The sequence below is a fragment of the Mustela lutreola genome, chromosome 1, assembly GCF_030435805.1.
Source record: "Mustela lutreola isolate mMusLut2 chromosome 1, mMusLut2.pri, whole genome shotgun sequence".
Taxonomy (NCBI): Eukaryota; Metazoa; Chordata; class Mammalia; order Carnivora; family Mustelidae; genus Mustela; species Mustela lutreola.
This window is the reverse complement of record NC_081290.1, coordinates 143,580,377-144,157,092: the sequence shown is the minus strand read 5'-3', so window position 1 is coordinate 144,157,092 and position 576,716 is coordinate 143,580,377. Positions and strand designations below refer to the sequence as shown.

Sequence of the window (576,716 nt, the reverse complement as noted above, 5' to 3'; positions counted from 1 at the left end):
CAGAAAATAATGAGCTCTAAGCTTCCTTCTGTTATCATGAGGGGAATCTTTGGAAGAGAGTTAAGTCAATAGTAGGTCTTTGATAGATTTAAATGCCCAGGTAGTCTTTAGAAGTCAAATGTATTAGAAAATATAAACATAGGGTTCTCTGGGTGGTTCAGCCGGCTGAGCATCTGACTCTTGGTTTTGATGCAGGTGATGATCTCAGGTTCCTGGGGTTGAGTTCTGAGTCAGGCTCTGGGCTCAGCAGGGAATCTGCTTAAAGGTTCTCTCTCTCTCTCTCTCTCTCTCTCTCTCTCCATCCCTCCCCCTTCTCATACATGTGCACGCTCTCTCTCTCTCCCTCTCAATAAATAAATAAATATTAGAAAAAGAAAATACAAATATAAACTAACTGTTGCCCATGTTTAAAATCATAAGTATTAGGTAGCCTTCATCAAATACCACATTCTACATTTTTAGTGAGAGATAAGTAGTGATAGGATAAACCCCAAGAATTTGTAGATATGATTAAATTGACAAAATGTAAAACAGAGACAATAATAAAGAATGAACTCTGAGTAGAAAAGCCAGTAATTATCTAGTAATATCAAGTCTGTCATAGCTTATCTTTGTACAAAATGGTAGCTCAAGAAAACTTTTCCAAGAAAAAATTTTAAAAATGAATTTGCGATGACATGCTTTGGAGTTGGACCTGGGATGGGCCCTGTCCTTTCTTTTTTTTTTTTTTTCAACTTATAATGTATTATTTGCCCCAGGGGTACAGCTCTGTGAATCAGCAGTCTCGCACAATTCACAGCACTCACCATAGCACATACCCTCCCCAGTGTCCATCACCCAGCCACCCTATCCCTTCCCAAACCAGCCACTCTATCCGTCCCACCACCTCCAGCAGCCCTCAGTTTGTTTCCTGAGATTAAGAGTCTCTTATGAACCCTGTTTCTAATACTCATTAGTGTGTAATCATGGACAAATCATTTAAACAAGTCCCTGTATTTTCTCTGGAGACACTATGTATTACCTACCTTTTAGAACTGAGAGGAAAGAATGTGATAATATAATTTGTGAAAAGTAGCTGGTTCATATATGTATGTGGTGTGTATGTGTGTGTGCATGTGTGTGTACACACATTTTGCACATATTTTCTCCCCCTTATGCATATAAAAATTGAGACCTTGACTCATGAATTTACATCTCTAGGAACACATGGAGTTTTCAACAGCAGAATAAACTTTGAATCTAAGACAAATCTTTTAAAGTTCCCCATGGTTAATGTGATCTTCAACAAAGGTCAGTAAGTCCGTAGAGCACCCTAATTCTCTTTTCTGAAAACCCTCAGGATGCTCTAATTGATTATTTCAATATCTGATTAAGTATGATCATAAACCTGTCCCCCCCCCCAAAAAAAATGTGAGTTCACATTCAAGTGAAATAAACCACAAACCAGCATGACAGAAAACTGAGGAAGTCTTCAAGATGTTAAAACTGGAAGAAAACCAATTAACTTGGAAAGCAGGTTAAACGTAAGTACAGCAGACAACTGCTGGTCTTTATTTAGTATTGGTGAGTGGGAGAGAAATGTCTGTTCCATTCATAATATAAACCAGACCTTGCAATAGACATCAACATATTAGCATACCCAAAACTTTGATTTGCCACTCCAGATTTGACTTTCCTCTCACCCATCTTTTACTTTAGCTTACATTTTTTGCCAGGCAGTAATAATGATAAAAATGTCTCTTTCTGAAATTCTTCCAAGCATTATTTGAGGCTAGCAGTCTCCCTTCAGAATTGGTAGCAATGCAAATGTGGTGCCACTAATAATAACACACGCACACGCAGTGTCTCTCCTAGTCCATGTGAGGGATAGTAATTATAAGATGCAATCTTTGATTTCAAGATGTTTGCAAGATAGTTTGGGAAAATATTACTTAGGGTTAGGTTACCTTATGAATGACAAATATTCGAAATATAGCAGCTTAAACAAGTGTATTTGTTCCTAGTACTGCTGTATGAAGCTATCACAAACTGAGTTACTAACAAACAGAAATGTATTCTCATAGCCCTGGAGGGCACAGGTCCAAAATCAAGGTGTTAGCTAGGGCCATGCTCCCTCTAGAGGCTCTAATGGAGAGTCTTTCCTTACCTTTTCTACCTTCGGTGGCTTCCCACATTCCTTGTTGCTAGATCACACTCATTTCTGCATCTTGTCTTCACATCTTTTTCTCTTCTGTGTGTCTGATCCTTCTCTTCTATGTGTCTCCCCTTGCCGTGTCTGCTATAAGAACACTTGTAATTGAATATGGGGCCCACCTGGATAATTCAGGATGATCTCATCTTGAGATCCTTAACTTAATTACATTTGTAAAGACTTTATCCAAATAAGGTTACATTCACAGGGTTCTAGGGATTAGGATGTGGACAGATCTTTTGGGAGGCCATAATTCAACCCTTTACAACACAGTAGAAGTTTATTTCTCTCTTATAAAATCTAGGCAGAGAGCCAAAGGCTGATTGTGTCAGCAACTCAGACTCTTGTATCTGGTTGCCCTGCTAAAACCGACTTCCTTTCTTAGGACTGGTTTACAATCCAAGATGGCTGATTCTGCCATCACATGTGATTTTGAACCAGTAGAAGGAAAAATAGGGTTCATGAGAGAGTTCTAAATGAATTGCAGGGCTGTTTCTCCTGGTGTCTCAGACTCCACGTTATAGAAGAAATAAAAACTCCATCTTTCAGTACTTGATAAGTTAAACCAGCTTTTCTATTACTTACAGCAAACATGTTCTTAAGCAAAATACAGGCCATAAAATACATACACATATTAAAGGCTATAAAGCCATGCAAAGCAGCATATCATAGGGGTCTGTGATAGAGTCCAAAAGAGGGAAAAATTGTATGGTTCAAATGATCCAGAAAGAGCTTTTTCCTGACCATTATCAGGATTACCAAGATTTGGCAATGTGGGAAAAATTAACTTCTAGATGACGTTGAGAACTAATTGATTCTTCTTGACCATAAAATCCAACAACTTGGATTTTTGTAATTATTTGTTATCTATACTGCCTTAGATTGTATGCTAGGAACAAAAAAAATATCATTCTAAAAGGAATCTATGTCGTACCCTTCACCTCTTAGGTTGTGTAGTGCCGAGAGAACTTAGCCAGGAAAGTGAAACCAGAAGAAACCTAAGATTTATCTAAGATAGCAGGGCACTATCTGAGGAACAACAATTAAAAAAAAAAAAAAAAAGAGAGAGATCTGGAAGATAAAAAGAGAGGTAGGAGGGTCTGAGTTGTGAAGAGAACAGAAAAGACTTTGGGGGAGCTGCTGCTATTAAAAGAAAATGCTCCCTACAATCTGCTGGTCCCACATTTGCTGCTACTCACAAGTGAATTCACAACAGACTTCTACTATTACTGGAGGTTTTTGGAGTAGCGTTATAGACTTTATAGACTTAACACAAGGACAGGAAAGCACTGGGGAAAATATTTGCTTCTCTGTGATTAAAGCAATAGCAACAACAAAATTTAACAAACTCTACATCATACAAATCTCAATTATGATCACTCAGGATTACCTTGAAGGTGGATAACTACTTTCACTGAAGGTAGAGATGACTTAGAAGCAGGGCACTGAGCTAACCACAAAAAACATTTATGTCCTTAAAATCACAGAAAAATATAGGTGTAGAAAACACAAATATGGTATAAGATATTGGTTGTTTGCATGTTAATTTCAATGGAATTCTATCTTTATTGCTTTTTAAAAACGTCATGCGCAGTATGTAAACACCCATCTTGCGTATTTTTCCACAAATTATTTGTCCCTGTTGCTGAAAGGAGCCCAGAGATTACCTACCAGTGACCAGGCACTGGTATTTGCTTGCTACACAGCGCCATCTGGTGGCAAATGCTGAGAATTTCAGACACAGGGTCCCTGGGTTCTAGAGAGTCGCCAGGACGTAACCTTGATGTGTAAACCCGATGGAAAACAAATAAATACACTATCTTTAGGAACATTTGTCAAAGTTGAAGATCAAGTTATTTGTCAATTATTCTCCTAATTAGTACTCCTAATATATAGTTAATGTATTTCCAATAAAAATGAACTTCTTTATCAACAAATTGGTTCTTAATAGTAACAATTCTCAGTCTGCATAACACTGTAGTTTTTAAAGTCCTATTCTTATTTATTAAAGCACAAGATGGCGACGGGTTTTATGCCTTTCTCACAAGTGCGAAATGAAGCTCCGGTAGGTTAGAGAAATTGCTCAAGCTCACAAAACTTAAAATAATGGTAGTGCTGAAGCCCAAAAACTCCCTGTTACTAATCCGTGTGTCTTCTTCACAATAATCCTGTTTCCCTCTGCTTAAAATGAAATGAAGCAGCTTCAGATGAAGCTAGATTGAAGCTTTAGCTTTAACAGAAAAGGTGGCACTTCATAAAGTAACAGTCCCAAACCTCTCCTGGTAGAATCTGGAGGACTCAACAAACTTGGTGGAGACAGCTGTGCATTCTTAAAAATCAGTATACTATTTTTTTTTCTTGTTTCCTCCCCAGGTCCTGTATTTATGTATATGAAACAACATCTCTCTGTCTTTGTGTTTTGCTCAGCTACCCCATCTTGGGATTTACTTTTTATAACTGCTTTTTTATCAGAAGCAACACCTACTTTTTAGTAGACCTTTAAGTGGCCCCTCAGTCCTCTTGGTAGATGTATTTCTTTCAGAGTTAATCAAAGAATGATATTTAAGGTGGCATCTTTTATTAGGCATCTAGATGACTTATGCCATTCATATCAATGAGACCTTTTCAACCCTAATTTCTGTTCCAGTGATTTATGGAGTACAGCCTTGAAATTTAATTATGGTGATGTTTCAGAAGCTGATGGACAGCTTTAAGCATCTTGCTTTAACATCATTAGGCAGTCCCAAGTTTCAGGACTATAAAAGATTGGAGATCAGTCTACTGCATGTCTTACCTTCATTATGATCTATAGGTATAAGCGTACATTTCTCAGACTCTGTCAAAAGGTTTTTTATCTTGTAAGAAATTACTGAAATTTAACTGCAATTTTGTTTCAAACCCCTATTTAAACCTTATGGTTTTAAAAGCCCCTATTTACACCAAAATACTTACTGAAAACATCAGGACCATACCTTATGGGTTCCTGTATGGTTGTGTACATTCTTAGATTTGAATAAAGAGTTCTAAACCATTCCAGGAACAAAACTGGGACTTACTAATGTATTCATTAAAAATAACCTCCTGAGAAAAATGATAAATATGTATTATGATGTTTTATCTTTATTAGTCCATCATAATCCTTTGAAAATAGATTTCAAAATTTATCTCAAAATGCAGAACACTTTATTTCCTACAGCTACTAGACCACAGAAAACCCCAAATTTCCCTTTTTCTTTATGCCATTTATCATGAGCAGCAATAAAGATTTTGGAATTAGAACTTAGGTAGCAATTTTCGGATGATGTATTAGCCCTTCTTCAGCTATGTTTGCTCTAGAGAGGTGATTAATATAAATGTCAGTTTATTTGTAAACTAGGAATATGTCACACAGAAAAGAAGACACAGAGAAGAACTGATATTGCCATTTCCAGAACCTTGTTTCAGACCCTAAATGAACTTTAGTTGGGTAATGGCCATTACTGATAAACCCTAGAAGTAATATTGCCTAAAGAGACAGAAAATACAGTGGCATCCATCTCTTTTCAAGGTGAAGATGTTGTTTACTCTGTTTCAGCATATAAATACAGTTTACAAGGAACTTTAAACTGATCACTAAAACCTCTGTATATTCCACTGTTAAAAGGAAGCGTGTGATGTTGATCAAGCCTAATAATCACCGTTTAATATCACTGGGGAGATAGCGGCATGATGAAAAGGATACAGATAATATAAATCAACTGAAGAAATTTTGAGCCAAAGACCTTCATTTTTAAAAGGCAGAGATTAAAATCACCAAGCTAATAAGATCTGCTCAGGGACCTAGAAATGTCAGCCAAAAATATAGAAAATGTATCCCCCAAGATACCTTTACTAGGTTGGTATATAAATAATAGTTATCTGCTAAAAACAGACCATTAAGCTTGCTTTTTAGCTTAAAGGTAGTGTTTAGTTGGAATTCTATATATGGGATGTCTTATTCATATATTAATGTTCATGTCTAATGGATAGGAAAAGAAATAAATACTACAAATGGATTCTGCATTAGTTTCCTAGCTCTTTTCTGACATCTGGCAATCACTTTCTGCTCTAAATAATACTGCTTTGCAAATTTCTCCTCCCACCCAAGACCCTCAAAAAGTATTTTTGTCAATGGGGTAGTCCCCTTGTACTACTCTTGAGGGGTAGCCCTCAAGTACTACTTTGGCTACCTAAGATATTGATAAGATCTATTGATTCGTCATTCAGACTCCATGGATTAGAGGTTAAAGAACAGAATGGTGTCTTAATAATTTTATCTCCAAGGCCTACCTCTGTTCCAGGCAAACAGCAAGTACTTAGTAAAAAATTGTTAATCCTTATTAGCTTTCTTTCTATCATTCATACCTGCAGCCCAGCTGATAAACTTCTGATCCCCAGACACTGAAAAGTCCTTCCTCTGTGGCTTGGCCTCTACTGTGCTTCCTTTTGGAAGGCTCTGATTGCTCGTGACTTTTTAACTCTTTCCATTTTTGTAAGTTACAGTCTATGAAACATCCCAGAAAACACAAACTTTTCTCTCCTTTCTCGTCCTACAGCATTTACTATTTTTCCAAATTCTCATAGCTCATATTAATACATGTTATTTTGTGTCATAGCTTGTGTTTTTAATTTGCAACCAAAATTCCTAAACAAGGTGGAGTCTTTTCAAGGACAGGAGTCCTACAGTGGATTTGGTTGCACAACAGTTACTTCGAGTGCTGTGTTAGCATGCTCAGGTGCTCAGCAGATCTGAGTTTAGAGAATGCTGGTTTGATGTTCACCTAATGATAACATAGCATAGTGAAAATGAAGCCCAGTGCTCGGCAGGCAACACAAGTATATACTAGGAACAATATCTTGATAAATTATGTGAAAGTTCAGCCTGAAAACATGTAATGCAAAAGGATTTGATAAAATTAATTTTTAAAGATAATTTGAATCATTACAGTGAAAACGTTATGCAAAGTTCTACTCATCATTCATTATGTTAAAAAAAGAAAAAAAATCCACTTTTTCTCAAAAGAGTCCCTTATCCATTTCCCTCCCCTCCCCAGCCGAATTAGAAGCAAAGGTTTCCTAAGAGAAATACTCAGAACATAGCATTTATTTCTCAAGTATTTGTTTTTTCTCCACCTTATCTGAGGTATCATCTCCACTTTGGAATGTACTTAATTGAACATAATGTGTTTTGTCCTCTCCTAAGCCATAAGGTATTGGAGCGAAAGAAATCAAGCTTAATTTGTTTTTGAAGCAATTCCAACACTTAGAGCATACCTTACCTATAGAACGTCCCAGACGTATGTCTGCAAGTCTGCATGAATGCGTAAGGGTCTATACTATTACTATAGGGTCTATTTACGTTAAAATTCTGTACCTGGAGATTAAAGACCTGGAGATTCTGGATTCCTAGAAGTACAGTTTTTAATTTCAGTGTTTCCAAAATCACCGTACCTCTGATATTTGATGTATACATTTAATGTTGTTATTGTTGGTGCATGTGTGCGTGCGTGTGTGTGAAAAGAGTTATTATTGATGGCACATCTTAGAATAAATATTGCCTTTGAATTGAAAAAACATAATACAGGTCAAAACTTCTAACTTAAACATCAGCTATTGGTTTTACATGTGTCTGCAAGAAAGAGTGCATGGTTGAATGTGAGGAAAAGAATCTTCATCTTCCCAAAAGGGAGCAGAGTTCTTTGTCTGATACATAGCACCCCTGAATCGAAATGATTATTGCCTCTGACTAGAACACATATTCATCTCTAAAAAACTGCAAGAATTGTTTAAAAGAGAGCTAGCCAACTGCCCACTCTTCTTCCTGCCTTCCTTTGTTCTCAGATGTTAATCTGTTTTCTCCCGTGCCCCCTTATCACTGCGATTCATGGTCATCTTTAAATATAGATGGATCACTTAGTTCCGCCTTCATTCATGTTTTGCCTGAACCTTCTCATTCATGATAAAGACTAGTTCCTTTTGATTTGTAAAATCTTGGATTCATAGCCAAACAACAGTTGGCCAGTTTGCAAATTAAATCCTTGGTTATAAAGAGTTCCAGGAAAGAACAGAAAATGCAGATCACATAGTGTACCTAGAATTCTACTTCTAGAAACACATTTTCTGGCACTAGATGTGTTGACGGTATGATGTGAGCATAATCTTAATCACAAAGAACAACAGGTTAAGCTATCTACTTTGTGGGCAATAAATAATCAAGAATAGAGGACATTTTCTGATCCCCGTCACCTATTTAGGGTTATCCATAAGGTTTATAAAAGCAAACAGAAGAGAAAAGTCACACAATATATTAATTTTGGATAATAGCCAGGACAGCCAGTTAAGTATATATGTTTAGGAAGCGTCTGATAAAACAAGAAGAGATTTTTATTGCTTAGGCATATGTATGGGAATGCTGTTGTTTATTTTTCCTTTTCCAGAGCATAGCAGTCTAACCACTTCATGTGTGTATGCATGTACCTGGGTAGGGATGAGTAGGTAAATGATAAAAAAGCATGTATTGAACCAAATCATAGTTTGAAGTTTGATCATTACTATAAAAGACTGCAATTGTCCTTGTGAGTCTAAAGAGTTAATTTTTTTCTAGCATGAGTTCATTTTACATCCCAAAGAATCAGATTACTCCCAGAAAAATGCCACTTAAATGGGAAAAATAAAAGGAGGCAAGAAAGGGATAGACAAAAAAGCAGGCTTGAATGCATAATGAATGCTTTGCAACTCATTGATAGACAACCCTTAAAACAAAGCATTGTTGTGTAAAATGTTCTAGAGAAAAGAATTCAAGAGTTTATCAAATGAGTTATTGGAGAAGAATTTTTTTTAAATCTGCCAGAAATGTACCAGGCCATTATTGCATCTTATAAATTATTTATTATTCTTAGATATGTCATGAAGCCCAATACAAATAAAGAAAAAATGCTGACAAGACAGAAACATCACTGTGAATATAGAGATAGTTTCCTGATGCCTTGCAAAAACGTCGCCCAAATCTCTACACCCTGCCCGTCTCACCACTTACATATCTTGCTTCTTTGTACTTGAGGATGCCAGTTCTTTCCTTTCCCAACAAGACCACCCATTCCCATTTCTCTTTGCGTGACTAAGCTAATAGACCACAAACTATTTTTGCTGTGTGTGTGTTGTAAGAGAGAGAAAGAAAAAGAGAATTAACCATGAGAAATTTTAAAAAATGTGATAGCAACAAGAAATCTAATTTTAAAAACATCTATTAATATGAATGCCTTGTTTATATATGATCCTGAAAGAGTCTGCATTTCTCCCACTGCCTTAGCTGTTCTTGAGTCTTACCTAATAAAGCAGTGAAGTCTCCCCAGTCATTCATTCTTATGAAGCAGGCTAATGAAATATCATAGAAATGGTTTCATCTTAACACGGGGAAGATGTTAAGTATCTGACTGTAAAATATTTTTCTCCTTATTCACTTTTAAGGATCTTATAAAATGAGTATGGTTTTAAGTAAAAGCAGTAATTTCCAAGTTGCTTAGTCACATGAAGACATACTGTCTTCCTTCTCTCCTTATTCTTTGCCTATTAGTAACTTCCAATTTTGGAAGCACATTTTTCTCCCTTGTGGCCTTTCTCTTGAATGGCTAGAACTAGATCCCAAATTCTCTTAGGACAGACGTTCTGTCTCATGTACCTTACTGTCCTCTGTAGCACTTCACCAAATGTTTTGCACGTCACAAGTGTTCCATAAATATTTGTTGATTTGAATGAGTACATGTGTGGAGTGGGTTGCTTAGAGTTTTTCACCTCCTACTAGTGTGCACTTAGAAAACTCTAGGGCACTAAATATCACTCCACTTTATCGGACCTTCTCCAGGGCTGTTGTATGGGAGGTCACAACTCTATGCTTTTTCGTATCTGAGAAATCATACTAGATAATAACATTATTTGGTATTTAACTCCTGTTTGTAAGCCCAAAAAACCTAAGAAGGTAACTTCTTTATTCTTAATTCTTAAGCAAGTGGCCCCAAATTTTCCTACTTTCATTTTCTTAATCTTACATCTAACTAAATGTACTTTAATTCTGTTTTTTTTTTTTTCCAGAATAATTCCTCCATAAGTTGTTAAAGGGTTGCTCTGGCAATATTCAGATGAAATAAAAGGTATTAACAGTCCGATACTTAAGAGTAAGTTGAAAATCTGAGGCATTGTAGGAAGAAGTGTAGTGGGAACTGGGACATAGTGAGGGATGCCTGAGAAGGCCGAAGTTGCCTGTGAAAGGTGTGGCAAAAGGGGAATTATTTCAATTTTCTACTCTTCTTTTCACCACATTCAGAACCTTGGACAAAGCAGGACTTGGGTTACTGATTGGGCTCTATGACTTTCACATAAATATGGACAGTAAGACTGTGCAAGTAGCAAGCAGCTCGTGTGGAGGAAGCCTTACTTCTAACAAGCTAGGACATTCTGGGTATTTCTCCCCTTGACTGCAGCTTTTTCTATTGTCAAGTGAAGGTATTAGGCTGGATTATTTCATTTTTCAATCATTATTTGGTGTTCTATGGAATCAATCTTTAATATGTGCTTTCTACAGAACCTCCATAATCTATCACTCCACAAGGACTCCTGAGAATGTCTCTCCCTCTGTTTTGGCCACTCTTTTCAGGCCCTTTTTAGTGCTTTCCCTGCTTTTGTCTTTACTGGACTCTCTACATTTAGCCTGTGCTAACTATGACTTAAACTGCATCATTTCCAGCTCCAGCATCTTCCAAGAGGCCCCATGATTGGAAAACATGATTCCCTACCTTAGTTCAGGTCTCACCTTAGCCAGAGTGACATCTGTTTTTTGTTTGTTTGTTTGTTTTGTTTTTCTTTTTGTTTTTTCGTTTTGGTTTTTTTTTTTTTTAATTCATTCTTTACTAAGAAGTTAACTGATTTCCTAAACCTTATATTGAATTAATAGCTATACAGAAATAGCTGGATTTCTTGATTTCAAACCTAACCCTTGCTGGTGCAATTTTAAGGCCACTTTCTTTTCTAGATAACTCTACTGTACAACAATCTCTTTCCCTCCTAAATCTCTATGGTACTGTTTCCTCCACCCATTTATTCCTTACCATTTATTGCCTCAGGTATCTGAATCTCCCAGTTATTACTTTTGTGGCCTTAGGTCAATGACAACTGCTTAAGTCTTCTGTTGCTTTATCTGTTAAATGTGAACCGCAGCTGTATATACCCACAGGCAGTTTTGAATCCCTTCACATAGTACATGCAAAGCACTTTGTAAGGTGTTCAGGTCCTAAAAGTGATTAATACTGTTACCTAGAAAACATGTATATTGTCCTTTTTCATTATAAAGTATTTACTCTTAATTACAACAGAGCAAAAGACAAGGAAAAATAAAAGTAACCTAGAGGTCTGAGAAGAATGCCATGTGTATACAAAAACGTGACTGCTCTTTGGTCGAGGATAGAAATGACCAAGAGTATGTAAAAATGGGAGGTGTAAGGAATCTGTGGCAGAAAAAGACGTGGGGAATATATCACCTTCATCATGGAATTTTCAAGATTTTTCCGATAGAAATAATGGCAATAAAACCACATTGAGAAGAGACACCAGAGACATATCTCAACTCACTCCCCTATGAGATAAGGGTAGCCTTTTGAGATCCAAGCAGAGGAGCTAAAGGACTCCATAAACACCATCTAGTTTGAAAAGCAGAGTACTAGAAGCAAAGGTGAGCTACAGGGCAGAAGGGGTTTTCCTTTGGCAGTTGTGGATTGAGGACATTTGAGAGACACAAAGAAGGTATACAGAGGGTCACGGGTGCTTACACTAGCAGGCTTTTCCTCCAAGCAGCCAGTGTATTCTTGAAAAGGCAGTGGGTGAGCAAGAAGCAACCTCTCCCAGGTGACACTGGTGCCATTAACTGCTACAAAAAGACAGTGCTGAGACTATGTTCCCCTTTTGGAGATTGTCTATTACTTACAAAAGGGAAAAAAAAAAGGTAAATGGCCATTGGGCCAAGCTTTAAACTCAGTATCATTTGACTTCAAAACACTAAAATAATAAGATATTTAAAGAACAGGAAAGTCATAATATAATGACTGAAGGTGGGCATCAAATCCATATTAAATGTCTGAATAATTGTTATACATACAATGCAATTGTGAAAGTGGTAATTTTACTTTTGAAAAATAAAATATGCAATATTGTGAAAATTTTAAAAACTGAAACTATGAATTAAATTTTATGAACATTAACTGGGATTTGAGTGAGAAGGTAAAATATGGCAATGTTTTCATCTTGCATCATGGAAAGCCAGTGAATACTGTTTTGTTCTTGATATTGATAAAACACTTGGAAATTAAATACTCTTCTAAATAAACTGTACACTATTAAATACACTGAAACTGAATTTATCAAATACATAGGGAGTATAATGACAACACTGAATATTAAAACCCTTGGAACCCAGCCAAAGATGAAATTAAAAGCAAATTTACATCATGAAATACTTTGATTAGAATAAGGAGAAATGAATGCATGCAATTTGAAGAAACAACAAGAATTCACAGAATTTCTCAAATATTGGGTGTGCAGACACCTCAAAATAAATTTGAGAAATTCTGTGGGTCTACTCAAAGAAATGTTTTAATATTTCTGTATAGCTAAAACTAAGGATGAATTTTTTACCTAATCCTGAGGAAAACTGAGCTGTTCTGCTGTCAAATAAACACTAGGAGAGAAACATAAACTTCACCTATTGAGCTCATGGGAGTAACTATAAAAGAAGGTCATACTCTTACAAATACCTGTAGCTAAGGCAAAATCAATACTTCACAGATAAAATAGGAGAGATAAGCCAAGTGTATTAAGACATATTAGAGAACGAAATAGACACATCAATGAAAGTATAAAAAAGTCAGCAGCTAGCACTATGAAGAGCATGAGATTCTACTTATCCTGCTTTCAAATTAACACATTGTCCCACTACAATTTCATAAAGCTGGCAGAAGACACAAAACCCAAGGGTCAGAGACAAAAAAAAACAAAAACAAAAATAAAAACAAAATAAACAAGCAAAAAAACAACAACAGAAAAACCTCAATGAGTATCTTATTTCTATTAATTCCTCTTGCACCCAAGTTTTAGGGGGGTTGATATGGAGTGGCCCAGGTGGTTGTTGGGCACCAGTGGGTCTGCATCACAGCTAAGGAGTCTTGAGCTAAAACCCAGATTTTTGTAATGGACTGTAGGCAGACCTACCAGACCTTTATGGCAAAGCAAGATATTATCTCTATTATGCTAAGCAGTAAACAGATCTGCCCTCTGCTCCAGAGGGAGACAATATCATTATCTTCCTAACTGTTTGCTATACAACATATTTGAAAATATATTCTAGGACAAAGGCCACCATGTCTCTCCTCACAATATGTTCAGAAATGAGGAAAACCCATGGAGAATTATCTCTGAACACACACAGATGCTCCAAGTTGCAGATTTTAATTTACAATTGCTCTGAATCTTACTTATACAACTCTGTGTAACAGGCTGTAGAGTAGGTAGGATCTAGGATTTATTTAGCAACAATTAATAATTTTTACAAGCAACTCATAGTTCAGCCAGTAATGTATAAATCCAAGGGTTAATTAGTTGAAATTATTTTTTAAAGGAAAAAATAATAGCTGGACAACCTTGATGAAAGAAATCAGTTGCTTTCTTATACACTGATAATAAACATACAAAGGAAAATTAGAGAATCGATTCCCTTTACTAAGCCCCAAGAAGCATAAGATACCTGGAAATAAAAAACCTAATCAAAGACGTAAAGAATCTGTACTTGAAGAACTACAGAATACTCATAAAAGAAATTGAATAAGACACAAAAAGATGGAAGAGCATTCCATGCTCATGGATTGGAAGGATAAACATTGTTAAAATGTTTATATTGCCTAGAGCCATCTACACTTTCAATACCATCCCAATCAAAATTCCATCAGCATTTTCCAAAGAGCTGGACAATCAATCCTAAAATTTGTATGGAACCAGAAAAGACTCCAAATTGCTAAGGAAATGTTGAAAAAGAAAAGTTAAACTGGGGCATCACATTGCCTGACTTCAAGCTTTACTTCAAAGCTGTGATCACCAAGACAGCATGGTACTGGCACAAAAACAGACATATAGACCAGTGGAAGAGAGTGGAGTGCTGGGATATGGACCCTCAACGCTATGGTCAAATAATCTTTGATGAAGCAGGAAAAATATCCAGTGGAAAAAAGTCTCTTCAATAAATGGTGCTGGGAAAAATGGACAGCTACGTGTAGAAGGATGAAACTAAACCATTCTCTGACACCATACACAAAGATAAACTCAAATTGAATAGAAGACTTCAAGGTGAGGCAAGAAACTATCAAAATCCTAGAGGAGGACATAGCTGATCACCTCTTTGACATAGGCCACAGGAACTTCTTTCAAGATATGCCTCCAAAGGCAAAGGAAACAAAAACAAAAATAAACTTTTGGGACTTCATCAAGATCAAAAACTTCTGCACGGCAAAGAAAACAGTCATCAAAACAAAGAAGCAAACCACGGAATGGGAGAAGATATTTGTAAATGACAGTATAGACAAAGGGCTGATATCCAAGATCTATAAAGAAGTCGTCAAACTCAACACACACAAAATAGATAATCATGTCAAAAAATGGGCAGAAGATATGAACAGACACTTCTCCAAAGAAGACATACAAATGGCTAATAGACCCATGAAAAAATGTTCATCATCATTAGGCATGAGGGAGATTAAAATAAAAACCACATTGATATACCATCTTACACCAGTTAGAATGGCCAAAATAAACAAGACGGTAAACAACATGTGTTGGAGAGGATGTGGAGAAAGGGGAACCCTCTTCCACTGTTGGTGGGAATGCAAGTTGGTGCAGCCACTTTGGAAAACAGTGTGGAGATTCCTTAAGAAATTAAAAATAGAGCTACCCTATGACCCTGCAATTGCACTACTGGGTATTTTCCCCAAAGATACAGATGTAGTGAAAAGAAGGGCCATCTGTACCCCAATGTTCATAGCAGAAATGGCCACAGTTACCAAACTGTGGAAAGAACCAAGATGGCCTTCAATGGACAAATGGATAAAGAAGATATGGTTCACATATAAAATGGAGCATTATGCCTCCATCAGAAAGGATGAATACCCAACTTTTGTATCAACATGGACGGGACTGGAAGAGATTATGCTGAGTGAAATAAGTCAAGCAGAGATCATCAATTATCATATGGTTTCATTTACTGGTGGAGCATAAGGAATAACATAGAGGACACTGGGAGATGGAGAAAAGTGACTTGGGAAAAATCGGAGGGGGAGACAAACCATGAGAGACTGTGGACTCTGAAAGACAAATTAGGGTTGTGGAGGGGATTGGGGAGTTGGGTGAGCCTGGTGGTGGGTATTGTGGATGGCACATATTGCATGGAGCACTGGGTTTGATGCATAAACAATACATTTTGGAACACTGAAAACAATAAAATTTTTTAAAAAAGAAAGAAAATTTAAACGTTCAAAAAACATAGAAATTAGGGAAAGTATGTTATACAAAGATGTCACAAAGGATCATAGGAAAATTCTATATTTAACTAAATGATAAATATATGATTTTCTAGCAAACAGAATTATCTAATTTTTTAGCATTAAACTCTAATCCTTCTGCAATAAACTTTGATACATGATGGAAGCATTGAATCTTTAAACATTAATTTACCAAATATCCCCAATATTTGATATCTCAAATATCAGGCATGTAAATTAATCTTTAATCTACTGACTTATATAAAGAATATACTAAAATAAAATAGCATAACACTAGAGATAGTAAAAAATGGTCAATAGATTTATCATTTTATTACTGTCCATTCTGTCCTACGAAGTTGTGTAGGGCAACATTTATGAGTTTAGATCCAAGACAATGCCTTCCTCAGTAAGGAAACTCACCCACCTCTAAATAGCTGAATGATTTGGGACATATTACGTTACCTCTTAGCTTTTCTACATCTTAGTTTCTTCCACTATAAAATGAAGAATAATGATGGTACTTGCCTCTTGTCTAGATTAATGAGTTAATAATTATAAATGGTTAATACAGTACCCGGAACAAAGAAACCACACAGAAAGCGTTATTATTATTTTTTACCATTTTTAATTTAGCCACAGCAAAATATGGCAAATATAGTTGATAACAATTATAACATATCTGAGATTCAGACTGATAGGTTTAATTTGTGAGAAACTTATAAATCTTCAAGAAAAAACAAAGACCCAGGGGCACGTGGACGACTTATTTAGTTAAGCATCTAACTTCAGCTCAGGTCATGATCTCAGGGTCCTAGGATTGAGCCCAGAGTCGGGCTCTGTGTTGAGAGGAGAATCTGCTTGTTTCCCTCCCTCTGCCCCTCCTCCCTGAACTCTCCCTCTCAATAAGTAAATAATAAACTTAAAAAAAAAAAATAACAGAAACCTTAATGGAAAAATTGCTAAGACTCATAAGCAGGAAATAGACACACACAAAGGAAAAATAGTGTTAAAATATTTAATATTACTAACACTAAAAAATGAAAAGAGAAGCAATGAACTTTTTCTATCATATTGCAAAGAAATGAATAGAAAAGAATAGAAAAGAAAAAATATGCTCCTGGATGGCTCAGTGGGTTGAAGCCTCTGCCTTCAGCTCAGGTCATGATCTCAGGGTCCTGGGATTGAGCCCCATATCGGGCTCTCTGCTCAGCAGGGAGCCTGCTTTCCCCTCTCTCTCTGCCTACTGCTCTGCCTACTTGTGACTTCTCTCTCTGTCAAATAAATAAATAAAATCTTAAAAAAAAAAAAAAAAAAAAAAAAAAAAAAAAAACTCCCAAATACTGCTGAAAGAATCAGTGTAGAAGCATATCAATTTCCTGGAGGAAATATGTCAATATAGATCAAATCCTTAAACCTTTTAAGAAGAAAACCCACCTGGGGCGCCTGGGTGGCTCAGCGGGTTAAATCCTCTGCCTTCGGCTCAGGTCATGATCCCAGAGTTCTGGGATCGAGCCCCGCATCGGGCTCTCTGCTCAGCGGGGAGCCTGCTTCCTGCTCTCTCTCTCTCTCTCTGCCTGCCTCTCCACCTACTTGTGATTTCTGTCAAATAAATAAATAAAATATTTAAAAAAAAGAAGAAAACCCACCATTCTAAATGTATTCCAAAGATAAAATCAAATGTCTATAATGTTACATATACACATCAGAGTATTATTTTTAACAGCAAAACATTAACAAGAACCTAAATGTCCCACCGGAGAGTAGTACTTATATCCATTACAGTGCATCTGGAAGATACCAGGCACAAGACTGGGTCAAGGGTGAGGCAAGACTGGTGCTCTGGGTACGTGATTTAAGAAATTGCCCATTCTCATGGCTAAGTGCCAATGCTGCACTTGCAAGCTCCCAAGAGTGAGCACCTCCTTAAGTCTTGCTACCAAGGGACTTTTTGACCTCATCCACAGCCAGATCTTAAATATAAAAATCATATGTAAAACCATTTATAAAAGATTATCTAAGATTTGAATTTATATTTTTGTATATCTCTCACACAAAATTCAGATTTGACAGAAAGGCAGAAATAATATTAGGATAACTTTAGTCTAAGTCTTGTCTTCTTAATTATCCAACATTTAATTTCTTGCTATTTTTTTTTTTACTATTTTGAGTAGTGTTATAATGACCCCCCTTATGTTTAGTTCTTTCTATATATATTATTTGATTTTATTTATTTCTTGGAATTGGGATTGTTAGTCAAAAAGAATGAACTTTTTTTTAATGTTAGTTATGTTATGTTAGTCAACAAACAGTACATTATTAGTACATTATTAGTTTTTGATGTAGTGTTCCATGATTCATTGTTTGTGTATGACACCCAGGGCTCCAAGCGATATGTGCCCTCCTTAATATCCATTACAGGGTTTACCCCCCGCAAAACCCCTCAGTGTGACTCCCAGAATCCATAGTCTGTCATGATTCATCTTCCCCTCTGACTTCCCCCCTTTCATTTTCCCCTTCCTTCTCCTAATATCCTCCATGCTATTCCTTATGTTCCAAAAATAATTGAAACCAGATGATAATTGACTTTCTCTGTTTGACTTATTTCACTTAGCATAATCCCCTCCAGTTCCATCCAGGTTGATGCAAATGGTAGGTATTCATCCTTTCTGATGGCTAAATAATATCCCATTGTATATATGAACCACAACTTCTTTTTCCATTCATCCATTCATTGAAGGGTATCTCTTCTCTTCCACAGTTTGGCTATTGTGGACATTCCTGCTATGAACATTGGGGTACATATGGCCCTTCTTTTCACTACATCTGTATCTTTGGAGTAAATATCCAGTACTGCAATTGCTGTGTCACAATGTAGCTCTATTTTTAACTTTTGAGGAACCTCCACCCTGTTTTCCAAAGTGGCTGTACCAACTTGCATTCCCACCACCAGTGTAAGGTCAACTAATCTTCGAAAAAGCAGGAAAAAGTATGAACATTTTTAAGAGCCTTTCTAAAAGTTGATGATCACTTTCTGGAAAGACTATATTCTTACACCTCCAAGTGGGCAATGTAACTCTCTAAGGCCGCCAGATGCATCTCTCCCCTTCTACTGAAGCTCAAATGCATGATAAATTTGGATTATTTCTCTAACTCACCAACTACAGAAACTTCTGTCACGACAAAGACTTGACTGTATACATTTTAGTTCTTCTTTCTGTGCTGTGCATTTTTTTTTTAATTTTATTTTTATTTTTTTGACACAGAGAGAGAGATCACAAGTAGGCAGAGAGGCAGGCAGAGAGAAAGGAAGGGAAGCAGGCTCCCTGCTGAGCAGAGAGCCCAATGCGGGACTTGATCCCAGAGGAGTGGAAGGCAGAGGCTTTAACTCACTGAGCCACACAGTCGCCCCGTGCTTTGCATTTTTAACCCCCATTAAAAGCTTACTAGGCACTAGTTGACTGCTAATATCTCAGATATATTTTTTCTGCCACAATTTTAGGCACTTCTTAAACCTATGAGATCCTTTTCTTTTCTTTCCTTTTTTTTTTTTTTTTTAAATCTTCTGGTCGCAGCAATATGAATAGAGGCTGGCCAGAAGTCAAGGGAAGACAAAGGAGCCAGCTGGCTTCAGCAGCTCCTATAATTCTGTACAAATCACAGTGTGGAGAATGCTGGAAAATGGCGAATTAATGTAGACGGCCTTTCAGGAGAACTTCTCCCTCCACAGACTGCTATCCTGGATTGCACTGAGCTGGGATGACATACAAACCACTGCACAGGTACTATTGAGAATTACTACGTTAAACTTGGAGTGACAAGACATTAAAATCCATTTGAAGAAGAAAAGAAAGAAAATAGTTCTGACTCTTGTTTCCATTGTGAAGGCATTCCAGAAAAAGAGGGAACTATCTGAAATGTTTGCCTGAGAATAGCACCAGTGTCCAAGGCGCCATGTTTGTATTCTCGGACCACATCTAAATTGGCCAAGGGATCCTCTATTAATCTTTTTATTTGCAGGCTTATATTAATGGGAATTTCCACCTAATGCATGATACCAGTGATCCAAGTCTCTGTGTAGGGCAGGTGTGAGAACAGAAGCAATGATGTCACAGCCCAGACTTTCTTAGTGAAAGGGACATGAACTAAGAGCCCACATTAAGTACTTTCAGGCTTCCTGAGGGTGCTGGGTTGGCAACAGATGACAGTGAATTGCAGGAATATGGAGTGAGGGACAAACTGAACACACAAAAAATAGCATCATATTGTCATCTCAAATGCCTAGAAAGGGAAATCTGTTGTAAGGCTTTGATATTTGTTTTATTTCTCTGTTGTTTCCTCTACCTCTTTCTGTCTCTCACATTTAAACATTTTTAAGGAAACTTTTAATTAATCCAAGAGAAGATGCCTGGGCTTTTAAAATGACAGGAAGTCACCAATCTTATTCTCTAATGAAGACTTAATAGCAGGCATATTTGCAATGGGACTCAGGTTTTATTGGTGAATTCTGTGATTTTTTTTTTGAAAGTCTGATATTTATCTAAGCAGTTGCCCCAGAGATTTACTTATGACTTTTCTATCAGTTAACATGACATGATATCTATAGTTATCAGTTTTGAAATTTAAGCTGCCAGCACCAAATAACTTATCATAGAATGTTCATCCCTCTGTTACCAGTTATACTATTGAAAAAAAAGTTAGGTTTTAAAATCCAAAAAAATAATTCCAATAACAGAAACAAAATGAAGCAATCTTAAGTGTTTTCTCCCTTTAGTACCTCAAGATCCAATGGGTCAGGCTTCCTAGGCACCTGCTATCCCCAGCTGTGGTGGCTACAGTCTGGCTATGGGATAATAGACTCATCAGAATTGTGCACCACCAGCTGTTCTGTGTTTCCATGTCTTGTCCTCAGGGTCCCCCTCTGATTTCAATTGACCCAGCTAGTTGTAGTGCAAGTGCTCTGAGCATGAATTATGAATGGCATGTTTTGCCCATCCATCAGCTGGATTCTGCAGGCCACCTATACATGTCAGAAGCAGGCCAGTTGATCCTTGTTCAAACAGGTAGAAAATAACAGATCCAAAAGGAGGGCATTCTCTGCCTTTATTTTTTTCAGTCCAGTTCTGGGCCTTCCATTTGCCCACTTCCAGTCTAGATAGCTTCCCTTTCTTTCTAGCCAGTGAGGAAGTTTTGTAGTCAGAAATCTAACAAACATAAAATGCAATGAGAGGAAAGAGTCAGAAGAAGTCTTGAGTCTGAGTTCTACTTGAGGATGTGAGCACATTTATGCAATCTGGACCTGCATATTCATCTAATGAATTCAGTTTAGAAATTTGGCTTCTACAGCTACTTCCTAAAAGAGATGGAGTGCCAAGAGGGTAGCAGCTGAGAGGGGAGGGACAGAAGGCTGGAGAGTGGGCGAGACTAATTGGTCTTGTCACATAACACAGATTAGGTTATGTCTGCCTAAAACTAGGAGGGGGAAGGGATGTTTAATCACTGTTTATACCAAAAAGATAAAAAGCCAAGCAGCCTCATAGAACCAGATGCAGGGATAGAAGCACAAGCTTCTTGACAAGGAAAAACAGGAAAAACTAAGTGCAAGAAAAAATAATTTAAAGGGACAACATTTGGCTCAACTAGATAAGGTAATTGAGAACCAGAATAGCAAAGTATAATCTGAGGAGAATTATGGTAATTTTTGATAATTTCCTAAGACCAGAACAGAAGTTTACCTTGCCAACTTAGTCAATATTTTTTTTTTTTAAGAGAATGAGAGAGTACTGAAGTTGTAAGGAATATCCTAGCTACAAAGATCAACTTTTCAAGGAAGCAGGAGTAAATATTTTAATACAAATAACTAATATAATTAGTTATATATAATAATAATAATAAATATATTTAATACAAATAACTAATAACTAATATGGTTAACTGCTAATGATTCTTATCTGTCAATAGCATAAGGTATCTTAGAATCTCTGTCCCAGAATTACTATTATAATTCAAGTTCCTATGTGTTCTACAATGTAAAGCCACATTTTTAAAGACAGTACTCTGCAGCTCAAACTTAGAGAACGCAGGCTGAGCACTCTCTCATTTGTTCTCATTACTTAAGGGACTCCTGCATATTGGCTAAATGAACAAAATTCCTAAAAGAAGAAAGCTGATGCATTTTTTGGTCTACCCTTTCTTATCTGTTTTCCTGCCCCATTCCTTCCCTTCAATGTCTCTGACTTTCTTCCTTCCTCGGATAGTTTGTGCCTTCTAGCAAATTCCAATTATTTTAATAAGAAAACATGAGGTGGAAAGAGAACATATTGACTTGTGACTATAAATTTTCTTCAGATTAATGTAGGTTCTTATGGCATAACCTTTTCCCTGGATTCTGGGACTCTGAATGAAACAGATATTCCCAACAGATCATTCTCTCTGTTGCCTCTGGCCTTGGACCACAGTTAAATCAGCCCCCTTGGTTTGTCTTACAGACCACAGCAGATATCCCAGACACCCCTCTTTATCAAACCCAGCTGTGAGCTAATAGCACCAAAACAGATTCCTGTCTCCTTTTTACTGTTGGGAAAATACATCAGAATCATAGCTCCTATAAATGATGAGCCTGTTCTGCCACTTTAGTATATAATTTGTGGCTTTATCATGGGAGGTTTTTACTTAATTGGTGGACCTGGTTTGTCATATTGCATTGTGTCAAAGAACTTAAAGCTTTTTTCTATTTTTTAAAAAGGTTTTGGAGTCTTTTTGTTCTACTCAATAAATCCTTTCCAATCTTTTCTTTCTTTTTAACTCACGGTTGCTGGGTATTCATTTCCTGTGAAATTATAATTAGTGATATTTCTAGAAAGAATAATATTGAGTTTTGTATTGCAACTTTCACACTCGAGTTCTCTGCAGATGTTTTTAGCAAGATGAATGATAAGGTAATATAATGACTGTAAAAGTAAAAATGCATCAACTTGTAAATGCTCAGAAATGGCTCACCTATGAGCTCAAACTGGAGCACGTCTCTCTGAAAGGATATTGTCCAGGAAGCTTCAGCAAGGAAGATTATTATGTTTGCTTTTAGAAATAAAAGAAAGTAACTCTAGCTTCTAGCCGTACATTTATCTGGATCAGGGGATGAGAGGGAACATATAGAGAAAGGAAAGGATTCTGATGCTAATGTGGGAGAATACTGTGGGAGGGTATTGGGCCTTTCTATTAGTTACTGGAAAATCCTAGGTTATGTCACAATAAAAAAAAAAAAAAAAAAAAAAAAACTTAAAAAATGTAGCAAAGTATTGGAATTATTTTTTTTTGCAGACACTATGACCAGACACTGATTTTAAAGGCATCAGAGTTTTCTCAGAGATCTGAGATCAGGAGAAGTAAGCTTCCGTTTCCTTGTGGCCTTGTTGTCTGCTAAGTTTGGGGGGGGGCAGTATTTGAATCAGTTGCATTCACAGTGCCAGGTGAGTGCAACACCAACAGTACTGAAAGCTTGTGACCTGTGCGGTCTATCAGACCTACAGTCATCTCTGGCATTAATCATGTAGAATTGTTTGTTTCATTTGCTGTTCTATTTGCAGCCCAAATGACATCTTTAGATTCCATTAAAATAAGCAAACAATGGGCTATGTCTTTTGATATTTATAAACAACAATGATTGTTGCTAATGTTATTGGCCCCTTGTAATTGTGACAGTGAGGACTCTATCTACCTACCTAACCATTTTCTATGTATGTATCCATCTATCACCTCATTTCATCCTCATAATAATTTTATGAAAGTAGATATTATATCTACAATAGTGAGAAAACTTATATTCAAGGGTTGAAAACTTACCCCACTCATAAAACAAGTAAAAGATAAACCAAGATTTGAACCCTCATCCTCATTATTTTTTACTATAAAGTCCATACAACTATATTGCGATCCTGCTATTTGAACTGGTTTTTGTGTTATTACATTGTTGTGATTTGGGTCTACTAGGCAAAAGAAGCAGAAGTTACTAGAGATATTGGAATGAAATGAGCTGTCCTTCATTTTACTGTTATTCACTTGCCATTTCTCCATTTCCCGTCACTCATTTGTGAATAGATCCTTATCCAGGTAATTAAACCAGATAAATTACCAATTGGGTCATGGGATTTTGCTTTGGTACATTCTGTTTGCCTAGCATTTGCATTATTCTCAGAGAAAATTTTATGAGTGCTCTGAGATCATCTTCCACAGCTGTATTTTGTACAACTGAGTTCCTGTTTTTATTTGTTTGAATAGAGAAAATTTTGGTTATGATAAAACTCGTAAGAGTAGCTAGGAATATTTCTCAAAGCAACAACCCAAATGATTGAGCCCAAGGCCTCCAAATCACGATTTTGTGATGATACGGTATTGCATATTTTTTCAACATTGAATTTATCTAAAACTTATTCTTTATAAAATTGCTTAAAGCAACTTATACATCTGCCACAGCAACTTCTTTAAAGACATGTCTCCAAAGGCAAAGGAAACAAAAGCAAAAATGAACTTTTGGGACTTCATCAAGATCAAAAGCTTCTGCACAGCAAAGGAAACAGTCAACAAAACAAGGACGCAACCCGCGGAATGGGAGAAGATATTCGTAAATGACACTACAGACAAAGGGCTGATATCCAAGATCTATAAAGAAGTCCTCAAACTCAACACACACAAAACAGATAATCACATCAAAAAATGGGCAGAAGACATGAACAGACATTTCTCCAAAGAAGACATATAAATGGCTAATAGACCCATGAAAAAATGTTCATCATCATTAGGCATGAAGGAGATTAAAATAAAAACCACATTGAGATACCACCGTACACTAGTTAGAATGGCCAAAATCAACAAGACAGTAAACAACAAGTGTTGGAGAGGATGTGGAGAAAGGAAACCCTCTTCCACTGTTGGTGGGAATGCAAGTTGGTGCAGCCACTTTGGAAAACAGTGTGGAGATTCCTTAAGAAATTAAAAATAGAGCTACCCTATGACCCTGCAATTGCACTACTGGGTATTTACCCCAAAGATACAGATGTAGTGAAAAGAAGGGCCATCTGTACCCCCAATGTTCATAGCAGAAATGTCCACAGTTACCAAACTGTGGAAAGAACTAAGATGCCCTTCAACGGACGAATGGATAAAGAAGATATGGTCCACATATACAATGGAGTGTTATGCCTCCATCAGAAAGGATGAATACCCAACTTTTGTATCAACATGGATGGGACTGGAGGAGATTATGCTGAGTGAAATAAGTCAAGCAGAAAGAGTCAATTATCATATGGTTTCACTTACTTGTGGTTCATAAGGAATAACATGGAGGACATTGGGAGATGGACAGAAGTGAGATGGAAATCAGAGGGGGAGATAAAACATGAGAGACTCTGGACTATGGGAAACAAACTGACAGTTTTGGAAGGGAGGGGATGGGCGGTTAGGAGGGCCTGGTGGTGGGTATTATGGAGGGCTCATATTGCATGGAGCACTGGGTGTGGTGCATAAACAATGAATTTTGGAACACTGAAAAGAAATAAAATAAAATGGAAAAAAAAGAAGAAGAAGAAAAATTAATTCACCTACAAAGCAGAGAATATAGGAAGATCTAAGCCGAGATATTATTAGCGGTTTTTGTTCAGTAACTGGATTACATTTTTTGTTGATCTGGAATTCTGAATTTTTATACAATGAACATGTATGGCTTTAAAGTTTTTCAAAAGAGCAACAAAAATTTGTAAGAACTTAACATGCAGTAAATTTGTCCTTGATGCACCAGCTTACAGAAAAGAAAAAAAAAAAAAAAGCATCTTATAGAACAGACAAATTAACAAACATAATAATGGGGGGGGCAAATCAGTAAATAAGATATAAGGAAACAAGAAGAACACAGGTAGTTTAAATGGCAAGGTTAACTTCAAGTTTGCCTCTGAGATTCCTGGGCACCACCAGAATGTGGAAGCATAATGAATGACATTGTTATCTTTGGAAAGCTTGTTTTAGGTGACACAATTGAGTGTATGTCAGCCCTATTATGAACTCCTCTTTATTTTCACATTTTTATTATGTTCATATTAATTTCTCTTAAAAAAACTTAGGTGTGGCTCCAACTTTTATAATCAATCCCATATATTCCTGGAATTTGCAGTAACTGGGGAGTTGTTATACAATAAACATTCATTCTAGAATAAATAAATGAATTTAAGGTATGAAGCTATATAATTCTGTTGGACCATGAATAATACTAAACCCACTAAATAAATAGTTGGAGATTATGAAAAAAGAAATATAACCATCTATAAAATAGTGCAAATGAGCTGATGAGGAAAATTTCACTTACACTGAGAAATGGAATCAATCTATATCACTTCATATCTCAAAATCTGGCCATGTTCAGCTCTGCTTCTGTATACATAGGGTTCAAGTCTATGTATAGAATCATCTTCAACATGTAATGGCACTGAGAATTCTTGAAGAAGTGACAGGATTAACATATTGAAGAAACTTTGCACCAATTGTTTTGTTTTCTTTTCCTTATTGACCAAATTTTTGCTTCCTCTTGGAGCAATATACCACAATATCAAACTTCGCAGTTATCAAAAAATTATTTATAGTTCTGAAAATGTCTCCATCCTGAACTAGGTATCTCAGCTAGCCACTACAGAGAACATGAAATATATTTAAAGAGACCGCCTTTTGGCTATTTCCTACAGCTTTGGGGTTTTTTGTTTGTTTGTTTGTTTGTTTTTAAAGTCAGAATTTTACTTGACATTGAGTTGTTACCAATCCAGATTCTAGCTGGCATTTTGGTAACCCTTGAACCATGAAATAAATCATAGTCTTGCTACATTAGAATCTAACACTTCAACGAAATGGTTTCTAGATTTTCTTGGTACACACTATTTTTTTACATTTAATAACAACAACAAAATCTGTAACAATTTTCCATTTATTTATATCATTTTATAACACTTCTGAAATTAAAATATGTATTAACTTGTTTTTAATTTTTATTATGGATGTTTTCTGCAGAAAAAAATACTACTTGTTTATGGTTGAGAAGAAAATGACAGACAACAGGTGTCCATGAAAAATCCAAAAAACACAGATATTAACTGAGATTCCGGGGATTAGATAAATCAGTTTCCTGAAAGTAAGTCAATAATTTTCTGTGCAACAATTTTAATAAACTTGTCTCCTAATTTCAAAATAACTGACTTTAAATTGTGTGTAATTGTATTTCATGTCTACTTCCTTTTAAGGGCTATCATAAATTCATTGTCTTTTGACACATGAAAAGATGTTCAACGTCACTCATCATCAGCTAAATATAAATCAAAACTACAATGCAGTATCACATCATACATGTCAGAATGGCTAGAATTAACAACACAGGAAACAACAGATGTTGGTGTGGATGCGGAGAAAGGGGAACCCTTTAACCTATTGGGAATGTGGATGGGTGCAGGCATTCTGGAAAACAAAAATTAAAAATAACGCTCCTGGGTGAGTCAGTTAAGGTCTGCCTTTGGCTCAGGTCATGATCCCAGGGTCCTGGGATTGAGCCTTGCATGAGGCTCCCTGCAGGGAGACTGTTTCTCTCTCTCCTCTGCCATTTCCTACCTCCACCCCCTCACTTGTGTTCTCTGACTCTTGCTATCTCTCTGTCAAATAAATAAATAAAATCTTTTAAATAATTAAAAATAGAACTTCTCTATGACCTAGCAATTGCACTATGAGGTATTTCCCCAAAGGATACAAAAATACTGATTTGAAGGGATACGCGGACCTGATGTTTATAGATAGCAGTATTATCAACAGTAGCTAAATAATGAAACAAACAAACAAATGTCCATTGACTGATGATTGGATAAAAAAGTGTGGTATACATACACAACAGAATATTACTCAGCCATAAAAAAAGAATGAAATCTTGCCATTTACAACAACATGGATGTAGCTACTGTGTATTATGCTGATATGCGAATTATGCTAATAATGTGTATGATGCTAATAATAAGTCAGTTAGAGAAAAACAAATACCATATGATTTTGTTCACATGTGGAATTTAGGAAACAAAACAGGTGAACATAGGGGAAGGAAGAAAAAAAAAATAGAGGGTGGTAAATGATAAAATAGATTCTTAACTATAGAAAACAAACTGAGGGTTGCTGGAGGACAAATGGCAAGCAGGGTGGGTTAGATGGTGATGGGTATTAAGGATGGTACTTGTTGGGAGGAGCACTGGATGGTATATCTAAGTGATGAATCACTACATTCTACTCCTGAAACCAATAGGACACTATATGCTAACTACTAGAATGTAAATAAAAACTTGGGAAAAAAGAAATTAAACAAAAATTATTAATACACTTAAATATATCAACTGAACATGTGAATACAATCTTGGTTAATTTGGTGTCATACAAATAGGTGACGATTCAGTAGAAAACATGAAGCAATGGGGTGTATTCTTTGGAGTCAGAGTTGTTTCAGCATTCCCTTTGCACATAAGAAAACCAAGATTGTGGGTGGATATGTTGGACATTTCATTCCATTCTTGGAGAAATCCACTTACATACATGGTTTAATGGGAGAGAAATCCGGATGCTGCTTACTACTTAATTCCTCTTTTATTTATAGTTTCTCAAAACTCCCCACTTTTCTTCTCTTTAAAATAAGGATAAAAACATCATCCTCAGATTTAAAAAATAATTTATAGGTATTTGATATACATATGACATATATGATATTTATTGCCTCATAAATTTATTAAATATATTCAACTCTGTTATCTTTCTCTATATATTGAGTGAAAACTTTATCTTCCACTTCATCATTCCAAATATGTTCTTTGGAACTACATTAAATAAGCCTTATTGAAAAAAAACCTGTCAAAAGTTTATTCCCTATACAGTAAACAGAAATACAACTGTATTGGAACATGTCCCTCAAGTTCTGAAACTAAAAGAGTTTTTCCTTCATTGTCAATGATAATGCTCTATGTCTGCTCCAGGCAAATATACCAGAAAAGTAGGCATATTTACTTGACATTTGTAGATGATGCAAAAATTGTATCACAAGCACACATATCTGTGACTTAAAATGCATTTTTAGCATCATTTCTTGATCATAAATAAAGGGGTAAATGTTTAAATGGGCAAAAAAAGATTCTAAGAAAGTCTGAATTTTTTTGTTGTTGTCCAGACACACTATCATGTATAAGAGATGCCAGATTTGATTTATTTTGCCCAGTGAAATAGATTTAGGATAAATAAGGGGCTATTAGGAAGTGACAGCTTTCAACTATCTGCAAAAATTTCTTCATATTGACAGCTTCATGAGGGCAGGGTGTTTTTTTTTTTTTCTTTCTTTCTTTCTTTCTTTCTTTCTTTCTTTCTTTCTTTCTTTCTTTCTTTCTTTTTAACGGTGTATCCTAAGCATTTAGCAGAATGCCTGGAAAAAATAATAGTTAACTTACTAATAATAATTAAATAAATCAAAGAAAGATTTTAGAAGGAGAAGATAACTTACCATTACTCCTTTTTCTCTGCAAAAGATATGCTGCTATTCAGAGACAGGTCAGGCTTGAAGATCAGCGGAAAGGTGCCTTCTAGGGAATTCCAAGATGACCATAATGATCTGTACCATACCATTCAGAATAACAGTTGTCAAACTTTTCCTGTAAAGGCCAGATAGTAAGTATTCCAGGTGCTGATGGCCAGACAACTATAGACTACTATACCACTCTGCTGGTACTGTACAAAAGCAGCCATAGATAATAAGTAAACCATTTGGTATGACCGGATTTGACTCATGGGCAGGCACATCATAGTTTGCCAACCTATGATCTGGTTATGTATTATTCTCTCCCTACTTCCTTCATTTAGCAGTGTACTTTCTTAATTAAAATTATCTTATTTTATTTTGTGATCACGTATAATTACAAAAAATTTACCTTTTGAGCCATTTTTAAGTATACATCATAGTGGCATTACGTACATTGACATTTTTGTATTACTATTGCTATCCATCTCCAGACCTTTTATACCATCTCATACTGAAACTCGATATCCATTTAACAATTCCCCTTCTCCTTCCCCCTCCAGTCCCTGTAACAACTGCTCTACTTTCTGTCTCTATGAATTGGACTACTGCAGGTGCTTCATAGAAGTAGAATCATACAGTATTAGCCCCTTTGTGTCTGGCTTATTTCACTTAGCATAATGTCTTCAAGTTTCATCCATGTTGTAACATATGTCAGAATTTCATTCCTTTTTTAGGCTTTATTTTTTAAAGCAGTTTTATGTTCACAGTGAAACTGAGAGGGAGGTACAGAAATTTCCTATATATTCTTACCTCCTCATGTGCGTAACCTCCCTTATTGCCAAAATCCCCTGTCAGAGTGGCACATTTGTTACATCTGATGAACCGACTTTCAACATACAATAATCATCTCAAGGCCATTAGGGTTAAGTCTTGGTATTATACACCTAATGTGTTTGATGAATGTTTGGATGACATATCTATCATTTTAGTATTATATAGAGTATTTTTTACTGCCCTAAAAATCCTCTATGTCATACCTGCTCATTCCTCCCTCTCTCATTCCCCTCTGGCTACTGATCTTTTTGCTCTATCCTTAGTTTTGCCTTTTCTAGAATGTCATATAGTTGGAATCATACATTATGTAGCCTTTGGGATTGGCTTTTTCACTTAGTAATATGCATGTAAGGTTACGTCATGGCTTTACATAGCTTGATAGTTCATTTTATTTTAATGTTAATAACACTTTATCGACTGGATATATCATATTTTATTTACCCAGTCATCTACTGAAAAACATCTTGCTTGCTTCCAAGTTTGGGCGATTATAAATCAAGAGTATATAAACATCTGTGTGCAGGTGTTTTATGCAGACATTCATTTTCAACTCTTTGGCCAGATTGTACGGTTAGAATATGTATAGTTTTATAAGAAACTGACAAACTGTCTTCCAAAGTGGCTGTGCCATTTCTCATTTCTCCCAGAAACAAATGAAAGCTCCTCTGGTTTCATATCCTCACTAATATTTGTTCTCATCAGTGTTTAGATTCATCTTATATTATATTCTAATAGGTGTCTAGTGGTATCTCACTGTTGTTTTAATTTGCATTTCCCTGATGACCTGTGTTGTGGATCATCATTTCATATGATTGCTTGCCTGACATCTATAAATATTCCTTGGAAAGGTGTCTGTTAAGGCTTTTGGTCCATTTTTTAATCAGTTTGTTTCTTATTGTTGAGTTTTAAGAATTCTTTGTGTATTCTGGATACAGTATTTTATCAGTTGTCTCTTTCGCAGGTGTTTTCTCGTCTGTGCTTTGTCTTCTCATTCTCTTTACCATGCATTTTTAATACAATTTTATTTAAACGTTCCAATTATATCTCAAGGGTACTGTAAGAAATTGAGGGAAGAAAGCCCTCTGGTTAAGACTAGCTCCTCATGAGCAAGTATGGAGATATCAGTGATAACAAGTAAAAGATCACAAATGGAAATAGAAGTCACAGGAGTAAATTGAGGCTATAAAGTCCAAGCATCACATTTTCCTAATACTAACTCTGAAGATTTTTCTTAGGTACTTCAGTACTTTTACATGACTGCAAAAAGTTTATTGGGGTTCTGTTGCCTGGCAAGATGGAACAAGCACATTCTGCCACTGAACACATAACAAAACATGGACAGAATGCATGTGCAACTATTTGAAAATTCTGAAAAGTAAACAGTAACAGGCAGATTGGGGTGGCAAGGTGCATAAATCACCAGTGAACTTACCTTCCCCCGACCCCAGTATCTCCAGACCTGGTTGCAATGTCATCTGAAACCCAGAAGTGGGTATTCTCACAGAAAGAAAGAGTTCCAAGCGAAGCTGCCAACATGTAGGCTTGCAAGATGAGAAAGAGATCTAACAGTCAAAGGTAGTGGTGGTATAAAACCCCCTGTGTTATTGTGGTTTTCTTTTCTCCTTTCTTTCTTCTCTCAGTCCTCAAGCAATCCAGTGCAACTGGTGATGGCAGTGGAAGCAACAGCATCCATGATGTCTAAGAGAGGCACAGTGAGGAAGTAGAAGCTTCCTTACAAATCAGAGGAGATTAAACCCCATGAGAGTCGGGCAAGCATGTGCTGCTTTTTTTTTTTTTTTTTCTTCTTGCAGCATCTCAGCTCAGGAAATGATTACAATTGCAGGAAGTACATAACAGAACTGGGAAAACAAAGCCCCATTTTTCTGGCTGAACTTAAAAGAAGAGCCCCAGAGATCCCAGAAGGTTCTAGGGAGGTCACATTAAAAAAAAAAAAAAAATGTTCGGACATTGACCAGAAAAAGTAGCTTATGCAGTTCTGGGAACACTCCCAAGATGCACATGTCTAGCTTTGCCACATAACAACATACCATCAACTTTGAGAACTGAACTGCCAAGTAGATCAGCACTCAGGACTCAGAATGTCTACAGGGTGGAAAACATAGAAAATAGATCCAAGTAATACTACAAAGGCACTGACAAGGGAAATGACATTAAGACTCCAACTCCCATAAGGCAGAACTTGCAACTTGAAACCAACCTGATCACTTGTGTGCTGAAAGTTGTCAACATTCTTCAGAAGATGTAAGCAAGACCCAGAGAATCGTAGCATAATATTCAAAACGTCTAAGATGTAATCCAAATTTGCACAGCATGTGAAGGACCAAGAAAACATCAATTTGTGTGAAAAGGCAATAAATAGATGCAAAATTCAGATGACACAGATGTTGGAATTACCTAACAAAGACTTTAAAGCAAATATCAAAAAAGTTTTCTAAGAAGTAAGGTCAGACAGACAGTATTAAAATGAACGAAAAGAGATAAGTCTCACCAGAGAAACGAAAGTTATAAATAAGAACCAGAGAATTGTAGAGAAGAAAAATTAAGTTTGGAACTCACTGGATGTATAGGACACTGGATAAAAAGACACTGGATGGAAAAGACAAAACAAAGAGTGAACTTGAAGACAGATGAATAAAAATTACCCAATATGAATGATGAAGAGGAAAAAGATTTTAAAATTAATGGCCAGAGTCTCATGGACTTCTGTACGATGACAGAAACTTTAAAATATGTGTCATTGAAGACACAAAGGGAGAGGAAAAAGAGCATTATTCTGGCTAATATTTAGAGAAATTATAGCAAAAACTCCCCAAATTTGGAGAAAGACGTAATCTATGGATTGAAGATGTGTAGTCCACACAGAGGTGTTTTATAATTAAACTTTTCAAAACTGAAGGAAAAAAGTCTTTAAAAAAAGGGGAAAATATGCTAATATTTATAATGCAACAATTTGAATGCCTACATTCTTAAGAAAAAAAGGGGGGGGACACTGTAAAGAAGTAGGACAACAGATTTAAAATATTGGGACGAAAAAAAGAATTTTATCTCATGCAAAAATATCCTCCATAAATGAAAGTGAAATAAAGAAATTAATAGATAAGGGAAAACTAAAAGAATTCATTGCCACCAAACCAAGATTAAAGTAATTTTCAAAGGAAGTTCATCAGAGAAAAGGAAATGATACAAGAGGGAAACAGATGGTAAAGAATAAAAGAATCACAACAGAATGTAAATAACTGAAGTAAATACAACATACCGCTCTTCTCTTGAATTCTTTAAAATATGTTTGACACCAGAAAGCAAAAATTATAATATTGTCAGATATGGTTTCAGTGTAAGTAGATGCAATACATAACATTATTAATATAATAGACTAGGAGGAATTTAAAGGGACCTAAGTGGTGGTAAGTTTCTACATTCTCCTTGAAGTAGTAAACTACTGATTATAAGTTGACAGAGAAAATTTAAGTATATATTTAGTCACTAAAGCAACCACTGAAACCCCATACAAAGAAATAGAGTGAAAAATACAATAAAGTAAAACAGTGGTCAAATAACCCAAAAGAAGGCAAGAAAGGAGATGCAGAAGAACAAATAAGAGAAGGAAGAAACAAAACCAAATACATGGTAGACCCAAGCCCCAACATATCAAGAATTACATCCAACAAAAATGGTCTTAAAAAGCTAACTAAAAGAAATTATTAGAATGTATTTAAGAAGAGATGATCCAACTCTATGTGTGTACAAAAAGCCTCTGCAAATGTAATTATATAGGTAGGATGAAAATAAAAGGATAGGAAAAAGTGTACTATACAAATATCAATGTAAAGAAAGTTGTAATGGCTATGTTGCTATCAAACAAAATAGACTTCAGAGCATATAAAACTATTAGAGGGGAAAAGGGAACATTATGTAATGATTAAGTAAATTTAGTAAGAACACATAACAATCCTAAATATTTATGCATCAGAACTGAACTTCAAAATTCATGAAATAAAAAGTAACAGAACTGAAGGGAGAATTAGATAAACTCACAGTTGTAGTTGGCAATTTCATCACTCCCATCTCAGTAAGTGCTAAAAAACTTATCAAAGATAGAGAAAAACTGAAAAACATTATCAGTCAAGTAGACCTTTTTGATAGTTACAAAACCCACAGCCAACAATACCATAATACACATTTTTTTCAAAGGCACATGAAATATTGACCAACATAGACAATATCCTGGGTGATAAAATAAATCTTAACAAATATGAAATGATTGATACCATAAGAAGTATGTTCTCTAATCATAGAATTAGGTTAGAAGTAGGTAACAGAAAACTAACAAAAACATTTTTAAAAATTTGGATATTAAGTAAAATATTTCTAAAAAATCCATGGGTCAAAGAGCAAATTTAAGGCCATATATATATATATATATATATATATATATATATATATATACACACACACATACATAGGGAGAGAGAGAGAGATTTGAACTTATCAAGAAATACATTTATACAATTCAGTGCTTACATTGAAAAGAAAGCCTTCAACTTAATGATAAACTTCTACTTTAAAAAAAAGAGCAAAATATATCAAGCAGAAAGAATAAAATAAAGAAGAAAATCAATGAAATTGAAAACAATAAGCAATAGAGAAAAAAATCAATGAAATGACAGCAGTTTCTTTGAAAAAAATCAATAAAGTTGATATACCTCTAGTAAAACTAACAAAGCGTAAGAGAAAAATTACCAATAAAGAAATAAAAGAAGTTATATCACTATAGACTGTGAAAACATTAAGAAGACCATGAAAGAATACCATAAAAATCTAGGCACATAACTTTGAGAACTTAAATACAAATCCTTGAAAACTACTAACTCCCAAAACTTTCCAAGTAGAAAGAGATAAGCAGACTCACCCTATAAATACTGAAGAAATTAAATTTGTTATTTTAAAACCTTCCAAAAAGGAAATCTCTGGGCTCAGTTTCCCTGGAGAATTTTACCATACATTTAAAGAAAAAGTAAAACCAATGCTACACAATCTCTAAAAGAAAATAGAAAAGGATAAAACCCTCCTCAACCCAATTTAAGAAGCCAGCACCTCCCTGGGATAATTAGATGAAGACCAACAGGAAGAGATAATTACAGACTAATATTCCTCATTAACAGATACAAAGATCCTCAACAAAATATAAGCAATTCCAATCCAGCCATGTTTAAGAAAGAATAAACACCACAACCTATTGAAATTTATCCTGGAATAGCAAGACAATTTCAATATTCAAAAACCAACTGCTGTAATCTACCATGTTACAGTCTAAGAAGAAAAGCAACATGATTATTAATTGATGAAGAAAAAACACTTGACAAAATTCCAAATTCATTCATGGTAAGAACTTTCAGTGAACTAGGAATAAATGGGACCTTTTCAACTTGATGAAGAGCATCTATAAAAAACCTACAGCTAATTTTGTACTTAGTGGTAAAAGACTGCTTTCCCACTAAGACTGAGCAGAAGGAAGGCCTTTCTACTCTCACCAGTCATAATCAATATTAAACTGGAAATCCTAATTCATTCAGTAAGGCAAGAAAAAAATTTAAAGCCATACAAATTTAAAAAGAAGAAATAAAACTGCCTTTATTCTCAGACATTATGACTGTATAGGTAGAAAACCCCAAGAAATTTTTTTAACCTCCTAAAAGTCATGAATTTAACAAAAACATAAGCTAGATGGCAAACACAAAGATCAATAATATTTCTGTATCTAGTGAGCAATTAAACAATTAAAAAATAATGTAGTAGAATATAGCTGCAATATATGGAATACTTAAATGTAAATCTACTGAAGCTGTAGTGTATCTATCTATATACTATAAACTACAAAACACTGAATGACAGAAAACAAAGACCTAAATTAACAGAGAGACATTCTGCGGTCATTTGGTCATTGATAAGAAGAATGACATAGGAGCACCTGGCTGGCTCAGAAGGAGGAGCATGAGCATGCCACTCTTGATCTCAGGGTCATGAGTTTGAGCCCACACTGGGTATAGAGGTTACTTAAATGATCTTTTTTAATTTTTATTTTTAAAATTTTTTTAAAGATTTTATTTATTTATTTGATAGAGAGAGATCACAAGTAGGCAGAGAGGCAGACAGAGAGAGAGAGGAGGAAGCAGACTCTCTGCTGTGCAGAGAGCCCAATGCGGGGCTTGATCCCAGGACCCTGGGATCATGACCTGAGCCGAAGGCAGAGGCTCAACCCACTGAGCCACACAGGTGCCCCTAGAATTTCTTTATTCTAGATCTCTGTCCAATAAATCACCTTCAAGTAAATTCATTGTTGAGTTTTCTGTTCCAAATCTATTAAATGGGTATAATAATACCTGACCCAACTTACTGGAAAGTGTGGGTCTCAACTTTTTTTGGTCTCAGTTCCCATTAAGAACTTAAGAACTTAAGAAGTGTTAAGAATGTCAAAAAATTTTCATTTATATGAGTTATGTTTAATCTTTATAATTTTAGAAATTAAAATGAAGAACACATAGCAATATCTGTTAACTCATTTTAAAATAACAATGACGTGAGTGCTGTGAAGTGTGTAAACCTGGCGATTCACAGACCTGTACCCCTGGGGCTAATTAAGACATTATATGTTTATTAAAAAAATTTAAAAATTAAAAAAAAATTTAAAAAATAACGACAAACTCATGACATAGTAACACAAATAATATCTTAATAAAAACTATTTTCTAGGGCACCTTGGTGGCTCAGTCAGTTAAAGGGCTGCTTTTGGCTCCATGATCCTAGGGTCCTGGGATCAAGTCCTGCATCGGGCTCCTACTCGGCAGAGAGCCTGCTTCTCCCTCTCCCTCTGCCTGCCTCTCTGCCTGTTCATGCTCTCTGACTGTCAAATGAATAAATAAAATCTTTATTTAAAAAACTGTTTTCCAAATAAAAAAAAGTAGAAGAATAGAATTGTTTAATATTTCCAAATTTCTTAATGTACAGCTTAATGGAAGACAGCTACATTCTTACCATAGCTTCTTATCTCTGGGGTCTCTGGGATCTCAGACTATGCTTTAGGAGCACTGCTTTACAGAAGAGGAGGAAAAAATAACCAACGGATTTTTATATACAAATTAAAATGTTTTAAACTGGTGTGTGTTGTAGATTCATAAACAGAACTGAAATACATTCATTTCTATATGAATGAGAACACATGAAAATTATCTTCGCCCAAAAAACTAAAGTTTTCTCTGACCCCAAATCCCATATGCTTTCATTATGCCACATTGCCTCTCAAATGCCTTGCTAAGTATATTACAAATTTTGCTTATTTTGCCACCCTTTAGACTGTATTGAAAGATATATTCAACACTTCTAGAATCATTAGATAATTTTTACAGGCTAAAAAAATGCTATTCTTTTTTTTTTGTTGTGTTATGTTAGTCACTGAAAAATATATCATTAGTTTTCAATGCAGTGTTCTAAGATTCATTGTTTATGTACACCCAGTGCTCCATGCAATATGTGCCTGCCTTAATACTCACCACCAAGCTCACCCATCCCCCTTCTCCCCCTTCCTTCTAAAATCCTATTTGTTTCTTGGAGTCCACAGTCTTATTTAGCTTGTTGTTTTCTCATTTTCCTCTTATTTTTTCCCCTAAATTAATGTCTTCCCAAATATTGTCTGAATTTTTCTGAATAACAACAGCTGTTCATTCTCAGGTTGGCTATGACCCCAAAGTAGCAATGGCACCAAGCCAATGTTCTCTCCTTGACAGCATCAAGAAAATTAACATTTTCTGGATTTTGCTTACTGCTAGATCTTCTTTGTATTTGAAATCACAGAAAATGTTAGAAGAGTGAAGTTAAATGAAAATAGTACACCTTCTGGACTTTTTGCTTTGGCATATTTAAAATATTGGAATGTTCCAAAGGCCATTAATAAAGAATATATCTGAAAAAATAATATGTCAGAAGGTTAATATATATTATAAATTTAAAGTATTTGAAATGTCTTTGAGCAACAATTTTATTTATTCTTTATATTCTTTATATGGTAACATGTTGATGTGAGGATTGTATGGAATTGTTGCAAATATTTCTCATCAAAGGAAAGGGAGATTCCACACACTTCTTAAGTAGCCCACTGTAATACTTTTTGCTATATAACCCAGCACCTCAAGATGTATTTATTTAGCTTATGACTCCGTGGGCCAACAATTTAGGCTAAGCTCAAATGACTGGTTCTTCTGGGCTCAGCTGGCCTTACGCATCTCCAGTCAGCTAGGTAACTCATTTCCGCAACACAAGGTATTATCCCCAAGCATGGTAGCCCACACACTGGATAGTCAGAATTTTGAAATAACAACAAAACAGAAAATTGAGATTCTCTTGAAGCCTGGACTTAGAATTTGTACACTGTCTCTTATGTCCCAGTCTCTTGGCCAGAGCTAGTCTCTTGGCCAGAGCAATCTTCAGTCAAGAATGAAAGTGTAGAGGAGTAAAATCCATCTCTTGATGGGGGAAAAAAAAATAATAAACTACTGCTAATTAACATGATAAGGGTATGTTTATAGTAAAAACCATAATATAGCCAGTTTTTCAAGCAGTCTGCCATACCCATTTTATGAGATCCAGAAAGCTACTCTGTGTCAATTTTCAGCACAAAAAAGAGATCATAACGATCTGGAGGCAAAAATAAGAAAATGTAGGGAAAATATCTAAATATACAAGGAGAGACACTTCTGCTGGTGGTGACAGAAAGAGATGGAAGAAGCTAAGTGTTAAGGAAAATAAACAGCACTTTGATCTCCATTGTGTAGTTACATAGGGTATAACTAGGAGTAATGGAGAGTGAAATTGAGAAAAAGAAAACTTGGGCAGAATTCTATGTAAGTTCTAAGAGTAAACATTATTATTCTACAGAATAATCTTGCAGACTAAGCAATGTATTGTGCATTGCATACATACTTGGAGAAAGTTTGTAAAACCACACTTTTTAATTCCACAAGGAAGAAATTTTCTCTATATACTGTGTGTGTTTCACCTTCTCCCATTCTATACATATCTGTTGATGTCACCAGTTTTCACAGTATGTTACCCATTCCCCCTCCATTTCACAGTCTGTGGACAGACCCTTATCAAATCATACCTGGTATGCATCCCAGTTGGCCACCTTGCTTCTGTCGTTTCTCTTTCCTACAGCAACACTGAGAACTGAATTCTAAAAATATCATCTTGGAATTATACTCTTCTGAACAATTTAGTGTTTTGTTTAAAATTACCATTGTCAGACAATGATCATTAATTCAGCTCCTGTCATGTGCTAGGTGCTAGATGAAAATTAGTTTGTCGTATAAAATATCATCAATTTCTAATTGAATAGTGTCTTTTTAGCCATGCCAAAGAAGTCTCTCATCTGTTACTGAATTGAATCTCTGGGATTGGCTAAGGAGTTGTTGTTCTCTCCTTTCTATACCTGTGGAAACTAAAGCACTGTACAGTAAATGGAAGTGGCTATAGCCAGTTATGGGTCTAATCCCCCAAATTAGAAATGCAAACAACCACCAAAAATATTAAACAAAAATATTAAAACTGTAAGGTCCGGGGAAGAGATGTAAAGTCTGTCTTATCCTATTTGTTCTGCTTGAGCTGGTCAAAATTGGATCTTCTAAATCACCCCTCACTTAAAAAATAATTATGAACTGGAGTGCCTGGGTGGCTCAGTTGGTTAAGTGTCCAACTCTTGGCGTCAGCTCAGGTCCTGATCTGAGGGTCCTGGGCTTGAGCCCCTTGGATCCCCAGGAAGGAGTCTGCTTGAGATTCTCTCCCTTTCCCTCTTCCTCCCCCACTGCTTCTCCTACTACTCATGCTCTTTCTCTAATAAATATGTAAATGAAATCTTAAAAAAAAATACTTATGAACATGGACCATCCTCCCTTGGAAAATGTGTCCTTCCTTCTGAAGCTTTTTCTTCTCTTCAAAATGGTCTTTCACATGCACCTCCACCAAGGAATTTTCTAGAGAATCCTTGGTTATAAAATATTTCACATTTATAGATTGCATTAAGAAAAAAATACTATAGATTTTATTTGAACTTCACATGATGGTTCATGTGAGTGGTCATGTTTATTCCACTCTTCTGATAGATGAAGTTAAGGGACTCCCAAGGATCCTAGCTAGCTAGTATTATCATTGGAGAAACCAGGGAATTTCCTTCTATAGGTCATTGGCTCTAATCAGTCATTATAGTTTCCCCTTAGTGCCCATGAATGTTGCTGTACATCATGGCACATTCCTTCTGTTTATAGACCTTTTATTGGAGCATGCTCTCTCATCCCCTGTTATGGGCTGAATTGTGTTCTCACTCTTCATATGTCAAAGTCCTAACCCTCAGTACCTCAATGTGACCATATTTAGAGATAATCTCTTTAAAGAGATGATCAGGTTAAAATGAGGTCCTTAGGGTGGAACCCTAATCTGATATGACTGATGTCCTTATAGGAAGAGGGGAAGACATCAGGGATGTGCATGTTCGGAGGACACAGGGAGAAGGCCACCATCGTCAAGCCAAGAAGTAAAATCTTAAGAGAAACCAAACCTGCCCACACCTTCATCTTGGGCTTCTGGACTCCAGAACTGTAAAGAAATACATTTCTGTTATTTAAGGCATCTAGTCAATGGTAGTTTGTTATGGCAGCCTGAATAGACTCATACACCACCTTAAACCTTATGCTGTGGTGATGTATCCCACTCCTTAAATATGATTATCTACTCTTACAAGAGGACTTTTCTCATTTCCTGAAGATTTCATCTCAGCATAAAAGTTTGAGGGCTTTCCAGGATCTTCAGAAAAAAGAAAGAAAATATATATAAGCCTTTGCTACAATATTCTTTCTTCAAGATAAATCCATCAATTGATCTCTGCACTAAATAGATCAACTGTTAGAGGTTTTCCAATAAGGAAAGGGAAAAAAATAAAAAGGAAATTGATCAAAACAATGTTATTTTATATGCCTTTCCTGTGGCTCAAGGCTCTCAGATCACCAGAGATAAAATCTTAGGTGTCTTTTCAATATTTAAATGCTTATTGGGATCTGGGAAAGCGTTGGTGAAGAGGACTGCATCTGCTATGTGACCACAGTAACGAAGTGTATTACTGAAATAGAATTTGTTCCTTCCTGCCTGTGCATCTTTTCTCCTTCATCCTGGAAGCACACAGCCCCGCCAGCAGGTTAGTCTCCAAATTAAGGACAGAATATGTATGGCGAAATGCTAAGCCATGCCAGATAAAGCCTCTTTGGTTCTCCTGTTTTCTACCAGTATCTTTATTGTTTCCCGATCATGTTTGAAATGCAATATTGACTTCTTTTTCTAGTCTTGGAAGGACTTGGTCATTCTCCTGGAAGAAAGAGTTTTAGAAATACAGGGAACAGATGAGACATGGTGTAATGGCTCTTACAGTATCAGAGCTCTGGCAAGGGATTATAGGGGAAATAACTCAAACCAATGCCATTCACACCTGCCAGATTTTTGGTCAAGTAATGTGCCAAATGTTTGACAGAATAATGATGAATGAACAATGAGAATGTTTAGAAATATTAAAAAATGTTTTATTTTGGGAACTGTTTAGTGAACAGACAAAACATAACTTGAGAGATTAGAGCTATAGTTCAGGAAAAAAAATCATTTAGCTACTGCTCCTCAGGCAAATATCAGTAGCACAATAGATAGAAGACGGGTACATTCTCTCTTGGGAACCTATGGAATTCTGGGCCTGTCTGGAATGCATTTCTAGTCTGATGTGATACTCAGTTCCTTTTTAGAAATGTGTAGGAACAAAAATTACTTCAGAGGACTGAATCCGTATGAGTGCTCTTTCGATCAAACTCCGCAGGAACTGGCCAAAGTAAATCCTGTATTTTCTTCTTGCAATACACAGATTCCTCTCATGTGACCTTAGAATTGAAATGAACTTCTGGACTGAGTAGGAATCAGGACCAGAGACAGCCCTCTTCACAACTTAGAATCAAATCCCAGATTTCCCCAAGAACCAAACAAGCCTCTAAGGCTGGTGAATAGAGGTGGGTTGGAGTTAAAGCACATCCTTCAACCTATGCCAAAGCTGGAAAAAATCCTTAATCAAGAATTCCTCCTACAAATACCTATACATTTACTTTTCTATGCTGTATTACTCCTAAGCCCCAGAATGGCTCAACATTTGTCAGCTGAATTCACTTCTTTGCCCTTCATGGTTATCTTGTGGAAGGTAACAGATAAGAAGGCATACCACACCTCCCATCTGAAATCTAACATTCTTTCCGCTCTCTGCACCTCATCAATATGGAGAAGACCAAGGTGTCAGAGGGAGGATTATGATCTGAAGGGGAGGAAAATATGGAGCTTGCCCTCTCTGCCTTAAAGCTTCAAAGTGCATATAAATAATTCAAAACATAGATTATTAACTTGTTCATAAAGTTAACTTTTACTAGAAATCCAGTGTGCCAGTATAAATGAAAGAACTTTTTCTCAAAGAGAATCAGGAAACATGGAAAACATAGAGTTATATTTTCAGATTTATTTTCAGCAAAGAACTTTTAAATCTTTGTAGTTGTTTTTTATTTTAAAAGGAAGCTATGGTCCCTATATAAAACAACATTGGAGAAAATACAGAAGAATATACAAAACATGTGCTTTTCTCCCTTTCCTCTGCTCTCTTCCTTTGAATTCAATTCTCTAAAGATAAGAACTTTCAACGATCTGTTGTATAGCCTTATGCAAATGTTTGTGAGTTTACAAATACATATCCATACACACTCAAATTACAATAGTTAGATTATACAACAGAGAACATCCTATTACCCTTTCTCTTAGTAATTTACCATGGACCTTTTCTAAAACAGAATATGTAGATCTACTTTATTATTTTAACCACTGCATAATATTTCAGTACATGGATGGTAACAAAACTTATCTAACCAATCCCTAAAAATGAAAATTTAGTTTTTTCCAAATTTATGCAGTTAAAAGAACATAAATACTGTGCCTATGCATGCGAACATTCATTCCATGCTGTTTTCTCCTACAGTGCTTATTCCTAAAATTGGAATCCATAGTTAAAGGGGCACTACAATTATTGACAAAATATTGACATATGTCGACAAATTGCTCCCAAAAAGTTTGCACTGAACTCATTTACAATCCAAAGAATACTGTATAAAAGTACTCATTGCTTTCATTGTTACCCACACAGGATAGTAACAGTCATTTTGTCTTTTGTTAGTCAGATAGTCACTTTGATTTGCATTAGTCACTTTGATTTTGTTAGTCACTTTGATTTGTGTTTGTTCCACAAATAATTGAACATATTTTATTTGATATTGTGCCTTTATATCTCCAGTTCTGGGATTTGTCTGTGAATGCCCTTTGGCCATTTAGAAAAACTGCTTTTTCTTTATCCCATTAAAATGTAAGAGAGAGCTCCTTTTATTTGAAGGATGTTAGGTTATTTTATGTGCTATAGTTGTGAATATATTTTGTTAATACTTTGGGGGTCTTTCTGTTCATGTAGAAGTTTTAAACTAGCATGTATTAAATTTGAGACAGTTTTCTTCATTGTGACTTCCAGATTTTATGTCAGGTTTAGGAAATTCTTCGAAGATTGTAATAATATTCAGTTACATCTCATCCCAATATTTCTATGATTTCATTTTTAAAAAGACATTTGATAATTTAACTCATCCGGAATTCATTCAAGTGTTAAGCTTTGAGGTAGGGATCCAATTTTTTTTTTACTAGCTATGTCACTGTTCAAAACATCAGTGATTGAGAATAATCATTTCCCAGGAATTTGCAATGCCGTCTTTCTCACAAGTGAATTCCAATAAAGGTCTTAACCTATTTATTCGTTAGTCTATACCACTGGATTATCTATTCTTTTACTGGTACCATATCATTTTAATTATAAGAACTTTATAAGAACTTTAAAATCCAATATGAATATTTCCTCCTGACCAGTCTGTCTTTCCAGAATCTCTCATCTAAGTTAAGATATTTGTACATCTAGATGAAATTTATGAAGTTTAAAGAAAACTGTTATGATTCACACTGGGATTTCTTTTACCTTATTGATTAAGATGAATTTATATTCTTAAATTTTCCTATGAAAGAATAAAGACTGTCTCCATTTTTAAAAGACATTATTTCTCACACTTGTAGTTCATCTTTTTTTTTTCTTTTAAAAAGAGGTACTGCAAATGTTGAAAATAGAACTGCCCTATGACCCAGCAATTGCACTATTGGGTATTTACCCTAAAGATACAAATGTAGTGATCCAAAGGGACACATGCACCCGAATGTTTATAGCAGCAATGTCCACAATAGCCAAACTATGGAAAGAACCTAGATGTCCATCAACAGATGAATGGATCAAGAAGATGTGGTATATATACACAATGGAATACTATGCAGCCATCAAAAGAAATGAAATCTTGCCATTTGCAACAACATGGATGGAACTAGAGCGTATCATGCTTAGCGAAATAAGTCAAGCAGAGAAAGACAACTATCATATGATCTCCCTGATATGAGGAAGTGGTGATGCAACATGGAGGCTTAAGTGGGTAGAAGAATAAATGAAACAAGATGGGATTGGGAGGGAGACAAACCATAAGTGACTCTTAATCTCACAAAACAAACTGAGGGTTGCCGGGGGGAGGGGGTTGGGGAGAAGGGGGTGGGATTATGGACATTGGGGAGGGTATGTGATTTGGTGAGTGCTGTGAAGTGTGTAAACCTGGTGATTCACAGACCTGGGGATAAAAATATATGTATATATAAAAAGAGGTACTGCATATTTTTTTCTATTTTTCTAGGGGGTTTTGTTTTTGTTATTTCTTTAACTGGAATATATTTATTCCATCATCTTTGCTACCTGCTCATTGACATTTGTAAAGTAATTTTTAAATAGTTCTCAACAAAACTTTTAATATGCAGTCAATACTGGGTTTTTGCCTCCTCCAGGCATGCAGTCATAATATAATTTGCAAAAAATCTACCTTCCTTGAATGTAAAGTCCAAGAGTGCAGCACATCCATCTTTCCATGGCAGAATATCCTAAGAGCCATATTATATGGCTGACACCTAATAGGCTTTCAATCAATATTTGTGGAATAGAATGGATGAAATAATGTATTCCCCTTCGTGGCAATATTTTACATGTTTCTTCATTAATCTTAAACACTACCAATTATAGTGGGTATCGCTGTTATATTTCTGACTTTAATTGTAATTTTTCAGCTGCTTCATTCTTTATCATGACACTTTTAGTTGGCATACATATTTTTTCATGTGAAGGAAATTTCTATTTATTTCTATTTCTCTAAGAGTTTTTCTTCTTGAAACAGGAATGGGTAATGAAATTTTTCAAATGTCATATCAGCATATTTTGAAACCATCATTTGTTTTTTTTCTCCTTTGACTTATTAATGTGCTGAATATTAGTAATGCATTTTTAAATATTGAATCAGTTTGCATTTCTGGACTTAATCCCAATTGGCCACGGTGAATTATGCTTTTAATGTACTGCTGGATTCTATTTGCTAATATTTTATTTAGGAATTGTATCAATATTTCTAAGTAAGATTGGTCTTTAGTTTTCTTTTTTTCTTTCTTTCTTTCTTTTTTTTTTTAGATCAGCATTATGGGCTTATAATAGAAATCAGAAAGGAATCAGTTTGCTTTCTTTGTGCTATAGAACATTTCAAATTGTAGCCAATCAATTCTGATTTGAAGGTCTCTTCCCCCAATTCTGTTAGTCTGAAGAAATGTTGACTTTGATCCCTCTAGTAGAAATCCTCCCTTTCCAGGTTTGAGGTTCATTCTATTCTCTGGACTTTCCAAGTTTGTCAGTTTTTTTGTAGCCCCTACCTACCCTCAACCAGAAAGCTTCTAGAATTACTGTGTGTGTGTGTCCTAGATAGATACGTACTGAGTACTTGAGAATCTTGTCCGTCCTTGTTTAGAACAAATTTGAATTTCATCATGTGATTCTCCTTTCTGTGTGCCACATGTTTATTTTTATCACTCTTGTAGGTATAAACACTATTAAAGGTATTGATTAAACACTATGCTTTTGCTATCACTAAACATTTAAAGAGATATCCATTGGCTAAGATTATCATTCAGCTTCAATACTTTTACTTGAATAATTTTGAAGCACTATCATTTGCGAGAGAAGTGCAAGATAAAATCAGAGTGGGGGGTCCAAAAGGTTACCTCTATTAGGTTGCTCAAAATCTGACATCATTACAATTTCTAGAGACACTGTTAAATAGAACAGAATGTTTAAATCTATGGTTTGGGACAAACTCCTCTATATAGCATCCAACAGTTAGGGTGAAGCTGGCTTCTGGTATTTCATTATGCCAGAAAGCATAATGATGTGTTACTAAGTATCAAAATAGCAGTGTTTTTGTTGCTATAATACTATTTTGATTTTTTTTTTTTGCAAATCCAAAATCTAGATCATTTCTGCTTTAAAATACCTCTTTTTTTAAATTTTTTCAATTTATTTATTTTCAGAAAAACAATATTCATTATTTTTTCACCACACCCAGTGCTCCATGCAATCCGTGCCCTCTATAATACCCACCACCTGGTACCCCAACCTCCACCCCCCCGCCACTTCAAACCCCTCAGATTGTTTTTCAGAGTCCATAGTCTCTCGTGATTCACCTCCCCTTCCAATTTACCCCAAATCCCTTCTCCTCTCTAACACCCCTTGTCCTCCATGATATTTGTTATGCTCCACAAATAAGTGAAACCATATGATAAAATACCTCTTGATAATTATATGTTACATTAAGTTTTCAACTGGAAATAAAAGTATATTCCTTCAAAACATCCTTCATTGTTTAAAACACTTCCAGAGCATCTTACTGTTTTTATTCCAAGTAACTTGTATTATCAATGAAGTTGAACATATTATACGTATTGTCTCTTTCTGTATTTTTGTGAGACCGTTTTGGAAGTTTTCTATATTTGGAAGATCCCAAAGGGTTTTAAGGAGGATGGGAGAAGCCCCTGGAAGGAAGATTGGAAAGAACAATGTGGAGAAGACATGAGAGGAGGGCTCCAGGACCCTAATCAAGTCATGCCCCTGAGGCTCGATCATCTCTTTCCCCTAAAACTACATTCTTTCTGCTACTCTCATTTTTTTTCCCTAGGACCAGATCTAATTTCTAGGTTTTCCCCTTGCAATGATAATTTATTTTCACCAGGGATTTCTTTTTAGTCCCTGAGTTGTACTCAGGCATGAAAGACAGAAGAGATTTAGCCCTGGACCCTGTTTTTTCTTAGAGTAAATTGCTTCTGAGGAAGAAGTATAGAAGATTATCACAATATAATCTCACTTTTTAAAGTACTAAAAGAGTAATATATTTTGTTCTCATATTAAATTCACTAAACACTTTGAGAGATAAGGCTAAGTACTGAGTCTTTTAAAAATTTATCTTTCTCATGTTCTCCAAACAATATATATGCATAGGTAGAATCTTAGGATGATCACAGTGAACCTGAGAGCACTTTAGGAGGGTCTACAATATTATAGGCAAATGTAAGCACAAAAAAAGCAAAGGCCATGACATAATATCAGACGAATGTGTACTTAGCAAAAGAAACACTCTCTCCTGCAACTTCATGCATGGATGGTGTGATCTAAGTAGAAGGTATAACTGTTGTGCAACTTTAATAAATTCTCAAATTAAACAAATTAAATTAGAAGAATTGGACATTTAAAGTGTAAGTAAGAGTGTTGTCAGAACTGGGGACCATGGTAGGAAAAGAGAGAATAAAGAAGGAGAAGCTGCAATGATTTGAATGAGACACAGGGCATCAGTGGATGGGAAATTTCACTAGTCTAGTGAACAGGGCCGGCAGTATGTTGAAACCTCCCAGGATTCTAGCTGAATTTTATCTGGAGAAGAATGCAACTGTTTGCTCATGTGTGTAATGAGTAAAGATAGTTGACCTGAGTATGAAAAGGAATAATAGCTAGAAGAGGAGTAATATACAACTGTTAACGAGAGTGGAAGGGCAATGGGGCAATGGTTTGCAAGCGGCAAAGAGGAACAATAGGAAATGAAACCCCATCTCTGTGAGCAAAGGATATGGACAGGGAGAGAATAAAGTGCTATCACCTGAGATGCCAACTACAGAAACTAGGTCCTCAGGGCCAACGCAGGTTTTGGTGAGGCATAAGGAGAAGAAAACACACAGAGAAATGATTGAGGTATGAAGAAAAGCTGATAAATCCAGTGGGTTCAGGAGACACAGAAGAGGCATGCAAGACCTGGAGAGATTTGGGACCAGATACATAAAGCCTTATGGGAATCAGAGGGTAACAGCTAATGTCTTAGGAGTCAACTGACATAATGACCCATAGGAAGCATCTGTCAATTTCGTCTCATTTTGAGGAGGGTAGAAACTCTCTGATGCCCAGAGGCCTTGGCATTTAAAGTATTCCAGTGTCTGTCATATGCAAAATCAGTATTCAATATTAGTGACTTAAAACTATAGTTATATAGAAAGCTAATTCCCTTTCACCTAATTGACCCATTTGGTTTATAAAAGGTATTGTGATATCGTAGAAAGATATGTGGTCTCTGTCCCCTGTTCCTTTGTTCCCAAATCCTAAAATTCTTGGAATCTTCTGAATGATAAGGCTAATAGAATTGTCTCATGCTATAATGAGTCTGCCCTTGTCAGGCCTCTAGACAGCTACAGCATGGGTGCTAGTTACCAAAAGACTAATCCTTGATTAGAAACTTGGTACCTTATTCCCCGGCCTCGTCAAACAGGAGAGGGACTGGAGATTCAGATAATCATCAATGGCCAATGATTTAATCAACCATGCTTACCTAATGAAATTTCCATAAAAATGCCTATGTAACAGGGTTTGGAGGGCTTTGAGGTTGGTGAATACATCCATGTGCGGGACTGGTGGTACACCCCCGTTCTACAAAGTCCTATGCTCTAGAGTCTTCCAGACATGACTTTTGGTACCTCTGCCTCTGGTTTATTAATATTCTTTATAATTATTTATTAGCTGGCAAATGTAAGCAAAGTGCCTTCCTGAGCTCTGTAAGCTGTTTTGTCAAGTTATTAAACCTAAGCCAGTCCAGTCAGAAGTGGCCCAAGACTTGTGACTGGTATCTGAAGTAGGAGCAGTCTTGAAGGACTGAGACCTTGGGTTATGGGGTCTAATTCCATGTAATTAACCACTTTATTTTTTTTAAGATTTTATTTATTTCTTTGGCAGAGACAGATCACAAGTAGGCAGAGAGGCAGGCAGAGAGAGGAGGAAGCAGGCTCCCTGCCAAGCAGAGAGCCCGATGCGGGGCTCCATCCCAGGATCCTGAGATCATGACCTGAGCCGAAGGTAGAGGCTTTAACCCACTGAGCCACCTAGGTGCCCCTAATTCCATGTAATTAGTGTCAGAATCGAACTGACTTATTGGACACCTAGTTGGCATTAGAGATTTAAAGAAGTGGTATTGACAAAACAGCACATATTTGATGTCAGAAGGAACAAAAATCTCTCTCAGATACTCTTTCATTATTGGCCTAAACAACACAGAATGAAGTTTGAGTAGAATTCCAACCATACTGAGATGAACTCTAGTACCACCTACACTGAAAGTCAGTTATAGACTGTAATTCCAAAGTCATATAGTTGTAAGCACAACTGAAATCTAAATTTATGTGTGCCTAGTCCTAGATTGTGCTGTAATACTCGAAAGTATTATGTGAGGAAAAAAGTTTAGGGTATGTGTCTACTGCATAAGCCCCACACAAAATAAAGGTGTCACTGATTTTTAGTGCAATTATGGTATGAATTTCATCTGATCAACAAGGATAGCTGTTTAAGACCTTAAATATCATTTTGGTATGAAATTTAAAGGAGTGAATCTCCTCTTTATAGTCAAAAATATGACAATACAGAAATTGAAATAGTTTTTCCCTCAGAATTTTTCTTTGTAGATTATGCTATTGTCTTCAATTGACATATACAAATGTTAGAAGTAAATAAATATCTCATCTTTGTTCTGTTTGAATTCAAATAAATATTCTGAACCAAGCATGATTCTCAGATACTTGAAAGAGTTCTGAAGCATTCATCCATTCTTCTATCTCCCTTGAAAGTAAATAACCTGATTGTTTTAGTCTACCTTGTTGATGTGAGATATTTTCCTCAATAAGTTTCCTACAGAATAAATTTGGAAACAGAGGAAAATTTTAAACTTGGTATCTTCAAGTTGACAAGTTTATTAAATACAGCACATAAATGGCAATATGAATCTCTTATGTTTAAAAGATGATTTTAAAGGACATCAAAAAATTAAATCTATTAGAATCCTATCTAATCAATGTGATAACAAAAAGTTTCCCTGTGGCAAGCTGATTATATATTTGAATATAGAAATCTTTAGCATGTATATCTTTAAATTGTCAAAATAACATAGACTGAATTATCTGAGCATTGTTAAGAATTAGTGGATGTATCTTAGAAGAAAAAAATTATGCTCATTAGAGATGGTTTTATATTGAAGAAAGGGAGCTGAGGTGCTGATATAACTTCCTTAGTAAATTATAAGATACCTCTCCAATCTCTGTCACCCAACTATTTCTTCTCCCCTATTACATACTGAATTACAATTGGTAACATATGCACATTAAATGTGATGCCAGGGATATGTGAATATGTGAATAAGTGAGCAGGTGTTGCTGTTAAAATTAGAAAAAGAAAATGGAAAAAAAAAAGAAAGAGTTTATCAGATCTCAATTTACATTAGCATAAAAAACACAATGACATTTATGTTTTGTTTGAGGTGGAATGAATGGTCATATGGAAATTTGATCTATGACTACATTGTTCACACCTATATGAATTAGTAAAATTTAAAGTTTAATGAATATCAGTGGACACATATCAATTTCACCGTGAAAAAGGAAAAGGTATTTTGAAAGACACATACCAAAAAAAAGAACAGCAACAGAAAAGAAAAAGCTAACATCGCAGCGCTGCTTAAAACAGTAATTATCTCTCATTAGCAGTTGATATTATATTACATCAGGAAGTGAATTAGAAGCTCTCTGAAGCTCTCCAAAAATATTAACTTACCAAATTCAAGGTAATCCACAAACTGGATATATGCCCGGGCGCTTTTGGAGGGCAGTAGAACTCTGAATGCAAGAACAATGTAGTCATGGTAATATAAAAAGCTGCAGGTGATAAGAATTTAAAATCATATACAAATTCAAAATCAAACTAAAACTTTTTAAAACACCACAATGTGAAACCTTTTATTTATTTTTTTGCCAGCATATTGACATTTACTTTTTCATATAAAATCATTCTCTATAGTATGTTACTCTAAACAGCTTTTAGGATAAAGTGATCTCATTTGAAAATACCCCATGTGGGCCCACAGAAATTCTACATTTCCATTCGTTTGCAGGAAGAAAATTAATATAATAAGTTCAATATACAAAAGGATACTGTTGCTTTTCTCAGAGCATCTGAGACAATTGGACAAAATTATCAAGGTAATCAGGATGATCCAACTCAATGGAAGATGGTTGTGTTTTCTTTTAATATACAGTAACTCCACTGATACCAGATCTGGCAGCTTTTCAGAAATGCATGGAAAACTCAACAAATGTAAATCAGGTTTTCATGTAGATCACCATCAAGCTTGGATCATGTCCAGAATTCAATCTAGTGTTAATGAAAGAACTATACTGTATCTAACAGCAGACAATCTTGCTCATTCAAGCTTGCTGAATTTTTGCCTTATGCAAAACGTCAAAAATATACCTTTCCAATATGTGCCCACTTTATTAAATGACTGGTTCAGGAGGACTGATTCCTCTCAGCCATTCCAATCCCCAATATCCAAGTCTTAAGATTTTATCCATCACGTTGAAATATTTTTGTTCAGTATTATTTTAGAACTCTTCCAAAAAGTCATTTGTACTTCTTTCTTTTGGAGAGAGAAAGACCAGGATGCACAGCATGGTGAAGAATAGCGAACAAACTTGCATTACCATATTCTATCAAATTTTATTAATATCTCCGTGACAAGACACAAAATAATAGATACTTTCAAAAAGTGGCATTTCCCTCCAGATAACCCCAATTTAAAACAGGATACCCTGGTCTTCCAATTGCCTGAAAGGAACTCTATTTGGATAAAATAGACCATATGTTTTCCAGGATGCAAAACAAAGACATGAGGATTTGGTGAGAAGTTATTAGACATTCCTTGCAAGGATGAAGGAAAGCAGCAGAAGCGTCTTTGAGCTGCACTCTGAAGGAGCGTGTCATAACAGATTTAGGAAATGATAATCCAAGCCACAGAGAAATATTTAGCTAGTGGGAGGGAGAATACATTTTCTAACCATGAAGCTATTTAACATTTAGTTCTGTGGAGCGAAAAGTTTACAGGGGAAATTCTTTGGCTTCCCCACTAAGATAATTCCCTGAGGATGCCTCTTCAATTCTTATCTTAAAATACACCACTGAATCTTGGAATGGTAATGATTTCCATTACTTTTATAGGGATTTGTCAATTTTTTCAAGTTTGAGTATGTGAATTATTTATTACCCCAAAATAACTAGGGGAATATTCACAGATACTATTTAATAAGTATTCCTTCATTCTAAATTCATTTAGAAATAACATTTGCTTGGTACTATTGCATATGTAATTATGAAGAGAGATAACATTAGTAAACTGAAAATGACTTATACATCCTGAGCATAAACACGATTGTGCTAGTGATTCTCATTAGGTATTTTCATCTGGTATCGATAATGTGCTTGTTGTTATTACTAAGCAATATCATAAGATCTCCATTTCTTAAGTTAACTAACAGTTAGCGAATGCCTCTACTTACCAAGCACTGTGCTAGGCACTGAAGAAACAGAGATGACCAAGTAAAATATCTGTGAAGTACAGTATGTTTTAAAAAGCTAAAAGTAATAAATAATCTGTCTATAGGCAGACATTTATTAAGAACTTAATATATACTAGAAATTAGGGTTAGTTGTTGAAAATTTAAAAGTGCTAAGAAAGAAACGACTGTTGCTCCCAAAGATCATACGGTATAGCTTAAGAGGAAATCAGTTTAAAATAATTGCAATGAAATAGAATAAATTCTGACAAGGAGGTGAAAATTACTAGTAGAAGCATATCACTGGGCAAGCAATCTACTCAAGGCAACCAAGGAGTAAAGATCTCCAGGAGGAAATGTCTAAGTTGGGACCTAAAGAATTATAAGCAATTACAAGGTTAAGGAAAAGTGGAGAGTGGAAAAGGAGTATTACAGGCAGAGAAGCCAGGTGTGAAGATCCAGGAGAAGAGGAAGGATCTGAAGAAAGATTAACATGTTGGAGTCTAGCCTTTAAGAATGGAAGTGACAAGAATTGAGGATAAGGAGAAGCAGGGGCCAGGTATAAAAGACCTGTAATATTACCCTTGGAAATATTACAGGGACTGCATTGTGGAGAATGGACCGAGGGGAAAGCAGAGATCAGTTAGGCTTTTGTTAACAGTAATTCAGGTAAGAATAATGATGGTCTGCACTAAGGCAGTGTAGGTGGAGGGAAAAGACAAATATAAAAGATGTTTAGAAGACACAATCGCATTTCTGAGGGGTGAATGTGGAGAGAGAGAAAGTGAAAGGGGCAAGGGTAGACTAACCCGGATTTTCTGATTTAGGCAACCAGTAGGAAGGTACCAATCATATATTCAGGGAATCCAGAAAGAGAAACCATTTTAGAAGGTGGGAATGTGGGAGTTGGTCTTGAATATGCTGAATTTCAGATACATGTGAGCCCTCTGAGTAATAATTTCTAGCAGTCAAAGAAAGGGTCTAAGGAGCATGAGAGAAGTCTAAGTTAGAAGAATAAACTTGAAAGTCAGTAGTATCTCAAGCCAGTAGAGTGTGTGATCACAGAAGCCGAGACATGGACTGCCTCAATAATAGTAATTATTAGAGACCTGTAACTCTCTCCCTGAGAGGTTCCTCGAACTCTGGCCCTGGGCCTATATGCAGGCAACTCCAAGGTGTCAAAGAGGTAACATACACCCCAAAAGTCTGTCATCTGATGATATATAAGAAACTGATGGATAAATTCCCCAGTCAGCTTGTGCCTTTTTCGCTGTCTGAGGTGAGTTCTACACACTGTCCCAGAGTTCCCCAGTGGAATTAAGGTCTGGCCATCCGTGGTAACATACTCGCTAACTCATCCTTCACTGTTTCCCTCTCTGCTTCACTTCATCCCTCCTCCACTTGCGTTTTCTGAAATCACCTGAAAAATTAACTCCTTGCACTCAATTCTTTGCTCAAGGTCTGCTTCTGAAGGAACTAAAACTAAGATAGCTGGTAAGAGAATTTGTCTCAGAAAGCCATCTTTCAACGTGGCTCAGTCATTTATTAATCAGATGGTAATTAAGGATACCCTTGCTGATCATGACATGGGTATAATTCCTCATATTGTTGTCATTCCTTAATCACTGGGCTCTCATGTGAGTTAAATAGGGATGGATACAGACAGAAGGGAAGGCACTGGCTTATGCAATGCCTCTAATCTTAACAGATAGGGAGTCCTTGGTAATTATAAGAAGTTTAAAGCAGGTGGACTGGGTGCCTGGGTGGCTCAGTTGGTTAAGCCACTGCCTTCAGTTCAGGGGATGACCCCAGAGCCCTGGGATCAAGTCCAGCATTGGGCTCCCAGCTCCATGGGGAACCTTCTCCCCTCTCATGCTCTTTCTCACTCTCTCTCACTCTCAAATAAATAAATAAAATCTTTAAAAAATTTTAAAAAATAAAGTAGGTGGACTGTTACTAAGTACAATAGATTGAAACCCCAGCCCTGACCAGTTTCCCATATCAAAGTCAGAGCTAGAGTTCCTGGTAAGGTTGTTGAAATCAGAACATTTGAATGAGTATGTCTGAGAAGCATGAACCTGCAGACTCTTAAGTCACTATACTGGCAGAAAAGGACCCCATCCCCTTGCTAGAGAACACCCATCTCCTTTCCTTAGAAAACATGTAAATGTCTTACCTGATGGAGTTGCCTCACAAGATGATGTCTGCCCCCCTGAAAATCTACCCCCCTCTCCTCAGTACTTCTGGACCAATAACTAGAATTAAGGCTCACCATGACCAAGATGTGGTGGGGCAGTGGAGGTTGGGGGGCAAGGATCCTTGCTGTGGGAGGAAAAGGATTATTACCAAAATAGCTTTGGGATCTGGCCAAAACATACTGGGAAAAAAAACAAAAAAACAAAACAAACAACAACAACAACAACAAAAAAAAAACAGGAGACTATGTCTGAGAACAGATATTGTGAGTGAAAGCCCAGTGGTTCAGAATAAAAGTTGAATAAGAGAGAGTTCCTGTTGTGGGGCACTCCGTCATGACTCAAGATTTAATGATCAGGCAAGGTCACTTATGGCCAATTCTAATAGACTGATGGGTTGATTCGTCCAAGCACAGAACATATGATGTTACCAGAACTGCTCTGCCAGAGTACAGAGGAAGGGGCCAAAAGTCTCAAAGAGGAATATAGCTAGAGTGGACTTATCCTATAAGACAGAGATGACTGTTTTCTGTAGGAGAGCCAAAGTATATATCCCTTGAATCAAATGATAAGGAATGGGTTGAAGTGGGGGGCATGAGTACCATTAAGAAATCCAATGGAAGTTTGGTTTGTAGGACAGCTAAGTAACTTGCCCTTAAGGTGCCCATTATCACAGGACCCTGGGATAATGGAGGTCAAGTAATATTATTTAATTTTTTGAGACAAAGTAGATATAGTTACCATAATGCAGAGGAATACCTATAGTTCTGGCAAATAGACCATGATGTTTTGGAGGTAAGAGACCTCTAACAAAGATATTTCTTAACCTTCAAATCCAAAATGGATCAAGAACAGGTGAGGAAATTCTCTGTCAGCCAATAGTAGAGAAAAACCATCTTACCAGCCACCAGACATGAATCAGACCCAACGAACTTTGACTGAAGAGGAGGCAGAGTCTCCTTCAGGAATGATGCTGCAATGCCAGAATGAATATATGCAATGCCTGTTCTTTAGTACTCCTCCACCCCCCCAAAAGACATACAGACATTCACCAGAGGAATTATATTATATATTGCAAGGATTGTTGAATAAAGTGTATGAGCTAACACTGGTACAAGAGGATTCAAAAGATCCTCAGGACTCCTTATTAGAGCTGGGTATAAGACGCCTGGTGAAAAATGGAGTCCATGAACCTGCTCAGGGGTTATTTGCCTGGCATCTAAGTGCATAATCAGGATGGATATAATTAACAGCTTTCAAAACCCTCACACTTGTTCCCTAATCTGTAAATTAAGAACCGTAGCATCAGCTAGAAAAGCAGCCAGGTGAAAATCCCAGAAACAGCCTCAGACCCAGGTGAAATTGAAAATGAAAAGCAAAACACATCTTCCATGAAGTGTCAGAGATCACTGCCTCCTTCAAAGACTTTAAATAATGCAGAAGTAGTGGTCCATATCATATCCCCATTGAATTCAACAGTTTAGTGCTTTGAAAAACCAGGTAGATCATGGCAAATATCCAACGGCTAAAAACATAACTAAATGGTAGTCACCAATGTAGTTGCTGTGCAGGATGTGGTTTTGAATATAGCTCATAAAATACTTGGGACTTGGGAATGTTGCCCTGACCCATTTTCAAGTGATTTGGAAACTTGATAATCTGTGTGGGGCCCATAGCAAAAGAAGGTTCTGTAGCAGATACAGACTGCAATACACACAGCCCTTCTCCTTGGCCACAAGACACAGAAGATTCCACATTATTAAAGGGAGTATCCATGGTGGATAAGGAAGCCATGTGGATCTGCTAGCAAGCCTGATAGCAAAGTCACAATGCAACCCTCAACATTTCTGGAGCAAATCCATATTGCTTATACAGAAGAACCACTCAATGCTTACATGTATTATGCCTTAGTAGAATGCCTATGGAATTGGACCCTCCCAAAAAAACCAGACCTATCAGGTTGATGGGCCCAGCAGCAACATGCCATGCAATGGAAACATCATATTTGGGATTGGATTTAAGCACAGAGGGAAGATAAAATTCAGTTATGTGAACAGGTGCGCACTCTATCATGTCACCTAACTCATTTGCACCTAACTCTCTTTCTCTTATCTCACACTCACAGCCTTGTTGAGGATTCCTTACAACCAGCTGATGGAAGAGAAGGGGGAAAAAAAAAACAGTTTGTTTCACAGATGGTTTGGCTTACTATGCCTATGAGAACCAAAATTGGACCATAAATGCACTACATATAGCCCTACTCAGCAGTGGTCCTGAATAACAATGGTGAGAGACAGTATTCCAGTGGGCAGAGCTTCAAGAAGTACACCCGGTCATCAGCTTTGTGAGTCGTGGATATGCTTGGGTTACAGCAAATGCCTTGGTTGGTGCTTCATCAGAAGGCCTGTGAGGAGAAAGATTGGGAAATTAGAGACAAAGAACTTTAAGGAAGAAGTGTGCAAATGAACCTAGGAGTTCATACATACATACATATATATACACAGAATCTCCAGATCTTTTCATTTTACAACAACGCCTGCCAAACTTTTCTGAAGAAAAGGCAGTAAGCAACCAGGTGGGCAGACTGACTTTTCCTATCAAAGTCAGCCAGTCTCTGCTGTTGGCCATTTCAGTGTTTGCTCAATGGATCTATGAGTAGAGTAGCAATAGTGGCTGAACTGGATGCTATGAATAGACCCAGTAGCATGGACTGTTCTTCGCTGAAGCTAACCTAGCTACTGAGCAGCTGAATACCCCATCTGTCAGTGACCTTCAATATGCTATATCCCTCAAAGAAACCAAAGAATCACTTGGTAGAAAGTTGACTACTTTGAACAACTTCCTTCTTAGAAGGGATGGAGATTAAGATTAAAGTTAACTTAGTTTCTGAGTATGAGGTTGTCTTTCTTACCTCTACTGTCTTTGCCAGCTCTACAAGTTTTCAGGAGATATCTGATTTATCATCAAAGAAAACTGTGCAACATTTTCTTATACCAGTTTTGTGGGAAAGAATATGTAATAGTGGAAGATGACTGTGGGATGCTTTATTCCTACCATGATCACATCATCCTAAAACAACCAAATACAAAAACATTGAAATCATCTCTTAAAGGCACAGCTAAAATGCCAGCCTACAGATAACATCCTGGAAAGTTGGGGTCCTGTCATTCAATATGTGGCCTCTGTTTTATGTAGCCAATTTATGGTGCTGTGTCTTTGAAAGACATAGCATATGGTCTGGGAAACAGAGCAACTCTTGTCATCGCCAGTCTCCATGACCCACTAGCAGAGAGTAGTCTCATTCTTAGAAGGAGGATATTTCCACAGGTGACACCTTAATATTAAATCAATATTAAATCAATATTAAATCATTTTGGGCTTCTCATGCCAATAGACTGACTAAGCTAGTGAAGAAGGAAATTACTGGACTGCCAGTGGCATCCATTCTAATTACCATGTAAGGTAGCACTGCTAAAATATAATGTATCCGGAAAGTGGTATATCTGGGAAGTATATCTACAGCCTGGGAAATCCATTCACTGTGACCCTTTAAATACTTTTAGTACTCTTGTGCCCACCCACCCCCCATTCCCATAGAATTGAAGCATTCCTGACCCCCGAAGCTTTAATCATGAGCTCAGAACCCCTAAAGATTTTGCTTATTCTATTAGGCAAATCAGATAGAATATCAGAAAAGCTAGTCATGGATAAGAGAAAATAAAATGGGTGGTGAGGGAGAAAAATGATAAATACAAATATCAGTTAGTCTCAGGACCAACAGCAGTAGGACAGAATGTAGCTTGTTCCACCAATCATTCACTGGAAGTCCTTTTATTAGTAACTGTGATGAGCCATCACCTAAGGGAATCAGTGACAAAACTTGGTAGCCTTATATTTAAGCCCAATATTTTAGATGGAGAGAAAAGGAGGCCCAAAGAAGTTTAAAAAATTTGCCCCAAATCATTTGGCTGGTTAATGACACAGCTGAGCAGTGTGTCCAGTGGACATTAAATGTTTGTTTACTTACTCCCCACCCCATACACCCCCCTAAATAAAAGGTGTCATTTCATGTTTTATAATTAGTTATATTGTCATTTTTCATTAGTTCATGTTTTCACAAAATTATAATCTCCCACTATATTATCTTTCATAGAGCAATGCAGTTCTCATGAATAAGTCTATTAGAATCTGATGACTTTGTCCACTCCATACTACTACTGTAGCCTCTCATCTGAAAGATGCAGCAGTTTCCTACCTTATCTCACTGCCTCTGCCCTTATCTCGCTAAAGTCCATGGTCCTTGGGCGCCTGGGTGGCTCAGTGTCAGCTCAGGTCATGATCCCAGGGTCCTGGGATCAAGCCCTACATCGGGTTCTCTGCTCAACAGGGAGCCTGCTCCCCTCCCCCCCCCAACTCTCTCTGCCTGCTTCTTTGCCTACTTGTGATCTCTGTTTGTCAAATAAATAAAAAAAAATATTTAAAAATAATAATAAAGTTCATCTCCACACAACTCCCACAGTGATCCCCTTAAAATGTGATTCATGTCATGTCACTATTCTGTTCAATGTCTTATAATGGCTTCACTTTCACTAAGAAGAAAGGGTTGAAGTCTCATTGACCCTTCCATGATTCTGCCTCCATCTCCCATCACCTACTGTTCCCTCTCTCATTCCAATCAAAACCTGCAGGCCTCCTCAACATACCCACCTATGGTATCATGCTCCTGGCCTCAAGTCTTTGAATTATCTGTTCCTTCTACCTAAATAGCTGCAGAAACGTCTTACCTTTTTAAACCTTTTTCAGTTATGTTTAATGTCACCTTCTAAATGAGGCCTATGTGATCACCCAAGTGAACCCTAGCCCCACCACAATCTACCTTATGGGCTTCATTTGGTCTTTAGTACATGCTACTTTTTAACACCCTAAAGTTCACTTTTAGGTGTAGTTTTACATTATGTGTTTCCACTTATTGTAACAAAAGCTCTACAATAATAAGGAGCACTGTCTTTGTCTTACTTGTGCATTTCAGATGCCTAAAACTGTGGATGGCACATTCACATGTTTAATTGCTTAATAACTATGTGCTAAATTGAGCTTAATCTTTCCAATAAGAGACTACTCAGTCCACTTACACCACACATTTTTAGTTCCACAAAGAGTTGCATTTATATTAATTACAATGATAAAGTTATAGTAATAATTTCAGATTGGACAAAGTAGTTATAGAAAAATGTGAAATTGGGTAGACTCCACAGATTTTATATCTTATGCCATTCTAAATTTCCTATTTTCAGTATACAAGCTTTTCCTGAATGTAAGCTAGTCATCTTTAAAGGATACATTAATACTTTCAGATGACTAAGATGCTATTTAAAACACCAAACAATAGGTAAACATTTTTCCAAAGAAGACATACAGATAAGCAACAGAGATATGAAATGATGCTCAACATCACTCATCATGAGGGAAATGCAAATCAAAAACACAGTGAGATATTACCTCCACCTGTCAAAATGACTAAAATAAAAACTCAGGAAACAAGTCGTGGTGAGGATGTGGAAAAAAAAGGAACCTTCTTGCACTGTTGGCAGAAATGCGAACTGGTGCAGCCACTGTGGAAAACAGTATGGAGGTTCCTTGAAAACTTAAAAATAGAGCTACCCTGTGATCCAGGAGCCGAACTATTGGATATTTACCCAAAAAATACAAAAGCACTAATTCAAAGGGAAATATGCAACCCAATGTTTATTGCAGCATTATTTAAAATAGGTTAATTATGGGGGCGCCTGGGTGGCTCAGTGGGTTAAAGCCTCTGCCTTCAGTTCAGGTCATGATCTCAGGGTCCTGGGATCAAGCCCTGCATCGGGCTCCCTGCTCAGCAGAGAGCCTTTTTCAGAGGCAGAGAGCTTCCCTCTCTCTCTCTGCCCGCTTCTCTGCCTACTCGTGATCTCTGTCTGTCAGCTAAATAAATAAAATCTTTAAAACAAAAAATAAAAATAGGTAGGGGGAGGAGTCAAGATGGCAGAGAAGTAGCAGGCTGAGATGACATCAGGTAGCAGAAGATCAGCTAAATAGCTTATCAAACCATTGCAAACACCTACAAATCCAACAGGAGACTGAAGATAAGAAGAACAGCAATTCTAGAAATAGAAAATCGACCACTTTCTGAAAGGTAGGACTGGCAGAGAACTGAATCCAAAGGGACGGGAAGATCGACCACAGGGGGAAAGGCTGGCTCCTGGGAAGCGGTGGAGAGACGGAGCACAAAATTGGGACTTTTAAAAGTCTGTTCCACTGAGGGACATCACTCCAGAGGCTAAACCGGGGTGAAGCCCATGAATGGTCAGTGTGGCCCCAGGTCCCACGGGGTCACAGAAGGATCGGGGGTGTCTGAATGTCACAGAACTTGCAGGTATTAGACTGGGGAAGCCGGCTATGGAGACAGAGCTGAGGAGTGAGATCTCAGCTCAGGGTTACCTTAAACTGGTAGCAGGCTGGGTGAGCTCGGAGCACAGCCAGAGACCAGGGAGACGGGTGTGATTGGGCTCTTTTCTCTGAGGGCACACTGAGGAGTGGGGCCCTCAGCTCTTGGCAACTCTGTGCCAGAAACTGGGAGGCCGCCATTTTCACTCCCATCCTCCAGAACTCTACGGAAAGCATTCAGGGGACAAAAGCTCCCCAAAGCGAACTGGAGCAAATTACTTAGCCTGGCCCCTGATAAGGGCAGTGCAATTCCGCCTTGGGCAAAGACACTTGAGAATCATTACAACAGGCCCCTCCCACAGAAGATCAACAAGAAATCCAACCAGGACCAAGTTCACCTACCAAGGAGAGCAGCAGAATTCCAGAGGAGGAGAAAGCAAAGCGTAGAACTCATGGCTTTCTCCCCATGATTCTTTAGTCTTGTGGTTAATTTAATTTATTTTTAATTTTTTTTCCTAATGCTAAATTTTTATAACTTTTACCCTTTTCTTTTTTAAACATTTTAAACTAGTTTATCTAATATGTATGTTTTTCTTTTTTATATTTTTTCTTTATTTGTTTTTTTTATTATTATTATTTTTTATTTTCTGAACTTCTTTTTATCTCCCCCCCCCCCATGATTTGGGGTCTCTTCTTATTTGGTTAAAGTGCCTTTTCCAGGGGTCTTTGCCACCCTTTTAGTATTTTATTTGTTCCTTCATATACTCTTATCTGGACAAAATGACAAGGCGGAAAAATTCACCACAAAAGAAAGAACAAGAGGCAGTCCCGAAGACTAGGGACCTAATCAATACATACCTTGGTAATATGTCAGATCTAGAGTTCAGAATGATAATTCTCAAGGTTCTAGCCGGGCTCAAAAAAGGCATGGACAATATTAGAGAAACCCTCTTGGGAGATATAAAAGCCCTTTCTGAAGAAATAAAAGAACTAAAATCTAACCAGGTTGAAATCAAAAAAGCTGTTAATGAGGTGCAATCAAAAATGGAGACTCTGACTGCTAGGATAATGAGGCAGAAGAAAGAATTAGAGATGTAGAAGACCAAATAACAGAGAATAAAGAGCTGAGCAAAAGAGGGACAAACAGCTACTGGACTACGAAGTGAGAATTCGAGAGATAAGTGACACCATAAGATGAAACAACATTAGAATAATTGGGATTCTAGAAGAAGAAAAAAGAGAGAGGGGAGTAGAAGTTATATTGGAGAGAATTATTAGAGAGGATTTCACGAATATGGCGAAGGGAACAAGCATTCAAATCCAGGAGGTGCAGATAACCCCCCTCAACATCAGCAAGAATAGGTCCGCACCCCCTCACCTAATAGTAAAATTTACAAGCATTAGAGACAAAGAGAAAATCCTGAAAGCAGCCCAGGAAAAGAAGTCTGTTACATACAATGGTAAAAATATTAGACTGGCAGCAGACTTATCCACAGAGACCTGGCAGGCCAGAAAGAACTGGAATGATATATTCAGAGCACTAAAGGAGAAAAACATGCAGCCAAGAATATTACATCCAGCTAGGCTATCATTGAAAATAGAAGGAGAGATAAAAAGTTTCAGGACAAACAAAAGCTGAAAGAATTTGAAAACACCAAACCAGCTCTGCAGGAAATATTGAAAGGGGTCCTCTAAGCAAAGAGAGAGCCTAAAAGTAGATCAGAAAGGAACAGAGACAATATACAGTAACAGTCACCTTACAGGCAATACAATGGCACTAAATTCATATCTCTCAATAGATAAGCTGAATGTTAATGAGCTAAATGCCCCCAGTCAAAAGACACAGGGTATCAGAATGGATAAAAAACCAAAACCCATCAATTTGTTGACTACAAGAAATTCACTTTAGACCCTAAGACACCTCCAGATTTAAAGTGAGGGGGTGGAAAACAATTTACCATGCTAATGGACATCAGAAGAAAGATGAGGTGGCAATCCTTATATCAGATCAATTAGTCTTTAAGCCAAACACTATAATAAGAGATGACGAAGGACACTATATCATACTCAAAGGGTCTGTCCAACAAAAAGATCTAACAATTTTAAATATCTATGCCCCTAATGTGGGAGCAGCCAACTATATAAACCAATTAATAACAAAATCAAAGAAACACATCAACAATAATACAATAATACTAGGGGACTTTAACACTCCTCTCACTGAAATGGACAGATAATCCAAGCAAAAGATCAACAAGGAAATAAAGACCTTAAGTGACACACTGGACCAGATGGACATCACAGATATATTTAGAACATTTCGTCCGAAAGCAACAGAATACACATTCTGTAGTGCACATGGAACATTCTCCAGAATAGATCACATCCTGGGTCATAAATCAGGTCTCAACCGGTATCAAAAGATTGGGATCATTCCTTGCATACTTTCAGACCACAATGCTCTGAAGCTAGAACTCAATCACAAGAGGAAATTTGGAAAGAACCCAAATACATGGAGACTAAACAGCATCCTTCTAAAGAATGAATGGGTCAACCAGGAAATTAAAGAAGAATTGAAAAAATTCATGGAAACAAATGATAATGAAAACACAACGGTTCAAAATCTGTGGGACACAGCAAAGGCAGTCCTGAGAGGAAAATATGTAGCAGTACAAGCCTTTATCAAGAAACAAGAAAGGTCTCAAATACACAACCTACACCTAAAGGAGCTGGAGAAAGAACAAGAAAGAAAGCCTAAACCCAGAAGGAGAAGAGAAATAATAAAGATCAGAGCAGAAATCAATGAAATAGAAACCAAAAAAACAATAGAACAAATCAACGAAACTAGGAGCTGGTTCTTTGAAAGAATTAATAAAATTGATAAACCCCTGGCCTGACTTATCAAAAATAAAAGAGAAAGGACCCAAATAAATAAAATCATGAATGAAAGACGAGAGATCACAACTAACACCAAAGAAATACAAACTATTATAAGAACATACTATGAGCAACTCTACGGCAATAAATTTGACAATCTGGAAGAAATGGATGCATTCCTAGAAACATATAAACTACCACAACTGAACCAGGAAGAAATAGAAAGCCTGAACAGACCCATAACCAGTAAGGAGATTGAAACAGTCATTAAAAATCTCCAAACAAACAAAAGCCCAGGGCCAGACAGCTTCCCGGGGGAATTCTACCAAACATTTAAAGAAGAACTAATTCCTGTTCTCCTGAAACTGTTCCAAAAAATAGAAATGGAAGGAAAACTTCCAAACTCATTTTATGAGGCCAGCATCACCTTGATCCCAAAACCAGACAAGGATCCCACCAAAAAAGAGAGCTATAACCAATATCCTTGATGAACACAGATGCGAAAATACTCACCAAAATACTAGCCAATAGGATTCAACAGTACATTAAAAGGATTATTCACCACGACCAAGTGGGATTTATTCCAGGGCTGCAAGGTTGGTTCAACATCCGCAAATCAGTCAATGTGATACAACACATCAATAAAAGAAAGAACAAGAACCATATGATACTCTCAATAGATGCTGAAAAAGCATTTGACAAAGTACAGCATCCCTTCCTGATCAAAACTCCTCAAAGTGTAGGGATAGAGGGCACATACCTCAATATCATCAAAGCCATCTATGAAAAACCCACCATAAATATCATTCTCAATGGAGAAAAACTGAAAGCTTTCCCGCTAAGGTCAGGAACATGGCAGAGATGTCCATTATCACCACTGCTATTCAAAATAGTACAAGAAGTCCTAGCCTCAGCAATCAGACAACAAAAAGAAATTAAAGGCATCCAAATCAGCAAAGAAGAAGTCAAACTATCACTCTTCACAAATGATATGATACTATATGTGGAAAACCCAAAAGACTCCACTCCAAAACTGCTAGAACTTGTACAGGAATTTAATAAAGTGTCAGGATATAAAATCAATGCACAGAAATCAGGTGCATTTCTCTACACCCACAACAAGACAGAAAAAAGAGAAATTAAGTAGTCAATTCCATTTACAATTGCACCCAAAACTATAAGATACCTAGGAATAAACCTAACCAAAGAGGCTAAGAATCTATACTCAGAAAACTATAAAGTTCTCATGAAAGAAATTGAGGAAGACACAAAGAAATGGAAAAATGTTTCATGCTCCGGGATTGGAAAAACAAATATTGTGAAATGCAATCCCTATCAAAATCCCACCCATTTTTTTTTCCAAAGAAATGGAACAAATAATCCTAATATTTATATGGAACCAGAAAGGACCTCCAATAGCCAAACGAATATTGAAAAAGAAAGCCAAAGTTGGTGGCATCACAATTCTGGACTTCAAGCTCTATTACAAAGCTGTCGTCATCAAGACAGCATGGTACTGGCACAAAAGCAGACACATAGATCAATGGAAAAGAATAAAGAACCCAGAAGTAGAATCTCAATTCTATGGTCAACTAATTTTCAACAAAGCAGGAAAGAATGTCCAATGGAAAAAAGACAGCCTCTTCAATAAATGGTGTTGGGAAAATTGGATGGCCACATGCAGAAAAATGAAACTGGACCATTTCCTTACACCACAAACAAAAATAGACTCAAAATGGATGAAGGACCTTGATGTGAGAAAGGAATCCATCAAAATCCTGAGGAGAACACAGGCAGCAACCTCTTCTTAGAAACATCGCCAAAGACAAGGGAAGCAAGGGCAAAAATGAACTATTGTAATTCCATCAAGATCAAAAGCTTTTGCACAGCAAAGGAAAGAGTTAACAAAACCAAAAGACAACTGACAGAATGGGAGAAGATATTTGCAACCGACATATCAGATAAAGGGCTAGTGTCCAAAATTTATAAAGAACTTAGCAAACTCAACACCCAAAGAACAAATAATCCAATCAAGGAATGGGCAGAAGACATGAACAGACACTTCTGCAAAGAAGACAACCAGATGGCCAACAGACACATGAGAAAGTGCTCCACATCACTCCGCATCAGGGAAATACAAATCAAAACCACAATGAGATATCACCTCACACCAGTCAGAATGGCTAAAATTAACAAGTCAGGAAATGACAGATGCTGGCAAGGATGCAGAGAAAGGGGAACCCTCCTACACTGTTGGTGGGATGCAAGCTGGTGCAGCCACTCTGGAAAACAGCATGGAGGTTCCTCAAAAAGTTGAAAATAGATCCAGCAATTTCATTACTGGGTATTTACCCTAAAGATACAAACGTAGTGATCTGAAGGGGCAGGTGCACCCAAATGTTTATAGAAGCAATGTCTACAATAGCCAAACTATGGAAAGAACCTAGATGCCCATCCACAGATGAATGGATAAAGAAGATGTGGTATATATACACAATGGAATACTATGCAACCATTAAAAGAAATGAAATCTTGCCATTTGCGATATGTGGATGGAACTGGAGGGTATCATGCTTAGTGAAATAAGTCAATCTGAGAAAGACAGCTATCACATGATCTCCCTGATATGAGGAACTGGAGATGCAACTTGTGGGGTTTGGGGGGTAGGAGAAGAATAAATGTAACAAGATGGAATCGGGAGGGAGACAAACCATAAGTGACTCTTAATCTCACAAAACAAACTGAGGGTTGCTGGGGGGAGGGGAGGAGGAGGAGGGGGTGGTATTATGGATATTGGGGAGGGTATGTGCTATGGTGAGTGCTGTGATGTGTGTAAACCTGGCGATTCACAGACCTGTACCCCTGGGGATAAAAATACATTATATGTTTATTTTAAAATAATAATTAATTAATTAATTAATTAATTTTTTAAAAAATAAAAAATAATAAAAATAGGTAAATTATGGATGCAGTCCAAGTGCCTATCTATCCATTAATGATATGAAGATTTGTAAACACACACACACACACATACACACACACACACAATATAATATTATTTAACCATAAAAAAGAATAAAATCTTGACATTTGCAACAACATGGGTAGACCTAGGGAGGATAATGCTAGGTGAAATAAGCCAATCAGAGAAAGACAAATACTATAATTTCACTCATATGTGAAATACAATAAATAAAATAAAACAACAAAGGAGGAAAGAGAGAGAGAGAAACCAAGAAATAGACTCTTAACACTAGAAAACAAACTGAGGTTCACTAAATTAGAGGTGAGTGGCGAGACGGGCTAAATGGAGGATGGTGATTAAGGAGGGCACCTGTTGTGATGAACACTGGGTGTTATATATAATTGATGAACCACTAAGTTCTGTTCATGAAACTAATGTTACACTATGTGTTAATTAACTGGAAATTAAATAAAAGCTTGAAACTAAAAAAAAAAAAAAAAAAAAAAAAAAGAGTATACTTACCCTGATGAGCATTGAGTAATATATGAAATTGTTGGGTCACTATATTATACACCTGAAACTAATGTAACACTTTATGTTAACCACACTGGAATTAATTTTTTTTTTTTTAAAGCAAATGGAAGAAACAGTTTAAAATCTGAAAGTGGTTGCCTCTGGGAAGCTGGAACCAGGAATGCAGTGGGAGTAGTCCCAAGGACTAATCAGTCTGTAGTTCTATGTAAAATAATATATATATATTGTTTTGAAAAATATTATTTTGAAATTGCTGATATTTATCAGTTTTGGCCTATGAAAATTGCAATTACACATGGTTCAACTTAAAAATTAAAATAGAAAAAAAATTTAAATAAGTAAATAAAACACTGAACATATAATATAGTTTAGAAAATAGTCTAAAAAACACTGCTTTAATCTATATTATTTGTACCTTAAAAGTCATAAAAAAATAGTTTTGTTTTAATTTAATCTATATTGTGCCCTTGTATAAAAACCTCATTTATAAGATTTGACCTAATTTTGTCATTTAAATTCAGGTAGAAACAGATTTGATCAAATACCAACAGAAATATACAATTCCTTTTCATTCTAGTTGAATTTTCCTTAGTCCAGTTATAAATAAATCATTTTCTTTTATTTAATCACCATTATACTTTCTGATAACTTTACATTAGAAAATATCTGTTGTGGGGTGCCTGGGTGGCTCAGTGGGTTAAAACCTCTGCCTTTAGCTCAGGTTATGATCCCAGGGTCCTCTGCTCAGCAGGGAGCCTGTTTCCTTCTCTCTCTCTGCCTGCCTCTCTGCCTATTTGTGATCTCTGTCTGTCAAATAAATAAATAAAATCTTAAAAAAAAAAGAAAGAAAATATCTGTTGAGTAAAAAGCATTGCTTAAAGAAATCTGCAAATGATTTTGTTTCCTCACAGTAAGAGTTAATTGTAAGATCAAAGTTTTTAAATATTTCTTTTTTATAAATATAAACATTTGTTAATTGAAGCAGAGAATCTGTTGAGCCTTTGTTAGCCCCAGTAGAAAAGCTGAAAATGCATGAGTTAATATACTGTGACTATGGAGCTTAGATACTATTAACAAGGGGCAAGATGAATATTATTCTAGGCCACTATCCATTTTTAGTAACTATATTTCTAGCTATTATTTTCCCTATTGAAAATGTACATTAGGATTTGATGTGCTGGCTATGGTGTACAGAATGCTAATACTTCCTAATTATAGACTGTTTCCTGAAAACCATGTAGATGCTGCAAATAATGTCCAACAATCTGTACCTGCAGTGTACCTATTAATTCAATAATGCTGAGAAGGCAACTGGTCAGTGGAAGGTATTACTCCACATGGCTCTTTTATCTTACTTTTGATTTCCTTTTCAGTATATTCCTCTGAGTGAACACTTTCAATTATTTTGTCCTCAAATTTCCTCAGATTCAGGCTCAAAGACCTTTTTGAAAATTTAAGTATTAGAATCTTAGACTTTCTCCCAGGATATGAAAATCTCAATGGATATTCATAAGAAGCAAGAGTAAGGAAGTAAATCAGATTAGATAAGGCTGTGGATAGGCAAATTATTATGAGAAATGCACACAGTGGAAAAAGCAAAGGATTTGGAGCCAGCCCATCAATTCAAATCCTGCTTTGGGTACTTTAAATTAAGCTACAATTGCCTCATCTCTTGTAATATGATTATAGTAACAACCCAAACCATGAAAATTTTTGTGAGGAATAACAGTATCATTTCCAGTACATCTTTGCACCTAGTAAGTTCTCAATGAATAGTAGAAATTATGTAAAATCCTGTTAAGTTTACTTATGCTTTTCTTTTAGATAACTTGTGTTTTTCATCCTAAAATCAATAATCCCCTGGGACAAGAACATTAAATTTGCACACAACAAACTTATTGTCGTAGTGGTAAAAGTTATTCTTTCTTAAATAAAACAAACAAAATTCTGAATCTTCTGTTGATATTTTTACTGACCAAAACTTTTTCAATGAGGTTTTACAAAATGTTGCAAGTACCCTATGGCTACACTGGAAAAGTAGTTTTAGCCTTAAGGTTAAGCTGGATTTGCACTGCCAAAGAAAATGGGAGGCAGGTTGTCCCACAAAGGCTTTATGGGGAGAGATTCATTACCTCTGTTTCTCCACCAGGCAAGGAATGACTAGCTAACTTTCATCCTCGGACATATACTTGTTATGGATAAAATGTTTGGGAGTTACAATTTCTGAGATATAATTATGGTAAGTAGTAGGGCTTTTTTTTTTCTTTGAGAATTGTTTTTACAATACTGCAGAACAAGTAGAGATGACTCTAATATTCCATAACTCACGTAGCTGTCTTGCTGTATCTTTGAAGGTTTCAACACAGTTCTAAAAGAACTCTGCAAAATTAGACATATCCACATTCTTGTCTCCAAATTGCTATGCGTATGATAGAAACATGATTTTATCCACCTTTAAAGGACAGAATCATATTAAGCAGTTCATGTATAAAATTGGAATGCTGATTTATTAATTTATAATGAATGATCTCTTATTAATTTATATTCAAAACCCTTGCATGTAGAGCCACATTCAAGCTAAATACATGTTAGAAGTTTTCTTGGAGAACAGAAATCAGACCAAGTGTAGTTAAAATAGAGGAAATAATACCATATGAATCCAGTCCTTAACAATATCCTTGACTGTATATCTCCATCTACCTATTGCCCCAATGGCTCTACTCCCTGCTTCCTCAAAGTCTTCAGAGGAGTTTCTAAATTGTCACAGCTTACTCTGTCCCCATCTTCTCATTCTTTCTGGAACCCACTCCAGTTAGGCTTCCATGTTGCCAAATCCAGTGGTCAATTCCCAGTCTAACTTGATCTTGCAAAGGTGTAACACCATGTAAAACAGAATGATGATATCCTCCTCCTGGAAGCATTCCTGCACCGTTTTCCCAGCCATAACATTTCTGGTTCCATACTCCCTTAGTTTTCCAACACCATGTTGATTCTCAAGGACTTTTTAAACTTTTATTTTGAAATAGTTTTATATTTACAGAAAAGTTATAGGGATAGTACAAAGAATTTCCATACGCCCTTCAAGCAGATTCACTAACTTTCAACATTTTGCCACACTTTATTATATCTCTCTCATTAATTTTTACCTCTGAACCATTTGAGAATAGATCAGAGACCACAGGTCCATTAGCTTCTTTACTTCTCTGGGTAATTCCTCAGAACTAGGATATATTTTAATATAATTATAGTATAATAATCAAAATCAGGTATTATAATATTGATACAATATTATTCTGTATTCTACATTAGAATTAATCAAATTTCAGCCGTTTTCCCAATAATACCTTTTATAGTATTTTTTTTTCTGGTCTGGGATCCAATCCAGGACTATGACTGCATTTACCTGTTTTACCTCTTTTAATCTGGAACTCTTTGTTAGCCTATATTTGTCTTTGATGACATTGACTTTTTTAAAACATTATCATTTCAGTCCTTTTATTTTTTTTTAATTTTTTATTATGTTCAGTTAGCCAAAATATTGGTTTTTGATGTGGTGTTTAACAATTCATCAGTTGCATATAACACCCAGTGCTCGTCACAACATGCACACTCCTTAATACCCATCACCCACCTAGCCCATCTACCCACACCCCTGCCTTCTGTAACTCTCAGTTTGGTTCCTAGAGTCCAGAGCCTCCCATGGTTTGTCTCCCTCTCTGATTTCTTCTCATTCAGTTTTCCCCCCTTCCCATATAGTCCTTCCTGCTATTCCTTATGTTCCACATGTGAGTGAAACCATATGATATTTGTCTTTCTCTACTTGACTTATTTCACTTTAGCGTAACCGACATTTATTTTATGAAGAATACAGGCAAATTGATTTAGTGATTTTTCCTCATGATTACATTTAAGTTTGCATGTTTTGTAGGAATATTACAGAAACGGAACTGTGTCATCTTCAGCACATCTCATTAGGAGACACACAGTATTGGCTTGTTCTGTTATTGATTACATTCTCTCTGATCATTTGGCTAGACTGATCTCCTCCAAGTTTCCCCCTGTAGAGTTACTACTTTTCCCTTTACAGTTAATAAGTAACTCATAAGGAGTTACTTTGAGAATCTGCATATAGTCTGCTTTTCATTAACTTTCAACTCTTAGCCTTAGTATTTGTTGGTTCTTGCCTTAATAAATTATTTCTATCCTGGTTGCAAAATGGTGACTTTTTATCTTCAACTACCTTTATTAGTTGACATGCTACTTGCTTTCAGGCTTAACTTTCTATTTTCTCCCATCTATTTCATAATTATTTTATATCAGTATGGTATCATGAATTTATACTGTATTCAATGAGTTCATTCAATGGGTTTAATCAACCCACTGTTTTCATAATTTGTTTTGCTGCTGAAGTTGTTCCATTTTTTAGTTCCTTTTGGCCAGATACTTTTTTCTAGTGTCCTGGTCTATCAATATTATAATAATTTAGGATTAGTTTATAGCTCTGGTCTCTTTTCTATATACTTATTCTGGGTAATCCCATCTGATCCAATAGTTTAAACATCATCTTTACAATGAAGACCTTAAATTTGTATCCCTAGCCCAAACCCTCCCCCTGAATTCTAGATTTGCATTTCCAATATCCTACTTCACATTTTTATTTCAAGTATTCCACTTGGATGCACTTCTTCAAAGAGGGCATTGCTGATAACTCACCAAAACACACTCTTCTTTCTATTCCTTTACTTTTCCCTTAGCACATTTCACCACATGATATATTTATTTGCTCTTTTTTCCCCGAATGTCTATCTTTCACACTAGAATGTAAATTATGAAAGCAGAGACTTATTTTTAATTTTCAATGTTATTTTTTTTGTCTATTGAAGAGTGTCTGACACATATTAAGAACTAAATATTTGTTGAATTGATGAAATACGTTGAATGGAATTATGCTAAGATAAACTTATACAACCCTCTCTAGAGAGAGTCTTGCTAATAAATCCAAAATTCCTGCTGTGTGCTGGTGCCTATCTGCAGGACAGACGTAGGTGGCACTACCAAAATGATTTTCCTTCTGTGTTTCTTGTGGCCCCCAAATTCCCACCACACTTCCTGAATGCATGACACTTTATTTCTCTAGACTGGCTGATATATTCAGTCTGGTTATATTTTTGTCTTTCTGTTATGATGGTCATTTGGTCTAGAAAATGATTTTGCCCAACTATGATCTGTGGTCTTACACTTTAACTCTCAAAAGCTCACCTTGATGCCCATTTTTCAAATTCTTGGTGACACCACCTTATTGCTTCTTGTTCTCAAACTTGTAAATTGTTCCTTGTGAACTCTGCTCACAGAATCATTTGTTACATAGAAGATCTAGGCCAATTTTTCTTATATACAATAGCAACTCTGGTTTGAATTTTGTTAGTTGGGTTGTGTTAGCATACTTTCTAATGGGAATATCAGTATTCATCTTTGGAATCAGGACATACAGAAGAAAGTTTATATATGTTCTTGATTATTCATCATTTTTTAACCATAGATGGAACAAACCTTACCAATTATTTTGGCATCACTTATGACAGTTGTTATAATGCGCTGTAATCTATATCATATACACACATGTTTACATGTAAGCCTCCAAAAACCTTGTGGAAAGAGTGAAAATTTCCACTGTTATAGATGAAAAAATGGAATCTTGGCAGGTCTAAGTAATTTTTCCCAAGACCATTCAAATAAGACTTTAAAAAAAAAAAAAACACTTACATATATTCAAGCTTACTTTATCAAACTCCAAAACCTGTTCTTTTACTACTAAAACATATTATTTCTCTCAACATACTGAGTAAAGAGCCTGGCTCTTTATAATTGTGACCTCTCTAACCAACCTACCAAATATTCTTGGTGCAAAGTTGCTTTTTTTTGAATGCCTATAACAAGTGCCTGTGGATTCTTGTTAGATATGACTGAAGAACTTTACATTCTAAGCCAAGCAGAGTGTATAATAGATGCAAGCCTCAAACCTGCCAATAATTCTGGGCAGGTTTAATCTTTGTCTTCTTCTGCTCTTTTCTTGCAATGGATTGATGCAGGACAGCATTTCTCAGCTGGGGGCAATTTAGCTTCCCAAGGGATATTTAGCAATATTTGGGAACATTTTTGCTTGTTACAACTATGAAGTTACTACTGGCACCTATGAGGTAAAAGACAAAGATGTAAAAACACAGAACACAGAAACAACCTGTAAAACACAGAACAACCTTCCACAATATAGAATTATATGCCCCAAAATATGAAAAGTATTCAGGTGAGAAACTTTAATCTAGGACTACTATGATAACTCAAAAAGCCCAGATGTTAATGACAGGATTTGAAGTTCAGACTCTTTCATTTACTAGCTTTCCTAAACATTACTTGTATATCCACAAAATGAGAATAATAATACTTACCTGGAATACTATGAGGTTTAAATTAGATCATGTCACATAAACAGCTAAGAACATTGTCTGACACATGGCAAACACTCCATATATATTCATTATTGTTATTACTACTAGGTGTTCTTTTTACCTCTGTGCCAGACAAAGGAGTGATTCTCAGTTTTTCCTTGAGAGATACATTGTAGCCCTGCCTCCCCCAAAAGAACTGCTTCCTTGATCTAGGGAAAAACCAGATTTTGATGGTTAGTAGAACTTCTTCCTTTAAACCACACCATGTCTACTCCAAAAATTGAGCATCTGTGATCACTTTACACTTTTTCCGATCCTTTCTGTGAACTAGCAGATTGATTTTTAAGCTTATCCTGTTGACATTTTCAGTTCCTAGGAAATGAGACATTTGTTTTTCTCTAAGCTTTGTCCCTGTGGATAACTCTCCCTGATGGCACCCATCTTTTAGGAATTTCAACAATCCCCCAAATAAACCTAAGCCCATCTGCTAAAGGGCCTAAAAAGAGTCAGCAGTGTGATTAAAGGAAATTGAAGCTTTTGGTCTCACCTCTGCCTCTGGATTTTCTTTTTGTTTGGTTTTCTTGAAATTTCAAATTTACCAGGGAACAAAAACTGCTTCCTTCATGTTAATGCATGTGTTCTCAATAATATGAGAAATAGGGGGGCAAAGTGTTGAATAGAAAAAGTTATTACTGGAAAATATGGGAAGATTAGCTATAGTGAAGGAGTAAAGACACTTCAGCCTAAATAATTTTTAATTAATTTAATTTTATTTCTTGTGTTCCAAAATTCATTGTTTCTGCATCTCACCCAGTGCTCCATGCTCCATGCCCTCCTTAATACCCACCACCAGGCTCACCCAAGCCCCATTCCCCTCCCCTTCAAAACCCTCAGTTTGTTTCTCAGAGTCCATAGGCTCTAATGGTTTTTCTCCCCTTCTAATTTCCCCCAACTCACTTCTCCTCTCTTCACTCTTATGCAGTAATGTGTGAGGAATCCCATTTTCCATGTGGGAAGATAACTTGACAGAAATTTAGGCACAGATTAGGCTCAGATTTAGGAAATCCTCCACTGGCTCAGCCTGGACTGATTATATGGTCTGGGCCTCAGTTGGTTTCTTCACAATATCATGAGGATAATAATGTATTCATAGGGTAATTTTGAGAAATAAGAACACCTATCTACAAGGATCTAATACATAGTAAGTACTCAACATTACTATTATTTTATCTTTTCGATATTCCTCTTTGTTCAGTCTCTAATCTTTGGGAAGAGGAATGTCTGATATACCCCAACATAGAAACTATATCAAAAAGTTCTAATTACCTAAACTCTGATTTGTCAAGTTTTTTTTTTTTGTTTTGTTTTGTTTTGTTCTTGTTTAGTGGTTATTCTTTCTTTTCTCAGTTTTCTGATATAGAACAAGATACAAGATTTCTGTTGTTATTTTTCAAACTCAATCTTCTTACATGCAAATATTTTAAAGAGAAAATGTTTCCATTATAGAAATAAATCTTAACCATTCATTTGTGTGTTGGAGTCCAGATAGCACTGCAAGTCCATATTATTAACTACCCCATCTAATCAAACCACACAGAAATGATAGAATATGTGAAAAACAGATTAACATTTCCCTGTACCAACAACTGAATACCAACTCAGAAAAATAAAGGACTGAAGTTATAGGCTTGCTGGGCTCTAAGCCCTGAAGCACACAGAGGTCACTAAAAATTGACTCTTGAGGGGTAGAGGAGCTGGAGTAGGGTCATCAAACTTGTAATGAGACTGAAAAGCTTCAGGAGTCGCCTGAGGCTATAGGTTGTATACAGCTGCATACAGTGTTGGAGGAAGAGACACAAACATATCCAATAACCTGTGCTAGAGCTAACCAAGCATCAGGTAAACAGCTGAATCTGTGATAGCTCCAGGATCATTTATATTTGCCATCACTGTTAGTCCAAATTCTGTCCCTGTGAAATGGGGGTCAGGGTGGGCAACCAGAAAATAACCAATTAAGTAAGAATGACTAAAGAAAGAGGGAGAAAAAGAAAAAGGAATGATAAATAGTTAGAAACAATTCTTACTAAGGGTCTGCAGGACACAATATACAGGAATGTATAGAAAACTAATACTATGTAACAATCCACAAACTCGGTAATAAGGAGGTGGTTTAACTAGTAGTAAAAAGTTTTTAATGATTGTAAGTGAGATAAAAAGAAAAAAGAGTAAACATTTTTTAAAATACATTATGAAACAAATCATGAATTATGAATAAATGGGGGAAAAGAGTAAATTCTTTTTCTTTTATATATTTAGTAGTATATAAGATATATTATTTTATGTATTATTTATATATTTAGTAATATATAAAATATATAAAAGAACTAGTTGTGGAAATTTGCAATTAAAATATGTTTATTAACATTTCTTAAAAATTCCATGGACAAAATAATACTCTAGAATGGAGGGACAATTAAAAAGAGAATTACTGGTGTGCCTGGGTGTCTCAGTGGGTTGAGTGCCTGACTTCACCTCAGGTCATGATCTCAAAGTCCTGTGATCAAGCCCCACCTTGGGATCTCTGCAGGGAATCTGCAGGGAATCTGCTTGTCCCTCTCCCTCTGCCTCCGCCCTGTCCCGGACTTGTGCTCGCACTCTCTCTCTCTCAAGTAAATAAAACCTTTGAAAGAGAGAGAGAGAAAAACAAGGAAAGAAAGAGAAAGAAAGAAGGATGGAGGGAGAAAAGAGTCAAGGGAGGGAGAGAGAGAGGAAGAAAGTAGGAGAAAAAGAAGGAAAAGAAAGAAAGACTAAATTGGAATCTAAATCTGAGGAATTCTTTTAGAATACAACCTCGGGAGATTTAAAAAAAAAAAAAAAAAAAACCAGTATAAGCACAACAGAGAAAGAAATGGACATGAAAGATACAATAAGACATCGATAAATTGAGGTCTCCTAATTTTCCCAAAGTTGAGAATAGACAAGATGACAGAGAGACAGTATCTATTTAATGTGGCTGAGACTATTTCCACCTTTGAAGAAAGATGAAAAATGTACATATAAGACCAAGCCAGAATAATGAAAATAATTACTCCAAGAACACATGCTAGTGAAGTTGAAAAATACCAAGAACAAATAGAGAATCTTATAAGCCTTTGAAAAAAATAGTAATATTACCTACAAAGGAATGACAGACCTAGAACAGTGATCTCATCAGAAAGAATAAAAGATAGAAGACAGAATAAAATCTTCTAAGTACTGAAGAAAAATAACTTCCAATTTCACATTCTAGATTAAGCTGAAATACCACTCAAAGGAAATAGAAGTGAAGATATTTTCAGATATTCAACACATAACAGAATTTACTACCCATAGGACCTTATTGGAGAAACTATTAATGGGTACAATTTAGCAAGAATAAAAGTTAATCCAGAAAGAAAAATGCCACAAACATTAACAAAATATTTGCCATAAAATTATTATTTTTTAGGTCAAAATATGTGCAAATCTAGAATTCTAAAAGTAAATTCTAGAAAATGAAGAGTTAAACTTACTAAATGTTATTTCTCATGCAGGGGAATAGAAGTAATGAAAACTTTAGACTCTGATAGAAAAATCTATTTTAGTATATATGTTAATATTTGTAAAGGCAATAAGCCAGTAATAAAACAAATTGATCAATCTAACAGACGGCAGATAGGAGAAAAATCAGTAAAGGAAAAGCGTAATAAATGGAAAACACAAAATGTTAGAGATAATTCCAAATTCGTCTAAAATGTGATGTGAGTTTTTAAAAATCATATCATAGCTTTGAATTACTGTAATAATCTAAATTTATTAAGTTAAAGATTAAAAATTAAAATTACAAAATGTTTACAATGAATACCATAGAAATATTACATCTCAAACCCAATAGATAGAGCTAAAGTATTGGTTAGATAGAAATTTTAGACAAATGCAATTATTCTAAAAACAAGAGGTATTAAAAACAAATTAGCTACAGAAGCTATTAAAAGAAAAACAGATTATATGTAAGAAGGCAAAAATAAGGAAATAAAAGAGACAAGGGCAGACAATAATGAAATTAAAAAATATATATAATCACAAAAGTAATAGAATGTTTCTTAAAAAGACTAATAACCTCTAGCAAGGTTGATGTGGACACTTTGCATTACTTTAATTTGTTTAATCTTCATAGGAATCCTATGTGGCAGGTATTATTAAGAGTTGGTACAGGGACGCCTGGGTGGCTCAGTTGGTTGGGCAGCTGCCTTCGGCTCAGGTCATGATCCCAGCGTCCTGGGATCGAGTCCCACATCAGGCTCCTTGCTCAGCAGGGAGCCTGCTTCTCCCTCTGCCTCTGCCTGCCATTCTGTCTGCCTGTGCTCACTCTCTCCCCCTCTCTCTCTCTGATAAATAAATAAAAATCTAAAAAAAAAAAAAAAGAGTTGGCACAAATAAACATTAATATAGAAAGGAAAAGAAGAATATGGCCATAAATGCAACAGTATTTTACAAATAGTAACAAATTCTGAAGACAACTTTTTGCCAGGACTTTGCAAATTTGTCAATGTCAATTACCAAAAGTAACATACAAAAAAAAAAAAAAAAAAAACCCACCCAATACCTATTTTAAAACATGGAATGGGAAGTCTACAATTTCTCCCTCAAAAAAGCTATTAATAAGCTGAGGCTATTTTATTTTATTATTTTATTTTATTTTATTGAGTGAGAGAGACAGAGAGAGCACAGCAGGAGGGGAGGGCAGAGGGAGAAGGAAAAGCAGGTTCCCTACTGAGCAGAGAGCCAGATGCCGGTAGGAATCCTAGGACCCCCAACATCATGACCCAAGCCAAAGGTAGGTGCCCCTTGAGGCAATTTTATAGAATCATTTTATTAATTTCAAATCCTATCTCATATAAAAAGTTTCACATAATAGAATTAGGGGGTGGTTAACAAATTAATGTCAGGAAGCTAATGTAACTTTGAAAATAAGACCTGATGGAGAATTCAAGAAAATCCAAAATTACAAATCGTCACATGTGGTAACATAGATGAAAATTTCCTAAATACAATTTTTATAAATCAAATTCAGTAGTGTTTAATAAATACCTTATAACCAAGGAGGATTTCTCGTAGGAACTCAAGAATGATTTAACATGAAAAACTAATGCAGAGGTGCCTGGGTTGCTCCGTCTGTTGAATGCCCCATTCTTGATTTCTACTCAGGTGATAATCTCAGGGTCATGAGATTTAGCTCTATGTCATGCTCTGCATTGGGCATGGAGCCTGCTTGGGATCCTCTCTCACTCTCCCTCTGCCCCTTCCCCCTCTTGTGTACACGCATGATCTCTGTCTAAAAAAAAGGGAAAAAGGAAATACAGCAATGTAATTCACATAGCAACATTAACATGACAAATGAAAAACTACTTAAGGAAAAAAATACATATGTAGAGTAAATTTTAAGAAATGTGCTTATTCATCATGAATAAAGTAGTGTGGTCCACTCTCAGTCATCATTCATCATCATTCATCATTGTCCCTAGCCAAGGAAAGGTTGGCAGAAAAATAAATAAATACATAAAGACTGGTAAAGAATAAATAAAACAAGGACGCCTGGGTGGCTCAGTCAGTTAAGCATCTGCCTTCAGCTCAGGTCATGATCCCAGGAGTCCTGCACTGAGCTCCTTGCTCAGTTAGGAGTCTTCTCTCTCTCCCTCTGCCTGCCACTTCCCCTGCTTGTGCTCTCTCTCTCTCTCTGGCAAATAAATAAATAAAACCTTAAAAACAATAACAGAAAGAATAAATAAAACAATTATTTGTATAGAGCACATTTATCAATAAAAAGGGATTGTATGATAATTTCTAAACAGACATTTAGAGCTCACAATAAGGTTCAGCAAGGTTGTTAGATAGGTTAATATATAAAAAATCAAAAAGAATGTGCATGTTTTACTATATTCAATATATAAAGTAAATACAAATAACCAATGAAATGATACTGATTATAATAGCAACAAAACTATAAGGTGCCTAGGAAAACACCTAACAAAAATATATAGGCTCGTATAATTTCCTACAGCCACCTTAACAAAGTAACATAAACTACGTGGCTCAAAATAACAGAAACTAAGTATCTGGACCCTAGAGGTCTGAAATCATGATATTGGCAGGGCCATACATACTCTCTTTAAACTCTCAAAGGGAGGATTCTTTGCTTCTTCCAACTTCTGGTGGCCTGGGATGTTCTGTGTTTGTGCTGCACACCTCCAATCTCTGCCTCCACATGGTGCTTCCCCTACATATCTGTGTCTTCACATGGCTGTCTTCTTATAAGAACAATCATACTGAATTACTGCCCCACTCTATTCCTTTAGGACTTTAACTAATTGCATCTGTAATGACCCTATTTCCAGGTAAGATCACATTTTGGGTGCTTTGAAAATAAGAAGTTAAGGGATGTCTGATTGGCTCAGTTGGTTAAGCATCTGACTCTTGATTTCAACCTGGGTCATGAACTTCTGGGTTGTGGGATTGAGCCCCACATTGGGCTTGTTGCTTAGCAGAGGGTCTGCTTAAAGATTCACTCTCTCTGACCCCCCACCCCCCTCAAATAAATAAATGTATCTTTTTAAAAAAGAAAATAAGAAGTTAAAATTAAGGAGGTTAAGATTTCAACAAATATTTGCAGGGGACACAATTCAACTCATAACAATCCCCAAATTCAAACTATTTTTTTAAAAATTTATTTACTTGAGAGAGAGAGAGAGTGATGGGAGGGGCAGAAGGAGAGGGAGAGACAGTATCTTCGAGCACATTCCCACTGAGCAGGGAGCCCAATGTGGGGCTGGATCCCAGGATCCTGAGATCATTACCTGAGCCGAAATCAAGAGTCAACTGCTTAACTGACTGAGCCATTCAGGCGCCTCTCAAGCCATTTTTTAAGGACGAAGAAGACCTACATCTAAGAAACAAATACAAATGCCATTAGAACTACTTGGCTTCAAACGGACTGTCCATTTTCCTGATTACTTAGTTCAGCAAGTAAAACTGAATGCCATGGGGAGCAGTAAGAAGAGGATGTAATTTGGGGCTTTTGACAGGATTTAGGCTTATGTTGGTGGTTTGGGAGAGAGCTTAAGGACCTGAGGGTTCGGTCTGGACTGGATGATGTCAGAAAGTAGAGCTAATTACTTGGGGATTGTGGGTTACTGGAGATCTTAACTGTATCTAAGAGATATGAGAAAGAAAGAAATAATTTTATAACCATCAAATAAGCAACATTCACAGGTTATCTGGGAAGGGTATGTTCGGTCATCTTTATGGTTTGTATGGCATCCTTATTTTTGTCTGTGTCATTAGGTAATTGCCTTGTTTTAGTCTTGCTCCATCACAAGCTCAGTGACTTCATGTGATGAGGTTCTGTGACATATTTACCACACCACCATCCGGCTGCCACAAGGCAGTCACCAGCTGACAGTTATTTTAAGGGTCTTTCCTCCATCTCACCTGAACTAGTACCATGATTATGAATGAGAATATTATAAAGATGTCAATTCTACTCAAATAATTGATGTAATCACTTTGTAGAGTAAATAGACACAGTAAAGAGGACTGTGGCAAATTGAAAAGTGCATGCTCTTGGCTAAAAGCATTAGCATTTTTCAAAAGGACAAACAATTCATCCTTGGAACTGATTCAGTCTCCATTTTATAATTAAGATGACCACACATTCTAGTTTGCTCAAAACAGTGCTGACTGACACCTATTGTTTCAGCTTCCAATTCAGTTAGCATTTTCCCCAGATTTTTCATTTTTTACTGAAGTATTCATTTTAATAATCACATTAAAAATAAACCAGAATTAGTGTGGTAAAGCTCCCCTGTGCACTTTCAACTTCTGTCATAGTAATCATCTAGCAGTATGTGATGTTTATGAATAGTCTTATTCACTATGAAGTTAATTCAGGAAATCAGTCTTCAATGACCCATCTCTCTTTTCCAAACCTTTTTCATAAATAATACAATTTACATCTTCCCTTCAAGGACAAAATGCAGAGTATTCCCTGATAAAGCAAAGTGTGTGCTAACAATAGCAGCAAGAGACAACAATTACTTTTGGTATGCAGTTACAGTAGAGAAAGAGATTTTTTTTTTTTTTTTGGTGGGGGAGGGGGGTTGAGTATATTTTTATTACTAAGAATGCTCATAAGGGTGGAAGCTGTTACCATTGGTCTTGGAAATAGAAATGTAAATTAAACTCACTTGATTAGTTTTAGCAATATCCTGGCTTCTAGTAGTATTTTCCCAGCCTTATTAAGGTATAATTGACAACTAGAATTGTAATGTATTTAGAGTGTACAAAATGATTTGATATACAAACACATTGTGAAAGGTTTCCTGCAATTGGGTGGGGGATGTATTTGATGCCACTGCCCCAGCTGGTTACATGGTATACCAGACAGCTGTACTCTAGCCCCCATCGGGGTTTCCAAGATGCACTGAATTTCCAGACCTTGAGTCGGTGGAGTCAGGAAGAAATATGGCAAATTATAGGTTAGTGTATGTGAAATGCATATAGGAAATGAAGACTGAGCAGTCAACAATAAAGAGCAAAGAGTGGCTTTATAGTTTATGCTTTTTTTGGTAGCATATGTTTTCTTCCATTTATTTATTCAATCATTTATGTATTATTATGGACTCACAGAGTTTTGGGTTTTTTTTAACCTTAGGGTTAAAATTCAATATTATTATTAGAGCTTGCTCTAGAATTTAGAATTTTTTTATTCTAAAACATTACCCTTTGCTTATTTGTAACTTCTCAGAAAGTGGGAAACTTAACTCATTATCTACAATGTATTTACTTCTTTGTTCATGCCTCCTATACCTGTAAAGTAGTTGTTAACCCATATCTTATATGGTAACATTTTGCAACAAATATTTTTTAATAGCCATCAGCTCAAGAAATCTTTAAAATCCCATTAAAAGTTAAGGACTGAGGGACACCTGGGTGGCTCAGTCAGTCAGGCATCTGTATTCAGCTCAGGTCATGATCCCAACGTCCTGGGATCAAGTCATGAATCTGGCTTCTTGCTTAGTAGGGAGCCTGCTTCTCCCTCTCCGTCTGCACTCCCCTTGCTTGTGCTCTCTCTCTCACTATCTTTCTCTCACTCTCCCTCTCTCTGTCTGTCAAATAGATGACCCCAAAGACAAAGGAAATGAAAGCAAAAATGAACTCTTGGGGCTTCATCAAGATCAAAAGCTTCTGCACAGCAAAGGAAACAGTCAACAAAACAGACACAACCCACAGAATGAGAGAAGATGTTTGCAAATGACACTACAGACAAAAGGCTGATATCCAAGATCTATAAAGAAGTCCTCAAACTAAACACACACAAAACAGATAATTGCATCAAAAAATGGACAGAAGACATGAACAGACACTTCTCCAAAGAAGATATGTAAATGGCTAATAGACCCATGAAAAAATGTTCATCATCATTAGGCATGAGGGAGATTAAAATCAAAACCACTTTGAGATACCACTGTATACCAGTTAGAATGGCCAAAATTAACAAGACAGTAAACAACAAGTGTTGGAGGGGATGTGAAGAAAGGGGAACCCTCTTCCACTGTTGGTGGGAATACATGTTGGTGCAGCCACTTTGGAAAACAGTGTGGAGATTCCTTAAGTTATTAAAAATAGAGCTTCCCTATGACCCTGCAATTGCATTACTGGGTATTTACCCCATAGATACAGATGTAGTGAAAAGAAGGGCCATCTGTACCCCAATGTTCATAGCAGCAATGGCCGCAGTTGCCAAACTGTGGAAAGAACCAAGATGCCCTTCAAAGGACGAAAGGATAAAGAAGATATGGTCCATATAAATGATGGATTATTCTGCCTCCATCAGAAAGGATGAATACACAAATTTGTATCAACATGGATGGGACTCCAAAAGATTATGCTGAGTGAAATAAGTCAAGCAGAGAGAGTCAACTATCATATGGTTTCACTTAGCATAAGGAATAATATGGAGGATAGTGGGAGATGGAGCGGAGAAGTGAGTTGCGGGAAATCGGAGGGGGAGACAAACCATGAGAGACTGTGGACTCTGAGAGACAAACTGAGGGTTTTGGAGGGGAGAGGATGGGGGGTTGGGTAAGCCTGGTGGTGGGTATTATGGAGGGCATGTATTGCATGGAACGCTGGGTGTGGTGGATAAACAATGAATTTTGGAACACTGAAAAGAAATAAAATAAAATGAAAAAAAATTAGGGATGGAGTTTCTCAAAAATTTTTCCAGTAGTTATTTTAAGAAGACTGTGCCCAAAGATGATGACTTAACATGTACAGAACATGTACAGACTCAGATGATGCCTTTAACCATAACACCATGAAGTAGGACATACATTTAGATTCATTACGAAATGGAATTTTGCTTACTTTCAAATCCAAGTTTTCTTTTACATGATCTCAAAGTTAAATTATATGTATTAATGTGTTAACTCTATTAGCAGAAAGAGACTATATACAAAGTATATTATGTTAATATCATCAGATCTTATAAAGGGAAATATCAGGTAAGATAATTGCAAAAAAATAGTATGATTTTTTATATGTTTCATAGAATTAAACCTTTTTTGGTATTTCATTCTCTCAAAAGTGAGGCATTTGTTATTTTTTTAAGTGCTTTTGTAAATTAAGTTAAAAAATTCAACATTGAAAATAGAGCTTTGCTTTTGCAGGGATAATATCAATATGCCTTTTGTGAAGAATGGGATAATGGTAAAAAAAAAATGCCCTTACAAAATTAAGAAATATTTGGGGCAGAAGTATTCTTGGAATTGGTTGTAGTACACACATAATTCAAACTGTAAGCACAGAAGCTGCAGTATTCTGAAATAGAAGCTGTAGTTGTAGAATTTCACACACACACACAAACACACACACACACACACTGGTGACCTTAGTTAGAATAACCACATTACAAAGTTTGTGGGATGAAGATGAGATTGAAACTGAAGCCATATTTCAGTGTAGCCCTGTGTATTTTCTCTCACTGCTGCCCATCATCAACCTGATTTCAGAAATGTTTTGTTTTTAAAGAACCACTTTGTAAATCAACGCTTGTGAGTCCTCTAGATTTTCTTCATTTACTTCAAAATCAATATGAAATCTTTACTAAAAATATTCAACAAAGGGGGTTGTCAAAAATACTATCTTTGAAAGATTTTATTGATTTGCACTCTATCAGAAAACAGGAAGACACTGACATTTATTCATATAAAAGCAAGAGTAACTTAAATGATATATAAGATTTAATTCTGAAATTGTAGAGTTTTGCTTTGAAATATCTCGACTGGTAGGAACACCATGTTATTGGAGTTCTAAAATTTAATTGAATAAGTTATGCTCTGGTATTCAATGAAACTGACAAAATGCCTATAATTTTATACCATCTAAAATTGATAAAACATTCAAAAAATCATCTTAACATATTTGATACGCTTTTTCATGTAAAAATATTAAAGAATGGACTCTAACTGGAGGCTAACTATGAATATCTGTGAAAATATTGGGGGTTGAAATATTTATATATGCTAATACAAAAAATTTTAAGCTTGAGAATGTTCTCCATTTAGCAGAATTTGCTGAGCTTACCAGATACCTTGGCATTTTTAGTGCTCTTTCAATTAAAAATAAGGAAGGGGAGATGAACCGTGAGAGACTGTGGACTCTGAGGAACTAAATGAGGGTTTTGGAGGGGAGGGTGGTGGGAGGTTGGGTGAGCCTGGGTATTATGGAGGGCAAGTATTGATTGCATGGAGCACTGGGTGTGGTGCATAAACAGTGAATTCTGGAACACTGAAAAAAAATTAAAAAATAAATAAAAATTTAAAAAAATTAAAAAAAAATAATATAATCTACAGAGAAGATTCAATAGAAGGTGTCTATTTTAAATTTGTTAACCATAAAATGCAACTTAGAAGTCTATATCAGGCAGTTTTATGAAATGAGACCATATTTGAGAGAAATACCAATGGTATTGTATTAAAGAGCTACTGCTAATTCCTTAAAGTATGTGATTTAAAAATGTGAATTAATACTGGAGGAGGATCCAGTATTGTCCTGACTGACACCATTTTACTTTCAACCTGACTTATTCTTCTTAATTGCTTTGTTTTTCCCTCCAGCTTACCTGTTAACTCAGGCAAGGGACCCAGAGGACAAAACATTCAGTGATGGGAACTGAAACTATCCCCTCAAGAAGTAATTGCTGCCCTAATGTCAACAAGACCCTGCGTGATTGACCCCAAGACAATGATCAACCTAACCTTTGCTGCTCAGCTGCCCATACCCATCCATCTTTCTTTCCTATTTATCCTGTATAAATTTAGCTGTAGTCACAGCACCTTAGAGATAGTTCTTGGGACACTAGTCTTCTGTCCCAGTGTGGGCCTCACTGGATTAAATTCCTTTCCTGTTTCACCACCACTGGTGTTTCTGCCTTTAGAGATTTTGTCAGTGGCAAGTGGTCAAACCTGGTCTGTTTGGGACCCTAGTGCCAGGTGCTCCCATACCCTAAGGCTCCACTAATAATACCAAGAACAGTTATGCTGCATATCTTCTTTTTAATGTTCAAATAATCAATAAAAGGATGCTTTTGTATATTGCATTAAGGCATGTAGATGTATGCTATTTTTAAGTAAAAATTTTATTTTTGAGAATAGTTTTTAATATAATTACTTTATAGCTCCAATATAATAAAATTAGAAATTTTGTGGGAAAAAATAATTTTAGTTATTTTAGGTGCCCCTTTTACCCTCACAGTTGTCTCAATTTAGATAAAACATTTTTTCATCAGCCTTTGTATAACCTGCTACTGTCTATACACTTGCCAGTGTTTGGTTCAGGATCAAAATGTGAAGTGTTTCACGTCTCAGTGTGTTCAGCTTGATTGGGCAGTCGGGTATAAATCCTCTTCATTCAATGAACATTTCTCAAAAACTTGTGTTAGGTTTAGGGATATGGTATAATCTTTGCTCTCAGGAGCCTTTTTTTTTTTTCTTTTTTTGGTGAGTTAAAAGCTATGCACATGGGGGCACCTGGGTGGCTCAATGGGTTAAAGCCTCTACCTTCAGCTCAGGTCATGATCCCAGGGTCCTGGATCAAGTCCCACATCGGACTCTGCTTGGCAGGGAGCCTGCTTCCTCCCCTCTCTCTCTGCCTGCCTCTCTGACTACTTGTGATCTTTGTTAAATTAAAAAAAAAAAAAAGTCATGCACATGAAACAACTCACTGAGACCAGTATATATCAGCGCAAAATAACATTATCAAGAACAGAAGTAAATGGTGCAGACAAATTCATGCTGGCAGAAGGGCATAAAAGCACTAAAGATGACTGTTTTCTAGGAAAGTTCTGAAAAGGTAGCTCTAGGACTGGTTATCCAAATGACTGGCTAGATGTCAAGGAGACAAGGAGAAAATGGGAGAGGTGAACTAATAGAGGAGGCTTTCTTTGGGTGGTCAGCAGACAAGGCAAGAAGGCAGTAGACTGCAAGGAGCTCTGAACACAGGGGTAAAGACCTGAACTTCAGCTGAAGGTCTAGAAAGTCATGAACAAGGATGTATAAGACACCTCAGTAGAAGGCCCATGTATGGCTAGGTGGACTGGAGAATGGGACACTGTTATTGGAGACAATTTAGAGACATATTAAGAAGTCTAGATTCGAAGGGATAAGGTCCTGGACTAACAAAATGAATGTGAAAGTGAAAAAGGATCAAATTCAGGGAATGTCTTGAAGAGAAAGGAACTGGCTAACTATCTTACATAAGAAACGTGACTTTTTTACGAAATCTAATTCTTTGAGCTTTAGCTCTGAGAATTTGTATTGGCTAGCCTGGGAGTCAAGATTCAACAAGGACTTTCCGTTTATAGAACCTGAAATAATATGTCATATTGATACAATCATTGGGTCACAAGATGTGTTCTAGGAGGGTGGCTCACTTAGTATTGGTCATAACAAACACACAAAATAAAATTTCTAATAGGGATTTTTTGTGTGTTTTCAGTGAAGTTAGTGGTAAATCGTGACATAAATGTTACCAGGATGCCCCTCAACTGGTTTGCCCAAGTCAGAAGCTCCCAGCATTAGTCACTCACAGGCAGTGGACAGGCCTTGTTAAAATGCAAACAAGGTAACACATGAAGCAATTAGGCTCCATTAACACCTTGAACTAATTTAATTGATCAAATTAGCTAACCTATTCTAAAGTGTGAGGAGAAGAAGGATGCTAGCAAGGACAGCAGGGAGATTTTTTATGTGGGAGAAGGGAGATCAGAGAAGTCAGAAGAGGCATCTGTCACACAGGGCGCCTATAGTTTGTGATGTTGCCTGATTCCGGCCTGCATTGTGGATACTTCTTTCTAGAATTATCCTCATTTTTTCTTCTGGGAGGTAAGAAGAAAATGGATAAAGAAGACTGGCCTGGAATCACAAAATCCTATGCCAATCCCGGCTCAGACACTAAATTGCTGTATGCCCTCACTTCACCCTCCACTTAAGAGGGCTTTGGACCATTTAAGTAATGTCTGCTCCAGTGACTCAATTCTATAAAGTAGTTACATTTTTATTTTCACAGGGTTTTTTTGTTTGTTCGTTTGGTTTTTTTGGTGATGGTATTTTTCTTTTAGGATAAGGGAGTATTATAAATAAACTCACACTTTTATCAAGAATATCACCTATTTAAGATTCTGAAGTACCAATGATGATTCAAACACATATTTTCAGACTCTTTTACAGATTACCCTGATATCTTCATTTATGATGAAAATATATAGGACCTATATTTGCATAAGACAATCTCAGTTTTTCTTAAAGCCATATTTCACATATTACAGAGTCCCAAATGTCTGTTCCATTAGTCATCTAACTATATGATGGATTCTACTTTCAGACTAAGCGTTATATCATCATTGAAACAGCACTACATTTACAAATAGTTTAGTCTTTAATATACATGTCAAAATGCAGAAAGATTAAATTGATAAATCTCAGCCTATTCCATCCCTTTCATTTTTGTGGATTATAAGCAACTGTCAAGTTTCTGGAGTTTCATCGAATTATCATCCTTCTATCAAAAATAAAGTTACCTTTCTGATATCCTTGGCTTTTCTTCCATAGAGAATTACTTATAGGAATACCATTTAAGATATCAAATATGATTTCAATGAGGATGAAGCTACAGTTACACGCAGGGGAAATGTGGAACTGGGATTGCTTAGGACAATGTGACATGTTAGGAGATTGCATATCTGGCATTTATGTCTATGTAGTACATCCAGCATGTTCAATTTGAAAAATACATCTGAACTCTTAAATACCTTTATATTGGTACAATCTTTATGGACTAGCATTAGTAAGTAAAGAGAAACGGAAGAAAGGAAGACTGGAAGGAAAAAAGGAAGGAAGGAAAATATATGGGTGAGGTTCTCAGTTTCAGATGACAGGGCAACAGGAACTACATTTATTAGAAAAATTAAGAGAGATAGACGACTGAAAAAACTGTTGGCATTGCAGAAGAGACAGATTGCAAGAGTTTCATGAGTCACTCTTTGTATCACCTCAGTAACAGGCTTGCCCAAATCAGGAAGCCTTGAATCAGGAAGCTACCCTACAGCCACTAACCTTAGACCAACCAGGCCAGCTCACTGCTGTGAAGTAGTCTAGCAAGATAAGTGCTTTGCACTTGTTCTTCACCCTTGCCCAACTCATTGCCAAGGCAAAATTTTGTATGGGGAGGCTGAAAATAGAGTTTTGGCATTATTACTGTTGTTGTTATTACTATTAATTATTATTACTATTACTCTTATATTGGAAAAGTGTATTTAACAATGTAAAATACTAGCCAAATGTGTAGAGACTGCTCAAAAAAAATTAGAGGAGACATAAATTAGAGAGTCTAATGTGAACTATGCTTAATAACCCCCAAACTTGAATGTTTTAGTATTAATTCCAGAAAGAGATAGCAATTTTGAAGGGAGGAGGCTTCAGCTAGCAGATTTGATCAACTTTCAGCAAACTTATTTAGAATTTTGGTTCTTTACATTTCATGTTTGTCTTTTCTGTTAGCTGTTTGAAAATCTTTTAGAATGAGAATTTTTTTTTTCTCTTTCTTTTAGAGAGAAACAGAAACAGAGAGCAAGAAGAGGAATGGTGGGAGGGACACAGGGAGAGAGACAGCCCTAAGCTGGCTCCAGGTCCAGTGCAGGGCCTATAGTGGGCCAATCCCTGGATCTGAGATCATGACCTGAGCCAAAATCAAGAGTTGGACACCCAACCAACTGAGCCACCCAGACGCCCCAGAAAGAAAATTTTTAATTCTTCAATATTGTTCCCATTGGAATAAAATGAATAATTATTTCTGAAATGACAAATCAGTCCCACAGCATTTTATTGTATTTCTTGATTATTTTTCAAGAAATGTTTGGAGATGGTACAATTCTGTGTCTCCCTTCATTGCTCTGCATGTACTCATTTCTGGTAGCCTATTTCTCCAGACTAGAAATGAGTGAGCTTTTGTAAAAGAAGAAAGGCTCCTATCAACATATTACTGAAAATTACTTGACATGATTTTTATTTGAGTAACAAAACCAAAACAAAAATAAAACCCAAAGTTTTTTAATTATAGGAAAGAAAAAACACATACCTGAGAAATGAAAAAAAAAAAAAGTTTTCCCCTTTAAATTGATGGTAGATGTTTGCAGGATTCTTGATGAATTTATGAGGGATTAACATTACAATACTGAAAATTAAAAACATCTAGATTATTTGGATACTTTTATAAATAGAAAGTTAAACCAGAATGATGACCATCCAAGTTAAGGCATTTGAAATTTTTCTTGTTCCCTAAAATAATGAGGAATGTAATTTAATCCCTTTAGCAACAAGGGAGCATATTCTCTTTTTGGATATCAAATAGACTATATTTCCTAGTGCCCTTGGATTTCAGTGGGACCAGGTAACAAGTTGTCTCCAACAGAATGTGAGCAGAGGAGATGTGTTCCAAGTTCAGACTGAAGTGGTTAAGAAGTGGCTATGCTTTCTCAACACTCTCTTTTTGTCTGCTGTCTGGGTGTGAAGACTGCAGTGGTATCCTAAAAAGTGGCAAGGCTATTAAGATGGAAGAAGCCGGACTCTCTGGAAGACTGTATGGGGCAGAATCCCTGCTGCCTTCAGCTAGCTGGTGAAGTAAGCAAAAAAGATATTATTACTTTAAGCCAATGGGATTTTTTTTTTTTTTCTTCATTTATTTTTATTTCTTATTTTATAAAAAATAAAAAATAAAATGGATGCATGATAAAAGCCAATGGGATTTTTAATATTGCTTTCCAAAGCTGTTAACCTACCCTGACTGATACACTTCTTTAACATAGTGTGCTTTGGAAGAAAGTAGTAAATATAAAAGTTTGGTCTACCTACTGTCCAAAGAAATTTCTAGGCCCAAGATGGAGCTGCTCTTGCCGGGGCTGCCAAGTCAGCAACCTGGAACTTAGATAGCTTTTGTGGCCCTGTAAATGCTCCACCAGACCAGAGAAACAGAGTATGCAGTCAGCCAATCCCCAGATGCCAAGCCAAGTCTGGGCTCATACTTATTTCCTCATTCCTTTCCAACCCCAACAAGGTTGACAATGTAGCCTCAGCTAATATCTCCTATTTTTCTCTTCTTTGTTCTTTATTCTTTATCCTGGAAAAGTCTCTCACCTTCCACCCCATTTTGTAGTTCTCTGGGGCTGATTCACTTCCTGAAGTGTTAAAGTTTGTGTCATCTGCATTGTCTTCTTTAATCATTTTTTCACACTGATAAGAGTTTCCATCATTCATATTTATGCAAAAGTATACTGAAAATACAAAAGCATTTTTCAAATTTAATATATGATTCTTATTAACAGTATCAATAACATAGTTACAGAGAATTCAAGTATTGCAGTTGTGTGTTTTGGAATGAAAGTTGGGAAAAGGAATGAATAGACAAAGAAGAATCCCCTGAAATCTGGCTTTTCTGAGAGGTAGTCCATGTTGTGGATCATAATAGCATGATTATTTTAATAGCTGGATTTATTAAGAAAAGTATAGACTCTTAAGAAAGCGTAAAACATAAGACAGAGATGACTTAAAAGAGGCAACAAACGTGAATCTTGACTTTTCCGTTTCTGGATTTTTTTTCCTTAATGCACTTTTATTTAATTTGGTTTAGCTATTTTAAAGATTGTATTACTCTAGTCAGAAGCAGTGTTTTAGAACTCAGCTGGGTCACAGGGACTTTCTCACCATTCCATCCTAATTTGCAGTTTTGCTATAATAAAAGCCCTAAATATATTGCTACTGTCTAGACGTTTTATCTGAAACAAGTGTCCTTTGTAGTCTCAGAGGACTTTTCTATTTTATTTCCAGTAAATCAAAGTCTGTGAAGAGCTTTGGTTCTTATTAAGACATACCCTTCACAGTCCAGTGACTGCCAACAGTGGCAAGCCATTGACAGTTCATTTACATATAAGTGATGACTTCCATCAGGTAGTTGGCTCAAACACACAATGGACACTTAGAGCATATCCAATATTTCTTGTTCTTTGATGAGCACCAAGTGCCAATTTTTATATAGAAACTGACTATTGAGAAGTGAAGACTTCTTTTCCCTGACCTTACCCTGTCTTCTGCGGCCCTAGAGTCACTTATTGTCACTGAACTTTAATGCAGGATCACACCTTGAAAAGATGTTCATAGCCCTCAGTTTGCTGAAAATCAAGAACAATAGTCAAATGTTGGAAATAGGAGACAAGAACAATCATCACACTGTTGAAGGAAAAATAAACTATTTCCTGACCCTAATTGTCATAATCATAACTTAATTTTTATATTTTACTTTTATAATGTAATGTTGATTTTTTATTTTTTATTTTTTATAAACATATATTTTTTATATACATATATTTTTATCCCCAGGTCCGTGAATCACCAGGTTTACACACTTCACAGCTTTTTAAAAGATTTTATTTATTTATTTGACAGATGGAGATTACAAGCAGGCAGAGAGGCAGGCAGAGAGAGAGGAGGGAAGCAGAGTCCCTGCTGAGCAGAGAGCCCAATGCAGGGCTCTATCCCAGGACCCTGAGATCATGACCTGAGCCGAAGGCAGAGGCTTAACCCACTGAGCCACCCAGGTGCCCCTGTAATGTTGATATTTTTATATTCATTGCTTTCTCTTATAAATATATTTGCCATTTGAATTAGTCAAAGTCATTATGCAACACTCATTAAGAATTCCTATATTTTATTTTGTAGTTACCTTTCATTATAATTCCGTACTTGTCCTCCCATTTTTTTTTTTTAATAGTGGTAGCAGAAATCTAGCCAAAGTTTTATCCCAATAATGTTATAAAAAGGAACAGGCTGGGGCTCAGTGGGTTAAAGCCTCTGCCTTCTGCTCAGGTCATGATCCCAGGATCCTGGGAGCCAGCCCCACATTGGACACTCTGCTCATCAGGGAGCCTGCTTCCTCCTCTCTCTCTGCCTGCCTCTCTGCCTACTTCTGATCTGTCAAATAAATAAAATCTTAAAAAAAAAAAAAAGAAGCAGGCTGATAATATGGTATCATACTGGAACTCAACTCATGTGATTTTTTTTCCCTTTTTTTTTTTTTTTTTTTTTTTGTTACTGTGCACTTCCCAGTTTTCAATATTGAAAGTTTTGAAAGGAAGAAAAGATTTTTCTTTCAAATGATACCCTCTGAATTACCAAAAGAAAATATGTATAATTTAGTTTCATAAATACACTAATGTCTACATTTTAGCTCATCATCGCTTTCCACCACCACCCCCCTTCAAATGTTTTACTGCAAACATTTTCTGGCTAGAGGATCAGCATGTTTTTTAATCCAGCTTGGTTCTGGTTTTGGTGAGACCATGACTTAATGTGATTCTTGTAACTGGCTTTTCTAAAGATTTTATTCTAATAACTTTCATACGGATTCTACAGTAAACTCCCTTGCATGAGGTAGCCTGAGAGAAATTTTAGTCTCAAACCAGAGTCGATTATAGAAGTAATAGAGCAGAGGGAAGAACTGAAAAAATGAAACACACATAGTTCCTGCCTCTATTCATATCATGTTAGGTACAGGGTCTATTCCTTCAACTATCCTTCACTTGGTTCTCCAACCCCATTCCTAGAAGTAGGGGATGGGGGAGAGAGGGATTGACGGAGAGATAAAATTAAACTCAAGAGATGGGGTGGCTGGGTGATGGACACTGGGGAGGGTATGTGCTATGGTGAGTGCTGTGAATTGCTTCAGACTGATGATTCGCAGACCTGTACCTCTGAAACAAATAATACATTATTTGTTAATAAAAAATTAAACTCGAGATTCTTAAGGAACGAGTGTTAGCCACTGTGTTTCAAATCCTTTCTGAACTAAGGCAGGTAATTCAGTAACACTGTAGACTGACTTCCAGTTTTTCACTAGACTGAGGAATGAAAAAAGGGAAAAATAATATATGACTACGCTAATAAAATCATATCACTTAAAACACATTTTTAGGAAGCTTTTCCAAAAACGTTAAGTGCATTTTTAGAAATAAAAGTCTTGAAGTTTCTTCATGGTATTTATTGGTAATGGAACACAAGAAATTAAAGTCCAATGAAAGGAATAATTGATGCTAGGTGGTTTCAATTTCAGTATGATAAAACAGTAGCTTTTTTTTTTTTTTTTTTTTTTTTTTTTTTTATTTTTTATTTTTTATAAACATATATTTTTTATATACATATATTTTTATCCCCAGGTCTGTGAATCACCAGGTTTACACACTTCACAGCACTCACCAAATCACATACCCTCCCCAATGTCCATAATCCCACCCCCTTCTCCCCAACCCCCTCCCCCCGGCAACCCTCAGTTTGTTTTGTGAGATTAAGAGTCACTTATGGTTTGTCTCCCTCCCAATCCCATCTTGTTTCATTTATTCTTCTACCCACTTAAGCCTCCATGTTGCATCACCACTTCCTCATATCAGGGAGATCATATGATAGTTGTCTTTCTCTGCTTGACTTATTTCGCTAAGCATGATACGCTCTAGTTCCATCCATGTTGTTGCTTTTAATGAAGAAGATCCAATGAATGGTTCATCCAAAGATATTTAGAAATTATGAACTGACTTGTTCAAATCTTTTCTTTGATGTCCAGAGATGCTTGTCATTTTTTTCCTGGTGATACATAATTAATCCATGGCTGATGTTAACATAATCTCTTTGGGTAGAAAGGTTCAACTCTTAAGATAATGAAATTGTATTGAAACATTATTCTACTTCTCACGATAAATGTCTCATTTTCCTTTCTCTTATAGATCTGGATACTAACTTTCCAACAATTCGGATGTTAGCTCTCTTGAGTATTGGATGTCCATTCACTGTAAGACAAATATATAATTACATTAGTAAATTTTTAACTAATATAGCAACACATCATGCTTTTGAAACCATAAAAATCACAGGAAATAAATTACAGTTGTGCTAGAACATTCAAAGGATTTAACTTGCATACATTTCTTTCAGGTGTATCGCACTACATTATATATCATGCCAAGAGACTCAGCAAGAGTTACTGTGAGACCAAACAGCTGAGAGAAAGGATGGCAGAACCTGGATTCCATCAATATATAGCACGCTTGAAATAAATTAGATGCGACATATGTTTGACCATAAGAGCAACAGTATTGATTTTTTTTTGCAATACAATAGACTCAGCTCTGATACTGATATTCAAGTCAATATAAACCACCACTATTCATACAGATTGCTTATACTAGATTCATTTTTAGGTATAAAAAGACTTTCCAAATGAGAAATAAACGCCATAGATTTACTGTGTCCACTATTATGCACAGCACTAATTTACAGATAGGGCAGTGTACTTTTGGCTTTTAAGACCTATTGTTATGAAACAAAAACATAATTGAAAAATCGTTTAAGTTATGAAAAGAACCATGCACATTACTTAAAGGAATTTAATAACTTGATGTGTTGTAAAAGAAGAATCAGGGCATTGTTGCTGTTTTTATGTTTATCTATATCGCCATTAGACATATAGCAAGGCTTATAATAACAAAACTAAATTATACTACATTCATAGTATTTATAAAATAATTAGTAATTATCATTGCAACTGTGATTGTTGACAACTACCAACTGGTGTTCTAATCTAGTACTTGTACAAGATAAGCATGTTAGTTCTAAAGATCAGATCTTAGGAAAAAATGATTTCTTATTGTGATCTTTTTAAAAACTATATACAATACCAACCATACATTTTATCGGACAGAAGATATTTAAAACATAGGCTTTCTCAAAGTAAGTAAAATAGAAAAAAGGGAATATAATGGCCCAAGATCTTGTTCTTATACATTTGTCAGTCAATTCAGATTTAATATTCAACCTTAGTTTCCTTATTTTTGGAATGGGGATAATATCTATCTTCTCTGGTTGTTGAAAGGATGCGAAAAAGATATATGTGTAATCATAATGTGTTAATAATGACTCAACAATTATAACAATATACCATACTAACGCAGGGTGTTAATAATGGGGAATAGGGGAAGGGGGTTGTAAGTGAGAGGGGATATGGGAACATGCTCTACTTTCCACCATTATTTCTGAAAACTTAACTCCTCAAAAAAATAAAGTCTGTTAGTTTAAAAAAGATATGTCTGACACTTCGTAAGTATTTAAGATATAGTTGCTGTATTATTATTATTATTTATATCATGATGTTATAAAGGCTGTATAAAGGTATTTCACTAATAATTGTGTGAGATAATAGAAATATATATATATCTCCCTGATTTTGGGCACAGAACTTCTTAATTTTCTAAGTGATAAGAGGAGCATCTCTTGGTCTACTATTTGGTCTTTGACCCCCTCTCCGACACAAAACCCCTGAAACCCTTCTAAGTTCTCAAGTGATAAGAGCACTAGAAGCATCTTTTGTTCTCATGAGGTGACTCTAAATGAGCTCCTGGAAGAGAGGAAGTCACCGGAAAGAATAAGCCATGATTAGACACTTGGAACTTTCAGTAACCCCCTCTGAGAGAAGGAAGGAAGAGGAGCTGAAAATGGAGTTAATGAAGAATCACACTTACTTCATGAAGCCTCCATAAAAATTCCAGTAGTAGGGCATTCTGAAAGATTCTAGGCTGATGAGCATATCTATACCAGAGAGTGACTATACTCCAACTCCACAGCGACAGAAGCTCCTACATTCAGAATCCTCCCAGACCTTGTCCCATGTACCTCTTCATCTGGCTGTTCAGCTGTGCTCCTTATCAATCCTTTAATAAACTAGTAAACATGAGTGACCCACTGAGTCCTGTGAGCGCTCTAGTACATTAATCAAACCTAAGGAAAGAGTTCTGGGAAACTCCAATTTCTAGCCAAATTGAACATAAGTTGTGGGTCTGGGAGCCTAATACTTACAATGTGCATCTGAAATATGGGGCAGGCTCTTGGGATTGACCCCTTAACTGTGGGATATGATACTTTGTCCAGATAGATGTTGTGAGAATTGAATTAACTAACAGGACATCCAGCAGGTATCCAAGAATAACTTGTTGATGTGGGGGAAAGAAAATCTCACACACTGATGACTAGATTCTTGGTGATCAGAAGTGGGATTGGGAGCAGAATCCTAAATTATATAATCCATTATTTCACAAATATTTCCGTTAAATAAAGAATCATTTAATTTTAGAAAGAATAAAAATATTTTTTATATCTTTATAAAATTTTTTAAAACTTTAAACTTTAAAAACTTTAAAAAATTTTTATATCTTGATATATTTTCAATCTTTCAAAGTAAGTATTCTTGACCTTCATTTTTGTCATATGGCAGAGAACAATCTTTTTGATTAACAAAGTCAAATCTTGAATGAATTATTATATATATTTTAGCTGCATTGCTAAGCTGGCAGAGAAGGAAGAAAATGCAGAGGCCAAAACAAAGTAAAATCAGTAAACTTAGTGGATATTTAACAGCCAAAACCCAGTTCTGTTCTGTTTTGGTTTGGCTTCCTTTGGTTTGGTTCTTTTGGTCTGAGGCTTTCTGCAGAACCCCGGATACCTAAACTTCATTCCACCTTGTGAGGGAAATGGGGACATGAGATAGAGCACAGGGTCCACCCAAAATGAAGAGGAGTTCAGCAGGATACCACAATGGAGGGTTTGGGCCACAGAGGGATATGGTATTAGAGTAGGCAGGATGAGGTGAAGAGAGAGAGAGAGAGGAGGGAAAGGAAGAGAAGGGAGGGGAGGAGAGGGGAGGGGAGGGGAGGAGGGGAGGGGAGGGAAGGGGAGGGGAGAGGAGGAGAGGAGGAGAAGTGAGGGGAGGGGAGAGGAGGAGAGGAGGGGAGGGGAGGGGAGGGGAGGGGAGAGGAGGGGAGAGGAGGGGAGAGGAGGAGAAGTGAGGGGAGGGGAGAGGAGGAGAGGAGGGGAGGGGAGGGGAGAGGAGGGGAGGGGAGGGGAGGAGAGGAGGAGGGAAGGGGAGGGGAGGGGAGGAGAGGAGGGTAGGGTAGGGTAGGGGAGGGGAGGGCAGAACAGGGTATGGAAAGAAAAGGAAGTGAAGGAGAGAGGAGGAAAGGGGAAGACAAAGCAGAGCAGGGTAGTGAAAGAAAGTGGAGGGCTAGGCAGAGGGAGAATGGGGAAGGAAAGGAAAGGACAGGAAGAGAAGGGAAGGGAAAGTGAGGGGAGGGGAGTAGAGTGTTGGGGAGCTGAAGGGAAGAAAAAGGAAAAGAACACTTCAAAGAAAAACAGCAAGGAAACTTTCTTATCTCTTTGAGACTGGGTAAATAGAGCAGAACCCCAAACCTGGCTCTGGTGTGATGTTCCAGTTCATATCACCTGTGCGTCCAAAAATATTTCAATAAATTTAGAGTGTGCTGGGCTCCAAGAACAAATAAAAACCTCTATGGAAGAAAGCAACTTCATCCAAGGCTTTTAAAATATGTCACAAAAGCATATTTATTAAATACCTATATGTTACAATGCTGTTTTAAAAGGAAAAGCAGATTACAAAGCAGCATCTACAATAGGATCACAGGTTTTTAAAAACATATATATGCAAAGGAAAACACCCATAATATTAAATAGCAGAATATTAATAGTGAGTGGAATTAAAACTTAGCTTTAGTTCTTTTACCCATATTCTCAACAGTAGATACTACCTATGTAAATGTAACAATTTTAGAGATTTTTCAAGTTTCTAGATTGGAATATATGGTAGAAAGTCATTTTTACTATAGCTAATGAATAAATAATCAGAAGTTTTAGATATACTTGTTTATACTTCAATAATTTAAAGAAATGATTTTACATTGAAAAAGTATTCAAATTAAAAAGCTAATATGCTAAAATATGCGTTTTGTAGCCTGCATTTTTCAGAAAAGAATATTAAAATTTTCTCAAATATTCAAAATATGTGTTGTCCTCTGTTTTTATTGTTGTTGTTTAACCACCTCCAGACTCTCATGCTCACAAGTCTATTCCATTATTTCTCATATAGCCTCTCTGATCTCTTCAAGGTTATGTATTATTCTACACTATTGGCTACTTCTTGTGAATGCTTCAAAATGAATCTTTGTAAAGCAACATGGAAAGAAATGAATGTGGATTGTGTAAAAAGTAAAATATACATTTAGGTCTCTGAGTATCCATGGAGCCCAATTTGCACAGGGTCATGCAAAGTGCTAGGAGGTGATGTAGAGGGCACCAGCTAAGACCTTTCTGAGTCTCCATTTCCTAAGCCACAAACAAGCCAAAACCAATAAACAAACAAAACCACCCTGCAATCATTATGTTACTCAAAGAGATTTAGTTAGGAAAAACAAACAAACCAAAAAAGCAACTACATAAGTTGGTATCATGGTCCTGTCTGCCAGAAGATTATCGTAGTTAATATATAGCAAAAATATCCTAGATGACAAATAATTAAGGACATATTTAAGTAGTTACACTTTATGCTAGTATACAGCAGGGGTCCAAGTGTGAAAGTGTATTTTGTGCACCTTAGGATTTCAAACAGGAGTATGTCCAAAAGACTGGCAGAACAAATCCTCTATGGTCAGCTTTGCAAAGAAAGACCAAGAAATCCTCTTGGGGGAAAAACTCTTAATACGAGAGTTAGCTGAGTGTTTTCATCTTGATGGAATAAGACAGTGGCAATTGCTTGGGATGGGTGTATTTACATAATCTGAATTGCCTCTTGCTAAAATGATTTTGCTTTGACTCTCCGTTCTCCTGGTCCCTCTCCTGCTCCCACCCCCACTGCATGAGGAGATTCTCCTCAACAACTTTTGTGAGAAAGGCTCCGGTGAGAAAATGGCAGCTGAAAAACTGGTTTTCTTACACCATGTCCTGAGGTGTTGTGAGCATAGGGCACTCACTAGTGCTGAGAGGGAAGGAACAGTGGTACAAAGTTCAGGAGAGAAGCTTTCTCCTTCAGCCTGTTGGAATCACTGCAGCATGGTCTATGTAGGTGCTGCTGGCAAGGGCAGCAGCAGGACACCTTCAGCAGGCTTCTGGCACTGCAGACTGACCACAGAAGGGGGAACGCTATGTTGCATTCCACCTAGGATGGCATATTTATGAGCAAATCTGAGATATCCTCAAAATAACCACAGTTATGGGGAACATCTTTAAAGAAACTAGAGGTTGCATAAGAATAGGTAGATAATTCTGTGTGCTAATACTTTCGTACATAGTATTTTGTAGATGGGTACCTACATATACATACGTGTGCCTATACATAGCTGGATATTACTTTAAAATAGTAAAGGTTTGCTTCTGACTCTTCACCACTCCTAGCTCCTGGCTCTGCCATTACAGGCAATAGTGATGGCTTCTTTGAGGGTGACTGAAAATAAATAACCTCGCTTCTGACACGTATCAATTTTGAAACAAGGAAAAAATTATAAATAGCTACTAAACATTCCATTCTTGAGTTTTTGAACAGTCAGCATCCTCTTTGTAATCTTTAAGGATGGAAAACATATAGCTATTTACTAAGCATATCTATTTAAAACAAGGTGAGTAATTTTGCAACATTCTATACATGCACTGCCCAATAGCAGAAACATCCTAGAACAAAGAAGACAATGACATTTCAAGGAGGAGATTTTAAAGCAAAAAGCAAAAACAATACTTTCAAAAGCAAGGCTTCCACTTAGAAGCCTTTGCTCAAAATATATAGCTTTGGGGAGACCCAAGACACCAGAATGTGAAGAACTTAGCACATGGAGACTTTTCCAACTTACAGAGAACAGGAATCGCACTAACAAACAGGTGGAAACAACAAAAATTGATGCTCTAACCCTAACCCCTTGCACCTTACCCTGGGGAAAAGCAGAAAGGGAAATCTCAAAGACCAAAAGCACATACAGTTTGTGGAAAGATTTAGAGTAAAGGAGTTTTGTTGAGGGGCTGCAATCCTTTTAAAAAAAATCAAGTGGCCAATATGGCACTGTGAACAGGAGCTCTGGGGAGGGTTTAGACAATGGTAGAGCAGCCTTACAGGAACTGCAGCCCAATGTGGCATGAGAAGAGCTACTGAGATTGCTGAGATTCCCACGTGGGCATGGGGCTTTTGAGAAGGCTGGCTGGCTGAAGGAGGTAGAGGTCAGGACAGGGACGGGGAACCAAGTATAAGTACTTCTCTCCTGGAGTTATGGCAGAGACTGAGGCCAGGTGCCACTGAATGATTCCCAAGGTCCAGCTGGCATTAGTTAGACTTCAGAAGGCCGTCAAAGAGAAGAGATCACACCGAGGATATCTCTCACAAGATGAAAGGAAATGGAGAGCAGCCCTGCTCTAAGTGGGGGTCTGGTACAGAATAAGAAAGAATCAAGGACACAATTCGATGGTATATATAAGCAATAAGAGCAACATAAAAACATGAAAGTTAGAGCTGTTGCTTATAGAATACTAATTTGAAATCAGTCTGATTACTAACAGGGAAATCTTTTCTATGTGGAAGACTTGAGTATGAAACTCTACTTACTGTGCAATCCGAAAATATGAGTTTCATCAAAATCGGTATCAACTCACTGAAGGGGGAGAGGGAAAATGAGCTGACCTAAGTAACTTGAGAAAACAATGTTTTGACTGGAAACTGAAGGATAATGACAAAATGCAAATGGGTAGATGTAGATGGATACATACAGTAATATTATAACTATGTTTACAAACTTGACTTAGTATTCATATCCTGTCTCCTAGAACTGTCTACTGAGGGATCCTGGAAACTGTAGCAACAATGAACATATCTAGTGCCCAGATTTTGGTTTCTAAGATTATTCTCCAATAAAAGGAACCAAGAGTTGAGGTGCCTAGGTGACTCAGTCGGTTAAGCATCCGACTCTTGATTTCAACTCAGGTGATGATCTCACTATTGTGAGATGGAGCCCCGTGTTGGGCTCCGAGCTCGGTGTGGAAACTGCTTAAGATTCTCTCTCTCTCCCTCTGTCCCTCCCTGTTCTCTCTCCACCACCCACCTCCCCCCACACACCAAAATAAAGGAACCAAGAGTTCTTGGAGAATGGCTATTTCCAGGGCTAGGGCAGGAACAATACAAAATGAGTCCGTAGAATCTTTTAATGCCAGAAAGTAAGGAAGTGCTGAGAAAACAAAAACACTGGGGGTATTTCAAAGGGACGCAGGAACCAACATGAAAAACCACTTCATGTCTAAAACTGGAACAATTTGAACAACAACAACAAAAAAAAATGTTTTTTAGACTATAACTCAAAGTATAAAAGAAATATACATGACTACATGTAAATAAATGATTGAATAAATAGGTGGGGGAGAAAAAGTCTTTGTTATGTAACAGTTCTTCATAAGTTATGTAGATATCCCCACTTTCCAGAGGGAATTTCATGCCTCACCCACCCCTCCTTGACTGTGAGCTGAATTTAGTTAGGGGATTTCAGAAAATAGATTGCAGAAAGTGGGTGGTGTGTACGTAACTAATAGTGACTGAAGAAACCTGGCAAACACTACCTTGCCCAGTTGATCAAGGTTTACAAGACCAGGTTAAAAAGTCATAAAATTGGTTCCATGTTCCTGCTAATATGATGTGATGAGAAGGGTACTTCACCTCTGTGATATTCTTTCAAAAACATATAGCCTCAGCATTTAAAAAGCAATAATAATGACCATGAGAATAACAGCTTCCATCTAATGTACAATTATTCTTTTCCAGGCATTGTTTTGAGTGCTTTACTTATATTACCTCTGTTTATCTTTCTACCAATACCAGATGTTATCACTATTACTATAAGAAATTACGACTCATAATACTAACATGTCTTATTGGGCTATAGGTAATTTTTGATCCACATATGAATTGCAGAATCTTTTATAACTTACTGGAAACCGTAGCATTATTTAAATCACTCATTTTTAAAACAGGTCTATGTTACATTTTATTATTGTCTTTTTTTTTAAAGATTTTATTTATTTATTTGACAGAAAGTGATAGAGAGAGAGATCACAAGTAGGCAGAGAGGCAGGCAGAGAGAGGGAAGCAGGCTCCCCACTGAGCCCGATGTGGGGCTCAATCACAGGACCCTTAGATCACGACCTGAGCTGAGGCAGAGGCTTTACCCACTGAGCCACCCACCCACTGACCCTATTGTTTGTCTTTTTAAAAAAGATTTATTTACTTATTTATTTACTGGGCAGAGGCGAACAAAATCCTAACCAGACTCTGCACTGACCGCAAGAGCTGGATACAGGGCTTGATCTCATGATCATGAGATTGTGACCTGGGTGGAAACCCGGAGTTGGATGCTTAACCAACTGCACCACCCAGGCACCCCTGTTGCCTGCCTATTTATGTGTTTGTCCTTTATCTTCAAAATATCAGTAATTCAGTTCTTTGTGTCACTGTATTAATCTCCTAAGAGAGGTCTTGTAAATTAACTAGCATTCAGTAATTTTGATAATGCTTATTTTTGTTTTACAAAAATGACATCATATTATGCATATTTTGCTTTCTTCACTCAAGAAAAATTCATGGAAATCTCTCCAACCTAACTAGTATAGCTCTAATTCATTATTTTACGTTGTGCATAGTATTCTGTAATAAGAATGTACCAAAACATTGCTTTATGGATTAGTGTTTACTTTGTTCCTCAGTTTTCCCTAATAAAAAATGCTTAAAATAAGCATGTTTGTTTACTTAGCAGTGCTTTCATTTCCCTGTGATAGATTCACCAAAATATAATGCACTCAAATGTATAAATATTTTTAGTTTTTTAAAAAAATTTTATTTACTTGAAGGAGAGAAAGCATGAAAGGGGAGAGGGTCAGAGGGAGAAGCAGACTCCCTGCTGAGCAGGGAGCCTGATGTGGGACTCAATCCCAGGACTCCAGGATCATGACCTGAGCTGAAGGCAGTTGCTTAACCAACTGAACCACCCAGGCACCCTAAATATTTTTAATTTTAATTGCTATTGCCCACATGCTTTCTAAAATGTTATGAAATTCATTTCTACCAGCAACGTGTGACATTACTTCTTTGCTCACAACCTAGCCAGCAACAGCAGTTATTCTTTTATTTCACTTTAACTGTGGCCAGTCCAAAAGCTGCTAATCCACTGAGTCTCTTCATTTACTAGCGACTTGGAGCAACTTTGCATATATTCGATGGCTGTTGGATTTTTCATGAATGGTTTCTCTACATCTTTGGTCTATTTTGCTCTTAGATTATCTTCTTTTTATGATTTACTTAATAATTTGAGAGAAAGTGTGTGCGCACAGGCATCTCCATACATGTCGGGGGAAGGGCAGATGGAGACACTCGAAGCGAACTCCACACTGAGCACAGAGCCTGACCCGGGGGCTCAATCCCATGATCCATGCGATCACCACCCCAGTCAAAACCAAGAGTCAGCTGCTCAATCTACAGAACCACCCAAGCACCCAAGATTGTCCTCATGCTCAGTTTTAAAAAGCTCATCATAATAAACCTCTTCTAAAATGCAATCCCACTCTAAATCAATAGTTTAAATAGATTTGTTTATGGTTATTTTTTCATAAAAATTTTTGAAATTAAAAAAAAAGAAACAAATTTATTTTCCTTCTGTTTTATATTTTTTATTGAATATCTTTCCTGCTCCTAGCTTGAATATGTAGTTCTCCAGATTTCCTTGAAGTTTGGTTAACTGACTAATTGATTGATTTAGACTTATTGTTAAATTTTCTCAATTGTTTCTTTTAGTATCTATTGATAATATCATACAATTTCTTTCCCTAAAAGTATTTATATAAACAACTATGGGAATAGAATTCTGAATTCTTAATATGGTGTCATCCTTATAGTTGGAACAGAATGTGTTTGGACTTAGTGTATTATCCTTTAAGAGACGACTGGGACAACTTCCTTCTCTCCAAGTACTCAGTGGTGATAACTGCTAAGACAAAGTATGCCAACCACTTCCACCTTCAGAAACATTCTTTGGATCTTTCAGGCCCAATTATAAGAAATCCACTCTCAGTAAGAACCCTTCAGCCAGGTTCATACAATAGTGGCCAGGACTGTTTCCATTACCTGGATCTCATCCTCTGCCCAGTGGCGACGTGATAATAGCTTTGAAGCAAAGACATGAGAGATGAAAATATAAAAGCAATTTTAGAGTTTTCAATTGGAAATTCTTTGTCATATTTTCTTGAGGTGATAGAAAAAGACAAAGTAATAAAAGCCAAAGACTATACAATCTTGTAAAAGACACAAATAACAAATTTCTCTGAACCAGGGTAGAATATTTTTTCCACAGGAGTCATGGTAGGGAATCAAGGCAAGAGCTTAATATTCTAAATAACATGAGATTAGCATAAGGAAGAGTCCTATCTAGAAAACATGTTTTAAAACCTAGAAAAAAATGTGTGCAAATGCATTTTACCCTAGATATTTTCCATAACTTAATCATCATTTGTTTTCCATCTCCTTATCAAAAGGAGTGTCCCCATCCTGAGTGGCCACCACCAGCCAACAATCTTTAGGAGGCTGCAAGGCTCCTCAGAGTCCCTCCCCTCCTGCCCTGGCTGCAGCAAGTAGAAGCAAGGTGGGTTCTTTTATATCAAAACAGCAAAACACCAAACAAGAAGTTAGGAGAACCCTACTTTTTACTAACTAAGCCACACACAAGCCTTTCTGACATCCTGTAACCATGCCCTTGCACCAAGTTGAAAATAAACTCCAACCAGCCAGCAAAACAAAACAAAAGCAAACAAAAAACAAAAGTGGTATGGTATTACTATAATAACAGATGAGAAAATATTCAAAGTGTTTCATTGCTCATTTTAGTCTACATTGGGACAATAGCAGAGTGAAGATTCAAATCGCCCAATTGCCTCTGAGAAGAAACAATTACAATAAAATTAAAGTTTCCCAATATCTGTGCACAATGGAAAAGAGCAAAGAAGTTTCAAACCATGTGTGCTATAATCTATTGCACTCTAATTGAAATCCAATTGATCTTAACAGGATTTAGATAAGGACATTTAATGGACAAACTTTTCAAAGCAGGATGGTCAATATCTCACCTAGAAGTGATAAAAAATTCTTGTGACATTTTTAGTACAGAAGTAAGAGCATGAACTTTGGGATCAGAAAGACTAAAATTAAAATACTGGCACTTTTAACTTAGCACTTTGTGATCTTAAGAAAGATGAGTTTGCATTTCTTTATCTGTAAAATGGAGATAACAGTACCTACTTCAGAGAAATAGTATAGGAATTTAATAAGAAAATATACACAAACACTTGATTTAGAATTGAATGTATCATAATTTCTTAAATTGTATCTGTTAGTATCCCCTTCTCTTTTTTGTCCTCCTCCACTGAAATGGAGATTAGTTTATCACCATCTTCCCTACTATCTACTTATATATCTATTTATTTATTTACTTATTGGTTATTTTGTTGTTGTTTTTAATAGTGTGCATGCTATGTGAATGCTATTTCCAGACAAGCTAGCAACCTTTTTCCGATGGACCACCATATTGTTTCCTCTAACCTTTTCCTATAGACATATTCTGTATTTACCACTGATGTTCCTAAATTCTGATGTGAAAACCATGTAAAATAATAATTCTTCCTCCTTTCCTAATTGGTTTTCTTTTTTTTTAATTAATTAATTAATTAATTAATTTATTTATTTACTAATTGGTTTTCAGCACACAATGCTACATCTTCCACCCACATACATCATCCAATTAAATACTGAGGAATATAAATTCTTCATTTTGTTCAGTCTTCTTAGATAAATAAGATAAACCTATCTGGTGTTTCAAGAGGTCTTACAAAACAATCCAATCTTCCTGCCCCTCTACCTCTCCCTTCTAATATGGGCATGACACTAGAAATCTTAAGACTCCATCTGATGGAGTGCTTCAAACTTCCTTCTCCCAGACCTTAAAGATAGACAATGACACGTTCTGAGTAAGCATATTTACTGACAATAAAATCCCTTTCCATATAGGATCTATATCTGTGAAAAGGCTTAGAATTGGGTATGTTCACAGAATAAATATGCTCACAGTTATATTTTACCACTAGATGTCACTCTGTCACATCGAAGCAAATGTGGGGCCACTTCCTACTACCAAAATGCACTGCAATCTAGGCACTTGTCCCTCGCCTGAGAAATAGCTAATTGTAACATTGACTTTGCCGCACTAGAAGCAAATAATAAAAAGTAATCTACAGTGTAAGATCAAGGTGGGCTCTATGTATCCTCTGATGAGGACAGAATACCCTTATCTCCGTCAACCACAACCTCATGTTATAAGTCTTCACTTCCAAAGGGCTAAGGCACACCTGCAGTATTTCTGTCTCCAAGAGAATTCAGCTTTCCAAGCTCCATCATGCCAGGGCTTGATGGAACCACTTCTTGTATTCCCTTGTATTGTGTTGGTATCACTAGCAACAACTCATATGGGTTTCCAATTTTATAATGAAAACCAAGATTAGTCAATATACCCCAGTACCACATAAAGCTGCTATGCAAACATGATCCAACTGTCCCTCATTCTCTAAGATTCATTCTACTATTGCTGACAAACCATGGAAACTAATTTTCAGCCTGAGAATCGAACAACTATTCCTCAGTAAGCCCACCGCAGAAAGAATTGTGTGGAACTGAACTGGACAAACCCCAATTCTAATCCTTCTAGATTCACACTTAGCATTTTTGCTTCCAAAGATGGCTATGCCCAGATATTTAACATGTTCTACCCATGACCAGTCTTTTTCTCCATTTGTTACTTCTCATGAATTTCTCAAAAATTTTTTTAATTATAGTTAGCCTGAACAAAGACCCCTGAACATAATATTTTTTTTTTTTGAAAAGAAGAATTTTTAAGTCTTTCAGAAACTAAGTCTCCATTGAGACTTGGTTAAAACTCATGTCCCATCGGAAATTTAATAAAGTACTTCTTTAGATTTCCTCAATTTAGGAAATTTATATGGTGCTAAATAGATTTGCTTTCAGGAATATCTTGTCTTGAGCATTCTAAACAAAATTGTAATTGGCAAAAATTCAGTTTTCTTGATATCCTTTTCCTTTATGCTATCCTTTTATCAGAAAAATAAAAATGGTGAAAGGTTTTCTCGGCTCAAGTACAAAGTAATTTTAATGCTGAGCAACAAGTTGGATTTAAAATTCTAGGTTATAGATCCCACAGTGTAACTCAAATATAAGTCAGGCATCGGCATGATTTCATATCTGACATGAGATATATGGCATAATCCAAGGTAATGATGGAGAATTCCATTTTACTCAGTCTCATAATAAAAATGCCCCAAATGTAGGTTCTTAAGATTATTTTAAAGTAATCTTTGGACATCTTTTTTGACAGTCAATACTTTTGCACATCCATCTGAAACTCCCTTTAAAAATATTCTCTCTCGGGGTGCCTGGGTGGCTCAGTCAGTTGAGTGTCCAACTTTTGGTTTTGGCTCAGGTCATGATCCCAGGTACTGGGATGGAGCCCCACATCAGGCTCTGCTCTGCACTAAGTGCAGAGTCTGCTTGTTCTGCTCCTTCCCCTCTGCTCCTACCCCACTCCCACTCATGCATGTATGTGCCCACTCTTTCTTTCTCTCTCTCAAATAAATAAATGAATTCTTAAAAACCTATTCTCTCTTTGTTTGTTTCTCTACTCATCAGTGCTCCCCAACACCAATCCTATGAATCTTTTTGGTCACTATCCTCAAAATGTAACTACATATGGCAACTGCCAAAAAATCTATACTTTGTCTCTCTTTTATCTAAACTTCAATGAGTGTCCCCATGGTTATGATCCTTCCCTATTTCTCTTCTTCAATTCCCATGCTGTTAATGTGTCTATGCTCCTGAAACACTGCCTGTACCTTACAACTCTACCTTCTTCATGTATGTCTCTGGAAAGGCATTTTTCTTCTACTATGATTGATTTTTTAGACAATAATCAACCACTCTCTTCAATTCCAGAGAATAAATACTCTAACACTACAACTGCTAATATTTTAATGGTTGTATAGATAAGGAAACCCAGGCTTAGAGGGACTAAGTAATTGCCCAATTAAGAGGTAGACTGTGAATGAATATTCAAGTCAACATTACTCTAGATTTTCATTTAGACAGGCAGCATTAAATGGTGGTTGTGAAGACCAATTCTGGGCCACAATGTCTGGGCTGGAATCATCAATCAGCAGCTTACTATCATTATGGCCTTGAAAGAATCTCTATATGCCTCATTTTTTACATCCCTGGTCAGGGATAATCAACAGGTTGCTATTTATAGTTGTTGTGATGATTAAATGAGTAAATACATGAGCAAAACACACATAGTAGATTAGTTAAATGAGTAAAAAACACAATGAATACTAAATTATTATTATTAACCACTATACTGTCTTGTTTTTCAAATTCAAAATAAATAAATAAATGTAAATTTATTAGGCTAGATGATATAAATGACTAGTCTACAATTCGGATTATAAATAGGGAGAAAACGTGGCTTATTTACCAAAGGAATAATTCACTAACTTGACTCTCCATGTCAGATACTTTAGTAGTTAAACCCACAATCCAAGTTTGAAATATGTAACAGATGCTTAATGGTGATAATGATGATGCTGATAGCAATAATTGTTAATGTTTATTAAGAATTTGGGGGCACTAGGTGCTTATTTGACACTATGGTAAGTACTTTAATCATCCTTACAAATGTGGAAGTTGAAGTTAACAGGTTGAGTAACTTGTTCAAGATCAAGAAGGTAATATCAAAGTTTGGGCTTCAACCCATTAAAGTCATTATGGAGTTTACAGAGCCTAAAGCTCACAATCAAAATAAAATTATAGACTACAAAAATTTTCAAATAAATATGTTTCAATTATTTGTAAGTCTAATTATATTTCTTTGGTTTATTTTTACATTGTATTACATTTGATTTTCCAATCTAAAGTTGTACTGTTGGCTACAGAGTCATATAATCTGTTACTGATAATGAGCTTTGAGTACAAAAAAATTATTTAATATAAAATGTTCCCTGAATCTTAGAGTAAAAAGAACCCCAGATGATGTACCCACTAAACCTATGGGCATGGGGAATATGTATAAATTTCAATGAACTTTTACCAAGAACTCTTTAGGTGGCCCCGTCCAGAATGAAAAAGCCATAACCCAGAAAGGTTAGTAAGTCATACAGACAGTAAATGGCAAAATGGAAATTTGAATGCAGGTTGGTTTTTCTGATCACAAAGTAATTTCCCTGCAATCGAATAGTCTTCCAAAGGAGGTATTGTGGCTTAAATTAGCCAGTTATTATTTCAATTTTTATATACAAACCTAACTTTAATAAAATAGTAATACCCTCGAATGCATCTTTTTTCTTGATTGATTCTATTGTCACAGTTCCCTGTTTTGAGAGACAAAATTAGTAAATTTTATACTACTAGAATTGAGAATTTTTTATAATTCAGCATCTACTGTATTGGTAGTAAAAAAATTTACATGTTATCCATCAGATCATATCTGGATAGCATATGAATATTGTGTACCAGTCTAGGCAGTTTCATGCCTGAGACTCTAATGCAATCTGTGTCTATAAGATACAATAAGCAGGATAGATTTATTCTGTTTCTTCTTAGAAGGGCTACAAAAACAAAAACTTTGTGTTAAACCTTCAGAAAGAAAATGTTGACTAGACTGATAATGTGAAAACAAATTCAATAATTAAATGTAAGATGTTTTCAAAGATACCCTGGATCTTATTTTGTGTCAGAAACTGTTCAAAGCACTTTTTGTGTACTGTGTAATTTATTTCTTATCACAACTCTATGGGATAGGTATCATGATAATCTCAATCTTACACAGGAGGAAACGGAGGCACAGAAATTTTAAGTAAATTTCCCAGTCACGGGTTAGTAAATCTTATTTCTGTACTTCAAACACAAGCAGTGGAGGTGAGGTGACTGACTCCAATACACAAGAACAACAGTATCAGTAGTAACAACAATGGCGCCCCCTCAAACAGGGGAGCCTGGGTGGCTCAGTTGGTTAAGTGACTGCTTTGGCTTGGGTCATGATCCCAGGGTCCTGGGATCAAGCCCCACATCAGGCTTCCTGCTCACTGAGGAGCCTGCTTCTCCCTCTCCCTCTGCTGTTCTGCCTGCTTGTGCTCTCTTGCTCTTTCTGTCAAATGAATACAAAAATAAAATATTTTATATTTAGATCAACTTGATATAAAAATCTTATTTCTGACGTGTCCTTGAAACAAGACTCTGGGTGTTATCTTCTACCAATTAGCTAAACTTTCACAGGATTTAGAAGGAGAAAGAGATACAGAGATTTTTCACCTTTCTTCTAGCAGATTAAAAAAAAAAAAAAAAAAAAAAAAGTGGCTTCATTCCACTGCAGTATTCCAAAGACTATTATTTAGATTCCTGAGAAACTAGAAGAATCTGGAACAGCAACAGCAATCCCCCTATTTGCACGTCCTGATTTCTGGATCCGCTATTGGGTGTTTCTGGATTCATAACTCCAGCAGCAACTGCCCAGGTGGTAGCTTCCACGGTGGGTCAGGTCTTTGTTGCTCTGAGAGGCAATCTTAGAAATCCAAACTAAAATCCATCCCTTTACTCTCCAAAGGTCTTTGTTAAGTACTTAATTTATTGTATCAAATCCATTTCTTCTTAAAACATCTGGTGTGCTTTTCATTCCCTCTGCTGAGGCTTGACTGATAGAGTAGTCATTGTATACAGTATTCACTGAACTGTATGATTGCTCTCTGGAGCAGTTCTTAGAACTGTGGTGCTATGTCCCTTACACTGTAGTCTTTTCATGCATCCGTGTCCTTCCCCCTCACCCCATCCTCCTTTCCTTCATAACCCTGTCCATTCACTACTTCTAAACCATTTACAAAAACCCTGTGATAGTCAGACCTAATATATGCTTTGCTTCCAGTTCAGGAATATTAATATCATTTTGAAAGAAAAAGAAAATTCAGAAAATAGAACATTCAAAACCAAATAGATTTTATTCGTTTTAAGCCACTTCAAACAATGATGTTTCTAGGGTGCCTGGGCGGCACAGTCAGTTTAATGTCTGACTCTTGGTTTTCCGCTCACGTGGTGATAGAGGGGTCATGAGATCCATGCACCCATGCAGCTCCATGGTAAGTGCAGAGTCTGCTTGGGACTCTCTCACCTTTCCTCCTCTGCCTCCCCACCTCCCTCCCCTCTCACCATCAGATAAATAAATCAATGTTTTTTAAAAACACCATGATGTTTCTGATGAAAGGAATTGTTGTTGTTGTTGTTTACAGGTTTGTTTTCTCTCCTCTGGTGTATTTAAACTGGGAAATATGTCCTGGTACCTAGCTCCCATCTCCTGCCACTTTTCATCATTGGTACAACACCTTTTGCTGCTGCAATTGTTACTGCTTCACCCTTGTCCTGAAAATTGTTTCAAAAAAGATTGTAGAGGGACCCCTGGGTGTTTCAGTTAGCTAAGCATCTGCCTTTGGCTCAGGTCATGATCCCAGAGCCCTGGGATCAAGCCTTCAGGTAGGCTTCCTGCTCAGTAGGGAACCTGCTTCTCCATCTCCCTTGCCTCTCTCTCCTGCTCTCTCTCCCCCAAAATAAAATCTTAAAAAAAAAAAAAATTGTAGGTACTGTACTTGATGCTCAGTGTTTGCCACAAATAAAAATGTCTTCAAAACCAGAGATCAAAATCATGCCAAGTCCCCTGCCTCTGCTACAGTTTTACAGATAATCATTTGGCAAAATGAGTTTTGAAAGTCCAGTCATTTTTTTTCTAGGACACTCTTTATTAGCAATAAAGGTTAGCCAGGAGTTTACCCTAAGAGTAGTCATTAAGAAACTCTCAAATCCATTCAGTTAAAAAGCTCAATAAATTAATATCAAAAAAGAAATACTGGTACCACAGCACCTTGCTGAATTTGTACTCAGCTGCACACTAAAATAAATACCATACATATTTATACGTGATGGTTGTTGGGAAGACTATCAGGAGGGTAAACAACATTTGGGAAAACCAACAGCCATTTGTTTCTTTGTACCTGACCAAAAATATGTTCAGCTGGTATTTGTGCTACTACATCGATGGGCGCCTACAACCCATCTGATACTTCTGCTCTCATCCTCCTTCCCTGCAGAAGGGAAGGAGCAGACAGACCAGAAACTATGCCTAAGTCCCCAAATGCCTCAGCCAAACCAGAAAAGTATCCTAACGGCAGAGAAAGTCCGTGTCACTGGGAACCAGATTAGCTCCGACTTTTTGTTTCTGGATGGCAAATGGGAAATGTTTTGTAGGAAAATACAAAGACTAAGTAAAATACAATTCCCACTCTCAATTATTTTAAACCCTAGTTTGAAAGTTAATCAGGTTAGTGCACTTCTGTGGGAAGAACTGGGACTTTTTGAACTCTGGTTTCTTTCCAGATCTTTTACAAAAATAGAAATAAAATTTCCATTACTATTTTCTTGCTATTCCATTGTGATTTTCCTTCATATTGTAATTCATTGATTTTTTTTTCCTCCCAGTTTATGTTTCTTTAAATTCAGATAGGAGACAGAGAAATTCCTTAGCAAATAGTATTTGATGCCACAAGACTATTTTAATTTAAATTTGTTATAAATAATAATTCAATGAAACAAACAAATGTCTATTGCATTTTCAATGATAGGGACAGCAGGGGAATATATCAGTATTTTGTTTCCAGTGATTTATTACTGAACATTCACAAACATACTACAAATGTGGAAGAATTATAGAATTAAAACCAGTTAGAGTCTTTAATTAATATTTTACTATATTTTCTTCATTATGTATCTCTAGTTATCTGCCCTGTTTGGGGATTATGTAATCAGAAAACAAGAAGAATCAGCTGAAAAACATATAGAAAGGGCATAACTGAATAGAAACCTCCTCACTCTTAATAATTTTTTCAACATTTTGACTTTGCTTTTTCCTTTCTAAAATTACTATAAAAATGTGGATAATGTTTGAAGGGAACACTGGGATTATGACTCATATCTCAAATGTTTTTCTGCAGGTTTTCTCATGTTTTTCAATAAAGTAGGATTTGTTGAGCAGTAGAGGACAAAGGGTTATCATTGAGTATCAGACTAATATATAAAGCTCCTTACATGCCATCACACTGCCCTCGATTTTTAAATAATGGGATTTTATAAAAAGACTGAATAGAGGACTCTAAAGCGATAAACTACAGAGAGATACAAGACGCTATTGCCAAAAACAGATAGCACTCAATTAGTTTTTTTAAAGGCATTCTTATCACATCTTCTCCTAATATTAGCTTTCTCAATAAACAATAGCCTGCTGCAATAGTGCCAGGGTTGCCCAGCTGAGATGACAATGTGCAATGACAGATGATCAGGACCATCGAATTGTTGATGTTATTCACAAATGGCACTCACTGGCCCTTCGGTTTTTAACATTATTCTATGACTCTAACATGAAACCAGATTAATATTTATGTGGTAAGAGAGATGAGAAATGCATTTTCCTGCAATAAGAAAGGAACTAAAAATATTTTGTGGGTCCGTTTTCAGCTACTAACTTTTATCTAATTGAGTTTGAGATGTACATAAAAAGCAACAAACACAGATCTTTCTGCTTTTTAAATAGGCCTTAAATCTTGTATGATATTCAAGAATTTAGTTAAGGTTTTCAGATTGTATTTGCTATAAACAAAGGAAAAAACAGAGAAGGAGAAGATCTCCATAATTTTAGTGTACTAATGTCACCACTCACACTGGGTTATGCCAGTCTCTGTTTTTTAAACATGTTAATTAGTACATTAAACTACTAGTCAAATTGAAGTTTAGAGTATTATACAATCTGTTCTTTTTATCCAGAATATAGAAAATTTCTAGTTTTCAAACAAAAAAAAAGTTGGTATTTTAAACCATTTAACTAAAAACTACTTTCATGATATTTGGGTATATTGGCCAATTTGACAGTGTTGAATCATTTGACTTTCTGGAAGGAAATTTAAATCTTATTTAGATTCTAGAAGAAAAGTAGGACATGTCAAAATCTTTGTAACATTAAAATATCTGCGGTTCAAGACAGAAAGCAATTATTAGCTCATGATAAACAAAAAATTTGTTAACATTATCTGTAATGCCCTGAAAATTGTGTCCCCTTCCTATTTTCCCAGTATCTTCTGGAATGATATTCACAGGGTTTCTAGATGCATCAACTGTCTAGTTTTCTCCAATCTTAATGAACTGCCTCTTTTCAGAAATTTTAGGATTCTCCATTCTTCTCTCTGACTTGGAATCATATTCTGTGCCTTGAACACTCATCTATCTTCACCCTTTAATGTCCTTATCCAATTCCCTGTCTTTAAAGATCATAAATTTATTAATGGCAATCAAATTTATATTGCTAGCTTCAGTAACTACTTAAACTCCGGATTCAGTAGGAAAATGTGCTCCAGAATTCCCTACACATCAACTGAGAAGAAATGAACAATTTCAGTGATGTGCTAGACTAATAAGAACAGATTATACACATCTCTTCCCATTTCTGAATTCAGTGATATCTGATTAGTAGCCTGAAATTGGCCACATTGGGACTATTTCACCATGAAAACCAGCAAATAGTACAAATCCTTACCCGCTCCAGAACTCACATAACAGCACACAAGTGCCTGTGATAGTCTGGAAAGGCCCAAGAAAATGAGGGCCAAGAAAATGCTGAGTAATTAAAATGCCCTTGTGTGTGTGTATGTTGGGGGCGGGGGGGATATTGTTTTGGTTATTCCTTGAAGATTGTTTTCTAAATCTATTGCTTCATTTTATTTAAAATATCTCTATACACACAAAGTTCCAAATCCTGATCAGCAGCTAGATTTTGTGGTCTTGGGATATTTAACCTATTCGTTCAGAAGGAATAACAAGGCTAGAGCAATATATAAAGATGGAGGAAACAAATTTAATTTCTTTAAGGATGATTTTACTAATAATTACTACCTAGATTAGGATCCGATAGTACTGCTACCTTTAACTCCCTCCCAGTGCAGATACTTAGATCCAGGAGGAGACACTTAACACAAACTGGCCAATTTTTTTTTTTTTTTTTTTTTTTTTTTCCCGGAATTTGTGGGCCAGTTAGTTCTTGACAGCCAAGTTGGAATACCATATTTATGTATTCCATCTGACATTATTGCTGTGAAGAGCAATGTTCTATAAAACAGGGGAAATCACAAAGAAACAGGGAGAATAAGACAAATATGCAAAGAGATACAGTGCCAAGAGATCTCGTGGTCACAGAAAGAGACAGCAACTTGCCATTTCATAACCCATAATCCCACATAGCATGGCTATTCTCCCTGTAGTTGGGTTTCACGTGCTTCCATTCTGTTCTTTAAATAAACACTCTTTTAGCTTAGATGTTCTTATTAAAACTGCCATTTAAGATTTAGTTGAGAAAAAAAAAAAGTTTGTTAACATCCAGATATGGTAGTACATTGACCTCTTGCAATTACCACTTAAGCATGTAATAATCATCTCAAAATTCACATGTAAAAGTGAACTCCTGAATTTCGTTCAAAGCTGCTTCATTCACATTTCATCTTCTTCAGCTCAGTAAATGTCCCCATCTTTTTTTTTAGTTGTTCAAGCGAAAACCATTATATTTTGACTTTTTTTTCTCTCACATAACTATATCCAATCCCATAGAACGTCCTGCTGAATATATTCAAAATCTGAGTACTTCTCATCACCTCCATTGTCACCAAGGTCTTCCAAGCCATCATTCTCTCCTGCCTGGATTATTGCAATAGCTCTTAATAGTCCTTGCTTCTGCCTCTCTCAACCTCTACCCTCCCCCAAGTCTATTTTCTACACAGCCACCAGAGTAAATCATCCCACTCTTCAGATCAACACTACATTAAGCTTCCCATTTCCCTCAGGCTAAAAGCAAAAATAATATAATGACCCCACCACCCTTTTAGCTCTGTAACCTCACCCCCAACAATTCACCTCCTTATTTATTTCCTTCCAACCACATGTTCTCCCTCTGCTTTCTTGAAATACTCTAGCCACCCTTCTTTTCAGGCTCTTTGCCTTTGTTGTTCCATTTGCTTCTTAGAATTTCTCCTCAATTGCCTGCTCAGTTCAATTCCTCAACACCTTCAGGTGTTTGCTCAAATGTCACCTTATGAATGAGATATTCTTGGCCATTTGATTTAAACTGAAGTACCACCTTCCCCTTGGGGCATCTTAGCCCCTTTCAGCCATATAATTCACAAGCATATAACACAGTATATATTTAATTCATTTTGTTTCCTTCTCTCCACTAAAATATAAACTCTCTGCTGGCAGAAATTTTTGACTATTTAGATCACAACTGCATCTCTCTGTGCCTAGAAAGGTGCCTTGCATATAGTAAATGCTCAGTAAACCCTTGAATAAATGAATGAGTAAATTCAGATAAGAAATAAAAATACTTGTGGGGGTGAAGTTGGAAGAATAGCTGAATTACACAAACTATTTGCCTCCACTGCCCTAATTCAATGGAATATTGCCAGCTCTTTGTTTTGTTCTATTTAGATTCTGCATCTGTGTAGATTTCGTTTCCAAAATTTGTGGATGTATAGTAATTTAGTCAGGAAAAAAGTTGTTTCCATGGATGCCTGGTAAACTGATTACAATGAAACTGGCACTGAGTTCTATAATATGACACCATGGTATATTATAATTCTAATTTACACTATAAAGTTTTTCTAGTGGCAGAATGAGTACTTTCCCAGGTCTTTTTTATTTTTTTAACAGAACTTAGATAAAAAGCCTATGTTGTATCTGGCATCTGATCACTCATAGCAATCTTCTCAGATAAAAACACAATGTCAGTTAGAAGAAAGGAATAATATCCTGCAGAATAGAAGGGTATAATCCCTTGTAAAACTGTCTCTGGATGCTAATGAACCAACAATAAAGACCCTATTATAAAATTGCTTTGAGTGATATTATTCATATTAAGTTTCAGTGATGCCAAAGGCAGAATCACCCTGAGGCTTGGATACATCAGTTAGGATGACACATATTTAAGCTCATTGATTTTAATAATGGTTGGTGCATCTAGTTCATATCAGAATGAAAAATTGGAAACTTGAGTTTTATTTTTAGTCTTATTTTGACATTATTGATCATATTCTTAAGCAGGAAAAAAAGGAAAATTATATTGAGGCATCAGTACCCTAAAATACACACAAACCTATATTCTAATGAGACAATACCAGCATTTAAAGTACATGGAGTCCCCCTACCCATCTCCAGGCTGAAAGAGTTACATGTGTTTATTTTGAATTTCTAAAGATTTCGAAGTCTGGTTAGATTGGTAATTGCTTCCATTGCCATATGTAGACACTTTAAATAATGATGTAGGTGATAGGAACTGGAGACAAAAAGCATAGCCAATATATTTTGACTTGCTCATAAATCTAGGAAACTTAGAAAATCTCTGGTCATTAAGTAATGTTTGAAATCATATGTAGATAATGAATTCCTCTATGGCCCTCCAAGGATAATACAGACTCCAAATTAGACACTAGAATGTGATACTGAGATCAAATGGTCAGTGTTTTGGCATATTTAATAAACCACCATGACAAAATTCTGTTTTTTAAATGTACAAAGTTATGTCACAAACTGAGTAGCTGATTTCAGAAATTCTTAAGTGTGCAGCTATAAAACTGAGTATTAAATTTGCACAATTGGATCTTTTTGGCCAACTCTATGGAAGGGCTAAACTTCATGGGCTAAATTCCTCCATGATTAATCCTCATTCTTTGTAGAACATTCTGGAATATGTCCTATATTGAAAATTCTTACAAAGTTACAGTTTCTATTAACGTGAAGATCATATAGGACAGATGATGAAAAGTATGTCTTCTAATAAAATTTGAGACCTAAGAAAAATACTAGTGATTAACTTTGCTCAATTTTTTAAAAAAAATTTTACAAATAAGAAGTTCAAATCCAGAAAAGCAAAGTAATATGGAGCCATATTAGTAGTAATAATTGCATAATGTGACTAAAGGGGATCTGAATATGCTATCCCAAAATATGTCAACCTGGCAAAAGGATGAAGACAACTCAAAAGCAACAAATGCAAGAAGTCTCTGCTCTCCCCCTTCCTTCTAAAAACAGGCATGAATTCCTTTGGGAAAGGTGTTCTCCTCCCCTCTCCTGTAACAGGAAGAAGAGAAAGACTCTCAAATAAATCCAAGTTTTTCAAGTTTTCTCTATGTCTACTGTAATTCAAAGTGCAATCATCAACCACATCTACTATTGCATTACTTGAGCACTTAGAAGCACACTTGACACACACTAAATTCTCAATAAATATTTTTGAATAAATCAATGATTGACAGAACTGGATTCCTCTTTCTTTTTGCTTATCCTCTAATTCATTTTCTAAGGGGCACAGAGATCTCAGTTCTCTGAAATTATCATGTCATTCTCCTTTTTAAAACCCTTATTGGCTTTCCATTACTTTTGAAAAAAATTAATAAGCCTTAAAAGGTCCTGCATGAATGGATTGGTTAATGCTCTATCTTGTACAAAACAAGATGAGAAATGTGAGTCTGTGCTCTTATAATTTATTACCACCATATAGGATTTGCTCTGTGATGTCAACCCCAACATTGAATAATTGGGAACTGTTGAGTGTGCCATACTTCAGTGGATGCAAGAAGAGAGAATATTGGGGGAAAGGTGATCCCAGATGACACAGAGTTTTTAAAATAAAATTTGGGGTTATAAATATTTTCAGACACAAAAGGAACCTAAAAACCCATATACTTATCACATAGATCTAACAATAAAAGTATTTTATTTTACATTCCTTTTTTTATAGCTAAGAGTATTTTAGGGGAAATGTTAAACTTTATGTCACTTCATTTCACACTTTTAATAGGTACCTTAACAATATGCACACTTGCTTGTAAACTATAATGTCACTATCACATCTAATAAAAAAAAAAAGTTAAGAGTTCCTTGGCATTATATGATTTAAAAGTCATGTTCAAAATTTAGTTTTTCAAAAAATGTCCTTTTTTGCATATTAATTACTAGAATCAGGATCCAAACAAGATCCCTACATTGCGTTTGGTTATGTCTCCCAAATCTCTTAATGGGAAGCAATCCTCTTTCCCAACTTTTAAAATCTTATCCTATTGACTTGAAGACGCAGGGTTTGTTGTCCTATAGAAAGAATCTCCTGTATTCTATATGTTTCAGCTTCATTCAATTGTCATCTCACTTAATTTGTTACCACAAAATTTTCTATAAATTGAAAGTTATCCAAAAAATTTGAATAAATTCAGATTTAATGTCCTCCTGTAATTCTTCCCACCAAAAACAATGAAGTGATGCTATGTATGTCACATAACATTACAGAAGAGGCACATAATATCTAATTATCTCCCTCTTAGTGATACTAAAATAAATATCAGTACAAGTGGTGACAGACTGACCCTTCCATTACAATATTACCAATCACACTTTTAGCCCGTAGCTTCATTCTTTGCTGATCTTCATCTAAATTAGTTTTTAAGGGTTTAAAAAAATGATAATTTTCTAATTCTATCAATTCTTCCATAATTATTTGTTGAACTATCTCTGTAAAAACAACAACAACAAACTTTCCCTTGTCAACTAAGATCATTTGTTTATCCTAAAATATGACTCATATAGATAAAGCAGAAGTATTCCTGTCTTCCCTTAACTGACAATAGCTGCTGGTCCAGGGCCTAGTCTGTGTATGTGTGTGTATGTTTCTATAGCTTCGTTGAGATATTTCGCATACTATCAATTCATAATATATAATTCAATGGCTTTCATTTACAGAGTTGTGCACTCATCATCAAAATTAAATTTCAGAACATTTTCAAAACTCTTAAAAAACTCCTGCTCATGCAGTCAGTTCCTATTATCCCCACTCCCTAGTCTTAAGGAACCACTAAGCTGTCCCTATAGACTTGGCTGTTCTGGCTATTTCACATAAATGGAATCATGTAATGTGTCACCTCTTTCTGACTAGTGTCTTTCACTTAGCATAACATTTTCAACGTTTATTTATATTGGACCATGTATGAGCAATTCATTCTTTTTACTGCTGAATAATATTCTATTGGATTGATAAAACATATTTTGTTTATCTATTTGGGTGCTATTATCAAAAATATTGCTATGAACATCTGTATATGAGTTTTTACATGGGCTTATCTTGGATAGATATCTAAAAGTGGAATTGTGGGCGCCTGGGTGGCTCAGTGGATTAAGCTGCTGCCTTCGGCTCAGGTCATGATCTCAGGGTCCTGGGATCGAGCCCCGCATTGGGCTCTCTGCTTGGGGAGCCTGCTTCCCCCTCTCTCTCTGCCTGCCTCTCTGCCTACTTGTGATCTCTCTCTCTCTCTCTGTGTCAAATAAATAAATAAATAAAATCTTAAAAAAAAAAAAGTGGAATTGCTGGGTCATATTGAAATTCCATGTTTATCTTTTTGAGTAAATGTCAGTGTTCTCCAAAGTGGCTGTATAATTTTACATCCCCTCCAGCAATATATGAGTGTTATGATTTCTCTGTCTCTTCAACAACACTCATTATTGTCTATCTTTTTATTTTAGCCATCCTAGTGGGTATGGAGAATATTTTAATTATGCTTTCGATTTTCACTTGCCTAATTACTAGAATTGCTGAGGATACTGAATATGCTTACTCACTAATTGTGTATCTTCTTTGGAGAAAATTTTATTCAATTCTTTGCCTATGTTTTATTTTGTCACAATTCCAGGGGATTACAACTCACAGCTACAACGTTATTTAACCTTAGTTACTACTAACAATCTTATCTGCATCTACATTCACACTGGGGGTTAGTGTTTCAGCATATGAATTTGGAAGGAACATAATTCAATCCATAGTAATCATGCTGTCTTGATTGCATTTAAGTTTTCAAATCATGAGTTCTTCAGTTCCAGCAAGAGCTCCATTGTTTTTCTATTTGTTTCATTATTTCCTCTCTAACCTGTTTTTTTTTTTTTTTTCCTTCTGTTTCTAGATTCTCAGAGTGGAAAGGTAGATTGTTGATTTGAGATCTGTCTTCTTTTTAATATAGAGCATTTGAAGCTATATGTTTTCCTCTTAACACCACTTAAGTTGTACATCAGCTTCAGTAAGTTGTTTTCATTTCCAGTCATCTCAAAGCATTTTCTAAAATTTCTCTTCTTTGATACATTGGTTATTTAGGAGGGTGTTGTTTATTTTCCACACACTGTGAATTTCCTAAATTTTCTCAACATTGATTTCTAATTTAATTACATTGTGGTCAAAGAACATATTTTGTATGGTTTTAATATTTATAAATGTATTGAGTCTTGTTTTATTGCCTAGTACTTTATCTACCCTGGAGAATACTCTCATTGCCCCTGAGAAGAATGAGTAATCTATTGCTGGTAAGTGTTGTGTTCTACAGATGTCTGTAAAGTGTAGTTGGATTTTAGCCTTAAGTTTTCCATTTCCATGTTGATCTGCCTAGTTGTTCTATCCATTATAGAAAGTGGGGAATTGAAGTCTCCAAGTATTATTGCTAAATTATCTATTTCTCCCTTCAGTTCTGACACTTTTTGCTTCATGAAGTTTGGGGCTCTGTTAAAAGGTGAATTCATGTTATAGATATTTGGCCAATGTTCTTGACAACCTCATATTAGCTATCAGCTTGTTTTACTAACTTAAAAGCAATGATTATATTAATATTTCCTGTTGAGGGGTGCCTGGGTTGTACAGTTGGTTAAGCATACAACTCTTGGCTTCAGATCAGGTCACGATCTCAGGGTTTTGAGACTGGGTCCCATGTCTGGCTCCATGCTCAGCTCACAGTCTGCTTGAGGTTTTCTCTCCCATTCCCTGCACCCTTCCTGCTCATGCTCTCTCTCTAAAATAAATGAATAAATATGTGAAAATATATATATACTTCCTTCTGATCCTGATAAATATTTTATTCCCAATTAATAAAAATTAGAGGGATTTTATTATATGTGTAAACTTCCTATACCCCAATACAATATTTTCCATTAGGAAATGTGTGAAATAAGCCAATTCCTGACATATATGATGCTATAGCTCAAATCAACCTTTCTCTTACAAAACATATTCTTTAAAATAATCCAGTTGACTTGTAAATATAAAACACCACCACGATATACATTTTTTAAGGATTATGCAGTGGAATGAATAAAAGTTATCAAATCTAAATATTAAAATGGCAAAAACCATGCAAATATTAAATGCAGTCAAGAAATGATCACAAATGAGGGATGCATCAGTTTTAAGAGAAGTTCATGACTGATAACTGATGCATAAGCCCTAGAACACTTCGCAAGTATGTTCTATTAAGACACTGAAATTGAGGAGAAGGGGAAAGGGGAGATAGAAAACTCGGGTCCCCTACAACCCGGAGATTCTATGACCCTTTATAAAAATGATGAAATTTAAGATTCTGGCATCCAAACCAGACAAATCATTTTTCTACATTGAAATACCTCTTCGTGAAGTTGTAGGAAATCAAAGACCAGGGAAAGACTTTAAATAAATGAGAAGACAACATACTTACATAAAAATGAATGGCCATATAAATGGCAGCAGGGAATGGCTGAGATACTGAGAGAAAGTCAGTATAGACCAAGAATTAAATATAAGGCTTAACTATCTATCATCTATGACCAACACAGAAATATAAATAATTTCAGATAAATAAAAATGAGAATATTTACCATCAACATAGGTTCTAAAGGACATTCTAAAGGATATATTTCCGGAAAAAGAAGATTCCCAGAAGGGAGTCGGAGATGCAAGGAGAGTTGATGAACAAAAGAAACTGGGAAAAAACAAAAAATCTAAACAAATAATAGTGTATAAAACAATAAACAGGTGAAAATAAAAATACTGAATAATAGTTTCCAAATCAGGACATTCAATTTCCAATACATTCTCCCTTCTTATTGTATTGTTCTTGGCATGCCCAATGCTATTTTTATTCAAATTGATTTTAATATAACCTTTTTTTTGTTATTCTTCTCTTTGTAAACTTGTGGATAATTTAACATAATCTTGATGGGTGTCCTACTGCATTTATTTTGATGGGTACATTGAGGGCTTATTTAATTTGTTCTTATCTTAAATGTTTAGAAAATTTTCTTCCATTGTTTCTTTCATAATATTATACCTTCATTTTTTCCCATCTTTTTGAAATTCTAAAATTTCGGTTTTGACTGATCCTCTAATTTTACATTTTGTCCCCATATTCTTTTTTTCTTATTTTTGTGTACTTCATTCTTTTCTTTTGAAAGAGGTTATCTTGCAATAGTTCTTGTTGTTGTTTAATGTTTACTATATTATTGGTTTCCAAACAATGTTTTTGTTCTTTGTTGTTCTTGGTTTCATTTATGTACTTCCTCAAATTTGTTCAGTCATTTCTTCTGGGCCCTTGACTACTTATTTTATGAAATGCTCTGGTGGCTCATCTCTCTTTCCTAGAACAAACAGATATCTTGGCATCTCTTGCACTGAGGTCTCAGGTTCCATGACCTCCAGGGTGCCTGCCGAGGCAGGAGTCCCTGCAGATTGGATGTCCAGGTCCCATTCAACTAAATCCAGTCCCGTTACTTGCAAACTAGCCTGAAGCTCATTGCATCTGGCTTCCACAGCAGCAAACACATTACAGCATCTAAAGGATGAATTTGAAATATCTAAATAGTTTTGTATATACAAACTCCTCATCTTGAGAAAGGGTTGATTTGAATATTTTTACCTAGTTATACATTAAGTCATGTCAAAGAAAGGGACTTAAATCTCTCTTCTAGAGAATTTGCAATTACATTAACTTGAGGTCCATATCACTGTTTTCAGACAAGTTTTTTTTTCTTTTTTTTTCTTTTTTTTTTTTGCCTACAATTTAACAGACACAGAAAATCTTAGAAATAAATCCCACCAAATAAAACCTAGCTAAGAGAACGAGAAGAGCACATGTTCACAAACAGGTATCTAAAAGCTGCCCCAGTGAAATTTAAGAATATAATTAGAGGCCAATTCAAATGGGAAAGATGTCACAAAGCAAAACATATAAACATATCTATAGCTAACATTTGTTTTGATCACACGTTCCTCTGGGAAACACATGGCAACCAGGAAGAAAATCCTATTTTCCCTGCCAGCAGCTAAAGGACTAACCTGCCTTGGAATCCAAAGTATTAGGGGTGTTGTATGTGTTTTAAAACTCAGCAAGTGCCACTTTACAGGAATGGTAGAGATTCACTTTTGCAGTAATGATAACTATTTCTATTATAGAAATATCTATTTGCTGAATATAGCTTTCAGGCAAAAAGACCAGTATGTGAGTTAATAGACTTCAGGTTCTAATTAAGCGCTGCTCTTTGGAAAATGGTTTACATATGTGTACCCTGGATTTAATGTTTTATTTAAGCATAGCTTGTTTTGTATAACAAAGGATGGAAAATATAAAAGTATAAACTGAAAGGTATCTCAAGGGGTTATACATCACTTCTCTTTAACCACTGGAGAATTGTACAACACACCTGTCATGGGGTTGTCTGTTCTTTGCCAAAGAGCGAGGGTGAATCTTAAATTATTCCAAGTAGCTCATACGCTTTTCCTACAACCATTTCTATCAGGAGACAGAAAAGTATTTGGGGAACAATAAAGTGCTATGCAAATGCAAGTTTTTATAATTAGTATTAAGACCTGTTCTCTATTCCCAGAAGGGGAAAATGACTAGACATTTTGCATTTTATAAAAATTCCTGCAATCCTGAAAACACTAACATATTATTCTTCAGCTTTCTCTATACAAATAGAACTCTCACTTTACTTTTCCCTAATTAGCCTTACTTCACAGTCTGATTTCATTCTCCCTGTTGGACAATTGCCAAACTTGCCATGCCAGAAATATAAAACAAGTAGTAACCTAGCGGAAACTGGGGAGATTTTTGTTATATTTTTTTATATTTTCAAGAGATAAAGGTCAACATCTAAATTGGGTCAATCATATCTAATATTTGCATTTTAAGTTTTTATAACTTCTAATTATGAGTATTTTAACATGAAAAATGAAAGAATACTATAAGGAATGCCTACATCACCAGGTGATCAACTTGATTCAATAATTATTAGTTTTTCTTACGGTTAATTATCTATCAATAATTCACATGTGCACACACACAATTACCCAATTGTTTTATAAATTTTTTTTTTTTTTTTAAGATTTTATTTATTTATTTGACAGAGAGAAATCACAAGTAGATGGAGAGGCAGGCAGAGAGAGAGAGAGAGGGAAACAGGCTCCCTGCTGAGCAGAGAGCCCGATGTGGGACTCGATCCCAGGACCCTGAGATCATGACCTGAGCCGAAGGCAGCGGCTTAACCCACTGAGCTACCCAGGCGCCCTACCCAATTGTTTTAAAGTAAGTTACAGATACTACATACAGGTCATCTTCATTTCTCTAACCACATGGGGTTACTGTGACTGTGGCTTACTATATGCAAAGTGTTTAGAACAACGTTTATAAAATAGCAAGCTCTCCATAAATGATAATTGCAGTCCTTTTAGAGAGATTATATAAGAATCCTGGAATTCCTGGAGAAAAACACTGTGTTGTTTTAAGGGAAAAGTGTATATAAACATACACACATATATGTACAGTTATTCTGAGATACTTGTTAATGTAATGAAATAAGACTGCAGAGATTGGACTGATTATCAAAAAGCAATAGCAACACCTTTGTTGTTTATCATCTTGAACTTGAGACTGAAAACCTTTACTACTCAACTCTCTGGCCTCCACTGCAGCTAGTGATGTCAGGAAACATTAGTATGGTCAACGAGAGCAGATGAGCATCCCAGAGTTTCTAATCCTGTAATGAAGCAAAGTGCCACTGGGAAACTTTTAGAAATAAGGTTTTTTGTTTGTGTTTATTTGTTCGTTTTGCTCCTTCATTCATCTTTGTGCCTATAACTCAACTCTGTATGTAGTCTCATGGTACATGAGCTATCTTAAGACCTTAAGACAGGAAGCTTGAAGACAAAGTCTCACAAGTTAAAGATGGAAGAATGGAAAATAGAAAAAAAGAAGAAAAAACAAAGAACAAAATCTGAGTCCCCCATGGCACTGTAGAGTTGCTGTCTAACTCTATATTGTCTACAGATTTCATGTTATAAGAGACAAATTTATATGTTTTGGAAGCTGCTTTTTGTTTCTGCTTTTTTTCAGCCAAATGCATTCTTTTTTTTTTTTTAAGATTTTATTTATTTATTTGACAGAGATCACAAGTAGGCAGAGAGGCAAGCAGAGAGGGAGGAGGAAGAGGTCACAAGTAGGCAGATAGGCAGGCAGAGAGAGAGGAGGAAGCCGGCTCTCTGTGGAGCAGAGACCCTGACAGAGGCTCAATGCCAGGACCCTGGGATTATTTCCTGAGCCGAAGGCAGAGGCTTTAACCCACTGAGCCACGCAGGTGCCCCAGCCAAATGCATTCTTAATGGATACAGACAGAAATCAAAATGAAAATCTTAACAGAATTTTTTCAGAAAACATAATGTTCTTATTTTAAATTTCATTTTTGATCATTTGTAGTTGAGAATATCAAAGAACACTCAGAAAAAGAATGAGGCAAAACACTAATACTACCAGCCTTTCTGTATATTAAAATACATTTGAAATAAAAATAACTAAATTAGGGGCACCTGGGTGACTCAGTTGGTTGAACATCTGACTCTTGATTTTAGCTCAGGTCATGATCGTGCAGTGTTGGAATTGAGCCTTGCGTCAGACCCTGTGCTCAGCGCAGAGGCTGCTTCAGGTTCTTTCACCCTCTCCTTTTGCCCCTCCCCTCCTCTCATGCTCTTTCTCTCTCAAATATGAATAAATAAAATCTTTTTAAAAATAACAAATATTTTTATTAGTGTATCATTGGGTGACATATAAAGGATACATCAATGGAAGAGTATTGAAAGTAATAAATAAATAAAGTAATAAATATCTAAAAGTATAATGCATGATAAATTAGGCATAACCAAATGAAGAAGAAGGAAAGGTGCATCCAATAATTTTTAAAAAGTCATCAATTAGAAAATAATGAGATTTTCCCACAAATCTTCTCACGTACAGCTTTACAGATTAATTCTTGTAGTAGACCACATTTACAGAGAGAAAACAGCATGCCCTGTTCTGTGCTATTGTCATAAACTTCGCTCTAGCAATTTTAACATATGTTGGAAGTGTTGACGGGTTTGTCTTTTAACATCACCTCCTAAAATACTACCTGTGGGTTCCATAAATGAACAATAAATAATTGAATGCCTACGTACTTAGGTGTTTTTGGTTATGTTATATTTATATGACTAAGACACACCCACCCTTAGAAACCCTGCAAGTAGAATATGATAAATATGTTGTGGTGGATGTGAACAAAATATTCTGTGAATGTACAGTATTCAAATGAAACCAAGAAAGACAGAGGGGAATGTTTGTTTTTGTCAAATATGTGGATGCATATAATTTTAAAACTCATATATATCATACGGAATAGATTTTATCTTTTGCCAGGTGATGGACTAATTTGAGATCCAACCCCTACCACTGTTATACACATAGACCAAAATTTTGCGCACAATTTCAGGAGATTTAGGGATTCCTTTGAAGTTTGACCATGAGCAGTTAAGTAAGAACTCTTGATCCAGATATTTGTAGCTAAGATTTTATCACTATTTGCGTAATAAGTTATCTGGTTGTGACCTCAGATAAACTAGCAAACATCATATAGAAATATTTTTAATAGGACAGAAGCAATACTGCAGATCTATGATACAACAAATGATATGTATTAAATACAGGTTTTTAAACATCATATTTCAATGGTTAGGTAAGCATTTTGCTCGCAAAACAGGTTAATAGAGCATGATACTTTTACAGTGATAAAATTATTTCTAAATGATTACTTTTCAGCACTGCTAATGAAAATGACAACTTTTTCAATGATTATATCATGAAAACACAGCATAATTTAAAGGTTACTTTTGTAAGGGTTGATAGTTTCCAGGAAATTAAAACATTTTGTCCATGTGATTTTGATTGAACATTAATTATATTTTAATGCAAAATTATAAATGCTGAATTAGATCATGTGGAAATGGACTTAAAACACTTCTGTGGAAGAGGGAGGTTGCTGCATTAACATAATTTGTGATTTTTCATGATGACTATAGAGATAATTTGGGCTGAATAATCATCTGTTGTTGCTGTGACTGCTGACAGATACACGTATGCGAGCACAGAAAGAACAGGAATATATCTTTGGAAATTCAGGACTCAGTGCATGTCATTAAGGCACAAACCAATATTTAGGTCCATGGGTCCCTCTTCTCTCAACAAATTTCCTTTTTCTATATTACCTAGCAGGAAAATACCATTCTTATTGTGGGTTCTATGAAAACAGTTATTCCTCAGGATCCTCCACCTACATACCTTTGTAGCAATTCAAGGCAGAAGAAGCAGAGAGAGAGGTCTCCAGGTGCAAAATATATAAGGCAGTTTATGGTCAGATGTGTTCAACTGAAAGTAAAGTGCGTCTCAGAAATTCGCATTTGCAGGGGCACCTGGGTGGCTCAGTGGGTTAAAGCCTCTGCTTTCAGTTCAAGTCATGATCCCAGGGTCCTGGGATCGAGCCCCACGTTGGGCTCTCTGCTCAGCAGGGAGCCTGCTTCCCCCTCTCTCCCTGCCTGCCTCTCTGCCTACTTGTGATCTCTGTCAAATAAATAATAAATAAAATCTTTAAAAAAGAAAAAAGAAATTAGCATTTGCAGGTTTTATACATCCTTTGGGGAGATGTCTATTGGTTCTGAAAACGCTTCTTTAAACATATATCCAATATGTTTCTTTCCCTCTTTCCTCTATGAAGGCAAGGGAGGAGTGTCTTGGCTTACAGAGCAGTGAGCCACCACCCAGCAGTAGTTCCTCAAATCAAGTTCCTCAAGTTTTTTTCTAAATGCCTATGGGCATTTAGATACCATACATGAAAATTAGAAACTAACAGTCCTTTAATTGAAACTTGGAACTATGTGACTATAACATATTTCTCAGCTACTTATTAGGATCTTTCTCTATTCGGAGCATCCCATGTCACAGAATTTAAAATAATTATGCCTCTATCTGTATGGTGACTCTCAATTACAAGGCGTTTTCACAAACATGGTTTTCTGTAAACTTCTTAACTTTTGAGTAGTGCTCTCCATTTTATAAATGAGGAAAGCTAGGTTTTCCAATGACAAATACCTAGTAACTGGCCAAGCTAGGACGTTTATCAAGGTCTTTCAACTTTCTTTGCGCACTATTCCCATTTCAACACGGTTACTTGCGTTTTGTGATACATAAAATGTACCGCTGTTTTCATTTTTCATTATGAAATAATTTATCATAATTCTCAGAGGACATTCTTATTTTAAAATTCATGAAAAATATATCCAGTATAAGCATTTTTAAGTGAATGGAATATTTTGATTACCTTATGCATTTTATTTCTTGAGACCGAATTTAGTTGGTGTTTAGTTCTTCTTAAGAGATATATTTATAGATCAAAACTACCTTTCCAGACTTCTGGTTTCTTTCCAAACAAAATTTCTTTTTACTTTCTTTCCTCTGGCACAAGCTTCTGCATGTAACAGCAGGAATACAAATTATGTCCAAAGCACTTACGTAGTTGGCAGAAGTATTTTCTCTTCTGCTATAAATTTATCAAACATTTTTCAAAACAGTAAATCCCTGAAAACAAGGGCTGAATTCCAAATAGGATCATCACAGTTATGCCATTTACAATGTTTTAGTTAAGAGAATCTTCAATTATCTATTGTAAAATCCTAAGTTTGAGAGCAATAACAATTTGCTGTGGATCTGAACTGGCAGACTAATTTTCAGCTTCAGCAACTCTATTTTTTTCTTGAAACTTTAGGCCAATTTTTCACTATGGGAAATGCATTGCTAATTAGTGATCAGTTCCTGCATGGGTCTTTTTACACAATGTAAGAATATGCATGGCATTGCAGACAGTAGCATCATCATCAAATTGGGAGTATAATGGGACAGATGGAGGAGAAAGAGAAAGCTTTCGGGAGTCAGAAGACAAAATTGAGTGCGTACGACATCATTTATAATGTCCTTATGTGTGCAAATTCAATTAGAGGTAAAATATTGATTAGGTAGTTGATGTCACAGATAATACATTATGGAAAAGTAATTAAACATTTTCAATTTTTTTCATTTTTTAAATAGTCACAACACTAGAGAAGAATTCAAGATGAATTAGTTAGGAAGTAAATGGTGCTGATATGAAAAATGAGTCAAATATGGACAAACAGCCAAATGAGTACTTTTTGTTAACTGCAAAGTATTCAGCAAGCATTTGTTAGCTGCCTAATATTTCTTAGGCATTTTGTCAAGCAAAATAGATACAATGATAAACACGGAATAAGACATAAATCCTTCCCACAAAGAACTTTAACCTCTTCACAGCAGTGAACAGACTACTTCTTTGAAACACTTTGCACCATTGCTCAAATTCACCTGGGATTTATCTGGACTTACGGAGATATGACTGGGTATGCTGAGGCAACTCCAGCTGCCACATCTCTACTGACCAACCAACACACAAACTTGTTAGGATAGTAGCACAGATGACCACCATCAAAGCAAGGATTTTTTTTTTAGGACCTTTCCAGACTCCACATATTTGGCCTTTGTCCTATATTTCTAAGCTGCGCTTGAAACTATTAACCAGATGGAACCTTAGAGAAGAGTTTCTGGGCTCTTCACTGCTTATCGAATGAAAAGAACTCAAACATAAGTTTGGATAATCTTAAATACTACAATACTTAAATACCAAAAGGAGGTGGAGATGTTATAGGAAGTTCCTATTTATGAACATAAAGGTGGAAGAAAATATAAGAAATGCAGATAGAGAAGTGTGTTTATTTCCTAGGGTACAAAATGAAGTCTAGCAGCTGGTGGAATCTCAAGGAAAAAATCAAATCAGATATGGAATAAAAATCAGTACAATTAACCACCATAGATGGGAAAGTGTTTGGAGAATATAAAAAGAAATAAAAGAATACAGTCTCCAAGGATAAGGAGAAAGAATGGCACAGAAAATATGTACACAAATATAGAGCTTTTCATAGCAGATTTTTATGGAAAAGGATGAATTAACCAGTTAACAACAATGTGTTCTTCTGTAGAAAAAGCAGAGAAATTTATTTAACACAAAGATATGAACATAAATCTATACTTCATGTAGAAGAAAAATCTGAAACCCAACAAATTGAAAATTCTTTGCTGTTTCCTGCTATGAAGAAGCAATAATTCAGGAAACTTATAAATACAATCTACCTTGAGACAGGAAAGTATGTTTTGGGATAAAAGGACACATCACTCCCTTAGGGGTTTCTGTCCAGCAGACCTATATGTTCAGAAGTGAAGGAACATTAGGCTATATAAGTAAAGAGAGGAGAAGAGGGGAGTAGGAGACTTCTAAGCAGCCAAAAAAATAGGAAGATTGCATAAAATCACATTTCCCAATACAGTGCCTGACACATTTATAGACCCGTGAATTAGTCAAAAAGGAACTTTCTGGGCTTTCATTCTACAGCCACTTAACTTATTTTAAACACTTTCCTAGCTTTGCCATCTGTTTTCTTAGCCCACAAGAGATTAAGAGATGGAGATAAGTAACCTGATAGAAGTAAGAAATGGCTGACCTCCAGACACTGAAGGAAGAAACAGGAAATGGGGAAAAGAGACACTTGAATTGAAATCTGAAAGATGGGTAGGATTATCTAGTGAAGGAGGAAAGGAAAAGCATCCACGGTAGAAAGAACAATATGTACTGAGATTCTATGGCAGGAAGGAATATGGGAGGAGCAAGAGATTTAAAAAGACTAGGATAGATAGAGCAATGAGAACATCTGAGAACATAATGTACAATGAGGTTGGCAAAGGAGGGAGGGAGGTTACAGGCCATATTAAGACTTTTAGTCTCCATTCTAAGAGCAAGTTGAAGAAAAAAAAAACAAAAAAAAAAGAATGGCCTTAAGCAGAAGTAGAATCTGTAACATAATCCAATCACAGTAATCACACACATACAAACTGAATTATGTTCAAAGTGTTTGGTTTATGAATGTCTGGAATTATGGAAGTTGTTACATTTTCAGTGTTTTCCATTAGAATGACTGTGATTTTAAAATTGATGTTTCTATGGCAGATTTTAATTACCTAGGAAGTCAGACTGCAGGAAACAGTTAATTCTCAACAAAACCAGGATAAGCAGGTATTTTTCTATTTAAAATCTGACCAACTCATTGTGACATATGGAGTAATAAAGAAAATGAATAATGAGTATGTGCAATAGATTATTATGTTTAAAGTATGACAAGTAGAATGGATACAAAGTAATTGATGAATAATAAATGCTGATAAGAGGCATGAGACATGTCCTCCTGAAACTCTTAAGAACTCCCCTAAACTAATATACTATGCCATCCCTACTTAAATAAACAACAGAACTGCATCTCTTACCTTTGAATGCACTTGTTTCCTATCATATAAGAAACTCCCATTGGGGCACCTGGGTGGCTCAGTGGATTAAGCATCTGCTTTCAGCTCAGGTCATGATCTCGGGGCCCTGGAATAGAGCCCCACTTTGGGCTCCCTGCTTAGCAGGGAACCTGCTTCTTCCTCTCCACCCCCACCCCCGGGCTCATGGACTCTTCTCTCACAAAGAAATAAATACAATCTTAAGAAAAAAAAAAAAAAGAGAGAGAGAGAATTCCCATTAGAAACCACAGCATTTTAAGAAATGACTTTAACAGTCATTCAAATCCTATTTTGTGCTATAACAACAGGAAGGGAATCTTAAAGAACTAAAAAATGTGTTTAAACTTAAGGTTCCATTAAGTTCCAAATACATCTTGATTACTATCCTCAGTGTGCTTGTATTTGTCCGTGTGTGTGTGCATATAATATTGAATATTAGTTTATAAAAAATCAAAAATTATCCTTTGAGGGTTTTCTACATTTTAATGTTATTTTTTAAGATAATACCATAGCAGAGAAATGCAACTGTTGTTACTTAAGAGCAGACTGTGTCTCTCAACTGATGTTCTCAGGCTGACCAGCAAGTATGTAATGTGAAAAAACAGCAAAGTGGTCTAAAAGGTTTTTGTTGTTGTTTCTTTGTTTTCCTTTTATGCTGTTTTAGAAAAACCTCACTGTGCTCAACCTAGCTAGTCAACACTTTGGTCTGATACATGCATGCAACACAACCTTTGACAAAATCACTTTCTATGTTGCTTTTATTTTCCAAATGAGGCAGAGTTATATAAAGTGATCAACAACATTTCACAACCCTCCTGAAATGACAAAAATACTGCTCCATGCCATTCTGGGATACAGGAATGTGCTCCCCCATACCAACAGAGGCCCTGAGCCAATCCCAGGGCCCCTGGAAACTATCCAGTTGGGTGACAAGCCAGGTCAGAAAATATGTACCGAAAAGAACCACAAAAGGTCCGTCAAGATGGGCCACAGAGGACATTACAAATGACTCTAGGAGGGGTCCAAGGAGGCGTGTGTGGACTGAAGTACTGAAAGGCCTCACAGGGGTCAGACCGTTGCCCATGCCAGTCATCCCACAGCCCAGAAATTTGTGGTCTCCACCAGAACGAGTCCACTCAGACATTCTGGCATGGCCTACGGCTGCACACTGAGTCATAGGATGTGGCAAATAGTCTAGCAATTATCATTCTGGCATCTCACAAAGCAAAACTCATGGGTTGCTTTTGTTCGATTTTGTGAAGGCCAAGCTGACAAACAACAAAACAAAAGATGGCAGGAAACTTTTTAAAAGTTTCTTCACCAAATCCCTCTTTGAAGTCAATTAGAAATTTGTGTGGTGGCATCCAGTTTAACTATTTTTATTTTTTAATAAATAAAGGAAAGGGTAGTGTGTTAAAAGGCTTGTGAACAGTCTGAGTTTGCTTAATGATCTGCGATCCTGAAAATGTTCCCTTACTTCCCTGCAGACTTTCCTCCCCCATTTGTGAAGATCTTCCACCCTTTGTCTAAAGAAGCACACATCTCTGTAGTGGACAGGTAACATGCAGAGGGTACATGCACTTCCCCTGCTGGTCAGCCCTATTCACACTGCATCCTGTAGCACACCCAGGCACTCCATCAGGACCAGCTCAACGGTGCTAAAGGCACCAGAATGCTCACATTTGTCCCCTAGCAGTCCTTGAAATCACGGTGTTAACCATCACAGCTTATAGTACTATATTTTTATAGCATGAAATGTGGTCCTAAATTATTAAAATAAGCTTTCCCTCCTGTGGAGAAATTATTCTACAAATACAGAGCTGGCTAGATGACAGAGATAATATTTTCAGACATATTTTTCAGATATACTATTTCCATGTTATATGTCATAGCATATGATATATATCATGTGTGAAAATTCAATTTATCTATGTAATATTTTCATTTTTTAAATTAATAAACAGCTGGTTGATGACAAAAAATTTGTACTGTTATATACTGGAGTTCCAGAACAAGAAGAGTAATAGTAGCATTCATAATCATACTTTTTTTTTTTTAGGAGGAATATTGCTCAGGTATCTCTGCCTTAATAAGACTTATTTTCTATGAGAGTAAGGCTAAAATTAGCAAAAATCAGACTTCTATCTTTATCTGGTAATGTCTGGTGAAGGTGAAATTTTGTGGCTTTAATTCTCTCTTAAGGAAGCGATCTCACTGGCCAGTAGTCTCCAAGACTACTAGACCGAGGACCTATTCCCAGGCCCTCGATACAGCACTTTATGGATTTCACCTCACTAGACTTAGATTTTTATATTGGAACTGTGTGTAATATCCTGATGAACAAATGAGCAAAACTCTCCTTTATTGTTTTTTTTTTAGAGTATAGGGAAAAAAGAAATAATGAAAACTTAATTAATTATCTCTATATGGTTCAAAAAGCTAAAAGGTATCCTCCCCATTACCATGGATACGGGCATCCTGTTTATAACAATGATCTTTTCAAAGAAATTGAAGCTCATTAAAATTACCAATTACATAGTAGCACTTCTATTGCAATGTCCCATTAAATTTATAAAATTTATGTACCCTCAATATTTTGCTTTCAATAGTCTTTTGTAGCCGTTTTTTTCCTACAATATGTTTTTCAACTGTCATTTTTAAATGATTAATATTTTAGTGTATTTTTAAACAAGATACAGATTCTATTCATTACAGTTCTGTTGGAGAAAACGTAATTGTTTAACAGTTTAAAATATGCTTTTATTTTTTACACATATTGTGTTCATGGAAAATAGGTTAAAATCTGTCAGTAAAAAAGTCAGTTGTAGCTAACACTTTTTGAATGCTCAGTGTGTGTCAAGCCTTCTTTTAGGTGACCTGTATGCACTAACTAATCTGTATTTTGGGATTTAGATTTGTTTGGCAGCATTAACAGAGGCTGAAATAAGTAATATTGTTTTGACTAGGTAGAAAAATAAAATTTATTGATTAAATGTTCCACCCAGAGTAAGAGAATAAAAAGGAAAGGAATTACTGAGATGTTTTTCCACTAGGTTAGAATACTTCTAGTTCACCTAAGATACATTTTATTAAGGAAATTCTATTTTCAATTTTTTTTTTTTTAGAAAACCTCTGTATAGTTTTCCACAATGGCTGCACCAATTTGCCTTCCCACCAAAAGGGCAAGAAGGGAAGGGATGGAGGATGGGTGAAATAGGTGATGGGGATCCAGGAGTGCCTTGTCATGATGAGCACCAGGTGCTGTACAGAGGTGTTGAACCGCTATATTGTTCACCTGAAACTAACTGGACTTAAAATTTTCTAAAAATCCACTTTATGAAGTTAAAAAAGTAGTGATGTTTACTAGGAAGTCCAGTAAGAAAAGTCATCAACAATTACCAGGTATTTTTTTTTCAGGCACTATTCTATATTACTTTTGCATTATTCAATCCACAGTTTTTTAAATTTTTATTTTATGAATAAGGAAACTGGTGCTGAGGGGAGTAAATAATTTGTCCTAAGATACACAACTAAGAGGGACAGAACTGAGACGGACCTTAAATTATTCTACTCTGCTACTCCAGAACCCACGGTCTTAGCTAACTAAATTAGCTATTTTTATTATTATATCCAATAATATAAACAACATAGACTTCCCTTATAACTTCATATATATTTTTGTATTTATATATGTCATCACATATATATCTTAATACATATAATACTTAGAATATATATATATGTATATATATATATATATATATATATATAATTTTTTTTCAGTCTCCCACTCTGCAACAAATCTTGGGAAATAGAATATGGACAATGAAGGTGACCACAGTGGATATCATAGTCTAGAAGTCATGTCTTTGGGTTCTATGGCAAAAAGGAAAATGTGAGCCTGGGTCACCATAGGCCTAAAAAATTCCTCAAGGCTTAAAAATAACAAGACATAATTTTCCTTCACTAGAGCATTTAAATTATGTTTTTATGTTTTGAGCATGGAAAATCCAACTAGATATTTAGATCCCTCTCAAAGGAACCAAACTCATATTTGCATTCTGTCATCTTCTTGGAGTCAATGTACTCTGGCTAAACTTAAAGCTATATATTGATTTCCTTTAGCATCGCTTGTAAGCAGTAGTATTATCTCTATAATACAGACCTGCATTTCTAGTCCCTCATCCAGAAGTATTTCTCAAGTAACTGCCACAGTGTGCAAGTACTATGGATCCAAACATTAGTGAGGAACAGCTCCCACCTTATGTCGCTCAAAGTAGAATTTGGGAGACACATATGTACAGATCTAAATTATGATGTATTGTGTTAGGTGTCTTCAAAATGTCTGAAAAAGGGCTATGGGAACTTGGGGGATGGAGTGATTGTAGAAATTTTAATACTTCATACCCTAGTGCCAATGGATTTATTTAATGCATGTGAAAGTGATTTCCAATCAAGAAAGCAAGGCTTGGGGCGCCTGGGTGGCTCAGTGGGTTAAAGCCTCTGCCTTCGGCTCAGGTCATGATCCCAGGATCCTGGGATCGAGCCCCGCATCGGGCTCTCTGCTCAGCGGGGAGCCTGCTTCCTCCTCTCTCTCTGCCTGCCTCTCTGCCTACTTGTGATCTCTGTCTGTCAAATAAATAAATAAAATATTTAAAAAAAAAATAAAAATAAAAAAAAAAAAAAAAGAAAGCAAGGCTTTTCTGTGCAAGGGAACCAGTGCTGAGGCAGGTCCAGGGAAAGTTAAAAAGGTCAGAGTGCCAAGGAAGTAGGAGACCAGCAGGTAATAGGGTGGAGAGAAACGTATCCTGGCTAAACTGTGAAAGAGCTTAAATTTTGTTCACCAAGCCAAGGGTCTCTAAAATCTTCTATTGTGCAACTCTATTATAGCACAAATCCCTGAAGATATGCACATTTATCTATGTAATGATGAGCTTACTTATATTATAAGGTACACATTAAATAAGTACAAATGCCAGAAGATATAAAAAATAAAATCAAAAGGAAATGAATTTTTTTTCTCTCACCCTAACAGCTTGTTCTTTGTCTACACACACCACTTCAAAAAGACTCCTTTAGGGAATGAACTTTCAGGAGAGACTTAGAAAACAGGGGAATGATACTATCGTGATACCATCAGCTTTGCATTTTGGGGAGACCAACTCGGGGAGAAGTGTGAAAAATGGACTGAAAAAGATCAGGGGCTGCCTACAGGGATGGTGCCAGAGAGCTGGTGGGAACCCGAGTTGAACTGTGGCATAGCAAAGGGTGTGACTAATTAGCTCCCCTGCGCAGAGAGGGGAAGATGAGGGTTGGGAGTGCCGGGACCATGCTGAGGCTCTAGCAATCCATCTGCCAGGGCTACTCAGAACCATATACACAGTTCCTCAGGGAATTCTTCTTCCATAGGCTTTTTGACCTGACCTTGTTAAGGAAAAATAAAGAAATTGAAAAAATAAAGGGAAGTATATAAATAAAATTTTAAAAATTCTCTCTGGATATGGGGAGCCTGGGTGGGGCTGTTGGTTAAGAGGTTGGCTCTTGATTTTAGCTCAGGTTGTGATCTTAGGGATGAGACAGAGCCCCACCTCGGACTCCACACTCAGTGCAGAGTCTGCTTGAGACCCTCTCTCCCTCTCCCTCTGCCGCTCCACCGTCTCCTTAAAATAAATAAATAATTTAAAAAATTCTATCTGGATAGTTAATAGGGGAGTGCTTGTTATATTAGTTTCTGTATTTCTGTATGTTTTTGAATACTTTTTTTTTTTTTTAAGATTTTATTTATTTATTTGACAGAGAGAGATCACAAGTAGGCAGAGAGGCAGGCAGAGAGAGAGAAGGGAGAAAGCAGGCTCCCTGCCGAGCAGAGAGCCCGATGCGGGACTCAATCCCAGGACCCTGAGATCATGACCTGAGCCGAAGGCAGCGGCTTAACCCACTGAGCCACCCAGGCACCCTTGAATACTTTTAAATAAAAATACAACTTATTTACATGCTTCATTTTTAAATCAATTTCATTAAGTAAAATAATTTTGATTTCTGTGATTATTAAACATTAAATTCTCCTTAGAGAAATGAACCGTTTTTTATTAAATTCAGTGAAATGTTGTCATGTGAGAATTTCTTACCTTAAAATGACTAAACATTTCATATATCTTCAGATAGGTGCAAAATTGCTATCAACTCCCCTCTTCTGTTACAGAATTAATGAGTGTTCAGTGAAGCCATAACAAAGAATTTTCCTCTAGGCATGTTATAAAAACATTTCTAGTTCTAGTATGAAGGCAAAAAAATCTTGACTGAAATCTAGTGATTTAAAATATGCACATTTTTTGAAGATGATGAATGCCACATAAAGTAATTCTTTTGATTTTTTTAATATTTAAAATCCCTGTCCTACTTTATCAAGTCCTATCTTATAATGAATGTTTTCCTGAGGGAAGATTGAGGAACAATTAATGATTAAATTCAAAGTATTCTCACTTTATCCTACTACATAAGGATATGGAGCTCCAATAAATTCCGAGTATCACTAAAGGATTCAATTGATACCACTGTACTTTCTTCACAAAGGATGATTTTGTTCAAAACTGATACCTCAAATTATTTGAGGAATAAAGGTTTTGCTTTCACTATGATAGTTTTTCTAGGTTATATAATAAGGCTGGGATCTGAATCTTAGCCTCTGATTCATGGTACTTTCATTTTAGTCTCAATATAAGAGAAAAGTAGTGTTGAGAAATGAAATAGAAGTCTGTGAAGTGCATCGAGTCATACATTCATGAAACACATAATAGAGTCCCCATGAGTATTTTCTATATATTTTCCACATTGTATAGATACTTCTCAATTATGTAATGAACGTTTGTCACTAATCTTTATAAGTGAAAAAATAAGTTAAAAAATATTAACTGAGGGCTTGTTCTACCCATCAATAGTCTTTTTTTTTTTTTATTCATTTGACAGAGAGAGATGCAGTGAGAGAGGGAACGCAAGCAGTGGGAGAGGGAAAAGGAGAGAAGGCTTCCCAAGGAGCAGGGATCCTAATTCAGGGCTCAATCCCAGGACCCCGGGATCATGACCTGAGCGGAAGGCAGATGCTTAACCAACTGAACCACCCAGGTAACCCCCATCAATAGTCTTATCGAGGAATTTCCCTCTCACATTTATAGAAGAACAGCCTGAGATTTCAAACATAAAATTTAATAAAATAAATAAAAAATGGTAACGGATTCTCACAAGAAAGTAAGTCACATAGGGAAAAAAATGCAGCTATCAGGATTATTAAAGCAAGAAAAACCTTCAGTCTGGAAGATTCATGGAGGAAATTATATGCATCAGATCTAATAAAATATATTTTATAACATGGATTCAACTATATGTACGCTTTCTTTTATATTTCTTATTTTTCCACTTACATTTCATACTATTGGTATCTGGTTGAAAATAAACTCATTTTATACAACTTCTAAAACTGCCAATTATGTTGGAGAAAGAAATGGATACTTCGATTAAAAAGCCATCATGCCACATTTTCATCATATTTAAAAATGCATGCAGAAAAAGACAGCCTTGAACACGAAGTTTTGAGGTTACCTAGAAAAATTATACTGCAGTCATTGGTTTGTGAAGAGAGCTCAATCACCCTATCTGGCTCATCATTCTTTGTAATTGATGATACTGCTATATGAAAAGGAGACTACCATAAACTGACTAGAATCTTGGACATGATTCCTTAAACCTTAGTATTCTGCTCTGCAAAATGAAAAAACAATCTACTTATCTGTCTATCTATCTACTCTCTATTTATTACCTGCCTCAGTAATATTGAAGTGATCACAGTCAGCAGCATGTTTTATAATGTTCTCTTTGAATCACAGGACAACTGCAAATATCCACAAAGCTAGCAGGAGCATGAGGTCTGTCCTTGCCAGAATACGGAATGGCTGTTACCTTGCTTTATGGCTCCTGATTTTTTTTTTTAAACAGCTGAAGATCTTTTTTATATTTCCCAACTTAATTGTGATGTTCATCTGCCATCTATTGACCTATTGCAACCAGGAACAAGAGGGGTCAGGAAATGGACTGGTGCTAGCAGGTTCCATTCTGGAATGTATAAGGCCATAGCAAAAATAGTAGCAAATCATGCAAGGGTAGCTTCTCACAAACTCTTCTATCAGGAGTCAGAGAGCTGAGTAGTAAGATTGCTGGCCTGGGTAAGAAACTGCTAATAATGTTAGTTTAGAAGCCTCCTAGTCAGATGATTGGCCAGGTCTTACCCATAACAAGCAGTTAGCTCTAGCACCAGACAGCTATTTCCTCATCTAGGGATGAAAGAACAAGAAACATGATCACTCTCTCTGTCTCTGTCTACCAATAAATACTGCAAAACCAAAATCCTGAATTCCCGGAGGAAAATAAATACTCCTGATAAATTATCTACTGCTGTGTTCAAAATAAAATTCTTGGATATTTTGGTACATGGTATCTATAAAGTAGGAGCTGAGTCTTCACTGGTTTAAATTGGAGGTTGTTCAGTATCTTATACATGCCAGATGTTTTGATAAGGTAGTAATTCTCAATCTCTTTTATGCATTAGAATCACCTGGAAGGTCTGAATAAAATAAGTGATGCCTGGGCCCCATTCCAGACTGTACTATCCAGTGCTGCCCAGGTGATTCTAACGAGCAGCCAGAGCTAACCACTCGGCTAGAAGTGTAGGCTAGGGCTGTGAACATAGGGATAAGGTTCTAGCTGTCATGGGGCCATAGTTCTGGAGGTCAGAGTTATGTCATAAACAGAGAAGTAATATAATATTAGATAGTGATAAAATCCATGATGAAAACAAAACAACTCACACTTGAGAAAGACTGGAGGGCATGAAGCCGGACATTTTAAATTGGGTGATTAGGGAGACTTTCTTAAAGAGGTGACATCTGAATGGAGACTTAATTATTAAGAAAAACCAGGCTTGCAAAGATCTGGGGACAGAGCTTCACAGGAGAAGGAAACAGGTAGTGTAAAGCCTTAAAGTGGTATGAATTTGAGGAGCTGGACAAAAGCAAGGCCGGTGAGCCTGGGATGAGCGGTGTGATAGATATGAGAGAAGCCAGCCACGGACAGATCAGAAAAGCCTCTTAGGCCTTGATAAGTGCCCTGGATTCTTTTTTAATTTACCGAGAAGGCATAGGAGATTTTAGGCAGGTGAATAGTATAATCTGATTTACACAGTTATAGATCATTTTGGCTTTGTGTGAAAAATCCACTGTTGGGTGGGCAAGAGGAAGATTATGAAGAGACTTTCAGTGGTCCAGACTAGAAAGAACATAAGTTGAACAAGAATGAAGGAAGTGGAGAGAGAGCAAGGAGCATTTTGAAACACTGCAAAGATCCTGGTAAGTGATGAAGATGGGTTGTGATGAGGTTCACAAAGCAATTCTCCCCATAACCGTATATGTTGAAAATATCTGGAATAAAAAGTTGTCTAAATGTATATGATAACTGGGATTTCTGTATGCTTTTGCAGGAAAAGATTTTGACCTAGGTGTTTCATTATGTATCCTAATTTTAAGACGGGGACAGAAAGACTTTCACAGGTTATGTGAGGACTTAAGGAATTTTCAAATTATTTCAGACAGATTTTAGCAGATGGAAGGAGTAATCAAAACTAAACTGAAGACTGGAAAAGTTGTGTATTATAGGTTTTTCCTTATTGAGTTCTGAGCCCAAAGTCAAGGATCCTTTTGGATAATATATTGTCAGAACACTCACGGAGCCTGATCTGACATTTTCCCCAGCAGTGTTCCTGGTTTTGCTGTTTCCCATCTTAGGAAATATGCTTCTTATGCCACATGCTTTAAAATGCAATTTAGTTGGAATTTCTCATCAGGTTGATGATTGCTAAGATTGTCTAGGTTTCCCCCTAAAAGGTAGAGCTACACTCCCTGCATAACTAAGAGCTCCTCTCCCTTCACCTGGCATTCGTCGTGCCAACTCGGGATCTGCTGCAATGCCTATACATCTGTGGGACTCCGCACCAGCCACCTCCTTGTCTGGACACTTCAATTCCACTGGAACTGGTCCTACCTGATGATATTTCTGGGCGCTGCTGATTCTGTTACCTTCAGTCCACTGGAATTTAATTTAACAAGCTTCTAATGTAACTAAATTAGAAACATAATTCATCATATATCACAATGGATACTTTTGATGGATGTGTCACAGATTGGTACATAAAACCTGTTAGGCTCAACATCCACAATCTAAAACTTAAACTTGTACAGTTGAGTCATCCCATCTCTGCTCTAGGAGAGAGACACACTTTACAGTCTCCTTTCTGGTGACCCCTCTTTTAGGCCAGACATGTTCAGATGCCAAACGCTAAGAAACCATTCCCTACTTCCTCTTTTACTTTGCTTTTTATTAAAGGTACTTGGAAGTTTGCAGAAATAGATACTTTAAGACTGTGGAAGTATATCAATAGTAATTTGGGTTCGTGGGGTGAATGAGGGTCATCACCTATAGACACTTGAGCTTTGCATAGGCAATGAGGAGTTCTTGTAGCTTCTGAAGCTTCACCAAGTGGCTAAACTGTTTACACAGTTGGGTACTCTGCTGTATTACTAATTTTTTTTCCTTGAACATAAGCAGAGCATAAAGAAACAGACTGGCCATTTTCTTTATAGAGAATTGTGACTGATGTTCTCCTGCCTCTTTTAGATTAGGCTGAATGACTCAGATCACTCAATTATTCAATCAAGAAAGCTTAGTACAGTCTCATAGATAACTACATCTTTCCATTGCTTTCTTCATTATCCTTTCCCATTCAGATATATGAGTATTCCTGGCTTAACTATGATAAAAAAGTCGACATATACAGATGTGTTTAACCTTATTACCATATGCAGTTAGTAAAATGTCTTCTAAGTTATTATTAATATAAATACACAAAATTTATTAATAAATAATAAAATAATTATAATAAAACAATTAATAAAAATACACAAAAATTGACAGTATTTTTAATTATTTCTAAATGCATTTTCTACATTTTCCACAATGAGAAGGCATGATTTTTATAACCCGAAAAACTGATTTTAAAAGTCCTGTATGTACAATTTATATATATACCCTATTATTAAAATTACAGTAGTCAGCCCTAATCAGCAGCTTCATTTTGTGTAGTTTCAGTTAACTGTGATCTGAAAGCAGATGATCCTACTGATGTATCAGAGAAAGTCAGTAGTAGCTTAACACTATGTCACAATGTCTACATCATTCACCTCACCTCATCTCATCAGTTACACATTTTCGCATCTCACACCACACAAGGCGTAGAGTACAGTAAGTTATTTTGAGAGTAACAGAAACAGACCACATTGTTTTTATTATAGTATATTGTTACTCTATTTTGTTATTAGTTATTGTTAATTTTAGTTATTGTTAATTTTATTTTAAATGTTATATTTTATTAATTTTTATTTTAAATTTTATTAATTTTAGTTATTAATTTTATTGTTAATATTGTTAAACTGTGTCTAACTTACTGTGTGTCTAACTTATTAATTACTGTGTCCAACTTATTAATGTGTCTACTGTGTCTAACTACTCTGTCTAACTTATTAATTAAGCTTCATCACAGACACATATGTAAGAAAAAAACATAGTATATATAGGGGTTAGTACTATTTGCAGTTTCAGGCATCCACTGGGGATCTTGGAATGTATTCCCCATGGACAAAAGGGGACTAAGTGTATTTTTTAAAAAAGAAAAACAGAAAATATAGTCAAAAATTTATAACAGTTATCTCTTGGTGGCATATTTTATAGGTGATCTTAAGGATTTAATAAATATCTGTTGAGTAAAAGAGTAACTTGTCCTCTTTATCCTTTCTAATTTTAAACAGTTTTTGGTAATGAACAAATATTGCATCTTCTTTAAAAAAAATCAATAAAATGTAACTTTGACTTTGGTATTGGCCCATAAGAACTAATTTTGTCCCCTCATCAAAAAAGATTTTTTTTCTATCACTGAGACTTAACCCTGCCAATAAAAACATTATATCTATTCACAATATATAAGGATTGCCATCCAAATAATTGTGCATTGGCCTTGCTTGTATTTATCTTTATCTTTCTTTATTTGAGAGGTAGGAGGGTGAGTAGAGGAAGAGGGAGAGAAAATTCCAAGCCGACTCTGTGCTTCAAAGCACAGAGCCCAATGTGGGGCTTGATCCCAGACCCTGAGATCAAGATCTGAGCCACACAAGAGTTGGACACTGAAGAGCATCCCTACCCTACCCTGTGCCCCTTGGCTTTGTTTTTAAACTATTGTTTGAATCTTTTATTCTTTTTTTTTTTATTGTATGTTTAATATCCTACATCACTTTAAATATTTTGCAACCAAGGACTAAATAGTCAGGAACCATGAGTTGGGTTCATGTCAAAACTCTATCACTTCGTAGTTGTACATTTTAGGTACATTATCTCTCTAAATTATTGTTCTTAGGCATGTAGTCCATTGGATTTCCATGAGCATTAAATGATATTGCTTATATAAATTTAGGTAAATCATTTAGCACAGTGCTTTGCATATAGGAAACATTCAGTACATGTGAAATATAATCATTTTTCTTTTTGCTTCCTAAAAATATAGTGTCGTAGAAGAATAAATGAAACAAGATGGGATTGGGAGGGAGACAAACCATAAGTGACTCTTAATCTCACAAAACAAACTGAGGGTTGCCGGGGGGAGGGGGTTGGGGAGAAGGGGGTGGGATTATGGACATTGGGGAGGGTATGTGATTTGGTGAGTGCTGTGAAGTGTGTAAACCTGGTGATTCACAGACCTGGGGATAAAAATATATGTATATAAAAAATATATGTTTATAAAAAATAAAAAAAAAAATATATAAAAATAAAAGAACTGTAATTTAAAAAAAAAAAAAAAATATATAGTGTCTAGAGCACAGAGGTTGATTTTCTTTGAAGAATCCTGATTAACCTTAGAATTCTTAAGTTTAATTAACCTCAAACTTAAAGCCAGAGACCGAAATCACAAATACCATGTTATTCTTCAACAATGAATGTGGAAGAACACATTTGAGAATATTCTGCCATGTGGCAATCTGTATTACTACTGATATATGTAGGTTATAAGTTATATAAGCACTTTTTTTAAAAGATAGAAATAGTTCTCTTAACTTCTGCCCATGCCTATGACAATGTACAGAGATGTATTTGCAAATAATTAGGTACCAGCATCTACCATAAAATTCCTCTCCTACCCATCTCCTCCACACTTTTCCCTCTTCTGTCTTTAAATTTTACTCTTAAAATCTGTCATAATTGTCCAATAGACAGACTGTAAGGAGGAGGTTAGTATATGTAATCATGAAAAGCACAAATGTTTTATGATGCCAAAACATGATGTACTTTGCATATCTTTTAGTTCGGAGGTCCTAAGAGTCCACATACATATTGGCTAGAAAGAAATCCACTCAGTGTTCAGCCTGTTATGTTTCTTCATTGTTACAGGTTCCTAGTACATAGTACCATAGCATGCACTTCAGAATATTCATTGAATGAACAAATAAATGAAGTTTTGAGGCTTTCCTTTAAATAAGGTAAGTTGGTATCATTTTTTTTTTTTTTTGCATAGACATCTGTTCAACTTACTCTGAAAAAAAGGAAGCAGGCAAGACTACCAAAAAATGGACAGTATATAATTGTTATGTGAATATTCAAAAGTATATATGTGGTACTCATGGTCACTGAGTGCTTCCCATGCATGAATAAAGGAAGTACAGCTAAAATTGTTGAAAGACCTCTATTATTTACAACATACCACAATGACTTTTTTAAATACAATTACAAGTGTTTTGTATAAGTAGATGTCAATGTATTTATTAAATAACTCCAGGATGCAGGTGTTTGCATATCAAATGAAACCTTGAAGCCTCTATATTTTTTGAAATTCATCACTCATTACTTTCCCACAATATGCAGTTATAAGCTAAATAAATTGTATTCATCAGTTGATTTTAAGTCTAAATTATCTATATCCATATAGAAATATCTGCTTCAAATTTTAAAGACTTTAAGAAGGAAAGACAACAATAGTTTCAGTACATGATTTACGTACTTGTTTAAACTAATGTTAACATTAAAGCATTTAAAATGTTCCAGGGTAAGCTTATTTAATGGGTTAATTTATTCTAATATTATATAATCAAAACAGGGTTCAGGCAAACTATATTTGAACTGAGATTAACATAATGACATACCTTTAATAGAAAGTCTTATCAGCTCCCTACAATTATCAAATGTTCTAATTTAACTGACAGTCAAACAATACAGAGGACAATTATAAAAATTCCAAAGTATTGTTGGAAAACATTTTTAACTCATTATACTTCAGTCTTAGAGGGAAAAGTTATTACTCTACCCTAAGGATATTAAATAATTTTCAGCTTAGACAAAAGTTTACATCTAATAACAATCAGTTTCTGTTTCATGTGAGATTTCATGATGAAGTACTATTTCCTACTATTTAATATGTGTAGTTGGAAAAGGAAAGGAACAGAGCTAAAAATAGTCATGCACAACAAGATGACAGGCCAAAACTGCATGGTCAGAGCCTTTCAGAAAGATTGGAACCCAATGTGTCCATAGGCAACAAGAGCTTTTGCAGTGCCAGGTTTCCCTAGCCCCCGGCCTTTGTCCCACCTCCTTTCTGAAGACAGAGCAGAAAGATGAGGGGTATTGCTTTCAGTTTTTGCTTTGAAAATATTCAAAGGACAAAACTAGCAGCCAGTTTGTAAGCTTGAGGAAAATAGGGAGAAAATTAAAGACTAGTACAAAGACAGGTGTGTTAATTCTTACATTGTCTAAAAAAAGTACTTTTCATAAAAAGCCAGGATGATCTGTGGAGCATGTGTATGTGGTGGGGGAGGGTGGACAGCAATGGGCCTGATGAGACTCTGAACCTGAATCATCATCACTGTTATAATTAAGGTCATGACCTTGAACAAGCCACTTAGCCTCTGTGCTCTCTGCTCAATTCAAATGATTCTTTTCCAATACCTTCTAACTGGCTCCCTATAAAAATGAAAGAGGAATTGGCAAAATGACATGTAATGTCCCTTCCAGGGCTTAAATATTCTAGTTACAAGTGGTTTTACAAAATACTGGAAGAAAATATGCCAAAATAATTATTACTCTCAGTTGTGTTTTCATTTTTCACAATTTTACAAGTTATCTCTAATTCACCTTTATATTAATTCATACATAAAAATATCAATGTCTAGGGCACTATGGTTGATCACTAATGTAATGGAGTGATGCTTACTCCTTAGTAAACAAGTGCACTATTGTAGATTATTCTGGAAGGACCAGTGAAGCATACTATCAGTGCTTTATTTGAGGGCACTCTTTTCCTGAGAGCATGGAATAACTTAATAGGCATCCTGACAGTTCTCTCAAGACATCCCCCATCTCTGTTTCAGGGCTTATGCTCCTCTCTTGCAAAATCCTTACTAAGTCCAACCTCTTGAGACTGCTTAGCAGAGCAAGTGGGAACATATAAGCACTTGTTTTACATCTCTCATCACTTCATATCTTCTACTGTAGTTAATTATGTATTGGTATCACTTCCCAAGCCTAAATCATAAAGACAGGACAAAGGCTATTTTATTTACTTTTAAATTCTCCTCATGTCTATCACAGAGTACTGAACACAAGGCACTCAATAAAGATTTGTGGAGTGACTGAACATGCACTTACTACCTTGGATTTTTGCCTCCATTATGGTTAAATTATATTTCATTAATAAAAATTTTAAATATTAAAGAACTGTGCCACACTATAGTATAGACATAACACACCTGTCTTTGTACTAGTCTTTAATTTTCTCCCTGTTTTCCTCAAGCTTAAAAACTGGCTGCTAGTTTTGTCCTTTGAATATTTTCTAAATATAAATATCATAATATAATATCTTTGAAGGAATCTGGAAAGAATAAAGAAAAGTAGCTTTAATATACTGATGGAAAAAAGTATTCACCTTTAACATGAAAAACAAGAGCTTAAATGCTACTGTAATAGTTTATATATGATTCATGTAACAAAATGTTAATGCATAAATGCCTACTATGTGCTAAACATTTTCGTGTGGGAACAGGATAATTATATAGTATTCTTCTCAAAAGCTTATGAACTATCAGAGGAAGAGATGTTTCAAATAGGTGTTGTATTTTCACACCTGAAATGTAGTTTTAAATGCAAAACCAATTTAAATGGTTTTGTAAAATAAAATTAGAAAATGGTTTCATTTATCTCTCCATTATTTGAAATGCTGTATTTTAATTTTTATATAAGTATTCTTTCCACTATAGTTCAATACAGCAAAATCAAAATAATATAAAGATAAATTTATCAGTGAAAAACAATGTAAACATAGAAAATTTTTAAAATTTTTTTAAAATTTTTAATGTATTATGTTAGTCACCATAGTCACCATTAGTTTTTGATGCAGTGTTCCAAGATTCATTGTTTATGTACAACACGCAGTGCTCCATGCAATATGTGCCCTCCTTAATACCCACTACCAGGCTCACCCATCCCCCACCCCCCTTTCCTTTAAAAACCTCAGTTTGTTTCTCAGACACTATAGTCTTTCATGGTTCATCTCCCCTTCTGACTGCCCCTGTTCACTTTTCCTTTCCTTCTCCTAATGTCCTCTATGTTATTCTTTATGTTCCACAAGTAAGTGAAACCATATGGTAATTGACTCTCTCTGCTTGACTTATTTCACTCAGCATAATCTCCTCATGTCCCGTCCATGTTGATGCAAAAGTTGTGTATTCATCCTTTCTGATGGCTGAGTAATATTCCATTGTGTATATGAACCACATCATCTTTATCCATTCATCTGTTGGAGGGCATCTCAGCTCTTTCCACAGTTTGGCTATTGTGGAGATGGTTGCTATGAACACTGGGGTACATATGGCCCTTTTTTTCACTATATCTATATCTTTGGGGTAAATACCCAGTGGTGCAATTGCCGGGTCATAGGGTAGCTCTATTTTTAATTTGTTTTTAATTTTAAAAATTTTAATATTTAAATTATTAGAAAGCCTTAGGAAGTTGTAAATATAGTATAGAGGTCTCATAAAGACTATAGCTTACACAGGGAAATTCAAAATGAAATTTTCCAAGTCCTTAACAATTTTTTTATTATTATTAAAACAAGAAATATAGAGTAAAACTTGTAAAATGTACAGAAAAATTAGAAAAATCAGGCATATTAAAATAGTTAAAGTCCACTGGATTAACACAATATAAGATTAAAATTTGCATATTCTTATATTCAATTGATGCAACCATGTGAATATACACATCATTCCATTATAAAAATGTATTTTTATTTACCTATAAGTAAATACCCAGTAACATAATTTTAGTGGTTATGTAGAACTCCATTTTATTCATGCACCACAGTATATTTAAACATTTCCCTATTACTGGGACTTGACATCATTTCAACATGTGCAGTAATTACAAGATTATAATTACTATCATACATACATCTATATACATGATTTAAGATAAATTATTATACCCCTGAATTCTGAAAAAATGATAATTTAATATTTTCTTGATTATTCAAAATAAATCACATTTATGACAGTGTATAGTAAGGGAGCAAGTACTTGCTTAAGGTTTAGAATCTCTGAGCTGAAATGCTGGTGGCATTCTCTTGGTAGCTGAATGATTTAAGGAAAACTTATTTAGCCTTTCTAAGACATGTTTCCTCTGTAAAATGAGTTTAATAAGAATAACCATTAAATAGATTATGAAGATGAAATGAGAAAATTACATAAAACATATAGTTCTTAGTCTTATTTAAACAGTACAAAATGGGAACACCTGGGTGGTTCAGTCAGCTAAGTGTCTAACTCTTGGTTTTGGCTCAGGTCGTGATTTTAGGGTTGTAAAATTGAGCCCCACAACAGGCTCTCTGCTCAGCATGGAGTGTGCTTGAGATTTTCCCCCTCCCTCTCCCCCTACCCCTCCCCACCCCATGTTCTATCTTTCTAAAACAAAGGACTAAATCTTTAAAAGAAATGAAGAGTACGAAATGAATAAATATGTTACACTAAATGTAATTTTACCATCATAACAATCAGTTGATACCACAAACTGCTAAGCATTCAACCCATTTACTCCTTACTCAACAAACTAAAATTATAATTAGTTTTCAGCTTTCAAATATAATATATATAATATATAGATTTCTTTTATAAATTATATATAACAAGAGCTGAGTGTCTGTATATATGTGTGTATACACACACATACATATAATTATTTCTATATTTATTTTTAGTACACAGGATCTTACCAAGTATGAAACCTCTCTTAGGGAATATTTTAGAACTTTGAGGATGTGGTATTGGTTATTGGGAGGAGATAAAATGACTTGTATTGGGTAGGAACACAGGATACAGTACTCCCTTCAACAAATAGCACAGTATGTACAACAAAAAAATGTCCAATGCCCTGCACAAATTTTAAATATTCTCCTATAACATTATATAAGAAAATTATATTTATTTTTTATTGGTTTTATTGAGCAATAATTGACATGTATCACATATAAGTTCAAGGCATACAGCATGAGGGATTGATTTATATATATTGTGAAATGATTACCATAGTAGGTTTAGCTAATATCCATCTTCTTATATAAATACAGTAAAAGAAAGAAGAAAAGGAAAACAATTTCCTCCTTGTAATGAGAACTCTAAGGATTTACTCTCCTAACATATTTCCTGTATATCACGTACTTGTATTAGCTATAGTCATCATGTTGTACATTACATCCCAAGTAGTTATTTATCTTCTAATTGGAAGTTTGTCCCTTTTTTTTTCTATCACACGAGGGTTTATTGGCAAGCTTAAGCTTGGGCCCAAGTGTACCTGACACAGCAGAGTAGGGACTTGGACCCTGAACCAGATTACAGTCAGAGTTTTTATTTTTTTATTTTTTTTAATTTATTTTTTATTTTCAGCATAACAGTATTCATTATTTTTGAACCACACCCAGTGCTCCATGCAATCTGTGCCCTCTATAATACCCACCACCTGGTACCCCGACCTCCCACCCTCACCCCTTCAAAACCCTCAGATTGTTTTTCAGAGTCCATAGTCTCTCATGGTTCACCTTCCCTTCCAATTTCCCCCAACTCCCTTCTCTCTCTAACTCCCCATGTCCTCCATGCTATTTGTTATGCTCCACAAATAAGTGAAACCATATGATAATTGACTCTTTCTGCTTGACTTATTTCACTCAGCATAATCTCTTCCAGTCCCGAATCAGAAGAGACCCCAAATCGCTAAGGAAATCTTGAAAAACAAAATTAAAAAGGGGGGCATCACGTTACCTGATTTCAAGCTTTACTACAAAGCTGTGATCACCAAGACAGCATGGTACTGGCATAAAAACAGACACATAGACCAGTGGAACAGAGTAGAGAGCCCAGATATGGACCGTCAACTCTATGGTCAAATAATCTTCAACAAAACAGGAAAAAATATACAGTGGAAAAAAGACAATCTCTTCAATAAATGGTGCTGGGAAAACTGGGCAGCTATATGTAGAAGAATGAAAAACAAAGAGGCAACCCACGGAATGGGAGAAGATATTTGCAAATGACAGTACAGACAAAAGGTGGATATCCAGGATCTATAATGAACTCCTCAAACTCAACACACACAAAACAGACAATCATATCAAAAAATGGGCAGAATATATGGACAGACACTTCTCCAATCAAGACATACAAATGGCTATCAGACACATGAAAAAATGTTCATCATCACTAGCCATCAGGGAGATTCAAATTAAAACTACATTGAGATATCACCTTATACCAGTTAGAATGGCCAAAATTAGCAATACAGGAAACAACATGTGTTGGAGAGGACGCAGAGAAAGGGGAACCCTCTTACACTGTTGGTGAGAATGCAAGTTGGTGCAGCTGCTTTGGAAAACAGTGTGGAGATTCCTCAAGAAATTAAAAATAGAGCTACCCTATGACCCTGCCATTGCACTCCTGGGTATTTACCCCAAATACAGATGTAGTGAAAAGAAGGGACATCTATACCCCAATGTTTATAGCAGCAATGGCCACAGTTGCCAAACTGTGGAAAGAACCAAGATGCCCTTCAACGCACGAATGGATAAGGAAGATGTGGTCCATAGACACTATGGAGTATTATGCCTCCATCAGAAAGGACGGATACCCAACTTTTGTAGCAACATGGACGGGACTGGAAGTTTGTGCCTTTTGATCACCTTCTTCCAACTCCACCTTCCCCCACCCCTTGCCTCTGGTTACAGGAAGTCAGAGCTCTTTTTCTTTGACTTGTTGTTTTAGATTACACATATAAGTGAGGTCATACAGTATTTCTTTTTCTCTTTAGCATTTTTCTTTTAGTATAATGTTTCAAGATCCATCAAGGTTCATCCAAGTTGTCACAAATAGTAGGACTTGTTTTTTACAGATACACACACACATATATATATATGTACAAACACACACATATATATATACATATATACATGTACATACATATATATACATACATATATATGTATGTATATATATACATATATATGTATATATGTATATATATATATCTCCTAACTTCTTTACACATTTGTCCATCCATAGACGCTTGGGTTGTTTGTATGTGGAGTAATTCTATGTTAAATTTTTTGAGGAACCTCCATACTATTTTCCATAGTGGCTGTACCAGTTTGCATTCCCACCAACAGTGCACAAGGATTTTCTTTTCCTTTTCTCCACAACGTCACCAATGCTTACTTTTTTGTCTCTTTGATAATAGCCAAACTGTCAAGTATAATTTGATATCTCATTGTGGTTTCTCATTTGCATTTTTGATGGCTAGTGAGCATCTTTTTATGTTGAGCATCTTTTCACGTGCCTGTTGGCCTATTGTATGTCTTTTTTGGAAAACTGTTTATTCAAGTCCCTGTCCAGTTTTTAATCAGGTTATTTATTTTGTTTTTCATATAAAGTTGTGTAAACTCTTTATATATTTTGAATATTAACCCTTATTAGACATGATTTGCAAATATCTTCTACTATTAAGCAGTTGCCTTTCATCTTTCTGATGGCTTCTTTTGCTGTGAAAAAGTTTTTTTAGTTTGATGTAATCCCATTTGTTTATTTTAGCTTTTGTTGCCTTGCATAAGGAGACTGGTCCAAAAAAATATTGCTGAAACCAATGTCAATGAGCTTACTTCCTATGTTTCTTTTGTTCTTCCTTTTTTTTTATTTAAATTTCAGTTAGTTAACATGGTACATTATTTTATTTTTTCAGGTATACAATGTAGTGATTCAACACTTCCATATAACACCCAGTGCTCATCACAAGTTTACTCCTTAATCCCCATCACCTATTTAACTTAGCCTCCCATGCACCTCCCCTCTGGCTGTTTTCTTTTAGGAGTTTTATGGCTTCAGGTTCTACAATCAAGTTTTCAATTCATTTTGATTTAATTTTTGTATGTGGTATAAGATAGTGTCCAGTTTCATTCTTTTACATGTAGCTGTCCAGTTTTCCCAACACAGTTTATTGAAGTGACTGTCTTTTCTCCATTGTACATATTCTTGCCATTATTGTCATAGATTAATTGACCATTAATGCACTGGTTTATTTCTGAGCCCTCTATTCTATTCCATTGGTGTATGCATCTGTTTTCATGCCAGAATCATACCATTTTGATTAAGATATATTTGTAGTGCTGTTTGAAATTCAGGAGTGTTTTACCTTGAGCTTTGTTCTTTCTCAACACTGCTTTGTCTATTTGGGGTCTTTTGTAGTTCCATACAAATTTTAGGATTCTCTGCTCTAGTGCTGTAAAATTTGCACTCATATTTGATGGAGATTGCATTGAATGTGAAGATTTCCTTGGGCAGTATGAACATTTTATCACTACTAAATTCTTCCAATCTGTAAGCATTGAATATCTTTCTGTGTATTTATATTTTCTTTTAATTCTTTCATGAACAATGTGGAGTTTTCTGAGTGCAAGTCTTTCACCTCCTTGGTTAAATTTATTCCTAGGTATTTTATTCTTTTGGATGCAGTTATAAATGGAATTGTTTTCTTAATTTCTTTCTCTGGTAGTTTACTATTAGTGTATAGAAATGCAACTGATTTTTAACTTTATTTTTAAAAAGATTTTATTTATTTATTTGACAGATATCACAAGTAGGTGGAGAGGTAGGCAGAGATAGAGAGAGGGGGAAGCAGGCTCCCTGCTGAGCAGAGAGTCTGATGCAGGGCTAAATTCCAGGGCTAGATCCTCAGAGATTTAACCCACTGAGCCACCCAAGTGCCTCTGATTTTTAACTTAAAATAAGTTAAGACATATTTCCTATGTTAACATTGTGTCCTGCAACTTTAGTGAGTTCACTTATTAATCAAATAGTTTTCTGGTGGAGTCTTTACATTTTCTATATATTGTAACATCATCTGCCAATAGTGAGTTTTACTTCTTTTCCAATTTGGGTCCCTTAAATTTCTTTTTCTTGTCTACTTGCTCTGGCAAGGACTTCTAATATTGTGTTGAATATAAGTGATAAGTCTAGGCATCCGTGTGAGTTCCTGATCTCAGGGCAAAAGCTTTAAGCTTTTCACTATTGAATATTATGTTAGCTGTGAGTCTGTCCTATATGACCTTCTTACGTTATTTTCCTTCTATACATGCTATGAGAGTTTTTATCTTACATGTGTTTTGAATTTTGCAAAATGCTTATTCTGCATCTATTGAGACAATATGATTTTTACTTTTTTTTTAAAGATTTTATTAATTTATCTGTCAGAGAAAGAGAGAGAGAGAGACTGCACAAGCAGGGGGCATGGCAAGCAGAGAGAGAAGCAGACTCCTCACTGAGCAAGGAGCCTGACACAGGACTCAATCTCTGGACACTGGAATCACTGAGCTACCCATTGTTTTGTTAATTTAGTGTATCACATTGATTGATCTGTGGAAGGTGAACCATCCTTGCATCCCTAGAATAAATCCCACTTGATCATAGTGAATGATCCATTTAGTCTATTGTTTAATTTGGTTTGCTAATATTTCATTGAGGATTTTGTATCTGTGTTCTTCAGGGATATTGGTCTGTAATTTTTTTTTTCTTTACTTTGCTCTCTCTCTCTCTCACATCCCCTCTCCTTTTTGTGGTGTCTCTGTCTAGTTTTGTTATCAAGGTAATGCTGTTCTCATAAAATTAGTTTGGATATATTCCTCTTCAATAATTTGAGGGTAGTTACTAACTTTTCTTTAAATGTTTGGAAAAATTCATCTATGGCCCTCTGGTCCTGGTCTTTTGGTTTTTGAGATTTTACATTACTGATTTAATTTAATTACTTGTAATCAGTCTATTCAGATTTCCTATTTGTGATTCAGTCTGACAAAGTTGTGTCCTTCTAAGAATTCATTTCTTCCAGGTTTTCTATTTTTTATTTTGTTTTGTTTTGAATTTTTAAGCTAAAGTTTTAATTGAATTATACACCACTATTACCATATTACAGAATCTAAATATGACTATATGTTTACCATTACCACTGAGATTTACCCTACCATTTTATGATTTTTTTATGTTAATTATCTTTCTCTTACTTCCATTCAAAGAATTGCCTTTAGCATTTCTTACAAGTCAGGTTTGGTGGTAATGAACTCCCTCAAGTTTTGCTTCTTTGGGAAAGTCTTTATCCCTCTTTTCTTTCTGAAGTACTGCTTTATCAAGTATAGAATTCTTGATTGAAAGATATTTTTCTTTCAATATTTTGAATCATTCAATTCTCTCTCAGCCTAAAATGATTCTGTTAAGAAACCTGCAAATAATCTTGTAAGGAGGAGGGGAAGAAACTTCTTTTGTGCAAATACTCTCTTTTCTCTGATGTTCTTAACCTTTTTAATTTTATCTTTGACTTATGACAAGTTAATTATTGTCTTAATGTGTACTCCTCTTGAGGTTCAACCTATATGGCATCTAATGAAGGTCTAACAAAGCTGACATCTATTACACTGGGAGAAATTCTCATGAACAAGAATATGGTTTCTCTGGTGTCTGAAGTAAGAGTAAATGGGCATTGAGTGAGTCTCTCTCCTGTGAGTTTTAATATATTCCCTTTGTTATATCAATTTTTACTATCTAGAGACACTTTTATGCAAACTTTCAAATTCTTTATTGAATTTTGAAGTTGAATTAGCTAAAAAACTCTTTAACATATAAGAAGTTACTCTAATCTCTAATTTTACATATTACTTATATATTTAAAATATGTATTACCTAAAACAATCATTAACATATGAGGAGAGATTATAGTGTGTGTGTATAATGTAGTTATAAACTATGTTAATAAGATCTGAACAGTGTAAGGGCATATAATTCCAAATGGTTATTTTTTTATACCTGGCATTATATAGTATGTCACCAATTTATCAGACTTTATAAAACCACTGTCTTAAAGAGTCTTGTGTTAGGTTGTGCAGGAGTACTTTAAAAAGGGGGAGGGAATTTCTTTTTTTTTTTTTAATTTAAACTCAATTAGTCAATACCTCATTAGTTTCAGATGTAGAATTCAATAATTCATCAGTTGTGAATAACACCCAGTGCTCATGACATCATGTGCCCTCCTCAATGCCCATTAACCAGTTATCCCAGTCCTCTACCTTTCCCCTCTAGCAACCTTCAGTTTATTTACTATAGTTAAGAGTCTTTCATGGTTTTTCTCCCTCTCTGATGACTTTCCATTCAGTAAAGGTTGTCAGGGGGACTACCTAAAACAAAGTTAGTTCCCACAACATGGAGGTCACATGCTCTTCCCATTGACTATAGCACTATCTTCTACTCTTTATTTAGTAACTGTAATCCATGCTGTAAGAACAACTCATATGTCATCTTCTTTATAAAATCAACTTTCATACTGCCAGATGTAGTCATTTCCTTTTCTTAGGCTCACAGTTATACCTAATTATATTATACTCAATTATACTTAATTAATTATACTAATTAATTATAATTAATTAACTAATTATACATACTCGCTTGTATCAATTAGCAAGAAATCTTGAATTTTTTCTTTATGTGCTTATTTACTAATAACATTAGGAATAACATTTCTTCATACTCTTAAGAAAAGCTTAAGAGTTCTACAGCTACAGTAATAAATTAAAACTACAACTTACTTTTTAAGCCTCTTTAACCAATCAATTATAATTGTGATAAATAATGCCCAGAACAAGTTTTAAACTGTTTAATCAACCAGTAGTAGCACAATTCCTGAAACATACTCCTGAAAACCAACCAATAGGTGAGCAATCCTACTTTTGAAAGCTAATTAATGAACAAAAGTCTCTCTATTAACACAAGTTTGAAGGCTAGTCAATCAACAACTTGTTTTTTCCTGAGGAACCATACCCTAAATCTTGTGTCATTTCACCTCCACTGTTAAAAGCCACTAATCACTAACTTGCATGTTGTATAACAGATTATCCCCAAATTAAAATCCTAAAACAGTATTTTTCTCATATAGTTTCTGAGACTTAGGAATTGGAATGGATTTTCTAGGTGGGTTAGGCCATGATCTCTCATGGGGTTGCTGTCCTCTGAAAGACTCATGAAGAGACTCCTCTTACATGTTTCTTTACTCATACAGACCTCAACTCTTCACTGGATATAGGCAGATACCTTCAACTTATTAGCACAAAGACCTCAAGACCTCTCAACAGTTCTTTGAGTTCTTTGTGTGTGTGTGTGTGTGTGTGTGTGTTGTATTTTTCTCATTTAAAAAAAAATTTGTATTTTTCAGTGTTCCAAGATTCATTGTTTAGGCACCATACCTAGTGCTCCATGCAATACGTGCCCTCCTTAATACCCACCACCAGAGTAACACATGCCCCCACACCCCTCCTTTCCAAAACCCCCAGTTTGTTTCTCAGAGTCCACAGTCTGTCATGCTTTGTCTCCCCTTCCGATTTACCCCAGTTCACTATTCCTTTCCTTCTAATGTCCTCATGTTATTCCTTATGCCCCACAAGTAAGTGAAACCATATGATAATTGACTTTCTCCGCTTGACTTACTTCAACAGTTCTGCTGAGACCTCTATCACATGGCAGCTGGTTTTCCTCAGAGAAGCTTATCTAAGAGAGAGCAAGGCCGTAGCCACAAAATCTTCCACAAAAACTTTTGTGACCTAGTCTCAGAGGTAAAATACTATAACTTTGCTTGTATTTTGTTGATAACAAAGACTGACCCTGATACAGTATGTATATTTCCACAAAAGCATGGATCATTGTGTCCATCTTGGGGACTAGCTAAAACCCTATATTATAGCAATAGTCTGCTTTGCCCATAAAGACTGTTTAACCAGCATAACTCTCCTTTACTTAGATGGACAACAAACTGAGCTTGGAGTTTTTATTTCAGATATTGAGTGTTGCTGTCATCCTTTGTCATTTTTGAGATGTTCTCCCAAGACTTTTTTTTGGAAGATTTTTATTTGGTAGCTATTTCTTGGTCCCATAGACCAATAAAAGTGATCATTGGGACTAACTGAGCCAAAACTCTGATAGTGCTTTAGATTTGCTAGAATGTGAGCACTTCTAGGGGAGGAATTAGGCTTAAATTATTTTTCAAGCTGTATTGTCAAGAACATAGTTGATACTCAGTTAATGTTTGTTGAATAAATGAATGCAGAATTCAGATACAGAAACATAATCCTAAAATTTTCATTTTAAAAGGTTGAGAAGTATTGAGTGGTAGATTATTGTAAATATGCAACTCTCATTTCCTTTATCTTATAGATCAGATGCCACATCTTAATTTCTTTCTCAAACACTTCCAACCTGCTTGATGAAACTGGATGGATGAGAGACATATCTCTGATTTGATCAATGAAGTCCAAGAAAAAATGGAATTCACATAGAATACATTCATTCCATTAAATGAATACGACCTAATTCATCATTCTAAAGTATTTGTAATAACTTGCCCACAGTTGAAGAACTTTCACCAGATACAATATAACATTCATTTTTATCTTTCTGTGAATAATTTCTGTGAGTATATTAAATGTTGAAAGTTTTAACCAATGGAACCATCATCTAAAAATAAAATACCATTTTATTTTTCCACCAGCAATTACCCTTATGAAAGTAGAGTCACATAATTTTCTCTTAACAAAGAAAACAAAGGGATACTAAATAAGAAAATGTGGAGATGCTGGCAGTTGAGAGTTGGTAAAAAGGGAGATATATACCCAATATATACCAATAGGTATATACCCAGACAACTTTATAAGTCCAATTGAATATAATATATAGAGTTTAGTGATATTATTCTCCTCAAGCAAGCAGGTAATCCACAGGTTAAGCAAGGCATTGAACTAACCAGAGTACATTTAAACTTATCCAAACCATAATAGACCATTTCCTCTACTTGCACATTGATAAGTCATATAAAGTATATGAAGCTCACTTAAAATCAGGATTTATTTGAGTTTTCATTTTTCAATAATTAATCTTATAGAACACCCCTAACGAACAGGTTCAAAAATTAATGTCTATATCCTAAATAAGTTAAGGATAATCAGGAATAATCAAGATACCAAATTTAAGAAGGCAAAATAAATTCTACCCATATCAATAATTAAAGGAAATATGGCCCCCCAAAAAGGAGAGATTATGATGGACAGAAATACAAATACTGATATGTGTATTTTAAAGATTATTTATTTGAGGGGGAGAGAGAAAGTGGCGGGGGAGGGGGGCACAGAGGGAGAGACTCTTCAAGGAGACTCCCTGCTGAGAGCAGAACCCTACACAGGGCTTGATCCTAGGACCCATGAGATCATGACCTGAGCCAAAACCATGAGCTGGATGCTTAACTGACTAAGTCAACCAGGTGCCCCCAACATGTGTATTTTAAAAGTTTAAAATGAGTGCAAAGATATAAGCAGAACATGTAGAAGCTGGATTATAGTCACAATAAATTAGATATATTAGATTATCCTATCTTCTGAGTTCATCACTTAGAAGAAAGGAGAAAATTTAGGAAATGTTTAGAGAGAAGTGTCAGAAGACATTAAGGATTAGAAAGAGGACTTCTGAGGAAAAATATTTTTAAAGGCCTATTATTGAAATAGATTCTTGTTAATCTATACATAGCTTTAACTTTGTGGATAGAGAAAAAGTTACAACTACAATGAAGAATGTGTAAGAAAAGAGTCTTATGTTACAGAGTAGAAAGTTCTGAGAAAGATAATCATTAAAAAAATCCGACCTGTCAAGGACAATTATGTAATTGCCAGAGTCTTTAAAGATGAGATTATCATTTGGTTAATGTACATCAGATCTTGCCTGAAGGCAGTGGAATAAACTGAATAGCATAAAAGATATCTTGTAATTTTATAATGGGTAACAAAACAGTGATTAGGACAGGAAATCAGTTCCAGTATTAATTACATAACTTAAATAACCATATGTTATAAGGGTAAGAAAAATTTACTATATGAAGGGCTGGAAATGATATATGGAAAAGAAGTAGTAGAACTAGAGGTCTTTGCTCATTATTCAGGATATGAACTAATTAGAAACCTTACATTAATATAATAATATGGTTCCAGTTAAGAATGCACCATTGGATTGAGAAAGTAATTTAATCATTCATTTGTATTCTCTAAATGATCTTCTTAAAAGATAATGGCTAACCTACTCCTTTCAAGGTATTCCCATTAGAATTCCAGGAGTTCCTTAATATAATCTACAGTTTCCAGGTTGAAAATCCACCAAAGTCACAAAAACTTAATGAAGGTGAGAAACAAGTTCAGTGTATCTGTGACAGTCTTTAAGACTAGGGAACTGAACGACAGACAACTCATAAGGAAAGGTAACAAAAGGTACAAGCCTTCTAAAAGGCTTGTTAAACTTATTTTCTGAAACTAAGTTTGACAAAACATATGTTCCTAGAGGAAAATGTAAAGCTTTTTCTTTTTTTACTTCATTGATCTAAAATTATAAAATTATAATTCAGAAGAAATACTTTGTATATATTAACCAATTTGAATACATGACTTGTGCTTCATTCCAGTGAGATTCAAACCACTGTAATATGAATTATGGGGTGTAAAAACATGGATATAATGAATATTTTTAGAATATGTATGGTCCTAATACTATGTAATTTGTTAGCAATTCATGTCATTTATAGAGCATTCAGTAATTCTATTAACTTCTCCTCAGTTCTTGCTGATGATACTTCAATCTACAGAGTGAATTCAATAAACAGGAGTGCTTACATTGTGGAGTATTATTAATGTTGGGACACATTATAAATTCTCAGAGCTATCTTCCCTAAAATGTTTCTAGTGGGGCAGATACTGAATTTCAGAAAGCACTCCTGTAATAGACTAATCTTTCTCAAGGCAAATGCTGCAAAATATTTTGTTTATCAATTTAATAACAACTGTAATTCACAAAGATGCAAGACCTTGGTCACTTACGAAAAAGGGAAAAGATAAGCATAAAACCTCAGAAGATGGAGTCTTTAACTTACAACATAGTGCCTCTTGCATATTTCCTTTATGTTTGTTTTATTTGTACCAAGTGTTCACAAATGGGCTATAAACAATGAACACAAATCTTTTAGAATGAGATGGGTCACACCGTGGTAATGTTCAGGTGGAAAATAGCAAAGAGAGGATAGATTGCAACCAGGGTCTTGATTCATCTTATAGAGCCTAAAACTCTAAATCATCTTTTTCATAATTTTCCTTCTCTTTCCCTCCTCTTCTTCCTCTATGCTTCCTATCAGAAAACAGCACTTCAGTATGCCATTACATGCACTAGCCCCATGAGACAGCAGTAGATCGGTGGCTTTCCTTAGATAAGTTCTAAACTGCTGGTTTTAAAACTTAAAAGAGAAATCATTTCTCAAAAATATTACCAAAATACAAATTTCACTATCTTGGTTCTTTAAATTTATGTTTTCAAGTTTACTTTTATAGCTTCATTGAAGTATAAATGAAAACCGCACATATTTAAAGTGTACAATTTGATGAATTTGGGCAAAGACTTACTTACATGAAACCATCAGCACAGTGACAATAATAAATTTTCTATCATCCCAAAATTTCATAACCCACCACATTTCACTTCCGCTCCCCACCATGTCAGGTATACACAGATTTGCTTCTGTCAAAAGATTTAGTTTGCATTTTTTAGACTTTTATATAAATGGAATCATACTCTTGACCTCTTTCTTTTTTGTCTGATTTCTTTCATTCAGCATATTCTTTTGAGATTCAGCCATGTTGTTACCTGTTTCAATACTGTCAATAGTTTGTTCTTTTATATTGCTGAGTAAGAAGTATTCTGCAAGGGTATATCACAATTTGTTTATCATTTCACCTGTAGATAGGCATTTGGGTTGTTTCTAGTTTGAGTCTTTTATTTAAAAATGGATCTATGAATATTCATGGACAAGTCTTTATACGGATTTATACTTTCTTTTGCCTTGGTTAAATGGGATGGTATGGTGGGATCATAAAAGAGATATACATTTAATTTTTTAAGAAAATATCAAACTGGATGTGGTGCATAAACAATAAATTCTGGTACATTGAATAGAAATTTAAAAAATTAAAAATTTTTTAAAAAGTCCATTGTTATAAAGTTACTTTGACAAATCTCCTTTCTCTCACTATATCTCATTTCTCTCTGTATATGTGAGGTATACCTGGAATTTGGTACATTTGTGTTTAGGTGTGTATAGTGATTTGTTGCTCTTTTTTCTTCATATTTTTCTGTATTGATTTATTTCAAATTATGGAATTTGTATCATTTCAATAAACTATAAATTAATTATTATTAAAAAAAAAAGAAAATATCAAACTATTGCAAAATGTTTTGACCATTTTACATTTGCACTGGCAGAATATTAGTGTTAAAGTTGCCACCCATCCCTGTCAGCACTTGGTGTGTTCAGTTTTTAATTTTAGCCATTATAGTAAGTTCTTAGCCCATTGTGTTTAATTTACATTCCCCTAATGAGTAATAATGATGCACATCTTATCTGGACTTGTTTGCCATTTACATAAATTCTTTTCTCTTTTTATCTTGTGTTTACTTCTAAAATTTTACTTACAGTAAAATTCACTCTTTTGGTGTACAGTTCATTTCAACTAATTTTTAGAGTCATATAACCACTATCATGATCAAGAAACAGAATAATCCCATCACTCTATGAAGTCCCTCATCCTGCCTTTTTGTAACCAAACCCTCCTACAAGCTATAAGCCCTACAAATCACTGGACTGATCTGTCCTTATCGTTTTGCTTATTCCAAAATGTCATTTAAATAGAATCTATATATAACCTATGAATTAGCTTCTTTCACTTAACATGACACATCTGAAATTCATGTTGTTGTGTGTGTCAAAAGTTCAATCCATTTTATAGCTGGAAATACTTCACTGTGTACATGTAACAAATTTTGTTTATCTACTCACCAGTTGAAGAATATTTATGTTGTTTCCAGCTTTTGGCAATTAACCCTTTCTTTTATTAAAGATTTTATTTATCTATTTGACAGACAGAGGCAGAGAAGAAGGCAGAGAGAGCAGGGGAGGCAGGCTCCCTGCTGAGCAGAGAGCCTGATGCGGGGCTAGATCGCAAGACCCTGGGACCATGACCTGAGCCCAAGGCAGAGTCTTTAACTCACTGAGTCACCCAGGCACCCTCAGATTTTGGCAATTAGAACTAAAGCAACTATATACACTTAAACATAAGTTTTTGGTCAACAAACAATTTCATTTCTCTTGGGTAATTATCCGGAGTAAGGTGGCTGGGTCTATGCTTAGAGTAACTTAACTTTATAAGAAAGCACCAAAATATTTAGAAATTGATTGCATCATTTTGCATTTCCACCAGTAATGAATGAGTGTTTCAGTTGCTCTACATCCTTGCCTTGGCTTGACTTGGTGCTGTCATGTTTTGAAATTTTATTTTAGTCTTTCTAATAGGTGAATATTCCCATTGTAGCTTTAATTTATATTTCCCTAATAACTAATGATGTTGATCATCTTTTCATGTGCTTATTCACCATCTGTATATCTTCTTAGTGTATTTGGTTTTGCCAAAATACAAAGTTAATTCATAGAAGGAGAGTCTTTTCAACAAATAGCACTAGCACATCTGGGTATCAACATACTAAATTAAAAAAACAAAAACAATAAAAAACCAAGTACAAAAAGCAAAAACAAAACAAAAAGCCAAGTAAAAAGAATAACTCAGGATAGATTTTATACTGATATATAAACCCCAAAAGTATAAAACTTCTAGAAGAAAACCTTGTGACTATAAGTCTGACCAATATATCTTGGTATCACAATAAAAGCATAAAGAATACAAGGATATTTCCCTGATGCTGAGTGATGTTGAGCACTTTTTCATGTGTCTCTTGGTCATTTGGATGTCTTTTTTGCAGAAATGCCTGTTCAAGTCTTCTGCCCATTTCTTGACTGGATTATTTATTCTTTGGGTGTTGAGTGTGATAAGTTCTTTATAGATTTTGGATACTAGCCCTTTATCTGATATGTCATTTGCAAATATATTTTCTCATTCTGTTGTTTGTTTTTTTTTTTAATTTTGTTGACTGTTTCCTTTGCTGTGCAAAAGCTTTGTATCAGGAAAATACAAATCAAAACCACAGTGAGATATCACCTCACACCAGTTAATTTTAGCCAGTCAGAAATGATAGGTGTTGGTGAGGATGCAGAGAAAGGGGAACCCTCCCACATTGTTGGTGGGAAGGCAAACTAGTGCAGCCACTCTGGAAAACAGTATGGAGGTTTCTCAAAAAGGAACTTTCAAAAAGTTGAAAATAGAGCTGTCCTACAACCCAGGAATTGACTACTAGGTATACCCTAAAGATATAAATGTAGTGATCTGAAGGGGCATATGCACCCCAATGTTCATAGCAGCAATGTCCACAATAAGCAAACTATGGAAAGAGTCTAGATGTCCATCAATAGATGAATGGATAAAGAAGATGTGGTATATATATACAATGGAATATTATGAAGCTATCAAAAAATAACATAAATCTTGCCATTTGCAATGATGTGGATAGAATTAGAGGGTATTATGCTAAGTAAAAAAGTCAATCAGAAAGACAATTATTATATGGTCTCTCAGATATGAGGAATTTGAGAGGCAGGGCAGGGGTGGGGGAAGGGAGGGAAAAATCAAACAAGATGGGACTGGGGAAGGAGACAAACCATAAGAGACTCTTAATCTAAGGAAACAAACTGAAGGTTGCTGGAGGGAGGTGGGAGGAATAGGGTGGCTGAGTGATGGACACTGGGGAGGGTATATGCTATGGTGAGTGCTGTGAATTGTGTAAGACTGATGATTCATAGACCTTTACTCCTGAAACAAATAATACATTATATATTAATAAATTTTAAAATATGAGGGTAAACTAGATTTCATCAAAATTAAAAACCTCTCTTCAAAAGGCGTTATAAAAAGACAGAAAAGACAAGACACAGACTAGGAGAAAATATTTTCAAAGAATATATGTTAAAGCATTTCTATTCAGAATATCTAACAGACTTTTTAACGACAAATAAAAAATATATATTAAAAAATGGTCAAGATTTGAACAGATACTTCAATGACATACAATGACAAATACATGAAAACATCATCTAGTAGAAAAATGTAAATGAAAATCATAATGGAATACCAATACATATCTATTAGAAAGACTAAAATTAGAAAAACTGATTAAACCAAGTACTGATGTAGCTGTGGAGTGAATTTAGCTCTCAGATCTCTCCTGATGGGGAATATGAAATAACTGAACTACTTTGGAAAACAGGTTAGTTAAGACAAATGCTTTGTCTAGACTCAGACCTGTGTAGGAATGTTCATGGGAACTTTCCTTATATTATCATGTTTTTGAAAGTAACACAAATGTCCATCATCAGGTGAATGAAAAAACACAGTATGTTTCCACTATTCTCGAGGAGGCACCAAAGTGTAAAATAACCACTTTTTAAGCTGCAGGCACAATACTTAACAACTGAAATGAATATTCTATAGGGCCTATGTATCACCCTATATTATCTAAGTGACAAATAAGAGTTCTAAAAAGGATCATATCTTCTTTTTTTTTAAGTTTTTTAAATTAACATATAATATGTTATTTGTTTCAGAGGTACAGGTCTGTGATTCATCAGTCTTACACAATTCACAGCACTCACCATAGCATATACCCTCCCCAATGTCCATAACCCAGCCAACCTATCCCTCCCACCCGCAACCCCTCCAACAACCCTCAGTCTGTTTCCTAAGAAACAGACTCATTTCTTCTATATTATAAAAAGAAATAATAAGATTCAGCATCTTACCTATATATCTGTATCCTTCTTCCCCATTTACTATGGGTCTCAGCCAAGTTGACCTAAGTCGTATATTATTATGCACATGGGCACCTTGAGGAGGATAGAGCGTAAATAACATTTCAATTGCATTGTACTTCTTGATGAGTTCAGAATATTTCTCATGGTCTGTAAAAAAAAAAAGAATATTAAAATGTTTTTAAATTTTAGACATTTTTGTCTAATGTGTTTCTTGTAAGTGAGGTAAATTAAAACTATTTACTAATTCGAACGCTAATGGCTATGTTAATCGTGTGGGGTTTTTTTAGCCCAAGGTACTTCACCAATTTACTTTTCAGATAATTCCTAGCAAAAATTAAGGAGTAGGTATTTTACAAATATCATCTCAAACACTGTAAGTTTAAAGAAGTATAGTTAATAGGTATATTAAAAAGTAGAATAGCCAATGAACAGCATCCATATTACACATAACATGACCATATACATTTTTTAATTGCCATTAAACAATGAAATCAGATTAATCTGACAAAAATGTTGACTAAACATAGAGCTCCCCAAAGTGAAATGACTGAATTAGTATTTCTAGGTTATGATCTGTAGGAAAATATAATGATATGTATACAAATACTTATATATCACATAATATATATAAGAAATTTTTCCAAGGGCTTTTATTTTTTTTTAAGATTTTATTTATTTATTTGACACTCAGAGATCACAAGTAGACAGAGAGGCAGGCAGAGAGAGAGGAGAAAGCAGGCTCCCCGCTAAGCAGAGAGCAATGCGGGGCTCGATCCCAGGATGCGGGGCTCATAACCTGAGCCGAAGGCAGAGGCTTTAACCCACTGAGCCACCCAGGTGCCCTCCAAGGGCTTTTAAACAGTAATACAGTTAATTTTCATAGAACATCTATAAGGCATATCCTATTATTATTTCCATTTTATATAAAGAATTTGAGGCCCAGAGAAATTAAAAGAAATAATAAAGAGGAGGCACCAAAGTGTAAAATAACCACTTTTTAAGCTGCAGGCACAATACTTAACAACTGAAATGAATATTCTATAGGGCCTATGTATCACCCTATATTATCTAAGTGACAAATAAGAGTTCTAAAAAGGATCATATCTTCTTTTTTTTTAAGTTTTTTATTTTTATTTTTTTATTTTTATTTTTTTTTAATTTTTTATTTTTTATAAACATATATTTTTTATAAACATATATTTTTATCCCCAGGTCTGTGAATCACCAGGTTTACACACTTCACAGCACTCACCAAATCACATACCCTCCCCAATGTCCATATAATGTGTTATTTGTTTCAGAGGTACAGGTCTGTGATTCATCAGTCTTACACAATTCACAGTCTATAAATGATGCAATTAGGCTTTGGATTATCTAAGAAAACTGATTTGTTAAAAAAAAAAAAGTCAACCAAACATAAAGTAAATTAACTAGTAAATGAAGAAACTACAATTCAAAAGTGATTTGAACTACAGAGTGAAAAAATCTTTGGTTATGGACCCTGGGCCTCCACTTTGCAACTTCAGTTTTTGGTTGATAAGCCATTGCCCAAAATTCAATAAGACAATCTCCTAAGCAATGAATTCAAAGAGATTCTACCTAGAAACATTTCAAAGAAAAAAGAAATACTGATGTAAATCTTCATTTATAAGCCTGTTACATTTTTGTTCTTTCTTTCCTGATTTCCTTCCTTTCTTCTTCTATTCCTTTATTCTGTTAAATAGTATATTTTGGTACAGTAAGTATAAAGCAGTATGACATAAAACTTACATGATTAAGAAAGGATATTTGTTGGTGGGCTGTGTGCCAGGTATTAATCTATTACCTCACTCCTCATCCACCTTTTACTGTTCTGCTTGTAAGACTAGAATACTTCTTCGCCATAAGGCACAATTTTAAGCGTCTTCCATAGAAAACCACAAAGTGAACTAGATGATGAAAGGGCTCTTCCTGTTTTTGGGTAGTTCTCTCTGTTAGCTCTCACAGTGCATAGTACCCAGCAGTGTAAGGCAATTTCTGGGGGGTGTCTCCTGGAACCACCCCCCACCACACTCACACTGAGAGCTTTCCACCAAGTTTATGGTGCAGCACTTTCCACACTGTGACACCTCCCAATGGATAATTCCCCAAGAACCCCAAGAAGTGACTTTCTTATGGGTTCCTCTAGCCTTCTATCTCAGTGAACTTCTCTGCTATTCAATGGGCCAGAGCTATGCTCTCTCCAAGATGTGCTTCCATGGGGGTGGTGAGAAGGTTAGAAGATCTTCTTTAAAAATTTGTTCTTTCCAGGACACCTGGGTGGCTCAGTCAGTTAAGTGTCTGCCCTCAGCTCAGGTCATGATCCCAGGGTCCTGGGATCAAGTTCTACATTAGGCTCCTTGCTCAGTGAAGAGCCTGCTACTCCCTCTGCCTACTCTGCCTGCCACTCCCCCGCCTGAGCGTGCGCTCTCTCTCTCTCTCTCTGACAAATAAATAAATAAATAAAAATCTTTTAAAAAATTGTTTTCTTTTCCTTGCGTGCTCTGCCTCAGACCTAGGAGTACCTGCCACTACCTATACATGTACTTCTCAATTTTTTAGAGTTATTTTTACCCCCTTAGTAGTATATCATAATTAATAATTCTTTACATTAAGTTCTTCCTGCTCAAATTACTGTGTAGTTTCTATTTCCTGATTGGACCCCAGCTGATATATTCAAAGAAGTATAATGGGCCTTAATGTTCTAATCACCATTAACAAGGTGTGAAATATTAGACAAATCAGTTTACCTTCAGGTGATAATATTTGTCTCATTAAGTTGTTGCTAGGATAATCCTAACATTTAGGTGATATAAGATATATAAAGCATTTATATGGTATCATGTCTTTATGTACTAGATGAATGTGTTATCAATTTTCATCTAGTACTATTTCAGTAATAACAGAAATGATGAGAGATTCAGAAAATAATAAATAATATGTATTGTGTCTTTCAGTTATACACGTATTAGGGAATTTTCTGCCTCCTTTTAAAAGGGAGAGTTCAAAATTCCTCCATGGAGCACCTATTTTAGATGCGTGATATCTATGTCAACATCCGCAAACATCACCTGTCAAGAGCAGAGAGGAAGCTGGAACTATTATAAAGCAGTGCTGAAGAGTGAACATGCTCTATTTTTTTTAATTCAGTCGTACTTGTTCCAGAAGTTGAGAGGGGAGCTCCTCAGGCAGGGTGTGACTTCCTGAGTTGTAAGGGACGCTAGGAATACAGCATTGTAAATGAGAAATCACACAGCAAATAAAATACAATGCTGAAGTTTTCCATTATGGACAAGATAAGGAAACAAGAGAGATCAGAGTTTCTTTCTTTGAAATCATAAAGAAAATTAAAGTAAAAAAACTAGCAAGAATTGTAGCTATTTAGCGTGAAAAGGTAGAATTACACTTGAGGTTTCGCCCCTTCCCAACATTTGAATCTTTCTAACCCCATTAGTTTAAAAAAGGATGTTTAGTAATGTTATTTGATAGGATTATGCTTACTAGTTTCAATAAAGTACTGTATTATGCATGAAAACAAATGTTTCCAATTTCAGGCAAAATAAATGCCTTAAACTAAAATTTCTATGGCAGTAAACATAGAACTGCCACTTTTTCTTACTGGTATATCCTGATTAAAGACTAAGCAGAAACACGTGAAGTTGGTGGAATGTAGCATTTGCTAGGACAGTAAGACACGGTGCTCATTCTAACAGCAGACTCACATTGAAGGTTTCTAGCTCAGATTCCTGCTAATGTCACCATTTACCATCAGGTAAACCAAATGGAGGTTTGGATCTTATACAAACAAGGCATTGCGATTTTTGAATGATTGTACTTTCCTTCATAATATCAAAGATGATTCCAGATAAACACTTTTAATTTTAGAAAACATATAGCTTATAAAACATGTTCTCTTTCTATTTTATTACATATGTCATCCCAGGATAAAAATAGGAATTTAACTACTGTTGCTGATATTGATAATTTTTGTTATTTATGGAGCAACTTCCTTTCACTGCACTGCTGAGCCAATACTGCCATATTGGATTCAGATGTAGTAATACTTTGCTCAGAACTCACAACAAGAGTTTTTATTTACCTCTTCCTCCCCAAGCTGTATGTTCAGTAAAAATCTGAAGATCTTCCATGTATGTATTCTAGGTTTGGTTCTGTGGCAAAAGCCCACACGAAATTTCTCTATTGCTCCCAGGTAACCAAGTAGTTAATTGTCTTCGTTAGAGATAGCAGTGGTTTATAGCAGAGGCTGTGGAGCTGAACTGCCTGGGTATGAATCTGGATCTGCCATTTATGAGCTGTGTGACCTGAAGCAAGTTATCTAACCTCATTCCAGTTCAGTATCATAGTAAAACTGTCCACATTATAGTGCTGTTATGAAGACTACAAGGGTTAATGTAAGTAAAATCTTTAGAAGAGTATCTAGTCTTTAGAAGAACACCTAATTAATAGCCAGTATTATTTAAGCATTAGTTATTACTATTATTATGATGATCTTCACTTAACAGATGCTGGTACAACCTCTATCCTATTTAGATAATGATAGCAGTTCCGGTCTCTTCCTCCATCTTGCTTGCTTGTGGGTAGATGGAAGAAAGGTCAGTTGTCTTGAAGCCATTGCCTTTTCTGATCACTCCTACATTATTTTGGATGCTCTATGGGTCAGTGGTTCCTACTCGATAGTGATCAGAAGTTTTTGTTAATTGGTCATTTGTGGGCTACAAATTGGTGTTATGGTGTTCTTCCTTGTCATTATTATTAACAACATTTTGTTGGATATACAGATTTACAGATATTGAAGGCACCATCAATTTACATAGCACTAAGAAATATAAAGGACTAGAAATTTAACTATGGCATACCATTGATTATAAGACATAGGTTAATTTAGGCAACACTAAAATATGAAAGTATGCATCTAGGGCTAACAAAATGTGGCAAAATCAAGCAACCTAGCTACTTGAGAACTCCATGTAGGTAACAAATAAGCATCTCAAAACATGTCCTGTGCCAGGGTTTCTTGTCTCAGTAAATAACATTTATCTCTTTTTTTCCTTTCATGTAGATAAAATTGTTTTCTTCTTAAGTATATAGCTTAATGCATTTAGCAAATGTTAATATAAAGCAAATACCAAGATATAGAGCACTGTCATCACCCCAGAAAGATTCCTGATACCCATTTATAGTTAACCTCCCACCCCTTCAAAGGCAACTGTCATTCTTCCATCTATCTTTATAGTTTTATTCTTTTTTTTTTAATTCAATTAGCCAACACATACTGCATCATTAGTTTCAGAGGTAGTGTTCAACAATTTATCAGTTTCATATAACACCCAGTGATCATCTCATCATGTGCCTGCCTTAATGCCCATCACCCAGTTTCTGCATCTCCTCAGTTTCATAAACACACCTTGATTCCTCCTGTTTCAGAACCTTTGCACAAGATGTTCTACCTGCCTGGCATGTTCCTCTCTCCTTCCCTCCATTACCTCAGTAGTATCTATACCTCTTTCACGTCTCTCCCAAGAGTGTCCTGTGACCATCACCAAACTAAATCAATATAAGATCCCAGAGTTATTGTTCTCTGCATGTTTTTTCCATTATGCATATTGGCGTTCATAATTATATCATTTGTATTATTATTTGATTAAAATAAGACTTTTAGCTTGAGACAGACAAGGTCCATGACTGTTTGCTGACCCACTTACTGTATCTCCTATCACTGGGAGTGTCTCATGCTTACAAAGGATCAATAAAAGGTTTCTAAATTAAATAATAAAACAATAACTGATAGTATTTTGAGGGAGCTTAGTATATGGATGGTGGTATACTAATAAACAAGTTATATATATATTCGCTAATTTCATCCTAATAGCACATATGTTTAAATTGCTGACAATCCTGTGAATCTCATATCATCATACTTACATCACAGCTTCAGTTACTAAGGCAGAGGGAGGGGTGCAGAGCATTTTCAGAACCTCACAGCTAGTTAATAGTGAAGCCAGTATCTACTCTTCATTGTCTCACTTCAAAGCTTATCCTTTTAATGAGGATGCCAGACTGCTTTAAACACAGGGTTCTTGGTATCATGAGACTGTTAGTGGCTTCAAGAGTTGCTAGGCACCTGGTGGCCTCTCCCCTTGAAGTTTTCTTCTCATCTTTCCAACTCTTTACGGTCCTAGCATAGTCTGCTCATCAGCACTATGACTTCTCTCTCAGAACCAACAGTTCATAGCTCTTTCCAGGCAGTTTTCTAATGTTCTTCTCACAAGAACTTACTTTGTAGAGGCTACTGATGATCTCTCAGGTCAACGCTGTATTCATCAACTAATTAAAAACCCTTTTAGTTTGCTAAGGATGTAAACTAGCATAAAATCCTAGTGTGACCTCCATAGCCTCCTCCAGTATTCTCCTGCCTCTCAAATAAGTGAGGTTCCTTATGTTAAATATTTATACTAGATGGTGAATTTTCAGAGAACTCCAAGATGCTCCTCCCTTCCTCTCCCAAACAGGCCACTGTGTTATTGAGAGCTCACAGCTTCCCTCTTGCAGAGCTTAAATCTGAATAGTTAAGGCAGTTGTTCCAAGATTTGTACACAGTAATTTAGTAAGATATTTAGTAAGATATAAATGGGATCTTACTAATTGAATTTATTTGTGTTTGGCAAATATTCTGGTTTCATGGTTATTTTAACATTAATTCATGGTCTTAAAAGCATCATGTATTCATGATAGGAAACATTGAAAATACAAAAAAGCATAAGGAATAATTATTCCTTTCAGCATTTGCCAGCTCTAATCCAATGGGCATAGTTTTTATTCTCTCACAACCCCAGAGACCACAATAGAGCATAAGTAGTTAGTAGGGTACTTAGTGGCAGATCAATCCTAGATCAAATAACTATTAAAATATTTCTATTAAAAATAATAAGCTTAGAAGACTTTAAAAAATACAATATTAGGGGCACCTGGGTGGCTGAATGGGTTATAGCCTCTGCCTTCGGCTCAGGGCATGATCCCAGGGTCCTGAAATCTGGCCCCACATCGCACTCTGCTAGGCAGGGAGCCTGCTTCCCTTCTTCTCTCTCTGCCTCTCTCTCTGACTACTTGTGATCTCTCTCTCTCTCTGTCTGTCAAATAAATAAATAAAATCTTTAAAAAAATACAATATTAAATTTTAAATTGGTAAAAGGCAAACTATTTAAGTAATCTGAAGAGAAACCAAAGTATAGCCCAAATATCCATTAAGTGATGACTGGATAAAGAGGTTGTAGTATGTATACACATACACACACACATACACACACACACACAATGGACTTCTACTCAAACATCAGAAAGAATGAAATCTTGCCATTTGCAATGACATGGATAGAACTAGAGGGTATTATCCTAAGTGTAATAAGTCAATCAGAGAAAGACAATTATCATGTGATTTCAGTCATACTTAGAATTTAAGAAACAAAACAGGTGAACATAGGGGAAGGGAAGGAAAAATAAATTAAGATGAAATACTGAAAGAGTCAGATCATTACAGACTCTTAACTATAGGAAACAAACTGAGGGTTGCTGAAGGGAAGATGGCTGGGGGAGAGAGCATTAAGGAGGACTTCTGAAGTAATGAGCACGGGGTGTTATATGCATCTGATGAATCACTAAATTCTACCTCTGAAAGTAATAATACAGTATATGTTAATATTTGTTTTTAAGATTGTATTTATTCATTTGACAGGGAGAGAGCACAAGTAGGCAGAGCGGCAGGCAGAGAGAGAGAGAAGCAGGCTCTCTGCTGAGCAGGAAGCCTGATGTGGGGCTCAATTCCAGGACCCTGGGATCATGACCTGAGCTGACAGCAGCTGTTTAACTGACTGAGCCACCCAGGTGCTCTATGTTAATATTTTTTAAGAAGTAAGAGTGATAAAAAGAAAGACCATCTATTATCATAATACTCTCTTTCTGGAATTATTATTAAAGGATATTTTAGCACTAAAAATGCATGAGCCACACAATCTCAGATGAAAGAACAGTATTTATATGGAATGATGAGAACCTTGAGCTTCCAGGATTTTTGAAGGTGCCAATTTTTTCCTAATGGGCCTGTCCTCAATACAAATCCCAGTACAGACTCAATACTTAAATAGGATATGTGTGCAAATTGTTAGTTCAAGACCAGTCTTAAATGTATCAGGGAGAGTTAGAGGGTTAACAAAGCTTCACTAGCGACCCTCAGTTACTAAACCAGAATGGCAGACCTGGTTATTGGAGTCAATCATTAACATGTATTCACAAGTATGGGTAGAAATAGCTTATTCTTTACCTTTGCCCAGTACCTACACTACTATGTAACTCAATTTATTACCAAGGTAAAAATATACTTTAAATCCTTCCTTCAAACATAAAGTTCATAAGCTAAAAGCAATGGTGATAGTGGAGGTTTTCTTCCATTGTGAGCATTATGCTCTCATTAAAATGTTAATTTATCTCTTCTGTGCTACTGACAAGCCATGGGAAGCTTCCGTATAGGGTTATCAAATAAGAGTTTAAACTAGTGGTAGAATCATCTACAACCCACTGTAAGTGACCAATTGCTAAACATTGTATATTTAATATTCTGTCACTGCTACAGCACTTCTGTTGCTTTCATTTTCTTTGACTTGAAATAAAAGATTGGCATACTTTTCTGTCATGCCATTTTTATCTAAGCTTTTCTATTTATTAGTAAATCCAAGAGAAGGATACCAACTTACCAGTGGAAAAATTGTCTTGAACAAGGGAAATGAATCTAAAGCATCCCCATTCTTAAATTAATGAAACTTTCTTAAATTTAACTTCCTTTAAGAAGGACAAGATCTTAATGATTGTTAATGAAGGAGCAAAACATTAAGATTCAAAACCAAAGGGCAAAATGGTTTAAGGCAGTTACACAATATGCCACTGGATGATATAACCAGTAAATATAAATGCAAGGGCAGTTGATTTTTCATATCGTAGTTAAATACTTGGCATGTATTGATTAAAAATTTGTTAAAGTCTAGGCAAATATTAATTTAAAGATTGCTGAAATATAACAAGTATTACTTTTAAATCTTTTTAAATTTACTTTTAAATCTCCTCTGTTCAGGAAAACAGACGTATATTGTCAATTTGCCAGAATGTTCTTTACTATATAATTTAAAGGTTAAATATAAGAAAACTGTGTCCTTGATATATATATCTTTATGAATCCAATAAAATTTCTACCATAGAATAGAAAATTAGGGAATTACAGCCATTGGATTACTCAATAATTAAAGTACAGTTATTTCAAAAGGTTCACTTCCACAACAGAACATAGAAAGTTCCTAGGAAATATCCTAACATTTTAATTTTATTTCCATTGTATTTTTACGTTTTAGACTTAAAAGCAAATTCAATATATTTTCAAATATTTGATAAAGAAAGCTAAAAGACTCTCCTTTTTCTGTCTTCATGAAATTTAGATTGAAAACACAGATCCTATTCGCATACATAAATTACATAGCTACATAATGCAACACATAACTTTGGTTAATAATTCCAATAGAAATATAATACTTCCTTATGAGGGACATTTTATTTCTTCTAAAACTCTATGTAAAAAAATAATGGTATGTTAAAACCTAAAATAAATTGCTAAAGAAAAGCTCAATGATAGATTTGTGTTAAAAAAAAAAAAAGCATCACTGTTATTAAACAACAAAGAGTAAAGGTAACTTCACATCTAAAAACCTGAAAAAAATAATAACATAAAAAACAGCATATTTAAATACTAATACCTAAGGAGGAACAAACTTTTTTAAAAGATTTATTTATTTATTTGAGAAAGAGAGAGGGAGACAGATTATGAGCAGGTGGAGGGGCAGAAGGACAAGCAGACTCCCTGCTGAGCCCTATGCATGTCTCAATCTGAGACCCTGAGATCCTGACCTGTGCTGAAGTCAAATGCTTAACCAACTGAGCCATCCAGGTTCCCCAAGGAGGAGTAAAGATTTAAGTTGGGATTGGTATAGATCAGGTAAAATGTAAATTATTTTAATAGATGTTGAAAAGGTACTTAATATAACCAAAAAATAATGCTTTTCATAAAAACATCTAGTAAATTTGGAAGAAAATACTTAAAACAAGCATTAGCAGTACATAATAACAAAATTAATGAAAAAACAAAAATGTCCATCATTATCATTATTATCTAATGTCTTGAAAGTTCTAGCCAATGCAGAAGTCAAGAAAAAGATATCATAAAGTCACATCCTAAATGATAGATGCATAATAGTGAAAAGTATCATTATTTTCAGGGGGGCAATTACATAGTCATAAAACTCAACAAGATCAGGTGAAATCTATTATTATCTTCAGAAAATATGGCTATAGGTTATAAAATAAACATACAATAATTAATAATCATAAGAAAAACTTGCTAGAATATATAATAGACAAAGAATATGATTCAACAGTTTTTAAAAATGACAAAATAGCTGGAAAAAAAAGCCTATGTGTGTGTCCTTATGGGTGATTGTCTATATACTAAAAGTCATGCAAATATTGCCTCTATGTGATTGGGGTATTCTGCTTAATTTTAAGTATTCCATTCTAAACATATGCCTTTATGGCACCTGGGAGGCTCAATGTGTTAAGCCTCTTCCTTCAGCTCAGGTCATGATCCCAGGGTCCTGGGATTGAGCCCCACATTGGGCTCTCTGCTCAGCAGGGAGCCTGCTTCCCCTCTCCCTCTGCCTGCCTCTCTGCCTACTTGTGATCTCTCTCTCTCAAATAAATACAATCTCAAAAAAAAAAAACAAAAAAATATACCTTTAATTTTTCTCTGAAGCTTTGACTCTCAGGATGACCAGATTAAATCCATTAACATTACTCTATTCTGACAAAAGACAAATACTCCTCTCACTTTAATCCGAATACTCTTACTTTGAAAGAATACAATAGTGCAAAAACTCTTAAAACTTAAGAGCACAGTAGCAGTTTTTATTGAACTCTTCATACATAATTCAAAATATTTCTTTTCACTTTCTTGTTAAGAATATTTTAATAAAATTTTAACTCTTAAGTTGGAAGCATAGAAACTCCAAATAAGTATGTCACCTTAAATTGTTAAATTAAAAAATTAATTAATAATTAACTAAATTAAATATTAATTACCCAGTTCTCTTCTTCTTCTTTCTTTTTAAAAAGATTTATTTGAGAGAGCATGCATGTGTGTGTGCATGTGCAAGGGGGAGGGGCAAAGGGAGAGGGAGAATCTCCAGCAGACTCCCTACTGAGCAGGGAACCTAATTTGGAGTACAGTCTCACCATCCTGAGATCACGACTTGAGTCAAAATCAAGAGTTGGACACTTAAATCAACTGAGCTACCCAGGCACCCAAAAACATTTTTAATATAACAAAATAGAAATATATCTTTAGTGAAACATTAAAATTCCCTAAACCTCTAATAAATTTCAAGACATTTGACAGAAGAAATGAAATTTAGACCTAAATTAGAATACCTAGCGCTGATAAAAACTTCTTCAGATATTGGACTGGAAGGAAGAATCACGGTCCTCCATGACATTTTGAGGGAGTGACAAGACCTTTCTATGTAGATGAACATAGGAGAAGCAGAAAAAGTAACAGAGGTACCCAGTTCCATTCCACACCTAGAATGATGCAGAGGTGGTACCAAAGGAAGAAAGATTAATGTCTGTCTTACGTGCCCAGTTCATTCACCCCATCCCAATGCCCCTTAGGTCACAATCACTGATAGCACCAAGTCAAAGTCCAAAAATCTCATCAGCTCAAAAGTCCCAAATCTTATCATCAAAATCATCTAAATTTGGAATGGGTGATACTCAGTATAATCCATCTTGGAAATAATTCTTCTCTATGTATACACCTCTGAAATTTAAGAACACATTGTCTGCTCCTAAATTACGATGGTAAAACAAGCACAAGGTAACAGCTAAGACATTTCCATTCTAAAGAGAGAAAATGGGAAGATAAAAACAGGTATTTTTGAAATCCAGCTGGATAAACTCTGTTAGATTTCAAGGGCTGGGAATAATCCTCTGTGATTTTCACCTCTGCCCTCTGAATCATCTTTCCTTTTTCATGAAGAGTACCATGGATTTGTAGCTGAGTCGTTTTATCAGTCTGTTCCTTGCCTATAAACTTCTGGGCGTCCAGTAGCCTTCTTTCATTTCATATTGTCTCTGTCCTTTTTGGTCCAAAGTGACCAGGTTCTACTGGTATAAAGTTCTCAAGAATCTTGTCGTTCTCCCATGTATATTACAGAGATTCATCCCATTAGGCTTCTCACAAATATCCGAAAAGGCTTCTCCACAAATCTTCCTTGGAAAATCTCACCCTGATTTGTGATTTCTGCCTATACCTAACAGAGTTTCTATAAATCACACATTTGTTTTTCTCTTCAAAGTACATTTTGGTACTTAATTATCCTTTATATCTTTCTGAGGTATTAGCAAAAGTTTGCCCAACCACACTCTTAGCTTTTCCTTTACAGCATGTTTTCCTGATAGTGAACATCTTAGTTTCAATGACTTGAGAATTTCCCAAATCACCTATTTTTGGTTCCTTTCTGTTTAACAGTTTTCTTTCAAATTATCCCTTGCATTTTACTATAAGCTGCAAAGAGTAACCAGGCTGTGCTTTGAATTCTTTGCTTGGAAATCTCCTCAGCGGAATGTTCAAGTCATAATGTACAAACTCTACTTTCTACATATCTTTAGGACATAATTCCACTGAGTTTTCTGCCACTATATAACAAGGATCTCCTTTCCCCTAATTTCTAATAATGTGTTCCTTATTTCCTTTTGAGTCCTCAGTTAGCAGTATTTTTAAGTTCTATATTTCCACCAATAGTCTGTGATTCAGATATACTCTCATGTGATATAGATTTTCTCTACCATGCTCCTCACTTTCTTCTGAGTACTTATTAGCAGAATCAATAACCTCCATAATTCTATTATATGTCTGTTCAAGGCAATCTAGACTTTCATTATCAGAGTCTTCAATATTCTCTAGCCTCCATCAACTGCACAATTCCACATTTTTAGACAGTCTTTATCAGTCAGTGTTCAACTAGAGAGGCAGAACGAGAAGATATGCATTAAGAGATGTGTTGCTGGGGCGCCTGGGTGGCTCAGTGGGTTAAGCCTCTGCCTTTGGCTCAGGTCATGATCTCAAGGTCCTGGGATTGAGCCTCGCATTGGGCTCCTGCTCAGCAGGGAGCCTGCTTCCCCCTCTTTCTCTGCCTGCCTCTGCCTACTTGTGATCTTTCTCTCTGTCAAATAAATAAATAAAATCTTTAAAAAAAAAAAAAAGAGAGAGATGTGTTGCTTATATACTTGTGGTGACTGCATAGACAAGTCCTAAATCCACAGAGCAGAATATTGACAAGGGAAGGCTGGAATTCTTGGGCATGGTTGAAGACACTATACACAGGTACAATTTCTTCTTCAGGGAGGTCTCAGCTGTGTTTTAAAGGCCTGCCAACTGACTGTATCGGGCCTGCCCAGATTACCTAGGATAATCTCCCTTACTTAAAGTCAACAAATTATGTACTTCGATCATATCTACGAAGTACCTTTGTAGCAATACCTACATTAGTATTTGATTGAACAAGTGGGAACTATAGCTTGCACATCAAAAAGGCCATTATGGCAACTTAATGAACTTAAGGATATAAAAGTAGCCTTTTGCAACCCAAATCACTTCCAAAAGGTGGTAATAGATGGCTTCAGTTTTTCCAAAACAAAAGTCAACAAAGAAAGAAAAAAAGAAAACACTTAAAAGGTCTGAGAGAGGATGTAATCCAAGAGCTTTAAATGAAGGCAAGTATAAAGATAACAGAAACATTCTCAAGAAATATGGCCCCCACAACCTCTTCCTGGAATAAAACAAAACAATAAAATACCACATTTTATTAAAATAGAGCCAAATAAAATTGAATCAAAACAAAGAACTAAAGAATGAAGAAGCTCATGGTAAAACATTAAGGAAGGGAAGAAGGAAGGGAAATGTGTATGTAGAACCACAGACTAACCAATTGTAGGACTTACAGAAAATGTGTATTTGTTAGACACATTGAAAATATTTTCAAAAATTATAAGATACATTTTTAAGATTAGGAGATGTTTGAGATAAGTAAAAGGAAACTTAATTTTCTCATTTTATTGGTAGGATGTCAATAGATGGTTTTGCTAACTTAGGAAATACCTTAAGTATTTAAATTTGTTAAATTATTCTTTAAAGGACCTAAACCAATGCAGAATTATCTCTGATAAAACTAAACTCCCAAAGGATAACATACACGTTTCTTATCCAGACACACTGCTGCCTCTAACAATTTAGAAGTTTGGTTACCAATGAAAAGGGGAAAGACCACACATCTATGTATTCAACTGTTTTTCCCCATTCTCCAAATTAATTAAAGGCATTTGGAAAGAAACTCTCATGAGATACTTTTTCTGTAGATACTTAAATAGCACACTTTTTCTATCATTTAGACATATCATTTTATTCGGTTTTCTAGATCAAAGTAAACATTTATCAATCAGGTTATCTAATAATTACATTTAGAAGAAAAGCTCTACGATGTTTAAATAGTTTTCTGATATTTGAAATAGGAAAAGCAGCAAAATTCCAGTGTTTTGTTCATCTTGTTTCTTGGAAATATAAGACAACTTGAGTTATTTCCCCTTGGGCTTTTCCAAAAGAGCAAAATTAATTGCTTGAATAAAGATAAGCATATTACATAATTTATAAATGTGTGTGCAATTCACTGTCCTGTATTTAATTTCTTTCATAAGATAACAAGCTTAAAGGACAAAGTAAATTAGAGACCTGCTATCTTTCTCTTTTAATGGGGCTTTAAAGAAGATTTTTTTAAAAAGGGGGGGGGGAACTAAAGAAAAACATATTAGATCAAATGGATTGGTGAAACAGATTGTTTTTGGTGGTCCATGGCAAATTGACAAGACTTATTAGTTAAATTGATAACAAATATGAGCCTAACATATTATATTATCTTGAAGAAAAGGGGAAAAAGTTAATGTAACATAGTTCAGAAAATGCACTGGAATAATCTTCAGAATAATACAAAGTAAAGAAGAAAAGATAGATGAATTTGATTACATTAAAATTAAGAACTGTGGTTTATCAAAAAGCCACCTTTCCCCTTAACATCCACTCCCTTTTGGGTTGGAAATATCCTTTGTAAGTAACACTAAGTATACTAATGTGGTTCGTCATACACTGCAATTAGATCACATTCACAACGTTCATTTCTTACCTTTAACCTTCAAGTACAGTATAGAGACATTTTGTTGAGAACTGTGAATAATAAAACCTGGAAACACCTTCAGGAGCACTTTTTTCCTACTCTTCAATGAAGTTTTCTTTTTAGCTCAAAAATTAGCATTAATTAGATATAAGTGACTGAGACAACAGTGGTTGAAAATTCACCACGGCTGTCAAGGTAGGGTAAAATCTGCATTCCTGAAAAAGCTCATGTAGCTATGTGTATGTTTGTGTTAAATATGTGTATTCATATAAATTTCTGAGTCTTAAACTCCTTAACAGAGGATATAGAGTATGTAAAAAGTTATTTCTAATATATGTTATCAAACTTTATAGTTGATACATATTTGATACTCCAGGTATCCATTTTCAAAATCAGAACTGAAAAAAGTATTTTAAACCAGGCATATGGTGGTTAAAAATATGATCCTAATAAAAGAAAGCAATAAGATAAAATATTTAGCCTTACTCTTGGGCCAAAATGATAAATTACAGGGACCTAATTTAATAGTCCTGCTAAATGCTATCTATGCTTAAGGTCATTGTTACCATCATTGGGTAGTCACACAAGATGTTTTTGTGAGTTCAGCATTTTTATCATACTACTACTCTCTGCATCCCTTTCATAACAGGCTAACAGTGGTATCTCTGATGATTTATCCTAAAATTTTAGAGTTTGATTCAGATTTTTAAAGGAAGGTTTATGTTTCAAGGATCATCAACATGTTTTACCTATGATGGCAGTTGGGAAAAGTAACAGAATATCTTTTCTTTCTGAGCAATACAGCTGCCCATCATTTAGGTTGTCACATAATCTGTGACTGATCTGGATTTTTAAAAAAATGTTTTTCCTCTAAATGGACCCATGAAAAGATGCTCAACATCACTAATCATCAGGGAAATGCAAATCAAAACTACAATGAGATATCATCTCACACCTGTCAGAATGGCTAAATTCAAGGACACAAGAAACAACAAATGTTGGCAAGGATGTGGAGAAAAAGAAACCCTTGTGCACTGTTAGTGGGAATGAAAACTGATATAGCCACTGTGGAAAACAGTATAGAGCTTCCTCAAAAAATTAAAAAGAGAGCTACCATATGATCCAGTAATTCCACTACCAGGCATTTACCTAAAGAATAAAAAAACACTAATTTGAAAAGATACATGCACCTCTATGTTTATTGCAGCATTATTTATAATAGCCAAGATATGGAAGCTGCCCAAGTGTCCATCAATAGATGAGTGGATAAAGAAGATGTGAGACAGATATATATATATATATATATATATATATATATATATATATATATACTATGGATGGATCTAGAAGGTCTATTTCACTTAGCAAGTGAAATAAGTAAGCCAGAGAAAGGCAAATACCTTATGACTTCACTCATATGTGGAACTGAGAAACAAAACAAAGAGAAAAGAGACATATAGAAAAACAGATTCTTAAATATAGAGAACTGATTGATGGTTACCAGAGGAAAGGTGGTTGGGAGGGATAGGTGAAATAGGTGAAAGGGATTAAGACTACACTTATCATGATGAGCAATGAGTAATATATAAAATTGTTGAATTACTTTATTATAAAAACAAAAAATCATCATAGATATAATTTTTTAAAAAGATCAAATGAAATAATCCTTGTAAAACACTTAAAATAGCACCGGGTACCTATGTAGTAAGCACTCATGTTTTAGTACCATGTTCTCATATCTATGTTTACCTGGAAAATAGATTTGAAATTACTTTTTTCTTGAACTTCTTCCAATATAAAAAATAAGTCTAAGGGTCTCTAATTTCCAAAAAGCATAGTACTTCCTTGTAAATAAAAGGATGCAAAAAGTACCCCAACCAAAAAAAGAAAAAAAAAAAAGACAGAAAGAAAAAGTTCCCCTCGCATGCTCCTATGAAATTTAGATCATTGTTGCAAACTAAAGAGCATTTTCTATTTATTCCTCAGGAGTCTTGGCATGTATGCATTTTCACCAAAAATCTTTGGATATTGTCATATCTTTCAGAGAAATCACCAAGAACTAAAAATAAATGTGATAAAAATATATATGTTTATAAAAAATAAAAATAATAGGGCAGTTCTATTTTCAACATTTTGAGGAACCTCCATGCTGTTTTCCAGAGTGGCTGCACCAGCTTGCATTCCCACCAACAGTGTAGGAGGGTTCCCCTTTCTCCGCATCCTCGCCAGCATCTGTCATTTCCTGACTTGTTGATTTTAGCCATTCTGACTAGTGTGAGGTGATATCTCATTGTGGTTTTGATTTGTATTTCCCTGATGCCGAGTGATATGGAGCACTTTTTCATGTGTCTGTTCGCCATCTGGATGTCTTCTTTGCAGAAATGTCTGTTCATGTCCTCTGCCCATTTCTTGATTGGATTATTTGTTCTTTGGGTGTTGAGTTTGCTCAGTTCTTTATAGATTCTGGACACTAGTCCTTTATCTGATATGTCGTTTGCAAATATCTTCTCCCATTCTGTCAGTTGTCTTTTGATTTTGTTAACTGTTTCCTTTGCTGTGCAAAAGCTTTTGATCTTGATGAAATCCCAGTAGTTCATTTTTTCCCTTGCTTCCCTTGCCTTTTGCGTTGTTCCTAGGAAGATGTTGCTGCGGCAGAGGTCGAAGAGGTTGCTGCCCGTGTTCTCCTCAAGGATTTTGATGGATTCCTTTCGTACATTGAGGTCCTTCATCCATTTTGAGTCTATTTTTGTGTGTGGTGTAAGGAAATGGTCCAATTTCATTTTTCTGCATGTGGCTGTCCAATTTTCCCAGCACCATTTATTGAAAAGGCTCTCTTTTTTCCATTGGACATTCTTTCCTGCTTTGTCGAAGATTAGTTGACCATAGATTTGAGGGTCTATTTCTGGGCTCTCTATTCTGTTCCATTGATCTATGTGTCTGTTTTTGTGCCAGTACCATGCTGTCTTGATGATGACAGCTTTGTAATAGAGCCTGAAGTCCGGAATTGTGATGCCACCAACGTTGGCTTTCTTTTTCAATATCCCTTTGGCTATTCGAGGTCTTTTCTGGTTCCATATAAATTTTAGCATTATTTGTTCCATTTCTTTGAAAAAGATGGATGGTACTTTGATAGGAATTGCATTAAATGTGTAGATTGCTTTAGGTAGCATAGACATTTTCACAATATTTATTCTTCCAATCCAGGAGCATGGAACATTTTTCCATTTCTTTGTGTCTTCCTCAATTTCTTTCATGAGTACTTTATAGTTTTCTGAGTATAGATTCTGTGTCTCTTTGGTTAGGTTTATTCCTAGGTATCTTATGGTTTTGGATGCAATTGTAAATGGGATTGACTCCTTAATATCTCTTTCTTCTGTCTTGCTGTTGGTGTAGAGAAATGCAACTGATTTCTGTGCATTGATTTTATATCCTGACACTTTACTGAATTCCTGTATAAGTTCTAGCAGTTTTGGAGTGGAGTCTTTTGGGTTTTCCACATATAGTATCATATCATCTGCGAAGAGTGATAATTTGACTTCTTCTTTGCCGATTTGGATGCCTTTAATTTCCTTTTGTTGTCTGATTGCTGAGGGTACGACCTCTAGTACGATGTTGAATAGCAGTGGTGATAATGGACATCCCTGCCGTGTTCCTGACCTTAGCGGAAAAGCTTTCAGTTTTTCTCCATTGAGAATGATATTTGCGGTGGGTTTTTCATAGATGGCTTTGATGATATTGAGGTATTTGCCCTCTATCCCTACACTTTGAAGAGTTTTGATCAGGAAGGGATGTTGTACTTTGTCAAATGCTTTTTCAGCATCTATTGAGAGTATCATATGGTTTTTTTTTTTTTTTTTCAAAAATCACAATTTTGTCTTTATGGTCAATAGCAGTTTACAGAAGAAATATCTGCCAGGAAATCAAACCCTGAGTAATCAATATTACAACTGTTTTTCCAATTAAAACCAATATTTTAAAACATCCTTAAAATTATTAATACCTAAGACAATATCTCCTTGAAAAATATGCCAAGGTAAGAAAAAGAATGTCACAGTCATTTGGTTCTTGTTCTTTCTTTTATTGATGTGTTGTATCACATTGACTGATTTGCGGATGTTGAACCAACCTTGCAGCCCTGGAATAAATCCCACTTGGTCGTGGTGAATAATCTTTTTAATGTACTGCCCTATGACCCAGCAATTGCACTATTGGGCATTTACCCTAAAGATACAAATGTAGTGATCCAAAGGGGCACATGCACCCGAATGTTTATAGCAGCAATGTCCACAATAGCCAAACTATGGAAAGAACCTAGATGTCCATCAACAGATGAATGGATCAAGAAGATGTGGTATATATACACAATGGAATACTATGCAGCCATCAAAAGAAATGAAATCTTGCCATTTGCAACAACATGGATGGAACTAGAGCGTATCATGCTTAGCGAAATAAGTCAAGCAGAGAAAGACAACTATCATATGATCTCCCTGATATGAGGAAGTGGTGATGCAACATGGAGGCTTAAGTGGGTAGAAGAAGAATAAATGAAACAAGATGGGATTGGGAGGGAGACAAACCATAAGTGACTCTTAATCTCACAAAACAAACTGAGGGTTGCCGGGGGGAGGGGGTTTGGGAGAAGGGGGTGGGATTATGGACATTGGGGAGGGTATGTGATTTGGTGAGTGCTATGAAGTGTGTAAACCTGGTGATTCACAGACCTGTACCCCTGGGGATAAAAATATATGTTTATAAAAAATAAAAAATTAAAAAAAAAATAAAAAAATAAAAATAATAAAAATAATAAAAATAAATGTGATAAATATTATATTCTGACATGTAATATTTTGGGTATAATTATCATATCACTGACTTAAAATACTAAAAATACAGTTCAATGATTTTTTTTTCTTTTATTATTTGTCATGTGAAATTTGGAACGAGCCATTCACATTCTCTTATTTGGTGAGTCTTAAAATCCCTGAGATGTATTTATAAGAAAGCTGTCTTTAGAAAGGAATTCATTCTTGTGCAATGAAACAGAATGGATTCTTTGTGTCAAGCTGATTGGCCCATGAAATAATTACCTTTCTAATATGCTCTGTTCAAAAGAACTAGCTGGCTCAAATATAAATAATACTTAAACTTCAGAATAATGATAGAGAACTGTATTGATGATAGATTTGTCTTTTGCAAAGTTTTTAAGAGGCAAATTGTCATTAATATTGGACAGTTAATTGTACAGGAATGGAGGAAAATTTTTGAAATTTTTATAGCAAACTGAAACATGGAATTATTACATAGTACAAATACCTTAATTTTAATAACCTCCAGAACTGGTTGGAGGAAATAATGAGTCGAACACTTACTTATCTAGTTATAAATTTCATGTTAAAAATTCAAATGAAAGACATCATACATTCTTCCAAATTGTACATATAAATGTATTTCTATGAACCATACATTTTTATAGAATATTTCACAGAGAAATTCGGGAAAATATAGTGTTTTAAATTTCCTTAAAATAAAGTCAAGCTAATCAATAAAAACTTCATAGAATTATAATTAGAAAGCACAAAGATGGTTTATATTTCACATTAGAGTGAAATTCAAATGTGGTCAATAAATTTAATGCCCCAAAGCAAAACATTAATACATAATGTTAAGATAGCAGAAATCTGGGGTGACTGGGTGGCTCAGTGAATTAAGCATCTGACTCTTGGTTATGGCTCAGGCCATGAGCTCAGGATCATGAGATCCAGCCCCCCATCAGGCTCTGCACTAAAGCACTGAGTTGGCTTGAGATTCTCTTTCTCCCCCTCCCCACCCCCATCTCTTCCCTCATTCACACTTGCTGTCTCTCTCTCAAATAAATAAATAAATAAATAAAATATTTATAAATAAATATAAAATAGAAAACTAAAATTGCTCATTTTTAATTGAGCAATTATGTGGTAAACACTGTGCAAGTGTGCAAAATAAATAGCATAAATAATGTATCTTGGAACACTGAAAAAAATAAAATTAAATTTAAAAAAATAAAATAAAATAAATAAAATCCTTAAAAAAAAGAAAGAGAAAGACAGAGTGGCACTTTATTTCATGGACCTGATTGTCTATCAGGATATAAGATAAATAATAAAAAAATAAATGAACAAATACATACAAATTATTACTCATGTAACAAAGGAAAAAGCATAGTGATGTGACAAAAAATAATATGGTGGGTAGTAGAAGAAGTAAACACATCAGCTAGGTTTATTAAAAAATGCTTTTATAAAGATTGAAAGCACAATAATATTTATAGGAATAAAAGCATCAAACAGCAATAAGGTAAAATTCAAAATGTCTATCATGCAATAAAAATTAAAAATTACCAGACATGCAAGGAAAAGAATAGTACAACCTATACTGAGGGGAGAAAGTTAATTGATCTAACAGACACAGAAATAACACAGACTATAGAATCAATAGACATTAAAATGATTATTACAACCCTATTCCATATGTTTAAGAAGTTAAAAGAAAGATTAAACATGCAAAGTAGCAAGTGAATGATATAATAAGGACTAGAATCAAATATCTACAGATGAAAGCTATAATGTCTGAAATGAAAATATACTTGATGGGAATAGTGGCAGATTATGCATTCTATAAGAACAGTATTTAAAATTGAAAACCTAGTTACAGAAACTATACAAAATGGAATAGTGAAAGAATGAAAAATATACACAGAGAATCATTTAGCTGTGGGGCCAACTTCAAGCAGTCTAATATATGCATAACTCAAGTCCCCAAAGGAGAAGAGCCCAATAGGGAGAAAGAGAACAGAGTATTTGAAGACATAAAAGCCAGCTTTCTAAATTTAATGAAAACTATAAATTCACAGGTCTCAGAAGCTCAATGAACCCATAGTATAAGAAACATGAAGGAAATTATAGCAACATGCAGATATCAGATGGATGTGGAGAAAGGGGAACCTCTTACACTGCTGGTAGAAATGCAAATTGATGTGGTCCTTGTGGAAAACAGTATGGAGGATCCTCAAAAAGTTAAAAATAGAATTACTTTATGACCCAGCAATTGCACTACTAGGTATTTACCAAAGGATACAAAAATACTGATTTGAAGGGACACATGAACTCCGATGTTAACAGCAGCATTATCAACAATAGCAAAACCTGGAAAGAGCCTAAATATCCATCCACTGAAGAATGGATAAAAAAGATGGGATATATATATCCATATCTATATATATGGATATCTATCTATCTATGTATATATAGAGAAAGAGAGAGATCTCACATATATAATGGAGTATTACTCAGCCATCAAAAAGAATGAAATCTTGCCACTTGCAACAACATGGACGGAACTAGAGTGTATTAGGTTAAGCAAAATAAGTTAGACAGAGAAAGACAACTATTTTACGGTTTCACTCATCTGTGGAATTTAAGAAACAAAAAGTATGAATAGGGGAAGGTAAGGAAAAAACAAAAATTATGAATCGGGGAAGGTAAGAAAAAATAAAATAAGATAAAAACAGAGAGGTACATGGATGGAACTAGAGCGTATCATGCTTAGCGAAATAAGTCAAGCAGAGAAAGACAACTATCATATGATCTCCCTGATATGAGGAAGTGGTGATGCAACATGGAGGCTTAAGTGGGTAGAAGAATAAATGAAACAAGATGGGATTGGGAGGGAGACAAACCATAAGTGACTCTTAATCTCACAAAACAAACTGAGGGTTGCCGGGGGGAGGGGGTTGGGGAGAAGGGGGTGGGATTATGGACATTGGGGAGGGTATGTGATTTGGTGAGTGCTGTGAAGTGTGTAAACCTGGTGATTCACAGACCTGGGGATAAAAATATATGTATATAAAAAATATATGTTTATAAAAAATAAAAAATAAAAAAAAAAAAAAAAAAAAAAAAAAAAAACAGAGAGGTAGGCAAACCATAAGAGACTCTTAGCTACAGAGAACAAACTGAGGAGTGCTGGAGGGGAGATGGGGTAACAGGTGATGGGCATTAAGAAGGGCACTTGATGGGCGCCTGGGTGGCTCAGTGGGTTAAGCCGCTGCCTTCGGCTCAGGTCTTGATCTCAGGGTCCTGGGATCGAGTCCCGCATCAGGCTCTCTGCTCAGCAGGGAGCCTGCTTCCTCCTCTCTCTCTCTCTGCCTACTTGTAATCTCTCTCTGTCAAATAAATAAATAAAATCTTTAAAAAATAATAAAATAAAAAAAAAGAAGGGCACTTGATGTAATGAGCAATGGGTGTTATATGTGAATGATGAATCACTAAAGTCTACTCCTGAACCAATACTACAGTATATGTTAACTTGAGTTTAAATAAAAATCTGGAAGAAAAAAAAATGTTCTAAAATTAGGTTATGCTGATAGTTGCACAGCTCTATAGATATGCTAGAAACCACTGAATTGTACACTTTAAAAAGATGAACTTTAACAAGGGAAACAAAAAGAAAAATTAATATCAAGATTAAAAGCTTTCGCACAACAAAGAAAATAGTCAACAAAACTAAAAGGTAACCTACAGAACAGGAACAGATATTTGCAAATGACATATCAGATAAAGGGCTAATACCCAAGATCTGTAAAGAATTTATCAATCTCAATACCCAAAAAACAAATAATCCATTCATGAAATGGGCAGAAGACATGAATAGACATTTCTCCAAAGAAGACATACAAATGGCCAAGACACCATGAGAAAATGCTCCACATCACTTGGTTTCAGGGAAATACAAATCAAAACCTCAAGGAGATACTATATTAGTCAGAATGGCTAAAATTAACAAGTCAGAAACAACAAATTTTGGCAAGAATGCAGAGAAAGGGAAAAGCTCTTACACTTTTGGTAGGAATGCAAGCTGGTATAGCCAGCTACTCTGGAAAGCAGTATGGAGGTTCCTCAAGATGCTAAAAAGAGAGCTACTCCATGACTCCGAAACTGCACTACTAGTTATTTACCCTAAAGATACAAATGTAGTGATTTGAAGGGGCACTTGCACACTAGTATTTATGCAGTGATGTCCACAACAGCCAAACTACAGAAGGAGCTGAGAGATCCATAGACAGAAGAATGGATAAAGAAGATACACACACACACACAAACACACACTTGAATATTACTCAGCCATCAGAAAGCATGAAATCTTAACCATTACATCAACATGGCTGGAACTGGAGTGTATTATGCTGAGTAAAATAAGTCAATTAGAGAAAGACAATTATCATATGGTTTCATTCATATGAGTAATATCAGAAACAACACAGAGGATCATAGGGGAAGGGAGGAAAAAATAGAATGGGAAGAAATCAGAAAAGGAAACAAACCATGAGAGACTTTTAACTATGGGAAAGAAACTGAGGGTTGCTGCAGGGGAGGTCAGTGGGGGGATGGGGTACCTGGGTGACCGGCATTAAGGGGGGGCACATGATGGGATGAGCCCTCTGTGTATATGCAGCTGGGGAATTGCTGAACTCTACATCCAAAACCAATGATGTTCTATATGTTGATTAATTGAATTTAAATTAAAAAAAAATAAGAGGATAAACTTTATGGTATGTAGGCTATGTTCCAATAAAGCCATTCCTTAATTTTATGTATGTGTGTATGTATAAAAGAATTATGAAATTACTCGAATATTTAGACTACGAAATGCATGGTTCTGTTGTCCTAGAGTCCTCTTTACAGCCATCTTCAAGTTACAATGCCGAGTTGATAAGAAAATAGAAATCACGCCCATCTTCCTCTACTTTGTATGTTTAATGCCAAATTCAGATTTGGATTTGATAAACATTTGTTGAATATCTTAAATGAATAAATGATTATAGTTTTATTAAAGCTATGAGTTTAAAAAAAAAGTAAAGAAGTGGAATAATATTTAACATTTCCTATGAGCCAACAGCACCCTAGGAATTGCCATACAGGAGATCTCATCAATCACAAAGATCTTATATTTTTGTGGCTGTTTTGTTGTTATTTCTATTTAAAGATTTTTTTTTAAAGGCTCAGTAGGGTCAAATTTACAGAATGTTCCACAACTCTAAATGAGGTAGCTCTGGTTGCAAACTCAGATTTGTCTGATTTTTTTTTTTCTCTGTACTGCAATAAAAAGAATACCAATCAGTTTTTTCCCCCTTAGAATCAATATAATTCTTCCCTATCTCACTTGGTTATAACTGGTTACCACAAAACATTGAGAAGCTTTTTCTGCTCTTGGATTGCATTATAATTAGGACTTTCTAGAAAAGAAGTGCAGCACTGAATGGATATACACTGGCCTTGAAAAGCTCTTCTGTGATTATCTTCTCCAGCCTGCTGTTAGTTACTCTGGTCACTATTGTTAAAAGAAAAAAGGCAGGATTATATAAATGTGCCCTGTAATAGAAAGGCTAAACTGAACAGTATGCTGCTCTCTTCACATATGTTATTTCCAGAACAGACTTTAGCAAAGGCTCATTCTCCTCGGCATCATTGATTTTTTAAGTTTATAACAAATCTGAAGAAACCAAAAACAAGGTCATGGAAAACATTACCTGTTTTTTGCTATTAGCTTGATAAAAGAAAAACAAAACAAAACATGTATCAGAGTTTGGCTGGCAGAAGGAAAAAAAAATACAAAAGTGTTATCAAAATTGTGTAACAGTAATTTATGGAAAAAGTGTACCATGATGCTAATACTGTGTTTTAGAAATTGAGGTAGGAATACATTTTTAAATTCTACCTTTTTCTATAACTTTAGTGCTTCCTATTGTAATCATACTTCTCTTTAATAACTAAGAGAAATTCTTGCATGTATGTTAAGAGGAAGAATGAAAAATCAGAAATTCATTTTGACGTGGCACTTTATTTCCCTTTCCTTATAAATCCAAGTTAAGTTAGTTGGTTCAGGAAATGTAAATTAAGTAATCTCACAGGCACATCAGCATGGGCCATCCCAGGGAGAGGAAAGGAAGGACAAAGATGAACATAACATAAAGAAATGTAAAATAGCATAGAGAACTGATGTTACACAAACAACTAATACAAAATTCAAATGTTGTAAGTACCAAAGAAGACTTTAAAAATCTCATTGGGAAAACAAAAACGGAGTATTGGAAAATGTTTAATTTTGTGCTTGGAAGTGCTTAACTGTGCAGGCATTGTGGTTAATCACTTAAATTATCCTGGCCATCTGAGAAATAATGTGATTTCATAAGACTAAAATAAAACCATCAAAGAATGTAAGAGAAACTTCCCTAAGCAGTAAACAGTTTATTATGTTTAGTAAGTAAATTTGAATACATAAAATAAATTCAGGAAAAGAGATGACAAAACCTCTTATCTAAAATTTATTAACATATATATCCAATGAGTAAATTTAGGGGCCAAGATTAATGAAAGGCAATGGGAAATCAATAAAAATATTGAGAGCATTTAAATGCTAGAGTATAAAATTATTCTCTAATTTTAGTGTCTTTTGGTTTTTCTTAAATGCCAATCTTTTAAAATTAAGTAACCCTGCTGTGTGGTAAATTTTAATTTGTTAATTTCTAGTTTGCAAGAGAGAAAAATAATTTAGAAGGTAATTTTCTTACAGAAATGTTATAAAAGAAAAATTAAAATTATTTTATCCAATGTTCTTACAGACAAATTAGTTTGATGTCAAACATTCTGAACGCTAATTCATAATTTAATGTTTTTGGAGCAAATTCTTTTCTACAAGTGGCTGGGAATAGAGAAATTTAGTAACTGATTTATAGGTTTCAAATAATCAAATTCAACCTATAAAAACTGGTTTCCATGGTCCTCCACAAAGTACTAGGTTTGAGATTATGCTTTACCACAGATTAAATAGTTTATTGTTTGGGTGCCCTAAACAGCCATCCAGTTGAGTAAATGGCTAATATAATTATGATAATAAGGCTGGATAGAGGGTTTCTGTTAAGGTTCCTTCACTTCCAGCACCACTAGATTATAGTCCAGTGGGAGTGCGAATCCCTGCCTGATGTCTTGAAAATATTTTTATATGTTTCATAGAGCAGCTCTGGCTATACTGAAACAAAAGGTCTAAATAGCTCAAGAAATAATACTCCCTATTCTAATGACTATCATATGATCAAATATTCAAGATCAATGTAAAACAACTGTTCATTCTCTTCTTTCAATGGGATAAAACAAAGTCAGAATGAAAGCAAAGAATGCTCTATGTTGAAATTATTTATCATACTATATCCCCTTAAAGCCTGATAGAGCATTCTCAATCATTCACTTCCATCAGGCCAATGCCTGGCACTTAGTAGGTACTCAGTAAATGTTGGCTGTTGGATTAACTGAAAAGAAAACTACAAAGAAGTACTCATAAAATCAAATTAATATCTCCCCATTTTCTCCCCTAATTTCACAATTTAATTTTAACTTAGTTTCAAGGTTTTAGAAATGACTGCACACACACAAAGCATTATTTTAGCTGTATAAAATGTTTACTTTAGATTATCAAATAAATGTTTGAATTAGCCCATGTAATATAATTATATTTCCTCAGGTTAAAAAGATCTCTGGGATTGGGATGCCTGGGTGGCTCAGTGAGTTAAAGCCTCTGCCTTTGGCTCATGTCATGGTCCCAGGGTTTGGGATCGAGCCCCGCATCAGGCTCTCTGCTTGGCGGGGAGCCTGCTTCCTCCTTTCTGTCTACCTGCCTCTCTGCCTGTTTGTGATCAGTGTCTGCCAAATAAATAAATAAATAACATCTTTAAAAAAAAAAGATCTCTGGGATCAAAGATGACATTTTTTGGTACCAGATAGCATGTCACCTAAGAGGATCAATAGCAATATAATAAAAGAAGAAAGAAAGTGGTGGAAAATAGGAAGGAAGGAAGGAAGAAGGGAAGACAGACCAAATGATGGAGTATAAAAATTAAACTAGTGGATACAGAAAGCTGTCACGCATTTTATTTTATTTATTATTATTATTTTAAAGAAAGAGAGAGAGCACATGAGCCCAGTCAGGGCAGAGGGAGAAGCAGGCTCCCTGCTGAGCAGGGATCCTGATTCCTGGGCTCAGTTCCAGGACATGATATCATGACCTGAGCTGAAGGCAGACACTTAACCAACTGAGTCACTCAGGAGTCCCTGTAAAGCATTTTAATACTCACCATTGCCATATAGGCCAAAAAATACTGATAGTCATCAGAAAATCTTTATTTCATTAAAAAATAATCAAATATGATTTTCAAAATTCCTGCTATACCCCCCGGCATACTACCATTATACTACTTTGAAAATTAACTCTGTTTAAAAAAAAAAAAAAAAAAGATCAATGTCAAAATATGTTAATAAAGTAGTGCTTCACTCCAAACAGTTAAAGGTTTACATGGAATGCTACTGTTGATGATAAGGTAACATCTAAGGAGCACTTTTCCTATGTAATGACATCAAGAATTATATCTCCTTTATAAGGAAAAAATAAAAAAGAAAACATTGTTTATGAACATGTCTTTTTTTTTTCAATTTACATCAGCCTAGATTAGAAAAGGCCAAGAAAAAGAAACATGAAGAATATATAACATCTTTGATTTCATCTCCAATGTTGTAATTGATTGGAAAAAAAGAAGAAAGATTCTAGTGTGGCAAGCTTCTTACAAATGACAATATGAAATCAATAAAACTGAAGGACAACTTACACATATCCATCCTGAGGCTATCCTTGGCCTTGTGGATTATTTTTAAGAGAGAAAATTTCCATTAAAAAGACTAAATTCTAGGGGTGCCTGGGTGACGCAGTTAGTTAAGCATCTGCCCTAGGCTCAGATCATGATCCCAGAGTCCTGGGATCAAGCATGCAGCAGCATCTGGCTCCTTGCTCAGTGGGGGGCCTACTTCTCATTCTCTGTCCCCCTCCACTCCTGCTCTGTCTCTGGCTTTCTCTCTGTCAAATAAATATAAAAAAAAAAAAATGAAAAGAAAGAAAGACTGAATTTTATCAAAACTTAGATTCATCCCAATGGAAATGTCTTTTATCATCTTATGAGGTTGCTTATTACATTGTCAAAGAAAAAAAGTGATGAATGACTAAATACTGATGATATACTGGAGAAACCACATGCCCAGAATAAAAATGGTCAAAATGGCTGTAGTGTAGATGGAAGATAAATATGAGTTCCCTTAGAAATACTTGGAGAAACTCAAATCTAAGCCAAAGGGAAGGAATAGAAGCTTGAGAACTGCTGAGAAGCATGCTTGTATCCCTCAAGAGCCTTCTTTTTAAAGTATTAGAAAATGAGAAAGATCCCACACTGTAAAAATCAGTTGCTTTTACAGACTTTATCTATTAATATATACTTTGTACGTCTCTAGATAAATTGTGTCTAAGAGATATGTAATATTTATTAAGTCATCTATGAATTCTTTGGAGATCTTGTTAATGTTCTGTTACATGTGTTACCCACATGCACATCATGATTAGTAGGGCTGGGATGGAGCTTGAGATTCTGCATTTCTAACAACAGCTAAAGTGACACTAGCATAGCTGAGATCAGTGAGCATTGAGTGAAAATGTTCTCACAGGCTGCCTAGCTAATGCAGGGGAAGGGTCTTTTTCAGGAATAGACCATAATCAGAATAATGACACTTCTTCTGAAAGAAAATAACTCAGTCAAAATAATGACAAATAATAGTACAGAATGACAGGCCAGTCTGTTGTCTCACTGTCCATGTGTTTAATTGACTACTCTACAGACAGGGGAAGGAAAAGAAGGAACATTAGAGGGATAGATGAAAAACTACTCATCTCTTCCCATCTCCAAAACAGCACCTACCACCTACAGGCAGTACACTGAAGTTAATTTTCAATAAAACAACAGAACTGTTTCCTACTGTTTGAATTTCTTTTATTTTCTTGTTTATCTTGCATGTGTCTTTTTCTCCATTTTCCACTAAAACTCATTAGTTATCATGGAAACAATGACTCTGGTGTGCATGAGGAATAGAGACAAGTATTTTCAAGTGAGGCAAAGTGCCACAAATTACATTCAATTCTTAGAGCTGGGTTTATACCACAGTTGGACAGCAGCAAAATTAAATCAGAAATTAGACTGCTGAATTATTCTGGACTCAACTCTAGAAGGCAGGCTGCTAGTCTCTGCAGGAGAACATATGAATTTGAGCTGCAGAGAATGATTAGGCAATGTACGACACACTGAGACAAAATGGATTTGTAGGAGGAAGGGATAGATAAAAGTTCTCCATCTCTTTTCTACAAATTTCAAAATATCCCTTTAGTGTCAGGAGTTGGAAATGACACATTAAAAAGCCTCCTAATAAGACCTTAGAAAAAATAGCATGATTAACAACATTTGGTTAAGGAAAATAATAAAGACATTGGCATTACATAAAAATTCTATTTATGTATGCAGGCAAGGTAAAGACTACTAAACTGGAGGTGTCCAATGAAAATCTGAACCTGACTCATTAAGTCATGAAGACAAATGAAAATTTTAAAAAAGCACTTTAAAATTAATTGCCATAAACAACAGGAATACACCTTACCCCTGCTATTAGCCATAATTGGGTTTTGGAAGGAAACAGAAGCTGAATGCAATATAGGTAATTAAAGAACAAGCTTTTGTTAACACTAGCAATCATGGGGTTGTGATTTTACAGACTTGGAACCTATTAGGGTGTCCTGAAACTAGTCTATTTTTAAATAGGTGTGTATTTCTCCTTCTTACAACACTAAAGTATAATCTTAACTAACAGGTCATTTTCTATTTGAACTATTTACTACCCATTTAGGGCAAAGATGAGCATTTTTAGAATCCAGAATTACCATGGAAACCATATTCTTAATCACTGAGGGCTGGGGAACAATTGGTTATGAAATCATGATGGCTAAATTACAAGTCCCTAAATAGTGCATTATTGTAACTACTATCTAAATACTAAGCATATGGTTTTTTATTTTGTTTCCCTTTAAAATGAACTCATTTTTATAAGATGGCTATAACATTAATTAGGTAACTTAAAGTAAATATGGTATTTCAAAATATGATGGCTGAGAATCAAAATTAAAATCATAAGTAATATAAAAGAATGATTGCAATTGTCATGCCAGATGTTCAACATTTTGGGAGAAATAACGTAGACTTAGCTTTAAAACAAAAGTTCAGAAGTAAAACATGAAAATAACACCAGTAGACCCAAGAAGTATGAACCTTTTTGAAAAGTTCCTAACTATGCTACTTGGAAAGAAAATTTGAGTCTCAAAAGAGTAGCTCTTCAGATAAGAAATTAGAATAAGCTGCACATTTCTTTCTACATTGGGCACAAAAGTAGAATTATAAAGCCTTGTGGTATTCATCTTTTTGTTCTTTTATTGTATATGTAATATTGCTATTCAGCTAATTATAATGAACTGTTGGTCTCAGATTTTCAACACCTACCATCCCACAGAAAGGACACTTAACACTACGTTAATATTCTGCTCTGTCTCATATTCTTAATCATGGGCTGTTTAATTGTTGTTAAATCAGCCTTATTCTGAGATTATAATCTAATTCTACTAAATGAATTCTAGACAAGGTCCTCATGAATAAACCTCAGTCTTCATCTAGAAACTCTTTGGACTAGACACCCAGCCCCTAAACTCCCAAATTTGTCTGATTTCACTGATTATTGCCTGCTATCATATCCTAAGACAGTATACCTTGCTTATCTATGGCAAACCACTGGGTTTTCTCATACAAACTTTACTTGCCTAATTGTACTTCCAATGATTGTTTTTGTTGGAACCTTTGGAGATTGCTTTGCTTGACCTGGGAGATCTACATTGTTTGTAGGTTCTAGTTCTACATGACCAGAGCTACTTAACAGAACTTCCTGGGATGATGCAAATGGTCTATTATCTGTGCTATTATCTACATGGTAGCCATTAGCATCATGTAGCTCTTGTGTACTTGAAATGCAGTTAGTGTGACTAAGGTACTGAATTTTTAATTTTTTAAATTTTTAATTAATTGGTTACCATTTTGGATATGTCAGGTCCAAGTCCTCCCCCAACTTCTTAGTAGTTGACAAGTAAAACTTCATAATATAATGTTAAATAGGAATTGTTAGGAAGTCTACATGTAGGGTGTAATACAGATACAGATAGAAGAAAACCATGACATTATTATTTCGTTTTGGCTCTTCCCCCATTTCATAATATCTGTGATACTAACCAGCCTATGTAAGTACCCAAACCATTAATATAACAATTAACAACATACTAAAGATGACATTTAAAGAAAAAGGAGAAAAGATATTTGAATGCTAATCTTTATGTACTTTTCTATATTCCATTTGATATAAATAAGAATAATACTCAATGAAGAAATAGTTTTACATTTGTTTATTTTATTTTATTTTTTAAGATTTTACTTATTTATTTGAAAGAGAGTGAGGGAGAGAGAGAGAGAGAGCACAAGCCGGGGTGGAGTGGGAGGGACAGAGGGAGATGGAGAAACGGACTCCCAGCTGAGCTGGGTGCCCAACGCAGGGCTCCATCCCAGGACCCCGGGATCACAACCTGACCTGAAGGCAGATGCTTAACTGACTAAGCCAACCAGATACCCTACATTTGATTTTTCAATCAATTACCTAATTAAAGGTGTGAAATAAGTAGTTTGACAAGCACAGTGTATAAAAGTAATAAACAAGCTTTTAATTGGTCTTCAAGCTCCATATAAACTCTTGTGACATAGCCACTAAAAATATGGTGTTTCTGTATATAATGGGATCCTATTAAGAGTCAAAGGGAAAAATTGGAAAATAAGATTCACAAATGAGTAGAAACAAGAAGCTGATGTACTGCATTCTAAGTCTAGAAAGCTACAAGCTGTTGAGGCTTGCTCAGAGATGTATGCTGTGGAACCAGCTCTAATTCTCCTCAATGCTCACTTCATGGTACAACTGCCAGTACCACGGGGAGAAAGAAGGTGCTTCGAGGGAAGGCCACTGAAGGAAAAATTTTCCCTCTCTTTACCTCCTTGTGGGAACCTCCCCAAAGTTAAATGAGAAAGGTTCTGAATAACTGGTTGTAAATAATGGAGGTCCCTTCAAGAAGGGTAATTGGCTTTTTGATTTCTAGTTAGCCACCTATTAGGCACGATTTTTTTGTTGTTGTTTCCATTTCTGCTAATTTATTTTTTATTATTATGTTCAGTTAGCCAACATACAGTACATTATTAGTTTTTGATGTAGTGTTCAACAATTCATCAGTTTCATATAAAACCCAGTGCTCATCAGAAATACACCAGTTCAATACATACACCAGTTCAATCAGAGCCCAACCTGCCTCTATACTACTGGAGCAAAGGTAAGAACAATGAGGAAAGATGAAAAGCTACATGGTAGAGAACTACCAAGGGCAAAAGAAAGGCTGCCTTCTTATATCCTCAGTTTCCTTGACATCAAGACACATAGACAGATTCAGGAAATGAGGGGGCAGGATGGATATGTTACCTGGTTTTGTCCCAAACCTTCAAACTAATGGAGCTGAGCATTAGAGGAAGATAAGACACTAACAATTGAGAGATATCCAGAAAGCATAGTCTAGCCTAGGAAAGGGCCATCAATGCCTACGTGGACTACTTGGGTGTGAGCCCTTCTTATTGAGTCCTTTTGAATCTCTCACCATAGATAATGAGTCTATATACAGTAAGTTAGAACAGCAAACACACAGAACAAACCTGACACAGGCAGACAAATAAGGATATCTCTGTTTTACCTAGCCAGACTCCTGCCCAACATTAGGATCGTAACTACCCAGAAAAATGAATGGAGAAGTGAGAATACAGTGCAAGACACTGGAGCCATTATCAAAACTCTCTGCAAGAAAAGCCAGGTCTGGGGTGCCTGGGTGGCTCAGGGGGTTAAAGCCTCTGCCTTCAGCTCAGGTCATGATCTCAGGGTCCTGGAATCGAGCCCCAAGTCGGGCTCTCTGCTCACCAGGGAGCCTGCTTCCCTTCCTCTCTGCCTACTTGTGATCTCTGTCTGTCAAATAAATGAAAATATTTTTTAAAAAAAGGGAAGAAGAAGAAAGAAAAGCAAGGTCTTAGTTTCTGTGATTGAAAGTATAACATTAGTTGGTCAGACTCTTACCAAACCAGAATGAGGTAGTTTATGAACTGGAAGTGACAGAAACATTACTGTATTATACTGAGACATAATTAATATAAAAAGATTTCCAGCATAGAAAGGGATGCAAGTGGTTTATATCAGAGAGCTGGAGGCTCTTATTAAAATTATTTCAGTTTACTCACAAATAAGAGTATATTAATCACTAAACCAGAAAGAAACATATATAGAGTATGGGGGTGTGTGTGTGTGTGTGTGTCTGTATCACAGAAATTATGTGCCCAAACACCAAAACAAGTAAAAGAAAAGAAAAAAAAAAGAATTCCCAGAAAAGAATGTAGGGACTTTGGGGAAAATGCAGCCATGTAGCACATATGTCATGAAGCTCAGAAGAAAAGAAAAGAGAGAATGAGATAAATTAATAAATTTTCCAAAAGTTATGAAAAAAATTAAAGAGAAATTCAGGAAGCACCAGGAAACCAAACAATAAAAGTTCAAAGAAAATCATAGCTAACCATAGATAATAAATTTTCTAAAGGACAAAACCAAGATGTAAAACACACACACACACACACACACACACACACACACACAGAAAATGAATATTGACTGTATAAAAATAATGTTAAATGAGGATTTTAGAATTTAAAACATTGCCACTCTAGACCACAAGACAGGTCAGAAGTCTTCTAACACATTACAACTCTGAGAAGTGTTCAAAGAGTCGATTGACATTAAACATTAACAAGATAATAATCATGTTTTAATCTCTAAAATAACAAGAGAGAAAATGGAAAACACAGTACAACTAACAAAGGATAGAGAATAAAGCTGAAAAAAGTAAAAACAATCACAGATGATTCAAGATAGAGATAAAAGTGAATGTAGAACAAGTGGAACAGATAGAAGATAAGTAATAAAAAGGGAGATTAAGATACAAACATATGGCAAGATATATAAAATAGAAATAGCATAAATCATGCAGCTAACCAAGATTTCCAGACTGGATAAAAACAAAACCAAATTTCAAACCATGTCCAAAAGCCACCTTGTAAATATCAAGACATGCAAAGCTTAAAAGAAAATATATGGGAAGAAATATGCCTGGGGTGCCTGGGTGGCTCAGTGGGTTAAGCCGCTGCCTTCGGCTCAGGTCATGATCCCAGGGTCCTGGGATCAAGTCCCGCATCGGGCTCTCTGCTCAGCAGGGAGCCTGCTTCCCTCTCTCTCTCTCTGCCTGCCTCTCTGTCTTCTTGTAATCTCTGTCTATCAAATAACCGAATAAAATCTTTAAAAAAAAAAGAGAGATACGCCTTTCAGCAATAACCAAAAATAAAAGGTACATTTGTAAATATTGTAATTACAATAATTTTTAATAATTTGTATATTGTAATTACAATAATATGAAACAAAATTAATTTTAGGAAAGGAGCTTGACAGAGATATGGTGAAAAAATTCATAATGATAAAAAGTATCAATCCATAAGTATGGTACACTTCAAAATTTATTTGCTACTACTAAAATATATAAAGTAAAAATATGGACAAAACCCAAAGAGAAACAGACAAATCCATAACCATAAGATTAAAAAATATCTATCTCAATAATCAATAGAATATTTATTTAAAAAATTGGTAAGACTATGTTTGTATCCTTAGGGTAAATACCCAATAGTGCAATTGCTGGGTCATAGGGCAGTTCTATTTTCAACATTTTGAGGAACCTCCATGCTGTTTTCCAGAGTGGCTGCACCAGCTGGCATTCCCACCAACAGTGTAGGAGGGTTCCCCTTTCTCCGCATCCTCGCCAGCATCTGTCATTTCCTGACTTGTTGATTTTAGCCATTCTGACTGGTGTGAGGTGATATCTCATTGCGGTTTTGATTTGTATTTCACTGATGCCAAGTGATATGGAGCACTTTTTCATGTGTCTGTTGGCCATCTGGATGTCTTCTTTGCAGAAATGTCTGTTCATGTCCTCTGCTATGGAAAGAACCTAGATGTCTATCAACAGATGAATGGATCAAGAAGATGTGGTATATATACACAATGGAATACTATGCAGCCATCAAAAGAAATGAAATCTTGCCATTTGCGACAACATGGATGGAACTAGAGTGTATCATGCTTAGCGAAATAAGTCAAGCAGAGAAAGACAACTATCATATGATCTCCCTGATATGAGGAAGTGGTGATGCAACATGGGGGCTTAAGTGGGTAGGAGAAGAATCAATGAAACAAGATGGGATTGGGAGGGAGACAAACCATAAGTGACTCTTAATCTCACAAAACAAACTGAGGGTTGCTGGGGGGAGGGGGTTTGGGAGAAGGGGGTGGTATTATGGACATTGGGGAGGATATGTGCTTTGGTGAGTGCTGTGAAGTGTGTAAACCTGGTGATTCACAGACCTGTACACCTGGGGATAAAAATATATGTTTATAAAAAATAAAAACTTATTTTAAAAAATTGGTAAGACTATGGAAGATCTAAAAAGCATAATTAACAAATTTGGCCTAAAATACACATTCTTTTAAAATTTTGCATAGCACATTTACCAAAAGTGACCATATTCCAGACCATAAGGCAAATTTCAACACATGTTAAAATGATAAAATAATTCAAAGTATATTTTCTGACCACAGTGAAATTAAGCTAGAAATCAATATTTTTTTTTAAAAAGATAACCAGTAAATCCACAAATGTTTGGGAATTAAACAATGTACTTCCAAATGACCCATCAGTAAAACAGGTATATGATCTATTGACAGATAGATCTCAATAGAAATTAGAATGTTAGAGAGGGAGGAGCAAAATGGAGGAGGAGTAGGATACCTAAATTTTATCTGTCCCAGGAATTCAGCTAGATAATTATCAAACCATTCTGAACACCTACGGACTCAACAAAAGATTGAAGAGAAGAATAGCAGCAATTCTATGAAGAGAAAATTGACTACTTTCTGGAAGGTAGGACGTGCATCAAAATCCAAGAGGCACAGAAAATGCCCTCAAAATCAATAAAAATGGATCCACACCCCATCACCTAATAGTAAAACTTACAAGTCTCAGTGACAAAGAAAAAATCCTGAAAGCACCTCCGGACAAGAGGTCTGTAACATACAATGGTAGAAATATTAGATGGGCAGCAGACCTATACACAGAGACCTGGCAGGTCAAAGGACTGGCATGATATATTCAGAGCACTAAATGAGAAAATTATGCAGCCAAGAATACTAGGCTAGGCTGTCACTGAAAATAGAAGGAGAGAAAAAAAGCTTCCGGGACAAACAAAAACTAAAAGAATTTGCAAACACCAAACCAGCTCTACAGGAACTATTGAAAGGGGTCCCCTAAGCAAAGAGAGAGCCTAATTGTAACAGACCAGAAAGGAACAGAGACAGTCACAGCCACCTTACAGGCAATACAATGGCACTAAATTTATATCTTTCAATAGTTACCCTGAATGTAAATGGGCTAAAAGACACAGGGTATCTGAATGGATAAAAAAGCAGGACCCATCAATATGCTGTCTGCAAGAAACTTATTTTACACCCAAAGACACCTCCAGATTTAAAGTGAGGGGGTGGAAAACAATTTACTATGCTAATGGACATCAAAAGAAAGCTGAGGTGGCATTCCTTATATCACATAAATTAGATTTTAAGCAAAAGACTATAAAAAACGAGGAAGGACACTATATCATATTTAAAAGGTCTGTCCTACAAGAAGATCTAAAAGTTTTAAATATCTATGCCCCTAACATGAGAGAGCCAACTACATAAACCAATTAATAACAAAATCAAAGAAACACATCGATAATAATACAGTAATAGTAGGGGAACTTTAACACTCCTCTCACTGAAATGGACAGATAATCTAAGCAAAAGATCAACAAGGACAAAAAGACTTTAATTGACACAGTGGACCAGATGGACATTTTAGATATATTCAGAACACTCCAACCCAAAGCAACAAAATACACATTCTTCTCTAAGTGCACATGGAATATTCTCCAGAATAGATTACATCCTAGATCACAAATCAGGTCTCAAATGGTACCAAAAGAATGGGATCATTCCTTGCATAGTTTCAGACCACAATGCTTTGAATATAGAACTCAACCACAAGAGGAAATTTGGAAAGAACTCAAAATACATGGAGGCTTCAGAGGATCCTACTAAAGAATTAATGGGTCAACCAGGATATTAAGATTCATGGAAACAAATGAAAATGAAAACACAACTGTTCAAAATCTTTGGGATACAGCATAGGTAGTCCTGAAAGAAAAGGATATACCAATATATGCCTTTCTCAAGAAACAAGAAAGATCTCAAATACACAACCTAACTCTACACTTAAAGGACCTGGAGAAAGAACAGCAAAGAAAGCCTAGACACAGCAGGAGAAGAGAAATAATAAAGATCAGAGCAGAAATCAATGAAATAGAAACCCCAAAAACAGTAAAACAGATCAATGAAAGTAGGAGCTGGTTCTTTGAAAAAACTAATAAGATTGATAAACCCCTGGCCAGACTTATCAAAAGGAAAAGAGAAAGAACCCAAATTAATAAAATCATGAATGAAAGAGGAGAGATCACACCCAACACCAAAGAAATACAAATAATTACAAGAACATATTATGAGCAACTATATGCAGGCAAATTTGACAATCTGAAAGAAATGGCTGAATTCCTAGAGACAAATAAACTACCAAAACTGAACCAGGAAGATATGGAAAACCTGAACAGACCCATAACCAGTAAGTAGATTAAAAAGATTAAAGTAGATTAAAAAGTCTTTAAAAATCCCCCAACAAACAAAAGCCCTGAGCCAGATGGCACCCCAGGGAATTCTACCAAACTTTTAAAGAAGAATTATCTATTCTCCTGAAATTTTTCCAAAAAATAGAAATGGAAGGAGAACTTCCAAACTGATTTTATGAAGGCAGCATGACCTTGATCCCTAAACCAGAAAAAGACACCATCAAAAAGAATTACAGACCAATATCCCTGATGAACATGGATGCAAAAATTCTCACCAAAATGCTAGCCAATAGGATCCAACAATACATTAAAATGATTATTAATCATGACAAAGTGAGATCATTCCTGGGCTGCAAGGTTGGTTCAACACCCACAAATCAATCAATATGATACAATACATTAATAAAAGAAAGAACAAGATCCATAACATACTCTTAATACTAGAGTATTCATGAAAGAAACTGAGGAAGACACAAAGAAATGGAAAAATGTTCCATGTATATAGATTAGAAGAACAAATATTATGAAAATGTCTATGCTACCTAGAGCAATCTACACATTTAATGCAATTCCTATCAAAATACCATTAACTTTTTTCAAAGAAATGGAACAAATCCTAAAATTTATATGGAACCAGAAAAGACCCTGAATAACCGGAGGAATGTTGAAAAAGAAACCCAAAGCTGGAGGCATCACAATTCCATACTTCAAGCTTTATTACAAAGCTGTACTCATCAAGACAGTATGGTATTGGCACAAAAACAAACACATAGATCATAGGAACAGAATAGAGAGCCCAGAAATGGGCCCTCAACTCTATGGTCAACTAATCTTCAACAAAGCAGGAAAGAATGTCCAATGGAAAAAAGAGCCTCTTCAACAAATGGTGTTGGGTAAATTGGACAGTCACATGCAGAAGAATGAAACTAGAGCATTTCCTTATACCACACACAAAAATAGACTCAAAATGGATGAAAGGCCTCAATGTGATTCAGGAATCCATCAAAATCCTTGAAGAGAACACAGACAGCAACCACTTTGACCTTAGCCACAGTAACTTCTTCCAAGAAACATCACCAAAGGCAAGGGAAGCAAGGCCAAAAAATGAACTACTGGAACTTCATCAAGATCCAAAGGTTTTATACAGCAAAGAAAACTGTCAATGAAACCAAAAGACAACTGACATAATGGGAGAAGATATTTGCAAATGACAGATAAAGGGCAAAAATCAGATAAAGGGCTAGTATCTAAATTTGCAAAAATCAGATAAAGGGCTAGTATCTAAAATCTATAAAGAACTTACCAAACTCAACACTCAAAGAACAAATAATCCAATCAAGAAATGGGCAGAAGACATGAAGAAACATTTCTCCAAAGAAGACATCCAAATGGTCAATAGACACACGAAAAAGTGCTCCACTTGCTCTGCTCGGCATCAGGGAATACAAATCAAAACCACAGTGAGATACCACCACACGCCAGTCAGAATGTCTAAAATTAACCAGTCAGGAAATGACAGGTGTTGGCAAGGATACAGAGAAAGGGGAACCCTTTTACACTATTGGTGGGAGTGCAAGCTGGTGCAGCCATTCTGGAAAACTGTGGAATTTCCTCAAAAATTTGAAAACAGAGTTACCATACTACCCAGCTATTGCACTACAGGGTATTTATGTTAAAGATACAAATGTAGTGATGCGAAGGGGCATGTGCACCCCAATATTTATAGCATCAATATCCACAATAGCCAAACTATGGAAAGAGCCTAGATGTTTATCAACAGATGAATGGATAAAGAAGATGCAGTATATATATATACAATGGAATATTGTGCAGTCATCAAAAAATGAAATCTTGACATTTGCAATGACATGGATGGAACTAGAGGGTATTATGCTAAGCAAAATAAGTCAATCAGAGGAAGACAATTATCATATGATCTCACTTATATGAGGAATTTGAGAAAGAAGACAGAGGACCATAGGGGAAAGGAAGGAAAAATGAAACAGGAGAAAACCAGAGAGGGAGACAAACCATAAGAGACTCTTAATCTGGAGGGCCTCGGAGGCTTGGTGGGTTAAAGCCTCTGCCTTCAGCTCAGATCATGATCTTCAGGTCCTGGGATCGAGCCCCCCATCAGGGTCTCTGTTCAATGGGGAGCCTACTTCCCCCCAACCCCCTGCCTGCCTCTCTGCCTACTTGTGATCTCTGTCAAATAAATTTAAAAAGAGAGAGAGAGACTCTTCATCTCAGGAAACAAACTGAGGGTTGCTGGAGCAGAGGGAGATGGGAGGGAGGGGGTAACTATAATGGACATTGGGGAAGGTATGTGCTATGGTGAGTGCTATGAATTGTGTAAGACTGAGAAATCACAGACCTGTACCCCTGAAACAAATAATACATTTAATACATTATACATTAATAAAAAAAGAATTAGGATGTCTTTTAAATTGAACAATAATGAAAATACAGCATATCAAATGATACACAAATAGTAAAAAGAAAATATTTGCAAGATATATAACAAAGGGTTAGTCTATGGAAGTTATATTTAGAGTTCTAATGAATCAATAAAAGGCAATTAACAATAGGAAAGAGTAAAAAAGTTACCAAGATATTAACTGAAGAACTACAAATGGTTAATGAATATTTGAATAATCAACCTCATTTACAGAAAAGCACACAGTGAAATATAGTTGTGCTCATCAGCTTTTCAAAAAAGTAAACCAGTTGATAATATTGAATAAACTGGAATTAAAACCTAGGCTGCCACAAACATTGCTTCCATGAATCAATCCTTTGAGGTAGACGTGAACAACGTCATATGCACATTTCTATCCTACCAGCTAGGACACAGCATCACCTTTGCTGTTTCTTTGCCCAGATCCCTCCTATTAGATGGCCAGCCCCCTGAGTGAAAGAACTGTGTGGTATGTATTATACAACCCAAAAGCAATCCTTCCTTGGCTCATAACAGGTATAATAACAACATGGGCACTTGTATGGTGTAGTCAGTTAAGTGTCTGACTCTTGGTTCCAGCTTAGGTCAAGATCTCAGGGTTGTGAGACCAAGCGCCACAGTGAGCACAGAGTCTGCTTGAGATTCTCTCTCACTCTGCCTCTGCTCCTCTCTCCACTAGTGCTCTCTTTCTCACTCAAATAAATAACAAAATCTTAAATAAAATAACAACAACAATAACAATGTTCAGTTAATTAGTGTTTAGTTTACACTAACAAAAGTACAATAATGTGATTAAAGGAGATGCTTGTTTTGTTTATTTCTGTTTGGGTTGAAATGATATATTAAATTCTATGCATTACACTTTTTGTGGCATATTTAACAAGAGGAAAATGACCAAAGGAGAGCTTCACAGAATATTGTAGACTGATATTGAAAAAAAAGCTGGGCATGCTTACCTTCTGCAGAGTAAAAAAACAGAGCACCATATTAGCTATCTATACATGTTAACAAGAGTACCAGAGGGAAGGATAGATAGGTAAGAAACTTGACCCTGTAACTCCATAAGGTTGAATTATGAGAAAAAGACGTGAGCTTCAGAGAGAGAGAGAGAACAAAATGACATATTATTTAATAATAGTGATGTTTGAAAATGAAAACATTTTCACAGGCAATATTGTGCTCTCACAAGCTATGTGGCCAGACAACCACCTTTCAGGAATACTGACTAAGAGAGTAGATGTCCACAAAAATTTCTTCAAACATTGATATCCTATGACCTTAAATTTGGGAGGATATCTAAATAAGAGTATTGAGAACCACATTATTAGAAGAGGAGAAAAGGCATGATAAGAATCCTTAATTCATTTGTATATTCATACTAACAAAAATACATATAAGCGTGTTCTATGTGCTGGGCACTGCTTTAAATTTGGGGGATGCATCAGTGAACAAAACAGAGAAAGATCACTGTTGTGGCATATAGACAATAAGTAACATGATAAATAAGTATATTAGTATGTTTTTCAGTTAGGATCTCAGATAGGAACCAGATGACATTCTTAGTAAAAAGTTTAATAAAAAAGACTACTTTTACAAAGCTGTCATCATCAAGACAGCATGGTACTGGCACAAAAACAGACACATAGATCAATGGAACAGAATAGAGAGCCCAGAAATAGACCCTCAACTCTATGGTCAACTAATCTTCGACAAAGCAGGAAAGAATGTCCAATGGAAAAAAGACAGCCTTTTCAATAAATGGTGCTGGGAAAATTGGACAGCCACATGCAGAAAAATGAAATTGGACCATTTCCTTACACCACACACAAAAATAGACTCAAAATGGATGAAGGACCTCAATGTACGAAAGGAATCCATCAAAATCCTTGAGGAGAACACGGGCAGCAACCTCTTCGACCTCTGCCGCAGCAACATCTTCCTAGGAACAACGCAAAAGGCAAGGGAAGCAAGGGAAAAAATGAACTACTGGGATTTCATCAAGATCAAAAGCTTTTGCACAGCAAAGGAAACAGTTAACAAAATCAAAAGACAACTGACAGAATGGGAGAAGATATTTGCAAACGACATATCAGATAAAGGACTAGTGTCCAGAATCTATAAAGAACTTAGCAAACTCAACACCCAAAGAACAAATAATCCAATCAAGAAATGGGCAGAAGACATGAACAGACATTTCTGCAAAGAAGACATCCAGATGGCCAACAGACACATGAAAAAGTGCTCCATATCACTTGGCATCAGGGAAATACAAATCAAAACCACAATGAGATATCACCTCACACCAGTCAGAATGGCTAAAATCAACAAGTCAGGAAATGACAGATGCTGGCGAGGATGCGGAGAAAGGGGAACCCTCCTACACTGTTGGTGGGAATGCAAGCTGGTGCAGCCACTCTGGAAAACAGCATGGAGGTTCCTCAAAATGTTGAAAATAGAACTGCCCTATGACCCAGCAATTGCACTATTGGGTATTTACCCTAAAGATACAAATGTAGTGATCCAAAGGGACACATGCACCCGAATGTTTATAGCAGCAATGTCCACAATAGCCAAACTATGGAAAGAACCTAGATGTCCATCAACAGATGAATGGATCAAGAAGATGTGGTATATATACACAATGGAATACTATGCAGCCATCAAAAGAAATGAAATCTTGCCATTTGCAACAACATGGATGGAACTAGAGCGTATCATGCTTAGCGAAATAAGTCAAGCAGAGAAAGACAACTATCATATGATCTCCCTGATATGAGGAAGTGGTGATGCAACATGGAGGCTTAAGTGGGTAGAAGAATAAATGAAACAAGATGGGATTGGGAGGGAGACAAACCATAAGTGACTCTTAATCTCACAAAACAAACTGAGGGTTGCCGGGGGGAGGGGGTTGGGGAGAAGGGGGTGGGATTATGGACATTGGGGAGGGTATGTGATTTGGTGAGTGCTGTGAAGTGTGTAAACCTGGTGATTCACAGACCTGGGGATAAAAATATATGTATATAAAAAATATATGTTTATAAAAAATAAAAAAAAAAAAAAAAAAAAAAGACTACTTTAAAAATGTAAGGTCCAGGTTTAAGGAAACCAATAATGGCTAGTGCATAATCTCAGGGGTAACAACTTCAGGGAGGGGTTATACAGGTAGGACTGAGGGAACAAATAAAGGTCAGAGTTATCAAAACTCATAAAGGGCCATATGACAGGAGTTACAGATTTCAGTAGAGCACAGCTGTCAATAGATAGAGACACAGCAGGAAGGGATCTGGGGAAATAAATACCCCAGCCTCATGGCCCTTTTGCCATCTGACCTAGTGCTTCTGCCTCCTGTTGATTACACACAACGGAAACCCAAAGGACCAGAAGCCTGTTGAGGCAGTTCATACATTTCATCATCCCAGGGCACAGAGCATGATAGAGAATGGCTCTGAGGGAGCAAATGTAAAATAGTCAGTATGGCAAGATAGAAGAAAGCAAGTATGGAAAGTAGTAATAAGAATTACCGAGTAGGGAAAGGAGGATAAGGGATACAGAGATCAGGAGAGGATGTTGCCCAGTAAAGTGGTCAGAGTAGAGAGAATTGAGAAGGTATCGTTGGAACTAAGATTTGAAGGAGATAGGGAAGTTAGCCAGGCAAATATCTAGGTAGAAGGTGTTCCAGGAAGAAGAAATGGTTGGTGCAGGTTGCTCTGCTCAAGAAAAACAAGGCAGCCAGGGTGAAGGGAGTGAGGAGGAAAATAGTAAGAGATGGAGACAGAGTGTTTGGTGCGAGGGAGAGATAATTCATGATTTTGATGGCTTTTGAAAGGGTTTTGGTCTTTCCTGACCAGAGTCCGGAAACTAATAAAGAGTTTTGGCCAGAGTAAAGGCATAACCTGACAAATTTTTCACAATTAATTCTGATTGCTGTGCTGGAAACAGACTGTGGCATGGAGAGGAAGTATGCAAAGACAGTACTGTAGCTATCCAAATGAGATGATGCTTGGACGAGGCTCTGGCACCAGAGATCAGTAGTAGTCACATATAATCGAAGCTACAGCCAAAAGGATTTTCTGTCAAGTTAGATGTGATAGTGAGAGAAAGAGGAGTCAAGGATGTCCCTCAAAATTCAGAGCTTTAGAACAAGAAGATGCGAATGGCGTTAATAAAGATGAGAAGAATGTAGGTAGGGCCAATGTGAACCAGAAGGTAAGTTTATTTTGGATCTGTTACATGTAGAGAATCCATTACAATATCTCTGAGTGGAGATATTGACGAGGTGGATACATAAACAAGCCTAGAATTGGGAGAGGGGTCTGGACTAGATATAGAAGTTTGGGATTGGTTAGCATACATGTGATATTTAAAGCCATGAAATGAAAGAGATCACAAAGACAGTTAAGTCTAAACAGAGGATGGAAGAGGACTAAAGACTGAGGCTTGGGGAGTTGCAACAGTAAGGTAGTAGGGAGAAGATAGCGAATCAGCAAAGGAGACTGATGAGGAAAAACCAGAAAGAAGAGTGAAACCAAGAAATGTGTTTGAACAACCACAACAGTAAGTCTATCAAGGAGAAAAGAGGGACCAGCTCCTGGAAACACTGCTGGTAGACCAAGTAAGATGATAACTGGATTTAGCAAAATGGAGGTTTTGAGTGGCCTTGACAAGAATAGTTTGGGTGGAGGAATGGGAGAAGTTATATGTGAAAGCCTGTCAATAACGGATTAAAAAGAGACTAAGAGGAGAGAATCAAAGACAGTAAGTATAAATAACTCAAGAAATTTTACTGCAAAAGAAATAGTAACCGGGACGCCTGGGTGGCTCAGTTGGTTAAGCAGCTGCCTTCGGCTCAGGTCATGATCCCGGCGTCCTGGGATCGAGTCCCACATCGGGCTCCTTGCTCAGCAGGGAGCCTGCTTCTCCCTCTGCCTCTGCCTGCCATTCTGTCTGCCTGTGCTCGCTCTCTCCCCCTCTCTCTCTCTGATAAATAAATAAAATCTTAAAAAAAAAAAAAAAAAAAAGAAATAGTAACCAACAGAGAAAGAACTTTTTTTATTTTTTTGGGTTTTGTTTGTTTGTTTGTTTGTTTGTATACTGATGGAAAATACGTAAAAAGAGGAAGACTGGTGATTCGGAGATATAGATGAGGATTACTGGAGCAATGTCATGAAGAAAATGAGATGGGGCTGGATTTGGGGCACAACTGAATGGAGCAACTTCAGATTGGAACATGAAGCAAGCTGCGCATCTATGAGAGTAAGAGGAAGGCAGGGTAACAGATGGAAGTAACAGAGGCATAGAAATTTCTTACGAGGAATGATGCATTAGCCTATTTGCTTGACATTAAAAAAAAAAAATTCCAAATCAGTCCATTTCCTTACTTAAGCTCCCCAGTATGGCAGGAGGCGCACAGGTTCTCTACTAAGAGTGAGGATTTATATTACAATGTGAAATTAGATTAATTTATGAGTAAACTGACTTTATCACAAAGTCAGAAAGTGATCAAAACATTACTAACTCTTAAGTGACCAGCAGTAAAACCACACAGGGTGAATTTCAGCGTAGTCATTCTCTGAGTCCACTGGAAGGCAGGAGGAGTGAGGGGACTACAAGTGGGTGTCACTGCATTCTTTCTAACCTGAAAAAAGGATAAACTGCTTACTGTCTTAAAAGGTCCAAAAAGTCAGATTCCAGGTATCTTCTGCTGGACTAGATTTAGCCTAAGCTGCACAGAGAGAAATTTCCTTTTTTTTTTTTTTTTTCCTTTAAATCAGTTACAAGAAACTTTATAAGCCAGAGAGGGGAAAAAAGCAAACCGAGGGTGAACCTTCCTGCCCAGCAGACACTCTGATGGGTCTGAGAGGGTCCGTCTCATATCAGTGGTACTGTGTCCTACTGCTCTTTAATTATATTCCTATTAGCATAATGACAGTGACCTTTCACTTGACTAGCCTTTTACAATTTAAAAGGCCTTGTACTACATTAAATGAAATTTAAGTTGAGAGGAGACTCACAGTAGAGGAAAGACAGAAACCTGGCCTTTGGGAAGACAGCCGGCTTCACTGAGGCTTCCATGCCTTCAGAAGTCCCCTCTCTACTTCCTTTCATTTAATCACATTCCAATGACAAGAATTACCGGGGACAATAAACAGTCATACATCGTGCCCCTATCAAAAGACATTATTTTTGTGAAATACGGCTATGTTCATAAAGTGAAAAAAAGGGTCTGAATGTCCTTCCTGGTATCTTTGATAAATCAATTGATGATGTTCACTTGATGCATACCTTAGACCACTATTTTTTGGATTAGATTATTTTCTGCTGAGGCTTTTTATTCATATCTCAACTAAACCTGAGCCAAAACTGACCTTCAGGCATTTTCGGATGAACTAGAAGACTGTTATCTCCCCAGGGCCTATTAACAAGAGCTGACTGGCACATGAATAAGAGAGCCTATAAAGAAGAAATCCCTCTCTGCTGAGAAGGGGAAGAAATACGAATAACCAGGAGGAGGATATTTACTGAGTACCATACACTCTGCTGGGAACTTAGGACATATAAAGAAGTGAAACGGACATGAGTGTGAGCAGCATGGTCAAGTGACAAGAGACCTCTGAAAGCAAAATCCTTTATAAGAAGGATTTATGGTCTGCAAACAAAAGTGGGATGTCAGAAACATTTCAATCCCCTATCTTATTCTGACTCTTTTGGCTCTTCAGAAAACAAAGAGCCGATACCTGAAAAGCCTACCAGAGTATTGACTTCTTTAGCAAGGGAGCCACATTTATATGACACCCAGGGTTGGATGGCTGGGGACCAGCAGGTCCAAGGGCACAGTGGAAAAATTTAGGCCATCAGAAAGTGAGAGGAGATGGATCAGGGATCGGGAAGTAAAACATTACCAGAATGAGACCTTATGCCTTGGATGTTGATAGATGAAAAGACGGATTTATTCATTTACTTAACATTTTAGCAAATATTAAGTATCCATAGGTTCTAAGCATTGGAGATCTTTAAGGTGAAGCCTTAAAGAAGCAGGTCCATCCCTTCACTGAAGAGTAGAAGTTGCATGGTTAGTAGCATAAACTCTGGAGCCCAGCTGCATGAGTTTCAATCCTGGCTACAAGAACTATTAGCTGTCTGACCTTGGGTGAGTTACTTGTCACTTCTAAGCTTTGACTGCCTTATCTGTAAAATATAATACACCTTCCTAATAAGCTTGAGTTAGTCTATGTGAGTTAGTCTATGTGAAGCATTTAGGACATCCCCTAGAACATAAGAAGTACCATACACAAGAAACAACCACAACAAAAATGGTAAACTTGATAATTCCAGATAGCAGAGATCCAACAGAGGGATTAGAGAGAGACGGAGTTAGCCATGCAGAAAGCTATGGGCCCCTTACTGAGATATCAAAGAATGGAGGGCTCTGGTATCTCATTGCCTGGGCTCAGGTCCGGACCCTGCACCTTCAAATGTGTGACCAGAGGCCTATTTCTTAAGCTGTATGTCTCCATTTATTAATCTTTAAAATGAGAAAAAAATATAACACTTATCTCTTGGGGTTGTTTTGGGAATTAGACAAGTAAATACCTGTAAGTAACTTAGAAAAGTACCAAGAATGGAATTAGTGTAGAGTAAGTATTGGCCATGATTATTATGATTTTAGATAAAGGGAGAATCATGAGAAAAGCCTGACACACATTCACAGCACAGAGAGGAGGCCACTGTGACTGGAGGTTAGGGAGTAAGAGGTTCAACAGCCTTTGAGAAGAGATGGGCAGCAGCCCCCGTGACCAGAAAACTTGTATTTTTGTCTGGATACCGGCAGGTGCAAGACCATATATACTCCACTTGCTGCATGTAGACCCTGAGGACACCTGCATTCTGACAGTCTACATCTATTTTCCAGCCTGGAACCAGAGTTGGTGGACCTCTCTACAGAGCATTATGATACACGGGCCAAAACCCCTGAAGCCTAAGTACCAGCTCACAAGAATGTCATGATACACAATTAGCAAGAGGGACAGTCTTCTTGTTAAGGCACAAAATACAAAATTCTGGCTCAGACAATACAGCATGTTTGGTACCTCTTGAGTTTTGTAGCTTTAAACCACCAGGAGACACACTTGTGCAATTTCATAGAGAATACAGCAGCAAGGAATGGCATAAAAGAGCCTGAGCCTTCCTCAAGGAAGTTAAGAATGAAAGAAGACAAATGCTCATATATGTGAGGGTCTCTTAAGTCCTTCTAGGGCTTTCCAGGAAAACACTGGGTAAGATTTCTTGAAAGTATGGAACTCCTTGGAATCAGTTCAGGTTACAATTAGGGGAAATTTGTGTATAATAATAAGATATGAGGAAGTGGTGATGCAACATGGGAGCTTAAGGGGGTAGGAGAAGAATCAATGAAACAAGATGGGATTGGGAGAGAGACAAACCATAAGTGACTCTTAATCTCACAAAACAAACTGAGGGTTTGCTGGGGGGAAGGGGGTTGGGAGAAAGGGGGTGGGATTATGGACATTGGGGAGGGTATGTGCTATGGTGAGTGCTGTGAAGTGTGTAAACCTGGCAATTCACAGACCTGTACCCTGGGGGATAAAAATATATTATATGTTTATAAAAAAATATATTTAAAAATTTAAAAATTTAAAAAAAAAAGATTTCATTTGTACTTACAGGTTAATGATGACTAGGAATATTTGGAACATACATGCCTATTTATTTTTTCCAGATACAATGTAAACTCCTAGAGTGCAGGGACTCTGTCCCCTAACTCTTAATAAAAAAGCCAGTTTATAGGGGCACCTGGGTGGCTCAGTGGGTTAAAACCTCTGCCTTCAGCTCAGGTCATGATCTCAGGGTCCTGGGATCGAGCCCCGCATTGGGCTCCCTGCTCGGCAGGGAGCCTGCTTCCTCCTCTCTCTCTCTCTGCCTGCCTCTGTGTCTACTTGTAATCTGTCTGTCAAACAAATAAAATTTTTTTAAAAAGCCAGTTTATAAATATTTGTTGATGAGGATCAAGGTGAGTCTTAGTTTCAACAGAATCAGGTGAGGCAAGAATTAGAAAAAGTGAAGAATAATGCAGTTTCACTTTGCCTCAAAATATGGGCAAGTGTTGCTGGAGAGAAAATATCACAGCAAGAATAGAAAACTCTCTAGAGTATAACAGGAGTAATTAATATTTGAATGATTCAGTATCAATTACTGGTCACACTAACACTATTAGCTGAAGTATGAGGTAGAAATGTCACACGATGAACTAACTGTACTTTTTCTAAGTGTTCTTCCCAAATGGTATGGTATATAGAGGGAAAAGCACTCTCCAGGGGTACATGCCATGCTCCAGGTCTTGATGCTGCCACATGGCCTAAATTATGGCATTTCAGGCATATCGCTTAAATTTTAAAATAATAATGATGAGTATAATTATAAGCTTCTATTATCTGAGAGAATTTGCTATATGCTAGTCACTGTTCTAAATGGCTTAACACCTACCTATCAAAACTCATTTGCTCTTACTAGCAACTCTGAGAGACAGTCATTACTTCCATTTAAGGAAGAAGATCCTGGGAAACAGATGGGTAAAGTAACATTCACAGGTCACACTGATGTTAAGTGGTGGAGCCAAGTGATGACTATAGGGAGTCCCCGCTTCTTTTCCTTCTTTTCCTTTCCTAAAGCAATGAGGTGAAAATGAGCATGGTAGGCATTCACACCAGGCAGGGGGAGCCACAGTGCTCGGGCCTATCATGGAGCGATGGAGTGAAAACTCTGGGCAGAACCAGGATCATGTCCTCACAGGGAAACCTGATGCAGGAGGGCGGCCACATGCAGGGAGTCCCAGATGATGCCCACGAGATTGTGCCAAAAGCTGGTCTCAAATAGCACTTAGATCTTCTGGAAAAATTGCGACAGATGAAACAAGATGATACCCACATACGGAAACATTAGATAATGTATAAAGTACAAACACCAATAGAACTGCAATTAAAGGCCGCTTTTAGATATTAAAGGATGATCTTTCTATGATTATTAACATGGAGAAGTGTTGTTTTTTTTCTCTTTTTTTAAATTTTTTATTTTTTATAGACATATAATATATATTTATCCCCAGGGGTACAGGTACGTGGATCTCCAGGTTTACACACTTCACAGCACTCACCAAAGCACACACCCTCCCCAATGTCCATAATCCCACCCCCTTCTCCCAAACCCCCTCCCCCCAGCAACCCTCAGTTTGTTTTGTGAGATTAAGAGTCACTTATGGTTTGTCTCCCTACCAATCCCATCTTGTTTCATTTATTCTTCATGGGGGCTTAAGTGGGTTGGAGGAGTGTTTTTGTTCAACCCTCATAAGCACTGTTAATATGCCATTGGTGGATGACCTTTAATCACTGTGATGTAAAAAGTGATCTTAATGGCTGTCTGGATGGCTCAGTCAGTTAATCATCTGCCTTGGGCTGAGGTCATGATCCAGGAGTCGTGGGATAGAGTCCCATGTTAGGCTCCCTGCTTAGCAGTGAGCCTGTTTCTCCCTCTGACCCTCCCTCCCTCAAGTGCTCTCTGTCTGTCTCTCATTCTTCCTCTCTCAAATAAATAAATAAACTCTTTAAATAAATAAATGAATGAATGAAAACAGTGTTCTTAAGGGCCATCTGGGCGGCTCAGTCGGTTAAGCATTTGCCTTCGGATCAGGTCATGATCCCAGAGACCCTCTACCATTCTCCCTGCTCTATCTCTTTATCGCTCTGTCAAATCAATAAATAAAATCATTAAAAATAAAAATAAAAAGTGTTATTGGAGGATACAAAGATGAAGGGGCATCTAGGTAGCTCAGTTATTAAGCCTCTGCCTTTGGCTCAGGTCATGATCTCAGCGTCCTGGAATCGATCATTGGGCTCCCTGGACGGTGGGAAGCCAGCTTCTCCCTCTCCCACTCCTCCTACCTGTCTTCTCTCTCACTGTGTCTCTCTCTGTCAAATAAGTAAATAAAATCTTTTTTAAAAAAGATACATCCATAAGGATTTTTTTTTTCACATCTTACTTTTTTTTCAGTGTTCCAAGATTCATTGTTTATGCACCACACCCAGTGCTCCATGCAATACGTGCCCTCCTTAATACCCACCACCAGGCTCACCCATCCCTCTACCTCCCCCAAAACTCTCAGTTTGTTTCTCAGAGCCCAGTCTCTCATGGTTTTTCTCCCCCTCCAATTTTCCCCAATTCACTTTTCCTTTCCTTCTCCTAATGTCCTCCATGTTACTCCTTATGCTCCATAAGTAAGTGAAACCATATGTTAAGTCCATAAAGATTTTTTAAAGTTTTTTTCCCTTGGTACTTAATTCTTTTATTTATTTATTTTCCTGATGGGAGTGGGTTTTATAACTGCAGCACAAGCAACGTGAGGTCTTTAAAGTAAGCTCTCAATGATGAGGTGATTTTCTAAAGAGGGCTGAAGGACCCTAAACTCCCAGAGGTCCAGGCTGAGGTGTAAGGTGTATGGGGATAATCACAGTGCTGGAGATTCCTGTAGGTATTGTTGCATGATTAGGTAGGGCCAGAGGCTTAAGTGGGCTTTTTTGGTGGACTTTGTTTCTTGGTATACAGTAGCAGTCCCTTTTTACTCTTTCCTGATTCTGCAGAGGAAGAAACTATAGGAGCAAGTCCTTGAAACACTCATGCTTCTAGAAACACAGTCTTTACCAGGGTGGACTGTCCTTGCCACAGCAGAAGTGAGGTGGCCATGATGGGGACACAGAAGGCAGGCCCGATATTTGATTCATTTAACATATAAGATTCTCTGTAAGAGATGATCAGTATTGCTATAATGTTAATTAATTCAATACCTGTATTGACGTGTGAAATATTACCATGCAATATTTATCTACTATGAAGAAAGGCATTCAGAAATGCCAGAACAATTAATTTGCTTCACAAATATTCACCAATAATCCAGGACCAAAAGAAATATTCCGATTGTAAAACAGGCATTAAAGAAATGAGGGTTATGCTAAAATGAGCAAACTAATTTCAAGATGATAGAAGTTCTGTCTATAAGACTTTTAACTTCTCAAAAATACATTTGGGATAGACTAAGAAGTGGAAACAACCAAATTCTGAAATCTCTCAATTCATTTTCATATAAGTGGCATTTCCTGTCAAGAACATAAATGACTACATTATGAGAAGTTGTTAACACAATCTTTCCAGATACATCATGCCCATAATAAACAAAGTTTATACTACTATTTCTGAGGTTGTACCTTAATACATAGTCTACATAGACTATCTTAGAGAGCATAAAGAGAAAGGTGACAATATTCTCCATAGGTTCTGAAAAGAGGCAGCTGTGACCCAAAAGGGCTCCATTCTATGTTTCACTTTGTGGTGTTTTATGAACTATGTGAAGGCTAGACAAAAACAGAAAAGGCAGAGTAAGTAGTCTAACGGAATTTCCAAGAAGAGAAAAGGTAATGGGAGCCACTTTCTCTCAAAAGGTAACATCAGTTGATAATGAATGTGGAAACCTGAAAACAATGGGTAGTATTTTTCTATAGGACAGTGAGAAGGTGGTACTTCGGATGGCATGAATGGCTATGTTAAAACAGAGCAGTAATTTGATATATTTTTACTAAAATATAAATCAAACAAATTCTAATGATTTATAATGAATGGCTCAAGATTTCATCCAGCTAAAAGACTTGGATGATCTAACCCTCTCCAAATACATTTGGAATGGAGATTTAATTGGATGTTCTATTTAGAGTCTGTGCTATTGAGAAAGGCTTTTATCAACATCAAATGGGCATAGTAACATAATTCAACAAGCAAGCAAGTAATGGAATGAAATTAAACAAAGGAAAACATACACCCACAAAGGTGAACTAAGCGTTGGAGGGCTTCAACTACATTTTTTTTTAAATGCTGAATTAAACACAAAATGTCCAACATAGTCTTCCCAGCAAGTACATTATTTGTTGGAAGCCAGAATGCTGCTTCAATGCATTCTGATTCCTTATTTTGTTACATAATAATATGCTTAAAAAGCAACACATTGTGAGCTTGGGAGCTGTTAGGCATTTATTTACCATGGTGGGTTAATCTCATTCAGTGAGGTATAGAAACTCAATAATGAGTGCTACAGTATATAAGCTAATTGCTAGGATAAAACCAAATGAATAATTACTTAACTCCAGAATGAGGCCTGCGGGAATTTTTCTTTAATAAAGGTTTAATTCACCAGTGATAATGAATGCAATCTCACATACTACTGAATAACACCATTAGCATAATGGCTGCGATACAAAAACTATAATTAGAACTAAACAGAAACGTTAATTACAACCACCAAGGTACTGAATGAAATACTGTTGTTTAAGAAATTGACCTGCTTTGCTGTCATGCTTTATGGGTTCAAGGATATCTCTGTAATTAAATATATATATATATATAAATAAATATATATGTGCATATATATAACCATCAAATAGAGTTATTTTTAAATCATCCTACTGGAATCCTTTTAAGTGTAATAAACACATTAATGAGAAATTGTCTAGAATTTGAAATACAAGCTAAACATAAAAATGATTAAAACCTTTGTTTTTTACCTTGATTAAATGCAAACATCAATATTTGTGTTAAAAATAATCCAATATGAGAGAGAGTAGGAGTCTCCAATTTTTCATTTTACTGGTGTTAGCTCCATAAATGTTAGGAAAGCAGTTGTTAAAAATGTACAGATTAATAAAATGTGAAATATTACTATAATAAGTTAGAAAAATAAGTTGCATAATCAATGAAAAAAGTCAAAGTACTAAACTGATGGTTCTAAAAAGCTGTGATTCTTGGGACGCCTGGGTGGCTCAGTGGGTTAAGCCGCTGCCTTCAGCTCAGGTCATGATCTCAGGGTCCTGGGATCGAGTCCCGCATCGGGCTCTCTGCTCAGCCAGGAGCCTGCTTCCCTCTCTCTCTGCCTGCCTCTCCGACTGCTTGTGATTTCTCTCTGTCAAATAAATAAATAAAAAAAAAAAAAAAATAAAAAAAAATAAAAAGCTGTGATTCTTAATATGTATATAACATTAAAGTGCACATATAATAAAGGATTTCTGTATCTAGATATATGTTTTTAAGTATTTTGAAATGAAACATATTTTTGTCTCCATTAAACATCAAAAACAGTAGCAATAACCATAACAACCTTTTATTATTATATAAATATTTTCAATGGGAAATGCTTAGAAATACTATCAAAAAGAGAAGTCATATGTCTCAAATACATTTTATTGTCTCCTCTGAGATATTAATTTTTCATAATCTTTATTTTTAAGATAGAACTTCAAAAGAAAATAAAAATATACTAGGAACCAAATCAGTAAGATTAGAAAAATGTATCAGTGGCTACTCTATTCCTTTCCCCCATTACTCACTTTTAACAGAATGAATGAATCTCTCACTATTTTCCTATCAATCCCTTCCCTCCATTACAGTGCATTTTCCAATAGTCCAACACAATTTTTGAGGTCACACTTGTAGCATCTCCAGTAATGATCCTGGAAAGTGCTTCTCTTCTTACTATCAGCTAACCCATAAAAACTCCATTCTTTAATGAAATATTACCTGGTAATAATTCATACAACAGATGTATTTATCCTTACAATTTTCTGAGGCCTGGATGATTGCTCACCACAGGTGGATTCCTAACCATAGCATCTACCCTGACAATAGCCCATGAGGGAAAAGAAGCAAGAAAGTATTAGCTGAGATGTATCCTTTCCCACACTGTTTCATATCCTCTTATAGTAAAATAAACTGTATGAGTAGAACCGATGGTTTTTGCAAGTTTCTCATTTGCCAACTATCATCCTGCAGAAATGTGTCTAAAACAATTAATCCTGGATGGCCAATTTTGACTTTTAAACTCCGCACTCATGTTGGGGATTCTAATAAGTGACCGTAACTCCTAAGTAAGTCTTTGACCAAAGAAAGCTTCTCTTATACCAGGGAATGTCATCTTCTTGCACACTTTTGGATGGGTTACAGAATGTAGGGTAGAAAGGGAGGAAAAGACTATGATATAGCAAATTAGATGAGTCAAATAAACTCTGGCCCCAACAGGATGAGTGATCGCCCTCATTTCTTAAATATTTATCTAAATACCTGCTGGGTTGTTCCAACATAATGATTTACAAACCACTCCCTGCTTGGTTTTGGTCTGTACACATCTTCTTCCTTCTATTCCCTACCTCAGTTAATAGTAACACTATCAGCTACTAATACTATCAACCACCCAAACAGGAAATCCAGAAATTTTTCTTTACATTGTTAAATACAATTAAGTAACAACCTTAATCAACCTTTACCATCCTTAATAACGCTCTCATTTTTTTTCGCATTAAGAAGGGAAGTGTAAAGAAGAGAAAAATAGTTTTCTTCCAAAAAACTTGAGTGAGTTTTAGTTTACCTTGAATTAAAAGAACTCTTTTTAGATCCATGAAAACCCAACATTAGGATTTTAAAAATAAGCATGATATTATCATTTTTGGAAAATGTGTCACCAACTGATGATCACAGATGTGGATTAAGTTCTAACAGTCCATCCAAGCATGCATAGAAATGCTTATCATCACATTTTAACTCCCCAAAACATACATGTTGAAATTCCCTCTATATGTATACAGTAAGAGAGATCTCAGGTTTCTTTCAATAACCAAGCCTACAGTTTGCCTGTCTTTCTAAAGGAAGAGAAAGAGGAGGATCCTAATGCTTCCAGCAATCAGTACTTTTACCCTTGGGTGATCTCTGCAGTTTAAGAATGCATGCACAGTCTGAAAACATTCACCTTGCTACAGACCTTGAACCATTCCGCAAATACATAAAAAAATAAATTAAGTTAATTCAAGTGCTGTTGCTGCGGCTAACACTGTCCTTCAAGAGGAGGGGGGGGGAAAGGTGGGTGTGCGTAAGGAGTAGGACTATAGAGAAGGAAATTCGGAAATGGCACAAAAATCTACATTCTGCCTAGAGCTTACTGACATATACATTTCTTAAAAGGAGAATCATAATCAAACTCAAACCATCTGTTTTGTTGTATAAAAATCAGCAACCATGGTTCCAGCATGTGGCTCTATCCAGATACAATGCTTTTCTCCCTTTTTTTTTTTATTTCTTGCATTTTCCACTTCATAATATATAAAAACTCCTGTCCAAACAGAGCCTGATACTACACCCACAATAAGATTCAGCCTCCTCTGTATTTTTAATTAACTTGGGCCCAGCAGTCGTTTTTAACAGCTAACATTTTCTGTGAGTTACAGTGTGCACACTGCTGAGACATAAATGCAAAGTGATCACTCTAATAAGTAGATATAAACATTGACAATAATTGCAACAAGTCTCTGCAACAAATAAGTGGATAGGAAGAAAAATAACCAGTGGTAAGCCAGGAAATAGGTTTCAATACAATTGCATGAGTACAAATGTCATTCAAAGCTCTGATCTTTTGTTGCATTTAGTCATTTCAATACCCCAAAGTCACTAATGAGCTTGTAATTTCAATGCCAAAAAACGAGTACCCTGGTTAAGAAATAAAAACAAAAACCAAGACTTCATTTTTTATGTTTGTGCCAAAGATACGAACAGAGAACTTGAGGCACTTGGGTGGCTACATCACTTCTATAACACAGAGAAATTAAAACACCTTAGTCCAGAACAAAACAGGGCAAGTCTTCAGCACTCTTTCTGCGAAGAATCGGCTGTAAAGCGGGAGGAAGCTGGACAGATGGGAAGAGCAGAGAAAAAGACAAAGGAGCAAGATGAGGTTCGAGAAGCAGGCAGTGATCAGGGTATGGAAAGTTTGATAGGAAAGTATAAGAGGAACAGGTATTATGCTAAGCACAATGAAAACATGAGAGAATTTTAAGCAAGGTAGCACCGGTGACCTTACTTATGTGTCTAAAAGGTTACCGTGACAGCAGAATGGGTCAAGAGTAAACCAAGAAAACCATGTATGGGCTATCACAGTAGGATGTTTGGTCTTCAGGAATAAGACTGTAGATAGGAATAAGCAGAAAGAACAAGAAGATAAGAGGTCAGGTATTAGAAGAGAAAATAAAGAAAAAGAATAGACAAAAAATGAAACCAGTTTGGGACTTGGGCATAGGAGAGAATAAAGATGCCATTCACAAAGACAAGGAATACAGGGACTAGGGAAAGAAAGTTCATACAGAACTGAAGTCAACAATTCTCAGGTGTCTGATCTATACAAGCACTGTCTACTACATACCATAGATATGGCCATTGCCTTTTAATTAACAGCTTGTAATCTGCTATGACACAGAGAGACAATATATATGTTGTCATTGGAAAAGAATAGCTAATACATAAAATGTATTACGTGTGCACTAAGCACTAACATAAGTGCTCTTATTCATACAAATCCCATACAAATTCACTTCACAGGTGAGTAAACTGGGGCCCAGAGAAGTAAAGTAGCAAGACCACAGTCATTTATCACCAGCTGATAAATGTTAGAGCCAGGATTCAAACTGACGCAATTCACTTCCAAAATCTACACCCTTAAATTTTTAACCGACACAGCTTTCAAAACATGGGCTCATATATGTTTGTGTGTACACACACACACACACACACACACACACACAAAGTTCTAAGGTAAAGGTATAATAGAATAAAGACTGATGTCAACTCTAAGCATTTGGGAATGCAGAAAAGCTACTCCAAGGAGGACAGTGCACGACAAGCCCTGATGGATAGCTAAGTATTTTGTTGTTGTTGTTGTTTTCTGTTTTTGTTTGTTTGTTTGTTTTTACAGAAAGGAAGAGCAGTGTGTGGTTGTTAGGTATGTAAAATGATTAAGATAAAGGCACCTTAGCTAGAGGATCCAAAGAAATCTTGAGAAAATACTTGCCCTCAGATATAATTTTGTCAAGATCAAGATTCGCCTAAAAACAATTGACACTGAAAGTGAATGTCTATTCTAATTTGGTAGAGCAGTTTGTCTAACAGTGGTGAGATTTTGATAGCTCATTACTTACATGATCCGTAAGCAGTGAGTGTTCTACTACCTCGAAGGAAGAGAAGATATTTAGCTGCATGAGATTAAGCAAATAGAACAAACATGCCATGCAGTTTCCCTCTACAGGCTTTTGTACAGAGAAGTGGAAATACCTTTAAAGAATGGCCAGCAAGAGTTTTCTAAAAGGATAGTCACATGGGGAGGATAGAGGGACTGTGTGTGTGTGTGTTGGTGGGGAGGGAGGTGATCACATCTATTTGTCAAAGGTTATTTAGTTTGTTCCAATTCCTTCGTGATTGGTGATTGTGAGTAATGCTATAATGAACACGAGGGTGCAGGTATCTCTTTGATATGCTAATTTAATTTCCTTCAGATATGGAAGGAGTGGGATTGCTGGATAATATAATAGTTCTATTTTTAATTTTTTGAGGGAGCTCCATACTGTCTTCCATGTGGCCATAACAATTTACACTCCCACCGACAGCGTATAAGGGTTCCCTTTTCTCCACATCCTCACCAACATTTACTATCACTTGCTTTTCTGACAATACCCATCCTAACAGGTATGAGGTGATATTTCCTTGTGGTTTTGACTTATATTTCCCTGACAGTGATGTTGAACAACTTTTCATGTGCCCATTGACCATTTCTATGTCTTCTTTATTCACAGACCTGTACCCCTGGGGATAAAAATATATGTTTATAAAAAATAAAAAATTATATTAAAAAAAAAAGCCTATTCAAGCCAATTAAATCAGGGTTTTATTTTCTTGCTATTGAGTTGAGTTCCTTACATATTTTGGACATTAACCCCTTTCTTAGACATATAATTTGCAGATACTTTTTGCCATTCCATAGACTGTTTCTTCACCTTGTTGACTCTTTCCTTCGCTGTGCAGAATTTGCTTTTTTGTTTTTTGATACAATTCCTTTGTCCAATTTTGCTTCTGTTGCCTATGCTTTAGGGGTCATGTCCAATAAATCACTGCCCAGACTGATATCAAGAAATTCTTTCCCTCTGTTATCTTCTAGTAGTTTTATAGCTTCCAGTCTTATATTTAAGTCTTTAATCCACTTGGGATCGATTTTGTATATGGTGTGAGGTGAGTTCAATTTCATCCTTCTGCATGTAGATATCCAGTATTTCCAACATCATTTATTAAAAAGACTATCTTTTTTTTTCCAATGTGTGCTCTTGGCACCTTTGTTGAAGATACATGGACTGTAAATGTGTGGATGTGTTTCTGGGCCCTCTCTTCTGTTGAACTATACATCCATTTTTATGCCAGTACAATACATTTTGGTCCTTAGAGCTGTGTTATATAATTTGAAATCAGGATGTGTGATGCTTTTAACTTTGTTCTTATTTCTCAAGATTGCTTTTGTTATTTGGGGTCTTTTGTGGTTCCATATAAATCTTGGGAATTTTCTTCTCTTTCTGTGAAAAATGGCATTGTAATTTTGATAGGGATTGCCTGAAGTCTGTAGATCTCTTTCGGTAGTATGGACATTTTATCAATATTCTTCTAATCCATGAGCACAGACTATCTTTCCATTTATTTTTACCTTCTTTAATTTATTTTATCAATGTCTTACAGTTGTCAATGTATGATCTTTCACTTCCTTGGATAAATTTATTCCTAAGTATTTTTTTTATATAAAAATACTATTTAAATTAAAATTGGGATTGTTTCCTTAATTTCCTTTTTGGATAGCTACTTGTTAATATATAGAAATGCAACTGATTTTTGTATATAGATTTTGTATCTTGAAAATTTACTGAATTCATTCATTAGTTCTAAAAGTTTTATGATGAAGTCATTAGGGATTTCTGTATATAGGATCATATCATCTACAAGCAGATAATTTTATTTCTTCTTTTATGATTTGGATGTGTTTTATTTCTTTATTTTGCCTAATTGCTATGACTAGGACTTCCAGCACTATGTTGAAAAAAATTGGTGAAACTCAGCATCCTTGTCTAGTTCCTGATCCCAAAGGAAAGACTTCTAACTTTTCACCATCAAGTCCAATGTTGGGGTTTGTCATATGTGGTCTTTATCATATTAAGGTATATTCCTTTTATACTTAATTTGTTGAGAGTTTTTATCATGAAAAATGTTGAATTTGTCAAATGCTTTTTCTGCATATAATGAAGGGATCATATAATTCTTAACCTTCATTCTGTTAATGCAGTGTATTGCATTTATTGATTTGCAAATGCTGAACCATCCTTGCATAATATATGATCCTTTTAATATGCTCTTGAATTTGGTTTGCTAGTATTTTGTTGAGGATTTTTACAACTATATTTAGAAGAAGTGGATAAATCTCTAGAAACATAAAACTTTCCCAAACTGAATCATCAAGTAATAGAATATGTGAACAGACCAATAATAAGCAAGGATATTGAATAAGTAATCAAAAATATTTCAACAACTAAAAGTCCAGTACCAAATAGCTTCATGGATGAATTCTATCCAATATTTAAAGAAGAATTAATACCTAGCATTCTCAAACTCTTCCAAAAAATTTAAGACAAAGGAACATGTCCAAATTCATTTATAAGGCCAGCACTACCCTGATACCAAATCCAGACAAAAACACTACAAGAAAAGAAAATTATAAGTCAATATCCCTGATGACATTCATTCCTTTATTCATTAAATATTTATCAAAACTCAAGGTCTACCAACACCTAAAATATAATGGCAAACAAGACAATGTATTTGTTCTCCTACATGCTCAGTGTACAGTGGAAGGGACAGGACTGCAATAACATATTTTAAGTGATGGAATGGGGCAAAAGTGGGGAGAGAAAGAAAGGAAAGAAGTTCTTCTAGCTGTGGGGCAGGGAGGTGGTAGGAAGAAGTGTTGAGAAAGTCTTCATTGAATCTTTCTCCTCTGTCTCTCTCTCTCTCTCTTTTTTTTTTTTTTTTGGTGAGAATAACTAAAAGTTCTGAAGTTAAAAAAAACAAACAATGAATTTGTCGTAGGGAGTTATAATAATGGGGGACAAAAAAGTACATCCCATTCTCCAGTGAATCTTTCAGAGAATGGAATGCCAAGGGAGTAAATGAATGATGGTGGCTACTACCACCTAGGCTGTGTACTGAGCTTCCTGGAAGGAGATGAAGGAACCTCAGGGAGGACCTGGGCCTGGGAAGGATGAACAACAAAGAAACCATGGATCTTTATGCTCAGGAACACCCAGCAAAATTAATCCTTCATTTCCTTCCCAGAAAGCAAGAGATTAAGGCAAAAATATCACATTTCCCTGAACGTTTATCAAGGTAAAAAATAGTGCTAAAATTTTATTTTACCTTTAAAAAGAAAGCTACCCCCCCAAAATCTCTATTTTACTATCATTTGCAAGTTTGTTTGTATATTCTAATTTATAACTTTTCTTTTGATTTTCTTCTTTTTGGTTCACAAGTTGTTCTGTTATTTCCATGTAATACTGAATGGCTTTTGTTCTACTGTCACCAAATGGAGGTCAATTACCCAAAATTTAATATCATAGATGCAATAAAAATTAAGCACATTCTAAAGACAATTCCAGGCATATCCTTGGGAAACTTCACAAAAGAAGTTAGAACTAGCCTACTATCCCATCCCCACTCCATATCTACCATATTTAAACAGAACACTATTTAAATAGACTATGAGGGTTGTAAAGTAGAATATCCATCATAGTGAGTCACTAGCCTAGGGTAATTTGTTTTTCCTCTCCTCTCTCCAGAAGGGAAGGGAGGCATATGCTCCTTCCACCCAAAGCCAAATGATGAACCATAAAAATTGGGCAAAGTTGCAAGAAAGAGACAACATCATCCTATCTCTGATTATGTAGCAAACTTGCTCAGTGCTCAGTGACTACTGGATCACAGAAAAAGGAATTGAGTAAGTGGCAGGAAAAGAGGCAAGAGGCAATGGTGGGAACTGCAACTGTCCATTTCCACATATTTGGTGTGGCAAAGATTTCACATTTCTGGCAGATCACATTTACCACAGAATGTAGCCATATTGGGCCTGTTTTGCAGGGATTTCAACTTGGAAGTCTACCTCCTGGAAATGGGGATTTTAGCAGCCAGAGCCTCTGAGCTGTACCACAGGGCAGGGCAGAAATGAAGAGGAGGCCATGCTGGAATCAGTGCCCCATCAAGAAACTGAAACAGGATGACCTCACTGAGTGCTGTGAAGGCCACACACATCCATAAGAGAACTGGTAATGAGAAGACAATTAAGTAAAAAATATCTTCATGCACGCCTTTTATTTAGTCCTCCCACTAGTTCACCCCACCCCTTACTGTGTGCTCCAACTCTGGTGGGTCCAGAAGAGAAAGAGAAGGAGCCACACCTAAGAGCATGAACGAATGCACAAGCCATCCTCTTGTTCACCCAGGTTTCCAGCCAACACCTGTCTGCCCATGTTGGAAAGAGACAGTATATGGGGAAGAAACAAAACTAGAGGCGCCTAGGTGGTTCTGTCAGGTAAGCCTCTGACCCTTGATTTTGGCTCAGGTCATGATCTCAGGTTTGTGAGATAAACCCCATCTTGGCTCTGCACTGGATGTGGAGTCTGCTTAAGAGATTCTCTCTGCCTTTCCCTCTGCCCCTGCCCCCACCTCAGGCATGTGCACACGCACACACACATGGCAGTGCACGTGCACTTCCTCTCTCTCTCTCTCTCAAAAAAAAAAAAAAAAAAAAAAAAAACCTATAAGTTTTCACTGGAATAAATGGTAATGGATTTTTTGATATGTGAGAGAACAAGAAGACTACGGATCTGCTTGAGAAATTATTAAGAGACAGAAAGAAAGCATACTTGAGGGGCGCCTGCGTGGCTCAGTGGGTTAAGCCACTGCCTTCGGCTCAGGTCATGATCTCGGGGTCCTGAGATCGAGTCCCATATCGGGCTCTCTGCTCAGCAGGGAGCCTGCTTCCTCCTCTCTCTCTGCCTGCCTCTCTGCCTACTTGTGATCCCTCTGTCAAATAAATAAATAAAATCTTTAAAAAAAAAAAAAAAGAAAGCATACTTGAAGGTGATAAAAGAAGATATAAAAATAGATGTTTCCCCACAAACTGTTCAATAACTGGTATTTATCAGCATGGTTGGGTATTTAGAAAGGAACTGTTACAAGTTACATCTGGCTAGAAATAAAGTTGAAGACATGATTGTTCCCCTTCAAATGAGCAGAGAAAAACACATATTCAATTCTCCCAAAGTTCCTAAAGCACAAACACAATTTCTGGCTCCTGGGAAGCAGAGTAGGGCTAGGAAAGAATGTTATACAGAGAACATAACATGTTAGGTGCAAATGCTTATCTGACTATCATAACTGTCAATTAAATACACACACATGTATATAGATATCTCTTACTCTTTTTTTGGAAACAAAACAGGACAATCACCACAGTTTTACTTAGCTCCTTTAGTTTTCTCCAAAAAACAATACTTTTTCATCAAAATATTAGGAAAGAAATAATTTGCCTTAGTAAAGGAGAATGCAAACATAGTAACTCTAATTTGGAAAGATACTGAACCTATATTTATTGGCTAATCAAACATATTGTAAAACCAGAAAGACACAGCAATATTTAAAATCTAACCAATTACCCTTTGGAGGCAGATGACTAACAGCTCACCTCAGCAAAGCAAAAATTGCTACCAGAGATTTTTTTTTAATAGAAATGGTCCTTATTTATTGCCAAAGTAACAGCTGTATACCCCATAGGCAAGAAATGAAGGCTCTTAAAGGCATGATTTTTTAAAAATCCAAACTTTATATTACAGTAATATGATGCTAATTAAAGTGGTGTCTTGAAAATAAATTCAAGATGTCTACTTCATAATCCACAGTAATGAAGAAAGGATATGTAGATTGGCCAAAATAGTGGACAGAGAGTCAGTTGTATTTACTTTGGGATATAATCTTTATTTGAATATTCTAGCCAAGGGAATAAAAAACATTGCCTCAGAAATTGCCTGAAGACTATGCAAGTTCTGTCTGACCCTTCCTTGCTCAACAACTTCTTGTAACTCAGTCCATTCTGAGAACACACTGCTCTTTCCCAGCTGACCAAAAGCAGCTTAGCTTAGCAGACCTGGCAAACCCTCTCTGGGGAAATGTAGTTTAAATGTACAGCCAATTAATAAGCTTCTGTTTTGTCAAAATCCAAGTTGGTTAAGAAATTTTGTTTCAGTGACCTTTCTTTTGGTATTTCAGAGGTAAAGAATCCAAGATAACAATAAAGAATGATTAAATGAGAAAGGTCTCAACTATCAATAAAGAGAGATATCCCTGCAGAGTGAATGCTTTACATTTGGCCCTTGTAGAAGTCTGCATGATTATGTATGACTGAAGCTAGCAAAGCGCCAAATGACTTGCAGGCATAAGTTGGTATCTTTTAGGTAATACACATTTTCTCTCTAAGAAGGAAAGAATATAATCCTCTGCTAGAGGTAGTAAATTGAAACTTAAGATAACTGAGGAAAAGTTAAAAGAACATTTAAGAGTGATAGATGACTGAATCAGAGACAGCTGAAAGATTTTCAGATACAAATACACCTTAAATGAACTTTTAGAAACCATACAAACTGGAAAAGGTATGAAAAGAATAAGGCAGAAAGTATCTTGTCCTTTTTGTTTTAAGGATGGGTCCTAGGAACCACAAAAACGTTGACATCAATCTCAAGAGAAAAATTGAGGACAGGTTTTTAGACAGATGGCTTATATATATTTAGGAAAAAGAGGCTGAAATCAAGAGTCCAACTAGGGTGGGTAAGAAAATTCAAATCAAGTCAATGGTCATTCCTTTTTTGATACCACTTCTCTATTAAAAGAGTAGAAGAATACTCCAGACATATAAGAACTTGATTTCATTAAAATATTCAATAAAAGTCACATATCATTGAATATATTGTAGAAAGATACTAAGCAATGAAATGATACCAACTTGGAGTGCTATGTTATGCTATGACACTGGGGTCTTTCCTTTGGCAATGTTTTTTCTCAGTTAACTTCAAAGACATGGAAGTCATGGTTACCACTTTTTAAAGACAAAAATCTATTTAGATTTATTAACGTGAAACACTGTATGTTCTTTCAGTTGCACTCTTTGTGTTTCTGCACAAACTGTAACTTTTGCAATGACTTTCTCTTGCCCTTCCTGGTTTGTTCAGCAGAACAGGTCCTATATTTTCATCAAATCTGTTTGACTTCAAATTATATCCTCTAGGATGCCTTCCCCAAAAAGCTGCTGAAATATTTTCCCATGCCTGAGTGATGGAACTCATCATTTTGTGTGGTAAACTAGTTGTTTACTTGATGTTTAGCCATCTAGATTGTGACTCTCCTGCAGAAAAGACATTATTCAAACTGGTATCTTCAGTGTCTAAAACGTAAGAGATATTCAATACTTGAAGGATAAAACCAACTTGCATGATTCCAGAAAAAGTTAATGAAGATGGTGAGAATCTTCTATCCAAAATTGCTGATGAAACCACAACTACCTAGTTGTTAGTAAAGAAAATTCCTGGTAACACAAAAGGCATTTGCCTGTTCATTGTTTCAGATGCCTACTGAAATGACATAGAGATTGTAAAAATTAATTAATCAATTAATTAAAATAGAAGGAAATCTGGTCAACAATGAGAGGAGAACACCAACATTGACTTTTTAAAGTAAATTATACAAAAAAGAGTATGATGGGATCACTGAAAATAGAAAATAAGAAATGGTTCCCAGGGGCACCTGGGTGGCTCAATAGGTTAAGTGCCTGCCTTTAGCTCAGGTCATGATCCTGGAGTCCTGGGATCCAGCCCCAGCATTAGGCTCCCTGTTCAGCAGGGAGTCCGTTTCTTCCCCTGCCCCTCCCCCCTCTTATGCTCTCTCTCATTCACACTCTCACTCTCTCTCAAATAAATAAAATCTTTTTTAAAAAAGTGATTCCCAAACACTCTTGCTAAGAAGTTCCAAATCAGGGTGAAGGAAGAAAATCTGTGCAGAAACCCACTGATACCATTTAACTTTGAAGAGTAAATACTGAATTCATGGACAGTGCATGGTCCATTTGAAGTACCCTTTTCCTGTCTGCCACTAGGAAGTCAGTGGTTCTGGGGGGTAGTATTTGGGCTACAATGTCAGCAGGTAAGTGGAACAACAGCAGCATAATAAGTAAGGTGACCTGGGTATGAAGCTGAGTGAAAAGAAGGCACATCATCCAAAAGCCAGTTCCCAACATAGCAGTTGGGTATTTTTTTTTGTTTTGTTTTGTTTTGTTTCTGTTTTGTTTTTTGTTTTGTTTTTTAATTTTTTATTTTTTATAAACATCTAATATATTTTTATCCCCAGGGGTACAGGTCTGTGAATCGCCAGGTTTACACACTTCACAGCACTCACCAAAGCACATACCCTCCCCAATGTCCATAACCCCACCCCTCTTCTCCTAACCCCCCTCCCCCCAGCAGCCCTCAGTTTGTTTTGTGAGAAGAGCCAACAGTGAGCTCACAGCTCGGGGTTACCTTGTTTTTTGTTTTTTAATAAAGAAAAGATTCCTCTATAAGGAAATTCCCCTATTAGTTATAGGGGTGAATCCTTATAATAAAGTTATAGAATTTCCCACAACTTTAGCTTCTTTCATCTTAGGTGGAAAGATCACTGGTTACAGAAACTTCATCTTAGGTTGCTAGATCACTGGTTACAGAAACTTAGTCCAACAGTCTAAATTTTCAAGATATGATAAAGGATTTTTAAAGCTCAGTTTAGACAATAAGAACTCATCAAACCATTTATGGGCTATTACTAACACTGAATAGACTTCCCTTATTCAATGAATATTTTTTAAAAGATTTTTATTTGTTTGAGAGAAAGAGCAAGAGAGAGAGAGAGAGAGAGAAGCGCACAAGCCAGGTGAGGGGCAGAGAAAGAAGCAGACTCCGCACTGAGAAGGGAGCCTGATAGGGGATGGATCCTGGGATTCCAGGATCATGACCCGAGCCCAAGGCAGTCACTTAACAGACTGCCACCCCGGTACCCATCAATGAATATTTTTTAAAAGCATGCAAATATATAAAGATATATAGATATAGATATAGAGAGACCAAAATAACTTACTGTTGAAAACAAAAGCAAAGTCTGTAAATGTATCAAATTTGTAATCATAATAAACTTCAAGGGAAATACGGATTCTGAAACCAGAGATAAAAAAATAAAATGGTAAAGCAATAAACTGAAAAAAGAGCCCACAAGGTAAGGGAAATTGAAAAAATGCAATTGCAGAATTGAAATATGCATCAGGAGCAATAAAAGGTAAAATTGGCACTACAGTAAATTTGAATTCATTATGTAGGGAACAAAAAGAAGAAATTTTCTAAGCAAGCAAAAAGACTAAAAAATCATTATCCATTAGACATGTTTGTTTTTCTAAGAAGATACCAGAGAAATTTTGAACGAAAATAAAAATTAAAAATTAAATTAAAAATAATTTTTCTGAAATGCCTGAATCTGCATATCTATAAAGGGCTTATTTAAAAAAACAAGAAAATTAATGCAGGAAAAAAATACATGACTATATGGCAATGGGATTTTAAATTTCAAAGACTCCCTAACTACTTAAGTTGAAGTAGTTTGAGGGGGGAGGGAAATCAAGGTGGCTTTAGAATTTTTCCACCAAATATTAAATGCTAAAATGAAATGTTGTCTATAGAGTTTTTAGAGAAAATAAGTGTAACCGAGGATTTTGATGTGCAGCCATATTGTAGATCACATGTAAATGAAAAAGAAAGATTCCCTAATGGGCACCTGCATGCTCAATTGGTTAAGTGTCTACCTTCAGCTCAGGTCATGATCCTGGGATCCTGAGATCCAGCTCCATTCAAGCCCTGAGATGGGCCCCCTGCTGAGTGGGGAGCCTGCTTCTCCCTCTCCCATTGCCCCTGCCTGTGCTCTCTCTGTCAAATAAATAAATGGAATCTAAGAAAGAAAGAAAGAAAGAAAGAAAGAAAGAAAGAAAGAAAGAAAGAAAGAAAGAAAGAAAGAAAGATTGATTCCTTAAAAGCTAGAGCTCAGAATCTAGAATACTGGGTATTTTTTTCTATAAATATTATTGAAGACTACTGCCAACCAACCAAGAAGTGGTAAAAAACTGAAAATCACCAACAGAATATCAAAATATAACAAAGAATCTGTATCAGACCAGAAACACTAATGAATTGCAAAATATCATATAGACTTCACGGAACTGAAGGGCATGCTTATTCCAAAACACTAACACTTTCTAAAAAATATACTATTTACATTAAAAGATAAACTTTGAATTGGGAAATAGTTACATCTGGAATTTTTTTTTTAAAGATTTTATTTATTTATTTGACAGAGAGAAATCACAAGTAGATGGAGAGGCAGGCAGAGAGAGAGAGGGAAACAGGCTCCCTGCTGAGCAGAGAGCCCGATGCGGGACTCGATCCCAGGACCCTGAGATCATGACCTGAGCTGAAGGCAGCGGCTTAACCCACTGAGCCACCCAGGCGCCCCCATCTGGAATTTTTGACAATAAGAAATATGGTGTATAAAGAACACTTCCAAAGTAATAAAAAAAAAAAAAAAAAAAAAAACAGCCACAAGAATTAAGCAAATTAGCAAATGACCCACATGGATCATTAACAAAAGAATTTCAAATGGAGTGTAAGCTTATGAGAAAAGATTCACTTTTACCAGCAACTGAATAAGACAACTAAAAACAACACTATAAAATAATTTTTCATCTATCAGATTAATGAAAAAGCACATTACTCCAAGATGGCCAGGATGAGAAGAAATGAACGTTCTCCTATAAAACTGGCAGTCATATATGAAGTATTAATATTTTAAGAGACACCTGACAGTATGATTCAAAAGCCGAATAATGATTTACTCTGTGATTCAGCAATTCCACATTAAAAATTAACAATCAAAATGAATGCACAATTGAATATAAGAATGACATAGGAAAATTATTATCTACTTATTCAACAAGCATTTATAGGTTACCTATCATACTACTCCATATGGGGACCTATAGTAATAAACATGGCAGCTCAGGTCCCTAATCTCATGGAGTTTACTTTATGATGGGCAAAAAGGGGACAATAAGTACAATATATTTTTTAAATATATTACCTTAAAGGTACATAGGAAAAAAACAAATTCCTGAAGTCATAGGATACTAATGATTTAAATATAATTTTAAAATAATCTTTCTTTGACACATCTATTGAGATATTTCCTAAAGATATACCATACTAAAAAGGGAATTCTACAGTCACATTCTACTGGCAAAGACTCTTGGGGATTCCCAATATATATTACCAAACTGAAGGTTCTAAAAAGAGTTTTGAAAGTAATATATTGGTTTTATTTTCAAGTTTTCCAGAACTTGTATTTTTTTTAATTTTTTATTTTTTATAAACATATATTTTTATCCCCAGGGGTACAGGTCTGTGAATCACCAGGTTTACACACTTCACAGCACTCACCAAAGCACATACCCTCCCCAATGTCCATAATACCACCCCCTTCTCCCAAACCCCCTCCCCCCAGCAACCCTCAGTTTGTTTTGTGAGATTAAGAGTCACTTATGGTTTGTCTCCCTCCCAATCCCATCTTGTTTCATTGATTCTTCTCCTACCCACTTAAGCCCCCATGTTGCATCACCACTTCCTCATATCAGGGAGATCATATGATAGTTGTCTTTCTCTGCTTGACTTATTTCGCTAAGCATGATACGCTCTAGTTCCATCCATGTTGTTGCAAATGGCAAGATTTCATTTCTTTTGATGGCTGCATAGTATTCCATTGTGTATATATACCACATCTTCTTGATCCATTCATCTGTTGATGGACATCTAGGTTCTTTCCATAGTTTGGCTATTGTGGACATTGCTGCTATAAACATTCGGGTGCACGTGCCCCTTTGGATCACTACGTTTGTATCTTTAGGGTAAATACCCAATAGTGCAATTGCTGGGTCATAGGGCAGTTCTATTTTCAACATTTTGAGGAACCTCCATGCTGTTTTCCAGAGTGGCTCAGAACTTGTATTTTTTTAAATGTAGCTGTAAAGCTTTTAGCAGATGATATAAAAATACATTTGAAATACTATCATAAAGAATAGTATAAAAAAGCACATATAAATCCTCCAAAATCACCCTATCCTGAGGTAACCACCATATGCATTGGGCAATTGATCTTCCTTTCTTTCATATCTCCTTGTCTATATAATCATACAGTCAAAATACAACCCTCATCTTTATGATCAACTAATCTTTGATGAATCAGAAAAGAATATCCAATGGAAAAAAGACTGTCTCTTTAATAAGTGGTGCTGGGAAAATTGGACAGCCACCTGCAGAATAATAAAACTGGATCGTTCTCTTACACCGAATGCAAAGATAAATTCAAAATGGATGAAAGACCTCAAGACAGGAATCCATCCAAATCCTTGAAGAGAATATAGGCAGTAACCTCTTTGAGATCAGCCACAGCAACTTCTTTCAAGACACATCTCCAAAGACAAGGAAGACAAAAGCAAAAATGAACTTTTGGAATTTCATAAAGATAAAAATTTCATAGCAAAGAAAACAGTCAACAAAAAAACAATGAGGCAACCTACAGAAGGGGAGAAGATATTCACAAATGACATTACAGATAAAGGTATCCAAGATCTGGTATCCAAGATCTATAAAGAACTTCTCAAACTCAATTCCCGAAAAACAAATAACCAAGTAAAAAATGGGCAGAAAATGGGACACCTGGGTGGCTCAGTGGATTAAGCCTCTGCCTTCAGCTCAGGTCATGATCTCAGGGTCCTGGGATCAAGCCCCGTATCGGGCTCTCTGCTCAGTGGGGAGGCTGCTTCCTCTTCTCTCTCTCTGCCTGCCTCTCTGCCTACTCGTGATCTCTCTCTCTCTGTCAAATAAATAAATAAAATCTTTAAAAAAAAAATGGGCAGAAGACATGAACAGACACTTCTCCAAAGAAGACATGACAATGGCTAACTGACACATGAATAAATGTTCACTATCACTAGCCATTAGGGCAATACAAATCAGAACCCCCAATAAGATACCACCTTACACTAATTAGAATGGCAAAAATTGACAAAACAGGAAACAAATATTAGCAAGAATGTGGAGATAGGGGAACCCTCTTACACTGTTGGTGCGAATGCAAGCTGGTATAGCCACTCTGGAGAACAGTATGGAGATTCCTCAAGATATTAAAAACAAAGCTACCCTGTGACCCTATAATTATATTAGTTGGTATTTACCCCAAAGATACAAATGTAGTGAAAAGAAGGGGCACAGCCTCCCAATGTTCACAGCAGCAATGTCCACAATAGCCAAACTGGGGGAGTCAAGATACCCTTCAACAGATGAATGGATAAAGAAGATGTGGTCTACATATACAATGGATTATTATTCAGCCATCAGAAAGGATGAATAGCCACCATTTGCATCAACAAGGATGGAACTGGAGGGGATTATGTTAAGTGAAATAAGTCAAGCAGAGAAAGACAATTATCATAGGTTTTCACTCACATGTGGAATGTAAGGAATACCATGGGGGACTATAGGAAAAGAGAGGAAAAACTGAAGGTGGAGAAATCAGAGAGGGAGAGGAAGAGACTAAGGACTCTGGGGCAAAAAAAAAAAAACCTGAGGGTTTCAGAGGGGAGGGTATTGGGGGGGATAGGGTGGCTAGGTCATGGGTATTAAGGAGTGCATGTATTGTGATGTACACTGGGTGTTATATGGAACTAATGAATCATTGAACACTACATCAAAAACTAATGTACTATATAGCAGCTAACTGAACAAAGTTTAAAATAAACAAAATAAAATAAAATATGGTCTTAGATATCTACCAAATATAGATTGATAGATAGGTAGAGATAGAAATAGATCTCTGTCTATCAAGATTGCTCTAAATGCTGTCCTTATTATGGAATTTCTCTTACCCCTACATCTATCATCCTGAAAATCAATATTAAGAATCTAGTTATTTCTATATTCATATAATTATGTACAATTTTTTTATGTAGTAAGATGTTAGATGGGATTGTCTCTGGACCCTAAGAGTGTGTGGAAGCCCTAAGCAGAAGAAGCAGAACAACCAATGTGAAAAGATTCTAAAGATTTTGAAGAGAGGCCCTGGACACATTTCCATATGACTTACTCAGAAGGGGTACAAAATTGGGCCTGTGAATCTTATTTATCCCTCCACTTGAGCCTACATATGAATATTTATTTATATAAATATACATTGATTTAACAAAGAGTGAGATTTCATTTCCTCTTCCTAATAGAGGAGGGGATGTTATCTTCCCACTTACTAAGCAAGTGCAGGAATGGGAAGTGGGGAGGGCAGCAATAAAATCCTTGGGAAGATGACAGCAGGCTTGCCTAAGAAGACTTAGCCATGTTATTTTCTGATTGAGGTTTTTTTTTTTTTGTTTTTTTTTTAAGATTTTATTTATTTATTTAAGAGAGAGAGAGCGAGAGAATAAAAAAGAGAGAAAGAGCATGAGAGGAGAGAGGTTAGCAGGAGAAACAGACTCCCTGCCAAGCAGGGAGTCCGATGATGTGGGACTTGATCCTGGGACTCCAGGACCATGACCTGAGCTGAAGGCAGTTGCTCAACCAACTGAGCCACCCAGGTGCCCTCTGATTGAATTCTTGTTGATCTAAGAAGATCAACCCAACCAGTACTACATCTCCATTACAAAAGAGTTCTCTGAGAATATGCTAGAGTGCTAAAAGAGTTTAGGAGAATACATCATAAAAACAGAAGGTGCTGGAATTCTTCTGACATCAGAAAGAGGAGGGAAAATTGCAACAGGAGTAAAGTATATTTCCATGGATGTAGGGCAAAAAACTAAATTTTCCACAAGCCAAGTGATAACATAAGTGCAATTAGGTTAAGGCTGCCTTGAAAGGGTCCCTTGTTCAGGGCTCCCAAAATATATGTTCTTTGCAAAGGAGCTAAAAAAAATTATGAAAAGATAGGCCAAAGTGCATTACTCAAGATAAGGCCAAATATTTAAAAATATATACAATAAAAATATTAAATACTAAAAATGCTGCAGCACCAGGGTACCTGGGTGGCTCAGTCAGATGAGGATCTGACTCTTGATTTAGGCTCAGGTCATGATCTCTGGGTCCTGAGATCAAGCCCCATATCACTAGGTGTGGAGCCTGCTTAAGAGTCTCTCTCTCTCCCCATCTCTCTGCTCCCTCCCCTACCCAGCACACACACTCTTTTGATCTCTCTCTAAAAATAAATACATAAAAAAATAAGTAAAGTCACTTTAAAAAAAACCACAACTCCAGAATAGACAAATGCATTCCTATGAGAAGAAGCTGGCAAGAGTAAGACATAAGTCATAACAGACAGCATACAGAAGCCAAGAAAGAACTCCACAAACAGCATCAGCTTCTGCCTGATTACCACTCATCTTTCCTTCCTCCACTGACACTGGAAGAATAAGCTGCAGCAGGAAAGTGAGGAAAAGACAAAATAGTGAACACATAGATGATACTACGTCATGACTCACCACTGCCCCTCTCGTCTTCCTCAGGGCTTGTCTTGCACAAGCAAAGATCCAGCCTGAATTAGGGAAAAGGGATAAGATTTGAATAGGCACAAAGACTGAAGTTTTGATATTGTTAGGCTGGATTTTTAATCTGATAAAAAAAAAAGACTGGAAAGTCAAGAGATTTGAGATCAAGATATAATCCAGGGACAATGAAGGGATACCTGACAAAGTCTCTTTGATCATTAGTAGAGAAAAGTGAAAATTAATTTTTATTGCATTCTCTTAGACTATCACACTTAATATATAAAAAAATTTATATATTATATGTATATATGTATTTATATAAATCTTGTGTGTCATTATATCATTAAATTTATAAAATGTATTAATTTTTACATGTTATATGTTTCTTCACATTTCCTCTTATTATTTAATAATGTACTCCTGAAAGCCTCCCAAATTTAGTTCTAATTCATTCATAATGGTTACTTTTGAGTCCTTGGTAGTGATGTACCCAATTGTTCATCATTCCTATACTATAGACTTACATTTCTATATATGTTTTCTGCTCCAAAAACCCCTGAAATATGCTTCCTTATTTTATACCAGCTTTGATTTATATGAGATTATTTTCCAGGAGTCTTATTTCTAGGAAAATATATGCATGTTATATTCTAAAATATTGCCAAAATGAATTCCATGAAGAATTAAACAAAATTTCCACCAGCAATATATAAGACTGCCATACTCTTCGAATCTCCACTAACAGATATTACCACTCTTTTTAATTTTTAACAACTTAATAGGTGAAAAGAGCCATTTTGGTGTTTTATTTTATTTACTTTATTTTTAATGGGGTTGACCATGTTTATTGGTCATCTGAAGTTGCTCTTCTGGCAAATTCCTTATAATACCATTTGCTTTTTTTTCTACTCAGCTATTTGTCCTTTTTCTTATCAATAAAAAGACTCATTGTATTGCATAGAGTTTAAATATTTATATCCAAAGTATTACAAGTATTATTTGCAAAGCAATTATATCTTAACTATACATTATTTTTTCACTCTCTTAAAATAACCTTTGCAATTTTGGAATAATTTTAGATTTATAGAAAAGTTACAAAAATAATACTGAACGCCCCTCATTTAGTTTTGGTTTCCTGTGGTACCATCTTCTGAGACCATTGTATATTTGTCAAATCTAAGAAACCAGTATTGGTATATTACCAATAACTAAATTTTACACTTTATTTGAATTTCATACCTCTCCATTAATGTCCTCCTCCTATCTCAGGATCTAATCCAGGATATCACATTGCATTTGCTTTTTTTTGAAACCCTTAGTTCTGTCTTCTAGTTTGTGAGTTTCTCAATCTTTTTCTTGTTTTTCATGACCTTGAGAGTTTTAATGAGTATTGGTCAAACACTTTACAGGATAACTCTCAATTTGGATCTGACTTTTTTCTCATGATTAAATTGAGATAATGGGTTTCTGGAAACAGTACCATGGAGGCGCTCTTCTCTTCACATGGTATCATGCAGCACCTGGTACCATGCGATATCACTGGTGACAGAAACTCCATCACTTGGGTACCACGGTGTTTGCCAGGTTTCTCCACTATGAAGTTCCATTTTTCCTCCTTCTGTACTCTATTTTTTGGAAGCAAGCCATTAAAATCAGATACTTTTTATAATGAAAACATACTTTTCACTTAAACTTCTGGGTTTCCTACCTAACCATTTCATCATAGCTCATGGAATAAAGTCCAGCATCCACAACATGACCTTCAAGTCTGTGGTGGATGTGACCCTAGCTGTCTGCCTCAGCCTCATTCACATGCTTATTCCATTCTTTTTTCCTCCCCATCACCACTGGTTTCACTGAGATAAATCCCATTCTTTCCTCAGATACCAACTTATATATCACTTTTTTCACAATGTTATTTCATGAAATCTCCAGTTTGAGTCTAGTGATGCATTTCTATGCTCCCGTGGCACAGAATGCATTTCTGTGCTCCCATGGCACAGATGCATTTCTGTGCTCCCATGGCACTATCCTCCCCTGTAACAGACTTTGTTGTTGTGTGCTATAATCTTCTATACCCTGCAATGGATTATATATCACAATAGAACAGTGAGAGTGTCTTTCCTCTTTCCTTTATGTGTCCAGGGTCTAGAATAGTGTCTGATACAAAATGTGTGCTTGATAAATGTTTGATGAATAAATAAATAAGTTCTGTTTCAGAATACCATGGCCTCAGCTATAGTGGTTTTCAAAAGTATGTGTTCATTGCTCTTAATTTTCATTCATTCATTTAGCCAATATTTATGACACGTGTTCTTTGTGTCAAATACATGCTAAGTGCCAGAGAATAAGACAGACTATGACCTCTGCTCTTATGATCTTATAAACATGTATTGCATGAAATCATAAAACTTTTTTAAAAACTAAGACCATTTCCAAAAATCAGTCATGGGCTACACATTGTGATTGTCAACACTGACAACTGTCAACAAATCTTTAGTTTCTGGGAGAACATGAGCTCTACTCAACACAAACTGTAAATTAAACCATTTTATTCCAGTTGATCACCTCCCCCTAGAAAGAACACATAAGTAGTTTATGAGGGTTGGGGAGGTTGGATTGGACTGGAGAGTAGAAATGTGGAAAGAGGAGGAGGGTAAATGGTTTAGAAATTGGGAGATAACTGCAGTATTTGCAGCAATATGCAAAACCCTGATCTGCAAGTTTTATTTCAAGCTACGGAATTTGATAATAGAAATGGCAGTGGCAATTTTAAACCTTTTATTATAGGTATTTATTTGGCTAAACCTGAGAGAATTAACAAATATAAATTTTGATGGAGAGCTTTTGACCTTTCATATTAGGTTTAGTTTATTTCTTTTTTAAGTTGTTTGAGTATTTTCATTTGATTCTCTGCTGTCAGTTGAATTATTCTACTAAGTCAGAGGTAAAGCTTACAATTATGAAATCCAAGAATACTTGTGACTTATGACCCAAGCACCTCATATTACTGCTGACTGGGTAAACCACGGACCTTCTGAAATATTAATTGTATAATTTCTGCTGAGGCCCTTGCTATTTCTCATAAATATGTTTCCAAAAAAATGAAGTCACTACAGTCATCCAGTGTTCTGAATAACTTTGTCTCATAAAGCTGAACTGAAGTGCTTTTAATAAAGATACCCTTAGCTTTCTACAGTATGATAGCTGGGATTGCTACGTGAATATAGCCAAGATGGATTTTTTTAAAAGATTTTATTTATTTGACAGAAAGAAAGAGATCACAAGTAGGCAGAGAGGCAGGAAGAGAGAGAGGGGGCAGCAGGCTCCCCGCCGAGCAGAGGACCCTGAGATCATGACCTGAGCCAAAGGCATAGGCTCAACCCACTGAGTCACCCAGGTACCCCAGCCAAGAGGGATTTAATCTAAGTTTAAAATACCTTATTTAGGTTTTTATTTCCTAGCCCTTAAACTACCTCCAGTTCTTCTGTTATATAAATAATGCAGCCATGTCCTGGATGCCATTCTCAAGTACAGAGTTAATATAGAGTAATGAACAACCTGTATCCCAAACCCACTCTAGATAACCCATAGACCATAAGTTTAAAGTTAGTAATAAAAGGTAAATCTGGTCTCTTTATTCCAGAGGGAATCTTTGAAAGATTTACAATTTCCCGTATTATATTTTGCATCTAAAGGTATGGAATAATTTAAAACTTGGACAACATACTAAGTGAGGAGAGGAAGTTGTATATATCTTAGTCTAATGAGCCAATTCATGAAGGTGAAAGGGTTCTGCAGTTAGTGCACTGCTCTTATTTATAGTCCCTAAGTTATACTTATGTTTTTGTCAATATAGCTTTAAGAACTACTATTCACATCCTTAACATAAATATGCAAAACAAATATTCCCTCCTAAAGAATAAGTGTGAAATGAAAAGAAAGAAAAGAGGGGTCACATTTATCCATTTAGTTGTAATAAATAATGCAAGCTTTCCAAATGGAAGTACTGGAATAATTAAACTAATTTTCCAAAATTATTCTAGTGTATTCAATTATGGATTTTAATTATTTTAGAGAAGCAACTTGCAGTGTTAATGAACAAGACAGTAGTAAAAATCATGGTGGAGTTAGCTTTCATGTTTCTGCATTCTATAAGCTTTATTAGACAATGTTAATCAAATATTTGATGAATACTAAGAGCCTTTTGGGATAGTAAAATGAATATTACCATCATGACTCTGAGAACTAGGTTGAAGTATAATCACAGTCAGTTAAGGTAAGTGGATTTCACTGCCAAAGGGAACATTGGTTGAAAAGAGGTCTCTGGAGAACTGTTCAGTATTAAATAGAAATAATAGTAAAATAAAAATTAAAGCTTTCTGAGTTTATGATGCAAACTACAGGAAACCCAAAATAATAAGATAATGTTGCTCTTCAATCTTCAACTCATAATAGATAAGAAGATTCAGTAGAGCATACAAGAATAGAATAGAATCCTTATCATTTCATTTTCTACATCATATTTGGTTTAGGTGTCACCCAAATACATTTTTTACTTTGCATGGCATCTTAAAAAAAGAAAAAGAAAAAAGAATAAGAAATTTAAAATAACAACAAATGAACCAATGTTTATTAGACCATGCATCACAACTACCTAGAAGTGATAGTTGAAAATTCAAATTCCTGGAAGTTACTTGAAACTAATGAATTTATTGCTAGAACTAAAGACAGAGATTTTCTCTTTAAATAATCTATGCAAGTTGATTCTTAACTACTTTAAGGTTTAAGATCTGCTGAATTAGACTGTTGGGTGAAAAGACAAGTTAAATGTCTATTTTGATTTCTCCCTTTTCCTCCAAGCTTGACAATCTTTATGAAGAATATGAATTTTACCACCCTTAATAAATATCACATACTGAAATACTGTGCTTATTTGAAGTTAAAAAAATCTTCTGGAAACTTGTATTAGAGAACTATTGCTATGAAACAAACAGCAGTGAATGTGAGGGACATAAAATGATAAGCTTTTATTTACCTCTCATCCTTATAAGTGTCAATGATGGATGTTCAGTTGGCTCAGATGAATCAGCTGGAAGTCCCCTAAACTAAGTGAGGCTCATCCAGGCAGCTATAAGCTGAAGGTTGGTTTTAGTCTGTTTCATGTTTCTTATCATCCTTGAACCAGAAGGCTAGTTGGGCTATATCATTCTCATAGCAATGACATAGGCACAAGAAGACTAACCATCCAAGCACATGTCAAATGTGCTCATGTCACATTCACTAACATCCAGTTGGCTAAAGCAAGTCACATGGCTGAACCCAAAGCCAATTGGTAATAACACACATTCCACCCACCATGAGGCTTAAGCTAGTCACATGGTCACATCCAATATCAAGAGTGTAGTAAGTATACAACTACCATGAAGGTTGTAGGAACAATTTACCTTAATAAAATTTGATCTCTCCTAACCTACTGCTAACTGGGTAGATGAGGGACACCAGGAAAGGGGTTTTCTACTACTATCATCTCTCTCAAATGTCACTACTAAATTTATTCCTTTGAGTTAAGTCTCTATGATATGTACAAATCTTCTGGTATAACTCAAGTTTTCCAGAAAGGTGGCAATAAATTGTGAACAAAGCAATAAATTTTTATGTATTTTTTTAAATAAAAGAACATTTAGGTTAATGCCTCAGGAGCATATTCATAAGTTATATGGGTCAGATATAAGGTAGAAACTAGGAAAACAGAAAGGAAGGAAAGGAAGTCAGAGATACAATGAAAAGAAGAATCAAGAGAACACAAGTGATTGGATGGTGTGAAACAAGTGGAAAGAATAACAATGGGTTTTAGGTTTCAGTGGGTATGGAAATGGAAATGATCCATAGAATACTGGAAACATTAGAAGAGAGCTCAGCCAAGAAGTCAGGGAAGAGAGGAAGAGAAAGGAAGGGAGAGGGGGACAGAGGGTGTGGGGGGAGGGAGAGAGAGAGAGAAAGAGGTGCCCGTCTTAAACACAGAAATGACAGTAAAACTTGAGAAAGTTAATGAGGTCACCTAAGGAAAGCACTGTGGAAAAGTGTAGGAAGTAATTAAAGAAACAGTCTTGGAGAGTTCTGACATTTAAGGAAAAATTAGGAAAGAAAACAGAGAATATCTGAATTAAGCTTCCTTGTCCAGGACACATCAACCATACAGTAAATAATAGATCTCATCGTATGATCTAGAGAAGACAGCAGAGAGATGATATTAAATCCCTACTTGTGATTTCTTGTCAAACAGTGCAAGAGACCATTTACCAGGCATTACTGTTCTTTTGCTAGGTAGAAATCACCTTCCTCAATTCAGTAAAAATAAATAAGAGCAATTTGATGTTATCTATAACATAGAGAAAGTATTATGCAAACTTGTGATTAGTTTCCTACTAGTATTTGGTGACCGTTTGTCATTTTGGAAAATGGGAAAATATATTCTAATTACTTTGCACAAAAAGATAATGACATTTGCTTTCTTTGAATCAGACTATACATTTGAATAGTGCTTTCTTAAAAATGTGCCATTTAAGTATGTCAGGATTTTAAAACACTGTCACATTTGATACCTGTTAAACAATTTTTAGTAGACACGGTTAAGACATTCCCATCAAATGGTGATGGTATGGTACTAATGGTTAACATCTGTAAAGTATTTAAGTACTTATGTAAATGCCATGTAGTGCTCAAAGTATTTCTGTAAATTAAGTAGTTTAATCCACCCAACAACCTTATGAGGTGGATACTTTTATCATCTTCTTTGGCACATCAGAAAGTCAGAGCAAAGGGTGTTTGAGGAATGCACAGGCTCTCATAAATGGCAAATGCAGAACTTGAACCCACACAATCTGGCTCCAGGGCTCAACTGACAACATATCCCTCATTACCCAGAAGATTCACAGTTTTTCCTATTGTCCCAATTTAGTTAATAATAGCATGCCATTTAATTCTCAAGGTATCCCATTTGGATTGATAAATTATATGGTTAGCCTACCTACAGCCCAAATCCTCATCAATTACACAGTGCTGCCTCTCTGGCAGAAAGCTGGCAGTGCTGAGGAAGAAAAAAGAAAAATGAAGAATATGCTGCTCAAAGCAGTAGGCAGATTAGTTAAATCTCAAGAGGTTAGAGAATATATCAGGTTTCTTTTCCATAAGGAAAATGTATAGAATATAATTTGAATATTCCAGGTGTCACCAACCTAATGGCATAAATAGTTTCATTCATTTTAGTGCACAAATCCTTATTGTTCTTAACCCCATCTATATGATTTTAAGACATCACAATTTCCACAGACTCCCTCAGTTAAATATATCACATGCCTATAGGTACAATGTATTCATGCTCTTCCATCTTGCTTCCTCATTGGAAGTCTGATGTCCATCAGCTACTTAGCAAGGGACATCTCTCCTGTATCATATACCCCATAAAAACACCACTTTCTCAAGTGTCCCAACCTTTCTTGTTGCTATACTGAACATTGCAACTCTGCTAATCTAGCAAATACATGGCTTCGGGGTCTCAAGCTTCCCTTTGCTCTGTGAGGAAGCAGGGCCAAGGGCAGATAAACTCAGTAACCCAATCTGGGCTCTTGCTTTTCTTTTCATGGGCATATAAGAGTTGGTTTTGAAACCAAGTGTCACCAGGTTAACCATGAAATTATTTTTTTCATTTTGCACATTTTGCATAACCTCTCCTTACACAAGGCCTCAAATCAACTATTAGTCAGAAAGAAAGAGGTGCCAGGGAATAATCTGTCATCTCAGTTGTCCTCCTTCCCATCTTCCTTAGCACCTACCTACTAAAAAGATGAGGAAGAGAAGAATGAGGCAGAGAATGAGAAATGGAAGGAAGGAGGGAAGGAAGAAAGGAAGGAAAGAAAAAATGAAACAAGAAATAAACCCTTTCCTTCATTTTTCCACCATGAAAATAATTACCTCACAATGCTCACAATTTCCATAAAGAATAATTCTGTTTCTATCTCAGAGACAGAAAGAAAAATTATCCTGCTTTTGTAATTGTTTAATTCTGTTTAAATATATGAATCTTTCAACCTCCTTCAGAAAGATTCAGAGGTTTTAGGTCAAAATGCATTCATATATCATTGAGTTGCAGAGTCTCAAAGTTGGTTGACCCTTTAGATGGTGATTTCACTGCAGTGTTTTAAAATAGCTATTATTTAAATATCTTTTTTTTTTTAATTCATTTGACAGAGAGAGATCACAAGTAGGCAGGGAGGCAGGCAGAGAGAGAGGAGGAAGCAGGCTCCCCGCTGAGCAGAGAGCCTGATGTGGGGCTCGATCCCAGGATCCTGAGATCATGACCTGAGCCGAAGGCAGAGGCTTTAACCCACTGAGCCACCCAGGTGCCCCTATTTAAATATCTTTAACAACAACATAAAAGGATTCACTGGATTAACTTGGTGTGACTCAAACAAACACTGAATTTCAGTACCTCTCTTTTCCAATCTGGGAAATGAGGGTAATTCTTGAATCCATCAATCAGGTTATATTGGCCCTTTGAATTCATACTTGCACCCTCCTCTGCCACTCCAGTCCAACTGATTGGAGCACTTGCTTTATTCCCCAGGCTGGAGGGACTCGGAGAGTCAGAGGGATGCCAGGCTTTCCCTGGGTTCCTCTGGGCTGAAAAAGAGATTGGAGGCTAGGGTAGAGTGTCCTGGGACACGGATCAGAATACCACGCTTACTCTGAGAGATAGGACCATAAGTAATAAGACCTTTTGAAACAAAGGACTTCCTATTCCAGAGAGCAAATACTAGTCTCATTTCACTGGAAGTCTTACAGGGGGTGGGGGGGAGGGGAAGTGAGCCAAGAGCTTCTGACATTAGATGCTAAGGGAGCTTTACTATTAAGATCACCAGGGAGCAGTCAGGGTTCTTCAAGTTCTTTCTGGTGTCTTGCCAACTATTAACAATTTGCCAGCCAGTCCTTGCCAAATTATAGGGCAGACAGCTGCTCCCCCCAAACACCATCCAGACTCTCACAACTTCAGGTAACCAGCACTTGGCCCTGGCCACCAAGAACCACATGTATGTAAAGGAAAATAACTTTACACTCCAGGAACCTAAGAGCCAGAGAGAAGAAAAAGAAATAGACACCCCGAATAGATGGCTCCTAATAGAATTGCTGGTGTAAACAGAAAACTACTTGAGTAAAATAAGCAAATGCAAGTACAATTAAAAGTAAAAAAAAAAAAAAAAAAAAAAAAAAAAAAAGACTTTCTATAACAACAAAAAACCCCAATTCTCTACTTTAATGATTCCGTTTATAAATTGAAAAAGAGTATAATCACTACTAAAGCCTGACTTAGTAGCCTAGAAGATAGTGGATGAAATAAATTCAAGACTTAGCAAGGAGGGGTAGGGAAGAACTCAGTATCTCCAGAGAAAAGATAAACAACATGTCAACAGACCCAAAAAGTAAAACATGCAAATAGAGGTTTTATAAGAAAAAAGGAGGGAGAGGAGAGGGAAGGGTAATCAATCAAGTCATAGGAAAAAATTTTGCTTGAATTAATCTAGATCGATTCTACAGGTTGCAAAGGCTTATCAAGTTCCAGAATTCCAATTAGGACTGTAAGGAAAAATAAATAAATAAATAAAAATGGGTATACCAGGGCGCCTGGGTGGCTCTCAGTGGGTTGAACCCTCGGCCTTCGGCTCAGGTCATGATCCCAGGGTACTGGGATCGATCCCGGCATCCAGCTCTCTGCTCAGCAGGGGGCCTTCTGCCTCCTCTCTCACTCTCTGCCTGCCTCTGTCTACTTGTGATCTCTGTCTGTCAAATAAATAAAGTCTTAAAAAAAAAAACAAACCAGGTATACCCTGGTAAAATTCCTAAACTCCGGAGATAAAGAAACAACACGCAAAAATCTTATGTGATTACAGACTGAAAATGCAATTACTTAAAAAAAGCAAAAGAATCAGGCAGGCATTGGACTTCTCATCAACATAGAAAAGTTTTAAAAACTACCACAAAATCTGTTAACTGCCAAAAGAACGGAATGTAATTCAATACATTTATACATAGAGGATGGTTCAGATGTAAGAAAAAACTATAATTTGGAAGTGCGAGAATTTTGATACCACATTCCCCATGTATCCCACCTGAGAATAACCAACAAAAAAAATTAATTAGAAGAAAAACCATAAGACAGAAGAAGATGAAGAGAAGAGAATGGGAGAAGTAAACCTGAATATCTACATTACTATTGATAAATGAATGGCTATTAAACCAAAATGAACAATAAGAGACTGAGACTATACATAAAATAAGTACTAAAGAAGAATCCTGGAAAAAAGAATATTAGTACTGTTGGGGAAAATCAAATAATCTGGAAGTAAACATACTTATGTATCTCTGCAAAGCAAAAGAGTTGGGTTAAGACAGCAGAGTAAGAGCATTGTAGGTTGAAAAGAGTGGATAGAAATAGTACACTGTTCATACACAGTTGAAGACAAATATAGGTTGGATTATGATTAAATAGAAAAGTCATTGAAATTGATTGAATGAAACGTTGCAGTAAAGTTTTCAATGAGGAGATAAAAAGAAAAAAAAAATGACCTGACTGAACTGCAAATAATACTGAAACAGAAAAAAGAAACATCAAAGATTTATAATAAACATGATCTAGTTGAATGAAAATACAAAATCTAGTTATATGTCATTTATTTTAAAAAATGGAATTTAAAAAGTGATAGAGAAATACTGAAAATAAAATTTTGGACAAAGAGATACCAAGCAAATAAAAAGAAAAATCTGGAGTGGCAATACTAATTCTCGAGATGGTGACACTTAAAGTTAAACCCACTAAACAGAATAAACAGGGACAGAATGGAATAGGAAAGGGCAAGATACAATTATCGTGTCTATGGATCAGACAATATGGCAGCTAAAGATAAGGCAAGCTCCATTAGAATTTAAAAAAAAAAAGAATTATAGAATAATTAATTGAAAACAAAAGGCAGAATCAGACCTATACATACAGAAACTATACACTTTCAGAGCCAGGTGGATCCAACAGACAAAAATAATTGCCAAAGGTATAACAAAATTGTGTATAAAAAATTTAACCAAAAATAAAAAATTAAAAAAAAAATTTAACCAACTTGGATATAAATTTTGCCCTATTTCCAAAAAAACCCTTTTATATTTTATAAAAATTTTATATTTTTATATTCCAAAAAATATTTTATATTTCAAAAATTATTTTTATATTCCAAAATTTTTTATATTTTACATATTTTCTAAATATAATCCAATTACATTGGAAATTAAAAATATAAAGATGAATTAAAATACTTAATGATTTGAAAATTAATAATAAATTCTAAAGTAATTTTTGAATCAATCCAGTTATTCCATTCCTGAAATATATATGCTAAAGAAATAAATGTGTATGTTTGTATCTAAAATATGAACAATCTAAGATATGTGCATATCTAAGAAATATGGACATGTTTATAACAATTTGTGTATAATCACCTTAAGAAGGAGATAAACCAAACTTGGAATCCATAAAAGAATGAATAAACAAATCATGACATATTCATACACTGGAATTACGAACAACAACAGAAAAGAATGAACTATAGTTACACAGGACATAGAAGACTCTTGCAGACATTAAAAGCGAAGAAAGTCAGACACAATGATGGATATGTTCCATTTATACAGACGTAAAGCTTGTCTCTGGTGATGCAAATCAATCCAGTGGTTATTCTTAGAATGGTTATATTGATATGAAGGGGCAAAAGAGAACTTTCTGGGGTCATGTAAATGTTCTATATGTTGATCTTGATAGGTGGTTCCACAGGTACATGATATATAAAATTAATCTAGAAGTATACTTAAGATTTGTGCACTTTAGATTGTATGAGTTACACCTTGTTAAAGAAATATTTAAATTAAAGAGATGGAAATATCCCAAAGCCTATAAAAAATTAAAAGGGAGAAATTCAAACAAAAACAATTGGGACACGATCAAATTTATAACTTTATATTCCTTCATTGTTAAGAGAAAATAACTACAAATAAAGGAATTTAATACTGATCTTCTAATGTTTTAAAATTATAAATAAGTAAAAGAAAATTATTAGAAGTAAAAGTTGATAATGAAACAAATAAACAAGTAAAACTATAAATCCAAACTTTGGTGGTTTGCAATGACTAACAATATAGAAACCCTTGCAAGTTTTCAAAGAAAAGGGGCAGCAAAAATATGAGGTAACCATTTGAGAGAAAAGAGACATAAACATTTCTAATAAAAATATTAAAAGAAATTATAGGATAACATTAAAAATAATTTGACTGCAATACCCTTGTAAACCTAAAGAAATCAAAATTTTCTAAAACTAATATAAATCACCACTATTAGTCCCCAAGAAAAGGAAATTTTGAATAAAGCAATTAAAGTAGATTAAAACTGTGATTAATGATCTGTTAAACAGGCACCTGGACCAAGTATTCCATATCTAAGCTTTACCTAACCTTTAAAGAACAAATATTTGAAATAGTTTAATTAAACTTTCTTGAACCATAGAACATGATAGAAAAAAATCTCTATTTAATAAAGCCAACAAGATATTAACCTCAAAACTTGATGAAGCTATTCTAAAATATCTACAGTGTAGTTATTTTTAAATTAAAATAGCTGAAATAGTTTAAATAAAATATTATCAAATAGAGCCAGCAGGATCCCACTATTGAAAGTACAATTATTCTAGAAAAGTAACTACAATATCATATGGTCTATCAATAAAATATGTTGAATTAAAATATTAAAACAGAAAAAATGTAATCAATAGATGTTGAATCAGAAATAGATTGAATCAAGCAGTCATTCCTAACAAGAACTTTAATACAATAGGAACATAAATCAATACAATAGCCTAAAAGGTCTTTCATTAGATCTAAGTATATATAGGGATTTACTATATGGAAAAGTAATTTCATTTAGTAGTCAAGAGATAATTAACTTAAATTGATGTTGATACAATCGGATACCCATTTGGAAGAAAGTTGATCCATACTCAAATCATATCTAGATGTTAATTCCAGATAATTAAATGTATGTAAAATATGAAAAATTTTAAAAGAAAATTTTAGTAGGTTTTATTTATTTTTTTTAAGATTTTATTTATTTATTTGACAGACAGAGATCACAAGTAGGCAGAGAGGCAGGCAGAGAGAGAGAGGGGGAGGGAAGCAGGCTCCCCGCTGAGCAGAGAGCCTGATGCGGGGCTTGATCCCAGAACCCTGGAATCATGACCTGAGCCGAAGGCAGAGTCCTCAACCCACTGAGCCACCCAGGTGCCCCAAGTAGGTTTTATGTGTGGTTTAGAGTTTAAAATACTTTATTAACCAAGAAAGTAAACCAAAGGTATAAAAATACATATTGATTAGAGGGGGCACCTGGCTAGCTTAGTTAGTACAACATGTGACTTTTGATCTCAGAGTCATGAATTTGAGTTCCATGTTGGGTGTAGAGATAGAAATATAAAGTTTTTGCAAAAACATAACTTAAACAAAGCTCAGAATTAACTGACTGGAAAATGATTGCAAAATATATGGTAAGTGAACAATTTATATATACAATAGCGTAAAAAGCACATTAAAATCAGACGAAGAGAAACAACCAAAATGGATTAAAAACCACAAGTATGTATATCAGAGAAGAGTACCCAAATATGAAGAGCAATTAAATATCATAGATAGAAAAATGTAAATTAAACTAAGTTTCAATCGTTTCCCCCTCACCAAATTGACAAGTACACTTGCCACCGGGAATTGGGATAAAAAGGTTGTATTCAAACTTTGCTGGTGTAAATCTAAATTGTTACAGACTTTCTTGAAATGCATTCTGTAAAATCAACCAAAATTTAAAATATTTATATTCTTTGATCCAACAAGTTCACTTTTGGGAATCAAAAACACCAACACAGAAAGATCTTTGTAATGGTTCCAAGCTATAAACAAAGCAAATTCTTATCAACAGGGAATGACTGCATAAACTGGTGTGCATCCATATTATAAAATATGATAAAGACATTAAAAAGAGATAGAGGATACTCATGAAAGAAATTGAGGAAGACACAAAGTAATGGAAAAACATTTCATGCTCATGAATTGGAAGAATAAGTATTACGAAAATGTCTATGCTACCTAAAGCAATCTACACATTTAATGCAATCCTTATCAAAATACCACCAATTTTTTTCAAAGTAATGGAACAAATAATCCTAAAATTTATATGGAACCAGTAAAGACCCTGAATAGCCAGAGGAATGTTGAAAAAGAAAACCAAAGCTGGAGGCTTCACAATTCCATACTTCAAGCTCTATTACAAAGCTGTAATCATCAAGACAGTATGATATTGGCACAAAAACAGATACACAGATGTGTGAAACAGAATGTGGAGCCCAGAAATGGACCTTCAATTCTATGGTTAACTAATCTTCGACAAAGCAGTAAAGAATGTCCAATGGGAAAAAGTCTCTTCAACAAATGGTGTTGGGAAAATTGGACAGCCACATGCAGAAGAATGGAACTGGGCCATTTCCTTATACCACACACAAAAATAGACTCAAAATGGATAAAAGACCTCAATGTGAGATAGGAATCCATCAAAATCCTTGAGGAGAACACAGGAAGCAACCTCTTTGACCTCAACCACAGCAGCAACAGCTGAGAAACATCACCAAAGGCAAGGGAAGCAAAGGCAAAAATTAACTATAGGGACTTCATCAAGATCAAAAGCTTTTGCACAGCAGAGGAAACAGTCAACAAAACCAAATGACAACTGAAAGAATGGAAGAAGATATTTGTAAGACATATCAGCTAAAGGGCTAGTATCCAAAATCTATAAAGAACTTATCAAATTCAACACCCATAGAAAAAATAATCCAATCAAGAAATGGGAAAAAGACATGAACAGGCATTTCTCCAAAAAAGACATCCAAATGGCCAAGAGACACATGAAAAAGTGCTCCACATCACGTGGCATCAAGAAAATACAAATCAAAATCACAGCGAGATACCAGCTCACACCTGTCAGAATGGTTAATATTAACCAGCCAAGAACCAACAGGTGTTGGTGAGGATGGGGAGAGAGGGGAAACCCTCCTGCACTGTTGGTGGGAATGCAAGCTGGTGCAGCCATTCTGGAAAACGGTTAGGCAGTTCCTCAAGAAGTTGAAAATAGAGCTACCGTATGACCCAGCAATCGCACTGCAGGGTGTTTACAAAAATGTAGTGATGTGAAGGGGCACATGCACCCCAATATCTACAGCAACAGTGTCCACAAGAGTCAAACTATGGAAAGAGCCTATATGTCCATCAACAGATGAACGGATAAAGAAGATGTGGTATGTATATACAATGGAACATTGTGCAGGCATCAAAAAATGAAATCTTGCCATTTGCAATGACATGGATGAACTAGGGGATATTATGTTAGGTGAAATAAGTCAATCAGAGAAAGACAATTATCATATGATCTCACTGATATGAGGAAATTGAGAAACAAGACAGAGGATCATAGGGGAAGGGAGGTAAAAATGAAGCAAGTTGAAACCAGAGAGGAAGATAAACCATAAAAGACTCTGAATCTTGGGAAACAAACTGAGGACTGCTGGAGGGGAGGGGAGTAAGAGGGATGGTGTGGAAAAAAATGAAAGAAGATGAGATTGGGAGGGAGACAAACCATAAAAGACTCAATCTCAAAAAACAGACTGAGGGTTACTCTGCAGCTTGTTTCTATTACACTGATGAAAATAGAATCCACACAAAATGAAAGCTATTTCTCTGTAATGAGAGATAAATCCATGTTTAATTCATAAATAAATAATATTCTGATGACAAAATGTTCTAATGACTTTTAACAGTTTGATATTGTTTTTGACATTTTACACATTTGTAAACATTAGAACTCAGAAATTCTATAAAAATATACTTTTATGGTAATCTCTTAAATATATAAACTGTGAATACAAAGAATTAAAATTCAGAACAAGAAAATAAACATTCAGGCATATTTTTGTTTACTTTTTTGTTATTTCTCTTTTTAAAGATTTTATTTATTTACTTGAGAAAGAGGGAGAGAGGACAAGGGATGTCAGAGGGAAAAGCAGACTCCCCAGTGAGCATGGAGCCTGATGTGAGACTCTGATCCCAGGACCCTGAGGATCATGACCTGAGCTGAAGGTACACACTTAATAAACTGAGCCATTCAGGTGCCCCACTTTTTTCTTATTTTGATACATTTTGTTTATTGATGACCGATAAATCCATTTTAGGGAAATCATTTACAAGAATTTACAAATAACCAATTTTTTAAAGAACTTCTCAGAAAAAGTAATTACACATAAGTTAGGTTGCAGGACATTTACAGAGCATCAAAGCAAGCACTCTACTTCCATACCAAAGTTCTTTCCTATATGAACTATGAATTATGATCTCAACAAAAACTAAATTATAATAGAAACGCCAAACTGAGAAGGGAATCACCAGATTCCCTAAGCTTACTGTAAATAGATCATGATTATCACTCCCATTAAGTAGAAAGCCCTATACTAAGCACAAGTTGGCCACAGAAACCAAAGTAGGTTTAATAGTTGAGCCCTTTCTCCAGAACAGAAAGAGGCAGCAAAATGACTAAAATTTATGAACATGTAGATGTGTTGCTTTATATATAATATATATTCTTCAATTATTAGAGACTAAACGTGTGCTCCCCAATTTCTTATGTTGAAGCCCTAGCCCCCAGTGTTCTAGTATTGGAACGTGGGGCCTTTGGGAGGTAATTAGGTTTAGATGAGATCATGAGGGTAGAGCTTCCATGACAGAATTAGGGCCCTTATAAAAAGAGAAAGAAGCACCAGAGATCACTCTTATTGCCATGTAAGGATACAGTGAGAAGACAGCCATCTTAAAGCCAGAAAGAGGGTCCTCATGAAGAACTGAATCTGCTAGCACTTTGATCTTGGGCTTCCCAGCCTCTAGGATCATGATAAAATAAATATCTGTTGTTTAAGCCACCCAGTTTATGGTATATACTTATGCAGCCTAGCTGATTAGGACATGAGATATATTGGGGAAATAAATCTGTATTTTTTTTAAGATTTTATTTATTTATTTGACAGAGAAAGATCACAAGTAGGCAGAGAGGCAGGCAGAGAGAGGGGGGGAAGCAGGCTCCCCGCCTAGCAGAGAGCCTGATGCGGGACTCTATCCCAGGACCCCGAGATCATGACCTGAGCTGAAGGCAGCGGCCTAACCCACTGAGCCACTCAGGCGCCCCTAAATCTGTATTTTTTAATTTCAATACATTTGTCTTCAGAAATGGCTACAAATAATAATTTCTTGGACATAAGCTGGTAGCTACCAGGTTTTAAAATTCATTACATGCAGCACCAACAAAACTAGGCTTCACAAAGGAGACTGCATAGTAGTTATCATTCTTATTTTTATTTTAACAATAAGAATAATGCTCCCTTTTAATATTTAAACATTTGCTCTGATTAAACAGTCCATTTCTGCTGACTCGTAACAGACACTGGCCTGGTACTGTTTATTAACTTTCCTATGAACATATTGTTTATAGCAGGTGTCTGATTAACATAACTGGTCACTGAAGGCTCATTGTTGGCCACAGAAGAGAGTAGCTTTGCCTGGCAGCAGAGCCAGCTCCTTTATCACCTCGTGTATTTGAATCCTAATCAGATTTAATCCCCTCCTAACTTTCCCTTCTGTGGGGTGACTCATACTTGGCTGACTACGCAAGTGTGTCCTAAGTTCACCAGATCATTGCAAAAACCAATTTGAGTATGTCTCAATAAATATGGCCTGGGGATACATTAAATGATTTCACCTTACAAACCATAAAAACAACATACAAACTAAATAAATACAATAGTGACAAGATGTCCTTTTGGAGCCTGGTAACCTAAACTGATGCTAGTATGACATCAGACCATCGTACATTTCTACAAAGTGACACATTTGCAATAGATCTACAAGAGATGTCCCATTCTTTAAATCATATCCCCCAAACCAAACAGAATAATCATGAATAAGAAGTTATTACCTGGGCAAGCCTATATTATTACCTGGGCAAGCCTGTACAATCTTCACACTCTTGCCTTCTGAGAGGAGCAGACTTTTTCTGAAGGGTAACATTCCTGCTTGGTCCCAAGACATGAGATAAGATAAGGCGACCAAATAGTCTTACTTTGTATCATCTCTAGGACTTTATAGGCAAATGATACTTTTTTTCATTTTTTCCTACTTTATTAACTTTAGAGAAAGCAGGAAAGATTTTCCTTTTATATCTCTTCCTTTAGTACTGGCATGAATTCCTTCATTCTGATTTGGCTGATAACATCTCTCCCCTTCTTTCTGTTTAACTATGAGGGTCTACACTATGAACTGGGTTATAGCAGTGAACAAGAAAGATAAGATCTCTGTCATATTGAAAATCAACAGGCAGATAGAGGAAATACACAGTTAACAAATATATGTTTAAATATAAATACATTAAATATGTCAAAAATAAATACCAAAGAAATGGAGGACAATAGAAGGTTATGAACACTGTAAATATAGTAATGTTAATGGATTGAATGTCCCCATGAGCTGCAGATTTATTAAAAGGGGAGAAGAGCCAGAAAGATGTCAGAGGTGGTCAGAGGTCTGAAAAACAGATGTTGGGGGCTTACAGTTACTGAGAATGCCAAAACCCAGTTATAGCCAAGAAAGTAAGTCACTAAAGGAATATGACCATTAGAAATGAAGATTAAAGTAAGCACCTCCAGAACACAGACAACTGGATGTAAACATAACAAAAGTCCCCAAGTTACTATAAATGCCTCAGTCCTGCAAATGGTACAGTTAGGGAGCCCGTTATGATCTGCAGAATAACAAGTTTGGAATATGGTAGTTCGTCATTGGCCTCTTTCTCTTTCACTTCAACGAAGAACATCATGGAGAACATGTATTAGGAGTGTTTCTAACACTGATTGGTTCTAGGCAGTTACAGAAAACAAAAATATGGCGAGATTTGCAATAGTTCTATGAGTAGTCATCTCATCCCCTGAAAAGCAGCACTACTATTTACACTCCAATAATCAGAATTGTTTCTCAAGGGCAGATTAAGTAAATTAACACTGACCTACTAGAAATTAGCCAGCTCATATGGGCCTTTAATACAAGACAGGGGTTCTGATTCCATTTCTGGCTACAACCACCCAGGGGGTGGTTCACCTGCAGGGCATACACAAGGGCTGTCTTCGGGTGAAGCTCCCAACAGCCCAGCCACAGCTCCATCTTTTCTCACTCATCAAAGTCTTTAGAATTCCAGGAAGTTAGAGTGGTATGACAGGGATTATTTTTAATCCACTCAAATTTCTTTCTCATTTTAAAAATTCGGGTACATTAACTTTCTTAGAATCAAATTATTTGGAACTCACTTTACAACTTATTTAAATGCCTGAATATGTTATGAGACCTTGGTTAAGAGCCATTAGTTTAAGTAACTGTTTAATGTTAAAGGAAAATCTCAATCCTAGAAAATACGCACCATAAATTGTAGGTGTAAAGTCAATTTTGTCTTCTCTGATTAGTACTCTGAATTAAACTCCATAAAGAATAAAGTGAATGAGAAATTTCTGATACCTGCTTTTTTGGAGCAATTAGTGCTGATGGGAGTTACTAACTAGAACACATACACTCTGCAAATGTACTTCTATATGTATACTTGTTTTTACCTCAAAAGATGGCAAATGTATACAAGGATGCAAATAAAAATCAAGTCCACTATATCCAAACCACTAAGGATCATCAGCTGAAAGGATGTTTGGTTGCTCATCATGCCAAAAAAATATATAAAATCATTGGTAGGTAAAGAAGCATTGGAAGGAAGATTTCCAAAGAGTAGAAACCCAACATCTTTATAGTAGAAACATGATGTATTTATGTTTAAATGTCTGAAAAACTATGCCCTAAAAGAAGCACACTCTATAAACAACCTCCTGTATAAAAGGCCCACATGACTCAGAAAAAAAAAAAAAAAAAGCATCTTCAAACAGTATAACCTGTGGATTTCAATGTGGAAACAGTCACAGAATTGTCAGTTATGGAAACTAAAATGAAACTAATGTGGAAAGTCACAGAATTGTCAGTTGTGGAAACTAAAATGAAACTAATGAGCTTATCATGACTCTAGCTCTAGACTTTAGGGAAACTAACCTTTACAAACTAACCTATACATTACATAACCTTTACATCATGGAAGCCAACATTAGCAATTAGCTTCCATGATGCCAAATTGGCAGTCTCTCCCCACCCCCCAAAAAATGTGGTTTTACAGATCTGAATAATTAACCTACATTTATTTCAGTTCCATTGATAATTTATATAGAATATGAGGGAGACTTCATTCACATCCTGGGAACATCATGGTACCTTATTGAGCAGAGCATAATTTTTTTTAAGTTCTCATTTAAATTCCAGTTAACATACAGTGTAATGTTAGTTTCAGGTGTACAATATGGTGATTCAACACTAATTTTGTTTTTAAGTCTTGAATCAGAAATTCTAAAAAATGTGCATTCCTGAAGGTGACTTAAAAAGTGGACTGGGTAAGAGCTGCAAAACTCTTAACTGTTAAGGGCTGAAAACTACTTTAATTCCTTTGGAAGTTTCACTTTACTAGGGGAATTAATGGGACTCTGGATCAAGTGGAATGCCAGAAAAAAATCAAAGCTCTTTAATGCTTTGATTATGACATTGAAATAATTATACTATATCATAAAAAAATTTCGTTTCATAAGAATTTCTGAAATATTTTATGTTAATGTTTCATTTATCAGAAATTTGCCAGCAAAGTTGTTCTCAACAGGGAGTTGATGTTCCTGATATTATAGTAATTCAATCATATAAAACAAAGACTTGCTAGTGGATCTTTGCATGTTAAGAGTATGGGGTATATAATCCTAATAAACAGTGATCTAACAAAAGGAGCCTAAAACCTTGCCTTCTAATAGACTTATGAAAGTAATTATACCTTTATTGAAGTTACACTACTCTCAAACTCCTGCTGTTCCCACTGTTTCTTGAAGATGGTTATTTTCTAGTTAACAAAAACAGACAGGCTTTAGAAGAATAGCTAGCGTTAAGTAATATTATAAAATTTAATCAGATTCTCTATGTAGCTTATATAACAGTGGTACAAATATTTCAACTCAAACAATAAGAGACTCAAAGGTTTTAAGAAAAAAATCCCAGAATGGCTAATGAGAGTAACTTACTAATTGGAATAACAACTCACATGACTGCAGGAAGACAGGAAAAAGGGGTAAGTCTTTCAACTGGCCCTGATCATTCCCAGGGCCTACCATTAGCCTAGGCTTTCCCAGGCTTTGCATAGCCATAGCTGGGGGAAAGAAGGCATTAACATTGTTAAATAATGAAAGATGAGACAAAATGTCAGGAACCATCTTTAAAAAGTGTTAGGGGAGAAAGCAGGAAAAATTGTAGGAGAGTGCTTGGGTGAGGTAGCTGAAGCAAGGTGATGATGAACACATCTTTCAGGGTTGCTCTTTGCCCCTAGGGTCCAGTCTCTAGTTTATACAGGGGTATTCAAGCTTTAGGGGAAAATGTTTAAATAGCTCCTACTGACACAAAACTGATTTATATGCAAAACCTAATTTGCATTATGTATTTGAAAACATCCATTTCCAATAGGCAGATAATAGGAGACTAAAGGATTCTAAACAAGAATTCTACAATGAAAAGCCACCACTGTCGACTAAATCTCAATGAATGATCTGGCATCTTTTAGTTAGATGTTTTAGCAATACCGTCCCTTCTCCAGTTACCCACCAGCGGACACAGATTTGTCCTATTCACTGTTAACCAACTGACCTAAAAATTCTAGTTTGTTTTGTACACAATCTCTCTTTTATGTATGAACCCTCTTTCTTTTATGATCCAGTTAACTCATCCTACAATTATTGACTCATCTTCAACATTCTCTATAACCTTCTCTGATTCTCAAACTTAAAACGTAGTATTTGTATCAGCTTAGGGTTCCATATTGCTCTATAAATATTTACAGCACTGTATTTATCTAGTTATATGTGTGCATGTCCCTCCAATTATCATATGGATTTTGAGATCTTTGAACTACAATGTATTTCACAACACATATAAAGTGCTCAAAATGTATTTGTTGAATATTTTTGCAACAACAATTTTATCAAAAAAGATTCTAGATTGCCACAACCTACACTGTACAATCTACATTGTAGTTCAAAGATCTCAGAATCCATATGATAATTGGAGGGACATGCACTCATATAATTAGATAAATACAGTGCTGTAAATATTTATATAGCAATAGTATAAAACCCTAAGCTGATACAAATATTATGTTTTAAGTTTGGAAATCGGAGGAGGTTATAGAGAATGTTGAAGATGAGTCAATAATTGTAGGATGAGTTAACTGGACCATAAAAGAAAGACATAACTATGGATTCTGGCTTCCCCACTCCAAGGGTTTATTTACTTAATAACTTGTCTGGACTTAATATCTGGAATTTGATCTATCTTCCCCTGCCAGGTGTTTGGCTATTCATTTCTCTGCTCAGTTATTGTTTTAATTTTTTAAAAGTAGCTTTTCAAAAGGTTCTCTCTGATTCTGTATAATTTAGTTATCATCCTATGATTGGATAGAGTGTTTATTCAAATGCCTTGAGACCTTAATATTTCCACCTTTTGCCTATAGGTCTGCGTGTGGGTTGGGAACACAGTCAGGGTTCCCATGTGCTCATATTTTATATCTGCCTCACATTTTACCTTCCGCTGGTACTTTTGGGTCTTTCCTGTTCATTACTATTGTTTTCCAGTTAGCTTGAGATGTGTGTAATAGTTAGCAAGCCATTCTAATGCTTTCTCATTTCCAAATCTGCCTATTAAATTTATGGCTTGCCTGTGGCTGCACCAAGTGAGATTGAATTCAGGCTAGCAGAGCTGCAGCTTCTCTCCATTTATTTCTTATCAAGTGTGTTACATCTACTGTCAATGGCAATGGATGTGGAGTTTTTCTTACCTCTTCATACGAATTTAGCTTCCTGCTGGTTGGTGTCTGGTTATGGGGGAAGGTAATAATCTTCATATTAGACATATTGATATTGGTTCAGGTCTTCATGCTCTTGCCATGATCTAGTTCATAAAGCCTATGACCTACTAGCCTACCTTTGTTCACTGGAGAAAGACAGAATGCTCAAAATATATGGAGCCAAGTAAATGAGTAGAATTCTTAGCACAAAATCAGATTATCTGAAATGACACAGTAAGTATGATTCAGGTGTGTGGTTTGTGTTAGGAAAGCTTGGCACCTATCTTAATGGCTATATAATGAGAATGTTTTTTTCTACTATCATCCCCACGCACTAGTGAAAATAGTCCCTGAATTGATTTGCCATGAAGATCTTTAACAGAATCCAGAACATTGGATCACTTTAGAAGTGTTTGATGTTTGCCCTACCTGCTCTGATGGCTCTACAGCAAAGCTCCTATGAATCTATAGACTCTTCCCATGCACGACAAAGATATAAAGGTTTTGTAAGTGGTTTCCATAGCCCTTGCATAACAGGAAGCCAATTCCCCACCCCCCACCTGGTATTTTAGTAGATATTCTCTGATGCTTTCAGCTGTGTGGAAGGTAAAAACACATTCTCTTTCCTGATTGATGATATTAGGAATAAGTCATAAAATGAAAAGAAATGCATTAGAGCATACTAAATGGATGCCTTCCTTGGTTGTGGCAATCTAGAATCTTTTTTGATAAAATTTTGTTGCAAAAATATTCAACAAATACATTTTGAGCATTTTATATGTGCTGTGAAACATGATACCCAAAATGTCTAGTAGTCAACAAAAATAACAACAGAAATATTCAAATAAGTAGTAAAGTGTAACCCACACTCAGGGAAAAAAGCAGTCAACAAAAACTCACTCTGAGTGGACTTAGATATAAGATTTAGCAAGACCTCAAAGATGTCATAAATACACTCAAATAATTGAAAATTATATTTAAAGAATTAAATGAAAATATGACAGTCAAAAATGGGGCATTATCAAGAGAAATAGAATCTAAAAAAGTAACTCCATGGATTCTAGAGTTGAAAAACATAACAAAATGGGGTGCCTGGGTGGCTTAGTCAGTTATGTGCCTGACTTCGGTTCAGGTCATGATCCCAGGGTCCTGGGATAAGACCCCACATCCAGCTCCATGCTGGGTGGGAAACCTGCTTCTCCCTCTCCCACTTCTCCCACTTGTGTTCCCTCTCTCACTGCGCCTCTCTCTGCCAAATAAATAGAATCTTTAAAAAGAGGAAAAGAAAATATAACAAAATGAGAAATTTACAAAACGGGTTAGCAACAGATTTGAGAAAGTTGAAAGGAAAAAGTAAACTTAAAGATAGATCTCAAGAAATTAAAAACAGAGCTCCCCTATGATCCTGCAATTGCACTACTGGGTATTTACCCCAAAGATACAGATGTAGTAAAAAGAAGGGCCTTCTGTAGCCCAGTGTTTATAGCAGCAATGGCCACAGTTACCAAACTGTGGAAAGATCCAAGATGCCCTTCAACGGACAAAGAGATAAGGAAGATGTGGTCTTCACTATGGAGTATTATGCCTCCATCAGAAACGATGAATACCCAACTTTTGTAGCAACATGGACGGGACTGGAAGAGATTATGCTGAGTGAAATCAGTCAAGCAGAGAGAGTCAATTATCATATGGTTTCACTTATTTGTGGAGCATAACAAATAGCATGGAGGACATGGGGAGTTAGAGAGGAGAAGGGAGTTGGGGGAAATTGGAAGGGGAGGTGAACTATGAGAGACTATGGACTCTGAAAAACAATCTGAGGGTTTTGAAGGGGCAGGAGGTGGGAGGTTGGGGTACCAGGTGGTGGGTATTAGAGAGGGCACGGATTGCATGGAGAACTGGGTGTGGTGCAATAATAATGAATACTGTTATGCCGAAAATTAAAAAATAATTAAAAAATAAAAAAACAGTGGGAAAAAAAAAAAAACCTAAAAAAAAAATCAGTAGATACTGTCCACTTTGAAGAATTGAAAAATTTTTTTTCAATTTTTTTCAATTCAGACCTCTGGGACACATTAAGTATATTCATATAAGTGTAGTAAGAGTCCTGGAAGAAAAGGAGAGGAAAATGTATAGAGAAAAAAATGGCTGAAAAATTAACAAATTTTATGAAAAACCTTAGTCTACAGATCAAAGAAGTTCAATGAACCCCAAGTAGGATAAACACAAAGTGATCTATGATCCAAACCCATGTCTGTGGTATTTTGTTATGCCAGCCCCAGCAATCGAATACATAAAGAAATGCCTGTGTCAAAAGGTGATACTGCAGAGCAGGTAGCTACTCCATGTGTTTGTTATTCACTAGATAGATGCCCTCTATCTTTATTTAGCCATAGTCTCAGAAAAAAAAGAATGAAAAGCAAGATTGACTGAAATTCAATTTCCTAGAGGATAGAAATAAAAATTAACTTGTTAAGGAAAAATAGTGAATTCCTGGACTGAGATAAAATTGCCAGTATTTTTCATTTCATCTCTTGTTTTTAATGTATATTTTCAAAATGCTTTATAATAAATATGTGCTAAATTTTTAGAAGCTATTTAAGATAAGGCTGTTGTACCTCCAATACCTCTGCATTTTTTTTTTTTTACTTCTGCATTTTTTTACCACCAGAATTTCCTGGTGTCTCATATTTCTTTACCCTAGAATTTTCTATCTCTATAAATCCTCCTTAATCACTTTCCTACATAATTAAAATTTTATTGATAGAATGTCTGTTCATATGAAAAAAATTTTAAGGGAAAATCATTATATGTTTCCCATTTAATAAATTCTTTTCTTTGAAAACAGGGGGAAAAAAAGCAGTGTTGTCCGTTTATGGTGGACAAAGCTGTGTCCCAAGGAGCAGGAGGCACAGGATTTAATTACAGTTTGTCATTAACTAGTCAGGGAGCCTAAACACAGTTTCTTCAGATGTATAAAATATATAAGGCTAAATAACATATAAGTAACTTCTATGTTTCTGATTTTAAGATTTTTGTCTAGTGCTCCATAGTGAAAAGAGACTTCAATGTTGTTTTCTGTTCATTTCAACTGCAGAAAATAAACTATAAGTTCTATTTAAATACTGGGAAAATACTGGAAAACTTTCAAAGTTTGAATTTCTAAAACATTAGGCAGATATAAGAATAGATGGTATAGAACCACAATGTATTAGTTTCCTTACTTTCAGATATGCCATTCTTTAGTTATTTGTTTCATTGGTTGAGACTTAAATGAGTATCAAACAATAGCATGTTTGCATAGTCTTCAGCTTTTAAGATCAGCACATACATGTAGCCTAAAGTTGCTTCATTTCCCCAAAGGAAGAATTTCAGACAAAAATCATGTCCTCAGTCACAAAATTTTTGTTACCATAGTGATGAGAATAAAGAATGGGGGGTAGCTAAAAATACCTGAACAAATACAGACAGCTTTAGGAATTTGACCTACTTGGTGTCATACACTGAAGAAGTTAATCAATTGAATTAACTACATATGCGTTAGGTGAAATAGTCTACTGGTTAAAAAATGCGTAGGTTGCACATCTGGAGCTATTATCCATAATCAAAGAAGTCAGTATGAATGAAGATGACTGACAATCTAAAATGCATAAAACCCGATTCTTTTAAAAATGGAATATATACCAGAAGCAAGTAGAAAACCATTAATTGAGCTTCATTTCCCATAAATTTTCTGTTTTTCTTCCATTAGTTAGGATATTTCCATTTCAAATGAAAGCTTCTTATGCACCGAAAGAATTTTTTTAACTGGACAGAGCAACATAATTGGACATATATTTAAAATTATGTTAAAAGAGTGGCTCCTTTACATAAAAGAAAGCTTCCCAATTGTAGGCATTATAATAAAAACAATATGTTTTTAAACTAAGTTTTCTTCTGAAAATTCTAGTTTTAACAAGAAATTTAATAAACTCGGCCATTTGCAGAAAGCCTACTTCATCGCAAGGCATTAGGCTAGCCTGTGAAAGATCAATAAAAGGCAGTACTAGCAAGTACTGAGCATTTTAATCATCTGTCTAATTATGTTTTCATAACACAGACTTTTAAAGTATCTCTACATAGTAAGATGGAAACAACACAGCCTGACTTGAAGAAACCAGGAATAAAGTTCCAACTCTACTGGTGAGCTTAGAAAAGTCTTGTTCTAAGTCTCAGTTCTCTCATCTGTAAAATGACCATAAGTTAGCATCTCACCACCTCTAGCACACACAGGTCCTTAAGATAATCAAAAGAGAGGGTGGAAACCAACAGAGAACATTCAATAAATAAGCTCTATAAAATGAACTAGTATTCAAAATAGTTCAACATTTAAACATTTTCAACATAAAAAATTATAAAGATAACTAAATATACCTAAGAATTACTTAAGAACAATAATAGCAATCTTTACTGAGCACTTATATTGGGACACATATTTTAAATATATTATTTCATTTAAACTTCACAACAGTCCAATGACTTAGATAGTATTATCTTCCTTTTATGGTTGAGAAAAATAAGGCACAGCAGAGATAAATAAATTATCTAAAGACATATAGCTGGGGTGGTGAAGCCAGGAATTAAACCCAGCAAAGCTAATTCCAGACCTACGCTCTCAGTAGGTCTTTATGATGTACTCCAAAATAATCAGTAGAGGGAAATATCTCTATGAAACTTAATTTGTAAAAAATTAGATTTTAAATTATTAACACTAATCAGTGTAAGTTTCTGAAATGTTTAATTAATGTTATTTTGTGTTTAACTTTTTCATTATTTTTTTTTTTATAAACATATATTTTTATCCCCAGGGGTACAGGTCTGTGAATCGCCAGGTTTACACACTTCACAGCACTCACCAAAGCACATACCCTCCCCAATGTCCATAACCCCACCCCTCTTCTCCTAACCCCCCTCCCCCCAGCAGCCCTCAGTTTGTTTTGTGAGAAGAGCCAACAGTGAGCTCACAGCTCGGGGTTACCTTGTTTTTTGTTTTTTAATAAAGAAAAGATTCCTCTATAAGGAAATTCCCCTATTAGTTATAGGGGTGAATCCTTATAATAAAGTTATAGAATTTCCCACAACTTTAGCTTCTTTCATCTTAGGTGGAAAGATCACTGGTTACAGAAACTTCATCTTAGGTTGCTAGATCACTGGTTACAGAAACTTAGTCCAACAGTCTAAATTTTCAAGATATGATAAAGGATTTTTAAAGCTCAGTTTAGACAATAAGAACTCATCAAACCATTTATGGGCTATTACTAACACTGAATAGACTTCCCTTATTCAATGAATATTTTTTAAAAGATTTTTATTTGTTTGAGAGAAAGAGCAAGAGAGAGAGAGAGAGAGAGAAGCGCACAAGCCAGGTGAGGGGCAGAGAAAGAAGCAGACTCCGCACTGAGAAGGGAGCCTGATAGGGGATGGATCCTGGGATTCCAGGATCATGACCCGAGCCCAAGGCAGTCACTTAACAGACTGCCACCCCGGTACCCATCAATGAATATTTTTTAAAAGCATGCAAATATATAAAGATATATAGATATAGATATAGAGAGACCAAAATAACTTACTGTTGAAAACAAAAGCAAAGTCTGTAAATGTATCAAATTTGTAATCATAATAAACTTCAAGGGAAATACGGATTCTGAAACCAGAGATAAAAAAATAAAATGGTAAAGCAATAAACTGAAAAAAGAGCCCACAAGGTAAGGGAAATTGAAAAAATGCAATTGCAGAATTGAAATATGCATCAGGAGCAATAAAAGGTAAAATTGGCACTACAGTAAATTTGAATTCATTATGTAGGGAACAAAAAGAAGAAATTTTCTAAGCAAGCAAAAAGACTAAAAAATCATTATCCATTAGACATGTTTGTTTTTCTAAGAAGATACCAGAGAAATTTTGAACGAAAATAAAAATTAAAAATTAAATTAAAAATAATTTTTCTGAAATGCCTGAATCTGCATATCTATAAAGGGCTTATTTAAAAAAACAAGAAAATTAATGCAGGAAAAAAATACATGACTATATGGCAATGGGATTTTAAATTTCAAAGACTCCCTAACTACTTAAGTTGAAGTAGTTTGAGGGGGGAGGGAAATCAAGGTGGCTTTAGAATTTTTCCACCAAATATTAAATGCTAAAATGAAATGTTGTCTATAGAGTTTTTAGAGAAAATAAGTGTAACCGAGGATTTTGATGTGCAGCCATATTGTAGATCACATGTAAATGAAAAAGAAAGATTCCCTAATGGGCACCTGCATGCTCAATTGGTTAAGTGTCTACCTTCAGCTCAGGTCATGATCCTGGGATCCTGAGATCCAGCTCCATTCAAGCCCTGAGATGGGCCCCCTGCTGAGTGGGGAGCCTGCTTCTCCCTCTCCCATTGCCCCTGCCTGTGCTCTCTCTGTCAAATAAATAAATGGAATCTAAGAAAGAAAGAAAGAAAGAAAGAAAGAAAGAAAGAAAGAAAGAAAGAAAGAAAGAAAGATTGATTCCTTAAAAGCTAGAGCTCAGAATCTAGAATACTGGGTATTTTTTTCTATAAATATTATTGAAGACTACTGCCAACCAACCAAGAAGTGGTAAAAAACTGAAAATCACCAACAGAATATCAAAATATAACAAAGAATCTGTATCAGACCAGAAACACTAATGAATTGCAAAATATCATATAGACTTCACGGAACTGAAGGGCATGCTTATTCCAAAACACTAACACTTTCTAAAAAATATACTATTTACATTAAAAGATAAACTTTGAATTGGGAAATAGTTACATCTGGAATTTTTTTTTTAAAGATTTTATTTATTTATTTGACAGAGAGAAATCACAAGTAGATGGAGAGGCAGGCAGAGAGAGAGAGGGAAACAGGCTCCCTGCTGAGCAGAGAGCCCGATGCGGGACTCGATCCCAGGACCCTGAGATCATGACCTGAGCTGAAGGCAGCGGCTTAACCCACTGAGCCACCCAGGCGCCCCCATCTGGAATTTTTGACAATAAGAAATATGGTGTATAAAGAACACTTCCAAAGTAATAAAAAAAAAAAAAAAAAAAAAAAACAGCCACAAGAATTAAGCAAATTAGCAAATGACCCACATGGATCATTAACAAAAGAATTTCAAATGGAGTGTAAGCTTATGAGAAAAGATTCACTTTTACCAGCAACTGAATAAGACAACTAAAAACAACACTATAAAATAATTTTTCATCTATCAGATTAATGAAAAAGCACATTACTCCAAGATGGCCAGGATGAGAAGAAATGAACGTTCTCCTATAAAACTGGCAGTCATATATGAAGTATTAATATTTTAAGAGACACCTGACAGTATGATTCAAAAGCCGAATAATGATTTACTCTGTGATTCAGCAATTCCACATTAAAAATTAACAATCAAAATGAATGCACAATTGAATATAAGAATGACATAGGAAAATTATTATCTACTTATTCAACAAGCATTTATAGGTTACCTATCATACTACTCCATATGGGGACCTATAGTAATAAACATGGCAGCTCAGGTCCCTAATCTCATGGAGTTTACTTTATGATGGGCAAAAAGGGGACAATAAGTACAATATATTTTTTAAATATATTACCTTAAAGGTACATAGGAAAAAAACAAATTCCTGAAGTCATAGGATACTAATGATTTAAATATAATTTTAAAATAATCTTTCTTTGACACATCTATTGAGATATTTCCTAAAGATATACCATACTAAAAAGGGAATTCTACAGTCACATTCTACTGGCAAAGACTCTTGGGGATTCCCAATATATATTACCAAACTGAAGGTTCTAAAAAGAGTTTTGAAAGTAATATATTGGTTTTATTTTCAAGTTTTCCAGAACTTGTATTTTTTTTAATTTTTTATTTTTTATAAACATATATTTTTATCCCCAGGGGTACAGGTCTGTGAATCACCAGGTTTACACACTTCACAGCACTCACCAAAGCACATACCCTCCCCAATGTCCATAATACCACCCCCTTCTCCCAAACCCCCTCCCCCCAGCAACCCTCAGTTTGTTTTGTGAGATTAAGAGTCACTTATGGTTTGTCTCCCTCCCAATCCCATCTTGTTTCATTGATTCTTCTCCTACCCACTTAAGCCCCCATGTTGCATCACCACTTCCTCATATCAGGGAGATCATATGATAGTTGTCTTTCTCTGCTTGACTTATTTCGCTAAGCATGATACGCTCTAGTTCCATCCATGTTGTTGCAAATGGCAAGATTTCATTTCTTTTGATGGCTGCATAGTATTCCATTGTGTATATATACCACATCTTCTTGATCCATTCATCTGTTGATGGACATCTAGGTTCTTTCCATAGTTTGGCTATTGTGGACATTGCTGCTATAAACATTCGGGTGCATGTGTCCCTTTGGATCACTACATTTGTATCTTTAGGGTAAATACCCAATAGGATTCAACAGTACATTAAAAAGATTATTCACCACGACCAAGTGGGATTTATTCCAGGGCTGCAAGGTTGGTTCAACATCCGCAAATCAGTCAATGTGATACAAAACATCAATAAAAGAAAGAACAAGAACCATATGATACTCTCAATAGATGCTGAAAAAGCATTTGACAAAGTACAACATCCCTTCCTGATCAAAACTCTTCAAAGTGTAGGGATAGAGGGCACATACCTCAATATCATCAAAGCCATCTATGAAAAACCCACTGCAAATATCATTCTCAATGGAGAAAAACTGAAAGCTTTCATTATTTTTATTTTTATTATAAAGAAAAATGAAAGCAATTTAAAGGTACAACAGTAACTCATAAAATCTCTGTATGACAGATTGTTATTCAGTTCTTAATAATGTTGTGGTATGATATGGCTTGGAATCTTGTAAGAATGAATAAGGAAAAAAAAAGGCAGATTTTCAAACACGTTGAAAATCTCAATTTTCATAAAAATAATGTCATGTACAGAAAAAAACTGGAAAGACAGACATCAAATGTTTACAATTATGGCTTCTTAGAAGTTTTGTATATTTCTAGGCTCCCAAATTTTCTATAATTAAACATTCAAGGTTTTTGTCATCAGGAAAAAAAAATGACTTAACCAATATATTCATGTTTAGTAAAGCTCAAAATGATTTTGGTGCTTCTTTCAGTCTATGAACAAGTAGTGAGAGTCTAGAAAACTGTTGTAGGTACTAAGGATACAGCAGTGGCAAAGCAAAGTCCACAGGTAATAGATTAGATAAATTCAAACTAAGAACTAAGAAAGAGAACTTCAACCTATAAGGAAACTTCAGCCTTATCACTCTGACCTTAATCATATCTTTCTACTGGCATATGAGCCCTTTTCTTGTATTTATTTATTTATCTGAGAGAGCATAAGCAGTTGGGGAGGAGAAGGATAGAATGAGAGGGAGAAGCAGGGTTCCCACCAAGCAGGGAGCCTCACGTGGGGCTTGATCTTGATCCCAGGACTCTGGGAACATGACCTGAGCGGAAGGCAGATGCTTAAATTCACGAGGTTCCTCCCTTTTGTTGTATTTAGAAGGGGTCCTGAAGTGTTTTATCTTCTTTTCTCAATTAAATTGTAGATCCATCATCCATCATCTTTAGACCTAACAGCAAGCTACAGCATTAGTATGGTCACAGTAACATGGAGAAGAACCTTAAGGAAGTAAGGTAATTTGATGAGACTTCCCCCATCTTGGTGACTAGTCTTTAGAGAAGAGAAGGGTGTTGTTCTATTTAAATTATTAAATATTCTCAAACAATACTATCCTTTCACCTACTTACTGTTCAGAAAAGAAATGATTTTCTAACTGTAAGATTCTATTTTATTGAAATAGTTTATAATGTTTAAACATTTAAACAGTTACGTTCTTCAGTACCCAATCTAACTATCCAGGAGAAAGCTTTTTAAAATATAGTAGCTTAGGCTCCAAAGCTCAGGGGTTAGAGCACTGGTCTCATAAAATACAGTAGCTTAAAATAAACTGAGTTAGATGTAACTTTTTTATATCAAAAAATATATTAGAATCTTAAAAACTTAAAGCCAGGGGCACCTAGGTGGCTCAGTGGGTTAATCCTCTGCCTGTGGGTCCTGGGATCAAGCCCTGAGTCTGGCTCTCTGCTCAGCAGGGAGCCTGCTTCTCTTCCTCTCTCTCTCTGCCTGCTTTCTCTGCCTACTTGTGATCTCTGTTTGTCAAATAAATAAATAAAATCTTAAAAAAAAAAAATTAAAACCATCTCCTCCACCCCTCTTAAAAAAAAAAAAAGCAGTATTGTATTAACTTCTTTTGACCTATCCTTTATTTTTTTTAACGATTTTATTTATTTATTTGACAGAGAGAGATCATAAGTAGGCAGAGAGGCAGGCAGAGAGAGAGAGAGAGAAAGGGAAGCAGGCTCCCTGCTGAGCAGAGAGCCCGATGTGGGACTCGATCCCAGGACCCTGAGATCCTGACCTGAGCCGAAGGCAGCGGCTTAACCCACTGAGCCACCCAGGCGCCCCTTGACCTATCCTTTAAATCTCTTCTTTCATATACATTAAACTAAGATTTTAAAATTTTAGGAAATGGATTTAAGGATAAGCTTAATGGAAAAAGAAAATGGAACAAAAATGGAGCAATTTAAGTTATATTTAAATTAAATTAAAGAAGGAAGGAAAGAACAAGGGAACGAAGAAAGAGGGAAAGGGAACAGCAAAGAAAGGGAAAAGAAAACAAGAAATGGGAAAACCACTCGCCTCTATGGACCAGGTCCCAAGCCTCATCAATTTGCTGCTGGGTTGGGAAATGACCACAGTCATTGAAGAACTTGAGGAGCTCACTTCTTTCTAGTCCTTGCCAATCTTCTCTCTTAGCAAACATTGTTTCATAGACTAAAAGAAAGAGACAAAAGAAAATATTTTTCTTATAAATAAAATGTCAATAACAAACCACCAGAAAGCTTCATCTATATTCAAAGAAGCTTTCCCTCCAGTTTTATTTGTATGTCTAGCGATTAGAGTAGCTCTATGTCAGCCTCCTGGGGAAGGTTAGAAGGAAATGGGACATGCTTCTCCCTCCCACATCCTCTAGTAGTCAGATTTAGATCTGTTTCCCCAAAGAGAACACTGGCAGCGTCTGGCCTGGTTTACATGAAAAATACCCACGGGCCATGCATACATCAAGGCTCAAGTTACAACACAAGACATAGCTTTAATGTCAGGGCTTCTGGGGGCCTGACTTCTACTGACCCATCTCAGTGCTCATTTTTATTTAGTTCCCCTAATTTTTTCATCTCTTTTTGGCTTCTATCTACACTCTAGCCACTTATATCAGTGACTGTCCTTTGGACTGCTTATTCTTCTTCTGATTTTGCCCCTACATGGAATGATGTTTACTTTTTTCCCCTGACTTCCTGTATTTCTCCTTCCTAATTTAAGGTGACTGGACTTGAGTGACCACAGAAAGTGATCTTTCCACTCCTGGCTCAAGGTTTCCACAGAAAACCACTCAGTAGGGCCATCCTTTACCTATGTCCCGTACTTGACAGTAACGGGGCTTAGATAATTAGCAAGAAAATGGATGCAAACATTTTATAAGTGTAGTTCTCCAAAAACGTTTTAGTTTTTTCTTTTCAAAAAGGTAATACTGAGTCTCTACTCTTAAGTATGCTGGATCGCCCCCAGGAAGGTGATTGTCAATCAGCATTTACAGGATGACAAAGTCTGCCTCGGTACAGGCTTAGCTCTCAAGTATGGGCTCCAAATGACAAAGGGCAATAGAGTGGTTTCTAACAGGAGTCAGTGGATGATCCTGACACTCAACCACATGGACTTTCGACTTTCTGTTTACTCACTTATTCATTCAGTTGAAGTGGACAGTTGTGAGACATTAATAAATTCAAGAAATAGTGAGTGATTGCCTAAATATAAGCCACTATTCCAGATATGGAAACAAAGCAGCAAAATAAATTTATATTTAGAATATCTATGGCTTTTCTCTCTTTTCAAATAAGCAACCTAGAGCATGTGCTGTTGGTACCCCATCCATACTGCCTTGTCCCTTACAATTCTACACTTGCTACCTTGACTTTCACTCATCAGCATCTCATTTCATTGCCTCAGGGCTCCCTCTGGCTGCAGGACTCCATTCTGCCCACCTGTGCAGCAAGTCAGAGTGCCAGAAAATTAAAGCCCCCAGTGCAGTGGTCCTCAACCCCGGACCTCCCTCAACTTGGAGTTGATGGATAAAGGCCCAGCACTTAAGAAAAGTTGTCTACACCGTTCCTTAGAGGGATGGAGCTCCAGCTGATGGTAATTGGTCTGATAATGCATTCTTTTTTTACTTTCATCCCTTCCCTATCTTAACTTCTTTCCATTAACAGTATTTCCTGAGATCTACTTGCAGATTAGTTGTACTTAAATTCTTGTCTCAGGGTCTGATTCTGAAGAAATCCAAACTAGCACACAAAGAAAGTCACTTTTTTATTTTCTGGTTAAGGAAATATATTTCTCCTTGAAAAAGTATATTTACCTTTATTAGTTTTTCATTTAATCAATTTTAGATGCTTCTTACTAGATTAAACTAAGACACATATTAATATTACGGCCATGTAACTGTATTAATAGACAATAATGCACTTAACCTATATACTATGCTTGAAAAGCAAATGTTCTGCCACAAACTAGCAGAATTAATATTCCAGACAGGTTTAATCAGGGTCAATATAAAACTTAAATCATGAAAATTAAATGAAATTTTCTGGTCATTTAAAGATTCTTAAAAGTGTGTAGAGATAGGTATCTGCCAAATATCACCCAATTAGTAATCCACATATGGAAGGGACAGAGAATTTTCCAAGGACTAGAAAGGCAAACAAGAACTTGCAAACTCTGTGGACTCTAGAGTTACTTTAACCCTTAGTGCAATTCCATGATGTATATAGAATCTCTCTGACTTCTTTCTTTAACCTCTAGCCACAGAAAAGGAGTCATTCTAGCTCAAAGGATTCTGATTATCTGTAAATATATTTTGGCATATAACTTTATAATAAGTAATAAACAATGAAAACTATCAACAAATATTTCTGAGCCCTTTCATAAGCCAGGCATTCATTAATAGTGGCTATTCATTAATGAAGGTTAATAGATACAGTCCCTGTCTTCATGGAACTTATAGTCTGCTGTGAAATACACATTTTATGATTCGATAAACTCTCCCAAAAATGTAGCACTTTTACAATATAAAGCAGAAAGATGCTGATATCAATTAAATATAATTTATTTGCATAATTTTGTTGTTTTTTATTATTTTTAAAGACAATTTTAAGAGTATTTTTATTTTTTAAGGTTTTATGTATTTATCTATTTGTCAGAGAGAGAGGGAGAGAGAAAGAAAGAGAGCATGAGCAAGCACAAACAGGAGGAGCAATCGGCAGAGGGAGAAGCAGGCTCCCCACCAAGTAAGGGGCCCTATCCAGGACTCAATACCAGGACCCTGGGATCATGACCTGAGCCAAAGGCAGACGCTTAACTGACTGAGCCACCCAGACATCCCTCTGAGTGGTTTGAATTCACATTAAAATTAAGAAGGTACAGAGATTTCTCAGATACCCACTACAACCACATAAGCATAGTCTTCTTCCATTATCAACATCACGCACAGTTATACATTTGTTTCTAAGGATTACACAATATAGTCACTAAGTTCCACAGTTTATTTCAGAGTTCACTGTTGGTGTTGCACATTCTATGGGTTTAGACAAATATATAATTACATGTATTCATCATTGCAGTATTGTACAGAATAGTTTTACTGCCTTAAAAATCCTCTATATTCTATCAATTCATCCCTCCCCCCAATCTGCCCCCAGGTAAATATAAATTTTTTAATTTTCTCCACAGTTTTGTATTTTCTAGAATGTCATATGGTTGGAAGCCTATAGTGTATAGGCTTTTCATATTGGCTTCTTTCACTTAGTAATATGCATTTAAGATTCCTCTGTCTTTTCATAGCTTGATAGCTCATTTATTCTTAGCTCTAAATATACTCCCTTGTTCACATGTACCACAGTTTATTGATCTGTTCATCTACTAAAGGACATCTTGGTTGTTACTAAGCTTTGGCAATTATGAAAAACCCATGTGTATAACCATGTGTACATTTCGTGTGGATATGTTTTTGATGCCTGTGGGTATATACCAAGAAGCATGATTGCTGAATCATATGGTAACAGTATGATTAGTTTTATAAGAAACCACTACAATGTTTTCAAAAAGGGTTCTATCATTGGCATTCCCATTAATAATGAATAATAGTTCCAGTTGCTTGACATCCTTACCAGGATATGATATTGACAATGTTCTGGATTTTGGCCATTCTAATAGGTGTGTAGTGTATCTCACTGTTTTAATTTGCATTTATGTAATAACATACTATATGGAGCATCCTTCCAAGTGCTTATCATCTGTATATCTTCTTTGGTGAGGTCTTTGGCCCATTTTTCATTCAAGTTGTTTTATTATTCCTAAATTGTTCTTTGTATATGTTCAATAATAGCAGTCCTTATAAATGCATCTTTTGCAAATATTTTTCCCAGCCTGTGGATCGTAAACTCATTCTCTAAACATCCTCTTTTGCAAAGTAGAAGGTTTTAATTTTAATGTAATCCACATCTTCCATTATTTCTTTAATGGATCATGTCTTTAGTGTTGTATCCAAAAAGGCACTGTATTAAATATCATCTATGTTTTCTCCTATGTTACCTTATAGAAGTTTTATTTTTTTGCACTTAGGTCTATGATCCATTTTGGTTAATTTTTGTGAAGGATGTAAGGTCTGTCTTTAGATTTTTTTTTTTTTTTTTGCATATGGATAGTTATTTGTCCCAGCACCATTTTTGAAAAGACTATCTTTCTGTTATTGTATTTTTTTTTTTTTTGCTCCTTTTTCAAAGACCACTTGGCTGTATTTTAGGGGCCTGTTTCTAGGCTCTCTATTCTATTCCACCGATATATTTGTCTATTCTTCACCAATACCACACTGCTTTAATAATTGTAGCTTTATAGTAAGTCTTGCAGCTATGTATAATCAGTCCTTCAACTTTGTTCTCCTTCAATATTGTGTTGGCTAGTCTTGTCTTTTGCCTCTCCATATAAACTTCAGAATCAGTTTGTCAAAATCCACAAAGTAACTTGATAGAATTTTGAATGGGATTGCACTGAATCTATACATCAAATTAAGAAGAACTGACTTCCTGACAATATTGAGCCCCATGAACATGGAATATCTAGCCATTTACTTAGTTCTTTGATTTTGTTTATCAGAGTTTTATAGTTTCCTTCATAGAGACCTTGTACATATTTTGTTATATTTAAACCTAAATATTTAATTCTGGGGGTATTAATGTAAATGCTGTTGTTTAATTTCAAGCCCACTTGTTCATTGTTGGAAGTTAAAAGAAAAGAACAACTAACTTTGGGATATTAATCTTGTATCCTATGCAGTGTTGCTGTAATCACATCTCAGTTCCAGAAGGTATTTTAGTCAATTCTTTCAGATTTTCCACACATATCAATCATGTGAATAAAGATGGTTTTATTTCTTCCTTCCCAATCTGTATGTCTTTTATGTCCTTTTTTTTTTTTTTTTTTTTTTTGTCTTATTGCATTATCAAGGACTTTAGTATGGTGTGGAAAGGAGTGGTGAGAGGAGACATCCTTGTACCTGATCTTAATGGGAAAGTTTAAAATTACTTACCATCAAGTATGATATTAGCTGTAGGGTTGTTGTAGATAGTCTTTTAAGTTGAGAAAGTTCTTCTCCATTCCTGGTTTACTGAGATTTTATATTACAAATGGATATCAGATTTTGTCAAATGTTTTTACTCTATCTATTGATAAGACCATGTAATTTTTCATTTTTAGCCTGTTGATATGATGGATTACATTAATTGATTTTCAAATACTTAGCCAGTCTTGCATACGGGGGGTAAATTCCATTTGGTGGTGGTATATAATACTTTTTATACTTTTTTGGATTTGATTTGCTACTATTTTATTGAGGATTTTGCATCTATATTCAGAGAGATTCTGTTCTGTAGTTTTCTTATAAGGTCTTTGCCTATTTTTGGTGTTAGGTTTATACTGGCCCCATAGGACGAGTTAGGAAGTATTCCCTCTGCTTCTAACCACTGAAAAAGATTATAGGGAACTGGGGCACAGTTAAGTGTCCAACTCTTGAATTTGGTTGAAGATCATGATCTCAGGGTCGAGAGACAGAGCCCCATGTCAGGCTCTACAATGGGCATGGAGCCTGATAATTTTCTCTCTCTACCCCTTCCCTCCTGCTCACATGTTTTCTCTCTCTCCCTCTCAAAAAATAAATAAAATTTTAAGTGTTTAGTAGAATTCACCAGTGAAGCCATCTGGGCCTGATGCTTTCTGTTTGGAATGTTATTAATTACCAACTCCATTTATTTAATAGACATAGGCCTATTCAGAGTCTCTTTCTTCTTGTTTGAATTTTAGCAGACTGTGTGTTTCAAGGAAATGGTCCACTTTGTTTAGGATATTAATTTTGTAAATTAAAGTTGTTCATAGTATTCCTTTATTCTCCTTTCAGTGTCCAAAGTATGCATGGAAATATCCTCTTTTTCTGATATTAGTAATGTGTGTCCTTGTTCTTTTTTTTCTTAGACGGGTTTGTTTGTTTGTTTGTTTTTTCTTCCATCACTTTAGGTTTAAGATTTTTGTTTTTTGTTGGGTTTGTTTGTTTGTTTTTTCCTCTCCCACCAGTTTAAATATTTCACTCCCTTCTTGCTTGTATGGTTTCTAATAGATTGCATGTAATTTTTATCTTTCTTCCACTATAGGCTAGGTGCTTTTTACATCTGGTTTCTTTCAGGATTTTTTATCTTTGATTTGCTATAGTTTGAAGATGATAATGCATATACCAAAATAACTGTAATTTTTGGAATTTATTCTGCTTGGTGTTCTCTGAGATGCTTGAATCTGTGGCTTGGTATCCAAGAATAATTTGGGGGAAATTCTCAGTCATTATTTTTAAATATCTGTTCTATTATTTTCTCTCTTTCTTCTCCTTCTGGTATTCCCATTATCCTTATGTTAACTCTTTTTGTAATTGTCCTATAGCTCCTGCATATTTTGTTCAGGTTTTCTTCTTTTTTTTCTTTTCAGTCTTTGCTCTATTGCTTTCTCAGTTTTCAAGGATTCTACTGATTTATCCTCTAGCTCAGGGAGTCTTTCCTCAGCCATGTCTAATCTACTAATAAGACCATCAAAGGCATTTCTCATCTCTATTACAGTGTTATCTCAAGCATTTTTTTTTTTTTGGTTCTTTCTTAGGATTTCCATCTCTCTGCTTACATCACCCACTTGTTTTTGCATGTTGTCTACTTTATCCATGAGAGCCTGTAGTGTTTTTGTTGTTGTTGTTATTGTTGTTGTTGTTGTTTAGCCTGTAGTGTGTTAATCATAGTTGTTTTAAATCTCTGATCTGATAATTCCAACATCCCTGCCATTTCTGGTTCTGATGCTTTGTCTATTCAAACTGTGCTTTTTTGCTTTTTTGTATAGCTTTAATTTTTTATTGATAGCCAGATGTGATATATCAAGTAAAAGGAACTATTGCAAATAGACCTTTAGTAATGTGGTAGTAAGGCAAGAGAGGAAGTGTTCTACAGACCTATGATTAGGTTGCAGTTTCTTAATGACCTTATGTCTCTGGACTGTAAATTATACAAGTGTTTCTCGGTTTTTTTCTCTCCCCCTATAGGTGGGACAGGATGGCCAAAATGGACTGAAATTGGGTATTTCTCTTCACCACGTCAGTTAAGTTCAGAAAATAACCCAGCAGGCTAGGCTCTGGTTAACTAATTTCCCCTGAATGTCAACCTTCTTAAGAAAAGTGTGCTAGGGGTGCCTGGGTGGGTCAGTGGGTTAAGCCTCTGCCTTCAGTTCGGGTCGTGATCTTAGGGTCCTTGGATTGAGCCCTACATCAGGCTCTCTGTTCTGCAGGGAGCCTGCTTCCCCCACTCCCTTTCTGCCTGCCTCTCTGCCTACTTGTGGTCTTTCTCTCTCTCTCTTTCAAATAAATAAATCAAATCTTTAAGAAGAAAAGAAAAGTGTGCTCTAGCAAATTTCAAAATAGTTGCCTTTTTCTGACATTTACTGTGAAAATCTGGTCAAGCTCCTAGAGGTAATTATAATGATACTGTGGTTTTTAACTCTCAGAATTGTTCACATTGAGCTTCTAGCTATTTGTCAATGATGGTTCAATTTTCCTACCTGGCACTGGTTCTTACATCAAATTCTTTTTTTTTTTTTTTAATTTTAATTCCAGTATAATTAACATACAATGTTACCTGTTTGTTCTCTAAAGAGTCTGGTCTTGGTTTTTCGCTTTTTTCTTTATTCATTTGTTTTATTAAATTCCACACATGAGTAAAATCATATGGTATTTGTCTTTCTATGACTTATTTTACTTGGCATTTACTCTTGATCCAACCATGTAGTTACAAATGGTAAGATGTAATTCTTTTTCTATGGCTGAGTAATACTCCATAAGTATATATACCACTTCTTCTTTATCCATTCATTTATCAGTGGTCACTTGCACTTGCATTGCTTCTATAATTTGGCTATTGTACATAATGCTACAATAAATATATGGGTGCATATATCATTTTGAATTAGTGTTTTTGTATTCTTTGTGTAAATACACAGTGGTGTGATTTACTGGATTGTAGGGTATTTCTATTTTTAGGTTTCTGAGAAACCTCCATGCTATTTTCCACAGTGGCTGCACCAGTTTTCATTCCCACCAATAGTGCATGAGTGTTCCTTTTTCTCCACATCCTTGCAAACACCTGTTTCCTCCCACATTCATTTCTACTCATGAGTCTCTGCTCTGGGAAACTGCAACTCACTATATGTCAGTCTCTTTAATCTTGGTAGCAGTGTTTTGGCCTGTGTCTTCTCTTCGTTTATAGACCCATGAAAAGAGTAAAAATTTTAGTCTATTCGGCTTTTTCTTTTTTTGTTAAGATGGAGTGGAGAGGTATAAGCTCCTTACAAAAACAAGAAGTCCTCATTTATTATTTTTTTAATCAAGACACTGGATATAATGTCCATCCTATTCCTAAGCAATGTAAACTCATTAAATATAATAGGAATGAGGCTCTCTGAAAGCTAAGATAAATATTAGGGAAAGTGTTCTGTGGACAAAATATCAACACTAACAAGTAATACATAATAGATATCTATTTAGTCTACTTGGTGTCCATTAGCTATTCTTATGTTAGCAATATGTAGTTTTCCTTTGGGGAGCTACTCCTCCCCAAGTGGATAGAGCTTCTGTGCAACTCTCAAGCAAAGTTCTCTGCCCTCCCATGGAAGAGTATTGGACTCATGATTCAAATTAAACCAATCAGGTGCTCCCTCTCCTTGGAATTTGAACTTAAAGCATAGAAACAAAAAAGTCTTAAAAGTGATAACAGCTTATCTATCTCCCAAAGTCAAAATGAAATTTTTCCTTACATTTTGCTCTCTAAATCTCTGAAGTAACTTTGTTTTTTGTGCGTTTTTTTTTTCTTGTTGTTGTTTGTTTGTTTTGTTTTAAGATTTAATTTATTTATTTGAGAGAGAGAGAGAGAGCACAAGCAAGGGGAAGGGGCAGAAGGAAAATGAGAAGCAGACTCCCCGCTGAGCAGAGAGACCCACTAGGGGCTCAATCTCAGGTCCCTGAGATCATGACCTGGGCAGAAGACAGCCACTTATCCAACTGAACCACATAGGAGCCCTGAAAATAGCTCTGTGTTGAGTTCTGTATGAAATCTGACTCTTAAGTTACGTTTCCTGTATTTTTCTTTTAAATTTCCTTTTTGCTTTGGTTAACTAGACTGGGTTTTCTGTTGCTTATAAACACAGGATCCTAATAAATTAAATGAAACATACATCACTTTAAAATGCAAATAGCCTTCAGATATTGTATGCAAGTACTGACTCACCACATTATAGACCTGAAATTAATACTACATTGCATATTAACTAAGTGGAATTTAAATAAAACTTTTAAAAAAATTTAAAAAAAAATAAAATGCAGGTAGATTTCAGGATTATAAAATAGATTTACCTTTGGTGTCTATGGATAATTACATGTAAACTATATATAAAATTCCAATGGTTAAATGAATTCCAAATTTAAAATCAAACCAGGAACGACTGTATCACTTACACTTTTTTCTGTCCATCCATTCCTCTAGCTCTGCAAAGTTTATAATTTGTCTTGTCCTCCAAAGACCAAGTCGATATTTAACACGATGGATCTGTCTATGATACATCTTTATAACTGCTCTCAAATTTGGTCCATGAGACAAAGCCTATAAAACAGCAATATAGACAGTAAAGCCTCATATTTACATATTTCTTCTGTATATATTTAATCTGATTTTGCCCTTTTCATTTCATCTATTTCACCCAGTTTCTTAAATTTTGGATGTATTTATTAATGTTTATTGTGTAGGTGGCCTAAAACACATGCACTGTAAAATAAGATAATCTTGAAGCTCAGAGAGCCTCAATATGAAAAACTTGGTCATCAGATACCCATAGTTCCCATAGCATAGAATTTTCAAAGATGGCTACCTTCATGGAAGCTTCCTAGGCTGGGCATTCTGATTTCTATAATTTGTAACCCACTTGGCCAGGAAAAAAAAAAAAAAAAAAACATTATTCTGTAACGGTGATTCTTGCCTAGACTGTTCACTAGGGGTGCTCAAATTCGTATTTATTTTCTTTCTTCTGAAAATTGTATATTACTATCTTTTACTTAAATTTTCCTGGACTTTTCAGGTTCTTCATGTTTATTTCTAAAACTCTTTAATCCTTTTCAGCAAATGTACAAATTTTGCTTTATCAGTTTGCCTTTTAACTGTGACTATATATTTATATAAATACATTTTCCACATTCTATTGCAATAGGCTTTAAAAATTAAAAAAATAATCTATTTCAGGTTTTTTCTAAATAAATAGTTCTATTTTATTTATCAATTCAATTATTTTTAGATTTTACATTTACTAGCTCATTAATTTCTCTACTTATCTTTATGAATTCCTTTTTAAAGAATTATTTTCCTATTCTTGACTTTTTGAAGACTTAATTCATCTATTTTCATTTTTAAGAATGTATTTAAGTCCATGAATTTTTTCTCTAATAATTATAAAAATAATATTAGAATATAAAAGACTTACAAATTAGTAATTATAATTTTTAATCCGTGTTGACTTAAAGGGTAAATGCATCATACTTACCACACATCAATATTTGAAAATTTTTCAAGTATGCACTTTTAGTCTGCCTTTTCATTGTACCATCATGTCTTGTTTCAAAAAAGTAATGAATGGATTGCTTGTTTGGAGAATTTCACTACCTTAGGACACTAAGTTGGGCTTAATTTCTTAGATAGCTTAGATAGCTAGAGTCCTCTCTTTTCATATTTATTTGCCACTTGTGCTTCTTCTACAGTAAAGTACTAGTTCATGTCTTCTACCTATTTCTTTTATTGTTATGATAGTGTTATAATGTTATATTAGTTTATAAGAGATTTTTACATGTTGAGTTTTTTTTTAACACTGGGGCAGTATCGAATGTTATCCACAGTTCAACTTTTCAACTTTTAAAAAATGATGTTAGACATATAAGTAGATAACTTGCCCATATATATGAACTGAAGTCTAACCTTATCTAAACACTTGTATATGACATTATCAAAAAAGGTCTTTATACAAAAACCTTATTAAAGCAAATCAGGAAAAGGTTTTTAAATTTAAAACTAGGTTTTTAAACCTAGTTTAGTCTTTTAAACGTAACTAAAACCCAATGAAAGAAGGATTGAATATTCTGAATTGTTATCTTACACACACATACATACACACACTTATAAGTATACAAGCTACACATAATGTTAAATGTAATTTTTGTATTCACTTCCTCATGCACTAAAGAATTAGTGAAGCCCTTAGCCACACACATGTATGTAAAGAAAATGTCTCTCTCCTAGGTGGGATCCTACTCTCTTCAGGCCTGTTTTCTGTGTCAGCTGCCACTCACTTTGATCTTGGTCAGAATGATTATAACATACCTGAAGCACATGCTTAATTTTTCTATCTCTAATTGCTTAGTATAAAGACTGTGAGTACACATTCTTGGTCAATTGTATCACTGAATCTTGTCTTCCTCTCATGCATCTCTGCAAAATTTAAGTAGCAACTTCTAGTTGCCACACAATTGGTGCTCCTTTATATCAATACAGCTCAGGCTCTCTGAATCATCTCTCCGATGTGACCACATACCAATTGGCTCTACATCAGAAGGGAGTTTTAATCTAATTTTGGCTTTTTGCAGGATACTCGAATGCCTATGGTGAGCACAGCCTAAGAAAAGACTCCACTATATTTTGCAATGATCGTTCAATACTATTGTTACCAGAATGGTCTAATGTTTTAAAGTGCCTAGAACTAGGCAGACTTAGGTTTGATACTCAAAATTCAGCTATGCCATTGGATGGATCTCTAACTTTAGACAAGTTTTGTTAAATGCCTTACTTTTCATAGCTAGTAAAGATAATAATATGACTTAGAGGAATGGTACCACTTCAAATCTTCATCACCAACCCCTCTGGGTTCTCAAAGTGGCATCAAAATTCACCTATGTTTTTCTGGGCATCTCTCTTTTTGTCATTTTCTGTAGAAACTCAACCTCCTCAAACATTCAAACTCACCTTCTAAATGCTCATTCTCAGCAAATGACCTTGTCCTCCACTTTACCAAGGGAAAAACATTAGATTATTGTTATCTCAACTTCCTATCATCAATCTAAACACTCAGCAACATCCTTTGGTCCTACAACAGAGAAATATGTCTTTTTTACCTAAGGCTAATCCTGTCAGGTGTCTTATAAACACAACCCCCTCCAATATTCTTAGCCTTCTAATATGGATTATCCTCACCTCTCTTATATCATCAAGCTTCCCCTCTTATTGGATTTTGCCATAAACATTTAAATGTACTTAATTATTTTCCATTGTAAACTATTTTTCGCTATACCTCATAATGTCTCTTCGATGTTTTCACTTCCTTCTTTCCACATCACTCCAAAGAAATTTCTAAAGTTCATCCGTGAACTAACTGTTGTAAAGACAGAAAATTCTGTCTAGACCTTTATTCCTAGCAGTATGGGAGATTAGTGACTCCACCTTCTTTCTTAATACAATATTCTCCTGCCTCCAGTCAGTATCACTAATAATGATCTCAAATATACAGATGGGGTCAGAGTACAGGAAGCTATCCTTGGTCAGGGAGCTGAATCAAAATATTTAGAAAATTTTTTTCAAATTTCACATCCTCTCATCCAAATAAGCTATTATACATCCTCCATCATGTTGAAAATTACTTGTTTTAATTTATATACTTTATGTAATTTAGCTAATGAATTAGGAGTCTGTTATGTAACAGGGTATTCTACACTTTGTGAACAGATTAATGAACACAGAAGGCAAAATTCTTGTCTCAGGGAGTTACATTGTAATGGAAGAAACAGTAGTCCAATAAACAAATATCTATGTGCTGGCTGGCAGTAAGTGGTTTGAAGTCTTTTAAATAGAACAAGGAGTGACCAGACTGGATGTTACCTCTTTACAAGGCAGTATGGAGCAGATTTTTGATAATTAACAATGAGCACAGACCTGAATTAAGGGAGCCATGCAGCCACCTTTCTCAGAAATAACATGAGAATCACTGCTAAATGGGGTTACTTTAATGAGTGGGAAGGTTTTATTGTCTTCCTCAAGTATGTTAAGGTAGAAAAGAATTAAAAAACTACTGAAGAAGTCTAAATGCTTCCTTATGGCCCAATCTTCCTTCTGAGTTTTGGACCTATATATTCAACTGCCTCCCAGACATCTCAAAGATTTCCCACAGGTAATTCAAAGCCAGTGTTGGAAACTGGACTCTATTTCTTTTTCTTTCCTTCTCTCTCCGACCTGCTCTTCTTCTTAAATTCTGTATTTCACAACCATCCACCAGGATGCCCAAGACAAGACGCACAAAAATTGAGGAATTGTTCTTGACTCCTCTCTCTCCCTTATCTTTAAATCCATTCAAACCCATTGTCCTGTGTCTGTTCCATCTCTCCAGCCCTAACTCAAGTCTCTATTATCACACACCAAATTACTGAAAAAGCATACCCATTGTCCACCTTCTAATTCTGTCACCCTTGTCTCCCAATTCACTGCCCAGAGTCAGTAATCTTTCTAAAAGGCAAATCAATTAATGTCACTGATTAGCTTTAAAATCAGCCATTCCCATATACTAAGTAAAAGCATGGACTCCTTAGCATGGTTTTAAAGAACATGCTTAATCAGGACATCTGGGTGGCTCAATCAGTTAAGTGTCTGCCTTCAGCTCAGGTCATGATCCCAGGGTCTTGGGATCCTGCCCCACATGGGGCTCCCTACTCAGCAGAGAGTCTGCTTCTCCTTCTTCCTCTGCAGTTCCCCCTGCTTGCACACTCTTGCTCTCTCTCTCGCTCTCTCTTTTCTGTCAAAAAACAAACAAACAAACAAACAAACAAAAAAGCCATGCTTAATCTGACTGCTATCTCAGCTTTCTCTACTGTCAATATCCTCCCAAGCAGCTCTTGGCCCCTCAATGTTCTAGCTCACCTACGGTCATTGATTGTCTTTTACTGTTCCTACAACTCTCTCAGCCTATCAGTCTTCCTGACAAAATATAACTACCCCTCATTTTCTGGATCTCAATGTATTGGCACTATCCAACCCCCTCACCAGACACAATCTTTTGGATTAAATGGTCTTCCTAAATGCTCTAATAGTACCTAAGACTTCTTTTAATTATCTGCATGTCTCTCTAGACTATATGTTCTATGAGATCACACACCAGACAAGAAACTGGATCCAATACATAGTAAATGTTATAAAAAAAAAAATTAACTTTTCTGTTCAGTACCACCTGTGCCATGGGGACCAAGATTGGGCTCCAGGATTTTCTTATTTTGTGTGTGTGTGTTTTGAGATAATGGGAGGAAATCCATAGTTTATCAAATTTCCAAAGTGTTCCGTGACCTCCAAAAGGTTAAAAACCACTGGTTTATGCATAGTCTATTGCTATGGTAACCTTAATACTCGGATTTTTCAGAACTATTCCAAGTTTATTTATTCAACAAATATTTATTCAAAGATGATTGATTTTCAGCACTTTCTTGTTGCAAATGTGAGCTCTTCAAATGCCCTAGAATTTCAGTATTTGGGGCAAATAGAAAATGAATACATTAATTTAAGACTGAAATTTAAAATTTTAAACTATAAATATTCAGAGAAAAATACTGAAATTATGTAAAAGCTCAGAGGAATCACAATGGGAAAAAATACTATTTTTATACCTTAACTGGTTTTTTAAATACCACTATTACTTATTCCCAAATACATGCAAACAAACAACACAGAGTTTTTAAAAGGAAAAGGACACTTGGAATGATGGAAATAAATAACATTGACAGTCAAATGCAATGACATCTGTGGTACCCTTATGACTGATATGATAGTTCAGTGGTGCTTCATTATTTCTAAATAAACCCAAACTGGAGTATTTCACAGGAAATTATGGAAATTGTATAGTCTCTTGAGGTAATTCAAAGAGACTTTCTAGTAGACACTGTCCACAACTACCAGCTCTGAAGTGGCAGCCAAACAATGTGACCATGGAAGTTTTCTAGCAGAGGGATTGCCATGGTGCTGACAATTACCCAGTGATTTGCTGTGCAGCTGCTAGAGCAGAAAGTCTATCAAGAATTCCCCCAAAAAACAACCCTGCACATAGGCACAGTCCTGGAACCTGACAATGTATGCATTACAAGCCTCCTGCACTAGCTGTTCAATGGTAGACAAAACAACATTAACCATACAAACAAAGCAGCCATTCAACATAAAAAGCACCACACCAGTGATAGAATAAAAAAGCAAAGAAACGATCATAAAAATTTTATAACCAAATCAAAGTCAATAATATAGTTTATATTGGCCCCAACTCTTTGAACATGCTTCCCATTTTTTTTTTATTTAAAATTCTACCTCTACATAGAAATTCAACATTTCCTTGTCAGTATCCCTTTTTCACCATTATTTTGGACCCATTCTTGATCTCTAAGTTTACTAGGCTTGTTTTTCTCCCAGAGGTGATATATGACTCTACAATTCTCTTCAATAGCAGAAAATGATATAATTAAATTAAATCATAATATAAATGCACAATCATACATATATCATATACATGTGATACATAATATATATTATATAATATATACTGTTTCATATACTTAAATACATACATCCACATTATTTCTCTTTATATATAAAAGAGAATCATTAGAGTACCCTGATAAATTTCTATAACTATGAATTAATTTATCCATTCAGTAGATACTTGTTGAATACTTACCATGTACCAAGCACTATTCTAACCTTTTGAACACAGAAACAAACAAAACAGAAACCATGTAAATGTAAAGAAATAACTAAGTAAAAAAGAAAAAAGCAGAAAAAAGTGCAAATAGTTAAAATAATAGGATTGTATATTGTGTGTCAAAAAGCAATGTGGTGCTAAAAATTTGAAGATAACAAGTATGTACTCCCAAATAGGTCACTTATTGGTATTGCTTATGACAGACATGTAAATAAAAGATCATAATATAGATAACATGAGCAAAATAATAACCAAAAGAATAGAGAAATTATTTCTGCTTGATGGGCCAGGGACAATGTCTTAGCACATATAATTTTTAAAAGATCTTGAAAGATGAGTTGGAGTTTATCCAAAGATTAGGGAGGAAGAGTATTCCAGCTTAAGAGAATAGCATTAAAACATAGGATATAATAGGAAAAAATAAAGAATTTGGGCTTTTTTAGAGCACAGGGCGTTAGTGAGGAAGTATCATGGGATGAAGATGGACAGTGGGCAAGTGCCAGACCAGGGAGGTCATGTGTACTATGTTAGAGAATTCATACTTTCTCCTATAAGCAATATAGGGCCATTAAAAGAGTATAAGAAATGGAATAAGGCAATAAGAGTTTTTTTTCTTAATTGCATATATATATATATATTTTCTTAATTGCATATATAACATATTAGGGGGTAGGCTGCAAGGAGAATAATTAGGAGACAAGTGTAGTTCTCCATGTGAAGGTTGATCAATAGAACCTCTGGCAAGAAACAAAGAGAGGAAGAGCAACACAGAAATGTTATGGTGACAATCAACTGAATAATGAAGTGAGGAATTTGAAAAAGTCTAAGAAAATTCCAGGTGTAATTTGGACAATGAGTGGTGGAATAATTCATCAATATAGGTAGTGAGGAGGGGTGGTCCAAGATGTTGGCATAGGAAGATCCTGAGCTCACCTCTTCCTACAAATGCACCAAACCTATAGATACATGTGGACAATTTCCTCTGAAAAAGAAAACTAACAGAACTGTTCCTCACCACAAAGGATAAAAAGACTATATAGAGATGGGTAGGAAAACCAACAGGGCTTACATTCAAAAAAGACAAAGGCTGTAGGGAACTGAGGTTCTCTTTTTAAAAGGCTTGGCTATAGTCTCACTAATTGCAGGACCCAGCACAAAAGTAAGTTTGAAAAGCACCTGGACCACACGTGAAAGGAATTCATTTGCTAGTCTTAAGACAAGGGGCAGGGGACAGCTGGGACTCTCTTCAGAGATGGACACACTAGCAAATGCCATTTTTGCACTCTCTCCAATCTGGCTAGCATAGGCAGGTATGTGCAGATTTAGTGCTAACCTGTTGTCTTGCTAAGGCTGGCATGGGTGAATGGTGGTGACACTGGCTGGGGCCCATGTGTGTGAGCAGTCACAACATTCTCCCAGTCCCTTGCTAAAGCCTGTGACCTGGCTGGGGCCAGCAAGTGCAAGTGATCATGACATTCTCCCACTCTCTTGCTAAAGCTAGCAGGCACACACAAACAAAACATTCTCCTACTACAGCTCTAAGGCCACAGGCATATGCAAACAAAGAATTTTCCTACTGCCTTGCTGAAGCCAGTGAGTGTGCCCTGCCCCCTACACTCTTCACGTGCCTTGCTAAAGTCAGAGGGTGTGCACAATCCACACAGATGATGCCTGTTGGTTGCCTGGCCTTAGTGGTCAAGAGGGTTCACCTTCTTAGGCTGCACAGTACTTCCATTGGAAAGAGCTCTTGGCAAACTACCTCCCACAGAACCACAGTCAGCAGACTGAAATACACCCCCAATTTTCCTGTAGAAATGGGACTCTGTGACTTACTCGTCACAGAGCTTCAGCTTCAGTCTAAAGGATAGGCTTCAGGTTTGCAACACATCTAGAGTCTACAGAAGCGCTCTCAGGGAATATAAGCTGGGCAACATCAGCCTTGCACACTTCTCTGGCCTCACTATTCCTCAACAATAATTCCTAGAAAAGAAGATTATATATTTAACCTGGAGCTCCAATTTTGCAACTATCACTCAGAGGAATCCTCTAGATTTTCTGATCTGGGGGTCAGTAGGATTTACAGTTGTAGCCCCACAGGACTGTATAATTGAATATTTTTAAAGCTACTGCCTGAGGGTATGGCTTCTAGTCAGCCTGAAACCTGGTACTAAAGGAGATCCCTCTCCTTGGGACACTGGCAGGACTTGGCACACCTCAGTAATAGGTACCTATCAAAAATTAATCAGTCTGCTTTCACAATCACAAAGGTTCAAGAAACAACTAAGAGCTAAAGCTCTTAGTTGAATGAGAAGTTTTATCACCTACACAAGGCTAAAGGTAACTGTTTCACTTAATACACAGAAACAGAGAGTCAAGTAAAATGAGGAGAAAGATGAGTATGTTCCAAATAAAAGTACAAAATAAAACCTCAGAAAAAGATCTAAATGAAACAGAGTTAAGGCATGGTCCCCCTCTATACCCATTTTATTGAGAGTTTTTATCATGAGCATTGAATTTCACCAAATTCTTCTTCTACATCTACTGAAATAATCATGTGATTTTTACCTTCATTTTGTTATGTGGTGCTTCATGTTGATTGATTTATGGATGTTGAAACATTCTTGCACCCCTGGAATAAAGTTCACTTGGGTCATGGTATATGATCATCTTAATGTACTATTGAATTCAGTTTTGTAATATTTTGTTGAGAATTATAGTATCTGTGTTCGTCAGGGACACTGGCCTGTGATTCTTTTCTTTTTTTTTTTTTTCCTTCTCTTCTCTCTTTTTTTCTTTTCTTTTCTTCTTTCTTTCTTTCTTTCTTTTGGTGATGTCCTTCTCTGACTTTGGTATCAGTATCAAAAATTTCAATTTTTTGGAAGCATTTGAGAAACACTATTACTGTTTATTTAATACCTATACTTCTCAAACCCTTACCAAAAAATGGAAAGAATGAACAATTCCAAACTTATTTTATGAGGCCAGTATTACCCTGATACCAAAGTCAGAGAAGGAAAAAGAAAGAAGGAAGAAGGAAAGAAGGAGGAAGGAAGGGGGGAAGGGGGAAAAGGGAAGGGAGGAGAGAAGAGGAAAGGAGAAGAGAGGGAAAGAAAAGAGAAAGAAAAAAGGAAAGGAAAGAAAAGGAAAAAAGGAAAGAAAAGAAATAACAGGCCAGAGTCCCTGATGAACACAGATACCATAATCCTCAACAAAATACCTGGAACCTGAATTCAACAGTAAATTAAGATATTCATATACCATGACCAAGTGAACTTTATTTCAGGGATGCAAGAATGTTCCAACATCCATAAATCAATCAACATGATGCACCATATTAAGGAAATGAAGGTAAAGATCACATGATCATTTCAGTAGATGTAGAAGAAGAATTTGATAAAATTCAACATTCACTTATTATAAAAACTCTCAATAAAATGGGTATAGAGGGACCATAACTCAACTAATAAAAAAGCTATATATATTTAGAGCTAACATCATACTCAGTAATGAAAGGCCAAAACCTTTTTCTCTAAGATCAGGAACAAAACAAAGATGCCCACTCTAACCACTTTTATTTAACATTGTATTGGAAGTCCTAGACACAGTACTTGGGGATGGGGAAGGAAATAAAAGGCTTCCAAATTGGAAAAGAAGAAATAAAATCATCACCATTTGCAGATGACATGATACTACATATAAAAAAACACAGACTCAACCAAAATACTGTTAGGTTTAATAAATGAATTCAGTAAAGTTGTAGGCTATAAAATCAATATATATAAATATGTTTCTTTATAGTAATAACAAGCTATCAGAAAGAGAAATTTAAAAAAGAATCTTATTTACTAGTGCATCCAAAAGAATAAAATACCTAGAAATAAATTTGTTTTGTTTTGTTATGTTTAATTGTTTTTTTTTAATTTTTTTATTTTTTATAAACATATATTTTTATCCCCCGGGGTACAGGTAAGTGAATCACCAGGTTTACACACTTCACAGCAGTGACCATAGCACATACCCTCCCCAATGTCCATAACCCCACCCCCCTTCCCCCAGCCCCTCGCCTCCCAGCAACCCTGAGTTTGTTTTGTGAGATTAAGAGTCACTTATGGTTTGTCTCCCTCCCAATCCCATCTTGTTTCATTTATTTTCCTACCCCCTTAACCCCCATGTTGCATCTCCACTTCCTTATATCAGGGAGATCATATGATAGTTGTCTTTCTCCGCTTGGCTTATTTCGCTAAGCATAATACCCTCTAATTCCATCCATGTCGTCACAAATGGCAAGATTTCACTTCTTTTGATGGCTGCATAGTATTCCATTGTGTATATATACCACATCATCTTTATCCATTCATCTGTTGATGGACATCTAGGTTCTTTCCATAGTTTGGTTATTGTAGACATTGCTACTATAAACATTCGGGTGCATGTGCCCCTTCGGATCTACGTTTGTATCTTTAGGGTAAATACCCAGTAGTGCTATTAGACCCTCAACTCTATGGTCAACTAATCTTCAACAAAGCAGGAAAGAATGTCCAATGGAAAAAAGACAGCCTCTTCAATAAATGGTGTTGGGAAAATTGGACAGCCACATGCAGAAAAATAAAATTGGACCATTTCCTTACACCACACATGAAAATAGACTCAAATGGATGAAGGACCTCAATGTGAGAAAGGAATCCATCAAAATCCTTGCGGAGAACACAGGCAACAACCTCTTCGACCTCAACTGCAGCAACATCTTCCTAGGAACATCACCAAAGGCAAGGGAAGCAAGAGCAAAAATGAACTATTGGGATTTTATCAAGATCAAAAGCTTTTGCACAGCAAAGGAAACAGTTAACAAATTCAAAAGACAACTGACAGAATAGGAGAAGATATTTGCAAACAACATATCAGATAAAGGGCTAGTGTCCAAAATCTATAAAGAACTTAGCAAACTCAACACCCAAAGAGCAAATAATCCAATCAAGAAATGGGCAGAAGACATGAACAGACATTTCTGCAAAGACATCCAGATGACCAACAGACACATGAAAAAGTGCTCCATATCACTCGGCATCAGGGAAATACAAATCAAAACCACAATGAGATATCACCTCACACCAGTCAGAATGGCTAAAATTAACAAGTCAGGAAGTGACAGATGCTGGCGAGGATGCGGAGAAAGGGGAACCCTCCTACACTGTTGGTGGAATGCAAGCTGGTGCAACCTCTCTGGAAAACAACATGGAGGTTCCTCAAAATGTTGAACCTAGAAATAAATTTAACCAAAGAGATAAAAGAACTGTATTTTAAAAACTAAATGACACTGATGAAAGAAATCAAATATGATTAAATATAAAAACATACTATACTCATGGATTGGAAGAATTCATATTGCTTTTTGTTTGTTTGTTTGTTTGTTTGTTTGTTTATTATGTCATGTCACCACACAGTACACCATTAGTTTTTTTTTTTTTTGTAGTATTAAGATGTCCATACTCCCAAAGTCATCTGCAAATTCACTGCAATCCTTATAAAAATATCAGTAGCATATTTTTACAGAATTAGAATAAACTAAAATTTGTATGGAACCAAACCAACTCCAAATAACAAAGACAATCTCGTAAAAGAACAAAGCTGGAGGTATCATGTTCCAGGAGTTCAAACTATGCTACAAAGCAACAGTGATCAAAACAGACACATAGATCAATGGAAGAGAATAGACAGCCCAGAAATAAACCCTCACTTATAAACTCAAGTAATCTATGATAATAGTAATCTATAATAATAAAGTAATCTATGATAAGAATATAAAATGAGGAAAAGACAGGCTCTTCAATAAATGATGTTGTTAAAACGGGACAGCTACATGCCAAAGAATGAAACTAGTTCACTTTATTACACACAAACAAGAATAAACTCAAAATGGGGCGCCTGGGTGGCTCAGTGGGTTAAGCCACTGCCTTCGGCTCAGGTCATGATCTCAGAGTCCTGGGATCGAGTCCCGCATTGGGCTCTCTGCTCAGCAGAGAGCCTGCTTCCCTCTCTCTCTCTCTGGCTGCCTCTCCATCTACTTGTGATTTCTCTCTGTCAAATTAATAAATAAAATCTTTAAAAAAAAAATAAATAAAAAATAAATAAAAATAAAAAAAAAGAATAAACTCAAAATGTATTAATGGCTTAAATGAGTCCTTAAAACATAAAGCTCATAGAAGAAAACACAGGTAGTAAGCTCTTGAACATTGGTCTTAGCAGTAATTTTTTAGATCCGTCTCCTTAGGCAAGAACAACAAGAGCAAAAATGTACAAATATGACTATCTCCAACTAAAAAGCTGTTGCACAGGAAAAGGAACCATCAGCAAAATGAAAAAACAACCTAATGAATGGCATAAATTATTTGCAAATGACATATTAGATAAGGATTTGACATTCAAAATATATAAAGAACTCATACAACTAAATATTCTTAAAAACCCAATTTAAAATATAGGCAGAGTTGTTTTCCCAAAGAAGACATACAAATGCCTATAGGTACGTGAAAAGCTGCTCAATATCACTAACCATCAAGGAAATGCAAATTGAAACCACAATAAGATATCACCTCACATGTGTCATAATGGCTACTATCAAAAAGATAAGTAATAACAAGTATTGGTGAAGATGTGGAGAAAGGAAAACCTTTGTGCATTACTGTCAGGAATGTAAGTTGATACAGGTACTATGGAAAACAGTATAAATGTCCTCAAAAAATTAAAAACAGAACTACTATACAATCTAGCAATTCCACTCTTGGTATTTTTTGAAGAAAATTAAAACACTAATTCAAAGATATATGCACCTTTATGCTCAATGCAGCTTTATTTACAATAGCCAGGATATGGAAGTCACATAAATGTCATCAATAGATGAGTGGATAAAGATGTGATAGTTGATGGTAGATAGATAGATAAATAGATAGGTAGATGATAGATAGATAGATAATAAATAGATGATAGATACGATGGAATATAATTCAGCCTTAAAAAGGAATGAGATCTTGCCATTTTCAACATGGTTGGATCTAGAGGGTATTATGCTATGTGAAATAAGTCAGGCAGAGAAAGACAAATATTATATGATTACACTTAAATGTGCAATCTATAACAAAACAAATGAACTAACAAAACAAACCATAAACATATTCATAGATCAAAGAATTAATGGTTGTCAGACAAAATAGATCCTAGATATTTATTTTTAAAAAGTTAAGATTGCTGCTTATGCAAGTTGCTCAGGGGTGTTGTGTGTGTGTGTGTGTGTGTGTGTGTGTGTGTGTGTGTGTAATTCTTTTTGAGTTGAATATGCATGCTATACAAGAGTATCTAGGAGTGTGGGAAGTGGAAGAAAATTGTTTTATGTGGACAACGAACAGTAAAAAAGTGAAACAAAATTAGTGAAAGGACAGGGGGTTCTGACTTTAGAATCCAAGTGGTCCCAGAACTATTGGGTCAAGAATACACTGGGCCTTTTGTTCAGATTCTCCGGTTTGACCAAATCTGAAACTGTCAGCAGAGTAGATAATTCGTAACATTTTCTCAATGAAAAGAATGTAGTCAGAAATTTATCATAGATACATTGACCAGATTATTATTCAAAACTTGATTAATATCTACATAAGAAAATTTGTGCACATTATATTTAACACATGCTTTACCTTGATCATTATTCTCTGCAATCTTTTGCGTTCAAGCCATCCTCTGACATAGGCTTGCATGATGGTGATCATTCTAACTACTTTTTTGTTATTTATGAGTTTGGTCCTTTCCCGGAACACTTGGAAAATTTCTATGTGTGGTCCAATCCTTTTAACTTTATTGTCGAGTTTGCCACTTTTACTTAGAATAGACTTCAGCCTAAAAATAAAATATAAAAGTTTCTTATTATAGTTAATAAGAAAATAATCACTTCTGAAAAGTCTTAAATTCATTTCAATCATAAATGTATTAAAATAGGAAATGTATTATATTTTGTACATAGATTTCATAGATCACCTGGACATGTCAATAGGACTCTCCAAAGAAGTTTGAATATGCCAGAATCAATATAACATATATAAAATGAACCTTGTGAAGAAAGGAAATCCAAAAGAAAGCAAATTTGTCAAAGTTTATCTGTAACTATTCAAAAGTCGGTTATGATATTTAGGAACAAAATATTTTCATATGACAAAGGAGGTTAGTCAAAATAACTTTCCTATCTCAGAAGCTATTTTATTTATTTATTTTTATTCATTTTTATTTTTTATTTTTTATTTTTATTTTTATTTTTTTAAGATTTTATTTATTTATTTGACAGAGAGATCACAAGTAGGCAGAGAGGCAGGCAGAGAGAAAGAGAGAAGCAGGCTCTGTGCTGAGCAGAGAGCCTGATCCGGGGCTCAATCCCTTCACCCTGAGATCATGACCCGAGCCGAAGGCAGAGGCTTAACCCACTGAGCCACCCAGGTGCCCCTCAGAAGCTATTTTAAATTGAAAACTACATCAGAATAATTTGGCACTGATACTCTGCTTACCAATCATCTGAAAAATGATCTTAACAAAGGCTCTCAATTGAAATGCATGGTGATATGTTGTTAAGGTCATGGACTACGGGATCACAGGAGCAGGCAACTATAATGGAAACCATGACAAGCCCTGACATACTGAGGTGGATGGCCCTTGAAGTGATGATAAATATATGAGAATACTATAGACTTTCTACTATAGACAGCCAGACTGCAATCTTGCTAATCTTGTGTCTGCTTTTTTCGTTTATACATGTTTTATTTTTTAACATGGTAGTCAGTTTTTTCTAAGCCATCTAAAGGTCAAAGGCTAGTTTCCTTACAACTTTTAGCATATAAAACATTCTTTTTTTCTTCTTAATTTCTTTTGTTTCTGTAAGTTTCACAGCTGAAATTCCAAGGAGATGCCCATATGTATTCAAACACCAGAACTGGGTCTTGCCCTAAAAAAGACTATATAGATCTCTGGATCCTAGGCCCCACTTTCTTGATTCTCAGAGTGAGTATCATGGCTCTGTTTCTGCATTTATTCCCCCTCTGAGTTTACTCTGATGTCTGAAGTCGGCTGTTCTCAAGGAGTCCTATTCTACTTTGTACAAACGACATTATTTTTCTTTCCTTGGTGACTGAAATGTTGCGAGTCTGATTTTGATTATTTCACCAGCCATCTAGTCTGTTTGGTGGTAAATGGTGGATGACAGAGAATCCCAGCTCAGTCTTTTTCATTTGTCTTTATTGTGAGTCTTGAAGCTTATGATATGCCTTGTATTACATGTTGTTTGAATACCAGTAAAGCCAAAAATATTTGAGACAATTTTGTTCCCACTGGAATGAAGATCAGCTCCATATCAAGAGACTTTCATAACAAGTATTCCTCAGAGAACTTCTTCCTACTCCCAAGTAACCACACCTGAGGAGAGAAATTTGCTCAGGCACAGAAAACTGTGTTCCACATTTATTTTTAACCTATAGCTAAAGATGTAGAACTAAGGCTATTCATTCTCTTTGAACTTGTGTGTATAAATGAAAAAAAGTCCTTACTCTCCTTGCAAAGGAAAAGTTAACTTTGTACAATGTTCTTGTAACTGTAGCTCTTTTCTATCTATTACTGGTTCTTTCTCTCATCCTCTCTCCTGAGAAAACTTTTTTAGATTGAGTCAAAACTATATAATTTTGTGTTCTGCAGAAATATTCTATTTAGACAAAGCTACCAGAAAAGGCAAAGAAAATAATGGAAAACATTCAGTTTGTTTGTTTAAATTAAAATTGATTTTGAATAGCTTTAGAAGAGAGCTCTGCCTTCTAAGAGGATTCTTGTTTGGTTAATATATTAATTTTTATGAATGGGTCTTGATGTATGAAATAAACTGGCAATGAATATAAAATGTTCATGATTACTTCTGGCTGTCTGGAGTTTCAAGATCTATAGTGAAATATAACAAATTTTGAGTTCCTTACTTTTTCTCCTCTCTCTCAGAAGAATAAGAGAACTGTTGTAGAAATACCCAAGTCAGCCAAGTTTATACCTTAAGTTCCATGTTCTAACAAGAAGAGAGAAACAAATCTTAAAGAGCTATGTATGACTGTAAAGTGATGTGTGATGTGGATTATTGAAGCACAAGAGCTCTGCTCATCTCTTAAATTGCCTTGAATGTAACAGAGTCCTTAGCCAAAGTGTGTGAAAAGTGAAAGGGGTGTGTGTGTGTGTGTGTGTGTGAGAGAGAGAGAGAGAGAGAATTGAAATTGGTTATTTTGGTTAAAACCTATAGTTAATATGAGTAATTAGAACTGTATTAAGTAAAAGAATAATGAAAAAATGCAAACATGTTTATAAAATGATGGATGTGTATGGTCTGTTTTTTTATCAACCTAAAAAGAAAAAAGTTTTATCTTAAGTCTTAGACATATGGACTCTGATCAATAATACCTCTCTAAATAATTGGAATGCTCAGAACAACAGAAAGGGAAATTTGAGATTGAAGAATAATTTATAGAAGGCTTGATGTAAAGTGAATTATATTTACAAATAATGGATTTGGAAAAAGCTATAAAATATTTCAAATTTTGATCAAGTTAAGTCAATTTTGATGAGCTTAACCATAAAATAGAGAAATGCTCATCAATCTTTGACTCCAAAATGTTATTTAAGTGGTATACAAAAAAAGTAAGATTAGAATTTGATTTACTTTCTGTTAAACTGACAGACTGAGTTTTGAATCCACAGTCTGCTATTAATTTAACAAAGGGAAAATCATTTAGTGCCTTCAGTATAGCTTTCCCAGACAACAGAAGTTACCTATGTGACAAAAATATTCCCTTTATCATAATTATCTTTTTTTTTCTTTCTAGTCTGCTTCTTGTGAAATCTGGTATCCCTAAAATTTAATGCTACTGAGGCTGCGTTATATTTTTTTGTACTCTAAAGGCACCTGACTTTTGCTTATACTTTGGCTCCTCTAACAATTCTTTCCATATTGTTTTCTCCAAGTTCAAACCCCAAACTTAAAAACAAACGATTCTGACATGTTTTAAACTATCTTTTGGGTGTTCCAGATGGCGGCAAGGCCACACCAAAGATTTTCTTCTTCACTATATAAAAGGAGGGCTGCTAAAAATGGTAAAGTATTTCTAACATAGTTATAGAAATGAACCAAAGATGATTCCTGCACATTGGCCCCTATGTTGTTTACTTCTTATATCAGGCTAGCACTTGAAAGCCTGTTGGCTCCAAACCTAAAATTCTTAGACATCCAGTTGTTTTAAATATCTCCCAAAAAAGTATAGGTTCAGCCATTTAGAGTCTACCTGCTTTGCATATCACACAAAACTGCAACCAACATGTGCTAGCCATAGATAAGATAAACCTTAGGGCTCTAAAAGACCCCAACCAACTACAGATCAGAACTCTCTGATCCAGACTTCCCGTCTTGCTGCTGAGTAACCTACCCAGCTATGTAACCCTTCTCTTTGACTTCCCTTTCCTGGTGGAGTTCCCTAACCCTTTTTCCCTCCTGGGTGGTAGTTCTATGCCATCATCTCTGGAAGGTTTTCCACTATGAGAGACATCCCCTCTCATGCAAACCTGTCCATATGAAGCACAAATATAGCTTGCTATGTGCTAATACCCCCTCATAGGCATACCTTTTCCTTGATTAGTCCCAAGATCCTTGAACTCACTACAATTATCCATAGTTTTTTTTAAGTGAGTACTAACTATTTTGAGACCTGTCCTATATATCAGAGTTCAAAATATGAGAAGAGGTAACTAATTTAAAAAAAAAAAAAGTTCCACCACCTTAAATTAAATATATAGCAACCAAAACATTATTAATATAAATGTATCAGAAGCACCCTGTGCTAAGTTGCTTGCATTGATGGTCAATTAATGCTTCCTTATATCCCTGTCTTCACAGTGTGATTTTACAGCCCCACGCATCCAGAGGTAGAATCTTTTCACAAACCTATGAATGTGGGTTGGCCTTATGAATTGGTTTGGCCAAAAGAACCCAATGGAAGTGATGTTCTAGTTTTCAGCATGTGCTTGGCAAGCCTTGAACAGTTTCATTCTCTGAACCCGACATCTACTGAAGAACAAACCAGCAAGCCTCTTAAGGGTGAGAGACCACACGGAGAATAGACAAGTTGTACCCATTCATGTGAACCTCAGTGGCATCATCTGAGTTGAGACTAGATTATCAGAATTGCCTCATGAGAAATAATATTTGTTGCTTTAAGCCACTAAGTCTTATGATATTATTATAATAGATTACTGATACACATTTATGTTTTTACCCAAAAGTTAATGCAATAACTATCAAATTCATTTTTATTTTTTTAAAGATAGTATTTATTTAGGGGCACCTGGGTGGCTCAGTGGGTTAAGCCTCTGCCTTCGGCTCAGGTCATGATCCCAGGGTCCTGGGATCGAGCCCCGCATCGGGCTCTCTGCTCGGCAGGGAGCCTGCTTCTCCTCTCTCTCTGCCTGCCTCTCTGCCTACCTGTGATCTCTGTCTGTCAAATAAATAAATAAAATCTTAAAAAAAAAAAAGATAATATTTATTTATTTAACACAGAGAGAAGGAGGGGGAGAGAGCAAACACAAGTCAGGGGAGCAGCAAGCAGAGGGAGAAGCAGGCTTCCTGCTGAGTGGGGAGCACAATGAGGGGCTCTATCCCAGGGCCCTGAGATGATGACCTGAACTGAAGGCAGCCACTTAACTGACTGAGCCACCCAGATGCCCCTCAAATTGATTTTTAAGGAAATGTATTTCAGAGATAAATTATCTCCATTGAGTAGTAATACTCATGATGAACATTTTATGGATAGATTTTTTAAAAACTTAAAGTTTATCAGTGCCCTCACTGTGAATAATGTGTTCTTATTTCAAGGTGATCAATGACTAAATCCTTATGGAATTAATATGTATGTCCTCAATAAAAGATTCCATTCCTCTCTACTCTGGTATTGTTGGTTGTTACATCAAATATATACTAAGTATACCTCTTTAAGTCCTATCTTCAACAGGTGGCTTCTACCTTTCTCTCATACTTGCCCAAAGACCCTAATACAAATTGTAGCTCAAAAATTATGTCTTCTGAAAGAAATATCAAAAGAATGATAGTCTTATAAAAAATGCATTTTCCTAACAATTTCTAGTAGAAGGAAAAGACTTATGACTACAGGCTTCTCAATTTAAAGTGGTATCATAAATATAAACCTACTGTGTGGCTCTTTTCATCCATAAACACACAATTTTGGGGGGGTAGCCTGCTTAATCCAAGATGAGCAGAATAAGAATTATCTTATCTTGTACTGAATAAATGAATTAAATTATGATAAATATTAGTTATTGATTAAAAATATGAAAAAATGTTTTCTTTATAAGGATCCACTTACAAATTTCAATTTACTTGGCATTACTTGTACAAACTAGAATGAAATATCCTTTAAATGGCATGTGAATGGTTCCAAATAACCCATCAGAACTTCAGGGGAAAAAATCCTCATGAAAATTTTAATGTACGTGATAAGTTAAATCACCAGAAATAGAAGCACCTGGATAGCACAGTTCGTTAAGCATCTGACTTTTGGTTTCAGCTCAGGTCTGATCTCAGGATCATGAGACTGAGCCCCACTTGGGCCTTGTGCTCAGTACAGGGTCTGCTTGAATTTCTCTCTCCCTCTTCCTATGCCCTTCCCTCCTGTGCGTGCTCTCTCTCTCTCTTTCACTGAAATAAGTTAATAAACTTACAAAAAAATCACCAGAAATAATAATACTATATAAGTTAAGAACAAATGTTAATTTATTTTATCTACAAAATAACATACCACAGTAGTTCAGTATATACATAATTTCTCTATTACAGAAGTATTTATAAAGTTTTAGTATGAATCAATACTTTCCTACCATGATGTAATTGAAAAATCTAGTTTGTATCTCACTTTTCATACTAAACATCACATTTAATGGCAAGTCATTTATCTAGATGTGGTTGTTCCCAATTAGAAACATGGACTCACTTATTATATGAAAATTATTGCCACTAAGTCCTAAATAATAACTAGCCTGGTCCCTCTTCCTTTCTTAGGAAGCCTAAGAAATTTCCAGACAAACAAGAAATATTAGGAAAACTTAAGATTATAACAAGAGAAAAGGAAAGCCTATGTCATTATATATAATGTAGGTAAAATCTAGAAGAGGAAAATGGAATGATTCCTGAATACCAACTTCAATATAAGAATGATAAAGACAATAAAAATATTTCTGCCACATAAAATCACTTTAGATGATGACACTAGGGAATCTGTCAATCTTCTTGACAGAAGTTACTAATGCCTTAGTATCATTTGATTCTAGTTTTTCTAACCATGCAGTATAGACATTTTTATGCTTTAATCAACACTTCTGACTCCATCTTTTTTATTGAAGCTGGCCCAATAAAATACCAAGTTAACAATACTGAATAAAAAGTGATCAACAAACTTAATCAGAAGTGCAGTCTGACCACAAAACAAGGTTCAGATGCAAACTTGCAACTCATCTTACCCACAATCATAAGCCACTGTACACGTATTATCTTACTGTCAGGAAAAGAAAAGCTTCTTTTATCCTATGATAAACAAACACAGGTACAGCCATATTTTGGAAATATTGGCAGGTTCAACTCAAGACCACCACAGTACAATGAATACCAAAATTGAATATTTCAATGAAGTGAATCAAATGATTTTGATTGATTTCCCAGTGCATATAAAAGTTTTATTTACACTATAGTGTTGTCTATTAAGTATACCATAGCATTATGTCTAAAAAAAAAACAATGTGCATACCTTTATTTAAAAATAACTTGTTGCTTAAAAATTGCTAACCATCATCTGAGGTTTCGGTAAGTTGTACTCTTTTTGCTAGTGGAGTGGTTCACCTCGTTGTTGATGGCTGCTGACTAATCAGGTGGTAGCTGCTGATGGTTAGAGTGGCTGAGACAATTTCTTAAGACAGTGATAAAATTTTTCTTATCAAATTACTCTTCCTCTCATGAATGGTTTCTCTGTAGCACGTGATGCCATTTGATAGCATTTTACTTCTTTCAAAATTGGAGTCAATCTTCTCAAACTCTGCTGTTACTTTATCAACTAAGTTTATGTAATAGTCTAAAATCTTTGTTGTAATTTCATCAATCCTCATAATATCTCCACCAGGATTAGATTCCATTTCAAGAAAACACTTTCTTTGTTCACCCATAAGAAACAACTTTTCATCTGTTCAAGTTTTATCATGAGATTGCAACAGTTCAGTCACAACTTCAGGCTCTGCTTCTAATTTTAGTTTCCTTCTATTTCCACCACACCTGTAGTTACCTGTAGTTACTTCCTACAGGTAACTTTGGGCTTGAATCCCCAAAGTCATCCATGAGGATTGGAATCAATTTCTCCTAAACCCCTGTTTATGTCAATATCTTGATTTCATCCCATGAATCACAAATGTGGTTAATGGCACCTTGAAGAGTGAATCCTTACAGAAGATTTTCAATTGACATTACCCAGATCTAACAGACAAATCACTTTCTGTGACAGCTACAGCCTTACAATATGTAATTCTTAAAAACAACACTTAGAAGTCTAACTTACTTCTGACCCATGTGCTGCAGAAGAGATGTTGTATTAGCAGCCATGAAACCAACATTAATCTCATTGTCCATCTCCATCAGAGCTCTTGGGTGGTCAGGTGCATTGTCAGTGAAGAGCAGCATTTTGAAAAGAATTTTTATTTCTGAGCAGTAAGTTCAACAGCAGGCTTAAAATATTCAGTGAACTCTGCTATAAACAGATGTTCTGTTATCCAAGATTTATTGTTCCATCTATAGAGCACAGGCAGAATAGATTTAACATAATTCCTAAGGGTCCAAAGAGTTTTGGAATGGTAAATGAACATTGTCTTCAACTTAAACTTACCAGTTACATTCAGCTCTAATGACAGTGTCAGCCTGTCCTTTGAAGTTTTGAAGCCAGACATTGATTTCTCCTCTCTAGCTATGAAAGTCCAAGATGACATGTTTTTCCTGTAAAGGCTATTCCATATACAATGAAAATCTATTATTCATTGCAGCCACCTTCAAGAATTTTCTTAGCTGGACCTTCTGGACAATGTGCAGCTTCTCCATCAGCATGTGCTACTTTATCGTGCCCTTTTCTGTTACAGAGATGGCTTCTTTCCTTAAACCTCATGAACTAACCTCTGCTAGTTTCCAACTTTTCTTCGATAGCTTCTTCACCTCTCTCAGCCTTCACAGAACTGAGGAGACTTGGGACTTTGCCCTGGTTGGATTAGGCTTTGGCTTAACGGAATGTTGTTGCTGATCCTCTATCCAGACCACTCCAACTCTTTCCATATCAGCAATAGGACAATTTCACTTCCTTATCATCATGTGTTCTCTGGAGTAGCACTTTAATTTCCTTCAAGAACATTTCCTTTGCACTCACAACTTGGCTGTTTGGCACAAGAGGCCTACCTTTCAGCTTATCTGGACTTCTGACATGCCTTCCTCACTAAGCTTAATCATTTCTGGCTTTTGGCTTGAAGTGAGGAATGTACAACCCTTCCTTCCACTTGAACACTTAGAGGCCACTGCAGGATTATTAATGCACCCAATTTCAATTCTATTGTGACTCAGGGAATAGAGAGGCCTGAGGAGAAGAGACAGATAGGGAAATAGCCAGTTGGTGGAGCAGTCAGAACATACACATTTATGCATTATGCTTGTCGTCCTATATGGGTATGGTTTGTGGTGTCCCAAAACAATTACAATATTAACAAAAATCAGTGATTACAGAACCATAACAAATATAATTATGATAAAAAGTTTGAAGTGTTGTGAAAATTACCAAAATATGACACCGACACACAAAATGAGCAAATGTTGTTAGAAAAATGTCACCACTGGTCTTGTTCAACACAGGGTTGCCACAAAGCTTCATTTTGGAAAAAAAAAAAAAAAGCTACTATCTGTAAAGGGAAATAAAGTGAAACACAGCAAAATAAAGTATGCCTGTAATTCTCTTTAGACTAATTTCTGAAAGAAATAGAAATTTAGAAAAGCTGTATGTATGAAAATATCAATCACAATTTCCTTTATAATGGGAGAAATCCAGAAACAAATACCTAAGTAAATTGTGTTATATGCAATCAATAAATTATAAGGTCAAAAAAGTGATGTTTATGAAGATTATATAATAACTTAAGAAAATGCTTACGATTCCAAAAAATGGTATTAAGAGAATGAAGACATTAAATTACATGCATTATATGATTGCAACATTATTTTTTAAGTGACATATATAAATAAGTCGAGAAAGAAACATGCCAAAATATTATTAGTGACTGTATTAATGCAGTGGTTCTGAATTGAGGGTGGCATCTAAGAAATATTATCAAGGAACTCCTACTTAGGGCCTGTCCTCAGAGATTCTGATTCATCTCCTCCAATAAAACACAAATCCATGGTTAAATACAAGGTTATAAAGAAAACCTTAGGTAAAGAAAAGTGATTACAGTTGGCCACTGAATAACATGAGTTTGAACTGTGCAGGTCCACTTATACATGGATTTTTTAATGATACTGTACAGTACTGTATATGTATTTTCCTTATGATTTGCTTAATATTTTCTTTTCTCCAGGTGAGTTTATTCTAAAAATACAGTATATAATAGATATATAAAATATGTGTCTGTTGACTTTATTACCAGTAAGGCTTCTGATCAACACTGAACTATTAGTAGTTAAGTTCTGAGGGAGTTAAGTTACATGCAAATTTTTTTATTGTGTGGGAGGTTGACATGCCTAACCCCCATATTGTCCAACAGTCAACTGTATTTGTTTCTCATTTTCTGCTTTGTTCAGGTTTTCTGAAATAGGCTGATGTGCACTGTACAACATAAAAGAAACATATAATAACTAAATCTAATAATGGCAATAGTACCTGTAATTTTTAATTAAACATTTGATTCAGATATACTTTCTCTTTTAATCATCAAAATAATTTTATTGGATAAATGTTAGTATCCTGATTTTATACACTGATGCAAAAGAAATTAGGTTACTTCCAAAGATCATGAAGCTATAATTAGCAGTCAGAATTCAAAGTCCTTCTTGCCTTGTATGTGAGAAAACCAAAAGAGAACAAAATCGTCATGACTTCAGAAAGGCTGGCCTTGGAAATCCCCAATCCCCAGTTGGTTAGGATGAGTTTGGTGACTGGCTTTAGATTTTTCTTCTTTTGTGTGTTTCAGCAATACTGAAAAGATATAGCCATACCACATATACGGAGATGGGGGAAGTGCATCGCGACTGTCAAATATATGGAGGTCAAGTAACCTCTGATGAAAGAATCAATAGGAACTATCTTTTGCTTACCTTCTAAGTATAATTTTAAAATTCATCTTCTTGCACAATGTCTTAACACAATCCTGATAGGGAAAGAATTCTCATTTTTAAAGATTCTTAGCCACTAAATAGTCTCTATAAAACTCTTAGAGAAAATCTTTATGAAGATAAAAATGTGAGTCATTAGAGGCTGGATATAAAGCCAGTTTTCAGCACTGAAGAGACCACCTGCTTGGTCCTCAGGCCACAACCTCCTACTAAAGTCACCCGAAGAAAGCTTGAGAGAAAGACCAGGGCTGGCTGCATAACGGAATTTTACTTTTTCACTTGAAGTTTGACAAATCTATGATCAAGGTATAAATTCAAATAGTTTTCAGTGAGAGAAGAAATCATTAAGCAAGATCACATGTGAGAAAAGATACAGTAAGTTAATTAGTAAGTTAATCATGTCTGAATATTAGACACTGAGCTTGGCAAACATTTGAACAGGGAATTTCCTTTCAACTGCTAATGCTTATAGGGTAATATATATTAAACACCAAATCAGTTTTAGAGTTTGGTTCAGATATTGCTACTAATTAGTTTTGGCTGATATTGAAGTATTTTGTATGCTCCATTTATAAAAGCACTGCTTGCCCATCTGTTCATAGGTTGAAAGTGATTAAAGGATACTTATTTTGGCTGTTGTAAAAGCCAAACACTTTTTAAGCTGCAAATATGTGACAAAACTCGTTAAGGTTGCCAAGTTCAGAAATACATTAAAAGAGATTTGTGATGCTTCCCTCCCCCAATTCCTCTTCCAACCTGCATTATCGAAAAGTAAATATCACTGTTTTCCTGATTAGACTAGCATGCCTCTTTGTCTAAATGCTTTGCAATTTCGTTATAATTTTCACAATTTACCCTGATTTGGATCCTCTGCTACCAAGCTGTGTTGGGGGCTTTCGTTTCCTGTATGTGCAGCCTTAAAGTTGAAACATGTGATGTCCTCGTGCTTTGAATGCCAGATTTGAAAGCAATGTGGGTAACGAGTGAAATAAGTTTGCAGCCTACTTTAATTCCCTACAAAGGTCTGTTCAGGTTGAAAACTATGCATTAAGTTCAGCACGGAGTTTTTTTTTTGTTGTTTGTTTTGTTTTGTTTTGTTTTTGCTTTTGTTTTTTTAAAGATTTTATTTATTTGCCAGAGACAGAGGGAGAGAGAGGGAGCAAGCACAGGCAGACACAGAGGCGGGCAGATGCAGAGGGAGAAGCAGGCTCCCTGCCGAGCAAGGAGCCCGATGTGGGACTCGATCTCAGGACCCTGGGATCATGACCCGAGCCGAAGGCAGCTGCTTAACCAACTGAGCCACCCAGGCGTCCCTGTTTTGTTTTTTAAAGAATGAAAAAATAAAAACTAAGATTTTTAAGGACAGAGATGTGCTACATTTCCATGAATAATATAATCTTAATGTTATTTAATACTCCATTCCCAACTCTTCCCAAGGGGTACTACTTCATGCTAACAAAACCTGTACTCTTTGAAAATCAGAGTGGGGCTCCCAAGACTTTTGAAAATAAGATGCAATGTCCTGAAGTAGAAGATAATACCACCTTAATTCGGGCAAAATGTTTAGTTTCAATATGAGTGAAATGCATTTCCTTCTGTTATTTATATGCTCCTTTTGAATCTTGATCATTTCTTATGATGTCAGCCTGCCTGATCCCCCCAAAACCAAATGGCCTCCTATTTTTGGCTGCTCCCAGTTCCACAGCAACCTCTTTAACTAGATCATATTAAAGGGTGGAGGTCCCATATTTTACTGAAAGCCTCTATGGGTATTTGCTTTAAACAGTTTACTACCTGAAGTTCGCTAACTAGTACCTATCCAGAAATGCAGGTGATATAATGCACTGGGAGGATTTCCTCTCCCTGCCCCCGTCACACCTGATTTTCCCCTAAAAGAAATCTCCCAGCCTATTATATCATCTCCACAGAAAGATGGGTTTTGTTATTACTGTTATTATTTTGTTATTACTACAATTTATCAACAGCTTTTCCTCAAAGCAATTTAGAAATATCTAAATTCCAAATGTAGTTCAAAAAACACAATTATTATCTCCCTCACATATAAACACTTTGGAGGAGCACTATTTATTTTGAATTAAAATGACATTGTCATTTTACACAGTAGAATAACAAAAGTAGAAAGGAAATGTTTTTTGTTCAAATTGAATCAATTCTGATTTTATGGTCAAGGTAATCAGTGGTGCACTTTCAGGGAACTCTTTAATAGAACATTTAAAATTCGTTTCTACTATGCCTACATGTTTTATCTGTTCAACACTGAAAGAAGTTACCCTGAAGATGCCTGAAATGACGAGGATGTTCATTGCAAATGTTTAAGAGGAGCAGATATTTCTGTGGCACAGTGAACAGAGTTGTCCATTTTTCATGACCTTGTCTACAAAATAGGGAACATGGGTTTGTCTACCCTTCCTCCCAATTCAGTAATTTACTTATTCTTCTCAGGGAAGCCCTTGACTCCTCATCCAAACTTCAGTCAGTCATGGAGGCGAGCTGGCTTTACCCGCTGCCATCTGTCTCCTTCACCTCTGCTCAAAAAGGGAGGCAATGAAGGCTGGTGCCTGTTCAGATTTCTTGTCCCTGGAAGAGAATTCAGGTGACTCTAAGAACATTTTCTGAGATTATTCTCAATATTTCAGTACCAATGGCATGTATGTTTTAGGGAGTGTCATGGCCAGGAATTCAGAGACCTTCATGCAGACACACATAGTGTGATGGTCGGACAGTGATAGCTCAAATTCTATGAAAAACGTGGACAGTCCTCAGGGCAACCTGGAAGAGAGAAAGGAGGGACTTTATAGCCCCCTTTCCCATGCTTCTGCCTCTTATTCTCCCCCAGTGAGTTCTTCCATGGAAAAGTAACTGAAAATCTGATTTTCCCTGCTGGAGACATTTGTTCATCTTCATTTTACTTGTGGGCAGGATTACTGTGATTTACAGATGAAGATTTATGTGTATTTCTCCTCCCAGGATTCTGCTTGTTGCTCCTCAGACATTTTCATTCTGATTCTAAAGGGACCTTCCCCTTTAATCAAGCCCAGCCATTCTTTTTCCCAGGTACTGATTCTATGTAGTCAGTTTCTTCCTCACTCACTGCTGCATCCTTCAGCAGACATCAATGGAATTATGAATATTCCATGCATGCGAAAAGCAAAGTAAACTCAAGACTTTATTCTAGAGTTTCAGCCATCTCTATTCCAGAGAAGAAAGCAGAAGTCCCAGTCCAGTCTGTAGCTTAAGCTAGCATGATCTAACTCTGTTTTACCAGAGAACCCAGCTATCAGAACTATGTTGCTTCACATCTTCTTTGGTCTGCCCATTGGTGTGGTGTTTTTCCATCTAGCTGGGCAAGATTGAAAAAAAAAAAAAAAACAGATACTATTAACCTAACGATCTTTGGTGACTCTCACTGATGCTGGATTCTGGACACATTCAGAGACCTAGCCTGCCAGTGGTCCACCACCAGCGTTGCTCCTGCTTGGGTGTACAGCTTTCCTGAGCAGAACCTTATACAGAAGAATAAGCAATATAAGGAAGAGATCAAAGCTCCATAATTAACAACTAAGAGGAAGTTTCTGAATTCTTGGTAAGTCATAAGCAAGTCATAAGCTCCTGAAGATTCAGAGTCAAGTAGACATTCTAAAAGCCAGGGAAATAGTCATAAGGCAGGAAAGTCAGGGTAGGTGGATAATCAGCAAAAAGGACAAACCAAGCACCACCAAATGATATCAAGGAAAAGAAATGAAGAATTGAGGCAATTATCTGACCTAGACTTAGCTACCTTTATCCTCTTCTGAGACTACTAAGGAACAATACTGAGGAAGGCAGGCCTGGCATACTGAACATGCAGCTAAATGATAATACTTGACTTCGAGGTGTGTGGGTTTGGGATGGTAACATTACCCAGGACATGCAGTTCTCTGGTAGCTGTTTTTCCATATTTCTTCCCAACACAAGTGTATGGCACTGGAGCACCATGAAGGTGATTCACCATAGCTCTCTCTATAAACTCAATAACCCTAGGAGAAAGCAACTATGTCATCCTTGGCATCAACAGAGCTGGGAGTCAAGGGGAACCTAGACATAGTCAAATATGCCTCTTAGCTTACTACTCCAAAGTGTAGTCTGAGGGCCAGTGGCATAGGCATCACTTGGTGTTTACTGGAACTGCAGTATCTCAGACTGTACTGATTCTGTGTTGCTCAGGAAGAATGACCCTCAAACTGAAAAGGATAGAACAGATACTCACAGGAGAAAACTGAAGCTCAAACCAAGGAAAGATCTCACAAACAAATGTGAAGCTGAAGCTGCTCTTAGTTAGTTACATTTTCTGTGCTCAGGAAAGTAATTTCCCAGATTCATCTGTTCATCTGCTGTCTTTGAGAAACTGAACAATGAATGTGATATGAGAATTCTGGAGAGTGGTAAATATCTTCACTTTCAAAGAGGAAAAAGCAAAAAAAAAAAAAATAGAAATTACAAATTACATATGGACAAGTAAGTATGGACCATGTTTTATCAGTTATCAACTAGTTGGTAGGTAATTAAAGTAATAAAGGTGCCAAGAGCCAGCATGTGCATAAAAACAATGTCAAGCCACCTTGAATTTATTTCTTTTATTTAATTTTAGTTTTATTATTATTATTGTTTTGTTTCTTTTGTTTTTGATATACCAGGGAATGATTTGTGATGTCTCTAAATGTAAGGAAGGCAATTTTCAAGATTCTTATAAAAACTTGTAAATCAGGTAGAGAAATAGAAAGCTGATTGGGTGGTTTTAGATGATAGGATGAATAGTATAATTTCTGGCTAAGATAAGGAATAAAGGAGAGAAAATTTGGTGAGGGAAATACAGAATTATTTCAGTTTTAAGAGATGGCTAAGGGATATTCTAGTAAAGATACCAATAAGCAGTAGAAAGTTTGAAATAGAAGCTACAAATGGCTAGAAAGGGAAAAAAATTCACTAGAAGACAAAGATTTAAAAAAAAAAGTAATCCATGCATTGAACAAATATTTGTTCATTCATTCAGTGTAAGGTGTTCTTCTAGCAGTGAATACACTAGAGTAAATAAAACAGAAAATCCCCTGCCCACGTTGGGCTTATATTCTAATGGGAAAGACAAATAGTAATCATAGTAAACAATGTAACTACACAGTATGTTAGAAGGCAATATGTGTTATAATTAAAAAAATAAATAAATCAGGGAAGGCAGTTAGGGAGTACTGCAGGGGTGGAGGATATAATTTTAAATGCATATCGTGGCAGGTGTGGGATTCTTGAAAAGGTAATATGTGAACTAATTATCTTAGGTAAACGTGACAAGAAGCTAAATCTGATGTTGGAATGTTATAGCTTTATAGGCAAAGCTCGCAATTGGTTAATATATATGTTGTGCAAATAATTCCTTTCAGACCTATGAAAATGGTTAGGTACCTTTCCTCTATCACTGCAATTGCCACATTACTTTATAATTATCTCTAGGTCTATCACCCCTCTATCCTCTGAATTCCCCAAGAGTGACAAATTTTTTTTGTTTGTTCGGCAATATGTAGTGAAGAAAAGAGGGGTAGGAAAAGAGAAGAAAGGAGGAACGAAAGGAGATCAAATGGAGATACATTCAAATATTTGGGGTCTTAGGGTTTTCTTGTTTAGGGTTTTGTTTTGTGTCTGTTTGTTTTCAGAATTTAAATCAATGTGAGTATTGCCCTTAAGAAACTGCCCACCAAAACTGACATAATGGACTTGATGCATTGATCCACAGTGTTGACAGTTTGGTCCCACTCTAGATTCCATAGATAAAACTACATTTGAAATACTGTGTTTTTTCCTAAGCAACATACTGTGAAAGGAGTACTTTTGAGTATGGTGGGTACTTGTTCCTTTCCTCTGTTTTAGACCACCTTCTCTTTGTAGAACTGGACTTCTTCCACTTGTGTGAATCCTACATGATTTGTCCAGGGCTCATCATATCATCCATGTTGAAGGTCACCCAGAATAATCCAGGGTGGAGGTGTGGGGTGGGGAGGGCTGTATAATAAGAGACCTTTCCTTTTGGTAAAAGCAGGAAGTAAGTCCATTGCAAATAGCTGGAAGCCAACCATTTTTCTTAACATAACAGAGAAAAAAGTCCTTAGTAAGAGGTATTAAAGCCAAGCAGGAGAAAGCAGAGGTTTTAAATAAATAAAAACAGAGTACATCTTAAAGACATTACATTTGACTTCTGAACAGCATGGGGGTTAGAGGCACTGACCCCTTGTGCAATAAAAAAAAAACTGCATATAACTTTTGATTCCTGAAAAACTTAACTACTAAGAGCCTACTGCTGACTGGAAGCCTTACTGATCACATCCACAGTCAATTAACACATTTTATTATATTTATGTACACACACACACACACACACACACACATATATATATATGAGATATACTATACCCTTACAATGAACTAATCTAGAAAAAAATGTTACTAAGAAAACCATAAAGAAGAGAAAATAATTTATAGTACTTTTATAGTACTATACTATAAAAAAAATTCTCATGTAAGTAGACTCTTGCAGTCCAAACCCATGATATTCAAGGGCTAACTGTACTTGAGTCTGTTGAACCAACTGAGCCTGAGATGTTAAACAGATACAAAGAACAGATGTCCACCATACCCTGCAGCTCAGGTCATGATATCAGGGTCCTGGGATGGAGCTCCACATGGGGCTCCCTGCTCAGCGGGGAGCTAGCTTCTCCCTCTCCATCTGCCAACTCCCTCTGCTTGTTCTTGCTCTCTCTCTATCTCTCAAATAAGTAAATAAAATCTTTTTTTTTTTAAGAGAAAATAGGTTAAGCATCAAAAAGTTAATGAGGAGGTTTTTTTTTTTTTTTTATGATGGTAGGAAAAGACAAGATCTTACTTACTTCATAGCAAAATACCATTCAATCTTTACCTTTATTGAGTTAAAAATATATATACATAATTCATGTACAAATTACATTTTTGAACTAAAAATTAAGAATTACATCTATTTGTCTTTAATTCTTTTTAATTTAGGAATCTTATATTAAGTATTTTACTTTAAAAAACAATAAAATCTACAAAAATATTCCTTTGTCAGTTCTAATTGAACTGTCTAACTGAATTTGCTTGGCTTCTTTGAAATGATTAACTCAACCTTCCCTTAATAATAGTTTCAGGTTTTTGCAATCATAGTTTAATCTTATGGATTCCTACTGATTTTCTGAAACTTAAGAGAGTTTCAAAAATCTCAAAATTTATTATTTAATTTGAAATACTAAAGAAATAGAAGCTATACAGGATTCAAACAATTTTATAAATGTTCACCTATGAATATTATATTCTATAAATATTGGGCAAGGGTGTCTATAAAATCAAAATTTACAGTAGAATTAGAAAATCAAGGCAATAAGATCATCTCTTTCTCATTAAAATACACAAATACATATATTTAAGAACCCAAAAATAAAATCAAGTAGCCACTTTTTGGCAACTACAACCTACTAAATTCAACCTAAGTGTACTGGAGTTGAGGATTACAGTTCCTTGTTTAATAATAACACTAATGAAAAGTCTTACGTACATCTGTACACCTATTTGTATAGGCAAATGTACCATGCCATCTTTTCTTCTCCTTCTAAATTTTGAGGTCTTCACAGTTGAAAAAGCAGGGAGGTAAGACCAAAATAATAATAAAAATAAAAATAAAAATAAAGAAAGAAAGAAAAAAAAATTTGAAAGTTTGTCTTTTAGGCATATGATCATTGAAGATAAGGACAGAAATGATCATGACTCTGCCTTAGGAATCATCATTTATCTATGAGGCAACAAGTTCCATTTCTCTGAGAACAGGAACAGGTACACAAATTTACCATGACTCCAAATCCAGTGCAGCAGCAGTAGTTTGAATTAGCTTAACTTCCTTGCCCTGCCTTTTAACAGACAAGGGGGTGTCTCTTTAAAAAGTACTGCTGAGTAGGTGCATAAACCAGTTCTATACGCCAAATGTAGAGGGTTCCTGCAAAGCTTGTGGGTATCTGTGAATGAATTCATCTTTTTTTTTTTTTAAATATAACTAAGAAGAGAAGGGGAAAGAACAAACTCTGTTGTACTTACTGTAGCCTGACAGTGGTAATATATGGGTGACATAGTCTTACCCTTGAAATGCAAAAGTACTTTAGAAATTGGCCAGTACCTTATTGAAGTTGACTGATGACTGATGGAAGGTTACATAATACACTCTGCCTCATGCAGACTGTAAGGAAACCTCTAGCTGAAAATATTTGGGAAATTCTCTAACAAGAAAGTTCCTTCCTAAGAATAAATGAAACAAGATGGGATTGGGAGGGAGACAAACCATAAGTGACTCTTAATCTCACGAAACAAACTGAGGGTTGCCGGGGGGAGGGGGTTTGGGAGAAGGGGGTGGGATTATGGACATTGGGGAGGGTATGTGATTTGGTGAGTGCTGTGAAGTGTGTAAACCTGGTGATTCACAGACCTGTACCCCTGGGGATAAAAATATATGTTTATAAAAAATAAAAAATTAAAAACTCTCAAAAAAAAAAAAAAAAAAAAAGAAAGTTCCTTCCTGCCAAACTGATAGGGTCTCAACATTTGGATTTTAAAAAGTTACATGGAATTTCTATGATAGAAATGGTGCAAGATTTCAAATAAACAAGAAAATATTAACAATGTTTCACTTAGATATTTGCAATGAAATTGTCTGTGTGTGATGTATTTACAGCCTTATATTGTTCACCACTTTGCTGTGTTTTCACATTGTTTCCCTCTCCCTGGGATTTTTTATTCTAGTGATCACTAGAGCACTCTAAGATTTGCTAACTAATGAAGTAAGGTTTCAGTCTACTTAAGTAATCATCAGAAAGGTTGTTAACAATTAATAGACAAATGGCATAAAGCAGCATGATTGGTATGAACACTGAGAATTAACGGTTGGATCCTAGTTAACAGTCCTGTTTGTTGATTTTGTTGTTGTTTTTACTTTTGTGTCCTTGAAAAGGTCACTTAATCTTTTTGAATCTCAACTTTCTCAAGTAGAAATTAAAAGGATTAAATCATAAGACCTCTAAACTTCTCTTAAGCCATTATTTGCTAAAATGTGTAAGATATCCTGCAAAAATTAGCTGGATATCCCTGCAAAACTTTGCCATAGCTCTTTATGCCGGCAACAGATGGTAGACCATACAAGAAAATGTTTAGCATTCAGATTAGCTGGCTGGCTCCCGTAAAATAACTATAATAAACACTCATTTTCAGACTGTACAGTTTTTTAATCATTGAAAGGGCTGGACTAGATTTTAATTTAGTGACACCTGTGAGGAAAAAAGACCTCCCAATCAAGAAACCAGGTAAGGAATATTTATAGGAAAAAGACAGATCAGCTGGTTTTAACACCGTTAAGTAGTTATAAAAAACAGCCTTCTTTCTTTAAACCAAGTCTTTTTGTGGAAAGGTTTTTGATAACAAATTCAATCTTTAATAGACATGGATCATCCAATTTTCTATTTATTCTTCTCAGTTTTGTATGTTATCTTTTTTCAAAGAATTTGTTCACTTCATCTTAGTTGTTGCACGTGGCAGGCATGAAGTTATTCACATCTCCTTTATTTTTAATACGAGACTTTGTGTTGTATCTCTTCTTTTTCTGATCAGTTTTGTTATGACCTTACAAATTTTATTAATCTTTTCAAAGAACCAATTTTTGCTTTCTTAGCTTGCCATATTGTTTCTCTGTTATTTCACTGCTTTCTTACCTCTGTAAAGAATGTTACATGTACACTGAGAAAGAATGTATATTCTACTGTTGTTGATCGTAGTCTTCTATAAATGTCAATTAGGTCAAGTTAACTTGGTGGCTTGTTCAAATCTGCAATATCATTCTTTATTCTTTTTACTAATATTCTTATTACTAAAAGAGGTATGGGAAATTTTTCCAGCCATAATTATGGGGTTGTCATCCATTTTGCTCTTTAATCCCATCAAGTTTTGCTCTATTTATTTTTTTATTTTTTATTCTTTAATTTTTTAATTTATTTTCATCATAACAGTATTCATTGTTTTTGCACCACACCCAGTGCTCCATGCAATCCGTGCCCTCTCCAATACCCACCACTTGGTAACCCGACCTCCCACCCCCACCCCTTCCAAACCCTCAGATTGTTTTTCAGAGTCCATAGTCTCTCATGGTTCACCTCCCCTTCCAATTTCCCTCAACTCCCTTCTCCTAACTCCCCTTGTTTTCCATGCTATTTGTTATGCTCCACAAATAAGTGAAACCATATGATAATTGACTCTCTCTGCTTGACTTATTTCACTCAGCATAATCTCTTCCAGTCTCATCCATTTTGCTACAAATTTGGGTATTCATCCTTTCTGATGGAGGCATAACACTCCATAGTGTATATGGACCACATCTTCCTTATCCATTCGTCTGCTGAAGGGCATCTTGGTTCTTTCCACAGTTTGGCGACCGTGGCCATTGCTGCTATAAACATTGGGGTACAGATGGCCCTTCTTTTCATGACATCTGTATCTGTGGGGTAAATACCCAGGAGTACAATTCCAGGGTCATAGGGAAGCTCTATTTTTAATTTCTTAAGGAATCTCCACACTGTTCTCCAAAGTGGCTGTACCAAATTGTGTTACCACCAACACTGTAAGAGGGTTCCCCTTTCTCCACATCCCCTCCAACACATGTTGTTTCCTGTCTTGCTAATTTTGGCCATGCTAGGTGGTGTAAGGTGATATCTCAATGTGGTTTTAATTTGAATCTCCCTGATGGCTAGTGATGATGAACATTTTTTCATGTGTCTGATATTTGTATGTCTTTATTGGAGAAGTGTCGGTCCATATCTTCTGCCCATTTTTTGATATGATTGTCTGTTTTGTGTGTGTTGAGTTTGAGGAGTTCATTATAGATCCTGGATATCAACCTTTTGTCTGTACTGTCATTTGCAAATATCTTCTCCCATTCCGTGGGTTGCCTCTTTGTTTTGTTGACTGTTTCCTTTGCTGTGCAGAAGTTTTTGATTTTGATGAAGTCCCAAAAGTTCATTTTCGCTTTTGTTTCCTTTGCCTTTGGAGACATATCTTGAAAGAAGTTGCTGTGGCTGATATCGGAGAGATTGCTGCCTATGTTCTCCTCTAGGATTCTGATGGATTCCTGTCTCATGTTGAGGTCTTTTATCCATTTTGAGTTTATCTTTGTGTACGGTGTAAGAGAATGGTCGAGTTTCATTCTTCTACATATAGCTGCCCAGTTTTCCCAGCACCATTTATTGAAGAGACTGTCTTTTTTCCACTGTATATTTTTTCCTGTTTTGTCGAAGATTATTTGACCATAGAGTTGAGGGTCCATATCTGGGCTCTCTACTCTGTTCCACTGGTCTATGTGTCTGTTTTTATGCCAGTACCATGCTGTCTTGGTGATTACAGCTCTGTAGTAAAGCTTAAAATCAGGTAACATGATGCCCCAGTTTTATTTTTGTTTTTGAACATTGCCTTCGCAATTCGTGGTCTCTTCTGATTCCATACAAATTTTTGGATTATTTGCTCCAGCTCTTTGAAAAATACTGGTGGAATTTTTATCAGAATGGCATTACAAGTATAGATTGCTCTAGGTAGTATAGACATTTTAACAATGTTTATTCTTCTGATCCAAGAGCATGGAATGGTCTTCCATCTTTTTGTGTCTTCTTCAATTTCTTTCATGAGTGTTCTGTAGTTTCTCGAGTACAGATCCTTTACCTCTTTGGTTAGCTTTATTCCCAGGTATCTTATGGTTCTTGGTGCTATAGTAAATGGAATCAATTCTCTAATTTCTCTTTCTGTATTTTCATTGTTAGTATATAAGAAAGCCACTGATTTCTGTACATTGACTTTGTATCCTGCCATGTTTCTGAATTGTTGTATGAGTTCTAGTAGTTTGGGGGTGGAGTCTTTTGGGTTTTCCATATAAAGAATCATGTCATCTGCAAAGAGAGAGAGTTTGACTTTTTCATTGCCAATTTGGATACCTTTTATTTCTCTTTGTTGTCTGATTGCTGTTGCTAGGACTTCTAATACTATGTTGAACAAGAGTGGTGAGAGTGGGCATCCTTGTTGTGTTCCTGATCTCAGTGGGAAGGCTGCAAGCTTTTTCCCATTGAGGATGATATTTGCTGTGGGTCTTTCATAGATAGATTTTATGAAGTTCAGGAATATTCCCTCTATCCCTATACTTTGAAGTGTTTTAATCAGGAATGGATGCTGGATTTTGTCAAATGCTTTTTCTGCATCAATTGAGAGAACCATGTGGTTCTTCTATCTTCTCTTATTAATTTGTTCTATCACACTGATTGATTTGCGAATGTTGAACCATCCTTGTAGCACAGGGATGAATCCCACCTGGTGATGGTGGATAATATTTTCAATGTGCTGTTGGATCCTGTTTTCTAGGATCTTGTTGAGAATCTTAGCATCCATATTCATCAATGATATTGGTCTGAAATTCTCCTTTTTGGTAGGGTCTTTGTCTGGTTTGGGGATCAAGGTAATGCTGGCTTTATAGAAAGAGTCTGGAAATTTTCCTTCTGCTTCAATTTTTTTAAACAGCTTCAGGAGAATAGCTATTATCTTCTTTGAAAGTTTGGTAGAATTCCCCAGGGAATCCATCAGGTCCTGGGCTCTTGTTTTTTGGGAGGTTTTTGATCCCTGCTTCAATCTTGTTACTAGATAGCAGTCTATTCAGGTTGTCAATTTCTTTCTGGTTCAATTTTGGGAGTTTATAGTTTTCCAGGAATGCATCCATTTCATCTAGGTTGCTTAGCTTATTGGCATATAACTGTTGATAATAACTTCTGATTATTATTTTGACTTCCTTGGTGTTAGTTGTGATCTCTACCTTTTTATTCATAATTTTATGAATTTGGGCTTTCTCTCTTTTCTTTTGGATTAGTGTAGCCAATGGTTTATCGGTCTTATTGATTCTTTCAAAAAAACCAGCTTCTAGTTTCATTGATACGTTCTACTGTATCTCTGGTCTCTACCTCATTTATCTCAGCTCTAATCTTGATTTCCCTTCTCATGTGTGCAGTTGGCTTTATTTTTTGTTGATTTTCCAGTTCTTTAAGGTGTAGAGACAGCTGGTGTGTTCTGGATTTTTCAAATTTTTTGAGGGATGCTTGGATGGCTATGTATTTCCCCCTTAGGACCGCCTTTGCTGTATCCCATAGATTTTGGACCAAAGTGTCTTCTTTCTCGTTGGTTTCCATGAATTGTTTTAGTTCTTCTTTGATCTCCTGGTTGATCCAAGCATTCTTAAGCAAGGTGGTCTTTAGCTTCCAGGTGTTTGAGTTCCTTCCAAACTTTTCCTTGTGATTGAGTTCAAGTTTCAAAGCATTGTGATCTGAGAATGTGCAGGGAATAATCTCAATCTTTAGGTATCGACTGAGTCCTGATTTGTGACCCAGTATGTGGTCTATTCTTGAGAAGGTTCCATCTGCACTTGAGAAGAATGAGTATTCTGTTGTTTTAGGGTGGAATGTTATATATATATATGAAGTCCATCTGGTCCAATGTGTCATCCAATGCTCTTGTTTCTTTATTGATTTTCTGCTTCGATGATCTATTTCTGAGAGAGGCATGTTAATTTCTCCTACTATTAATGTATTCATATCAATATGACTCTTTATCTTGATTAACAGTTTTCTTATGTAATTGGCTGCTCCCATATTGGGGGCATAGATATTTACAATTGTTAGATGATCTTGGTGGATAGTCCCTTTAAGAATGATGTAGTGTCCTTCTGTATCTCTGACTACAGTCTTTAGTTTAAAATCTTTGTCTGATATGAGAATCGCTACCCCGGCCTTCTTTTGAGGCCCATTGGCATGAAAGATGCTTCTCCCTCCCTTCACTTTCAATCTGGGTGTATCTTTAGGTTCAAAATGGGTCTCTTGTAGACAACATATGGATGGGTCCTGTTGTTTTATCCAATCTGAAACCCTGTGCTGTTTTATGGGTGCATTTAGGCCATTCACATTGAGAGTGATTATTGATAGATACGTTTTTATTGACTTTGTGTTACCTTTGAAGTCTTTCTTTCTGTAGATTGTCTCTATATTTCTGTTCAATGCTATTCTTAGGATTTTTCCTCTTTTATAGAACCCCCCTTAAAGTTTCCTGCAGTGTCGGCTTGGTGGTTGCATAGTCTTTTAAGCCTTGCCGGTCTTGAAAACTCTTTATCTCTCCATTCATTTTGAATGTCAGTATTGCCAGATAAAGTATTCTTGGCTGCATGTTCTTCTCATTTAGTGCCCTGAATATACCTTGCCAGCCCTTTCCGGATTGCCAGGTCTCTGTGGACAGGTCTGACATTATTCTGATGGGCTTTCCTCTGTAAGTAAGGAGCCTCTTTGCCCTAGCGGCTTTCAAGGGATTATATCTACAATTATGATTCCTCAATTTGACTATCACGTGCCTTGATGTTTTTCTGGAATCTATAATCTTGGGTGAATACCGTTCGGCCTCTAGTACATGAATGCTGGTTCCATTCGTGAGATTGGGAAAATTTTCATGAAGAACTTGTTCCACTATATCTTCTAGACTTCTTTCTTTCTCCTCCTCTTCAGGGATTCCAATAATTCTGATGCTGGAACGTATCATGGCATCATTTATTTCCCTGATTCTGTTTTCGTGGTTTCTAAGCTGTTTGTTCCAGGCTTCCTCCTGATCCTTTCTCTCTATCTGTTTGTCCTCCAGATCACTAATTCTATCTTCTGTCTCAGTTACCCTAGCTTTGAGAGAATTTAGATTAGATTGGAACTCATTGAGAGCATTGTGAAGCTCATCCCTAGTAGCTTTCAGCCCTGCCCTAACATTGTGAACATAAGTTTTGTTTTATTTATGTTGACTCTCTCTTAGTAAGGTATACATATTTAGGATTATCAGTTAATTCTGATTAATTGGCCCTTTTACAATTAGGAAGTTTCTGCCCTCTTTGATGCTGAAAAAGTCCTCGAAGTCTGCTTTGATGTTAATATGGCCACTCTAAAAGTCCTGATTTTGTGTGCGGTTGCTCCGCCGCTTGCCGGGAGCCGGCCCCTCCCCCCGGGGTCTATCTTCCCGTCGCTTTGGATTCACTTCTCCGCTGGTCCTACCTTTCAGAAAGTGGTTGTTTTTCTGTTTCCAGAATTGCTGTTCTTCTTCTCTTCGATCTGCCGATGGATTTTCAGGTGTTTGCAATCTTTAGATAAGCTATCTAGCTGATCTCCGGCTAGCTGAAGCAGTCTCAGCTTGCTACTTCTCCGCCATCTTGACTCCAGGACTTTTAAAAGTCTGTTCCGCTGAGGGACATCGCTCCAGAGGCTAAACCGGGGCGAAGCCCACGCGGGGTCAGCGTGGCCTCAGGTCCCGCAGGGTCACAGAAGGATCGGGGGTGTCTGAGTGTCGCAGAGCTTGCGGGTATTGGAACGGGAAAGCCGGCTACAGAGACAGAGCCGACAGTAAGCTCGCAGCTCCGTGTTACCTTGAACCAGTCGCAGGCTCGGTGAGCTCGGAGCGCGGCCGGAGGTCAGGCAGACGGGAGTAACTGGGCGCTGTTCTCTGAGGGCGCACTGAGGAGTGGGGCCCTGGGCTCTCGGCTCCTCCGGGCCGGAGACCAGGAGGCCGCCATTTGTATTCCCGTCCTCTGGAACTCTACGGAAAGCGCTCAGGGAACAAAAGCTCCTGAAAGCAAACCCGAGCGGATTACTCACCCCGGCCCCGGGTAAGGGCGGTGTAATTCCGCCTGGGGCAAAGACACTTGAGAATCACTACAACAGGCCCCTTCCCCAGAAGATCAACAAGAAATCCAGCCGAGACCAAGTGCACCTACCAAGGAGTGCGGTTTCAATACCAAGGAGAGCAGCAGAATTCCAGAGGAGGAGAAAGCCAAGCACGGAACTCATGGCTTTTTTCCTGTGATTTTTTTTAGTCTTGCAGTTAATTTAATTTTTTCTTTTTCATTTTTTTTTTTTTCTCGCCTTCGGGTAAAATTTTTTTTTTAAATGTTACCTTTTTCTTTTTTAACGATTTTTTACTAGTTTATCTAATATATATATATATATATATATATATATTTTACATTTTTCTTAGGTGTTTTCTTTTTTTAAAAAATATTCTTTTCTTTTCTTTTCTTTTCTTTTTTTTTTTTTTCCTTTTTCTTTCTTCCTTTTTGAACCTCTTTTTATCCCCTTTCTCCCCACTCACGATTTTGGATCTCTTCTAATTTGGTTAAAGCATATTTTCCTGGGGTTGTTGCCACCCTTTTAGTATTTTACTTGCCCCTTCATTTACTCTTATCTGGACAAAATGACAAGACGTAAAAATTCAACACAAAAAAAAGAACAAGAGGCAGTACCGAAGGCTAGGGACCTAATCAATACAGACATCGGTAATATGTCAGATCTAGAGTTCAGAATGACAATTCTCAAGGTTCTAGCCGGGCTCGAAAAAGGCATGGAAGATATTAGAGAAACCCTCTCGAGAGATATAAAAGCCCTTTCTGGAGAAATAAAAGAACTAAAATCTAACCAAGGTGAAATCAAAAAAGCTATTAATGAGGTGCAATCAAAAATGGAGGCTCTAACTGCTAGGATAAATGAGGCAGAAGAAAGAATTAGTGATATAGAAGACCAAATGACAGAGAATAAAGAAGCTGAGCAAAAGAGGGACAAACAGCTACTGGACCACGAGGGGAGAATTCGAGAGATAAGTGACACCATAAGACGAAACAACATTAGAATAATTGGGATTCCAGAAGAAGAAGAAAGTGAGAGGGGAGCAGAAGGTATACTGGAGAGAATTATTGGGGAGAATTTCCCCAATATGGCAAAGGGAACGAGCATCAAAATTCAGGAGGTTCAGAGAATGCCCCTCAAAATCAATAAGAATAGGCCCACACCCCGTCACCTAATAGTAAAATTTACAAGTCTCAATGACAAAGAGAAAATCCTGAAAGCAGCCCGGGAAAAGAAGTCTGTAACATACAATGGTAAAAATATTAGATTGGCAGCTGACTTATCCACAGAGACCTGGCAGGCCAGAAAGAGCTGGCATGATATTTTCAGAGCACTAAACGAGAAAAACATGCAGCCAAGAATACTATATCCAGCTAGGCTATCATTGAAAATAGAAGGAGAGATTAAAAGCTTCCAGGACAAACAACAACTGAAAGAATTTGCAAACACCAAACCAGCTCTACAGGAAATATTGAAAGGGGTCCTCTAAGCAAAGAGAGAGCCTACAAGTGGTAGATCAGAAAGGAACAGAGACCATATACAGTAACAGTCACCTTACAGGCAATACAATGGCACTAAATTCATATCTCTCAATAGTTACCCTGAATGTGAATGGGCTAAATGCCCCTGTCAAAAGACACAGGGTATCAGAATGGATAAAAAAACAAAACCCAACTATATGTTGCCTCCAAGAAACACATTTTAAGCCCGAAGACACCTCCAGATTTAAAGTGAGGGGGTGGAAAAGAATTTACCATGCTAATGGACATCAGAAGAAAGCAGGAGTGGCAGTCCTTATATCAGATCAATTAGATTTTAAGCCAAAGACTATAATAAGAGATGAGGAAGGACACTATATCATACTCAAAGGGTCTGTCCAACAAGAAGATTTAACAATTTTAAATATCTATGCCCCCAATGTGGGAGCAGCCAACTATATAAACCAATTAATAACAAAATCAAAGAAACACATCAACAACAATACAATAATAGTAGGGGACTTTAACACTCCCCTCACTGAAATGGACAGGTCATCCAAGCAAAAGATCAGCAAGGAAATAAAGGCCTTAAACGACACACTGGACCAGATGGACATCACAGATATATTCAGAATATTTCATCCCAAAGCAACAGAATACACATTCTTCTCTAGTGCACATGGAACATTCTCCAGAATAGATCACATCCTCGGTCCTAAATCAGGACTCAACCGGTATCAAAAGATTGGGATCATTCCCTGCATATTTTCAGACCACAATGCTCTAAAGCTAGAACTCAACCACAAAAGGAAGTTTGGAAAGAACCCAAATACATGGAGACTAAACAGTATCCTTCTAAAGAATGAATGGGTCAACCGGGAAATTAAAGAAGAATTGAAAAAAATCATGGAAACAAATGATAATGAAAATACAACGGTTCAAAATCTGTGGGACACAACAAAGGCAGTCCTGAGAGGAAAATATATAGCGGTACAAGCCTTTCTCAAGAAACAAGAAAGGTCTCAGGTACACAACCTAACCCTACACCTAAAGGAGCTGGAGAAAGAACAAGAAAGAAACCCTAAGCCCAGCAGGAGAAGAGAAATCATAAAGATCAGAGCAGAAATCAATGAAATAGAAACCAAAAAAACAATAGAACAAATCAACGAAACTAGGAGCTGGTTCTTTGAAAGAATTAATAAAATTGATAAACCCCTGGCCCGACTTATCAAAAAGAAAAGAGAAAGGACCCAAATAAATAAAATCATGAATGAAAGAGGAGAGATCACAACTAACACCAAAGAAATACAAACTATTATAAGAACATACTATGAGCAACTCTACGGCAATAAATTTGACAATCTGGAAGAAATGGATGCATTCCTAGAAACATATAAACTACCACAACTGAACCAGGAAGAAATAGAAAGCCTGAACAGACCCATAACCAGTAAGGAGATTGAAACAGTCATTAAAAATCTCCAAACAAACAAAAGCCCAGGGCCAGACGGCTTCCCAGGGGAATTCTACCAAACATTTAAAGAAGAACTAATTCCTATTCTCCTGAAACTGTTCCAAAAAATAGAAATGGAAGGAAAACTTCCAAACTCATTTTATGAGGCCAGCATCACCTTGATCCCAAAACCAGACAAGGATCCCACCAAAAAAGAGAGCTATAGACCGATATCCTTGATGAACACAGATGCGAAAATACTCAACAAAATACTAGCCAATAGGATTCAACAGTACATTAAAAAGATTATTCACCACGACCAAGTGGGATTTATTCCAGGGCTGCAAGGTTGGTTCAACATCCGCAAATCAGTCAATGTGATACAACACATCAATAAAAGAAAGAACAAGAACCATATGATACTCTCAATAGATGCTGAAAAAGCATTTGACAAAGTACAACATCCCTTCCTGATCAAAACTCTTCAAAGTGTAGGGATAGAGGGCAAATACCTCAATATCATCAAAGCCATCTATGAAAAACCCACCGCAAATATCATTCTCAATGGAGAAAAACTGAAAGCTTTTCCGCTAAGGTCAGGAACACGGCAGGGATGTCCATTATCACCACTGCTATTCAACATCGTACTAGAGGTCCTAGCCTCAGCAATCAGACAACAAAAGGAAATTAAAGGCATCCAAATCGGCAAAGAAGAAGTCAAATTATCACTCTTCGCAGATGATATGATACTATATGTGGAAAACCCAAAAGACTCCACTCCAAAACTGCTAGAACTTATACAGGAATTCAGTAAAGTGTCAGGATATAAAATCAATGCACAGAAATCAGTTGCATTTCTCTACACCAACAGCAAGACAGAAGAAAGAGATATTAAGGAGTCAATCCCATTTACAATTGCATCCAAAACCATAAGATACCTAGGAATAAACCTAACCAAAGAGACACAGAATCTATACTCAGAAAACTATAAAGTACTCATGAAAGAAATTGAGGAAGACACAAAGAAATGGAAAAATGTTCCATGCTCCTGGATTGGAAGAATAAATATTGTGAAAATGTCTATGCTACCTAAAGCAATCTACACATTTAATGCAATTCCTATCAAAGTACCATCCATCTTTTTCAAAGAAATGGAACAAATAATGCTAAAATTTATATGGAACCAGAAAAGACCTCGAATAGCCAAAGGGATATTGAAAAAGAAAGCCAACGTTGGTGGCATCACAATTCCGGACTTCAAGCTCTATTACAAAGCTGTCATCATCAAGACAGCATGGTACTGGCACAAAAACAGACACATAGATCAATGGAACAGAATAGAGAGCCCAGAAATAGACCCTCAAATCTATGGTCAACTAATCTTCAACAAAGCAGGAAAGAATGTCCAATGGAAAAAAGACAGCCTTTTCAATAAATGGTGCTGGGAAAATTGGACAGCCACATGCAGAAAAATGAAATTGGACCATTTCCTTACACCACACACAAAAATAGACTCAAAATGGATGAAGGATCTCAATGTACGAAAGGAATCCATCAAAATCCTTGAGGAGAACACGGGCAGCAACCTCTTCGACCTCTGCCGCAGCAACATCTTCCTAGGAACAACGCCAAAGGCAAGGGAAGCAAGGGCAAAAATGAACTACTGGGATTTCATCAAGATCAAAAGCTTTTGCACAGCAAAGGAAACAGTTAACAAAATCAAAAGACAACTGACAGAATGGGAGAAGATATTTGCAAACGACATATCAGATAAAGGACTAGTGTCCAGAATCTATAAAGAACTTAGCAAACTCAACACCCAAAGAACAAATAATCCAATCAAGAAATGGGCAGAGGACATGAACAGACATTTCTGCAAAGAAGACATCCAGATGGCGAACAGACACATGAAAAAGTGCTCCATATCACTCGGCATCAGGGAAATACAAATCAAAACCACAATGAGATATCACCTCACACCAGTCAGAATGGCTAAAATCAACAAGTCAGGAAATGACAGATGCTGGCGAGGATGCGGAGAAAGGGGAACCCTCCTACACTGTTGGTGGGAATGCAAGCTGGTGCAGCCACTCTGGAAAACAGCATGGAGGTTCCTCAAAATGTTGAAAATAGAACTGCCCTATGACCCAGCAATTGCACTATTGGGTATTTACCCTAAAGATACAAATGTAGTGATCCAAAGGGACACATGTACCCGAATGTTTATAGCAGCAATGTCCACAATAGCCAAACTATGGAAAGAACCTAGATGTCCATCAACAGATGAATGGATCAAGAAGATGTGGTATATATACACAATGGAATACTATGCAGCCATCAAAAGAAATGAAATCTTGCCATTTGCAACAACATGGATGGAACTAGAGCGTATCATGCTTAGCGAAATAAGTCAAGCAGAGAAAGACAACTATCATATGATCTCCCTGATATGAGGAAGTGGTGATGCAACATGGAGGCTTAAGTGAGTAGAAGAAGAATAAATGAAACAAGATGGGATTGGGAGGGAGACAAACCATAAGTGACTCTTTTTTTTTTTTTTTTTTTTTTTTTTTTTAAAGATTTTATTTATTTATTTGACAGAGAGAGATCACAAGTAGACAGAGAGGCAGGCAGAGAGAGAGAGAGAGGAGGAAGCAGGCTCCCTGCTGAGCAAAGAGCCCGATGTGGGGCTCGATCCCAGGACCCTGAGATCACGACCTGAGCCGAAGGCAGCGGCTTAACCCACTGAGCCACCCAGGCGCCCCCCATAAGTGACTCTTAATCTCACGAAACAAACTGAGGGTTGCCGGGGGGAGGGGGTTTGGGAGAAGGGGGTGGGATTATGGACATTGGGGAGGGTATGTGATTTGGTGAGTGCTGTAAAGTGTGTAAACCTGGTGATTCACAGACCTGTACCCCTGGGGATAAAAATATATGTTTATAAAAAATAAAAAATTAAAAACTCTCAAAAAAAAAAAAAAAAATATGGCCACTCTAGCATTCTTCTGCTAGCTTTTTTTCATTGTTTATCTTTGACTATCCTTTTACTTCCAATTAATTCATCTTTTACAGAGAACAGAGAGTTAGGTCTTGCTTTTTTATCCAGCCTGATGAACTCTTGTTTTTAAGTATACTGTTTATTCTTTATATTTACTATAAATGTTGCTACAGTTGGGCTAAAGTCTGCCATTTTCTATTTCTTGCTTATTCACTCAATATGTTCCACTTTCCTGTCTTCTTTTGGGTTAACTGAACAGCTTTGCGTATTCTATTTTAGTTTATGTACTTTTAGGTTTGCCCTTTTGTATTAGTGATTGCTCAGGAAATATGCATTCTTAACTTACCACACTCTATTTAGGATTCATACTGCTACACATAAAATTGTAACTTGCAAAAGAATAACTCTATTTCTTTTATTGTCACATATATTTGCATCTCCCTAACTTATAATAACATAATAATGTTATTATTTTGCCTTAAATGGTCAATTTTAAAGAATTTTTTAAAAGATTTTATTTATTTATTTGCCAGAGAAAGAGAGATCACAAGTAGGCAGAGAGGCAGGCAGAGAGAGAGAGGAGGAAGCAGGCTCCCTGCTGAGTAGAGAGCCCGATGTGGGGCTCGATCCCAGGACCATGAGATCATGACCTGAGCCGAAGGAGAGGCTTTAACCCACTGAGCCACCCAGGCGCCCCAATTTTAAAAGAATTTTTTAAATATATATTCTTTTGTACTGATCAGTACATATTTTCTATTTTCAATCTTCTTTATTTCTTCTTGTAGATTGAAATTCTCATCAGGCATAATTTCCTTTCAGCATGAAGAACTTTCTTTAATATTTATGAAGTGCAGATTAGTTGGCAATAAATTCTCATTTCTTTAACTGAAAATTGTTTTTTTTTTATCCTCAATGCTGTGAGATAGTTTCATTAGATACAGAATTGTCAGTTGATATTTTTTTTTTTATTTCAGCCCTTTAAAGTTATAATTTTACTACCTCTGTCCTCCATCATTTCTGATGCACAGACATCCATCATTCTGAGAATTGTAACCCTCTGAATAATGTGTACTTCCCCGTCTGGTTATTTCCAAAGTTTTTTCTTTGCCTTTGATTCTCAATTCTGACTAGGCTCTGCCTACATAGGGTTTTTCTTGTATTTATCTTGCTTAGATATGATGATCTTAGATATGTAAAGATGTTTTTCATTAAATTTAGAAAAATCTCAGCTGTTGTATCTTCAACTATTTTTTCTGCCTCTTTTCTATTTCTCTTATCCTTTTGAGACTCCAATTTATATATGGTAGTCCACTTGATATTAAATGATAGGTCAGTCAGGCCTTGTTCATTTTTATTCTAATTATGGTTTACTGTGCCTCAGACAAGTTTCTATAGATCTACAAGTTTACTGACCTTTTCTACTTTCTTTCCCAATATATATTCAACCCATCCAATGACATTTTCATATCAGATACTGTATTTCTCAGTTCCAGAATTTTTATTTATTTTTTTATAGTTTCCATTTCTAAACTGTCATTCTCAGTTATTATGAACTTCTTTTCCTCTAGGTCCTTAAACATTTATAATAGCTGCTTTAAAGCTCTTTCCTCACAATTCAAACATCTGAGATATCTTTTTCTTTGATGTGAGCCAGATTTTCCTGTTTCTTCATGTCTAATATTTTATTTATTATATATAAACATTGTAAATTTTAGAGATTCTGGATTCTGTTTTTGTTCTCAGAGGAATGTCGATTTTTTTTTTTTTAATTCTAGGTGGTGGCTGAGTTACTTGTTTATCATTTTTAACTTGTAAAGGCTTGTTTTCATGCTTTTGTTAGAAAAAATCAATTTGTTTTATCCTTATACTAAGGTGAATCTCTTCCTCCTATGAATAATCACCACTTCTTAGGTGTTGGCCTTCTAAGACTTTCATGGAAAGACTGAGGTGTTCATTAAGTCCCCATCACTTGGTAGGACTTAAACTCCAATTTCTGCCTCCTTTCATGATGAATAGCAATCTGCCTAGGCTTTAATTGCCATAGATAACAAAAATTTTATTGTGTTCACTCTGTCCTTAGCACTTAAAATAGCAGGTGCTTGATATTCATTATTGACTGAATAAACTATCAGTATTAAAATAATATTTGGTGGATTAATGAATGGATGTATTACCAGTGAATAAGAAAACACAAGTATGAAACCTGTCCTTCTAAGAAACTTCGGGGTTACCTTTGTACAATCCCTTCTCTCCATCTCACTGTATAAACTATCTCACAAAATCAATAGTTTTTCATAAAAGTTTGTTAACAAATTTGCTACATGTAGTAGCGTGGCAATCTAAAGAATCCCTCACAGATTCATTGAAAGGCATGCTTTTAGTGTAGTGAATTTTAGTATCCTGTTTCTAACACAAAAAACAGCTGAAGCATTACATTATAGTATTGTTACACTACTTTTCCCAGCTACTACATAGTAAGTTCCAGCCTGGTCTACTGAATGATCATTAATATACTCAAAACATTTTTTTTCTCCTTGCCTTAGAGTAAATGGAAATACTGAAAATGATATAGTAAAACCTTGAGCTTTCAACAATGTGAATTTCTTTAAACCCCATACTTAAGTCAAGATAAAACCCAAAATAAGCACATTAATTTATACTTTTCTGCTATCATATAAAAGATACACCTGGAAAAAAAAAAAAAAAGATATACCCAGGTCCTGGCTTTTGTCCTGGCTTTGGTTTGATAGGCTGTTGTTCCTTCTTCTTTAAGATTTTCTAGAACAAAAGAAAGAAGAATAAACTTAGGTAGGAAAAAACTTCACTGTGTATAAAATTTTAATTTAATTAAGGTTCTGTTATCAAAGGGAGAAAGAACTATTCCATTTTAATATATATTACAAACCTAAACACTGATATAAATTGGTTAATTGTACTATGAACAGAAACATCCAAAATGGAGTCAGGAATGTCAAGGGCCCTAAGATGTCAGGAGCCAGGAGACCACTGGAGAAATGTATGACCTGAAAAGAACATGAATTTTAGGTTGTTCCAACCATAAATGGCTACATTCTGTTGCAGTTCTTAGAATGAGGCTCACATCACAGAAATGCAACTTAGCATTTCTGGCATAGTAACCTATTCCGGTATAGGTTAGTATACCAGCTATACTATAGGTTACTATACCATGTATAGTAACCTAAACCTGGTATAGTTACCTATCCTAAACAGACCAACATTAATTTTTACCCACACCAGTCAGAGTTCTTGCAAAACAACTTATATAAGCCTGCAGTTTTTGCCTTTATATGCTCTGTCATTTTCCTCCCACCTTAGTACACATTTTAGTTTCCTCCTGAGTCTGTGTCTCCTGGGTTGGAATTCCTGAAGACTCCAAATAAACTTTTGGTTTGCTTTGCAGCCTAAGTACTTGCCTTCTTGACAATACTGAGAGGAGTATGATCATTGAACCCCCTCCAGCACCTTTTGGCACTTCCAGTAAGCAAATAAACATAAATCTATGACAGAAGAGAATTTTTATTTGCTTATGTGTCCTCTGTCTTATAAAAAAGATTCAAGGTGCCCTATGAAAAATACAGTACATATGAAAAAGAAAAACAAGAAAATCAGGTTAAAGGTAAAATATGGATAGAAAAATATTGTCAAGTATTTTCTTATATTACTTGATGTGGCACACAGATTTGGCTCTCAAATCCCTAGTAACAAAATGTTATGGACAGAATTGTGTTCCCCAACAATTCATATATTGAAGTCCTAATCCCCAATATAACTACATTTGGAAGTAAGGTCTTGAGGTTAAATGAGGTCATAAGGGTGAAGTCCTAATCCAATAGAACTTGTGGTCTTATAAGAAGAGGAAGAGATGCCAGGACACATGTGCACAGGGAAAAGGCCAGGCCATGTGAGGACAACCAAGAAGCAGCCATGTATAAAACAAGTACAGAGGACCCAAGATAAACCAAATTTGCCAGCATCTTGATCTTAGATTTCCAGGCTCCAGAATTGTGAAAAACCTAATTTCTGTTCTACAAGCTACCCAATCTGTGGTATTTGATTATGGCAGGACTGGCAAACTCATACACAAAGTAACAAAGAAAACACAGTAGTTCTAACATTCATAATGTCTATAAGACAAGCAAACTTGTGAAAATTTCTTCCAGGAATTCCTCAGAAGAAGCCCAGTATAATGTGATGGTTACCTTCAACAGCATCTATTCAACAATTACATCAGAGTGTTTAATGTGGATTTTTTTTTAAAAACAATCTTTCAATATCAGTCAACAGTAAAAAGAACAACTCAGGAAGATGATTCAGAGTAACTGTTGATTCCCTCTCTGGTCATTCAACATGATCCAAAGGTTAAACTCATACCTAGAGGCATTGATGAATTGCATATCTACTTTGTAACCCTCAATGACAATTATTTTGCACAAAATGGGTTTTGAAAATAATGGTCTCAGATAAGAGGAATTTGAGGTAATCTTGATAAATGAGTAAAAGGTTAATGGATTTTGGATTGTTGGTTTTGTCTTCTTTCTCCCACTTTATAAGAAGTCAAGAAAAGTAAACATCTTGGTTATTGTTATATGGTATGCTCATGATACCACAAGGAAAATGCTTATTTTAGTTTAGCTTTTTAAATTTCAAATATGTGTTTAACCACTATTTGACAAGGGAAGCAAAAGAAGTCTCTTATATTAAATCTCAAAATACATAAAGAATAAATTTAAGATGAAATGTGGAAGACAGTATGTCTGTACTGCAAAACAGTATTAGGACATAAGAATAATGGTTTTTAAATATTTTAAACAAATTATAACTCTCTCTTCTAAAGTTAAATTCATTCTGTCTCATACTCTCTCTCAAATACAATCTAACTTGTATATGTTAATTTGTATTTTATGCCATTCATTTTTTAAGATTGAAGATTAACTCTCCTTCTATAATTATGTTAGAATGCCACAATAATCTTGAGAATTAGTTTGTAACATCTCTCAAGTACTTGTTACTTTTAGAATTCCCTGGTGATGTTTTCATTTTCAAAATAAACAATCATCCTCAGGAATAATATTGTACTTTAAAAAATTTATGTGCAACATGTAGGTGATAATAAAACATGAAACAGGACCTATATATTTTAATATTTATATATATAATATATATATATATGTATATATACATATATATATCTTAAGATGTTCCAAGGCATGCATTCATGGCTACAAAAATACTAATGACTACAAAATTAACTTTAACAAATATATTCCATACTTTAGCACAAAACAGTGTGCTTGGCCTGGAACACACTGTCTGTATGTGATACTACTATTTATGCTTGCCAACTTAATATTTTTTTAACTGTTTCTTTCTTGGCCAAACTAACTGAAAGGGCATGTTCTCCATGATGAAGGGTGTCAAATGTGAAGGCTGCTGGGTAAAATATTCTCAGACAAACATTCCTGAGGATTCTCATTACTAAAATAGTCTCTGATTTTTTTTCCAGTTACTCTCTTGCAACTTGATTGAATTCACAACCTTCATTGTGTCCTCTCATCATATCTAACAGATTTAGAAACTGGTTTTTTGTTTTGGATTTCTCTGGAGGTGAGAGGGGAGAGTGGTCTCCTTTTTGTGAAATTAACAGCAGTCCTTTTATTTAAGAAGTTCAGTGGGATTTTTTTTATAAGTCTTAGTTTTCTACATATTTATATATTGAATTTAAAGTCCATTTTGCCTTAATGTTTCAACTCAATTCTCTCTCAAAATCTTTTCTCTTTTCACAGGTACTACCTGCTTCTTTAAACTACTTCAAGCTCTTAGTCACTTGATGACAATGCATCTGGAGTGACACATTCTAAATACTTGATGTAAAATGTAAATTATTTATTAAGCCCTCGGGTCAAAATTTCAAAATTTTGTAACAACCTGTGTGTTATCTATTCCAAACCACTTTTCAGACTCCTTTGCCCCACATATTTTCTCAAATCCCATAATTTAACTGGTTCCAAGCTTACTTCTGATAATTTACACAATATTATTACACTTCCAGCTTCTTTTTAGAAATAGCTGTCTAATCCTTCAATTATCACCTTCTTTCCGCATTTTACCTTGATTTTTTTCCTTTTAACAATGCTATTAATTTCTCTCACAGTATAATAATTAAATTCTTGATTAACCACAGATGAAATATGGAAGAAAGCCTTTCACTTTGGATATTAACTCTAAGAAATATTTCTACATTACTTGTATTAGTGTGGAATTCTAGAAAATGTTTGCTATAAAAAGGTAATCTATAATTGGCATATTACACGCCCAATACCTACCCCAAATATGGTTAAAGGCTATTTACTGAGTAGCAAAGAATTTTCAGTTTTACTATTTTTTTTTTTAAGATTTTATTTATTTATTCGACAGAGAGAGATCACAAGTAGGCAGAGAGAAAGGAGGAAGCAGGCTCCCTGCTGAGCAGAGAGCCCGATGTGAGACTCCATCCCAGGACCCTGAGATCATGATCTGAGCCGAAGGCAGCGACTTAACCCACTGAGCCACCCAGGCGCCCAAATTTTCATAGTTTTAAACAGCTTTGTGACCCTACTAGAAGTATATATAAAGACATCATTAAAGGTAAAATGAAAGGTTTGTTTAAAAGCAGGTAACTGTGAAGAGAAAATCATTGATAGCATAAACTTATAAAATTACAATTACACATTAAAACATGTGAAATAAACTGAAAATCTTTTTCTGCCAGGCTTGACTATTAACACTTGTATTTCCCCAGCAGAAGTCAGTCAAGTCACTAGCACCTTCTGTGAAATAGTAGTGAGCCTTCTTCCTTACAGCGCTCCTGCTTCTTATATAAAAAGTAGTTTAAAGAGAAAAATGTCAATACCCTTGCACCCATTCAGAGCCAGAAGGTACCAAATGCATCATTCTTGGATTTTTCACAAGTCAATATCTTTACATTATTAAATTTTAGAGCTTTCCCAAACACATACAAACCACAGGAGGGTTTTCAAGCCATAGAACCACCCGTAGAAAGTTATGATAGCCCAGGAAACACACACAGATTCCCAAAAATCTTCTCACGGAGCCAGGAGCCTCCATTTTGGAAGATGTTTTTAAATGTGGTATTTTCTTCACATTTCATAAGAGAAAATGGAGAAAATGGCCACTCTGTGGTGGGCATGGCCTTAAAAAGCTATTCAACTTCCAGATTAGGGAATACTGAAGAAGGTTACCCAGCAAAACACAGGTCATTTATTTACCAGTCACTAGACAAAGTTTCTTAAACCTCTAAGAGAAATTAAAACCATAAGAATTGTTCTTTTAGGGGCACCTGGGTAGCTCAGTGGGTTAAGCCTCTGCCTTCAGCTCAGGTCATGATCCCCAAGTCCTAGAATTGAGCCCCGCATCAAGATCTCTGCTCAGCGGGGATCCTGCTTCCCCCCCTCTCTCTGCCTGCCTCTTTGCCTACTTGTGATCTCTCTCTCTCAAATAAATAATCAAAAATCTTTAAAAAAAAGAATTATTCTTTTTTTTTGTAGGAATTTAAGTATAACTGAGTAGATAACAAAAAGACTGATGAGAAGGACGGAACTAGATGGAGTAGTTTACATCCCATTATAAGTCCCTTTGAGGGTTGAAATCTATTAAAGATAAAATAGGACCTCTGTTTCTAAGAATATGTTTATAATAACAAATCACAGCATAATACTACAATAAATTCTAAAAACAAAAAATGAGATATTTTATTTTTTTTTTATTTTTTTTTTTTTTTAAAGATTTTATTTATTTGACAGAGAGAGATCACAAGTAGGCAGAGAGGCAGGCAGAGAGAGAGGAGGAAGCAGGCACCCTGCTGAGCAGAGAGCCCGATGTGGGACTCGATCTCAGGACCCTGAGATCATGACCTGAGCCGAAGGCAGCGGCTTAACCCACTGAGCCACCCAGGCGCCCCAAAAAATGAGATATTTTAAATGCATAGTTGAACTCATGGGAAATTAACAGAATTCCTTTCTGGTCAAAAATAACAAGAATGTTGAATTTACTGTTATATTACATCTGGAGCCTATATTTACCTTGAGGATAGCATAGCAATTTCTGACAATCTAGAGCCTGGTTTTAATGTGTTACATTATAACTGCAGGACTGCAGTTGGAAGTCATATACTAGAGCCAGAGAATGAAAGAATGTCAGAGTTGAAGATACTCTTCAAAAAACCTTACAGTATAAACCAGGATAAAAATATTTCCTTATAGAGAGAGAAAAAAAAATAGAAAGATAAAGAGATACTATGAAACCACCCACTGTCACGACCTTGGCCCTGGGTGACCTTGGGCTCCAAAACACCCCCATCCCTCAAAAAAATGAAAGGCAGAAGTTTAGAATGAAGTGGTCTCAGGTTGGTAGTGCTCCAAAGCACCAGGCAAAAGCAAACATTAATCATTTTTAAAAGAAAACAATTTAAACACAGGTTTCAAAGGATTCTTACAATAAAATATCAAGAAAATGAGAGACAAATGAAAAAACATCTGAGTTTTCAAAAACAACTGCAGCAGCCAGAAAATAGGAATGATAACATAAAAATGCTGAGAATGTACGGTTGAGGAAGAAAAAATAAATATACTATAAGTTGAAGTTTTCTGTACACTGGCCCATACTAAATGTATGTCTAAAGGATGTAGTTCAAGAAGGAACATCATCCTAAAGGTCTGAAATATTAGATACAATGACAATAAAAAAAGAAAAGGGTGAGCATGTAGATAAACCTAAACAATTAGTACAAAACAAAATAATTCTGTGTAATTTATGAGGTTAAAAACAGAGAGAGAGGAAAAGTACTGGGGGAGATGGAAGTATAGGAAGACCCTAAATTCGTCCCATCCCACATTTAGTAAGGTATCATCCACATCCAAGTCAATAAACTGAAGAGTGATCGACGAGGGGCAGAACAAACTCCAAAACTAAATATAAAGAAGAAATTTCATCTAAAAGTTAATCGGAAAGGCAGGGGGAGGCTGCCCATGGGAGGAAGGGAACTGAATGCATGAAGAGGGCAGGAACCTTGGGATGACTAATCCCCATAATGTTTGATTTTGAAAGCCAGATGGGTTGAATTCCATGAGTTTGTAAAACTAGTGGGACGTGTAGCCTGGAGCTTTAAAGGTCTCCTGAATCATCAGTGGCCAAGTGGGAAGGGAGAGTGATAGCTGGGTTGCTACCCTTAAAAAGACAGCTGCCTACATAGAGAAGCAACTTAAAAACAGCAGTTTATACAACACCAGGGGCAAATGGGAGACAGATCTGTTCATACTGCTTTTGGAGTGTGTTGAGGGACTTCTCTAAAAATGAGGGAGCTGGCAGATGCCATTTTCCTCCGCTACCCTCTAGCATAAACACAAAGCCACCTACAGGAGGCAGGGCCACATACATACACACTTGCTACTTAACCTGCTATCAGTGTGCCTCGCCCATGAGTTCTCATGAAGACTCACACATTCCAAGCCTGCTAGCACCAGCCCCTCCGGGCTTAGCACAAGTTTTTTAAAGCTGTGCATCCCACCCAGCTGCCCCAGGGCACAGCTGCCTCAGTGAGCCCTGCTGAGACACCCTGCAGAGCCCAGCCAGTCAAACCCCCAGCTACTGTAGTGTGCCAGGCCCAGCTATACCCAGTCAAGGTCATGTGCCATGCATCCCTGGCCACAGCACATAGCAGCCACACTATTTCGGGGAATCTGGCATATTTTGCTAACACCACTGTACTGTTCCCAAGTTCACTGGTGGGCACACTGCCTCAGAGCTGGCCTCCCTGAGTCCTATTAACACCACAGAGAGCAAATAGAGCCCACAACAGGCAGTCAGTGCAAACAACTATGCTGAAAGCAAATGTGAATCAGATACAATAGCAGCCATCAGCAACAGACATAGGATATTTTCCTGGAGCGTCAAGTTCTGGAGAATAGGAGACACTGCCTTGCAGGGCACTATAGGACTTCTTTTCCATAAAGTCACTACTTCCAAGAACAGAAGACATAGCTGACTTTCTCAATACACAGAAATAGAGGCAGACAAAATGAGACAGAAAAATTTATCCCAAATGAAAGAATAGGACAAACCACAGCTAGAGATCTAAGCAAAACAGATATAAGTAACATGCCTGACAGAATTTAAAGCAATGATCATAAGAATACTCACTGGACTAAAGAAAAGAGTGGAAGACATGAGTGAGACCCTTAACACAAAGTTAAGGAATAATGTAGCAGAGATACAGAGCTGAATAAATGAAATGAGAAATGTACCTGAAAGGATAAATAGCAGGATCAAAGAAGCAGAGGAAGGAATTAGTGACACAGGAGATAGAATAATGGAAAGTAATCAAGCTGAACCAAAAACAGAAGAAAGAATTACACAAAATGAAAATAGCCTCAGGGGACTCAATGACTCCATCAAATATAGTAAGATTCATATTACCGGAGTCCCAAAAGAAGAGAGACAAAAGGGGATAGAAAATTTATTTCAAGAAATAATAACTGAAAACTTTCCTAATCTGGGAAGGAAAAGGATATCCAGTTCCAAGAGGCTCAGAGAACTCCCATCAAAATCAACAAAAGCAGGTCTACATCAAGAAATATTGTAATTAACTTAGCAAAACATAGTGACAAAGAAAAAATTTTTAAACGGCAAGACAAAAGAAGTCAGTAAATCACGAGAGAAAACCCATAAGGCTAATAGGAAATTTCTCAACAGAAACTTGGCAAGCCAGAAAGGAGTGGCATGATATATTCAACAAGCTGAATGGGGAAAAAGTCTGCAGCCAAGAAATACTCTATCTGGCAAGGCTATCTTCAGAATAGAAAAACAGATAAAGAGCTTCCCAGACAAACAAACACTAAAGGAGTTCCTGACCACTAAACCAGCCCTGCAAGAAATACTAAAGGAGCATCTTTTAGTAGAAAGCACAGACCAAAGGTGACACTATAAAAGTAGGAAACACAAAAGCAGTAAAAATGAACATTTCTATTTAAAAAAATGAGTCAAGGAGCTCACCAAAAAAAAAGGATATAAAATATAATAACATATACCTAAAATGTGAGGAGGAGAAGAGAAAAGAATGGGTTCAAACTTAAGCAACCATCAACTTAATAGAGACTTAATACGCAGAAGATATTAAATGCAAACCCAATGGTAAGCATATATCAAAAACCACTAATAAACATGCAAAGAATAAGAAAGAAATCCAAATATATCACTAAAAAAAATCAGCAAAACATGAAAGACAATAAGACAAGAAAGGATCAGAAAACATCTTCAGAAACAACCACAACACAAGTAATAAAATGGCAATAAATACAGACCAATCAATAATTACTCTGAACGTAAATGAACTAAATGCTCCAACCTAAAGACATGGGGTAGAAGAATGGATAAAAAACATGTTCCATCAATATATTACCCACAAGAGACTCATTTTAGACCTAGAGACACCTGCAGATTGAAAGTGAGGGGTTGTAAAAATATCTATCATGCAAATGGATGTCAAAAGAAAACTGGAACAGCAATTGTTACATCAGATAACACAGACTTTAAAACAAAGACTGTAACAAGAGACAAAGAACGACACTACATAATAATAAAGAACCCAAAAGATGTAACAATTATAACTATTTATGCACCCAACACAGGAGCACCCCAAAATATAACACATTTAGTGGCAAAAATAAGGGAAGTAATCAGTAATAATACAATCATACTCGGGATTTAAACACCTTGCTTACATCAGTGAACAGATCATCTAAGAAAATCAACAAGGAAACAAGAACTTTGAATGACATACCAGAGTATGTTAATTTTACAGATATATACATCATCCCATTCCAGGCACCTGGGTGGCTCAGTCAGTTAGGTGTTGCCTTTGGCTCAGGTCATGATCTTGGTCCCAGGACTGAGCCACATTTCAAGCTCCCTGCTCGGTGGGGAATCTGCTTCTCCCTCTTCCTCTACCTGTCACTCCCCCTGCTTGTACTCTATCAAATAAATAAATTATATCTTTAAAAAAATTCCATCCTAAAACAGCAGAATACACATTCTTTTCAAGTACACATGGAATGTTCTCCCATAAAACCAGCCTCATCAAATTCAAGAAGATCAAAGTTATACCATGCATGTTTTCTGACCACAATGCTATGAAAGTAAAGATAAGCACAAGAAAAAAAATCTGGAAATATCAAAAATACATGGAAGTTTAAATAATGTGCTGTTAAACAATCAGAGGGTGAATCAAGAAATCAAAGAAGAAATTAAAAAGTACATGTAAACAAATGAAAATGAAAAACACAATAGTCCAAACCCTCGGGAATGCAGCAAAAGCTCTTCTGAGAGGGAACTATAATAATACAGGCCTAGCTCAAGAAGCTAGAAAAATCTCAAATAAGAACTTGATCTTATACTAAGGAAGTAGAAAAAGAACAACAAACAAAACCTAAAACCACCAAAAGGAAGGAAATAATATAGATTAGAGCCACCTGAGTGGCTCAATCATTTAAGCATCTGACTCTTGATTCTGGCTCAGTTCATTATCTCAGGATCATGAGATTGAGTCCTGCACCAGGCTCCACACTGAGCATGGAGCCTACTTAAGATACTCTCTCTCCCTCTCCCCCTGCCACCCCTCCCCAAAACAAACAAAATGTACAATCAAAACAGTAGGGGTGCCTGAGTGGTTCAGTCAGTTAAGCATCTTCCTTCAACTCAGATCATCATTTCAGGGTCCTAGAGTCAAGCTCCAGATGGGGCTGCATGCTCAGCAGGGAGTCTACTTCTCCCTACTCTCCTATGTGTTCTCTCTCTCTCTCAAATAAATAAATAAAATTTGAAAAACAAAACAAACAAACAAAAAGCCAGTATGATACTGACACAAAAATCAACACATAAATCAATGTAACAGAACAGGAAACACAGGAATAAGTTCATAACCATATGCTCAATTAATGTTCAACAAAGCAGGAAAGATTATCCAATGGGAAAAGGATAGTCTCTTCAACAAATGGTATTGGGAAAACTGGACAGCAACATGCAAAAGAAAGAAACAGGACCACTCCTTTAAACCACACACAAAAATAAATTCAAAATGGTTGAAAGCCCCAAATGTGAAAAAGGAAACCATCAAAATCATAGAAGAGAACATAGGCAGTGAACTCTCTGACATCAGCCATAACAACTTTTTCTAGATATGTCTCCTGATTTAAAAGAAACAAAAGCAAAAATAAACTACTGGGATTACACCAAAATAAAAAGCTTCTGCACTGCGAAGGAAACAATCAACAACACTAAAAGGCAACTCACAGAATGAGAATGATATTTACAAATGAAGGGTCAGTAACCAAAAAATACATAGAACTTAAAAATCTCAACACCCAAAAAACATAACCCAATTAAAAAACGAGCAGAAGAAATGAACATTTCTCCAAAGCAGACATACAGATGGCCAACAGACACATGAAAAGATGTTCATCACCATTTATGATCAGGGACATGCAGATAAAAACTACAAGGCAATATCACCTCACAGCTGTCACAATGGCTAAAATGAACAACACACAAAAAAACAGGCATCGGCGAAGATGTGGAGAAAAAGGAACACTCATGCACTATAGGTGGGAATGCAAACTGGTGCAGTCGCTGTGGAAAACAGTATGAAGTCACCTCAAAAAGTTAAAAATAGAATTATCTTATGATGCAGTAATTGTACTACTGGGAATTTACCCAAAGAATACAAAAACACCAATTCAGAGGGACACATGCACCTCTATGTTTATAGCAGCAGTATTTACAACAGCCAATTGATGAATGGATAAAGAAGAGATGCTATATCTATAATGGAAAATTATTTGGCCATAAAAAAAAATGAAAACTTCAATGACATGGATGAAGCTAGAGAGTATTATGCTAAGTGAAATAAGTCAGTCAGAAAAAGACAAAATGGATTCAGGAAGGGAGAGAAACCATAAAAGACTCTTAATCTCAGGAAACAAACTGAGGGTTGCTGCGGGGGTAGGTAGGGATAAGGTGGCTGAGTGATGGACACTGAGGAGTGTATGTGCTATGGTGCGTGCTGTGAACTGTGTAAGACTGATGAAGCACAGACCTGTACCCCTGGGGCAAATAATACATTATATGTTAATAAATTTTAAAAAGGCAAATACCTGCTTTGTCGAAGATTAGTTGACCATAGATTTGAGGGTCTATTTCTGGGCTCTCTATTCTGTTCCATTGATCTATGTGTCTGTTTTTGTGCCAGTACCATGCTGTCTTGATGATGACAGCTTTGTAATAGAGCTTGAAGTCCGGAATTGTGATGCCACCAACGTTGGCTTTCTTTTTCAGGACTAGCGCAGACAGGAGAGAGGTGAGGCATGTCAACAAAATCTCATCAGGGAGGAAAAATCCCCATGATAGACTGGGATGGGGCGCTGGAGCAGAGAAACGCTTCCAGCCTACCTGGTGCACACATCGTTGTCGGAGCTGGACCAGCTCCTGGTGAACTCCAGCAGCAGGAGGCACAACGACAGAATCGAGCTCTGCAGGTCCCAGCCGGGGGCTGCAAATCAATGAGAAGGAACAGAAGCAGCCACTCCTTCCGTGCAGAAACGTGCAAAGACAATGGGGTGCAAATCTACCTGTCCTCACCATCATCCCCACACGTGTGAATGGCAGACTTACATTTAAACAAGGTTTCAGAGAGAATGTGCACAGCTGTGGGGACGATACAAAATATGACGTAACAAGACAACCAGTGTCATTTGAAAACACGGACCAAATAACCAGGACAACCAAAAATGCCCATTCTGGTGCAGACAGAAAGGTTGTGTTAAGAACCTAGACTTGGCATGACTCTTAATCTCACAAAACAAACTAAGGTTACTGGGGGGAGGGGGTTTGGGAGAAGGGGGTGGGATTATGGACATTGGGGAGGGTATGTGCTTTGGTGAGTGCTGTGAAGTGTGTAAACCTGGTGATTCACAGACCTGTACCCCTGGGGATAAAAATATATGTTTATAAAAAATAAAAAATTAATTAAAAAAAAAAAAGAACCTAGACTTGGCAACAGGCAGACTGAGTTCAAGAAGAAGCACGTAGAGACTATAAATAAAGAAATTAATGTTCCACGGGAAAAAAATAAAAAATAAAAAAAAAAAATAAAAAGGCAAATACCATATAATTTCACTCATATGTGGAATTTTTTTTTTAATTTTAAAAATGAGCAAAGGGAAAAAAAAGAGAGAGGGACTAACAAAGAAAAAGATTCTTGGGGTGTCTGGGTGGCTCAGTTGGTTAAGCGACCTGGGTCAACTCAGGTCATGATCCTGGAGTCCCAGAACTGAGTCCACATCAGGCTCCCTGCTCTGCAGGGAGTCTGCTTCTCCCTCTGACCCTCCTCCTTCTCGTGCTCTCTCTTTCATTCTCTCTCTTTCTCAAATAAAATAAAATCTAAAGAAAGAAACAAACAAACAAACAGATTCTTAACTATAGAAACACACTAATGGTTACCAGAAGGGAGGTAGGGGATGGAGGGAATAGGTGATGGGGATTAAGGAGTGCACTTGTCCGTGATGAGTTCCAGGTGATGTATGGAATTGTTGAATCACTATATGGTACACCTGACACTAATATGACACTGTATGTTAGCTGCACTGGAATTAAAATAAAAACTTTAAAAAAGCAACAACTACACTTCGGTAGTTAAGGCGATCTAAGATTTCTGCATGAGATGGGAAGAGGGTAAAGATACTTGAAGTTAAATTTGTATATTAAAATCTACAGGTTGACCACTTGTGAATGTAAAACAAGAATAAAACTGTCCAACTAGTATAAGGAAAACTAGTACAATGCAAAACTAGTTCTAGGAAAAATGGAACAAGAAGGAAAACATGTCAATCCATTTCCAAAAAAGACAACAAAGGGGTGGGAAAAAAGAAAAAAATGGAAAGAATAAAGAGCACAAAATAAAAGGGGTAGAATTGCATCTAAATACATTTTTAAAATTACAATAGTATGACATTTACAAAGAAGAAATAACGGTGGCCTACAAATATGTGAAAAATTCTCAGGCTTATCTGTCATTAGGAAAAAGCAAATTAAAATCACAAAGGAATATTTCATGCCCGCCAAATTGGCAAAGGTTAAAATTTTGGCATATTAAGTGTTGCATGTATATGAAGCAATGAGGACTCTCATAAGCCGCTGTTGAGAGAAAAACAGTGTTTGCTAGTGCCTGGTAGAACTAAACATGTGCCCACTGGCCAGCACAGCCATTCAATGGGAGGCAATCAGTATGCATGTAGTCAATAATCAGCTATAGAGCTCCCACTAACAAAGACACATAGTTCTATCAAGTTCTGTGTTTGCTTTAGTATTATTCTTAAAGATACATAGACATAGATAAGTATAATGTGCTGTTGTATATAATTGACATATCAAACAATAGATAATTTTTAAATAATATGGTATAAAAATTCCTTGAGCTTATGATGAACATCTTTCCCTTGACAAAGAAAGGAATGAAAAGACCTTGGGAACCCATAGTTTTTTCATACCACTTCTTAGGACATGATATGGTTCCAAATATCTCCTGTGGTTGGCGTGTATTCTTAGAAACTCTAAAATTTAAGAATGCTGAAGAACAGAATAGCTCCTGCTAGGTATGAGGTGTTTGATTCTGAAGCCTAAACTATATGAATCTATAAACACATGTGACTAGGTGTTTTTTTTTTTTTTTTTGTAAGCTAGAATTAAAAGGAAAAATTGAGGAAATGAGTTTCCATTTTACCATTGGGGGATTCTTTTTTTTTTTTTTTTTTTTGAAGGATTTTATTTATTTATTCGACAGAGAGATCACAAGCAGGCAGAGAGAGAGAGAGGGGAAAGCAGGCTCCCTGCCGAGCAGAGAGCCTGATGGTGGGGCTTGATTCCAGGACCCCAGGATCATGACGTGAGCCAAAGGCAGAGGCTTTAACCCACTGAGCCACCCAGGCACCCACCATCAGGGGATTCTAATATGCTTGTGTTCATCCTGATGTTGAAGTTGATGCTGAAATAGAAGGTGCTTATTTGATTTTGAATATGTTTCCCCCTTAGGATTTAAACTAACCTTCCACGTTAATTTATTACTAAGCAACTCAGTTACAAACTGAACACTGTTTTAAATTTTTGAATTCAATACTTTTCATTTGTATATTTGTTTGAGATTTATTGGAATGTGAAACCACTCTAAACATGAGTTTGGTCATCATCAGGAGATTTAGTAATCTATGGTAGATCTAGAACTGTTCACAGAACAAATAAGTTCTTATAACCAGTAATTAGAACCTATTATGTGCCTTATATAAATTTTCGTCAATCTTCACCAAGACTCAGCAAAATAGATAATTTAATTCCCTTTTGCTAAGTTGAGAATTTAATATCTTCACCTTGATTACACAAGTAGGAAATGCCTTGGATTCAGATTCAATATACGACTCTCTTTAAAAGATGAAACTGGTGACACGAGCAGATTTTTAATCATCACAGTTCAGAATATAGTGAACAAAGACAGCACTGGAGTTTGTTAGGTTTTTAATTGATTGACACTCAGCAATTTTGTTTTCTACTTTTATTTCTTTTTGTAAAGATCCCATGATTTTGTAGGGAGTCAATAGGACTTATTCATAATAGGGTTTTTTTTTAATTTTTTTAAGATTTTATTTATTTATTTTAGAGAGAGGGAGAACTAGAGAAAAAAGAGAGAGAGAACACATAGAGGGAGAGAGAGAAGCAGACTCCCCATTGAGCAGGGAGCTCAATGTGGGGCTGGATCCCAGGACCCTGAGATCATGACTTGAGCTGAATGCAGACATTTAACTGACTGAGCCACCCAAGCACCCCCATAATGGGATTTAGAACTGCAATCAAATGCATAGAGGTCAAAGGTCCCAGCCCCTTTACTACAACTTGATTACCACTCCTTATTTGCAGGACTTTTATAGGAAATTGTATAAAACAGTCCTTCTAAAACTTTAATGTGCTCATAAATCACAAAGATCTAATTCCTAGAGATGCAGGATACACTTGGACATATATATCAACTTATTGAAACTGTCCAAATTAATCCACTTGGGTGAAAGATCTAATTATCAAAATATGTGGCATAATTTCCCAGACCAATTTTGACATTCAGTGTAGTTCTATTTCATTATTTGAGAATGTGTTTCTAATATTTCTGATGGGTTATAATTTCACTCCTCAACTTTCACAAGAAAATACACCCCTGTCCCACCACGTGACTTTAAATTTAGCACAGCATAGCTCCACTTCAAGTATTTGTCAAGAAAAAAAAAAAATTACTCTGTATACACTGTCACTACTTACCAAAGCTCACCTAGAAGGCAGAATATCATGGAGAATGATCTAAAGCAGTGTTTCTAAAACAATAATATGCTTATAAATCACCATTGATTCTGATTCAACAGATCTGGGGTGGGGTCCTGAGATTCTACATTTGTAACAAATTCCTAGATGATATCAATGCTATTGAGCAATGGAGTGGGAAGGACCAAAGTGATATCCCCCCACTCCTCAAGATACCTTAAAATCTACCTCTGATTTAAACTAGTGCTGCAGAGAACTGGATACCACGTTACCTAGTAACCTAGGTTACCTGGAGGGTCTTATAATGAGTGTTCAAGGAGGTCAGAAAAAAGAAAAAGAGAAACCAACAAGAGAACTGCCTGACAAAATTTAAATGATTCCAGAAAAAAGGAATGAGGGAACAGTCCATTACAGAACAAAAAATCAACAACTGTACAACTCCTTTTGGTCAACATGGAAAATATAATAATAATTACAGTAAGAATAATGCAATATATTTAATTAATTTTTTTTCTTTTCCCTATCCCTAATAATATCATGGCTATGTTTTTTACTGCCTTGGGAACTTGGATTTCTTTTGTGTTCCTTTTAGAGAAAATTTCAAACAACCTGTTATTCATTTATTTTGCAAATATTTTCTGAACATCTGCCTTATGACAGGTACTACTCCAGGCACTGGGGTTGCATCAGTGACCTTAAAATTCCTCAGCATTGTGGAGCCTACATTTTAGAGAGGAAGGCCAGGAGTAATCCAAAAAAGAGATACACAATATACCATTAAGTCAGAATACTTTGTAGGATGAAAATAAAGTAAGGATGCTCTTTTAGGTGGGGGTCAGCAAAGGACTCTTACAGGAGGTTGCATCTATCAGCAAGATAAAATCACATCTCCCTAATTCTGCCATTAGGAATCATACAAACATGGGCATTCCAAAATTAATTCCAGAATATCTTGCACCAAGAATCAAAAGCAATGAATATATGATCATGATATTTTCCTTAACAATATGTGTAGGTGTTTTCATGTAAGTGTGTATATTGTCTCTTTATCTTTCCTATCTACCTTCTACTATGACTACAGGTCTATGATTCTTTATCTCAGACTCAAAAATCCAAAAAGCTTTAAAAACTAGCAAATTTTTCAGAACTTATATAGAAGAAAACTTAACTGACATTTGGTAGCAAGACCAACCTGAACCAACTTAAAAAGTTGGTTAGATAGATAGTGGCCTCTCTCTCTCACTTAATGAAAACATCCATATGCTGTACTGCAAACTATTAGTATGTTTTCATTACAGATTTCACTGCAGATCTTCTTACCTTTTTAAAGTTTGAAATTTTCTAAATTACTAAGTATATCTGACCCCAAGAGTGCTGAATAAAGAATTATAGATCTGTGCAATTACTACAAGGTCCAACTATTAACTACTGTTTCTGCGTGTGCTCCTTTACCTTTGAGTAGCCCTGTATTTGTTATTCCAGCTCATTCCATCTCATTACCTGAAGCCTGAAGAGACAACTTTGCACCTAATCCACCTGTTGCTTAATGAATACACTTGACTTTCAAACCTTTCTTCACCAATCATTTAAAAAAGTAAACTACACCAAATCTGACACAAATGTAGAATACTAGCCACTGCAATATCCAAGCCTGGATACCAGCACTTTGTATGTCGACTCATACTTTCTATGTCTACTTACTATTACTACTGAAGTTTTCATTCATATTCAACATCCATGTCTGGTGCATTTTGTTTGATGAAAACAAGCTAATTAGTGTTGAACCTTCCCTAGTTCATAAATTTATTCCTAAGAACATTAAAAGGAAGTCAAGTGAGACATGTTCAGTAACAGATGTTTGCCTTTTTTGGCTGCCTTTTTACAGTTTGTTCTCTTTCATTACTTTTTAAGAAATTTAGTTAATGTTCCTTTTACAAGAGAACAAGTGTACCTAGCTTCCCAGCAGATGGGGGTGCAGGGGGATTCCCCAGGGCAGGCACAGTCTGTTCATTACCATAACCTAATATCTGCCTAAATGCTCTCTGCAGTCAACTTTCATTCCTTCATCCAGGTTCTGGTAACAATCACACTCCAGCTTAAAAAACAATGCATATGTTGACTGGAAATTGTAGAACTAGAACTACTGTGAGCACTATTTCCAACATACATGGGTCTATCTCTCAAATACCTCTCCCCATGGGGATATCTCAGAATAAAGAATCAATATGATTGAGAATTTGGTTGAATCTTTTGGCTTCAACAATAAAGAAAGATTGTAAAATGATTTCCGAAAGTAAAAACCCAACAGTTCTTTATAATAAATGAGAGCTATAAATTAAGGTTTTTCTCTGTAAAAGTAAATTGATCCAAAAATACAAATTTAAAATTATCCCATTTATTAATCCAACCCTCCACTTTTGAATATTATTTAGTCTGGGTTGGTCTGTGACATTGTTTAAGCAGTAGTACACTAGAAATCTAAGTAACATTGCAATCCAAACCTTGCACTCACCAAGAGTGTTTTCTTTTAAAACTTTGTGAAAATAGTTAAATTTAAATTTTGACCAATTTATTGTGACTATTCCTCTTGACCTATTCATTGCTAAAGGAATTTTGCATAGAGCACCTCCTTTATTTTCCCCAATAACTATCATAACTAGGAGAACAGTAGGAATATTTATCTATAAGGAAAGAGTCAATAAAATAAAATAAATAATGGCTATAAAAATATACTTCAGGCCAAGATAATACTGCTGAAAAGAACCATAACTATAAAATATGGGCTTTTAATGGAAACTATGTAAATTTAAAATCTGTGTGTATAGAAATTTATATATATATATAGAATTATATATGAATTTATATATACACATATATATATATATGTAAATACCAACTTCATTCAAAGAATCCAAAGTAAAATCCACTTTATTCTATCATAAAGATTAAAAACTTCAGAAATTAATGATTGCCAGGGGCCAAGAGGAGGAAGGAATGGGGAGACTGCAATAGGTATGGAGTTTCTTTGGGGGCTGGTGAAAATGTTCTGAAATAGGTAGTAGTGATGGTTGCACAACTTTGTGAATATACTAAAAACCACCGAATTGTATACACTGAAATACTGAATCCTATGACTTATATCTCAATAGAGCTTTTATTTAAAAAAAGATTAAAAACCTTAATATTTCATAGGAAAAGAATATGAATCTCAAAATTAAAACATGGAAGTTGAAGATAACATACATTATGCATTACTACTCCTTATAGTTAGACCAAAACAAACAAACAAGTACACAGATAAGAGTAAACTACTGGAATGTTATTCAAAATGTTAAAAAAAAAAATCATAGTCACCTAGCTGTTAACTCAGTGAAGTCATAGTCACCTAGCTGTTAACTCAGTGCCTAATTTAATCTCAAACTTACTGCAGGATTTTCAAAAAGTAACTTTATTTCTACCCAAAATTACAAAAAAGAATTAGGAAATCAATTGAACAAATAGAAAATTTAAACTTAGTAGTGTTAGATGATTTGTGCTAATTCTTACAAATATTAGACAATTAAATCAGATGACCTTTTTTTAATCAAATGCAGCCCACCAGGGAGAAAATCTTAAGTATGAAAATAATTAAAACATTTCCACAGTGTTTTGCAGAAGGGAAGGAGAAGCTCAGAGAGAAGAAATTGAGATGCGGGGGGGGGGGGGGGGAGTAAATATGCTTTACATACTAAAACTTAACTTTTTTTATTATATAATAAAATCCTTCAATTGAATGTCCACAGTCTTATGACACTACAATTTGGTAAAGAATTACAAAAAAAAAAAAAAAAAAAAAAGAAAGAAAAGAAAAAAAAAGGGTGGCCTGCATGGCTCAGTCAGTTAAGTGTCTGCCTTAGTCTCAAGTCATGATCCCCGGGGTCCTGGGATCAAGCCCCACTTCAGGCTCCCTGCTTGGTGGTGGGAAGCCTGCTTCTCTCTCTCCCTCTGCCTGCTGCTCCCCTTGCTTGAGCTCTTTGTGTCCTGTAAATAAAGAAAATCTTTAAAAAAAAAAAAAAGAATTACAAAAAGATATCTAAATTTCCAAGTTAAAAGAAGAGTATCTCCTTAGATTCTTTAATAAAAATGGCTCAAGAAATTCTCTAGAGAAAAGTAATTAGAATGTTCTTGTTAAAATGTAGCCAATTCATTCTATGGTCAAAATTAAGCTTATATGGGGGCACCTGGGTGGCTCAGTGGGTTAAAGCCTCTGCCTTCGGCTCAGGTCATGATCTCAGGGTCCTGGGATCGAGTCCCGCGCTGGGCTCTCTGCTCAGTGGGGAGCCTGCTTCCCCCTCTCTCACTCTCTGCCTGCCTTTCTGCCTACTTGTGATCTCTCTCTGTCAAATAAATAAATAAAATCTTTAAAAAAAAAATTAAGCTTATATGGATGAAAAGCAATACCATTTCAAAAATTTGGCAGCAGAATAAGAGGATCCTAGGCTCATCTCATCCCATGAACACAAATATCAAATCATCCTAAATGTCCCAGAAATCAGATTGAAGACTAGAAAGAACAAACTACACAACTAAATGGAAAAAGGAGGTCACACTGAAGAAGATAGGAAAGGCAGAGATGTGGTTTAAGGGAGAAAATGCTCATGGCTATTGCAAAGAGAAGGGAGCCGTGGTCATGAAGAAGGGTGATAGAGAGAGGACACAGTGGAACACATAAGAAGACTGTTTCCCCAAAGCTATTGGCTTAAAATATGAGAGGGACTGAATTTTATGAGTTCTTGCAACCAGTGGGGCTTACAGCCTAGAGTTTTAAAGGTCAGCCAACTTGGTTGGGACAAAGTCAAGAGGCCACTGTGCTGCTCCTGGAGAGAATGCAGGCAAACAACCTGGGGGCAGACTGCATGGAAGCAGCTATTTGAAAAACATCTGGGGTACATAGGGGATAGTTATTTGCTCTTCTAGGAGCACTTCCCTGAGAGGCAGCATTCAAAGAGATGCCTCTCTGGGAGTCAGTGCCATTTCCTCCCCTGCTCCTTAGCATAAACACAGAGCCACCTGAGGGAAGCAGCTCAGCACAGACACTAGCTGCCTACTATGTTTACACCAAGGTACCTTCTCAGTACTCAGACAGAACTGCCCTTCTCAGTCAAGCTTGCCTCAGTAAAAGACCAGTGCAGGCCCCTGCCCACACGTCTCCTGACCAGAGAGTTCTGCAGGGCCTCAGTTCTGTTGGAGTTGGTGTCAGGCCTCACTTCATAAGCAGACCAGAACACACTTAGTTAAAACTTGCCACATTCAGGCCGGGGATCAAACACTGCCCCCTGCAGGCATGGAGAGCCTCTGCAGACAACTGGCTTGAAGGATAGAGCAGCCAAAAACCAACAGCAGAGTGCACACAGCACACACTGGAAACACTCCCTGAAGAATCAGGCCCTGGATGCTATATAACCTCTTATTCATAAGGCCACTACTTTTAAGAACAGGAGACCTAACTGGCCTTTTTAATACATAGAAGGTAGAGACTTAGACAAAATGCCAAGACAGAGGAATGTATTGCAGTTGAAAGAACAAGATAAGGCCACAGCCAGGAATCTAAGTGAAACAGATATAAGTAACATGCCTGATGAAGAATTTAAAGAACAATCATAAGGAGGCTCACTGGGCTTGAGAAAAGAAGATATCAGTGAAACCCTTAACACAGAGACAAAAGAGTGAAAAAAGAACCAGCCAGAGAAGAGGAACACAATAAATGAGTTTGGAAACAGGATTGATGCAATGAACTGGCTAGAAGAAACAAAGAAATGAATTAGTGACCTAGAAGACAAATAATGGAAAACAATGAAGCTGAACAAAAGAGAGAAAGAATTAGGCAACACTAGAACAGATTTAGGGAACTCAGTGACATCATCAAACAGTAACACTCAAATTATAGGAGTCCCAACAGAAGAAGTGAGAGAAAAGGGGGAAGAAAATTTGTTTCAATAAATAATGAATAAGTTCTAAAATATAGGTGAGGTTCAGTGGGGTGAGGTCTGGAGCCAATGACCAAGAAAAATTCTTGAGACATCTTGGGTGCAAAATGTTGGTTTATTAAAGCATGGGGACAGGACCTGTGGGCAGGAAGAGCTGCTGCCCCAGGGTTGTGAGGGGTGGCAGGTTATGTATCATGGAGTTGGGGGCAGGTAAGGAAAAGGGAGGTTTCAATAGAACTTTCATATGCTAAAGAGGACCTACAAAAGATACAAGATACCAGAGGCCTTGCCATTGCCAAGGTTGTTTTGCTCTCTAACAGGTACTAACATTAAGATGGGTGGGAGATTCCTAAAGAATGTCACATATGTCCCACCCAGGAGTCAGGGGAGAGATTGGAGGGTGTCAGCTTTTGCTTTGTCCTCAGCCAGCCTTCTGTTCCCTCATCAATAATAGCAAAGAACATTCCTAATCTAGAAAAGGGAACAGATATCCAGCTCCAGGAAGCACAAAGAACTCCCATCATAATCAATAAAAGCAAGCCAACATTAAGACATATTGTACTTAATCTTGCAAAATATAGTGATAAAGAAAAATATCTTAAAGCAGCAAGACAAACAAAATCCTTAACTTACAAGGGAAAACCCATAAGGCTAGCAGGAGATTCTTCAACAAAAGCTTGGCAAGCCAGAAGGGAGTGGCATGATATAATCAAAGTGTTGAATGGGAAAAAACTGCAGCCAAGAATACTCTATTTTCATTCAGAATAGAAGGAGAAATAAAGAGTTTCCAAGACAAATAAAAACTAAAGGTGTTCATGACCACTAAATCAACCTTGTAAGAAATTTTAAAGGGCATTCTTTGAGGGCAAAGGAGAGACCAAAAGTGACAAAAACAAGAAAGAATCAGCGAAATCTCCAGAAACATTGGCAAGTAATAAAATGACAATAAATACATATCTATCAATAATTACTCTGAATATAAATGGACAAAGTACTCCAATCAAAAGACATGGGGTGTTAGAATGCATAAGAAAACAAGACCTATCTATATGCTGCCTACAAAAGACTCATTTTAGACCTAAAGACACCTGCAGATTGAAAGTGAGGGGGTGGAGAAACATTTATCACACAAATGGATGTCAATAGAAAGTAGAATAGCAATACTTATACTGGAAAAACTAGACTTTTCTGTTCTTGTATTGTTTTTAATCCTGCACTAGTGTAAGGGCAGTAATTGCCTCACAGAATGATTTTGAATGTGTTCCCTCTCTTCCACTATTTGTACAGATTTTGATAAAGATTATCATTAATTATTTTTTTTTAATGTCTGGTAGAATTCACCAATGAAACTATGTAGTCTTTGGCTTTTATGTGCTGGGAGATTTTTAATTATTAACTCAACTTTCATTCTTGTTATTTGTCTAAGAAAATTTCCTATTTCTTCAGTTCAAGATTCATGATTCAATCATGGTAACTTGTGCGTTTTAGGAATTATCTGGATTTTTTTCCCTAAGTTTTCTGATTTGTTAGCATATGATTATTTATAGAAATATGTTATTAAATTATGTATTTCTGGGGTTATCTGTTTGTTTTCTCTTCCATTTTTCATTTTGGTTTTTGAGTCTTTGCTTTTTTTAATTAAATTTTTTTCTTAATTAAAAGGCACTGAACATTCTTACTTAAAGCACTGCATTTCTGTTTATTAGGAAAAACTGGTTATTGTTTTCAATGTTATGTTACTGTTTATTCTGGTCTCTTATTTATTTCTGAGTTTTCTTTGTTATTTCCTTTCTCCGCTAAATTTCAGCTAAGTTTCTTCTTTTTCTAGTTCCATGTGTTGTAATGTTGTTTATTTGAACTTTTGTCCTTATTACAAGCATTTATAGCATAAATTACACTCTAACATCTACTTTGCTGCATCTCATAGATTTTGGAATATTGTGCTTTCTTTTTCTTTTCTTTGGAGACATATTTGAATTTGCTGTTTGATTTTTTTTTAAGAATGTAGATCAACTGGAACTTTTTAAAGATTATTTATTTATTTATTTGACAGAGAGAGATCACAAGTAGGCAGAGAGAGAGGGGGAAGTCGAGCAGAGACAGCCTGATGCGGGTCTCAATCCTATTACCCTGAGACCATGATATGAGCTGAAGGCAGAGGCTTAACCCACTGAGCCACCCAGGTGCCCCATGCCACTTGATTTCTTATTTGGCCCATTAGTTGTGCTGTAGTGTGCTTTTCAATATTTACATATTCAATATTTAATATTTACATTGTAGATTTTCTAGCTTTGTTTTTATTTCTGATCTTTAGTTTTGTACCATTGTGGTTGGAAAATATACTTAGTATGATTTCTATCTTCTTAAATTTGTAATATTTGTTATGCCTCTTTTTATGTGATTTAACCAGGGGATTCTTCTGTGTGTACTTGAAGAAAATGTGTATTCTATTTTTCATGGATGGAATACTATATATATATATTATATATATATATATTAGAACCATATATTCTGAAGTATGACTCAAGTAAAATATGTTTCTGTCAAAAAAAAATAACTGAGGGTACTCATTTCAAATAAAGAATATCAGGGGAGGAGTCAAGATGGCAGAGAAGTAGCAGGCTGAGACAACCTCAGGTAGCAGGAGATCAGCTAGATAGCTTATCTAACTATTGCGAACACCTACAAATCCAATGAGAAATTGAAGAGAAGAAGAGCAACAATTCTAGAAACAGAAAATTGATCACTTTCTGAAAGGTAGGACATGTGGAGAAGTGAATCCAAAGTGATAGGAAGATAGACCGTGGGGGGGAGGGGCTGGCTCCTGGCAAGTGGCGGAGCAACGGAGCACAAAATCAGGACTTCTAAAAGTCTGCTCCACGGGGACATCGCTTCAGAGGCTAAACCAGGGGGAAGCCCACACGGGGTAAGCATAACCCCAGGTCCTGCGGGGTCACAGAAGGACCAGGGGTGTCAGTGTCACAGAGCTTGCAGGTATTAGAGTGGGGAAGCCAGCTACAGCGACAAAGCCGAGGAGTGAGCTCTCAGCTCGGGGTTACCTTGAACCAGGCACAGGCTGGGTGAGCTCAGAGAGAGGCTGGAGGCCAGGGAGACGGAGTGACTGAGCACTTTTCTCCAAGCACACAGCTGGAGGTCAGAAAGACGGAAGCAACCGAACACTTTCTCCAAGCAGGAGTGATTGAGCGCTTTTCTCCAAGCACCAACAGAGGCCAGGGAGACGGGAGCGATTGGGTGTTTTTCTCTGAGGGCACACTGAGGAGCGGGACCCTGAGTTCTCCCTTCTCCGGGCCGGAAATTGGGAGGCCACCATTATCATTCCCATCCTCCAGAACTCTACGAAAAGCGTTAAGGGAACAAAAGCTCCCAAAAGCAAACACCAGCCGATTAATCAGCCTGGCCCCTGATAAGGGTGGGGTAATTCCGCCACTGGCAAAGCCACTTGAGAATCACTACAACAGGCCTCTCCCCCAGAAGATCAACAAGAAAACCAGCCAAGACCAACCACACTCACCAAGGAAAACAGTGGAATTCCAGAGGAGGATAAAGCAAATTTTTTATTAAAGATTTTATTTATTTATTTGACAGAGAGAGATCACAAGCAGGCAGAGAGGCAGGCAGAGGGAGAGAGAGGAGGAAGCAAGTTCCCCACTGAACAGAGAGCCCGATGTGGGACTCGATCCCAGGACCCTGAGATCATGACCTGAGTCGAAGGCAGTAGCTTAACCCACTGAGCCACCCAGGCACCCAAGAAAGCAAATCTTATCTGGACAAAATGACAAGGCGGAAAAACTCACCACAAAAAAAAAAAAGAACAAGAGGCACTACCGAAGGCTGGGGACCTAATCAATATGACATTGTTAATATGACAGATGTAGAGTTCAGAAGGACAATTCTCAAGGTTCTAGCCAGGCTCAAAAAAGGTATGGAAGGTATTAGAGAAACCCTCTCCAGAGAGATAAAAGGCCTTTCTGGAGAAATAAAAGAACTAAAATCTAAACAAGTTGAAATTAAAAAAGCTATTAATGAGGTGCAATTAAAAATGGAATCTCGTACTGCTAGAATAAATGAGGCAGAAGAAAGAATTAGTGACATAGAAGACCAAATGATAGAGAATAAAGAAGCTGAGCAAGAGACACAAACAAATACCGGACCACGAGGAGTGAAGTGGAGAGATAAGTGACACCATAAGATGACACAACATTAGAATAATTGGGATTCCAGATGAAGAAGAAAGAGAGAGGGGAGCAGAAGGTATATTGGAGAGAATTACTGTAGAGAATTTATTTATACGGCAAAGGGCACAAACATCAAAATCCAGGAGATGCAAAGAACGCCCCTCAAAATCAATAAAAATGGGTCCACACATCATCACCTGATATTAAAATTTACAAGTCTTAGCGACAAAGAGAAATTCCTGAAAGCAGCCCGGGAAAAGAACTCTGTAACATACAAGGGTAAAAACATTAGATTGGCAGTGGACTTATCCACAGAGACCTGGCAGGCCAGAAAGAACTGGCATGATATATTCAGAGCACTAAACGAGAAAAATATGCAGCCAAGAATACTATATCCAGCTAGGCTATCATTGAAAATAGAAGAAGAGATAAAAAGCTTCTAGGACAAACAAAAACTGAAAGAATTTGCAAACACCAAACCAGCTCTGCAGGAAATCTTGAAAGGGGTCCTCTAAGCAAAGAGAGATCCTAAAAGTAGTAGATCAGAAATAAACAGAGACAACATACAGTAATAGTCACCTTACAGAGAATACAATGGCACTAAATTCATATCTCTCAATAGTTACCCTGAATGTTAATGGGCTAAATGCCCCAATCAAAAGACACAGGATATCAGAATGGATAAAAAAACAAAACCCATCAATATGCTGCCTACAAGAAACTCATTTTAGACCCGAAGACACCTCCAGATTTAAAGTGAAGGGGTGGAAAACAATGTACCATGCTAATAGACGTCAGAAGAAAGATGGGGTGGCAAACCTTATATCAGACCAATTAGATTTTAAGGCAAACACTATAATAAGAGATGAGGAAGGAGACTATATCATACTCAAAGGGTCTGTCCAACAAGAAGACCTAACAATTTTAAATATCTCTGCCCCTAACATGGGAGCAGCCAACTACATAAACCAATTAATAACAAAATCAAAGAAATACATCGACAATAATACAATAATAGTAGGGGACTTTAACACTCCCCTCACTGAAATGGACAGATCATCTAAGCAAAAGGTCAAAAAGGAAATAAAGGCCTTAAATGACACACTGGACCAGATGGACATCACAGATATATTCAGAACATTTCATCCCAAAGCAACAGAATACACATGCTTCTCTAGTGCACATGGAACATTCTCCAGATTAGACCACATCCTGGGCCATAAATCAGGTCTCAACTGATATCAAAAGATTGGGATCATTTCCTGCATATTTTCAGACCACAATGCTCTGAAGCTAGAACTCAATCACAAGAGGAAATGTGGAAAGAATCCAAATACATGGAGACTAAACAGCATCCTTCTAAAAAATAAATGGGTCAACCAGGAAATTAAAGAAGAATTGAAAAATTCATGGAAACAAGTGAGAATGAAAACACAATGGTTCAAAATCTGTGGGACACAACAAAGGAAGTCCTGAGAGGAAAATATATAGTGGTACAAGCCTTTCTCGAGAAATAAGAAAGGTCTCAAATACACAACCTAATCCTACACCTAAAGGAGTTGGAGAAAGAACAACAAAGAAAGCCTAAACCCAGAAGGAGAAGAGAAATCATAAAGATCAGAGCAGAAATCAATGAATTAGAAACCAAAAAAACAATAGAACAAATCAACAAAACTAGGAGCTGATTCTTAGAAAGAATTAATAAGATTGACAAACCCCTGGCCAGACTTATCAAAAAGAAAAGAGAAAGGACCCAAATAAATAAAATCATGAATGAAAGAAGAGAGATCACAACCAACACCAAAAAAATACAAACAATTATAAGAACATACTATGAGCATCTCTACGCCAACAAATTTGACAATCTGAAAGAAATGGATACATGTCCAGAAACATATAAACTACCACAACTGAACCAGGAAGAAATAGAAAACCTGAACAGACTCATAACCAGTAAGGAGATTGAAACAGTCATCAAAAATCTCCATACAAAAAAAGTCCAGGGCCAGATGGCTTCCCAGGGGAATTCTACCAAACATTTAAAGAAGAATTAATTCCTATTCTCCTGAAACTGTTCCAAAAAATACAAATGGAAGGAAAACTTCCAAACTCATTTTATGAGGTCAGCATCACCTTGATCCCAAAACCAGACAAGGATCCCACCAAAAAAGAGAGCTATAGACCAATATCCTTGATGAACACAGATGCGAAAATTCTCACCAAAATACTGGCCAATAGGATTCAACAGTACATTAAAAGGATTATTCACCACGACCAAGTGGGATTTATTCCAGGGCTGCAAGGTTGGTTCAATATCCACAAATCAATCAATGTGATACAATACATTAATAAAAGAAAGAACAAGAACCATACACTCTCAATAGATGCTGAAAAAGCATTTGACAAAGTGCAGCATCCCTTCCTGATTAAAACTCCTCAAAGTGTAGGGATAGAGGGCACATACCTCACTATTATCAAAGCCATCTATGAAAAACCCACCGCAAATATCATTCTTAATGGAGAAAAACTGAAAGCTTTTCCGCTAAGGTCAGGAACACGGCAGGGATGTCCATTATCACCACTGCTATTCAACATAGCACCAGAAGTCCTAGCCTCAGCAATCAGACAACAAAAAGAAATTAAAGGCATCCAAATCAGCAAAGAAGTCAAACTATCACTCTTTGCAGATGATATGATACTATATTTGGAAAACCCAAAAGGCTCCCCTCCAAAACTGCTAAAACTTGTACAGGAATTCAGTAAAATGTCAGGATATAAAGTCAATGCACAGAAATCAGTTGCATTTCTCTACACCAAACAAGACAGAAGAAAGAGAAATTAAGGAGTCAATCCCATTTACAACTGCACTTAAAACCCTAAAATACCTAGGAATAAACCTAACCAAAGAGGCAAAGAATCTATACTCAGAAAACTATAAAGTACTCATGAAAGAAATTGGGGAAGATACAAAGAAATGAAAAAATGTTCCATGCTCCTGGATTGGAAGAATAAATATTGTGAAAATATCTATTCTACCTAAAGCAATCTACACATTTAATGCAATCCCTATCAAAATCCCATCCATTTTTTTCAAAGAAATAGAACAAACATCCTAAAAATTTATGTGGAACCAGAAAAGACTTTGAATAGCCAAAGGAATATTGAAAAAGAAAGCCAAAGTTGGTGGCATCACAATTCCAGACTTCAACCTCTATTACAAAGCTGTCATCATCAAGACAGTATGGTACTGGCACGAAAACAGACACATACATCAATGGAACAGAATAGAGAGCCCAGAAATAGATCCTCAACTCTATGGTCAACTAATCTTCGACAAAGCAGGAGGGAATGTCCAATGGAAAAAAGAAAGTCTCCTCAACAAATGGTGTTGGAAAATTGGACAGCCACATGCAGAAAAATGAAATTGGACTATTTCCTTATACCACACACGAAAATAGACTCAAAATGGATGAAGTACCTCAATGTTAGAAAGGAATCCATCAAAATCCTTGAGGAGAACACAGGCAGCAACTCTTTGACCTCTTTGACCTCAACCACAGCAACTTCTTCCTAGGAACATCGCCAAAGGCAACAGAAGCAAGGGCAAAATGAACTATTGGGATTTCATCATGATCAAAAGCTTTTGCACAGCAAAGAAAATAGTCAACAAAACCAAAAGACAACAGACAGAATGGGAAAAGATATTTGCAAATGACATATCAGATAAAGGGCTAGTATCCAAAATCTATAAAGAGCTTATCAAATTCAACACCCAAAAAACAAATAAACCAATCAAGAAATGGACAGAGGACATGAACAGACATTTCTGCAAAGAAGACATCCAGATGGCCAACAGACACATGAAAAAATGCTCCACTTGGCATCAGGGAAATACAAATCAAAACCACAATGAGATCACACCTCACACCAGTCAGAATAGCTAAAATTAACAAGTCAAGAAATGACAGATGCTGGCGAGGATGTGGAGAGAAGGGAAGCCTCCTACACTGTTGGTGGGAATGCAAGCCAGTGCAACCACTCTGGAAAACAGTGTAGAGGTTTCTCAAAAAACTGAAAATAGAGCTACCCTATGGCCAAGAAATTGCACTACTGGAAATATATCCTGAAGATACAAATGTGGTGCTCCAAAGGGGCACGTGCACCCAAATGTTTATAGCAGCAATGTCCACAACAGCCAAACTATGGAAAGAACCTAGATGTCCATCAACAGATGAATGGATAAAGAAGATGTGAGATATACATACACACACACACACACACACATATATATATATTGCAGCCATCAAAAGAAATGAAATCTTGCCATTTGCGACAGCACGGATGGAACTAGAGGGTATTATGCTTAGCGAAATAAGTCAATCAGAGAAAGACAATTATCATATGATCTCCCTGATATGAGGAAGTGGAGATGCAATGTGGGGGATTTGGGGAGTAGAAAAAGAAAAAATTAAAGAATATGAGATTGGGAGGGAGACAAACCATAAAAGACTCAATCTCAAAAAACAGACTGAGGTATGCTGGGGGGAGGGGGGAGGGGCGAGGGTGGTGGGGTTATGGACATTGGGGAGGGTATGTGCTATGATGAGTGCTGTGAAATGTGTAAACCTGGTGATTCACAGACCTGTACCCCTGGGGATAAAAATACATTATATGTTTATTAAAAAATTTAAAATTTAAAAATTTAAAAATTAAATAAAATAAAGAATATCAAGGAGTGACTGGGTGGCTCAGTGGGTTAGGTCTCTGTCTTCAGCTCAGGTCATAATCCCAGGGTCCTGGGATCGGGCCCCCGCATTGGGCTCTCTGCTCAGCAGGGGGCCTTCTTCCCCCTCCCCCTCTGTCTGCCTTTCTGCCTACTTGTGATCTCTGTCAAATAAATAAATAAAACCTTTAAAAATTATATCAAGGAGACCTGGGGAAAGATAGGTGAAATAGGTGATGGGAATTAGTACACTTATCATGAGCACTGAGTAATGATGTGGAAAATTGCTGAATCACCATATTGTACACCTGAAACTAATATAATACTGTATGTTAACTATATTGAAATTGAAATTTTAAACTTAATAAAATATAAAAATGAAAGAAACAAAATAAAGATTTTGTGAAGAATGTTATATGTGAATTTTTTTTCATTTCTAAAAAATGTTTCTATAAAACTAATGAAATTTTTGTTTATGAGATGAAACTATAAGTATGTTAAAAAAAATATGACCAGCAAGTTGTTTTCTTCTCTCTTATGGAGGATGTGTTCCCCTAGAGAAGAGGAGGTGGGCAGCATGGAGGGGAATGACACCAAATGCCCAAAGGACTGACTCACAGTTTATTCTCTGAAACACAAAACAGTTTATAATGCAACTAATTATTTAACTGAATTCTATTTGCTTGTATCCCTTACTTCCAAGTGTCAAGGTTAGGCAAAATTTTGTAATCAGGGTTAGGAAGATAAAGTGACTGACAGTCTTCCAACAAGGCACTTGATGATAATAGGGACCTGCTTACCTTTTCATTTTCATTTCTTAGCACTAAACACTGTGCTTTTGCCACAGTGAATTTCTTTCAATTCCCGAAATGCACCCTGCTCTCCTACCTCAGACAACCACAACTGCTCTTTCCTCTCTATTCTACTACCCTGAGCCCTATTACCATCACCAGATGGATGCATGGGCACACTCTTGGCATTCCCTCACTTGTCACTTCATCCTCATTCTAGGGTATCAGCAAATGGCATATGTCCCTTCAGGGAGAGTACTGCAACATAATTAATAACCACTTGCTGAGGAGAGGGTTGCCTTACTAACAACTAGTGAATAAAAGTTATTTCACTTACACAAATTTCTGTCAATATTTGTTTTTATCCTAGCTATTTTTAAGAGCACTACTGATAAATACATTAATTTTTCCTTCTCAGAATTTTGATAAATACCAAGGCTATTTTCCACAACTACAGTCCTCCAGCTTGTAGGTTTCAAGATTGCTTCATATTACTATAAAGTTAGCAAACGTTTTGTTTTTTTTTTTTTGTCTTTTTAAGGAATTTATTTATTTGAGAGGAGAGAGAGCTCATGTGTGTGCACATGCAGGATAGTGATGGCAGGGGTGGCAGCGCAGAGAAAGAAAATCCCAAGCAGATTCCCTGCCAAGCCAGAAGCCGACGGAGTCCTGATCCCAGGACTCATGAGATTATGATCTGAGCTGAAATCAATAGTCAGACATTTAACGGAGTGAGCCACCCAAGCCCCCCAAGTTAGCAAACCTTCTAAAGAATAATTATAAAATGAAACTGTGGCAAGAAAGATGGAGATGGTGGTCTTTTCCATATTATTGCTACACAATATTAAATTTTTACGTTACACAGGCATTACATTTTCAGGTGTTCACTCATTTTGAATAAATATTATCTTCCAAGACAATTAAGGCTATAAATATCTCAGTACTTCAGAGATCTTAAAAAGTAGCATTAGTAACCTTTTCTTCAAGATGCAGTTTCTTTAACTTCATTTAAAGATGTTTCAGGGAGCCATATGCTATTGCTTAAAGTACCTATAAATCTAACATAATTCTAATATAATAAGACCGCAGTTGCAGAAATGAAATATTAAAACTAAAGACATATAACATTATTAAATTATTATTTAATTAGAACTGAAAACATGTAAGAATTCAAAATACTTTAAAAAGAAAAACGAAACTTCCAGGCTTAAAAGGGATGGTGTTTCTTTAGCCAAAAGACAGTATATCCCCAGTAACTTTCTTATTTGAGTGAATTAAATTTTTGAGAAGAGTAGCTATGCTATAGAGAGTGTTTTGAAAGCAGAATGTACAAAATTTTTCTCTCCTCCTACAAAATTAAAGACAGGGTTTTCTATGCCCTCTCTCCGCTCCTCTTTTACCAAGGCAGGCTTTGACACTCTCAATTTCCTAATTGTTTTTTGGACTGACTGAATAAACTTCAGATCAAGACTACATATCACTTCACACCCATTAGTATGGCTGCTATCAAGAAAGTGTATAATATAATAGGTGCTGATGAAAATATGGAGACATAGGAATACTTGTGCATCAATATTGGGAATACAAAATGGTACAGCCATTGTGGAAAACAATATGGATAACTCCTTAAAATATTAAACATAGGAATACAATATGGTCCAGCAATTCCACTTCTGGATAAATACCAAAAGAGAAGTGAAAGCAGGAAATCAAACAATACTTGTATACCCATATTTATAGTAGCATTATTCAAAATTTCCAAAAAGATAGAAGCAATTCAAGTGTCCACCAACAAACGAATGGGTAAACAAAATATGATACAAGTATTCCCTGCTTTTTGAAAGTTTGCATTCTGCCACTTCCCTTGTAAGAAATATCTACATCAGTACCTCTTTTTGCTAACCCAAAGTAATCCAAAGAGGATTTTTGCTTTTATGAAAAAAGATGAAAAGTGAAAATAGCACTCAGCATTCATTCGTTTTTCAGCCATTATAAAGGCAAAAAGACCCAAGCAGTGAGAGTGGCCTTGCCAAGCTCCCCTGGGAACTACACTCAGCAAGCATCTCAGCATCAAGCCGCCATAGCTTTGAACTGTGTCTGTGAGCATCTGCGCTTTATCTTCAAGTATGTTGTTCATCTATTGGCAAGATGTGTCTTAAAATATCAGAAAAGCCTAGAAGAAGTTATTTTTTTTGAATCTGGGAACACTCAAAAATTTTACATATAAATCAATGGTAATTATTTCTTCAACTTATGTAATTTCAGCTTACAAAAAAAGTTTCATAGGCATGCTCTACTTTTAGATGCAGGGAAACCTGTATATAAATACAACAGAATATTACTCAATCTTTTTTAAAAAGAAGGAAACTATGACACATGCTACCATGTGAATTATCCTTAAAGACATTATGCTATGTGAGATAAGCCAGTCACAAACGGACACATCAAAAGACAAGAGACAATAAGTAGAATGTTTGTTGCCAGGAAATGAGGGGAGGGAAGAACAGGGAATTAGTATTTGATGGGAGGAGAGTTTTAGTTCAGAAAGTTGAAAAAGTTCTGGAGATGAATGGCAGTGATGGTCACAAAGCAGTGGGAATATACTCAATGCCACCAAATGATACACTTAAAAATGGTTAAAAAAATTTTTTAAAGATTTTATTTATTTATTTGACAGAGAGAGATCACAAGAAGGCAGAGAGGCAGGCAGAGAGAGAGGAAGAAGCAGGCTCCCTGCCGAGCAGAGAGCCCGATGCAGGGCTCGATTCTAGGACCCTGGGATCATGACCTGAGCCGAAGTCATAGGCTTTAACCAACTGAGACACCCAGGCACCCCAAAAATGGTTAAAATTTTATGTATGTACATTCTACCACAATAAAAAATTGGGGTAAAAAGATTACTTAGAACTTGATGATTATTTTAAAGGATAAAGGTGATTATTTTAAAGGATAAACAAAAGAGCAATTCTTAGTAAAAAATAATTTTAAAAATAAAAAAGCCATTTAGACTTTCAGTGGAGGAACTGATAATGCAATAAGCTTCAGGAAAGAAATCTGAAGGTTTGACTCTTACTCCCTCTTACCCATTCACACCGCCCCCCATATAGTTGGTTTGCAAGGATAAGATACAAGCCTCTAACTGGACTGATGCAAAAGGCCTATTAATGCCCACCCAGTATCCACTCCAGTCCACTTCAAACTGTTTAGACAAGTGCACATACACGAAGCATCATCTTTTATGTCAAAACCATAGTTAATAGCCTCATATGTTCCTAATTTCCTACTCAGCAATGAATAAATACTCCCAATTTTACGTTCAGATCTCTCCACAATCAAATGTACTCTTGCTAGATATATTTTCTAAAGAAATTCATTTAAATGTAGTTTGTTACACAGCTAAGAGCAGTCTTTACAGTGTTAGTATAAAACAGGGCAGAGCTGAAAGGTTTAGAAGCAGTTCATTTTTTTTTTTTTTTTACCTTTATTGGGAAAGAATAGAAACAGCCTTCCATCGGTATTGCTTTTGTTAAAGATATTGTATTATTTTCCTTAATGATATTCATATAATGTCCTTGTCTAAAACAGTGTTTAGCTTTAGTAAATTCACTCACAAATTTAGCAACATAAGTTAAATTTGACATGATTCAAAAGTTTTGGTTTATAGGAAAAAATATAAAATCTCAACCTTTTATATTTTTATATATATAGGCACATGAGTTTCCTCTACTTGCCCTGATGAATACTAAATCCCAGATTCCACTTCCAAGTCCCAGAGAACCACGTTTCAGTTTAGAGAGCCCTCATTCAGAAAACCATCAATGTGTGAAAGGTTATCCTTAGATTTTTTTAGTCCTCTAATTATCATGCACTCCTAAAAGATGTCTTCATGCGCCATTGGCCTCCATTTTATTTACTTGACAGTCTAGGTACTATTACAAAAATAGTTACTATCACATTTTGAGCAAACCATTGTGATGATCACTTTGGCTGTTAGTACTCTTCAAATAAAATTTAATACACATATTTAAGAGTTTTATAAGTTACAATGGTCTGTATGGTGCAAGATTAACCCAAGACATGACAACCAAATGAAAAGCACTTCTTCAGAAAAAAAGATGAATTTCAGTGGAGAATCATTTTAGGACTGAAATAGGTCCGTAGGAAAATCTCATATATCAAAATTAACCCAGTAACCTGCCAGAAAAAAAAAAAATGGTAATTCAACTCTATGCCCAGTTTCACAAATACTTACAGGACAGTAATCCCGAAACACTGATGATGACCCATTCAAACTAGGCCAGCTTGGGGGAGGAGTCAAACGGGAAGACTTTGTTGGCATGATTCCTTTCCAATCGGAGAATGTTTTGTCTGTTAGAAATATCAAGGTAGGTTAAAACAATATCTATCCAAGAAAAGTATACACTGATCATACTGCTTAGTGTTAAAGGAAAGCGAATCATCTTTATGGCCCCGCTATTCTGTATTAAAATCGCATCAAGTCATATAATCACGGAGAAGGAGAAGCCATCCTACTGCACAGAGAGGCCTCAGTTAATTGGCTTCCTTATACGGTGAAGCTCTCATGTTGTTATTGCAAACAGTGTGCCCATCAGAAAACTAATAGGCTCATTCTTTTGACTCTCTTCTCTTCAAGAACATTGACTTCTTTCTTTAGAGGAGGCTTAAAGCAAAATCATATTTGTGAGTAGCACTTACAAAAATCAAAGGGAAGCTCCTCTCCTCATTACATCAGTATTTTAAAAGAAAATTCAGAATTATGATGAAGGCACACATACTGAAATTGCAAAGTAAGTGAAATTATTAAAAGTGCTTAAGAAAATAGGTTGAAAGAGCAAAGGTCAGCCAACATAATCCTCATATATCTCCAGTCTCGTCCCAGTTGTTACATGGGATTTCCACAGAGAAATTTTTTTTTTTTAAAAGATGAGGAAATTTTAGATTATTTCTCAGAAACATTAATCACTTAAAAGAAGTAAAAATTTGGTTCAATCTTGCCATCCAGAATGAATCAAACTGTTTTCACATTTCCAATTTTCTAATACTTATTTATATACATATATTCTTTCCTGAAACTTTTAATTTAATAGAGTCATCTATGGGCTGGTTAATTTCATATAAATTTAGAGAAAACTCAAAAGTAGTAAGCTTTCATTGCTTCAATTTATTTACAGGATTGTAATGTAAGTGTCCTATAGGGAGGCAGAGCAGGAAAATAAAAGAATAAAAAATGTAATGTTATCTCAGAGACATCCTAATTAATACCATGCACACATCCTACTCCATTCTAATTTTTATGTATAAAATTTCTCCCATTTCAATCAAAAATAATCTTTCTCCTCTATCAAAAAGATAAAGTCTCTAGAAGAAGAAACATAATAAATCATATGTTTTAGTCACAACTCATTATGAATAAATAAAATTCTTTAGCAGAAGTAAATGCCAATAATGGAAAGATTATAAAGGATCTGAAAGTATTAGTATCTGGAAAGAGGCTAGTAAAGGAAAGGCCATACACATTATACTTTAACAGGGGACCTTTTTTAAAAATTTTTAATTTTTTAAAATTTTTTATTTTTTATTAAGATATAATGTATTTTTAGCCCCTGGAGTACAGGTCTGTGAATTTCTAGGTTTACATACTTCACAGCACTCACCATAGCACATACCCTCCCCAAAGTCCATAACCCCACCCTCCTTCTCCCTACCCCTCTCCCCCCAACAACCCTCAGTTTGTTTTGTGAGATTAAGAGTCACTTATGGTTTGTCTCCCTCCCGATCTCATCTTGTTTCATTTATTCCTTTCCAACCCCCAACCCACCCAGATTGCCTCTCAACTTCCTTATATCAGGGATATCATATGATAATTGTCTTTCTCTGATTGATTTATTTTGCTCAGCGTAATACCCTCTAGTTCCATCCACATCATCAAAAATGGCAAGATTTCATTTCTTTTGATGGCTGCATAGTATTCCATTGTATATATACCACACCTCTATTATCCATTCATCTGTTGATGGACATCTAGGTTCTTTCCATAGTTTGGCTATTGTGGACATTGCTGCTAAAAACATTCGGGTGCACGTGCCCCTTCGTATCACTACGTTTGTATCTTTAGGGTAAATACCCAGTAGTGCAATTGCTGGATAATAGGGTAGCTCCATTTTCAACTTTTTGAGGAACCTCCCTACTGTTTTCCAGAGTGGCTGCACAAGATCGCATTCCCACCAACAGTGTAGGAGGGTTCTCCTTCCTCTGCATCCTAGCCAGCATCTGTCATTTCCTGACTTGTTAATTTTAGCCATTCTGACTGGTGTGGAGTGGTATATCATTGTGGTTTTGATTTGTACTTCCCTGATGCCAAGTGATGTGGAACACTTTTTCATGTGTCTGTTGGCCATCTGGATGTCTTCTTTGCAGAAATGTCTGTACATGTCCTCTGTCCATTTCTTGATTGGATTATTTGTTCTTTGGGTGTTGAGTTTGATAAGTTCTTTATAGATTTTGGATACTAGCCCTTTATCTGATATGTCATTTGCAAATATCTTCTCCCATTCTGTCAGTTGTCTTTTGGTTTTGTTAACTGTTTTTCTTTGCTGTGCAAAAGCTTTTGATCTTGATGAAGTTCCAATAGTTCATTTTTGCCCTTGCTTCCCTTGCCTTTGGCTATATTTCTAGGAAGAAGTTGCTGCCGCTGAGGTTGAAGAGGTTGCTTTCTGTGTTCTCAAGGATTTTGATGGATTTCTTTCTCACATTGAGGACCTTCATCCATTTTGAGTCTATTTTTGTGTGTGGTGTAAGGAAATATTTCAGTTTCATTTTTCTGCATGTGGCTGTCCAATTTTCTAACTTCTGGACTTTTATAAACCCAGAGGGATATAAAAGGATAGCATAGGGTTATTAGAGATGTCTAAGCCCTCACACTTCTTATGAAGCTTTCTGAGGAATTTGAAGCATTTCTCAACTCACTAGCATTATCTCTGGCCCACCTACTTCCCGTAATGAACTTCTACAATAAGTATTCTCACATTTTAGATAATTGGGCGTCTCTTCCCAATCTCCTTTTTAAATTTATAAATCCTTCTATAATAAAGACAATATCTTGGTTGGAATTGCTCTGTGCTTCTGGTTCATCAGCAATGCAATTAAGGTAAACACCAGTGAACAAGAATTAGCCTCCGGAGGTGAGATCTCACAGGCAAAGGGAGCCTTCCTGATCACTGAACAGCCCAAACCCAAAATGAAACTAAATGCTATACAAATTATTTTTTCCAAGACAGTCCAGGGCATTTCGGATATTTTATATGGTTTACTCACAAAACAGACTCATGCAGTTGAGAAGGTTGCGCATTATTTTCTCCAGTATATAGGCATCACACTAGAAAATATAGCTATAACTTTTCCACTTCAAGAAGCAGTAAACCCTCCACTAAAATCCTCAAGGTAATCATTCATAATTTGATGTATGCTAATGACTCCTCCTCAGAAGCCAGGCACAGAAGGTGACATGCAACAGATTCCAGCTTATTCCACAGTCAGTCAAAAGTTATAAAATGATAGTTTGAAGACCACAGTCATACATCAGACTAAATGTTCACAAGACCCCATGGAGCCAACAATCTTTACAGATATCTTTACAGATATTGCCACAGCAGACAGAGATTCTGAATGCTGGGGTGGGAGTGAGCAAGAGTATAGTGATAGGTAGAAAAATAAGAAATCTTTCTGGTAATCCCAGTTTAATAGCCGGTAGGATAGAAGAAAATATTCTGATATTAAACAAACCTGGAGAAAATGTAATATCAAAATTTGGAAAGAAACCAAAAAGTTTCCGTCAGATTAGCAAGGAATCAGTAACTGGACCAGAGCTGACTTGGAACCTAAAAATTTTGTTAAATAACTATTCATACTGATGTCCTCCTGCCTTTGCATTTCCTCAATACTTACTTAGACTCTCTGCAAATAATATTATATATTTAGTTCAAGTTATTTTGTTGTCTCCTGAATATCTTATTTTCCTTTTTAAACTTCAAAGTCTTTTACTTGCTTTGTATTTCCTGTAAAACTGAGTATAATGCTGTGTCCCAAGCGTAAGTTTAATATATACTCCTGGACTTCTTTGGCATGATTGAAAGGCCAATCAGCAAAACTGTTAAGAGTGAAAATCCCCATACAATGTAACTGATATAAATATCTGAAGGAATGGGAAAAACTTTAAAACAGGTTTTTAAATTTCTATTTTTTTCAGCACAAAATATTTTCCACCAGATTATCTTCCCTCACTTTCTAGCATCATCTTGATGTTTATAATGGTAATAGTTTTTAAATACATTTCAGTTCGGGGTGGATTCCTATTTTATTTCCCATTTTTATTTAAATTTATATAGTTAACAATGAGCCAATTATTTGCACAGGTGAGAGAAAGCTCTAAAATCTAATAAGCATAATTATTTTAGAAACTAAAATTACTCAAATGACTCACAGAAAACTGATAAGATCCTAAACTCCAATGATATTGCCAAGAGAAAGAAAAAAGAAAGAAAGAGGCAAGAAGGAAGGGAAAAATCCCTAGCTAGCTAAAACATTTACCACTTCTGTAATCTTTGCAGTGACAAACATTTCTTTTGGGCTGCAAATGGATACATTTGTCCAAGTCACCTGAATATCAGCAAAAGACCAGAGACAGTAGAGGTCCAAACTTTTCAAATACACTGTTTCAGTCAACCATGAAAGAAGAAATAAGATATAGTTTATAATAATAATATGTAATGTAATAAGAGAAATAGTTCATAAGAAATAGTCTAGGCAGCTGCCTCCAAAAGAGGTGAAGTCCAAAGAAAGTGCGAATTATCTTTAAAAGGACATGACAGAGCCCATGACACTAGTGGGTTCAAGTGGTGTTGTGTCCCTAGAGCCTTTTTTTATGCCAAGCTTGTTCTGTTTCCCTTTTATCAATTCCCTTGTATCAATTAATTCTTTGAGTTAATTGCACATGCAGTTTTAATCTGTGGGTAATTACAAACAATTAATAGTTAGGAGACAGAATTAGCAGTTCTTAGTTTGATTATCTATATAATTAAAAGGGGTGGTAAACTAGAGTTGACAAATAGCATCTTAATCACTTGAATAATCAAATCCCAGAAGCTTGCTTGGGCAGCTGAATTCCATCTGTTATATCAGTTCAAATTTTAGAATCAATGACAGAAATGTCCATTTAAATCAATCATATTGTTAATTTATAGCCAAAAATGAACAATATGTATTCTCAAATTGCTTAAACTATTTACTTTCTTTCATTTGCTTAAAGGAGCTGCTTCCACAGGATTCAATAAAAATAAAGACTCAACAGACTAGCTTAACGTGTATCTACTGAATACCAGTTAATATTTATGGTTCCCAAATGTTGTATTATAAAACATCTAAGAAATATGGGTAAACTCTTTCTGTAGTAGATTCTAATTAACACTTTAAGTGTGTGCTGAAAGACAGCAAGGAAGACATACCTATAATCCTTTCTTGGCTTCTGATGAGATCAGTTGTTTATAGATATAGAGCAAATACTAAGAAGCAGGATAAACTTAAAGTGAGTCAGAAAAATATAGGAGAACTTCATTCTTTTTAGGATATAATATCATATAGAATAGTGGCATCACTGCATCATATGTTTCTGAATTGCTAAGTATTTGGAAAAGTTTGGCAAATACATTCATGCTACAAGTGGATTTTAAAAATGTTTAAAAAGAATAATTTCTGGTTCAATACATCTTTGTGACTTTTGGCTGTGAAGCAGCCCATTTTTAGTCTTGCTAAAACACTATAACAATAAAGAAAAAGAAAAAAAAAATCTCAAGGTCACAAAAAATTAAATCTAACCATTTACCAATTTGCAGATGAGAAAAAAATTTTACTTTAATTAAGATGACAGAAGTGAATTGCGGAAAGAAATTAGTGACCTTTATATAATGAGAAAATTCCTAACCCATTTGAAAGATGTTGGAAAAAGGCTTAATATCACTCAAGAAAAAGATAAATAAAAAAGGAAAAACCCTTTTCTCTCTGTGTGAGTGTTGCTTTTGGAGAACACTTCTCCTTCCATTTCCTCACCAACCAGGATCCACTTGGACACCCCAGCTCTCAGGAAACACCTAGGAGAGGGAGCAATCCTGACGCTGAGGTAGCACCAGGATCCGACAAAGTCCTATTGTAAAGGAAGAGCTCTGCACAGAGGGTGGGCCTGAAAGGACTTGATAGCAATGCATAATGGGGATTGTAGTTTTCATGCACTGAACAGCTGAAAATAATAAAGAATGAAGGTGTGGAAGAAGAAAGGCCCCACCTCGGGAGAGCCAGACTGTTCCAAATGGACATCTTCAGGTGACTCAGAATTAGGCAGAAAAGTGGACATTGATACCTACTCATCAACTATAGAACTAGAGAAGACAACTGACACATCCAAGTGAACATGGAGCAGAGTAGAGAAAAATCTGTTTGTTCTCTCTGTTGTAATCACTCACTGTGCACTGAGCTATTTCTCTTCATTCAGGGCAGACTAAACATACTGGGGCCTACATTGATCACGGCAATGGTAGTTAACATTTATAGAGGACCAAGACTGCTAAATACTTTACATGAATTACCTGACCTAATCTGCACAATAACCCTAGTTTAACAGAGGAGAAAGCAAATTAAGTCACTTGCCCAAGTTTAGACAGCTAATTAAGCAGTTGTGTAAACCCAGATCATTCTCATATGAATGAAGCCCAAGTGACAGAGATATAAGGGGAAATGTCCCAGTGGAAGATTAAACGATGGCCCCAAAGATACTCATATCCCTCCCAATGCCTGAAACCTATAAATGTTAGCCTATATGGCAAGAAGGATTTTGTAAATATAATTAAATTAAGAATCCTCGGGGGTGCTTCGGTGGTTCAGTTAAGCATCAAAGACTCTTGACTTCAGCTCATGTCATGATCTCGGGGTCATGAGATTGAGCCCCACATTGCACTCCACTCTGGGTGTGGAGCCCACTTAGGATTCTTTCTTCTTCTCCCTCTGTCCCACCTCAACCTCCATCCCCTGCCCCGACTTGCGTGCACACTTTCTCCCAGAAGGAAGGAAGGGAAGGAAGGAAAGAAAAGAAAGAAAGAGAGAGAGAAAGAAAGAAAGAGAGAGAGAGAGAAAGAAAGAAAGAAAGAAAGAAAGAAAGAAAGAAAGAAAGAAAGAAAGAAAGAAAGAAAAAGGAAGGAGGGAAGGAAGAAAGGAAGGAAGAAGCAAGGGGAAAAAAAGAAAAAGAAAATAAAGAAAGAGGGGGGAAGATTATCTGGGATATCTTGATGGCCCTTATGTGTACTTACAAGGGTCCTCACTTGCCTACAGAAGAGGAGAAGGAAATGTGATGACAGAAGTTAGAGACTGAAGTGATTTGGGAAACAGGTTGTGAGCTAAGGTATGCAAATAGCTTTCAGAATCTGAAAAGGCATAGAAACTTTCTTCCCTAGAGTCTTAAAAAAAAAAAAAAATATATCAGTCTGGGGAACATCTCCACTTAGTCCAGTGAAAGTGACCTGATTTCAGGTTTTGGGCCTCTAGATCTGTAAGAGAATGCACTTGTGTTGTTTTAATCTACCAAGTGTGTAGAGTAAATTGTTAGAGCAGCCCTGAGAAATTAATACAGTCTGTAATTCTAGTAAAAGAGTTTAAGTCAAAAATATTCTAGTAGGCCCAGAAGAAAATTTTAGAATAGTACTGGCATTCCACTGCACTACAGCAAGCTAAACTCTTTAAAATAGAAGCCAAAAGCAGTACAGGGAGAAAACAAAATAAGATTTTAAACTATAATAATATTTGTAAGATAAATAAAAATTGAAATGAGACATTTTTTAAAAGGAAGAAATACAAGGAAACCTAAAATATAATGACAGAATTAAAATGTACTTCACACTTAGTAGGAGTGTAAGAGACAGTGCAGAGTATCAAATGACTGGTATTTAGCATAGTGTTCCTGGAATACAGAAGTATCTAAAGATGAAAATTATGAAAGATTATAAAGTAAAGAGGACAAAAAATAAATATCCATCAAAGAAACCATATACATTACTGAAGTGGAAACCAGAATAATCAGAAATAGAGAAAACATACACTACTGAATAATAATTTCCTGAGCTGAAAAAAAGATAGGAATCTTTGAGTGTTGTGGCTTATTGTGTATTAGGAGAAAGTAATTAAAAGAGATTTGTATGCAAGTACATTCTCCAAATTGCAGGAATAAAGAAAATTTAAACTACTAGAAAAATTCATACACATTTACAAAGAAAAAGCTTCTCAAAGGCGTGAAAAACACAGGTTGTGATCTAATGTCTACTGTGGAACAACATAAGAATCAATAAATAATAGAACATCACAAACAGAATTTTCAGGAAAAAGAAAGTTTGTGCAACAGAAATTTTATAATCAAACTGTGCTCGATTTATAAAGGCGAGGGGAAAAAATGATTCTCAAATATACAAATGTCCTGAAAGTCTTCTGAGAAAAGTCTTGTTTTTGTTTAAATAAAAAACATCTATCTGAAGACCAAGACATGAATCATAATTAAGGTTAAAAGAGTTTAGGAATCATGGACTAAGAGTAATGGCAGTTCTTTCCATAATCAATGCAGCCATTTCTAGTAGGACCTTGTGTAGTTAAACGTGGATTCACAGCTCAGACTTACATCTTGGTCCCACCAGTCCTAACCTCATAGTTTCTGTTTTATTCTACTTCCCTATGAATGAAACAATTTATATCTTAGTGTATAAACATGAACTCACTCAATGAGTTCAAATGAAATGTTCTTTCAATGGAATCTTGTTCTAGGATTATCAAAAACAGTAACCAATGACCAGTGTTGGTTGGTCAGCACTTACAATAGCTAAGGATCTGGAATATGTACCCAGAGACCCAGTAAACAAGACAAAAACAACAAAGAACAATATAATCACTATTTTCATTTCCATAGGACTTAAATAATGACTTTTCTACCTTTTAAAACTCCAAATAGAATCACCTAAGTCATGGGGTGCCTGGGTGGCTCAGTGGGTTAAAGCCTCTGCCTTTGGCTCTGGTCATGATCCCAGGGTCCTGGGATCAAACCCTGCATCCGGCTCTCTGCTCCGCAGGGAGGACTGCTTCCTCCTCTTTCTCTGCCTGCCTCTCTGCCTACTTGTGCTCTCTATCAAATAAATAAATAAAATCTAAAAGAAAATGTTTTAAAAAAATTAAAAAATAATCACCTAAGTCATAACAATACCCCTCAGGAAGTGCCTCTTTCTATCTGAGAACAACCTCTGAATATTCCTCTGGCACTCTGTGGTTTAAGGGGAAAAATATACCTGGAAATAGATGGTAAGAAATACACACCAGAATTTCACAGAGAGTATCTCTTGGTGGTAGAATAATAAGAGATACTCTCTGTGAAATTCTTTTTTTTTTTTTTTAATGTGATAGTGTTCTGTATTTTCCACATTTTCTGCAATTAATTATAACTAATTGCAACTTTAGAGAGAATACATTTAAAATAAAACTATATAATTTTAGGTAAAAATAGGCAAAAATTATGTTTAAAAAAAAAAGGCTATGAGCAAAAGCAAAGTCTAGCGAAATCACCACAGAACTTTAGGGATATTTACATCTAAGGAGACATTTTACTTCTTTTTTCCTAACAAGGACATTTTGCACTTGTAAATTTGTCCTCAATGGCCACAACATTTGGGGAGTAGGGAGGAGATGCAATATCTTTTTTTTTTTTTTTGTTAAGATTTTATTTATTTATTTGACAGACAGAGATCACACGTAGGCAGAGAGGCAGGCAGAGAGAGAAGGGGAAGCAGGCTCCCCACTGAGCAGAGGGCCCGATGTGGGGCTTGATCCCAGGACCCTGGGATCATGACCCGAGCTGAAGGCAGAGGCTTTAACACACTGAGCCACCCAGGCGCCCAAGATGTAATATCTTTAAACATATAATCCCCTCCCAGAAAATAAGAGAAGCGGTCTGCTGGGTTGTAGTAGCTTTGAGAAAGTCTGGTCTTAGGTTGAGAAAATACTGTTTGTTTGTTTGTTTGTTTGTTTTTGTTTTTATATTTTGTTTTAATTTTTATTGTGTTATGTTAGTCACCTTAAAATACATCATAATTTTTGATGCAGTGTTCCAAGATTCATTGTTTATGAATAACACCCAGTGCTCCATGCAATCCGTGCCCTCCTTAATACCCACCACCAGGCTCACCCATCCCTCTACAACCCTCCCCTCTAAAATCCTGTTTGTTTCTCAGAGTCCACAGTCTTGCACGGTTTATCTCCCCCTCTGACTTCTCCCCCTTCACTTTTCCTTTCCTTCTCCTAATGTCCTCCATGTTATTCCTTATGTTCCACAAGTAAGTAGAACCATATGATAATTGACTTTCTCTGCTTGCCTTATTTCACTCAGCATAATCTCCTCCAGTCCCATCCATGTTGATGGAAAAGTTAAGAAAATACTCTTGATTAACTAAAGCAGAAGCCCAGGCACTAGGTGTGTCACAGATTTACTTTTGCAATACAAGGGCAGCTCTCTGAACACATGGTCTGAAAATGCCTCTTGAAGACAGCTCACCTGTCATTTTTGCCAAGAAGCGCTATGACAAATATAATGCATCTGGCCACTGACTGCACACTCCAAGTGGGCAGAAGTTAGGTCCTGTGTACTGTTTTATCCTTCACACAACCACAGTAACTAGTATAGAATATGCACAAATAGTTTTGAACAAATGAATGTTAAAATGAAGTGGATGATGCTTGTTTTCCAGATGGTAATGATGTGATAGGCTTATAGGCAAAAAAAAAAAAAAAAAAGACAAAAAAAGACAAAAGTTCCAGGAGAAAAATGGATATTGGGTGGTAATTCGGTGGGAGTATTCTTAGTGGTCTCTGGCCCACCCCTGCAAAAGGAAGCAACAAATAACTAGCCATATGTTTCTCTTATATATTTTTTTTAAATTAATTCTTCCAGGTTTACTATGCACTGTTGTTTGGACAATATGGATCTTACTGATTTTAGTCAAGGGTTTGGTGCCAAACATACATGAGTTAGACATGAGGGGGTATGCGCACCAAACCTACTTGGCTCAGACTGCCCAGTTTGGTCTCTGCACCACATGGAAACAATCTGACACAGTCAAATCTTTTTTTTTTTTTTTTAAGATTTTATTTATTTATTTGACAGAGAGAGATCACAAGTAGACAGAGAGGCAGGCAGAGAGAGAGAGGGAGGGAAGCAGGCTCCCTGCTGAGCAGAGAGCCCGATGCGGGACTCGATCCCAGGACCCTGAGATCATGACCTGAGCCGAAGGCAGCGGCTTAACCCACTGAGCCACCCAGGCACCCCGACACAGTCAAATCTTACATTGTAATAGTTTAAATGTCAAAGGAACAAAAAAGAACTAGGTTGTTGGCTAGGAGGTGAAGCAACTCCTTCACTTGTTTCTGAAGCAAGTTAATAATCCCAATGTTAGAAATCTGGAACCTAAAATGACTGTTAAACTGAGGGCATGACTCCTCATGATGCCTTCACATATATGCATCAATCAAAAAAATATCCACATCAAAAAAAAAAAAAAAAAAAAAAAAATATCCACATCCCACTCCCTTCTGGGTAAAGGAGGTTGACTTGAATATTTAGCTTTCTACAAATTCTTTCAAAATATTCTAGAAATGAAGATATAGTTGTTTTGTAATATAAAAGGATGATTACATTTTAAAAAATAAAACTATCTACAAAACATTTTGTCAAAAATCTTTGGTATGTTGTTTATTCACAGGTTATGCATGAGCTAGAATAATTGTGCAAATTGTGGAATGAGCTTGCCTTTTTAGAAAATAAAAACAAGAATCTAATCCCCTAAAAAAGATTGTTAATTTTTAGTTATTTCTACCTGTCTTTGATGATTGGCTTGTAAGAAAATTGAAGTTCATTAATATATCATTATCTTTACTAAAATTCATTAAGACAATACAGTCAAGGCAGGAGAAAAGATTCTGGTGGCAAAAACAAAAAGATAATTATCAGCATTTTAGCTCTCTTTATGTCAGTATTTTCATTCTAAATGTTTCACTCTATTCTTTTCTACTCTCCTAGACATGGCTACAAGAGAGTTGGTCTGTCACCTTGAGAGGTATAGACCATGTATGGCTGCTGGAAACTTAACTAAGTTATAGGCAGAGTATTACAGAAAATTAAGTACAATGAGATTCACAAAGCCTAAGTCAATAAAGATAAAGCAAGTATCACACACAAATATAACAAATATTAGTTAAATAAGCTAACAAAATGAGCTTTCTATTATTCTGATTAAAAGGTACAATTATTGGACTTAAGAACTAGCCATTTCTATTCATCCTTTTCAGTCTTTTCAATCATCATCAGAAAGGAGGCAAAGATATAACATAAATCAACGTTTCTACTTGTTAGATATATAAATAATAGTCTAAGTTCTGGGTGAATGATAAAGATTCTGGATTTTAAAGTGTTAAATATTATCTATAAAGCTTAGTAACCATGTGGACCCTGTTTCCATTATCACTAATAAATGAAAATTGACTGTACTAATAAAATATTTCACAGATGCTCTGTCTTCTTACTCCTACACAGCAACAGATCAAATTCAACAAAATTTGGTTCTTTTGAGAAACATAATATGTATCATTTTAACAGCAACTTTAAGAATAAATGAGAACAAAATAAAGTTTATTCTTAATTTATCTTATTGGTTTTACCTTACTGGTTTTCTTACTTGCCTTAACCTAAAAAAGTATTGAAGTCCACTCATTTGCCTATGCATGGTCTCCATTTGTGATGGTTAATTTTCTGTTGAATTGTCTATAATATGGTGGCTAGATATTTGGTCAAACATATCTGGATATTGCTGTAAAGGTTTTTTAGATGAGATTAATATTGATATCTCCTTTGAATAAAGCAGATTGCTCTTCATAACATGGGTGGGCCTCATCCAATCAGTTGCAGGCCTTAAGAAAAAGACTGACTTTCCTGCCCAAAAAGATAATTCTGTCAGCAGACTACCTCCGGACTCAAATTTTGGACTTGTTAACCTCTACAACTGTATAAGCAAATTCCTTAAAATAAATCTTTTCATATATAGAGTCAAGAGGAGAGAGAGAGATTTAAGGGATCACATATGAAGAATGAGAGAGAGGGTATATATCACATATCTATCTCTCTAACTATACCTCTATCTATCAAAACAGCTATATAAATATATAAATAAGTAGATGTAAAGATCTAAGTATATTTATATCAAAAGATAGAGAAAGTTTGGGGCAACCTATTGGTTCTTTTTCTCTGAAGAACCCTAACTACTATCCCCTATAAGACATCCTAACCAGTCTCCACTATCCCAATGTATATTCAACTTTCAAGGCCAAATTTTCAAGGCTCATCATTTTTTCTCTCCACTCAAAAAAGCATATTGGAATTCAAAGAAATGTGACTGGCATGATTACAAAGATAAGCCTCAGTCTATTATAATTACTGGAAATTTAATTAATTTTAAAAGTTTTTGTCTTTTCAGCATTAGGAAAAATGTGCCTTGCAGCTACCTCACTGATATGATAGAACAATGTGAGTGGTCATGAAGCCTGAGGCCACTCATCTCCACCACTAGGACAAAACACAACTCATTGTTTTTTCTGCTTATGGGTTACCTTTTTCTGTGACTTAATTCAGCCACAAGTCCATAAATTCTTTACAGGACATGGTAATATCTAAAATTTATTTGTAGTCCTATACACCAAATGCACAACATTCTGTATGGTCAGTTTTCAAAAAGGTAAAAAAATTTTAATCAAGATCATTTTGCCTTCAAAATTCAGATGATACCTTCACTTCCATTATGGTTACTTATACCAAAATGTCTTTATCTCTGTAAAAGATAAAAGCAAAAATTCTCTAACAACTCCCATTTCCACTTGAATGAAGCCTCTATCAAAATATGAAAAATATAGAATATGAACAATTACTAGATACTAATTGATTAAGTTATTTTACTTTTTAGATGAGGTAATGATATTTTGGTTGTTCTTTAAAAAGAGATTCCTTATATTTTATAATAAAACTGAAAAATATTTAATGGAAAGATATCAAGGAATTTGCTTTAAATAGCCCAAGTTGGGAAGAGAACTGAGTGGGTGCATGGATGAAATAATACTGGCCATGAATTTTAATTATTGAAGCTGGGTGATGGGTGCTCATGGTTTATTATCCTACTCTCTTTATTTTTGTATATATTTAGATTTTCCATAATAAAATGCTTTTTTATGTTTATTCCAAAATGCATAAACTTTGCCAATGCCAAGAAAAGTTTGAATTAAATAGCTAATCATCAGGAAAAAAGAGCAGACCACAGAGCAAAACATGAATAACAATACTTTTCTATCTGGCAAGATCTAGTTTGAAAAAAAAAAGAATAGAACTGCAAAATAAGGTTCAAGAAAGCTCAGCTAAGCAAAATGCCCACCAAGTCCTTACATGGTGGCTTTGTTGAAGTTATTGTAAAATCCTAGGCTGGAACCTTCCTCGGGAGAGCAGAGCATCAAAAATCTGTTTATTGTCTGTCTTCCCTGATAGAATATAAGTATTACAAGGTCAATAACTTGTCATGCTCACCAGTGTCTCTCCAGCAAGAAGCAAAGCACATATAGTAGGTGCTCAATAGATATCCATTAATTATTCCTGTATATAAAATATGTTCTCCCCTGGCTACTACCACAAGACCATAAACTATTAATTATAGATATTAAACCATCAGAATAAATATTCATCTCAGAGATTCAAGCTTTAATTATATCTTTCTGAAAATTATTTATCAGTAACTTACATCTATTTAACATGTTAAGATGAGCTTCTACATACACCATCTCATTTTAGCTTCATCCAAAAAGAGATAGATAAAACAGGGATTACTTCCCCCATTTTAGAAAAGAAAAAATTGAGGCTCAGAATATCTGATCTGCTGCGACTCCAATCCTGGCTTTTTACTCATGATCCTTCACTCTTTAAACTGGAGAACCATCTGTATGTTCTTTAAGAATATCTCTAATTAATCAAGCATTTTCATTCATTATTATTAATTCTAGGAGAGAAAACATCCTGAAGTTGAGCCCAGAGTCAAAGGATGAGAGGCAGAAAATCAAACCTATTATGGGGGCTTTTAGATATGATATTAGGGAATATCATTTCATATATTAAGAGACATGTAGAGTCCACCACTCACTTTACATATAGAAAGCCAAACACACACACACACACACACACAAATCTTTTCCACTCTAGCAATGAGAACAAAACAGATAGTCTATAAAACAATAATTCTGAGCCACTAGAAGAGCTGAGGTCACAAGGCAACCTAATGAACAGGTTGGCAAGCTCTTCCAAGAAAAGACAGAATACAATTCACCCTGGACAGACCATGAGAAGAAGAGATAACCATCACAGAAGCATGCAAGAAAAAAATAGCTGAAAATTTTTATAAACCTTTAAAGGTCAAATGCACACTCAATTACTAGTACAAAATTCTTAGAAGCCCAAATGGGGCATCTGCATCCACACTTTAACTCTTTTCTAAAAGCTCCCAGTGAGTCTGATGGTAAGGCAAGATATCTGAGAGAGACCTCCTCTGTGACATAGGTGTGTGGGTCTAGCCTTAGTTTACAGGTGGAGCAGAAGAAACTAGAGAAACTTGTCTCCAAAAGAGACACTGCATGAGGACAGTGTGTGGCTGGCTGCAGCAGGAGGAAAGCCAGGAAAGTCAACTAAGTTTATGAAGTCATTAAAATCCTGATAGCAAAACAAGACAAGGATTTTATAAGAAATAAAAATACACCAATGTCCTTGAGAAATATAGATGCAAAAAAGCTTAATAAAATATTAGCAAATCAAATCCATCAATATTTGAAAAGCATAATATATCATGATCAATTAAGTATAGCCCAAGAATATAAAGTTGGTTTTATATATGAAAATTATTAGTGTAATTCATTCACTACAGTAAAACACTGAGAGAAAAATCAGTAATCATTAAAGTATACATTAAAAAAATTTTACAAAATTCAACACACATTTATGATTTTTTAAAAACTTTACCACAAATTATGAAAAAGGGAAATTTCCTAACCCTGATAAAGGGAACCTACAAAGAAATATAGCTAATGTCATACATGATGGTGAGATATTGATGCCATCTGCCTAAGATTTGAAACAAGATAGGATGCCTGTAATCACTGCTTCTATTTAACATTGTGCTAGAGTTTCTAACTAGTGCAATAAAACAAGACAGTGATAAGTCATACAACTTGGAAAGAAAAAAGTAAAGCTATCTTTATTCATAATGACATCACTGTGTATGTATAAAATTCTAGAGAATTGAAAAGAAAACCAGTAGAAGTAGTAAGTGAATTTAGCAATGTTGCAGTGTACAAAATCAATTAAAAATCAGTTGTATTCCATATAGTAGAAAATTACAAAAATCAGTTAAGAATAAATTTAACAAATAACATGTAAAACTTTATATAAATATAAAAAATATATTTTACAAATATAAAATATCACTGAGAGAGTAAAGACTTACGTAAATAAAGAGATGTATTATGCTGATGGATTGAACACTTAGCATTAAGGTTGTTGTTTTATATCCCTCAAGTGATGTATAGCTTCAAAACAAAGCCAATTATAATCACTTTTTCTGGAAATTAACTAGATAAATTTTAAAAAGTTTGTTTGGAAAAGCAAAGGAACAAGAATAGTTAAAACAGTCTTGAAAATAAATAAAATTGAAGGATGTATACCACATATTTTCAAGACTTACTATAAAGCTACAGGAATAAGATTATGTGGTATTGGCAAAAAATATATAAATAGACTAACGAAATAGAGTAGAGACCTAAAATAGACACACAAAAATACAGAGACTTTTGACAAAGTTACTAAAGCAATTCAATGGAAAAAGAAAAATATCTTCAACAAATGGTACTACCTTGAGCCATATACAAAAATTAATTTTGAAATGGATCATAGGTTGAAACATAAAACGTAAAACAACAAAGCCACCAGGAAAAAAGTATAGAAGAGCTCCACAACATTGGAACTAGCAATGATTTTTTTAAAGAAGACACAAAGCACAAGTCAGAAAGAGAAAATGAAAAATTGGGACTTCATAAAAAATAAAACCTACTCATAAGAAAAGGCAAAAAGAAAAAAAAAAAAAAGGCAAGTTACACACTATGAGTAAATATTCACAACACATGACAAGGACCTAATTCCAGAATATATAGACTCTTACAACTCAGTGACAAAAAAACAAGTCACTGTATTTTAAAAATGGGCAAAAGACACAGACACATTATAAAAGATACACAAATGAAAAATATGCATGTGAGAAAGTGCTTAGCATCCATCATTAGTCATCAGGCAGAAGAATGCATATTGAAACCTCAAAGAGCTACCCCCACTGAAATGGCTTAAATGAAAAAGACTGACAACAAATGTTGGAGAATGGGGGGCAACCAGAACACTAATACACAACTGATGAGAATGTAAAATGGTTATCACCACTTTGTAAAACACATTTTCCTTAAATAGTTAAATAGTTAAACACACATATATTCTGTAACCCAGCGATTCTGCATCCAGATATTAATCCAAGAAAAATGAAAACATAGGCCCACACAAATGCTTGCACCAAGTGTTATTGGAAGCCTTATTCATAATAGCTAAAAACTGGAAACAATTCAGATGTCCATAAACAGGAGAATGGATAGCTACACTGTGGTATTATCAAACAATAGCAATGAAAAGAATGAACTATTTTCTCTCTCTCTCCTAAACTTATCTAAGAAAAAAAAAAAAAAAAAAAAAGGGTGGGAGGTGACACCTGGGTGGCTCAGTCCATTAAGTGCCCATTCTTGATTTCAGCTCAGGTCATGATCTCAGGGTTGTGAAATCCAGCCTAGCTCCATGCCCTGCATGGAGCCTGCTGAAGATTTTCTCTCCCTTCTCCTTCTGCCCCTCCCTCCTCTAAAAAAAAGAATGAACTGATACATGCAACAACATGGATTCATTTCAAAAACAAGCTAAACAAAAAGTGTCAGACAAGAAAACATACACGTTATATGATTCAAATTATATGAAATTCCACAATTGGCAAAAACGAAACTATAACAATAGAGATCAGGTCAGTGCTTACTTTAGAGGCAGAGAGTAGAACCGGGGTAGACTGATTAGGAACAGTCTGACAGAAACTCTGTAGAGTGATAGAAAAGCTGTATCTTGATATCTATTCCTTAAAACTTAATGAATGGGATCTCTAAGATATGAGCATTTCACTAAATGTAAGTTATATTTCAATAAAAAATAAAGATAAATATTCTATGTGCCTTCTATTAGCATCTTCACATAAGCAATTTATATTACTCATGTTATGGTACCAAATCAAATTTAAATTATAATCCTAAAAGGTTAAGAGCTCCTCCCAAATGCTTTGAAAGTATTTTACCTTCAGAATAAATCAGTCACAAAACAAACCATTTCAAAAATCTAAGTGGCTGAATGGTTTTTCTGGGAATAAGTTCTTGTTGTTTTACTAGCAAATGCACCAAATTTTAAATATCATTTTTCAAGTATTACATCGAGGTGGTTTTCTGTTAAGGAAAATTAGCACTCTTGTATATATTTTAAATTGGCATGGAAGACTTTTTTTTAACTTCAGTATTTCTGCAATATTATACAATTCAAGTTATCAATATTCTATTCTAAAAGTAGTAATCAAAGTTGAGCACTTCACAGTTTATACTTCTACATAGTCTTGTCTGATTCTTGTATTTACCATGATTAGTAGATAAAAGAGTGATTGTCTTCCTCATTATAAATAAGACAAAACATTGGTTTTCTCTTCTTTTACTGTTATTCCTGATCTTGCTTGAAATTCTTGTTTGTTTAACTATTTTCCTCTTCTATTCCTTAAATTCTAACCATATTTCCTAACTCTATCATCTCCCTTAAATGCTTTGTGCTTAATTGAGACCCCAAATTTTCCTAAATAAATTATTCTTTTTATCCAAATTTTTTTTTCATTTTGAGGCCTAATCTTTCAATACAAAGGAAATTTCAATGATGCCAAAAATACATTAAAAGATTTTTAGCAACTAGAAATCTTTGATGTATCCTTCAGAAAATATTTGTTCTCATTTTCATTGATAATTAAAAAGCTAATTCTGACAAAACAACAGAAAAATTTAATAGAAAATTAAAGAGTAATGAGTGAATGAACATAATTTTATTTAACCATTTTACTTATTATTTTTCTCTACTTCAATTTATTAATTCTAATGAAAATTGTTTTTAAAGACCTGTGGTATTAGAATCACACATAATCCTATCTATTTTTAATTATGTATTATTTCAGAAACACTAAAAATTGAAAAATATAAATACCATTTTAAAAATTCATGCTGTACAGATTAATTGGGGAAAACCACTTCCATTCACATACAATTAAAAGAAAATTATTAGGGGACAATTAAGATCATGAAAAACATAAGAATTCTTTTTAAAAGTCTACGTGTTTTCCCAATTTTATAAGTGGGAGATTCGTGTGGGAGATATTCCCACAGAGGAATTTAAGACAAATATTAGAAACCCAGGAAAAGAAGACTTTGTCACATTGAATTATACTCATTTTCATGCATTAGCCTTCCATTTTTTAAGTCAGATAAGCTTACAAAATATACTTTAGTTCACATGGTCATGAATTATTAAGTCTAATTTTTAAAACTTTTGCCAGAGAAACTACCTCATTGTAAAACAGGAATTGTAAATCTGGTTGGAAAATCAATTAAAAAAATAGTCAAATTAAGGAATAAGATCCTGCTTTTTGTAGTCTAAAAAATGATTTAAAAAGCACTATACATAAATTAACCAGTTTTAAAACCAATTAACCAATATTAAAATTTTGGCTATCAAGGACAAAGTTAAATTCTCAGTGTGTATATTCGAGAAGAAATACTCCAAACAGTAGGGAGAAAGAAAGAAAAAATTAAAAAGCAAGCAAACAAACAAAAACTACCTTCAGGAAATGCTCTCACAGAGGTTTGCTTTGTAGGACTGATGGTACAAGTAATTAATATGATAATTAATAAATGGCACTTTATAGAACTGCTAGACCCCAGTAAACCTTTAAGTCAAACCACCTTGGCTTTTATTTGTTTTTAAGCAACAGAATTATAGTTTGCCGTCATAGTTTCACTACCTCATGTTTAAAAGATTCATATGTATGAAATGCTCAGAAGAAACATCCCTTATATACACTGTATTTCCCAGTGGACATAGCTTAGCACAAACTGATAAAAATGAAGGGTCATAAAATAGAAAATCCATTTTCATACTCATTGGTGTGTAATTGAATAGATTCTTTGAATAGTTGCTATAAATTAATTCCAACTTAAAAGCAATGAAATATTTTACCTTTTGCAAAGCAGTCAGGAATGACAAAACTATTCTTTTCCCCCTTTAGCAAAGAAGGGATATTCTGTGATTTCAACAGTTATTGCCTTCATCTATCTAAACTATAAACCCATCTCACGGACTGCACAGGAAAATTTGGAGCTCCTTCAAAGCTCAATCATCCAAATACAACAGAGATTCTCATTGGTTTAAAGTATATTTTAGAACACTAGGATATTGTTCCAGGATATTAAATTTGAAAAATGACTGACTTTGGTTTCCTTATGAGTTAGGACATAGTAATGAATAGTTCTCCTCAGAGTTAGGATAGAGTCAAAAATATATTTAGGAACAAAAATAGGTCTACTGGTCCATAAAATTTGTATCAGCCTTGGCCATATGTGTTAGAAAGAAAAACCACATCAGTTATTTTTCTTAATTAGGAGTAATAACTGTGCTACCTACCAGAACTCACACACAATATAGTATCTACCACAGAGAGGTTTATGTTCTAAGACATACATTCAGTAAGAGTAGCCTACAGATCCGTGCTCACTTTTTTTTTTAAACTTCTCTTTCTTATACTTCCTTTTTTAATCAGAAGTGTTATTTACCACCATTACACTCACTCAAGCAAGCAAGACTTAATAAACCTTAGGAATAATAATATAGTGTGGTTTTTTTTCAGGGCTAAATACATTGTTACACCTATTATTTCAGTCCAATACATGGTTTTATCGTCTACAATCCCAGCAGGTATTTATTTCATGTTTACTAGGTACAACTAAACACTGAATGCTTACTATGTGCCCTGCACGTGTTAAGTGTTGAGAGTACAAGATGAACAAGACATAGGCTTTTAGAAACACAAATTCTAATAGGGAAAACTAAATAAAGACAACTCACTACCACCTTGCAGTAAGTGTTTACTAGATGTACGTTGTGGAGGCTCAGTCAGAGACAAAGCAATTCCACCGGAAGAGCCTAGAGATAACTTCACAGGTGATGATGGGACACTTGCACTCAATACTAAAGATGATGAGTAGCTCTAGCAGGAGGTGGAAGAGTTTCTGTCTCACGAAGAAGGACAATAAAAATGACGAGTTAGGGCTCTGAGTCCTACATTCCCAGAGTATTCAAAGGGCATTCAAATCCCAAGATACAGAGTATTTGAGTACAACTGTTTAGCCATACTGGAGGGTGTAAGAGATCTTAGCCAAAATCCATAAATTGCCCATAATATCCAGAGAGGTTGAGCAGGCAGGACAAGACTGGTGGTCAGGAGCTCCATAAGAAACAACTGTTGGCAGTAGGGGGCGGGACCTGAGGGGCTCAGTCAGGTGAGCTTTGTACTGTTGGCTTCTGCTCAGATCATGACGTCAGGGTCAGAGGATCAAACTCCACATCAGGCTCTGTACTCAGTGCAGAATCTCCTTGAGATTCTCTCTCTCTTTCCCTCTACTTCCCCCTCTGCCCCTCCCCTCAAAACACACCCTCTTTCTCTCTTTCTCTGTCTCTCTCAAATAATTTTAAAAAAGAAAGAAAGAAAGCTTACTGATGGTTTAACAATGTGACCTTTTAAACATGAAACAAGATGGGATGGGGAGGGAGACAAAAGAGACTCTTCTTAATCTCACAAAACAAACTGAGGGTTGCCGGAGGTAGGGGGTTAGGAAGTGGGTGGTTGGGTTATGGATATTGGGGAGGGTATATGTTATGGTGAGTGCTGGGAAGTGTGTAAGGCTGATGATTCACAGACCTGTACCCCTGGAGCTAATAATACATTATATGTTAATTTTTAAAAAGTAATTAAAAAAATATCGTATTCACGTTAATTCCCTGATTTAGTTCATTTAACATTGTTTATGTATAATGCTACCATTAGAGAAACACCTGGGTGAAGGGTAGGGGAACTATGCATACATTTTCAGCTAATTGTAAGTTTAAATTATTTTAAATAAAAAGTCTTAACATTTAAAAAAAAGTGACCTCTTCCTTGGTGCTATAACTAGAAACTCCAAATAAATCTCTCCAATGGATTATAAACTTTAGATACCTATTTTAAACCCTGGGTTTACTCTGCCTTCCTACATTTATATTTCCTAACATAATTTTACAATAATTGATGAAATGTTCAGGACTTATCCTTCATATTTAATGGCCTCTCTGGTAGTAAAATGTTCTAGATGCACAACTCAGTAACCAGCCAACTCAGTTTGCACAAGAAGGCCTCTAATTTAGCACCGAGAGTCACAAATCCTGGGAAATCCAGAGCAAGCTGAGCCAGTTGATCACTCTAAGACTTCCACTCCCAAGGCTCTAATAGAATAGGTACACAGCACTGCTTTATGTAGTGAATTTTTTCTTTTAAAAATCTACTATTTTAAAATGTACATACATAGAGAAAAGCACAGACATTGTTACATGTACAGTTTTTTACAGTGGACCACTTGGTACCAGAAACAAGATATATGCCACCACCTCAGAACCCTTTCTTCTCAAAGTGTCTTTCTCCCCCAAGAATTAATTCCTTTCCTGAATTTTCTTCTAAATGTTCCTTTGTCTTTTTAAAATAAATTTGCCAATGGTATTAAGCTGTAAAACTTAGCTCTACCTTTTTATTTGAGCTTTATGTACCAAAATGCTTTCCTGTTTTGCTTTTAGTGCTTAGCATATTTAGAAAACTCATCTACTACATGCTACATGTAGACACAGGTTGTTCAATTTCTTGCTGTATACTTTTCCTTTGGATGTATTTAGCATAACTTATTCACCATTGTACTGGTGGTGACATTTTAATTGTCCCCAGTTTCAGGTTATTATTGAAATGAAAATTACCAGTTTTTTCATTTGTTTGGTGACTCAGTAAAGTATTTAAGAAATCCTTTCCTACTCCAACATCCTGGAGTAGATCTCTATACTTCTCAAGAAAAAAACTCACATTTCTTAACTTTTTATTGAAATACAACTCATAAAGAAAACTGAACATGAGAAGTCAGCTTAATAAATTTTTCCCAATGTCCTTATGAGTGATAATGAGATTTCTAGCAAGTCAAAATGCTTCTCATGTTCCTTCCCCTTTGGTCACGTAAGATGATGTGAGATAATTGTTCAATTTTGCCTTTTTCTATGAGGATAATTAATTTTTCTAGTACAATGTATTGGAAAGTCCTTTTATTTCCACTCATATCCACTGCTTCCTCTTTAGTAGGTCAGATACATATGTGAGGTATAGATCCATTGGCAAACTCACTGCCCCAGTCTGGCCTGGTGGTCACTTTCCACAGTCCATGCAAAAGGAAGATCTCACTCCAGGCCTTCTGCCAGCACTGGCACCCTGATGCCCTCTGCTCATCTATCCTCTCCTGATGTGGACACCAGGCCTTCTAGACTTCCCACCCACACAGGAGTATATCCACTGCCCATGCACACCCGTGTGCCTGTGTGCTGCCCCTGCATGAGGCTTACATGCAACCCAGGCTGCTTCTGCTTAACCATCTCTTACCCAGGTACACAGTGAACTTCTCTGCCTTCCAACAAGTGGCAACTACATCTTCTCTAGTGTAGGGTCAGGAGGTGCCTTCAAAGGATTTCCATCCCAAGATGATCTCCCTCAGCCTTAGGATATACTGTACAATTCCCTTACATCTCTTTTATCATAGCTTAATAACTCTTTATATCAAATGTCTCTTGTTTAAATCACTGTATACTCCATGTCTCCTGAGTGGACGTAGACTAAAGTAAACCCTTTACAATTTTGAAATATAAACTTCTAACATCTTCTGAAATATGAAATTAGAGGTTTTTATTGTTTGAATGCTTGATAGAAATTGCCAGTGAAGCCATCTGCCCTGGCTTTTTCTTTTTGCAGAAAGGTTTTTCACAAAGAATTACTTTTTCAAAAAATATTTTATCTATTTATTTAGAGAGACAGCATGAGGCTGGTCAGGAGCAGAAAGAGAGAATTTCAAGCGCACTCTGTGCTGAGTTTGGAGCCCAAGGTAGGTGAAGGGGGGGGGGGGGCTCGATCTCACAACCTTGAGATCATGACCTGACTGGAAATCAAGAGTTGGATATTCTACCTACTAAGTCACCCAGGCCCCACTACTTTCTTTAATGATTTTCAAAGTCTAGGTTTTATATGCTTACTGAGTCAGTTAGGGTGGTTTATGTTTTTCCTATATTTTCCCTATTTTTTTTAATTATGTCTACATTCTCAATATTCCTGCCATAACATCTTCCCTCTCTTCTTTTGATATCTATATATCTAGAGCAATATTACTTTTTATTTTTTTAAAGATTTAATTTATTTTAAAGAAAGAGTGCATGAGGGAGGGACAGCAGGAGAGGGAGAAAGAGAATCTCAGGTAGACTCCACACTGAGTTCAGGAGCCCAATGCTGGGCTCAATACCGAGACCCTAAGATCATGACCTAAGCCAAAATCAAGAGTCTGATGCTTAACCAACTGAGCCCACAGACGTCCTTCACCTTTTATATTCTTATAAATAATATAAGAAAAAGGGTTGAAATATATATATACTATACCAACACAGATCAAAAAAAGCTGACAAACCTTTTACTTCAATTTTCTATGTTCTGTTTTAAGTGTATGTCATTTATAACACAGAGTTGACTTTTTTTCCTACGCTCTAAAATTCTTTGACTTTTGGGATGCCTGAGTGACTCAGTCAGTTAAGCATCTACCCTCAGCTCAGGTCATGATTCCAGGGCCCTAGATGGAACCCTACATCAAGCTCCTTGCTCAGCAGAGACCCTGCTTCTCCCTCTACCTCTGTCCCTTCTCCTGCTTGTGGGTGCTCTCTCTCTCTCTTCTGTCAAAATAAATAAATAAATAAAATCTTTAATAAAATACTTTGACTTTTAACTGGAGTATCTCTTTTCATTTATTTTCAATGGGCAATATTTTTTTGTCTCCACCTAATTTTTGTTTCCTATTTTGTCACATTCCTTTTTTCCCTCTTCTTCCCTCATTTGTGCTAAGTACTTATCATTACATGATTTTTAACTCTCCACCACTTTGAATATTATACACTTTTGAAAATGATATTCTAGATATTAAAAATGCATACTTAACAAAAGCTTTATCCTTTTCTTAAACAAAATTTGCTAGAATGCTTTAACTTTTATGTTAATTTAAAGATAATAGAATATAATCACTAATATTTTAATTATATTTTCTAGATCTACTATACATTATTATTGCTATTGCACATCATAAGCTTATTTTCCTATAGATATTTATGACTTTTTAAATCTATATTTTTCCAGCACCCAGGTGGCTCAGTCAGTTAAGCATCTGCCTTGGGTTTAGGTCATGATCCCAGGGTCCTGGGATCTAGCCTCATGTCAGTGGCCTTGCTCAGCAGGGAGCCTGCTTCTCCTTCTGCCTTTACTCTCCTCCACTTATGTTCTCTCTCACTAGCTTGCTCTCTCTCAAATAAATAAAACAAAAAATCTTTAAAAAATAAAGAAATAAATCTATATTTTTCCCTTGAATTTCAGTTTTCCCTTTTCAGACTATCTTTCTTGTCCTTACACACATCTTTAGTATTTCCTTCAAGAGATTCAGTTGGTCATAAACACTCTGTTTTTGCTTATTTAATTATATCCTTATTGAACCTCTTTGTTTAAAAAATATTTTATTTATTTATTTGAGAGAGAGAGAGAGTGCACAGAGAGAGCAGGAGAAGCAGACTCTCCACTGAGCAGGGTCCCCGAACCAGGACTCCATCTCAGGACTGCAAGATCATGACACTCGATGCCAGAACCCTAAGATAATGACCTGAGCTGAAGGCAGATGCTTAACTCACTGAGTGACCCAGGCACCCCTCCATTTAACCTCTTGAAAGATATTTACTATGCCTATAGACTTTTAGACTCACGGGTATGGCTGTAAGCACACCGAGGTTATTATTCTACTATCTTCAGGTTTTCATTGTCATTGTTGAGTAATCAGTTATCTTACTGCTCTTGTTGTGGAAATAATTGGTTTCTCTCTTTTCCTTTTCTCTTTTTTACTTTCTGACTGGTTTTTTAAAACAATTTCTTTTTGTTTGGTTTCCTTTATCTTCGGTATGGTTTCAAAGTGTATATTTCTTTTTATCTATCCAACTTAGGATTTATTAAGCTTCTTAAATCTGAGGATTGGTGTCTTCCAACAGTTCTGGAATAATTTCAGCCACTATATCCCTTTAGCTGTTGCCTTTGCCATATTCCTAAGAGGTGACATGCACTCCTTCTTGGACCCTGAACACTGGTATATTAGATCTCTTCACAGTATTTTCATGGTATCACTCTTGCCTTCCCTTCTGTATTTTGCTACTTGTCCTTCTGTACTGAATTCTGGGTAATTTCTTCTAACATTTCTGTCAGTTCACTAGCTATCTCTTATGCTGCATCCAACATGCTATTGCATGTTATGGTTGCATCCAACCAAATATGTTCACTGGCAATACAGTCATTGTGTATCTCTTTTCTAGAATTTCTGATCTTCCTATTCCAAATTTATGGAATTTCTCATTTATTCCTTTTAAACACACTGGTATAACTGTTTTAATACCTGAATCTGTTAAATCCAAAATATAAGTCTCTTGCTATTGTTCTTTTTCTTCAATTGGTTCTTCTACCTTTTCTACTGTTTTCTTGTGTGATTAGCTGTTATTGACTCATTGACTGATTTTTAAGGGCAAGGTCTTTGTCCTCAAAAAAATAATTTAAGTTCCACTTAATCAGTAGGGTTTTGCATTTCCTTCTACCACTAGCCAGTTGGAAATCAACTTAAACTAAGTCATAACTTGAGGATCCCTCACTAAAGTAGACTGTGTGTACATGAGGCATAAATCTTGCAAGACCCTGTGGCCACAAATCAGAAAACTTTCTTTCATATTTTTCTTTTCTGTTTAGCAATGAGGCAACTTTTAAAAAGCCAAAACAAAGAAAAACAAAAAAAACAGTTCCTGTAATTGATGGGAAAGGAATGGGTTTCATTCTAATTTGCTCTTACCCTAGCTTAATGTGGGGAGGTTTTGTGTAAACATCTCCAGCAGAGACAGATTCTAAGCCTCGACACTGTCCTCCTTATCCACATGCTTGCTTTTCCCAACTGTGCAGCAACAACAATGCCTTCATGGCATAAACAGGTTTGGCATTCCAATATTCTGCTTCCCACTCTAGTTTTAGATGGTCAAAGAAAAACTGGCCTGGAACATTTCCCACTGCCTTTTTAGTTCTTCAGTGACTTTTTAATATAGTTTTCAAAACAAAATTTAGCTAACATATTTTATTATTTCAAAAGGGGCAATTTATCCAAATAATATTTCTTCCTCCCATTAACTGAAATAAGTGCCTCATCAGAATTGTCAAATTATTAAAATCAAAGTTTAATAGATCACATTTATCTAAAAACTTAAAAGAAGGGCCATTCCAATGTCCACATTTCCTTGCCTACATGGTAACATATTTTACAGTCTTATATACATATTTATCTGCCCATGAGTAGATAACTAACTAAGTAACATTGGACTATATTTACATCTACGATATTAATCACTGGCAGGTCTTCAAACATCTTTTTCTCAATTTAGAAATGATACAAATATAAACATGGTATTAAAATAAGGAAATCAATATATCTCAGTGGTTCAATATAACTGTCATAAAATACACAATATTTGTGTTTTTTAAGAATATTTTACAGTTGTTTCTTGACAACATTGTTTATCTGTTAAAAGATAGTGTTAGAACAATAAGCTAATCTATTGTCTACCAAAAGATACTACCCACTATGCTCTACATTGAATTGTGTCCCCCAAAAAGATATGCTGAATTCTAAGCCCCTGTATCTCAGAATATGACTGTTCTTTGGAAACAAAGATCATTGCAGATATAATTAGTTAGATTAAGATGAGGTCATATTGAAGTAGAGTGGGCCCTTAATCCAGTATGACTCATATCCTTTAAAAAAAAGGAGAAACACAGAGACATACAGAAGACATAAATATAAAATCAGAGACAAAGACTGGTAACTATGCTGCCACAGGACAAGTAGCACCTAGGGATATCACAAACTGGAGAATAAAAGAAAGACCTCAGAGGAAACATGACCCTACCAATACCTTGGTTTCAGATTTCTGGCCTCCAGAACTGTGAGACAATAAATTACTGTTGGTTTAAGTCATTTGGTTGGGGTAACTTGGTACAGCAACACTAACAAACTAATGAACTCTATAAAAATGTCATTGCACATTTAACATTTTATCAGTAACTTTTGAGGAAGTTATTAGACTATCATTTAACATAAAAGTACAGTAATAATATATTTTGTGTTAAAGATTAATGTATGGATTATAATTCTCTCAGGGAGGCTTCCTTGCTGGTATTTCCTTGAGCTCCTCAAAATATATCATATCTTCTGGTTTATAAATTGTGGAAAAAAATACAATCTTGGCCCCTTCTACTCTTGGAAATAGTCCAAAGCAATTAAAATTCCTTTAATGAAATCAGATGCCATCTAAAACCCAGAAGCACATTATGAGAGAACCTCCAAATACAGATGAAAATTATATGGAAGTGCAAGAAGAGGAAATTAAAGACACCACAGTTGCCAATCTCCTTTAATGCAGAGAATAGTTCTCCAATATAAGTAGCCACATCTTGGGGAGCAAACCTCTTTAGGAGGAAAAATGAAAATAAGGTGTTTATTCTGACAGCAGAAGTGCCCTGAACCATATTTTCAGGACATTAAGACTTTCAAGTCTTAAGAAGATGGGAAGGTGGAACTGACAGAATGAGGAAATACATAGATGAAGCAGATTTTCAGTACTCAACCTCCAGTTGAAATGGGGGTAAGGAAAGAAATTCAGCAATGTGAGCTGTCCTTCAGGGTACAAATAAAATAGCTAGGGAGAAGCAAAGGCTAAAAGAACTCATGCACACCACAGATCCGTATCATTAAAGGTATTTTCCATTAACCTAGAACACTGCTCTGGCCACTTCTATCTGCAACCTCCTACAAATGGCTGCTCCAGGAAGAATGCAGCCCACTCAAAGTGAGTCATCGTCATCGCCATCATCATCATCATCTATCATCATCATCTGGCATAAAAAATATATATAAACATCATCATCATCATCATCTAGCTTAAAATATATATAAAAATACTGCAGAAACAAATAAAATGGAAAAGGTATTTTTAAAAATAACACATGAATACCATGAGAAAAGTGTTTCCAGAGGGGAAAAAAAGGTGAATAATATTGCCACAACTAAGATAAACATTTTGACCAAACATACTGCCTAAGAAAGGTTTTGGAGGAAAAAAGATAATTACTTCTATTTAAAGAATACTCAAAAAAGAGATATAAAAGCTGAAGAAAGATTTGGAGACACAATAGAGATCATTGCTTGAGTTGATGGAGCCCAAAAAGAAATAAAGGGAAAAAATTAAATCATTTGGAGAAATGAAGACAGAGTATGGGGCACTGAAAATAGAACTAATAAAAGTGAACATGAAATATAAAAAAGAAAGTTTAAAAGGATTATAAGAGAAATGATAGACATGGGAAACAGGCAAAAGAAGAAAGGAAACAAAGTAATAGAATAAAAATATATTAAAAACATACTGAAGGACATACTTTATATCAGGGAAAAAATTGTCACAGCATGATGCTCACCAAAACATTGCTCAGAGATATTATAAGAATTCAGAAATAAAAAAATCCTTTGAATATCCAGACAAAAAGAACAATATATCTATAAAAAGCAAAGCTGCAAGCTAGAAGCCAGTAGAGAAATGTCTATAAAAAATAAGCATGACATAAGAATTTTATCCTAGCCTAGATGACATGATCAATAAGTAACTAATCAAAATTTTGAGAAGGAAAAGAAGTTAGTTGGTAAATGACCTACGTAGCCGATTTCCACATCTTTTATAGTCAAAGGGAATAAGTCTCATTTGGAATTAGTAAATCACTTTGTACAAAAAAAGTATGAATACCATTTTACTTCACCATGCATACTCTTTTTTAAAGTTTTTATTTAAATTCTTATACTGTTAACATACAGTGTAATATTAATCATCAGTGTACAATATAGTAATTCAACACTTCCATACAATACCCAGTGTTCATCGTAACAAGTGTCCTCCTTAATCCTCATCATCTATTTAAGCCATCTCCCCACCAAGCTCCACTCTGGTAACCATCAGTTTGTTCTCTATAGTTAAGGGTCTGTTTCTATTTTTTGCCCCTCCTTCTCTCTCTTTTTTTTTTCTCCTTTGTTCATTTCTTTTGTTTCTTAAATTCCACACATGAGTGAAATCATTATCATGTTTACCTATATACTAAGAAAAGGATATATCTGATAAAATTGGGTGGTGGATAAAGGAGACAAGAAGGAAGAATAGATAGATATATACACATTCCATTACTGTTCATGGGAAAGAGTCATAGTTATATATAATGAAAATATCTTTTCTGTGTTTGAAATACTAACTGCTATGGGAATTGACTTCCTGACACAAACAGGTAAAAAAGTATACACAAAATTTATTATAAATAGATGGTAATTAGAAGCACGTGATACTCTTCTAAGACTAGACAGATGAGTGGAACAGAATAAAACACAGCAAGAGACCTGTGCATATGTAGGCATTTAGATTATGAAAGAGGTGGTCCAGAGGACCACTGGGTAAAGAGAAGCTTTTCAATAAATATGTCTAGGACAACTGAGTGTCACTATGGCAGGGGAGGGTCGGGAGCATAGGGAAGGAATGAAACTGGACCCTTATCTCACACCTTGCACAAAAGTACACTTCAAGAACCTAAATATACACATAACCTAAATATAACCTAAATATAAACATAAAAACTATGATAATTTATTTTTTTTAAAGATTTATTTATTTATTTGACAGAGAGAGATTACAAGTAGGCAGAGAGGCAGACAGAGAGAGAGAGGAGGAAGCAGGCTCCCTGCCGAGCAGAGAGCCCGATGCGGGACTCGATCCCAGGACCCTGAGATCATGACCTGAGCCGAAGGCAGTGGCTTAACCCACTGAGCCACCCAGGCGCCCCAAAACTATGATAATTTAGAAGACATTAATGGACATTAATTTAATGAACTTTAGGTAGTAACAGTTTTACACTGAAGTTTACAAACAAGATACAAAAGGAAATAGTAATAAAGGAAACACTGATAAATTCAATTTCTATTTGTCATGGCACCATAAAAAAGAATATGAAGATAAACCATGGAGACAGGGAAATTTTTTTCAACACACGCAACTGACAAAGATGCGGTTTATGAAATTAAATGAGAAATTTTTAAAACTCAATAAGAAAAAGGCAATAACTCAAAAGAAAAATGAAAAAAGTAATCAAACAAGATTTTTTTAAAAGGAAATCCAAAGAGCCAAGAAGCATGTGTAAGAGTGTTCAATCTAATCAATAATCAGAGAAATGCAAATTTTTTTAAAAAATTTTAAAGATTCATTTATTTATTAGAGAGAGAGAGTGTGTGTGTGTGTGCACGCACTCACAGGGAGGGGAGGGGCAAATGGAAAGGAAAGGAGAGAGAGCAGAATCCCTGCTGAGCATGGAGCCTCCACACGGGCTTGATCCCAAGACCCTGAAACCACAACCTGAGCTGAAACTAAGAATCAGACCCTTAACCAAGTTCACCACAGGTACCCCAGTATTTAAAAATTTTTTAAATGTGGGGCAGCTGGGTGGTATAGTCAGTTAGGCATCCAACTCTTCATTTCAGCACAGGTCATGATCTCAACGTCATGGGATAGAGCCCCCAGTTGGACTCCATGCCCAGCACGGGGTCTGAATGAGATTCTCTACCCCTCTCCTTGCCCCTCCTGCTTGTGCACCTTCTTTCTCTATCTCTGTTTCTCCTTGCAATAAATAAATAAATATTTTTTTAAAAAATGTTTTTAAACACCGAATCCCAACTGATTGGCACAAATTTTACAATTTTAACGATTTCAAATGCTGAAGAGGATGTACAGCAATAAGATTGTTCATTCCTGGCAAGTATGAACATGAATTAGTACCAGCCTTGGAATACAGGCATTATAGAGAAGTTTAAGGTATATATAACCCATGAACCAGAAAATCTCTCCTTGGTATATACCCTAGAGAACCCTTTGCAGATGCACAACAGGAGACATACATAATAGTACCGATACAGCCCTAAAGTGAAAACAACTCAAATGGTATTCAGGTAGACTAAATATCAGTTGACATAGCTCTAAAATGGTATACTATACATTAGTGAAAATGAACAAGCTGCAGTAGTTTGTAACAGCATGGGAAATTTTTGCAAACAGTGTTGAGCAAAACAGGACATATGAAATATACACAGTACAAATTAATTTATATAAATGTTTTAAATAGACACAAAGAATCATCAGTCTGGGAGGTAATACTGGAGAGAAAAGCATGAAAATTGTTATCACAAAACCAAAGCTGGTGGTTAACACTGAGGGGTGAGTAAGTGTTCCAATTAGGAAGAGACCAGGTGGGGATGGGGTAACTAAATCTATAAAATAGAATATTGTCAGCAATATTCTGTTTCACATTTCACGTTTATAACTATATCTATAAAATGTAGATATAATTACAGATATAGATATAATTATATTTCACATTTATAACTGTATCTATAAAATAGAATATTGCTGGCAATATTCTATTTAATGATCTATGTAGTGCTCACACAGGGTTAACTTTATAATTATCTACCACATCATACGAGATTTTCATTTATTCATTGGTCTCTCTCAGTCTATCATAGTGGTTTTTATTTGCAATATATTGTTATGCTCTCTTGAGTATGGGAACACTTGCTGGGTGAGGGCATGTCCTCAGGTGTGCAGACTGCACTCATTCACCAGATGCTCCCTGACCTACAAACACAAATGGGACAGAGGGTATCTGCAGTCACTAGGCTGGCACATGGGAGTGGTTGGTCAAGACTCCATCCTGGAGGTGAAGGACAGGTAGGGAAACAGGAGGTGGGACCACTTGTGAACTCAGATTTCAAGCTTCTCATGCTTATTCTATTATCCTATCGGACTCACTTACAAAACCACAAATTTAAAGGTAAGTTCTTAAGAAGTTCAAGAGGGCAACCACAGAGCATTAATCCCCAGAGCTGATTCTATTCTGAGGATGGAGTTCTGTGTGACAGCAGGGTCACATGCCCATGAAGCCAACCCCTTACTATACATGTATGTTTTTTGAACATCTCTGCATATGTGTTGTATTGTGTATGTGTATGTGTGAATGGAGGAAAGAAGAGATTATGCTTCTATTTGTTACTGCAAGTTCCTGAGCCATGGACGAGGTCTGAGCAGAAGGGAAATGAGAAGATCTGAAGTGATTATGCCATTAACTTTTTAAACTATCAAACTGAAGCTTATTTACCAAAATGTTCACACATATGAATGTAGGCTTGCATGTTTAAAGGATGTTTTATAAATTAAATATTAAATATTTATAATTATAAGATCATGGGCAATTAATTCCACAGCATGCTAAGCAATTTAACATAATTGTCCTCAGCTATAATCTTGATGCCAAGAACCTCCTACTCTGATTCTAGTTTCTCTCTTTCCACTCACTTTAACTGAAAAAATGTAATGTTTGGTGAGGCAGTTTATAAGATCTAAAAGAAGTGGATAGATTATGTCATCTAATGTATGACAATTCAGATTTCCAAAGGGAAATAGGATGGAAGGAAACCAAATAGGTGTTCTACCTTTGTTACCCTCATTTAATTCTATCACAATAATACTGAAAGGCACATACAAGTATCTCATTTCTACGAAAAGAACAGTGAGGTTGGAAAGGCTAAATATACTTACCAAAATCATCCATCTAGTAAGTAGATATATATAGTCTGATTAGACTACTAACTTGTGTAACCTAAATTTGCTACCTTTTTTCTTCTTTTTCTTCAAGCATTTTTTGTCCATTTACTATATGCCAAGCATGAGAGACTGACGTCCACTAGAACCCAAAATCCAAGGCTGTGTTCTTAGTGCAGTAATGTGTGGCTATGTGCATTTGAAATGTGGCCAGTATGAACTGATCTGTGCTGTATTTTAAATCATACACCAGATTTCAAAGATGATAAGAAAATAAAAGGAATATAAAATATACTAATAATCTTTCAAATTGATTACATATAAATGATAAATTTTATATATATCAGGTTAAAGTAAATGTGTTTAAAATTTATTTCATCTGTCTCTTACTGAATGTGGCTACCAGAAAATTCAAATGACAAGTATGTCTCACATTTTATTTCTATTGTACATCATTGGTCTAAAGATGCCCTTTCAATCTTGCTTCAAGATATACAAATGAATTACCTACTTGTGATCATTAAATGTTATATTTCAAGATTATTTTGAATAAGAAATATCTGTAATCCACTATGTAATATATCTTCCTGCCACCATCAATATTTATAGACAATATATTTAATCTCTTAAAATTTCAGAAATTAGCTTAACTGAAATTAACTAAACCCTGTTGGTTTTCCTTTTCCGGATAGAGCACACAATAAACAGAGAGAGATACCTGGATTCAAGACACAAGTATTCTTGTAATGGAATGAAAAGAGCTTTTTCACATTCCTCAAGCATCTCTTAGAGATTTGCTGAACATTTTTAATATCATAGTATGTATTTCTCCCAGCATGAAAATTTTTTATTATTTAGAATTGGGCACATTAAAAATACTTTTTAGATTTTCCTAAGAAGATGAGGCAAGGTACATTTTCAGGCAGTAAAACACTTCTATTTTTATGAAATGTCTATTAAGGTGAACAGTGGGAAATAATGTAAGAAAGTTATCTTTCCTAATATGTTGTTACATACTGAAACAGCAATACAAGCTAATTTATAATTTATAATTCAACATAAAGGCTAACTCTCTAAAACTGTACATGATGTAGTAACATTATTGATAAATGTAAGACTGGTGGAAAATGTACTTCTAAAAATACATACAATAGTGAGAAACACCATATTTAGATTATATGGGAAAAACTCAAAATCACACAAACTCAAAATCACAAAAACTCAAAAATTACACAAATTGACACTACCCTTTAGTTCATAACATTTTATGTACTACAAAATACGCATAAGCCCACCCTATATTGAATCACTCTGTTTTATCATGAAATATAGTCTTAAAATATCAAATGTTAGGGGAACCTGGCTGGCTCACTCAGTGAAACATGAAACTCTTGATCTCGGGGTCATGAGTTCAAGCCCCATGTTGGGTGTAGTGTTTACTTAAAAAGAAAAAAAAGATAATGAAGAAATCATCCCAATTTTGTATGTCATAGATATAATAGATACAAAAATAGTCATAGATACATATAAGACAATATGAACATATATAAAGCAATACAGTAAAATAGTATAAGAACTAGAAATAAGAAACCTGATACTTGTGAGATTTGAGCTCCTTGCAAACTTCTTAATATTTAGTTTCTTCATCTAAACAATGGGAAATATTAGATCAACTATGCCTGAATATCCCATGAGAATCAAGGACACGACATGTAAAAAGAAGCTTATTACCAATAAGGAATGATACAAATTATATTATTATATTAAGAACATGTCCTCTGCCCATTTCTTGATTGGATTATTTGTTTTTTGGGTGTTGAGTTTGCTAAGTTCTTTATAGATTCTGGACACTAGTCCTTTATCTGATATGTCGTTTGCAAATATCTTCTCCCATTCTGTCAGTTGTCTTTTGATTTTGTTAACTGTTTCCTTTGCTGTGCAAAAGCTTTTGATCTTGATGAAATCCCAATAGTTCATTTTTGCCCTTGCTTCCCTTGCCTTTGGCGTTGTTCCTAGGAAGATGTTCTAGTATTTTATTATAAGCACCTATCCTTCAGTTAATGTTTTTAGAAGCCACTGATGGAAAAAATAAAATAAAAATGTTTTAAATATCTTAAGTTTCAGCTTTTTCAAATAATTCTTGGAATCACCTTGGTACAAAATAATAACTGACATTACATCAATAAATGAAAATATGTATGAGAAGGTACTTGATGATCACAGTAGAACTGGGGGAGATAGGTGACCACAGAATCAAAAAGGCAAGAAACAATAGTCTAAATATACACAAGGCAAGCATCATCTCCCTCCCTCTATACCTCTATACCTATTATAATATAGTGGATTCATGAAAAAAACAAACAAACAAACAAACAATCTATTTAGAACATTTAGAACTTATTAACTTAGGGCAAGAACAAGCACCTTATGAAAGACAGCAAAAACGGAACCAAGAAGAAAGTCATTGATCCATTTTCTAAGAAATATTGTATGATAGAAAAACACCAGCTATGGTCAGTATAAGAAATATTGGAAAAACACTACTCATAAGAACTCAAGGAACACAAATCCCATCTGATGGCCTCAAGGGTCATGTTTTTGAAGTGACCCTTGATCTGTGGAATGATGAAGCTGCATTTCAAAAATTCAAGCTAATTATTGAAGATGTTCAGGGCAAAAACTACCTGACTGATTTCCATGGCAAGGATCTTACCCACAACAAAATGTGCTCCATGGTCAGAAAATGGCAGACCATGACTGAAGTTCATGTTGATGTCAAGACAATTAATTTTGTTTCATCTATCTCATGTTGGTTTTACCAAAAACAAACTAACTAACTAACAATGAGATTCATTAGACCTCTTACACTCAGCACCAACAGGACCTCCAAATTCAGAAAAAGATGATGAAAATCCATGACCTTAGAGGAGTAGACAAATGACTTGAAAGAAATGGTCAATAAGTTGATTCCAGACAGCATCAGAAAAGACACAGAGAAGACTGTTCAGTCTACTTTTCCACTCCAGGATGTCAGAAAAGTAAAAATGCTCAAGAAGCCCAAGTTTGAATTGGGAAAGCTCATGGAGCCTTACAGTGAAGGCAGTAGTTCTGGAAAAACTACTGGGGATGATAACAGTGCTAAAGTTGAATGAGCTGATAGATATGAGCCACCAGTCCAAGAATCTGTTTAAAATTCAGACATTTAGTGGTGACCAAAAAAATTTTATTTGAGATATTTAAAAAAAAGGATTTATTATTTTTAAACATCTATTTTCCACTTCTACAATGAGTTGAAAATACCTCCCTACCCCTCTTCCTTCCTAACTTCAGCTAGCTTCACATAGTGTGAGAAGGCGGGAACAAAGAACATGGCTTTCCCTTCTCTGATAAACTGAGTGCTGTGATCTGAATTGTGTTCCCCCCATATTCATATATTCAAATACCCCCAAGGTGACAGTATTTGGAGATGGTGCCTTTGGCAATTAGGTTTAGATGAGGTCACAAGGCTGGGACCCTCATGATGAGAATAGTGACCCCATTAAGTTCAACCAGAGAGATCTCTTTCTGTGTGCTTTCAGAAAAGTCCATATGACAAAACAGACAGAAGGCGGCTGTCTGCAAGCCATCAGAACCTGAACATGCAGACACCTGATCTCAGGCTTTTAGCCTCCAGAACTGTGAGAAAATATTTCTGCTGTTTTAGCCACACAATCTATGGTATTTTGTTACAGTAACCCAAGCAAACTAGTACCTGAATAACCTCTGATGAAGTAGGCAGGTGAAGAAGCTCTGGAGTGTTTGATGCACTGGTACATGGTTGAGAATTCCCTTCTAATTGTTGAGAGAAAATGAAATTGATGCTTATGTCCAATTAATGAAAGAAAAGTATTATATTAGACTTAGCTAGAAAAAAATTTAAGTATTGCCATTAAGTTTTAAAAAGATGCAAAGGAACAAAATTGGAAGAAAATAAATTGGAAGACATGTTAAGCATGTCTGTGAGAGGGTAGTGGCATTAATGGACAAGATTTTTCTTCTTTTTTTTTTTTTCCAAATTGTTCTTTAATACAGTCCTATGTATTTTTATAATAGAAAAAAAAATGAAAACTAACATTTAGCCAGTGATTGCAACACAATGAGAGTCTAATGGCAAGGGTTTTGTTTATTTTAAGCTATCTTTACAGAGGAACAAAAGCTATTTATAAAACATATTTTGAGTTCATAAATGTCTACATTTCTCTTGGCTCTTTTTAAAAGGGAAGTGCTGTTCTCCTAAAACTCATTCCTTGTATTGAGAGAAGATTCTTTCACAGTAACTGAGAATAATAATACCATATGTAAAATATTTAGAAAATGTTCATTGTGGGACACAAGGGTGGCTCAGTCAGTTAAGTGTCTACATTCAGTTCACTTCATGATCACAGAGTCCTTAGATCGAGTCCTACTTTGGGCTCGTTGCTTCTCCTCCCTCTGCCACTCCCCTTGCTTATGTCCTTGCTCTCTCTCTCTCTCTCTGACAAATAAATAAATAAAATCTTCTAAATAATGTTCACAGTAATGAATAAATGCTGAAGGAAAACCAAATAATAAATATTAGGATCTCAAAGAAAATGTTCACTCAGAGCTGACCAACATGAAGAGCGGGAAAATACAATGATGAATAGAAATTCAGGAAATAGAAAAGCTAAGAGTTGTTTCTTAAATAATAATAATAATAATAATAATAATAAATAACATAGACAGACTTTTAGCACAAATGACCCAAGAGAAAAAGGAAGGGAAGGTAGTAGAGAGAAAGCCTAAATAATTAATATAGAAATTAAAAAGGAGACATCAGTATAAATGTTGTTATAGACAACACTTTTGACAATTTAGACATATTTCTGTAAACATAACTTACAAAATCTGACAAAAGAAGAAAATAGTTTCATCAGTCTTAATTTTATTAAAGACATTTAATCTGTGATTTTAAAATTCCATATAAAGAAATCTTCAGACCAGGTAGCATCAATACAAATATTCCTCCAACGTTTAAGAAAAAAAAAATGCCACAATTTTACAAACTTTTCCAGACAAATGAACAAAGAGGGAATCATTTCCAACTTACTGTATAATATCATTACCTCACTGCCAAATTCTGACAAGAACATTATAAACAAGGAAAATCCATGTAAATTTAAAAATGCTCAACATAATATCAGCAAATTAAATTCAAGTTAGGTTTGTTCCAAGGTTGAAGAATTGTTTAACATCTAAAAATCAATGAGCATAATTAATTACACTAAGAGAAAAAAGTGAGAAATCATATAATCATCTTAAGAAATAAAAATAAAATCATCTGATAAAATTCAACATTGACTCATGCTAAAACCTCTTAACTAAGCTACAGAACTTTTAAAAATAATATAGAGAGGTTTTAACAAATACTGTACATTATACTTCAGGCTAATATATATAATAATTCCTTCTGAGATAGGAATTGAGAAAAGAAAGCTGCTCACCATTTCTGTGTTACATTGTGCAGGAGGGGTTAACAAAAGCAATAAGGTAAAACAAATAGAAAAGGTCTAAAATAGGAAGAAAAGAACAAAAGACTGCCGTCATTCAAGGACAACATGATTGTGTATTTAGAAAATCTAAAGGATTAACAGATAAGATAAACTACTAGAAGTTATACTAATTTATAATGTCCACAAGATGTAAGGAACATGTAAGAAAGATCATAGTATTTCTATATTGTAGAAATTGGAGTAGGGGCTGAAGTAAAATTTAAAATAGGACCAAACACATCAAATGCATAGAAATAAATCTAAAAAAGATGCAGAAAATTATAAAATATTATTGACTTTAAAAAGATGTATGGGGAGAAGCAAGATCGCAGAGACCAAAATATCATCAGGTGCTAGGAGTTCAGCTAGATAGTTATCAAACCATTTTGAACACCTACAAATTCAACAAGAGACAGAAGAGAAGAATAGCAGCAATTCTACAAACAGAAAATTGACCACTTTCCAGAAGGTAGGATGTGCAGGGAAGTGAATCCAAAGCCATTGGAAGATAGACCACAGCAGAAGGGGCACTCCCAGCAAGTGAGAGAGCAGTGGAGCACAAAATTGGAACTTTTAGAAGTCTGCTCCACTGAGGAATGTCGCTCCAGATGCTAAGCAGAGGCTGGAGCCCTCACAGGGACAGTGTGGTCTCAGGACCCGCAGGGTCACAGAAAGACCAGGGATGCCTGAATGTGGCGGAGCTCTAGCGGGAAGCCAGCTAGAGAGATGGAGACAAGGAGTGTGCTGTCAGCTCGGGGTTACCTGAAACCACAATCCAAGGCATAGTTGGGTCATGGCTCTTCCAGCAGGGACCTCACAGTGGCAGATCTGGAGAGACTCCCTTCTTCCTCCTTCAGGAGGAGCAGTATAGGCATGTGCTACAAGAATCTGCTGGGTTGGGAGACTCCAAATGGGGCTGTGCACCAGAGATAGAAATGTTAGGTCAATGGCTGGTTGAACACAGAGTGTGGCCAGAGATCAGGGAGACGGGAGTGACTGCTTTTCTCTGGGGGCGCATTGAGGAGTGGGGCCCTGGGATTTTGGCTCCTATGAGGGGCCAAAGATTGGGAGGCCACCATTTTCATTCCTGTCTTTCAAAGCTTTATGGAAAGTGTTCAGGGAACAAAAGCTACCGAGAGCAAACATGAGCAGATTACTTAGTGGCGTAATTCCGCCTCCAACAGAGATATTTGAGATTCACTGAACAGGCCCCTCCCCGAGAAGATCAGCAAGAATGTTTAGCAAAAACCAAGTTCACCAATCAATGAGAACTGTGGAATTCCAGAACTAGGGGAAAGCAACATATAGAATTCATGGCTTTTTCCCATGATCTCTTAGTCTTTCAAAGTTAATTTTTTACTTTAGTTTTTTCTTATTCTATTTTTTTAATTTTTCCTCCTTCCAACTTTAACATTTTTAAACTATTTTATCTTATCAATACCTTTTTAAAAATATTTTTAAATTTTCATTGTTATAGTCATATTTTATCCCTTCACTGTATTTATCCTTATTTTTTGTAAACATATTTTTTTTCTTTAAAATTTTGGGATACAATTTTTTCTAATAGATCAAACTATACCTTAAATATAGCACATGGCTTTGCTCTAGTCTCCAGCCTGATCACATTCTTTCCACTTTTTTTTTTCAACCAACTTATCAAATCAATTCCTTCTTTACAATCTTTTTTAAATTTTCATCTTTACATTCATATTCCATCCCTTCATCATGTTTACCCTTATTTTTGTATATATATATATATATATATATATATACACATAAGTTTTTCTTTCTTTAAAATTTTGGGAGGTAGTTTCTTCTAACAGACCAAAATACTCCCAAAATCAAGTGTGTGGCTCTGTTCTATTCATCAGTCTAATATATATATATATATATATATATCTCCATATACATACATTCACATATATACACACATACACATAATATACATACACATATACATATGTATGTGTGTGTGTGTGTGTATTTTTTTTTTCCTCCCCTTCCTACTACCCCCAGTTTTGGGTCTCTTCTGATTTGGTTAGCGTATATTTTTCTGGGGATTTTACCCTTTTAGTATTTTCTTCTCTCATTCATTTATTCTTATCTGGATAAAATGACAAGGTGGAAAAACTCACCACAATAAAAAAAGAATAAGCAGCAGTACCAAAAGCTATGGACCTAATCAATATGGACATTAGTAAGATGTCAGAACTAGAGTTCAAAATGCCAATTATCAAGGTGCTAGCTGGGCTCAAAAAAGCATGGAAGATATTAGAGAATCCCTTTCTGGAGAAATAAAATCCCTTTCTGGAGAAATAAAAGAACTAAAATGTAATCACGTTGAAATAAAAAAGCTACTAGTGAGATGCAATAAAAAATGGAGACTCTTACTACTAGGATAAATGAGGCAGAAGAGAGAATTAGTGATAAAGAAGCCAAATGATGGAGAATAAAGAAGCTGAGAAAAAGAGAGACAAACAACTACTGGACCACAAGGGGAGAATTCGAGAGATAAGTAATACCAGAACGAAACAATATTAGAATAATTGGGATCCCAGAAGAAGAAAAAAAAGAGAGGGGGGAAGAAGGTATATTGGAGCAAATTATAGGAGAGAATTTCCCTAATTTGGCAAAGGGAACAAGCATCAAAATCCAGGAGGAACAGAGAACCCCCCTCAAAATTTAAAAAAAAAAAAAAGTCCACGCCCCATCACCTAATAGTAAAACTTACAAGTCTCAGTGACAAGGAGAAAATCCTAGAAGCAGCTCACAAAAAGAGGTCTGTAATATACAATGGTAGGAATATTAGTTGGATAGCAGAGCTATTCACAGAGACCTGGCAGGCCAGAAAGGACTGGCATGATATATTCAGAGTACTAAACAAGAAAAATAGGCCACCAAGAATACTATATCCAGCTAGGCTGTCATTGAATATAGAAGGAGAGACAAAAAAAAAAAAAAAAAAAAAAAACCTTCCAGGACAAACAAAAACTAAAAGAATTTGCAAACACCAAACCAGCCCTACAGGAAATATTGAAAGGGGTCCTCTATGCAAAAAGAGAGCCTAAAAGTAACAGACCAGAAAGGAACAGAGACAGTATACAGTAACAGTCACCTTGCAGGCAATAAAATAGCATTAAATTCCTAACTTCCAATAGTTACCCTGAATGTAAATGGGCTAAATTTCCCAATCAAAAGACACAGGATATCAGAACAGATTAAAAAAAACAAGACCCATGGATTTGCTGTCTACAAGAAACACATGTTAGACGCAAAGACACCTCCAGATTTTAAATGAGGGGGTGAAAAACAATTTACCATGCTAACAGATATCAAAAGAAAGCTGGGATGGCATTCCTTACATCAGATAAATAAGATTTTAAGCCAAGACTATAATAAGAGATGAGAAAGGACACTATATCATAATTAAAGGTTCAGTCCAACAACAAAATCTAACAATTATAAATATTTATGCCCCTAATATGGGAGAAGCCAATTATATAAATCAATTAATAACAAAATCAAAGAAACATATCAATAATTATATAATAATAGTAGGGGACTTTAGCTGCCCCCCCTTACTGAAATGGACAGATCATCTAAGCAACAGATCAACAAGGAAACAAAGGCTTTAAATGACACACTGGACCAGATGGACATCACAGATATATTTAAAACATTCCATCTCAAAACAACAGAATACACATTCTTCTCTAGTGCACATGGAACATTCCCCAGAACAGATCACATCCTGGGTCACAAACCAGGATTCAACCAGTCAAAAGACTGGGATCATTCCCTGCATATTTTCAGACCACAATGCTCTGAAACTAGAACTCAAATACAGGAGGAAAGTTGGAAAGAACTCAAACACATGGAGGCTAATGAATGAATGGGTCAACCAGGAAATTAAATAAGAATTGAAAAAAAAATCATAGGAACAAATGAAAATTAAAACACAACTGCTCAAAATCTTTGGGTCACAGCAAAGGTGGTCCTGAGAGGAAAGTATATAGCAATACAAGCCATTCTCAAGAAACAAGAAAATTCTCAAGTACAGAACCAAACCCTACACCTAAAGGAGCCAGAGAAAGAAAAGCAAAGAAAGCCTATAGCTATCAGGAGAGAAATAATAAAGATTAAAGCATAAATCAAGGAAATAGTAGAACAAATCAACGAAACTAGAAGCTTGTTCTTTGAAAGAATTAATAAGAGTGATAAACCCCTGGCCAGACTTAACAAAAAGGAAAGAGAAAGGACCCAAATTAATATAATCCTGAATGAAACAGGAAAGATCACAACAAACACCAAAGAAATACAAACAATTATAAGAACATATTATAAGCAACTATACACCAGCAGTAGAACAAATCAACAAAACTAGGAGTTTGTTCTTTGAAAGAATTAATAAGATTGATAAACCCTTGGCCAGACTTAACTAAAAGGAAAGAGAAAGGACCCAAATAAATATAATCCTGAATAAAAGAGGTGAGATCACAACCAACATCAAAGAAATACAATTGAAGAACATATTATGAGCAACTATACACCAGCAAATTTGACAATCTTGAAGAAATGCATGCATCTTTAGAGACAAGTAAATTACCAAAACAGAACTAGAGAGAAATAGAAAACCTGAACAGACCCAAAACTAGTAAGGATATTTATCAAAAATCACCCGACAAACCAGAGCCCAGGGCCAGATGGTTTCCAAAGGGAATTCTACCAAACATTTAAAGAAGAATTAATACCTATTCACCTGAAATTGTTCCAAAAAACATGGAAATGGAAGGAAAATTTCCATTTCATTCCTTTTATGAGGCCAGAATTAACTTGATCCCTAAACCAGAAAAAAAACCCATCAAAAAGAATTCCAGACCAATATGCTTGATGAACAGAGATGCAAAAATTCTCACCAAAATACAAGTCAATAGGATCCAACAAATTAAAAGGATTATTCACCATGACCAAGTAGGATTCATTCCTGGGCTGCAAGGGTGGTTCAACATCGGCAAATCAATCAATGTGATACAATACATTAACAAAGGAAAGGACAGGACCATATGATACTTCCAAGAGATGCAGAAAGAGCATTTGACAAAGTACAGCATCCTTTCTTGATCAAAACTCTTCACAGTGTAGACATGGAGGGTACATACCTCAATATCATCAAAGCCATTGAAGAAAAACCCACATCGGATATCATTCTCAATGGGGAAAATTGAGAGCTTTTCCTCTAAGGTCAGGAACATGGCATGGATGTCCACTCTCACCACTGCTATTCAACATAGTAATGGAATTCCTAGCCTCAGCAATCAGACAACAAAAAGAAATAAAAGGCATCTGAATCAGCAAAGAAGTCAAACTCTCATTCTTTGCAGATGATATGATACTTTATGTGGAAAACCCAGAAGACTCCTCTCCAAATCTGCTAGAACTCACACAGAATTCAGTAAAATGTCAGGATATAAAATCAATGCACAGAAATCAGTTCCATTTCTATACACCAACAGTAAGACAGAAAAAAGAGAAAGTAAGGAGTCAATCCCATTTACCATGGCACCCAAAACCATAAGATACCTAGGAATAAACCTAACCAAAGAGGCAAAGACTCTGTACTCAGAAAACTATAAAGTACTCATGAAAGAAATTGAGGAAGACACAAAGAAATGGAAAAAACATTCCATGCTCATGGATTGGAAGAACAAATAACGTGAAAATGTCTATGCTATCAAAATCAATCTACAAATATAATGCAATCCCAGTAAAATACCATCAATATTTTTCAAAGAAATGGAACATAGAGTCCTAAAATTTATATGGAACCAGAAAAGGTCCCAAATAGCCAGGGGAAATGTTGAAAAAGAAAACCAAAGTTGGTGGCATCACAATTCCAGATTCCAAGCTCCATTACAAAGCTGTTATCATCAAGACAGTATGGTACTGGCACAAAAACAGACATATAGATCAATGGAACAGAATAGAGAGTCCAGAAATAGACCCTCAAGTCAGCGGTCAACTAATCTTTGACAAAGCAGGAAAGAATGTCCAATGGGGGAAAAAAAAAAAAAAAACAGTCTCTTCAACAAATGGTGTTGGGAAAATTGCACATGCTGAAGAATGAAACTGGACCATTTCCTTACACCACATATGAAAATAGACTCAAAATGGATGAAAGATATCAATGTGATTTAGGAATCCATCAAAATCCTTGAGGAGAACACAAGCAGCAACCTCTTCAACCTCAGTCCCAGGACTTTCTTCCCAGAAACATCACCAAAGGCAAGGGAAGCAAGGGCAAAAATGAACTATTGGGACTCATCAAGATCAAAAGCTTTTGCACAGCAAAAGAAACAGTCAACAAAACCAAAAGACAACTGACAGAATGGGAGAAGATATTCATAAATGATATATCAGATAAAAGGCTAGTATCCAAAATCTATAAAGAATTTATCAAACTCATCACCAAAAGAACAAATATTCCAATCAAGAAATGGGCAGAAGACATGAACAGACATTTCTGCAAAGACGACGTCCAAATAGCCAACAGATACATGAAAAAGTGCTCAACATCACTCAGGATCAGGGAAATACAAATCAAAACCTCAGCAAGATACCACCTCACACCAGTTAGAATGGCTAAAATTAATCAGTTAGGAACCAACGGATGTTTTCAAGGATGTGGAGAACAGGGAACCCTCCTACACTTTTGGTGGGAATGCAAGCTGATGCAGCTACTCTTGAAAACAGTATGGAGGTTCCTCAAAAAGTTGAAAATAGAGCTACCCTATGACCCAGGAATCACAGTACTGGGTATTTACCCTAAATATACAAATTTAGTGATTCAAAGGGCACATGCAACCCAATGTTTATAACAGCAATGTCCATAATTGCCAAACTGTGGAAAGAACCTAGATGTCCATCAACAGATGAATGGCTAAAGAAGGGGTGATAATATATATATATATATATATATATATATATATATATATATATTGCAGCTATAGTTGTTTAGCTCAACTATATTGAGCTAAAAAGCTCAAAATCTTGCCATTTGCAACAACGTGGATAGAACTAGAGTGTATTAGCTAAGCAAAATAAGTCAACCAGAGAAAGACAATTATCATATGATCTCTCTGATATGAGGAATTTGAATGGTTGGGGGTCAGGAGGAGTAGGCAGGGAAAAAATGAAACAAGATGGGATTGGGAGGAAGACAAACAATAAGAGACTCAATCTCATGAAATAAATTGAAGGTTTTGGGGGACAGTGGGGGTAGGGGAAGGGTGGCTGGGTTATGGACTTTGGGGAGGGTATATGCTATGATGAGTGTTGTGAGATGTGTCAAGCCTGATGATTCAAAGAACTGTACCCGTGGGGCAAATAATACATTATATATTAAGAAAAAAAAGGCCTATATAAAATGATATATCATCTGTATTTCATTCTGAAAAATTTTAAGTTTCTTTCAATTCTTTATCTACCTGGAGTAGGTAAATCTAAACAAACATCATCTTTATAAAGTAGTAACCATTACGGCATGGTTTGTGAGATTAAAGTGAAAAAAAAAGACAAAATTGAAATAATGGATAATGATAGTAATAAATTCAAAATAGAAAAAGAACAAACCTGCGAGTACTTCAAAGTCACTTTTTTGTCCCAAAGAAGGTAACAGTTGTGTTAAATTTTACTATATTTAAATCAATATTATTTATCAAAATCACCTTAAAGAAAGTTAAAAGACTAGCCACAGTTTAACTAATAAAGAATTAGTATCAAAAATTTAATAGAACTCCTCCAAATCTAGCAATCTATGGTGGAAGCAAAGGGATAGGATTTGGGAAGGGCACCTAAGTAGATGTTAATTGCTATCAATATTATAAAAAAATAAAAGAGGGCAATCCATAAACAAATGATGATAATGCATCATGACAAAAAGGAATTCTATTAATCTAATTCTGGATTCCTGAGGACTAATAAATACATATGTGTTTGTGTGTGTGTGTGTGTGTGTGTGTGTGTGTGTGTGTAAAATATATATATATATATATATATATATATATATATATATATATATGATTGATAGGAAAAGGGAGGTAAGTGTTACCAATGTTTTGTTGTCTGTTTTAACTAAGAAAGTTCTAAGCTACCAAGAATAGATATGATTCCTAAAAACAAACTACTCTAAATACTATTAAATAATTATGGAATCAGACTTTCTTATATTTCCTGGTTTTAGTATTTTTATGCTTTTCTGCCATTCAGCCAGGTTTTTAACCTTATCTTTTAATATTTAACTAGCATTTTTAAGTGTTCTGTACCCAGAAGTCTTTCTCTGCACAGTTGTTCACCATGTTCTCAGAAACACAAACACACACAGATCACTTCCTACATGCCAAGAATGATTCTGGATTCAAAAGATTTAGTAGTGAATAATTAGTCAAAACTATCTGCCTTCATGGAGCTGACGTTCTAGCAGGAGTAGGCAGACAAAATCAGGTAAGTAAAAGAAGCAACATGTCAGGAGACCTCCAGTGTTAGAGATCAAAGTAAGGCAGGAGAGGTAAACTGGGCTGGCAGGTGTGGCTCCTGCTATAAGTTGGCAGAGAATGGTTTCACTGATAAGAAGGCATTTGGACAAAAACTCAAAAGTGGTCAAGGAGTGATGCTTGTGACATCAAAGGGAAGGAGCTTTCTAGACAAAGAGAACAACACCTACAAAGTTCCTGCACTGGACACATTGGATTTGAGGTGCCTATTTAAAAAATCAAATAGAAATGCTGATTAAGCATTGAATGTGAGCTGGAGGTCAGGAGAACAACCAGGCTGGAGATATGTTTGCAGTCATTCACCCTATAAATGATACTTAAAGCCAAATACTGGATGAAATTACCAAGGGAATGAGTATATCTGGGGAAGAAATTAAAAAATTTTCACCTAGGCCTCTATGAGCTCTGAGGGCCCTGAGACTCTTAGTGGGAGCTAAAAATATTGTTGGAGTTTATTTAAAAGATGATCTGGTTGGATGGTGGTGATCTTCAAAGTCAGGTTTTTGAAATGTTTCAAAGGTATAACTACTGGAGAATATATATAGTATGATGGAAGGCAAAATCATTGGATGAAAGGAGCTCAAGGAATGGAGAAGTTAACGAATCAGAGAGCTTATTTACTTGGACACCAAAATCACAGTTCTTATAAAACTAGCACTAGAGAAAGTCACAAGTATCCAGGGGCTAAATTCTTTAAGAAATGAGAGAATGGATACAAATCAATAGACTACTATAAGAGGAAGAGATAATGGATGTTATCCTTTGATGACATAGGATTCAAAGCTGGGTATGTTAGAGAAGAGAAAGGGAGAACGGTCTGGAAACAGTGTGAGGAATAAGGAGGTCACTTCCCCATCTCCAGGCCCATATGGGTGAGGCATGGAAGAGGAGCTCATCACCACTTGAGAGAGCAGCAGAGGAAGAAAATGTCCTCAGGGCTACAGACTGATCACAGATTTCTGTAAGACCAAGAGGTGAAATGAACACTTAGCAGAGGGTAAAGATTTAGGAGTTTTGCTGCTTACTGGCTATGAGTTCAGGGAGAAGAATAAACAAGTTTCAAGAGCAAAAAGGGTGAGGGATAAGATCACCAAAAAAGGCATACAAAGTTAGAAAGAGAGTTCCTTGGCCAATGATTTTAGAGAGAGATTATAGTATCTGAGAAGAAGCCATAGAGGAAAAGGCAATTTTCCAACTTTTCATTCCTCTCATTGAAGGCAATTCCATTCTTTCCTCAAAGATTACATATGATGAAATTAAAACCCAGAGAACTGAAGGGATTCACACCAAGCCACAAAACCAAGTTGGATCTCATGTAGAGCAAGGTGGGCTTTTTGGACACATTTCTGTTTTTCCCAGAACTTAATATTGAAAAATCCTATTAAAGAGTTCCTACCATGGGCCTATTCCCATCATAAAAATGGAGAAACTGCTTTGAAACTACTGGTGAAAGGGGTACCTGAGGAATAGCAGTTTCAGTGTGACTTGTCAAATTTATTGAAATAGCAGAGTAAACAGGCAGATACAAGGTCTAGAACAGGATGCCAACAATGACAATGACAAAAATAGTTGAATCCAGGAAATGCCACAATGAACCTCACTTCCTGAGTTCTGTGCCATGATAGTGTAAGTTAGTGTGGTAAAGAGGTGTGTCTTGTGCTTCCAGTAATACATCCTTTAGGATAGGGTCAAAGCAAGGTCACCGAACAGCGCGTTCAAGTCTATAATGTTTTATTATTTACATCTAAGGAATTGTAGCTAATAGTGAAAGCTCAATTTTATTAAGCACAAGGATGTATGTTACACACTTTACAAGTAAAATCTAAAACCTTTGAGGTTGGTACTGTGATTATTCCCCCATTTAATCAATAAGGAAACTGAGTCCTGGAGTGATTAGGTAACTTGGATGAGGTTTTCCAGGTAGAAACTGGCAGAGCCAGAATTCTAACTTCATTAGGGTGACTAGAGTAACTTCAGTGTCTGCACTACTGTGCTTATGTAGGAGACCCTTATATGCACTTTCACCTTCTGTGGTTTCAGTTTTTTATAGTTAACCAAGATCTGGAAGCAGATAATCCTCCTTCCAGAAGCCTAACGCTATAACATGATGCCTACATCATTTACCTCACTTCCTTGCATTAGAAGGCATTTTCTCTCTCACATCATCAGAAGAGAAAGATGAATAGAGTACAATAAGATATTCTGAGACAGAGAGACCACAGTCACGTAATTTGTATTACAGTATAGTGTTATAATTGTTCTGTTATCATTAGTTATTAATCTCTTATTGTGCCCAGTGTATAAATGAAACTTTACCATAAGTACATGCGTATACGAAAACACATGATATATATAAGATTTGGTACAGTCTGCAGTTTTAAGCATCCACTGGGGGTCTTGGAACATCTTAACCTGCAGATAAAGGGGGACTATTATACCACTTTAAAAGTCAAGGCTGCAAGTAGTATATCTATATGTAACATAATTATTATATATCATATATAATAATATAAATAGGTCAAATGAATAGAAATCATGACTTTGTCTTAACTCCCATGTTCTAATTTCCTTTCCTTTTTCCTTTAATAAAAATTATTTATTTATTCTAAAAAAAGAATTGGGAAATTTTAATTTAAGAGTCCAGTAAATTACCAAACACCCCTGAGAAAACCACAAGAGCTGCATTCTCTCACAATTTGAGCTATATTCTCTTATTAAATAGACCTCGGTGACTGTTTCAGACATTCAGTGAAGTTGTAGCTTACTAAACAGTGTTAACAATGGTGTGGAGAAAAAGCTTTGTGAAGGTAAATTTGTAGACATAAGCTGTAAAATGAACTAAAATATTAATATGAATTCTAAAAAGTATTCATGAAGTATTCATTATTTTTCACCCAAGACACAAAGCCAAGACCACACCTAGCTTATTCAAAAAGAAAATCAACATTTTTCATATTTTTCTATGTTTTTCAATTTACATAAAGTAAGTTGCTGGCCACAAGGCTTCAAATATTTCTGTTCTCATTTTAAAAAATGTTGCTATTATAAAAGAGTGGTTTGGCTGAAAACAAAGCAAAATAAAGCAATACTTCATATACAACAAAGCAATGATGAAATTCCCATTCTTACTTGATTAAAAGTACATTCCATTTTAAGTAAAAAAGAAACAGTTACCCTATAGCATTTAGAAATAATATTTTTATTAAAATTTTTAACTTTCAGCATGTTCAACCTTCCAACTCCCCATGAAGTTATTTGAGTATTGAAAGACTTATATCATAAAACTAATAATCCGCCCAACAATTTGGTTTTAAAGCATATAAGCTAAATGTAGAAAATTTTACTTATTTTTATGGTATCTCTGCAATCTATGCATAATCTGTGTAAACTAGAATTATAAAAAAAAAAATTGTCCATTGGCATTCTTTTGCCTGTTTATATTCAATGTTATTTTTGTATTTTACTTACCCAAAGTCAGTTTTCTTTTAGCAATTATATATATATATATATATATATATATATATATTTTTTTTTTTTTTTTTTTTTTTTTTTTTTTACTATGTACAAACAGATACACAGATACATAGAAATATATTCCATTTGGGTGACTTCTTTTAATTTGTCCTCATCCATTCATTCATTCAACAAATGCTTGTTAATGCCTAATATGTGCTTTGTCACTGTAGTAAGTACAAGGAGTTTTTAGCTTCTATAAAGCTATGGCTCCATTAGTAAATATTTCAGATATTTCAAGAGAACATTTTTGTATGGACAGAACCTTTAGCAAACCCCAGAACACATCCTTTAGGTGACTGCCCCATTCTGCTGGCCTTCCACACACAATTTCACAATAATCTGCAGCTAGTAACTGAGATGCTCTCAACAAATGTTTTAGAAAGATTTTCTGTCTTTTCTTTAGCATTAAACAAACACTGGTCAAGCCCCTGTATGGTAAGCTCCATGCATATGGAAAAAGACTTAAATTTCTACATTCAGAGTAAAGTCATGAAATTTACTGGACCCTTCAATGAGCTAATAAGAGGCAGCTCTGTGAGGGTGCTTCTAAATAAACGTGATTTATCTGAGTTCGATGGTATTTGAAAAGAGAGACTTTTTATCAATGCTTAGTATGATTCTGAATAAACTCTAAATGTCACAGAACTTTTACTTATGAGGTCATTAAGGGCTGCAAACCTCAGCTCTTATATAATAATATAAATAGGTCAAATGAATAGAAATCATGACTTTGTCTTAACTCCCATGTTCTAATTTCCTTTCCTTTTTCCTTTAATAAAAATTATTTATTTATTCTAAAAAAAGAATTGGGCAATTTTAATTTAAGAGTCCAGTAATCCATGGTTATCAAATTCAAGATCATTATCTATTAAAACTATTTCACCCATTGCATCCTATGCTTTATGAAGAATTTTTGGGAGCATTTACTTTTTCATATATATATTTGATTTTAGACTCAATTGAGACTCACCATTGTTTATACTACCTGGGGCCTCAAACTATCTGATCAAGCCTTAAAAGAATTTAAACCATGAATCAATTCAATATTCAAAAATTTTTAAATTTTTCCTGTGTTCAAGATTCTGACATTATATTCACAATATTAAAAGTTTTGGTGAATATTGCTTGGATTAATGAAAATGTGTTATTTGAGCCTCCATCTGATGCTTGAATTCCTTTTATAATAGCCCAGAGAAACACCGGTAAAATTGTAGTTGGATAAAGGGAATTTTATGCGAGTGCCTTAAGAACTCAAGGAGTTTATTCTGCAAATTTAAAATTTTTTTTTCCCAAATCAAAGTCCCACTCTACAAGAAGAGTTTTCTCTTAATGACAGCCTGAAGCTCAAGAACATGAGTAGCAAGTTAAAAAGAGGAAAACTACAAAACAGTTTCTTTGAATCAATAGCCCCTAGGCCTACGAGTAACTCACCAAATTCCAAAGAGTTTCTCAATCACACTTAAGGGACTTTAAAGAATTATCTATATTTTCTTTTGAAGAATTATGAATGTTTTAAACAATAATAAATCAAATATAGAAAGACTTTTAAAATTATAAGATTTTATCCTTATAATTTCCTAAAACCTTTAATAGCCACACACATTAAAAACATCCAACCTCTCAAGTTCAAATAAAAGAGCTGAAAATTAGTTATTAGTAGTTGTTTCTGAAATCTCTTTATCTTTTGACACAATACTGAAAGGAAATACTAGCTGTTTGACACTGCATTTTAAATGAATGCAAAAATAATGAAAATCACCATGTTGCTATTAACACTTAGGCAATGAGACTCACCATATTCTTTCAGAAGCCCCATGGAAGAGGAGGTCATGGATTTTAAGGGCAAGCCAATGTTGATGATGTGGGTGGCAAATGGTGAGACCAACAATCTGTTTCCAAAATATAAAGTTAGAGCTTTGAGTGATTTATAGTCCCTAAAAGAGCAGTAAGCTCTCTACAAACATTATTGAAAATATACATTTATATATCATTATAATACATGATAAATACATAATATTTATTAAATGAAGACAAAATAATACCAAGTTTTACTGGCTCTGAACATGGATAACAAATAGGAACATTTGCTTTCTAAATGAAAACAAAATCAGAAAAATGAACAAGCATCATATCTACTTCTTCTCTGTTTTGCAAGATTTTAAGTAACATGTTTTCCTATCATGACTTGGCGAGCTTCAGCCAAATCAGCTGAATCAAAAACTATGGACCACATAGAAATTTTAGAAAATGTACATAAGAAAAAGGAAGAAAATAAGAATTATCCCTAATTCACCACCTTAATATTTTGGTCATAACTGTAAACCCTTAAATGCTTCCTAGGAGCTAGGTACTATTCTAAGCCCTGCCTATGTCTTATTACCTTTAATCCTCACAACAAGACTCTGGATTTTACTATGATCACACTCATTTTATAAATGAAGACACTAAGCAAAGGTTAGGTAGTATATAGCTCAAATTATCCCAGCGAGAAAGGGGTGGAGGCAGGATTTGAATATAGGCAGTAGGCCTTCAAGAACTAAACTACTTATTACTATTTTATACTAACTCCATTTGTCATAATTAACACGTGTAATATATTTCATACCTTCTCTATATTTATGTGCACATAAATATACATGAATTTTTAGCTTATTTTTTGCAGTTAATATCATAAATATCTTTATTTGTAAATGTACAAAGAAGTACATTGTCATTTTGACCCATCACAAAGCATTCCACTGTATAGATTTAACATACTGATGGTTTATTTACCAGTCTTCTTTTGCTGGATGTTTGGGTTACTTCACTTTTTTGGTATTTATAAACAAGGATGAAAATTTATGAATATTCATATCTGTGAACCTGTCCAATTCTTTCTTATTATAAATGCCTAAACTGGAATTGCTAATTCAAATGTTATATAAATGTTATAGAAATATTTAGGATTTTAAGACATTTTGCCCATCAAAAAACTAGAGTCTATGAGGGAAAAGTCTGTGGTTGTTCTGTTTGGAGTTTTACACTGGCATAGAGTAGACACTCTATAAATAGTAAATAACGACTGATTTATAGGATCCATTAGTCTAGCTGTTACTCATGTTGTCACACCCATGCAGTTGGCTGAAGAACTGAGATATGGCTAGTATGACAAAATCATATTGTCAAGGGAAAATGTGAAAGGCTTGAGTATACAGTCAGCTTGGCAAAACTCCATTTCAAATTCTAAAATTTATTTGTATGTCACCAAGAATGGGGCCATGATACACTGATCAATCGCAGTTTCCTTTGCTCTCTTCCATCTTGCCCATGGCTAAATATTTAAGTCCCCAAATTAGGACTATTGATTGCATTGTTCAATGGTTCCTATTAATTAAAGATTTTAACAGAAGTAGACCACAGTTCATCCACTTAAGCAAAATATTTTACGAACATTCAGGCATTCAGGTAAAATGGCAGGGTCATTTTAACATAAATGTGAAATGCAATGAGAGATTCTATCAGTATTTTATAATCTCCTCATTTTATTATTAAATTGATCAGAATAGCCTAAATATAAATAGTCATGTAACACATAAGAAACTCCCAATGATCACAAAACTAGGGGAAGAAGTCCAGGCTCATTTGCTTGGATTACAGAACGCATTTACAGAACTGCAGTTGTCATGGCTTCAAATGCACCAAATATCACATACTAAAATAAATAGCTCTAATAAATAGGTGCATAGTAAATTAACTTCCTTGATGGAAAATTAACATTTAGAATGTGCTCACATTTATCATTATTGTCATAAAAAAGTATGTTAATGTATGGGAATCTTTGCAGTTAGAATTCAAAGGTACAATGAAGAACTTCACGTCTTTAAACTTAAATCTGGAAATGCAGAACTAGTTGATTTTGTTTTCCCTCCACAAATCAAACATAGAGAATCCTGCGGAAAGGAAATCATACACTTATTAAGATTGTATTTCTTCATGTATTATCCAAAGAAATTTCTTTCGTTGAGCTAATATTTTTTATGGTCTACCTAAAAATATTATATGTCACCTTAGATATTAGAATTTTCCCAAGCATCTTCAGGAGAATTGTAAGTAGTTTATACACAGCTTCCTTTACAGGGGTCTATTTGTATTGAACAGAAATCTTCCAAAAGTCTCACAAAGAGTTGAGCAATTCATGCTAATTAGTGCTAGGGACTGTCTCTGTGTTGTCAACAATCCCCTACCGGATTTCTGACTGATTCTGCTTTCCTTTCTGTTGCTTATATCCTCATTGCTAAGTTTCTTTTATCATTAGTATGTGGTGAACTAGACTGCAATAAAAATTTCACTCTAATGACATCTTATTGGCCTAGCTAACCACAGATTTTCTAACACCCTGAGTCGCCACGTCCCAGAACACTGATTTGTCTTCCCTTCTGTATTCCCACCCCACTTCCAACACTAATGAAATGAAGCTAACCGCTAAGGTAGGAAACAAGTTACTGCCATAAGCTAGCTATAAATAAAGACAAAGCAACCCTGGTGGATTGAAGTTCAGGCTTTATGTGCCCCAGGCTGTCACTGGAAGTACATGTACTTGCTCTTAATTTCGAAGGGTGTTGCTCTTCCTCATTAAGGAGGACATGTTTTCATTAAAAATGGAGTGTTAGGGTGTCAAGCAACCTTTATCTTCCACCAGTTGCAGAAGAAACAATTCTTCGAGAAATACTTGACTCTCCTGAGAAAGACATACTGAAAGATATTCTACCTGATTGGATTTATTATTGAGGAGTGTGCCTCATGTCCTTGAGTCATTATTATTCTTTCTTGAATTTTTGGCCCCATCTCAATACACTGAAAATGGTAGGTTTTCAGATTAGTTCAGTTAATGTTTCCAGCTACTAATGGCTTACTTGAAATTCTAAACTATTTGGTTAAATTGGTCTGCTAACTGTTCTTTTAGCAGTTAACCACTCTGCTGGGTCTTGGCTTAAGTAAAGGCTAAAAGTTAACCCACAAACCTGGGTCTTGGCTTAAGTAAAGGCTAAAAGTAAATTTTTAAAAACGAGTAAATTCCCAATACAAGCATTTCTTTTCTATGCAATTAATATCTTCCCCTACCAAACCCTCAGTCTTAGAACTGTACATATATTCCGTTCTCCCAAATTTGAATATCATATTATATTTAAGCCACGGAAGTGGTTACTTGTGAGCATGAATCATTTACTGTTAAGCACAGTTTGCCAGATAAATGTTGGAAAGTCCATGTTACTCTTAAGAGCCAAGGCAATAATTTCTCAATTTTTTATTATTTACAATTGTGCCAATTACCCCAAATTTCTGACAAGGTTACATTGTGAAGTAATGTAAAACAACCCACTGAAAAATACATTTTAACAGAGCAGTATTTACTTTCTACATGTATAGTGTTCCTACAAAATGTGTTCAAGGGCCTTTAAAGGTTCTGTAGCTCTAAGGTTAATAGTTATGTACATAACTATAAAGTTATCTTGAAGATGATGTCATTTAGTGGAATAATTCAGAAAAGTAACTGCCCCATCTCCACACACCTTTGGAAAGCAGAAGCAATGCTCAAAATGCCTGTCCTGAAACTCTGCTCTATAGGATCAGCCTCACCTTCTGTTGGAAAAAGACTAACCAAATTATTAAATTACAAAAGAAAAATTATAACTTAAATCTACCCTATAATTGCTGCAGATGAGTTATTAAAATTCTAAACTTATGTACTATTATCATAAAATATGGCATTTTTCTCAAGAAAGCCACAAATTGGATTTGAGCTTATGCACTGTAAAACCCAGATGGTCTGCTTAACTACTCAGACATTCCCCCAGTTCAAAAGTTAATTGAACTGAAAACTAAAATTTTGATAATTGATATGCTTTGAGGGACTCAAGCAGAAGGATAAATTAGCCTCATGCATGGAGTGTTAACAGACTTGAGAAACCATGACAATTGGTCAGGAAACATTGGCATGGTAGAATAAAACTATACATTTTCTATAGGATATAACCAATTACACATTACCTGGACTTCCCATGGTGCTGATGCTTTTCTTTCTCCATTTTTTTACCCACTGATTCAATATTTGTCACTATTTTACCCAGTTTAACTTGTTCTGGAATTAAAAAAAAAAAATTTTTAATTGTATACCATTTGTTTTCAAGTTCTAAGTGCATTTTTTGAATTAAATTGCAAATCACAGATTTTTTAATAACAAGAGAAACAACATTTTTCAAACAAATTACTAACACAAAGATACTCTAAAAACACATCTGAGTGTTTTTTCTCACCCCATGCTCCTCAGATGTTTTGCAATTACTAAAATTTAGCACTGAAGGTATAGAGTAAATGAACTGCATATATCAGAAAGGAGATAGCTCCCTAAGAAATGTCTGCAATAGTACAGCACATACCGATGAACACCAACAGTCTCATTTATATACATCAGCATTATTATCATCATTATCATCATAAGGCTTAGCTTTTATAGGAGAGTCTGCTATTTTAAAATAATTTAGCAATCATTAGTTAATGTAAATAGGAACACTCATCAACCTATTGAGTAAGACTGAAGTCCAGAAAAGGCAAACTTCTGCTTAAAAAAAAAAAAAAAAAGTAGCTCTTAGAGTCTAAATAGAAATTTACATAAATATATTTAAGTACCTATTACCTTCTATTATGCACAGATAATAGGGCTAACAGAGTTTAAAACATCAGAACAAAATATTAAGTTGATATTTATGAAGCACTTTCTCGCTACCAACTCAGGTATGTTAAAGATATATTCATGACACAGGGAACTTATAAAATGAAACCCTCTGCTTTGGAAATATTTGCAAACTGCTTGGTGTGTTAATACTAACAAACAGAAGAGCACAGTTGACCACATTATGTCAATTTAGATTTAAAATATATAACACAGAATATAAAAATTTTGGAGAAAAGGAAAACAAAATGTTAAAATGTATGGACTATTTATAATATACCAGGAGGGTTGTTTAGCATTCCCTGCAAACATCTCACACTACAGCCTCAGAACTAGTTTTGGCATTTTCGTTTGTTTGTTTTCGGTGAAGCATAGTGATTACTTTTTTACACGGGAGGAAAGTAGCCTACCCAAACTCTGGTAAGTTAAAAGGTGCTGAGCCAGAGCTCCAACCTGTATCCCTAGGAGTGAAAAGTTCCTCCATCACTATTGCCCAACAGCTTAGGAGGCTCAGGTGCCTAATCAGAGAAAGAGGGTCATTTCTGACTTGCTTATTACTTTGGAGGATGACTAGGGAACTCTCAAAAGACACACTTTATATAAAGACATGTGGCAGACTGAGAAACATATTAAGATGCAGAAGTAGAGAAGGAATTTTTAAGTTTGAATCTTGAAAATATTTGTCATATGCTGTGTGCTAATTGCTATACATGGGTTACCAGATTTTATTCTTGCAAGTACACCATAAATTAGGTTCTGTTCTTCTCCCCATTTTACAGATGAGAAGACTGAAGCAGAGAAGCAGAGACTAACTTCCCCAAGGTTACATAGCTAGCAAGAGGTAGAATCAATATGCAAACCCAGGTGGGCAGTCTTTGGAGCTGCATTGTCAATCACCGTGGCACTCAATATGCATCTTATTTTATTTAATTCAGGAACATCTACTTAGTGAAAACTGTGCTAACTCCTAGAGAGGGGAGACGTAGGATATACCAATTAATAAGACTTGACTGCCATTTTCAATGGACAGGATGACTAACAGCAAAAATCACTGCAGAAAAGCAAAGGAGAAAAAGGGTTAAGAAGGAAAGGTCATGAGATGTGTGATCCGGAGATCTGAGGAGTGAATTTTACAGTGATGCTAAAGAATGCTTTTGTTACTATAATAATTAATAAAGCAAAAGATATGGCATTTTTGTTGTTTTTTAAAGATTATTATTATTGTTTTTAGTAATCTTTACACACAATATGGGGCTTGAACTCACAACCCTGATCAAGTGTTGTATGCTCTACCAACCCAGCCGCATATGTACCCCTATATGCCTATTTTGAAAAAAATCTGTTAAAAACTCTAGCCATAATCCATTTAAATGTTAAACTAAAATCCCCCTATGGTAACATTTAACTAAATCATGTTAGGACTGCATCCAAAGTTAAAAAAAAAAAAAAAATAGTTGTATCCCTTAAAGAAAAGGGAGATTTCTAGAAAGGCACTTAAAGCATATAAAGAATTCAACACTACTTCTAATTAGTTTACTAAACCTTTGGATGGGGAACCAGACTATTGTGTGACTTTAGGCAAATTATATCATCTCAGAGTTCGTAACTATTCCCTTTACATAAAATCTAGTCTCTAAACCAATTACACCAAACTCTAGAAATCAGTTCTGGAATCTAAATTATAAATCACCTCTAATTAGAATAATTGGTAAATAAGAGACAAACAGGAGACTGGGAAAAGAAAATGCAGGTAAAATAATAAATGTGGGTTTGTTTGTTTTATACACTTTATATACATTATTTAATCTTCTCAATAAAACCATAAGGTCGGCACTACCATTATTTTCATTTTAAAGAGAAATCCGAGGTACACATAGGTCAAGTAATTCATCTAAGCTTACCTGGTTGGTAAGCGACAGAGTTTTGTATCCAGGTAATCTGTCCTCAGAGTCCACACAATCAACTCCTTCACTACCTTGTCCTCCCTGGACAAGCTTAGCAAAATTAAGCAAAATCAATATGGGGCTTTTGTAACGAAATCCAACATACGGAGCATAAGGCATGAGAACTGTCAACCAAAGGGTTCTGGTCCTTTATACTATTTACCACACTTCGCTCAGCTTTCAGCTGGAATTGACCACTCCTTCAACTGGAATCAATCATTCAACTTCCTTCACTTCTGACTCTTTCACCTGTCTCCTTTGAGGACTCATTTTGCTTTGACTACCTTCAGCTACTGTGTACGCACCACGGCTCTTCCCTTGGCTGTCTTCTGACCATTTACTTGAATGATCTGGTCCATGCCCCTGGTTAAATTTATCATCTAAATGTAGATGCCTCAAATATCTATGTATCTTGCCCAGACCACTCTCAAATGCCAAATTTGAATAACAAATAATCTTTATACACATGTCCCAAAGACATCCCAATTAACATTTCTCTCTCACAATTAATGACACTACCGTCCATCCATCTACCTGGAAGTTACTTAAACTCATTCCCCCCTCAACCTTCATACAATCAGTCATTAAATCCCTTCCTTCTCTTCCCACACACTGCCTCAAAGCAGACCTTTATCATCTGTCCTCTGAACACTAATAGCCTCTTCCCTTGAATTCTTGCCTCCATACATGATACCCTCCAATCCGTTCTCCTTACTTTCCATAAGTAATTTTTGATTTTCAAATTATGGGACTTTAAATTATCATTGTCATTTTTTAAATTTAATTTCACTGCAATCAGAGAATATGATGTATAATTTCAAATTCTTTAAAGTTTACTTATAGTGTGTAGTTAATTTTCATTATGCTCCATATCTGTCTGAAAATGTATATTCTCTCATTGTTGTTCTATATTGATTTAATAAATTACACTTCTTAATGTAGTTGTTTACATAAAATTTTATAAACTTACTAATATGTATATGCACACACATATATATCTGTACATGTATATATGTATATATATAATTTTTTTTCGCTTTACCATTAGAAAGTAAGCTACAAACAGTATGATTTTTCACGTTTAAATATTTCATCACATAGCTCCTAAGAACAAATATATCTCCTATACATTCACTATACTCTATGTATAAATACACTCTGAATTTCTAAAATTACTACAAAATGTAATATATCTAATTAAAATGCTACATTAATTAAATGTTTAAGTAATATTTTCATATATTGAATTAAATAAAATATAGTATTGAAATTAATCTCATCTGTTTCTCTTCACCTTTTTTAGTGTGGCCACCAGAAAACTTTAAATTACACCTATGATTTGCATTGTCTTTCAACAGGACAGCACTGACTAGAACATTCCTCCTACCCTTTTTCATCTTTTTTGACATTCTTGAAGGCAATCTGAATTCTTCCCACTATTTATGACTGAATTAAAATTAAATATTTTTGACAGGAATAGTACAGAAGTGGTCCTACTACATCACACCAAAAGGTGTTACTAGGGGCACCTGGGTGGCTCAGATGGTTTATCATCTGCCTTTGGCTCAGGACTATCTTCAGGTCCTGGGACTGAGCTCCACATGCCGCTCCCAGCTCAGCGGGGAGTCTGCATCTCCCTCTCCCTCTGCCTCTCCCGCTGCTGTGCTCTCTCCCTCTCTCTCTCAAATGAATAAATAAAAAGTCTTTAAAATTTTTTTAAAGGTGTTACTAAATTTAATCATTTGATTAAGGTGGCCACTATCAAATATTTCCATTATAAATGCACATTTTCCTCTTTGTAATCACTAAGTAATTTCTGGCTGATACTTTGGCTGTTCCCCAACCATCTTTCATAAAAACATGGTTCAGCACCCACTAATAACTCTTGCCTAAGTCAGTTATCTCAGCGGTAATTGCAAAATAATGTGTGTTTTTTTAATAATTCTGAGTTTTCTTCTCTATTTATAAACTAGCATTAATCTGTAAAGGAGAGATTTTCTTCTTTGTCTTTTTCTTTCTTTTTGGGACACATTAATTCTATTTTCATTTAGTGTGTTATAACCTACTCCCATCATCATTCTTTTTCATGCTCATAATGTCAAAATCAGCCAGTCAGTTTCTGTACAATTTGACATATCTCCATTAGCCTTTGAACATTCCTTCCTTTCTGCCACAGTAAGAGTTCTAGGCTCACTTTGTCCTTCCCCTGTCCCAGACCTGGAATCATGCCTCCAAGGAGCAGTGGTCATGATCTCTTCGATAATTACTATTCTCCCCCTTCTCTAGTGTTTCTTTATTAGAAAACTCTAATTAGGGCGCCTGGGTGGCTCAGTGGGTTAAGCTGCTGCCTTCAGCTCAGGTCATGATCTCAGGGTCCTGGGATTGAGTCCCGCATTGGGCTCTCTGCTCAGCAGGGAGCCTGCTTCCTCCTCTCTCTCTCTGCCTGCTTCTCTGCCTACTTGTGATCTCTGTCAAATAAATAAATATTATCTTAAAAAAAAAAAAAAAAGAAAACGCTGATTAGATTTGTATTAAGGTCTCAATATATACTCTAGAGCTCTTAATCTTTCATAGTGTCCATCTCTTTGTTCTTCCTTTTGTAAATTCCTTTCTTAGGGTACCCTTTCTAGTTTACTAATTCTACCTTTAGCTCTATTAAATCTATATTTAAAAACATACTAAACTTATTTAAGTTAGTATATATTTATTTCTAGAAGTTAACTGCTTTATCAAATCTTCTTGAACATTTTTATTGTCTCTAGTTCATTCATATTTTTATACTTTTTAAACATATTAAGCCTACTTATTTTTTATTCTATTCTATCAGACAATTTTATTATCTATGGTATTTTTAAATCCAATTGCATTTTGAGAGAACTGGAGGGCTAAATTTATCACTCAGAGTGACTATTTCTTCATGCATTTAAAATTTTTTGGAATTGTAAACTCATATTCTGTAGGAATGGGAATTATTTGCAACCTGGGATTAAGATCCATTCCTCAAGAAATGATTTGTTTTTCCTCCAGGCTGCTGAGAGAAACTTCAATTCACAATAATGTTAAACTAATCTCTCACTTAGGGATTTCTGAAATACTGGTAATGTGGATTTTGATTCAGTCCCATGTGAGCTTATTTGTGGTTATAAATCATAAGGGGAAATTTCTTGATTTTTCCCTCCCTCAGAGCCAAGGCTGAAATTGTCCTCTTTCTCTGTTATTTCCTTCTTACAAAGCAAGGCTTTTTATTTTCCTGGTTTAGTCTTTCATTAACAGCATCACCTTTTGAGGAGTCTCAGATTTGGGGATGTCTCTGACCTGACTTCCCATCTTGCAAGTGCTATAGTTATTTTCTGTGTGCCTTCCTTGCCCATGCAAGGTCCAATGGTAGCCGTGAGCCACCAGGAACATGCAGTAACTACCAAACTACCAGGAACAGAAGCTGGACTCTGTCCTAAGTTTAGATTTGTTCTTCTGTGTTGTTGTTGTTTTTTTTTTCCATTTTGGATTCTCAAGTGTTTGATTTTAAAAATGTGTTTAATGAAGGAATGCCTGATATACTTTCCTCCATTTTGCTAGCCATTCATATTTCAAGACTCAGCTCCTCGGTCTATCTTAACATTGAAACAAATTGCAACACTCATTGTTTACTTGGCCCACCCTCTCCTTATTAGTCTGTAAACTTTCTTAATGATGTGAACTGAATTTATCCCGTTGAATCCTTGGCACTTCATTTCAATATTGAACACGTTCATCAAACATTTGTTATATGAATCAATAAATAAAATATTGAACATCTTATTCAATTACATAAAATTTTAGTATTGCTAATTTCTGTTTGTCAATATAAAGGATTAATTTCTTTCAATTTTTTTCTCAGATATGGTAGACACTATGTACGTTCTCCTTCAACTGATCCTCATTTCTCCCCTAAATTTCATAAAGAATCCCTATTTCTTCCTCTTCCACAAAAATGAACAAGCAAGCCCAGAAGCTCTAATTCAGGTGGCTAAAAGCAGCCAATCTTAAATACATAAGCTAGATCAATGGAAGTTACCAGGAGCTAGGTATTTTTGTTTTGTTTTGTTTTGTTTTTAGAATTTAGAACTTTAATAATTCAGAAACTGGATACTGTACAACGGAATGTATTCCCCTGGTGTTTCCTGGTAGAGACTGGACAGGAACTTCCAAGAAAACCTTAAGAAATTTTATATCGTGAAAATAGTTGGGCTAGAAGAATTTTAAGGTATCTTCAACACAGAGACTTAATAACACTAAGAAAGTGCTTCACACGAGTTATTTCCAGATCCTATTCATTCAAAAAATGAAATTTTGGATTTTGTAAATTGAGTAATTATAAAATATTTTTCTCAACTTTCTCTTTTTTAAGATCCACTATTTAAATTATATTCAATTTCATATGAACTATAATAAAACTTAAAACTTAATGTTGCAAATTTATAGACAGATTCATTAGTCAAGAATGACAGATTGCAATTTACTGACATTTCACATTCTAGTGTGTGGGCTGGGTGGATGTCATATGATTTTCTACTGTTGGAATTTCTAGCACATGTGTGTTATATAGAATGCCAATTCCTCCCTAGATTGTGAACTGTTTCATGGTCTCTTGAGGACAGGGGTTGTGTTTTTATACAACATCCACTTATTCAATCATTAATTCAACAAATATTTACCAAATGCCTCTAACGTGACAGGCAATCAGCTAGGCACCAGGGATGCAAGATATAATGTGAGGATTATGAAGGCTATGTCCTAGGGAATTCAATTAACTGAATAATTAATTATACAAATAATTGAGTAAACCCAAATGCAGTGTTATAAAAACTTATTTCCATTATCTCGTACATTTAAGACAAGGAATTATGAGGCTATTGGTGGACAGTTAAAAGGAAAGATGGAAGTAGAAGCAAGATTTCACTGATTTGAAATAAAGTTATTAGAGATAATAAATGTAGATTCTCCCTTTGAAAAATGCAGTTTGAGAGGGAGGAGAGGGGTGAAATGACCATCACAGAGACATAAGTTTGAGAAAGAATGTTTTGGTGTCAATATATTTTTAAGATGGAGAGACTCTAGGATGCTTATATATTATTGGAAAGGACAAGGCAGAGACATAAAACAAAGAAATAATATGTAAGAGATGAGATAAGTTCCTGGCAGGAAGGGAAGGGATGAGATAGAATTTAGCCATAATCTAGAGAAAATAGGTATTTTCTTCTAAATGAAGTTGGATAAGATTTTAGGTTGTTATGAATAAGTTTGTAGAGGGTTCGCCATCAAGACATTTATTTTCTACATGAAGTAGAAGGCGAGGTCATTTACTGGGAGAGGGGTATAGAAGTTTAGTATAGAAGGACAGAAGGAATCTTCAGGAGAATGGCAACAATTTGAAATAAACAGTGGGATGGGTAAACGAACTGACCAAGGTCAAATAAAAGGCTTTAACTTTGATTACCTCTCACTCAGTCATCATCACAGCTATCACTTAAAAACAAAACAAAACCGAACTTGTTTTATAGGAAAATGTTAAAACTGACTATCTATACATACGGTTTACACGTCCTCACTCCACTTACCCTCTGGTCCATTCCCAATATGGTTTGTATGGTCACCATATCAAGGACACAATGACTTCTGTGCTATCATGCCCACTGAATAAATCTGTCTGATTTTTACTGGGCCTTTAGCAGCACACAATGGCAGTGGTGACTTTCCTATGAAGAGATTATGTGATGCTTTCTTCTGGTTTTGCTCCTACAAAAACTAGGCTGTTCATGTTCAATCTCCTTTGCTGACTCCGTCCCTTTTATCAAACCTCTAGAGAATGGAGTGCCTTGGGTTTACACTTGGGTCAATATCACTTGTCCCTTAGGAGACTTCATCCAGCTCCTTGGACGAATTATGTCCACACACCAATGACCAAAACATTATTCTCTATACCACACCCGTCCTCAAAATTTCACTCATGTATATATCTTACATGTAAACCTGCATTAAGTATCTCAAATATTTTTAACAGAGCTTTTGATTTTCTCCCCCAAACTGTTCTTTCTTTTATTTCCCGTGTGTGTAAATGACATTGTCTTACAAATCAGAAACCCATTCAAATCAGAAACTTATTACATATCACTAAGATGTATCCTCAATTTGCCCATTTCTCTCCAATTCCATTAATACCACAACAGTTATCACTTTAATGCTGCATTAAAAACCAAACCAAAAATCAGTGGATTACAAATTTAGAGTTCTCTGGCTCACAGTAACTCGACTTGGCCAGAGCATCTCTGAGTCAGCTGGCTTAGACTGGCCGGGCTGGAGGGTGCATCTACCTGGAGCACAGTCTTTTCATAGCAGACTGAGTATAAGAGACAAGTTAAACCACTAATGTATTTAAAGGTATTGCTTGCATCATGACTTCTTACCTTCTGTTGGCTAAAGCAAGCAGAGGGCCAGTCTCACAATCAGTGGGTCAGGGAAGCAGCCTCCAATCCAAGGTGGAAGAGGAAGAGAATGCATATGTGTTGAATAATAACCCTATCTAAGCCAACATTATCTTTTGCCTGGACTGAAAAATAGTAGTTAATCTATCTCCCTCTAGCCTCTATTACTTCATTTTGCACATAGAGGTCAACATATTTTGTTAAAATGTAAATCTGATCATAACACTTGCCTTAAAACCAAAAATCACTGTCCACCACTCTTAAACCAAAAACCAGTTCTTCGCCATGACCTATGGACTGTACATCATCCAATTCCTCGTAATCTCTCTCACATACTTTCACATCACTATTCTTATTTTCTCTGCCATTACTCTACATCCACAGTGGTTTCCCTTCAAGACCTTCAATAGGTCAATTCCTGTCCCCTCTCAGGGCTTTTTTCACTGCCTGGATTTCTCTTCATATTACTACCAGTGATGAGCTGCAGCTGGCTTCTACCAGCTTTCAGTTGTCAGTTGTTAAATTTTTAGAAACTTTTGCAATCCAGATGTTAAACTCTTGGTAGCCTGAAATTAGCTACAGTAGCAATATTTAAACCATGTTTAATATTTAAACCATGAAAAACCAGACATGTTATACTGTTTTGTTTTGTTTTTTTCCCCAGAGTGACAGTTACCAGCATACCACTTGTCTTCTCCTTGAGATCAGAGATCAAATATGAGTTCCTCAGAAACACCTTCATGACATTTGCATCTAAATGTGTCCCCACAGTTTATTATATCACTCTCTTTCCTTCATTGTGATCTTTGTGTTTTGTGATTATCTTATCTGTTTTTATGCTTTTGGCCAGTCTTCCCCCAGCTGAACGTAAGCTCCATTTTCACAACTACACCATCAGTGTTAAGAAGAGTGGCTAGCATATAATAGATGCTTAATAAATACTGAATGAATGAATGAATGAATGAATAAACAAACTTTTTTCGTGTACGTTATGAGCTATTTATTATTGGAGACATTTTTTTCCCTTTCTAACTCACAGATAGCATTATAAGAACCTCAATAATATTAATTATATAGGGGTGCCTGGGTGGCTCCATCAGTTAAGTGTCTGCCTTCAGCTCAGATCATGATTTTGGGGTTCTGGGATCAAGCTCCCGTGTTGGGGACTCCTGCTCAGCAGGGAGTCTACTTGTCCCTCTCTTTCTGACCTATGCCATTCATGTTCTCTCAACCACTGTCTCTCTCTCAAATAAATAAATAAAATCTTTTAAAAAATATTAACTGAATAAATGAACTAATTTATCAATGCATTTACTAGGTACAGATACAAAGAATTTTTAGTCAGAAAGAGAAATATGCTAGATGTGTTATCTGAATACTTCAGATTTCACTATATATTTTTGTACTCCACCCTCCTGTAGGTGTTACTATTCTCAACATAAGACCATTCAACCAACAAATGGTAATTGACCATCTCCTTCAGCCATGTGCCTGAGACCATGATGGTTATAAGAAAAGGAGAAAATGTCATCACCACTTTCTAAAAGTGTTATTAATCCCACAGTAAAGATATCCATTCATTAATTGAACAAATACCTCAAGTGCCTAGCCTAGCATGTATTAGGTACTCAATAAATGCTGAATGAACAGCCAGGAACCAAGAGCAGATTGAATTAAATGCAAAAGAATATAAAATTCTCTATGATGTCAGAAGAATACTGGAAATTAGTACATGTTTTCTTAGTAAAATGTAACTCCACTATGAGACCTCAATGTGTAAAACAGGAGTACACAATGTACTAAAACAACAAATATGTAACTATTTACAGAAATCTAAAAATGCAATGTAATAATAATAATGAACAGGGAGACAAAGATTACACAACTCCAATAAAGTTTAGGACAATTTACTGAAGTATAATCAATTCAATATCTACCAGGTACAAATTATTATGTTAACTGATATGATGTTTCAGGAATCTGAATCTCATCCTTTAGGTAGGTATGCTGCGTTATTTCTAAGGGATAACAGAGAGAAGTAGTTAAGAAGACAGAGAGACCTGAGGGGAAACAAATTTGAACTTTATCATCAGTATGACCCTCAGGAAGTTATATCGTGTCTCTAAATTCACCTTCCTCAATTTATAAAAATGTATATGATGACAATAGGTTACCATGAGGATTCGGTGAATAATACATACAAAGTACTTAAGCGCGATGCCTGGTATATAGTAAATGTTCAATAAAATTAGTGGTTGTAATGTTACAATAACATGACATTGATTATAATCCATACAGGAGATGAGGCACATGTAGACATATAACATATTATAAAGTGGAGGCTACCTGTGCCATAAAATGCTACCAAAATACTACATACCAAGTACGTAAACTTTTAGGAATACCACAAATATTGAAAACAAAACACAAAGTAATATTATGCTAAAGAAACATTCTTATGCCTAAAACTTTCCTATCAAGCATTCATATCTCTCTTACCCAGTCATAAAATACAATAGTACTCATTAAGCCTTTGGCAAATTAGGTAGCATACACTCTTCACCCAAAAGCAAAATAATTCCAGATATCCCCCAGTGAAATAGCTGAATCTCTACCAAGTAAACATCAGAGCCAAAGGCTTAACAAAATTGCCCAAAAGAAATGTGTTTCTATTGATCTTTTTGGGTCACCCTCTCCTACAAAAAATAAAACAAATGGCTAAAAAAAAAACCCAAACAGCAACAAAAACCAAAGAGGTGGCTCCACTGAAAAGACTTGCAAATAGGAGCCTTTGCTTGGGCTTACTGGGCTCTGGTCCACCTGATGTTTTGACAAAGACTGGTGTATATTTCTCATCAGCCCATCTTGATCTTTCCCTTAAACAGAATTAAAACAGGTGTCAGGAGATAATTCTCCATGAATATTTTTCTGTTTGTGCACGTCAGGGCTTTCTGAGCAACAGATTCTGGCACCTGGGTTAAAGGATATTTGAATGGCAAACAAGCTGAGGAAGTTAAAGATAGAGGTTCAGGAGAGATTAAGAGGCACCTCCCCTGGAGCCATTAATTTACATTCCAAAGAGTAATAGATACAAGGAACTTCACCTCACCTCCTTCTCAAAGAATGGATTTAGTAAACATTGATAAGGCACTTTCCTACTTTTTTATTCTCTTGAGCTGGGGCGGGCTGGAGGACGCCCACCCTGCCTCTCTAGGGAAGGAAAGGCAAATGTCCCCCCAAAAGCCCTAAAATTCATAAATCCAATGTACATGAGGCCTGGGGAAACTGAGGTGAGATGTTCTCTGAGTAATTAAAAGTCTGTCTCTGATCCAGAAATCTCACATTGTTTCGTATCAAGATAGATGTGGACGGATGGACGTACAGAGGGACAGACAGGCAGATAGGCAGATAAAGATATAAAACTTAACATGAGCAGGGTTGACACCTTTCTTTCACTGATAACCCACATTAAGGGAATTAAGAAAGAGACTGGAAGATGGGTGAGTCTTCTATCCAGCTCTCTCAGGTCACCACCCCTCATACCTGTTCCCTATGCTCCCTCCTCGTGTCCCAACAAAGTCCATCACTGGGTACTGACTTAGGAAACCTCAACATTAAATTCTTTTAGCTTACAGCTGGGCACACACCAAACTCTTTAGTACTAACCGTTCTGTTGCAATATCTCTCAAGAGTTTTTGAAAACTTGTTAAAAACTCACTCCTTCAGGAAATGTATCATACCAGAGAGTGTGAGATACTTAGAGGGAGAAGCACAGGGGAACAGTGAGCCAAGAGCCTGAGGCAGCTGCTCCACCACTGGCCTGGGGTAAGCCACTTAGCCTCTCAGAGCCACAGTTTCCTCATTTTCAAAATTAGGGAATCATACACCTGAACATTATAAATTAAATTCTAATGCATCAAATAAGTTATAAACTATCTGCATAGAAAGCACCGAGTGTATAAGCACTCAGAAAACAGGGGTCTGTTGCTGCTGTCATTAATGTTTATATGGGCTCTTTTGCTTTTCACAGAGACAAAGCATCAATTCCCCCGCATTTGACTTATCTAACAGGACTCCTCTACCACTAAGGAGGACATTATCGCCAGGGAGAAACTCTCTCTCCTTCCCATTGTATCTAACCTAGAGAATATAGGAGGCTTTGCTAATAATCCCAAATCTCGCTGAACAGGCTTCCAAAAAGTGAGGCATTAAAAATTCACGAACTGAGCCTCAGGAGCAAGTAAATAACTAAGGACACTCTAATATAGGCCCTGAATTCGATTTTGAGGACTCACAGATCCTATTTGACCCTACCTAGAATACTGTCTGAAGAAGTCTGGAAAGGGAGCAATCATCAGGAGTAGGGGACAGATATACAGACAAACCAATGTAAAGCTAACGAAATTTATGTTAGGAAGAAAAATACAAGCATTCATGGAAAAGCCTAAAATACCACTGCCCTTAATCATAACCATTTAGTAACCTTGACAGGGCAAGGATATTCATTTATAATCTTTCTCCTCACAGCAGATATTCCTGGGGTGAGAGGAGTGTGATTACCAGGGCAGGCCTGCTAAACATAGAAGGTGGAAACTTTGAGGCATTAGGGAGTGTTTCCAAATGGAGAGTGCATTATTTATTAATTTTTGTAGCATTAATCATGTTGCATCTTGCAGTGGTGTTGTCATTTCTCTTGCATGCACACACTGAATTACTGAGCAGTGCTGTGCAATGTCTCACACGCTCTGGCACTTCCATTTCATACTTCACAGTTTTAGTGTCACTTTGAGGTTTGAAATGTTTCACAGTTATTTGCTATATGTGGGTGCCAAAAAAAAAAAAAAAAAAAGTCAGCCTATATCACTGAAAAAGATACTACAAGAATAGAAAATAGAGTCAGATGGGAATGTTTGTCCCATTAACATTCAGAACTTTATCAAGAATCAATTTACTTTTTATCAAAATCTAATTTATACTTTACAGATGCATGGGTGCCTACAATTATTTTGCTCACCACATACACTTCTTACAAAGTTGAATATAAACTTTTATTGATATAGATAAGATTCTATAATTAGAAAGAAATTGAAAACACCCTACATCTTTTCTAGCCTACCACTTGCCCATATGCTCTAACGTAATAAACCTCAAATCCTCAATCCAGTCACCTGATCTAATCCAGTATAAATACTAAGTGAATGTCTATGTATGTATCTTGACACATGTTTCTGTGTGAAAGTCACTCTATTTAAACAGAGGTAGAATGACTTATATCTGCCATAAATATATATGCGTGAAGACTGATCATATACTGAACAATAGATGGACTGGCATCTACAAATAATGACAGGTATTTTCCTACCAATTTTTGTGCCGCACCAACACACCTGATGGCTTCCTATTTCTGCATTCTTTCTGACGACTCCCTTACTCAACACATACCCACAGCACCTTGGCATATGCCCACGCAAATACCACATGTATACATTTTTTTTTCAAATGGAAGGAAAACCATGTTTCTTTTTTTTTTTTTAAGATTTTTATTTATTTATTTGATAGACAGAGATCACAAGTAGGCAGAGAGGCAGGCAGAGGGGGGGGGGAAGCAGGCCCCCTGCCGAGCAGAGAGCCCGACGCGGGGCTCGATCCCAGGACCCTGAGATCATGACCTGAGCTGAAGGCAGAGGCTTAAACCACTGAGCCACCCAGGCGCCCCTCACATGTATATTTTTAATAACATAATCTGTCTAGTTGTCAACCACAAAATCAAATAAACAAATAAATAACAAACATGTTAAGACACACACAGAAAAAGGAAGCTTTTCACACAAGAGAAGTGTCTAGAATAAGCACTTCGCACATATCAAGCATTAAGAAAAAATGTGTCCTCTTCCTCTCCTTGTCTTTCCAACTGCACAAAACGCCTCCTCCAGTTTAAATGTCTGGTTTGTTTCATTACAAATAGAATCTGAGAGCCTGCTAAGCATGAGAAGAAAGCAAAAAGAGAAATAAGCAAATACAGATGGAATCTTAAGTAATGACACATTTAGGCTTGCTCTGAACATGGTTTAAAAGATTTTGTCCCCTCATAGGAAGAAGGAGGTGATGGCTACAGTGTGGCTATCTGAAAGATGATGATTCATTGCTAGGAAGTTAAGAGAGTAACTTTTCCATATAGCCCCTAACAGAGAAATAAAAGATGACTAACAACACTGAAATGTTGCCAGCCCTGCAAAAAGTCCAAAGGGTCTATTCTAGTTTCCAAAATTCCAACAGAAATGCAGACTAACCCTGAAACTGGATATTCAGAAACAGAGCCAATCTCCACAAAATGGACAATACACCCAAGAAAAGCTGATCACCACAGAACACTAGCATGATCAGCTTTGTGTGCTCAACTTAACCTAAACTCTAACTTGGCAAGGCCACACTAAACAGGGAAAATTGTCTGTATTTATTATATTTTACATCTGCAACTTTTTCTCTAAACGCATGCACAATTAAATGTATAAGAGCGACAAAACTGAAAAAATACAACTTCTTAATTATAAGCTAAAAGGCTACTAGAAAGCAATAATGTGATGCCGTGTGAAAGGTTTTGATTGTTTACCTCTGTTAACTACCTATAATGGATATTCTGACCCTGGATTTATTAGTGCCCCAAAATATTGTCATTGTATCAAACATCCTCATGATATTAACAAAAACATTCTCACAATGAATCATTGCAATTCATGTTAAAATTAACACTCCCCAGTGGCATGTTTAGAACTAGGTGGGCAGGATGCCTGGGTGGGTCAGTGGGTTAAACCGCTGCCTTCAGCTCAGGCCATGATCTCAGCATCCTGGGATCGAGTCCCACATCAGGCTCTCTGCTCAGCAGGGAGCCTGCTTCCCTCTCTCTCTCTCTGCCTCCCTCTCTGTCTACTTGTGAACTCTGTCAAATAAATAAATAAAATCTTTAAAAAAAAAAAAAAAAGAACTAGGTGGGCAGAGGAAGTGGAAGAAATGGATCACAAAATACATGCCAGAACTTTGTAACTATCACAGCTCCCTGAAAAAGACAGACAAGTATTAGCCAACGCCTCTCACTGTGGTCTCTAAAGAGACTGATAAGGCCCTTAGTCAATTATGTTTTGTTTTACACTTTAGTTATAAACATGTTGCTTTCTGTGTATCAGACTTTCTGTCAGATGCTGTGGGGTTAACAAAATGATATAATATATGGTCTGAGCCATCATCAGAACTAGAGAACAAGAATATACAGAATAAGAAGTAATTCTAACAATATTTAGAAAGTAATAATTCAGAGTATTCTTGAGTATGCCAAGGGGAAAATGACTACTGTTAATGGGAAAATCAGACTAATGCTTAACTATTGAGTAGCTGAGGTAGCTCTGATTAAAATGTTAGAATATGACAGAGAGAAATCATAAGATCCTAACATTCTCCAGAACCCTTTATTTCACAAATCCACATACCTTAGGCTGAGAATACCTTTATCGTGTATAAACACAACAAAGGTATCTTCTCCCAAATGCATGGTATTTGGGAGGAACATAAAAAATTGAGTGTAGAAGTCTCGAATTTTCCAATATTTTTTGCATACTACTATTTTTTGAGCAGGGGTTCCAATATATGTAAAGTTATCTATAAATTACATTTGTATCCAACTTTATTAACATGTACTTATAAAACAAAAATGGACATTTTAGTTAGAAGATAGAGCAAAATACAAACAGAAGCTTCTTCCTATACAATCAGATCTCATCTTGCTCAACACTTGGAGTAAGCACTCCCTATTATAACAGCAATGGATTAGACTAGGGGCTGGCAAATCACGCCAGGGCCAGATTCAGCCCATCACCTATTTCTGTAAATAAAGTTTTATTGGAACACAGCCACTCTCACCTGTTTACCTATTGTCATGGTCACTTTCATGCTACAAATTCAGAGATCAGTAATTGTGACAGGTGCAATATGGTCCATGAAGCCAAAGATTTGTACTATCTGAACTTTTATAGAAAAACTTTGACCCCCGCCCTCAGATCAGGATTAATTTCAAAGTACCAAAGAAGGGAGAGTTCTGCAGATAGAACATCTGAAACGGAGGGAAAGAAAAAGACCCAAGTTACAAATCTTGCTAGAGATGCCATTCAAGATGCAAAACAGGCACAGGAGAGGAATCCCTGCCAGAATAAAAGGAACAGGGTAAAACTGACCACAGCATCACAGAGTATGAAAACAGGATCCAAATACTGATAAAAACAAAACACAAATTGAAGTTATTAGAGGAAGAGTTTAGTTTTCAAGACTGATATTTCTTATACCTCAATCAGAAGGTAGACATCTCTACCTCACCCCAACTTTAGTTGGCATACCTTTTATATCTATGTCAGCACTTGCCACAAATTTCAGATTAGGGATCAACCAGATATTTAAGATATCAGTGGTCAAAAATTATGGTTTAACATGAAGAATGAGTAGCATAGATTCAAATTCACTCTCTCTCTCTCTCTCACACACACACACACACACACACACTCATACGCACACACTTAATTCTAGTATTGGCATCCCCTAGCAAATATCATAATATTCTTTTGGCTGTGGTAGTGGCGGGGGGTCCTCTTAAATATGCTAATAAACATGATTATTAGAATATGGGCAGTTGAAGCTTTCAAGGCCTCAGTAATCTCACTTCTTTTCTGAAGTTTTCTTAAAGTCAGAGCCAAAGATCCTAGCATTTGTTTATCCTGTAAAAGTAGTTTTGACTTTCCCAACTAGACAAGACAGAAACGAAAAAGTAAACATATCTAAGTCTTAGTAGGCTTCATGTCACTGTGCATGAGCCTATGGTAATACATCCAATAATTTTATTAATTGATTCCTGAGAGATTATCTGAAAAATGTATTGCTCCATGTTAAATGTGATTCCCTCATCACTTTTATTAAAAAACTGAATACCCTTTTAAAAAAGACATTTCAAGATGGGGCATCTGGTTGACTCAGTTATGCGTCCGTCTCTCCGTTTCGGCTCAGGTCATGACATCATGGTCATGGGATCGAGCCCAATGTTGGGCTTCACCCTCAGCATGGAGTCTGTTTGTCCCTCTCCCTCTGCTCCTCCCCCTGCTCTCTCTCTCTCTCTTTCAAATAAATAAATAAAATCTTTTTAAAAAAATGTTTCAAGATGAAGTAGAAAGAACACTGGACTAGAAGTCTTAGAAATTTGGTTCTAGTCACGGTCGATGTGACAAACAAGCTTTATTGACTTGAATCAATAAAGTCACTGAATCTCTTTTGTTTCTCTTTCAGCATAATAGTGGGTTAGAGCAGCTGACAATATCTTACTTAGCTCTAAAAGACTGTGACAAGATCACACTGAAAGATACAGCAAATCTTTTACAACAACGTTATTCAAGTCAGGTATTATAAAATGGCAGCTGGAAGATCAAATCCTGATGCAGACATACCCGGTGGTGGTGGGGGTGAGGGGGGGAGCACAATATAATATTCAAGATGTTGAATTAGAATGTGCCTAGATGGGTGTGCTTTCTCTAGCTTGCCATAGACTCCATTCCTCCCATTGATCATACTGGCTATTTCACAGTCACCCGCTGATCTTAGAAGGGCATTTAAGTTTGTAAGCCATAATTTAAAGGAATTATAATTCTGTTGTCACTGCAATACCTGCGGTGATTTTCCTGCACATGAAAAACAGAAGTACTACCGTTACCAAACAGAACTTTAGACACGTACTGAGAAGGTACTACCTTCTATCAATGTCCTTGAATTCCTTTTCCTTCAGAACACAATGTAGTGCAGTGACAAAAATACTGTACTTTAGATACAAAAAAAACTTGGGTACTGGCTCTTTTGTTTATCACTAATAAGACCTTTGACCTTGGGTGGTAATTCACTGGGACTCTCTGGACCTCTGCTTTCTTATTTGTAAAATGGAGATGGGTGGTTAGACTAAATTGCATCTGATGTACATTTTATCTCTGTAATTCTGCAATTCTATGAACAGTCAATTTCATTGTTTTGAACTTATTTCCTAGAACTTTGGGGAAGTTACAGGCCTTTAGAAATAAACAGATTTATCTAGGCTAAAGGGAGGAAAAGATGCAGGAACACTTTCGTCTGATAAAATCAAAATGCAGCAATAGATGAACAAAAAGAGTAGTCATTTCCTGCAATGTACACAGCAGTAAATAAAATAATGGAAAAGCCCTCCCTAAAACACAAAGCCAACATAGCCTGAAAAGTCTTTAACAGTAATGCAAAACCAGTCTAATGATAATAACATTAGGCTATGAATTAAAAACACTGTGTTGTAGGTTTTGCTGTGCCATTTATTTGTGACTTCAGCTTCTTATTTAAACACATTGAGTCTCAAATTCCTAATTTGCTAAAAAGAGAGAATAATAATGCTTTGCAACTACAAATATATATGCAAAGAATTTATACATATTGCAAAAGACGCATATTGTTTGTAAGATAATTATCTCGAGTTCCTAAGGGTTAGAAGAGGCAATCCACCATGGATCCTAAGCACCCCTGAATACTGTATTGGGTGCCAAGAATGCCAGATTCTAGCAGTTCTTTGCTCTTTACCCAGACTCAGGGCTGTGTTTGCAGCAAGCCAGCCTTGAGGAAGTAATGTCTTTCTTGGGCCAAAGAGCATGCTTTCTATAAGGCCATAGATTCCCCTAAGCTCACATCTCTCGACTGTAACACAAACCCACCACATGAACAACATCCATCTGAGAGCCCTCCACATGGCCTCCATGGGACTTGGGGGCCACAGGAAGTGCTACGGACAGGAAGCTCAGCCTGAGTGCTGTACCATGAGTAACAAAGTCCTTGTCTCTGACAGGCCCTGATTCTGTCTCCTTCCTATCCATGAAGCTGCGGCAGGCTAACTTTTTAGCTTGTAAATAGGGAAATCTCAAACCTTTCAGAGACTCTGTGAAGATGCTTCATAAATTCATGATTGCTAGATGAATGCAAATTAGGATACTTTGTATACATTTCATTTCCTTTTCTTAGTAGAAATCTAAGATGAGTTTATTGCCTATTCCTAGGAGAATAGAGAGTGCTATATTTTAATGTAGAAGAGACTTTGTGTGGTGTTTGTGATCTTCCTTCTTCTTGGTTCTCACAACCTATCATCTCTTAGGTAACTCACCGTGCTACCATCAACATCCCATCCTGGCAACCACTCAACATTACTGATGACAACTGCCAGCACCTCACCTCTTTCTTCTTTCCTTAAGTCAGAATTTTTCCTGCACTCAAAGCTCAGATCTTATAGCCTCACTAAGGGTCTGATCCTGCGCTAATCCTAGAGCTGCCACGCTAATTATAAAGTAAGTTATTGTAAGGTTATCTAGCACCAATACTCAAAATATATTCTCTTTGCAGAAACTTTACAAATGATAGTTCTGTGCCTTAACTGCACTTGAAATTGTTACAGAAAATAGGGATAGCTGAAAAGACCGTAAAATTGCTTAGGATTGTAGAAAGGAACTTAGAGATTTAAGTGCCACCTCCACTATATTTTGTCAGAATGTAAATATAATTGCAGGTGCTTAGGAAAAAAAAAGACAAGTATACCAATAAAAATCTTACATGCTGAACGCTAGGAAAGCAATAACACTTCTATTATAAGCCATTTTATGTGATAATTGCCTTTTGAGAAATAGGGATAGGGATATTATCACTAACAAAAAGGCTTTAAAGAAATGCAAATTCCTGATTAGGATCATTTTCAAGTGAGATAAACAGCTATTTGTAAATGATTATTTCTTTGTTTTCTCACCAGCTCTTACCTTTCCTCCCATTTTATACCATTACTTGTTTTGGGTAAAATATTTCAAACACCTTGACATACTTTCTCACCTTGCATTAGGAGTCATATTTTTCCGTGAAAGGACAGAGGATGGCTCACCAAACCATGATACACTGTTTGTCCTCAAATGGATTTGGCAGTCTTTTTGCTGCTTATCTACATAGACTTACCAATGGTATTAAACCACCAGACAGAACAGGAATCTGACTCATTTGCACCAGTCACGAGGCTTGAGGCTGTAAAGCTGACCAGTTTTGTGACTCATCCCAGAAGCAGAAACCAAGGTGAAATAGAGGATGGGATCTGGCCCCACTCCTAATTAAGACACTTCTAATTTCCCAGTACATTTGATGCCAACAACATTTGTCACAGTTGCTCCCGAGCAGTTTATTAAGTAGTTAACGTTTTATTAACTCTTAAAACTCACATAATAACACGAAACTCTAAAACTAGATGACACACTTGGGCACCAATGTATCTTGGCATCAACATAGCTCAAAGACATTTATGTAAAACTAGAACATTGGTTTTCAAATAACCACCAGGTAAACGTTTCATACTAAGCTTTAGATTCCCTACTAAGTGTGATAGTTGAAAATGATCTGTTGACTGAGGGGAATTAAAGGAAGGGAAGGAATACAGTCAACTCATTCATATTTCCAAGAAAATTTTCTTTTTGCAACAGTGTTTTGTAATTGCTTTGCAAGGATACGACAACCATCGGCTCTTCCACATCGGCGTATATGTTCTTTTCCTATATGAGTCACTATATGAGTCCTCACTGAGCCTTTAATAACATGCCTGGTATTTTATCATTTGTATTTTCACACGGATATCTTATTTAGTCCTTGGTCATTTTTAGTGGGTGGTCATTTTTCTAGTCAGGGTCATTTTTACCACTGCCATTTAACAGAATAGGAAACTGAGGCTCCAATGTGTGAAACAATTTGGCCAGGATCATGTAGCAAGAGAATCAGACCTTGTTTTTTTAAATTTTCTTCTGGTTCTCAGATTCTTTCCCCAAGCACATGCAGATTAGACTTCCATTACCATCCATTACAGACCAGCATTCTGGACTACTTTCAGGGCATAGAAGCACAACTGTGAGGTCTTCTTGTCTTACCTGCTCCAACCACAGAAGCTACTCCTTGAAGCAGTACAAATATTTCCTCATGCACAGGATGTTTATATCAGGGCTATGAACATAGGAACAAATCTAGGAAATTCCCTAGAATTTCTATGATCTGTGAATTTCTAAAATCTGTGAAATTTTAAAAATAGAATTTTAAAAATCTAAATTTCTAAATTTTAGAAATAGAATTTTTAAAATCTGTGAAATTCCCTCTAGGTTTCAGAGAATAAACTTTGGAGGCCAACCACAGAAAGAGTGCAACCTATAGTTACAGTGAAAAATCAAGACTTGAAAAAAATTCCTTTGTCAAAGGACAGAGAGACCCAAATATATAGATTGAACAATTAAAATTTCTGTAGAGAATAGAGGTGCCTGGGTGGCTCAGTCAGTTAAGCTCTAACTCTTGATTTCAGCTCAGATCACGATCTCAGGATTGTGAAATCTAGCCACGTGTAAGGATCCACACTGGGCATGGAGCCTGCTTAAGATTCTCCCTCTCCCTCTGCCCCTCCCAAGCCTCTTGAAGATATAAGTGTCAAAAATATAAAAATGAAATAAAATTTCTGTAGGAAATATATGATTAGAAAAGGTATACACTCGTTTGATTTTAGTGCTGATGTCATAAAACATTTTCTAAATGTAATTATAAGTAAATAAAATCAGCTATAAAAGGCAGATTTCAGCAAACTGGGGTTTCAGCTATTAGGATTTTTTTTCTCTAAACAGGACAAAGGTGCTATGTACAAATTAAAATCAGACTTCACTTAAAAGCCAGGCAAAGAAATGTCTGATAGTTCTAGCACTGGGTCCTAGAATTCCAAACATTAAAGTGTCATTGCTAGGTTCTAACTACTCACATAACAATTCTACTTAAGAAACTGTCTAGGAATACCAAGAACACCTTTATAGCCATTTTGGGTAGCACCTTAATGTTGGCCCTGCAAAGTAATCATGCCCTCACCTCCTTTACAGAGACAGTCAATCCTTCCCATATTTTTGCTGCTCCTCCCACTCAAGGAATCCATCTGTGCTTTCATTAATGAATGTGGTATTATTAAAAAGAGTTTTCTGGGTAGATTTAAAAACAGTCACCATTTTCACAAAAAGAAAAAAAAAAAAAAAAAAGAAGGAAGCAATTGCCAAAGCTCATCCCAAAGCTAATACCCTAACCTTTAAAATATCTGTTTAACACTAACTGGCTTTTCATTTTTATGAGCAAAAATAGATTCATTTCCTGGGATTTCTTGAGCTCTCCAATACATTGCACAATACCCCCTCATCCCCTCAGCTGTCACTTCTCTTTCTGGTGAAATTTCAAAAATGCATCAGGTCTCTGTGGCTTTGGTAAGACAGGAAGGTTAATGCAGCAACAGTACTGGAATATTTCACTCCTGATCCAAACAGTCAGGGCTGAATTACCTCATGGTCACTGCCCAGTATTCTCTGTCTTCATCTACAGGATGCCTCTGTTAAGACCTATGAAAAACGTTGCTGCCCCTTGGGAACCTCTTTGGAAGAATGAGGAAAGCCTTCAATTGCTACAGGACATAAATGACAATGGCATCATTTTCACTATTACCTAAGATGAATTCGGGCACTTTAAATGTTACCCGTCTTTTGAAAGATCATAGTTCTGCATGAAATCAGAATAGCCCTCCAAAGCAGCAAGGATTAGATCCGTTTTATGAGGCAAACTGAGATATAAAGAGAAGTGAGTTACTCATGGTATACAATAAATTAGGAGATGTAGCACTACTTCCACATTCCCAAAGCACTTGGGAGACCCTCCTTCCTCCCCCAAGAACCCTGAATTGCTACTAATGCCAGTGAGAAAGCGGATGTAGCACCATGCGCATTGAGTAGAAAAAGTGCAAACTTTAGAGTCAGAATACTGGTTCTACCATTTGCTATCCATGACAGCAGCTTGGGCATGTCTCCTTCCGAGCCTGTTTTCTTATCTACAGAATGCAACTAAATGACATGCCTATCTTGTAGGACTTTGGATAGTGCATGGCTTAATAGCGTCTAGTAAGTAGTAGGTGCCCAATATATGCTATTGTTTAGCTCCTTTTTCCTTTCCTCCATTAATTGGTTTCCAGTAGAAGAACAGTGGAAACATTTTCAGTTTCTTAAAACCAAAAATAAGCTTGTTGAGACAGAGATTTCCAAACTTTCGCTGAGAAATAAAAAAGCAAACGTCATTTATTTATAATGCTATGACCACATATCTCAGTCTGTTTTTAAAAGCTACTTAAAGACCGTGCTCTTAGAGGTTGAGTTTGGCGGGAAACCAAGAACTTAAGCAGAAACTGCCATCAACTTAATCACATTGAAGTACTTATGAGCACCTATTAAATATGTGATGATAACACGTTACATGTCTTCATGAATGTCTCTACAGTGACTGCATGAAACACTTCTTAGATCCATCCTAAGTATAGTCAGAGTATTCACTGAACCTCTGGAATAGTTAAAAAAAATAATAAAGTGTTTCTAAAATAATGTTTTGATTCATTAAGTGCAGTGGGATCAAAACCAGATGGATTTGGCAGCAGATTTGTTCCCCTGGTTTTCAGGCTGTTTCAGAGCAGTGCCAGCTCAGAGAGGAGATGATCAATGTCACACATTCTACACTTCAGGCACTAATAGATCCTTGGCTCCAGGTTTCCCAGTGTTCAGAGCAAATGCCAGAACACACATGCTGTGACAGAATCATTTTGGAAGCATCCATGCAGACCAGAGAAATGAATAACTGCCTTGGGCACTGAATATCTCAGGCAACAGCTGTTTCACACCGGACAGTGATTAGGATCGATCTCTTTATTCTGTACAGTGACTGTCACACTTCACAAACACACACACTATACACATTGGGTCTTCCTAAGGTGTAACACAGGGATCAGCACCTTGCAACATGAGTATCCACTCAATAGTACATAGAAGAGCTGGAAAAAAGACACCAGGCTTGCCTAAAGCTGGTTAATAATTTAAAGACACACTCACACTCACACACCCATCATACCATTATCTGACACACATGTATAGACCATCTCTCGGGCTCTAAATGAGCTCATCATTCTGCTGTCTGGGCACTGAGGATATAAATGCAAACAAGATAGAGAAGTTCCCTGCCCACTAAAGGCTTACTTTCTAGCAGGGACTATACAGATCAGTACACAGGCAAACCAATCTGATCAGAGATATTCTTGGAGCTATAGTTTGGAGGAGTAGCTAACATCCCTCTAAAATGATAATAAGAACAATGTCTACTCATCCTGTCACGCTACAACCCAAGTTCCCCTTTACAGAGTCTGCTTAGTCAATACCTCTGCAGTAGGAAAGTGATAAAGAAAGATTTTTTATTTTAAAACTAGATGGCCGGAAAAATAACTTATCCTGGTATATTCTGGTACAAATTAACTGACTAAGTCAAGGGATAAATACATGGCCTTATCAGAAGAAATGAAAAGAAGTTTATAAAGCTCTTCAGTGGTTAAGGCTTGTTAGTAGTCACCATAACTAGCAAAATAAACAATAATAACTAAATAATAGGATTATCTTCTACTGAACTTCTGTTAAAACCAAAGATAAAATTCCAGTAGCTAAAAAATGTATTATAATAACTGCAAGAATACTTTAGCTCAATACAGCAAGTCCTGCTTTTTCTACCTGTTCCCCTCCCTCACAAAAAGATGACTTATTTGGGGTTGTCCATCCCATGAAGGCCCAGTCCCCCAAATCACTCTCTTGTCTGCCATTTTTACTAAGAGGTTGGGCCTAAATGGCCATAATAGTACCTTATCATGGTCACTTCTGTCCTGACTGTGGCTTTGGGATCACCTAACCCAACCTAGACCTACATACCTCTCTCCCAGAAATATGAGCTTTAAGAAAATGAGTTAGATGTGTGGTGCGGGGTCAAAAGTTCATGTGGACTTTGGCCTGAGGCAACCATGTTTGTCTGTGAGAAGGAATAAGAGATTTAACTGTGAGGAAAGGCAGAGGAAAGCAGTCCCACTGGGAGAAGGAGGAGGAGAGACCAAGCATTTCTTGACAGACTGAGAGTGTACCTCAGTTCCTGCTGGACTTTGTTCTCAAGAGGCCCAGCTGCATAGCAAGGTCTGAGACTTGATATACATTCGCATTACTTGAGCTAGTCTGAGGGGGTCTTTGTCATGTGCACCCCACAAATGTGTAAGAAAAAAAGCTGTTGCTAATTAAAATTTGACTGAGAATGATCTATTTCACCTCCATGCCAATAGTCAACTTTTTCTCTGAATTCATTCAGAAACATTTATTGAGCATCTGTTAGGATGTATGGGTTATAAAATCTGAAACTACTGTCTACCCTCAAGGAGCCGTTGTGTTCCTGTTCACACCTTGGTCCTCCTCACGACCAATCAACTTCTATTTTTTCAGGTTATTCCCCATTGCCAACAATTTTTGGCTCCTACCAGGATCTGTTATTCAGAATATTCTGTTATTCTGTTATCTGTTATTAACAGATCTGTTATCTGTTATGATGCTTCTATCCTCTCATTCTCCCTTGCCACCTCCATTACCTTAGCCAGCTGAAATCCCAAAGCCCATTCTTATGCTCACTATCTCTCACAGACCCTCAACTCCACTGCCCCTCCCATATTTTGTCATCTTCATCTGAATCAAAGTCTTGAATCAAAGTCTCCACCCATTCTGTGGTATTTGCACCCAGCATGACCAATGTGAAAGGAGCAAACAAAAAAGATGACTGGCCCCATACCACATTCATGAACAAGAACTCCAGGGGGCCTAATATATCCAGGAATCACAGCACAACTCCTTAGTCCATTCACTCTTCCCTCTATTTCACATTTTCTACTCTCACCTCAAACCTTCAACACTTCTGTTGACCTTACTTTCAGCTGGTATCTTTGCTTCCAATTTCACTGAGAAAACAAAAGCAATAAAAAGACACCAAACTCCCCTCCTAATAGCATCTGTAGCTGTAACACCCACTGCCCTTTCCTTATTGCAGGTGAAAACATCCATGATCCAATGTAAGGCCAACCCTTCTACTTGACCAACAGCTCTCCTTCACTCCTACCTTCCCAAGGACACTGCCTCAAGGATTCTTCCCCTTCTTTTATTATAATCTTTCCATTTCCTCTTGAATATTCTCATTAGGATTATCTCTCTCATCTTAAAACAAACAAACAAAAATACCACTATCCCTTGATCTCACCTCCCCTGACAAGCACCCAGCTTCTGCGTTCTCCTTTACAATATTACTTCTTGAAGTAGTTCTTATGCTTGTCTCACTTCTCTCTCCCCCCCCCTCTTTTATTTTAAGGTTTTATTTATTTATTTGACAGAGAGAGAGAGCACAAGCAGGGGAGCAGCAGAGGGAGAGGGAGAAGCAGATTCTCTGCCTAGCAGGGAGCCCAATGTGGGGCTCCATCCCAGGATCCCAGGATCACAATCTGAGAAGGCAGAAGTTCAACCAACTGAGCCACCCAGGGGCCCCTTTCCATTCTCTTTTGAGTTGACCACTCTTCTAAAATGGGTATTGATGTCACCACTGACCTTCACATTCACCTGGCTAAACCAATGTCAATTTTCAGTCCTCATCTTACTTGACCTATAAGCAGAATTTGATGTAGTTAATCAATCACTCCCTTCTTGAAACATTCTCTTCACTCAGTTTTCAGCACATCTCAGTCTCCTTTTGGGGATTTGCTGTTTTTTCCTTCCTCACCTCCTGCTCCTTTCTCATTCATCTTTGCTAGTTTCTTCTCGTTTCCCTAACCTCTAAATACTCCAGGGCTTTGTTCTTGGGCTTCTTAACTCACTCTCAGGACCATATCATTTGGCTTGGGGCATTAAATGCTGTCTATAACCTGAGGTATCCCAAAGTGATATCTGAACCTATTTCTATCCCATGAACTCCAAACCCAGATACCAACTTTCTACTCAATTTCTCCACCTAGATGTCTAATAACATCTCAGACTTTATATGACTAAAGTTGAATTTCTGGTCATGAGAGTCAAATCTGTTCATCCCATAGACTTCCCCACCTTGGTAAATGGCAACTCTACCCTCAGGAACTTGGGACAAAAGCATTTAGGTTTCAACTTTGATTTGAAGTAGAACCTTCAACAGCATTTGTGGATGAACTAGTCATCTTTGACTCTTCTCTCTCTCCAGTAACATCCAATAACCAACTCATCAGCAAGTCCTGTTGAAGAATTTACCTTCAAAACAAACCTAAAGCCTCAAGTCACCATCTCACTATTTCTATTTTATGACAATAGCTTCTGATTTTCCTGCTTAACTTTGGCTCTCCACTGGTAGTGAATTCAGATATTTCAGGGACTTAAACTAATAAAACTTGTGGGGACATACCAAAGAAAGTAGCTGTAAAAGCATAAATACAAAATGAGATGTGAATGTGAATATTTATAATTAGAGAAGGTTGTCACCATAAATAACAAGTTCTTAAAAGCAGACAAGTAATCACATTACAAAATTCAGACAAATAACAGTATTTTTGTTAACTACCAGAAATACCTCTGTAGTACTTTTTGCCTTCTTTTTTTGGCTCTGTACTCTTTGATTACATCTTCATACAACAAAAATTTCATATTTTCCATTATAAGAACAGAAAGATAAATTCAGTCTTTTTTCTATCATGATTGATCAAATGTCTTAAAAATATTCATAGTTAGGGGACACCTGGGTAGCTCAGTCTGTTAAGCATCTGACTCTTTTTTTTAAGATTTTGTTTATTTATCTGACAGAGAGAGTGAAAGAGAGAGCATGCAATCACAAGCAGGGAGAGGCAGAGGTAAAGGGAGAAGGGAGACTCCCTGCTGAGCAGGGAGCCAGATGTGGGACTCCATCCCAGGACCCTGAGAACATGCCGTGAGCCAAAGGTAGATGCTTAACCAACTGAGCCACCCAGCCACCCCTAAGCATCTGACTCTTGACCTCAGCTCAGGTCTTGATCTCAGGGTCATAAATTTAAGCCCCATTCTGAGTAGGAATGAAAAGTAGGGGGAAAAAAAAGAAAGAAAGAACGAAAAAATTCATAGTTGAGATGCATAAAATATATAATTTTATTACATATTTTATAATTTATTGTTTTATTTATTATTATTATTTATTATTATTTTATTAATTTGTTATAAAAATATATAATTATCTTATAGGCCCTGGAGACACATAGAAGGATTTTAGAAAAAAAGAGAGTGTAGGATTTGCATTTCATAAAAATCACTCTAAGTTTGTTTAAAGATTGAGTCAGATTTAGACCAGAAGTAGGGAGACAAGTTAGGGGAACATGTTAATAATGTAGCCTCAAAATGACAAAAGTCTGTCTCTTACTGAAAAGGGGGTTACTGCCTTAATAGTATTCTTCAGCTTGTGTAAAAGTCACTGAAAAAAAAAAACCTCCACTTCAAAATTAGTAAAAAGAGAAGTCAATTAAGTTAGCCTCTACTTATTTCTTTTATATAAAAACATATCAATCTCAGAAAGGTATTGTCACAGAAAACAACCAAGATCTTAACTTCTTAATAAGAAGTTTCAGACTCAAATGTTTACAATTAACTTTACTTAACTTTACTAATTAGCAAGTGATCAGATCTGTGCCTGAAGGACAAAGTAATACACATGTTAGTGGTTAGCATTGACTAACTTCCACACAGTAGGACAGAAATAATTATGGGTCCCTTGGCTTACATATAAATCACTAAGAGGAAGGAAGTGTTCCATGGCTTACATATTTTTTAATGTCCCAAAGGGCCCAACATTGCTAGGAGGAAATTACATGCCACCCAGTAAAAGATTTAATTACCCTAATAACCAGTTTATAGCTGCTTCTTTTCCAAACCCTCCAAAATGTATATAAGCCTCAGACTACAAGCAAATATTGCCAGTGGTAACATGGTGGTCTTTGATAATAATAAGAAGAAACTATATCACCGGGGAGCACACATATACGTATGTTTTCCCTTAGTTCAGAAATACAAGAGAGATGAGGATATGACTAGACAGAAAGGCTCATGGCTTTGATTTGAGAGAGGACCAGGCCTGCCTCACCCTGCCCCCTTCTCACTCTGACTGGAAGAGTCAAGCTGGGCTTTGTCCTTTTGGTGTCTCCAGCCTGTCAGCAAGGAACAAACAAATATACTCTCCTCAGTACTACAAGGTTTAGAGAGCAGGGGAGGAAGGGCTGCTGCTGGCAAGTTCTGCCTATGGCTAGGAGGGTGAGTGTAATTCTGGGAGAGTATTAACAAGCCACAGGGCTACTTATCCAGAGTCATACTCTCTCATCAGCTTTCTCTGTACCAAAATGAATATTTTAATCTCCATTTGCCCAATTCCTGTGTCTTCTCAATTCAATCAGCTCTAAATTCAGGAGGGGAAAAAAGCAATATTACTCATAACCCTGGTATCCCCCTCCCATGAAGAAAACCCTGCAATATCTATTTTTTCTTTAAGAGAGAAAGGCAAAGTAATTTGTGCTAAACTGAAAGCTTCATGAGGGCAGGGATCACGGTACACATTATTTGATTATCTGATTATTAATGAGGAGCTTAACAAAACTTCCTAATAAACATAGGAATGAGGAAATGAAAATTGAAACAATAGGCCTATTGATCCACTTCAGCACTCATTATAACAAAAAAAAAATCATTTTTTTACATGATGTCTAGAATTGAAACTTACTTTTGAAAGGACACTATCTTAGTTTTATAGGACTCTTGAAACAAATTACCAAAAACCTGGTGGCTTAAAATAACAGAAATTTATCCTCTCACAGTTTTGGAGGCCGGATGTCCAAAATCAAGGTGTCAACAGAACTGCCCTCTTTCAAAATCTCTACAGGCAAATCCAGTCCCTGCCTGTCCCAGCTTCTGGGAGCTGCCAGCAACCCTGGGCCTGTGGACACATCATTCCAATCCTGCCTCCATGTCTCCTTTTCTGTGTGTCTATAGTCTCCCTCTGGCTTTCTCTTATAAAGATACTTGTGTGGCACTTAGGGCCCACTGGGATAATGCGGGATAATCTCTTCAGTTCAAGATCCTTCACCTAATCACATCTACAGAGATCCTTTTTTCCAAATAAGGGAGAGAACATTTATAGGTTTTAGGAATTAGGATGTGATATCTTTATCTTTGATTCAGCCTGTTACATCACCTTAAGTGGATTTTTTCCTATAATAACCAGATAAAGAAGGTGTTTCCATGAGACTACCAGAGAAAACCAACAGAAAACCAAATTACCTTAAAGGAAACTGAGGAGTGTGAAAACTGAGACTTGAATCTACGGAGTTAAACTGCCACGTTCTGAACCACTAAACTACACCACCTTCTCCAACGGGGCGAGTTCATCAATTCCCATAAACTGGAAGATCCAAGGAAAGTCTGTCCCTAGCAAAGCTTGGGTCAGAGGTGTAAACAGTATCATTAGGTCTTATTCATTTGCATCATTCAGCTAACTCTTCCACATTAACTCTATTTCAGAATTCCATGCTGTGTTCTCCAAGCTCACATCATCCTTGCTGGTTTAAACCCAATCACTCCACCAACCACTGTGATGAGGAGAATAAGCTCATCCCTTTGGCTGTGCCTGAATCACATGCCAAGGCTGGGACTTGGAGAGGTGGGGGGTGGGGGGGTGGGGGAGTGGTGTGACAGTGACAGCCCTTTCCAAACTATACAAACTCAAAGTGGGAGGGAGTATTTCTCCAAAGTCAAATCTGAGCACTGTTACCAGAGGTAAGTTGAAGGATGCTGAGAAGCCAAAAGCAACAAAGATCCACTGAAAGTTTTCACTGCAAATAGGAAACCATTTCTAGGAGGCAGCTGCTCTCATTTTAGATCCTCAGAGAAGTTTGTATTATTTATTTGTACAAAAAGCTTGGGGCACCTGGGTAGCTCAGTGGGTTAAGGCCTCTGCCTTCGGCTCAGGTCATGATCCTGGGGTCCTGGGATAGAGCCCTGCATCGGGCTCTCTGCTCAGCAGGGAGCCTGCTTCCCCCTCTCTCTCTGCCTGCTGCTCTGCCTACTTGTGATCTCTCTCTGTCAAATAAACAAATGAAATTAAAAAAAAAAAAAACTTATGTACAAATGACTTAGGAAGAACCCTAGCCCACTGTAAAATATTTCACTAGCCTCAGTTCTTCTCTGTTTGTGTTCTTTGTCAAAAGCAAAACATGGAACAAATATACTTAATCATAAAACCACTACAAGTCAGTACTCTATCCTAAGATTTCTGTTATTCCCTAAATTATCCTCTGGACTAATAAAATAATAGAAGGCAGATGGTAAAAAGAATGTCTTTTGTCTTTAAATCCTTTATAATGTTTAATAATTTTTATATTTAAGATACTATTACTTTATTAAAAGTTAATGAACTTTATGACTATTTCAATATAGTAAACCATGTTATTAAAGAAGCAATGAGTCTCCTGTCTTAGAGTCCCTGCCCTGCATCTTTCTATTTCAGAATTTACCAGGTCAGCATAAAAAAAGAAAAAGTGTAAGGAAGAAAGAACTGTGTTCAAGACATTTGTCACTCAGATATATAATTTGCTAATCTTAATTCTGTCTAACTTCTTTTTTCAAGAGCAGAGGTAAGCAAAAGAAAATTACTAGCAAGAAATGGGAAGAAACATACCAATCTAACCAGAAAGAAATGAAAAGAAGCAGAGAAGCAGTTACAAAATTCTGTGATTATCCTAAATTTATTCCCTCATTTAGAAATTTCTCAAGTAAAGTCTGTTTTTATACATAGACGAAGATTAGTATGCTTCAAGTTCTAAAGCTCCAAAAACTATATTATTTTGTAATATCAAATTCAATATAATTTACAACCTCATTAAAAAAAACTTTAGCTTCCATGTTTCTTATAAATTGTTATGGAACTTGGTCTTAAATTCATCCAAATAATTTTGTGGGAATGAGTAAAAAAATAATTTTAATGTATTTGTTAATATCATATGTACACTTAAAATCACTAAAATATAAAATAGAAGATTTGGGGTGCCTGGGTGGCTCAGTGGGTTAAAGCCTCTGCCTTTGACTCAGGTCATGATCCCAGAGTCCTGGGATCGAGTCCCACATCGGGCTCTCTGCTCAGCAGGGAGCCTGCTTCTCCATCTCTCTCCACTTGCCTCTCTGCCTACTTGTGATCTCTGTCCATCAAATAAATAAATAAAATCTTTAAAATAAAATAAAATAGAAGATTTTATATCCATTGTTGATCACAAAAACTGGTTGGTAAGTTTTCACCACTGGGTTAAAAATAAATCAATAAACATAAAAATAAATAAACATAAAATCACTAAAATATAAAATAGAAGATTTTATATCCATTGTTGATCACAAAAACTGTTTGGTAAGTTTTCACTACTGGGTTAAAAATAAATAAATAAACATAACAAAGTCATTTTTCCTGATAGATTTCTCCAGTGCTTTCTAACTATGTAGTTATTTTAAAGCATCGTTAAAATTCACTATGCCTTCATTTTATATTTAAAGGAAGTTTTGTGTTTGGAGACCAAAGAATACATTTACATGAGCAAACACAAACACACGCACACACGTACGTCTACTCCTTTTTAAACTGGTTAAGGAATAATGCAATATTGGCCCTAAATATATTTGCTGGACGTGAATATCAGGAAATCTCACTGGGTTTAATAAAAATGTTTTTAAATTTAAATGACTCAAAATTACACCTAAGTAATTTTTGTTCCTAAGGGAATACATAAAGAGATGAATACTATATATTATGCAGTAACTATAATATATTTAATATATATTCCAGAAACAGATTTTTATGTTTGATTTCTAATTATCAAGATCCATAAATTTTTGGCAGCTTGACAACAGAAACAGGTTAAGCAGTACTATGGACATCTATATACTCAAAGAAGAAATCATTTAATATTTTTTTCTGATTTTGCTCTATTAAGAAAAACATGGACATGTATTATAGGTAAGCACAAAGAATATATTTACTAAAAATATCTGGCATTATAATTATTACAGTGTATTTTTAAAGTTGATATCCTTGGATCAAATTCAAGGAATGTTTGGCCTATTCTCATATAGATGTTTAGCTTATGGAAGATAATGCAACTGATTTGTCAGGGCAGCGTGAGCAAGAGGTACATATATCATACACACAGGACTCACTTTTCTTTCTAATCTCACAAACTTTAATCAAGTTCTGGAATTAATACCACTGATATCTTAGATCATGCTTCCATCCACACTGAAGTGAATATTGGGAATATGTTTAAAAAATAGATCCAAGTTACAGACTTAATATATACTTTTTGAGATAAGAACTTTGAGAAATGAATTCCAATTTTAATTCAAATATAAACTCTAAGATCAGCACTTCACAGCTATCTGGTGGGACTCATGCAAAGGCTCCCAGTAAAATGTCTCTGACTCCAACAAAGCCTATAATAGGATTTTCAGGACGACTGCAGTCCTCCTCATACTATTCATAAAACCTTGACTTTTTTCTCACATCCCCTACCCCAAGATTCTTGGTCTCCTGATTACAAACCACCAAAGAAAATAATCCCCAAAATGAGACTATCATTAGGACAAATTACTCACCTTCTATTAAAGACCCTTAGAACTAGACTTCTCACTCTTTGCTGCCTTAATTTCCACAGACCTACACTCTTTCATCCTTCCTTAAAATCACCTCCCCAAATTCTTCAGTGAACCCTAAGAAACCCCAGATCTTTCATCAACTAAAGTGATATTCTAGCTATGTTCTATGTTCTCATTCTAACCACCCTTAGTTTCCTAAGGGCACAATTTCTTCAACAGTACTCTCAAGGGGTATCTATGCTTCTCTTCTTACATTCCATACTCTAGGGCTAGGGATAAATTCAAATTCTTCCTTTATCCTTACTGACACTTCTCAACAATTTCTCTTTTGTCTTATTAAAAAAAAAAAGGAGCAGGTGTATCTTTCACAACAAATTATCATTTCATAATCCAAGCACTCCCACACCCAGATTATGATTATTTCACCCTTTTCCTCATTCCTCAAAACTCAATCTCAACCTCAAGTAAAGACCTCACTTCTAATTTCACTGGGAAAAAAAAAAATAGTAGTAATCCTGCCCATCTGATCTACCAATAATCATCCTGTGTCTGTATCCATGGCCCTGTCTTCCTTCTAGGACATTGGGTGAGCTTTCCTTGTTGTCTGAGGGATTCCTCCTGCTTGACTGAAATATGAGTAATACAGGGGGCCTGCATGGCTCTAACACAGCTGATTAATCATCTAACTTTTGGGTTCAGCTCACGTCATGATCTCAGGGTTGTGAGATTGAGCTCTGCATTGGGTTCCACACTCATCTGGAAGTCAGCTTGAGATTCTCCTTCTATCTCTGCCCCTCCCCCTATTCACATGCATGCAAGGGCATGCTCTCTCTCTCTAAAATAAATTAAGAAATCCTTTAAAAAAATTTTTTTAAAGAAAATATGAGTAACATCTCACACACTCCTGACTGCCCCCGAACTGTTTATTTCCACTTCCTTTGCTGGGTACTCCTCTTTTTGTCCTCTAAATGTTGGAAACTTCCAGAATTTAGTCCTTGGATTTTTTTCTTTCCACCTACATTTATTTTTTACACAATCTTATCGAAGTCAATGATTGTAAATAAAATTGTTATCTATTCTGTTCAATATGGTAGCCATTCACCAACCATAGCTTTGTGTGGAGGCTGAGAAAAATTAAGGCCATCCCACCTCAGGTTTAGCCTTAGCATAAGTACAGCCATCTTAGCTCCAGCAGCCATCTCAGACCCCTGTGTCCAAGGGCTGAACTTCATTACTTTAGTTACAAGGACCCCCCACCCTGCTTTAGTAACAGGAACCCATAAACACCGTTGCCTTAACTAAGCTTGGAGTCCAAGTCCCTACTCTGCTGTGTCAGGTACACTTGGGCCCAAGCTTAAGCTTGTCAAATAAACCCTCATGTGATCACATCAGTGTTGGCTCCTTGGTGGTCTCTCGGACGCAAAAACTTGGGCATAACACTTTGAGTGGTGAATATGTGGCTAGTCCAATTTCTAAAATATACACTGGATTTGAGGGACTTAGTATGAGAAAACTAAAATACTAACAATTTTATATTGGCTATTCTCTATATATTAAGTTAAATAAATCTACTATTAAAATTAATTTTCCGGGGCATTTGAAAGGCTTGCAGCCAGTTAAATGTCTGCCTTCAGCTCAGGTCATGAGTTCTGGGTCTTGGAATCGAGCCCCACATGGGCTCCCTGCTCAGCAGTGAGCCTGCTTCCCCTCTTATCTCTCTGCCCCTCCTCACCACTTGTTCTCCCTCTCTCTCTCTCTCTTTTTCTCTCAAATAAATAAAATCTTTTTAAATATTTAAATTAAATTAATTTTCCTGTTTCTTTTTAAAAATTTACTTATTCATTTATTTAAGTAATCTCTATACTCAATAACAGGCTTGAACTCACAAATCCAAGATCAAAAATCACATGCTCTTTTGACTGAGACAACCAGGTGCCCATTGCCTGTTTCTTTGTATCTTTTTAATGTGGCCACTAGAAAATTCTTGGTCACATTTGTGGTTCATATTATATTTCTATTAGACAATATTGATCTGTACCTGAATGACTCCAACCTTTCTTTCCTTTGAGCCCACACTTACATTACATACTACCTATTTGACACTTTCATTTGTATGTATGACTGGCACATTAAACATGTATCCAAATCTCAACTCTAGGTTTCTGCCCATTGAAAACTGCCTGTTCCTCTCCTCCCTGTCTCAGAAAATGGCAATTCCTATCTTGCAATTCATCAGGTCTAAAGTCTAAGAATCATCTTTCCTTGACTCTTTCTCTCCCTCACACTCCACACCCAGTCTTTCAGAAAGTACTGACAACTTACAATCAAAATATTTTTAAGAGGATATTTCAAGGAAAAAAGAAAGTGAGAAAGAAAGGACTAATCTAAGAATTCTTTTTGAGTTGACCATCACTACCAGAAATTGTTTGGGACATTCTGAGAAGCTTCATATAGTGTCACTGAGACCCTTTTGCTCAGGCAAAGAAAGGAAGAAATTTATTCATTGGCTCTTATCCTCCCTTCCTGGTTGCTCATGTGTCAGTGATGAGCCCATTCCTATTGGTGTCCCAAGCCAGGAAGGCATCAGGGAACCCTGGAGAAGAAAGCAGTCTCTATATCCGAAGCTGAAATAAGAAGTACGTTTGGGGGAATTTCAAGTGGTGTATGAAATGTGTTTGCCACAACTCTCAGAGAAAACCAAGTGCTTCTCTTCCCAACTCACATAATAAGTGATATAACATCGGTAGCTTGAAATTGGCTACTTTAGAGTATTTACACCACTGAAACTGGCAAAGCTATCTATCAGGCTTCCTCCCTCTTGTCCACAGTTATTAAACATCTGCTAGCACAGCATTGACTATAGGTTCTGTTCTTCAGATAGCTACAGTTTACCCCTCTCTTGCTCCGTCTCAGAACTGCAGCCACATTAGTTCTTTTTGCACTTCTTTGATATCACTTCTGTGCTTCCCTCCTTTGGGCCAATGCAAATGGTTTTCCCATGGCCTAGAACTCCAAGCAGGCAATACTTCTTCTTTTTTTTTTTTTTTAAAGGTTTTATTTATTTATTTGACAGAGAGAAATCACAAGTAGACGGAGAGGCAGGCAGAGAGAGAGAGAGAGAGGGAAGCGGGCTCCCTGCTGAGCAGAGAGCCCGATGCGGGACTCGATCCCAGGACCCTGAGACCATGACCTGAGCCGAAGGCAGCGGCCCAACCCACTGAGCCACCCAGGCGCCCAATACTTCTTGACTGAGTAATTCTTCCACATCTTGCATAGCTTACAAATGTCATTTCCTTGGGAAAGCCTTTGCTGACCCCAGTCTAGGTCTCATTCATTTGTCATCTATTCTCCACTGCATATAAGTGATTATTTGATACCTGTTCCTCCAGCTACACTACAAGTTCCATGAGGGAGCAAGTCACCAACACTTTTCTCACTTTTTTGCATTCCCCATACTGACTTTGTATGTATCCTGAATATCTCAACAAAAATTTCAATCAACCGTTATTAAAAGCACTTTTACCATTCTCCTATAAGTGGAACTGTAGTTGTCTTAAGAGTATTGGAAAAGAGTCTTCATAATTGAAAATATGGGAACCACATCAAGAGGAGAACACGAGACATTTTTTGGATGGGCATCGCTTCCAGCCATAACCCACTGAGCTAAACCCCAGTCACATAGCTCTACGCAGACTAGCTGCCAAGTGCCTAGGAAGAAAGGATATAATAATAAGTTTGATAAATTAGAAAGTCTTTGCCACAGTCAGCCCTATTAGACATCAAATATCTATCCATTCTTATTTCCTGACAAATCACACTCTTCCTCTCCCCAAAGGAGAGCCTAAAATTCAAACAAAGTACTACACCCAGCTCAGAGCCCAGGATCTCTGGCTGTTTGCAGTCTACCGCATCAGGTGCAGGTGTGGCTCCTTCTGCTCAAATAAAAATGTGTACCAAACATAAAAATTATTTCCACCTTTCCCCACAAGAACACAATATCCAGTAGTGGGAAATGAGTAGTGGGGTAGGTATATGCTAACCTTGGGAAAAACTCCATTAGTGAAAGGAAAAGAGAATCACCATACGGAATAAGTTATAGAATCCACTGGGGAGGCCCTGAGAAGCCCTTCACCCTGGAAGTAGGAAAGTTCTTTGAGTATACAATGATTCTGTTCTGAGAGTAAACTCCCTTATTCATTTTTTCTTAGTGGCCCTGGATCCGCTCTGGGAAGTTTTTTTTTTTTCCTTGTTTGTTGGCCACATCTTGCTATTATCTTCTTTGGAACTGTACAGCTTTTGTGGGTCACTTCCAGATAAAGCCACCTTATTTTACTTTCAAATATTCAATTAAATCAAGATTCATGGTTTCTTTGGCAATAAAGTTGTCTAAAATATTTGGTAGATTTTTTAATCTATTTTCTTTTAATTAATTCTTCATGCCAATAACCACATTCAATATTTTTTTTAAGCATAACTTTAAAATTTCTCTTGTATCTTCACTTCCTAACCCCTTACGTTAGTCCTTCAACTTAATGGTAAGTGCCTGAAGGTGAGCTGAGATAATGCGCTGGGTTGGGGAGAGCATACCCTTAATCTGATCTTTGCTGCAATAAGTCTTAGACATTTGCTCAAAACCAAGCACTCAGATACCTGGTATAACTATGCCCTTTCTCTTCTGCTTGCAAACCAGCCAATATATTTGTTAGTTCATCTCTTTTTTTATAATAACTTCCCAAAGGCAGCCAAAACCACCAGTATATTTCAATAATACTGTATCCCAACATCATCACCTAGAACAACAAAGCTCAGTACGTATGTGCTCTATATTCCAATTGGTTTCTGGTGGCAGTTTTACCATTACATAAGATACATCACCAAACCTTTAATATGCCGCATCTATTTCCATGCTGCCCCTAGGACAAAGCACTATGCCAATGAATCCCAAAGTTCTTTCCCTGTGTTTTATGTTCCATCCATTGTTGACCAAATCTAGATAACTCTACTTCTCAAATATCTCTAAAATCTTTCCCCTCAGTTCTGTCCCCAGGGGTGCTACCTTAATTCAAGCCATCCTTTCTCATCTAAGTTTGTCCCCTCATTGGTAGACTCTGTGCCTCCAAAATTCATCACACCTCATCTCTGCTCCCAGAAATGTTCTAAAATGCCAATATGATCACTAAAATCCCTTTTTTTTTTTTTTTTAAGATTTTGTTTATTTATTTGACAGAGAGAAATCACAAGTAGATGGAGAGGCAGGCAGAGAGAGAGGGAGGGAAAGCAGGCTCCCCGCTGAGCAGAGAGCCCGATGCGGGACTCAATCCCAGGACCCTGAGATCATGACCTGAGCCCAAGGCAGCGGCTTAACCCACTGAGCCACCCAGGCACCCATGATCACTACAATCTCTTATTAAAACATCTGAAGGGTTCCCATTGCTTTTAGGCTAAAATTAAAAATTCTCCAATATCTGGTCTCATCTCTAATTACTCTTCAATCCTCATTTCAGTTATGTAAAATCATTTTAGCTCCCACAAATACACCACTCTCACTTACTCAGAAATCCATTATCATGTAAAGGTTAGACTATCTGACTAGATAGAAATATTTTTCTTTCTTCAGTAAACTTATTCATCCTCCAAAATGTACCAAAGACTTTCAATCTCCCACGAATACATCTCTGAATTAGGTATCCTTCCTACTGATTTCAAAGCAGTGAAGCTTGTTTTTATTACAGTATAGGCCACACTATATTATAATTATCTGTTTATCCTTCTTCATCCAACCGCATATAAATTACATATGTCAAGTTTGAACTTCTTGAGGACAAGTAGCATATCTTTTGTCTCTATATATACATCTCACATTGTAAGCAAATGTTGGCTGAACAAACACAAGAGCCCCACAGTTATGGCAGGATAGTGATCTATCAATCTTTACCCTTCACCCTGCTCTCTCTTCCAGCTTCCTGATGACTGTCTCCATATGCATGCCTACTTAGCAGATCTAAGACTGAATTCATTGATTTTCTCATCCCCTTCGTCAACTGCTTAAAATCCAGTTGTCCCTCTGAATTCTGGTCTCAACTTAATGATGTCTATCTACCCAGTTTTCCATCTAGCCACCTCAAAATCTTTCTTTAAGAATTCTTTGGTCACGTGATTTGGTGATAGCCAGTTAAAAGCAACAAACAGAGTTCTTTTCTGCAGCATTTCACAGAGCTTTCTATGTTAATGCTTAATATGAATCTCAACCAGTAACTGTATTTTCTTAAACTCGTCTAACCAGAGACCCTTTTGCTGAGCAGAATCCCTCAGAACTCGTGTTCAGAGGACTCTACTTTGAGAAATGCTGCTGTAAATCCCTCTCTACCTTCTTCCTTGCCCTCATCTTGAAATCACCAATGGCTTTCTCTTATATATGGGTTCAAATCCTTGGCCTGTTAATTATACTCTCTTCTAGCCTTTCTCACCTTCCTAACCTCACTTCTTATCACATCTCTCCTTTCCCAAAATGCACCACAATTTTTCTTCCATCAGAGCTTTAATATTTTTCTCCCATAGCTCAAAATGGCCTCTTCTTTTCCCACCCTGCATTTAACAAACTTCTCCTTAAACCCCTTCCTAATGAGAGCTCTCTTTTTTTGTCTTTTTAGATTTTATTTCTTCATTTGAGACAGAGAGATATACAGTGAGAGCACGAGTGGGGGGAGAGACAGGAAGAGAGGGAGAAGCAGACTCCCCCACGAGCTGGGAGCCCAATGCAGGGCTCAATCTCAGGACCCAGAGATCATGATGCAGAGATGCAGAGATGTGAGTCACCCAGACAGCCCCTAATGAGATCTCTCTTGACAAACTTTCATTCTGGCACTAGGTTAGTTACTCTTCAATATCTCCATAATGCTTTGTACTTATCTCTAGTACAGCAATTGTCACAACTGGATGTTGAAAAAGAAAAGCAAAGCTGACAGCATCACAATGCCGGACTTCAAGCTCTATTACAAAGCTGTAATCATCAAGACAGTATGGTACTGACACAAAAACAGATACAGAGATCAATGGAACAGAATAGAGAGCCCAGAAATGGCCCCTCAACTCTATGGTCAATTAATCCTCAACAAAACAGGAAAGACTGTCCAATGGAAAAAAGACAGTTTCTTCAACAAATGGTGTTGGGAAAATCTGATAGCCACATACAAAAGAATGAAACTGGACCATTTCCTTATACCACACACAAAAATAGACTCAAAATAGATGATAAACCTCAATATGAGACAGGAATCGATCAAAATCCTTGAGGAGAGCACAGGCAGCTACCTCTACAACCTCAGTCACAGGATCTTCTTCCTAGAAATATCACCAAAGGCAAGGGAAACAAGGCCAAAAATTAACTATTGGGACTTCATCAAGATCAAATACTTTTGCACAGCAAAGGAAACAGTCAACAAAACCAAAAGACAACCGACAGAATGGGAGAAAATATTTGCAAATGACATATCAGATAAAGGGCTAGTATCCAAATATCTATAAAGAACTAATAAAACTCAACTCCCAAAGAACAAATAGTCCAATTAAGAAATGGGCAGAAGACATGAACAGACATTTCTGCAAAGGAGACATCCAAATGGCCAACAGACACATGAAAAAGTGCTCAACATCACTCAGCATAAGGGAAATACAAATCAAATCCACAGTGAGATACCACTTCACACCAGTCAAAATGGCTAAAATTAACCAGTCAGGAAATGACAGGCATTGGTGAGGATGTAGAGAAAAGGGAACCCTCCTATACTGTTGGTGGGAATACAAGCTGGTGCAGCCACTTTGGAAAACAGCATGGAGATTCCTCAAAAAGTTGAAAATAGACATACTCTATGACCCAGCAATTGCACCACAAGGTATTTACCCTAAAGATACAAATGTAGTGATCTGAAGGGGCATGCGCACCCCAATGTTTATAGCAACAATGCCCACAATAGCCAAACTATGGAAAGAGCCTAGATGTCCATCAACAGATGAATGAATAAAGATGTGGTATATATATGTGGTATATATACCACATCTTCTTTATCCATATATATCCATATATTCTTTATCCATATATATCCATATATTCTATATCCATATATATATATATATATATAATGTAGCCATCAAAAAACCCAAAATCTTGCTATTTGCAACAATTTGGATGGAACTAGAGGGTATTATGCTAGATGAAATAAGTCAATCAGACAAAGACAAGTATCATATGATCTCACTGATAGAGGAGTTTGAGAAACAAAGCAGGATCATAGGGGAAGGGAGGGAAAACACAAACCATAAGAGATTTAATTTCAGGAAACAAACTGAGGGTTGCTGGAGTGGAGGGGGCTAGGAGGGATGGGGTGGCTGGAGGATGGACACTGGTGAGCGCTATGAATTGTGTAAGACTGATGAATCACAGACCTGTACCCTTGAAACAAATAATACATTCTATGTTAATAAAAATAAATGAATGAATGAATGAATAGATAAATAAATAAGAAATTACCTAGGCATTCATCTCCACCATTACTTTATGAGCCCTTTAATCTCTGTTTATCCAACTTCTAACGTAGAATTGAATGAAAAATATTCACTCATTGAATGAAAAATATTCACATGAAAGAATAACATAACAAGCAATAACAAAAGAGGAAAAGTGGAGGTGAAGTTATGAAGGCTTAAACAGAAATGTGTCATAAGAAGTCATTTATTCCAGCCATTAGTCTCCAGAAAATGGTATCACTTTGTTCAAATAGACTTCCGGGTTCCATCTTACCAAGTTCCTGATAAAAAGTAAATCTTTACTATAATTTGTCTTATAGGAATTCTATAGCTCCCAAAAATCTTTTTGGGGGAACACATTCACAGATAGTTTGCCTATCCTATTTATCCTACTCAACAATAGAATTCAAAGCCATAAACCTCTCACTGCTTTATTAACTGTGAACTACAGTCTGAGGTCTTATATTAGAACTACCACTCTGTTGGAAGACGTGGCTAAGCAATTTTGTCCCCATAAATTCCTCATTCCCATTAGCGTACTCTCCTCTCAATTTCTGGTGGCCCCAGAGTCTTAGTAACCCTTTTAATCATGCCTCCTCACCTTCCACTGCTAAGATTTAAAGTGTGGGCTTTTGTTTCAAAAAGGAAATTTCATTAAAAGCACACCAGAAGCAAACTGTTTTGCCAGTTGGCTTACTGAACTTCTTTGTTACACCAAAAACTTACCTTTCGTGATTAGATCCATACAATCCTTGAATTTTTCCTTTACACTAAAAATGTCTGGCTCCTTAAAAGAAGTTCGTTGTGAGGGCTCCTTAAAATGTTCACTTTTGAACAGGTATTTGGGAAAACAAATACTTTTGTGTGCTGTCCGAAATTCTTGGACCACATCAAGTGCTTCCTTTTTTTTAATCTCCAAAGGTATGAATTTGCCAGATTTGGGGTTTTGATGTTTATTTTTAAAAACATTTATAGAAGTACTTTGAACTTTATTCTGTGAGTAAAACAAAAGTAAATTTAATAAAATTTAATTTTAATATTAATCATATAATAAAAGTAAATAATACATTTTATTAATAAGTTAAGAAAATTCTATCTACCAAATGCATTTTAAAAAGTACCTTACTATATAAGATATTTACTATAAAGCACATGACAGTAATCAGGTAAAGCAGATGTTATCCTTTATAGTTCTCCAAAAGCCCTTAACAAGAATGAGGATTATATTCCACTTCAAAAGAGAAAAAAATGTAAATTCTCCAATAATAATTTTCTTTTCACATGTGATATTTTCAAATGCAGCTTTAAAGTTTTTAAATAGTAAGCATACAAGAATTTAATAATTTTCAAGCATCCTTTAAGAATTTTTGAATGTCCATAAAATGCTAACACTCTCAAACCTCTTTCTCTGTTGAATATAAGAAATTACAGCTCATACATGGAAGTAGTTTCTCAAGAAAAGTATTTTAATAATCAGGTATATATTTTAGATCCTTTCAATCACTTAATTCCTTCTTAATTTTGACTAGCTTGAGCAAAAGAAAAATAATACAGTCCCAGGTCTCTGATAGGTAATTATCCAAACAATTATAATTTTTCTATTCTAGACATTCTCTTGCCCCATAGGTAGTGCTATAGTTCCCTGCCCTCATCACTCCCCTCCCCCCAAAAAAAGTTGCCAACTTAAGACACCAGTAAGGAGGTTTTAATATTCTAGTACTGTTTTGCCAAGCAACCAAAGATGGATAAGTATACTCTTATGACTGGATAAAACTCTTTAAAAAGTCAAGGTTCTAAAGTACAACTATTGAACTGTTTAAACTGTGAAGTTTTCATTCCATGTGTCTACTAGTGAAATCAATATAATTTAAAATTATTTTCAATTGATTAGGGGAAAAAGTTAGTTAAGCAGTGTTAACAATGTTCATTGTAAATTAAAACCACCTATGACCAGCTTCAGCCTAGAGGACCATTCAAATGAAATATATGTAACAATTACAACATTCCCACACACACCATAAGCATTGAAAAGTATTTAAAATCGTTATCCAAGATACAGGTTTTTTTAAAAAAATGTATTGAGGGACACCTGGGTGGCTCAGTTGGTTAAGCAACAGCCTTCGGCTTAGGTCATGATCCTGGAGTCCCAGAATCAAGTCCTGCATCGGGCTTCCTGCTTAATGGGGAGTCTGCTTCTCCCTCTGACCCTCTCTCTCCCTTCTCATGCTCTCTCTGTCTCATTCTTCCTCTCTCAAATAAATATATAAAATCTTTAAAAAATATATGAATTGGGGAGCTCAGTAGGGAGTCTGTTTCTCCCTCTGACCCTAAACTTCCTGTGCTTATGCTCTTTCTCTTTCTTTCTCAAATAAACAAATAAGATCCTTAAAAAAAAAAAAAAAAAGTATTCAAAAGGGGATAGTAGGGGCGCCTGGGTGGCTCAGAGGGTTAAAGCCTCTGCCTTCGGCTCAGGTCATGATCCCAGGGTCCTGGGATCGAGCCCCGCTTCTCTCTCTCTCTCTCTCTCTCTCTCTGCCTGCCTCTCTGTCTATTTGTGATCTCTGTCAAATGAATAAAAATTAAATCTTTAAAAAAAATTTTTTTTAAGAAAGGGGGATAGTATAGTGTGGCACACACAAAGCCATCTTAAGATCACCTTCCCTCACCTGTCTTCCAAAGACCCATTTGTCACAATAGCTGCTGCTCCCCCAAATTTCCCACCTCCCCTGGAGATGCTTATTATTAAAATTTCATCCTGTGCTGACTCTCTTATCTCTTTGCAGACCCAGTACCTCACACACCTTCTCATCTTCCAAATCTATGCCATTCAGCAAATATTTATTGAGCCAGCCGCAAAGATTTTTGCTGGAGATACAACAACCAAAAAAGAATCACTGTCCTCAAGGAATGATCAGACTGGTAAATGGCTCTAATGCACGGTGATATGGAAGAAGAAACAAGGAAGCATGTCATGCTGGGGGCACACACCTCATGGCATAGTTCCTAGTTTAGTTTTATCTAATAGTGTTTAAAGATGGATATTTATTTGAAATAAATAATTCAAACATTTCTGTTATAATTCATCAAAAGAAAAAATGAAAAATTGGATTAGGATTAAATGTGCAAATATACATGTAATTAAATAATCTTTATAGCTATAAAAATATTCTTTTTAAATGCAATTTAAAATTCATTTTTATAGCTAGTAAAGATTTCATTTTTCTCTTCTATTCAGAGTCTACTAGGGTTCATGCAACCATTTGGAACAACCATTGTTGTATACAAAAACAGTTATTAGTTTCCTGGAAAATAAGTTAGATTAAAAGCATTAACCTCATTTATTTTTTCATAATGTTGGGCAATGAGAGTTTTTGCTTCTTGAAAAAAATCTTGCTGGATCTCGAATACAGGACCTAAAACAAAAACACAAATGTTTTATTTTTTTAATGTAATTAATGTACTTTCTTAATTACAAATGGCAAAACTGTGAGATTAAAATTTGGGCAGTGATGATTCTTGCAGAACATTATAAATGGTTAAGTGTTCCAAGTGGAAATTAACAGTGCAAAAGATGCAATGCAAAAGATGCAATTCTCTTTCGATGTAACAATTTACTTTAAAAAAAATTAGCATACAATGGTGATACTGAAAGGTAGATTATCCTAATTAAAGTCTAAGGGAACTAATTAAAGTACACAGAATTCAAGTCCTCTTCAGCTTTTAAAGTTCTTTAAATATTACTGTACAGAAGACATAGCATGACTTGGGCACAAAAACTATTAACCAATTTCAATGTGTTCTCTATACCTGATGACTAATTCATATGGCTGTACATTCCTTTACAAATATTTACCTTACAACTAGTTAAAATTATAATTGCAAAATAAACTCAATAGGTTTATTAGGTAGAAATAGCATTGAAATAAAAAATACACAGCTATAAGTGGGTAACATTATAATAACTCTTATTCATATTTTCTTAAGATTCTTATTCTTTTTATTTAGAGTAACATATAGAATTCTATAGCATAGACTATATCATTCTTGGTCTTGTCTAAGTTTTTCTCCTAATTTCCTTCATTAGTAGCTGATTCTGACATTTATAAGTGTTTCTTGGCTTCCTCTCCTTACCCCGAACTCAGTAAAATTTAAATATATTACCAAATTATTGATTCTAATTGGCTTTTCAATATAGCCAGTGTGCTCCCATTCCTATAACTATACCTTCTTTAGTATTCTTAAGATCTCTCTTCTTCTCCCCCTCATATTTTAAGCAATTAAAAAATTCATCTTGGGCACCTGGGTGGTTCAGTCAGTTAAGCGTCTGCCTTCGGCTCAGGTCTTCGATCTCAGGGTCCTAGGATCAGGTTCAGCGTTGGGCTCAGCAGGGAGTCTGCTCATTCCTCTCCCTAGGCCCCTCTGTCCCCCTGCTCATGCTTTCTCTTTCTCCCTCCCCCTCTGTCTCTCACTTTCAAGTAAATAAATAAAATATAAGAATTAATTAATTAAAATTTCATCTTCATATAAATCAAAAACATAATGAGATACTGTCTTAGTCCCTTTGGGCTACCACAGCAAAACACCACAGGCTGGGTGACTTACAAACAACAGACATTTATTGCTCACAATTCTGAGGCATGAGGTACAAGATCAAGATGCCAACATGGTCAGTTGAGGGTCCTCTTCCAGGTCCCAGACATCTAGTTGTATCCTCACAAGGTGGAAGGGACTAGGAAGCTCTCTGGGACCCCTTTTATAAGAGCCCTAATCCCCTGAGTGATCCATTCACATGACCTAATCACCTCCCAAAGGCCCTACCTCCTAATACCATCACCTTTGGGGTTGGAATTTCAACATTGCAATTTTGGGGAGACCAGAACATTCAGATCATGACAGATACCACCACATTCCCACTAGAATGGCTAACATTAAAAAGACTGATAACAGTCCAAATTAGGGATGCTGTGGAGGTACTGGAATAGTCATTGGTAGAAATGCAATATAATCAGCTTGGAAACATTATAGCAATTTCTTATAAAACTTAATATACACCTAACCTGGGAACTAGCAATCCCACTCTTAGGTATTTATCAAAGAGAATGAAACATATTTTTGCAAAAGCATTGTACAAGAATGCTCATAGAAGCTTTATTCATAATAGCTCTAAACTCAAAACAGCTCAGATGTATATCAACAAGAGAACAGTAAACACACTGTGGTATATTCACAAATAAAATATCGCTCAGCAATAAAAAAGAAGCAAGCTACTGCCATACACAAATGGATGAATTTCAAAATCATTATGCAAAGTAAGCATACACACACATGCACACACACACACACACACACAGAATATTTTATAGTTCCACTTAATATGAAGTTCTGGTGCAAACACAGCTAATATACAGGAGATAGAAAGGAACAGTGATTTTTCTGGTCAGGGGTGGCATGGACTGAGAAGGGACAGGAAAGAAATTTCTGGGGTAACAGTAATGTTCTATATTTTGATGCACAGTGGATCAATCACACAGGCATATGTAATTATTATAACTCAGTGAATATATACTAAAGATTTTGGCATTTTATCATACATTTTATATCAATAGAAGGAAAAATATAAACAAATAATGAGTTCTGAGTAATAATATGCATGTTGATGGAAGGATATGAAATAAACAATTATGGAAAATATTCATGGTAAAAACTGGGTGGTAGGTCTATGGGTGTTAATTTAAAATTCTTTCAAGCTTGCTGTATGTTTATTTTCAAAATAAAATATTGGGGACAAGTTCTCCCTCATTCATTCACAAAATTTCCCCTAGCTTTTCTCCACATAAACTCAGGAGCCACAGGCAGCTGTTACTTTGGGGGCAATGTCATGCTGAGGACTGAAGCCTGGGGGAGACCCTCCCAATAAAGGAAGGAGACAACTGGACTCTTCTGCCAACCTCCCCCCTAAAAATGCTGGGTTAGGAAAAAAAGCATCTCCTAAGGTGTCTCATCACTGGGCAGTGGAATTGCAGCTCTGCAATCATTCTAGAAAGAACAACATCTTTTCTTGCTTCCTAGCTTCTTCCCTCCTTCCACTCTCTCCTATGGAAAGTATGTAAGTCATCGACAAGCTCAAATCTCCCTGTCCGCCCACATTTGCCTCTGTAACTCCCCACATTAAGAGATATCTACATATTTCCAAGGATATAGATTGGTGGATTTTTTTTTTCCTCTATTAAAAGTTCTTGTCAAGACTTCAAGCACGTGCTTCAAGAAGTATACATGCTCCTTGTACAGATTTGAGCACAAAGTCACATGTCAATCATAAAATGGTTCATATAAATGTCACCACTCAAAGCCATATGATCACGGTCCTCACATGGAAGAGACAGGTGTTTAGGAATGAAAACTGTCTTGTCAACTTTCAACTAAAATCTAAGTCTACTTTGAGGGGCCTCTAACCAGACCATCTGCTCCCCAGAAGAAAAGAAGTAACATATTCCAGGCTGTGATGCTATGTCTTCTCTGTTTCTTCCTCTCGTGACATCTTTCCTCCTTTAATTCCCTTCTTCTGACTACCTCCCTTACAATTAATTATAATTATAGTATTGCTATGAGTCATGCACATGACAAACAGTATCACTTATTCATATATGAAATGATGAAGTCACTGGTTTGGGGTGAAAATGTAGCTTTATAAAAACTATCATGTCTTCATTCCAAATGAAGATCTAATCTTTATAGGCAAAGCTTTTGTACGCAGAGGGCCCTCCTGAAGCCAGCCATGCTGGAAGCCCTTCCAGGAGCTGGCCCTGAGTTACTTCCTGCTTTTTTTCTACATATCTGCTGTTATTCCTGATGCCATGTACTACTCCTTGTGAGTACTGGAGGCTCTTCAGAGGTTTGCCTAGTAACTCTAGTGAAATATTTGCCTTTCATTGCCAGTTCCAGCTATGGACTGAAGACAGGTATTCCCCCAAAATTCATATGTTGAAACCTAATGCCTGGTGTGATGGTATTACGAGGAGGATTATGAGGGTGGAGTCCTCATGACTGAGATTAGAGCTCTTTGAAGGAGCCTCCAGAGAGCGAGGTAATCCCTTCCATCCTGTGAGCCTTCAGTGAGAAGACATCTGTCAGTGAGGAAGCAGGTCTCATCAGACACCAAATCACTGGCACAATTATCTTGCACTTCACAGTCTCCAGAACTAGGAGAAACAAATTCCTGGGGCTTATAAACCACTCAGATTATGACATTTTGTTGCAGAAGCCCAAATAGACCACAGCACTTTCATCTCAAGCTGTCAATCCTGAGCCCTTATTGTAATCTAATGTTCTGATAAAGCTGTTCTGATTCTTTCCCTTGTTAATTGTCCTTAGAGGAGTTAAATTCCCAAGGCAGCATCTTACTTCTCTCTGTGCTCTTGGATGTCCAGTGTGTCTGATTTCCCCCATCACCAAGAGCCACCTGTCATCTGGGAACTGTGGGGGAGCCAGTGTACACTCTGGCAATGCTAATGGCCCTCTTGGAGCCAGTAAGTAGATTGAATCATCAAGAGACTGCCAGACTGAACCCACACAGTCAGGCTGTGAAGTTCTTGAACAGGACAAGGCCTGGGACTGTTCTTAAAGGGGCAGAGAAAGGCAGCCGCCACCCGAAGAGAGGGATTTCTCACAGATCTTAAAATGGCTCCGGCTGAATGCATGTTGACACGCTGACTCCAAGTTGGCATTTAAGCCTGAACCCTCATTGGCATTTAAGATGCTGAGGCAGCTGTTCGGACATTCTCCAGTAACTGAAAATTAGCCTTTGAACCAAAAAGTTAACTTCTCAAGGTAGAACAAGAGAATTCACATCTCAGTGCCCTAGGAAAGGCAAATGGCCAGTGCCAGTTTCTCCCAGAAAAGAAAAGAAAAAAGAAAAAAAAAAGAAAGAAAGAAAAGGCAAAACTAGCGTGTGTTATTTTTTACTTTGAATTGACTATATATTCAACAAAGGAGTCTAAAATTATGAGAAATTAACTTTGATGTTAAGAATCCATCTAATTAATATTCTTTGAAGTTTCTGTTTCTTTGTTCATCATATGTTAAGCACACAAGCATGCAGCTTTTATACATTGAAGTACACACTGGAACTTCAATTATTAAGAGGAAGCTATCAAGGTCTGCTCCTTCTCTTAAAAAAAAATCTATAATTAAGGCTTTGTTTATTTGCAAATATGTATCCATAGCATAGAAAATGACTTTTAAGAGCTCTCACTCCCGAGTCACACTACTTTGCTCTTGAATTACAATTTGCTCATGAGTCTTATCTTATTGTCTTCAGCTTTCTTTTTCTCATTTGTAAAATGAGGGTGATAATAATAGGGGATCTTGAATGAGGTTGTGAGGATTCAGTTGGACTTGGTTACAAAGCACTTAGCACAGTGCCTGGCACATAATAAGTTTTCAAAAAATGTGAGCAATTATTACTGTAGTTATTGTATTATTACTCTCATTGAGCTCAACTTTTCTCTAACAATGTTTACATTATTAGTTTCATTAGTCAATCCTCATTTCTTCAGTAGCACAAAGATAAATTTCAACTTTCTAAACTTATTTGAATAAATCTGGTCTTATTACAGGTCTTTTTATCTAAAACTAATTGATTTGCAAATAATAAAATTTCATTAAACTTTGGATTCTTCAAGTTACTAATACTCCCCCAAAGCAATAAAAAATAATTATAAACAATAACAAGTATTTTATGATAAAGTTCATGAAAAGACTGAGATACTTATTCTACTTACATAAAACATGAGCACAAATATTAACATTTCCATGGGGAAAGATAATGAATTTCTAATGCCAAATGATTTCACTAGGCTAAAATGTTTTCTTATTTATTTTATATATTTTTTAAAGATTTTTATTGATTTATCTGACAGAGAGAGAGCAACAGCAAGACAACAACAGACAGCAAGAAAGAGAAAGAGAGAACACAAGCAGGGGTGTGGGAGGAGGAGAAGCAAGCTTCCCATTGAGCAGGTAGCTTGATGCAGGGCTCAATCCCAAGACCCTGGGATCACGACCTGTGCCAAAGGCAGATGCTTAACTACCGAGCCACCCAGACACCACTATTTTATATTAAAAAAAAAAAAAAAAAAAAAACACAACTCAGTCTTTGTATATCATCAGTTTAATAGTATTATGATTGGTAGTTCATAAAACTTCAGATTTCCCTAAATTCTTTAGAGGATTTGTGTAATTGTTCTGGTAAATCTCTAAAGTGAAGATCCCAGAAGACCTAATTATGGAAGCTGTAACAGGGAACAAGGATTGGCCATCTCTTGACTGTATCATTGAGCAAATCTTTTCTCCCTAGAAAGACCGAGGGGCTTGCAAACATGTGTTTTTTTATAACCATATCAAAAATAACTGGCCTTACTAAGAGGCTTTCTAAACTTCCTACAAACTGGTTGCATTCTCCAGAGACTTCACAAAAATTTACTAAGGAGATATCCTGAACAAAGATATATGGCTACATGGCTAAGGACTTCCTTGCCTATATAGTCAAAGCAAGTGGCTGTATGTTTGATTTCACAGATGTTAGAAAAGCCATACCTCAAATTCAATGAGATTTAGTTTAGCATATGTTCCTTAAGCAACTACTAAGTCCCAGATGCTAAATGTGCTTAATTTGGTGCTAACCTAGTGCTAAATGTGCTGAAATACATAGGATATTAGGTATGCCCAACTTCCAGGTACTCAGAGCCTAATGCCAGAAAAAAAAAAGTCAATAAATGCCATGACATTCAATATGATCCATACACTGTGACAGAGGCCAGCATAAGTCACCAACAGCCCCTAATGCCAGCTCACGAATATATGAATTCCCCTTTTAAGATATAAGACTTTGCATTGTATTATTAGAGGCAAGGTTTAAAACAGAAGTATCCCAAGAGAAATAAAACAGTGAATCAAATCCAGACTAAGGCAGTGATTTTAAAATTGTGCTTCATCAATTTCATGTGCCTTCAGGGCTCTTCCTTCTTCCAGTCAGAACAGCTCAGACCTTACCTGTTTTGCATATTTGAGCTCTTCCTAAGTTTTCATTTTGTAGGAAATATTCCTTGGCTAAAAATAAAAAACACACAGCAAATAAGTAAAAAACAAACTAACAAAGGATTGACTATTACTGTGTGTGCTGAAAGATCTCCTTCTCAAAGCAGGTTCAGAGGAAGGGCAGGGTTAGGTTAGGAGAGGACAGATGCTTAGGGGCAAGGAGCAAGAGAGGGAAGCTGGAACAAAGATGGCTTAATTCATTCCAGGGCAAAGAATTGTGGAAACTAGGAAATGGAAAGGAAACCCTTCGAGGAAGAACCTCAAAAAAAAAAAAAAAAAGTTTATATTCAACTTCATTATATATAAGGGAGGAAAATATAATTTGTCTAATTTATTTTCAAAAAGAGTTCAAAGACCCAAAATGTGAAACCCAAATTCCAAGTGGCATATGACTATCATCTTCTAAAACCTACATTCGACAATCATTTCTACAACACATTCTGCATTAAGACCCAACACTTCACTTCCCATGGAACAGCATTCTGTTGTCTCTTACACACTTTTCCTCACTCCCCCACTTTCTTTATTCCTTCTTTAGCAAAGTGGCTTACTGTCTTTGTAGTAATAAGTGATTAATAGGTTGCCTACCTACCTCAGGGAGATTTTACAGTGCACCTCCCCTCTAAAACAAACAAACAAACAAACAAACAAAAAACTCTATGTTAGTGTCTCTAGGAGTGGGATACAGTGTTAAGGAGATACAGGTGAATTCCCAGCTCTCAAGATCAAGCCTTCAAATAAAATTTAAGTAATTATGGGCATGACCTAAAGGCAAACTGGAACTAGATAACATTTTTCCTTTCTGCCCTTTCCATCTAAAAATGTGCTGTATTATCCAAGTAGAGAATTACAGTAATCCACATGGCACTCTATTTGTAGCCTAGAACAGAAGCCCACGAGCTTGTACCAAGAGCCAAGAGGAAATTGCTTAACCAGAAAATCTTGGTAATCCCAACCCTCTATTCAGCACTCCATGTTTCTCAATCAGGCTATCTAAGCCTAAATTTAAGATTACCTGAAGAGTTGCCAAGCCTAGATCAGCTCTAAAAGAAATACAATGCAAGGCACATATTTAATTTAAAATTTTCTAGTAGTCACATTTTTAAAAGTGAAAAGAGATGAAATTAATTCTAATAATATACAGTAATTGTTATAGATTTTATTTAAACTATATCCAAATATTATCATTTCAACATTAATCAACATTAAAAATTAATGAGATGCTTTACATTCTTTTTTGTTCTGTCTTCAAAATCTCGTATGTATTTTGCACTTGCATACCTCTCAATTCAGGTACTGGCTTTTAATAAAAAATACTTGATCTGTATTTAGATTTTATGAAGTACTGACTTGCAAAAATATATTCACATGTCCCAAACATGGTTAAACATTTTCCAATGACTGAATTACCACCTTTTTGTATTGAAATTAAAGTGAGTTAGAATTAAATATTCAGATCCTTGGTTTCTGGTCCCACTTTAAGCACTGAATCGCCATATGTGGCTAGTAGACACCATATTGGACAGCACACTAAATTAAAAGTTGCTATAGATCTCTCAAAAGTTGGTTATATTTAAATAAAGGGAATGAGATGAACTCTTACAAGGTACACCAATAACTTTAGTGCTCCAAGGATTAATAACTAAAAGTTTCCTCAATGCTGTTAGAGCCTTGCACTATGCACTGAGTTGTTTCGGAAGTGTGGTACTCACATTCTGCTTCATCAGGCATAGCCTCTGTAGCAACCATGATGGGCAATTAGGGTGATCCTTCTTTTTGAAAGCTGGGCTCCAAGTCCCTAAACACAATTACAGTAAATATTGTTGATAATAAATACTTGTTTTTAGCTATTTCTTTCATCCACTCATAAAAAAAAAATTGGATGAGTTATTAACACTTGTTATACATCACTCCTCTGCTCTAAAATCTTCCATGCCTTCCCCTCCAAAAGACAGTGATAACAACAGCTAGCATTGAGTGGAGCTCTACGGTTTACCAAGTTGCTTGTATACATATTACCTTACTGGTTCAGAACAACCTGACAGGAACTATTGTCTGACTTTTGACAGATGTGGAACTGGAGCTTAGAGATGTGAAACAGCTTGTCAACGTAAGCTGCTATTTTGTGGCACAAACAGAACTCCAATCCCTGTCTTTAGACCCAGGGCCTATGCAGGCCCCTCTGATTTCTCACTATTTTCCATATACCTTACACATCCTTTCCTTGGGCTTATGCACTTGAGCTTAGGTTGAAGTTAGCCTTCTACCCAGAATGCCCTGTTCTCACATATTTTTTTTAAAAATATATGTCCTACCCATCCTTACAGCATAGGTTCAAATCCTACCTCCTCCATGATCACCCCTGCCTCTAGGGGTCTGTTCTTGTAAATACAGTAGTCATGTTGTCCATGTCTCTCACTTGAAACTTACATACTTCTGTGTAAGGAACAAAAAACAAAAACAAAAAAAACAAAACAAAACAAAAAAAACAACAAAAACAGAGTGATAGATATAAATAGAAGTCCTATATTCCCAACTAAACTCCGAGGCCTTGAAAACCAAATTATACTTCATACTAGGGGCTCCAGGTATGGTTAGCTGGAAGAGCAAACCCCTGCCTTTTGCCTTGACCTTCATAGTTTCCAGTTCAGTGCATCCCATTCTGGCAATGCTCAATAAAGAGCTGATTCATGTGTTTTTTGAGCTGAGCCCTTCCTCTTACATTTGAAATTACCATTACTTCCAAAGGATTATCCAAAATGCATCAAATGTTGCCCCTACAGACAAGGAATCAGTTAGTTACACCAGTAACTGAGTACTACTATGTGCTCACATTGCTTTATAATTAGAAATAGCAAAATTAAATGTCTTATAGAGTCCCATGGAGTCTTTTGTTCTAAAACTCTAGGTAAAAGGTGAAAGCCGTATTAAATAATTTGGAGATTATAAGTAAATTCACAAGCCACAGAGTACCTGGGTAGCTCAGTCATTAAACATCTGCTTTCGGTTCAGGTCATGACCCCAGAGTCCTGGGATCAAGCCCCACATCTGGCTCCCCGCACAGCAGGGAACCTGCTTCTCCCTCTGACTTCCCCCCCTCGTGTTCTCTCTCTCTCAAAAAATAAATAAAATCTTTAAAAATAAAATCCATAAACCACCATGGGTCTATGGAAGTCATGACTCTAAAGCCACATACTCTTAGATAAAAGGCTCTAACACTTTTCCTCAGCATCTACCCAGAGGGGGGAACACATTAGAATTACAGTTTTAAAATAACAAATCTGGAACATCCAAAAACAGTTAATTCTCAAACTGTCAGCATTATACCATAGCAAGAGCACAGACCACATACCTCATCTGCCTGGTTCTACAAATGAACCGGGACAGATTAAAATACTGCACCTCCCTTAGCAATTAACAATCAGAATTCCTCTTCTGGTCTGGCTTAATTACTGTCTTCTTTTCATTTAAATATAAGAAGAAAACAAAGGTGTTTTCTGCTCTGTTTCTTGTTCTAATCGCCATAGGAATGGACTCTTCTCTGGGGTATTTGGCTCCTCCACCTTAATTCAGGTTGCCAGGAGTGTCAGCCTGCATTAAATTGGCTGGCAAGTGAGATATCCCACAGCCCTTTTAATGCACAAACCTAGCCAAGCATCCTAACGGGTGCTGGCATGGTGATGCCCCCACAAACCCAAGGTGATAGGGGATGCTAAGATAGGAGCTGGGGATGGAAGAAGCCCTAGAAGGTGGAATCAAAGATAGGCAGCACACTGACAAGGAATATCGGCAGATGGGGTTCCTCACCGCTTTACATCCCCGGCAGACAGTTAGGAAATGCCGAGTCCCTCCTGATATGTTGGTCAATTAATTAATACAAATCTAGTATCTGGGTTGTACAAGGGGTATACTATCTATTTTGGAAGAAAAGGCAAACAAGTAAGTCAAAATTTTAAATAAAATGCAAACAACTATATACCAGATGTCATAAAAAAAAGTCTGTGAACTAGGGCTGGCTCAGTTGGTAGAGCATCCAACTCTTGACCTTGGGATCATGAGTTTGAGCCTCACACTGGGTGTAGAGATCATTTAAATTAGGGGGAAAAATTCACGAGTTTTGTAAGTAAGTATATAAACCCATGAGTGCCATGAGTTCAAATTAAGATGGGATCCTTGGCGACTGAGAAAGTGACCAAAGAAAAGTGTTAAGGGAGACTGAGTGAAATGGAAGGTTAGGTGTAGGGATAACAGCACCATTTTGATTAACTGGTTCAGTATAGGCATCAACTAGTTAGAATTGGATGCTGGCCAGCACACCTGTGTGGTACTGAATATCAGTCCTTAGTTGGTCAGATTGGCTGATTTAAGAGGAAAAGAGAAGCAAATGCAAGGTGAGAACAGAATGTACATGGTTTGGGGGACAGCAAGCAGTAGCTCTGACTTAAGCACAGGGCTGGACTCTAGGTTGCTGAAATGGGCAACAAACCACTGAAATATTTTGAAGCAGGCACTGACATAAGCAGTGTTCTGGAATGTGACTTCCATAAGAAAGGACTTTGTTTTCTTCCCTGCTGTAGTCCCAGTACCTTTAAGAGGACCTGGCGTTAAGAAGGATTTCAAAACTTTGTGGAATGAGTAATTATGGCAACAGCATGCTGGACAGGGATGGCCTACCTTCTCAGGTCTTTTCAGACATATCTGTGAAAATATCCTTCCTCCCCTTCTCCTCCAGTTAGTGCAACTCAAGCCTCCCTATCGGGTTATAGGAAGGCTAAGGGTTTCTAATTCTGTTCCCATGTGGATAAAAAGCAAACAAAAGTGGAAATGGGGGCGCCTGGGTGGCTGAGTAGGTTAAGCTGCTGCCTTCGGCTCAGGTCATGATCTCAGGGTCCTGGGATGGAGCCCCACATCAGACTCTCTGCTCAGCAGGGGGCCTGCTTCCCTTCCTCTCTCTCTGCCTGCCTCTCTGCCTACCTGTGATCTCTCTCTGTCAAATAAATAAATAAAATCTTTAAAAAAAAAAAAAAGTGGAAATGGTATTTCCCTTCTTTATCTCCTTAGCTTGTCCTTCCAAAGCAGATGACTGATAAGACTTTGTCATGGCACCCTGTATAATTAAGGATCCTGGTGCCAAAAAACTGCCCTATGGCATTCAGCAGGACTTGAGGAAACATGTCATGATCCAAGGATCTAAACAGGCAGTTTCAATAGTTGATAGAGGGTGCGTAAGAGCAGGCTGACCTTCAATCACATGTTACTCCCTTCTCATCTCTCCATGTTAGAAATTGCACCTATATCCATCCAGTTGCCCAAGTCATAAAACGTTGACTCCTTCTACATTTTACTTATCACATCCAATCCATCTAGTCTTCTAAATTTTAACTTCAAAATATATCTCCTTCTCCTCAACTTCCCTCTCCCAGCCACAATAATTTTGTTCTTGGAATGCTGATACAGCCTCCTAACTGCTATCTTAATTCCCACTCTTATCCTATTCCAATTCCTTCTCCATACAGCAGGAGTTGTCTTCTTAAATGTATATCAGAGTGTATCATTTCCTTTCCATGACTTCAAAATGTATTTAGAATAAAATGTAGCTCTTTGGGCTTTTCTCTCTCTTGCAACTGAGTAAATATGAATGAAAAATATAGGACTAATATCCCACAGCTCCACCAGGAACTGAGCCAAGGGACTTGCTTTGACTTTTCTTAGCCTTTACTTTCTTCATTTGCAAAATAAAACTATTGGGCAAGAAGACAAGGCCCCATTACTTCCTAAAATCTATTTTTACATTGCTTTTGTAATGTATATAATTCTAACTGGCTCCAAATTTCAAAAACTGCATGGTTAAGAGTTCCCATCTCCACTCTGTCCCTCTCCACTTTTCTCTGTTCTTTGGTACTTGGGAGCAGAATATCCAAGAAAGTGGCCTAGGACTGACCTCTTTCCATCATGTCCCTGGTTACAACCCTCCCAGTGTACCTCTCAACCCTTGGCCATGACTGTTGCCCTCTCACATTTTGTCCTGTCACTTGTCTTCTCATAAGTGTGAACCCTCCTCCACTTTTTCTCTTTCAAGTCAACAAGGACCTTCAGGTCATTTCCCAGATTTGCTTCTCTCTGTCGAGACTCCTTGTTCCTCTGACCAGACACCAGATATCCTGGCACCAAACAACAGGAAGGAGAAAAGAGAAAGAGGTACAGAACGGAACAAGTCCTCACTAGGTCCAATGTAACAGAGCCAATACTAGGCATCCATAATGGATAAAAAAGTATACCAGACAATAGAATAAAAAACTTACAACAGTAGAAAATTATGAACCAAATTAGTCAGATGGCCATAAAATGAGTTGGAAAGAAGATACTTTATGAATGCATGATCATTAATATCAGCTAAGTTGGGATCCTGGGGAACGTGTGTTAACAGTGGCAAGCACACTCCTTTCCCAGCACGGAAACCTCCCTCTGATTCTCTAATTAACTTGGGTGAATACACTTCTCAGAGCCAGGAAGTGGGAAGGAAAAAGACATAATTGAATCATTAGGATATTGCTCCAGCTGACACAAACATCAGAGTCTCAGAGCACTGTGGAGAGAGCAAAGCTGGATTTCAGTCCTGATTCTGCCATTGCCAAAGTGTGTGATCTGGGCCAAACCACTTAACCTCACTGAATTCCACCTCCTTTCTGAACTCCTGTCTATAAGTTAAGGACTTAAAATAGACACACAATTTTTAAAAGAGGAGCTTCAGCCTATGTTTAAAGGAATTCTTCCTCAGAAGTCAATGAGGACAACAGATGAAAGCCTCGCTGTTCTGAATGAGGAAGGTCTCTGAGCTTCTCCCAGTATGGCTGTCACTGCACCAACTCCAGCCCCAACACTACCAGATCAGAAATACCCAGTCGATGACTTCACAGGGCCTTCTGGATATAAGTTTCAACTTCATAAAACAGATGCTATGCTCTATTTCCTTGTGTACTTGCATGGACACTAACACTAATGAAGAGATCCCAAATATTCCTAGTTTTATGTAAAATAGTTAAAATTTTAAGTCACAGAAGAAAGCTATTAATTCCATCTCAATTCTGAAGTCATGAGAAAGGAGATGCTTAACTGGGAAGACATTGCACATGATACTTTAAAATACTTTTTAGCTAAACCATACACATTCTTTCCCATTTGACCTCAATGTGTACAACTGGTCCTTCTGAGCCATATTCAATAAGCTATAGAGTCTTTCTGAGATCTCACCTTTGAGTTTTGATATACAGGTATATAAAACAGGATCTGGCAATACATGAACATGTACACTGAAGGCCACTGAGAATCAAATCTTACAAACATCTTGCATTGGCAAGATAAGACTATCATTCCATAGTGCTTAACCTGAGTAACTTGAGGGGAAAGGGAAGCCAGCGATGTCAGATAGAGCGTATCTCAGTAAAGAGATCAACTACTAGAGGGAACTGAAATACCAACATTTAGTCCCGGTACTTTCCAAAATTATAAGCACAAAAATAACACATACAAAATAAATAACTTTTACAAATCAAAGAAAAAAATGGACAATCTATTATAAAAGTAGGCAAATGATTGTAATAGACACTTAGCAAAGGGGATTTTCAAATAAGAAATCAGCATGAGAAAAGATGCTCTAAACTCGTCAGTCATTAAGGAAATACAAAGTACAACCACAAGTACCACACCCCCAAATGAATGGCTTTAACAAAATCCTAAGTGTTGGCAAGGATATGGAGCTACTGAAATATTCATTTACTGCCTGTGGGGAGTGTAAATTGATAATCTTTGGGAAACTATTTGGCAGTGTCTTCAAAACCTAAATCTGTATCTAGGTATGGCTCACCCCTCCCACGAGGACCAGAAACACTTTACACTGTGTACTGAAAGCCACGAAAGAGAATGATCACTGCAGCATTATTCTGTAACAGGTGAAAGCTGGGAGCAACTCAACTGTCCACAGACAGTAGAATAGATAAATCACAACAGAGTCATACAATTGAATGTTTCTCAGCAGTGAGAATGAACTGCTGTATACATAGACATAACTGATTGTCACACACATAATCTTGAAAGAAAGCATAAAAGAGGACATACTGTATGCTCCCATGAATATAAAGTTGAAAACAGGTAAAACAGTGATGGTAACAGAAAACAGAATAATGGTGACCTTTGGTGAAAGGGTATAGTGTCAGATGGGACACAAAGAAAGCCTCTAGGGTACTGGTTATGTTTATTTATCAGATGGTAGTTACATGGATGGGTTTACTTTGTGAATGTTCCTTGAGCTGTACACTTAGAAATTGTGCATGTTTCTGATTACATGTTATACATCAATTTAAATTTTTTTATATATTTTATTTATTTGACAGACAGAGATCACAAGTAGGCAGAGAGGCAGACAGAGAGAGAGTGGGGGAAGCAGGCTCCCTGCTGAGCAGAGAGCCTGTGGGGCTCTATCCCAGGACCCTGAGACCATGACCTGAGCCGAAGGCAGAGGCTTAACCCACTGAGCCACCCAGGTGCCCCACATCAATTTAAATAAGGGCTTTTTAAGACTTTATTTATTTATTTCAGAAAAGAGAGAGCACGGGAATGGGGTGTGGGGATAGAAGAAGAGGAAGAAGCACTCCCACTGACCAAGGAGCCCGAGGCAGGGCTTGATGCCAGGACCAAGAAATCACGACCTGAGGTGAAGGCAACCATTTAACTGACTGAGACACCCAGGTGCCCCAAATTTTAAGTTTTATTTATTAGTTTTTCAAAATAACCTACTAAAACTCTGAAAACACTACTCTCATCGTTATGATAGTTTTATTTATCCTCTTCTCTTTCTGAAAAGAAAAATAAAGCATAGAGCTTTGCTAAAACCCAATAGCCCTGCCTCTCTAAGCCTGACTAGGAAAGGAACTAGTTGTTTTTTTTTTCTTTCATTTGTGTCTTCCATAAGACGAAGCACATGGCTAGCCAAGCAATAAGAACCTCATAAAAAAAAAAAAAAAAAAAAAAAGAACCTCATAAAAACCAGTTGATTTGAATTCCTGCAAGAAATCCTCAATCATTATAATATGCTTAGTTTTCAAAGTTATTAATATCATCTCAGGAATTTCACTACTACTAAACTTTCCATGTAATGTGTCATAATTTTTTGCAATGTGGCTAATGGACTTGATTTTTTTTAATGGAGTTGATGGTATCTACTGGGTCATACTAACCTTAATAAATGATCAACAAAGAAACACAAATGATGATGTGCATTTACGCAGGGCAATTTCATGGTGCTGCAACCAAATATGGTAGGGGAGGCTGGCCAAAGTCCCATGGGCTGGCCATTAGTAAAGGCTTTCTCAAAAAAGTAGCTTTTGTGAATTGATGGTTAAAGTGTGAAATAGGAGTTTCTTAGGCAAGGGGTGGGGGAGTGCCTTCATACATTATCGTATTTACTGCTTCCAGCAGCTGCAGGAAGTAGTTTGATTTCATTTCACTGCCTGGAGAAACTGAGGTTCAGAGAAGTTTGACCAATTTTTCCACGTTTCCCAGCTAGGATGGGGATTAAGGAGTGCCCTTGTTGTGATGAGGACTGGGTGATGTATGGAATTGTTTAATTTTATGCACCTAGTTACCTTGTTAGAAAGATCCCAATTATCCAAATGAGAAAAGGAGCTAAATGCTTTGGCCCAGATTGTGCAGTAATCATACACACAAACACACACGCACACATGCAAACTAGTTTCCGAAAGGCCTGCACTATTCCACATTTTTCTTGCCTCAAATTCCCATTCAGTCTTTCAATTCAACCTCAGGACAATGACAGAAAGGGGTGGAGGAGGAGGTAATATGGAAAGTATGGCTTTTCTTGAATGAAATGTTAAAAATACTGGAAGCTACATCTTATAAATTTTATTTTGGTGAAATTTGAGTTGGAAACATATCAGATATGATAACATGTGTCCAGGAACAACAACAAAAAAAAAGGTCAGAGTGCCTTATTTCTTAAGTACTCTATTGTATCAAAAATGCTTTCAAAATATCTTAGGAAGATTCACATGTCAATAAATGCAGCTATGCCTTCAATAATAATTGTGGTATGTTGTGACTCTGTTTTCTTATGATTTTCACAGATTAAAACTGTGCTGTTATAAAAGTACATTCTCTCAGCTATTAATCACACATGCCTTAAATAGAAGACATTAATATTTTATAAATAACAATAAAGAGTGAAAACCAGATTTAAAAAACAGCTCCTGCTGAGATGTTTGGGACATTATATAAACAGTTAAAGACAACAATGAAAACACCATAAAGCTAATTACCACAAATTAAATAAAATAGATTAAAGGCCAAAACTGTTAAACTCTTTAAATGGAAATTGGCTGTGCTCAGAAATACTAGTTGATATCAGAGATGTTACCCTAGAAATTTGAGCAAAATCCTGAAATACTGTAAATCCTGGCATCTACTTTCAGATTTCTTCTTTCTCGATTATCTTGTAAAAATACTTATGGGCTATGAAATGGTTTTGGAGTTTATTTTAAAACTGGAAACAACCTTAGGAGTTGCCTTCTTGTTAGCTCATCATTTTATTGGAAAGGACATGGCAGTCTGGGGATGTACAACTTAACACTGGGTTTGTTGATGAACTGGAACCAGAATTCGGGACTTCTGACTCCTAAAGCACAATTTACCCTAACAAAATTCTTTCCAGGAAACAGTATACTTTGATGAATTCTTTTACTTTCTACCTCCTCTTTGAATCAGTCCCTTTTTTTCCTACCTTGTTCTAATGGAGACAATATAACATGGTGGTGAAGAGCAAAGATCTCAGGCTCGAGCAAGCCTGGATTAAAGCCAAGCGCTTTGTCACTTCCTAGTCATTGACCTTGGACCTCAGCGGACAAATTCATCCCAGTTTGCCAAGTACTCTGCTGTTTTAAAAATGAAGGTCCTGAGTCCTGACAGCCACCTCCATCCCAGATAAATGAGGTTAGCTACTTACTTAATTCTATAAGCTTGAGCTCTTTTATCTGTAAAATAATGGATAATAATCATTCTTATGCTTCATAGTGTTACTAGAAGATCAAATGAATGAATAAATATATGAAAACATTCAGCATAGCTCCTAAACCTGGCCAATGAAAGCCCTCATTTCCCTATCTGTCCCTTCTACTTCTGTCTCTCCATGTTAGAGATGTAGATCTGAAAGTCTTTAAGAAACAGATAATATGTAAAGCCAAGAGACAGAATGAGTTTTCTGAGAAACAGGACAAAGAGTTAATTTGTGGAAAGTGGGACTAGCACAGAAATAAAAAGTCCAGTAAGAAGGAAGGAGAGTGTCTCAAGGCCATATTGGTCAACATTATCAGACCAGAAATGAAGGAATTTCAGGGCCATGGCATGCATGGGAAGGCTTACTAATTAATTCTACTCTCGAGTCTTCGAATATATGCAGATTCTATAACAAAATTTTTTTTAAAGAAAAAAAAGAGGAAATGAAGATAAGGGATAGAAGTATAATACTTTATCTGTTATATGGGATAACTTTAGAAACATGAAGAATCCATCATTTAACACGTAATTATTAAAATGTTATATGTCCAGGATGCTTGGCTGGCTTAGTTGGTTGAATGTCTGCCTTTGGCTCAGGTCATGATCCCAGGGTCCTGGGATGGTGTCCTTCATGGGTCCTTGCTCAGCAGGAAACCCGCTTCTTCCACCCCCTCCGCCTCTCCCTCCTCACTGTTCTCTATCTCAAATGAATAATAAAATCTTTAAAAAAAAATAAACTGGGGGCACCTGGGTCCCTCAGTCAGTTAGGCATCTTCTTTCAGCTGGGATTGTTGGTCCCAGGGTCTTGGGATAGAGCCCCTGCATCAGGCTCCCTGGCTCAGTGGGAGGCCTGCTTCTCCCTCTCCCTCTGCCTGCCACTTCCCCTGCTTGTGCTGGCTCTCTCTATCAAATAAATAAATAAAATATTTTTAAAAAATAAAAATAAATAAACTGAACAAGAATTAGTAACATGGGACTAAATAAACTAAGCAAATGATTATAGTTCTGTGACTCTTGTTTAAAACATTGCCAGTTCTCTAATGTTTGGTTTTGCCGATTAAAAAAACTTTCTCTTAAGGAAACTATGACTCTGGAAATGCAATAAAGTATGCATTTGTAAAACAACAACAACAACAAAAAGAAACATGAAGAATCATCAAAAGAGACAAAAAATATCTATAATTACCACATTGCTGATACATACAGTACCATATCTAGCATTTATATCTCACTAGGGAAAAAAAAGATCTCTAAGAGGAGTAACACATAGAACAATAAATGCCAGAACACTTATCTTTTCTCACCAATATCTGGTTGAAGGCTTTTCCCTAAGGTATGAGACAGGCAAAAATACAGTAGGGATCTTCAAGAACCAGAAACAGAAAATAAATGCACAGTGGTAATGGGATGGAAGCTGAAGGTGCTGTCCTAACTCCTGGATGCAGGCAGAGGCTATGTGGAGTTCAGCTGCAGTGGGATACCCTTATCTCTGCACAATTCCCATGTCAGATACAGGATCAGGGCCAGGCTCTGCCAAAAAAAAAAAAAAAAAAAAGCCACCAGATAAGAGGAGGCAGAAAACAAAACTCCCAAACCATTGCTCGGAGTATGGGCTAGTCAAAAGCTCTATAACTGGGGACGCAAAAGATACACATGTAGAACTACTAGGACCTAGCCAAACTAGCCACTGGCTCAGAGACAGGATTTGAAATATCATCAGTTTTACAAGGGCAGAAGTTCCAAGGAATCAATACAAGACATGGTTCTGGAATGGGAAACATTGTGTCAGCAACAATACTGTGAATCAGAATGTGGTGGGTATAGAAGTAAATAAAATATAAAAATATAAGAAAACTTCTCCACATAACCTTGAAAATTTTTATAAAATAACTTAAAAATTATAGAACACATGTCCAAAACTAACACTAGGAAAGATAGTCAATAAAATCAACAGCTAGAATAGTAAGTCACTCCATAGGAAAGGAAAATGATAAAAGAATATGAAAAAGAATTTAAAATAAGTAGGTTAAGACTGCACCAAAAGGGGCATCTGGGTAGCTCAGTTGGTTAAGCATCTGTCTTTGGCTCAGGGCATGATCTGAGGGTCCTAGGATTGAGACCATTCTGGCTCCCTGCTCAGCGGGAGTCTACTTCTCCCTCTGCCCTTCCCCCCGCCCATGTGTGTGATTTCTCTCTCTCAAATAAATAAATAAAATCTTAAAAAAAAAAAAAAAAAAGACTCTACCAAGGACCCAGGAGTTAAGAGAGAGAAGGAAATAATGTTCTTTTTAAAAAATATAAGAAAATATGAAACAAAGCTGTCAGAAATAAAGACAAAAAAATCAGATCCCTTGGAATAAAATATATTCTTTGAAAAATTTTATAAGGTCAGCATATAGAATAAAATCTAGACTAGATATAGTATAAGGGAATCAGTGACTTAGAAGATAATATTGAGGAAGTTCCCAGAAGATAACAAAAAGAAATATAAATAAAAAGATGAAGTAACAAAACATATAAAACATAGATTGAAAGATCCCAACATGTGTATAAAAGAAGTTCCAGGGGGAAAAAAAAAAAAAGAAGAAAAAAAGAAAGAAAGAAATGGATAAAAAGCAATGTTTGAAGTGCCAGTATTGAAAAATGATATGAATCTTGAGATTGAAACTACACTCTGGATGCCAAGCGAGAAAAATAAAAATAAATCCACATCTAGACACATCCTAGCAAGCATCAGGAATGAAGAGGAAAGACTCATCTGTGCTCATTGTCTCTGACTTCTGTCTTCCCATTCTTTTTTTGAACCCACTCTCATCAGGCTTTTGCCCTCCCATGCTTCTAATGGACTCTGTGATGTGCCAACCAAAGCCTCACAAAGAACTTACTCCCTAGCTGTTGGAAAAGCTCCAGGAGAGAGCTCTCAACTAGGACCCTTCCTCAGCTTGCACTGGCTAAGGTATCACCTTGTCTGAAACGAGGCCCCTTTCCAGGACAGCCCACTTTCAATGACAAGTCAATAAGAGGTTTGTGCAGATCCAGACACCTCACCCCACCGCAATGTTAGAGCTCCCCATGGGATTTGTTGCAACCTTCTCTAGAAGGCATCACAGACCGATTTCCCAAATTCCTGCTTCCCTCCCTCCCCTTCCACAGATGGCAATTCCAAAAGCACTTCCTAACAAACCTCTTGCTTATTATCTCCACCTCCGAGTCTGTCTCCTGGAAAACACAACCTGCCATTCCTTCTATCAAGGTCACTAATGACCTTCATGCTATTAAATCCAATTGCTGATTCCTAGTCCTTATCTTGGTTCATCTATTAACTGCATTTTATACATTTCATCACTGACTCGTTTTGCTTTGTTTTTAAGATTTTATTTATGTATTTGACAGCTAGAGAGAGTATAAGCGGGGGGATCGGAAGGCAGAGGGAGAAGCAGACTTCCGGCCCAGCAGGAAACTGGATGCAGGGCTTGATCCCAGGACCCCGGGTTCATGATCTGAGCCAAAGGCAGATACTTAACCAACTGAGCCACTGAGGCATCCTATCACTGACTCATTCTTGAGATATTGTCTGCATTTGGGTCCTAGGACCTCCCACTGTCCTAGACCTTCTTTTACCTCCTCCTTAATATCTTTTGCTAGCTCCTCTTCATCTTACTAACCTCAAAATAGCAAAATGTCCCAAAGCTTAGAACTGGAATCTCTTTTCTTTTCCACCACATATATTTACTTTGTTATTTCATCCAGCCTTGTGGCTTTAAGTACTATCTTTGTGTTTATGATTCACAAATACATATTTTCAGCCTGGTCCTCTCTCCTTGGCTATTTCATATGCCCATCTAAGTGTCATGAAAGCATCTCCAATTTTACATGTTGAAACTGAGTTCCTAATTATCTTCTGATCATTTTCCCAACCTCAGTAAATGTCATTCCATTCTTCCAGTTATCAAAGCCAAACAACCATTCCTGACTGTTTTTTTGTTTGTTTGTTTGTTTTGTTTTACATCCCACATCCTATCCATTAGCTAATCTTAAGCCAGCAATACCTCCAAAATATATTCAGAATCTGATAGCTTCATGCCACCTTCACTGTTAACACCCTAGTCCAAACCATCACCATTTCTCACCTAGATTATTAAAGTAACCTCTAACTGGTCTCATTCTGCTTCCTACCCCTATCCTTCAAGCGATTCTCAACCTAGCAACCAGAGCTATCCCACTAAAACCTAAGTCAGATCATGCCATCCATTCAAACCCACTGATGGCTCATACAGCCCTACAGTATCACTTATGTCACTGACCTAATTTTTACCCCAGCCCTTTGTTCACTCTCCTGGGGCTACACTGCTTTCCTGGTTGCTCTAGCCAGGCCAGGCTTGCCCCCAACCTCAAAACATTTGCATTTGCTATTTGCTATGCCTGAAATATTCTTCCCTCAGATCTCCACATGGTACCACTCCCTCACTTCTTGTAGGTGTATACTCAAATGTACCCTCTAAGTAAGGATTTCACCACCCACCTACATACAATTGGGATCCCACTCCCACAACACTCCCTAGCCTGCTGCTTGATTTACTTCCTCCTTAGCACTAATACTATCTAGCAAACCACGTGTTTTCCTTATAATATGGCAGAAACTGCTAGCTGATTTCCAAATGTGTTTTCTCTTCCTCCTAGGCCCACAGCTGAACTACTTTTACCAGGCACCCTTGAAGTTAAATGTGAACAAGTGACTTCATCCTAACCATGAGAATATGGGCCAAAGTGGTGAGTGCCACCTCCAGGCCTAGTCCTTAAAAACCTCCCATACGATCCTCCATGCTCTTTTCCCTCCTTGGCTGCTAGAACATTGGTGACCGCAGGACAGCATCAGAACTAATTGTTAAAGATGACAGAGTCTCAAAGTAGAAGCCTGTACCTTGGGAGACCCCTAAGTAGGAACATCCATAAAAGACAGTGTGAAAAATAAAAAATAAAATCTCACAGCATTAAGCCAGTGATAATCAGGGGTTTAATTTATTACAGTGGCTGGCTTTACCTTAGCTAATATATTGACTGGTTATACTGTAAGATCTATGAGTGCAGGGATTTTTTACTAGTTTGTATACTGATGAATACCCAGTGCCTAGAGCACTCACTGTCAATCAATAAATAGTTGAAGGATAATGAATAAATGAATAAAAAACCCATAAATTCTCACAGAGAAAAAATAGGCTATATAGAAAAGGATGACAACTTTGGCAAAACTTCTCATCGGCAATTGACAGAAGACAGTATCTTAGAACATCGGAGGAAAAATAACAAGAAACATAAAATTCAGAATCAATCTAAACTATCATATAAAAGTGAGAACAAAATAAGGACTTTCAAAAATACTAAGTCTAAGAAATTTTCACACACACACCCCAAAAAGGAGTGGTTAATGGACATACTATAGGAAGAAGAAAGTGAGCCCAAAAGCAAATGAATAAAATGCATTTAATAATGTTTATAAATTTAAATAACTATTACCTACAAAAACTTCTGAGTAGTTAATATGGATTTTTTTTATGTGGAACTAAAGTTTTAAATATAATAACCAAGAAGAGAGTAGGGAAGATGAGAAGGGAACAGTTTTCAAAGGCTTAAAATTTCAGGGCCTTTGTCCTGCTTAAGAAGAGAATAAAGAGGGTTGCCTGGGTGACTCAGTAGGTTAAAGCTTCTGCCTTTGGCTCAGGTCATGATCCCAGGGTCCTGGGATGGAGCTCCATCATCAGACTCTCTGCTCAGCGGGGAGCCTGCTTCCTCCTCTCTCTCTGCCTGCCTCTCTGCCTATTGTGATCTCTGTCTGTCAAATAAATGAATAAAATTTTTTTTTTTAAAAAAGGAAGAGAATAAATACACTGAATAATGTTTTAGGAAAAAATTACAGACAAATATTTCCACTAACATGTCAAGGATATTTTCTAATAGAATGGCTATACAAATGCATAGCTCTGAACTATCACAGGAATCTTATAATAATTACTGAAAACTCCATCAAGCCAAAAGAAGGCAAGAGAAGAAGAAAAAAACAAAGGAAAAAATGGAAGTTAAATGGAAACATAAAATAAGATGGTAAAATAAATATAAATTCTTAGTAAGTGCCATAAATACAGATTATAACCATCTGTTAACAGAAAAAGATTACAGAATAAGGTAATAAAAATAAAATTCAACTAAAGTGTTGGTTATAAAAGACTGACTTAAAAACCAAAGAACACATAAAGACTGGAAATTTATGAAAAAATATTTACCCACAAATAATAATAATAATAATAAAAAGCCGTTGTCATTCTAGCACCACCAAGCAAAAACAGATATTAGGTCAAAATTATTAATAGGAATGAAGAGGTACACTAAGTCATGGTTAAGGAAATAGTGGTTCAAGAAGCTAGGATGATCATGAATTTATTTAAACCTAACAAAATAGCTCCAAACTTTCAATCAATAGAACTACAAGGAAAAAATGTTAAAACAATTGGACAGGGAGATTTTAACATACCACTATTAGAAACATGGATCAAGTACATACAAAAAACTAAGAACATATATTTAACATTAGATGCTTGATGTAATATATATTTTTATAATCCTCCACAAATAAAAAATAGACATTTTTCAAGTATATTTAAGCATTTAAAAATTTTTTTCTTATACTAAATCACATGAAATGTACGAATAAATGTTAAAAATCTGAATAATACAATTGTTACAAATCAATAGTAAAGATAGTTTTTAAAAGTGTACTCCTGAATAACTAATTGGTTAAAGAGTAGATCAAAATGGAAATTATAAGATATTTAGAACAGGGAGTAAATGGAAACACAACAAATTAAACCAGTGGAATGCAGGCATAATATCCAGAAGTAAATTTATTTTCTTAAATGAGTTTATTAAGTGAAATAAGTATTTAAAATCATTATTCAACTTTAACACATATAAAGCAAAAATTATTAAATTCAAAGAAAGTAGAAGAAAGAAATTAATAGAGACATTGGTAAAGATGAATATAACCAAAAACAACTGCAGAAAATAAAACAGTAGAAACTGTCAACAAAACAAACAAAAAATCCTTTGGGAATATTGACAAGACATGCAAGTCTCTATGTACCACAAAGAGAAAGATAAAGAGAGAAATATGGAGGGAGAGAAGGAGAAGAAGAGGAGGAGGAAACAGAAAAGGGAGGGAGGATCAGAGGGAGGACAGATGGACACAAAAGCAATATTATGAACAAAAGGAAAAGGTGAAGAGGATGGCAAGAAAAGTCTAGATTTGTTAAGGTGCTGGAGGAACCAAGGAGGCCCAGGTAAGGCAGGACAGTGAGGAAGGCTCAAACATCCGAGAGTAGCATGAAGGCACTGAATCCTATATGGATTATGGAAGAAGAAATATGGAAGAAGAAATCACAGAAAATAAGGGGAAAAGACCACAGAAAAGAGCATGAAATACACTAAAGGAAGAAAGAAGTGAAGAGTGGCATAAGGTAACCATATGCTAGCTCTTCAAGTATTTTCCTTTCTAACTGATAAACTAGCATTACATAAAATAAAATCAATTTAGAAAATGACTTTATTAAGAACTATTTATAGAAGATTATAATAATAGAGCGAAAGCTGAGGGTGAATTTAATTTAATTTAATTCTTTTATACATCTGAGTAGCTCATTAACAGAAATCAAGGTATTCATTAAGAAAGCACAGCTGAGGGGCACCTGGGTGGCTCAGTGGGTTAAAGCCTCTGCCTTCGGCTCAGGTCATGATCTCAGGGTCCTGGGATCGAGGCCCGCATAGGGATCTCTGCTCAGCAGGGAGCCTGCTTCCTCCTCTCTCTCTGCCTGCCTCTCTGACTACTTGTGATCTCTCTGTCTCTGCCAAGTAAATAAATAAAAATCTTTAATTTAAAAAAAAAAAAAAAAAAAAAAAAAGCACAGCTGATCTTCCTTCACAGAAAATTCCCAAATCCAACTACCCTTTAAGAGTCCGGTTTCTGATTTCATGTGTTAGGGAACACCTTTTAGGTATGAAACATTGATCATTTTGTTTCATTTTTATTAAGTAAAAATAATATAGAAACTACCAATGAACTCAGTGTGTTGTATTTATATATTTTATTTACATGTGTGTATGTATGTATATTTGACATTTCTGAGATAAATCAAAACAGTAGGTTAAGCAATATTGTGAAGTCAGTCAAAAAAAAAAAAAAAAAAGAACATCAGTATTTGCCTAGATATTCTTCCAGAAATGTTCTTTCCCCTTGGAGATACTCTTCCCTGCATGATGCTCTAGAACTATTCCCAAAGGCTTTTATATTTTAACAGGGGGAAAAATATCAAGCATTGATCACTTACCTTTAAGGAATGTATATAAGAAAATATCAGATATTAGCAGATAGGGGACTTTGTTAAACCTTGTAAAACAAGATTTCCTAGTATCCCTAAAATCACAAAATATAGAACCATTACTATTCTGTCAATTCCCTGGACCTATGCCTATGTCAATTCCTATGCCTATAATATATAGGCCAGGATGTGAAAATGAGTTAAGAGTGTTTAGAGTACACTTGTCAGTTCTAATACACTAATTCAGCTCTTCCTTCATACATGGCCTTATTGCTCAACATCAAAAAATAAATAAATAAATAAAAAATCTCTCTCAATCATGGATCTAGAGTAGTCCCCCACCCTCATCCACACAGGACACTTTGGTACTACAATAGGTAGTACCAAAGCCTAGAATACTGTGGTTTTCCTATATAAATACATTCATGATAAAGTTTAACTATAAATTAGGCACAATAAGAGGTTAAACAATAATAATAAAATAGAATAATTATAACAATATATTGTAGTAAAATTAAGGTGAATGTGATCTCTTCAAAATATCTTATTATCCTGTACTTGTCATTTTCTTGTGATGATGTGAGATGATAAAATGTCTACGTGATGAGATGAAGTGAGATGAATGATGCAGGCACTATGCTATATCATTAGGTATTATTGACCTTCTGACAATAAGCCAGAAGGAGGAAAATCCACTTCCAGACCATAGTTGACCACCATAAGTGTAAGTGAAACCATAAAAACCAAAACCAGGGTAAAAGGGGACTACCAGGAACACCTGGGTGGCTCAGTCTGTGGGGCATCTGACTCTTAGTTTCAGCTCAGGTCATGATCTCAGGAGTCATGGAATCAAGCCCCACATGGGGCTCCAGCTCAGGACAGAATTTGCTTAAGATTCTCTCCGTCTAAATACAAATCAAAACAACAATGAGATACCACCTTATACCCGTCAGAATGGCTAAAATAAACCAGTCAGGAAAGGACCAGTGTTGGCAAGGATGCAGAGAAAGGGGCACTCTCCTACACTGCTAGTGGGAATGCAAGCTGGTGCAACCACTTTGGAAAATAGTATAAAGGTTCCTCAAAAAGTTGAAAATAGAGCTACCCTAAACCCAGCAATCACACTACTTGGTATTTACCCTAAAGATACAAATGTAAGTGATCCAAAGGGGCACATGCACCCTAATATTTATAGCAGCAATGTCCACAATAGCCAAACTATGGAAAGAGCCTAGAGGTCCATCAACAGATGAAGGGATAAAGAAGATGTGGTATATATATAATACACACACACACACACACACATACACACACACACACACACACACACAGAGAGAGAAGAATACTATGCAGCCATCAAAAAAACCTAAATCTGGCCATTTGCCATGACATGGATGGAACTAGAGGGTATTATGCTAAGCAAGATAAGTCGATCAGAGAAAGAGAATTATCATATGATCTCTCTGATATGAGGCATCTCAGAGGCAGGGTGGGGTTCGTGGGGGAAGGGAGGGAAAATGAAACAAGATGAGATCAGGAGGGAGACAAACCATAAGAGACTCTTAATCTCAGGAAACAAACTGAAGATTGCTGGAAAGTGGGGAGGGATGGGGTGGATGGGTGATGGACATTGGGAAGGGTATATGCTATGGTGAGTGCTGTGAATTGTGTAAGACTGATGATTCACAGACCTGTACCCCTGAAACACATAATACATTATATGTTAATAAAAAAAGGTTCTCTCTTTCTCCCACCCTCTCCACCCTACCTCCTGTTAACACATGCAAACACAGTCACTCTCTCTCAAAAATAAATAAAATAAAAAAAATGTTACCATATTCATGCTCCTTTTTTAATCAAGGTATCAGTGTTTATAAAATAATATAGTAATAACCCAAAGCCATAAGTCCAACACTAAGTCCCAATGTTACCATTTACACAAGGCAAGCAAGTTTCCCATTTCCTATTCCCACCACAGGGACCCTGTGCTTTCCTCTTTCCTCAGTTTTGTTCTTTCTGCTATTGCCACCTGATATCAACTTCCCCATTTTCCAAAGAGCAAACAGCCCTGATCTTCCTTAGAGGGACATATCAAAGTCCTCCTTCTGCACAAAGTTTTCTCCTGTCCTCCACATTGGAAATCTTTGTCTCTTAAGAATCCCACAGCCCTTATACTACCTCTCATTTATGACACTTGTCCTTTTAAATATTGTATTATGGTTATTTGTGTGCAAATTTTATTTCCTCTATTACACTAAAAAGTTGTAAGGATAATATTTCTGTCTGAATTATCATTAATATCCCACAGAGATCTTTCACAGATCCTAAGAAAATCCTCTAAATTTGTAAAACAATTGATTGTAGCAATTAATTATGTATTTTTTTTAGTAATACAAAAAGCCAGTTCCCCAGAAATATATGTACCAAAAACTAGGTTTAGCTGCTAACTTCTTGAATGATATAATCTATTCTTTGGGACCTTGATTTCCCAAACATATAGCATTAATTAATAATGGAAAAAGTTCTTAACTTACAAAATTTATGAAAAAAAGTTACCTGTTATGTAAAGTGAAAATTAAGTGCCTTAGAAATATAGAAGATGTGGGGCACCTAGGTGGCCCAGTAAGTTTAAGCCTCCACCTTCAGCTCAGGTCATGATCTCAGGGTCCTGGGATCGAACCCTACATCAGGCTCTCTGCTCAGCAGGGAGCCTGCTTCCCTTCCTCTCTCTCTGTCGGCCTCTCTGCCTACTTGTGATCTCTGTCTGTCAAATAAATAAATAAAATCTTAAAAAAAAAAAAAAAAAAGAGGAAGACATCTTCTGTGGGGTAGGACTAAATGCTAATTGAAAAGGACATTCTCACTTCATTAAGATGTGAGCACTGAGGACAAAGGCTGCAGTATTTCTGTATTATAAAGGCATCTTGATCCTGTAGGTTCTGCTCATTGGCCCTCTCTACAAAGCAATCAATGCTGCTTGTAAGATAATTATATTTAATTGCCTTGTTATTTAATAAGTTTTAGGTATAGTTTCACATGTGGGAGTAGAAAAAATAATTTCTAGTTCGAATTAATTTATTAAAAGCCCATTCAGCTGTAATTCAATGATAAGGTTCTCCACAGATCTTACAACCTCTAAAAGACAAATCCCAAAATACTTTTTTATTTAAATCACCTTTCCTAATTACTCTTACTAGGAGATCCCAGAGATGATAATCTCTGGCCTATGCAGCAATTTTCAGTAGCAGCTTTAGTAAAAATGTTAGATTTAAATACATATAAACATGGAGTGCAGCTCACATACACACACACACACTCACAGACACACAAACACACATATCATGCCCATATTCTGGTAACACCATCTGAAGTAAAATCACAAAGACTTTTTGAGTCTTCAATGAGTGAAGCTTAGTTGTAAGTAAATTTTATTTAATACTGGCCTTTATCCTAAAAATATAATGGCTTCCTCTTTACACAGAGTCCATCACCTTCACTGTTGTTATCAGAAAGCAGTAAGATGGGTAACACATTATGCAGCCAGTGTACTATATAGCAGGTTTTCAAAACATCAGAAAGAACAAACATCTGCAGTCATTGCAGAGTGTTTTATTTTTGCATGTTGAGTTTAGAATGCATATGAAAATAATATGGAAGAGGTAGGATGTTAAAAGGCTCCAAAAGGAAGAAAAGAGGCTTAGAGCAGCACAAAAGCCAACATGCTCCTTCCCTAAACTAGAACACCAGAGAGAATCTCACAGAAGTTTGTAAAATAAGGGTGATTGACGTGTGAAGCCCCCAGAGTACTATGCCAAATCTTTAAATCATGACTTTACTGAAGAGGCACAACAATGTTCTTCACTTAGTACTAATCATATCAATTTCTTAGATAAAGACACTGGGGCTTAGAGAGGTCCAGTAACTTCTTCAAACCCAAAGACCTATAGGAGACAGAGGAAGGATTCAACATGTGATCCCTCTTACTCAAAAACTCAAGATCTGAACCATTGGGCTTACTGCCTCTGGCTATGAAAGGAATGAACAGAAACTCCCACAGAAAGATGGAATGCCTGAAGAATCTGGAACTCATTTCTTCAATCTAGAAGATTCTCTGCAATAAGGAAAAGAAGGTAAGAGCAGAAAGTATTTGGTCATATCAGTGGTAGAGTTAAGCAAAATGCCCTATTTGCCAGGGAAAGGATGCATTTTCCTTAAAAAAAAAAAAAAATCCAAATTTATCCAAAGGGGACATTAAATGAGGATCCTGCTGTGCAGAAAGAGGCACCATAGACATCATAGATGGATAAAAGCTTTACATCCTACAAGTGGTGTTTTAACAAAAATAACAAGTCCTAAGCCACGTATCTCCTGTCAGCTATGGTTTAAATTATTTACCTAAAATTTTATATTTAATTTTTTATTACAGTAACCTTAGCTCAAACTCAACAGAGGCATTGCTTTAACATTTATTTCAAATGAGTATTACAGAAAGCAAAAAAGAACAGAGGAAAAGGGTCATAGAGTAAAATTTCAATTGGCCACCAACCTGGAAAATGATAAAAATGAAGGCAGTTGACAGCTGCTAAACATAGGGACATATTTTTCTCTACCTAAGCACTACATAATCACTTTAAACATCTGAAGTACCCCCAAGAATATTACTCCATGAAATTTAAATTTGTGACTAAAGCTTATGAATCTAATATGATGGCAAATACTGGGATCAGAGAAACCAAGAAAAGAAAGACAAAGTCTTTCTGGAAGAATGTTCTCCTTACATGAAGTGTTTGTAAGGAGCAATAAAGAATAAAAATGGCTTTGTTTTATTTTTGTTTTTCAACATTTCCTTAGCAATTTGGGGTCTCTTCTGATTTCATACACATTTTTGGATTATTTGCTCCAGCTCTTTGAAGAATACCGGTGGAATTTTTATTTGAATGGCATTAAAAGTATAGATTTCTCTAGGCAGTATAGACATTTTAACAATGTTTATTCTTCCAATCCAAGAGCATGGAATGGTCTTCCATATTTTTGTGTCTTATTCAATTTCTTTCATGAGTGTTCTGTAGTTCCTCAAGTACAGATCCTTTACCTCTTTGGTTAGGTTTATTCCCAGGTATCTTATGGTTCTTGGTGCTATAGTAAATGGATTCAATTCTCTAATTACCCTTTCTGTATTTTCATTGTTAGTGTATAAGAAGGCCACTGATTTCTGTACATTGATTTTGTTTCCTGCCACATTACTGAATTGCTGTATGAGTTCTAATAGTTTGGGGGTGGAGACGTTTGGGTTTTCCATATAAAGAAGCATGTCATCTGCGAAGAGAGTGAGTTTGACTTCTTCATTGCCAATTTGGATACCTTTTATTTCTCTTTGTTGTCTGATTGCTGTTGCTAGGACTTCTAATACTATGTTGAACAAGAGTGGTGAGAGTGGGCATCCTTGTCGTGTTCCTGATCTCAAAGGGAAGGCTGCAAGCTTTTTCCCATTGAGGATGATATTTGATGTGGGTCTTTCATAGGTAGATTTTATGAAGTTCAGGAATGTTCCCTCTATCCCTATACTTTGAAGCATTTTAATTAGGAACGGATGCTGGATTTTGTCAAATGCTTTTTCTGCATCAATTGAGAGGATCACGTGGTACCTTATTTCAAGCTTTACTACAAAGCTGTGATCACCAAGACAGCATGGTACTGGCATAAAAACAGACATATAGACCAGTGGAACAGAGTAGAGAGCCCAGATATGGACCCTCAACTCTATGGTCAAATAATCTTCGACAAAACAGGAAAAAATATACAGTGGAAAAAAGACAGTCTCTTCAATAAATGGTGCTGGGAAAACTGGGCAGCTATATGTAGAAGAATGAAACTCGACCATTCTCTTACACCGTACACAAAGATAAACTCAAAATGGATAAAAGACCTCAACATGAGACAGGAATCCATCAGAATCCTAGAGGAGAACATAGGCAGCAATCTCTCCGATATCAGCCACAGCAACTTCTTTCAAGATATGTCTCCAAAGGCAAAGGAAACAAAAGCCAAAATAAACTTCTGGGACTTCATCAAAATCAAAAGCTTCTGCACCGCAAAGGAAACAGTCAAGAAAACAAAGAGGCAACCCACGGAATGGGAGAAGATATTTGCAAATGACAGTACAGACAAAAGGTTGATATCCAGGATCTATAAAGAACTCCTCAAACTCAACACGCACAAAACAGATAATCATATCCAAAAATGGGCAGAAGATATGAACAGATACTTCTCCAATAAAGACATACAAATGGCTCTCAGACACATGAAAAAATGTTCATCACTAGCCATCAGGGAGATTCAAATTAAAACCACATTGAGATATCACCTTACACCACTTAGAATGGCCAAAATTAGCAAGACAGGAAACAATCTGTGTTGGAGGGGATGTGGAGAAAGGGGAACCCTCTTACACTGTTGGTGGGAATGCAAGTTGGTGCAGCCTCTTTGGAGAACAGTGTGGAGATTCCAAAAGAAATTAAATATGGAACTTCCCTATGACCCTGCAACTGATGACTGGGTATTTACCCCAAAGATACAGATGTAGTGAAAAGAAGGGCCATCTGCACCCCAATGTTTATAGTAGCAATGGCCATGGTTGCCAAACTGTGGAAAGAACCAAGATGCCATTCAATGGACGAATGAATAAGGAAGATGTGGTCCATATACACTATGGAGTATTATGCCTCCATCAGAAAGGATGAATACCCAACTTTTGTAGCAACATGGATGGGACTGGAGGAGATTATGCTGAGTGAAATAAGTCAAACAGAGAGAGTTAATTATCATATGGTTTCACTTATTTGTGGAGCATAACAAATAGTATGGTGGACATGGGGAGTTAGGAGAAGGGAGTTGGGGGAAATTGGAAGGGGAGGTGAACCATGAGAAACTATGGACTCTGAAAAACAATCTGAGGGGTTTTAAGTGGTGGGAGGGTGGGAAGTTGGGGGAACCAGGTGGTGGATACTAGAAAGGGCACAGATTGCATGGAGCACTGGGTGTGGTACAAAAACAATGAATACTGTTATGCTGAAAATAAATTAAAAAAAAATTTTTTTAAATGGCTTTGTTATGAAGTAGGATGCAGCAGATACTGACCAAGGTAAGACAGTGAGAGCGCTACGAAAGAAGAATCAAAGATGAAGTATTTTTTAAAATAAGAAGAAAAAAGATAAAATGCTCTGTGTTAACTCAGTTTTTAAAATTTCTATGATTTGCTAAAAAAAAAAAAAAAAGAAAGAAAAGAAAAGAAAGAAAAAAAGAAAAGAAAAAATCACAATGAGGTGTCTGGGTGGCTCAGTCAGTTAATCATCCATCTTTGGACCAAACAGGTCCTGGAATCAATTTCCAAGACAGGCTCCCTGCTAAAGCAGGGAGAAGTAGGGAGCCTTCTCCCTGAGAAGCAGGTTCCCTCTGCTGCTCCCCTGTTTGTGCTCATGCACATTCTCTCTGTCTCTCTCTCTCTGTTAAGTAAATAAATAAAATCTTAAAAAAAAATCACAGAACATTTACTACTTTTCTACCACTACTCAGTAACTGGCAGATTTATTATGAAGGCATCATAGCTTACCAAAAATAGTTAATGAAAATAGGAAATTCAGTGAGTCCCCATAAGCATAGGACTTGGTTCTCAGGTTTGCAAGTCAAAAAACTCACTACATATTACTTCCTGATTTTTATATTTAATATCACTACTACTGTTCTTTCCACATTAACAGAAAAATGCTACAAAAGAAAGGATTAATATTGACCCCAATAGTAGTAAAGACATTTTTTGTTACTTTACCCAGAGCTAATTAAAACATTTTTACCTGGTGATATTGTTAACAAAAAAAAAAAAAAAAAAAAAGTATTAGGTTCAAAATAATATGTAAGGAATGGCCATATTTTGTAAAAAAATAAAAATAAATTTGACGTGACTTCATGATCTTTTTTTTTTGTTCATTTTTATTTTCTAATTTTCCTAAAAACAACATGCATTACTCATATTTTTTTTTAAATATGGAATAGGAAGAAGTAAAAGCTAATGAGATGATTTTCATTAGCCAAAATAATCTATCACCAAAATGGCAATTTATCCATTTCTTATAGTAACTCTCATGAAGATCTTCACAGGAACAGATGTTGCCCAGACATTACTATCAAAGTATTACACTTGATGACACCTTGCCTGAAAAAATTTGGCACAGACAGATTTTTGTGGTTTTGTTGAAATTCTTATTCTATAACTCTTGATTTTTCAAAGATCCAAGATTATCTTTTATTCATTTCGAAATACCTCTCATATATTTTTTCTTTCATGATAGTTAATTATATCTTAGTATGGTTTGCTCCTGGTGTCATATTCAGCTTCTGTCATTTCAAAATTACACTAGCTGAGTCACTTCTAAAAGAGATGGCTGTAAATGGCAAATTCCATCCATGTATGGTGCCAACATCAGTTTTAAAGGGTGATATTACCTGAACTTGACCCTAGTTTCAAGAGTGCATCTTGTTTGAGGGCTTGTGGTCTTTTCTCTACTGATTATGTTGGTTACAGTAAAAATTTTAGTATTGTAACTGTGTGCTTTAGCTCTGAATATTTAATGGTCTGCTGAACTGTGCTATCATCACTGCTGATAATTAGTCTCTGTCATCAAGATGACAAGTTAAACTGGCTTTTGAAGAATTGCAATCTCTATGCGTAAATATTCTTTTGAAAAACAAGAGAATGAATGGCAGCATAGGAGGGACAAGAGATACATTTAACAAAAAGGTAGATAGCATAAAATAGTTTTTTATACCTCCATGTTGCATCACCACTTCCTCATATCAGGGAGATCATATGATAGTTGTCTTTCTCTGCTTGACTTATTTCGCTATAAAAAATATATGTTTATAAAAAATAAAAAATTTATAAATGTATATGTACTAAGGGGTTATGTTTTAGAGTTTAGAGTACTTACTACTTTTAATTTACATACCTGGCCTAATTTTAGTTACATGGGCCAAGAGAACTCTGTATAAAATGAGTGGGATAACTACTCAATGTCTCAAGGAAAATAACTCACAGCCATGATTTAGGAAATTTTATCATCTCTCTAAATTCCTAGAAAGATAACTCAACAGGAGATGAGGTTCTTTTCGCACATCTTGCTTTTATTAAACTTTTATTTCACACACACACAAAAATGTGAAGAGGTGAGTAGATTAAACTGTTAGTAATCATGCCTTCAGCAGACATAATTTCACAATCACTATTAAACCTTTTATAATTTGAAGACAGGATTAACTGCAACACCAGGAGGCAGAGTGACCTTGCCCCGTCCACAATCTGTGATAACACAGTTAGAAACTGAAAAGTTTATTCACTAGGTAAGTCATTTACAATGAGGCATCTGATTTTCTAGCCTATCTTTGGATTGTTACAGGCATAATAAATTATACCAATGACAATCACAGTCAACAAGAAAAAAAAATTAAGTAGAGACAGAATGTCAAATGTCATTGCATTACTTAAAAATTTCTAGACAAGTGCATTTTAAAGTTAAAATAAAACCCTATTTAGGATCAATTGTCTGAACAGCCCACACACCCTCTCTTACTTGAACATCAGCTGCCAAGAGTTCTAACATGCAGAATCCAGCCTGTGACATTTCTGTCTATAATGGGATTATCCCAATATTTTCCCCACCCCTATCAGGGTAAGGTTACTCAGCAACTGTAGCACTTAAAAGAGAGATCAAGGGTCATTAAGGAAACTATTCATAAGATTTGGCAATTGAATCATGTTTTTACTGAAGTCTTAAGTTATATAAATCCTCTGTGATATTACTTGGCACTAAGAGTTATGAACAAAACAGCTGACAAGCTTGAGCCTTTGGGCAGTTTATATAGCTTGCTCACCAGGACAACTGAATTCTTTGCAGCATCTGAGACTAAATTTACAAAAATATTTATGGATAGTTTAAACTGTTTAGGGCTATTACATTTAGATCACACACTTTAGACGGAATATTAAAATCTCAACAGATCTTAAGGAGTGAATATCCAATTTTCCATAATAAAGGCTCCACTGTCATTTGCACTTAACAATTTATACATATAAGAAATTTTCATTATCATAAGCATCGCTACTATATTAAAACTTACATAAACTACAGGTTTTTCTCAAAAAAGATCCATATTTGCCAACTTTTCATTTTTGGTCTTTTCTCTCATTGTGAACAGCTTTTAGTGGAATTTACTTATACCTATAAATTCAAATACTTCCTATGGACTGATATCACCTGAGTTCTATAACCATATATTTAACTGTCTGTTGGACTTAGGCCCCAGGGGGGGTCTATCCAGATTCTGGATTCTATCCAGAATCACAAACTCAACTTGACCAGATAAAGCCCGTTATCTTTTTTTTTTTTTTTTTGAAATTGCAAGTTTTATTTTCAATACCAAGATAAACAAAGAGAGTCCTCTACTACATGTATGCTTTTATACTGGTCTTATTTTGGCAAAATATTTTTTAAAAGGAAGCCATTAGATTGAGATGGCTCTCATGCGTTCATTGACTGTTTTTTTTTTTTAATTTTTTATTCTTTATAAACATATATTTTTATCCCCAGGGGTACAGGTCTGTGAATCACCAGGTTTACACACTTCACAGCACTCACCAAAGCACATACCCTCCCCAATGTCCATAATCCCACCCCCTTCTCTCAAACCCCCTCCCCCCAGCAACCCTCAGTTTGTTTTGTGAGATTAAGAGTCACTTATGGATTGTCTCACTCCCAATCCCATCTTGTTTCATTGATTCTTCTTCTACCCACTTAAGCCCTCATGTTGCATCACCACTTCCTCATATCAGGGAGATCATATGATAGTTGTCTTTCTCTGCTTGACTTATTTCACTAGGCATGATACGCTCTAGTTCCATCCATGTTGTAGCAAATGGCAAGATTTCATTTCTTTTGATGGCTGCATAGTATTCCATTGTGTATATATACCACCTCTTCTTGATCCATTCATCTGTTGATGGACATCTAGGTTCTTTCCATAGTTTGGCTATTGTGGACATTGCTGCTATAAACATTCGGGTGCATGTGCCCCTTTGGATCACTACATTTGTATCTTTAGGGTAAATACCCAATAGTGCAATTGCTGGGTCATAGGGCAGTTCTATTTTCAACTTTTTGAGGAACCTCCATGCTGTTTTCCAGAGTGGCTGCACCAGCTTGCATTCCCACCAACAGTGGAGGAGGGTTCCCCTTTCTCCGCATCCTCGCCAGCATCTGTCATTTCCTGACTTATTGATTTTAGCCATTCTAACTGGTGTGAGGTGATAACTCATTGTGGTTTTGATTTGTATTTCCCTGACGCCGAGTGATATGGAGCACTTTTTCATGTGTCTGTTGGCCATCTGGATGTCTTCTTTGCAGAAATGTCTGTTCATGTCCTCTGCCCATTTCTTGATTGGATTATTTGTTCTTTGGGTGTTGAGTTTGCTAAGTTCTTTATAGATTCTGGACACTAGTCCTTTATCTGATATGTCGTTTGCAAATATCTTCTCCCATTCTGTCAGTTGTCTTTTGATTTTGTTAACTGTTTCCTTTGCTGTGCAAAAGCTTTTGATCTTGATGAAATCCCAATAGTTCATTTTTGCCCTTGCTTCCCTTGCCTTTGGCGTTGTTCCTAGGAAGATGTTGCTGCGGCTGAGGTCAAAGAGGTTGCTGCCTGTGTTCTCCTCAAGGATTTTGATGGATTCCTTTCTCACATTGAGGTCCTTCATCCATTTTGAGTCTATTTTTGTGTGTGGTGTAAGGAAATGGTCCAATTTCATTTTTCTGCATGTGACTGTCCAATTTTCCCAGCACCATTTATTGAAGAGGCTGTCTTTTCTCCATTGGACATTCTTTCCTGCTTTGTCAAAGATTAGTTGACCATAGAGTTGAGGGTCTATTTCTGGGCTCTCTATTCTGTTCCATTGATCTATGTGTCTGTTTTTGTGCCAGTACCATGCTGTCTGGATGATGACAGCTTTGTAATAGAGCTTGAAGTCCGGAATTGTGATGCCACCAACATTGGATTACTTTTTCAATATCCCTTTGGCTATTCGAGGTCTTTTCGGGTTCCATATAAATTTTAGAATTATTTGTTCCATTTCTTTGAAAAAGATGGATGGTACTTTGATAGGAATTGCATTAAATGTGTAGATTTGCTTTAGGTAGCATAGACATTTTCACAATATTTATTCTTCCAATCCAGGAGCATGGAACATTTTTCCAATTCTTTGTGTCTTCCTCAATTTCTTTCATGAGTACTTTATAGTTTTCTGAGTATAGATTCTGTGCCTCTTTGGTTAGGTTTATTCCTAGGTATCTTATGGTTTTGGGTGCAATTGTAAATGGGATGGACTCCTTAATTTCTCTTTCTTCTGTCTTGCTGTTGGTGTAGAGAAATGCAACTGATTTCTGTGCATTGATTTTATATCCTGACACTTTACTGAATTCCTGTATAAGTTCTAGCAGTTTTGGAGTGGACTCTTTTGGGTTTTCCACATATAGTACCATATCATCTGCGAAGACTGATAATTTGACTTCTTCTTTGCCGATTTGGATGCCTTTAATTTCCTTTTGTTGTCTGATTGCTGAGGCTAGGACCTCTAGTACTATGTTGAATAGCAGTGGTAATAATGGACATCCCTGCCGTGTTCCTGACCTTAGCGGAAAAGCTTTCAGTTTTTCTCCATTGAGAATGATATTTGCAGTGGGTTTTTCATAGATGGCTTTGATGATATTGAGGTATGTGCCCTCTATCCCTACACTTTGAAGAGTTTTGATCAGGAAGGGATGCTGTACTTTGTCAAATGCTTTTTCAGCATCTATTGAGAGTATCATATGGTTCTTGTTCTTTCTTTGATTGATGTGTTGTATCACATTGACTGATTTGCGGATGTTGAACCAACCTTGCAGCCCTGGAATAAATCCCACTTGGGTGGTGAATAATCCTTTTAATGTACTGTTGAATCCTATTGGCTAGTATTTTGTTGAGTATTTTCGCATCTGTGTTCATCAAGGATATTGGTCTATAGCTCTCTTTTTTGATGGGATCCTTGTCTGGTTTTGGGATCAAGGTGATGCTGGCCTCATAAAATGAGTTTGGAAGTTTTCCTTCCATTTGTATTTTTTGGAACAGTTTCAGGAGAATAGGAATTAGTTCTTCTTTAAATGTTTGGTAGAATTCACCCGGGAAGCCGTCTGGCCCTGGGCTTTTGTTTGTTTGAAGAGTTTTAATGACTGTTTCAATCTCCTTACTGGTTATGGGTCTGTTCAGGCTTTCTACTTCTTCCTGGTTCAGTTGTGGTAGTTTATATGTTTCTAGGAATGCATCCATTTCTTCCAGATTGTCAAATTTATTGCCGTAGAGATGCTCACAGTATGTTCTTATAATAGTTTGTATTTCTTTGGTGTTAGTTGTGATCTCTCCTCTTTCATTCATGATTTTATTTATTTGGGTCCTTTCTCTTTTCTTTTTGATAAGTCTGGCCAGGGGTTTATCAATTTTATTAATTCTTTCAAAGAACCAGCTCCTAGTTTCATTTATTTGCTCTATTGTCTTTTTGGTTTCTATTTCATTGGTTTCTGCTCTGATCTTTATGATTTCTCTTCTCCTGCTTGGCTTAGGGTTTCTTTCTTGTTCTTTCTCCAGCTCATTTAGGTGTAGAGTTAGATTGTGTACCTGAGACCTTTCTTGTTTCTTGAGAAAGGCTTGTACCGCTATATATTTTCCTCTCAGGACTGCCTTTGTTGTGTCCCACAGATTTTGAACCGTTGTATTTTCATTATCATTTGTTTCCATGATTTTTTTCAATTCTTCTTTAATTTCCCGGTTGACCCATTCATTCTTTAGAAGGATGCTGTTTAGTCTCCATGTATTTTGGTTCTTTTCAAACTTCTTTTTGTGGTTGAGTTCTAGCTTTAGAGCATTGTGGTCTGAAAATATGCAGGGAATGATCCCAATCTTTTGATACCGGTTGAGTCCTGATTTAGGACCGAGGATGTGATCTATTCTGGAGAATGTTCCATGTGCACTAGAGAAGAATGTGTATTCTGTTGCTTTGGGATGAAATGTTCTGAATATATCTGTGATGTCCATCTGGTCCAGTGTGTCATTTAAGGCCTTTATTTCCTTGCTGATCTTTTGCTTGGATGATCTGTCCATTTCAGTGAGGGGACTGTTAAAGTCCCCTACTATTATTGTATTATTGTTGATGTGTTTCTTTGATTTTGTTATTAATTGGTTTATATAGTTGGCTGCTCCCACGTTGGGGGCATAGATATTTAAAATTGTTAAATCTTCTTGTTGGACAGACACTTTGAGTATGATATAGTGTCCTTCCTCATCTCTTATTATAGTCTTTAGCTTAAAATCTAATTGATCTGATATAAGGATTGCCACTCCTGCTTTCTTCTGATGTCCATTAGCATGGTAAATTCTTTTCCACCCTCTCACTTTAAATCTGGAGGTGTCTTCGGGCTTAAAATGAGTTTCTTGGAGGCAACATATAGATGGGTTTTGTTTTTTTATCCATTCTGATACCCTGTGTCTTTTGACAGGGGCATTTAGCCCATTAACATTCAGGGTAACTATTGAGAGATATGAATTTAGTGCCATTGTATTTCCTGTAAGGAGGCTGTTACTGTATATGGTCTCTGTTCCTTTCTGATCTACCACTTGTAGGCTCTCTCTTTGCTTAGAGGACCCCTTTCAAGATTTCCTGTAGAGCTGGTTTGGTGTTTGCAAATTCTTTCAGTTTTTGTTTGTCCTGGAAGCTTTTAATCTCTCCTTCTATTTTTAATGATAGCCTAGCTGGACATAGTATTCTTGGCTGCATGTTTTTCTCGTTTAGTGCTCTGAAAATATCATGCCAGCTCTTTCTGGCCTGCCAGGTCTCTGTGGATAAGTCAGCTGCCAATCTAATATTTTTACCATTGTATGTTACAGACTTCTTTTCCCGGGCTGCTTTCAGGATTTTCTCTTTGTCACTGAGACTTGTAAATTTTACTATTAGGTGACGGGGTGTGGGCCTATTCTTATTGATTTTGAGGGTCATTCTCTGAACCTCCTGAATTTTGATGCTCGTTCCCTTTGCCATATTGGGGAAATTCTCCCCAATAATTCTCTCCAGTATACCTTCTGCTCCCCTCTCTCTTTCTTCTTCTTCTGGAATCCCAATTATTCTAATGTTGTTTTGTCTTATGGTGTCACTTATCTCTCGAATTCTCCCCTCGTGGTCCAGTAGCTGTTTGTCCCTCTTTTGCTCAGCTTCTTTATTCTCTGTCATTTGGTCTTCTATATCACTAATTCTTTCTTCTGCCTCATTTATCCTAGCAGTGAGAGCCTCCATTTTTTATTACACCTCATTAATAGCTTTTTTGATTTCAACTTGGTTAGATTTTAGTTCTTTTATTTCTCCAGAAAGGGCTTTTATATCTCTCGAGAGGGTTTCTCTAATATCTTCCATGCCTTTTTCGAGCCCGGCTAGAACCTTGAAAATTGTCATTCTGAACTCTAGAGCTGACATATTACCAATATCTGTATTGATTAGGTCCCTAGCCTTTGGTACTGCCTCTTGTTCTTTTTTGTTGAATTTTTCCATCTTGTCATTTTGTCCAGATAAGAGTATATGAAGGAGCAAGTGAAATACTAAAAGGGTGGCAACAACCCCAGGAAAATATGCTTTAACCAAATTAGAAGAGATCCCAAATCGTGAGGGGGTAGAAAGGGGATAAAAAGAGGTTCAAAAAGGAAGAAAGAAAAAAAAAAGAAAACAGAAAAAAAAAGAAAAGAATTTAAAAAAAGAAAACAAATAAGAAAAATATAAAAAAGAAAAAAATATATACATTGGATAAACTAGTTAAAAAACGTTAAAAAAGAAAAAGGTAAAAGTTAAAAAGAAAAATTTACCAGAAGGCTAGAAAAAAAAAAAAAAGAAAAAGAAAAAAATCAAATTAACTGCAAAACTAAAAAAAATCACAGGGAAATACCATGAGTTCCGTGCTTTGCTTTCTCCTCCTCTGGAATTCTGCTGCTCTCCTTGGTATTGAAACCACACTCCTTGGTAGGTGAACTTGGTATCAGCTGGATTTCTTGTTGATCTTCTGGAGGAGGGGCCTGTTGTAGTGATTCTCAAGTGTCCTTGCTCCAGGCGGAATTGCACCGCCCTTATCAGGGGCCGGGGTGAGTATTCCGCTTGGGTTTGCTTTCAGGAGCTTTTGTTCCCTGAGCGCTTTCCGTAGAGTTCCAGAGGACGGGAATACAAATGGCGGCCTCCTGGTCTCCGGCCCAGAGGAGCTGAGAGCCCAGGGCCCCACTCCTCAGTGCACCCTCAGAGACAGCGCCCAGTTACTCCCGTCTGCCTGACCTCTGGCCGCGCTCCGAGCTCACTGAGCCTGCGACCGGTTCAAGGTAACACCGAGCTGCGAGCTTACTGTCAGCTCTGTCTCTGTAGCCGGCTTTCCCGTTCCAATACCCGCAAGCTCTGCGACACTCAGACACCCCCGATCCTTCTGTGACCCTGCGGGACCTGAGGCCACGCTGATCCCGCGTGGGCTTTGCCGCGGTTTAGCCTCTGGAGCGATGTCCCTCAGCGGAACAGACTTTTAAAAGTCCTGATTTTGTGCGCGCGCCGTTGCTCCGCCGCTTGCCGGGAGCCGGCCCCTCCCCCCGGGGTCTATCTGCCTGTTGCTTTGGATTCACTTCTCCGCCGGTCCTACCTTTCAGAAAGTGGTTGTTTTTCTGTTTCCAGAATTGCTGTTCTTCTTCTCTTCGATCTGCCGATGGATTTTTAGGTGTTTGCAATCTTTAGATAAGCTATCTAGCTGATCTCCGGCTAGCTGAAGTAGTCTCAGCCTACTACTTCTCCGCCATCTTGACTCCGCCAAGCCCGTTATCTTTTATATCCAAAATGTGTCCTTCTCTATATCCTTACAAATAAAACTACCAACCATTCAGACCCAGCATTTTAATGGGGCATGATGGACTGGCCAGAACCCTGAAAGTGCAAAGTGAGATCAGAAACCTACTGTGTAAAACACTGAGCTCAAAAATGTGTGGTGTTCTTAAAAAAAATTTTTTTTAAGTGTGGTGTTCAATAGCTAAAAGAGATTAAAAGTAAAAGGATATAAAGGCTCTTCTAAAAAACTGAAAAAGGAAAAAATACTTTCCAGCTCCTTCAATTGAGCAATCATTAAGACAAATCAAACAGATACAAGAAAAATAAAGTAAAACCTACAGATATATACACACATATCATAAAATATGCAAAATGCAGATATACATAAAATACATATAAAAATACACATAATAATATACATAAAAAATCCCCACAAAATATTAGTAAAATGTAGCTAATAAAATATACAAAGGATAATACATCATAACAAAATGAAGCTTATCCCAGTAATACATGAATATTTATCAAATATTAATAAATGTACTTATTAACAAGTGAAAAGAGAAAAACCATATGATCATTTCAAAAGATTCAGAAAAATTTTTTTACAAAACCCAACATCCATTCTTTAATCATCATCATCACCACCATCATCATTATCATTTGTAGCAGGCTATGAACAGAAGTATAGAATGAATAGGAATTTTCTTGAACTGATAAAGAGCACCTAGGAAAAATCTACAGGTAACATCATACATAATGGCAGAAGACTGAACAACATTCCCCCAAGAGCAGGAAAAAGGCAAGGATGCCTGCTCTTATCACTGTACTGCTCTTATCACTCTTATCATTGTACTACAAGTTCTATTCAATGTAATAAGGCAAAGAAAATAAAATGAAAGTCATCCAGACTAGAAAAGAAAACAAATTAGCACTGCTTGTCCAGTGCTCTTGCTACTGCACATCTAATTTTATGATTTATATTTTCTTTCATTTTTTTGGTTAAGTTTGTTCCTAGGTATTTTATCATTTTTGGTGTGATTGTAAATGAGATTGTTTGTTTAGTTTCTCTTTTTGCTAGGTCATTATTAGTGTATACAAATACAACAGGTTTCTGTATATTAATTTTGTCCCCTATAACTTTCCTGAATTAATTTATTAGTTCTAGTAGTTTTTTGGTGGTATCTTTTGGGTTTTCTATATATAGTATCATGTCATCTGCTTATAGTAAAACTTTTATATCTTACTTAGCTATGTGGATGCTTTTCATTTATTTTTCTTGTCTGATTGGTGTGGCTAGGACTTCCAGCATTATATTGCATAAAAATAGACCCTAAGTCCTTTCTTTATATATTATAAATAGCAAAAAATAAAAGTTCCACAATTAAATTTAGAACGAGAACATTTACCAGTGATTATGTAATTCCTATGAAAAATACTATTTTGGGGGGTCAGATGACCCAGGGAACTTCTGTTAGATACACTGAATATCACTGTGTGCCAAGAATGTTCATGGCAACCATTTTAAAATCTGTTGTTTTTAAAAATGTCTTATTTAATTTCCTCCTTAGAATTAGTATTTAAATATCTGTCTCTGTCAAAGACCATGCTTTATCACAGAATGGAAGTAGAATGAAGGCAAAAGACTAAAGAAAAAGACTGCATTAAAATAGTTGTCTTCTACTTAAATATTATACTCTCTTTTAAAGAGTCTTTTATTAATAAAGCCAAAGAATTTATTCACTTTCAGTGTGAAAGTTATCTCTCCAAAACTATCCATAGTTGAGTATAATTTCTTTCTAATTCTATTTGGGAGATAATACAGATTAATAAAGTTCTTTCATCTTTCATTATTTATATAGTTGTTGGTTGTTTACTTAGTTCAAGCTTCCTCTTTATAATAATGCTTTGAAATGTGTCAAATTAAGTTCTATTTATCATTTTATGCAGTTACACTGTAGGTCTTATATTGTGTGTGTATATGGACATGTGTATAATTTCTAAAAATGCAGCTATACATTCACTCATAAACAGACCTCTGATGAGTAAGAAAGTAAAAATTCTTGTGTTTAATAATGAATTGTTATAACACACTTTTATGACCTTCACTAAAAATCAGTCATGCTGAGGGATTTTTAAAATTCTAATGGGGGTAGCACTGGAGGAATTTTACTTTAAAAGGAAATAATCACATTTTCTTTTAGCAGGAGCATCCTATTTCCCATTTCATTCAGTCCAATCTCTGTTTGAACCTGTTGTTCCAGTTCTGTCCAGTTAGTTGTGCATTTGTCCTGGTAAAAGTGTCCTGGTTTGGCTGATCAACTACATGGTTACCCTATCTTTTAGAGATTACTATGAGACTTAAGAAATGTTCAAATATTTTGATCTAATAATCCCTCAAGAAATATATTCAAAAAATAATCACAGATGTAGAGATAAACATTTGCATATAAACATGTCCATTATGGGATCATTCATGGTCACAAAAATATAAATAACTTAAAGGACAACAACTGAAAAACTGGTATATAAGAAAAGGTTCATAAATAAATGGAATACATCCTAAAAATAAGAAAGTTCAAAATATAATTTTAACAGGGGTGACTGGGTGACTCAGTTGGTTAAGCAGCTGCCTTCTGCTCAGGTCATGATCCCAGGGTCCTGGAATCAAGACCTGCATCAGACTCCCTGCTCAATGGGAGGCCTGCTTCTCCTTCTCCGATTCCCCCCTGTGTTCCCTCTCTCCTTGTGTCTCTCTCTGTCAAATAAATAAATAAAATCTAAAAAAAAAAAAGAATATATTTTTTGTATTATATATAATCAAAATATTATATATTTTGTGTGTGTGTATATATATACGTGTGTGTGTGTGTGTGTGTGTGTGTGTGTGTGTATCATGAAACAAACTGAGGGTTCCTGGGAGGTGGGGGATAGGGTTAGGGTGGCTGGGTTATGGACATTGGGGAGGGTATGCTATGATGAGTGCTATGAAATATGTAAGCCTGATGATTCACAGACCTGTACTCCTGGGGCAAATAACACATTATATGTTAATAAAATATATATATATAGTTATATATACAATATATAATATAAATATATAACAATATATATTTATATATAATACATATTTTTAACAGAAAAAAAGTAAAAAAGTATTTATAATATAATCCCTTCTCTACTACATATATTTCATACATACACACACATACCATTTATAAAAGTACAAATACCTAAAAATACCTACAAATACCTAAAATGATGAATTGTTATCTCTGAGTAATGATTATGAATCATATTTTTCCTAAAATTTTACTATATTTTTAAATTTTTCTTTAATGATAATTTTATAATCAGAAAAAATAAACATTACTATGATAGCAGGAAAGAATGATAAAAGATCCACCAGGTTGGAGTTTTGGCAACGGAGAGACCAGTTTCAGTAAGCAAATGAAGCATAAAGCAAGAATCATTTTTTAAAACAACATGGTAACATTGGTTACTAACATAGATCATTTTCTGTTCTGTCATTCTTTTCAAGCATTACTAATCCCAACAGTAATTCAAACAGAAAAAAGTGTCTAAAACCAACATAGTATATAGTCTTCCTTAAACTTATAACAACTCAATGTTACCTTGAGTATTACACCGTAGGCACTTTAAAAAGAAACATTCTTTTAAGTGGAATATACTTAGAGGACAGCAATTAAGATCAATTTTTTTTAGACTTGAATGTCTTATGAAGAACATGTAAGAACACTGGGAATGCTTATCCTAAGAAAGAAAAATTTAAGCAAACACAGGTTTTGTGTCATCTAGTGAGGAAAATGGCTAATGATTAGAGCTAACTAAGATTGAAATGGGATCTTTCCTCAAGCAGTAAGTTCCCCTTCCTACCCACTTGGGGACTCTTACCCATTCATTAAATATATGTAAGGTAACGGGCAAAAGAACCTACTTGACAACTAATTTGGAATATACTGTTGTTTGTAGAGATACTTTTCTTAATCTTCTGTCAGAAAAACTAAACATCAGATGGTTATTTAGACTAAATGTTCTCTAATGACCCCTCCAAACTGGCATGACATGGCTTTAGGTGTCCTAAGACCAATTTCAGTGTGGGAACAGGGGGTGGCCTCACATACAATAGCAAGCAATTCTTGAACACCAGATGGATGTCCAAGAATTCAACTCAATTCTGACACTACCTATGCTGGTGAAACTACCAGATCACACAGGTTAAGGATTCAGTTCCACAAGACTGCCCCTACAACTCTCACTTTAGATGCCAGTTGTAAGCCCCAGGCTGTTTATTTGTGCTTCCAATTGATCAACTACATATTGGAAGTTCCAACAATCTCCTCCTTAGGTTCAATTATTTGTTATTAGGGCTCATAGAACCCAGAGAAACACTTATTTATGTTTACCAGTTTATTAAAGGATACTATAAAAAATACCTATCAATAGCCAAAAGAAGAAATACTTAGGGCAAGATCTCAAAGGAGCTTCTGTCCTCACGGAGCTTGGGGCCTGGCTTGGTGGCACATAGAAGCATTCTGGTTCCCCAAGCATGGAAGCTCTCAAGAAAAAAAAGGCTAAAAAGCTATTTAATTTTATGAAGGTTTCATAACATAGTCATAATTGCCTAAGTCTTTGGTCCTTGGTTGATTGAGTCTGCAGTCTGTCTCCCCTCCTTGGTGGTCAGGCAGTCAGACTGAAGTTCCATGCCTCTACTCACATGATTGGTCCTTCTGGCAATTAGCCTTTGCCCTTGGGTGGGGTCCAAAAGTCACTTTCATTAATAATAAGATACTCATTTCACTTTTATGGTTCTGAAGCATATTCAGGAATTGTAGATAAAGACCAAATATGTCTGAGAACTATATTTTGATCATCTGTATGACCAAAGTGAATGATTCAAAATTAAGTAACCATTGCCAAGAGATTCACTTAAAATAGTCAAAAGGACACTGAAGAGGCTGGGTCTATACACATCTCTTTCTTCCATCTGTCTCCAGTTTCATTTCTCCAACACCATGAACTTTTGACTTTTGTCAGTTATAACTCCACCACTTCCTAGAACATATCCTTCTACTCTGGACTAAGATAGATAATGCTATATCAGTAGCTAAGTAGCTAATTGTGTTATTAGGCATCCAGTTTAAACTCTGCCAGAACCAATCATAATTCTTCCAAAACAAATTATATAAACCTATGATTTTTGCCTTTATAAGCCTGCACTCCACTCACACTTTTAATTTCAGGTGTCTGTGTCTCTCAGATTGTGATCCCTAGGACCCTAATTAAATGCTTTCGGTTGCTTAATAGCTTCTTCTTCTTAGTCAACACCATATACGTATTTTTTTTATAAATCATTACATCACAATATGATGTTAATATTCCTGAGATGTGATCCACATTACTCACATTTAGTTATAGCGAACTGTTACGACACAGCTGATGTTCCATCATTTACTAGTCAGTCAGCGATTATTTTCAGCCATTTCATTATTCATTAGCACTCCCACTATAAGTGGAGGGGGCGGAGAGAAGTTCAAACAAATGAGGTGACTCTTGTGCATGTTAAAAGTTAAAATGAAAGACTTCATGTAAGAGATTAGTATTACTGGACAAAGGGGTAAATGAGTATTATGAGTATGCTTCCTTAACGACTTTATCCCTATTATATATCTCTCTTTGCATGAGATGTTTTCCATTTGTTAACTAAGCATACCATTAAGGACATAGAATATAATTGTTACCTTAGCTTCCCTAAAATGCCAAGTCAGCAACAATAATGACATGATAATGCTATGTTCATCTAGCTAACTCAGAGTTCTGATTTTATCACAATTGAACATACATTTTTCAAATGACTGATCTCTTATCCTACTCTATCATGACTTTTTAAAAAATATTTATTTATTTATTTATTTACTTGCAAGAGAGGGAGCACTTGAGCATGAGCAGGGGAAGAGGCAAAGAGGGAGAGAATCCCAAGTAGACTCCTCATTGAGCACAAGCTGGACTTGGGGTTCCATCCCACCACAATGAGATCATGACCTGAACTGAAACCAAGAGTTAGATGCTTAACCAACTGAGCCACCTAGGCACCCTACTATTATGACTTCCAAGGAAAACATCATTTACTAAGACAGTGAGCCATAAATATTGCTAGGCTTCTTTATTGTAGATTTCTGGGTACATTTTTCATTCAGAAAGTTTATTTACAGAAAACAGACTACATTGACCAGGTGAGAAGTTGCTTCTAATAACTACTGTGATTAAAAAAAAAAAAATCACTTAAAATATACCATCTTAACCTTTTTAAATGTATAATTCAGTAGTGTTAAATATACTCACATTGTTGCAAAACAGATCTCCAGAACTTTCTCATCTTGCAGAACTGAAACTCTATACACATTAAACAATATCCCCTTTTCCTCTCTGTCCTGTCCCTGGTAACCACCATTCTACTTTGGTTTTAAGAATTTACTTTTTGTATATATTTTTCCAAGATGTATTTATTTTTTTTAAGATATTATTTATTTGACAAAGAGAGACAGCAAGAGAGAGAACACAAGCAGGGGGAGTGGGAGAAAGAGAAGCAGGCTTCCCACCCAGCAGGGAGCCTGACAATTCCAGGACCCTAGGATCATGACCTGAGCTGAAGGCAGATGCTTAATGACTGAGACACCCAGGTACCCCCCAAAGTATATTTCTTTTTCTTTTAAGATATTATTTACAAATTTGACAGAGAAATAGAAAGAGCACAAGTTGGCAGAGTGGCAGGCAGAGGGAGAGGTGGAAGCAGGCTCTCCACTAAGCAGGGAGCCCAATGCTCAGCACCTTGGGATCATGACCTGAGCTGAAGGCAGCCGCTTAACCAACTGAGCCGCCCAGGCACCCCAAGTGTATTTCTTATATGTTTGTGAAAACAAGGAGAAAAGGTACACTAATGTTTCATCTCATATCTTTCAAAAAAAAAATCACAGTCACTATTCAAATATTAGGTTTCTCTAAGTGTCATAGTATATATTGTTTCAATGCCACTGTAAATTTAAAAGCAATCTGAAAAGTAATGGGCACTTGTTTTTCTTATCATACCTACAAAGTGACTGTTACCAAAAAAAAAAAAAAAAAAATACAAAAGGCATTTAAGCAGTTTTTCTCCATAGTTCTGTTCAAACACAGCAAGAGTATAATTATCTGGACAAGCTGCCTAAGTCTTTAATATACATCACCTCCACAACTAACAAACCTACAGCAGTAACAAGCTTTGCAGTAAATTAAAATCTCCAGTTCCTTAAAAAAAATTACATTCAAAAGGATGAAGTAAACAGCAATTTCTCTTTCCTAAGAGTGAAGTATATACATAAAGGTGAGGTTAAAAAAAATATTTTTCAATCTATTTAATTTAGCAAGTTAAGATGCTGCAATAATGACGAGACATTCATTTTTTCCTACCATCAAGTAATTGTTTCCACATTATTGGAGAGTTTATAGGTCTGACTACTTCACTGCCATTTAATGATCCTGAAAAAAAGGCCCACATTTTTCTTGGATTCTTTTTGCTCAAAAATAAAATTAAATAAAATTAAATAAATAAAAATAAAAATCCAAGAAGTTACTTTGTCAATGCAGCAACTCAAGTATTTGATTTTGGATTATTCCTCCTTTTTTGTGAACATTTAAAAGACAAATTGTTTTCTTTCATTCTAACCTAAATTCAAAGTTTCTAAGATAGATCTCTTGATTATATCATGTTCTTGACATTATTAAACACAAAATCTTCTCTAAAGTAACTGACTGTTGGTTCTCCAAACATAAATGCTTCATGATATGACCCAGAATGCATATTTCTCAGACTGAGTAAGGAAGTAATGCCTAAAATTTTCAAGATCTACAGAGAAGAAGATAGTAATAACCTAGCAAGTCATGCATAAAAGCTCAAAAGAACCTTAAATCTGCTGGTTCAAAAAAATAAGTCCTTAAAACTATTCATACCAACCACAGAAAGTGAGATAATATCATTATCTCTTCATTTCTGATCTTATGATGTTCTTTTCAGGAGTTCTATTTGTCAGCACAGGTCACAGACTCACTATGTGCTTTACAGGTCTTTTAACCAAATTAATGACTCTAAAAGCATATTTTCTAGTTCATTGCAGATACATCTCTAAATTATACTTGGCTCACAAGTTGTAAAAAGCAGTATATTATATAGCCATAAGTTCCTCCCACTCAACCTATTTTAAGTTCTGATATCAGCCAAGGTAATGCTAATAATGCTCATCACAAAAAAACTATCACAGCTTTCAATACCTATTTAAAAATATTCATTAATTCAAAGGTTAAAAGAGCCCTAAGTAAAAGGTATTGGGCTAGGTGTTATAGGTGACCCAAAACTGGAAAACCATCAATCAGTTTTCAGTCTACCCAGGAAGACAGGTATAAAGAAAGTAACAATGACATTTTGGGTGACAAAACCTATTATTCAAATTAGGACTTTTAAGAGTGAGAGAGGTGCTTCTAAAATCTAAGCCAGGGTAACAGACATAAACAAGTCTTCCCTGGGAATGAATAGTCACCCTAATTATGGATTCAGTGTTTTGCAGTTTAAATATTTTCAGAAACATTATTTTAAATTTTTTGCCTAGAAACAAAGCTATGAGATAAATAACACAATACTATCTCCACTTTTAAATGAGAAAACGAAGGCTCAGAGAAAGTAACTGACTTATCTAAGTTTATGCAGCTAATAAATGATGGGTCCAAGGCCAGTGCTGATATTTTCTAATTCTACATCTAATGTCTTTCTACTATAACACACTGCTTCATCAATAGCTAAAACTACAAGGTATGTAGATAAATTCTATAAATGACAACCTGAGGGAAGCATTGTTCTTCTGATTATAATACCAATATACAATTATAGGAAGATAATATGTACCAGTTTGACAGTATTTTTCACTATCGTGGTAAAAATTATGTGGATAAATGAGGAAAGATTAATCAAAGGAAACTATATGACACAAAGTTGACCTACCCCCCCCCCAAAAAAAGTAAGAGCTAAAGCAGTTTTAAGTAAAACCAGAGTCTAAAGAGGGATATCCTCATCACTGTTGTTATTCAAAATTGTCTTGTAACTTATAATGCATAAATATTGCATAAGAAGAGATAAACCATCTCCTTTTGTTAATAAGACTGTATAATAATAGTGACTATGACCAGAATTTTAAAAATTGGTAAGATGGTTAGATTCAAGACAAATATTTTAAAACTCAGTGATACTTGTGTCTTCCAGCAATAAGTTTCCCCTCCTATCAATCCTAAGCTCTTCAGGACCACTTCTCTTCCATATAGACTTCTGTCCAGTCATATCAGATTTTCAGTTTTGAACAGAATACATAACACCCTACTCTGAAGTGTCTGGTTTGGATTATTTCTCCAAATTCCAGAGCTACCAAAAGAACAATGATTTATCCTATAACAATGACCAAAAGGACTTATTAACCTATTCCCTTTCAGGAAAAAAGACTGCCTCTAAGACAAAATTCTACTTAGTCTTAGAGCCCCTGGCAGCATAATCCTGTACATTTTAAAAAATTGCAAATTTCTTTCCAAGTCTTAAGAAATGCATAACTACTGACATCCAGTATCAGAATACTCAATGTACACAAAGAAAAAAATATCCATGATTAAAGGACACACGTGGCTTTTTTTTAGAAATTGTCCAGCTCAATATTACTCCCTAACAACCTAACAAACCCATGTTTCATATGCCTCTTTCAGTCATTACAATCTATTTCTCTCTTTTTTTTTTAAGATTTTATTTATTTATTTGAGATAGAGCAAGTCAGTGAGAGAGCAGAGGCTGGGGAGAGGTGGAGGAAGAGAGAGAAGCAGGCTCACCACTGACCAGAAAGCTGATGCGGGGCTCGATCCCAGGATGCTGAGTTCACAACTTGAGCTGAAGGTAGATGCTTAACCAACTGAGCCATCCAGGCACCCCTACAATCTATTTTTAAAACAACAGAAGTTTCTAAAAAATTCAAAAACTAATTGATTTTTCAATGAGATTTCTATGTCATCTTTTAAAGAACAATGGTAACATTAAAAGAATTTTCATGTCATGGCTGTGTTGAGATTTATTCTCTGAGACCTTGCATCATGTGTCTGTAATAGGTATTTGTGACTCTCCTTCTAGGCTTGAAGAAGTAACCAACCATATGGCAAAGAACTGCAAGAGCCTCCAGGAACTGCATGTGACTTCTAGGATCTGAGTTAACTTCAGCTAACAGCCAGGAAAAAGCTGGGCCCCTCAGTTATACAATCATGAGGAAACGGATTCTGGCAACAACCTGAATGAGCATGGAAGTGGATTCTTCCCCAGTCAAGTCTCCAGCTGAGGAAGCAGCCTGGCCAATACAGTGAATAAAGTCTTGTGAGACCCTGAAGCATAAAACATATTCAAACCATGCCAAGAATCCTGGCCCACTCAAATTGTGAGATAATAAATGTGTGTGTTGTTTTAAGCCACTTAATTTGTGATAATTTGCTACGCAGCAACAGGAAATGAATTTATCTTCTAATGTCTTTCCATCTTAGAGTAAAATTCAAAGTCATTTTCACAATTTCACCACTTGCTACCCACTCTAACTTCATCTTCTTCCATTTCACCATTGCAAACTTTGCTCTAACTACAGTGGCCTCTTTGCTTGTCAAATAGAATAGACTTGCCATGTTTTCTGTTTGACAGACTGGCTCATAGTCTTCAATATTCTGCCTGGAATTCTCTTCCCAGATACCCACTTAGCTAACAACTTACCTTCTTCAGGAATATGTCAGATCTAGAGTTCAGAATGACAATTCTCAAGGTTCTAGCCGGGCTCGAAAAAGGCATGGAAGATATTAGAGAAACCCTCTCGAGAGATATAAAAGCCCTTTCTGGAGAAATAAAAGAACTAAAATCTAACCAAGGTGAAATCAAAAAAGCTATTAATGAGGTGCAATCAAAAATGGAGGCTCTAACTGCTAGGATAAATGAGGCAGAAGAAAGAATTAGTGATATAGAAGACCAAATGACAGAGAATAAAGAAGCTGAGCAAAAGAGGGACAAACAGCTACTGGACCACGAGGGGAGAATTCGAGAGGAACCTATTCAAAAATTACTTCATTGGAGACACCTCCTGAAAAAAAAAAAAAAAAAAAAACCAGGAACTCCTAAACCCCCTCAACATGTACTGCTAGCTTATGATTGCTTTATTCTCTCCACAACACTCTCATATCACCACCTGCTAGGCATTTTTATTCATTTATTAGCTTATTGTATTTCTCCCTGTACCAGAAGCAAAGTCCAAGGGGGCAGAGATTTTTTTGTTGTTGTTGTTAACTGTTGTTAATCTATATGTGTGGAACCTATGTTGAATAAATAAATAAGTTGGTAGATAAGTTAATGAATTAAAGCAAATGCATTATTAAAGAAATTATAGATAAGTTAATAGACATGAGGGATAAACAAAATGACTTAACAGATAAATTTAATCTAACAAATGGAACAGAAAAAAGCATTCTGAACTATAATAAATGATAATTTCCTAATTCATCATGATCCAGGTGGGAAAAATAATATATTTTTTCTAATCATGGGAATTAGACTAACTCCATACCTCTTCACAGCAATTTCCATAAGACAATGGAACAATGACCAAAATCTTCTGAGAGAAAGAGAATATGACTTTAATATTTTAACTCATTCAAATTTTCTTTTGAGATTCAGGCAACTGACTTTATTAAGCACACAAAATCATAAGAAATATAATTTCTACAATACCTTTATGAAAACTGAAGTCCTACCTGAAATAAGGGATTCAGAAATGGAAAAGCATAAAATAAAATAAAATAAAGTATTGGTGAGCATTGAATCAATTTAAATAAATCTACTTAAACAACTATAGTAATTTGTTAGAGAATATAATTTGAATGTTTTAAACTTTGACAAAGAGAAATAATATTACTGACAAAGCTGGAAGACTGGTAGAGAAGTGCCAAGAGAAAGTAAAAGAATATTCCTCCTTCATAATTCACATCAGGAAGAAAAGTTTCTATTTTCTCAAAAACTGAAGGATGAAATTTTTTCAATGACACAACTAATTTATACTTTGTAATAATTTACTAGTAAACTTAGACCTTTTAGGATTTTTTTTTTCAAATCTTTCCTATAGGAACAAAGTAAATATTTAGGCTTTGTGGGTTGCATACAATCTCTATTGAGTTTTTATTTCTCTCTTTTATAAATTTTTTAAAATGTAAAGACCAACATTAGCCCCCATGCTGTACAAAAACAGGCCTTGGGTTGAATTTGACCTGCTTGCTGCATTTTGCTGGCTTTTAGGTAAATAACATTGAGCCAAAATTTTGTTGTTCTTTCATTTTCACTTTGGGATCTTTTGATTCTGATATTATTGTGGTATTTTGTATTTAAAACTATATGAAAATTTATAGGACTTCCACTTTTGGTAAGCATGTACCCAGCAGATATAATTCACAATGTTTGACATCCAATCAGATGTTATCAAGCATGCAAAAATAGGCCAATATGACCAATAATGAGGAAAAAAAAAATTGAATCAAAACCAACCTGGAAATTACACAGATGATAAAATTTGTAGACAAGAACATTAGAATAGCTATAACAGCTGTATTCCATATGTTCAAATAGCTAGAGGAAAGACTAAGCATGCAATGCAAAAACCTAGAAGATATTTAAGACTGAAATACAATTTCTAGAAATTAGAACTACAATGTCTATGATAAAAAAAAAAAAAGAAATACACTGAATGGGATTAACAGAGATAAACATTGCAAGAAGAAAGATTAGTAAATTTGAAAGTACATCAATAGAAGTCATCCAAACTGAAATATATAAAGAAAAAAGTCTGGGGACACCTGGGCGCTTCAGTCAATTAAGCATCTGCCTTTGGCTCATATCATGGTTTCAGGGTCCTGGGTAAATATAAAAGACTTAATCATTTTAAAAGAATTGTTTAAAGTAAAAACATTAACAATGGATTGTGGCATATAGAACATTAAGTAGATGATGGGGTTTAAGTAGTGCACTTGTTGGGATGAGCACTAGCTGTTGTATGGAAGTGTTGAATCACTCTATTGTAGACCTGAAATTAATATTGCACTGTATGTTAACTAACTGGAATTTAAATAAAAACTTTAAAAAATAATAATAAGTAAAATATATGAAAATAGCACAAAGGCCAGGAGAAAAGTGGAAGCAAACTCGCAAGTTACCAATATTATTCATGAGGTAATATAATACTATTATTTTAACTTAAAATTGTTTTAAGTTAAAGATATATACTATAAATCTAAACCAATTACTAAGATGACAAACAAAAAGTTACAGCTGATAAGCCAATAAAGGAGGTACAACAGAATAAAAAATAGAATTCAAAACTCAGGAAAAAGAGAAAAAAATGGAAAAAATAAAAAATAAATAGCAAGATGGTAGCTATAAACCCAAACTCATCAATAATAACATTAAATGTAAATGGCATAAATATTCCCAATTTAAAAACATTTTTTTAAGATTTTATTTATTTATTTATTTATTTGACAGAGAGAGAGAGAGAGAGATCACAAGTAGGCAGAGAGACAGGCAGAGAGAGGGGGAATCAGGTTCCCTGATAAGCAGAGAGCCTGATGCTAGATCCCAGGACCCTGGGATCAGGACCCAAACCAAAGGCAGAGGCTTTAACCCACTGAACCACCCAGGTGCCCCTAAAAAAATTTTAAATGAGCGTTTCTTATTAGGTAAAAAAGGAGGAATCAAGTATATGCTGCCTATAAGAAACCCACTTAAAATATTAAGTGAAATAAAAGGAAAAGAATGGAAAAGATATGTCATGCTAACTAATTAAAATAATACTGATGTAGTTGGGGGCACCTGGGTGGCTCAGTGGTTAAGCACCTGCCTTGGTCTCAGGTCATGATCCCAGGGTCCTGGAATCAAGCTCCACATCGGGTTCCCTACTTGGCGGGGAGCTTCTCCTTCCCCACTCCCACAGCTTGTGTTCCCTCTCTCTGTCTCTCTTTCTGTCAAATAAATAAATCTTTTTAAAAAATACTGATGTAGGGGTGCCTGAATGGCTCAGTGGGTTAAAGCCTCTGGCTTTGGCTCAGGTCATGACCCCAGGGTCCTGGGATCAAGCCCCACATCGGGCTCTCTGCTCAGCAGGAAGCCTGTTTCCTCCTCTCTCTCTGCCTGCCTCTCTGCCTACTTGTGATTTCTCTGTCTGTCAAATAAATAAATAAAATCTTTTTTTAAAAAAATACTGATGTAGGAATGCCTGGTTCAGCACCAGGTTAAAGCCTGGTTCAGCCTCTGCCTTCAGCTCAGGTCATGATCCCAGAGTCCTGGGATCGAGCCCCATACTGGGTTCTCTGCTCAGCAGGGAGCCTGCTTCCTTCCTCTCTCTCTCTCTCTCTCTGCCTCTCTGTATGCTTGTGATCTCTGTCAAATAAATAAATAAAATATTTTTAAAAATACTGATGTAGTTATATTAATATCAGTATTTTATAGCAAAAATATCACCAGAGATAAAGTGATTTCATACTGATAAAGAAGTTAATTAATCAAGAGGACATACCAATCTTTAACATTTATGTACCTAATAACAGAGCTCTAAAATACCTTAAGCAAAAAATGACAGCACTAGAATGAGAAATCAATAAAACTGAAATTATACTCAGATTACAAACCCTAAGTAAAACTAAGTACCTAGTAGAATAAATTGGCAGAAAATCAGTAAGCATACACAACACTTGTACAATACTATCAAGCAACTTAATCTAATTGACATTTATAAAATATTCCACCCAACAACAGTTAAATACACATTCTATTCAAGTAGAGCACATTTGGGGGAATAAAATCAATCTCAATAAGTTTAAAAGAATACAAATTGTATAAAGTATGTTTTTTGACAATAGCACTAAGTTGGAAAACAGTAACAAAAATATAGCAGGAAAACCTCAAAACATCTGGAAACTAAGTAACACTCTTCTAAATAATTCAAATGTCAAAGAAGAAATAAAAAGAGAAATTAGAAAACATTTTGAACTGAATAAAAATTACAACCAACATACTAAAATTTATGTGATTCAGTCAAAGCAGAGTCTACGAAGAAACATAGTACTGAGTGTCTGTATTATGTAAAAAGAAAGTTTTCAAAACAATGACCTTAGCTTCTACCGTAGTGAGAGAGAGAGAGAGAGAATAATGAATGAAAACCATAGTAAGCAAGAGAAAATAACAATAAATATCAGAGTAAAAATCAATGATATCGAAAATGGGAAAAATGGAGAAAAATCAATGAAATCGAAGCTAGTTCTTTGAGAGCAATAAAATTGATAAACTTCTAGTTAGATCAACCAAAAAAATACATAAAATCCTATTTACCAATATCAGCACTGAGGATGATGACATCACTAGAGTTTCTACAGAAATTAAAATAAGAGAATATTAACAACTTTATGCCAATAAAATAAACAATTTAGATGAAATGGACAAACTCCTTAAAAGACAAACTACCAAAAACCCACAGAGAATATCATTCTCAATGGGGAAAAGCTGACAGCCTTCCCTTTGAGATCAGGAACACAACAAGGATGCCCACTCTCACCACTGTTGTTCAACATAGTACTAGAAAGTCCTAGCAACAGCAACCAGAAAACAAAAAGAAATAAAAGTATTTAAATTGGTAAAGAAGAAGTCACTCTCTCCTTTACAGATGACATGATACTTTATATGGAAAGCCCAAAAGACTGCACCCCCAAACTACCAGAACTCATACAGCAATTCAGGAATATCACAGGATACAAAATCAATGTACAGAAATCAATTGCTTTCTTATACACTAACAATGAACACATAGAAAGGGAAATTAGATAATCGATTCCATTTACTATAGCACCAAGAACCATAAGGTACCTAGGAATAAACCTAACCAGTAAGGTAAAGGATCTGTATTCAAGGAACTACAGAGCACTCATGAAAGAAACTGAAGAAGACACAGAAAGATGGAAAAGTATTCCATGCTTATGGATCAAAAGAATAAACACTGTTAAAATGTCTGTACTGCCTAGAGCAATCTATACTTTCAGTGCCATTACGATCAAAATTCCACCAGGATTTTTCAAAGTGCTGAAACTAAAAATCCTAAAATTTGTATGGAACCAGAAGAGACCCTGAATTAATAAGGAAATGTTGAAAAAGAAAAACAAAGCTGGGGGCATCATGTTGCCTGATTTCAAGCTTTACTACAAAGCTGTGATCACCAAGACAGCATGGTACTGGCACAAAAGCAAACACATAGACCAGTGGAACAGAGTAGAGAGCCCAGATATGAACCCACAACTCTGTGGTCAATTAATCTTCAACAAAGCAGGAAAAAATACCCAGTGAAAAAAAGACATTTATCTCTTCAATAAATGGTGCTGGGAAAAATGGGCAGTTATGTATAGAAGAATGAAACTTGACCATTCTCTTACACCATACACAAAGATAAACTCGAAATGGATAAAAGACCTCAAAGTGAGACAGGAATCTATCAAAATCCTAGAGGAGAACATAGGCAGTAACCTCTTCGACATCAGCCACAGCAACTTCTGTCAAGACATATCTCCAAAGGCAAAGGAAACAAAAATGAAAATAAACTTGTGGAACTGCATTAAGATCAAAAGTTTCTGCCCAGCCAAGGAAACAGTCAAAAAAACAAAGAGGCACCCCCACGGAATGGGAGAAGATATTTGCAAATGACACTACCGACAAAGGGCTGATATCCAAGATCTACAAAGAACTCCTCCAACTCAAACTCAAAAAACAGATAATCACATCAAAAAATGGGCAGAAGACATGAACAGACACTTCTCCAAAGAAGGCATACAAATGGCTAACAGACCCATGAAAAAATGTTCATCATCATTCACCATCAGGGAGATTCAAATCAAAACCACATTGAGATATCACCTTACACCAGTTAGAAAGGCCAAAATTAACAAGACAGCAAACAAGTTTTGCAGAGGATATAGAGAAAGGGGAACCCTCTCACACTGATGGTGGGAATGCAAGTTGGTATAGCCACCTTGGAAAACAGTGTGGAGATTCCCTAAGAAATTAAAAATAGAGCTACCCTATGACCTTGCAATTACACTACTGGGTATTTCCCCAAAGACACAGACATAGTGAAAAGGAGGGCGATGTGTACCCCAATGTTCATAGCAGCAATGTCCACAATTGCCAAACTGGAAGGAGCCAAGATGCCCTTCAACAAATGAATGGGTAAAGAAGATATGGTCCACATATACAATGGAATATTATGCCTCCATCAGAAAGGATGAATACCCAACTTTTGTATCAACATGGATGGGAGTAGGGAGATTATGCTGAGTTAAATAAGTCAAACAGAGAGAGCCAATTATCATATGTTTTCACTTACTTGTGGAGCATAAGGAATAAGACGGAGGACATTGGGTGAAGGAGAGGAGAAGTGAGGTGAAGGAAATCAGACAGGGAGAGGAACTATGAGAGACTGTGGACTCTGAGAAACAAACTGAAGGTTTTGAGGGGAGGGTGGTAGTAAAGCTTGAAATCAGGCTTTTGTTTTTTTCTTTTTCTTTTTCTTTTTCTTTTTTTTTTTGGTAGGAAGTTGGCATGTTAGCAGTTGAAAGTAAAGTCTTTAGAGTCAGGAAGACTTAGCTTCAAATCCCATTTCCACATTTGACTAGCCTGTACAATTTTGGACTGGTTACCTACTCTCTTAAATATTAATTTCTTCATTTTTATAGTAGGAATAATAATAACCTATTAATTGTGGAAATTAAAAAAATCACAAAGTAGGCAAATATAAATGCATAGTTCCTTCCCAAGGTCCACCACCATTCAAAGATACACTTTATATTTGGAAGGAAGGCGAATGATGCTTTGAATTTAATTAAAGAGTCCTGTCAAAATTATTTAAGTATAACCTCTACTATGGATCAGGTACCGTAAAAGGATAAACTCAAATGAAATGTGTTCTCTGATGCAAGAAACCCTGAAGTGTTAGTGAGAAGAATAACTCACATGATACAACTTGTGGAGGTAATTAGACAATGACAATCCAGGCTCTAAATTTAAAAAGACTAAAGAAAAGCCACTGTATAATTAAGAATGAAATTCTCCCTATAACATAAGTTGAAATTGTAATATAATATCAAAAATGATGGTGAAACAGCACAACTCAGCAACTATAAATTCCACTCTGAGATAAACCAGGGGTCAAGCCATATGTCAAGGAAAAACATAGACTCATATATGCACATCATATACTTCCCTCTAGTATCAATTAAATAGATGCCAAATCTAGCTTTTACATTTATATTTACATTTATGCTAATAACATTTGATGATTTGAAGTAACAGTCATCCAATTTTAATGGCTTTTCTCTTTTAAATTTATCATCTCAATATTAACATAAATATTATGAATTTATACTCCTTAATATTCTCTTATATGTTAGATCATTGACTTCATTTTAGAGAGAGCAATGGTTATTTTAGATAATCAAACTTTCAGTAACTAAAAAGCAAGGCAGTATAAAGTGGGAATAATTTTATTCAGGCACCAAAATTTCCAAGAAAAGGCTTAATAATGAGATTTATGCTTCATCTTTCATTACACATAAATAGATTTTGTAGGTAACATTATTTACTAAATTTTACTACAATCTTTTTTTATTTTTCTCCATCTTTTTTTCATTCATTCTATCCCTTTTACCTAGAAAATTTTTAATATGCATTCTGCAGTCATGCTATTAAATGTCTGAGAATTTGAAAAGGTTCATTTCACATCAGCAACATAACCATACTTCATAGGATGTCCTTATTTTACACCATGGGGATGTTTAAACAAAGAGCCTATAATAGAAGCAGCAGCAAAACTCCAAAATCCCATTCAATTACTTGGGAATTGTCACTACTGCAAACAGTACACATTTAAACTATCACAGTGGAATCCTAAAACTTAAACTCAACATACAGATTAAATATCAGTAGAAAAATAAATATGGGTTGAGAACTAAAGTTGTTTTTTCTTCCACAACATGAGGAGAGTATATATACAACTGACATTAAGAACAGGCTAACCAGACACTAAACAGATGCAAACAGAATGCCAAGCAAAACTGAGCTTTCTGCCAAAGGTTTTCCCCAAGAGGTGAATAATATTTTCCATAAGTCTTTGGAAACTGCAGAATTGGTTTGGTAATGAAGTACTCTTAGCCATTTTTTAATGTATGCTTTAACATTTCTGTTCTCTACTGAGTAGTATAGGTTATATTAATTTCATCAGAGGGAAACCCATATTTATTATTCAATGAAAAGATAACAGTATTTTAATTTTCTTGAGAAAGTTTTACCATATGTAAAAATGAAAACATGCATTTTTAAACTTATTTTTGATGGTGTGAGACTATACAATTAAAGTGTAATGCTGCAAGATCAAAATTAAATATAAAATTTTCAGGCAGGAGCACTTTGTATTATGTGTTGCTAATTGCCAAGTATTATAATTTAAAAAGCCATATTGTAATTTTCATAAAAGCTATATGTTTGGGTCACTTTATTTTTGGAAGGTTAGATAGCCATATAAAGGAAGTTAATTTTTTAAAGATATTTTCTCTCCAATTGTTCACAGGTGCATCATAGGTGATTTTCAAACAACAGAAAAATGTAACATATCAGTAATATCTATTTTGTCTTTGATCAATCATTAGTTATCTTCTTTGATTATTACTGGTTTCAATATGTTTAGAAACAGAAACCAAATGTGGCTACTGTGCTTACTGTTTTTATTTTACTCAAGTATTTCCAGAGATAAGAAAAGCAAACAATCCAACCAAGTCAAGAAATATACAGAAATTCTGCAAAATTGTTGTGGGTCAGGCAGTAATGCACCTGACTGGTCTCTACAGTGTTCAAAGAAACAAAAGCTTTCAGAAGTTTTCAACCATGGCATAAAAACAGGCTCTACACTAGGCCCCATGCATTTCAGCACTGGAACAATAGTTACATGTCACAGACTTTCCTACAAAGATACATAAATTGTCTGTAACCTTGACCAGGCACCTGTGACTGGAAAATTAAATTTCACATTCATTATTTATGAGGTCAGCACAAATCCCATGATGGAATTTCAGCCTAATTAGGAAGTGTTAAGAAAGGTTTGGACCTCCAAACTAGTTCACATAAACGCTCTACTGGTATAAAAGGTAGACAGCTACCTTCTGACTAAGGACAAGTCATGAATCCACATTATTTATACTCAAGAGCATCTAAAGAAACCCAAATTTGGTTTTCTGTTGCAGTTTTGAGTTTTAAGTGTTCACGACTACCTCCAAATTTCCTCCATGCCAAAGGAAGCAGGAGGCAGAAGACCAGATATTTTCCTTTTATACTCCGCCTTGCAGTGCCCTCCTTCCCCATCATCTGTCAGTTCTCTTACTTTACTCCTCCTCATGCCTCTTTGCTCTAAGAACACCAGCTTCTAAACCATTCCCGCTATTCTTTCCTGGTTCCCTATCTATAAAATGAGGCAAAACTAAAGATTATTTTAAGTAAAACTCATTTAAAACATATATTGTTTTCATATGGATGCTGTAAGTTGGTTTTTAGTTGTTTCTATTTTGCCAGAACACAAATTTGTCACAAAATTTTCATATTTTGTTATATAACTTCATCACGCTTTCATCATAGTAGGTCATTCATGTTGAATCGGTTATTCAACTTTTTTATTGGATCTGTTCAATATTCAGTCATGACAGAATTTATAACACATAATGGGGAGGCAGGGTTCCAGAAGATACTCAACCTTTCATCGCCCCTAAAATTCTTTAAAATCAAACCAAAAAAGCAAAAAGCATAAATATTTAAATAACATATCCTTCAAAATGAATGTTACTACTGAGGAAAGAAGGCAGCCGGAGTACAAACATTTTCCTTTCTCCCTTTCAAATCACACTGAAACAACAAATCTAAAAATGCGGAAAAGGCAGGATAATAGCAAAAGGTGAATGAGGTAGGAAAGTGGAGCAAACAATAAGCTCTGAGCAGTCTACAGTGTTTCATGGATTTAAAGAAGACACAATGCAGATGGGATTACTGGGGTAACGATATGTGTAGACAAAGCTGGAGATAGAGGTGAGGGCTGTACAGAAGGTAGGTCTATCTTGCCTGAGAGGACCCTGAAAGGTTCTAGCATCATAACCTGGAGGCATGGAAGGCAAAAATAGGTTGTACAGTAGTATTGAGGATATTTAAATGAAGGGCTAACTACTGAACAGCTGGCTAAGTCCCTCCTACTCTCACTTTCAGACAAGTGGCAGAAATACCATGCAATACAGCCTATCCCTAAAGAATTTAGAGGGATTTTTTTTTTTTTCTTGAAAGCCTTACACTCCAACGGAAAGCACCAAAACTGTCCATTATACAGCGCATAACTTAAATTCAAGCCTATCTACCAGTCAACATCCCTACTCAAAAGTTTATACTCAGGCAGACATAGAGGTATACAAGGCAAAGGAAAGCTACATCAGTGAGTTATGTTAATAAAACTTCCCCATTAACAAGTAAGAATGATCAACCACGCATCACCAGACATTCAAAGAAAATCAACAGTACAAGAGAAATCTAAGAAATATTACAGCCAAGACTTCTATGGGAGAAAAAGAGGTAGAGAATAAGATTTTAGTGGAAATTAAAAATATAATTACTGAAATGTAACCTGTGTCAACTATACTCAAGAATTTTTAAAAAGTAAAACTACTGAAATTAAAATTCAATGAAAGAACTACTAAAGTCAAGAAAACATGGAGTAAAAGGAAAAATAATAAATTAAAAGGTTAAGATATATACAGATGTAGATATTCAAACTTCATTGTACTTTAAAAAACAATATACAAGATAAATTTTTTGTAACTACAAAACCTGCCAAGAGATAAGAAACTCATATTCAAGAGAATATAAACATATTTTCCTTGATAGAGTTACATCCCAATAAACCCAGCAGACATTAAAAATATCCCAAGTTGAAAATGCCTTTAATACATCTAACCTACCAAATATTGTATCTCAGCCTCGCCTATCTTAAACACGCTCAGAACACTTTCATTAGCCTACAATTGGGCAAAATCATCTAACACACATCCTATTTAATATAAAGTAATGACTATCTCATGTAATTTATTGAATACTGTACTGAAAGTAAGAAACAGAACAGCTGCACATGTACAGAATGGCTATAAGTGTGTATTAGTTATTTACCCTAGTGATCGTGTGGCTGACCGGGAGCTGCCACTGCACAGCATCATGGAGAGTATAATACTGCACATCACTAGTCTGGGAAAAGATCAAAATTCAAAATCCCAAGTATGATTTCTAGAGACTATATATCACTTTTCAATCATCATAAAGTTAAAAAAAAATGTAAGTTGAACCATCAAAAGTCACGAAACATCTATATTCAATACAAGCAAGATACAATGGTTGAAAAAAAAATGGAGCACTCGGAAGATAAATGGAAACTCTAATAAAGAATTAAAGGGAAATTCTAACACTGAAAATTTTTTAAAATTCTTTGGATGGGCATAACTTCTGGATTACACACTGAAGAAGAAAGAGTACTAAACTTGAGGAGAGGTGAGAAGTGATAAAGTTTACACTGGGCATAAAGAACATATGGATAACACTTTAATTATTTTAAACATCACTTTTCACACTCAGAATTACCTTGATTTGGATTTGATGATAAATCACTGTTACCCTAACTATTACATAAGAAGTGGAAGCTTCTGATCTTCCGGATTTGATTTTGCCCAATTGCTATGAATGAGATCAGTCATTTTTTTATAGATAATAGTGTGTAATTAAAATAAAAACTCAGAAGTGGTAGGGATGTCTGGACTCTAGTATAGCTGTCAGCTTCCCATTGGTGTGATTAGCCCAGAATATAAGTTAGCTTGCTTTTCTAAACACATATGCTATTTCATAAGAAGAATAAGCCCAGTAATTCCTAAAATAGATATTTTAAAAGTTTGACAAGTTAGAACAAGCTATAAAAAAAACCAGAAACATCTGTTTAAACTGTAATATTTTCAAGCCTACCAAAGACATAACTACATTGCATTATCCCTGCTACATAGCAAAACACAAAGAAAAAAATACACTTACTTGTGGAATGTAAGGAATAACACCGACATTGGGATATGGAGAAGAGAAGTGAGATGGGGGAAATCAGAGAGAGAGACAAACCATGAGAGACCATGGACTCTGAGAAACAAACTGAAGGTTTTGGAGGGGACGGGGTGGGGGGTTGGATAAGCCTGGTGGTGGGTATTAAGGAGGGCACATATTGCATGGAGCACTGGGTGTGGTGCATAAACAATGAATTTTGGAACACTGATAAAAAATTAAATTTAATTTAACAACAATTAAAAAATTAAATTGGAAAAAACCTAATTTCTGAAAGAAATATTTCTTGCAAAGAGTTACTGAGTTGTTCTCCTGAATAATTCTGATATCTCTGCTTTGCCTTTGACAATAATTATTCTGATAACGCTGATTATTTCCTGAAGTTTGAAATAAAAAATAGCCTAAAAAATAAATAAATAAATAAATAAATAAATAAAAAGTTTAATTAAATTGCCTTCCTCTAGTTAATGGAAGTTTAATGAATAATGTTTAATTGAATTAAACATTTTTTCATTCATAAATTAAGCAATTATTTCATAAATAAAATATAATAAGCACCATATACGTTTTATGGCATCTTTCTAATACAGCTTGTCTGTTTTTAAGGGTCTTTATTCTCTTTCCCCAACTATTAAGATATATATTACACAAAACATAACACAAATTCTAAGCAAAAATACAAAGCCATTCCTCTAAGGTATCCAGTAATATTAACTTAAAAGCCTGTATTATAGAAAATGATTTGGGCCACAATATTTCAAAGTTCAAAGTTTGTCTTTGTTATTGTCCTACTTGTCTTTGTTCACTCATCTCCTAGCTCCTGGGACTCACCTTCCCTATCCCAATATTCCATGCCCTCGTGTTGCCCTTGAGATGTCAAGTGAGCCCATTTTAATGCCCTCTGTTCAAGCTTGCCTTACACTGAAGAACAGCAGGGATTAAATTATTTCCTTTTTCTCTCTTTCTGACTCCCATCAAAACTTCCATTAACGAGAGAAAAGCAACTTAATTAAACTAATCCACACTGAATTATGAATGGTTGATTAATAGACTACTCAACCCTCCCCAGGATATTTTTATTTAAAAAAAAAAAGAGAGAGAGAGAGACTGAAATCCAAGTAAATCTGTAATAGATAGAATTTGGAACACTTCAAAAAAGTAGAGGGAAATATATAGGCTTCTTCCAGAGAGATATGTTTTGATAGAAGGGCCTTCTGAGGGTTCCTTAAATTATCCCTGTTGGTGGCCACCTAACTCAGCCTCAGTTCCTGACTGGGAGAATAAAGCATTGACTGAAATGCCCTTTTCCAGTTTTATAAGTGAGCAGCAAAGTACTCTCAAAGGAAGACATTTGACTTTGAAACAGACTTCAGAAGTTGAAGTATGGTTTATTACTCCTCCGGGTGAAGTGAGAAATATAAATGCTTCTTTTAACTTGGAGTCAAATTCCCCAGAGCCATCCTTAAACACCAAATATCACTGTGACAAAGGTCAAATCCTCTGTCATGTGAAAATGACCCTACAGATACTCTTTTTAAATTAATCCTATGTTTTTTTAACTTTTAATTGGAGGATGAGAGTGAGCACCAGAAATATATGATATAACCACATATTATGGAGACACAAATGAGAATATAATGGCAGAGGAGCCTCTACAAACTTCAAGGTAAAGTTCAGCCTCTCACCTCATCTATCCTAACTTCTAGATCATCTACACACACACACACACACACACACACACACACTGGAGTGATGGTAAAAATTACCATTTCCCAAACAGTATTTACAGAGTATCCTCTTAAAATTTAGTTAAATATCGCCTAAACAATTTGAATAACACTGATAATAAAAAATGCTAACATATTTTTATTGCTGACAAAATAGATTAGAAGTGATTTCACCTCCCTTTTTTTTTCTGCCTTATCCAAGGTATAAAATACAGAGAAGAAACTTCTTCCTTTTTCCCTCCAGTTTGATCTATGTAAATTGAAGCTGATCCTCCACTCTAGCTAATTATAAATTTTTCCCTCCTCTACAACAAGGTGACAACACAGACCACTGTGGTGATGATAAAGGTCTTTAACATTTTACTTTGGTGTAACAGTTGTAAAAATCAACAACTTGACCTTCATTATGAATCAGCTGCATTAATATCTCTGGGTTCAAGATCCTTTCTGCAGAAATATCAGGCTATACCCACACCTATCCTTGGTGAACTTTTTCACCATATAGAAATATTATACTTTGTCTTAATTTTCAAAATTCACACAGTTGGCTGGATAAAAAATACCACCCAAGAAAGAGATAGTTATAATAACTATACTCCATATAAGAAAATTTTAACTGATTTTTTTTTTCCTTTTACCTCAAAAAGTAAATTCTTCCAAGGAAACTTTGTACACCAAACCCAAATTTAAGATTTGCCTTCTGAAAGCTTCCTATCCAATTGAATAGAGTGTTCCAGGGAAAGATAGGATATTTAACAAATGTATCTAATATGACCTGTTTTTTTAAGACATGAACCCATAAAGAAGGAGAAGAACAGGAGAGAAAACAATAGCAGTTGAGTTTTAGAAGGTAGAAACAGGTCCACAAGCAGTAATTAAATTACCAGACCCAATAAAACTCAATCTTAAGTGGCATTGTGAGAACCAAGAATTAACTAGTTATGCAAGAGATTCCCCAAAATGTTCAGCAATTGGTAGCACCAGTTTCTCTAGAACTGAGAGCAAAGTAGGGCAGGCAGGTGGAAGTCTAAAATAAGTAGGTTGGACCAAAGCAATTTGAAAACTGGTTAGATACTCCACTTTTCTGAGTAATGCCCCTCACCACTGCCCACTTCCACCTCCACCACTCCCACTAAAGCCTGGAAGGTCTTTAAATTGGGGAATTCCCAAGCAACTGAGGACATGTGAAACACTGAAAAAACAGTTGTAAAAAACTGTTTTAAGTAACTGTTCATATTAGGATACAAGGTGCTAAGACATCTTCCTTCACCCCCACAGCCCTTTCCTAGATCCAAATGACTGACAGCTAGAACTTTTCCCTCCAGAAAGGAGATTAATGTCTCTAGGGAGTGACTAACCCAACCAATGATCTACTCCTGTCTCCCACAGTAAAATTTGAATGTGACATTACTAAAATACTTGGAGCTTCCAAGAAGATTTTCAGTCCCCTATTTAGGGAAGGTGGACCAAAACAAACATCTTCTTTAAGAAGTAACTTATGGGGCCCCTGGGTGGCTCAGTGGGTTAAGCCTCTGCCTTCTGCTCAGGTCATGGTCTCAGGGTCCTGGGATCAAGCCACTCATGGGCTCTCTGATCAGAGGGGAGCTCGCTTTTCCCCGTCCCTCTGCCTGCTTCTCTGCCTACTTGTGATCTCTCTCTGTCAAATAAATGAATAAAATCATAAAAAAAAAAAAAAAGAAGTAACTTATAGGACACAGAAGCTATTCGGGGGAGGGGAGAACTTTTTTAAAAAATCAGAACAAGAAGCTAAAATATCTTATCCATGATATAAGAGACCAAAATGTCACGAATAAACATGAAAGAACCATAAAAAGAACTATTAGAAACGAAAAAAGCATGATTTAAAAATCAGTATAAGGTTTAGAAGATAAAATTGGAGTGATTTCCTAGGAAGTAGATCAAAAGGATAAAAAGATGTGAAAAAGGGAGAGAGAGGAGAAAGATACAAAAGGTAAGAGACTAGTTTAGGAGGTCAAATGATTATAAAGCAGGATTTCTAGGAAAACAAAACAGAGGAGAGAAAATCATCAACAAAGTAATTTAAGAATTTTTCATCTCTCCAACCAGACCAATTGAAGTTTGAGAAAGAATTGAATTCGGTGCTCTTTAGTACAGCTTCTCCACATTTAATTTTAAGTAGAAAACAAATCTAAATCTAAGCCAAATATCAAATGTCTAAGCCAAATAGAATTGTTTTACTTAAATTATTAGAATCTTATTAAATTGTTAGAATCTTACTTGACTCATCTTTATACTGAGCTGGAACAAACTGACCCACCTCTCAATAATGAATACCTTTTAAGAACTCTCATTGGTTAGTCCTCAATAACGTTTTTCTCTCCCTAGAAAAACAAAGAACCCAGCAGGTGGCAAAATTATTATCCTGGAATCTTTAGCACAGATTGCCTCTTAGATTTTCTCACAACTTGACAAAGTACAAAATCTACTCTGACCCATTTAGAACCCCAAATCTTCATTACAAATATCTCCAAAACTGGGAATGTGCAATTCATTAGGAACATGCTGGGATCCTGTACTTCATGAAAGAGTGGTCTAAATTGTTTGAGGCAGTTGAACAGAATCCTCTGAATTCCTTCACATTTCTAAAAATAAAAAGGAGAATCTCTAGATAAGCTTTAGATACAGAAAATCAGCCTGGGTCCTAGGTTCTTTAATGCTCATCAGAATAAAACCTTTTGCACACTTCCCAGACTTCTCAAATACAGAGAATTATGTTTTAAAACTGTAAGACATTCCAGAGGAAATATTGAAAAGCAAGTATCCATCAGATACTGGTCACGTAATTTCACTCCAAAATAATTTATGTTGATATTTCCATTATAAATCATAGTAGAAGCTTATAACCCCCTCCCCTTAAAAACATATAATTGGCTATATTGTATGGGAAATGGCTCTAGTAAACAATGTCTTTTATCACCAGAACTGTATTCACAACCTGTTCCAAAAGAACCACCCAATCTCTGTATGGAGCTAATTGCCTTAGGTCGATAGGGTGAATTACTAAAGATGGACAAAGTGTTGTTTTTATACTTTATCACTTCAAAGTGTAAGCATAACATTTTTTTAGTATGCTTTCAGAACTCCAGGACAGATTTTTTTTTTTTTTTCATAGCAAATCACAAATACCAACTAGCGGTCTGGAATGGTTACTCTGGCTATTCTAACAATCACTATTCACCTCTGTTCCACGTCACTTAGGAACAGTTGAGAACAATTATTCTGAATAATTTCTCTGATCTATCTCTTTGGTCTATCATTAGCATTTGACCCAATGGACAAAGACCATCAATAGTCAAAAAAAATGTGTAATGCTCACATAGATCATATATATTACCACTTTAAAATCTAAATCACGGTGTGCCTGGGTGGCTCAGTGGGTTAAGAGCTCTAGCTTCAGCTCAGGTCATGATCCCAGAGTCCTGGGATCAAGCCCCGCATCAGGCTCTCTGCTCAGCAGGGAACATGCTTCCTCCTCTCTGCCTGCCTCTTACTTACTTGTGATCTCTGTCTATCAAATAAATAAATAAAATCTTAAAAAATAAAAATAAAATCTAAATCACATTATTACAAATAAAATCTGGGATTTTTCTCATGTCTCATTCCATACAAATCTTTCTAGAGATTAAATATGTCTTTATCCAAGTACACTCGAAAAATCTGTATGTAAACAAATGGATTATTTAGTGATGGAACTGAACTTTAAAGGAAAGCAAAAAAAACAATAGTGTCCAATTTGAAAATTGCATAATTTTACTTTCTCAAAGGAGTGTTGGTTTCTGTTGACAACAGTTGTAACAGCTCAGCATTAGCACTAAATGTATTCAGCAAAATCCTTCAACTTTTAAGTGAAAATTTGTAAGGACCCTAAATAAGTGAATCAACTCACAAGGTTACATGGGGATACAGTTTATAATTGAATAGGCATGAAGATGCAACACTACCTAAAATCAGACATAGGCTAGAGACTTTAATTATTTTCATACACAATGTAGTATATTAGTAACCTCCACTTAAATTTTTTTCCTTCTGAGGCCATTTGGTTTCCTTTCCATAAGGCACAAAATTCTGAGAGCTAATGGACAACATTTTTCTATCTTATAAAACAGAAAACACTGTTGACAATACAGCTCAATATCTCTAAGCAAAAAACTATCAATATAATTTTGTCAAATCCTTAAAAAATGTATTTCTTCAGATTGAAAAAAAAGTACCTTGCAGAGTAATTTAAAAGCCTCCAAAAAGAACAATAAATAATACTACTTACCCTAATTAATACTGCTTAGCTACTTACCTTTTGCCTTAGAGTCAATGAAACGTATAGAAAAAACACTGCCCCAGTGATAATTATCTCAGTTGCTTGACAGTAACTAATCCCTATAATTTTCCTTTACTCTTCTTTCAATCTGTAACTATCCAACTTTAAAATTTTTGTTTAAAATTTTTAAAACCAATTCCAAATAAGTCATGAACAATTGAGATAGTTTTCTAGATCCTGACAACTCTGTGGTTATTTCCTACTTCTCTTCTATGTCTGCCTTCATTAGACACCCAAAGAATTCTAGAATCAGAATATTTCCCTGTGATGTACCGAGAATAATTGGCTGTTACTATAGAACTACTTATATCAAGGCGAGCCCTTCTGTTGCAGACAAGAATACAGGCTAATTTCCTCAGTGAAGAATACCAAATCTGACCACAGAAAAGAGCAAAACGCCTCAAAAAAGGAAGAATCCACCTTCAACAGGTGAGATTTAAAAGAATCAATAAAAGTTAACTGAAGGACAAACACTCCTTATTTTTCATTTCTTAAAATATTTAACACCATATGACAGTATAAAATTACAGTTGTCCATGATGATTAAAATTTCAGTATTTATAAACCCCAAATATTAAATTACATCAAAAAATTTGATCATTCTCAATGTTTTATTAAAATGCAACACCATATGATAATTGACTCTCTCTGCTTGACTTATTTCACTCAGCAAGATTGCACAAAAATAAATAAATAAATAAATAAATAATGCAACACCAAATGCAAAACTATCAGATGTTACACAGTTAACAGGTCTATAACATGGAAATAACACTGCAGCTATCTCTAATTGGTTTAAACTTATAAAGGTTATCTTAACTTGACTGTGCTCAACAGGAAATGGTTTAAATACAATGGTTTGCATCATATTTTAATACACACCCTGATGGATTCTTGAGGGGTCATTTTTCTCTCTTTTCTGCCTCATGAACATCAAACAGTGGTTCTCAATCAGGGATGATTTTTACTCCCAGGAGAGGAGAATATTTGGCAATGGCTGGAGACATTGTTGGTTATCACAACCAGGTGAAATGCTACCAACATCTAGATAGCTACAATGAACAGAAAACTCCCCTGCTCCCATAATTACCCAGACCCAAATGACTATTCTGTGGAAGCTGAGGAACCCAGCTACAAGGACTAACACTCAAAAGCTCCTGTTAGGTGTTATGCCTCAGGTTGCAATAAGGAAGGAGAAAGGAGAACTCGGGCTGACACATAACTCTTATGGTCAGGTTAACCCTGGAATTTATTCTACATTTTGGCACTCAAAGCCCATTTAACAGTACTCATTCTAGTCACATCTTTCCATTCAGTCAAGAATCTTCTTTATGCCTTTCCAGACCAATGCTAGAAGATTCTTCTGCATAATAAAATTAAGTATAATTTTTAATAAAAGCCCTCACAGGGGGGTTAGGTGAGCCTGGTGGTGGGTATTAAGGAGGGCACATATTGCCTGGAGCACTGGGTGTGGTGCATAAACAATGAATCTTGGAACACTGGAAAAATTAAATAAATAAATAATAAAAGTCCTCACAGTTACGTCTGTCTTTAACAAAAGCTCAAAGAGAAGCTCAAATAGAACACATCTTACCAATCTCTAGTTTGTCAATGTCCTCCCTTTATACCATTTAACTTTTACTCTCCAAATGAAGTTGATTGCTCATCTATAATTTTCATGTTTTTATTAGAGTTCTGACAGTTCTTAGAAACTTCAGCATTGATCACAAAGAAAGATGCTCTAAAATGCAAATCAAATGTCCTCACTATATTAAAAACTGAATAGTGTCACAACAGAAATAACAGAAGTTGAAGTTCTCTGATCAGATGCTTTCTATAAAATATGAAATACTAGACAAACTTTAAGCTATGCCTCAAATTTATATGCTTCCAAGCTACTCAAATATAAAACAAGCACTAACAAATGGGCAACCTTGTCCATTGCAAGGCTAATAAATCAAAATCACCAAGGTAAGTTAACTGCATTTCCAGTGGATGCAGATTTATCATCAGAGACCTGATAATCATGCATCCACTAGAAAAAGCAATGTGTTATCCATGACCTTGGTCATAATTCACCACCAACACTGACTTGTAACTTTTCACTATTATGTCACACTGGGCACACTCTAAAAAAGATTTCAGGATTTGGGGACTTCTGAATGAAGAACATGCATGTGTTCATTTGATTTCCTTTTTACATTAGAACTCAGTATAAAAACTATAAACATCTGATACCTGAAAAATAGAACCGTGGATAAGAAAAGCAGGACTTAAATGTCTTGGAATTTTTCTGAAAATGAAAGGTTAGCTAGTAGTTTGAGTTAGTCCAAATGCAGAAGTCCCAAACTTTCACTTTTTCGGCAATTAGTCTATCTCTTATATCTGGCAATTTCTTTTAGTTGAATTCCCCATATCAAGCTGGTAATAAAACAAGCAAGAATGGCATCAAGGTTGAACTAAAGTCAGAGAAGCTTTCAAGCATTCCATTCTATAAGTAGTTTTATTTTGATCTCAACAAGTGAAGAAAGGCCTGGCTGCCTCAAATGTTTTCATGACAGGGAAAGTGGTTAGGACATACTGATATTTTCTAGGCTTTTCAGAGATTAATCAAAAGTATAGCAAATTGCTTCAAGAACATAAGATGGAGGAAACAGGGAATAAGTTGTTACAACATTGGGCAACAGTCAAGGTAATATATTTACCCATCTTACTCCTTGGCTTCCAAGCATAGAATGAGAGAGAATAGAAATGATGAGATTTTTAAAAATATTTTAATAGAGGGGTTTTTATTGTGTTTTGTTTTGTTTGCTTTTTGTCTTAGGACAACAGACCAAGTATCCAGAGGATAAAATAAAGATGCACACTATTTGAAGTGTTAACTTAAAACTGAAAGCCTAAATTGGAACACTGATTGGAATTCTTGCTGGAATCATAAATTTAGGCTGTAATCATTCACAGCCACTGGTTTTTGCTATTGTTTGTTTTGTTTTGTTAATTTTGGTTTTGATTTTAAGCTGTAAAATAGAGATTATAAAATCTACCTTTCAGAAGGATTATATGGGCCAGTATATGTAAACAGTCTGAAATATATGAGAAAGTGTACAACATTATTAACTCTCTACAAAGTTAATTATAGATATCTATGTCAGAAGACAAAAAGCAAAGACAGAAGGTAACCAGGATCCAGCATACTGCATCCCACATACCTTGCTGGCCCTGAGTTCTGATGAGACCCCAGAAAGCAACCACTATGGAGCTTTTCTGACTGCTGGGTGGGAAATGAGTCTATTGGAAAACTCAAGATTCTAACTCTAGTAGTTAATATGCCAGATGTAACAATCTAGTTAAGGTTATTTTATCACTGCCTATTAGTATTCTCATTTTACAGCAGCAGGAACTAAAGATCAAAGAAATTTAAGAACTTGCCAAGATTACAGGCACCAAAGTAGAGCCATGGAACCTAGAGATATACTGAAAACAAAAGCAAGCCCAAGAGTAAGCATCAATGGGCATATAGTGTGTTTTATCCATGAGTCCTGAATGCTGGCTTCCCATTAAGAGCTTGCAACATGGGGCTAACCATTCTTCTAGAATCTTCCCTTTAGCACCTTATCTTCCCTCACTGGATCAGTATCTGATTCTAAGCAGAGGTTTGGGAGAAGACCAAATTTTTAGCAAGGAAGCAAAGATGAACAGCAGAATTAGGTTCCAAGAGAGTCAAGCTTGAGTAAGTGGGATGGCCAAAGCAAGTATATATCTGAAATTGTTTTTGTTTTTGTTTTTTTCCATACTATCTGAGAGTGGAAAAGAATTAAAACTGAAGAAGCCAATTTTCACATCAGTAGGAAGAGCAACAACAAGGTCTGGAAACCTCAGGCAAAACCCAGAAATCAGGAACTGAACACACTCTGGTATGAATTAGAAAACCAGAAGCAAAAGCAAAAGTGAAAAGTTCCAGTTTGCCCTAAACAGGGGGATTCAGACACACTGATGGGTGGAGAGGAGTCAATACCCTGGAGGTCAACTCTCAACCAGTGGGTAATGGAAGTCCATGGTTTCTGCTCCAATCTCCTGTTCTTAAGGTAGACAATTCTGAGAAGCACTCTGCACCTTTCTCAGAGGCTCAGATGGAAGAGTGCCCCCACTATCTATAGCAGCAACCTTAACAACACATCCTTGTATTGTCACTTTATTTTTTCTCTTTCTCTGCCCCACTGTCTCTACTCTCATTTACAATGTCTCAAATAAGGTAAGAAGTTACAGCCTAGATATCCCCTGAGGCCATAATTTCTGCTGATAAGGGAAGTTTTTATTAAAAAGACCATAACCCCTACCTTGTGAAACAGCCCCATTCCTTGGTATGACATTCCTTGTAAATGACATCGGTGCCCAGGCGCCCAATATAGTTAGTATATATACTCTACTTGGCATTGCATTGACTAGCAGATAAAACAGAGGGAATCACTGTGGCTTCTTTTGTAATCCTGAAATTTGTGTATTACTGCAACAAATAGAATTTGAGGTCTATCACAATAACGGGATTTTTCCTAGAGTGGAAAGCCCTTCTCAAAATTGGCAAGCCCTTGGATAGGAAATTCTTTGGGGACAAACATTAGGGAGAATGGCAAAATAGAGGCACTAGAGTGAAAGCAGGAAAACAGAGCTCTATGGATCTGATGAACAAGTTCTGTCCTCGAGATCACTGTAAATGCCATCAAGAGTCCAGGCCTAATACCTCCTAGTTTGCAGAAAGTTGAGGTGAAGAAAATGTACGGGAGTAAGAGTCATATCAGAAGGCTTCCTCTGAGCTTGCCTCACTTTGGCCTTCTGCTGAGTGGTGGTAGATGCTCTCCTCCTGGCATAATAGGCATGCCTAAATGTTGTTCAACAGCAATAGCAGACTTGGCAGATAGGACAGGAGACAGATAGACTTTGTCAGGTACTTTGTCAGGTCAAGGAGAGCTCTACCGCCTTAAAATTGTCCAACCAAAGGATTCTCTCACAGTCTGAATTCTGCCATCTGGGATTCTGCAAGAAAATATTGGCATGGCATCTATGATCATCTAAGTATACCTGCTGCAAACATATTCTGTATATATCTTTATAAATTTCTTCAAATGTAGTATTTATTATCTAATTTTTAAGCATTTTAAACTAAACTTACCAAATGCTTTATGCCATTTATGGTAATTTATAAAGATATATATAGTAAAAGGACAAAAATGAGCGGAAATCAGGGTAGAGGGTAAAATAGAAGACAAGAAGACAAAACAAATGTAATGATAAACCACCAGCTAGCCTAACATTTTTAAGGAAGAAATGGAATACAAACAAAATTAGAGACAAGTAATAATAATATAAACATTTATGGAGTGTTTATAAATGCCTCTGTTCTAAGCACTTTTCACATATATTGCCTCATTTCATCTTTACTACAACCCCATGAGGAAGGAACAATTTTTTCCCCATTTTATAGGTGGAAAGGCAGGAGAAATAAAGTAATTTGCCTGAGGTCACACAGCTTGTAAACAATGAAGCTAGGATTCAAGTCCAGACACTGTGGACTCCCATCTATACTCTCATCTATTAACATGCTGTCTACTGACCCAGAAAGAGAAAGAATCAAAAACGCAAAGAGTTTGAATAAAAAGGTGTAAGAGACTACTTTGAACAATACCATGCTAAAAATTTGAACACCTGGGGATATTCTTATAAGAAAATGCACACTACTAAAATTGGCCACATAAAGGAGTGAAAAAAAATCTAAAACCATGGGGAAATGATGAGGAAATTGTCACAGACCTAGATTCAAAAAATTGCCAGACCAGTGCTTTCTCACATTAATTATTTCACCTTTTCAAAGAAGATACAATTAATATATTTCAAAAATTCCATGGAACACATGGGGAAAAAAAGAAAGAAAAAAGGCATGTAAATATATTTTATGAGTCAGGAGAAAACTGGGGGAGAGGGGGAGCGACACCTAGGTGGCTCTATCAGTTAAGCCTCTGCCTTTGGCTCAGGTCACAATCCCAGGGTCCTGGAATCGAGTCCTGAATTTGGCTCCCTGTTCAACAGGAAGTCTGCTTCTCCCTCTTCCTCTACCCCTTCCCCCTACACATGTTTTTTTTTTTCCTCTCTCTCTCTCAAATAAATAAATAAAATCTTAAAAAAAAAAACTTGATATTAAACCTGACAAAAAGATGACAAAGGAAAAAAAAAACAATGAGTCAGTTTTGCTTAAAAATACAAACACAGGCCTCTTATGTAAAATATTAAAATTCATACCCACCAACTTACTTACGAATAACATCAAAACATGTAGTCTTTATACTAAGAGTGCAAAAAAGGTTCAACAGTAGGCTATCTATCAATAAAAATCATTACAGTGCCAGACTAAATAAGAACAATTGAGTCATTCCAATAGATCCTGAAAAATGCATTTGAAAAAAAATTGACATCCACAAGGATATACTGTTTAAAGCTTTTATTAAAGATAGAAATTCCTTCAACATGATCAAAACATTTTCAAATAAACACAAAAACAAATATCCTTATTGACGAAGCACTAGACTTATTCTCATAAAAGATGAAAGAGATCAAATCTTCTCTTACTCTAAACATATAAAATGGAAAAGAACAAAAAAATCTAGATATATTTACACATAGTGGGGAACTAATTGTAAGATAAAAGGATAATTTCAGTAAGTGGGAAAGAATGAATTATAAAACAAATATAATTGTGACAATTACCCTCTAATTAGGGAAAAAAAGAAGTACTACCTCACACCTTAATTCACAAAAATAAATTCGAGAACCAATAAAGTTTTATGTGTTGAATCCAATAGTATATTTCAAAAACTACAGTATTGGGACATCTTTCTGGCTTACTCGGTGAAGCATGCAACTCGATCTCTGGGTTGTGGGTCTGGGCCCCATGTTGAGTGTAGAAATTACTTAAAAATAAAATCTTAGAAAAAATGTTCAAATCATAAAAACTACAATATTTTTATTTTGAGACTGTTTTTTCTAAGCATGAACTGAAAACTGAAAAATCATGAAGGAAAATATTTAAAGATTTTACATGTAAGGGCACCTGGGTGGCTCAGCAGGTTAAGCACCTAACAGTTGATTTCAGCTCAGATCATGATTAAGGGTTGTAAGATCCAGCCCTGTGTCAGGATCCACAATGGGCATGGAGCCTGCTTAAAATTTTCTCTCTCTCTCCCCCTGCTCCTCCCTATTCCTTCTCTCTCCCTCTCTGGAAGGAAAAAAAAAAACACCTTTTTAACATTTAAAATTTAAAATTTCTGTTCAAGACATTACACAATAAACAAAATTTTAAAAAAACAAATAGAAATTATTGAGAAAAATATTTGTAGTACACATGACAAAGGTTTAATATCTTCAACCAGTAGAATACCTTAACTCTATTTAAAATGGATGGAACTAGAGCGTATCATGCTTAGTGAAATAAGTCAAGTAGAGAAAGACAACTATCATATGATCTCCCTGATATGAGGAAGTGGTGATGCAACATGGGGGCTTAAGTGGGTAGGAGAAGAATAAATGAAACAAGATGGGATTGGGAGGGAGACAAACCATAAGTGACTCTCAATCTCACAAAACAAACTGAGGGTTGCTGGGGGGAGGGGCTTTGGGAGAAGGGGGTGGGATTATAGACATTGGGGAGGGTATGTGCTTTGGTGAGTGCTGTGAAGTGTGTAAACCTGGTGATTCACAGACCTGTACCCCTGGGGATAAAAAAATATATGTTTATAAAATGATCCAGAAAACCACACCAAAAAAAAAAAAAAAATGACACTACAAATTAAAAATTAAAAGACATAAAGAGACAACTGATGCCAAGAAAAGAAAATGACCAATAACCTAAGAAACTATATTTGATCTCAATATTGATCAAAAGATAATGATTAAAGCAATAAACTGATAATCACCTATTTACAAAAAAATTAGTATGACTGGTGTGGTGGCACAAGATGCCAAAGGAGTAGGAAACCCAAATTCTGTCTGGCCCCAGGAATTCAGCTGGAATGCTATTAAAACATTCTGAACACCTACAAACTCCACAGGAGATCGAAGAAAAGAATAGCAAGTCTATGAACAGAGAAGCCACTACTTTCTAGAAATTCTCTTCTTATTTCTTTAGTGTATATTTTTCTGGGGTCATTGTTACCCTGTTAGCATTTTGTTCTCTCATTCATCTATTCTTCTCTGGAAGACATGACAAAATAGAAAAACTCACCTCAAAAAAAAAAAAAAACAACAACAAAAGGCAGTACTGACTGACAGACATTAGTAAGATGTCAGAACTAGAGTTCAGAATAACAATTTTTTTTAAATATTTTATTTATTATTCAACATAGAGAGAGAGAGATCACAAGTAGGTAGAGAGGCAGGCAGAGAGAGAGGAGGAAGCAGGCTCCCCGCTGTGCAGAGAGCCTATGTGGGGCTCGATCCCAGGACCCTGAGATCATGACCTGAGATCATGCCAGAGGCAGAGGCTTAACCCACTGACCCACCCAGGCGCCCCCAGAATGACAATTATAAACATACTAGCTAGGGTTGAGAAAAGCATAGAAGATACCAGATAATTCCTTTCTATAGAAATAAAATCTAACCAAGTCAAAATCAAAAAGGCTATTAATGAGGTGCAATAAAAAATGGAGGCTTTAACTGCTAGGATAAATGAGGTAGAAGAGAAAATTAGTGATACAGAAGACCAAATGATGGAGAATAAAGAAGCTGAGAAAAGAAGAGATAAACAACTACTGGATCATGAGGGAAGAATTCAAGTGATAAGTGATACCATAAGATGAAATAATATTAGAGTAATTGGGATACCAGAGAAGAAGAAGAAGAAAGAGAGAGGGGGGTCAGAGGGGTACTAGGCAAATTATAGTAGAGAACTTCCCTAATTTGGGGAAGGAAACAGGCATCAAAATCCAGGAGGCACAGAGAAACCCCTCAAAAATCATCTAATAGTAAAACTTATAAATCTCAAGAGACAATGAGAAAATCCTGAAAGCAGCTCAGGACAAGAGGTCTATAACCTACAACAGTAGAAACATAAGACTGGCAAAACACCCAGAGACCTGGCATGGCAGGCCAGAAAGGACTGACATGATATATTCAGAGCACTAAATGAGAAAAATGTGCAGCCAATAATAGTATATCCAGCTAGGCTGTCATTGAAATTAGAAGGAAAGATAAAAACATCCAGGGCTGGCAAAAACTAAAAGAATTTGTGATCAACCCAGCCCTACAAGAAATATTCAAAGAGGTCCTCTAAGCAAAGAGAGAGCTGAAAGTAATACAGACCAGAAAGGAACACAGACAACATATAGTTATACAGTAACACTCACCTTACAGGCAATACAATGGCCCTAAATTCATATCTTTCAATAGTTACTCTGAATGTATATGGGTGAAATGCCCCAATCAAAAGATACAGGGTATCTTGTAACTGCATAAAAAAGCAAGACGCATCAATATGCTCTCTGCAAGAGATTCATTATATACCCAGACACCTCCAGACTGAAAGTGAGGGGGTAGAAAACGATGTATCATGCTAATGGACATGAAGAGAAAGCTGTGATAGCAATCCTTATAACAGATAAATTGGATTTTAAACTAAAGACTGTAGTAAGAGATGATAAAGGATACTATATCATAATTAAAGGGTCTATCCAACAAGAATATTTAAAAATTGTAAATATTTATGCCCATAACATGGGAGCAGCCAATTATATAAACCAATTAATAATAAATTAAAGAAACACAGTAATATTAACACTAGAATCATAGAGGACTGTAACACCCTACTCACTGCAATGGATCATCTAAGCAGAAGATCAAGAGGAAACAAGGGCTTTGAATGACACACTGGACCAGATGGACTTCACAGATATTTTCAGGACATTCCATCCTACAGTAAATATACACTCTGCTTGAGTGCACATGGAACATTCTCCAGAACAGATCACATCCGGGGTCACAAATCAGGTCTCAACTGGTACCAAAAAATAGGGATCATTCCCTGCATTCTTTTGGACCACAATGCTTTGAAACTCCAACTCAATCAAAAGAGGTAGGTTAGAAAGAAGTCAAATACACAGAGACTAAAAAGCATCCTACTAAAGAATGAATGGGTCAACTGGGAAATTAAAGAATTTTTAAAAATCATGGAAATAAATGAAAACACAGCTGTTCAAAAACACAGCAAAGGTGGTCCTAAGAGGAAAACATACAGCAATACAAGCCTTTCTCAAGAAACAAGAAAGGTCTCAAACACACAACAGAATCCTCCACCTAAAGAAGCTGGAGAAAGAACAGCAAATAAAACCTAAACCCAGCAGGAGAAGAGAAATAATAAAGATCGGAGCAGAAATAAATGAAATAGAAACCAAAAGAACAGAAGAACAAGTCAAAGAAACTAGGAGCTGGTTCTTTGAAAGATTGATAAACCTCTGGACAAAGGTTTGGACACTTACCAAAAAGAAACGAGAAAGGACCCAGATTAATAAAATTATGCATGAGGGGCGCCTGGGTGGCTCAGTGGGTTAAAGCCTCTGCCTTTGGCTCAGGTCATGATCTCAGGGTCCTGGGATTGAACCCCAATTAAGGCTCTCTGCTCAGCAGGGAGCCTGCTTCCCTTCCCCTCTCTCTGCCTGCCTCTCTGCCTACTTGTGATCTCCGTCTGTCAAATAAATAAAAATCTTAAAAAATAAAAAAAAATAATAAAATCATGAATGAAAGAGGAGCGATCATATCCAGCACCAAAGAAATACAAACAATTATAAGAGCATATTATAAGCAAGTATATGCCAGTAAATTTGACAATCTGGAAGAAATAGATTAATTCCTAGAGACATATCAACTACCAAAACTGAACCAGAAAGAAACAGAAAACCTGAACAGATCCATAACCAATAAGGAGATTGAAGCAGTCATCAAAAATCTCCCAACAAACCAGAGCCCAGGGACAGTGGCTTCCAAGGGGAATTCTACCAAACACTTAAAGAAGAGTTAAGATCTAGTCTGCTAAAAATGTCCTAAAAATAGAAATGGAAGGAAAACTTCCAAACTCATTTTATGAGGTCAGCATTACCTTGATCCCAAAGACCCCATCAAAAAAGAGTATTACAGACTAGTATCCCTCATTAACATGGATGTAAAAGAACGTATTAATAAAGAAAAAGACGAGAACCACATGATCCTCTTAATAAATGCAGAAAAAGCATCTGACAAAATACACCATCCTTTCTTGATTAAAACTCTTCACAGTGTAGGGATAGAGGATATATACCTCTAAAAGCCATCCATGTAAAACCCACAGCAAGTATCATTCTCAATGGGGAAAAACAGAGCATGCCAGGGCTGTCCGCTATCACCACTGCTACTCAACATAGTACTAGAAGTCCTAGCCTCAGCAATCAGACAACAAAAAGAAAGAAAAGGCATCTGAATCAGCAAAGAAGAAGTCAAACTCTCACTCTTTGCAGATAATATGGTATCTTATGTGAAACCCCACTGCTAAAACTCACACAGGAATTCAGTAAAATGTCAGGATATACAATCAATGCACAGATATCAGTTGCATTTCTATACACAAACAACAAGACAGAAGAAAGAGAAAGTAAGGAGTTGATCCCATTTACAATGGCACCCAAAACCAAAAGATACCTAGGAAAAAACCTGACTAAAGAGGCAAAGAATCTGTACTCAGAAAACTATAGAATACTCTTAAAAGAAATTGAGGAAGACACTTTAAAAACGTTCTGTCTTCATGGATTAGAAGAACAAATATTGTGAAAATGTCTATGCTACCTAGAGCATCTAAACATTTAATGCAATCCCTATCAAAATACCATCAACTTTTTTCAAAGAACTGGAACAAATAATTCTAAAATTAGAGTGGAACCAGAAAAGACACAAATAGCCAAAGGAATGTGAAAAAAGAAAAGTAAACAATTCCAGACTTCAAGCTCTATTACAAAGCTATAATCATTAAAACAGTATAGTACTGACATGAAAACAGACACACACAGATCAATGAAACAGAATACAGAGCCCAGAAATGGATCCTCAACTCTGGTCAACTAATCTTCGACAAAGCAGGAAAGATTGTCCAATGGAAAAAAGATACTCTCTTTAACAAATGGTGTTGGGAAAACTGGATAACCGCATGCAGAAGAATGAAATTGGACCATTTCCTTACACCACACACAAAAATAGACTCAAAATAGACAAAAGACCTTGTTGTAAGACAGGAGTCCATCAAAATCCATGAGGAGAATAGAGGTAGCAACCTCTTCAACCTCAGCTACAGCAACTTCTTCCTAGAAACAAAAGGCAAGGGAAGCAAGGGCAAAAATGAATTATTGGGATTTCATCAAGATCAAATGCTTTTGCACAGCAAAGAAAACAGTCAACTAAACCAAAAAACAACCAAAAGAATGGGAGAAGATATTCACAAATGATGTATCAGATAAAGGGCTAGTATCCAAAATCTATAAAGAACTTATCAAACTCAACCCACAAAAAGCAAATAATCCAATCAAGAAATGGGCAGAAGACATAAACAGACAATTCGGCAAAGAAGACATCCAAATGGTCAACAGACACATGGAAAAGTGCTCAACATCACTTGGCATCAGGGAAATATAAATCAAAACCTCAGTGAGATACCACCTCACACCAGTCAGAACAGCTAAAAATAACAAATCAGGAAACAACAGATGTTGGAGAAAGGGGAACCCTCCTACACTATTGGTGGGAATGCAAGGTGATGCAGCCACTCTGGAAAACAGTAGGGAGGTTCCTCAAAAAGTTGAAAATAGAGCTACCCTAAGACCCGGCAATTGCATTACTGGGTATTTACCCCAAAGATACAAATGTAGTGATCTGAAGGGGCACGTGCCCCTGAATGTTTATAGCAGCAATGTCCACAATAGCCAAACTATGGAAAGAGCTTTGATGTCCACCAACAGATGAATGGATAAAGAAAAATTTACATATATACACACACACACACATACACACACACACCAAGAAGATTTTATATATGTATAAAATTACATATGTATTTAATTACATATAAAATGGTACACACACACACACACACACACACACGCATGGGAATATTATGCAACAACCATCAAAAAAATGAAATCTTGCCATTTGCAACAATGTGGATAGAACTAGAGGGTATTATGCTAAGAGAAATAAGTCAATCAGAGAAAGACAAGTATCATATGATCTTACTGATAATGTGGATTTTGAGAAATAAGGCAGAGGATCATGGGCAAGAGAGCAAAAATGAAACAAGAAGAAACCAGAGAGAGAGACAAACAGTAAGAGAGTCTTAATTTCAGGAAAAAACTGAGGATTGCTAGATGGGAAGGGGTGGGAGAGATGGGGTAGCTGGGTAATGGACATTTGGGGAGGGTATATGTGATAGTGAGTGCTATGAACTGTGTAAGACCGATGAATCACAGACCTGTATTTCTGAAACAAATAATACATTATATGTTAATTTAAAAGAATAAATATCGGTGGCGCCTGAGTGGCTCAGTTATTAAGTGCCTGCCTTCACCTCAGGTCATGATCCCAGGGTCCTGGAACCAAGACCTGCATCAGGCTCCCTGCTGTGCGGGAAGTCTGTTTCTCCCTCTCCCACGCCCCCTGCTTGGGCTCCCTTTCTCACTGTCTCTCTCTGTCAAATAAATAAATAAAACCTTTAAAAAAATAAATAAAAAGAAATTTAAAAATAAATGGAGAAAATTTTTTTTTTAAAAATCAATATGATTGTCAATGCACAGTGTTGGTGTGGAAGATAATGGGCATGTAAATTTACACAACCTTTCTGGAATGAAATCTGGCAATCCGTATCAAATTCAAAAATGTGCATGCTTTCAAACATTGCAATTCTGCTAGGAATGTTTCTAAGGAACTAATCTAACAAGCATTTAGTCAATTATATACAAAACTATTCCTGAAGTATTACTTCAAACAGTGGCTTTTTAAATTTAATTTGTTCCCAGCTTTACTGAGATATTGACATATCACATATGTAAGTTTGAGATGTTCAACATGATAATTAGATACATGTATATATTGCAAAATGATTACCACAATAAGATTATTTAACATCTCCATCTCTATTCCTTTACATAATTATAATTCTGTGTGTGTGTGTGCATGTGTGCATATAGTGACAACATTTGAGATCTATTCCTTTAAAAATTTTCAAGTATGGGGACGCCTGGGTGGCTCAGTTGGTTAAGCAGCTGCCTTCGGCTCAGGTCATGATCCCAGCGTCCTGGGATCGAGTCCCACATCGGGCTCCTTGCTCGGCAGGGAGCCTGCTTCTCCCTCTGCCTCTGCCTGCCATTCTGTCTGCCTGTGCTTGCTCTCTCCCCATCTCTCTCTCTGATAAATAAATAAAAAATCTTTAAAAAAAAAAAAAAAATTTTCAAGTATGTAATACAGTATTATTAATTATCATCACCATGTTCTGCCAAACAATGGCATATTTAAAACAATATAAATGTCCCTCAATTTATTGGTCAAATTATAGTGTTTCCAAAGTATGAAATGATATTCATTTGTTTTAAAAAAAAAAAAAAAGTGATTCCAAATTTAAATATTTGTTCATGACATACTTGATTAAAGTAGGCTAAGAAATAAATATTAATAACATAACAATTTTATATGTAATTAAATACATTTTTTAAAAACTCTGAGATGGTGTAACCAAAAAAGAAGAAAAGAGCTTAGAAGAATATAAACCAAGGCTTATATAAGCATGGTTGTCTACAAATCATTGGATTATGAATATTTTTCTTTTCTCCCTTTTGTTTCCATAGTTTCTGATTGTCTTTAATAAATGTGTTTTGCCCTTGTAACAATTATTTAACTTTCTTTCAATGAAAGAACCTAGATTAAAATATCAACCTATTTTAATAGACCCATAAACATTAATTATAGAAAACCAATCTGTTTTTATAGCAGAATTCTGCTATAGCTGAATTGCTGTTATAGCAAAATATACCTGCCTTCCCAGTATTTTTTCATATTTAAGATAACTGATTAGTTCTAAAAATGTAAAATCAAGGGACACAGTTAACACAAAATACTAAACCTAGCCCTTATAATTTTACATATTTTCCAAAGTAAAATATAAGTTTCTTCACACATCAACTTGTTTTTCAAGTGACATGGGTAACTCAACGTTGGTGTCCACCATATGCTATTGATTGGCTGACTCATGTTCTACCAATGTAGAAAAGCGTCATTATCTACTGCCACACTAAAATATGAGGGTGAATTAATTAAAAAATTAAATTAAATTAAAAAATTAAAAAAATAACAGATCCTGAAATTGACCACATCAAGAATTTTGTGTAAATGTGGATGACAATGGGTTTTTTTGTTCACAGATAATAGCTGGATACCTCTGCAATTAATTTTTAAAGTTTCAAATCATGTTCTGGAATCACTCAATATCAAAACAAATTTGTTATTTTAGTCTCCACACTCACTGAGTCTTTCTCCAAAGAAGCTGCCAAAGCAAGCACCAGCTGGCCTCTTGGGAACAAGATGAGGCTCACTCCAGATATTTCTTTTTGAACTCAAAATAGATACTAAAAAGTGTTGAACTAATCAAACCTGTTAATCTAAACTAATCTAATTTAATAAAGGTTTACCATCAAGAGAGCTTGAATTGTACAGTGAATATTTAAAACATTTCCATTTATCTCTTTTAAATGTTCTGGTTTTCCTTAAACATTAATTGTAGATAAGAGGCCCAGCAATTCTCTCACTGCCTTCTGCCTGGCTCTCCTCATGTTATCACAGGGGTTCTTGGAAGCATTTGTGAAACCTGGATAAAAAGACACAGTAGGTAGAAAAAGAATAAATGAAAGAAGAGGGGATCGGGAGGGAGATAAACCATAAGAGACTCTTAATGTCACAAAACAAACTGAGGGTGGCCAGGGGCAGGGTTTAAGGAGAGGGTGGTGGGGTTATGGTTATTGGAGAGGGTATGTGCTATGGTGAGTGCTGTGAAGTGTATAAACCTGGCGATTCACAGACCTGTACCCCTGGGGCTAATAATACATCATATGTTTATAAAAAAATTTTTTAATTAAAAATTAAAAAATTAAAAAGACACAGTACTATAGTACACAAGCTTCCTTACCTATCTTGCCACGTCCTTACCTATCTTGCTGGACTCTTTCTACAGTGAAATTTATAGAGATTCAGTTAATAGAGAGAAAACAGTAAAAGTATGATTGTTAGAATGCAACGGAGAATATAAATTGGCCCAACCACTCCACAGAGCAACACATAGCAACACTCTTTGAAATCTTCATGCCCTTTGAGCTGGTAATTCCCCAGAACTATTTATATTCAACTGGGCTCAGCACAGCATTATTTGAGTCATAATACACCCATTCTTTTGCCAGATCTTTTCTAACTTTGATCAGGTGCTACTCTCATCCAAAATAAACTCACTCGTCCAGAAACAACAATGTTAGATCCATGGTAGACTGAGCACTGCTTCAGCCTAGTGATATCTTCTGATCCTTAACCAGGGTCCCAGGGGTTGTTTGGAAATGTGGAGAATGTTTGATAGTCCTGGTGGGTGGGGCCAGGGATGCTACATGGCTGCAGTGCCTGGACTATTTCCACATAATAAAGAATTGTTCTCCCCAAAGTATAAGCAGTAGTAGAAGCTGGTATACTGCCCAGAACCTCCCTTCAAGGCCAAGCCCCCAGTGGCTGGGAATATTGTCTGCTTATGGTTCACAGCTATGCTCCTCAATGAGCATTGCTCAAGGTTACTGCACCTCCCAGGAGGAACCCATAGGTGAAATCTGGCAGATAAAGGCATGAAAAAGGTCTGCTTCCACTTGGGACAGTTCCATAGGGCCTTTCTTTCTCTGTGGCGCCCTGTAGGACTGGCTGAGACCTCAGCTGGCTATCCTACTGCAACTCAGCTTCTCTCTCTGCCCCATCCTGCCATTCTACCTTCATCCCAGGAGTACTTTTTGCAAACGTCTCAGTAAATCTTGTGCACTCATCTCCCTCAGAGTCTGCCTGCACAAAACCTGATTTATGATAATCCCTACTGAGATACACTACTTTAGTTCATCTCCTTATTTTCCGGATGAGTGAAGAAGGGTCTAGAAAGGGTAAAAATTGTGTTCAAAGTAGAGAAGTGGCTAGTTCAGCACTCACTGCACATATTACACATTAAAAACTGTGAGAAGCTTGAGAAATTGGGAATGAACGGAAAGAGAAGGAAAAGTTATGTTAAAACCTTTACTGTGGATGGGACTCCTGGCTGGCTCAGTCAGAAGAGAGTGTGACTCTCGATCTCAGGGTCATGAGTTTGAGCCCCAAGTTGGGTGTAAAGATCACTTAAAAAAAAACTAAAAATCAAACAGTAAATCTTGGGGCGCCTGGGTGCCTCAGTGAGTTAAGCCTCTGCCTTCAGCTCAGGTCATGATCCCAGGGTCCTGGGATCGAGCCCCGCATCGGGCTTGCTGCTTGGCAGGGAGCCTGCTTTCCCCTCTCTCTCTGCCTGCCTCTCTGCCTACTTGTGATCTCTCTCTCTCTGTCAAATAAATAAGTAAAATTTAAAAAAAAAAAAAAAAAAAAGAGAGAAAATCTTTATTATGGGAAATCTTAAACAAAAATTTTAAAAAGCAGTAAGATTTAACTATATGGATGGCCTCAGTTGGTTAAGCATCCAATTCTTGATTTCAGCTTAGGTGATTGACATCAGGGTCCTGAGAATGAGACCCACAGCAGGCTCAGTGCTCAGCAGGGAGTATGCTTGAGATTCTCTCTCTCCCTCTGTCCTACCCCATCCCCACATGCTCTCTCTAAATAAATAAATAAATCTTTTTAAAAAATACTTTAACTATATGAAGAAATTCTTAATAATGATAGAGCCTGGGGATCAATATTACTAATTCACCACAATAAAAAATAAAATAAAAAATAAAATTTAATAAAAATAAATAAAAAATAATATAAATAAATAAATAGAAATAATCTATTTATTTAGAAATTTTTTTAAAAATTTCCCAAATATCTGAGTTTGGGGAAAAACTCTTTGCTGGATGCCCTAACTACTATCAGTCTGCCTAAACTATTCATATTTAGTGTGCATCACTGTTATGGAGCCAGAAAATAATAATTAGAAATTTTCCTCTTAAAAAGAAACAGCCAGAAAGATGTGGAAAGTATCCACTGAGGTGAGAATGAAAAAACAAGAATGGTAAATCAAATCCCCTTCACAACCAACATATTCCTCTTTTCTCTGAAAACACCGCTAGGTCTAGACACCCACTATTCACCAAAAAAAGTCTTTATTATCCCCAGTGTTCTCTTCTAAGCCATCTGTCAATCTTGAAAGACATGTCTCTGCCATAGCCAATTCCTTCACTCCTATTTTAGCATAATTTTTAAGTATAGCTTAATATTTCACCTTGCAACTTTAATACTTACATCATCTTGGTTCTGTTCTCACTGAAGAGATTTCCCCTACTATTTTCAAGAATCATGAAGACAGAATGACAATACTGCTTAAAGTTCTAGTCATAGACTAACAATAACCTGCTAACCCCCACAATAAAAGAAAAAACATACAGGTTTTGAAAGATGTTTTTTCATGTAAACTCATAATTGGAATGCAAAACTAAGATGAAAATTACTAAGATTTTTTATTTTTTGAGTAAAAGGAAAAATTCCCATTACACACTTTTTTTTTCTCAGAATCAAAATTAGTATTTAAAAAAGCAGGAAATAGGGGCTCAGTTGGTTAAACGTTCGACTGCTCAGTTGGTTAAACGTTCAACTCTTGATTTTGGCCCAGGTCATAACTTCAGGGTCATCAGATCAAGCTCCACATGGGCTCCATATCCTGGAGCCTGCTTAAGATTCTCTCTCTCCCCTTCTACCTCTCCCCCAACCCCACACGTGTGTGCTCACTCTCTCCCTCAAATAAATAAATAAGTAGGCAGGAAATAAAGCATGCTGAATGAATGGAATTATTACCAAAGCCAATATAACCAAAATAATTTTCCTCAAATCCTCATTTGAAAAGAATTTGATATTTTAAAGCAAAAACTCACAGAAGTCCTTGTGCTTAACTAAGCAACTCCAAAGATTGTGCCAAATATTTAACATTTATTTTAAAACATTTTGAATGGTACTTTTACCACGTACATGTCCCAAAATAATCCTGAAAATGATATTTTTTCTAACATATAATAAAAAACTTCCTGGCTCTCAAAGTCTGAGAGGCAGCATGCATAATATACTAGATTCCTGTTTATTAGCTCATGATATGAAAAGAATTTTGTCCAATAGCTTCAGGGAAAATTACTAACTAGAATTTACTATTAATAATGTTCTCATTGTCTTGGTCATCTACATGAAGTACAAAAGGAAGCAGTTAGACTCACTCTTTAAAGTTGAAAAATGACAGGAGATATTGCCAGACCCCATTCTCTTACATAAACTCTGGTTTTACATCAAAGAGCACCATGATATTATTTTAGTCATCCTCTGATTCAATGGCGGTACTCTCTTCATATTGCAAAGAACAATCATATGTTTAATTAAATCAGGAAAAAGTAATAAGCATTCCATATTTGGGGGTTAACAATAGGAGCCTTCTCCTGCGTTGAACATGTCCTAGTTTAGAGCTCAGTTGACAATTCAAAGGCTAAACCAGAAAAGTCAGGACAGCTTGACTTTTTTGGTTTCCCAGTTGTACAGCTTGCAATCTCTCTATTTCATAGAGGTAGCAGGGCACCATAACAGGAACAGATTGTTCCATCAGCAGAACAAAAATTGAACAGACAGCAGCTTTCTTCAAAACTGTGACTGTTTTCCAAATGTGCATGCTCTAGTTAGGGCTAAGGTTATTTATTCAAATGCTAAGATAAATTATTGTGGCCACTAGCTTTCTAAGTTTAATTTAGAAACCATTTCTTTTCTCTCCTGCCTAAAAGATGTAGTCACATTCCTAGATCTTTTTCCTGGCTGTTAGGTTCTGAACCAAATATCCTCTTGTATCTGTGCAAAATTACAATCTGATGTTATCACTGTTCAGCTTGGCTACATTCCACAAACACTCATACAGTTAAAAAATAACTTCTTTGATATCCTTATAATTATGATTGAGTTCTTCTCTACTAGATCACTTTTAAGACCAGTTCTAAGATGAAAGCGACAGAAAAAGAAAAAAAAAACTGGAATTCTTTAGATCATGGAAACAGCTTTCTGATATTCTTTGTTAAAGCTCTATCAAATCATCACTGGCTTTCCATTGTCCTTGTGATAAAATCCAAACTACTTAATTTAGCTTACAAGCTCTCCAGCATCTGCCTTCTGTTACTCTTTCAAGGCCTCATTTCCCCCTTTGAACTCTAGTCTCAGTTTCAGGAAACTTCTTCCCATTCTGGAGGGTCCCATATTCCTTCCTGCCTTGGAATCTGCACACCCTCTTTCTACCCTCTTTGACTGCCTACCTACTTCTCTCTATATATATACATGCATGTATATATATATATTGTATGTACATATATATGTATATATATATGTGGAATTATATATATTTACAGAATTAATCAGAATTAATTGAATGACTGACACCATCAAGAGACTTGCCTGTCTCAAAACATCTCATCCTAAATATTCTCCTAAAGATGCAAATGTAAGTTTTTAGAGAATTAACAAAGAATTATTTACATACAATCAATTTAGTACAGTTAATAATATGGTGTGCTTTGTGAATATGCCAGGCAGAGAACAAAGCTCCAAGGTAAGAAGTAGGACCAAGATAGGGAGCCCCCTTTGAAACTTTGATCATCTGTATTAGCACTATCAAATAGGGGACCATAGACTGGTGCTTGTCTGTGAACTTTTTGCTATGGGAGCGTGAAGAGATGGCAGCTTGCACTAGAGTGCAAATCAACACATTGCTTTCTTCACTGAGAAAGTCTTGCAGCCAAAAAAAAAAAAAAAAGCTGAATTAAACAGTATATTTAGTGACTTTGCATGCCACTGATGTACAGCAAAATCTGAAGGTCCTAGAAACAGGAATTAAACAAAATAGAAAGAACCATAAAAGCAAGAATAAACTTACCAAATGAAAGTTTTCCATCTGTCGATTCTATTTAATGTCAGGCTTTAAATCATATCCGTAACTGAATTACTCATTTTCTCTTACCTCTGGTACACTAGACTTAGCTATGATACAAAATAGGTAAATGAGGAAAAGCTTTTTATTTCAGAAAACATCAGTAAGACATTATTTTACCAATCCCCCACCCTCAGGTAGCTTTGGCAATACTGAGAATTTTTTTATTGTCACAGATGAAACTGGGGGGCGGGGGGGAACTGTTAACATTTAAGTGGATAGAGACCAGGGATACTGGTAAATGCCCAACAAAGCACAAGACTGTACTTCCCCAAATAAAAAAACCATCCAGTCCAAAATGCTACTATTGTTGAAGCTAAGAAACCTTGCATACTAGATGGTCTCTAAAGTCCCCTTCATCTCTCACATTCTCTGATTCTTTATTTTGATGTTCACAAGAACTGTATTCATATTAGTGACCTAATGACAGTGGGCAAAAGTGACTTCTTTATCTAATGTCAATTTCTGCAGTGAAATATATTTAGGCTAAAAAGAGACTACATTCAAAAACTGAAACAATTATAATGCTCAGTGAACTTCCATACTTATTCTAATTGAATAATAAAAAAAAATAACAAAGGGGAAAACCACCAGAAACTTCTGCCTAAAATGACTTAATTTTCTCTATCAGCTATTTGTTCAATCCAGCTGTATAAGAAGCTGGAAAACATTCAAGAAACCTAGACTCAGTCAGCACCTCTGTCCTGATCTATTACAAAACCTTAAGCAGGGTTCTGTTTTTGTTTTTACTAGAAAACAGAGATACTACTTAAAGGCTAAAATCAAGAATGTCTGACACAAAAATAACATGATTGTTGAATTCCTTGAGGCCTTTGTTTAAACTGTTCCACAGTTAAAAAAAAAAAAAAAAAAAAACTACCATGAAGTAAGTTCTACTCTGACATTCTTATGAGTACCCTACACTCTAACTCTAAATAGAATGACTATTCCTTTTAGATACATCTTATATTGTATAATTTTTACTTTTTTTCATTAAGTTAAAACAGGTTTAAAAGAAAATATCTTATTGCATAGAAAAATTATTTCCTGATGATTTCTAGCACCTGCTTACTTACTGATATCATTGTGTCTGTAAGAATCACCAGACGTCAAATTTAAAGCCACTATGCTTTGGTGAAAGACCAAATATTCTCACAAAGGATGTCAGTTGTACCCCTGGAATTACACCCTTCTATTTGATCTGTTCCAGCTTTCTCAGCTGGCACGTGCATACTTGAAAAGAAAAAAAAAAAGAAAACCTCAAGTTCCCAGGATGGTCTTTTGTCTTTGGTCCTTTTTTGCAGAGAGAAGTAATCATGTCTCTGCAGCTTCCACTATAGTTTGTTGAGGATTTCCAAAAGCACTTATCCCTAAATATTTAGATACTGCTCTTAAGTGTTCCTCAAAGTCATTAGATCTTTTATGTTCATAGCCATAAACAAATAGGGTTCTGTGAGCCTTATATAAATATTAATGACTACATGCTAAGTATCAAATGCAAAATGGGCAATCAGGATTTTTATTTAAATTTAAAGGTGCAAAACAGAAATGTCAAACCTACAAGCAAAAACTGCAGGCTAGACCTCAAAAGGCAGTATGGCTAACTGGAATGGTAACAGATAGGTTTCCAAGTGTATTGGAATGAGTAATGAAATCCAAATAAAATAATACTGGCATACTTACAAAACAATAACCTTATTTTGACCTATTAATAAAATGTATTTTATAGCAAAATCTCTGACGCTCCAGCTCTGCTTATGAGATACGTGAGTAATTCAAACTCTGTACATTTTGATTTCCTTATCTGTAAAACAGAATTTTAAAAGTACTTACATCATAGAGTTATTGTGAGTATTGAATGAGTCCACATGTTAATATGTTTGCCCAGTGCCTGACACAGAGCATCCAGTTGATACACATTAAATATTATTCAGAAAAATGATACAGACATTACTCAAAGACCTAGAACAGGGACTGACTACAGCCTGACTCACAAGCCAAGTCCATTTGGCCACCTGTTTTTGTCAACAGTTTTTTGGGAACACAGCCATGCCCCATTCATTTATGTATTGTCTAGGATTGCTTTCACCCTACAACAGCAAAACTGAGTCCTTGTGGCAGAGACCATATGGCCTGCCAAACCTAAAATATTTATTCTTTAGACCTTACTGTGTCTAAGGATCTGTTACCCTGAAAAAATCACAATGAACATGCTGATAAACATCAAAAAGATGCACACAAGTCCCCTCTGTTTACACATGCCCAAAGCATTTTGGAAGTTCTACACCTACAGGGTTTTGATTTGAAAGGAGAAGCAGGGATGAAACTGGTGAGGGAGAGATAATAAGGACATCCTACAAAAAGGTTTTCTTCTTCCAATACTGGGTTCTTGAGATTGAAAAACACAGTCGTGGCTGTCGTCTCTTTAAGGATTTAAAATTAGACCATTTTGGGGCACCCAGGTGGTTCAGTTGGTTAAGCGCCTACTTTCCCCTCCGATCATGATCCCAGAGTCCTGGGATGGAGCCCTGCATTGGGCTCCCTGCTCTGCAGAGAGTCTGCTTCTCCCTCTCCCTTTGCCTGCGGGAGTGCTCTCTCTTTACCTCTCTGTCAAATAAATAAATAAAATATTTTAAATAAATAAAATGAGACCATTTTGAAACTGTTCTTTAGAAACTACAAAGAGTTGGGGCGCCTGGGTGGCTCAGTGGGTTAAGCCGCTGCCTTCGGCTCAGGTCATGATCTCAGGGTCCTGGGATCGAGTCCCGCATCGGGCTCTCTGCTCAGCAGGGAGCCTGCTTCCCTGTCTCTCTCTCTGCCTGCTTCTCCATCTACTTGTGATTTCTCTCTGTCAAATAAATAAATAAAATCTTTAAAAAAAAAAAAAAAAAAAAAAAAAAAAAAAAAAAAAAAAAAAAAAAAAGAAACTACAAAGAGTTGAGTTTAAGAGCACAAACACTGGAGCTAGGTTTCTTGGGTTCAAATTATGGTTCTACCATTAACTAGCTATCTGACTTTGGGAAACTGATTAATCTCTCTGCGGTAACGATTAAATAAATTACTAAAAGCACCTCCTACTTAACATCCATAGTCCATTCCTAAAATTGAATATTGTATTGCACAAATGCTCACCAGACTGCATTATTTTTAAATGAGAAAATCCCTATGTCCCACCTCACACACCCCACACACTACATACACCTACACAACTACTGTGTCTTGACTGCACAATAACCAGTTATATACCACACTAACCCTTCCTCTACATGTGCCAGTCCTAGGATATTCGGCACAATGCTGTCACCTTCCTAAAAGAAGGTGTCACCTTCCTAAAAAGAAACTAAAGCAGTAAAACTGCTTTATAATTTATAATTACATACTTATATATTTATATAATATATATAATTATATATATTTATAAATATCAAAGTATCATTTTATAATTTAGATGTTCAAAACATCTTTCTGATCATTAAACATCATTAACAATTTGTTTTTTAAAAAGTTGGCTTTGCACGAAGTAACATCTTCTTTTCCATTTAATGGCTTTCCCGAATTGCTCTGCTATTTCACTATTGTCTTCAGTACTCTCTCATTGCACAGGTTTGGGCAAAACACAGCCTCAATACTAAAGGCGCTCTGGAAAATTTGTCCGGGACCAGAATCCAGGGACAGGATCACACTGTGCACTAGGCAGTGGGGCCCCTCCTCCAACCTGCAGCATACTAGATGCCCAACATTTTGGCTGTGCAAGACATCTGCTCAAAATGCTGATTTTCTATCACTTTGGATTAATTCCAGACTTTTTCAGCACATCTTTTTGTTTAAACTGTGAGTTTTGTAAATATAAATATAATTTTTCCCATATAAACACGGCCTGAAAAATATACCCACTCTTCCAAGTTTAAGTATTAAAAACGAAACCATATGACGGCAAACCTCTCCACACTCCAACCGTTGCCCAAACCCTCCTGTAACCGGGGTGTGCTCACGCAGGAGTCCTGATGCTCAGCTAAAGAGCGCCTTGGGGCTCCTGGGATTTGGACGCCTTCAGCTTCCTGTGACTAAGCCCGGCCCACAACACCTCCCTCTCCCCATCGTGCCCTCTGACCCTCGCCCTCCCCCCATCCCCTCGCGCCGCCGACCTCCACGCCAGCGGCTGTCTCCCCCTGCTGGTGCGGCGGTGTGGTGGCACGTCCCAGAGCTCACTCAAGCCAACACATCCCGGCTGTCTGGAGGCCTTGACAGAGCTCCCCTCCGGGCAAAAATGAGTGCATCTCCAGGAAAAGAGGCGTCCCCATCATTTGAAAAGGGACACAGCTGCACCTAAAAACCGTGATCATTGCCAAGCCCCAGATGTAGCCTTAGTCTATAAGGGAAAACTGTGTTTCAAGGTGGCCAACCAATCCAGCAGGGGAATCCCAGTCCCGGCACGAGCGCCATTCCGGGTTTTCCCTTCTGCCCTACCTACTGAGGAGCAACAGTGCCACAGATAAGGAAGTAACAGTGCCTCTGTAGAAGGAAGTGAAAGTGCATGAAATACTCCCTTTGTTTGTGTTTGGGGCTCGGACCTTGGGGGATGACTCTCCTCTGAGCCTGCTGGCGGTAAATAAACCTCCGATCCTCCCAGGTCTCCGAGTGTGCTTGGTTCTTCCATCAGGATCCAGCCCAGGTTCCGTAGCATTTGGTTCCCTGGCCGGGAAACCCAACCATGCTGACCCATTGGTGCCACTGGTTTGAGGGCAGCGGGCATGGTGGTGATACAACAAAGGGTCCTAATGGAGAAGGCGTGACCTGCCTAATCGTCGGCAGTCTCCCACTCAGTCGCCTCAACCGCCCCACCCTGCTGTTCCCACCAGACTCAAAGGAGATTTGGCAGGTGAGGACCTGGTCCTGACATCGGATTTTAGTAAGGCCTGGGGCACCAGGACCCAGTCAGGCCCACCCACGAGGGTGAAAGGGGAGACCTATCACCTCCCAGAGACTTCGTGGAGGTCTCACAGGTAAGGATGAGGCAGGGGGTGGGGATCCCTCAGGTCAAGAACCCCGCCCCCCAAAAAGGGGGGACAGGAAGGAATTTATGAAAGGAATTCCACAGTCAGGGCCTCCCAGCGGGGGAGGAACTGCAATAACTTCGGTGTGAATGAGTGAATGGCTGGCCTCTTTATGTTTGTGGCTCCACGGTCTTGAGACAGCGGAGTCCGAGTGGGCCCCAACCTGTTTCTATGGTGACTTCATAGAGTCTGTGGCAAGCCCTTCTGGGTGCCAGTCTGGGTTTATTTGGACGCCATATGGCTAAGAGCACCCAAGTCTCCTCTGAGAGGGCAGACAGGCAGACATCTGATTGGTCTCTCCTTTGAACAGGCACCCACATTTTGTCTGTCTGCACCACTGCCCATGGGAACATCACTATGGGAGCAGAGCAGAGTAAACCTGTGGTCCTCAGGACCATGATCCAAAATTTCAAGACAGGGTTTTCAGAAGGCTAAG

General features: G+C 36.0%; 1 protein-coding gene and 1 pseudogene across 1 annotated transcript; one reads left to right on the top strand and one right to left on the bottom strand.

Annotated features, from left to right (window-relative positions):
* Positions 1 to 95,744: 95,744 nt before the first annotated feature.
* Positions 95,745 to 526,095, bottom strand: IQCM (IQ motif containing M). Its single transcript, XM_059165439.1, has 15 exons — positions 526,015 to 526,095; positions 485,901 to 485,986; positions 477,427 to 477,506; positions 474,820 to 475,087; positions 430,875 to 430,965; positions 426,642 to 426,736; positions 373,049 to 373,164; positions 371,880 to 371,995; positions 349,215 to 349,314; positions 337,411 to 337,475; positions 302,182 to 302,380; positions 288,198 to 288,342; positions 278,702 to 278,836; positions 169,407 to 169,565; positions 95,745 to 96,055 (listed from the first exon to the last, which is right to left on the bottom strand). The coding sequence occupies exons 2-15, from the start codon at positions 485,935 to 485,937 to the stop codon at positions 95,958 to 95,960; spliced, it is 1,704 nt and encodes a 567-aa protein (XP_059021422.1). The 5' UTR covers positions 485,938 to 485,986; positions 526,015 to 526,095; the 3' UTR covers positions 95,745 to 95,957.
* LOC131832546 (small ribosomal subunit protein eS1-like) lies at positions 409,744 to 410,421 on the top strand (annotated as a pseudogene).
* Positions 526,096 to 576,716: the final 50,621 nt, after the last annotated feature.

Coding starts and splice junctions, on each gene's coding strand:
- IQCM (XM_059165439.1), bottom strand. CDS start 485,937: ATGGTTGCTACAGAGGCTATGCCTGATGAAGCAGAAT. Junction 475,088..477,426: donor ATTATGAAAAAATAAATGAG/GTTAATGCTTTT, acceptor TTTTACTCACAG/AATAAAGTTCAAAGTACTTC. Junction 302,381..337,410: donor GGACAAAAGCCAGGACCTGG/GTATATCTTTTT, acceptor TTTTATTTTTAG/GCTGAAGTCTATTCTAAGTA.